Source organism: Mobula birostris, chromosome 8 (assembly GCF_030028105.1).
Source record: "Mobula birostris isolate sMobBir1 chromosome 8, sMobBir1.hap1, whole genome shotgun sequence".
Taxonomy (NCBI): domain Eukaryota; kingdom Metazoa; phylum Chordata; class Chondrichthyes; order Myliobatiformes; family Myliobatidae; genus Mobula; species Mobula birostris.
The window spans coordinates 155,603,489-156,180,204 of NC_092377.1; the positions used below are offsets into that span (position 1 = coordinate 155,603,489).

At 43.1% G+C, this 576,716-nt stretch overlaps 1 protein-coding gene and 1 non-coding gene across 3 annotated transcripts; both read left to right on the plus strand.

The window, feature by feature from the left end:
* Positions 1 to 21,729: 21,729 nt before the first annotated feature.
* Positions 21,730 to 382,914, plus strand: LOC140202337 (leucine-rich repeat transmembrane neuronal protein 4). Of its 2 annotated transcripts, none has more exons than XM_072267246.1 (3): positions 21,730 to 22,109; positions 22,551 to 24,073; positions 382,487 to 382,914. In XM_072267246.1, the coding sequence occupies exons 1-3, from the start codon at positions 22,106 to 22,108 to the stop codon at positions 382,709 to 382,711; spliced, it is 1,752 nt and encodes a 583-aa protein (XP_072123347.1). In that variant the 5' UTR covers positions 21,730 to 22,105; the 3' UTR covers positions 382,712 to 382,914. The 2 variants fall into 2 exon arrangements, with proteins under 2 accessions (XP_072123347.1, XP_072123348.1); XM_072267247.1 differs by lacking the exon at positions 382,487 to 382,914 and adding an exon at positions 161,526 to 161,603.
* Positions 382,915 to 496,883: 113,969 nt separating this feature from the next.
* LOC140202386 (U1 spliceosomal RNA) lies at positions 496,884 to 497,047 on the plus strand. The gene has a single exon (XR_011887101.1). It is a non-coding gene; the product is annotated as a U1 spliceosomal RNA (small nuclear RNA).
* Positions 497,048 to 576,716: the final 79,669 nt, after the last annotated feature.

Below are 576,716 nucleotides of genomic sequence, written 5' to 3' on the forward strand. Positions count from 1 at the left end.
AATTAGGCCATTCAGTCCATCGAGTCTGCTCCACCATTCTCTCAACTTCTGTTTTAAACATACCCAATGACATGGCGTCCACAGCCATCAGTGGCAATACATTCTCCTGCCTTCTCCCCATAACCTTTGTCACCTTTACTAATCAAGGACCTAACAACATCCACTTTAAATATACCCAATGACCTCGTCTCCACAGCCACCTGTGGCAATATATTCCACAGATTCACCACCCCCTGGCTTAAGAAATTCCCTCTCATCATTCTAAATTGACTTCCTTGTAATCTCTCCCACTACAGGAAAGAGCCTCTGCACATGCACTTGATCGAGGCCTTTCAGTATTTGATAGGTTTCAATGCGATCCCCCCTCATTCTTCTAAACTCCAGTGAGTACCGGCCCAGAGCCATCAAATTTTCCTCACTTACCAGTTAACCCACCACCATGCCTTTGTGATATGTGGGAGGAAACTAGAGGAATCCCATACTGTCACAGGGAGTACGTGAAAACTCCACACGGAGAGCACCAGAAGGTTATGATCGAACCCATGTCCCTGAGACTGTGGGACAGTCCCTCTACTGTTTGCATCAACATTCCAGCTTTATTTCAGAGTTCAAGCAAGAGAAAATCTGCAGATGCTGGAAGTCTGAGCAACACACACACAGAATGCTGGAGGAACTCAGCAGGCCAGGCAGCTTCTATGGAAAAGAGTACAGTCAGCATTTACTCTTTTCGATAGATGCTACCTGGCCTGCTGAGTTCCTCCAGCTTTTTCTGTGTGCTGCTTTGATTTCAGAGTTCCTCACTAGATAAAGGGAATCAGTCAACACATCAGGACTCTACTGGCTCTCAGAGCAATGAGCAATCCCAACCATCCCACTTCCTTCCTTCTTTCTCTGTAAGTTACTCTCGTTTACGTATTCCTAATTTTCTCCTACGCTCCTGCCACCCACTTACACGACGGGTGATTTACAACGGCTCGTTCACCTAGCAGAATGTTTCTGGATGTGGGAGGAAACTTACATGATCATAATACTCACAACACGCTGGAGGAACTCAGCAGGTCGGGCAGCATCCGTGGAAACGATCAGTCGACATTTCGGGCCGGAACCCTTCGTCAGGACTGTAGGGGGAAGGGGCAGAGGCCCTATAAAGAAGGTGGGGGGAGGGTGGGAAGGAGAAGGCTGGTAGGTTCCAGGTGAAAAACCAGTAAGGGGAAAGATAAAGGGGTGGGGGAAGGGAGACAGGGAGGTGATAGGCAGGAAAGGTGAAGAAAGAATAGGGGAAAACACAATGGGTAGTAGAAGGAGGCGGAACCATGAGGGAGGTGGTAGGCAGCTGCGGGAGGGGGCAGAGTGAAATAAGGATAGGGGAAGGGAGGGGGAGGGAATTACCAGAAGTTGGAGAATTCTATGTTCATACCATGGGGCTGGAGACTACCTAGACAGTACATGAGGTGTTGCTCCTCCAACCTGAGTTTAGCCTCATCATGGCAGTAGAGGAGGCCATGTATGGACATATCTGAATGGGAGTGGGAAGCAGAGTTGAAGTGGGTGGCTACTGGGAGATCCTGTCTGTTTTGGCGGACGGAGCGGAGGTGCTCGACGAAGCGGTCCCCCAATCTGCGTCGGGTTTCACCGATGTAGAGGAGGCCACACTGGGAGCACTGGTGCAATAGATGACCCCAACAGACTCACAAGTGAAGTGTTGCCTCACCTGGAAGTACTGTTTGGGGCCCTGAATGGTGGCAAGAGAGGAGATGTAGGGACAGGTGTAGCACTTACGCTTACAGGGATAAGTGCCGGGTGAGAGATCCATGGGGAGGGATGTGTGGACCAGGGAGTCGCGGAGGGACTGATCCCTGCGGAAGGCGGAGAGGGGTGGAGAGGGAAAGATGTGCTTAGTGGTGGGGTCCTGTTGAAGGTGGCGGAAGTTGCGGAGGATAATGCGTTGGATCCGGAGGCTAGTGGGGTGGTAGGTGAGGACAAGGGGAACTCTGTCCCTGTTGTGGTGGCGGGAGGATGGGGTGAGAACCGAAGTGCGGGAAACGGAGGAGATGCGGGTGAGGGCATCATTGATGACAGCGGAAGGGAAACCACGATCCTTAAAGAAAGAGGACATTTGAGATGTCCTGGAATGGAAAACCTCATCCTCGGAGCAGATGCGGCAGAGACGGAGGAACTGGGAATAAGGAATAGGGAATGGCATTTTTACCACCTCCCTACTGCCAACCACCTCCCTCATGGTTCCACCTCCTTCTACTACCCATTGTGTTTTCCCCTATTCTTTCTTCACCTTTCCTGCCTATCACCTCCCTGCCTCCCTTCCCCCACCCCTTTATCTTTCCCCTTACTGGTTTTTCACCTGGAACCTACCAGCCTTCTCCTTCCCACCCTCCCCCCACCTTCTTTATAGGGCCTCTGCCCCTTCCCCCTATAGTCCTGACGAAGGGTTCCGGCCCAAAACGTCGACTGATCTTTTCCGCGGATACTGCCCGACCCGCTGAGTTCCTCCAGCGTGTTGTGAGTGTTGCTTTGACCCCAGCATCTGCAGATTATTTCATGTTTATGATCTTAATACACAGTATGGTAAAATAGATCAACAAACCATTTGGCCATGAATCTGTGTTGACTCCTATACTCCCTGCAGTGCAGGTGGAGACCTGTTTGATCCATTACTTCCATGCCACTCTCCAGGGCAACCCTATTCTCCCACTAATTTTACCTGCAGCCTTAACTGCCTTGGGCTTTCCCTGGACATGACCACCCAACATCCATTCAGAAACCTGATGACTGAGGAGAAGATGTTCCTGCCTCATTGAGCGTGTGCCTTCAGGCTTCTGTACCTCCTCCCTGATGCGTAACAATGAGAACAAGGCATGACCTGGGCGATGGGGGTCCTTGCTGATGGATGCCGCCTTTTTAAGGCACTGCTCCTTGGAGATGTCCTGGATGCTACGGAGGCTATGATTATGAGCACACGCAGTCCTCTTTTATTGCCATTTAGTGATGCATGCATTAAGAAATGATACAATGTTTTTTCCAGAATGATATCACGTCAACACATGACAAACCAACTTAAAAACTAACAAAAACCACATAGTTATAACATATAGTTACAACAGTGCAAAGCAATACCGTAATTTGATAAGAACAGACCATGGCACGGTAAAAGTCTCAAAGTTTCTCGAAAGTCTCATCATCTCACGCAGACGGTAAACCTCCAGAGCCGCCAACTTGCCGATGCAGCATCCTGGAAGTATCCGACCACAGTCTGACTCCGAGTCTGTCCGAAAACTCCGAGCCTCTGATAAGCTCTCCTACACCGAGCACCGAGCACCATCTCTGCCAAGCACTTCGACCCCGGCCCCGGCAACAGGCGATACGCAAAGCTGAGGATTTGGGGCCTTCGTCTCCGGAGATTCTTGATCGCACAGTAGCAGCGGCAGCAAAGCAGGCATTTCAGAGGTTACTCCAGGTGTTCCTCTGTGCTTCTCACGGCTGTCTCCATCAAATCAGGATTGTGCACGGCCCCCTAGTTACACATACGATATTCATTCGGAACGGCCGTGCGTGCTGCGTCGTGCTGCCATCTTCTCCTCCCTCCTTCATGGCTAGTGCCCATGATGGAGCTGACTAAGGTTACAACTCTCTGCAGCTTACTTGGATCCTGTGCAGTAGACAATCCCGCACCCCGCGCCCCCCCCACCATACCAGACAGTGATGCAACCAGTTAGAATGCTCTCCATGGTACATCTGTCGAAATTTGCAGGTGTCATTGATGATATATCAATTCTCCTCTAGCTCTTAATGACATATAGCCACTGTCAAGGAAACTGTCGTGCTATGGGGGAAACTCACAGGCAGAAGGTACAAAGTCCATACAGACAACACCATTGGTCTTTGGAGCAGTGAGGGTGCTGATCCACTGGCTGCACTCTGTCAAAGGATGGTCCAATGACACTCATTGGCTATGTCCCCATTTTGCAATAAGATTAACACAGACCATCCAGGGCTCTTGTATCACCTGCCATCTCTTGCTCCACCCCTTTCCGCCACCTTTTTATTCTGGCTGTCTCCCCTCTTTCTTTGCAGTGCAGATGAAGGGTCTTGATCCGAAGATTTGACCGCCCACTTCCCTGCATAGAAGCTGCTTGACCTCCTGATTTTTTTCAGCACTTTGAGAATTTTTCCAGATTCCAGTATCTGTAGTCCGTTGTGTCTGCATGTTCAAGATACATTTTCTATCAAAATGACACGCTTGAGATACGTCTCCTTACAGGCAGCCAGGAAACAAAGAAACCCAAAAGAACTCATTGGAAAAGAAGATCGTCAAACATGCAATGTGCAGAGATAGAAAAGGAACAAATCGTGCAAACAAATAAAAGTAGGCGAAAAAAATAGCATTGGAACTGAAGTTTTAATGAAGACACAAAGCCAGGCATCACTGCAGCCTCAGTTCAGCGCAGAGCTGGAGCAGCAAGCTGAATCAGCCCATGCCTCACCTCCAGTCCTGACACTCTGACCCTTTCCAATCTGACCCGGTGCTTAAATTGATCAGCCGTCAGGAATTTCCTCGCTCTCGGGGATGCCCCGACCCCGCCTTGACTCTGTTTTGACCCGCCTCCGCCTTCACCTCTGCAACCGCTTTCCTCGACCATTTCTCAGCTGCACCTCCTCCTCCGTCACCTCCACCACTCACCACTCCATTGTTAACAATGATCATTTTTAATAAAGTGTTAGTAATAAAGTATTTAGTAGTTTTCTTTAGCTTGTTTTTTTGCCATCGATAAGTAATTGCTAGGCATTACCAGTGCCATCTTAAACTGGAATGTTAACACTGAGTCTGTTTCCTCCTTGCAGCTCAAGGTCTATCTGCTCTGCACTTTCTCGGTAAAGTAACGCTATATACAAGATTCTGTTTTACTTGTTAATATCTCAATGTACTCACGTATGGATTGATACAACTGGAGTGCAGATAAAGAAAAGCTTTTCCTTTTATCTCGGTCCATGGGACAATAATAGATCAACTCACCCATTCATTTCAGTCCATGAAATCCATCCCAGAACCGAAACACTTTGTTCAAAGCAGAGCCCCAAATTTCACTGGAGGGTCAGCTTCACCACTTGCAGTCACCGTTCACCCAACCTTCATTCAGCCAGACTCAGAAGGTGACACTTCTTGGAGTTAAGTGCCCATTCATGCAGGAAAGAATATTTTTTTAATTGAGATACAGTGCAGAATGGGCCTTTCCAGCCCTACGAGCCTCACCACCCAGCAACCCACCTACTTAATCTTAGCCTAATCACTGGAAAATTTACAATGACCCAATTAGCTGAGCAACTGGCATGTCTTTGGGCTGTGAGAGGAAACTGGAGCACCTAGAGTAAATCTACGCATTACACTAGGAGGATAGACAAGCCACTTACACACAGCGGCGGGAACTTATTTCCCAGACCCTGTTTCAAACTCCTTCTGCTCGCCTTAATCTTGTTCTCTCCTTCTCGGTGTTGACACCCCACTTTCAGAAACAAAATTCTGACTATCTACCCCAACTATGCCTCTCATATTCTTATATACTTCTATCCGGTCCCCCCTCAGCCTCCTTGACTCGAAGAAAATGTGCCCACGTTATCCAGTTTCTCCCCTAAGGTATAGCCTTCCGTTCCAGGAAATGCATCTTACAGACTGTACCCTAAATGACCTGGAAGTTGAGTTCCAAACCTTTCCAATCCATGTACCTGTCCCATTGTCTTTTAAAGGTTATTATCTTAGCTGCCTCAACCACTTCTTCTGGCAGCTCATTCCACATAGATACCATCCTTTGTGTGAAAAGTTTCCCCTCAAGTCCCTATTAAATCTTTCCCTTCATCTTAAACCCCCTAGTTATTGATTCCTCAACCCTGGGAGAAATAGCTGAGTGCATTGGCCCTAGCTACACTCCTCATGATTTTATACAACTCTACAAAATCACTGTTCAGTCTGCTATGCTCTAAGGATTAAATTTTGAAGTCTGTCCAACCACTCCCCATAACTCAGTTGCTCAAGTCCTGGCAACATCCTCATAGATCTTTTATAGAATCATAGAGTCATAGAAAAGTACAGCATGGAAAGCGTCCTTCAGCCCATCCAGGACATGCCAACCCATTAAAACTGCCTTCTCCTATCAACCTACACTGGGACAATGGCCCTCCATACCCCTACCATCCATATACCTATCCAAACTGCACTTAAACGTTGAAATCGAGCTTGCATACACCACTAGAGTTGGCAGCTCATTTCACACTCACACGATCTTCAGCGTGAAGAAGATTCCCCTTAAACTTTTCACTCTTTTCTTCACTCTTTCCAGTTTAATGGCATCTTTCCTAAAGCAATATTTCTCCAAGTGAGGCTTCACCAGTGTCCTCTCTACTTTTATATTCAATGTCCTTAATTATGAAGGCCAGACTGTCACAAGTCTTCTTCACCATCCTCACTACCTGTGAGTCCAATTTCAGTGAACCATGTACTTGCACTACCTCTGTTCTACAGCACTCCCCAGGGCTCTGCCATTCACAGTGGAAGTCCTACCTGGATTTGGCTTTCCAAAATGCAAACTCTTTACACGAATCTGAATTAAACTCCATTTACCGTACCTCAGCCCACTTACTCAGCTGCCTCAGTTCCCCTGTCATTTTTGATAGCCTTCTTCACTGTCCATTATACTGTTTTGGTTTCTATTTTATTTATCTATTTATTGGCAAACAGTGTGAAACAGGCCCTTCCTGCCCTTCGGGGTGCACTGCCCAGCAATCTTCCAATTTAATCACAGCCTGATCAATAACCAATTGACCTACCAACAGTACGTCTTTAGTCTGTGGGAGAAAACCAGAGAACCTAAAGGAAACCAGTGTGGTCACGGGGAGAACGTATTAAGTCCTTACAGGCAGCGGCGGGAATTGAACTCCTGTCTCCTGTACTGTAAAGCGTTGTGCTAACCACTACGCTGCCATGCTGCCCATCTAATGTCATCTCCAAACTTACTAACCATGCCCTGACTGTTTGCATCTAAATCATTGACTGTTCTCCCTAGTGCCCCAGTCAATGCTCGCCCTTCAACTAACATTATTGACTTTTTTTGGTGAGAGTTTTCTGATTCTAAATTGGCTGTCGAGCTTCCTAATTTTCAATCTGTTTACACATCAGAAGTACTTCACGAACTGTAAAATGTGCTTGGAGTCTTCTGAGATCATTAAAAAATGCAAGCCTTTTTTTTTGCTTTTGTTCTGTATTTACAGCACTGTTACAATCTACATTTTTTTATTCATGCAGACGTTGATGGCAAGCTCAGAATCTTATTTATTTATTGAGATACGGTGCGAAATAGGCCCTTCCGGCCTTCTGAGCCACGCTGTCCCAGCAAACCTCCAATTTGATCCCAGCCTAATCAGGAACACAATTTACAATGACCAATTAACCTTTGAATCATGGGAGGGAACCAGAGCACCCGGAGAAAACCCACATGATCACGGGGAGAATGTACAAACTCCTTACAAGCAGCAATGGGAATTGAACCCGGGTCGCTGGTACTGTAAAGCATTGTGCTGTCCTAATGTACTTTCTCCTAGTTGAAGGCGTAGTTATGGGAACTGGGCCAGGCTCAGGCTATCGTGCTTGGATGCACAGAGCTGTCCTTGCTTCGCTCCTATTCAAACCACTCCCTTGACTCTCTCTACATTATATTCCTGACTATATTATATTAGTGGACTGAGCTCAAATATTATGCAGTATTTTCCACGAATTTCCACCTTGCTGTTACTTTCATATAATCTTTATATGACCTCTCCATTCCCATGGAATACATTAGCGATAAATCTCTGTCTTTCATGCCTCCATAGCCCACTGGCAGACAATAAGGGCCAGGTGAATTGAGGGGTCAACAATCCATTTTGTACAAGTCATTAGTGTAGGGTTTTTCGAAAAATGGATGTTGTTTGATGGTTGGCATGAATTGGGGTGAGCCAGTGGCCTGTTTTCATGATGTATGGCCCCATGACTAATATAAACTTAATTTCCTTAACAACGTGCAATAGAAGAATCCTCCCATCGTGAGAACTAGCTAAATGGACTTTTTCTGGAATACTTCCAAAGGTGGTTTATTTCTTTTTCCTTACAGTATATAAGGGGATGCATTATATCGTATCCATCGTTCCTTACATCTAAGAGCAGTTTAAGGATTAAAATGGAGAGAGTGGATGGAGGAAGGCAGGGACGAGGACAGAGTAATTGAAAGCACAGCTGAGCAATGGAGAGAGAAGCCTTACAAGAGTAGAGAAAGAGGTAGAAATCCACTCTTGTTCCAATGTGTGAAATTTGGAAATCTGCTTCAAAGAGAATTGATCTTCTATAATCCAAGCATTTTGTTATTGTTTTTATTCTCTGCTGGGCTATTACAAGAGTGTGGATGAAGATTTAAACGTAGTTGCACATTCTCCTCTGGAGTCTCTTTTTCTCTCAAGTTAATGAAGGAATCTGGATGTACTTAGTACATAAATATTTATGGCCATGCAAAGCTGATGCCTTTACTGTTTTGTATCCTACCAATATAAACTTCATTCCTATAGTTTTTTACCTGTAAATAAAACCAAAATTTGTTAGTTATACATCAAGTTCAAGTTTATTGTCATTCAACCATATATAATGTCTATATTAAACACAATGACAAATTAATCCAAATCACTTCTCCCTGTACCCATGACCCATATTCCTCCATTCCCTGTGTATGCCTCTTAAACAATATCACATCTACTTCCAATACCACTCCAGTTCCAGGACTGACCATTCTCTGGGTGGAAAAAAAATCACCCTCCGCTTCTTTAAACTTTCCCCTCTTACCTTTCTGGTGTTGGGTACAAGGATGTGATTACTGTTGTGATAGTGTTAGAAGTAAATCATTTGGAACCCTTAAAGTTGACTTAGGTATTCAGTATGCTGAAGGGCACAGCCTGTGTTAAGTTTGGTCCACGTTCATGGCTCCAGTTACCACACACATGGCGCAACCTTCAGTGCATCGACTTTCCCACGTTCAACATCTCCCATCCTCTACTGGTGCCTCTTTCTCTTGGTGTTGGCCACGATTCTCTGCGATGTGTTTGCTGCTTCATGCTGGCACTACTCAGCATAGTCAACAGATGGTACATCACAAGTGCCTCCAGGCAGACCGATCCGGGTGTCGCATTATTGCTGCTTGTAGGGACAAATTTAACAAACTGTTTTGTAAGTTAATGATAAAATATTGACTCTCAGATTAATGTAGTGGTTGCCACGAGTCCTATCCTTGAAGTCAGGTGATAAAGGGAGCAGGAGAGATGGATTGCAAAATCAGCAAACTGCTGGAGGAGGTCCGCGATTCCGACGGCATCTCTGGGAGGGAAAGGAGTTGCCGACGCTTCAGGTTGAGACCCAGTGTCAGGGTGAGAGAGGAGAGGACAGACTTTGTATTTATTTAGTTAGCAAAAATAGTTAACGGGAACAGGCTATTCGGCTGAATGACCCAATGCAGCCCAATTACACTCACGTGACCAATTAACCTACAAACCCATATGTCTTTGGACTGTGGGAGGAAACTAGAGCACCCAGAGGAAACCCACAGGATAATGGGGTGAATGCACAAACTCCTGACGAACAGTAACGGGAATTGAGCCTGGATCGCTGGTACTGTAATAGTGTTACTCTAACTACCGGGCTATTGTGCCACCCAAGCTAGTATAAGGAGGGGAGGGGGGATGGTCGGGTGAGACATAAACACCAGATTTTGCAGATGCTGGAAATCCAGAGTAACACACACAAAATGCTGGAGGAACTCAGCAGATCGGGCAGCTGGCCAGTCCTGATGAAATGTCTCAGCCCAAAATCTTGAATCCGTTAGTCTTGCGAGACCACGGATCTGTGCCTGGAAAGTCTTCACTCTCCAGGGTGCAGGCCTGAGCAGGGTTGTATGGAAGACCGGCAGTTGCCCCTGCTGCAAGTCTCCCCTCTCCACAGCACTGATGTTGTCCAAGGGAAAGGCACTAGGATCCATACAGCTTGGCACCAGTGTCATCGCAGAGGACTGTGTGATTAAGTGCCTTACTCAAGAGCACAACACGCTGCCTTGGCTGGGGCTCGAACTCACGACCTTCAGGTCACTAGTCGAATGCCTTAACCACTTGGCCACATGCCCACACATCTCGAATCTTGAATAACCAAGAGAAAATCTGCAGATGCTGGAAATCCGAATAACGTTCACAAAATGCTGGAGGAACTCAACAGGCCAGGCAGCATCTATGGTAAAAACTACAGTCGATGTTTTGGTCCAAGATCCTTCAGCGGGACTGGACAAAAAATGCTGAGGAGGAGATTTAAAAGCTGGGGGGAGGGGAGAGAGCTTACCATGTGGTATAAGCTGGTGGCAAAGATCTTGGCTAGTTATCCTCTGCTTGGATTCTGCCTGGTCTGCAGACTTCCTCCAGCATTTTGTGTGTGTGAGTCAGTGGGCTGTAGGTGATAGGTGGATTGAGGAGAGGTGAGTGATAGAGGGCAGCTGGAGCTGGAAAAGTATGAATAGAGTTGGGAAACGTAGGGGTGGTTGAGAGGTGGAAGCACACAGGAAAAGGAATAAGAAGATTAAGCCAAGTGGTAGGTGGGAGGTTGGAGGGGGAAGATGGAGACAGCTGCTGGAGGGAAACAAGCAGAGACACAAAGACTGCCAATGTTGACATATAGCAAGGAAGGAAGGCGATTATGGAAGCTATTTAGAAGGGAAAGGGAAGGCAGATGGAGGAGTGGATGCAATGTGTGGGTAGCTGGTGGATGGAACCAGGAGAGAGATTGGCATGAAAATGGATGATAGGGAGCTGGAGTGGAGAATGTTGAAATGGAACCAAACTCGGAAAGCTGGAGGTGGACTGGGAGGAGGTGACACAGCAGATAAGAGATGGGAGACAGGAGAGCAAAGGGGGCATAATGCCTAAGTGTGAAGTCAGGCTGAAACTTAATAAAACATCAGTTAAGCCTCAGCTGGTGTGTATTTCCTGTGAGGGCACTACAAGAAGGGTGCAGTACCACTTGAGAGTTTGGGGAAGAAACTTGTGGTATTGCCTGGGCTGGAGAATTGGGGTTTTGAGGTGAGACTGCTTAGAGCAGGGGTTCCCAACCTGGGCTCTGCAGGCCCCTAGGATAATGGTAAGGGTTTATACCATAAAAAAGGTTGGGAACCCCTGGTTTAGAACAAATATTTCCCTGGCAATAAAGGATACAGAGAGAAGGTTTAAGCAATCTGTATAAAGTGATAAGATGTCTAGACAGGTCGAATAGAGGGAACCAATCCTCATGACAGAATATTCAAAAACCAGGGCATATGACATACCAAACAAAACAACCATTTACACATCATAATAATTCAGTGATAATAAACCTGAGCAACACCCACAAATTTCCATTTTGTGAACATTTGAACCAACTCACTTAAAATTTCCACCATCTGCAGAATTGCTTGATTCTGATTCTGAACTGATCTCAACTCTTTAAAAAATCAAACTGAAGTCTCGTGGGACGATAATGTTAATTCCAAGGTTATGCTGTTATAGAGATATAGAGTCATACAGCATGGAAACAAACACTTCTTCCCAACTCATCCCTACTGACTGTGTCGGCCTCTGAGCTAATCACATCTGCCTGCCTTTGGCCCGCTGCCCTCTAAGCTTGTACTATCCCTGTACGTATTTAGATAGTTTTTGAATGTTACCAATGCGCCTGCCTCAAACACGAGAAGAAGATCTCCCCCACGTCGCAATAAAATTTCTTAAGCCCATATGCCCCCTTGTTTTAACAGTCCTTCTCTCGGGAAGAAAAAACTATAAAGCATTGTTCTATTGGCTTTTTATAAGCAGGTTGAATTCTCCATTATTTAGCCTCATATTCTGCATCATCTCAACAGACTCCCTTACTACCCACACCTTCTCCAGCTGCCCAACGCTTCTCCCCAAAGCCAAATATGAATGAGTATCGCAATATAGTGTGCAACCCGGAGGTAAGAAGAGCAGGAGCAGGGCTCCATTTTATAGCACCTTTCATGGACTGGGGACATCCCAACACGCAAAGTTTCTAACCTGATTGTAGGAGATAGAACAGAGCTAAATGACAAATTTCACAACATATATCAGTTATATAGACTCAATTCTAAAGGATTTCAGAGCAATACACACAAAATGTTGGAGGAACTCTGCAAGTCAAGAAGTTTCTCATCATCATTATCTTCATTATGTGCCAAGTCATATGATGTGGGCGATCGTCATCTTTCCATGACCTTGATTGTTCTTGGGAAGTTATCCTACAGGGAAGTGATTTGCCATTGCCTTCTTCTAGGCAGTGTCTTTACAAGGTGGGTGGCCCCAACCATTATCAATACTCTTCAGAGACTGTCTGCCTGGCGCCATAACCAGGTCTTGTGATGTGCACCAGCTTCCCATACGACCATCCACCACCTGCTCCCACGGTTTCACATGACCTTGATTGGTGGCGGGGTGGGGGGAGGGAATAAGCTGGTGTTACACCTTTCCCAAGGGTGAACTGCAGGTTAGTGAAAGAGGAGCGCCTTACACCTCCTTTGCTGGAGATGTACCTCTGCCCCGCTTCCCTAAGCAGCATCTGTGGAGAAGAATTTATAGACAGCATCTGTGGAGAAGAATTTTGGGCTGAATCCCTTATTTCCAGCATCTGTAGTATGTTTTATGCCCAAATAGTTCTATTTATAATTCTCACATTGCCTATTGCCCAAAGATCGATGGGATAATGACCAATCACCTGCATTAGTTTATTTGCCCATTATCGCATTGTTCTTCTGCAAATGCTGTGTGGAGTATTGGGTGCTGTAATAAACCAGGTTGTTTAAACTTATGAGATGAGTAGACGGGCTAAACATTTCTCATTGCAGTGAGGTCAATAACAAGATGAGTAGGTTTAAACTAATTGAATATGCCACTTGAAACCCTTTTGCAATGGGACATTATTCTGTTCTGTTCATCTGTGGTTATCAGTCTCTCTGTTGAGTATTTCCAGCCTTCTCTCATGCCTGTTTCAGGTGTCTAGCATAGCATAAAGTACTGAGAAGTAAAATCCAGGGCCCTGAAAAATCTGAAATTGAAGAATAATTGGTGGAAATATTCAACAGTCGGAAAGCATTTACGGAGAGGGAAGGCAGAGTTTATGGGTACTCTTCCTGTATATGTTGTCTGATCTATAAAACAATGAAACATTTTCTATTTCAGTCACCTATCCTTAGTACATAAAATATTCCCAGTGGTCATTTTATTAGGTCCTCCTGGATCTAAGAGGCCACTGAGTGTATGTTTGTGGTCTTCTGCTGCTGTAGCCCATCCATTTCAAGGTTCAATGTGTTGTGCATTCAGAGATATTCTTCTGCACACCACTGTGGTATAGTTATTTGAGTTGTTCTTGCCTGCTTGACAGCTTGAACCAGGTCAGACAGGTCATTCTCTTCTGACCTGTCTTGGTAACAAGGCATTTTCATCCACAGAACTGTAGCTCACTGGATGCTTTTCAGAATTCTTGCACCATTCTCTGAAATCGGTGGAGAATATTATGTATGAAAATCCCAGGAGATCAGCTGCAGTTTCTGAGATACTCAAATCTCCCTGTCTGGCACCAACAATCATTCCACAGTCAAAGTCACTTAGATGACATTTATTCCCTATTCTATGTTTGCTCTGAACAACAACTGAACCTTAGCACAATGTCTGCATGCTCTTATGCATTGAGTTGTTGCCACATAATTGGTTGATTAGACATTTGCATTAATGAACAGGTGTCCATGTGTACCTAATAAACCCATGAGTGTAAACCCATGGAATCTTTAGATAAACTATAGAGAGTAAGTGAAGCCTCATCTAGATGTTCCATCAGAAAAGTGGTGCCTTTGACAATGTAGCACTCCCTCGGGCCATTATTTTTATGGTGTTACCAAACAAAGCCTTCGTCCTTGTCTTCACCTCCTCTACTCTATCAACCTAGAAGGAAGACCAGAGGAACAAGCAATCCACCGGTGGGTATCAAATTTGCTGGTGAACGCAGCAGGCCAGGCAGCATCTCTAGAAAGAGGTACAGTTGACGTTTCAGGCCGAGACCCTTCTCCAGAACTAACTGAAGGAAGAACTAGTAAGAAATTTGAAAGTGGGAGGGAGAGGGGGAGATCCGAAATGATAGGAGAAGACAGGAGGGGGAGGAATGGAGCCAAGAGCTGGACAGGTGATTGGCAAAAGGGATATGAGAGGATCATGGGACAGGAGGCCCAGGGAGAAGGAAAAGGAGGATGGGGGGAAAAAAACCCAGAGGATGGGCAAGAGGTATAGTCAGAGGGACAGAGGGAGAAAAAGGAGAGAGAGAGAAAGAATATGTGTATATAGATAAATAACGGATGGGGTACGAGGGTGAGGTGGGGCATTAGCGGAAGTTAGAGAAGTCAATGTTCATGCCATCAGGTTGGAGGCTACCCAGACAGAATATAAGGTGTTGTTCCTCCAACCTGACTGTAGCTTCATCTTTACAGTACAGGAGGCTGTGGATAGATATATCAGAATGGGAAAGGGATGTGGAATTAAAATTTGTGGCCACTGGGAGATCCTGCTTTCTCTGGCGGACAGAGCGTAGGTGTTCAGCAAAGCGGTCTCCCAGTCTGTGTCGGATCTTGCCAATAGAAGGCCACATCGGGAGCACCGGACGCAGTATATCACCCCAGCCGACTCACAGGTGAAGTGTCGCCTCACCTAGAAGGACTGTCTGGGGCCTTGAATGGTGGTAAGGGAGGAAGTGTAAGGGCATGTGTAGCACTTGTTCCGCTTACAAGGATAAGTGCCAGGAGGGAGATCAGTGGGGAGGGATGGCGGGGACGAATGGACAAGGGAGTCGCGTAGGGAGCGATCCCTGCGAAAAGCAGAGGGGGCGGGAGGGAAAGATGTGCTTAGTGGTAGGATCCCGTTGGAGGTGGTGGAAGTTACGGAGAATAATATGTTGGACCCGGTGGGGTGGTAGGTGAGGACCAGGGGAACCCTATTCCTAGTGGGGTAACGGGAGTATTGACTGAGAGCAGATGTGTGTGAAATGGGGGAGATGCGTTTGAGAGCAGAGTTGATGGTGGAGGAAGGGAAGCCCCTTTCTTTATAAAAGGAAAACATCTCCCTCGTCCTGGAATGCAGAAACGAGTTCGGTGGGGCAGGAGCAAGCTGAGACAATAGATCTGCCAGGACAGGCAAGTTTGTGGATCTTGGGTAGGAGGTAGAAACGGGAAGTGCGAGGTGTGGGAACTATAAGGTTGGTAGCAGTGGATGGGAGATCCCCCGAGCAGATAAAGTCGGTGATGGTGTGGGAGACAATGGCCTGGTGCTCCTTAGTGGGGTCATGATCGAGGGGTAAATAAAAGGAGGCATCCGTGAGTTGTCGCTGTGCCTCGGCAAGGTAGAGGTCAGTACGCCAGACTACAACAGCACCCCCCTTATCGGCGCGTTTAATAGTGAGGTTAGGATTAGTGCGGAGGGAGTGGAGAGCAGAGCGTTCGGAAGGAGTAAGGCTGGAATGGGAACAAGGTGTGGTGAAGTCGAGACAGTTGATGTCCCGTCAGCAGTTAGCAATAAAGAGATCCAGAGCAGGCAGAATGGGAATGGGAATGCACTCACTCCATCCTCCCGTCACCCTACTAGGAATAGGGTTCCCCTGGTCCTCACCTACCACCCCACCAGCCTTCACGTCCAACATGTTATTCTCTGTAACTTCCGCCACCTCCAACAGGATCCCACCACTAAGCACATCTTTTCCTCCCCCACTCTCTGCTTTCCGCAGGGATCGCTCCTTACGCGACTCCCTTGTCCATTCGTCCCCCCCATCCGTCCCCACCGATCTCCCTCCTGGCACTTATCCTTGTAAGGGGAACAAGTGCTACACGTGCCCTTACACTTCCTCCCTTACCACCATTCAGGGCCCCAGACAGTCCTTCCAGGTGAGGCAACACTTCACCTGTGAGTCAGCTGGGGTGATATACTGCGTCCAGTGCTCCCGATGTGGCCTTCTATATATTGGCGAGACCCGACGCAGACTGGGAGATCGTTTTGCTGAACACCTACGCTCTGTCTGCCAGAGAAAGCAGGATTTCCCAGTGGCCACACATTTTAATTCCACATCCCATTCCCATTCTGATATGTTTATCCACGGCCTCCTCTACTGTAAAGATGAAGCCACACTCAGGTTGGAGGAACAACACCTTATATTCTGTCTGGGTAGCCTCCAACCTGATGGCATGAACATAGACTTCTCTAACTTCCGATAATGCCCCACCTCCCTCTCGTACCCCATCCATTATTTATTTATATACACACATTCTTTCTCTCTCTCCCTCCTTTTTCTCCCTCTGTCCCTCTGACTATACTCCTTGCCCATCCTCTGGGTTCTTTCCCCCCATCCCCCTTTTCCTTCTCCCTGGGCCTCCTGTCCCATGATCCTCTCATATCCCTTTTGCCAATCACCAGTCCAGCTCTTGGCTCCATCCCTCCCCCTCCTGTCTTCTCCTATCATTTTGGATCTCCCCCTCCCCCTCCCCCTCCCCCTCCCACTTTCAAATCTCTTACTAGCTCTTCTTTCAGTTAGTCCTGACGTAGGGTCTCGGCCTGAAATGTCGACTGTACCTCTTCCTGGAGATGCTGCCTGGCCTGTTACGTTCACCAGCAAATTTGATGTGTGTTGCTTGATTTTCCAGCATCTGCAGACTTCCTGGTGTCTACTGGTGGGTATCAGTAGGTTGAACAGCATGGAGGGGAAAGGAATGGCTGACATTTCAGGAGGAGAGCCTACATCAGGATATAGGTATCCAAACACTATTGACCAAAAACATCAATGGTTCATTTTTCCCCATAGATGTTGCTTGACCCACTGAGTCTCTGCAGCAGACTGTTCATCGCTCCAGATTCCAGCATCTGCTGTCTTGTGTGTCACCAGAAGGAACAGAGTCCTTAGCATTTACTGAAAATAATACAAAACAACTATTTATCTGTCACTCTTCAATACTTGGGGCTCAGGTGGTTCCAAGGTGAATCAGATGGGACGGTGATGGAGATGCCTCTTATGTACATAGTTCAACATTCAAAGTAACCTTATTATTAAAGTATGTATACGTTACCATATACTACCTTGAGATTCCTTTTCTTGCTCACGTTCACAGTAGGAGAAAGAAAAACAATAGAATCAATGAAGAACTCTACACGAAGACTGACAAACAACTAATATGTAAAAGAAGACAAATTGTTCGAATAAAATAAGTAATATTGAGAGCGTGAGTTTTAGAGTCCTTGAAGGTGAGTTTATAGATTGTGGATAAGTTCACTATTGAGTTAAGTAAAGTTATCTATGCTGGCTTGGGAGCCTGATGGTATTGGACCAAAGGCTCCTGTACCTCCTTTGTGAAGGCAGCAGCGAGAGGGCAGCATGGCCAGAATTCTGGGGGCTCTTGATGATGGATGCTGCTTTCTTGTGCCAGTGCTCCTTGTAGATGCGCTCAGTGGTGAGGAGGGCTTTGCCTGTGATGGACTGGGCTCTGTCCACCACTTTTTCTTCATGGGCATTAGTATTTCCACTCCAGGATGTGATGCAATTAGTCAGGATGCTGTCCAATGTGCATCTAGACTGTAGAGCAGGGATTCCCAACCCTTTTTTTTATACCAGTGAGCCTTACCATGAACTGGAGGGATGGGGGGTCCATGGACCCCAGGTTAGGACACCCTGCTGTAGATGTTAGTGAAAGTTTTAGGTGATATGCCAAATTTATGTAAACTTCTAAGACAGTAGAGGTGCGGATGTGCCTTCTTTGTGATGGCACTTAACGTGCTGGGGCGGGAGATGGTCAATGGGTGTGTTGCTTGTGAGGCTGTCTGCTCCTTCCCATCCCTTACAGTCAACTCACTCAGTGTTGGCATATGCCCAGTCTGAAGGTCCGTGGTGCTGGAGCCTCACTTTTTAACTGTGGTTTAGTATCTACTTCAATCAGAGGATACATTTAAAGCAGGGACTATTATGTCTCCTTTGCAGAAAAGATGCTGCTGCCAGGGTCAGCAGTTCTGCCCATCCTGAACGTCCTTGAGAATGTGATGGTAAGCCACTTTAAACTTACAGTGCTCCCACAGTGCCGTTGGGTATTGGGTGTCATTTTGTATTGTGACTCACCCGGTTCCTCGACACATTTTGCTGTGTGGGTGATCATACAGCTTCCAAACCAGTTCGCAAAGCAAGCGAGAGGGGTTTTAATGAATTAGATTGGGAAAAATAAACCATTTCTGCTGACAATTTGTAATTGAAATTCAGACTGTGGGTGAAATCAGGTTAAAATACTCCACTCTACTGGTGTCATGTCGTCAACCACAAATTTAATCATAAAGATACATAACTAATTATCAGTATGCAAACTGAATCGCAATGACAAATGTAATTAATAAGTTCCAAGATCATGAGCCAAAGACAATGAAAGAACTACAGTGTATTTCCGAGTCAGATGTCTGTGCCTTAATGGGAACCTACAGGGATGGTGTTCACGTGCACCTGCTACCCTTGTCCTTCTCTGACCTGGTATGCAAACACCAATGCCCAAGAATGGAAAAACCTACAAAAGGCAGTGGATGCTACCTGGCCCATCACAGGAACAGCCCTCCCCACCGTTGAGCATGTCTGCAAAGAGCACTGCCACAAGAAAGCAGCATCCATCATCAAGGCCCCACATCATCCAGGTCATGATTTCTTCTTACTGCCTCTGTTGGGAAGGAGATACAAGAGCCTTAGGTCACAGACCACCAAGTTCAGGAACAATTATTTCCTTTCTAACATCAATCTCCTGAACTAGTGTGGATAACTTCGCTTACCTCAACACAAAAGAGATTCCACAACTCATGGACTCAGTTTCAAGGACTCTATAACTCAGTATTATGTATTTAACAAAATAACACGCACAAAATGCTGGAGGAACTCAACAGGTCAGGCAGCATCGATGAAAATGAATAAACAGTCAACATTTTGGGCCAAGACCTTTCTTCAGGACTGAAAGCGAAAAGGGAAGATGCCAGAATAAAAATGTGGGGGAGGGGAGGAAGGCTAGCTAGAAGGTGATAGGTGAATTCAGTTGGATGGAAAGGTAAAAGGCTGGAGAGGACAAATCTGATTGGAGAGTAGAGTGGACCATAGGAGAAAGGGATGGAGGAGGGAACCCAGGGGAAGTGATCAGCAGGTGAAAAGAAATAAGAGGCCAGAAAGGGGAATAGAAGAAGAGGGGAGGGAGAGGGTAAAAGATGTTTTACTGGAAGGAGAAATCGATATCTATGCCATCAGGTTGGAGGCTACCCAAACGGAATATAAGGTGTTGCTCCTCCATGCTGAGGATGGCCTCATCTTGGCACAAGAGGAGGCCTTGCACCAACATGTGTCACTTTGGATTTCCAGCATCAGCAGTCTTTCTCATGTTTATTTATTTACTAGTTCATTTATTGTTGTTATTATTATACTTTTTTGTTTTGTATTCTCACAGTTCATCTTCTTTTGCTCATTGGTTGTTGGTTAGTCTTTGGTGTAGTTTTTCTTTGATGCTATTGTATTTCTTTTTATTACTGTTAATGTCTACAAAAAATGAATCTCAGGGTAATATATGGTGTCATATACGTACATTGATAATAAATTTACTTTGAACTTTAAACTTTCATCCCTGGGAATCCCTAGCCCAGGAACGCCCAAAGTGGAGAAGGACATTCTGGGAGGGGAGATGACAACCTTGCCTCCATCCACTGGGAGCAAACAGCAGCCTCATGTTGTTCTCAAACTACTCATGCCACCAGTTGTATCCAGGTCCATGTATTGAAGTTCCAGTTCAAGTTTATTATCTCGGGAATACTTACCAGTGTATAACTGCCATGAAACTTAGCTGTGTGCATCCGCAGCACAGTACATTACAAATATAAATTACACAAACTTAAATTTATATATAACTTACTCAACAAACAAAACTAAACATCACATTAGTGCAAGTTGGGGAAAATATGTTCCAAGGTAGAATAAGGGCCTTTCCTGTCATTTAAGGATTTGTTGGCAGCAGGGAAGAAGCAGTTGTTGAACCTTGAGATGTGGGCCTTCAGGCTCCTGTACGTCCTGCCTGAAAGTAACAATGAGAAGAGGGTGTCCAGATGGTGTGAACCTAGTGCTGGATGTTGTTTACCAACTGTCTCAGGAAAGAAAGCATGCATCTCCCATCCTGAGGATCTGCCTCAGATTGACTGAGATCGAAAAGGTGGTGAGATGGGTGCTTTGGAGGTCCTACCGAAGAACTCGCGATGACCTCACAAGTCCAACTGTGGGTGTCAAATGAAGCTTTGATAAGTGACGCCGCAGTCAAACTCAACCAGTCTTACTGATCTTGGAAACTCTATAGGAGCCTAACCAAAACTAAATATCATCTATCTGAATAGTGTTATTACAGTTTGTGACTCACCCACTTCTTGGGTACATCTAACTGGTTGTTAATGATATAGACAGTTCCAACATCAGCTTGCAAAGGGAAGGGAGGGTCTTTCTTCACTAAGAATGGGGGGGGGGGCAAATTAACTATCGCTATTTCCCATTGAAAAATGAAACAATTACTAACTGAAAACAGGCTAAAATATTCCATTCCATGGGAGATGCAGTTATCTACAATAAGAGTTCCAGATACATACGAACTGTGAAATAAATTGAGACAGCAAACGATTTTTTAACAGCACTGCCACTGAGGTTAACAAATTCCAAGTGATTTTGACAGACTACTTATAAATCGGGAGGGTAAAAGAAGAGAGTCGTATTTTAAGTTTCAGCAACTGAACGGTGATGCAGCTGCAAACATTGTGGTGTGCTCCCGGAGGGTGCGGCCGAGAGCTGGTGGTGGTCAGGCCGGGTGTACTTGTAGCTGTTCGCCTTACACAGTGACAAGTCTTCGAAGGCACAAAAGAGAGATAGACACCCGCGGAATAAACAGGGATGTTGGTTTCAGTCTTCGCAGACCTCGGGCTTCGGAGCACACAACAGCGTCTCAGTGCCGTCTCGGAACATCAAGCCCCTTTTTTCACTCACCCAGTCACATTCTCATCCGCCCCCATCTCCAAGTTGCCGTTGCACTTGGCAAGACCCAGGGCCATGGCCACCAGCCACAGCCTCATCTCTCCCCCCAACCCTCCAAACAGGGAGAGAGAGGGAGAGAGAGAGAGCTACAATTTAAACACGCACCATTCAGATTCTGGGAGAAATTGCATTAAGTAAAATTACGTTGATGCATGTTTTCAAGAAGTAAATCTGGCATGTCGTAATGCAGCAAGGGCGCATAACTCCAAAGGACCCTTGGCGTTCGAGGGGAGGGGGAGAGGAGAAGGGGGGCACTGAGTCAAGAATTGTTACTTCGCTTTGCAAAGGAGGGGGTTAAGAGGGAGGAAGGGGAGAGCTGTCAGTAGGGCTGATACAGAGAGCAGATCAGCTTGAAACTCAGAGGGAGGGGAGTTTTGGAAGGCGGAGGGGAGAGGAGGGTGGTGGTAGTGGTGGGGGGGGGGGTTCTTATTAGAACGCGTCAGAAGCAGCGGACCTACACAGTGGCGCGCTGGGATGGGAAAGGCGCGTGTGCGTTGGTGTTGAAGTTCCAGTCTTGTCTGTGAGAGGGGAAGGGTAGCGGGAGCGTTGCTGAGCCTGAGCTGCAGGTTCGGATGAAACGGCAGGAGCCCCCCCTCGGAACTGGGCAGCAGAGCAGGAGGGAGGCGGCGCGGCGCTGGGCCAGCCCAGGAATGGGCACCGAAGGCAGGGGCGTGGAGGGATCATCACCCGGGCAAACTTCGCCTCGCCCCCAGCCTTCCCGTGCCGTTCCATGGCTAGCCTGACGGGCTGCCCAGTGCACGGCGCTCCGCTTCCCTGGGGAACTCATTGCTATTCATGGATATCAGCGACCCCGACTCTCTGCCAGTTACAAGCTATCATGCAGCCGGTGGAATAGGAGAGAGAGCGGAATAAGCAGCAGGGATTGGGACCCGCGGCAACAGCATGGGTGAGTGAGGCACCTGTTTAACCCCTTTCCTAACCAGGAGTCGTATTTTCCATTATTATTATCTATGTAGCCGGATTTGACATCTGCATCGTTTAACAAAATAAACAGTGCATTGATTGGCGCGGTTCCCCCTCTGTCGTGGGCTGCTCAAAATAATAACCGGCGTTCATTAACTAATCTTGCGCTCTGGGACATCTGAATGCAACACATATTGCGCCGACGGCTTGTGTTTGCCCTCTCTAATCGGCGCTCTTCTCTCTCTCTCTCTCTCTCTCTCTCTCTCTCTCTCTCTCTCTCTCTCTCTCTCTCTCTCTCTCCTCTCGCGCTCTCTCTCTCCTCTCTCTCTCTCCTCTCTCTCTCTCTCTCTCTCTCTCTCTCTCTCTCTCTCTCTCTCTCTCTCCTCTCTCTCTCTCTCTCTCTCTCTCGCTCCCGTCCTTGCAGGTTTCATGAAATATATCATTGCCCCAAGATCTGTGCTGGTCCTGGTTCCCGCGGTGTTACTGACGGCGCTGTCCGGTGCTGAGAGAGTGTGCCCGAGGACATGTCGCTGCGATGGAAAGATAGTCTACTGCGAGTCCCAGGCGTTGCAAGAAATCCCGAGGAACATTTCCTCGGGGTCGCTCGGTCTCTCCCTCCGGTACAACAGCATCAAGTCCCTTAAACCCAACCAGTTCTCCGGGCTAAACCAACTCACCTGGCTCTATCTGGATCACAACTATGTCAACGCAGTGGACGAGAACGCGTTCCAAGGCATCCGCCGGCTGAAAGAGTTAATTCTCAGCTCTAACAAGATCACTCGGCTGCACAATGGCACCTTCCACCCGGTGCCCAATCTACGCAACTTGGATCTCTCCTACAATAAGATGCACGTCTTGCAGTCGCTGCAGTTCAAGGGTTTGAGGAAACTTCAGAGCCTGCACCTGAGATCGAACTCGTTGAAAGCTATACCGGTCCGGGCTTTTCAGGACTGCCGTAACTTGGAGTTCTTGGACCTTGGTTACAACCGGCTCCGCAGTCTGGCGCGGAATGCCTTCGCCGGCCTCATGAAGCTAACCGAGTTACATTTGGAGCATAACCAGTTCTCCAAGGTCAACCTCGCGCACTTCCCACGTTTGTCCAGCCTGCGGACTCTCTATCTCCAATGGAACAGGATCAGGGTTTTCAGCCAAGGGATGTCATGGACATGGAGCTCGCTGCAGAAGTTGGACTTGTCCGGGAACGAGATCCAAGCCATTGTGCCCGGCGTGTTCCAGTGTGTGCCCAACCTGCACAGTCTCCACCTCAACTCCAACAAGCTCACCACCATCAGCCAGGAGATCCTCAGCTCCTGGACCTCCCTGACAACCATCAGCCTCTCTTCCAACATCTGGGAGTGCAACAGGAATATCTGCTCGCTGGTCAACTGGCTGAAAAACTTCCAAGGCTACAGGGAGAGTGCCATGATTTGTGCAGGGCCCAAGTCTCTCCAGGGCTACAACGTCATGGAAGCCGTTGACCACTACAAAATCTGCGCTGGGGTCACCCCGGTTGTCACCCAGAGGCCACAAGGCTCGAAGACAACCCACAGGGCTCTCACCCCCAAACCGACTGCTGTGGTCAGTAAGCCTCAGCCCCCTGTCTCCATCCATCCTTCCAACGAATCTATCCCTGACCTGGAGCACGACTTTGAACATGTCTCCTTTCACAAGATAATTGCGGGGAGTGTGGCGCTCTTCCTGTCCGTAACCATGATCTTGTTGGTGATCTACGTCTCCTGGAAGAGGTACCCGGCCAGCATGAAGCAGCTGCAACAGCGGTCCCTGATGAAGAGGCGCCGGAAAAAGAAGAGAGAGTGCGAGAGGCAAATTAACTCCCCCTTGCAAGAGTACTATGTGGACTACAAGCCAACCAACTCCGAAACGGTGGACGTATTGGTCAACGGAACGGCGGCAGGCACCTACAGACCCGGCTCAAGGGAATGTGAGGTAGGAAGTATTTTCCTTGGGGAGGAGGGCCTCTGAGGCTTTGGTTGGGGGTAAGGTGTGAGCATCTTAGTCTGAACTTCCGCCATCCATGGTTGTGAACACCTGGTCTTGCATTGTTGCTGCTACTGAACGTACAATTCGGGTACAAGTGTGTGAATCAGTGCCGGCTTTCAGCCACTTCTGCCAACAGATGACAGGCCTATGCTCTGGTGTATCAACAGTGTGGCAGAGGTGGGATATCAAATGAGTAACACAGTCTGCACACTGCTGTTAGCCAGATTTTTTGTTACAAGGTGGTGGTTGAATGCAGTACACTACAAGTTTGTGGTTAATAAACAAAAAAATAGAATTCAAATGATTTGCACTCAGGTAAAGGTTCTCCATGCCTTCCACCTTGTTTGGAATTGGTCAGGCAGGTCTTTGCCAATTTGTTCCATGTGTGACACTGGTGCTTTTTGTCATCTTTGCATGCCTTCTGTGTAGCCAGTGGTATGATGGCATAATGACACTATAACAATTGAGGGACAAACATCCAAGGCATGAATTCAAATTATAATTGTTAATTAAATTATAATTGAAAAGGCAGTGATAGCCATGGAGCTACTGGATTGTCATCAAGAACCATCTGGCTCACTTCGGGGGCAGGAATGTGCCATTTTTACCGGGTCTGGCCTATATGTGACTCCAGTCCCAGCATGGTTGACTGCCAGAATAGGGCAGCAGGCCATTCATGGGCTTCAAATCAGTTTTCTTGTTTTGACACAGAAGGAGGTAATTTGGCCCTCTATTCCAATGCTTGAAATTGCCCAGGAGAGCCCGCTCCCTGTGAATGAATTGTAAAGGAAATCCCGTCCCTATAGGCAGCTTCTGCAGTTGAGGTGGGAGCAGAAGTGACGTGCGTGCATCCAGTTTCATGCCAGTGCCCTGAAAAAGATTCTGCCCTGTTAATGAAAATGTATTAATCCGTCTGCCAAGGTGCCTGTCAATCACTCGTGATGTGACAGTGCCCTGGGTGTTGATGTTCAACCATCTATTAAACAGTGCAGGAGTGGCGTCTGTACATCAAGCAAATGAAGCTTGTCATTTTATTATTTTCATGCATTCTGTTTATTTGCCAGAATCAGATCTTACTTTCCATTAACAAAGAAAGGGCAGTGACTTGACCAGATACACGTGAACAATTCCAATCAGATAAACATGAATCCATCTTTTTAGCATGTTGTGTAGGCCAGTTGCAATTGGAGTCATTCTTATAAATAGGCCATGCAACAGCTGCCTAATGGAGTTGGCGCTGAAGTAATGTAATGGTATGGGGACCTTCTGCGATGGAACACCTGCATATCAAAACAGAAAAAATCCCGCAGATGCTGGAAATCCAAAGCATCATTTACAAAATGCCGGAGGAACCCAGTAGTTCGGGCAGCAGCTGTGGAGTGGAATAAACAGTCGCCGTTTCGGGCCAAAACCCTTCTTCAGGACTGGAAAAGGAGGGGAGAGATGCCAGAATAAGAAGGCGGAGGAGGTGAAGCAGGATGGCTAGAAGGTGATTGGTGAAGCCAAGTGGGAGGAGAAGTGGGATAGAAAGGAAGAAATCTGATAGCAGGAGAGAGTGGATCATGAGAAAAAGAGGAAAAGGAGGGGTACCAGGCAGAAGTGATAGGCAGGTGAGGAGAGGTAGCAGGCCAGAGTGGGTAATAGAAGAGGGAAGGGGAAAGGACTTTCTTTTTACCGGAAGGAGAAATTGATGTTCATGCTATCAGATTGGAGGCTACCCAGATGGAATGTAAGGTGTTGGTCTTCCACCTTGAGATTAGCCTCATCATGGCACATGAAGAAGCCATGGACTGAGATGTCGGAAGAGGAATGGAAATAGGTATTAAAATGGCAGGCCACTGGGAAGTTCCACTTTTGGTAGATGGAGAGGAAGTGCTCAACCAAGTGGTTGCCTAATTTTCAATGGGTTTCACCAATGAAGAGGAAGCTGCAGCGAGGGACCTGGATATAATAGATACCTGTATATCACCTTGCTTTGGTTAACATCTTTATTGCAAATGGGACATTAGGAGGCCAGGCAGCCTCCGTGGAAAGAAAAACACAGAGCTGTTTCAGGTTGAAGACCTTTCGTCAGACTTGAAATGTTAACTCTGTTTCTCTCTTCGCAGATGCTTCCTGAACTTTAGCTGCTTCCAGCATGTTGTGCTTTTATTTCAGAATTCCATCAACTGCAGGCTGTTTATTTATAATTTCTTTTTTCCCTAAAAGTACAGTTCCCCAGGTATCTTTGTTCCAACACCTAGTCCAGTGCAACATAAATTGGTCCTGGTCTTGGCTACATTAATTCAAAAATAGCCTGGCATGAAAATGAAATGCTGCAGATGACACAAATCTGAAATAAAATCAAGAAATGCTGGATATGGTCAGTGGGCTAGACAGCATCAGCGGAGAGAGAGAGACACAGAATTTGCTGCTTGGGTTAACCTGAAACTAGGAAGGGAAGAAGTGGTGCATAGTTCTTGTTTTTGATCAGGGATGTTGTATGGAGAATGACACTGGAAAGATATGAACTCCGAAACACCCCGCCAGTATTTAGTGACTAGTTGTACATTGATTTGTATGCAAGCCCCCTCCAAATTCTGTAAAGGTGGGATATGAACAATTAATATACCTTCATTGCTGCTAATTTCCTGATGCCTTTGCTGGAGGGCATCCTCAATAGGACTACAGCCCTCTCATAGAATCTGAGCATGCCACTATAACGATGACCAATACTAAAGGTCTTGCCGGTGTCTTGCACAGCAGCAGAAGCACACTTCTTATATTTAGTTGAGGAAAAAGATGATATCGGAACCATCTGAAGGGCTGCCAAATCTTTGAATTATGCCAAAGGGATGGTTTTGTATACACCGTAAGCAATGATGTGGAACTTGGGTTAATGTCTTGACCAAAACCCAGCAGTTCCTGCAGTGCAATATTGAAAGAAAAAAAAGCTGGCATTTATGTAGTGCCTTGAATGTCTCCATCCAGATGTCCTGAACCACTTTGTCAGAGGATTTTTGACATGTAGTCACTATTGTACGAAATGCAAAAGCCAAATTAATGCTGCAGAGAGCAACATGATAATGAGCAGATAAACCCAAGAGATTCTGCAGATGCTGGAAATCTTGAGCATCACTCACAAAATACTAAAGGAACTCAGCAGGTCAGGCAGTATCTATGGAGGGGAATAAACAGTCGACATTTCAGATGTGTCTCGGTCCAAAACGTCGACTGTTTATTCCCCCTCCATAGATGCTGCTTGACTTGCTGAGTTCCTCCAGCATTTTAGGTACGTGGCATAATGAGCAGATAATCTGTTTGCCAATGACAGTTGAAGGTTGGAAGTTCCAGGCAACATGGGGAAATACTACCGTCGCCAGCTGCAGAAGCCAATCCCCCATCTGACAAGACATCACCTCCAGCAGGGAGGCAACCCCTCACAACCCCTCAGCACTGCCTTGGAGAGCTGGCTAAGACTTTTACACTAGAGTAGGAGTTAAGCCCACAATCGCATGAGTCAGAAGTGAGAGCTTCCTGCTGAGGCACAGCTGATACATGCAATAATGTCAATCTAAGTTTTATAGTTACCTGTTGGATTTGGATCACACACCATAACTTTTACATTGGAATATGTGGGCAAAGACATTCTGGAGTACAGAAAAGATGCACTATATCATTTAGTGTTATTCCAGTTAAAGTATTCATGGCAAAGGAGTAAAAACGTTCAAAATCTAAGCTTTTTTATGCTTCAATGTATTAGTATTGACGTGTTTATTCTGAAGAAGATCATAGGTTTTTATTTTTAGTTCTAATTACTTGTAGGAGTGATAAGTTGTTCAGCTGATCTAGAAGATAGTAGTTATAGTCATAGTCATACTTTATTGATCCCGGGGGAAATTGGTTTTCGTTACAGTTGCACCATAAATAATAAATAGTAATAAAACCATAAATAGTTAAATAGTAAGATGTAAATTATGCCAGTAAATTATGAAATAAGTTCAGGACCAGCCTATTGGCTCAGGGTGTCTGACCCTTCAAGGGAGGAGTTGTAAAGTTTGATGGCCTCAGGCAGGAATGACTTCCTATGATGCTCTGTGTTGCATCTCGGTGGAATGAGTCTCTGGCTGAATGTACTGCTGTGCCCACCCAGTACATTATGTAGTGGATGGGAGACATTGTCCAAGATGGCATGCAACTTAGACAGCATCCTCTTTTCAGACACCACCGTCAGAGAGTCTAGTTCCATCCCCACAACATCACTGGCCTTAAGAATGAGTTTGTTGATTCTGTTGGTGTCTGCTACCCTCAGCCTGCTGCCCCAGCACACAACAGCAAACATGATAGCACTGGCCACCACAGACTCGTAGAACATCCTCAGCATCGTCCAGCAGATGTTAAAGGACCTCAGTCTCCTCAGGAAATAGAGACGGAAAAGATGTCTGGTTAAATATTCTCAGAAGCCAGTTTATTAGGTACACCTATGTGAATATCTAATCAGGAAATCATGTGGCTACAACTAAACATGCAGACATGGTCAAGAGGTTCATCTGGTCACACCAAACATCAGAATGGGGATGAAATGTGATCTATGTGACTTTGACCATGGAATGATTGTTGGTGCCAGATGAGGTGATTTGAGCATCCTGGCAACTGCTGATCTCCAGGGAATTTCGGACACAACAGTCTCTAGAGCTTACAGAGAATGGTGCAGAAAAAAATAAACATAAGAACATCCAGTGAATGGCTGTTAAGTGGGAAAATATACCTTGCTAATGAGAGAAGTCAGTGAAGAAAGGCCAGCCTGGTTCAAGCTGACAGGAAGGCGATATTAACTCAAATAACCATGCATTGCATCAGTGGTGTGCAGAAGAGCATTTCTGAATACACAAGATATCAAACCTCAAAGTGGAGGGGCTAGAGCAGCAGAAGGACCATAAACATATACCTCCTGTACCTAATAAAGTGGCTTCTCATTGTATGTGTTGTAATTTGTTATTAGACAGGACAGACTAGGTCGTGTCCCAGATAATTTTCTTTGAAAGGACCACTATTGATATGAGACAAAAAGCAAGTAAATTAACTATGAATTCATGAGCCCAGCTGCTTTCTTATGTTGCTGATAGTCTCCTAACTACAGTTGTAAAAGAAGTTAATCGAAGATTAAGTTATAATCTAATTTTAATTCTACCCACTAGGCACGACTTCCTATCCTTTGCTTGCAGTGTAAGCAGTTCCATTTTGCCACCACTTTTGAGCTCCCCATTTTATTATATCCAAGTAAATACAGGCACACACAAGAGGGGATAAAAAAAACTTATCTGTGGTTGCCAGCACTAAGTACTAATTTGGTCACCTTTGTATTCTCTTCCTGCGCACTTATTTGCATTGCATCAGTTCACGCTGACAATTCTCTGTGCAACTATTGTCTAGGTGTTCTGAGTACAACTGCTTGTTCAGGAATTATTTACCAGTGCAGATCCTTGGGACACTCAGAGATTCGATAATAGCACATCTGATCTCTTGCTCCGTCCCTGGCCTCCTCATTGGGTGATCTAATAATTCACCAAGTTGCAAAGTACGCCACATAAAGGTGAAAAGTTTAGCAAAACATGAGGGGAAACTTCTTCACTCGAAAGGTCATGGGAGTGTGGAACAATCTGACTGCGCAAGTGATGCACGTAAGCTGAATTTCAACATTTAAAAGAAGTCTGGATAGGTACATGGATGGTAGGGGCTTATGGAGGGTTATGGTCCCAGTGCAGGATGATGGGAATAGGCAGTTTAAGTGGCTTGGCACAGACTAGATGGGCAGAAGGACCTGTTTCTGTGCTGTACTTTCCATTGACTCTATCACTGGCTCTCAGATTTACACCAGTCACAGCTTGTGACTGGGCTCAACCACACTCAGCTGAATGCAGCTTTCTGAGAGGTAAGTGAAGATGTTTTTCCCACACAGTTAATATTATTAATATTTTAATTAATCTGTATGCTAGACATCTCCTTAAATTAATTTATTATGATTTTTGATTTTTTTTATTAGCATTTAATTTTTAATGTTATTTAAAAGATTTCCAGTTGTATCTAAACATCTCTGATTTTCAGAGATGGTTAGGAACAGTGGAGAAGGTGCATGAGATTTCAGAAGGCCATCAGATGGCGAGTGTCTGGGGCTATGGCTTCCACCATATGAAACTTAGTCCTCCACTGGACAGATAAGGTAAAAGCATGGTAGGTTGTTGAGAAACAGAAACTATGACTGTGGGCTTCTCAGGAGAGGCAAGCGAGAAGGGGAGACACGTCCAGCATGGCCAATGTCCATTGGAATCCATGCACAAAGTTCACTTCCAAGACAGTGAACAAAAGTAGTCCAATCCCCCTAATGTGCCAGCACAGTAAACCCTCTGGGAAAAAAAACACTACATTATTGTTTTTCTCCATTGCGAATATCATCTTAGTAATCTCTTAGGAGCCCCAACTTTCTCGACAACCTGTTCTGGAAAAATTAGACTCAAATGCTCATGAATGCCATCGTTCTTAGCTTGTTATGGCAGAAGTGTTAGCTTGAACAAGATCCCAGAAAGGAATGATTTCTTTCAAGATTGCAGGTGCCAGCTCATTCTTCATCCTGTCCATTTTTTGTCTCAAGACTCATCTGCCTGGCTCATGTTGGAATGGGGCCATAAAATTAAGTTGATTTGCAAAAATTCCTATGGTTTCAGCTAACAGTTAAATGGGGGTCAGCTGAGTTAAATGCTTGAAAAGAGTAACATTAAGGCATTTCATATTGGCTCCAGTATGAACCTACACACTGTATATCAACAAAAAGCAGCTAAAAACTCTGTTCATTCATTTATTCAGTTACAGAATATGAGCATCATGGGCATTTATTGCCAATCCTTATTTTGTTCCTAAATATACACTCAGAGGCTAATTATTAGGTATCTTCTATACCCAATGAAGTGGCCGCTGTATCAATGTTCATGCTTTTCTGTGCTGTAGCCCAACCACTTTCTAGGTTTGATGTGTTGTGCATTCAGAAATGCTCTTCTGAATACCACTGTTGCAACACATGGTTATTTGATTAACTGTTGCCTTCCTGTCATCTTGAACCAGTCTGGCTATTCTCCTCTGACCTCTTTCATTTACAAGGCATCTTTGCCCACAGAACTGCCGCTCACTGGATGAATTCTGTTTTTTTTTTTGCACCACTCTCTGTAAACTCTAGAGACTGTTGTGTATGAAAATCCCAGAAGATGAGCAGTTTCAGAAATACTCAGACTACCCCATCTGGCACCAACAATCATTCCACAGTCAGAGTCACTTAGATCACATATCTTCACCATTTTGATGTTTGGTCAGAGCAGCGACTGAATCTCTTATTAATGTCTGCATGCTTTTATAGATGGAGTTGCTGCCATAGGATTGGCTGATTAGATATTTGCATTCACGAGCAGGTGTACCTAATAAAGTGTCCACTGAGTGCATCTTTATGATGTATATTTAGTTGGTAGAGTCATACGGAATAGAAACAGATCTGGTGCACCAAGTCTGCAACAACCATGGAATGCTCATTTACATTCATCATATACTGATCCTAATTTTGTTCTCTCCACATTCCCATCAACACACATTCTCCCACCCACCTACACACTAGGTCAACTTGCAGCTGCCAATTATCTGGCCTACATGCTCATCCTTGTGTTGCGAGAGTAAACTGGAGCACCTTAAAGGAAATCACTCAGTCACAGGGAGGACGTTCGACCTCGAACCAGACAGCAGCTGACATCTGGATTGAACCTGGCTCATTGGAGCAGTGAAACAGCAGCCCTACAAGCTCTGATAGCCTCTACTGTTCATAATACACACATAAGTACAATTGAGTACAATTGTACATAAGTACAATTGTCTTTGTCTGCATTCATTGTAGCAGCAATTCAATACACTGCATCACTGAAGCGGTCATACAGGGTCTAACCACTCAGGTGTCGATCTCTGACTAACATTGAGTTGGGTTGCTTAGTGTGCAGTGCTGCAGGATAGTTTAAGAGAGTGCAAGAGATTCTGTACATGCTGGAAATCCAGAATAGCACATCCAAAATGCTGGAGGAACTCAGCAGGTCAGGCAGCCTCTATGGAAGGGAATAGAGTCGGTGTTTTTCAGGCCGAGACCCTTCGTCATTTAAAAGAGAGCTGTGTGGATGTGAATCTGGAGTCACATATTGGCTAAACTAGGTAAGAGCAGCCAACTTCTTTTCCTGAATGGCTTCGGCAACAGGGTGGGCTTTTACAATCAACGCCTGTTTCATGACCATCGTCACAGATCCTAGCTTTTAATTCAATTCTGAGGATTTTAAATAAAGTAAATATAATTTTCTCATTCTCTGTGGTGAGTAATAGTACAGTTTACTTGAAGCAGAGTCAGAAACCTGTCATCACACTTGCATGTAGCTCGTCTCAAGTCTTCACCTTTTAAATTTATAATATGTGAATATTTATATAATATATATTTGCAATCAAAGAATTACTGTCCATATGCAGTAATACTTTGGACAATAATTGTTTGATTACAAATTTTCATTGCAATTCCAGTGATTGTTTGGGTGTACATATCTGCGATTTATAAAGCCGTTTTTCACTCCAATGAACATGCTGTACTGAAATGCCCATATTGTAGTTCCTCCTGTCATTTTTCTTCACTTTAATAAGACAATTTCCAGGGACATAAACCTTTTTCAAATTGTGGGGAATTATTTTGTGTGTGTGTGTGTGTGTGTGTGTGTGTGTGTGTGTGTAATGCATGTTTATGCATGTGAGTGTGTGTATGCCTGCTCACATCCATGCTGTATGTTTACTTATGCATGTGTGTGTGTTTGAATGTCTGTGGGCATGCTCACATGTATGTGACTGTGTGCCATGCACACGTATGTTCACATACACCTGTGTGTGCATGCTTATGATTTTGTGTGCAGGTACACATGTATGAATATATGTTTGAATATGTGTGCATACACATGCCTGTGAGCATGTATGCTTGTATGCCAATGTGAATTTATCTGTTCAAATACGCATGCGAGTGAGAGTGTGTGAGTGTGTGTGTGTGTGTGTGTGTGTGTGTGTGTGTGTGTGTGTGTGTGTCAGTGCGTGGGTGCATGTGTGTGTGTGTGTGTGTGTGTGTGTGTGTGTCAGTGCGTGGGTGCATGTGTGTGTGTGTGTGTGTGTGTGTGTGTGTGTGTCAGTGTGTGGTGTGTGTGTGTGTGTGTGTGTCAGTGTGTGGGTGTGTGTGTGTGTGTGTGTGTGTGTGTGTGTGTCAGTGCGTGGGTGCATGTGTGTGTGTGTGTGTGTGAGACTGTGGACTTCTGAGCATGGATGCATCTGTACAGTATGTCTCTGTCCCTGTATGTGCACACAGATGTGTGTATGGGTGCAAACATATGTGTGGCTCTCTAAATATCTATTTCCATATCACATATATTGCCCTGAAAAAGAATTAGTCAACATTACTTAATTAACTTGTTTACAGTCTCATTAAGAAGGTGAATCCTGAAGATTATGTGCAAAACTAGAATATTTCAGCATTATGTCTAAAACAGTGAAGTCGTGCTAAAGATGAAGGAAGATAATCATTTTCCTGTTTTATAACCTGGTTTCTCTCTGAGGACAGGTAGCTGGGATTTACAAGCAGCTGTCAATCAGCAGTTATTCACGTTTTGTCCTTCATACGTTCCCACTTAAATTACTCTTCCTCAACAGGGCCCTGAACGATTACGTTAAAGGGAAAGGCCATGTGAAGTGCAGCTTCACTGCAGCAGCTGAGATTAACAATCCTTTGCATTTAGTGAGGAAGTGCGATGTAGGATTGCACAGTTGATGGAATCCCATGGATCCTTAAGTCACATGGCATCAGGAAGTTTGAATAGTTAATAAATAGATTTTCTAAGCAATCATCCATCGCCTTGGATACTTACTGTGAAAGGACTGAATAATTGAACCTGAATTCATGCCTCCGATGTAGTTTACATTTCTCCGAAAATAGAGATGTATTCTATTTAATACATAGAATTCAATGTATTCTAAGTATAGATACATCATCCAAGGCAAAAACACACAAAATACTGGGGGAACTCAGCAGGTCAGGCAGCATCACTGGAATCGAATAAACAGTCGACGTTTCAGGCCAAGACCTGTCATCAGGACTGAAAAGGATTGGAGAAGGATGCCACAATAAAAAAAAGTGGGGTGGGGGGGTGGGGGAAGGGGAAAGAGGCTTAGCTGGAAGGTGATAAGTGAAGCCAGGTGGGTGGGAAATGTCAAGGGCTGGAGAGGAAGGAATCTGATAGGAGAGGGAGTGGACCATAGGAGAAAGGGGAGGAGGAGGGGACCCAGGAGAAGTGATAGGCAGGTGAAAAGATGTAAAAGGCCAGAGTGGGGAACAGAGGAACAGGGGAGGAGGAGGAGGGAAAGAAATTACCGGAAGGAGAAATTGATATTCATGCCATCAGGTTGGAGACAACCCAAATGGAATATAAGTTGCCGCTCCTCCACCCTGAAGTTGGCCTCCTCTTGCCACAAGAATCCAACTATTAAGTTCAAGACCAGATTCCGATACTTTCATTTAACTACGGAAAATCCTATTCTTCGAGGACAGAGTGTCTCCCCTTTCTCATCGCTGTTACTCTCCCACTGTCCCTGACAGTTGTATAAATAACACCTCAAAAGAATAAAATCCTGCCTCAAGTTAAGGATCTGCCAGCTTAAATAAGGTGCTGGAACAGGCATTGAAGTTATTTACTGGAGATACAAGGGAATATTCTGTTGAATTTTTGCCACTGTTTGCAGTGCTGAGTTTATAAAATTTACACATTTATATAAACCCAAAATTCTCACAAATTGGATCATTTTAGCCACTGCTGTGGCACAAAAGTCTAATTTGTTTCAACGCCTCTAGCATACCAGGAGAACACTAGACACGTTGCCTGTTGGTGTTGGTAAATAAGCATGTACAAGCACAAATCAGCTGTGCAGAGCAGCCTACTAACACCAATTCTCGGCAAGAGTACACTTGGGTGAAATTATAGAGTCGAGGGAACAGCACAATAAGAAAGCTGAAGAAGTGTGAAATATAATGCAGGCGGAAGATCAAAACTCATTCGAAGTTTAAAAGGTAGCAGCAAGGCATTGCATCCAAAACCAGGTTTGTTGAGAAACAAAAACAGAAAATGCTGGAAATGCTCAACAGGTCAGGCAGCGTCTGCAAATCAAGGAAACAGAACTAATAACTGATGTTAATATCCCTGTTGCGGAACTGGAAAAGAGAGAAAAACACTCAGTTGCAGATTGAATGAAGGGCAGGATGGATAACATGAGGGGATTGTTTCTGATGGCGTGAGGCCATTATTGCCAGGAGCAGAATTAGGTCATTTGGCCCATTGAGTCTGCTCTGCTATTCCATAATGGTTGATATATTATCCTTCTCAACCCCATTCTCCTGCCTTCTCCACATACTAGTCAAGAATCAATCAACTTCTGCTTTAAATATACCCTATGACTTGCCCTCCACAACCGCCTGTGGCAATGAATCCCACAGATTCATCACCCTCTGCTAAAGCGATTCCTCATCTCTCTTCTAAAGGGATGTGCAGGACTGTGCAAAGGATGTTGGGAATGCTGAGGGCGAAGCGCCGTGGGAGGAGTGAGGGACAGGCGGCAGAGGGGGACACCAGATAAGGGTCTCTTAATTCCAAACAGTTGGCTTATCGATTATTACAGAACACATCAAACCTTGAAGTGGATGGACTACAGCAGCAGAAGACAACAAATACGCACTCGATGGGTACTTTATTAGGTACAGGAGGTAACTAATGAAGTGACCAGTGAGTGTATGCATAACTGTGGATGACAGCAGTACTCTGAATAATATGCCATTGAAATATTGGTCTCCTTGGATAAATTGAATCATCTTGCTGCCACAATATGCTGTTCCATGATAAGCTGTGCTAAAACCTCCTGAAGCTTTGCATTTTTAACCATTATTTGTACATACTACTCTGTGTTTGAACAATAATCTTCTCCTGACTGAACAAAATCCATGCACCTGCATAAAATGGTCTTTAACAAGCTAAGCACTATACTGAGCTGAATATTTTGTCAGTGCAAATGGGCTGGCTGTTGTTAGTATGCTGAAGTTCCACTTTCCCAAGCTGCACATAAGATTGCTTCCCGATTATTCAATCAGGAGAAAGCAACATGCAAATAGAGCGAAGTACTCCTCAGAAATGACCTACAGGATATTTGTCAGGGAGCAGTGAAGAACTTATAAAGTGGAAAATAAGATCAGTTCAGTGTCTGTCAGTTGAAGAATGATGGTGGCAGATTCAGATTTACACTCAGTGGCCACTTTATTAGGTACCTCCTGTACGATTGAGTGTTTGATTGGCTGATTAGATGTTTGCATGAATGTGTAAGTGTAACTGATAAAGGAGCTTCCAAGTGTATAAAGAAGTGAAAAAAAGATGAGTATATACTGTGTTAGCCAAAGATTTACTGTTTCTTTTAAAATCTTCTTATTATTATTATATTATTCAAAAATAACACGAGTACATCGATGTAAACACAATGTCTCAAGGAAAAAAAAACATTATTTTAAGGATTGAAAAATTTTGGTGGTAATAAAAGAAACCTACTAAGCAGAAAAAGTGGGGAAAAAACCCCATTAGGTGTACAACCCGGAGCCATGCGTCATACAAAAAGCTTCTAAAGATAAACATCAAACCGCCAGCAAGCAAAAAAAATACCAAAAATTTACGATTAGATCATGGAGGAAATCTATCAATTAACTCAAATGATAATAACGAGCAAATGAACCCCATCTTTTCTCAAGATCAAATAAAGGTTCAAAGGCTCAGCTTCTAATTTTCTCCAAACTAAGACATAGCATCACTTGAGAGAACCATTGTGACAAAGTGGGAGCTGATGTATCCTTCCACTTCAACAAAATGGCCCTCCTAGCTATCAATCTAACAAATGCAATAACATGTTGGTCAGACACAGAGATACCACAGATATTTTGAGGAATTATTCCAAAAAGCACAGTTAATTTGTTAGGTTGTAAATTAATTTTAAGTGCTTTAGAAATTGTCGAAAAAACTGACTTCCAGAACTGTTCCAGTATAGAACAAAGCCAAGGATTTACTCATCACACGTACACCAAAATATACAGTGAAATATGTTATTTGTGTTAATGACCTGCACACCCAAGGATGTGCTGGGGGGAGGGGGAGTGGTTTCCTGCAAGCTCGTCACACATTCCGGCACAAACATGACAGGCCCACAGTGTTTCACAGAGCAACACAAGCAGCAGCAACATCAAGAAAACAAGATAACAACAGCAAAACAAGACCCCCTTCCCTTGCCGTTCATATATCCCGTCAGGTACTCCACCACAAGACAGGCCAGCTCTGCACCCTCCAGTCCTATCTCACATCACAGTCACAGTGCTGCCTTCGAACAGCTGACTCCTTTTTATTATATGCTGGGATGTGAAAGAATTCCTCGCAGGATTAAGAGTACAAGACATCACAATTTACTTGGATCAGCTTTTGTCAGTTCCGCTCAAATTTATGCCTTTGGGTCTCCAGCAAATGACTTCAATGCCTGTTCCCACCAGCACCCCTGATTTTCTTAAGCTGACAGATCTTTTATTTGAAGCAGAGTTTGCTTCTTCTGGGGGGGGGGTTACTTGTCCAACTCTCAGAGGCGATGGAAGGATAACAGATGAGAAAAGGAAAACATTAGGGGGAGCTTTCTCCTTGAAGAATGACGTGGTTTTCTGAGATTTAACAAAAGCATGGGATTCCAGTCCTGAACTGTACTTGGACTCTCTCTCCTTTGATGTGGCCTGTGGAGTATTTATTTAATTTATAGTAAAATGCAAAAGTCTCAGTCACACACACACACACACACACACACACACACACACACACAAATATATATATATATATATATATATATAGAGCTAGGGTGTTAAAACTTCTGCACAGTACTGTATTTTTTATGTATTGCACTGTACTGCTGTTGCTGCAAAAAAAAACAAATTTCATGACGTATATGCAGACTGAGTGGGAAAGGGGCAGGGAAAGGGGAATCATATTTGGGAACAGTAGAAGCGAAAGGACAGGGAGTGGGAAGCACCAGAGTCATTTTGTAATGATCAATAAACCAGTTGCTTGGAATCAAATGACCTTCCCTGGTGTCTCAGGGCTGGTTGTGTCTGCACCTGCACCACCCCCTCCCTGGCACCCCTTCTCTGCCACCTGTCCCACGGTGCTCGACCCTTGCCATTCCCAACATCCTGCCAGATTAACAAACTCGCTCTATGCTTCACGTTGTGAAATGCAATACTGTGCAAAAGTCTTAGGCACTCTAGCAATAAATGTCTAAGACTTTTTCACAGTACCATATTTAGAGACTTAGGGCAATAGCAAGCTCTTCCAGCCGAAGGAGCCTCCACCACCCAACTCTACCCATGTAATCAATTAAACTACAAACCTGTATGTCTTTTGCATGTAGGAGGAAACCAGAGCACCTGGAGGAAACTCACATGGTCATGGGATGTACAAATTCTTTACAGACCGTGGTGGGATTGTACCCAGTTTGCTGATGTGTAATAGCATTGTGCTAGCTGCTATTCCACTGCAATACCCCAACCTGGAGTGTTTACAGCATTTTCTGGTTTTGATTCAGATTTTTGGGGATTTTCACGAGATTAAGAAGGATGATTTGGAAACTGAATTCTGCAAGTTTGCAAATCAAAAGTTGCACTCTTGCCTTTTATTCCCTTGAGGGAGGTTGTGAAAAATTTTGGATTCCCGTCACTCCGAGTTCAAAGCTTCCTTTGACACGTTTGGAGTGCGGCTTGAAGGGGTCCAGCTGTTCTGTCAAAGTGGCTCATGATCAGCATCAGCAACGTTCCTTCTACCGCATCCACCGGCTTTCTTCATGGTCCTCTGGTTATCTTTCATTGACTCATAGGGTAAGAGCAGCACAAGGACAGGCCATTTGGCCCAACTGGTCCATTCTGACCAAGATGGCCATCTACACTATTCCCAGTTGTCGAACGTAGAACAGAGCAGCACTGGAACAGGCCATTCGGCTCAATTCGTCCCTGCTGACCAAAGTGCCCATTTCTACTAATCCCATTTATAGAGCTTAGAACAGTACAGTACAGAAGTAGACCCTTCAGCCCAACTCGTCCATTCTGACCAAAATGTCCATGGACACTAATCCCATTTATAGAACATAGAATGGTACAGCACAGGAAGAGACCATTCAGTTCAAATTGTCCATGCTGATAAAGATGCCCATCTACACTAATCCCATTTATACAGCAGAGAACAGTGCAGTACAGGAACTGACATATTGGCTGTGATGTCCATGCTGAGCATGATGCCAAATTAAACTAATTCCTTCTGCTGGCACATGATCGTATCCATTCATATTAATGTGCATTTCTAAAAGCCTCTTGAAAACCACCTTATCTACTTCCACTACTCCCCCAGCAGTGTGTTCCAGGAACCTACCACTCTCTGTGTGAAAACAAAACTTGCCCCATGCATCCCCTTTAAACTTTCCCCCTCTCATCTTAAATTCCTGCCCCCCGGCGTTCGATTTCTTTTCATGGGGAATAAAAAGATTCTGGCTATATCTAAACAAAGGAAGTTTGTTTGCATGGATTGTCGTTTCGTATGACAGGTGTTTCTCTCTTCATGCTTATAATTGATTTTGTCAAACCACTTCCGCTCATGGCCGCATCGACGGACCGCGACAAAGCCACCTCTGACCTTGGTGAAGGGCATGTTTGGACCAGGTGGAGGATGTCCTGGGTTGGGACACCACAGGGACAAGCTGAGCGTTGTCGGGCATCCTTTCAGTGTGATGTTTACGGTGATTTGGAATACAGTAGCATCTTCTGAGTCTATTTGCAACTGTCCAGTTGTTTTTGCTAGCTGTAGTAAAGCCCAGGAGGAGCGAGGTGGGTCATTGATCAGATCTCTGCCGGGTGTGGTGGTGGGGAGCTGGGTGGTTGGTGTGCCAGTATTGGTGCTGTTCAGTATGTTCATCATAGAAGTCGAGATTTTTCAAGTTATAGAAAGATTTTCGGGATTTGAGTTGGGCAGTTGGAGGAGCATTTTGATGAGTTTACAGCTGGAATTTTGTTGGGCATATTTTAGATACGCTTGTAGAATTCTGCTGAAGCTGCTGTTCTGTGGATCTCCAGCAGTGCTCTTCCGCTCACTGTTGGGAGCTATTGGACAGGTGTGGATTTTAGGGCTCCTGAGATTCTTCTCATAGATGTATGGATGGTACTTCTCTGCCAGGTAGGTGTGCAATATTTAGCAACTGAGAGACACAGTGCTAGGCTAGATGCTATCTTCCTGATCATGTACGTTCTGGATTTTAGTTTCATAGCACCTTTTGAAGGTGGATCTTGTATGAGAGTTCGATCTAGTGTGATTTCGGTATGGATCATTGGGTAGCCGTTTGTCTTTTCGTTTGATATTAAGTTTAAGTTTGCTTAGTCGTTTGTCCAGATGAAATATGGAAGTTACTCTTTGCATTGATAATCTATGATTTAGCATCAAGTATTGCAGAATAATGCTTAAAAGTAATTTGCACAGGTACAAATTAGGAAGGACTTAGAGCAGGGATTCCCAACCTGGGGTCCATAGACCCCTTGGTTAATCATAGGGGTCCATGGCATAAAAAAAGTTCAGAACCCCTCCCTAGCTCAGAGGGATATGGGTCAAACAGGTACATGGGAATAACTTGGATGTGTATCATGGTTGCATGATTGAGTTGTGTCGATGGCCTGTTTTTATGTGTATTTATCCATAAGAGTAAAGTGCCACATTTGTAAAGGTCTTTGCTTAAGTGAGCTTCAGGTTAAGAGACAGTTAGATTGTCCTCTTTTATTGTCATTTAGTAATGCATGCATTAAGAAATGATACAATATTTCTTCCGGTGTGATATCACAAAACAGAGGACAGACCCAGACTGAAAAAACTAACAAAACCACATAATTATAACATATAGTTACAACAGTGCAACAATACCATAACTTGATGAAGAACAGTCCATGGTACAGTAAAAAGTTTAAGATCTCTCAAATGTCCCACATCTCATGCAGACAGGAGAAGGAAGAAAACTCTCCCTGCCATGCCCGACCACAGTCCGACTCTGAGTCGTCCGAAAACGTCGAGCCTCCGATCAGCCCTCCGACAGCGAGTACCGAGCACCATCTCCATCCGAACGATTCGACCTCAATCTCGGTCGCCAGCAGCAGGCAAAGCCGGGGATTTTGGGGCCTTCCCTTGGAAGATTCTCGATCGTCCAGTAACAGCGGCAGCGAAGCTGCATTTCAGAAATTTCTTCAGATGTTCCTCTGTGCTTTCATGTCTGTCTCCATCAAATCAGAACTGTCCACGGCCCCTATTTAATGGGTACGAGATCATTTTTACTGGAGGGCTGCGCACGCGCGGCACGCTGCTATCTCCTCCTCCAGTTAATGGGATGATGTTGAAAACCTGTTTTCCCCAAGCGTTTGTAACTAGGAGATATAATCTCACAGTACAGTACTCAGAGGGGTGGCACATTTGCACATCATTATTACAGCACCAATGATCTGGGTTAAGTTCTACTGTTGTGTGTCAGAAATAGGTACGTTCTCCCCGTGACCGCGAGGGTTTCCTCCAGGTGCTCCCGTCATTACCTCCCACATTCCAAATAGAATACGGATTAGTAGCTTAATTGTTCATTGTAAATTGCCCTGCGATTAGGCTAGTGTTAAATAAGATGTATCACAAACATGAGAAAATCTGCAAATGCTGGAAATCCAAAGCAACACACAAACAGTCCTTCCAGCTGAGGTGACACTTCACCTGCGAATGGGGTCATCCACTGTGTACGGTGCTCCCGGTGTGGCCTTTTGTATATTGGTGAGACCTGAGGGTAGATTGGGAGACTGCTCCATCGAGCACCTTCGCTCTGTCCATCACAAAAAGTGGGATCTTCCGGTGGCCACCCATTTCAATTCTACTTCCCATTCTCATTCCACGATAAGGCCACACTCAGGTTGGAGGAGCAACACCTTAGTTTCCAAACCGATGGCATGAACATCAATTTCTCGAACTTCCTGTAATTGCCCCCCACCCACCATCACCATTCCCCATTCCTGTTTCCTTCTCTCATCTTATCTTCTTCTCTGCTCATTACACCCCTCTGGTCCTTCCCTTTCTTCCATCGTCTTAGACAATAGACAATAGGTGCAGGAGTAGGCCATTCGGCCCTTCGAGCTAGCACCGCCATTCACTGTGATCATGGCTGATCATCCGCAATCAGTATCCAGATCCTGCCTTATCCCCATAACCTTTGATTCCACTATCTTTAAGAGCTCTATCCATCTCTTTTTTGAAAGCATCCAGAGACTTGGTCTCCACAGCCTTCTGGGGCAGAGCATTCCATATATCCACCACTCTCTGGGTGAAAAAGTTTTTCCTCAACTTCATTCTAAATGGCCTACCCCTAATTCTCAAACTGTGGCCTCTGGTTCTGGACTCACCCATCACCGGGAACATGCTTCCAGCGTGTCCAATCCCTTAATAATTTTATATGTTTCAATAATATCCCCTCTCAGCCTTCTAAATTCCAGAGTATACAAGCCCAGTCGCTCCAATCTTTCGACATATGACAGTCCTGCCATCCCGGGAATTAACCTTGTGAACCTACGCTGCACTCCCTCAATAGCAAGAACGTCCTTTCTCAAATTTGGAGACCAAAAGTGCACACAGTACTCCAGGTGGTCTCACCAGGGCCCTGTACAGCTGCAGAAGGACCTCTTTGCTCCTATACTTAATTCCCCTTGTTATGAGTAATTTTCTGTCCTCTCCTATCAGATTCCCCCTTCTCCAGTCTCTTTCACCAATCAACTTCCCAGCTCTTTATTTCATCCCTCCCCCTTTCCCGATTTTATCACCTGCCACCTTGTACTTCTTCCTCCCCTCCCACCACCTTCTTACTTGGACTTCTCCCCTTCCTTTTCAATCCTGAGGAACAACCTCACCTGAGCCGTTGATTCTTTACTCTTTTCCATAGGTGCTGCCTGGCCTGCTGAGTTCTGCCAACATTTTGTTTGCATTGCTGTTAAATAGGTGGGTCACTGGGTGGTGTGGCACGTTGGGCAAGAAGGGCCTCTTCTAAGCTGAATCCCTAAATAAAATTAAGTAAAATACCAACCATTTAGTTCTGAGTGGAGAGGAAAATGAGGGTGGTATTGTGGCAAGGCTAGCAGAGCTGCTGCTTCACAACACCTGGGTTTCCTGGTTCACTCCCAACCTTTAATGCTGTGTCTGTGGAGTTCACATGTTCTCTGGGTAACCAAATGTGTTTTCCTCTGGGTCCTTTGGTTTCCTCGCACATCCCAAAGGTGCGTATGTTAGTAGATTAATTGATCATTGCAAATTGCCCCTAGTGTATAGAACTGAATGTGCAAAATCTGCGGAGAGTTGAATATAAGGGGAATAACACACACAAAATGCTGGCGGAACTCAGCAATATGTTGCTCAAGATTTCCTGCATCTCCAGAATCTCATGTGTTTGTGTGTGGGAAGCTTAAAACGGGATTAATATAAATAAAGGTTTGACGTAGACCCTGAGCCAAAGGGCCTCTTTCCATGCATTATGATTCTCTCTGACACAAATTTTAGTCATCCAGATGCTCCTGAATTGTTACCTGGAGAATGCTGAGTTATTAAGAATATTCTAGAGTGGGGACTGAGTTTCTGGCTCCAAGGGAATCAGGAAATCCAGAAATGCAGTGAGACGCCAGAAGTGGTATTGAACAATCAAGCAGACAGTTCCTGCTTTCATTTCTTAATTTCTTGGATCCTTGAGGCACAAAATAAATCACTAATTGTTTAGGGAGCAGGAAGCTGGGTCTTCAAAGGTGGTGGAATAGAGGAATCAGAGATGTTAATGAATCTGGGCAAGCTATGCCATAAAATTTAACACTCGAGCAAGTTCTGTTCTTGTGCCAGTCAGAGTTCTTACAAGTGGCAGTGGACATTCTAATGTGATTTGGATTGAACCTTAGTCCTGGAGGTGGAAAGATAGTCGACCATCCAATCCATTTTGGACATATGCTCAAGAGCTTCATTACGGATTACACTCACTGAAGGGTTTGCTGACCAATCAGGAAAGGGGAGCAATCAATAAGAAGCTGTTATCAATAAAGCTGATTAGAAAATGCATTGGGCCTTGAGCCTATTTAACTTCAAATGGAAAAGATTGTGTTGGTGGTCATGGTGCCTTAGGTGAGGCTTGGAGCATGGCTTTATTACTTATGCATGGCTTTAAGCATAAAGGGTATGCTCCTGTTTTAACGTTGAGGTGGGGAAAAGTCTGATAGATGGGTTGTCAGTATATTCAGCAGAATTTATGGCTGTTATCATTAGCTTGCAATGGGTCAAAGAGCTTAAGCCAAATAAAGTCGAGATCGGTACTGCAGAGTTTGGAATCAAAGCATTCAAGGAGACCTGACCTGGTAATGGGCATGTTCTACAACTTATATGTTCTAGGGAGAGCAGGCATAGTAGTACCATTTTCTTGGGAACCAGCACATATGGATGTATCAGGTAATGAAAGGGCAGATGTTATAGCAAAGCAGGCACTTACTAAGTCTTGAGGTACATATCACAGTCAATATAGGAAATTATGAAACCAAATCTTGCATTAGTTTGGCTCGGATTAGAAAATGGCAGAATTTCTGGGTTAGGAATTGGACAAGAAGGTAGTATTATAATTTGGTTCTATTATTTCAGGGTAGGTGCCTATTGGATTAGGAGGAAAGATGTGTGGTTGGCGAGATTGTGGTTTGGACATGGGTTTGCACTGTACTTTTAACTTGTTGGTAAACATGGGAAAGGGTAGTACGACCTGAAAAGAACCAGAGACAGTGGAACTTGTGATCATGATATGCCACAGATATTCGTTAGAACACAGAAAGCTGTTTAGGCAATTATTGGGTAGATCTGGGGTGATGAGTTTGCAGTTTAGTCTGGCACCTGAGGTAGGAATGGTTAAGTCGTGTAGGGCCCTGGTGAACTTCTTAATTCAAACAGGTTTGGGAGGTAGGATGGGTTCCCATCACAGCTCCCTTCATACTCCATTACAGTAGGTGGCGGTAGTGCACCTTCCTGATAGGTGTGAGCCGCCATTAGCACAAAAGAAGAAGCATAAAAGGTATGTTGGAGAGTGTTTGGAGTTATTTCTGACTTTCCCTTCATATGTAAGGCTGCAAGAAGGTACAAGAAGTTGCAAGGCTGGATGGCAACATGACTCAGGCTGGTAAACTTTAAATTAGAATTGAGTAATTGTGCTGCAACTTGATGACTGAATTTGGAGTTGATGTGTAAACCAGAAGGGTAATTGGAAATGCAATATTAATTCAGTACAGCCTTCATCCTTCCTTTCCTGCCTGAGGAAGGGTCTTGGCCTAAAATGTTGACTGTCTATTTCCATCTACCTGACCTGCTGAGTTTCTCTAGCATTTTGAGCATGTTCCTCAGCATACAGTAGCTTTGAATTCTTCTCTAATATCAAAAGGGAAAATATTTGGAAAATCTCATTGGGTCGAGTCACATCTGTGGAAGAAGGGATGGACAGTCTCAATGGAGCAGGACATATCTGTGAAAGAAGGAAGGATGGACGATCTCAGTAGGTCAGGTTACATCTGTGGAAGAGGAAGCTATGGACTGTCTCAGTGGGTCAGGTTACATCTGTGGAAGAGGAAGGGATGGACGACCTCATTGGGTCAAATTGCATCTGTGGAAGAGGAAGCTATGGACTATCTCAATGGAGCAGGTCGCATCTGTCGAAGAAGGAAGGATGGACGATCTCAGTAGGTCAGGTCACATCTATGGAAGGGGAAGAGATGGACAGACTGTGGTTCTGGTCACATCTGTGGGGAAAAAGAAGGGATGGACAATCTCAGTAGGTCAGATTACATGTGTGGAAGAGGAAGGTGGACAATCTCAGTTGTCCAGGTCACACATCTGGAAGGAGAAGGCAGATAGTGTGTCAGGTCAATAATCCTTTGTTATAGGTGGGAAGGAGATGAAAGAAGTACGTTAAGCTACATGAGGAATGAGGCAGTGGGTCGAGGGAGGGAATGTGGCGATGGATGCCTAAGAAAATATAAAACTTGGGTGGAAATGAGGATTAGCTGTTATCAAGGTTGTCTCATCTGACAGTGAATGAGAGCAGTTAGAAATTGAGAACATGGCCAAAAGAATGTAGGATTTGCCAAATGCAGAATGGGACGATATGCCTGGCAGGTTTAACTAAGCATGTTCTCTACATTGAAAGGGAAAACAGGAAAAACGAACAAGCTGAAACAGCATCATAAATAGTTGGCTGATGGAGGCAGATCAAGCTGCACACACAGAATGCTGGAGGAGTTCAACAAATCAGGCAATCTCAATGGAAATGAAAAGTGGACGTTTCGAGCTGAGACACTTCCTCAGAACTAGAAAGTGTGTGGGAAGATGCCAGAATAAGATGGTGGGGTGAGGAGAAGAAATAGAAGCTAGAAGGTGATAGCTGAAGCCAGGTGAGTCAGAAAGGTAAAGAGCTGGAGAGGAAGGAATCTGATAGGAGAGGAGAGTGGACCACAGGAGAAAGGGAAAGAGAAGGGGTACCAGGGTAAAGTGATAGATGAGAAGACGTAAAAGGCCAGAGTGGGGAATAGAAAAAGAGGGGAGGGGAGAGGAAATATCTTTTTGCTGGAAGGAGAAATTGATATTTATGCTATCAGATTAGAGGCTACCCAGATGGAATATAAGGTGGTGTTCCTCCACCCTAAGGATGGCCTTGTTGTGGCACAAGAAGAGGTCATGAACCAACATGTTGGAACCAAAATGGGAATTGGAATTAAAATGTTTGGCCACTGGGAATTGTAGAATTCAGGACTGAGCCCAAAAGCCTGCACTGTGAAATGTTGTTCCTCAAACTTGCATTGGGTGTCATTGTAACAGAAAAGGAAGCCATAGACTGAGAAACAGAGTGTGGTTGAGAATTGAAGCTGCAGGTAACAAATGGCTCAGTGTCACTTCTGTGAATTTTACCTTGGATGTCTGCAGAATTTTTATTTTTGGTTCTCAAATATTTGATGGGCATTATTGTCCCTTCTTACAGATGCCACAAATACTCAGTGAGGAAGGTCTTTATTGTGGAAGATCTTTATTCCAAGTTTGTATTGAGTTGGTAAGCTTTGGATTGGTGATAGGTTGAATTTTCTGCACTGAATGCAATGTATTGGAGTCTTTCTCTCTGCATTTTGGACTGCTCATGGGTAGCCACTAGCAAAGTTCTCCCTGCGTGGATACCGTCAGCCATTGCTCAGCCTTGGGATGTTGAAGTGACTGAAACCCATAGAATTCTGCCTCAGTTCCAGGCTGGTGGTGCGTGGGGAAACAAAAAAAGCTGTTTGTTCATCTTTACAATTCAACTTGTCTTTACTGATGTATCACAGCCTCAGTATTTTATAGCCAATGAAACACAGTCACTGATTGGTCATCATGTAAACTTAACTCCATCATGGGCCTTAGCCTCCGCAGCATCCAGGACATCTTCAAGGAGTAAGGCCTCAAAAAAACAGCTTCTGTCATGAAGAACCCCCATTACCCAGGTCTGCCTTGTTCTCATTGCTACCATCAGGGAGGAGGTACAGGAGCCAGAAGCCACACACTCAATGATTCAGGAACAGCCTCTGCCATCAGCTTTCTGAGTGGACATTGAACCTATGAATACTACCTCACTACTTTTTAATTTCCACTTTTGCACTACTGACTTAATTTATTTCACATATATATTTTTAAAATTTGTATTTTTTCTATTATGATGCATTGCATTGAACTGCTGCTGCACTACAAATTTCACAACATATGCCGATGATATTAAATCTGATTCTCACCTGAGTCTGCAGCATAGCTGCCAATTTGCGCACAGCCAGGTCCCACAAAAATAATATTAAGGGCCTGATAATGTTCCCTCAGGTTTACTGTGTATCAGATATTGGGAGTGACCCATTGCAAGACAGGTGTCAAAAAGTAAGAAGTAAGGTTGAGTTTCCCCCTTCCAATGTAATCCAACACCTGTTAAGAGAGGAGGGGAGGGAAGGGAAGCTGAATAATGTAGAAATGGGGGAAGATAGTGCTACATTTACTCAGCAATTTCAACTTAGCTATGAGAACTAAGATTGAACAGGTCTTATTTAGTATGCGCGTGGGGCAGACACTTTTCACTTCCCATTAGTATTCCCCTATAAATATAATCAACTAAATCTATTTTAGTCAGGCAATCCATCTCCCCTCATTTAATGGAAGTAAAAAGACATGTTACATTCCAAAGGTTCCATGGACAATCTTGTATAAATGTATCCTGACAAATAACTTAATTTTATATGTCACTTATCCAATACTATTTTTTTTCCATTTTGTACATTAAATGAGTGGTTAGAATATACAATTTGTTGCTAGGTGTCTTTACCCATTATAGACAATGGGTCTTTCTTTGCCGCACATGATGGATAGCTTCTTCCATTTTCTATCTATATTCTGTTCAGTATCCAAATGGGCTTGCATTTCCCTACTTATAATGACACTGTTCCTTTCCATATTAAACACAGAAAGGCAGCTGTCATTATTGTATGAAGTGGCACAATTTCCTGTTATATAAACAAAGGTTTCTGATGAGGTGATTCGTTAAATACATAAGAACTCGTATTCAAGAAACACTTTCTGGGTTGCTATATGCTATAGAGCGCCAGTTCCCTACAAGGTACATAGGGAAAGTTTATTTATGAAAAATACCCATAGGACCTGCAGTTCCTTTTAACTTGCACAGTGGCTGTGTTCTCTGTAACATGCACAGTTATTCTTCAAAACATATAAAATTTGTAATTGCCTCAAAAGCCATCATTCTCTGTTATACACGTTGACTGCTATTCTATAATAGTCACAGGGGCTTTTATTTTTCAGTATTCACGGAGAGTGCTATTGTCCACACACTGCACAAGGACTTATTCACTGAGCCTGCTATTCTCTGGAATATACAGAGACTGTTATCCTCAGTGATTTACTTATAGCCTCTGTTATTCTCCATAAAGGTTCTATTTTCCATAATGTACGTGGGCTTTCATTCTATAATGTTCACAGGAGCTGTTATACTCTATAATGTACACAGGGGCTGCTGTTCCTTTATAATCGATGCAGGAATGAGCTGTGAAATGGGGCAGCTTATCTCTGGTATTGAATCTCTGTAGAGCGGCAACAGTTGAGCTCCATGTGATCGGATCGAGAGCTGGCCACGCATTGCTGCCTACGCTAACATCTGGTACCTTTCAAAAGGGGAAATGACAAACCAGGGCTACTTGCGCATAACAACATCCAGTCTTTTCAATGCTGCTGAATATTAAGGGCTCAGTGTTAATTTAAAGAAGGAGGAAGGGGGAGCATTTAGTAGATAGTGTTGTCAGCAGGCAGATCATGCGCCGAATATGGCATCCCAGTGCAGGGTTTCAACCTGAAATGTCGACAGTGTACCTGTGCAAGTGTATTTTAAATGCTGTTAATACACCTACCTCAAATATTTCCTCTAGCAGCTTATTTCATACAAAGGTAAAGATTAGCTTCGTCACATGTACATTGAAACAGTATAATGTGTCATTTTCATCAATGACCAACAGGGTCTGAGGCTGTTCTGGGGCAGCCCACAAGTGTTGCCGTGCTTCTGGCGCCAACATAGCATGCCCACAGGTCATCAACGCTAACCAGTACGTCTTTGGAATGTGGGAGGAAACCGGAGCACCCGGAGGAAACCCACATGGTCACGGGGAGATGTACAATCTCCTTACAGAGAGTAGCAGGACTTGAGTCCCAATCACTGTTACCGTAAAGTGCTATGCTAACTGCAACACTACTGTAGTCGCACATATACTGTCTACTTTCTGGGTGAAAAAGCTGCTTCCCCAAGGTTCCTATTAAATTTCTCATCTTTTAAAATAACTTCTGCATTTTATTGGTATATCCCATCTTTTAGACATGCTTCAGTGTCTGTAAAGGGTGCTGGTGCAGGGTTCTGACCCAAAACATCGACACTTCATCCCACAGATTCTGTTTGACCTGCTGAGTTCCTCCAGCAGATTGTTTATTGCTCTTAACTCTTGTTGTCAATGAGCCTGTTAGAGTGTTGGTCCTTAGTTGCAGACTATAGATAATGAGGAAATTTGAAGGCTGTTGCCTGGAAAGCTACCATTTCCTAGACAGTTATTTTGTTAGATTCACCAGCTCTGTTATGTTTCAGAATGTAAACAGTGTGTCATTATCAACGCAATACATAAGGGCTTCTTTTCATCTAGCAGATACAGAGACTCACACAAAATGCTGAAGGAAATCAGCAGGCCAGGCAGCATTTATGGAAAAGAGTAAACAGTCAACGTTTTGGACCAAGACCCTTCTTTGGATTTCTGGCATCCGCAGACCTTCTCATGCTTGAGATACAGACACTGCTGTTTTTGAGCATTTACAAATATTGGGAAACAGTTCTACTTTTTCATGAATGCAAATGATTCTGCAGATGTTGGAAATCCAGAGTAACAAACACAAAATGGTGGAGGAACTCAGCAGGGCTGCTGGTATCTATGGAAAGGAATAAAGTGGATTTTTGGGTCGAGACACCTCATCAGCAAAATTCTAGTTTTTGCTTTTTACCGATCTTTGGCTTTAGCAGGGAGTGCTTTAGATGGAGACAAAATCACACACAGATATGGAAGGATTCTTCATTCCTGTTTTCCGTAACAGGAATGATTTACCAGTCAGGGTTGTTATCTCTGAGCTGAATCCCTGAACCTGGAGACCAGTGGACCAGTCTGGCATCTATCCTTTGATCTGAACATGGGTGACTCTTCCAAGAGTCAAAGTCCAAGGCTCTGACTCCAGCCAGCATAGCTTTCCAGGTAATTGAGGCATGCAAGCCTCCAAACTACGACAAGGTTGTGGCCCTCTTAGAGGGATCAAAAATATGTTTGTGTGTTAATGGGAGTAAAATCCTGTAATCTGCTGATGCATCACCACAGGTCCTAAAGGTACCAGACTATTGGAGTGAAGAAAGATGCGCTGGGTAGTAGGGTGGAGTGGCAAGGAGAGAAGGGGTGGGATATTGCTTGTGTGGGTTGGCAATGTAATTATGGATTGGAGGAGATGAATCTTAATGGCCAGTTTCTGCACTCGTCTTTCTGTATTATTTGATTATCCTCTTGTGGGGAGAGGCCTGAGAGATTGAAGAGATTGTTGCTGTAGTTGGTTATCTGAATGATGTCTCCCTTGGATTGTCAACTGATCTCGTCTAAGACTCAAAGACATCAACATAAAGACACTCCACGTTTAGTATAGCAACATTATAACCACTTTCGTACTACCGTTGACTTTCCTTTGTTCAAAATTATGTATAATTCTGTATATAAGCTTGTCTAATTTGCTTTTGTTGTGAATGTTTATCTGTTGATATGTCCTTGTGCTGCTGCTGCAAGTAAACATTTCATCGAACAATAAACCAGACTTTGACTTTGCTTCATGTTCTACCTAACACACATGGCATCAGATCTTCATACCTGCTTCAACTTTAACCCCCAGACCCCTGCTACAGCAACTCTGTATTTCATACTGAAAGAAGGAAATCTGATCCAGTTCGGGGTGGGCTTAATCCTCATCATCATGTGCCATGTCACATAACATGGGCGATCATGGTCTTCTGTCTATCCCTGAACTGTGAGGGATTGTCACCTGTGGGGAAGACCCTCTCCTGCTGCTGTTCCCACTCCTTTCTCTATCCTTGACCAGGATTATTCCTGGCAAATTGTCAATGCCTTCTTCTTTGAGTGGGGTAGAGGGAAAGTATTTAGATATTTTCCCTCCAACCCTGTAAAGAAATTAAGGAACCTCTCTCATTAACAATCCACAGAACTGCTGCTCGCTGGATGTTTTTTTTCTTTATTGCACCATTCTCTGTAAATGCTAAATCCTGTTGTGCATGGAAATTGCAGGAGATAAGCTCTTTCTGAAATACTCAAACCACCCCGTCTGGCACCAATAATTACTCCGCAGTCAAAATTATTTGGATCATATTTCTTCCCCTATCTAATGTTTGGTCTGAACAACAACTGAATCTCTTGACTATGTATACATTATTTTCTACTTTGAGTTGCTGTCACGTGTTTGGCTGATTATATGTTTGCATTAATGAGCAGGTGTACCTAATAAATTGTCATAAACATGAGGAAAATATGCAGGTACTGGAAATCCAAGGCAACACACACAAAATGCTGGAGGATCTCTGCAGGCCAGGCAGCATCTATGAAAAAGAGTAAACAGTCGATGTTTTGGCAGTCCTGATGAAGGGTCTTGGCCCGAAATGTCGAGTGTTTACTCTTTTCTGTAGGCACTGCCTGGCCTGCAGATATCCTCCAGCGTTTTGTGTGTGTGTGTGTGTACCTAATAAAGTGGCCACTGAGTTTGTCACGTAAGAGGTGACAATGGTCTGAAAAGGAATTGTTCCTGACAGTTAGGAGATACACAAGCATGAAGGCACACACTTAGCCATTCAGGAACAGCTTCTTCCCCCTGCCATCGGATTCCTAAATGGACATTGAACCTGCGAACACTACCTCAGTTTTTTCATAGATATTATTTCTGTTTTTACACTATTTTTGATCTATTCAATATATGTATACTGTAATTTATTTATTATTATTTTGTGTTTTCTTGTTCTATATTATATATTGCATTGAACTGCTGCTGCCAAGTTAACAAATTTCACAACGGTGATAATAAACCTGATTCTGATTTTGATTCAATCTAAAGTACTTCTAAAGGGCTTTATACCTGTGATCTCTTGCCCTCACAGCCCAATCCACTTGGGTCACCTGAAGAAAACTATCTTATTCAAAAATTTCACCTACGTCAGGTCTGACTTGCGGACCCCTTGTTTAATGGTAAGGCTTCGTGGCATTAAAGAAAAAGAAGAACCCCTGACCCACATGTCGCTAAATGTCTTCATTGTAACCTTGCTCCCCGGAGTTAACACCACAATGGAAGTTTCGGAACCTTAATATCTTTAGCATTTTGGATACTAAGGGATGTGGGGTTATTGCAGGAAAGGAATGTGAAAAATAAGTATGATCTTGTCAAGTGTCAGGAAAAGGCATAGGGCTGAATAGCTGCCTTCTGTTTCTATTCTATATTATTTTGTCAAGAGTTGATGCATCCTTTTCTTGTATAGTCATGTCCAGTATCCTTGATAATCCCGGTAAAGCAGAGTGAAGTTTTATTTTCCTGCTATTCAGCCCTTATTGTTTGTGCTCTGTTGATCAAAAGCAATCCCCAAGTGTCTTTTGCAACCCTTTAAAGTGTATCTCAGCACTGAAAGGAGTATGCTTGGAAGCTCTCCACTATAAATGCATGACAATGCGCTTTCTGCATATTAAATGGCACTTCATATCCACAGGCCCATTCAGCCAACCAGATCTAAATCGGCCTGCAACCTGTCAATTTGTTCCAAATGGCTGACCCTCACAGATACTTCTTGCATCTCCTGTGTATTTCAAAGTGCATCCAGGGCCTTTCTTTAGATCATTAATGAAAATGATGAACAGTTACAGATCGCATTCAAAATGTAAACAGAGTGTACTTAAAAACATAAACAGCAGCAGCTTCTGTGAAGTTCATCTCAGATGACCAATTTAAGTCAGCCTGGCAGGTATCAGCAGAGAGTAAAACGATCATTAAATGTAGTAGTGAATAGCTAGAAAGGCTTAAAAGTGGGACAACTGGAGGCCAAGTAGGAACTGAAGCCAGGGTAGATCAGCCTTATTTGAATGGTAGGATAGGTTTGAGGGGCTGACTGGCCTACTCCTGCTCCTGTCATGTGTTACTGTGCATTATAAGCTGTGGTCAGGTTAATGAGAAGGAAGCTTGTTTAGAAAGCCATCCACTGTAATAAAACCAGAAAATTCTAGAAATACTCAGCAGGTCAGGCAGCGTCTATAGGAAGAGAAATGATTAATATTCTGGATCTCTCTTACAAAGGCCGCCTGACTAGCTGAGTGTTTCTAGCAATTCCATGCTGTCAGCACTTCTGAGGTTTAATTCGATTTTTCAGAGAAACAGGGATATAGGGAATTGGATTTGATCTCAAAGCTATCATTGGGTTCAAGTTAAAATCACTACAGTAGGATTCTCACAATCCTTGCAGTTTACTCATAGTTAAAGGAAAGAAGTTATAGGCATCCCAGAGAATGGTAGCATAGTGCAGGTGTCCCCAACCTTTTTTGCACCGGGGACCGGTTTATGATTGACAATATTCTTGCGGACCAGCCGACCGGGGGTGGGGGGGGGGGGTAGGGTTGCCAACGGACAAGAGTAGCCTTGCGTGGGCACCTGTGTGCGCATGCGTGTACGTGCCAATTTTTTTTCTACAAATCGTTTTTGGCGATTCTGTTCACTGAAACTACACTCTACATACATTATTTCTACATTATATAGGCTGTGTATTTATCATATCATTTCTGCTTTTACTATATGTTAGTGTTATTTTAGGTTTTATGTAACACAGCGCATGAATAGTGATGAGTCAATTATAGGTCACTTATGAGTCAATAGCATCATAACATTTTAAGTAACGTTTGGATATTAAGCACACAGCACATATTTTCCCTGTATGAACATATAAAATCATTGCAACACACCAATATCGCTGAATCAGTGGGAGCCCCGGGCTTGTTTCCCTGCAACGAGATGGTTCCATCGAGGGGTGATGGGAGACAGCGATACTCGAAGGGGGTTCCTTATGTCCAGTCTATTCCGCACTTTAGTTTTCGTTGCATTCATTGTAGATAACTCCGCTTGACAGCGATATGATGTTGGAAATGGAAGCAACGTTTTCAGTGCTTTCATGGCTATCTCAGGATATTCAGCCTTCACTTTGATCCGGAATGCCGGCAGAGATATTATGTCAAACATACTCTTCAGCCCGTCGTCATTTGCAAACTCAAGGAGTTGATCTCCTTCCTGCGCTGACATGGATGACGCGCGGGTAATGACCTCACATGCATCAACAGTGGGCGTGACAGAGAATGAGGAAAGGTGCAGCTGACTCATATCGCCAAATCATAACGTTTCCTCGCGGCCTGGTAGCACATGCTTTGCGGCCCAGTACCACAACGGTTTTACAATACCAGCGAGTGGGGTTCAATTCCTGCTGCTGCCTGTAAGGAGCTTTTATTTTCTCTCCATGACTATGTGGATTTCCTCCAGGTGCTCTAGTTTCCTCCTACAGTCCAAAGATGTAGCAGTTAGTAGGTTAATTGGTCATTGTTAATTATCCTGTGATTAGGCGAGGATTAAATTAGGGTATTGCTGGGTGGCATGGTAGGCCTGCTCCACGATGTGTCTTAATAAGTAAATAAATGAAATAAATATAGCAAAAGATCACTGATCAGACATCACAATCATTGAGAAGAGGCAGATGCTAAAAATATGAATAAAACACTATAATGTTGGAGCTTCTCAGCAGGACAGGCAGCATCTGTGGAAAGAGAAGACAGATTAATATTGCACCTGGATAATTTCAAGTCCCATTCTGGGAAAACTGATGATTTTCATTCAAACTGGGGCATGGAGGAGGGCATATAAACTGCAGATGCTGGAAAATCTCATCAGGTTGGGCAGCTTCTGTGGCAGTAGATCTGAAATGTTAATTCAATTTCCTTCAACAGGTGCCGCCTGACCTTCTGAGTGTTTCCAGTATTTTCAGTTTTTTCTTCCCGGAGGATGAGTTTCTAAATAAGCTGCTTTCTCTCAACCTGATCTTAGTTTATGATCTTGCTATTTTTAAAGTCCTAAAGTTGATAACATGTATTTGCAAGCTATAATGACTGTAAATCATTCTGATACCATCTTCGGTAGGTTGGCGGGTAGAGATACGTCTCTGCCAAAGGAGGTGTAAGGTGCTCCTTCCCTCCACTACCCTGCAGGTCACCCTTGGGAAAGGTGTAGCACCTGCATAGCAGCCCCCCCCCCCCCCGCCGCCGATGCATATCACAAGACTTGGTTATGCGACCACTGACACCAGACAGACAATCTAAAGAGTCTTGAGTTGATGAAGGCACCTGATGAGTTGTTTAGCCTGGTGATCAGGTTGTTAGTGACTCGTGATGATGCCTACCATATAAATGTTTAACTTTAGGGTTTCAAAGAGGTGGATTCCTCACTTCCATCCCACATCCTTCACATTATCTCCATTACATAGACCTCTGTTGGTAACATTTATCTTGGTTACAATCTTCACTTGCTTGATTTTAAGCAGAATCATTTTGATGTAAGATTTGGGGTGACACAGTAGCATAGCAGCTTGTGTACTGCTACTACAGTGCCAGCCAGTGACCTGAGTTCCATTCCACTCCTGTCTGTATATTCTCACTGTGACCGCATAGGTTTCCTCTGGTGCTCTGGTTTCCTCCCACATTCCAAAGCCGTACATCTGGGTTAGAGTTAGTAAATAGTGGGCGCGCTATGTTGGCACTAGAAGCGTGACGACATGTCTGGGCTGTCCCCAGCACAATCCTTGGACTGTGTTGGTCATTGACGCAAACCGTACATTTTACTGTATGTTTCAAGGTACGTGAAATAAATAAGGCTAATCCATAACCCCAGGATGTATTTTTCCCAGTGGTCAATAAATATTGGTTTATAAGTAGTTACAATCTACAGTATTGTGCTAAAGTCTTGGGCACATATAGCTAGGGTGCCTGAGACGTTTGCACAATACAGTGTCTACTAAATGTTCACCAATAGCCTATAGCCGGGGGGGGTGGGGGGGTGATGACCCCCTCCTGTTAGACTGTTATTAACCTCTGTTTACCAGAGCTCTGTTTATCACACTCTGCTATCGCGGATGCTCTGTTGCGATACTACCATCACTTCTTATCTGGATGGTGTGAATGTGCACCCATTACTGTGTAATATTACGGTAATTCTTGCACTACCATCTTATCAGTGTGAACTTGTAAATCTTGCAATCTTTGGTCTGTAAATCTTGTACATCTTACTTTTAAGGTAACTTATTTTTTTTATACTTCTCACTCCTCTTCTACTATTTGTATATCTGTGAACTTGTAAAGCTATTGTGACATTGTAATTTCCTTTGGGATCAATAAGGTATCTATCTATTTGTCAATGTTAACAAAAACTTAACACTCAGTTATTACTGTATCAAGGGCAAATAAAGAGAGGGTGGAGGTGGATGTCTTTCCACTGTGTGCTTTATATTAAATCAAAATTTACCCACCCAGGAAATGATGTTAAAAAAAAACAGCTTGCAGTACTGTGCAAAAGTGTTGGACATCCTAGCTATATGCTATTTATGTGCCTATGACAGTAAAACTTGGTGCAGGGTTAGGGATGTAAGTTGCTTCTGTACAAATATCACTCTCCTCCCCTCAATTTAGCTCATAGAACTGATCTATACTAAAGTTATTCTGGTGTCCCATCCCACTTCTCAGCTGCTCCCCAAATACCACAGGTGTATCATTCTAGATTTCATCCAGACTTTGATTAAAGGATCAATGAATTCAATCTATGGAAGCAAGAACACATGAATGGCTGATTACTACCAATCTGTTTAGTCTCCCTGACAATGTCCTCCTTCAGTTCATCCCTTGTCTTTAAAACCACTCACCCTTACTTTGAAGTCGATTTTGCTATGTACTAATATTGTGATCAAGGAAAATAAATCAACTCCTTAGCTCAGTCTTTCATGTTTTGATATAATCTGCATCAACAAAGTTCTTTTTGAAGTTTTATGCAGCCCTCAACTTTCCTTTCCTTGCGACGTTGCTTACCATATATTCTTGGGTGGCTCAGTAGTGCAGTGATCAGCTCTGGCAACCCTGGTTCAATCCCGTCCTTGGGTGCTGTCTGCATGGAGTTTGCAAATTCTTCTTCTGACCCTGTGGGTCCCATATCCCTAAGAAGTTACTTTACTGTGTTCTGCACTTTGTCTGGAGGAACGCTTTCTCGTTTGGCAGTAAATATGTATAAGGTTGAATGACAATAAACTTGAACTTGAGCTGCTGGGAATGTGAGGGAGAATGATAAAAATGTAGGATTAAAGTGTCAGCACAGATAGAGTGGTCCAAAGGGTCTGATTTCTGCTATGAGATTGTGAATTCCATCATAATGCCTGCTTCAATTATGTTCCATTGCTATTTATCCCTGCTCCACTTCCTTGACAATCATCTTAATGGCACAGATACTTTGTCTGGATCCCTGCATCTTTATAAAGGCATTAGGGCTTCGTTTAGTCTCATCTAGTCTTGGAGATAGAATTGTCATTGTTCATAAGCTGTGATTTAATCATTTAATTTTGGAACTGCGGCGCACCCTTGTCAAAAATGTGTACTCCCCTAGTCAAATGAGATTCTGCAGTTGCTGGAAATCTTGAACAACACATACAGATTGCTGGAGGAACTCAGCAGATCAGGTAGCATCTATGCAGGGGAGTGAACAGTCAATGTTTCATGCCAAGACCATCCACCTGTGGTGACGAAGGGTTTAGCCTGAAACATCAACTGTTTGTTCCCCTTCATAATTGCTTTCTGACCTGCTAATTTCCTCCTGCATTTTGTGTGTTGCTGAAGGTTTTCAGCATCTGCAGAAGCTCTTGTGTGTAGGTGAGACCAGGTGAGGGGGAAGGTAGGTGAGTGGAAAGAAGAGATGATCTAAGAAGCTGGGAGGTGATAGATGGAAGAGTTAAAGGGCTGGAGAAGAAGGAATTTATAGAAGAGGACAGTGGACTGGGAATAAAGAGGAGGAGGAAGGGGACCAGTGGAGAGTGATGGATATCATGAGGGCAAGGGAGAAGTAGTGAGAGGCTGACCAAGAATGAGGAATGGGAAAAATGTAGGGGGAGGAGGGAGAATTTACCCCAAGTTAGAGAAATTGATATTCATGCCATCGGATTGGAGATGGAATATGAGGCCAACCTGAACTTGACCTTATTGTGGCAGTAAAAGAGATCATGGACAGACATGTCAGTATGGAAATGAGAAGTCCAGTTGAAATGGGAGATCCTGCCTTCTACAGCAGATGGACCAAAGTTGCTCAATGAAGTGGTTCCACAATATGTGTCGGCTCTCACCTCAGAAATGGGTTCTAATGTTATACCATCAGTAGTTTTCAAATGCCATGTGGGCTGAATTCTGACACCAAAATGCAAGGTAGTGAACCCTACTGCAAATGTTAAAGCCATGTTAATGGGTGTGTTAACAGTCTCTGAAATGGCCCGGCATATCACAATTTGGGGAACAGTTAGGAATAGCTAGTGCTGTCCTTACAAAACCATACGCATACTGCAAAGAAATAAAGGTATATTGTTTGGGACATGATGAGGGTTTAAAAGTTACTTTTGGCTTTATGGTAAATCTTGCATCCTTTCTGAATGTATTCTTGTAAAGAAGATTAGCTTAAGTACTGAATGTAATAAACTGATTACCTCGGCAATTCTCTTAAGTAAAAGTACAGATGTTAACAATACCAATAATAGCTTAGCCTTGCCTCTAATTCTTGGCTGGCCATGTTGAGTAGGCATTGTAATGTAAGAGCATGGAAAACACCATAGCATCACACAAGGCTGGAGAAACTTGCAGAGTCAATGAAGGGAAATGGACAGTTGATGTTTCAGGTGAAGACCATGCTCTGGACTGACCAACACTGTTGTTTCCTTGAGTATATTGGTTAAGTTACTGTACTTGAATCCAGAGAAAAAGTTATTAATTTAGAAACATTTAAGCACCTAATATCTCAATCAGCCGTTTTAAATTTGAACATCTAAATGGATCTGATTTGGTTAAAGAAGGTAATATCTATAATGGTGACCATTAAACTACTGGATTACTGTAAAGACCATATGACCTACTGAGGTACTTCAGGGAAGAAAATCTGCCCTGTTTACCCAGCGTGACCTTTGTGTGACTCATAATGGTTCTCTGAAATGGCCAAGAGTGCTGTACAGTCCAGATCAGAATTAGAGATGGAAGCTAAGTTCTGACTTTCATTGGTGACACCCATATCCCAGCAATGAGTAAATCTCCACTTGTTCATATACAGGTCCTTATGAGACCATAAGACCGTAAGATATAGGAGCAGAAGTAGGCTATTTGGCCCATTGAGTCTGCTCCATCATTCAATCATGGCTGATCTAATTCTTCCAGTCATCCCAACTCCCTTGCCTTCTCCCCATACCCTTTGATGCCCTGGCTAATCAAGAACCTATCTATCTCTGCCTTAAATGCGCCCAATGACTTGGCCTCCACAGCCGGTCGTGGCAACAAATTCCACAGATTTACCATCCTCTGACTAAAGTATTTTCTCCACATCTCTGTTCTAAATGGACGTCCTTCAATCCTGAAGTTGTGCCCTCTTATCCTAGACTCCCCTACCATGGGAAATAACTTTGCCATATCTAATCTATTCAGTCCTTCTAACATTTGGAACGTTTCTATGAGATCCCCCCTCATTTTCCTGAACTCCAGGGAATACAACCTGCCAGACATTCCTCATATGGTAACCCTTTCATTCCTGGAATCATTCTCGTGAATCTTCTCTGAACCCTCTCCAATGTTAGTATATCCTTTCTAAAATAAGAAGCCCAAAACTGCATGCAATACTCCAAGTGTGGTCTCACGAGTGCCTTATAGAGCCTCAACATCACATCCCTGCTCTTACATTCTATACCTCTAGAAATAAATGCCAACATTGCACTCGCCTTCTTCACCACCGACTCAACCTAGAGGTTAACCTTCAGGGTATCCTGCACAAGGACTCCCAAATCCCTTTGCATCTCTGTGTTTTGAATCCTCTTTGCATCTAAATAATAGTCTACCCATTTATTTCTTCCACCAAAGTGCATAACCATGCACTTTCCAATATTGTATTTCATATCCCACTTCTTTGCCATTCCCCTAAACTATCTAAGTCTCTCTGCAGGCTCTCTGTTTCCCCAACACTACCTGTTCCTCCATCTGTCTTTGTGGCATCGGCAAATTTAGCCACAAATCCATTAATCTCATTGTCCAAATCATTGACATACATCATAAAAAGCAGCGTTCCCAACACCAACCACTGTGAAACTCCACTGGTAACTGGTAAAAAGTCAATTGTCCATTTGCTTGAGTCATTGCCAATAGGTCCGTCCGATTGGGATGCTCATCCTCTCCCCGCCCCTCTTGGGCATCTTTTCCTTCCTAATGTCTTTCTCATAGCTGTCCATTTCCTAAGATTATTTTGTGTTGCATGATAATGACCTAATGTTTTGGGGTCATTCTGTCAGAAACTCTGAAGCAGGTGGACCATGGTGGAACTGACAGTTCTTTGGGAAGACCGAATTGATCAGGGGTTTGACTGTAAGAAAGCTGTGTACCAGGACCTGGTGGAACGGTGTCAAAGACAGGTGGAAGGCACGGTGCAAGCCTATAGCGGTGGGCGTAGAGGTTTTGTTGGCTGCTCGCTGTGCAGAACCTACTCCCTCCTCGGCATTGATGGGGCTGCAAAGAAAAGAGTTATCAGGACCGACGCAAATGACTATGGATCAAGAGGTGTGACCTGTGGACCAATGCTGCTGGGACACAAGCTGGGGCTTGATCAGCCCTGGCTAGGTCACCTGGGCGAGAGTGCCTGATGTTGAAAGACCTAAAACATCCGATGACCCCAGGTTACATCGCTGATGATATGTCCCAGCACATCGACAGCACAACAGTTAAATTACTACAGTGGAATCCCATAACATGTACTGTTTATCTGAAATTATTAGTTTAGTTGTTACTAAGGTAATTGGAGAATAGAAATTTAATTGATCAAATGTCGTACAGCACAGAAGCTGAGTGTGCTGACTGCCAGGCACCCTTTTCCATTTATCTTACAATAATCTCATTTTATTCACCACAAATTCCCATCAAGTCCCAGATTCGACAACTTTCCTGCATGTACAATATGGTGCAAAAGTCTTAGGCTTTGGCACAGTACTGTATATGCTAAATAGTACAAAAAATTAAGACTCTCAGATATTCTGTTTCAAGAGCAAACAGAGGATGAAGATGGATGTCTTTCCATCATGTGCTTCAAATCAAATCAAAATTAACCCACACAGGAAATGATATGTAAAGAGAAATAGCTTACAGTAAGACCATAAAACCGTAAGTTGTAGGAGCAGAATTAGGCAATTTAGCCTTTTGACTCTGCTCCACATTTCATCATGGCTGATCCATTTCCCTCTCAGTCTCAATCTCCTGGAAGAACTTAGCAGGTCTGGCAGCATCTGTGGAAAGAGTTTGGGGCTGAGAACCTTCATCAGGATTGGAAAGGAAGGGGGAAGAAGCCAGAATGAGAAGGTGGGGGAAGGGGAAGGAGTACAAGCTGGAAAGTGATAGGTGAAGCCAGGTGAGGGGGAAGGTAGGTGGATGGGGGAGGGGTATGAAGTGAGAAGCTGGGAAGTGATAGGTGGAAAAGCTAAAAGGCTGAAGATTGGAGAAGAGAGTAGACCACGGGGAGAGGGAAGGGAAGGAGGTGGAGCACCAGGGGAGGTGATAGGAAGGTGAAGAGACGAGGTAAGAAGAGAGCCAGAATGGGGAGTGTGGAGTAAATACTGGACATTAGAGAAATCAATTGTTCATGCTGCCAGGTTGGGGACTACCCGGATGGAATATCAGGTGTTGCTCCTCGAGCCTGACAATGGCCTCATCGTAGCTGTAGACTAATATCAGATGTCAATGGTATGACCAATCCCCTAATATTATTGAAGCCCAAACCTAAATTCTCAGAGCATGCCAAGGCTGAGTTTTCCTGTAAAAATTCATTTCACTTCAAGTACTTTGAGTTTGAAAATGTGACAATGAATTTCATGCATTTTTATGGAGTTCACTCACCACATATGGAGTCCTGCATTGCTGTGTTTGAAATTCTGTAACCTCTGCGTGGAGCAGTAGGATCAAACATTTTTACTGAGTTACTGTATGCTAGTTATGGTACACACTAGGCAACTTGCAGTGCAAAAACTGTGCACTAGCTCACCTAGGCAAAAAAATGTGCACTCAAATGCTGGCTCCATAGAAGAGTGCCAAACTCATGTAAGAAGCCCTATCAATTCACTGTGAGATCAATCAGCCCCATGGGCCACTTACCACATTCTCGTAATCGATCCATTGGGGTTCAAGTTTGTCTGTTGTCTGACCTCAACTTTCCCCAGTCGAGGTGGGGCTATACATGATATGAAAGACAGCACCCTTGTCCCAATTAGTTTAAGTAACTCTCTTACGATATGGTATGGTATGAATTACATTTTCTACTCGTAACTCGTTAACATGGAAGATGATTTAATTGTAACTAAATTTACAGTTTAATCTTGGGCAGCTTTCTCTTGATCCAGAGATGTGAGTTTGAACGATGGCAATTGTAAACACAAGATTCAGCAGATGTTGGAACTCCAGAGAAACACACACAAAATGTCGGAGGAATATTAAGTAATGTAATTAAATATTACTATCACTAACAGTGACCATTAGGTTATCAGATTATTGTACAATGATTGCTTCAGTAAAGAAAATCTGCTTATCTTTGTTTCCTAGCCTTTCTTACTCCTGACCCACAGCACCGAGGTTGATGACGACCAATAGTCTCCTGAAATATCCTTTTCACACGGATTAAGAGATATTTAGGAATGTATAATAATTTATGGCCTTGCCAGTGACATCCCATCTCATCAGATATTCACATTTTATATGTAGAATTAACTGTGTGCTTCTGCAAAAAAAAAAGCTTTCTGCCCAGAAAAATCCTTGTTGATCTACAACCTGACCCTGGAAAACCGTGTCATTTCATCTTTTCCATAGTCTCCAAAAATTGTGATGAAAGACTCAGTTTTATTGACATCTTTCGTCAAACACATGTTTTTTTTTCCCTTTACAAAGGCTATAAATCCAGCAGCCGAATTCCTGTTTAATATCCTCATTTTCAAATTGGTTGAAAATCTTTAGGAATCCTGTCCTTTTAGCAGCCAATTCCTTTATATTTCCTGGACTAGAATACAAGTATATTTATTTGGGTTTATGGGAAGACACTTAAACAAATAAAATAATCTCTAATAAAGGATAAGAGAGCCATGCAACTTCATCGTGCAATTGATGTGAGTATCATGTACTTCCAGATCAGTCTGCGGTGCAGATGGACCACATTGTATGCTTGAGCAGATTTGGAAATAATCTTGAAATTTAAAACACCAATGATCCATGGATCATGACCCACAACACATAAGAGCAAACTACCCATAAACACAATTATTATCATCATTGTTATGTGCTGTGTCATATGGCTTGGGTGATCATGGTCTATGACGATGATTGTTCTTGCCAAACTTTTCTACAGTACTGGCTTGCCGTTGCCACCTTCCAGGCAGTGTCTTTACAAGATGGGTGACCCCAGCCATTATTAATACTCATCAGAGATTGTCTGCCTGGCGTCAGTGGTCAGAGAACCAGGACTTGTGATATGCACCAGCTACTCATTTGACCATCCAACCCCTGCTCCCATGACTTCAAGAGACTCTGATTGGTGGGCCAAGCAGGTGCTACTCTTTGCAAGCTAGCAAAGAGGAGTGCCTTACACCTCCTTTGGTGGAGACGTATCTCCACCCCACCACCCATAAATACAATATATTATTCATTTCCTGTTTCATCTGTCAGCTCTTCCTAACACCTTCCTCCGCCCTCCAGAAAAGCATAGCTCATGGCATCTGTAAACATTAAGTTGTAATTTACTAATTTGTCACCATCCTTGAGTTCAAGAGCCTCAAGGTAATATTGCAACTCTTTAAAACCCTGGTTAAACCACAACAGTCCCGTTCTGGTTGCCTCATTAGAGGAAGAATGTGGAATCTTTAGAGAAGGTGCAGAGGAGATTTATTAGGATATTGCCTGGGTTAGGGAGCATGTCTTCTGAGGAAAATTTGAGTGAGCTGGAGCTTTTCTCTTTGGAACGAAGAAAGATGAGAGGTGACTTGATAGAAAAGTACAACATTAGAAGTGTACATCAAGTGAACAGGCAGAGACTTTTTCCCAAGGTGGAGATGGCTAATGCAAAGGGGCATAATTTTAACCTTGTTTGGGTGTAAGTATAAAGTGACATCATGGGTAAGTTTTTTTTAAAAGAGTGGTGAGTGCCTGGAATACCCTGCCAGGAATGGTGGTAGAGGCAAATATGCTAGGGATAGGCACATGAATGATAGAAAAATGGAGGGCAACGTGGGAAGGAATGGTTGGATTGATCTTAGAGTAGGTTAAAAAGTCAGCACTATATTGTGGCTGAAGGACCTATACTATGCTGTAAGGCGCTGTAATGTTCAATAATCCACAGATCCTGATAAGGGACATGCAAACTATTAGTAAACATAACAAATAATGCATTTCTTGTTGCACCTGTCAGCTCTTCCCAACACTTACTGCACCCTCTAGAAAAGCATAGTTCATGGCATCAGTAAATGTTGCTCCTAGTTGCTAACTAATCAACATCCTTTCACTGTTTCCAGATCTAAACTCTATACCCCACAACACCATAAGCAGACTGCACCAATAGTAAATTAAGGTAGTAGCTGACCAATATTTTACCAAGGGCAATAAATTTCAACCTTGCCAACGCCATCCACATCCCAAAGAACAAATGGGAAAAACACAATGGAGGGAGGTATTATGGCCATCTCTTAATATATGTTGGAAAGAGGGGAGAAGGAAGCTGGTAGAAGGTATTCCTATAAATTGTTTATCATCACTAAAGAGCAGTCACGGGAGATCCGACTAGCAATAGTAAGGTCAATAAGTTAGTTTAGTTTTTTGAGAGGCTATGAGGGTTATGAGTCAGATTCCAATCTGGGCACTGGGGAGGCCTGTTTCTCCTTCATTCATTGGGGTTGGTTGGTGGCTTATTGCAAAAGGCCAGGATTGAGTAGATTGTTTTGACTGCAAAACTGCTCTTCAGACAGATTAGCCACCTTCCTGTAGGCTAAATACTCAACAGATTAATTATCTTCTGTAAATTACCACCGGTGTCGATGGGTTGTTGGAGAAAAAGGGGGGAAGTTAAAGGTGATAAGGTGGCTGAGATTAAGAGCTGGATTCGATCCAAAGGGATGAATGGCCCTCTACCACGGGATACTGAAATAAAACAAGAGGGTAGAAGGTCTGAGTGATTTATCGCTCACTTATCTTATTGATGTCAAAAAAGAATTCCAATGTCATGTGAGGAATTCAGCAGGTTAGGCAGCATCTATGGAAAAGAATAAAGAGATAGTGTTTTGGTCAGGCTGAGACCCTTCATTAGGATTGGAATGGAAGAGGAAGAAGCCAGCATAAGAAGGTGCGGGAGGACAAGAAGTTCAAGATTTTATTTAAACCATTCTGTCCTTTTGAGCTGCACTGCCCAGAATCCCTAGCATTTATAGGCATCCATTAGTCTCGTGAGACCATGGATTTGTGTCTTGGAAGGTTTTCCAGGGCGCAGGCCTATGGAAGACCAGCAGTTGCCCATGCTGCAAGTCTCCCCTCTCCACACCACCGATGTTGTCCAAGGGAAGGCACTAGAGCTGATACAGCTTGGCACCAGTGTTGTCACAGAGCAATATGTGGTTAAGTGCCTTGCTCAAGGACACAACACACTGCCTCAGCTAAGGCTCAAACTAGCGACCTTCAGATCACTAGACCGACACCTTAACCACTTGGCCACGCGCCAACACAATCCCTAGCCTAATCATGCAGCAATTTACAAATAACCTAGCTAGCAGAAAGTCTGCGGACTGTGGGAGGAAACTGGAGGAAATCCATGCAGTCACCGGAAGAACATACTAACTCCTTACAGGCAGTGGTGGGAAATGAACCCACGTCGCAGGTACTGTAAAGTGTCGTGCTAGCCAGTACGTTATCATGCTGCTCCAAGATAGGAGATGATAGATGAAGCCAGGTAAGAGGGAATGTTGGTTGGGCGGGGGGGGGGGGGGGGCGCGATAAAGTAACAAGCATGGAGGTGATAGGTGCAAAAGGTAAAGGGCTGAATAAGAAGGAATCTGATAGGAGAGGAGAGTGGGCCATGGGAGAAGGGGAAGGAGGAGGGACACCAGAATTAAAAGTACATTCTGTCTCTGGAGAAGGTTTGGCTGGTGGACTACTCATACAGAAAGCTGATGTGCCACAGTTGGATTTGAAAGCTGTCAGCTGGTGACACTTAACAAATCGTACTTGGCTTTCTTATAAAACACAACTGGGCCAACACACTGCACTCTTCCGCCATCGAGGGGGAGATAAGATTGCCCCCATTATTCTACCATGAGCATTGCAATTCATTCTAAGTAGTTCTTAAAAAGCTTTTATCATGCAGTCAAGCAGAAGAATCAATACATAAAATAAGACACCACACTTACTTTCCTCTTCAGTTGGGATGGTGGCCAGAACTTAAGTAATTGTAAAAAGGTTTTAATTGATTTGAACGCTGAACGTGTGGAGAATCAGCACAGGCTGTTGTGATTAAAATCTCAAGATGGGTCAATCACCTTTGCAACACTTCAAAAATCAGCCATCACTATAACATACTGGAAAAAGTAATTGGCTGAAGGTCATGGTGATGCATGAAATCATTGCTACTAAAGTATTGAATCATTATGTGTGTAGAAATGGGAGGGATGGCCTTATTGGAAGGCTCAGAGACAATGTTAAATAAGTCTATAAAATATAGGGGCAGAATTGGGCCATTTGGCTCATCATATTTGCTCCACCATTATATCATGGCTGATCCATTTTCCCTCTCAGCCCCAATCTCCTGCCTTCTCCCTGTAGCTCTTCATGCCCTGACTAATCAAGAGTCTATCAACCTCGGCTTTAAACATACATAATGAATTGGCCTCCTCAGCCACCAGTGGCATTGAATTCCACAGATTCATCACGCTCTGGCTAAAGAAATTCCTCCTCATCTCCATTCTAAAAGGATGTTCCTCCATTCTGAGGCTGTGTAAAGCAAGTACTATGGTAAACACAAGAGATGCTGCAGGTGATGGAAATCCAGAGCAAGCGCGCGCGCGTGCACACACACACGCACATTGCTGGAAGAACGTAGCAGTATTCAGTTCAGTATTGAAAGTAGAAAGGCCTGCATTTAAGTAATGCCTTTCATGACTCTGTCCTGAAGCACTTTACCACAGGACTTTTAAAGAATAGTCATTGTACAAAATGGAGAAGTCCAAATTAATGCTGCAGAGAGCAACATGATAATGAGCAGATAAACCCAAGAGATTCTGCAGAGGCTGGAAATCTCGAGTATGCATACAAAATGCTGAAGGATCTCAGCAGGTCAGACAGCATCTATGGAGATGATTAAATAGTCTATGTTTTGAGCCAAGACCCTTCATCGGGACATGATGGAGAATCTCTGCCTGAAACATCAAATATTTATTCCTCTCCATAGATGCTGCCTGTCCTGCTGAGTTCCACCAGCATTTTGTATGTATTAACAAGTACACCAGGGCAAATGGACCAGAGTCTATTTAAAAATCCACCAGACCAAACAGTCTGCAGAGTCTATTTAAGCAGTTGCAGAGTATATCTAAAAATGGCAGTGAAGTTTGAAACGTGTATTTGAACTACACTGCTACAGGGTCTGCACAGTTTATTTGAACAACAGTTTGCAGACACTGTTCAAAAGCTCAAAACTACAGCAGACACAATTCATTATCAAATCTCTAGCAATGTCTCCTAGATGATTTCTCTTTAATGCAATGAGTAAAAGCTCGTGTGCGTTGCTTAAGATTTCCAACTTTGGCAGAATCTCTTGTACGTCTCTTTAGCCTCTCGAGCCTGATCTGTCATTCAGTTAGATTCTTGCTGTTCAGCATCTTAATGGTCAACCTGCCTTGGTTCTGTATGCCTCACATAATGCAAATTACGTGTGTGTAATCTCTTTTTCTATAGGTGAAGCAGAATTGGAGTGACTTGCTGAAAGCCCTTAGCCCAACAAAATAATCTGGAGACTGCATATCAAACAGGTTCATTAATGAACCTCCCAGGGCCTATGCAGCAGAGTAACTAGCTTGTGACTAAGGGTGATGCAAGGTAGATTCAGACATTGAAATATTTCCAGGCACAGATACAGAGAAGACTTCCAGCACTCCTTTGTAGGTGATAGCATTGACCAAGAGGATTAACAATGTTGCTGGTATTTTAGAGTTAGAGGTCAGGCCTCTGCTCTACGCCTGAAGTCCAGAAATGTAAAAGGGTGACAAAGAACATCTGGAGTCCAGACCTCCACTCCACGTTCGAAGGCCAGTGACATGGACGAGTGACAATGGACATGTATGGATGTCCTGCAGTCCCAGGATCAGTTGGCTGTCTGTGCAGGAGGCATGAAGGCCTTTCAGTCAGTGTGCCCAGAGATAAAAATACCATCAATGGGGTTTAACGAAGATCAAAGCCCGAAGATTGATTGGGAGTCTGAAAGTTGAAGCCAGACAACTGGAGACAGGAGGGCCAGAGGAGTTGGCGAGGGTATGTGTATGTGTGAGAGAGGGGCTAATTTGGCTGTTGATGTTCTTGTTGCCTGTAGGGTACTCTGTTGTTCTGCCAAACATTGTGGGCATACTATGTTGCCAGCAGAATGTGTGGCAACACTTGCGGGCTGCCTCCAGCACATCTTCAGGCTGTATTGATTGTTAACACAACTGACACATTTCTCTCTATGTTTCAATGTACATGTGATAAATAAATCTGAAATGACATAAATTGGAATGGCTTTAGGTTGCCAGAGTTAAGACTTAAAAAGTAGGAAGAGTGGCCTTTGGCCCAACTTGCCCATGCTGGTAAAGTTGGCTACCTAAGCTCATCCCATAGACCCTTATCCCTCAAAACCTTGCTTTCCTTGTACCTGTTTTCATGAGCTTCACTGACAGCAAGTTCTTCAGCTGTGGCATGATGGCAGAGTTGTCAATGTTCTGGCAGGAATAATAAGTTATGTGGGTTCCCTTCAGATAGTCCAGCTCTATGTCCAGTTATCAGGTGGTCACCATGGAAACAGGAGCCCCACTTTTGGTGTTCATTATTTTATTTTTAGAGATACTTGTACAATGTGGAATTGGCCCTTCAGCCCCTTCAAGCTGCAATGTCAGCAACCCCCAATTTTAACCATAGCCTGAGACCGGGACAATTTATAATAACCAATTACTTACAAACCAGTATACCTTTGCACTGTGAGAGGAAACCAGAGCACCCGAATGAAAATCACACATTGTACAGGGAGTACATACAGAACTCCCGACAGAGGGTGCCGAACTCTGATGCCCCAAACTGTAATATCATTGTGCTATGTGCTATGCTACCATGTTGGGATCTCTATAGGCAAGAAAGAGAAAAAAAAAAATAAGCCAGTCCTGGCTATTCCTGGCTATAAATGAAGGTCAGCCATGACATGAGTTGGGGTACAGGGAGAGATTTACTCCAGCAAGCAGCAAGGGAGGAATTGAAATCAGAACCTTCTGTCCTCACCAGACTTCGTCTGCTCTGCCTTCTGAAGGAATAGACAATATTGACGTGCCTATCCTTTGACACCCCAAAGTCTTTCCACTCCCCACAAGGCACATCAAGGATGGCGATGGGCATTCTCCTCTTGCTTGAAACACTCCGCTTGAATGAAAAAGCAGACAGCTAAATAGATAAAACTATCATCCCCCACCACAGAATCTGCCATCGATAAATGGACAACAGTTATTCACCAAAGTGACTTCAATAATGGACAACATCTGAATTCAGTACATTCAGACTGAACTTTTTTGCTTATTATCACATGTACCGAGGTGCAGTGGAAAAACTTACCTTGCATACCATTCATGCAGATCAATTCGTCAATAAGGAGGAGGGGAGGATGGCGGCGCAACGGCAGCGCGCGCAGCCACTCCGGTGATGATGTCTGTTATTTGTCAAGTAGGGGACCGTGCACAATCCTGATTTGATGGAGACAGACGTGAGAGCACGGAGGAACATCTGGAAAACTTCTGAAATGCCCGTTTCGCTGCCGCTGCTACTGTGTGGTAACCGGAATCTCCAGAGCAGAAGGCCCCGAAATCCTCGGCTTTGCGTGTTTCAGCGGCCGGGGCGAGGTTGAAGGTGCTCGGCAGAGGATGGCGCTTGGGAGGCTGTATCGGAGAGGCTGGTTGGAGGCTCGAAGTTTTCGGACGGATGGGCTCAGTGTCGGCTGTGGTCGGCTGCTTCCAAGGCATCGGCAAGTTGACGGTGCCTGGAGGTTTATGGCAGGGAGTTTCTCCCTTTTGCCGCCTGCTATCGAGGACTCAGGAGTCGATCGACTCGGGACTTTGAGACTTTTTTTTTAACTGTGCCCATGGTCCGTTCTTCATCGAATTATGGTATTGTTTTGCACTGCTGTAACTATATGTTATAATTATGTGGTTCTGTCACTGTTAGAAACATTGTATCATTTCTTATTGCATGAATGCATTTCTAAATAACAATAAAAAGAGGACTGAGTGTTCTCATAATCTAAATTACACAGTGCATTGAGGTAGCACAAAGAAAAACAACGCAGAATGAAGTGTTGCAGTATAGAGAAAGACCAGTGCAGAGGGACAACAGGGTAGAAGGTCATAACAAAGTAGAGTATGAGGTCAAGGGTCCATCTTATCATACAATGGAACCATTTAGTAGTCCTATAACAGTGAGGTAGAAGCTGTCCTTGAGTGTCTTGGTATATGCTTTCAGGATTTTTTATCTTCTGCTTGATGGGAGGGAGGAAGAAGGGAGAATGTCCAGGGAGGGTGTTTATAGATATATGAGGCAGAGTTTGTGGAGATGAGTCTGGTTTTGGTGATGTGCTGAGCTGTGCCCACAACTCTGCAATTTTTTTTTGCAGTTTTGGGCAGAACAGTTGCCATACCAAGCTGTGGTATCCAGACAGGATGCTTTTTAAGGAGGATTAATAAAAAACAGCGAGGATCAAAGGGGGTATGCCAAATTCTTTAGCCTCCTGAGGAAGTGGAGGTGCTGGTGAGCTTTCTTGACCGTGGTAATTGGTGACGTTAACTCCTACAAACTTAAAGCTTTCAACCCTTCCAATCTCAGCAATATTGATATAAACAGGAAAATTTACAACACCCTCCTCCCCACTGTCCTGAAGCCAACGACCAGCTCTTCTGTTTGACTGACATTGAGTAGGTCATTTGTCTGCAACCTGCTCCACTGCTTAATACATTCACGTTGATTTGATTTTAACCTCAAGGCTACATCCTGTCTCTACGTGGTAACCCCTCACCTTCCTTTCCCCAATTGACTTTATATCACCACAGAAAAATACAACATGAAGGCTCCCCTCCAAGTCAAAGATCCAATGGTTCCTTTTAATATCTTTTATGTGCAATGAGAGAGTGATTTTTTACTGTATAGACTGCAATCATCCCTTTTCCATCTGTGCCAAGCAGACATTCTTTTCAGCTCTGACTCAATCACTTCATCCATCTTCATGAGCTGAAGAATGGGAAGAAAACTAGCACTTAAACTATGAAAATATCATTCATCTTTCAGTAAAGCCACAGTGGGGTACAAAGTAAATTTACTATCAAAGTGTATATATGTCACCATATACTACCCTGAGATTCAATTTCTTGCAGGCATTAACAGTAGAACAAAGAAATACAATAGACACACGAAATGTTGGAGGAGCTCAACTGGCCAGGCAGCATCTATGGAAAAGAGTACGGTCAATGTTTTGGGCCGAGAAAATGTTGCTTGGATCTCCAGCATCTGTAGATTTTCTCTTGTTTTTGATCAAAATACAATAGAATCAGTGAAAAAACTTCACATAAAGACTGACAAGCAACCAACGGGGAAAAGAAGACAAGTTATACACATATAGATAATGCTGAGAACATGAGTTGTAGAGTCTTAGAAATTGAGTCCAGAAGTTGTGGAATCAGTTCAGAGTTGAGTGAGGCTGTCCGCACTGGTTCAGGAGCCTGATGGTTGAAGGATAATAACTGTTCTTGAACCTGGTGGTATAGGACCCAAGGCTCATGTACCTCCTTCCTGATGGCAGCAGAGAGAAGAGAGCATGGCCTGGGCGGAAGGTTCCTTGTCGCTGGTTGACACACCCCCCCCACTGGTTGAGAACAGATTGGAGAAGGCAGGAATTTTAATAAACCATAAGTTAGCCACCAATGTTATGGTTCTCCCCGGTGCTAGAAGTTAAGTACTTTTTATCCACTGATTTTTGTATTCAGTTATTGAGGGGGAGGATGAGTGGTGGAGGGAAATCAGTGTACTGTGAGGGCTGAGGAGATTACAAATCTGCTGTGAGCTTTTTATGCAGATTAGATGGTGTTACCGTTACATAACAGAGCTCTGAGTCATTTTTGGACTCTGCAGCGTTGCTGTTACATTTGTTTATTTTTAAATGTTAGTCTTTTTAAAGGTTGCTATTTTCCTCCTCTTTCTTTCTCTAACGTTTGCTGGAGTACAGCTCCAGGATCTCTTGCTGCAGCCAGATTTCTGGGAGATCGCCGTCACTGGCAGGACCAACTTTAACAGCCCATTCAGAGTCGTGTACACACAGGTGCCATGAAATGCAGCTTCACAAGCACATAACATTACAGATGCAACATCCACAAAAAAAAAACATAAAAGAGCAATATTAACCACTCTGAAAAAACACAATTTGAATAAAAGACCCATTTAGTGTAAAATGGTTCATGGTGTTGCTATACTGAGTTAGTGATTAAGGTTGCCAGTTGGTTCAAGAATGATGCAGGGAAGTGGTTGCTCTTGAACCTGTTGATATGGGACATGAGGCTTCTGTGGCTCCTGCCTGATAGTAGCCGTGAAAGGATAGTATGGCCTGGTTGGTAAAGATCTTTGATACATGTTGCCTTCTTGAGGAGGCACCTTGTGTTGACACCATGTAGATAAACTGGGGAGGGATAGGCCTGTGATGTATTGGGCTGATTCCACTATGCTACAGCTTCTTATGTTTATGTGCAGTTGAACTACCATACCAGATCATGGTTCGTCCATTCTTAATCCATATCATAATGAGCTAACTTCTTGAATACCCGGAGTTTGTGTGGTGAAGGTGCTCCCACAGTGCTGTTGGGGTTTGGGACATCCAGAGCCAGTGACAGCTTTTTCCAAGGCAGAACAATTGTTAACTAAGACAGCAAATTAAAGCTAATAATGTTGCTTCAGCATGTATGACTGCTCAGTGAGCTGGTCAGGCAGCACCTGTGGGGGGAAATGGACAATTGGTGTTTTGATTCCCGACCCTTCATCTGGACTGAAAGATAGAGGGGACATAGCAGTAGGAAGAGGTGAAGGGAAGGGATAGAGCAAGAGTTGGCAAGTGATGGGTGGATCCAATTGAAGGGAATAGACATATGGAGGAGGTGAGAATGGAAATTGTGCCTGAGCCTGGAAGGTGATTGGTGGAAGTGACAAAATTTCTGCCTATCACAAAGTCTCCTTTCGCTGAGAACCTACACTCATAAGACAATAAAACGTGGGAGCAGATTTAGTCCATTTGGCCTATTGAGTCTGCTCCACCATTCGATCATGGCTGATTTATTACCTCTCTCATCCCCGTTCTCCTGATTTCTCCCTGGAACCTCCGACATCCTTACTTAGTCTGCCATATCTCTCTGGATCTCCTGATTGTTAGCCATTTTAATTCCCATCTCCAAACCCACGCTGGCATATCTGTCCTCAGCCTTCTCTACTACTATGTTGAGGCCAAACACAAACTAGAGGAGAAGCACCTCATAATTACACCTGGGTAATCTACAACTCAAAGGTTTCAAAGGTACATTTAATGTCAGAAAGATGTACACAATATACATCCTGAAATGCTTTTTCTTTGCAACCATCCACGAAAACAGAGTAGTGCCCCCAAAGAATGAAAGACAGTTAAATGTTAGAACCCCAAAGCCCCCCCCCAGCTCCCCTGCCTCCCGTGCGTAAGCGGCAGCAAGCAATGACTCCCCCTCCCCCCACCAGCAAAAAAAGCATTGGCATCCGCCACCAAGCACTCAGTGTGAGCAAAGCAACAACAAAGACACAGACTTGCAGTACTGCAAAGACTACTTGTTCACCCAGTATTTGACATACCACAGGCTCTCTCTCTTCCTAATAAGGGAGAAAGAGATGTCTCCATTTCACAGTGAGAGGGGAGACATGACAAACAACTCGCTAGTTTACAATGTTAAAAGTCTGTGGCGTTGCTTTTTCTGAGCTCTTTGCCCAAAGATCTTGGGTCTCTGGGCACACAGCCTTAGATCTTCCATCTCCCACGACACACCAATCTCCTGCCCGGACGCTGACCTTCGATCCACTCGTCTCCAAAGCCACGAGATCTCAGCCCTCCGAAGGCAAGCTGAGCTCTTAGGCTGAGCCCTTGGCAGGCTGAATAACGGCCAGTCGTGAAACCCCAAGAGCCGGTCCTGTTCCCGCAAAGAACCATAGTCAGCGTGTAACTCCGGGTCAGGGTCTTCAAAAGAACCCGGAAAGGAGAAAATAGAGATAGTAAAGATGGAAATCTAGCTGTTTCCGAAGTTGCAAGCAAAGAAGTCGCCATTAGGTGCCATTAATCCTCCTAAGCTCCTAAGCAATGAACTAAGTTTGAGCAATGAATTCTCCAACTATGCTGAGCTGCTCTCCCTTCACTCTTTTATTCTCTCCTCCTGATCTACCTAGATCTTCCTACATCCACCCCATGCCCCCACTGCAGTTCCTATCCTTTTCTCCACCCACTCTACCTGCCCATCACCAACACACTCCTCCCACATTTCTCCTGACCCCCACTGTCCTTATCTACCCTCCCTATCTCCACTTTCTGTCAGATTGCATTATCCTCAGCTCTTTGTCACTTCCACCAATCAGCCTCTGTTGTTATTTCCACACCACGTCCCTATCTGCCTCTTTTACTCTACCTCTTCCTTGTACCTCTTTCCTCCAGCTATCTCCCCTCTATCTTTCTGTCCAGATAAAGAGTCTCAAACTAAGATGTTAACTGCCACCTTTTTCCATAGCTGCTACCTGACCAGTTGAGTTCCTCCACATTTTTGTGGTTTGCTCAAGATTCCAGCATCCACATTTTCTTTGGTCTGACTTAAACCTGCAGTTTTTGTCTTTCTAAGTGGGAGAGGCAGTAAGTTTGAAGATCTGATCGCAGAGCCTCAGCATGTGTCCACAGATTTTGGGACAAATTTATTTTCCGTAGCCCCACCATGAACCTGACTGATCTGTTGCTTAAAAACCCACCTGTACTGTAGCAAAGAAAGCCCGTGAGTTCTCTGGAGGCCTACAGGCTGCAAGCGTTGAGGTTGAAAGTGTGTGCGCGTATGTGTGCGTGTGTGTGAGAGAGAGAGAGAGAGAAGGTGGGAAGGAGGAGGAAAGGGGCTTGTTTTTTTGCTGTTATTGTCGCCGCTTGTGTTGTTCTGATGAACATTACGGGCTTGCTCTTGTGGCACCACTTGCAGGCTGCCCTCAGCAGATCCCTAGGTTGTGCTGGTTGTTAACGCAAACAATATATTTCACTGTATGATTCATTGTGCATGTGATAGGTAAATGTATCTGAATCTCAAATCCATGTTTTTACAAAAATGCATTTATTATAAATTCAAATCACTCCAGAAACAATTGTACAATCACAATATAAACAAAAAAAAAACCAAGCAAATCATGACTAACATGGACTAAACCGTAAGACCATATGCATAGGAATAGAATTAGGCCATTCAGCCCATTGAATCTGCTCCACCATTCCATCATGGCTGATTTACTTTCCCTCTCAACCCCATTCTCCTGCCTTCTCTCTGTAACATTTGACGCCCTGACTAATCAAGAACCTATCAACCTCTGCTTTAAGTATACCCAATGACTTAGCCTCTGCAGCTGTCTGTGGCAATGAATTACACAGATTCACCACCCTGCAGGTAAAGAAATTCCAACCTTACCTCCATTCTAAAGGGGCATCCCTCTAATCTGAGGCTGTACCCTCTCCCTCCTGCTATAGGAACTAACACGTTGCATCATCCTCACAGATGGCATGTACTCTTGCTCATTCTGGCCTTCGTAGGAATTATGACCAAAAAGTGAGGCTGATTAACCACCTCCTTTGTTCAGGGACAGTTGCAAGACAATAACATATATGAACATATTTAAAAAAGAGCAGTTTTTCGTGTAGGATGTGAACAGAGTGTTCTGTGAATACAGCAAGCTGAAGTGACAAGTACCCAGAGACTGTGGTGTGGCTGACATAGTTGCCAATTAGCTCAGCTAAGGCATAGTTGCCAACTGAGCTATGCATATTGTAAAGGGATGGGGTTCCCCTCTCTATCTTTGGGGTGTCTGTAGAAACAGGTCCCCAGCTAAAGCCTTGGGTAAGGTCAGCATGGATTTCAGTCTGAACTCGAGCTCAGGTTTGGACTGAAGGTTGGTATGGAAGCAGCAAGGACAGACGCAGCCTGTCCATCACAGGCAAAGCCCTCCCCACCACTGAGCGCATCTACAGAGGAGCTGCGCCACAAGAAAGCGGCACCCATCAGCAACGGCCCCCCGCCATTCAGGCCACGCTCTCTTTTTGCTGCTGCCATCGGCAAGGAGGTACAAAATCTTTCGGTCCTACACCACCAGGTTTAGAAGCAGTTAGGCTGCTTCAACTTTCAGCCATCAGGCTCCTGAAACAGTGTGGATAACCTCACTCACCTCAGCTATGAATTGATACCACAACCTATAGGGGTCTGCAGCTCATGTTCTCAGTATTGTCTCACTGTGTGTAGTTTTCATTGATTCTGTTACATTTCTCTATTCTTCTCTGACTGCTTGCAAGAAAATGTATCTCAGGGTAGTATATGGTGACACATATGTATTTTGATAATAAATTTACTTTGAACTTCGGAGGTTCACCATTCACTGCCAGCAGACACATCTCGCCCTGGCATTTCCAGTAACTCAACAGCCCAGTGATTTCTTTGAGAAGCTCCCTGCCTCACCACAATCACTTGAATCCGTGCAATCAGCTAGCCTGCACGGCCGGCTGTGGCCCAGACCTTTGGTATGAGATCAGTCATCACACTCCCTTGCTGTTTGATGGCTGAGTCATCTGGTTTTGAACCAGACACTCAAAGTCAAAAGCATCCATCTGCAGCGTCAAAGAAAAATAACAGATTTGAAACGATTCAAGGATTCAGCAACACAAGCAAGGATACATCAAAGGGACACGAGGCAGCCTTCAGAGATAAATAACTTCTCTTTTAAATTGCAAGCTTAACTCATTGTGTTGACTACGCTTCTTCCATCCTGTGACTTTCTATAGGCAGAGACGTCTTCAAAAATATTGGAGAAAATCAGTGGCAGAGTGCCCTGTACAGATCAATTTACCACACTTATCAATAGTAATGGCACAGGAAAGGTGCAGAGGAGACTCACCATGATATTGTCTGGGATGAAACACTTCAGTTATGAGAAGCGACTGGATAGTCTGGACGATACTGACAAGAAACCTGATTCAAAACTGAGAACCATAGGGTGGAGAGTGAGGAATATTTCCCCATAATGGCGATCTCTAAAATCAAATGTCACAAGTCTAATCTAAGGAGTAAGTGGATTGAAGGGAACCTGAGGAAAAATTGTTCGGAGCCTGAAACACATTGCCCAAGAAAATAGTATTTAATAAGATCCCTGTGTGGGCAAGAAACAAAGGAATAGGAATCAAGTATTGGTAAGCAAGATAGGTACTTGCTGATCAGAATCAGAATCAAGTTTAATATTACTGGCATATGTCATGAAATTTGTTGACTTTACAGCAGTAGAACAATGCAATACGTGATAATAGAGAAATAATCTGAATTATGGTAATATAAAATTGTTAAATTAGTAGTGCAAAAATAGAAATAAAAAGAGCAGTGAGGTAGTGTTCATGGGTTTATTGTCCATTCAGAAATTGGATGGCAGAGGGGAAGAAGCTGTTCCTGAATCGTTGAGTGTGTGCCTTTAGGCTTCTGTATCTCCTCCCTGATGATAGCAATGAGAACAGGGCGTGTCCTGGGTGATGGGAGTCCTTAATGATGGACGCTGCCTATTTGAGGCATTGCTCCTCGAAGATGTCCTGGATATGACAGAGGCTAGTGTCGATGATGGAGCTGACTATGTTTACAACTCCCTACAGCTTATTTCGATCCTGTGCAGTGGCCATCCCATACCAGATGGAGATGCAGCCAGTTAGAATGCCCTCCATGGAACATCTGTACATTTGTAGACATTTTCAGCAAGGACACAGTTGGCCGATGGGCTTGTTTCTATAGTATGACTCAAGCTGAAGCTAAACCTTATGAAAAAGTGTGGTAAAGTTATGTCAGGGCAACGAGTATTGTCAAGCAGTCATGAGTGAAAGGTTGATTTAAGGCCAGTTCCTTTGGTATCACAGTAGTTATGTTATCCAGATGGCTTACTTTAATGATCTGGAGACATGAGTTCAGACCCAACCAAGCCACCTGGGGGAATTTAAAATGCAGTTGATTAATTAAAGCCAGATTAACAATTCAATTCACTAATTAGTGGTGACTTAATTAATATGGAAATAGAATTTAAATGTTTTGAAAGTGCTCCTGCCTCTTATTATGGTTTTAAAGTATTTCAATAAATCATTGACTAACTTGGTCCAGGGACACAAGTTTAAATTGCAACAACATCAGTGGCTGGGGGGTACAATGTACGATGGAGAGGCTGGTGATCCTGCTACCTCGCAGGACCAGAGACCTCGGGTTCGCTCATGATCTTGGATGCTGTCTATATGGAGTTTGCATGTTCTCCCTGTCACTAGTGTGTTTCCTCCAAAGTTCAAAGTACTTTTGTTATCAATGTATGTATAACATATCACCCTTGAGATTCAGCTTCTTGCAGGCAGCCACAAAAAAAAAATCAAATAGAAAACACTAAAAAAATTTCCACACAACAAAGACAGTTAGGCACCCAATGTGCAAAAAAAAAGAAATTATGCAAACAATAGAAAGTAAACAAATAACACATAGATCATTGACCGTAGAGTCCCTGAAAATGAGTCCACAGCCGTGGAGCGTAGTTCTATGCTCAGCTGGTCCAGGAGACCATTGGCAACAGGTCACAGCCATGAAGCCTGGTTCCGTGTTGCAGCCAGTCCAGGAGCTCGATGGCTGCAGCTCACAGCTGCGGAGCCTGGTTTGGTGTTGCAGGTGGTCAAGGAGCCCAGTGGCTGCACAGCCAGTTCAGCACTGAGGCGAGTAGATCCTCTCAGAGTGGTGAGCTGAACACCAGTTTTTCCTTTGCCCTCGGCCTTGATGCCTTGATCTTTTTAATCTGTCTCCGCACTTAGATTGGCTAATCATCAGTTTATTTTCCACACTCTGGCCCAGGCCCCACTGCTATAATCCAGTCCAAAGTTTTGATCTGTTCCAGCAATGACCAGCATGGCTTTATTCATATTCTCGAGTCCAGTTTTTCAGAATACTGCAAAATGCCAGATAGTACAGACAGTTCAAAAGCACAATGCCATCCCGTTTGAATTGGTTCTAAAGTAAATTTCTGGCAAGATGGATAATGTTACTGAATTCTATCTGCTTCTTGTCTGTCCTTTCCTCCATCCAATGATCTTTTGATCACCGCCTACCTCTTTGACTGTTTACCCCTCTTTTAGGGACTGGGTCGAATAGAAACAGGAAAATATACTGTGCATGCCCATGTTTAAGATGATAACATCAATTCAGAGAAGTAGTGGTTTCCGTACCGGGGCCCTACAGAATATAGAATTAGAATCAGAATCAGGTTTATTATCACCAGCAAGTGACATGAAATTTGTTAACTTAGCAGCAGCAGTTCAATGCAATACACAATACAGAAGGAAAGAAAAATAAATAAGTAAATCAATTCCAGTATACGTACACTGAGTAGATCAAAAATCATGCAAAAAGTAATCATTTGTTACAACTATCAAGACAATTTTCCTTTCCTGCTGTTCCTGGCATTTGTATCCATGGGTTTCAGTTCACCTAACCAGATTTTTATGTGGAGAAATTTGAAGTAATTAGTAGAAAGATTAGAGGAAAGGTGAATAACTTTTTTGTTTGGACCCGGTGAGTGGTCGGGGCGTGGAATTCACTGCTGGAATGGGTGCTCAAAGCAGACGCACTCACGACATTTAAACGGGATGGATGTGCTGTTGAGGAGCCATGACCAACAGGGTCACAGACTGGTGTGGAAAAAGTTGGATTGGATTGATAGTTTATGGACTGACACAGATATTTTATTAATAAAAGGAGAGCTCATACAGCGAGGGGCATCCTTCCTCTAGTTCACTTCTACAGAAGCAATGTAGTTTTATTCAGTTCAGCACTGAAATAGCTGTGGCTGTATGACAGGCAACATAGACGTAGAAAGAATAGAGCACAGACGCTGGCTCGTCAGCCCATCCCTCTCCTCAGCCATCAGGCACCATTTAAGACCTTAAGACATAGAAGCAGAATTAGGCCATTTGGGCCATTAAATCTGTTCCACAGCTCGATCATGGCTGGACTATATTCCCTCTCAACCACATTCTTCTGCCTATTTTTTCCCTTTTTTTCCAAAGGGGATTTATTCAAAGATAATAGCATCACATAACTTAAATTTTTCATTCTTCATGCAATTTGCAGTGAACAGCTTCAAATTACCACACAGTCAGCCTTATCCAGAATACACTGAGGTGCCTGTGATGCCCAACTGTCTAGTACAGGGGTTCCCAATCTTTTTATGCCATGGACCCCTACCATTAACTGTGGATCCCAGGTTGCGGACCCCCGGTCTAGGAAGACCTCCAAGGTACCTTCTTCAGGGACACTTGGGTACAGACATAATTCTGGAAGAGAACTGACAATTAGCTTGTCCACTGCCTAGGCCCATGGATGGCCACTTTGGCCAAGTCCAGGAACATTCGCTAACTGACCCAATCTGTCCCCCTCCCCTGCTGCACACCATGTGACTAGAGTTCAGGAGCATCGAGCTGAGGTAGAGTGCCATTTTTTTTTGAGTAATCCTCCAAAGCTCTGTCGCTTTTCTGCTCACATGGAGCAGTTTAGTGTGGCCAATTAACCTAACCACCTGTGTGCCTTTGAGATGTGGGAGAAAACCAGAGCAGCCAGAAAGAAACCCACACACTGAGAGAAAGGATGTGGAAACTCCACACAGGCAGAGCCCCTGGCAGGAATGAACCTGGGTCTCTAAAGCCTTCAGACAGTAGCTCCGTTGTCTGCTTCACGGTACCCATCCATCATTTTAAAGTGGTACATTCTCAGCGATATGTAGAAGCTCCAGGTTTTGTGCTGTGCTAACCTCAGCATATAAAATTTTTTGCCCTGCTTCCTCCTTTACCTCCCGTTGGATGATTCTCCTCAATATCATTCAATAGGTTTTCAGATTCAGCAGCCTCCATCACTTTTTTTTAAAACTCATTGACTTCAGGAAGAGTAAGACAAAGGAATACAGACCAATCCTCATAGAGGGATCAGAAGTGGAGAGAGTGAGCAGCTTCAAGTTCCTGGGTGTCAAGGTCTCTGAGGATCTAACCTGGTCCCAACATATCGATGTATTCATAAAAAAGGCAAGATAGTGGCTATACTGTATTAGGAGTTTGAAGAGATTTGGCATATCAACAAATACGCTCAAAAACTTCTATAGTTGCACCGTGGAGAGCATTCTGACAGGCTGCATCACTGTCTGGTATGGAGGGGCTACTGCACAGGACCAAAAGAAGCTGTAGAAGGTTGTAAATCTAGTCAGCTCCATCTTGGATACTAGCCTACAAAGTATCTGGGACATCTTTAGGAAGTGGTGTCTCAGAAAGGCAGCGTCCATTATTAAAGACCTCCAGCACCCAGGGCATGCCCTTTTCTCACTGTCACTATTGGGTAGGAGGAACAGCTTCTTCCCCTCTGCCATCGGATTCCTAAATGGACTTTGAAGCTTTAGACACTATCTCCCTTTTTTTAATATCCAGTATTTCTGTTTTTGCACATTTTTTAATAATCTCTTCAATATACGTAATTGGTTTACTTGTTTATTTATTATGCCTTATTTTATTTTTTTCTCTGTCTCTGCTAGATTGTGTGTTGCATTGAACTGCTGCTGCTAAGTTAACAAATTTCACGTCACATGCCGGTGATAAACCTGATTCTGATTCTGATTCAAGGACCAGAATCAGGTTTAATATCACTGGCATGTGTTGTGAAATTTGTTGTCTTTGCTGCAGCAGTACAATGCAGTATATAATAATAAAGGGAAAAGCCTGTGAATTACAGTAAGTATATATATTAAATATTTAAATTAAGCAGTGCAAAAATAGTAATAAAAAATAGTGAGGTAGTGTTCATGGGTTCAGTGTCCATTCAGAAATCAGATGGCAGAGGGGGAGAAGCTGTTCCTGAATCATTGAATGTGTGCCTTCAGGCTCCTGTACCTCCTCCCTAATGGTAACAGTGAGAACAAGACACGAACTGGGTGATGTGTATCCTTAATGATGGACGATGCCTCTTAGAGGCATCGCGCCTTGGTAGTATGGACCCTAGTGCCCATGATGAAGCTGACTAAGTTTAGAAGATTCTGCAGCATACTTCGATCCTGGGTAGTAGCCACCCCCCTAGCAGATGGTGATGTAGCCAGGTAGAATGCCAATTTATTTTCAGATAAATGCTTCCAGCTCACTTTTGCTAAATGACCTCCCAGTCCAAGTCAGTTTTTATACCAATTTAGAGCCTTCACTCCGATGTTACCTTTGACCTTTTCCAGAATGGGGCTAAATTTAGCAGATTCACCGTTGCTAAAAGTTCTCTATCCGTGATATTCTATCCACCTTTCCAACTTCAGTCCCTCAAACTAAATTCAGAATTGCTCTTCTTAGACTTAATAAAAAGCAGCTAAAAATTATTTCCTCGGTATAAATTTAGAATTCTGCACTCTCTACATATTACCAGCGTCTGAGCTAATATCAGAATATTAGAGAGTTCCAAGTATTATAATCTTTGTGCTTTGGTATTGTAAAAAATTTGCATACAAATTTGTTCTCTAATCTCCCTCAGACTATTTAGCCATCTATAGGACTCTCTGAAGAATGTTATTCATGCTCTCTCTCTCTATTTAGTTTGACCATTTAGCTTCATTTTATTCCTAATACATACAGTTTCTATTAAAGCTATGCTTTTCCTTCAAACAATATTCCACCCCCACCTCTCCTTACTTTTTATCTCCTCTGCTTACATTAGTTGAAAACCCTGTAATCGGGAGCATTAAGCTCTCGGTCCAGTCCCACTTTTAAACCACTTTCCATAATTGCCATAATATCAACCTTCCATGTGACAATCAGTGCCTCTAGCCTATCTGACTTATTCAGTACGCTCTTTGCAGTTAGATACATGCCATTAAGCACAACTAGGCTCCTTCTTTTGTGTATTTTCCAACTTTTCTCCAAGCTCCATCACTATTTCTTGGCATTCCATTCCCAGTTCTGGTTTTCTCCCTTCAGAGTGCTCTCTTATCTCTCTTCCATGGTGGTTTAAACCCTCCTCAACAGCAGAAGAAAACACATCCACAAGAGCATCGGTCCCAGTCCTGTTGTGGTGAAACCCACTGAGGTTTTACATCTTCCCCCGAAGTAGTCCCTGACCCGCTCAGCAAGTAGATCCACTGCCTCAAAACTTCAACAGCCCGGATTCAGTACTGAGGTCTGGTGTTGTCTGTGTGGAGTTTGCCTGTTCTTCCTATGATTGCATGAATCGTCCCTGTTGTTCTGGTTTCTGTCCAAAATCTCAAAAACATGTGGATTGGTAGATTAATTGGCAGTACTAAATTGCCTGTGTGTGCGCGTGTGTGCATGTGTGTGTGTGTGCATGTGTGTGTGTGAAATCTGGGGGGAGTTGATGAGACTGTGAGGAAAATTTTTAAAACTAGATTAATGTAGGATTAGTGTACAGTATTTGATCAGCATAGACTTGATGGGCAGAAGAGCCTGTTTCCACGATTTACTGTATATTTTTCTTCATTTTATTTATTTATTGATTGATTGAGATACAGCACAAAATAGGTTCTCCCAGCACTTCCAGCCACCCTACCCAGCAATCCCTGATTTAATCCTAGCCTAATCACGGGACAATTTACAATGACCAATTAATCTATGAACCGGTACGTCTTCGGGCTGTGGGAGGAAACCCTTGCATTCACACGGAGATTGTACAAACTCCTTACGGGCAGCAGTGGGAATTGAGCCCGGGTTGCCTGTACTGTAAAATGTTGTGCTAACCACTATGCTAATGTGCCGCCCCACAGCTATGACTCTATGAATCAAAAGCCTTGTCTCCTGTCCCATCTCTGACCGCACAACCATCTGCATTCTCTTCATTTTCTGATACTCTTTTACAATAGGAATTAGCCAAAGATCTTTTGAGATGTTACTTTATAATTCCCTTTTCAAACTGTCTGTAGGGCCTCACCCCTTCTTCTACTTTAGTTACTAGTTTACCTATGGACCATGAGGCCTCATCCTACTCCAGAAAGTATGGCAGCTACTTAATAATGTCCTTGACCTGAGTAACAAGGAGATAAGGCCTGTGAAACCGAAGAAATACCTGTCTCCTCAATAAGCTACTTTACATAAGGGAATACCAGGGGTAGGCCACTCAGCCCCTCAAGCTGATCTATCCTAGATCCTCACTCCTCCTCTGTGCCAGTTCCCCATAATAGTCCTCTATTCCTTGACAGACATACAGTAGAACATAGTTCAGCAGAGAAACAGGTCCGTCAGCCTACAATGTATGTTCTGAACAGAATGCTAAATTAAACGAACTCTCCTCTATCTGTACAGCACTGTGCATATAGATAGCTAGGGAGCCTAAGAAGTTTGCACAGTCAAGATCATCATGTAAAGTGTCGTATGAGGTGGGCAATCATGGTCTTCCGTCTGTCTTTAAACTGTGAGGGGTCTTTGCCTGTGGGGAAGACCCCTTCACACTGTTGTTCTCATTCTTTTCTCTATCCATCACCATGAAATTTCTTGGGAAATTTTTCTGCAGAACTGGTTTTCCATTGCCTTCTTCTGGACAGCGTCTTTACAAGGTGGCTGACCCCAGCCAGTATCAATACTCTTCAGAGATTGCCTGCCTGGTGTCAGTGGTCGCGTAACCAGGACTTGTGATACGCACCAGCTGCTCATAGGGCCATCCACCGCCTGCTTCCCATGGCTTCACATAACACTGATCTGGGCGGGGGGTGGGGGGTGTGATGGTGGTGAGGTGGGGCTAAGCAGGTGCTACACTTTGCCCGAGGTAGATCTGCAGGCTAGCGGAGGGAAGGAACGCTTCAAATCTCCTTTGGCAGAGATGTATCTCCACCTTGTCACCCCTTTTGTACTGTGGTAATTTTATACTTTGCACTGTACTGCTGGAAAAAAAAACAAATTTCATGACATGTGAGAGTGATGATCAATATGATCCAGATATGGGTCTCTATTGTGGACAGAGTGGGAAGGGAGAGGGGGAATCATTGGTGGGAAAAATAGAAGGGAGAGGGGAGGGAGTGGGAAGCACCAGAGAGACATTCTGTAATAAACCAATTGTTTGGGAACAAATGACCTTGACTGGTGTCTCAGGGCTGGGTGTGTCTGTAACTGTGCCACTGGCCACTTCTGGCATTCCTTCTCTGCCACCTGACCCGCACCTATCCTGCAGTGCTCCAGCCTCGCCATTCCCAACATCGGGCCGGAAACGTCGACTGTGCTTTTTTTCCATTGATGCTGCCTGGCCTGCTGAGTTCCTCCAGCATTTTGTGTGTGTTTTGCTCGGATTTCCAGCATTTGCAGATTTTCTCTTGTTTACCTTTTGCTCCCACCAGATTTACAAACTCGCTCTCCACTCCTCGTTGACAAATACAGTACTGTGCAAAATTCTTAGGCACCCTAGCTATATATCAGTCCCTGAGACCTATGCACAGGACTGTCCCTTCATTCCCTGTATTTTCGAGTGCATACCTAACAGCCACTTAAATGCCACTAAGGCATTTACTTCTGCCACTACCCCTAGAAGCCCATTCATGCACCCACCACTGTCTGTGTATGAGAAAATCTTGCCCTGCATGTTTCCTTTAAACTTTCTCCCACTCCCCTCAAATTCTTGGCAGTCCAACATAAGGAACGGATCTGACCTGTTACCCTACATATGTCTGTAACCATTTCGTTAACTTCTATTTTGTCTCCTCTCGACAAACCCAACCTCTCTTTGTAGCTCATATCCTCCAATCGAGGCAGCATCCTCTTCTACACCCTTTCCAAAGGCTCGACATCCTTCCTCATTAAGCACCTCCAGTATACTTGCCTTCACAATGCTTCAGAGTGGAGGTGTCCAGAGTTTCACCACCCCTCTCTGAGAAGTTCAGAGTCAGAATCAGGTTTATTAACACCGGCATGTGATGTAAAATTTGCTAACACCGCAGCAGACCTTCAATGCAATAAATAATACAGAAGAAAAATAAATAAATAAACTTATCAACTACTGTATACGTATTTTGAATGTATATACGTAGTTTGCACGTTAAATCATGTAAAAACAGAAACAATATATATTAAAAAGTGAGGTAGTGTTCATGGGTTCAATGTCCATTCAGGAATCGGATGGCAGAGGGGAAGAAGCTGTTCCTGAATCGCTGAGTGTGTGCCTCATAGCTGATGGTAACAGTGAGGAAAGGGAATGCCCTGGGTGCTGGGGTCCTTAATAATTAATGGACACTGCCTTTCTGAGACATCACTCCTTGAAGATTTTCTGGGTGCTTTGTAGGCTATTGCCCAAGATGGAGCTGATTAAATTTACAACCCTGTGCAGCTTCTTTCAGTCCTGCAGAGTTGCCCCCCAACCCCGCCCCCCCCCCATACCAGACAGTGATGCAGCCTGTCCACAGTACATCTATTTGCGTCTTGCCCTAATCTGGTTACTAGTTTTAGATTCCCCTACTAACAATTGCTCACTTGAGCTACCGTATACTGTATATGCAAGCCAGCCATTGTCTTAGATTTGACTGCAGTCTCCAGTGGAATCCTTTCTCCCTTTAGTATTCAGAACCAAATACTGTTTAGAGAGTAAGATGTTCTCAGGAGACCCATGGAAGTTCAGGGATTTCCAATAAATGTTGTGTTCTGCTTCAGAGTTCCAGCACATTATTTTGTTTCTAACTGTTGTTCTGCTCTCTCCCTCATCCCTACTATTTAATCATTAACTGAACAGTTCAATAGTCAACCACGAGGCTCCTGAACCAGAGTTGACAACTTCAGTCACCTCCACATGGAAGTGATTCCATAACCTGTTCTGCTCTTTGGACAGTTGCTTTGTCTTTCTATCTGATCAAGCATATTCACCTTTTAATATAATGAACAGTTTCACATCTGTATTTGGTCACTTCCAGTGCAGCCTGGAAATAGAAAGTAGAAAAGCACATTGGCTGGTAGTAGGCCAGAGGTTGATGTTAGGAGCAGAAGTTTCTATCCAAACCCATCCTGCTGTTTCCTAGCAGAAGCACCGGTTTTCCATTTCTTATTCACTACGTTATGCCATTGAGTTTGCAATAAAAACAAGGAGCTAGGAGGCTCTCATGTCATTTTGGAATTAAATTTGGCTGACTGTCTAGATGATGTTATAACACTTCAGTGAGGGCAGCACTCAACCGACGGACTTCCTTTCAAGAATTCTACAACTCATGTTCTCAATATTATTTATTATATTTTTACCTATTATTATTATCATTTGATTTTTATTTTGTATTTTCAAAGTTTGTCTTCTTTTGCCGTCTTTGTGTGTAGTTTTTCATTGACTCTATTGCGTTTCTTTGTGTGTGCTGTAAATACCCGTAAGAAAATGAAACTCGGTGTTGTATATAGTGACTTCTGAACTTTTGTTTGAACTTTAATTCCAGATTTCAGCATCTACGGTCTCTTGTGTCTTCATCAGTATTGAAAATCTTGAACTTTTGAAAAGCATTGTGTTACAAGTCTGATCTCTTTCCCCTCATGGGTTTCATCTTCATTCCCTCCCCTCTCTCCAACTTCAAATATTTGTTTTCGCAGTACTGATGAAGACACTTGAGATTGTAGATGCTGAACTCTGCAGCAATCTGCTCAAGGAAATAGAAAGACTAAAACAATATTATAGTGAAAATATAGACTCAGTGACCAGTTTGTTATCTACCTCCTGTTCCTAATAAAGTGGCCATTAAATATATGTTTGTGGTCTACTGCTGTAGCCCATCCAGTTCAAGGTTTGATGTGTTGTGCATTCAGGGATGCTCTTCTGCACTTGTGGTTATTTGAGTTACTGTCACCTTCCTGTCAGCTTAAACTAGTCTGGCCATTCTCCTCTGACCTCTCTCATTAACAAGGTGTTTACACCCTCAGAGCTGCAGCTCACTGGATTTTGTCTTGTTTTTCGCACCACTCTCTGTAAACTCTAGAGACTGTTGTGTGTGAAAATCCCAGAAGATCATCAGTTTCTGAGATACTCAAATCACGCATTCTGGCACGAACAATCATTCCATGGTCAAAGGCATTTTTACCCATAGAACTGCCACTTGCTGGATGTTTTTTTTGTTTCTCGCACCATTCTATGTAAACCCTAGGTGAAAATATCAGGAGATCAGAAGTTACTGAGAAACTCAAGCCACCCTGTCTGGCACCAACTATCATATTTATTTATTTATTGAGATACAGCACAAAATAGGCCCTTCCAGCCCTTCAAGCTGCACTACCCAGCAACTCCCGATTTATCCCTAGTCTAATCACGGGATAATTTACAATGCCAAATTAACCTACTAAATGGTATGTCTTTGGACTGTGGGAAAAAATAGGAGCTCCCGGAGGAAACCCACACATTCACCGGGAGAACATACAAACTCCTTACAGACCGTGGCGGGTCACTGGAACTCTAAAGCATTGTGCTGACCACTGTGCTACAGTGCATTCCATGGTCAAAGTCACTTAGATCACATTTCTTCCCCATTCTGATGTTTGGTCTGAACAACAACTTAACCTCTGGACCATGTCCGTATGCTTTTGTGCACAGAGTTGCTGCCACATGATTGGCTGATTAGATACTTGCATTAATGAGCAAGTTTACAGATGTACCTAATAAAGTGGCCACTGAATGCAGAGCTCCTATTTATAACTGAGCACTAATTCATGTCAAAAGCAGATCAGTGCCTTTCGCTACCTATGGTCCTTTTGTAGCAGCACGCATTCATCTTAAATAAGCCGATCTCCATTGCTCTTTGTACTAAGGTTGCAGGTTTATTTGGTTGGGGTGGGAGAGTGAGGAGGCTGCAAGATCTCTTGAATCCAAGTTTCCATGCACACTGTCAATTGTGCTCAGCTTGATAAATAACCCAGAAAAAAAACATACACATGTTAATATTCATCAGTCCATCATTTTTACAGCGTGTTGCAAGAGAAGTGTGGGTGGATAAATGCGAGAGAGCTTTCTCTTCTATTCTCGAGGTGATTATAGATGGCCTTTAGCAGCCTTCCTGGAGATAACCTGATAATTAACTCAGTGAAGAGGAGATGGGTCCAAGTAGAGGGAATAAAACCCTTTGCATTTACACAGTGCATTATTATCCTGCCTGTCAAAGATGACTGAAAAACACTTCACTTTCACTGAATCACTTTGAAATCCAATTACTGTTATATAAGTAAAATGCAACAACCAGGTGATACACAGGAAGACTCCACAAACCGCAAGGTGCTGAGTGGCCGGATAGTCTGTGATCTGCTCAGGGAATTTTGCAGAACAGCAGGCTTTCTTTCCTACACCTTCATCTATGTATCACCATTCTCTCTCTGAAGTGCTTTCAACCATTGAGCACATCTACATAAAAAACAGCATCCATATCAGAGATCTCCCCCACCCAGACTATGCTCTATTCTTAGATGGCCATCAGGTAGAAGGTACAGAAGCCTCAGAAGTCGCACCACCAGGATCAAGGACAATTACTACCCTGCAACGATCAGGCTCTTAAACACACTCATCTATTGAGGTGTTCCCACAACCAATGATCACACTTTCAGAATACTTCATGTTGTTAATTGATGTTCTCGCTATCTCTTGCTATTTATTTATGTTTGTATTTGCACAGCTTATTGTCTTCTGCACCCTAACTGATCTTTCATTGACCCTGTTCTAGTCACTATTCTATAGATTTGCTGAGTGCGCCTGCAGGAAAATAAATCTCGGGGTTGTATGTGGTGACATGTATGCACTTCAATAATAAGATTTAATTTGAATGTTGCATGGTTTTCTCTGGAAGGGCAGTCATTGCTGTAAAGAAGGAAATGTTGCACAGCAAGCTCCCACAAATAGCAACATGGTAATTAGCAGACAACTTGCCTTCAATGGTTTTGAATGCGGGAGAAATGTTAGTCAGGGTACTACAGAGGCTAAGCTGTTCTTCAAAATAGTTCTATTTAACCTTTTATAATTAAGACAGCAGGTGAAAACTTGCTCTAGTGCATCATGCTGCAAGTAGTAAAAATAGAGTGGCATAAAGTTATACAGTACTCACACAGGCCCTTCAGCCCATCTTATCCATGGCAAACCAAGATACTTGTCTGAGCTAGTCCCATTTATCCATGTTTGGTCCATATCTTCCTCAATCTTTTCTATCCATGTACCTGTCCAAGTATCTATCAAATTAAGGGCCGAAATGTGATGGAGGTGCCCAGTCCCAGAGCATAACAATGCAACAGGGCCTGGGTCCTAGAGTGAGGGACAACCCGATGTTTGGACGATATAAACGCCAGGCCAGATGGATTCAAAATGCAGGATGTTTATTTTCAGATCAGTGTTTATCCATGCAGCCCGATCTGCTGAACATCCTCAGTGACATTTGTTTTTGTGTTGGCGTTGAGTTTTGTGCTCGCTCAAGTCTCACAAGTGCACTTGAGGTTGGACCAGCAAGGCAGGAGTGGCTGCTGCATTCACAGCTGAAGCTTCATCCTGCTTCCTAGGTACTCCTGGATAGGTAGTTTACTATCTCTAATAATGTGGTACTCCCTCAGTACTGCATGATAACCTGTTGAAAATTTCCAGTATTTGCAATTGCCAGTATTTTGATAACTAGGGATATCAAAGAGTACAGAACCAAAATGAAATTAAATAACAGATTAGCTGTGATCTAGCTCAATGTCAAAGGTGTTCAAGGGGTTGAATTAATTACTCCTGTTCCTCAGTTTGTGATGTGACTACAGTCCTGTGCAAAAGTCATAGTCACATATGATTAGCTAGGGTGTCTCAGACTTTTGCACAGTACTGTGTTTGTCAACGGAGAGCGAGTTTGTAAATCTGGCAGGAGAAAAGGATATTGGGAATGGTGAGGGTGGAGTGCTGAGGGATGGATGTGGGGCAGATGGCAGAGAAGGAGTGCCAGAGGTGGGAGTGGTGCAGGTGCAGACACACCCAGCCCTGAGACACCAGGCAAATGCTTTTCGTTCCAAGTAACTGGTTTATTCATCATTACAGAATGTCTCCCTGGTGCTTTCTGCTCCCTCCCCTCTCCCTTCCCCTTTTCCCAACCATGATTCCTCTTTACCTGCCCCCTTCCCACTCTCAGTCCACAATAGAGACCCATATCAGAATCAGGTTTACCATCACTCACATATCTCATGAAATTTGTTTTTTTTTGCTGCAGTAGTACAGTGCAATATATAAAATTACTAAACTGCTGTGCAGAGGTCTTAGACACACTAGCTATATATATGTGCCTAAGACATTTGCACAGTACGGTACGTGTCATATCTTGTATTGGGCTTGAAACTATAACCTAATTTAGGAGCTGTGAGCTAATTGCGAAGACTCACACAACAAAGCTGACATTGTGCTTCTGAGACATTCTCAAAACCCCTCATGAAAGATTCTCAAATCAAACTTGATACCAGGGCATATAAAATATCCAGGCCAACAACCAAGAGCTTGGATCAAGGTAGCCCAAAAGGGCGAGTTGAGGATGTGGAAAAGGATGTTTCCTTTGGTGGGGGAGAAGAGGACCAAAGGGTTCAGCCTCAAAATAGAGGGAGGTCCATTTAAAGCAGAGATGAGGAGGAGTTTCTTTAGGCAGGAAATGGTGAGTCAGTGGAATTCGTTTCCTCAGATGGCTATGGAGGCCAGGTCGCTTGGTGCATTTAAGGCAGAGGTTTATAGATTCTTGATTAGTCAGGGTGTGAAAGGTTACGGGGAGAATGCAGGAGAAGGCTGATGACACAAAGGTTGAGGATGTTGAGGATAGTCTGGAGGGTTGTCAGAGGTTACAGCAGGACGTCGATAGGATGCCGAAGTCGGCTGAGAAGTGGCAGATGGAGTTCAACTGAGATAAGTGTGAAGTGGTTCATTTTGGTAGGTCAAATTTGAAGACAGAATATAGTATTAATGATAAGACTCTTGGCAGTGTGGAGGATCAAAGAGGTCTTTGGGTCCGTGTCTATAGGACAGTCAAAGCTGCTATGCAGGTTGACAGTGTTGTTAAGAGGCGTATGGTGTGTTGGCATTCATCAACCGTGGGATTGAGTTCAAGAGCCGTGAGGTAATATTACAGCTATATAAGACCTTGGTCAAACCGCACTTGGTACTGTGTTCAGTTCTGGTCACCTCTCCATAGGAAGGATGTGGATACTATAGAAAGAGTGCAGAGGAGATTTACAAGGCTGTTGTCTGGACTGGAGAGCGTGCCTTATGAGAATAAGTTGAGTGAACTTGTCCTTTTCTCCTTGGAGTGGCAGAGGATGAGAACTGACCTGATAGAAGTGTATAAGATGATGAGGGAAATTGATATTGTGGTTAGCCAGAGACTTTTTCCCAGGGCTGAAATGGCTAACATGAGGGGGCATAGTTTTAAGGTGCTTAAAAGTAGGTACAGATGGGATGTCAGTGGTAAACTTTTCACACAGAATGATGAGCGCGGATATGCACTGCCGACAACAATGGTGGAAGTGGATACAACAGGGTCTTTTAAAAGACTCTTAGATAGGTACATGGAGCTTTAAAAAAATAGAGGGCTATTCGATAGGGTAATCCTAGGTTACATGGTCAGCACAACATTGTGGGCCAAAGGGCCTTTAATATGCTGTAGATTTCCATGACCTATGTTCTAAAGTTCTAGTGCAGTTCAGGGAGCATTAGATGAACAAACAGAGTGAGTAAATCCAGATCTTGCTTTTCTTGCATTTGAAAGACTGTTAGAGAGGTATACAGGTGGGAAAATGTTGAGGAGTATGGAAATATGCATTGAACATTGTATTTTTTGTGTGCGACAAAATGGAATTGTAAAATCCCGGAGCGCTAAGCTAATACGCAATATATGTATGTGACCAAAATAGCAAGAAGAAACTACAAGAAATGTGCTTACTAAAGGAATACATGACTGAAAGCACCCAATGTATTGAACATTGTGCAAAAATGAGGAGTAGCAGAGATAAGTAAACCACAGATGGCAGATTACAACAAATGTATCAGGAAGACTGATCTTGCTGGAAATAGTAACCTCGTCTCATTCTGATGTATAAAAGGAACACTTTGTAAATGGTGTGTTGGAAGTCCCCAAACATCCCTGGTGGGATTCGAGGTGAACTTTCCTCTTGCAAGCTTGATAATGATCCACTCAGTGTAGGTACTGTAGCAGAGAGATACTCGGCAGGAGTATGTGGGCAAATTGCAAACAAATGAGTCTAGGTTGGATGGGCATTTGGCATGAATGAGTTGGGCATGTTTCTGTGCTGTATGGATCAAAGTACTGAGTACAGGAGATGGGATGCAATGTTGAAGTTGTATAAGACATTTCTCAGGCCTAATTTAGAGTATTATGTGCAGTTTTCGTCACCTACCTACGGGAAAGTTGTAAGTAAGGTTAAAAGAGTACAGAGAAGATGTACAAGGATGTTGCCGGGACTGGACGACCTGATTTACAAGCAAAGATTGAATAAATTGGGACTTTATTCCTTGGAATGTACAAGATTGAGGGTAGATTTGATAGAGTTATACAAAATTATAAGGGGTATAGACAGGGTAAATGAAAGCAGGCTTTTTCCACGTAGGTTGGGTGGGACTACAATTAGAGGTCATGGGGTCAGGGTGAAAGGTGAAGTTATTTCGGGGAACATGAGGTAAAACTTCTTCGCTCTGAGAGTCGTGAGATGGTGAAATTAGCTGCCAGCACAGGTGGTCTGTGCGGGCTCGATTTCAACATTTATGAGAAGTTTGGACAGGTGCATGGATGGTAGGGGTACGGAGGGCTATGGTCCCGGTGCAGGTTGATAGGAGTAGGCAGTTTAAATGGTTTGGCACAGACTAGATGGTACAAAGATCCTGTTTCTGTGCTGTATTTTTCTATGATTCTATGATTCTTTTCCTTTGATCTCTCTCTGAACAAGCTTGTCAATCACATCCTCAATTATTTCTCTGCAGCCGGTTCTCCTTCACATGTACCATAGCTGCCCTGCGACCCCTCTGCCACCCACCCGCTCTCCAAGGGTAATTTACAGTGGCCAATTAACTTTCCAACCCATACATCCTCGGGGAACAAACCAGAGTGCACGGGAGAAACCCGCACGGTCAGAGGGAAAAATCCGAGCAAACAGGGCCAGAGGCTTGGACCAAACATTCATCACTGGTGCTGTGTAATAACTGCCACCGACTGCATTGTGGTGGAGGGTCGGATAAGGGAGGCGGGTGGGTAAGTTGAAGTTAACAGACTGAGGTTTCTTTTATGGCAATCTGGGCTCGATTCTGACCTCAGGTCCTGTCTATGCATGTTTCCTCTGTGTGAATTGCAGTTGTGCCTTGGGTAATGGTGATTGATAAAAATAGCTAATAGTGTATTCCCCTATTCTGATCTTTCATATTGTATTCCTTTTTATCCTCTGACAGTAAAAAAATCTAAAGAGAATAGCTGAACACTAGTTTATGAAATATGCTACTTTATCTGCATGTGTCCTATTAAATGTAGCTTCCCGAATGGAACTAGAACCTGCCTTGAAATTGGACTCATTTACGCTCAGGCCATATTAGTGCCTGTTAGGGCACTTTGTGTAACATGGAAGGTTAACTTGTTAGCTGATCGACAATTCTTCCAAAAGCTGCTTCCGCCGCGCTAGTTAATAATGGGCCTGCTCAAGGTACGTAGCCGACTTCCCATTGGTTAGCTCTCCCCGTGCACTGCGGCACTGGTTTCTGGTCCCAGGCCACGTGTTGCAGTACCTGTGACTGGCTTCCGGTCCTCAGGTGTATGAAGGTGAACGCACGTGAGCAGGGCTCTCGCTTTTTACCCTGAGCTCACTCCAGGCTGTGAGCTGCGGGCAGCCTGGGGGAAATCATTTGGAAGGTGTATTGCAGTTAATAGGGGGAGGGTCTTGTGTCTCGGCTGCTCACCTAGTTAAATAGCTAGTTATAAGGCCATGAGATAAAGGAGCAGGATTAGGCCATTTGGCCCATCAGGTCTGCTCCACCATTTCATCAGAGCTGATCGATTTTCCCTCTCAGCCCCAATCCCCTGCCTTCTCCCCATATCTCTTCATGTCCTGCCGAATCAAGAATCTAGCTACCAACCTCTGCCTTAAATATACCCAATGACTTGGCCTCCACAGCTACCTGTGGCAAGGAATTCCACGGATTCACCACTCTCTGGCAAAAGAAATTCCTACTCATCTCCGGTCTAAAAGGACACCCCTCTTTTCTGAGGCCGTGTCCTCTGGTTTTTTGATCTTGTTGTGTAACTTAGCCAGATTTAACAACTGTATTCAATGCTCAGTGTTGTAGTTTTTATAGCTTGGGTGACTTGGATGAGTGTTAGTTCGACTTACATGTGAGTAAAATGTTTTGTTGCTTGCTTGTGAATAAAGATTTGGTGAACATAGGGTTCACTCAGCAGACCCCTGATTCTCCTTCCATACAACACACCAGCAATAGTATTTTTGTTAATTGGTCATGATCTGGTCTCCTTCAGATTGGTTGACACTTTCCCTGCATCAGACAAACATGCATTAGGATTCAAATTGGGTTATTATTATCACATATACCAAGATACAGTGAAAAGCTTGTCTTGCATATTGTCCATACAGATCAGATCATTACACAGTGCACTGAGCTGGAGGTAAAGCAATAAAAATGCAGAATAGAGTGTAAAGGCTACTGAAAAAGTGCAGTGCAGGGCAGTGCGGTGGTGTAGAGCTATTACGTGCCAGCTGTAAGATTGGGGTTGAATTCTTGTCACTGTCTGTTAGAAGTTTGCACATTCTCCCTGTGACCATGTGGGTTTCCTCTGGGTGCTCTGATTTCCACCCACATTCCAGAGACGTACAGTTAGGGTTAGTAAGTTCGCATGCTATGTTGACATTGGAATCACAGTGACTCTTGCATAGTACAGCACAATCTTTGTGGATTCAATTTGGTGCAAATAATGCCTTTTGCTCTGTTTCAATGTACATGTGATAAAGAAAGCTAATCCTTTATTTTAATCATATAGTGTATCTAAAGATATCTTGAAGGGGCTCAGCAGACAATTCCATTCATAAAGGCAGTAATTGGCTGGTGACGGTGTGAACTATGACCTGTGTTTTTAACTCACAGTGAAACATGGAGAAAATCTGCAGCATCAGCAGTGTAACCTAGAATCTTCACTCTCCCTCTAGTGTATTGTCGTTTACATATACCAACTTCTGTGCTTATTCACCAGTGTCATCCTGGCTGTGTTTCAACTATATAAAATGCTGGTTAGACCACATCTGCAGTATTGCATACGTTACCGGTTGCCCCACTATAAGAGGGACATTGAGACTTGGGAGAGAGTACAGAAGAGGTTACCAGGATGCTGCCTGGATTAGAGAGCATGTGCTATCATGCCGGGCTGCATAAACTTGGGTTGTTTTCTCTGGAGTGCTAGAGGCTGAGGGGTGATCTGATAGAGGTTTATGGTATTCAACGCCATCCGCCCTGTTCTGCTGGAGGAGAAGCTGACAGCAATGCATGTGGATGCTTCCCTGGTGTCATGGATTTTTGATTACCTGACTGGCAGACCACAGTATGTGTGCTTGCAACACTGTGTGTCTGACAGAGTGATCAACAGCACCGTGGCTCCACAGGGGACTGTCTTGTCTCCCTTTCTCTTCACCATTTACACCTCAGACTTCAACTACTGCATAGAGTCTTGTCATCTTCAGAAGTTTTCTGATGACTCTGCCATAGCTGGATGCATCAGCAAGGGAGATGAGGCTGAGCACAGGGCTACAGTAGGAAACTTTGTCACATGGTGTGAGCAGAATTATCTGCAGGTTAATGTGAAAAAGACTAAGGAGCTGGTGGTAGACCTGAGGAGAGCTAAGGTACCAGTGACCCCTGTTTTCATCCAGGGGGTCAGGGTGGACATGGTGGAGGATTACAAATACCTGGGGATACGAATTGACAATAAACTGGACTGGTCAAAGAACACTGAGGCTGTCTACAAGAAGGGTCAGAGCCGTCTCTATTTCCTGAGCAGACTAAGGTCCTTTAACATCTGCCGGACGATGCTGAGGATGTTCTACGAGTCTGTGGTGGCCAGTGCTATCATGTTTGCTGTTGTGTGCTGGGGCAGCAGGCTGAGGGTAGCAGATACCAACAGAATCAACAAACTCATTCGTAAGGCCAGTGATGTTGTGGGGATGGAACTGGACTCTTTGATGGTGGTGCCTGAAAAGAGGATGCTGTCCAAGTTGCATGCCATCTTGGACAATGTCTCCCATCCACTACATAATGGACTGGTAGGGCACAGGAGTACATTCAGCCAGAGGCTCATTTCACCGAGATGCAACACAGAGCGTCATAGGAAGTCTTACCTGCCTGTGGCCATCAAACTTTACAACCCCTCCCTTGGATGGTCAGACACCCTGAGCCAATAGGCTGGTCCTGGACTTATTTCCTGGCATAATTTACATATTACTATTTAACTATTTATGGGTTTATTACTATTTATTATTTATGGTGCAACTCTAACGAAAACCACTTTCTCCCGGGATCAATAAAGTATGACTATGACTATAAGATTATAGGATGCATAAGTAGAGTGGACCTGCTTTCCAGGTTTGAAATGTCTAATACTGAAGGCCTTGCTTTGAAGTTGAGAGGGGTCGGTTCAAGGGGGTTGTGAGGGGTAAGTTTTTAACTCAGTCATGGTATAAGATGATAAAATATAGGAGCAGAATTAGGCCATTTGGCCCATTGAGTCTGCCTCCACCATTTCATCAAGGCTGAATCAATTTTTCTCTCAGCCCCAATCTCTTGCCTTCTCCCTGTATCCTTTCATCCCTGACCAATCAAGAACCTATCAATGTCTGCTTTAAACGTACGTAAGGACTTGGCCTCCACAGCTGATGTGGCAAAGAATCCACAGATTTAACACCCTCTAGCGAAAGAGGTTCCTCCTCACCTCTATTCTAAAAGGACTCCTCTCTATTCTGAGGCTGTGTCCTCTGATCTTAGACTCTCTCACCATAGGAAACATCCTCTCCTCTCCATCAAGGCCTTCCACTGTTCAAAAACTGGTGTATACAGGCCCAGAGTCATCAAACGCTCTTCAAATGACGAGCAATTCAATCCTGGAATCATTTTCATGAACCTCCTTTGAACCCGCTCCAGTTTCAGCACATCCTTTCCAAGATAAGGGACTCAAAACTCATAGGCATAGTCATAGTCATACTTTATTGATCCCGAGGGAAATTTGGTTTCGTTGCAGTTGCACCAACCAAGAACAGAGTATAAATATAGCAATATAAAACCATAAATAATTAAATAATAATATGTAAATTATGCCAGAAAATGTCCAGGGCCAGCCTATTGGCTCAGGGTGTCTGACCCTCCAGGGGAGGAGTTGTAAAGTTTGATAGACACAGGCAGGAATGACTTCCTATGACGCTCAGTGTTGCATCTCGGTGGAATGAGTCTCTGGCTGAATGTACTCCTGTGCCCAACCAGTACATTATGTAGTGGATGGGAGACATTGTCCAAGATGGCATGCAACTTGGACAGTATCCTCTTTTCAGTATTGCTCTCAATACTCTAAGCCAGGCCTCACCAGTGCTTTATAAAGTTTCAACATTGCATCCCTTTATATTCTTGTCCTCTTGAAATAAATGCTAACATTACATTTGCCTTCCTCTCCACAGACTCACACCATACACTTCCCTTCATTGTATTCCTTCTGACATTTGTCCACTCTCCTAATCTGTCTAAGTCCCTCTGTAACTCTACTTCCTCAAAACTACCTGCCCCTCCAGCTATCTTTATATCCTCTGCAGACTTTGCAACAAAGTAATCAATTCCATCATCCAGATCATTGGCATATAATGTAAAAAGAATCGGTCCCAATACAGACCCCTGTGGAAAACCACTAGTCATCGGCAGTCAGTCCAAAAAAAACTCCCTTTATTCCTACTCTTTGCCTTCTGCCAATTAGCCACTGCTTTTCCATGCTAGAATCTTTTCTGTAATACCATGGGCTTGAAGCTTGTTAAGCAGCCTCATTTGTGGCACCTTGTCAAAAGCCTTCTGAAAATCCAAGTACACAACATCAATTGATTGCCCTTTGTACATCCTGCTTGATATTTCTTCAAAGAATTCCAACAGATTTGCCAGGCAAGATTTTCCCTTGAGGAAATCATGCTGACTGTGACCTATTTTATCATGTGCCTCCAAGTACCCTGAGACCTCATCCTTAGTAATTGACTCTAACATCTTCCCACCCACTGAGGTCAGACTAACTGGCCTGTAGTTTTGTTTCTTCTGCCTCTCTCCCCTCTTGAACAGTGGAGCGACATTTGCAATTTTCCGGTCTTCCAGAACCATTCCAGAAACTAGTGATTCTTGAAAGATTGTTACTAATGCCTTCAACCATCTCTTTCTGAACTCTGGTGTGTACAGCATCTGGTCCAGGTGGTATCTTCCATTCTGGTATCTACCTTCCGACCTTTTAGTTTCCCAAGAACCTTTTCTCCAGTAATGGTAACATCAAACACTTCATGCCCCCATCACCTGGAACTTCCACCATACTGCCAGAGTCTTCAACAGTGAAGACTGATGCAAAATACCTTATTCAGTTTGTCCACTGCTTTGTTGTCTCCCATTGCTACCTCTCCAGCATTGTTTTCCAGTGGTCCAATATCCACTCTCGCCTCTCTTTCATACTTCATGTATCTGAAAAATTTTTTGGTATCCTCTTTAATATTACTGACTAGCTTCCTTTACCTGATGGAATACAAAAGTATGGCAGTTAAGGCGAATACATTGGAGGCTTTTAAGAGACTTTTAGATAGGCAGATGAATGTAAGGAAGATGGAAGGATGTGGACCCACTGAAGGTTGGAGGGATTAGTGTTTGGGTGTTTTTATTTGCTTTTTGGCTGGTCAGCACAATATTGTGAACCAAAGGACTTGTTCCTGTGCTGTGCTCTATGTTCTATGTCTCCCGTAATATACAACAGCTTTTCTATAGATTATGATCATTGCTAACCAAATGAACTCATGCCTTGCAATGCCTTGGAGACATTTGTGTATTAGTGATCATAGGGATGAATGCTTGGTGACCGTTTACACTACAAAATTCTCCTTCCCCACCCATCCCTTTGCAACACCCCAGTGATTTCCCTTGCCTTCCCAGCAGCCTCTTCTCCAGCCTGCAGTAGAAAGAGGAGCTTCAAGGTCTCACTTGCTCAATAGTGACATTGATGTAGTCGTTGTAACCTCTACAAGAAGTTGCTATTGGGAGACATGTCGGCAAAGATCACAGTCAGCCTACACTTCGCCAAGCACCTCCCTTCCAATTGCCAAAAGCGGAACTTCCCAGTGGCCAAACATTTAAATTCTGATTCCCATTCTGACATGTTGGTCCACGGCCTCCTCTTTTGCCAAGATGAAGTCACTCTTAGGGCGGAGGAGCAACACCTTATATTCTATCCAGATAGCCTCCAACCTGACGGCATTAATATCAATATCTCCTACCGGTAAAAATATTCCCTTCCCCCTCCCCTCTTCTATTCCGCACTCTGGCCTCTTTCCTCTTCTCACCTGCCAATCACCTCCCATTCTCCTCTGGTTCACTCTCCTCTCCTGTCAGATTCCTTCTTTCCTATCCACCTGGCTTCACCTCTCACCTTTTAGCTAATCCTCCTTCTATTCCCCCACCTTTTTATTCTGGTGTCTTCCATCTCAGTCCTGAAGAATGGTTTCGGCCTGAAATGTCAACTGTTTATTCATTTCCATAGATGCTGCCTGACCTACTGAGTTCTTCCAGCATTTTGTGTATGTTGCTTCAGATTTTAGCAACTGCAGACTTTGTTGTGTTTATGATTTTTCCTCTAGTTTGGCATGTCACTTAGTTGCTCACTTTCAAGGTCTCTACAACTCATATATTCAATATTATTTATTATTATTATTATTGTACTCTTTTTATATTTGCCTGGTTTGTCTTCTATTCTACATTGATATTTGTCTCTCTTTGTGTGTATACTTTTTCATTGTTTCAGTTGTATTTCTTTGTTCTACAGTGAATGCCTGCGAGGAAATGAATCTCAGGGCGGTATATGGTGACATATACATACTTGGGTAATGAAATTACTTTGAACTTTGAACTTTGAACACCAGCACAGTACGCCCCACAGCATATCAAGGAAAGGGCGAACTCCAATTTTCATACAAAACATGGTCATCTACCTTTTAACAGAGCACTAAATTTTTTATCAAAGTAACTCCAGAACTGCAAAGTTGAAGAAAAAACCTAAATTATAATGGATGCTTCTTGAAATATGACTTTAGGACAAATAGACTACAGGGAACTGCCAGGTCAGCAGGAAAAAAAGTCACTGACTGCAGTCTATCATCGTAGCATGAGAGGAAGCGGGCAGGAAAAATCATTGAAGGCACTGTCTAACCTGCAAACTGCCTTTTTCCAAAAGCTCCATTCTGGGAAGTGCTGTAGGGCTACTAAAACAAGAGCTTCATTTCATTTTAAAAGTTTCTTCCCCTGAGAGGTTAACCTGTTCAGTCGTTTTAGTTAACCTCCCTCTATCTTTAACCTCAGACATTTCACTGTACTGTAAACACTTTAAATCACATTTTATAATGCTGTTAACTTTGTAAATGCATGGTGGTTTTATGCATTTATGCACATTTTATTCCATATCTGTCATTTAATCTCAAAGTCCAAAGTAAATTTTATTATCAAAGTGTGTATATGTCACCATATACAACGCTAAGAATCATTCTCTGTAACAGAATCAGTGAAAGACTTCCCGACTAGGGCATTCAACTAGAGTACAGAAGGCAATAAACTACGCAAATGCAAAAAAGAAGAAACAATAATAATAAATAAATAAGCAATGAATATTGAGAACATGAGATGAAGAGTCCTTGAAGTGAGTCCATTGGCTGTGGGAACATTCGATGATGAGATGAGTGAAGTTGTCCCCATAGGTTCAAGAGCCTAATAGCCAAGGGGTAGTAACTGTTCCTGATCCTGGTGGCACAAGTCCTGGAGCTCTTGTACCTTCTTCCTGGTAGCAGCAGTGAGAAGACAGTATGTCCTGGGTGGTGGGGGTCCTTGATGATTGATTCTGCTTTCTTGCAACAGCATTTCATGTAGCTGTGATCAGTGGTGGGGATGGCTTTACCTATGATGGACTGGGCCTTATCCAAACTTCAAAGTTCAAAAACGTATTTAGTATCAAAGTATGTATAAATTATACAACCTTGAGATGCATCTGTTTACAAGCAGCCATAAAACCAGAAACCTGGAAGTACCCAATTTTTAAAAAAGAACAGCACCCAATGCACAGAGAGAAAAAAACACCAATTGTGCAAACAATAAAAATGAGCAACAGCACTCAGAGCAGAACTGAGTCCCTAGAGCACAGCTGGAGAACCCGTAGTCTCAGCTCAGTTCATCACACGGCAGGGCAAATAGTCGTGAAGCTTGCAGATAAGAAGCCTGGAGCAGCTGGAGCAGCCTCGCAGCTTCAGCACCACGGACAGCGGAGTAAACTTTTTGTAGGATTTTCCACTCAAGGGCATTGGTGTTTCCATACCAGGCTGTAATGCAGGCAGTCAATATACTCCCCACTACACACCTCTAACTTACTTTTATGTGATTCTTTGTTCTTTGCGTGTTGTCTTTGTTGCATGTTGAACTAACACACCACAGTGCATTTTTAATACGTGTATATACAAACGTGTATGGCAAATAAACCCGATCATTCATAATCCTTGAATAGATTGTTTGCTTGTAGCCTGAGCAAAGTCGGTCCAAAAAATATTTCTTCGTTAATACCTTAGAAACCCTTCAATAAAATAGGATCCATAAGGGGACTGTCTGGCACCTCAGTAACTCACTCAACTGTCATTTGCTAAATTACACCCTCAGGTTTGACCTACCAAATGGTAATTGAGCAGAAGAAGCTAAAATGAGTGTGTAAATATTTAGTTTGGCCTGTGTTCAGTCTTAAGTGGCCTTCAAGAATTTATAACTGCAAACACAATGCAAGATATGGGAAAGTATTCAACTGAGTTTAGGGAAATGATAGATGAGAGAGGGAGATAAAGAGGCAGATTGAGATTTGGATAGGGAGATTACAACTAGAAATGTGGGGAGAGAGACAAATTAAAAGAATGGGAGTGACGGAGAGAATGAGAGATCAGTAGGGGAAAGAATAGAAGAGTGAGAGATCAATAGAAGAATGATTAGAAGACTGAGGGACCAACAGGAGAAAGATTAGATGATTAAGAGATTGGTAGGAAAAGAGTAGAAGATTGAGAGACCAATAGGAGAAAGAATAGACTGAGAGCTAGAAAGAGAGGAAGAAATCAGAAGAGATGGAAGTTCAAAACAGAGAAAAGAGAACTATGATCCTTTTGTTTTGAATAATGTCTCTCGGTTTAATCCCCTTTGAACCCTTTACAGAACCAAATGCACCAACAATGATTATAGAACCTAATCTTAAAAGAAGAAATTGGAAATAAAGGAGTAGATTACACTGTGTGTTCAATTGCTTTTGTGTCATTAACCCAAAAAACATAGAAAAAGCATGTATACATTGAAGTTTTTCAGCTAATTGACCAGACAAATGGGTACTTCGGTCTTGCTATGACAAGCATTTTAAGTGAATTTAGTTTAATTACACAAGGAAATAATTTTGCAATTGACCACAGCAAAATGAGTTAGAAGCTTCACCGTAGATCCCAATCCTTCTCTTGTTATAGTGGATAATCCTGTATATACTGGATAATGCCGGATAATCCAGTATAACAGACAAGCCCATGATTGACTCCATTGCTTCACTCCATTTGAGGCATCGAGCAAGGTTGAAGTCGATGAAGGTGAGTGTAGAGGATGGGTGGGTGTCTGGCGCCGTCTGCCTGTGTTTGTTCTTTGTCTCCCTCTCACTAGCTGCCGCCTTTATATAAAGTGTAGGAGTTTTGAGATCAACATGCAAGGATTGATTGGTGAGGCTATTGACTTGTTTTGTGGGACTTTGAGGTTCATGTTGCATGTGTTTCTGAATCCTGGTGACTTTCTTACTCTTTTTGAGCGGTTTGATTGGGGTGATCGATAAGTACTGGGATGCTTTGGCGAAGAATGGCTCTGCGGTGCAGTGCTGAATTGAACTGAATACTACCAGACTCTTGGCTTGATGTTTGATATTCTATGTGTTGTTCGATTGCTTTTTGCCGTTTGTGCAATTTGTTCTTTTATTGCGTGTTGGGTGTTTGACGTTTTCTTGAAAGGGTTCCATGGTATTTCTTTGCTTCGTGGTTGCCAGCTGGAAGAAGAATCTCCAAGTTATATTCTGTATACATACTTTGATAATAAATGTTCTTTGAATCTCCGAATCTTAATCTGCGTTAGAATGCTACAGAAGCATTGCTGTCTTTACTGTACAGTGTCAGAATCGGGATCAGGTTTAATATCACTGGCATATGTCATGATATTTGTTGTTTTTCAGCAGCAGTTCACTGCAATACATTACAAGGATAAAAATTACAGTAAGAAAAATAGGTTTAAAATTAAATTAGTAGTGGCAAAACAGAGCAAGAAATAGTAAGGTAGTGTTTATGATTTGGTTCAATGTCTGTTTAAAAATCTGATAATGAAGAGGAAGAAACAGTTCCAAAAACGTTAAGTATGTGTCTTCAGGCTCCTGGACCTCCTTCGTAATGGTAGCAATGAGAAGACGGCATGCCCTGGCTGATAACAACTTAACCATTCAAATACAAATTGTAAAAGGTGCTGGAAATACTCCCAGCAACGTACTGCAGATCCTGAAAACCTGAAATAAACACGCAGCAGGTTAGGCAGCATCTGTGCAAGAGAAATAGTTTCAGGCTAATAACCTACACGAGAGAGAAGAGGGTGGAAGAAAAAGGGAGGGACAGGGAGAACAAAGGGGCAAATACAATACTATTTTATGCTCTCTTTTTGCATTACTTCTTTAATTATATTTTTAATATTTATATTACTTATTTTAATAGAACAGAGGGGTCAGTGGTTAGCACAATGCTTTGCAGTACCAGCGACCCGGGTTCAATTCCTGCCACTGTCTGTGAGGAATTTGTATGTTCTCCCTGTGACTGTGTGGGTTTCCTCCAAATGCTCTGGTTTCTTTTTTTCAATACTTTATTTTCAAAATTAAAAAATAAGCAATGAAATCAACAAGAGCATACCAGCTCAGACATGTATAAAAATGAAATAAGCAAAAAAAAAGAAAGAGACGTAACATTAGAATGATGCCTATTGTACAAAGTGCTCAAAAATACTAAACATTAAATCTCAAGTGAGGGCCGTGAGAAATCAGCTTGGAGGGAAATTGCTCATCCGCTCCCGGCCTCATCCAGATAGGCAAGAAATGGATCCCAGATAGCCGAAAATTTTTAAATTGAATTGGTTCTCAAGAACCTCAGTTCTTCCCACAATTGAAAAACGTACCAGCTGAGAGATTAATTGGTCTTTGAAAATTGTCCTATCTTTAGGCTAGGCTTAAATCGGGGTTGCTGGGTGGTGAGGCTCCAAGGGCCGGAAGGGCCTATTCCATGCTGTATCTCAATAAATAAAATGAACAAGAAACGTTACAGGAGACAAGAGTGAATGATGAAAGAGGGTGACCAGTACAACAAGTAATGGAAGGAGGAGTTGATTTGTGTTGTTTTCTGTATCATTCTGAAAGTATGAAATAAATATGTGGAAGTCAAAAAGCAGTGTATTTGCAGAAATGGTGATTACCTACTGTATTTCCAAACCGTTGAGTTCAGGAGGCTATAATTTGTGCTAGTGCTATTCAATTGCAAAATTAAGGTGTTTTGATATAGATTCTGTCCCTGTGTTTTGCTAGCTTTCCATTTCCACCTTACCTTTCAAAACAGAAATTAGGGAAAGTTTCCCATCCTCCTCCAAATGCCTCAGAAGAGCAGGGATTTAGGCTGTATGGAGATAAAAAAGTATTTTTAGACAACTCTCCCGGGTGAGAAGCACAGTGGGATGTATGTGTGGAAAATGGTTTCATTTGCAATTTCTGTAATAAAATGAAAGAGGATTTTAATTATTATTATTATTATTTATGTTCATTAAGGAAAGCCGAAGATAAAACAGTGGGAAGTGAAATTTTATAAAAACTTGTTGAGCATTCAAATACTAAAATTCAGATTATGTAATTATACTAATATTTGGAATGCATAAATATGCAAATTTCCAGACTGTAATTTTGTAACATTCAGGCTGTTTAATTATGTTAATATTCAGACTGTGTATCATGGCTAAAATTCATAATATATAATTAAATTATCATTTGGACTATTATTCCCTCCTCTTCTATATCTGGATTGACTACACCCCCTCCTTCAGGCTAAGTGCTTCCGTCACTGCCTCCATCATCCAGTCTGGAATTCTCATCCATGTCTTCTTGTTTCAAGGCTTGTCTATCCCAGTTCCCTAAGGTTTCCTTTCCTCCAAGAGCTTTTGCTCAACCGAGCTTCCCTTTCCCCTATCCTATTATTCTTCCCACTGACCTGCATTGTCTTTTGTGTTCACAAGGGCCTGGGTCTTAGTCCTACTGTGAGGAATGACCCAAAGTTTGAATGACTTACACACTGGGCCAGATGGATTGAAAAGGCAGGGTGTCAGGACAAGATGCTAGGGTTGGGCTGGTTCGGCCACATTTCGCTACTCCGTCATATTTACTCAACTCTGCACTGAACTGAGGTCGAGGCTGCGGCTGTGGCCTGCTCTGGCTGCTTCAGGCTCTGTGATGTCTACTCAGCTCTGCGCTGAACTGAGGCCAAGGCTGTGGCCTGCTCCTGCTGCTCTGGGCCTTGTGTCTGTGGGCTCACTTTTGCTCTGAATGCTATTCCTTACTTTTTTGTTTGCACTTTTTTTTCCTCTCTGCATGATGGATGCTTGACAGTCTTCTTTCTTTAACGGGTTCTTTTGGGTTTCTTTGCCTTCTGGCTGCCTGCACAATGTATACACACTTTGATGGTAAATGTACTTTGAACTTTGAACTTTGAACAAAATGACTCTTTCCTGATCCTACACCCTGTTCTGAGAACTCTGTGCCTTACCACGTCGTGGCCCTATCACTGAGATCTTGTTGTAAACATAGCTCTGCAATTGTCTCCATGGTCTGCAGTGCTGTGGCCCAGCAGTGAGTTCTACTGCATCTCAGCTCCAGTGACCCAAGTTCAATCCTTATGTCCAGTGCTGTTTTTGTGGAGTTTACATGATGTTTCTGTGATCATATGATTTTCCTACTGATACTTCAATTTCCATCCATATCCATATGGTTCAAAGATTCAAAGTACATTTTTTATCAAAGTATGTATGCAGTATATAACCCTGAGATTTGTCTTCCCACAGGCAGTCACGAAACAAAGAAAAACATCAAACCTCCTACATGCAAAAAAAAAACAAATCACGTAAATGGCAAAAAAAACCGAAAAACAGATAATATAAAATACCAACTCACAAAGTCATTAAGAGAGTCGAGGTATATTTAGTCTAGCTCAGTTCAGTTCAATCTAGTGCTGTGTCATTTGTTATCTACAGGCCATCCCGATCAAAAGCGCTTAAAATAGCAACAAAAAAAGGAGCAACCAAAAGCCAGAAACACATCATATCGTGTATTATAGAGTCCAATTCACAAACTGCATCATTTAAATCTTGTCCAAGACCCAGGACACCGGCACCATCCACTGACAACAACGAGTGAGAGCGAGAGTGAGACGGTCACACGCAGACACCTTCCTCCAACAGCATCAAGCGAAAGGGAGAGAAAGACCATTTGAACACTGGAACCGTTCCCCAGCAGCAGTGAGTGAGAGGCTGGTAGACAGCGCTGAACACCCGCTCGCCTTCCGCACCTGCCTCGATGATTTCAATCTTCCTCAGCTCTTCAATTGGCGAGATTGGCGTGAACTGGAGTCATAGAGTCATACAGCAAGTAAACAGGCGTATTGGCCCGACTTGTCCATACCAATTGTGATTCCTATCTGCACATCCCATTTTTCTGAACTTGGCCCATATCCCTCTGGGATTACATAGAACATAGAACATAGAATAGTACAGCACAGTACAGGCCCTTCGGCCCACAATGTTGTGCCGACCCTCAAACCCTGTCTCCCATATAAGCCCCCACCTTAGTTTCCTCCATATACCTGTCTAGTAGTCTCTTAAACTTCACTAGTGTATCTGCCTCCACCACTGACTCAGGCAGTGCATTCCACGCACCAACCACTCTCTGAGTAAAAAACCTTCTTCTAATATCCCCCTTGAACTTCCCACCTCTTACCTTAAACCCATGTCCTCTTGTATTGAGCAGTGGTGGCCTGGGGAAGAGGCGCTGGCTATCCACTCTATCTATTCCTCTTATTATCTTGTACACCTCTATCATGTCTCCTCTCATCCTCCTTCTCTCCAAAGAGTAAAGCCCTAGCTCTCTTAATATCTGATCATAATGCATACTTTCTAAACCAGGCAGCATCCTGGTAAATCTCCTCTGTACCCTTTCCAATGCTTCCACATCCTTCCTATAGTGAGGTGACCAGAACTGGACACAATACTCCAAGTGTGGCCTAACCAGAGTTTTATCGAGCTGCATCATTACATCGCAACTCTTAAACTCTATCCCTTGACTTATGAAAGCTAACACCCCATAAGCTTTCTTAAGTACCCTATCCACCTGTGAGGCAACTTTCAGGGATCTGTGGACATGTACCCCGAGACCCCTCTGCTCCTCCACACTACCAAGTATCCTGCCATTTACTTTGTACTCTGCCTTGGAGTTTGTCCTTCCAAAGTGTACCACCTCACACTTCTCCGGGTTGAACTCCATCTGCCACTTCTCAGCCCACTTCTGCATCCTATCAATGTCTCTCTGCAATCTTTGACAATCCTCTACACTATCTACAACACCACCAACCTTTGTGTCGTCTGCAGACTTGCCAACCCACCCTTCTACTCCCACATCCAGGTCCTTAATAAAAATCATGAAAAGTAGAGGTCCCAGAACAGATCCTTGTGGGACACCACTAGTCACAATCCTCCAATCTGAATGTACTCCCTCCACCACCACCCTCTGCCTTCTGCAGGCAAGCCAATTCTGAATCCACCTGGCCAAACTTCCCTGGATCCCATGCCTTCTAACTTTCTGAATAAGCCTACCGTGTGGAACCTTGTCAAATGCCTTACTAAAATCCATATAGATCACATCCACTACACTACCCTCATCTATATGCCTGGTCACCTCCTCAAAGAACTCTATCAGGCTTGTTAGACACGATCTGCCCTTCACAAAGGCATGCTGACTGTCCCTGATCAGACCATGATTCTCTAAATGCCTATAGATCCTATCTCTAAGAATCTTTTCCAACAGTTTTCCCACCACAGACATAAGGCTCACTGGTCTATAATTACCCGGACTATCCCTAATACCTTTTTTGAACAGGGAACAACATTCGCCTCCCTCCAATCATCCGGTACCATTCCCGTGGACAACGAGGACATAAAGATCCTAGCCAGAGGCTCAGCAATCTCTTCTCTCATCAGATTGTATCTGCCCCTTCCACCACCTCTGGATAAGAGCCCCCATGCAAACCCCAGCCTTCAGATGTGAAAATCCTGGCCCTCAAATCTCCTTTAGATACTTCCCACTCACCTTAAGGCTATGTTTTCTAGTTTTAGAATTTACTGCCCTTAGAAAAGATTGTGGCTATCTGTGCTGTCTAGGCCCCTCATAATTTAGTGCAATTTTGACTGGGATGGCCTGCAGTCAATGAATGACAGAGCGCTAGATTGAGCTGAACTGAACAAGACTGAACTCTCCTAGACTGCTTCGATGCCTCAATGGTTTCATGTTTTATATTCTTCATTTTTCACTCGTTTTTTTGCTGTTTGTATGATTTGTTCTTTTTTTTGTACATTGGGTGTTAAATGTTTTCTTTGAACAGATTCCATGATGTTTCTTTGTTTTATAGCTGTCTGTAGGAAGATGAATCTTAGGGCTGTTGAAAATCGTACTTTGAGTCTTTGAATCATAAGATTTTATAGTTCTGAACTCATTCCATCCAAGCTCTCTTGCAGTGAATCCTTTCTACATTCTTTCCAGCACTCTACCACATCCCTTCTTATTATGTGGTGACCAAAACTATGCCCAATGTTCCCTGGGTGGACTGACTGATGCTTCATAGAGCTTCAACACGAAGTTCCAGCTTTTATACACAGTACCCTATCTTTGAAGGCAAGCATTCTTCATGGACATGTCCACCTGTGTTGCCATTTTCAGGATGCTATGAACTTCCACCCCAAGGCCCTTTGGTAAGGTCCTTGCTGTGTACTGTATATGTCCAATTAGTATAAGATGATCCAAAATCCATCACTTCAAGTGCTTAGGGCAGCAACAAAGGTCCTCCATTTCTGGCGGTGTTCAGGGCTTCCGTCATCATGTCAGTAGCCTCCTCTCGGTTTTCACTACTGTCGGTCATGCAAGTCCCAGGTGGAGACTCAGGAATACCGTCACACTCAGATGTAGAAGGATCCTTCATTGCTGTTTCTGTAACAATTTTGTTTTACCAATCTGGGTTGTTAGCCCTGAGCTGAACCCCCGAACCTGGAGGACTGGTGGGCCTCATTTAGTCTGACCTCTACACTTTGACATATTTAGTGTGGGTGACCCTACCAAGAGCCAAGGCTGCATTGAGCATAGTTCTCCATGTAATTGAAGCATGCAAGCCTCCAGACCATGACAAGGTTGTGGTCCTCTTGGAGGAATTAAAATATTTTTAGATGACTTTATCACAATGGAATCAGGCCCTTCAGCCCACTAACTCCATGCTAACTCCCAACCCTACTCCATTTTACAGCATTTGTCTGTGGTATTTTATGGTATAATTCAAATGCTCAACTAGATACTTTTATTTGGATGGTGTTACTACTTCAGTCCATATTCCACAGACCCAATATTGGGATTCATTCTCATTTCTCCATCAAGCCCTGGAAACAAGTCCATTTCTAGTCCTGGTCAATGTTTGTATCTTAAAACCAATGCAGTTCATCCACATATTATCTCCTTGCTGGTGTGAAAACTTGCTCTGTACAAAATGGCCTTTGTATTTTCCATTACTGCACTTCAAATGGCCATCATTGGCTACAAAGCACTTTGGAGCAGGTCAAGAAAGGTGCTATAAGAATGCATGGTGGATATCAATCACTGGACATTCACCTGCAAATCTTCAGGGAGGTTTTCTCTCCACACTCAATGGCTATTTTATTACGTACACCTGTGCCCCTGCTCATTAATGCAAGTATGTAATCAGCCAATTGTGTGGCAGCAACTCAATGCATGAATGCATGCAGGCGCCGTCAAGAGAGTCAATTGTTGTTTAGACCAAACAACAGAATGGGGCAGAAATGTGATCCATGTGACTTTGATTGTGAAATGATAGCTGGTGCTAGAAGGGGTGGTTTGTGTATCTCAGAAACTGCTGATCCGCTGGGATTTTCAAACACAATGGTCTCGGGAGCAGGGGTTCCCAAACTTTCTTATGCCATCGGCCCTTACCATGAACCGAGGGGTCTGAGGTCCCAGGTTGCTCTAGAGTTTACAGAGAATGGTGCAAAAAACTAAAAGCATCCAGCAAGTGGCAGTTCTGTGGGTGAAAACACCTTGTTCATGAAAGAGGTTAGGGGAGAATGGTCAAACTATTTCAAACTGACAGAAAAGGGACAGTAACTCAAATAACCAACAGTGTTGTGGAGAAGAGCATCTCTGAACGCACAATGCATCAAATGTTGAAGTGGGTGGGCTACAGCAGCAGAAGACCACAGAGGTAGAAGGCACTGGGTGCATACAAGTTGCTGCTGTTTCTCCCGGCCCAAGCTCAGATTGTACAGATCAGCAAATGTTTCGAACTGTGTCATTTCAAGGGCGAAATATTTGTACTCCTTTAAGCGACAAGCACTTGAAGCCACTTGTGATTTGTTGGATGCAGTTTCCCTTCAATTTCTGGCAGCGGAAGGCTTCTAATTTCTTTCTCATTGAAGTTGGATGCAACAAAACTAACAGAACACCCGAGCCATCTGGCAAAATATAAATCATGCCAGCTTTTACAGTCTTCCTAGCAAAAAGCTAATTGATATTCTAAAATGCGCAGGTCTATGTGAACACAAGATTGAGAAGCCCACCGCGCAAGAAGGTCAGTGCCAATGTCATGGTTTCTTGGTCTGCGTTAGAGATGAGGGGTGGTTTATTTTGCCTGGTATGAGCCTTGCTGGAGTGATTTATGAGGCTAAAGCAGTCAGTCCATAACGGTGCTACAGTATTGCATGAAGTCCATTATCTTGTTGTTCTGTGCCCTGGCTATATTTTTAGATAGTTCATCCTCTGTCAGTATTGAATTTATGGCATGTAATTTAATTGTGTTATTAAAGTGTAGGTTTAAAGATTTCTTCAATTCTGATTTATCATCGTTCCTCTTTTTGCATCTCTCCCCAGTCTGCAGAAGTTGTTCCATACATTAGGTTCAGTGTTTAATTTTTCACTTCACTGTGGAGCTGTGTATGTTTACAGCATAGGTAACTGTTTTTTAGAGGATAAGTATGTAGTTTCTTTGGTGGATTCAATCCCATTGTTCCATTCTCTCCCACTGTCATGAGCCATACTTGACTTCAAGCATTCATTCAAAGCCAAAGGTGATACATTGGAAAACATTAGAATATTCCTTGAGTCCCAAAGAAGGATCTTGGCCTGAAATATCAACTGTTTATTCATTTCTATAGATGGTTCCTGACCTGCTGAGTTATTCCAGCACTTCGTGCGTGTTGCATTGGAAAATAAGTTTCCTAGTCTTGTCCTTGATGCTTAAGGATGATGTTATGTTGAAGTTGCATAAGACAGTGAAGTATTCTGTGCATTTCTGGTCACCTACCTATGCGAAAGATGTCAATAAGGTTGAAAGGGTGCAGAGAAAATTTACAAGGACTTTGCCAGGAATTGAGGACCTGAGTTCTGGGGAAGTGTTGAATTGGTTAGGATTTTATTCCCTAGAGCTTAAGAGACTGAGGGCAGATTTGATAAGAGGTATACAAAATTATGAGGGGTGTAGATAGGGTAAGTGCAAACAGGCTTCTTTTCCACTGAATTGGGTGAGATTAGAACTGGAAGTTATGGGTTAAGGGGGAAGGTGAAATGTTCAAGGTGAAAATGAGAAGGAACTTTTTTAGTCAGAGGGTAGCAAGAGTGTACAATGAACTGCAAGTGGAAGTAGTGGATGCGGGTTTAATTTCAACATTGAAGGAAAATTTGGATAGGTACATGGACGGGAAGGATATGGAGGGCTATGGTCTGGTTGCGAGTTCATGGGACTGGGTAGATTCAATGTTTGGCATGGATGGTGTAGGCCAAAAGGCCTGTTTCTGTGCTGTGCTGATCTATGACTCTATGTGAAGCGTAGCAACTTCAACAAGAACTCTTAATCCCCAACTAATTTTTTTTTTCTATTTCTCAAAACTGTATTGTTAATATTTGGTGGCCTATAGACAACTCACTGGTGGGAGTTCTCTGTAGAACACTAAATAGTGACATTACAATGCCACAGGCAATAAACGAAGAAATACCTGAGGTATGTAAGAATGGAACAGAAGTAATCATGGGGGAATTTAACTTGCAGATAGATTGGGTGAATCCAATTGGTCAATGTAGTCTTGAGGAGGACTTCATAGATGACTTTCTTGAACAGCATTTTATTCAACATAGAAGGGAGAATGCCATCTTGGATCTGGTCCTGTGCAATGAGACAGGTTAAGATAATGATCTTGTCATTAGGGATCCTCTTGGAGAGAGTGATCACAATATATATTAAATATATTTAAGATACAGTTAGATTTTTGCATAGTACAGGAACTAAAGGTTATGGGGAAAAGGCAGGTACGTGGAGCTGAGCCCATGGCCAGATCAGCAATGATCTTATTGAGTGGCAGAGCAGCCTCAACTATGGTTTACTTTTAAAACTTTTACAAGATGGCCTATTTTTGCTCATATTTCTTATGTTCTTGTGTTCCAAGTTGATTTTCCCAATAGCCCAGTGAAGAGTAACTGATTAAGATATCCTAAGGTGAAGAGTGGCTCAAACTTACCCAGACTCATTCAGGTTGTAAAGTGTGATTTTTGTCCTCAGTCACATATTGTTGTCTGTTTTCCATATTCAGCTCCATAGCAAGCAGAAGAACCTAACTCTGGAACAGCAAATGCTACCAACTAAGTATTCAGTGCAAGTAACCAAACTCAAGTTTTCCATAGTATTCATTTCAGACAAGCAATCCGATGCCTTTAATTTATCAAATGTCTCTCACCATTGCTCAGTCCTTCTCCAGTGATACTGTACATCTAACTGTTCTTTGAAGACTTCAGGAGCCTCACATTACAACTTAACCATCCAGTCTCCTCTTGCCCACCCTCAGCTCTATTGGGGAGTGACATCTTGTCTACGCAAGATTTGAAAATTGGTAATGGAGAGAACTTAGAATGTGTTTCAGCGTCCTTATTTTGAAGCTGATTTCAGAAGTACAAAATAAAAGCATTCATTTGCCTTTATCATCGACCTCTCTACCACTCAAAAACAGTTACTTCTCCCAAGATGTCTGGCTAATTAACACCTCCACCCACTAACCCACCCCACCACCCTACGACCACTACATACACATCATCTAGCATCACTTTATATACATACAACCAGTCTATGTATACAACAGTTACTTGAACACTGTGTTATAGGATTGCATTTATATTTATATTTGTGTTTTCTTATTGTGTTGTTTATGCTTATGTTTTTTTATGTTGCACTGGATCTGGAGTGACAATCATTTTGTAATTGGTGGACAAATTCGTCGAGCATCTCCGCTGCATCTGACCCAAGCATGACTTCCCGGTGACCAAACATTTTAATTCTGATTCCCATTCCTGTACTGACATGTCGGTCCATGACCTCCTCTTGTGCCAAGACAAGGCCACCCTCAGGGTGGAGGAGCAACACCTTAAATTCTGTCTGGGTAGCCTCCAACCTGACAGCATGAATATTGATTTCTCTTTCTGGTAAAAAAATTTATCCCCCCCCCCCCCATTCCCCACTCTGACTTTCTATCTCTTCACACCTGCCTATTACTTACCCTGGTCCCCTTTTCTTTCCCTTTCTTCTATGGTCCACTCTCCTCCCCTATCAGATTCCTTCTTCTCCAACCCTTGACATTTCTCACCGACCTGGCTTCACCTATCACCTTCTAGCCAGCCTCTTTCCTCTCTCTTCCCCCTCCCCACGCACCACCTTTTTATTCTGGCATCCTTCCCCGTTCCTTTTCAGTCCTGATGAAAGCTCTTGGCTTGAAACGTGATTGTTAATTCATTTCCATAGATGCTGCCTGACCTGCTGAGTTTCTCAAGCATTTGTGTGTGTTGATTTAGATTTCCAGCATCTGCTGAGTTTCTCCTGTTTAACAATCATTTTGTTCTCCTTTATACTTGTGCACTGAAGAATGACAATAAATAATCTTGAATCGCCAGTGCTGAAAGCAGATTAACTCAGATAATCCTGCAGTTAGGTGTGTTAGATTCTCATGATCCAGCACCTGGCTTCCCAGTTCGTCCAGAATGTGAGTGGAGTGTATAGATGGATTTGGAAGTCCAGAGCGTGGGTCAAGTCTGGGATCTGTACTGTGGGCTGGGTATGTGGCTAGAGCTGGGCTGGAGTCTAGACTACCAGGGTATGTCTGTGGTTTGAAATGACATTCAGCGAGCTTGAATGCTTCAAGTTAAATTATTGACATGTGCACGAGTGCAGGCATAATGAAAATCTTTCCAGCAGCAACATCACGGGCACATACAGCTCGGTGCAAATACCACACAGAATATAAATTATGTATAATTTATACATTACACTGAGAGCTGTGAGGTAATATTGCAGCTCTATATAACTCTGGGTAGGCCACACTGAGTGTATTGTCTTGTGTCCTGGTCACCTCTTTATTGGAAGAACGTAGAAATTCTAGCGAGGATGTAGAGGAGGTATACCAGGATGCTGCCTGGATTAGGAACCATGTTTAATGAAGAAATGTTGAGTAAATTAAGGCTTTTCTCTTCAGAGAGAAGGAGGATGAGAGGTGACTTAATTGAGGTGGAAAGGTACAAAGAGGGAGAAATAAAGTGAAGAGTCAGTAACAGGGGGTTGTAAATTCAGTCGGCTCCATCTTGGGTACTAGCCTACAAAATACCCAGGGAATCTTCAAGAAGCGGTGTCTCAGAAAGGCAGCGACCATTATTAAAGACCTCCAGCACCCAGACCATGCCCTTTTCTCACTGTTACCATCAGGTAGGAGTTATAGAAGCCTGAAGGCACACACTCAGCGATTCAGGAACAGCTTCTTCCCCTCTGCCATCCGATTCCAAAATAAACATTGAACCCATGAACACTACCTCACATTTTTTAATATATGATTATTTCCATTTTTTGCATGATTTTTATCTATTCAATATGTGTATACTGTAAATTGATTTACTTATTATTATTTTATTATTTTTTCTTCTGTATTATGTATTGCATTGAACTGCTGCTGCTAGGTTAACAAATTTCACAACACACGTCAATGATAATAAACCTGATTCTGACTTTTTCCCAGAGTGGAAATGACTAAAGCAAGAGGGTATAATTTTAAGGCGATTGGAGGAAAGTATAAGGGGATGTCACAGTAGGTTTTTTACACAGAGAGTGATGGGTGGGTTGAATGTGCTACTAGGGTGGTGACAGAGTCAGAGACATTAGGAACATTTAAGATAGGCACTTGGATGAAGAAAGCGGAAAGCTATGCTAAAGGGAAGCATGCAGGTTAAAAGTTTGGTACAATGTTGTGAGTTAAAGGAACTATACTGTACTATGTTCTATACAAGACAGCAAAGAGATGGAAAAAACACTGTGTAAGAACTAGACAGTAAAAAGAAGATAGGTTTGCAGTAGTGCAAGTGATGATCAATAGAGTTCCATTTCTGTAGTACGGCTAGGGATGTGTAGGTCACTTCTGCCCCATTTAAATTCAGTTTATTACACCTCTGTGTACAATGTAAAAAAGAAAGTGAAATAAAAGCGTGTTTGGTTATTAATGGGATAATGGTCTGGCACCACTAATGAACCAAGGGCACGAATCCGCTGGGGAAGTCAATGGCCCAGTGTCTGTGAATCCACAGGTCCTGGTGCTGGAGGAATGTGTCTGTGGGTGAGTTGGTGCAAGAGAAGAGCAGGGCTTGGTTTGCTGTCCCGGTTTTGGCTCTTGGTATGTTCTTTTTGTTGTGTTCGGTGTTGTTCAGCCAAGCATGTTACGTTGGTGCCAAAATGTGTGGTGACACATTCAGGCTGCCCCCAACACATCCTCACATGTGTTGGCTGAGGAGGTAAACAACACATTTCTCTGTACAGTACTGTGCACAAGTATTAGGGGCGTACCGTGTATACAGTTCGGGAGCCTAAGACCTTTGCACAGTACTGTATAGAAACATAGAAACATAGAAAATAGGTGCAGGAGTAGGCCATTCGGCCCTTCGAGCCTGCACCGCCATTTATTATGATCATGGCTGATCATCCAACTCAGAACACCGCCCCAGCCTTCCCTCCATACCCCCTGACCCCCGTAGCCACAAGGGCCATATCTAACTCCCTCTTAAATATAGCCAATGAACAGGCCTCAACTGTTTCCTGTGGCAGAGAATTCCACAGATTCACCACTCTCTGTGTGAAGAAGTTTTTGCTAATCTCGGTCCTAAAAGGCTCCCCCTCTATCCTCAAACTGTGACCCCTCGTTCTGGACTTCCCCAACATCGGGAACAATCTTCCTGCATCTAGCCTGTCCAATCCCTTTAGGATCTTATACGTTTCAATCAGATCCCCCCTCAATCTTCTAAATTCCAACGAGTACAAGCCCAGTTCATCCAGTCTTTCTTCATATGAAAGTCCTGCCATCCCAGGAATCAATCTGGTGAACCTTCTTTGTACTCCCTCTATGGCAAGGATGTCTTTCCTCAGATTAGGGGACCAAAACTGCACACAATACTCCAGGTGTGGTCTCACCAAGGCCTTGTACAACTGCAGTAATACCTCCCTGCTCCTGTACTCGAATCCTCTCGCTATAAATGCCAGCATACCATTCGCCTTTTTCACCGCCTGCTGTACCTGCATGCCCACTTTCAATGACTGGTGTATTATGACACCCAGGTCTCGTTGCACCTCCCCTTTTCCAGTATTGTACTGAACTGCTGCCGCAAAAAAAAAAACAAATTCGTGACATGTGAGTGATGGTGAACCTGATTCTGATATGGGTCTCTGTTGTGGACTGAGAGTGGGAAAGGGGCCAGGGAGAGGGGAATTGTTGAGAATTACAGTAGTGATCAGCACCCCAAATGTTTGGAATCAAATGACCCTGCCTGGTGTCTCAGGGCTGGGTGTGTCAACACCCATGCCACCCCCTGTCCCTGGCACTCCTCTGCCACCTGTCCCACACCCCTCCTGCGGCACTCTGCCCTTGCCATTCCCATCGTCCTTTGCTTCTGCCAGACTTACAAACTCACTGTCTGCTCCACATTGACAAATACAGTACTGTGCAAAAGTCTTGGGCACCCTAGCTATATATATGCGCCTAAGAATTTTGCACAGTACTGTATGTTTTGATGTATGTGCAATAAATAAATACGAATCTAATATTGGAGCTTTGCAGCATGTCGGCATTATCACAGCGTATGGTTAACACAACGCTTTACAGTACAGGTGACCCGGGTTCAATTCCCGCCGCTGCCTGTAAGGAATTTGTACGTTCTCCCCGTGACAATGTGGGTCTCCTCCCTCATTCCAAAGACATACCATTTGGTAGGTTAATTGGTCATTGTAAATTGTCCCTGAATTAGGCTAGGATTTAGTCCAGGGAATCACTGATTGGGTGGTTCGAAAGTCCAGAAGGGCCTATTCGGCATGTGTCTCAATAAATAAATGAATATCACATTGTCATGATGAAATTCTGCTGTGCGCGGATTGCCTGCTGCAGCGTCACATCAACAGGTTCTTTGACTGCACTTAGAGACATCCTGAAAGGCACATGTAAAGCACTAAGTATATGCAACCCTTTATTTCTCCACATAAAATTACTCTTACTGATTTACAAGTATTCAAGCTCATGCTCTTGATTTTTACTGCGTAAAAACATAATTGAAATGTTAGAATTCAATCATTTTATAAGCTGCTCAGGATGATTGTTACATATTCAGTCAAATCTCTCATAAGATCTTTCAGGGTATGGAGGCTTTAATATGCAACAATCTTAAGAGAGATAGTGTCAGCAGTTAACCGATCTCTGGTCAGGCATGACAGATGTTAAATGAAGAGTGTGGATGTTTTCTACAGTGCTTTATTAAGCACTCCCGGGTCAGCTTCAAGTGTTAGATGCTAAGTGTAGCTCTCTCTACCTGATGCCATCACGTGCTGTCAGAGCCAAGGACCAGAGTGGATGATTCCTTTCTGTCAGAAACATGCCCACTTCATGTTCAATCCTGTCATCTGAAATTGAGCACATCTTTGGGTGACACTTCAGTGAGGAACTAGAGTCACAGATTTATAAAGCACAAAAACAGGCCCTTCGGCCTACCACACCCATACTGGCACTCAAATTCCAATCAGTAGTGTAGTGGTTAGCTTAATGCTTTACAGTTACAGTACCAGCGACGTGGGTTCAATTCCCGCCACTGTCTGTGAGGAATTTGTGTGTTCTCCCCATGAGTGTGTGGGTTTCCTACGGGTGCTTCTCCCTCAGTCCAAAGACGTACCAGTTGGTAGATGAATTGGTCATTGTAGATTGTCCCGTAATTAGGCTAGGGTTGAATTGCGGGGTGGGGGGGGGGGGGTCTGCTGGGCGACACGGCTCAGTTGGCTGGAAAGGCCAGTTCTGTGCTTAAGCTCATGAAATAAATAAATAATCCCAGTATATTTTTTGCGGATCAGGATGGGAACTGAAGAAGTTCCGCACTGTCAAAACTACTGCCTTTTGAATTAGTTCAAATTCCCACTTTCCCCTTTCAGCTGGGAAAGAATATAAGGGTTTTATGCAAATTTCCCTCCTAGTTCATGCACAATATTTAGCCCTCATTGATTTGATTAAGGTACTATAGCCACTGTAAAACTAGATTAGACTGGACTACATCGACTCAGGCCTGGGGTGCCGGCGTTGGGCACGATGACGGACTCTCCACTTCTCCCTCTCCCTCATCAGTGTGTTCAGTTCATTTACATTAGCCGCGCCGCTGTCTTCTAGGCATTATGATGACAGCCATTATAAATGTACAGTAGAATATTATATTGGCTTGGCAGCCCGAACTACCTTCATCCAGAAATATGCTTGAATCCCACCATGGTATTTGGTATTTAAGTTAAAGTAATGAAGTAACTCTGGAATTTAAAGAGAAGTCATGGAATACTATTGGAATATCATAAAGTCCCATTTGGTTCTCCAATATCCTTCAGGGAAGGAAACCTGCCATCCTTACTTATTCTGGTTAAATGTGGCGTCCAACTCAAAAAATGCAATTGACTCTTAACTCCCCCTCAGTAACTGGTAATTGGTTTGTTGTTGTCACCCATACCAAGAGGCGGTGAAAATTGTTGTTTTTATTTTTATTCGGAGATGGAGCATGGTAACGATCCCTTTGAGTCCAGGCTGTTTTCTATGTTATCCATGCCATCAAGAACACCAAGATAGTACAATGGGAAAGGCAAAGGTTCAACGGTTTGTTTTATTGTCAAAGTACGCATGTACAATACAACTCTGATATTCATCTTCTCCAGATAGCCAGTAAATACAGAAAGACCATGGGTGTTGGTGATAGAAAAGATATCAACTCCCCCTCCCACAAGAGGCATGAAAAAGAAAAAAAGAAAGACTCTCAGACCTCAAAATCCCCCCTCACCTGCAGCAAGAAACAGCCACAGTAACATTCCCCGCTCCCCTCACTTGCAGAAAAGAACAGCAACTGTAGCACCAAACCCCCAACCCTACATCTTGCACACAAGAGTTAGCAGATCACCCACCTGCCAATCGTCCACAGGAAAGAAAACAGCAAAAAGCTGAAGGAAACCAATATGAAATACAGTCCAATACTCAGAATATGGGAAGCAGCTTCTCATCTGCTAGCTCAATGCTCAACCCAGCACGGATGGAAACTGTGCAAAGAGTCGGTCAGATTTGAACCCAGGACCACTCACCTCGAAGTGCAGTATGGATGCCACTGCGCCACCAGTCAGCTTATCCTCCGATTTAATCCTGGTCTAATCATAGGACAATTCTCAATGACCAATTAACCTACCAACCAGTCCGACTTTGGACTATGGGAGGAAACCAGAGCACCCAGAGGAAATCCATGCATTCATGGGGACAATGTAGAAACTCCTTACAGGCAGCAATAGGAATTGAACCCAGGTCACCTGTACTGTAAAGTGTTGTACTAACCAGTATGTTACCATGCTGCTCAATACTTTCTTACAAGAAACCATAGTATTTTGGCCTCTTGCATTAGCTATTGCTGCCTTAGGAGAAAGGAACTGGCTATCCATTCAGTCTTTACCTCTTATAATCTTCTCAGCATCTCTCAAGTCACCTCTCATCCTCCTTAGCTAGAATAGTTAAAGTTGTGGTTACAGAGAAGGTGCAGTACGGATTCTTGGGCAATTGGGGATGGACAATAAACCGTGAGTCTCTGTGCTGTGAGGTGATACACTGAGTGGAGTTACAGGCTCACAGCACCAGAGATCCAGAGTCAAACACCTGACACACAGAGGCAAAATTAAAACTGGGGCACTGACGATATAATAGACCATGCTACCCATTAATTGGTTGCTGTAAATTTCCCCAGTTTATAGGTGGGTGGCAGATTCATGGGAAGATGATGGAAATAATGGGAGAATGCAGTACAGGTGTGATGGGATCCTGAATTACCCCATGAACTGTTGTTTTGAAAAGAGAGAGAGAGAGACGAAGACTAACTGTGGGACTGTCACTTTAAGGAACGAGAAAGAACTGGTTAACTGCTGGATTTCTGCTGAAGTGGAGATAGCACCGAGCAGCTCGTAAGTTGTTATGGTGACCAAGGGTGTTATTTAATGTACACTCGATGTTATGATTTTCAGCAGGTTGTTGACACTTTCTTCAAGGATTTTTGCCTGCTTGCATTTCTTCACAGAGAGAGGAAGGAGGGATTATTTGAATGACAATTGATGCTCAGCATGGGAAGATAAAATAGGAGGTCAGATGATACAGACCTCAGACACATGTTTGGACACTGAATGAGCATTGTTGTGCCCGCAGAAAAAGTGGGTTTTGGAGGATCGATCAAGCGGATCGATCCATCGCTCTTGCAGTGGAAAGAGGAAAAGGGTTGACTGGTGGGGAGTTGTCCATGTGTCCACCCTCGCCTGCGGATAGCTCCACCACAGAAAACCAGTCCCCTTTGTTAGAGTCACAGTCAATGACTTTTAAAAGATTTCAAAGGACAACGAGAAGATCGACGGTGTCAGCTCACCTGAGGACTCAAATCTCTCCCTCTCTCTCTCTCCATCACTACTCAACTCAATGCCATGAACTGAACTTTACTCATCATTGTTTGACTGTATCTTTTTACCCCTAGACTTAAAGAAGATTGGTTTTTTCATACATATATTTCCACACTTACTGATATACTTACTTATATATATGATCATTGCTAACCTGTTGATTTATCTACATTTATATTACTGTATTGCATAGTTACTAATAAATATTATTAGTTTATAGCAATACTGGACTCCAAAGTGTTTTCCATCTCTGCTGGTACTTTATTCTCGTCACGGGTTACGTGACACAGGAAAGAAATAGTGAGTGAATGGGAGTGTTCTGTGGGCTAGCACAGATTCGAAGGGCCAACATGGCCACCTTTTATAATGACATAAAGAAATACATATGTAAGGTAATGGTTTAGCCAATAAAATCCATAACCAGTAAACAAATAAAATTTTAAAAACAATTTATGTTTATTTCACCATTGCTGTATGCAGCTCATTGGGCCGGAAGGGCATTTTCTATTTTGTATCTCTAAGTAAAATAAATTAACAAGCACTTGCAATTGCCTTAAGGTAATGAAAGGTACTTATAAAATACAGACTCTCTACCCCAGCAATAAATACTATAGCAAGCAGTTCCAAAATCTGCTCTCTAAAACCTGGTTTCAAAACCTGACATCGACCCAATTCAAAAATACTCAACAGTTACATGTTCACATATTTTTTTAACATCTGTACCATTAGAAAGCTCATTAGACGTTCAGGAAATGTCAGAGGAGTGTTTTTGCAGTCAGTGTTTCATTGGCTGTTCACTCTGCTAACAAAGCTTCATTCCCAGGAAGCCAAGTGAAGTGAAGTCTGTGCTTTAAAAAGACTGGGAGTTCATCGCTTCACAGGGACAGATAGTGCCCATTGTATTCCCAGTTTCAACAGCCCATCATTGGTGCTGCAGCTTCAATCCTTCCTGCATAGCCACTTGGTTAGAAACAACTGACTTAGAACAGCTGGATCAAAGGCTTTGTGTAAACTCTTTCTCAGAAGCAGCTGGGTCGAGACTTCTAGTCCCTCTTTGGATTACATCACTCTCAAAGAAAGCAGACGTTCCTAATACCTGTAGCGACCTCCAATTAGCTTCAGAGGCAGAGGGACAGGACTCACCACTGGATATTGGAACTTCTGACTCATGTTTTGTGGAGTTATAGAGCTGTACAGCATAGAAAAAGATCCTTGGGCCCATCACGTCCATACTTAACCTTTTGCCCATCTACATTAAACCCATTTGCCTAATTTAGGATTGTCTCCTTGCCATCCAAGCATCTGTCAAAATGCCTCATAAGCATATTAATTTGATCTGATTCCATCACCTCCTCTGGCCACATGTTCTAGATATCAAGCCACTCACTATGTCCTTCAAATTCCCATTCAACTCCTTCCTCTCCCAATAGTCCTATGCTGTCTTTATGTTTGATATTCCTATCATAAAGAAATAATCCTGCCTATCTGACCCAGAATCAGGGGCCACAGGTTCAGAACAAGGCCGTGTAGGAGAAGAGGAGGAATTTCTACGATGAAGGTCATGCATCATTGCAATCGTCTACCCCACAAAGCTGAGGATGCTCTAACATTCAGTATAGAGGAGGATAAGATGGACAGGTTCTTGGGGCATAGAAGAGGGAAAGATTTTAGAGAACTGACAGGTAAATGGAACTGTGCACAAACCCAGATCAGCCATGACCTTACTCAATCACAGAGCTGGCTCAAATGCCATAATGGCCTACTCCTGCATTTCCACATCTTGTAAAGAGGCAGAGCAAGTAGGCTCGAGGGCAATTGGCAGTACATGCTGACCTTTTCAACACTGGAGGGGTCCAGAGGAGGTTCATGAGAATGATCTCAGGAATGAAAGGGTGAACGTTTGAGAAGCATTTGATGGCTCTACGCCTGTACTCATTGTAGTTTAGAAGAATGAGAAAGAACTTGCTAAAAGGCCTAGATAGTGTGGACATGGAGAGGATGTTTTGTGTTGTGGGGTGAGTCCAGAACCAGAGGCACAGCCTCAGCATATAGGACACCCCTTTAGAACAGAGATGAGGAGGAATTTCTATAGCCAGAGGTAGTGTATAGATGGAATTTATTGACATGGATGGCTGAGGAGGTTAAGCCATTGGATATATTTAAAGCGGAGGCTGATAGGTTTTTGATTAGTAAGGGCGCCAATGGTCACAGGGGAAAAGGCAAGAGAATGAGCCATGATTGAATGTTGTCTTGATGGGCCAAATGGCCTAATTCTGCTCCCATGTCTTATGGCCTTAACAATGCATGACCATGGCAATTATGGCCTCATCCTATCAGAAACAGTCCCCTTGTCCTCTCCATCCAATTTGAAACTGACTCTTTATTTTCACTTTTCCAGTTCTATGACAGGGATATTAACATGAAACATTAATTCTGATTCTCTATTTGCAGATGCTGCCTGACATGGTCAGCATTTTTATCATTTCACATAAAAGTTGCTGATGAACGCAGCAGGCCAGGCAGCATCTCTAGGAAGAGGTACAGTCGACGTTTCGGGCCGAGACCCTTCGTGTTTGCGTATTTTCAGCATTTTCTGTTTTTGTTTATGATGGAACATGATTTGGTTGCAATGCCTTGTTGTTGACATTTCAAATTTGAATCAGTTTAAATGTTTGCTGTCCTACAAGTGAATACCTTCCCTTACTTCACCATCCATTTCCAGTTGCTGGATGAAGCTAGTTTTTGTTAAGCTTGTTAGCTACAACTACATGTAGAAACTTTTCACCATTCCACCTCTTGAGCTTCGCCTGTTAAATAATATCAGTTTACCTTTTGTTAGAAAGTGGAGAAATATAGAACATTACAGCATAGTAGAGGTCCTTTGGCCCACAATGTTGTACCAACCTTTTAACCCCATATAAGCTCAATCTAACCTTTCCCTCCTACATAACCTTCGATTATTCTATCAACTATGTGCCTATCTAAGAGTTTCTTAAATGTCCCTAATGTACCTTCTAACACCACCCCTGAGCAGGGCATTCCACACACACACATCACTCTCTGGATTTAAAAAAAGAAGCTAACTTTGACATCCTCCCTATATTTTCCTCCAGTTACCTCAACGTTCCCACATATCTCACAAAAATTTAGTCAGACAGAAGTCAGATCCTGAAACTTGGAGATCAAGTGCAGATCAAAGATCGTGACTCTAGCACATGGTCCATGCAAGGATATATGCATATTCCTGTCAGATCCAGATGGAATGAGGGACATCTCTGAGAAGGAGCCATGTGGATCTACAACCACAAGCTTCAACCTATAGTTGTGATGCATCACCTGTTGGTACACCAAAGGGGCCAGCAAATGTGAAAAATGAACATATTGTTCAGAGTTTTCTGAAAGACACAAATATTAACACAACAAACCAAGCAATACACCTGTGGAAACAAATAGCAGAGCAAATGGACCATTAAACCACCTCAGCGACTGATTGAAAGTTTATGAGTGGATAAGGGACTGTAGTTGAAGTTGAAATGTTGGTACAGTTGAAAATTTGAAAAAAGGAAAAAGAGACCAGCTACAGCATTTAGATATCTTTGTTGGGAAGGATTATTTTTCCATGCAATTTTATGAGGACATAGTATTATGTTGGTTTTTCTTTCAAAAGAAAGGATATGTTATTTTGTGTGCAAAATAAAGAACTTGCATTCTCAGGGGGCAATGCAATGGAATTACCTGGAACCAGAAACAACAATGGTGACATGTTTGCACACACACAGAGTTGAACGGCAGTTCAGTACTGAGACGTTCTAATGTAAACCCAAGCCAGGTTTATCTTTATTAAGAACAAACAAAACAGTGACCTTTCTTTCCATTTATTTGCTCCAGTGGTGTAGATATAGCAGACAAACGCTCATCCCCAAGTTGTCACTGAAATGAGGTTGTAGCTTGCAGTCAATGTTATTGGCGGGTCCAGACTCAGAGAGAAATCAGACTGAGGAAGAACTACAGTCCTCCTTCTCTGAAGGGCAACACTAAACCAGATGCACCTTAACATCACACGAGGAAGTTTCAGCTGGATATAACTGAGACTCGAATTTTGTAGGGCCTCAGCCTGAAATGTCAACTATTATTCCCCACCATAGAGGCTGCCTAACTTTCGGAGTTCCTTTAGCATTCTATTTGTGATGCTCAGGATTTCCAGCCTCTGCAGAATCTCTTGTGTATAAGAATTTGCTGACTTGAAATTCCCCAGCTGCATGGTAGGAGTTGAATTGTCCTTGGATCAGTGGTCTGGAACCCTAGTTCTTTGTTCAATGATGTAACCATAATATTACTGTACCAACTGTGATGTGTTCTAACTCTTCAAGTTAGAAGGTTGTGCATTCAAGACCTACTCTGGAGATTCATACTATATTCTGTGCCTGATTAGCGAAGCATTTATTTGTATTAATTCTACACTATTCAAGAGCAACACACATGAAATGCTGGAGGAACTCAGCAGACCAGGCAGCACCTATGGAGGTGAATAAACAGTCGACATTTCAGGTTAAGACACTTAATCTGGACTGGAAAGGAATGGGGAAGAAATCAGAATAAGAACGAGAGAGGAGAGGAAGGGGCACAAGCTGGTAGGTGGTAGGTGAAGCCAGGTGAGCAGGAAGGTGGGTGGTGGGTGGGAGAGGAGGCGTGCATAATGTGTGAAGCTGGGGGTGTTGTGGGGGGTGATAGGTGGAAAAGGTCAAGGGCTGAAGAAGAAGGGATCTGACAGAAGAGGAGAGTGGACCATAGGAGAAAGGGAAGGAGGAGGGGCACCAGAGGGAGGTGATGGGCAGGTGAAGAGAAGAGGTAAGAGGGGAGCCAGAATGGGGAATAGAAAAGTGAAGAAAGGGGTGCAGGGAGAAATTACCAGAAGTCAGAGAAATAGATATTTATTACATTGATCATTATACTAATCTAATTTTATTCTATCCAATATTCCCATCAACTCTCTCAGATTCTGCCACTCTAGGGGAAATTTGTAGTGCCAATGCACCTACTGAACTTAGGGTGTGGGTGGAAACCAGCATACCCACATATGCCTTAAGTCAACAGGAGAGCATGCAGAATCAGCTCTAGAAGTTAGAACTGACCTTGGGGTCACAGGCCGCTGTGAGGCAAAATCTACCTGCTGTACCTGAGCAAAGGTGAACAAACAAGCCCAGGTTGTCACTGCGGTAAGGGAGATGGGGTGAGGTGTTGACCTGTCTTCTCGTGACAATGTAAATTATCCTGCAGCAATGCTTCAAAGAAGAGCAGACGTGTTCTGGCCTCTTGTCATGTGACTGAACTCAGCTTTCAGTTCATTATCAGGTTGTTGCTTACGGGAGATTGCTGTGCCCGACTTGGCTGTGTGGTATGATACTTCACAAGCCTGGACACAGTCGATTAGCTGTAAAAGACTTTTGGATGATGTGAAAAGTGTAATTGAAACACTCCATCCTTGTCAACGTGCTCCTCAACACCTTCAAGTGCAACCTTGACCTTCCAATAACACAGCTCCCAGAAGTATTCTAAGTACTAAACCTGATTTTGATTTTAATAATCTGCGTGTGGATGAGGCCATCTCTTATAAAGTTCTGCATAACAACACTGCTCTCATATCTGAATGAAGTCAAGTATCCTCTGTAATACACAAAATGTTGGAGGAACTCAACAGGTCAGGCAGCACCTATGGAGAAGAATAAACAGTCAAGTTTTGGCATGAGTCCCTTTTAAGAATCAGAACCAGAATCAGGTTTAGTATATATAAATAGTTAAATTAAATAAATAGTCCAAAAATAGAAATAGCAAAGTAGTGAGGAAGTGCTCATGGGTTCATTACCCATTCAGAAATCAATGGCAGAGGGAAGAAGATATTCTTAAATCATTGAGTATATGTCCTTAGGCTTTAGTATCTCCTTTCAGATGATAGCAATGAGAATAAACATGACCTGGCTGATGGGGGTCCTTAAAGCCTTTGTGATGCATCGCTCCTTGAAGATGTCCAGGATACTATGGAAGGTGTGCTTGTAATGTAACTGACTCATTCTACAGTTCCCAGCAGCTTATTTCAATCCTGTGCAGTATCTCCGCCACCATCACCACCCATACCAGACAGTGATGCATCCAGTTTGAATGCTCTCCACGGTACATCTGTAGAAATGTGTGAGTGCTTTCGGTGACATACCAAATTTCCTCAAACTCCTAATGAATTATAGCCACTGTGATGCCTTCAGGGCAGCAGCATCTGCAGAGTCTCTTGTATTTAATTATCCTCTGTGCCTTCTTTCATCACTATCTACTCCTGCTGTTACCATCGTGGATCATTGAACTTGTACACCAAGATTTTTTTTCTTCCTCGACACTCGCTAGAAACTTACCAATCACAGCGTACGCCCTAGCTTTCCTAGTCCTCTCAAAATGCATCACCTTGTATTTATCGTTTGCTTTCTTTGTTTATTGTTCTCTCGGTGATATTCCACCAGTAAAGTCAAAGTCAAGTTTATTCTCATCTGTGTAAGTACACATACGCAGTAGCATTGTGGGCACATAGCATTGCTCAAGCAGCATAGCAGTATTCGTAAGGAAGCCAGAAATTAAACAAAAATTAAAACACAATCTTTACAAGAAAAAGCACAATTAGAACAAAAGAAACAGAAGTAGCAAGCACACACACACACACACACACACACAAACAATTCTGGAGGAACTGAGTAGGACAGGCAACATCTAGGGAGAGGAATAAACAGTTGATGTTTTGAGCCAAGACACTGCATCCAGATGGCGTTGACAAGGCACGGCGACATTTTGTGGGCAGCAAACAAAACTGCTAACTATTCTAGTAATTAAACTTTTTTCTGGACTAAAATCACTGCATTCTGCAGCCTGTAATTTCCCTTTGGGAGTTGTGTGTTTGAACTGTCTGTATAACCTGGCGTTTCTTGCGGTGTCCTGAAGGATTCAGGGAACTAGACTCTCAAGAATGCATATACAGATGCACGGCCATTGCTGGAATGGACTTGGAGCTGCATTGAAGCAGTGGGACTTGGGCTGGAGTGTAGTAAATGAACCAATATTTAGCTGATTTAAAAGCCAAGCCAAATGGAAAAGATGAAAGCATGGAGGCCAAGGTAAAGAACAAACCAGTGTTCAGCTCAGTACTCTGAGAGGCTTTACTCACCTCAGTGCTGAAAGGCCCTGCGGCTGAGGCCTGCAGCCATCAGGCGTCTGCACTAACCGCGACACAGAACCGGCCCTGTGGCTGTGACCTGCCGCCCTCTGGCTCCGAGACAGACTGCAGCACTGAACTGGCTCCATGGCTGTGGACTCACATTCAGGAATTCTGCCGTTCTGTGTGCTATTTGTTTACTGGTTAAATTATTTGCGGGATTTGTTCTTTTTTCACATTGGGTGCTTGTTGTCTGGGTTATTTTAGTGGATTCTATTGTGTTCCTTTGTTTTGTGGTTGCCTGCAGGAAGACAAATTGCAAGGTTGTAAATTGTTCCATGCTTTGATAATAAATATACTTGCTTTGATGATGAGCCTTGGCCCAAAGTGTCAATTGTTTATTCTTCTCCATAGATGCTTCCTGACCTGCTGAGTTCCTACAGCATTAGCATGATGCTATTACAGCTCTGGGCTTCTCAATATCCCCACTGTCCAAGATATGCCATTTTCTCACAGCAAACTTCGGGCAGGAGATACAAAAGCCCAAAGTCCCACATGACCAGGTTGAAAAACAGTTACTTCCATTCAACTAATTAGCTCTTGAACCAACCTGCACAACCCTACTCTATACTCAAGCAGACTATGATCACCTTGACCAGACTGCATTGTAATAATTTTGTTTCATTTAGTTTAAATTGTGTTGTCTGTTGTGTAACTTATGCTTTTTTGTGAATTTTGCATCTATGGGTCTATGTGCCTGTGATGAACATAGTCGCAAAAGGGACCATTATGAAGCCACTGGATGTAGATAAGGTCTACTTAGCCAAAGGCATCAGTAGTTGGAGAATTTGGGAGGACGGTGAAATTCAAGATCTTTTATGACCACTTTGATCACTTTGCACCAAAATGGACTTTTGTTTCTTTTAAATATGAGATTCTGTAGATGCTGGAAATCCAGAGTAACGCACACACGCAGCTCACTACCTGTTACAACACTGGTGCTTAGGGCACCATTATCTGTCCATACCGTCGCACGCAGATAAAGAAGGATTCTTCATTGTTATTTCTGTAGCAATTTTCTTTTGACCAGTCAGGGTTGTTAGCCCTAAGATGAACTCCCGAGTCTGGAGGACCAGTGGACCACTCTTAGTCTGGCCTCTACCCTTTGAACTTTTTGGCATGTGTGACCCCACCAAGAGCCAAAGCGCAATCCCCTGACTCCAGCCAACACAGCTCTCTAGGTCATTGAGGTGCACCAGCCTCCAACCCCTCGATGTTTGACACACACACAACATTTTTATTTATTTATTGTGATCCTCATAGAGGGAGTGAGCAGTTTCAAGTTCCTGGGTGTCAAGATCTCTGAAGATCTAACCTGGTCCCAACATACCGATGTAGTTATAAAGAAGGCAAGACAGCGGCCATCGAACGCTCTTCATTTGATAAGCCTTTCAATCCCGGAACAAATTTCATGAACCTCCATTGAACCCTTTTCAGTGTTAGCACAACCTTTCTAAGATAAGAGGCCCAATGCATTTAATGACTAACGCCACTTCATAAACATCTTCCAACTGATCAATCTGTATTGCCAATATTGGTGGCAAGTGAGTGTGAATACCACCACTGCAGATTGCCTCCAAGTCGTACACCATCCCAATTTAGAAATGTGTTGTCCTCTCATCATTATTACTGGGTCTAATTCAGAATCAGAATCAGAATTAATATCACTGATATTTGTTAACTTTGCAGCAGCAGTACATATATTTTTTTAAAAATTGAAATGCAGTAAGTAAGTATATAAATGTATATAAAATAGTTAAGATAAATAGTGCAAAAAAAACAGAAATTGAAAAGAAGTAGTGAGGTAGTGTTCATTGGTTCAATGTTCATTCAGAAATCGGATGACAGAGGAGAAGAAGCTGTTCCTGAATCACTGAGGGTGTGCCTTCAGGCTTCTGTACCTCCTTCCTGATGGCACCAATAGAAGAGGGCCTGTCCAAGGTGGTGGGGTTCCTTAATGATGGAAGCCACTTTTCTGAGGCACGACTCCTTGAAGATGTTTTGTGTACTACGAAGGCTGGTAGCCATGAGGTAGCTGCCTAATTTTACTAACACTCTGCAGCTTGCTATGATCCTGTGCAGTAGCAACACCACCCCATTACCAGCTTGTGTTGCAGCCAGTCAGGATGCTCAGAATGCTCTCCACGGTACATCTGTAGAGGATTTTGAGTGTTTTAGGTGACGTACCAAATCCCCTCAAACTTCTGATGAAATGTAGGCTTGGACCTTCTTCCCAACTCCATGACAAGGGTGGGGGGGCACCTTCAAGAAGATCTGCAGTGGTTCTGGAAGTGGATTCACCATTACAATCTTGAAGGTCATTACGGAAAATTTCACCCACACACCTTAAACTGAGTTGAAAGGATTAGCTAACTCACTCCTATTTCTTGTTGTGGCAATGATTGAACATCAATTTACCTTTAATTTCTAATCATTCATAGTTTTAGCAAAACCACCATTTGAATGCAACGTTTTCATTTGTGGTATGAATAGAATTGACCGGCTGTCTCACCTTTCTAAGATCGTGATTGCCTCTGGCCATAAAGACAATGTTCCTGCTCAGGAAGGTACAATTGACTGTGCTTAGCACTTGCCTGCTGCAGTGTTTTGAAAAAAAAATAATTGTATAGTGAAGGTATAACAACACCCTGTTCAGTTACGTGGAGATAATTAACAATTCAAGGTTGCTAAAAATAGACTTGCTTACTTGGTGGGCCCACAGAACCCTCCGGGCTGAAATGGCTCATACGTCAGGCAGTGTTTTACAAACATCCCACGCTATTAAAGACTCCTACTCAGTAATAGCCCTGTTGTTAGATTTGGGAACTCTGCAGATCTTCAGCTTAGTAAGGTCCGTGGGTTTCCTCCAGCACCTATAACCCAAAAATGTGCTTATGAGCTGCACAATGCCCTTAATGCAGAGATGGGTGGAAGAATATGGAGGGAATGTGAGAATGTGAGGAGAGCTAAAAATGGGATTAGCATCGGATCAATGTACTGTAAATGAGTGGTAGATCAAAGCGCCTGTTTCATACTCTGACTTGATAACTCTAATCATGTTATTGCTTATTGTGAGATCTCATGATGAACCAGTAGATCGAAGGGCCTGTTGCTTGCTTTGACTTGATGACTCTAATAGTGTTACTGTTCATTGTCAGATTCATTGAATTATCTTGCAGCCATTTATTTAGTTATTGACATATAGCGCCAGGTAGGCTGTTCTGGCCCTTCGAGCCGTGAAGCTCAGCAATCCCCCAAATTAACCCCAGCCAAATCACGGGACAATTTACTATGACCAATTAGCCAACCAACCAATACATCTTTGGACCATAGGAGGGAACTGAAGCGCCTTGAGGAAACCCATCTGGTCACAGTGAGAGCATGCAAACTCCTTACAAGCAGCGGTTGAACCCAGGTCATTGGTACAGTAAAGTGTTGTACTAACCGCTACACTACCGTTTCTGCCAGATTATCTAAAACTGGGTTTACTGGAGATGAGTTTGATCGAACTTCAGACTTGCTGCATTCAACAAGATAAGATACAAGGTGATAAGGGACAGATGTTCAGTGGATGCAAAGCTGGCTCCCCCAACCAAGAGGGTAACTATTCCGGATCTCCATGGTTACATAAGGGACTATACATTGAAAGTAAAGTTAGTAAGCCAACATATTTCTCATGAACAACCAACAAGATTTTGTCATTGTCCTCAGACACACTGTGTGATTAACATATACAAAATGCTGGAGGAACTCAGCAGGCCAGGCAGCATCTATGGAAAATATACAGTTGATATTTTGTGCTGAAACTATTAACTCCAGTCCTGCTAAAGGGTGTCGGCCTGAAACGGCGACTGTACTTTTTGCCATAGATGCTGCCTGGCCTGCTGAGTTCCTCCAGCATTTTGTGTGTGTTGCTCGGATTTCCAGCATCTGCAGATTTGCTCTTCTTTGAGACATTGTGTGATTCTTGTGATCCAACTTTGCTTTACTTCCTCTAAAACCTTACTTTTAACTTTCAGATAGAAAACCTTTATTGTACACGTACTGTATTTAACTGTTAATGGGTGTAAAAATGAAGTGAGATGTAATGAAAAGTGAGGGAGTAATATATTTTCCCTACACCCCCAGCATCTCCCCCAGTATTCTACCATTTACCCGTACATTAAAGATAGTGTTTCCAAAAGCTCCCTTCTGGAAAGCACTATAGCTTACTGCCGGTTATGCCACGACGTTTAGGGCAGCAATGAAGGTCCTCCATCTCTATCTATTCTTGGCCATCTTCTCTGTTGTGCCCCAGGTGTGGTTCAGGTCTTCATTTCTGTCTCTATGGTCCAGCGCCAAGTGTCTTTGGTCTCTTGCATCTCTTCCGCTCTTCAGAGGTCCAATGATGTGCTGTATTGATAAAGGAATTGGTCTCTCTTCTCATCACAAAAACATTCTAGGGCGATTAACACAAAAACTTCACAACATCTTAAAAGTTTCTTCCTCACAGGCAGTTAATCTGCTCAGTCATTCCAGTTAGTTTTTGCCTCCCTGGCCTCTTATCTTTTACCTCAGTCACTGCACCGCACTATAAACACTTTAAACAATGTTTTAGAATGCTGCTTGCATTGTAAATACATGTTGGTATTTATGTAGAGTATTTTTGCCAATTTTATTCCATATCTGTACTTTAACCGTTAACTTTATTTTTATAAGAATATAAGATGTAGGAGCAGAATTAGGCCATTTAGCCCATCACATTTGCTCTGCCATTTCATCATGGCTGATCCAAATTCCCTCTCAGCCCCAATTTCCTGCCTGCTCCCTGTATCCCCTCATGCCCTGACCAATCAAGAATCCATCAACCTCTGCCTCAAATATATATAAAGACTTGGCTTCCACAGCTGCCTGTGGCAATGAATTCCACAGGTCCACCACTCTCTGGCTAAAGAAATTCCTCCTTATCTCCATTCAAAAAGGACATCCCTCTATTCTGAGGCTGTGTCCTCTGGTCTTAGACTCTCCCACCATAGGAAACATCCTCTCCACATCCACTCTATCAAGGCCTTACACCATTTGATAGGTTTCAATGAGGCCACCCCTCATTCTAGTGAATAGAGGCCCAGAGCAATGTGATGCTCTTCATATGACTAGCTATTCAATCCTGGAATCATTTTCGTGAACCTCCTTTGAACTCTTTCCAGATTCAACACATCCTTTCTAAGATAAGGGGACCAAACCTGCTCACAACACGCCAAGTGAGTATCTAACTCTTTAATAATTTATATAATTCTTTGTTCTTTGATATTTTTTGTTGCACGTTGTGCCAACACACCACTGTAAGTTCCGAATACATGTAACAGTATATGGTGAATAGAGTTGATCCTAAATCATTTGTAGTGGGCAGTTGACCTTCGGGATGTGGGAGGTAGTGGTTAGAGACGGTGAGAGAGGATTTGTTGCTGATTCTCAAGTTTGGGGAACTAAGCGACACTGCAGACTGTAACAGTGAAACAGCCAGCCGTTGATCTTCCCTCTCACTATGGAATGAGTGATACCTCTCTCTCCTTTGTTAATGAGAGAGAGAGAGAGCCTGTGGGATGTCAAACTTTTGGGATGAACAGTGCTTTTTGATGGACTGTAGAGGCCATTGGGGACTTTGTTATTGCTTGTATAGTGGGTGGTGGAGGGGTCTGATGTTTCCTACTGGAATAAGTAGGGGAGGGGGAGGTTTGATGCTTTGCTGCTGCTTGTGCTTGGGAGGAGGTACTTTAGGTTTCTAACATTTTTCTATCATCCATCCTTTGGGGTTCTTCTTCTGTATGTGGATGTCTGTGAAGAGTAAGAATTTCAGGCTGTATATTGCATACATTATCTGATATTAATTGGAACCATTGAACCCATTGATCGCAGAGAGAACATGCACGCTCCACATAGACAGTGCCCGAGGTCAGAATCGAACCTGGATCATTTGAGTTGTGAGTTAGCAGATTTGCACTGTGCTGCCCAGTCTTTCAAGCAAGAACAGGCTGGTTATTCCTGTGCTCTGGCCAAAATCATTTGAAAGAGATTATCCTCTCATGATCACACTGCAGTTCCGACATTACTACCTACACTTTCTTCAGAAGGAGGCCACTCAACCCATGAGTGCATGCCAGCTCCAATGGGAGCAACTCCATTTACACCATTCCCCCTTCCCTTATTTCCTTGTAGCCCAGAAGCCTACCCTGTTTCACACTTTTCCCACAAAGTCCACTTTGATTCTTTATGCCATTCATCTGCATAATATGGGATAATTTACAGAGGACCGTTAACCTAACAGTGAGTCTCTGCACTTCATGTGCCATTTTAATGACTATGAAGCACTTTGGGATATCCAGAGATTTTGGAAGGATCTATGTCAATGGAAGCCTTTTTTTTTACGGACAGAAAATGATAGAGCCTCTCAATTCGGGTAGTATCTGTGGACATAGAAACAGAGTTAATGTTTCAAATTGAGGACCATCCTCTTGTTTCATATTGCTAGCATCTGCTATTTTTTGGTATTCATTCAAAACCTCGATCTGTTATAAAATTTGGGGCCCTTTCATTGCAAACTTCTTGGCAAGCATCTCCTTTGGTTGGTGAAATTCAGTCACATGTTGACTGATTGACTCACTGGCCTAATTAGTGTATCTGATCTGTACTATGACTATCAATAAATACAATGATTCACCTTTCACATTATATAAGAGCTGGGGCTCATTCAACACAGAAGGCCAACTGCTGCAATTGCAGATACTGTGTGAATCAATGTTGGGAATTCACTTGTTTTGTGGCCCAAGTTCTTTAGTCAAACCCTCCTATAAGGGTTCCACAATATTCCGTACAGTCTGCTGCCTCTGGTGTTTGTGATGCTAAATATTTTGGAATATCTTGGAGGACAGCCTAAGAGATGAAACCCAATGTTTTTTCCTCAAGCCATAAACTATGGTTGGTTGCCTAGAGGCCCAATGGTTTCATGGGGAAGTTGATTTTGTTGAATCCACTACTCTCTTTGCAGTTGGATCCTCAATGGGGGTAATTCAACACTGCAGTTAATTCTTCACTGGGTTAATACTTCAGTGTGTCTAGTTTTTCAACAGAGGTGTTTCTCTAAACTGGGAATAATTTCTCACTCTGAGTAGTTCCTCTTTGGGGACAATCCCTTTGAAGTAATTCCTTGCTGTAGATAATTCCTCAAAGTGCAAATTTTCACTGCTGTGTACTCTTCACTGGGGGAGGCTCATCTCTTGGAATAGGTTTTCATTGGGCATAATTCCTTGCTGGAGGTAATTCTTCACTGAGTGATTAATTATTGGGCCTGATCCGTCTTTGCAGTAAGTTCTCTCTGGGGCAATTCCTCTGGAAGTAATTCCTCACTTGGTTCATTTACTCACTGGGGTTAGGTTAGGTTTTCACTAAGGATAATTCACCTGAGATAATTCCCATTGTGGTTAATTCCTCATCATAGCCTACACTTGTCACTGGCAGTGATTTCTCATGAGGGTAATTCTCCAGTGAAAAATTCCACACTGGGAGTAATTTCTCATGGGGATTCCACGTGTGGTTTCCATTGGAGATAATTTCACACAGCGGTGCAATTCTTATAGGGAATTTTGTCACTAGGGCAACTTCTCACTGGGGATAATTAATTATTCTCTGAGGGATAATTAATTGGGAATAATTCCACACTGGAGAAATCCTTCTGGTGTTACTTGTCACTGGGGGAAATGTTTTTCAATACCACTAGTTGCTCCCATCCATTTCACCATGAGATGACTGGCTGAATCTGGTGGTGGGGAAAGGAAGAACCAAAAGGCTGCTTCTCAAAGAGGAGTGACCAACATCCAGTGAGCTGCCAGTGACCACCTGACTCTCAGACATGCAAGACTTTATTGTCAGCTACCTTTCTCCTAATATTAGAGGGCACTCCTACAGGTGGTGCATTTGAACAGGGGACCTATGGTGGTTTTTAGGTGGGTTGACCACCTAAGGTTCCACTTATGGGGACCTCAGGAAGATTATTGCGATGTGAGTGTCCTCAACAGACGCTTTCATCCAGAGGAACCAAGTGCCGAGGTAGGAGGGCACGGATCAATATATGAACAGCTCATCCGGAATTTGCCGTGCAGCGATTTGTATGTTACCCTTGGTTTTTGAAGATAGCATGGAGCTTTTTGAAACTGAGTGCACAGTCTAGTTTTACCCCCTTCCCATGGCAGGTGGTCTTCCATCCCCATCAGACAACGGCTTGGCTCTGGCTGGTCTGGAACTCCAATCTGGTGTGTTTGTCTCTGCTGCCTTAGTGGCACATCGGTTACTAGTCATGCTGGCCCCTGCTTGCTCTGTATCGTCTACTTAGCTGCCTGGGCTTACACATCCTTTGCTACCCTCCTGAAGAGCCAGTCTCCAGGAGTGTGAACCCTGCCATCGATGTCCATTGCCGTATCATTGCCGTCCTTGTGGTGGAGATGTTGAAGTCAAGCCATGACTGGTTCAGTATGCAGAATCACAAACACAAAAAAACTCTGCAGGTGCTGGAAACCTCGAAAGCTTGAACCCCAAACATCCTTCCAGGTGAGGCAACACTTTACCCATGAGTCTGTCAGGGTCATCTGCTGTACCTGGTGCTCCTGGTGCAGCCTGCTCTACATTGGCGAGCCCTGACATAGGTTGAGAAACTGCCTTGTCTAGCACCTTCACTCCACTCGCCACAAAATGCAGGATTTCCTGGCGGACACCCATTTCAATTCAATTTCCCATTCTTATTCTGACATGTTGGTCCATGGCTTCCTCTACTGCCACGACAAATCAGGTTGGAGGAGCAACACCTCATACTCTGTGTGGGTAGCCTCCAACCAGATGGCGTGAACATTGATTTTTCTAACTTCCAGTATTTTCAACCCTTCCCCTTCTCTTTTTTTTCCATTCCTTATTCTGATTTCCCTCTCACCCTATCTTGTCTTCTCACCTGCCCATCACTTTCCTCTGGTGCCCCTCCTTTCTTTTCTTCTATGCTCCGCTGTTCTCTCATATCATCCTTCATCATCCCTTACCCCTAAAAGCTATCACTTCCCAGCTTCTTACTTCATATCCCCTCCCACACCCACCTCCTTCCCCCTCACCTGGTTTCACCAATCAACCTACAAGCTTGTACTCCTTCCCCACCTCCTTAATCTGGTTTCTGTCCCCTTCCTTTCTAGTCCTGATACAGGGACTCAACCTGAAATGTAAACTGCTTATTCCCCTCCATAGATGCTACCTGACTTGTTGAGTTCCTCTGGCATTTTGCACATGGTGTTCATCATTCAGAATGCCCTAGGGAATACAGCTACCATTTATCCAATAAAGGTGGCCATTTCACCCCTGTAATGAGTGCAGGATGATGGCCTTGGGTCTTTACGTTGGGATTTGGTCTGGCACAAGAACTACTGATTACACCTGGGGTAGAAACAGTGGAAAGCATTAAGCCTTTTCTCGTGCCTTACATATCTTACCCAGACTTTACGACTTGGAGAGGAACATGGACAGGAGAGGTTAAGAGTGATATAGGCCAAACATGGGCAATGGGACTACCTTGATGGGCACCATGGTTGGCATGGATGAGTTGGGCTGAAGAGCTTGTTTCCATGTTCTATAAGGACTCACAGATAATTAGATATGAAATGTGTTGTTCTGCATTAACTTATAATGCTCCTGACAGGAATATAAGAAAAATAGGCAGGAATAGCTTCCAGGCCCTTCAAGCCTCCTCCCATTTAATATGATCATAGTTGATTTGTGCTGGCCTCACCTTTTCTTCTGCACCAGTTTTCCATTGCCCTCAATTTCTTGTCTTTCAAATACTTATCCATACCCTTGGTGATATATCTGATTTCCACAACTTCTGCAGCAGAGATTTCCGGAGATTTATGAAAATGTGAGGGAAGAAATATTCATATGCACACCTGCTTTAAATGTCAGCAACATTTCTTGTAACCAGGTCCTCTTGTTTGTGACTTCTCATGAGTGAAACACACATTTTCTTGCTCAGCTTGGAAAACCAGATGTAAAACTTTGATATGAGTATTGTCAGCATCAGGTTTGACCATAAGACCAGAAAACATGTGAGCAGACCGTTCGAGCTGACCAGAAGTGCACTGAGAGCGGTAAGCGTAAAAGAGTTGGGGGCTTACTGTTCTGGTTAACAACGGATGGTGCAATCCAGGTCGTATTACAATCGAGGAACCTGTTTGTAGACCGGATATTGAAGGTGTTCCTGCCTGTGGCCATCGAACTTTGTAGCTCCTCCCGTGGAGGGTCAGACACCCTGAGCCAATAGGCTGGTCCTGGACTTATTTCCATCTGGCATAGTTTGCACTTTGTTGTTTGATTGTTTGTGGTTTTTGTATTGCTATATGTATGCTCTATTCTTGGTTGGGCGGCTGTAACGAAACCCAATTTCCCTCGGGATCAATAAGGTGTATCTATCTATCTATTAGACCATTCAACCTATCTGGTCTGCTCCTCCATTCTATCTTGGCTGATTTAATTTACCCTCATGACCCCATTCTCCTGCCTTCTCACCATAACCTTTGATCCCTTTACTCATCGAGAATCTGTCAAACTCCACTTTAAATCCACCCAATAACTTCATCTTGATGACCATCTATGGCAATGAATTCCACAGATTCAACACATTCTGGTGAAACAAATTCCTTCCCATCTCTGTTCGAAGGGGATGTCCTTTTGCTCTGAGTTTGTGCCCTATGGTCCTATACTCCTCCACTATAGGAAATATCCTTTCCCCATCCACCCTATCTAGGCCTTTCAATATTTGGTAGGTTTCAATGAGATTCCCCCTTCATTCTTCTAAATTCCAGCAAGTACAGGCCCAGAGCCATCAAACTCTCCTCATACATTACGCCTACATTCCCAGGATAACTCTCATAAACCTCTGGACCCTCTCTAATGCTTGCACATCCTTTTTTTAGATATGGTAGTTTGGGTATTAATCTGACATCTCGTTCAGGATATTATCTAAGCCTTTTCTATTCTTCTGCTGTCTAGTCTGAACTTCTGAGGTCTGTGATTAAGACTGATGTAAACTGAGTATAATGGTCATGTCACACCAAGCCTGGACGCAACAAGGGATGATTGAGCAATGTCATGAATGTCTACACTTTTGAAATCTATAGGGAGAATGAGCCAGAGTAAGAAATGGCACAGTCACGTGGAATTTGTGGCTACAATGATGATAAAGCTATCAGTTACCTTCTCCGTACACTGTGTTGGATTAGGGTCCAGATTATTGCTTTTATTGTGTTTGTCCTTGTAGCTTTCACTTTCTTTATGCTTGCTCATATATTTGTGTAATCACTATTTGCCTGTAACCCGTTAGTAACTTGTAGTACATTTGGTTCTGTACTTCTATAGTTGATTTGACTGCAAAGCTGAAATGTGATTCAGTCAGTACCTGTTCATAGGTTTCTTATCTAAATTGGCTCAGAATAAAGGGAAAGTATGTGCTCAAGTTCCTTTATTACTTCTTTCCTGCCTTCCTTGCTGGTACAGACTGATCCTGTTAGCTTGTACTATGACAAACATCTCATAAAGCAGCTGTAACTATATGATTTGCTCTATATTCAAAGATGAAAGTAAATTTATTCTCTAAGTACATGTATATAACCATATTCAACACTGAGCTTCGCGTTCTTGTGGGGATATTCAATAAATCAATGCTCACAACACGCTGGAGGAACTCAGCAGGTCGGGCAGCATCCGTGGAAATGATCAGTCAACGTTTCGGGTAGGAACTCTTTGTCAGGACTGAAGAGGGAAGGGGCAGAAGCCCTATAAAGAAGGTAGGGGGAGGGTGGGAAGGAGAAGGCTGGTAGGTTCCAGGTGAAAAACCAGGAAGGGGAAAGATAAAGGGTTGGGGGAGGGGAGGCAGGGAGGTGATAGGCAGGAAAGGTGAAGAAGGAATAGGGGAAAACACAATTAAGTTCCTCCAGCGTGTTGTGAGCGTTACTTTGATCCCAGCATTTGCAGAGTATTTTGTGTTTTCAATAAATCCACAGTAGAATAATAACCATAACAGAATCAATAAAAGATCACGCCAACTTGGGCATTCAACTGGTGCGTAAAAGACTGCAAACTGCAAATACAAAAAGGAAGAAATAATCATAGTAAATAAATAAGCAATAAATATCAAGAACATGAGATGAAGAGTCCTTAAAAGTGAGTCCATAGGTTGTGAGAACATTTTAATGATGGAGCAAGTGAAGCTGAGCGATGTTATCCCCACTGGCTCAATAGCCTGATAGTTGACGGAGGATAACTGTTCCTGAAGCTCCTGTACCATCTTCCTGATGGGCGCAGTATGAAGAAAGCATGTCTTGGGTGGTAGGTGTCTCTGATAATGCTGCTTTCCTGCGACTCATTCCATGTACATGTGTTCAATGGTGAGGAGGGCTTTACCCGTAATGGACTAGACCTTTAATCACTACTTTCTGTAGGATTTTCCATTCAAAGGCATTGGTGTTTCCATACCAGACAGTCAATATTCTCTGTACCAAACATCTAGGGAAGCTTGTCAGATTTTTAGATGTCAAGCTGAATCTGCAAAAACTCTTAAGGAAGTAGAGGCACTGCCTTGGTCTCTTTGTAATTGTACTTATGTGCTGGACCCAGGACAATTCCTCTGAGATAATAACAACAAGGAATTTAAAGTTTCTGACCCTCTGCACTTCTGATCCTTCAATGAGAACTGTCTCATGGACCTCTGATTTCCTCCTCCTGAAGTCAATAATCAGCTCCTTGGTCTTGCTGACATTCTGTATTCCTGATCTTTGAAGAATCTTCTGGACAACATCATTGCCACATCCGACAACTGTGAGGACAATGATATCACACTGGTATAGCTTGAAGATCTCAGCTATCGTCTGTGTTGCATGTGTACGTTCTACCTGTTACATCGTGGGTTTCCACCAGGTGCTCTGGTTTCCTCCTGTATCACAGGGATGCAAGGTTGGTATGTTAGCTGGTCATGGTAAATTGCCCCAGTGTGCAAGTGAGTGGTGGAATTGGGGAGGGGTAGTAGTGGAGCGTTCATGGCAAATTTAGGAGATTAAATGGGATTAATGTCAATGGATATTTGAAAGAAAAATCTGCCTCAAGGCCTGCTTTCATCTTGGATTGTTCTCTACGTGAATTACAATTGAACATGAAAACTTAAATGTTACTTTCCAATCAGAATCAAGGTTTAATATCACCGGCATATGTCGAGAAATGGAAATAAAAGAGTCATGAAGTAGTGTTCAAACACAAGCAGGAGAAAATCTGCAGATGCTGGAAATCCAAACAACACACACAAAATGCAGAAGGAACGCAGCAGGCCAGGCAGCATCTATGGAAAAGAGTACCGTTGATGTTTTGGGCCCAGAACCTTCAGCAGGACTGGAGAAATAAAGATGAGGAGTCAGTCGGGTGGTATTCATGGGTTCAATGTCTATTCAAAAGTCAGATGGCAGAGGGGAAGAAGCTGTTCCTGAATCATTGAGTGTGTGCCTTCAGGCTTCTGTACCTCCTTCCTGATGGTAGCAATGAGAACAAGGCGTGACCTGGGTGACGGGGTTCCTTAACGATGGATGCTGACTTTTTGAGGTATCAATCCTTGAAGGTGACCTGGATACTACAGAGGCTGATACCCACAATGGAGCTAGGCTTACAACTCTCTGCAGCTTATTTCAATCCTGTGCAGTAGCCACAGCCCTGCTTCCCCCATACTAGACGGTGATGCAGCCAGTTAGAATGCTCTCCATGGTACATCCGTAGAAATTTGCGAGTGTTTTTTTGGAGATGCACCAAATCTTCTCACACTCCTAATGATGTATAGCCGCTGTCGTGCCTTCTTTGTAGCTGCATCAATATGTTGAGCCCAGGTCAAGTCCTCAGAGGTATTGACACTCAGAAGCTCAAAACTGCTTGAAATTGAAGACTTTCCAACAATTTAACTTTTTGTGCTACATTCTTGTTGTAGAAACACTGAAAATGTTGCATCCTGTTGACTGAGATACTACTGAGTTTTCAACAGTGTTCCAAGCTTTGATGATTGCTCACCACCTCTCAGTTTCATTATCATTATGTGCTGTATCATATAATGTGAGTGATCACGGTCTATGAGAAATTTTTCTACAGAAGTGCTTTGTCCTTGCCTTCTTCTGGACAGTGCCCCTCCCCAGCCTTATCAATACTCTTTAGAGATTGTCTGCCTGGAATCAGTGGTCGCATAACCAGGACTTGTGATATGTACCAGCTGCTCATACGACCACCTACCACCTCCTCCCATAGCTTCAGGTGACTCTGACTGGGGGGCTAAGCAGTGCTACACCTCGCCCAAGGGTGACCTGCAGGCTCGCAGATGGAAAGAGCACATTCACCTCCTTTGCTAGAGGTGTATCTCCACCCTGCCACCTCTCTGGCCTGAAAATCCATTTTTATATGTGTGCGTCTGAATTCCCTCAGGATAAAAAATAAAAAACATAAAGTAATTTGACAGGCTAGTTTTAGTGTATTAATGCCAATTAAGCTTCTGTCTCAGTCTTAAAATATGTTTTATAAAAATAGTGCATTTATCTTCCCAATTTGCTGTCTGCGAGAATTCTTCATTGGGATTGGCTATATCTTCTGGAATTCAGAAGAGCAATAGGAGTTCATCTAGGTAAAGTGTACAGCATTCTCAAGGGCATGAAAAGGGTGGATATAAAATGTTTTATTTACATACATCTGGGCCAATTTAATGACATCACAGCCATTGGTCGCAAAGATCAAGTTGAATTGATGCCTGCTTAATTAGATTTATTAAAGACAATTGCAATAGTAACTCTGAAGTTTGGATTCTTGCACAAGTCACAGAGTCATACAGCACACAAAATAGGCCCTTCAGCCCAACTGGTCTGAGTTGACCATGATTCACAGCCACACTGGTCCCATTTACCTGGTCCATATCCCTCTAAACTTTTCCTACCAATGTACCTGTCCAGGTATCTTTTAAACATTGTTAATCTACCTGCCCGAATCATTTCCTCTGACAACTTTCTCTCCACATTTGCCCAGCATATGATATCACTGAGGCCTCTGTTGGTCAGAGTCACCATGGATGTTGCATGCCAACTGTCTACATGATATACAAACCATTACACAAACAAGCTACGGCAGTACAAGGCAGCAGAGGTTTGAGATCAGAGTTTTCCTTTCCCTGGATAAGCTGCCACTTAGGGCTGATGAGCTCTATCTGCCCGAAGTGACTGGGTTTAAGGCACCAGTCACCTACCTTTGTCCCTTCCCCTGTCAGTAGAAACAGTTCTGCAAGGCTTAGTAACTAAGCCATGTGTGAAGTCCAGAAGATGGACTTGGTTGTCAGAGGCTGTTCAAGGAGCACACCATTGGGAGGATTTAGTAGGTAAAGGGGAGCTTGTCCTCATTACCACCACCGGCTATAACAAACTTAAGGAACCAGTACAGGATATATTGGGGTATAAAATTAATCCATCCTGATTAGAACCGCCTCTAGCTAAATATGACAGCTAGTTTCTAACAGAGCAGGTGCACCGTACCATATGAAGAAGAAAGGCCTTAACTCCGAGTGGAGTCATCGGGCGCCGTCATGATGGTATTTTTTTTAGCAGGCTTTCTTATTTTAACGAGGCTGAATTGCTAGCTTGATGCTCAACCCAGCACGGATGGAAAGCATGCAAGGGAGCCGGCTGGATTCGAACTCAGGAGCCTTCGCTCCGAAGTCCGGCTCTGATGCCACTACGCCACCAGCCGGCTGACTGTACCATATACTCCAAGCTTATTCCTGCAGTGAGAGGGCTGCCAAATGAAGTCAGACTGAGGACTATATCCTCTGGAATTCAGAAGAGTAAGAGGAGATAACCTATGTAAAATGTACAGCATTCTTAAGGGTGGATATAAAAAGTTTTATTCACATGCAACTGAGCGTTTAATCTAGGGTTCACAGTGGTCATTCTTTCCATGGAGTATTGTGAGCCTTTGGAAATTTTCTCCCCTGATTGTGCTCACTTGGTGAATATATCCAAAATGAAATTAATAATGCATATAATTTTTGGACACCAGTGGATAGACAGATAGGGCAGGAGATATTAAGGGTGAAAGTGGAGGTGTGCGTAGGAGGCATGAAAATCAGAGGAGATTAAATCAAGCACCTTTCTGAAATTATTAAATTTAATTCCAGGTCGCAAATAAATTAATTCATCCAAGTCAAGGAGAAATAATTAAGGCCAATGAAAAGCATTCGTTCCTAAACTATAAACTTGCAGAGAAAGAGTGCAATTTAGGACATTACAGTCTCAGTCTCTGTTTCATGTTGGGTTGGCTGATAGGTTGTACCCACTGACACAACAGATGGAGTGGTGCTATAGAGCTTGTCCCCTTATTGGATTGAATCATGGCAACATCCAGTCTGCTGCCCACGAGGTATATGCTTGGCCGCATTTCATTTCTGAGCCTCTATATGTTGGATTTTTACCTGAAGGCTCTCAGTCACTGCTGTCCTGTGAGGTGGAGAAAACCATCAGTGGCAGATGAGCCTGAGGAGGAAAACCATGAGGCCCCCATCTCCAGACTGCCTCTGGGTCTTCCGGCAGCTTGATGCTGTTAAAGACTTTTGGGTTGGTTTTAATAGCTATTTTGATTGAAAGTAATTAAAAACATTTCATGTCGATTAAAGTATTTATAAAAGATGTTGAAAATAATAAGTTGTTGGAAATAGGGTAGGTAAGGTTGTAAAGAGAATTTTTGGCAGGCTGGCCTTCATAAATCATGGCATTGAGTACAGAAGTTGTGTAAGAAGTAGAATCTGTATACAGTTCTGGTCACCTACCTACAGGAAATATATCAATAAATTTGAAGTTCAGAGAAAATTACAAAGTTATTGTCAGGACTTGAGAACTTGAGTTATAGGGAAAGGTTGAGTAAGTTATGATTTTATTCCCTTAAGTGCAGGAGAATGAGAAGAGGTCATATAGAGATATATAAAAGAGGTGCAAAGTTCAATTTTCTTTTACAGAGAGAGTAGTAGGTGTCTGGAATACACGGCCAGTGGTGATGGTGGAGACAGATATGATAGTGATGTTTAAAGGGGTCTTAGACTAGACACATGAATATGCAGAGAATGGAGGGATACCGTCATGTTGTGGGCAGAAGGGACTAGTTCAGTTAGGTGTTTAATTTCTTCAGTGCAACGTTATGGACCAATGTTCCTGTGCTGTACTCTCCCAAGGGGCAGTAAGGGTAGTAATGCCATTTCCCATGAATGGTTCAATTGGTCTCAGTATCTTCGCGGGCCAGTGTGGAAATTCTGAATGCTGGGTGAAGCTCTCTTCTGACAGCCCCTGTATTGTGATAGCTCGACAGCACGAGAACCCTACGATGAGGACTGTGAAAAATCAGAGAGACGTCCAGTGCCCGTGGTTCTTGACCCAAAGCAGTTGTTCGTGCCTCCAGGAGGGAAAGGCAAAAAATGAGCAGCAACGTGGATGTACAGGGGGAAATGAACAAACAGATCCAAGCTTGCATTTAGATTTCCCATCCATGATAAAAAGTCAATTTATTTATTTTATGTGGATTGATCTGACTTTCTAATTATGCTGGAAAACCGGCATTTCATTTACTTCTCGAGAGAGAGAAGCCTCTCAGTGGCAGTCCTTATTGTAATAGAAGGCACAACCTCAAAACTAGTGAAGCAAAAATGTTAAATTAGATTTTGAGGTTCTGAGAATAGTTTCACACAATTTCCAATGTTTGTTCTTTTAGTTTATGATAACAGTCAAGCCAATCAATTAAATTCTTGCCTGCAACTCACACCAAAGCATATGCTGTTCGATATTAAAGCCATTGGTAATTCTCAATTTGATTCAAGCCTATAACTCACTCTGAGGTGTCCATTAATCTGTATATAAGTAATCCAACTCCATTGATTAGATTCCAGCCTATAACTCATACCTAGGTATTTATCATTCTATACTTATACACAGTGGCCACTTTATGAGGTACTTCTAGTACCTCATAAAGTGGCCATTGAGTGCATGTTCATGGTCTTCTGCTGCTGTAGCCCATCCACTTCGAGGTTCAATGTGTTGGGCATTCAGAGATGCTCTTCTGCACACCACAGTTGTAACATGCGGTTATTTGAGTTATTGTCACCTTCCTGTCAGCTTGAACCAGTCCGGCCATTCTCCTTTGACCTCTCTCGTTAACAAGACTTTTTTTCCCAACGGAATTACTGCTCACTGTTTTTTTTTGTCTTTTGTACCATCCTCTGTAAACTCCAGAGATGGTGGCACATGACAATTCATGAATATCAGCAGTTTCTGAGATACTCAAGGTTCAAATACATTTATTATCAAAGAAAATATGAATTACACAACCTTGAGATTTGCTTGCTCACAGGTAGCCACAAAGCAAGAAACCAGAAAGAACCCAATTAAAGGAAAAAAGAAAAAAAAACAGTTCATCATATTCACAGGCATGGAGCACAGCAGCCAAGACAGTCTTCATGGCCTCAGCACCATGGAGATGACCATCATGGAGAGTGAGTGAAATTGGCTCTTGTCCCGACTGACGCCCTGGCCTTTCTGTCAATCTGGGGCTGGTGTTTAGATTGACCGAACAGAACAGCGAAGGATCCGTGCGCTGGAGAGAGGAGAGAACACCATGGAAAGCAAGTGAAACCGGCTTTCGCTTCCAATCTGGGCCAGCATTTAAACTGAGTAAACAGTGCATTGTAGCTTGCACTAGGACCCAAGCACCGCTGCTGTGAAAGGCTCCGGGCCTAGACCACGCCACCCAGTGACTCACTCTGGACCCAGATCTCACCACCCAGCCCGAAACCACTCTCAGGCTCTTCAGACCAGCTCAGCACCTGGAGCAATGCAAGCTTACACCCGAGTCAGTCGAATGAGCTTGGGAGCTTCTCTGCTCAGGCCCCAACTTCTCCTGTTGGCACCCAGAGCAAACCAACCTCACTCCCGGGTCAGTTGAATGAAAATTGCAACTCCTCTGCCCAGGCCCCGAATTCTCCTTTTGGCGCCCCAAATGATCCAACCTCACTCCCGGGCCAGTTGAACAAGTATTGCAGCTTCTCTGCCCAGGCCTCAGCTTCTCCTTTCGGCACCCAGAGTAATCCAACCTCGCTCTCAGACCAGTTTTACAGGCATTTCAACAATTCTGCAACACACCATCTCAGCTTATCCTCCAAACTCACCTCGCCATCACTCGCCCCTTCACTGTTTGCGCCAATAATATAACATAGTTTACCTCAGGAAAGGTACTTTTAGTGATGTTTTCAGTCAGGTTTCTTCGCTTTTTGTCTATCAGAAGCTGTCGCACGTGGTTGGTAGTGCCATCTTAACTGGAAGTAAACTGCAAGCCACTCCATCTGGCAACAACAATCATTCCATGGTCAAAGTCACTTATATCACCATTCTGATATTTGGTCTGAACAGTAACTGAAACTCTTGACCATGTCTGTATGCTTTCATGGATTGAGTTACTGTAGATACTTCAGACATTAACAATCAGGTGTACAGGTATACCTAATAAAGTGGTCACTGAGTGGATGTCATCTGGGCATCACAATTAGATCCACACACCTGTGCAAGTCTTAGGCTCAAGTAAAAACTTCTGTAAGCCAAAAATGCTTAAAAAATAATTTAATATTTCTAAATATCAAAAAATTACAGGTACACTGTTGTGTATTTTTGTAAGAAAATCAGCTGGTAGGTCATTCCGAACATCTTGGAGAATGTGCCGCAGTTCTTCTGTAGACTTTGCTTGTCTCACTTCTGTCTCTCCAGGAATCCCAGACAGCCTCGATGATGTTGAGATCAGGGCTCTGTGGAGGTCAGCATTTAAATCCATATAAAAAAATCTAAGGCGCTTAAGACTTTTGCACAGTACTGAATATGTGTCTGTACATCCATATGTGTATATATGTATACATGGCCATACAGTATATATATTAATATAAAATCGTATCCCTTTATTCGATCCAATTCTGCAAGTCATTCTCTCTGTAAGCTATTTCAGATTCTATCAGTGTAGAATTCACTCCCAGGTATCGTCCTATATATAAACATTCCAAATCCCTTTGATTAAACCACAGCATGCAATTTACTCCCAGGTATCCATCATCCCCCGTGTAATCCATCTGCAAGTCACAACGTGCTTGAGTATACATTATCATAGGGATAACTCATGCATACCCCAAGTCTGAATTCTAATCTGCACCTCACTCGTATCCATCATGAACAGCACAGACACGGAGCATGGTTCTAATAAGACTCCAGCCTGTAAATTAGACTCAGGTAGTCATCTTCTGTATATAAACCATGGAAACCCTCAATTAGATTACACCTTCGACTAACCCTCAGGAACCAGTATTCTAAATTTAAACCCCTGTGAACTTAGCTGTTTGGTACCAGGCTATCCAATCAAGGGATTCAGATGGTTCAGTAAGGCCACAGAAATAATTGAGCAGAGGAAGAGAACATCTTCTTTCAGTGCAAAGTGCACGTCGAGCACATATTTGCACACTTCACTCTGGGTAAAGATTAGCTTTATTTGTCACACGTACATCTAAGCATACAGAGAAATTGTATCGACTGTGTCAATGACCAACGCTGTCCAAGGGTGTGCTAGGGGAAGCTCGCCAATGTCACCATGCTTCCAGCGTCAAGGTAGCATGCCCACAACTCACTAACCCCAACTTGTGCGTCTTGAATATGGGAGGAGACCAGAGCACACTGAGGAGACCCACTCGGTCACAGTGAGAACATACAAACTCCTTGCAGATCGTGGCGAGGATTGAACCTTGCTCTTGCATTCGCTGGTGCTGTAAGGTGTCTTGTAACCGCTAAGCTACCGTGCTGTCCTACTTGAATAATCTCAAATCACACTTGATTATACCATTAAAGTCCAGGCAGACAGTGCGGCATTGAGAAACCTGGTGCTCCTGGCTACCCAGGAAGATCTCACAATTTGACATGCGCTCTGTTGTGGTAATATTGGTTGTGAGTGAAGTGTTTACCAGGGACTTCGATCACAAAAGCCACCAACAGGGCTCCCACTATTTGTCTTCCTCTGTGTTAAGGGACAGTCAAGCCTAAACTGTGCCTTAAACTCAGAAGAAATAGGAGCAGGCCTTTTGAGACTGCTACTATCATTCAATAAAATTGATCTTGGCTGCACCTTCCCTCGCATTGCTCATCCTCATGACCCAACAGTGCAAATTTCTGCACCCAGTCTTCAGTCTTGGGAGCAGCAAAGATTAAAGTGTAATGCTTCATTCTGCATTATGCTATTATTTTACCTCAATTTGATCTCTGTGAACAGTGTGCAAGAAAATCTTTTCATAGTACTGGTAAATGTGACAATATCAAAGCAATTCCAATTCCTCCTGAGAGAAGGAATTCTGCCTCAAATCTGCCTTGAATGGGTGAGCCCTGGAGAAGAAACAAGATCACTTTGTCTCGATCCCAGCATGTGAGGAGGCATCCTCTCAACATCCATGAGTGATGGCGAGGCGAGTTTGGAGGATAAGCTGAAACGGTGTGTTGAATCTTCTACTCAATAAGGTTACCTCTCATTCCTTGGTGGACACACCATATTCTCCAGGTGCTGGAATCTGGAGCAAAAAAAAGTTCAGAAGTTCAAAGTACATTTATTATCAACCTTGATGTAACCTTCAGATTCATCCGCTTATAGGCAGCAACAAAACAAGAAATCTGAAAGAGCCCAATTTTAAAAAAAGACCAACATCCAATGTACAGAGAGGAAAAAAGCACAGATCATGCAAACAATAAAAGCAAGCAACAGCATTCAGAACAGAGTCGAGTCCATAGACACGAAGCCCGGAGCAATTGGACCAGCTCACGGCCTCAGTCTCAGTTCACCCCACACCAATCATCGCAAAGCTCACAGACACAAAGCCTGGAGCAGCCAGAGCAGTCTCACAGCTTCAGCGTGGTGGAAAAGCCAACAGAATTGGCCAGACCCTCAGCTCTGGTCCATCTGGGCTGGCATTTAAATTGTCCAAACCTCAGGTCATCCCAGTGATTCTGCAGGAATTCAGTGGGTCAGATGAAGGGACTAGACCTGAAACATTGACTGTCCATTTCTTTCCATGGATGCTGCTTCATCTGCTGAGATCCTCCAACATCTTATTTATTGCTTTTCTTGGGGTGGTGGGGTGGAGATACATCTCTACCAAAGAAGGTGTAAGATGCTCCTTCCCTCCACTAGCCTGCAAGTCACGCTTGGGCAAGGTGTAACACTTGCTTAGCCCCCCGATCGGGATCACGTGAAGCCATGGGGACAGGTGATAGGTGGTCGTATGAGCAGCTGGTGCATATCACAATTCCTGGTTATGCAACCACTGACACCCGTCAGACAACTTCTGAAGAGTATTAATAATGGCTTGGGTCACCCACCTTGTAAGAACATTGCCCAGAAGAACACAATGGCAAACCAATTCTGTAGAAAAACATGCCAGAACAATCATGGTCACGGATCGAGCATGTTTGCCTATGTCATGACAAGGCACATAACAAACAAATGAACCCAGACCTAATGAAGGGTCTTGGCCTGTCAACTGTACGCTTTTCCATGGATGCTGCTTGGCCTGCTGAAGGCACACAGCCATCCAATTCCTGAATGGACATTGGACCCGTGAACACTACCTCACTACTTTTTTTGTGCACTGCTTATTTAATATATATGCCTTTATACTTTATTGTCGCCAAACGATTGGTACTAGAACGTACAATCACCACAGCGATATTTGATTCGGCGCTCCATACTCCCTGGATTACAAATATTAAATATTATAAATACTAAAAATAGTTAAAATTAGTAAATATTAAAAATTTAAATTGTAAATCATAAATAGAAAATAGAAAAATGGGAAGTAAGGTAGTGCAAAAAAACCGAGAGGCCCAGGTCTGGATATTTGGAAGGTACGGCCCAGATCTGGGTCAGGATCCGTTCAGCAGTCTTATCACAGTTGGAAAGAAGCTGTTCCCAAATCTGGCCGTACAAGTCTTCAAGCTCCTGAGCCTTCTCCCAGAGGGAAAAGGGACAAAAAGTCTGTTGGCTGGGTTTTATTTTACATTTTTTTTCTCTATTACTATGCATTACATTGTACTGCTGCCTCAAAGACAAGAAATTTCACGACATATAACAGTACTATTAAATCTGATTCTGATTCTGAAGGGTCTTGGCCTGAAACATTCTTCTCCTTAGATGCAACCTGACCTGCTGAGTTTCTCCACCATTTTGTGCGTGTAACCCATTGAGCCTTCCCTACACTGCTACCCATTGCAAGTATTTCTTTAAGAAAATATTTGCAGTACTCCTGGTACTATCAGAATACTTTGCAGTACTCCTGGTACTATCAGAATACTTTGCAGTACTCCTGCTGTGGCCTCTCCAAGGCCTAACACAGTTGTAATAAGACTCGCCTACTGTTTCAATCCCAAACGGAACGTAAATGTAAAGGTTTCGCCCCCTTGAATAGTATGGATTAGACAGCATGATGGAAGATCTGCTGAATATAATTACATATGCCTCATAAATCACATAAAAGAAATTTTGCTCATTAATGGTCCTCCCCCACTCAACAACATACTCCTCCACACGCTCCCACCCACCATAAAACATGCCCACCCCCACCCCCCATGCCTCTGGCCTTAACATTTTATGACCTTGCACAGTGATATCTGAAAATAGATTCCAGACTGGAGAGAAGAAACACTGGGATAATTTGTGGCTTATTTGCAAGTCACAGATGGCTTTGCAACATCACAAATCCTTTGAAAACAGTCCTGTTAGCATCTAATTAAGCATTGGATTTGGTAAATTAAGGTAATATACATTGGAACTTTGTGATTACTTGATCCCTCTTAAACTGTTAGATTTCAGGAGGTCATTTAACAAGACACCTTTGTCTCCTTCTCCTCAAGTATATCTCTTTTCATTATCGTAATGATACTAATTAACGTTAATTTGAGCTGTTTACTGATGTATGTTCCTCACTACCTTCGTACAGGTCCCAAGAACGCTCTCTACGCTTTAAACGTGTGAGAACACTTGCACTAGACATCTCTCAGACCACCACTTTCACCAGACTAACAACGGCAATGACCTTAACATCTCGAGGGCTCAGTGGTCCCTGAGCTATGTATTGTGATCGTCTTTCATCACAATAGATCAGATAGCTATTGATTGGAATAGAGAATGTTAGCTCTCAGGAGAGATTGGACGAACCTGGTGTGTTTTCTATGGCGTGACAGAGGCTGAGCGTCAACCCGATAGAAATATATAATATGTTTTTATTTATTTATTATGATACAGCGTTGAATAGCCACACTGCCCAGCAGTACACTGAATTAATCCTAGCCTTATGAGGGGACAATTTATAATGACCAATTAACCTACCAACCGGTACATCTTTGGACTGTGGGAGGAAACCAGAGCACCCAGGTGGTCACGGTGAGAAGGTCCAAACTCCTTACGGGCAGGGGCGGGATTGAACCTGGGCCACTGATACTGTAAGGCATTGTACTGACCCTTACCCTTCCATGTTTGTGTTATGAAAGGCATAGACAGGACAGACAGAGTCTGTTGCCTTGGATGGAAACATCAAATAAAAGAGGCGTATGTTTAAGATGTGATGGGGGAAATGTTGAAAGGAGATTTGTTGGGCAAGTATTTTTTACACAGAGAGAAGCAGATGCTTGGAAAGTGTGCCAGAAAAAGCAGATAGAATAGCAATGCTTAAGAGGTCTTTAGACATGCACATGAATCGGAGGAATGAAAGGATGTGCAGGCAGATGGGATTAATGTTCCCTCCAATTTGTAATGACCAGCGTGCTGAAAAATCTTGTGCTGTGCAATTTTTTTGCCCAGCGACAACAACATGTGCGCTCTGAAAATTCCATCATTGTCTACCCAGGCGGGATGGCTGGTCCATGTTGGTGAGGACGTCCAGGTGGATGATAGTTATGGTTGACCCTGTTCCCACCAACACTCGGCATCTGACGCCCTCTACCGCGCAGTCCACGTATAAGCCTTGTTCTTCTCCCAAATGGCCCACGCAGAGAGGAAACGGTGGAGGGATTCTGCTGGAGGTCTCGGGCGGTGCTGCCCACTTGGAATTTCCCGATGGCTATGCTGGGCTGTGGGGTGGTGCCGGTGCGAGGCAGTTCTGGGCAAAATGGCCTGCCTTACCACACCGGTAGCAAGGATCGTTCCGTGGCACCTGGCAGGGCCAACGGGCGCCGGTCAGACCAGTCTCACGGGCTGCTCCTCACCGGTTTCCTCGTCCACCTTGGTGACACAAGCCCAGGCTTGTGGTGTGTGGGGCAATGCTGAAACGCCTTGGGGGCGGGGGGCTAATATTGCTTCAGTCCTCTGTGCCTTTCTCATCGCGTCGGCCGGTGATGATGGTGAAGTCAGGCGAGCGTGCTGCCGTGGCACTCCAGCGTCAGCTCCTTTACAAAGGCATGGAGGGCATGCTCTCCCTGGGCCACGGGAGGGAACTGGGGGGTAGCTGTGCTGACCACGGTTGTAGATCTGCAGTGGACGTGGCCAGGCTTTCTCCCACATGGCACCATTCCAGCGCCACCACGAGGGCCCTGTAGTCACACTGCTCAACTGATGTTAGGTCAAGGACACTGCTCAACTGATGTTAGGTCAAGGAGGGCCCGCAGGGCATCCCCCTCCAGTACCAGGGCAAGAGTCACCCACCGTCTCGATGGGGATCCACCCTTTGTGCCATGCAGCAAGTTTTACTTGCACCAGGTAAGGCTCCAGGCAGCTGGTACCATTGTATGTGGGGAGCTTCAGGGTGGAGCTTGTGTGCGAATTGCTGAGTCCTGTTTGTCTTCCTCTTGCTCCGGTGGAGTGGGTGGACTGCGATGCTGCTCATTCTCCTATATCTGCTGTATCTTGGGCTCCCCGGTGCAGGCCGCGAGGGAGGCAGGTGATGCGCTCTGCTGCGTCCCTCGGGTTGGGGAGCCTGGGTATTCTCTCCCCGTCTGTGTTCCCTGGGAAGGCACAATGCTCGGTTCTCAGGTTGTCCCTCTGGCTGGGTGTCCCCTCCTCGCAAGACCAGCCCGGCTGTGCGGGGGAGGCATATTGCTCGGTCCCTTGACTTATTCCCTACACTTTAAGGCACTCCATCTGACGTCGTAGCTCTTCAATCTCGCCGCCGATTTCTAATCCCACTCTTGACCCCGACGTGGCAAGCACTTGGTCCAGACGAGGAAGCTCGTTTAACTCAACAACCATTTTGTGACAAACACAAGAACAGACCGGACACTGTGACCCAGGGAGAGAACCCACTCAGTCACATACAGATGAGGGAGGTGATTATTACACACTCCGGTTCCAATCAGGGTGACCCACAAACACACAAGTGAACAACTGTATAACTTAAGCTAAAATGTAACAATAAATGAACTTGAACATCCCATGAACATATTTTAAAACAAGAACAGTAAATAGCGCTGGCCACTAGGAATGCTGGAGTGAGCCGTCAACCATGTCCACCCCTGCTGGACTGCCACAATATATACACTTGCTGTAATTCACAGTTTTCTTTCTCTCTATTATTATGCATTGCATTGTAGTGCTGCTGCAAAGGTAACAAATTTCACATCATGTGCCGATGATCAGAGATTAAGGGAGCTAGGGCTTTACTCTTTGGAGAGAAGGAGGATGAGAGGAGACATGATAGAGGTGTACAAGATAATAAGAGGAATAGATAGAGTGGATAGCCAGCGCCTCTTCCCCAGGGCACCACTGCTCAATACAAGAGGACATGGCTTTAAGGTAAGGGGTGGGAAGTTCAAGGGGGATAATAAAGGAAGGTTTTTTACTCAGAGAGTGGTTGGTGCGTGGAATGCACTGCCTGAGTCAGTGGTGGAGGCAGATACACTTGTGAAATTTAAGAGACTACTAGACAGGTATATGGAGGAATTTAAGGTGGGGGCTTATATGGGAGGCAGGGTTTGAGGGTTGGCACAACATTGTGGGCCGAAGGGCCTGTACTGTGGTGTACTATTCTATGTTCTATGTTCTATAATAAGCTGATTCTGATTCTGATTTCCCTAATTGCATGTGTTTAACATAGAAAAGAAGACTGTTGTGCTCTGCTGTGGAAGCTCAGCTCAGCTGACTTCAAAGGCTTTGTACATGAAGTCACTTTAATCAGGCAAATGATTGAGGATAAGCTTCTGACCCTTCCATATGAACCTTCTCCCTTCCTGCGTTCAATTATGGTGAATCCCACTGGGGAGCAGGAAGCTCGATGGCCTGGAGACGGTTGGGACATAGGTCTTGTCTCTCGTCGCAACCTTGTGTGAGAGTATTGACTACCAAGGACAGCACGGTGGCGTGCTAATCAGCACAATGCTTCACAGTATCAGCGATCCAGGTTCAATTCCCATTGCAGCCTGTAAGGAGTTTGTACATTGTCCCCATATCCATGTGCGTTTCCTCCCACAGTCCAAAGCAATACTGGTTGGTAGGTTAATTGGTCATTGTAAATTGTCCTGTAATTTGGCTAGAGTTGTTGGGTGGTGCAGCTCAATGGGTGGGAAGGGCCTGTTCCACATTTTAGCTCAATAAATAAGGCTCTTACATATCTAAACATTTTTCGGTTTGATTGAAGTCAATGCTTTTTATATTGTAAGTATTTTTCAGCGTTCTTCAAAATATAAACCTTAACTATCATATTGTGTGACAATATAATTATTATATTTGCATAATTATAACTGTTTGTTGGTATAATTGGGACAGAAGGACAAGCATGAACTGTTCAACAAAAAATATCACAAATACCTCTGCTTTAAATATACCCATTGACTTGGCCCATAGCTGTCTGTGGGAATGAATTCCACAGCTTCACCATCCTCTGGCTAAAGAAATTTGTCCTCATCCCTGTTCTAAAGGGACGTGCTTCTAATCTGAGGCTGTGACCTCTGGTCCTAAACCCCCACCCCCACTATCAGAAACATGCTCCCCACATCTACTCTATCCAGTCCCTTCAATTGGCTCAGTTTTTGCTACCTGTGTCCATGAAGAGTAGTTGATGCTTCTATAATACATCTGAGATTGTTAGATTTACTGTAATGCTTGGGTCAGATGAGGGGAATACTAAGAGTCATCTGGCTAGTGTTGGCCCTGGACAGGTTGTATTTTGATATCATGGTCAAGTGGACCTCCATTTTGTCTGCAAAGCAAGAAGCACGTTATGCAGATGGTGCCTAAGTTGGTAGTCCATTCGGACCCCAGATAATTTTTTTAAGTTGCTGTAAAGTGTCAAATCTGGGCCTCTGAGTTTACAGGAGATGATGCCGGACAAGTAGTAGCAGATGAGAGAATTTGATTAGATGAATGTAATGGCACGTGTTGCATTGACGTAGCATTTCTTCAGGTAATAATTCACATAGGACATTCAAAGCTGCTACACAGGTTGACTTTGTGGTTAGGAAGGCATATGGTGCATCGGCCTTCGTCAACCGTGGGATTGAGTTTAAGAGCCGAGAGGTAATGTTGCAGCTATATAGGACCTTGGTCAGACCCCACTTGGAGTACTGTGCTCAGTTCTGGTCGGCTCACTACAGGAAGGACGTGGAAACCATAGAAAGGGTGCAGAGGAGATTTACAAGGATGTTGCCTGGATTGGGGGGCATGCCTTATGACAATAGGTTGAGTGAACTCGTCCTTTTTTCCTTGGAGAGACAGAGGATGAGAAGTGACCTGACAGAGGTGTATAAGATGATGAGAGGCATTGATCTTGTGGATAGTCAGAGGCTTTTTCCTAGGGCTGAAATGGCTAGCACGAGAGGGCATATTTTTAAGGTGCTTGGAAGTAGGTACAGAGGAGATGTCAGGGGGTAAGCTTTTTCTGCAGAGAGTGGTGAGTGCGTGGAATGGGCTGCCGGTGGCAGTGGTGAAGGCGGAAATGATAAAGTCTTTTAAGAGGCTCCTGGATAGGTACATGGAGCTTAGAAAAATAGAGGGCTATGGGTAAGCCTAGGTAGTTCTAAGGTAAGAACACGTTCGACACAGCTTTGTGGGCTGAAGGGCCTGTATTGTGCTGTAGGTCTTCTGTGTTTCTATTACGAAAATCAACAATGCTGCCCCATCAGCCCTGCAAATGAAGATCCCAATTATTATCATCTTTTACAAATCCATTGGGATGATTTAAAACGCTACTAACATGCAGTGAAGCAATTTCTTGACCAAGACATCAGATTAACATCGCACCTTCTAAAATAGGGGCTCTCAGCCTGGGGTTCACAGACCTCTTGCTTAATGGTTTTGATCCATGACACCTTTCTCTCCCAAAAACAACAGGTCCCAGTGCCTGGAGAAAGGACTTTGAAATGTGATCTTGCATGTCTTTGGGGAACCCAGCTGTTGGAGTTGACAAGATGATTCTTCATGCATTTTGTTAGGAAGCAGATGCTTTTGGAGTTAGCTTTCCCTATTCCTTCCTTGCTAATGACACTCTTCCTAGGGCTGATACTTGAGCAAGACCCTCAAAATACTGAAGGAATTCAACAGGTCAGGCAGCATTTATGGAGGAAAAAGTTCAAAGTAAATTTATTATCAAACTACATATATTCAACCGCTCTGAATTGATATCATATTTGTTAAGTAGGTACCGTGCACAATCCTGATTTGATGGAGACAGACATGAGAAGCACGGAGAAACATCTGGAGAAACTTCTGAAATGCCTGCTTCGCTGCCATTGCTACTGTGCGATCGAGAATCTCCGGAGGGGAAGGCCCCAGATCCTCGGCTTTGCCTATTACCAGTTGCCGGGGCCGGGGTCGAAGCGCTCGGCAGAGATGGTGCTCGGTGCTCGGTGCTCGGTGTCAGAGGCCTGGTCGGAGGCTCAAAGTTTTCAGACGGACTCAAGAGTCGGCTGTGGTCAGGTGCTTCCAGGGTGCTGCATCGGCAAGTTTGCGGCGCTGGAGGTTCATGGCAGGAAGAGAGTTTCTCTTCCTTCTACCATCTGCGTGAGATGATGGGGCTTTCGAGAGACTTTGAGACTTTTTTTTACTGTGCCCATGGTCTGTTCTTTATCAAATTACGATATTGCTTTGCACTGTTGTAACTATATGTTATAATTATGTGTTCTTTTTTCAGTTTTTTTAGTCTTGGTTTGTCTTGTGTTTCTATGATATCATTCTGGAGGAACATTGTATCACTTCTTAATGCAGGCATTACTAAATGACAATAAAAGAGGACTGCGTGTGCTCATAATCTAATCTAATGTTATCTAATATGTCACCATACACAGTTCTGAGATTCATTTTCTTGAGGGCATACTCAATAAATCCATAAAACCATAATAGAATCAATGAAACACCACACCAGCTTGGAGGTTCAACCAGTGTGCAATAAACTGTGCAACCACAAAATGAAAGAATTAATAATAATAAATAAGCAATAAATATAGAGACTATGAGGTGAAGAGTCCTTGAAAGTGAGTCCATAGGTTGAGGGAACATTTCAATGACGGGGCAAGTGAAGCTGAGTGAAGTTATTCTCTTTGGTTCAAGTCCGATGGTTGAGGGGTAATAAATGTTCCTGAACCTGGTGGTGAACCCTGATGCTCTTGTACCTTCTTCCTGATGGCAGCTATGAGAAGAGAGCATGCCCTGTGGGGTGAGAGCTCCTGATGATGGAGGCTGCTTTCCTGCAACAATGCTTTATGTGGATGTGCTCAATGGTGGGGAGGGCTTTACCATGATGGACTAGGCTGTATCCATTCTTTTGAAGGATTTTCCATTCCAGGGCATTGGTGTTTCTATGCCAGGCTGTGATGCAGCCAGACAATATACTCTCAACTACTCATCTCTAGAAGCTTGTCAAAGCTTTAGATGTCATGCAGAATCTTCTCAAATTCCTAAGAAAGTAGGAGCACTGCTGTGCTTTCTTTGTAATTGTTCTGGGCCCCAGACTATAGACATCTGTTAGTCCCATGGGACCATGGATTTGCACCTTGGAAGGTTTCCAGGCCGTCGGCTTGGGCAAGGTTGTATGGAAGACCGGCAGTTGCCCATGCTGCAAGTCGCCCCTCTCCATGCCACCGATGTTGTCCAAGGAAAGGGCACTAGGGCCGATACAGCTTGGTACCGGTGTCAAGGGCCCAGGACAGATCCTCTGAAGTAATAACATCATAGAATTTAAAGTTGATGACCCTCGCTCTCCCTTTGATCCTCTGATGAGGACTGGCCGATGGAACTCTGCTGTCTTCCTCCTGAAGTTAATAATCAGCTCTTTGGTCTTGCTGACATTGAGTAAGAGGTTGTTGTTATAGCACTACTCAGCCAGAACAACAGTCGATGTTTTGAGCCTTCTTGATTCTTCCTTGCTTCTTTCTTGCCCATAAGTATTTGTTGTCACACCCTTGAAATATGATCTAGAGTTTTTCCAAACCTTAATGTAGATGCTTAATATTCAGGATTTCACTATGAACAGCAGCACCTCAGAATGGTTCACTACGGAGGTATCAACCAGAAGATCACAATGGGAGATTATCAACTGAAAGCACTAATGGGGATGTATGCCTACCTGATGCGGGACCAGAAGATCAGTCTTTGCCAACCAATGCCAATCCCTGAGATGAAGTTAGTAGCTCTCGTCTTTGTCATATATTTGTCAGAAGCACTGTTATTGTTTTAATGCAGGACTTATCGATACAAATCATCCCTGACAAGTGCTACAGCTGGTTTGAACCGGTAAATTATATCAACGTGAAAAGCCATCAAAGTTAAGATATCATCACAAAAGACTCCGTGATGGAATATCATTTCGGGAGTCTGACAGAGCTTCTGACTAATATCACACAAAGGTGTCAATAGGTGAAAATTAACATTACAGTGCAGAGAATGCATTCAATTTTCTCTGTACCTCACTCCTCCCAGATATTAATTCACTCTCTCCCTGTTTTTCGCATTTGGTTGCCTTCCCATTCTCGCATTGACCATTCTTTCACACATGGATCAGCCTGAGCAGACTAGTCCCATGTAAATGAATCTAATGCCATCATTAAGTCATAGGTCCATACAGAAAATCCTTCTGTCCGCTGAGTTATACCAACAATCAAGCATCCAATTTTTACAAATCTTACTTTTAATTTCTTTTTGGTCTCTCCACCCTCCCATCAGCTTCAACTTCTACCGCCATTTACGTACCAGCCAGTAGGTATAACGTACCAACCAATACAATTTTGGGACAACACACGGAGGAAACTCACACGGTCACAGCAAGGGCTTGCAAATACCATGCAGCCAGTGCCGGAGATCAGGGTCGAACCTGGATCAGTACTCTATCTGTACCATTACTCTATCTTTCCTCAAGGTAAAAGTAGATTCAGTACATACTCTCAGTGGCCACTTTATTAGGTACATCTGTACATCTTTTCATTAATGCAAATATATAATCAACAATCATGAGGCAGAAACTTAATGGATTAAATCATGCAGCCATGGTCAGGAGATTTAGTTGTTGTTTAGACCAAACATCAGAATGGGGAAGAAATATGATCTATGTGACTTTGACCATGGAGTAATCATTGGTGCCAGATGGGTGATTTATCTCAAAAACTGTTGATCTCCTGGGACTTTCACACATAGCAGTCTCTAGAGTTTACAGAAAGCGGTACAGAAGAGCATCCCTGAACGCACAACATGTTGAGCCTTGAAATGGATGGCTACAGCACCAAAAGACCACACCGTGTTTCATTCCGGTACCTAATAAAGCGGCTACTGACTTATTTATTTGTAAGGTAGGGATGGTGCTGGCGAGGTCATTATTTATCGCAACTGAGTGTCTTGCTGGCCTGCTTCTTGGGTGCAGCTGAGAATTGATCATTTCGTCATTGGTCTGGAGTCACACCTAGACCAAATAGCTTTCCCTTTGCTGAAGGACTCCAATGAAGCTAATGTAGTTTTTTACAACAATTCAGTAATTTTATGGTCACCATTACTGAGACCAGTCTTTTAAAAAGAAAGCCTGGTTATTTAATTAGCTCAATTTAAGCTCCCCAGCTGTCGTCGTAGGATCTGAACTCAAGTTAAAGGATCATTAGACCAGTAATCTAATCACTGTGCCACCATTCCCAGTATTGAGGTAATGATGCAGAGTAATGTAAGTTCAAATCCCATCATGCTAGTTTGGGAATTTTAATTCAGTTAAAAATATCTTGAAATAGAAAGGCTGTTAAAGCAAAAGTAGCTGTTATACTGAGAGGCAAAGGAAAAAAAAATTACAGATGCTGGAAATCTGAAGTGAAAGCTGAAAATGCCGGAAACAGGTCGTCTGCAGAGAGAGAAGAACAGAGATAACGTTTCTGGTGGATGACCTTTCTTGTCGTTTAATGGTGAGGCTCCAAATGTAGGTGTTGCAGACTCAGGCATCTTTCCGTGCTTCTCACTTGTACTCTGCTATCTCCCCTGCACTCTGACAGGCTCTAATGACTATTGGACCAGCCACCACCTAATCACCACTGTTATCTCCATCAGCCAGCCCCATCATTGTTGGTTCCATGCTTTTATATTGCAGAGGCAATGATTCATATGGTTTGGAAATAGCTCCTTCAGCCAGTGCTTGAACAGCCACCGATTTGAACTGATCCGATGTTACTTCCATTTTTGCTCTCCCCACAATATTCTCCAAGTTCTGCCTGTCACCGCACACCAGGGTTAATTGATAGTGGGTTATTACCCTGCCGTTCCACATATCTTTGGAACGTGCGAGGAAACCAAAGCACCCGCGAGGAATGTGAAAACTCCACGCAGACAATACCTGAGGTCAGGATTGAATATGGGTTGCTGGAGGTGTGAGGTAGTTGGGCCACTGTTCCTTTTCTCTCCCCTTCTGCGCTTCTCAGCTTACCCTACACCCAGTCCACCTCACCCCTCACCATCACACACTCCCATCTTTCACTCACTCCATCTCTGCCCATTATCTCAGCCCTCCTGTGTCATCTCTCCCGAATTTTATCACCTGCCTACCCCACTAACTTTATTTGGTTCCATCCTCCATCTTCCTTTCCTACTGATTCCATCTTCTGCAGCCTCCACGTGTCAATCCCAGTGTCTGGTGATATCTCCGTTTTTCCCTCCTCCATCTGCCAGTTGTCCCTCCTCAACAAGATCCATAGGATGTAGGATATAACAGAAACAGGCCCTTCGGCCCACAATATTGTGCTAAACTAATGAAATGATCCACCTATTGCTTGCTAGCTCTTGCTCCACCCCTTTCCTTCACCTCTTTATGTTCGTTACTTTCACCTTTTCTTTCAATCCATATGCAGGGTTTCTACCTGAAAGGTAACTGTCCATTTACCTCTACAAGCGCTGCCTAACCTCTGAATTCCTCTAGTGATTTGGTTTCTGCTGTATATTCTAGCATCTTCAATCATTTGTGTTTCTGAATGGAACCTTTTATGAAAGTTAAAGGCAATCTCTGAAGAGTATTGATAATGGCTGGGGTCATCTGTCTTGTGAAGACACTGCCCAGAAGATAGCAATGGCATACCACTTATGTCGAAAAATTTGCCAAGAAAAAATCATGATCATGGATAGAGAGAACAAATAAGAACGACAGTGTAAAGAGGTCTTCCTCACAGGCAATAACCCCTCGCACTTTAAAGACAGGTGTGCCGTGTCACATGACCATGATCGCCCATGTCATATGACATGGCACATAATGATGTTGCTGGTGATGAAATCATATTTGACAAATTAAATAGAGTTCTTTGAGGATGTAACAAACAGGGTGCATAAAGAGGAGCCAGTACAGGTAGCGTATTTGAAATTTCTTCCCTTAAAGAGTAGTGAATGGAACTCTCTGACCCCAGGGATAGTGAAGGTCAGAGCACCGGACTTATTTGTGGCGGAGGTAGATAAATATTTGCAAGGTCAAGGAATTGAACGTTATGGGAACTGTCATAGAAGAGGAGTTGAGGCCAGCATAGATCAGCAATGGTCATGTTAAAGGTCAGGGCAGTTCTAAGGGGCCGAGTGGCCTGCTCATGCTCTTTTCTTGGGTTTTTGTGACTGTATGTGGAAGACAGCTTTGGATTTCATATTTGAGAAGGTATGTTCTGGCATGTGCATAAAATTACTACAGGCTCCCTTGCAATACATATGTGTCTAAGACTTTTGTAAAACACTGTGTAGGATTCTGAGGGAAGTTGATTCTGAGAGGATGTTTCCCTAACTGCTGGAGGGTGGAGTAAGGTGATATTTAGAACCAGGGACATTGTTCTTGAATAAGGGGTCAGCCATTTAAAAGGTGAGGAAGAAATTTCTTCTCTCAGGTCATCGTGAGTCTCCAGAATTCACTATCCAGACAACCGTGAAGGCTGACTCATTGACGATATCGTAGCTGAAGGGTGACAGATATTTAAATCTCATGAAGTCCGTGGGTGTAGGGGAATTTCGAGAAAGTACTGAGTCCAAGAATTGACTTAATTTTTTTTAAAAGCTTGCTTTTATTTGTCACATGTACATGGAAATAACAAAACATACAGTGAAATGTTTCGCTTGCGTCAACAACTAACGCAGTCTGAGGATATGTCTGTGCAAGTGTCACCATGCATCTGGCACCAATGGAATGCAGCCACAATTTACTAACATCAATCTGTCCATCTTGGAACAATCAATGTCCATCTTGGAACATTGGATGACTCCACAGAACCTAGAGGAAGCTCACTAAATCATGAGGAGAACGTACAAACTCCTCAGAGACAGCGGCTGGAATTGAACCTCATTCTCTGGCAATGTAAAAGTGTTACGCTAACCACTGCTCCATCATGCCCCCCCCCCCCGCCCGCCCCCACTGAACTTAATGAATAGCAATCCCTGACTTACTGAATGGCAGAACAGGTCATGGGTACAGTTAGCTTACTCATGCTCCTCCTATGTTCTTAAGATCTGGAGGTACTGATCAGATAGGATGATCACAAGTACTTTTCCTTACAACAATTTCAACACACCTTCTTTCAAATAGAGGAAGAATATTACAGCTGCCAGGCCCAGTGTGAAAAATTCTCCAGGCAAGTCTCATAATAACTAAGGACAAAATTTGTTTTCAGTGGAAAGAAGGCAGCAACAGAAATTCAAGATAAGACTAAGAAGAGTGATGATATTAAATGCTTTTAATGAAGAGCCCCATCTCCCATGTGCACTGAAATATGAGGTTGATTATCTTGTGCTTTGTTCAGCAATTAAATCCAGCCTGCATTCTTCCTCTTCTCTGGTTTTTGTTGCATTCAAGTGCTCATCAGGGATATGACTGGGCTGGATGGTGCTGGCATGCCATGGCTTCATTCTGGACCGAGTGCCTTCTTCCTTCAGCTTGGAGCTATGGTCCACCATTTCCACATGACTTGTCTTCGCAGAATATTAGGCGTCAGATGGCAAGATAAAGTGCCAGACACTGAATTTCTCTCTGGAGCAAGTCTGCCATCAGTCCACACACTGCTGATGAGAGCACAGACCCGGTGGGCAGGTCATGTCATCCGCATGCCAGACGAGCACATACCCAAGCAGCTCCCTTTTGGGGAACTCTCTGCTGGAAGATGCTCACATGGAGGGCAGAAGAAACATTGCAAAGACACATTAAAGGCCTCCCTGTAGTCATTTGACATAGACACAACCTCCTGGGGAATGCTGGCACAAAACCACTCTAGCTGGCGCGGCCTCATCCACAAGGGCTGTCAAGCTTACGAAGCAAGGCGCATTGCTGAAGCACAAAATAAGCGCGAGCTGCGCAAGTCCAGAGCCACCAGCGCAACAACTGCAGTGCCTACACGTGTCTGCCCAACATGTGCCAGGACATTCTGTGCCCGAATTGGCCTGAGCAGTCATCTTCGGACACACCTCATCCAGTCTCAAAGTGACTAGTGTTGTCGAGGTCTTCATCGACGATGATGGACGAACCTTACAGATGGTCCACTGCTCTGGGTTCATCTGATTCCCTGGCCCACCTTTCTCCCAGCATTGAGTCCAGGGACTTTCAGTAATTACTTGATCTAAAGAGTGGGGTAGCCTTCATTTTGGTTCCTTGACGTTGCATAGAAAAGTAGTTCTCTAGATAGGCCATTCAGCCCACAATATTGTGCCAGTTTATAAGAAACGTACATGTATCATCCATGTCCCTCCATTCCCTTCATATGTATGTGTTAGCTCCACCAAACTGGCTGCTTCCTCTGCAACACACTCAAGATGCTGGAGGGACTCAGCAGGTCAGGCAGCACCTATGGAAAAGAGCAAACAGTCAACGTTTTGGGCGAAGACCCTTCTTCAGAACTGCGAGGGAAGCGGGGGGATGCCTGAGCTAAATGGTAGTGGCAGGAGAAAGAGGTTGGCTGAAAGGTGATAGGTGAAGCCAGGTGGTCAAGGCCAAGGACTGGAGAAGAAAGAATTTGATAGGAGAGGAGAGTGCACATTAGGAGAAAGGGAAGGAGGAGGGGACCCAGGGGTAAGTGATAGGTACGTCAAAAGAAGTAAAAGGTCAGATTGGAGAATAGAGAACGTGGGGGGGTGGGGGGGAGGGACTTCTGTTCAGCTGAAGGAGAAATCGATATTCATACCATCAGGTTGGAGGGTACACAGACAGAACATAAGCTGTTGCTCCTCCACCCTGAGGGAGGCCTTATTTTGGCACAAGAGGAGGCCATGGACAGGCACATCATGGCTGCTTCCACTATTACCCTGATAAGCTGTTCTAAACACCTACCGCTCTCTGTGTAAATTATTTGCCCCTTATGTCGCCTTTAAACCTCCCTCTTCTAGCTTTAAAGCCATGTCCCTTTGTGTTTGATATTTCCATCCTGGAGAAAAGATTCTGACTGTCTTTTCTATCTGTGCCTCTCTTAATTTCAAAAAAATGTCTCTCAGGTGTCCTTTGACACTCTAGGGAGAGCTACATTAGTGTGGGTGGTGCATCTAGCCTCAAGCTTTTAAATGTGCTCAGCAATCTTCATTAAAAAAAGTGAAGATGTTTTTTCTTCATTTAAGTGATATTAATATTATTAATTAATGTTCTAATTAAAATATTTCAAGTGATTTTATAATTTGTTAAAAAAATTATTATTTTTTAAATATTCGGAAGATTCTAAGAAACTGTGCAAAGGCCTTTGAGAGCTGTCAGCAGACTAATGGTTTGTCTGTGGGAAGAGCCTCAGATTCTGCCACCTGAGCTCTAGTTGTTACCCCTTTCCCTTGCACCTCTTGGAATGACTGAGATCATGAAAGCAGATGTGTGTTGGGGACCACAGGTCTACGGAAGGACAGCGCAGCCTCAGGAGCTGGTATGAAGGAGACCATGAGGTGCAGGCTGGTTCCAACATGATACGGCCACTTTTTGACAAACCGGAGGAAGTTGCGGTTGTGATTGGTACAGAAACTGCACTGCAGCAGATAGGAGGACTTTCCAAAAGGTAATTAAAACTGCCCAGTGCATCACCAGCACTGGTCTACCTGCTATCAAGGATATGTATATACAGAAAGGTCATGAAGGACCCTATACACCCCTGCTTATGGACTCACATCAGGAAAAGGTTGCAAAGCATCCATACCAGGACCACCAGAATCAAAAACAATTACTTCCCCCAAGCCATCAGGCTGAGCAACACCCCCACCCATTAATCCACCCCACCACTCCGACATACACATCACCTAGTTTCCTTTTGTGTACAGCACATACAATCAGTATAGCTATACTGTATAACAGTAACTTCTACATTATGTGCTATAGAATTGTATTTATATTTATATTTTTTGTTTTTTTCTCGTGTCTTTTTGGCCTATTGTGCTTTTTGGAGTATTTGGAGGCACATGATAAAGTAGATTGTAGTCAGCAAGGTTTTCTCAAGGGAAAATTTTTCCTGAGAAATATGCTGGAATTTTTTGAAGAAGTAACAAGCAGGGTGGACAAAGGAAAATTGGTTGATGTTGTGTACTTTGATTTTCAGAAAACCCTTGACAAGGTGCCACACATGAGGCTTCTTAACAAGTTAAGAATCTAAGGTACTACCTGAAAGATACTAGCATGGCTGATTGGCTGATTGGGAGGATGCTAAGAGTGGGAATAAAGGGACCCTTTTCTGATTGGCTGCCAGTGACTAGTAGTGTTCCACAGGGGTTTGTCTTGGGACTCCTTTTTACATTATATGCCAATGGCTTGGATGATGGAATTGATGGTTTTGTCGCAAAGTTTGCAGGCGATACGAAGATAGGTGGTTAGGCAGATAGTTTTGAGGAAGTAGGGAGGCAACAGAAGGACTTAAGCAGATTAGGAGAATGGGCAAAGAGATGGCAGATAGAATACAGTGTTGGGATGTGTAAGGTCATGCATTTTGCTAGAAGAAATAAAAGGGTAGACTACTTTCTAAATGGAGAGAAAATTCAAAAATCTGAGGAGCAAAGCGACTTGGAAATCCTTGCGCTAAAATTTCTAAAGGTTAATTTGCAGGTTGAGTCTGTGGTGAGGAAGGGAAATGCAATGTTAGCATTCATTTCAAGAGGACTAGGATATAAAAGGAAGGGTGTAATGTTCAGGCTTTATAAAGTACTGGTGAGGCCTTACTTGGAGTATTGTGAGCAGTTTACGGCCCCTTATCGTTGAACAAATGTGCTGACACTGGAGAGGGTTCAAAGGAGGTTCATGAAAATGATTGAAGGGCTGAATGGCTTGTCATATGGAGAGCGATTAATGGCTCTAGGCCCGTATTCACTAGAATTCAGAAGAATGAGAGGTGACTTAATTGAAACCTACCAAATGTTGAAAGGCCTTGATGGAGTGGATGTGGAGAGGATGTTTCCTATGGTGGAAGAGTCTAGGACCAGAGGACACAGCCTCAGAATGGAGAGGCATCCTTTTAGAATGGAGATAAGGAGGAATTTCTTTAGTCAGAGAATGGTGAATTGGTGGAATTCATTGCCACAGGCAGCTGTAGAGGCCAAGTCTTTGCATATATTTAAGGCAGAGATTGATATATTCTTGATTGGTCAGGGCATGACAGGATGTGGGGAGAAGGCAGGAGATTGGGGCTGAGAGGAAAAATGGATCAGCCATGATTAAATTGCAAAGCAGGCTCGATGGGCCAAATAGCCTAATTCCTATATCTTATGGTCTTATGGTCTTATCCTGCATCGGATCTGAAGTAACAATCATTTCATTCTCCTTTAGAATTGTGTACTGAAGAATGGAATTTTGAATTTTGATTAAAACACTTTTTTTTACAATAGTGGTTCTTAACCTTGGGTACACAGACCACTTGCTAAATGCTGCCAGAATAAGGAAGTGGGAGAGGGGAAGGAGTACAAGTTGGAAGGTGATAGGTGAAGCAAGGTTGGTGAGGGTGGGAATAAAGTAAGACGCTGCGAGGTGATGGGTGAAAACAGTAAAGGAATGGCGAAGAAGTTTTCTGATAAGAAGAGATTGGACCATGGGACAAAGGGAAGAAGAGGGTGGTAATAGGAAGGGGAGGAGCAGAGATGAGTTAAAAGGGAAGCCAGTGTGGGAATTGAAAAAGAAGGAAGTGGGAGCAGGAAAAAATGCCAGAAGTTAGGGAGATCAATATTCATGCCATCAGGTTGCAGTCTACCTAAATGGAATATAAGGTTTTGCTCCTCTAACAAGAGGATGCCATGGAGTGACACATTGGAATGGGTTTGGAGATTGGAATTAAAGTGGTTTGCCACCAGGAAATCCTGCATGCGATAAGATCATGACCTCTTCTATTCTCAAACAGCCCTATTATCATATCCTCTGGGTTTTCTTTTGTGCTCTAAATCCAATGATCTTAGTTTTGAAGTCAGTCAGTTACTGAGTGTCTGTGATCATCTATAGTTCCAAACACCTACAACCTGCTTGGACTGGAGTTCCTTCACATCTCAGCTCCAAGCGGTTGACCCTTTTGTCCGAAAAGCACACTATACAGTTCCAGATTTTCCACCCTTGGGAACCAGACTCTGGGTCTCCTCTGTCACTCTCCCCACCAAGTCTTCTGTGTCATACTTAGAGCACGTTTTAATCATATGAGCTCCAGTTAGTACAGATAATATACTCATGGTTTTGCGGACAGCTGATGGAGACTGGAGTAATCAAGCTAAGTTTAGTGTTAGGGAATAATAAGATGTTACTGGCTTCTGATTTTCCTCTGTTATGTGATAAAGTCTCTAGGAAGACAATTTGATCCAAATGTCCCTTCCACAAGCCTCCTTATGGCTTTCTTCAACTGAACATTAACATGGTATTAAAGCATTCAGTATAGAAGTTAGGGTATTAACTTGCAGTTGTACAAGAGTTTGGTGAGGCCACATTTGGAATATTGTGTTCAGGTTTAGACACCCTGCTTAAGATATCATTATGCTGGAAAGAGTACAGAAAACATTCACGAGGATTGTGCTAGGACTTGTTGGACTGAGTTGTAGAGGCTAGGATTTTATTCACTGGAACATAGGAAAATGAGGGATGATCAAGTCATGAGAAGCATACGCAGTCTTTTTCCTAAGAAAAGGAAATCGAGAACCAGAGGGTATAGGTTTAGGGTGAGAGAGGAGAGATTTAATAGGAACCTGAAGAACAAATTCTTCACCCAGAGAGTGGTGCATATATGGAGTGAGCTCCAGAGGAAATGGTTGAGGCAGTTACATTAACAACACCCAAAAGGTACATGGATAGAAAAAGCTTAGAGAGATATGGACCAAACTTGTGCAAGTGAAATTAACTTAATTGGGAATCTTGGTCACCATGAACCAGTTGGGTTGAAGGATCAGATTCCATACTGTATGACTCTATTGCGAAGTTTATGGCTTTATAAAATATTCCATCCTTTACACCTCAGGTGCTTCCCGGCTTCTGTTTGCTTGCTCTCTGGAGTTTGGAAGAATGATCTAAAGCAAACCCAAGACTGTGAGTGGGGTTGTCAGGGTTAATGTTGAGAAACAGTTTCCTTGGGATGAAACATCAGCGATAGGGGATTGTCATTCCTGAGTATGGAGTCTACCAGTTGGGACTGAGTTGAGGAGACATTTCTTCATTTAGAGTTCAGAAATGTCTCTCACAAAGAGTGCTGAAAGCGCAGTCATTCAAGGCTGAGATCTGCAAACTTTTGGACATTCAGATGAGATGGGATTGGAGAGAATGAGACAGAGAACCAGATTTGTGAGTGGCAGAACAAATCTGAGGGGCTGTACTCCCAGCATTTCACATGCTCTTATATGAATATTCTATGTGTAACAAGGTTTGAAATTTCACTAATCTTTGGGTAAAGAGGTTTCACCAGAGTTTTTTTTTGCATTTGCTTATGGATGTTCTCTTACCTAACTCCAAGGAACTTTCTCAGTTCAAACAGATTTATATCTCGGCACATGGAGAGCTAGATTTGCCTCTTCCAACTCCTGTATGCAGCAAGGGTCTCAACCTGAAATGTCAACTCAATTCCCTCAATAGATGCAGTTTGACTTGCTGAGTTCCTCCGCAATTTGTATGCGTTGGTCAAGATTTCCAGCACCTGCAAAAGCTCTTGTGTTTATATCTTGCGTGGGAGACAAGTTTTATACTTTAGTTGAAGTGGTACAAGAAGGATTAACTACAATTCTGCCTTCAAGTCTAGTTTTAATCCTCCAGCAGCTGGCTGAACAATTCCAGCACACAGTGACATCCAAGTTAGACTTGGCTTCTGGTTGCTGACCTTGTCTTAGCAGAGTCATTAACAGGCTGTAAGCTCCAGGAGGCTTTACATCCCGAGGCTGATTTAACTCAGTACAAAAGCTGCAAAAAACATTGTAAATGTTGCCCTAGCAACTCATTTATATAGATACCATTTGTTTCAATTTAATTCAGCTAACTAAAAGTGCAGCAAGAGTCATCCTAGCTGACAAAGGATAAGATCACTTCAAGCATGTGATAGTTGTGGCTTCCTAAAGGAAAGCCTATATTTTACCATGTGCCCGAAACAAACTGATGGGAATAGTGGTTAGTGTAATCCTATTACAGTGCCAGCAATCGGGGGTCAATTCCTGCCGCTACCCATAAGGAGCTTGTACGTTCTTCCCATGGCTGCGTAAATTTCCTCCGGATGCTCCAGTTTACTCCCAAGTTCCCACGGTTAAGTTCAACCGCAAGTAAATTTGATTGTCAAAGTACATATACAAACCTGAGATTCATTTTCTTGTGGGCATACTCAACAAACGTATAGAATAATAACTAAAACAGAATCTAGGGCATTCGCCCAGAGTGCATAAAACAACAAACTGTACAAATACAAAAAGAAAAAAACAACAGTAGTAAATGAACAAGCTGTATATCTACATGGAGAACATGAGATGAAGAGCCCTTGAAAGTGAGTCCATAGGTTGTGGGAACAGATCAATGATGAGGCAAGTGAAGTTGAGTGAAGTTGTCCCTTCTGGCTCAGGTGCCTGATGGTTGAGGGGTAAAAACTGTTCCTGAGTCCTGAGGCTCTTGTACCTTCTACCTGATGGCAGCAGTGACAATTAGTCACATGGATGTAATTAGGTGGCATGGGCTCATTGGGCTAGAAGGGCCTCTAAATAAAATAAATAAACCAAATACTAAAATAACTAATTTTGGTTGTAATATTTAAGCAAAGCATCCATGTGACATGTAGATCTTTCTTGTTACAGTTCCATGAGAATATCGCAGTATATTTCCCATAGCTTGTGGGATATTCATTGTTATAAGAACAAGTGCAGCAGTTGTTTTACATAGAACAATGGCCTGACATAACCCAGAGAGATCTCCTTCAGGTTCCCTACAGAGATCAGGACCAGTAAGCTTTGGGCATGCTATGTTAGTGCTGGAAGCAAGACAACACTTGCGGGCTGACCCCAGCACATAGTCAGGCTGTGTTGGCCGTTGATGCAAATGAGCCATTTCATTGTATGTTTCGATGCAAATGTGACAGATAAAAATAATCTTAGATCTCAGTCTTGACATGTCCAAAATGCACATGTAGACCCGAATTCTTTATTTCTGCGCATGCTGAACAACCTTGCCAATTGCATTACGTTGTTTCGCTGTGTGACGGGGTACTGCATCAGGAGAACCTGAACCTGTTGTCCTCGTTCCAGAGACACCTCAAACAGGAACATAACACACTAGGTTCTAGTGCATTACCAGACATCAGCTGCCAGAGCCCTTGTTATCCCCACAGTTCCCAGCGCCCTGGAGGAGTAAATGAAAACATCTGCTGTTCCAAACGTGGCTCTAGAGGGTGCACCTGGAGGTCAGATGCTGAAAGCATCAGAACTAATGTGCAAGCACGAAAAAGTCCACAGAAGCTGGAAACTGAAAGCAACGCATAGAAAATGCGGGTGGAACTCAGCAGGTCAGGCAGCGTCTATGGAATTGAGTAAACAGCCTATGTTTTGGGCTGAATCCCTTCTTCAGGACCCTCAGAGGAAGTGTGTAAATAGATCTAAAACTCTGGAAGCAAAGCCTGATGAGAACTGATGGGTGATTGAAACAGTAACTTTTCTCTCATGTGCTGATAATTCTGGTTAAATTATCAGAGGATCTTATTTAGTTTTTTAAAAATTTTTATTTAGATATGTAGCACAGTAATTGGCCCTTCAAGCTCAACGAACCCACGCCACGCAGTTACAACCTTATTTAACCCTTATGTCTTTGAAATGTGGAAGAAAACAGGAGTGCCTGGAGGCTACCACACACTGTTATGTGGAGAGTGTACAATCTTCGTGCAGACAGTGGTGGAATTGAACCCAGGTCGCTGGTGCCATAATAGTGTTATGCTAACCATTATGCTGCGGTGCTGTCTATTAGTGATCTAATGGGATGTATCCCATTAGTTCACTAATGGAGACCATCTGATTATTTCCTTATTAGCTTCTGTTATGAGTACAGCCAAATGAGACAGCGTTACCCTGGGGTCAAGGTGGAAAACACAATACCAACAGTCACACTCCGCACAAAGCACACACAGCACCTATAGGATGGAAAGGTACAGCCACTTAATAAAAGAGTTCAAACTCAGGCCATCCAACGCCACCAAATTCTGCAAATGACCACAACAACTTGTCTTCTGCTGAGCAAACACTGGAAGGGCAGCACTGACTCCAGACTGGACTCTGCGCGACGCTGCCCCCGGTGGAGAGAACTGGCTCTGATGCCTCTCTCCCGGTGGCTGTAAACAGTCAACACCATGGCTTGAGGCCTAATCCTCGTTACAACTGAGGCCATACAACTTCTCCGCCATCAGACCCTGCCCTCTGCCATGGATTCCCTCCAGGTGCTCCAGTTTCCTCTCACAACCCAAAAAGTATGGTGGTAGATAAATTAACCAATGTAAATTGCCCCAAGTGATCGCATCTGGGGTGGAATTGATGGGAATCTGTGGGGGAATAGGCTTGTTTTGTGGACTAGCACAGACTTGCAGGACCAAGTCTGTGTAGTGAATATGGAAAAATTGGGTTTTGTCCAGTGAATCAGTTTATCTCAACATTCTATTTTTGTCTTGGGCTTAAGCTTAATTCCCAGCTCATCCTGTGAAAGCCTACATGGTAATTAGTAGAATAAATTTGGAATTAAAATGTTTGTATCAGCAACAGTAGATACCTAATCACAGGATTATCAAAGAAACTCTTCATTCCATGTCTTTAGGAAAGGAAATTGACGTGCTAGGCTCCGCTTGACTCCATCATACCTAATATGATTGAATCAGAATCATGTGTGTTATCACTGACATATGTCATAAGTGCAATGTGTAAAATATACTGTAAATTACAATTAGTTATATATACAAACAGTTAAGCCATGAACACTTCCTCACTATATTTGTTCTCTTTTTGCACTACTTAGCTAATATAAATTAAAATTATTAGTGCAAACTAGTGAGGCAGCGTTCATGGGTTCAATGTCCATTCAGAAATTTGATGGCAGAGGGAAAGAAGCTGTTCCTAAAACGTTGAATGTATGTTTTGACTTCTGTACCTCCTCCCTGATGGTGGCAGTGAGAAGAGAGCATGACCTGGGCATTGAGGAGTCCTTAATGATGGACGGCACCTGTTTTGAGGCATTGCCTTTTGAAGATGTCCTTGATGTTGGGGAATCTAGTTCCCATGATGGAGCTGTCCGAGTTAACAACATTCTGCAGCTTTTTTCACACTTGTTCAGTGGCGTTTCCACGCCAGATGGTGGTGCAAGCAGTTAGAGTGCTCTCTGCAGACCCTGAAATTGTCTCAATTCCCACTGAAATCTAATACTTCTATAGCAAGGAAGTATACCATTCAGCACATGGAGAGCATGTCAGCTCCCAATAAAAAAAGCAATTCCTTTCACCCTATTTCCCACTCCTTATCTTCCTGTACCCCCTGTGAATGACTATCTATCAACTCAATTTCCATTCGTTTTTATTGAGAGATACGTTAGAACATAAGAAATAGGAGCAGGAGTTGGCCATCTGGCCTGTCGAGCCTGCTCCGCCATTCAATAATATCATGCCTGATCTGGCCATCTCCACCTACCTGCCTTTTCCCCATAATCATTAATTCCCCTACTATGCAAGCATTTATCCAACCTTATCTTAAATATATTTACTGAGGTAGCCTCCACTGCTTCATTGGGCAGAGAATTCCACAGATTCACCACTCTCTGGGAAAAGCACTTCCTCCTCACCTCTGTCCTAAATCTCCTCCCCTAAATCTTGAGGTTCTGTCCCCAAGTTCTAGTCTCACCTACCAGTGAAAACAACATTCCTGCCTTTATCTTATCTATCCCTTTCATAATTTTATATGTTTCAATAAAATCTCCTTTTACGGTGTCCTTTTAACCTAATAGCAGGTCCTTGGAATGCGGAAAGAAACTACAGTGGCCAGAGTGTTGGTGCTTGAACCAAGCTATGTACAGGTAACCTTTATCACTACTTCAGTAGGCAATGTCATGACCACTTTGCAATCCAGTGGATCTTTTTGGTTCTAATTATGTTCTTTCTTATATACTGTAAAGCATGGCATGGTATTGTAGTGGGTAGCACAACGCTTTACAGTACTAGAGACATGGGTTCAATTCCCACTGCTGCCTATAAGGAGTTTGCAGGTTCTCCCTGTGACTGCGTGGGTTTCCTCCGGGTGCTTCGGTTTTCTCCCACAGTCCAAAGACGTACCAGTTGGTGGATTAAGTGGTCATTGTAAATTGTCCTGTGATTAGGCTCAATTAAATCAGGGGTTACTGGGCAGTGGGGCTCGACGGTCCAGAAGGGCCCACTCTGCACCATTTCTCAATAAATGATAAATAAAATAATTTATGTTGTTATTGAACAATATTGAATATATTTCTATATGCCTGCAATGCTGCTATAAATAAGTTTTCCATTGCACCTGTACATTCGTGTACTTGTATACTAATAAACTCAATTTTAACTGATTTTGAAACCCATGGCAAGAAGAACATACAAATTCCACAGAGACAGATCAGGGTTGATGTGAGGATTGACCAGAATTGATCAGGAGAGGCAGTAGCACTAATTGTTTTGTCACCATACCGTGCCATTTCTGGATAACTCAACATCATCATCATTATGTATCATGTCAAATGACATAGGTGAAAAGGTCTTTCAAAGTCCATGATTGTTCTTGGCAATTATTTTTTTCTCCAGAAGTGCCATTACCTTCTTCTGGGTGACCCCCAGCCATTATCAATACTCTTCAGAGATTGTCTGCCTGGCGTCAGTGGTCACATAACCAGGACTTGTGATATGCACCGGCTGTTCATACGACCATCCACCACCTGCTCCCATGACTTCATGTAACCCTGATCGAGGGCTAAGCAGGTGCTACACCTTGCCCAAGGGTGACCTGCAGGCTAGCAGATGGAAGGAGCACCTTACATTTCCTTTGGTAGCGACATAACTCCACACCACAACCCAGTGGACAATTAGGAATGAATGTCTAAAGAAAGCTCCTGCAGCTGAGTTCGAAGGTACAATGATTACAATGGGATTGTGATCTACACTGCAATTAAAAAAGTCAGTGTAGGGTGATCCTCCAGTTTAATTCTGCTGATCTTCATGTCATTGTTCAGTGTAGAATCAAAAAGGAAATCCTCAGGATAAGATAGTAACCACAGGACTAATTTGAGGAGAGTGATATCCTCTTAGTAGGATGAGGTTTCTCAAATTCTGCTAATACCTTGACCACTGATACCTTGGAAGGCCCTGACACAGAGTATATTCAGTCAAACACTGTAAGACCCTGAGACCTAGGAGCAGAATCAGGCCATTTGGCCCATTAAGTCTGCTGTACATTCGATCATGGCTGATTTATTTTCCCTCTCAAAACTATTCTTCTGCCTTCTCCCCACAATCTTTGACGTCCTTACCTTACAAGAGCCTATCAACCTCCGCTTCAAATATACCCAATGACTTGGCCTCCACTGCCATCTGTGGCAAGAAATTCCACAGATTCACCAACCTCTGCCAAAAGAAACTCCTCCTCATCTCTATTCTAAAGGGATGTGCTTCTATTCTGAGGTTGTAGTAGACCTGAGGAGAGCTAAGGTACCGGTGACCCCTGTTTCCATCCAGGGGTCAGTGTGGACATGGTGGAGGATTACAAATACCTGGGGATACGAATTGACAATAAACTGGACTGGTCTAAGAACACTGAGGCTGTTTACAAGAAGGGTCAGAGCCGTCTCTATTTCCTGAGGAGACCTTTAACATCCTTTAACATCTGCCAGACGATGCTAAGGATGTTCTACGAGTCTGTGGTGGCCAGTGCTATCATGTTTGCTGTTGTGTGCTGGGGCAGCAGGCTGAGGGTAGCAGACACCAACAGAATCAACAAAATCATTCGTAAGGCCAGTGATGTTGTGGGGATGGAACTGGACTCTCTCACGGTGGTGTCTGAAAAGAGGATGCTGTCTAAGTTGCATGCCATCTTGGTAAATGTCTCCCATCCACTACATAATGTACTGGGTGGACACAGGAGTACATTCAGCCAGAGACTCATTCCACCGAGATGCAGCACAGAGCGTCATAGGAAGTCATCCCTGCCTGTGACCATCAAACTTTACAACTCCTCCCCTGGAGGGTCAGACACCCTGAGTCAATAGGCTGGTCCTGGACTGATTTCATAATTTACTGGCATAATTTACATATTACTATTTAACTATTTATTTCTATTACTATTCTATTACTATTTATTATTTCCATGACTATTACTGTTTACTATTTACTAATAGTAGTATTACTATTAGTATTTCTATTACTATTATTATTTATGGTGCAACTGTAACGAAAACCAATTTCCCCCGGGATCAATAAAGTATGACTATGACTAAGACTACTACCCTCTAGTCTAGACTCTCTCTCAACAGGAAACATCTCTCCATGTCCACTCTACCTTTGCTTTACAATATTCAATAGGGTTCAATGCAATTCCCCCTCATTCTTCTAGCCTCCAGCGAGTACAACCGTAGAACCATCAAACACTCCTCATATATTAATCTCATTCCCGGGATTATTCTCATAATCCTTCTCTGAACCCTCTCCAATGCCAACACATCTTTTCTTAGATAAGGGGCCTGTAGCTGCTCACAATACTCCTTATGTGTTCTGACAAATGCCTTATAAAGCCTCAACATTACATCTTTGCTTTTATATTCTAGTCCTCTCAAAATGAATGTTAACATCACATTTGCCTTCCTTACCACCAACTCAAACTGCAAATTACCCTTTAGGGAATCCAGCACTAGGATTCCCAAGTCCTTTTGCACCTCCAATTTCTGAGTTTGCTCCCTGTTTAGAGAATAATGTCTGCCTGTATTCCTTTTCCCATTCTGTGCATGACCCTATATTTCTTTGCATTGTTTCCCACCTATTGTTTCTTCACCCATTCTCCGAACATGTGTAAGTCATTCTGCTGACTCCCTGATTCCTCAACACTAGATTAAGTTAGATTATATTTATTTATTTATTAATCATGTATACATCGAAATATACAGTGAAATGCATCATTCGTGTTAACAACTAACACAATCTGAGGATGTGCAGGGGACAGCCTGCATGTGTGGTGGCACATTCTGGCACCTTCGAACTGGCTGCATCACCATTTGGTATGTGATGGCCACCGCACAGGATCAAAATAAGCTGCAGAAAGTTTTGAACTCAGTCAGTTCCACCATGGGCACTACCCTCCCCAAGATATCTTCAAGGAGCGATGGTTCAAAAAAGTGGCATCTATCAGTAAGGACCCCCATCACGCAGGACATGTCCTCTTCTCACTGTTACCATCAGGAAGGGGGTACAGGAGCCTGAAGGCACACACTCAGTGATTCAGGAATGGCTTCTTCCGCTCTGCATGTTCTGGGTGATGGAGTCATGGTAAGTGCTCATGATGGAACTAATGAAGTTCACAACTTCCTGCAACTTTTTTTCAATCCTGTGCAGCGCCCTCCATTACCCACACCAGATGGTGACGCAGAATACTGTGCTGCAGTTTCAGAGAATGTGCTGCACAGGTGGATAAATAAAGTGAATGGCCATGATGTGGTACAACATCAGTTACTAACCCTCAACCATCAGGCTTCTCACTGCTGCCATCAGGAAGAAGGTACAAGAGCCTCAGGACTCACACCATCAGGTTCAGGAACAGTTATTATCTCTCAAACATCAGGCTCTCGAACAAATGGTGATAACTTCACTCTACTTCACTTGCCCCATCATTGAAATATTCTCACAACCAAAGGACTCATTTTCAAGGATTCTTCGTCTCATGTTCTCATTATTTACAGATATTTATTTATATTTACATTTGTGTGGATTGTCGTCTTCTGCACTCTAGTTGGGCATTGGTCCTCCTAAAGTTACTATTCTATAGATTTGTTGAGTAATCCCTGCAAGAAAAGAGAAAATAAATCTTAGGGTTGTATATGGTGACATATATGTACTTTGATAATGAAACTTACTTTGAACTTTGAATTTTTGGTAGATTGGCAGATCAAAAGGTCATCTTTTAGAGGTGTAAGAGAGGTCTGTTCAGCAGCTTGAGCCTGGTGGTACCTACTCTCCAACTTATGTGTCTTCTCCCTGATTGAAAAGGGAGAAGAGAGGATGACCAGGAAGAGTCGTAGCCTGAAACGTCGACTATTTATTCCCTTACATAGATGCTGGCTGACCTGCTGAGCTCCTTCACCATTTTGTATGTGTGTTGGCCTGGATTTCCAGCATCTGTAGAAATTCCTGTATTTTGGATTCCTGATTATGTTGGCTGCTTACATGAGGCTGTGAGAAGTATAATGGAGGGGAGGTAGGATTGAGGCAGATTACTAGAGTTGTACTGTACTTTTGTCGGCTGGGGGCGTAGTGACATCAGCACTGGACTTCCGGGCGAGAGGTCCTGAGTTCGAATCCGGCTGGCTCCCTTGCACGCTCTCCATCCATGCCTGGGTTCAGTGTCGAGCTAATAACTTTAACTTATATAAAAAAAGACCTGGAGAGGGTTGGGGTCCACCAGGTTTCAGATGCCCAAGACACGCCGTACGATGAGCATACCAAAGCTTGTCATGATGGCGCCCTGACGACTCCACCAGGAGTTAAGGGCGCACACACAGACAGTACTTTTAGTGGAGCAGTGATGAAGACTCTCCTTTCTTCAGGTGGATTGTAGCCCACTCCACTTCTGGGACCTGTCACTCCTTATTGAAAGTGTAGCAAACTTTCAACTTCTTTGTAGCTCACGCTCGTTGCAAGGCAAGCAAACAATCTGAATCCCTTGATTAGACTGCCAAGTACTGTGCATTTCTGCTGCCAGTTACTCTGTGTAAAAACATCCAAACATTTCAGTTAAGTTCCACCTTGTAACCCATTGTCTGTTATTATGCAAGCTCTCTGAACCTCTTAATTACATTCCAGCCTGTACCTCTCTCCTGATGATCTGTTATTTTGCATATAAACTATGTAGACCCCCTGATTACATCTCCGCCTATACCAGGGATCTGTCATTCTACATATAATTTATATTGGACAGTCCAAGTTATCGGGAGGGTGGTTATTTCTGATGTGCTACAATTTATACTTATGCATTTTCATTAGCAAACAGAGAACAAAATAATTGCCTACATTACCAACAGTGACTGCACTTCTAAAAACATGATTGGTTGTTAAGAACTTTGGTTTATCCTAAGGTCATGAAAAGAACTGTTTTAACTGTCTGTATTGTGTGATAGATTTTGCAACCAAAATTTCCTGCAGAATGGACCAGCCATTTAAAGCTTCTCTGCGGAGAAGTACTGCTGATATCTGAGAGCGTGATAAGATTTTTGGAACAGTTGGATTTGTTTGAATGGCTGACTGGGGAGCCTCTCTCTTGGGCAGAGCCCCATTGTAAAGCAGAGAAACGAAAGGCTTACTTTTCTCTGGAACCTGTCACGTAATCTCGGGTCGGGGGGGACCTGTAGCAATGAAAATTTACTAACATCAAATTATAGGTCACAATGAAATTAAGAAAAAGGGCTCTAAACTGATTCTGCAACCTACAGACTCAATTTCAAGAAGTCTACAATCAATGTTTTCAGTATTAGCTACTTTTTATTTGTGCATCGGTTTGTTTATGTATAGTTTCTCATAAATTCTATTGTATTTCTTCATTTTCTTGTGATTACCTGCAAGAAAATGAATCTCGAAGTGGTATATAATGACACATTCACTCAGTGGCTACTTTATTATGTATAGGAGGTGGCCACTGAGTGTATTTCTGAACGTTGGGGCAGCACGGTAGTGAGGTGGTTAGAGCAACGCTTGACAGTACCAGCGACACGGATTCAACTCCTGCCGCTGTCTTAAAGAAGTTTGTACGTTCTTTCCCGTGACCTTGGGGGTTTTCTCTGGGCGCTCCGGTTTCCTCCCTCAGTCCAAAGGCATACTGGGTAGGCTAATTCATCATTGTAAATTGTCCCATGATTAGGTTAGGGTTAATCGAGTTTGTCAGAGGTTGGCCCGAAAGACTGGAAGGGCCTACTCTGTGTTGTATTGCTCTGGTTAGGCCACACTTGGAGTATTGTGTCCAGTTCTGGTCACCTCACTATAGGAAGGATGTGGAAGCATTGGAAAGGGTACAGAGGAGATTTACCAGGATGCTGCCTGGTTTAGAAAGTATGAATTATGATCAGAGATTAAGGGAGCTAGGGCTTTACTCTTTGGAGAGAAGGAGGATGAGAGGAGACATGATAGAGGTGTTCAAGATAATAAGAGGAATAGGTAGAGTGGATAGCCAGCGCCTCTTCCCCAGGGCACCACTGCTCAATACAAGAGGACATGGCTTTAAGGTAAGGGGTGGGAAGTTCAAGGGGGATATTAGAGGAAGGTTTTTTACTCAGAGAGTGGTTGGTGCGTGGAATGCACTGCCTGAGTCAATGGTGGAGGCAGATACACTAGTGAAGTTTAAGAGACTACTAGACAGGTATATGGAGGAATCTAAGGTGGGGGCTTATATGGGAGGCAGGGTTTGAGGGTCGGCACAACATTGTGGGCCGAAGGGCCTGTACTGTGCTGTACTATTCTATGTTCTATAAATATAAATAAATAAATAAACGTTCTTGGTCTTCTGCTGCTGTAACCCAACCACTCCAAGGCTCAGCGTGTTATGCGTTCAATCGTTCCACGGTCAGGATCACTGAGATCACATTTCTTCCCCATTCTGATGTTTGGTCCCAACAAAATCTCTTGACCTGCATGCTTTTATGGCATTGAGATGTTGGCACTGAGATGTTGGCACACGATTGGCTGGTGAGATGTTTGCATTAACGAGCTGGTGTACAGGAGGTACCTAATAATGAGGCCACTGAGTGTACGTACTTTGATAGTGGACTTACTTTGACTTTGACTTGACGTTCCACTTCCCCAAAGTACATTGCAGGCAATGGAAACCTTTTGAACTGCCATCACCTGAAGTTAGAATTCTTAATTTATTAAGTTATGATTAGATTCACTGAGATACAGTGAACCAATCATTAAAAAAAACAAGTACTTTACAATTGGCATATGTCACTGGACCAACCTAGTATAGATTAGTCCTTCTGAGCTATGTGTAATTCTTACATTGAACATATGCCTCTGTTAGCTGCCACCAATGTTTTGTGCTCTGCTGGTTGTGCAGCATGGTTATATTAACAGTTAGCATAATGCCATTATTCTGCCAGTGACCTGGACTCAATTCCATCACTGTCTATAAGGAGTTCATATATTCTCCCTGTGATTGCGCAGGTTTCCTCCAGGTGCTCCAGTCTCCTCCCACATTCCAAAGGTGTAGTTAGTAGGTTAATTGTCCACATGGGCTAGTTGGGCAGTATGGGCCAAGAGGGCCCATTACTGTGCTGTATCTCTAAATAGTAATAAAAAAATAATTCATCTTGGGAAAAACTGCAGCCAAAGTGTGCAGCAAGATCCCACATTCAATTCAGTGAGAACAAGTACAATGGTAATATACCGTACGTTCCAATTAGTCAGAAATCCTGACATTTGACTCACCAAGTGATGTTTCCATAATTAGATGAGAAAGCAGCAGATTCTGTGGACGTGAACTAGACACGTGGATGTTATGTTGCCTCCCTGGTGCCTAGATGAGGGATGTCATAGACTGGGTTCACAACATTCTAAAGAGAGAGGCTGAGCAGCTGGAAGTTGTGGTACATATTGGTACCAATGACATATGTAGGAAAATGGGAGAGGTCCTGAAATAAGAATATAAGGAGTTAGGTAGAAAGCTGAAAAGAAGGACTTCCAGGGTAATAATCTCTGGATTGCTGCCTGTGCCATTCATCAGTAAGTGTAAGAATAGGAAGATTTGGCAGATGAATGTCAAATTTCATCATGGAGAGAGATCAAATGATCATTGCAAATGTCATCTGATGGACCTTGCTTGATGGAAATTTGCTGCTATTTAATTTATAGTTAAATTGGGAAAGTAAAAACCGTTGCTGGCATTCAGAGAATTTGCAAGTTCCAAAAAATATTTATAGGGCTATGTTATTTATTGCTGTGTGCCAGCGGCAAAATATTTGCTGTGATTAGCTCTCTTTAAGCCCCTTGGCTGTCTTTGAGTCCGATCATCCATTGGAACACAAAGAAATCAAACCTGCACTCACTGCAATCCAAAAGAATTTCAAGTTCAAAGTACCTTTATGTAGGCAGTATAGACCTCTGAGATTTGTCTTCTCCAGAGAGCCATGAAACAAAGAAAATCATGGAAGCTATACAAAGAAAAACATCAACCCCCCCCATGCACAAAAAAACAAATCACCCAAACAGCAACAAGAACATCAAACCCACCCCCAATGCACAAATGGCAATAAGAACGTCAAACCTCTCACATACAAAAAAAAAATGTGCAAATGGCAACAAGAACATCAAACCCTCCCAAACGCAAAAAAAAATCTAATTATACAAACAGCAACAAGAACATTAAAAACGCTCCCCACACATGAAAAACAAAGAAATCGCCCAGACGGCAACAAGACAGAACAAGCAAAAACAGAATATAAAAGCGAAAGAGTCCAATTGAACTGCAGTCCAATCGATAAACCTCAGATCCGAAACGTTGGCACCATCCTTTGTCCACCTTGCTATTTTGGATGTCTAGAGGTTGTGTTTATAAGAAGAGGCCACTTTTTCTTTTAGTTCAAAATTTGGCATCAATAAATATTACCCACAAAGCCTGAAATCTGAAGCTGTGAAATATTTGCATGCCTGACTAACCTTCACCCATTTTATACCTTGGTGAGTCAGTAACAAGGAGAATGGTGGACAACATTTAGGCCTTGGCTGTCCAGGGGTGATGTGTGGGAGTATTAATAGTTGAAACAACCCAATGATTCTAATTGGCCCAGTAATGTGGAAGCTGAGTGGAGGTTTTGAACTATGTGGGTTTCCTGCCACATCTGAAAGTTGTTCAGGTCAGTAGGTTAATTGGTCACTGCAAATTACTCTTAGTGTGGGTGTTATAGAATTATAGTATTGTACAGCACTGAAACAGGATCTTCAGCCCATCACATTCATGCCAATCTTTTAACTCATTCACACTAACCCAACTTTGCTGCACAAGATCAAGTCAGCATAGTAATGCGTCTTTTAAAATTCCACTTAAATGTATTTATTGTATCTAAATTGTACCACCTCCCCTGGAAGCAGATTGCAGATATCAGCCACTCTCTGTATATAAAGCTTAACCCTGCAGGATTTTATATGGAACATAGGACAGTACAGCATAGGAACAAGCCCTTTGGCCCACAATGTTGTGCCAAACCATCTAAAAAGTAAATTTTTAAAAACCCAAAAACAAATCCCTCCCATCTGCACCATGTCTGCATCCCTCCATCTTCCTTACATCTATGTGCCTATCCAAAAGTCTCTTAAAAGCCTCCAATCCTCTACCACCATACCAAGCAGCGCATTCCAGGTGTCCACCACTCTCTGAGTGAAAAACTTACCCCTCACATCCCCCTCGAACCTACCCCCTCTCCACTTCAATGTATGTCCTCTGGTATTAGACATTTCTTCCCTGGGAAAAACAGATAGTCCCTGTCTACTCTATCTCTGAATCTCATAGTGTCATAAACCTCTGTCAGATCTCCCCTCAGCTTCTACCACTCCCTAGAAAACGACCCAAGTCTGTCCAGCCTCTCATGATAGCAAAAGCCCTGTAAACCAGGTAACATTCTGTGCTTATAACATACAAGAGTTGTTTTATGTGCTTAAAAGCAGCAGTCTTTACTTCCGTTACAAACAAACCAAATGCAGTCAGCGTACACTGACGTTGTTACATCAGACACCATCTCTTACAGTGAACTCAACAATTCAATGATGGTGTTTGTGAATTATGTAGAACATTTCTATTATGAACAGTATGTATCATCTGCCACCATTCACCTTTCCTTACACCCCCTTAGATCCCCTTTCAAGCTCCTTCCTCTCGCCCTAAACCTTTGCCCACTTGATTTGATGCCTCTTCCATGGGAAAAAGATTTTTTCCTCACTACCCTCTCTACTTTTCTTATTATCTTATAGACCAGTTATCCCTCAGCCTCTTTTGCTCCAGTGAAAGCAAGCCTAGTCTGTCCAATCACTCCTCAAAACTGAACTAAAGGCGACATCCTGGTTAACATACCGGGCGGGGCGGCTGGAGGATCAAACAGCTAGAGCAGATGGACATGAGAGAGAGAGTGGGTTACAGGGGAATGGTGAGGGAACGGGGTTGATGGGATTGCACTGGGAGCCGGTATAGACATGATGGACCGTGCTGCAGGAAATGTAAAAAAAAATAAAATTGTGTGTAATGCTTAACTGCCTTCCCACTTCAGGATGGAGCATAGATATCATCCGGGGAAGTAATGTTCATATTCAATGAATAGTTAAGGTAAAATAATCGGCAAATTGATTGTAAAACCTTTCACGACCTGCTGAGGTCATGAAAGTGTCCATAGAAATGCGAGCCTTCTTTTCCAGTGTAATAGGGCTGGCCATGGCCAGGTTATAACACACTTCTGAATTTAAATGTGGATGGTGTTCGCAGTCCTGTGGTCAGAGTTCTGGTTCAGCAGATGGCAGCGGGGAGGGAGACCACCAAGCTGTGTCCCTATGGATCCGAGCAATAGCTTGTTAAGTGTGGTACCAGGTTAGCTGGGGACAGCTAATAGTTGCAAGTGGCAATTTGAGAAGATGAGCATGATTTTAAGATGATTAGATGATAGTACAGGGGAATGTCAGAGGTAATTTTTTCACACAGAATGGAATGCCCAGGGAATAGTGGTAGAAACAGATACATTGAGGTATTGAAAAAATTCTTAGATAGGCACATGGATGATAAAAGAGTGGAGGGCTGTGTAGGAGGAAAGGGTTAGATTGATCTTAGAGTAGGTTAAAATCTTAGTTAATATCATGGGCGAAGGTCCTTGTTCTATGTCTATGGGCAGTAGGTTAAAATTTTGGCATGTGTGGTATATCAGAAGCAGAACCAGATATAATATCACGGCATATGTCATGAAATGTGTTAAGTTAGCAGTAGCATTAACTAAAATTAGTCCTAAAACAGAAATAATATAAAAGCAAAAAAAAAATGAGGTAGTATTCATGGGTTCAATATCCATTTAGGCATCTGATAGCAGAGGGGAAAAGGCTCTACCTGAATTGCTGAGTGTGTGTCCTCAGGCTTCTGTACCTCCTTCCTGACAGTAACAATGAGAAGAATGCAATGTTGGCATTCATTTCCAGAGGAATAGAGTATAGGAGCAGGGATGTGATGTTGAGGCTCTATAAGGCGCTGGTGAGACCTCACTTGGAGTACTGTGGGCAGTTTTGGTCTCCTTATTTAAGAAAGGATGTGCTGACGTTGGAGAGGGTACAGAGAAGATTCACTGGAATGATTCCGGGAATGAGAGGGTTAACATATGAGGAACGTTTGTCCGCTCTTGGACTGTATTCCTTGGAGTTTAGAAGAATGAGGGGAGACCTCATAGAAACATTTCGAATGTTAAAAGACATGGACAGAGTGGATGTGACAAAGTTGTTTCCCATGATGGGGGAGTCTAGTACGAGAGGGCATGACTTAAGGATTGAAGGGCACCCATTCAGAACAGAGATGCGAAGAAATTTTTTTAGTCAGAGGGTGGTGAACCTATGGAATTTGTTGCCACGGGCAGCAGTGGAGGCTAAGTCATTGGGTGTATTTAAGGCAGAGATTGATAGGTATCTGAGTAGCCAGGGCATCAAAGGTTATGGTGAGAAGGCAGGGGAGTGGAACTAAATAGGAGAAAATGGATCAGCTCATGATAAAATGGCGGAGCAGACTCGATGGGCCGAATGGCCTACTTCTGCTCCTTTGTCTTATGGTCTTATGGTGTAAGAGGGCATGTCCTGGGTGATGGGGGTCCTTAATAATAGACACCACCTTTCTGAGGCACCACTCCTTGAAGATGTCTTGGAATCTACGGAGGCTAGTGCCCAAGACGGAGCTGACTAATTTTACAACTTTCTGTAGCTTCTTTCGATTCTTCTTTCGATATATCACTGTGGTAAATTGGATTTGGAAACAAATGAGGGTTTCGGCCAAGTTTCAGATTTGATAACTGCAGATCTTAAACAGGTGCAAACCAGTGACATTCAAACGCTGGTGGTAGCCCAAAAGCCTGACTCCCGTTTCCTCAACATTTGGCTGGAGGGAGTTTCAGTTCACAGGAGTCTTCACTTGGAGCCAACAGCTGTAGACTTAAGAACGCTTCTGCAACAGGCTTCCCTGAAGAGCAATCATCTTGCCACAGGCAACTCATCTCATTCTACTTTACTTGTCCAATTCCCACACTTAGAGGCAGAAGTAGAGAAGAATATTACTTCTACCAAAAAAAACTAGAAGTGACTCACACATTACTCCAAAAGATGACTGCAATTATATCATACATGTTGGCTTTACATAAAGCCGGGCTTCTTGCAATGATCTGCTTTTAGTTGTCCGCGTTGTATCACACTAATATAAGTGTAACATCTTCCTGCTGTCATGTACATAAGGGGTGACAGCCATTTGACTGGCTAATAATATAGTTACTCTGTTCTCAACAATGAATTTAATGGGTACTTGCATTGTCTGAGATATAGAAATCTAATTTTTGTATTCCAGAAAACTATATTATGTTTCTTTTCAAAGTCGTCAAGAGTTAAGAGCAGAAATTATTTTAAGTTATATTTTCTGTTCATATGCCTAGATGTTAACCACCCATCTGAGCTTCTAAGTGAAGTGGATGAGTAAGTGGCTCATTTTTTCTTGTGCTTCAGAAAAAAAAACTCTTCCATTTAACATACATAAAAGATTGCCTTGAATCTTCCAGCATTTCAAAATATGGATGGGTGTGAAATGGAAGAACAGATTGGAACTGTATGTGCAAGCGTCTGTAGGAGAGGGCATTGTAACATTTTAACACGTTGAGTTAACTTCGTGGTACAAGTTTTACAGCAGGTCCATGGGTTACATACAGGGCAGCATGGTAGCTTAGCAATTAGCGTAATGCTTTTATATCACCAGCGTTCACCGATCAGACTTCAATTCCCACCACTGCCTCTAAGGACTTTGTATATTCTCCCAGTGAATGCATGAGTTTCCTTCGGGTCCTCTGTTTTTCTCCCACATTCCAAAGATGTACGATTAGGATTAGTAATTTTGGGCGTAAAATGTTGGCACCGGAAGCATGGCGCCACTTGCCCAACATGATCCTCGCTGATTTGATTTGATGTAAACAGTACATTTCATTGTATGTTTTGATGTCCATGCGACAAATAAAGCTAATCTTTCTTTCTTCCTTTCTTTTCAAATCTTTTTATTGTTCTATTGTACAGGAAAAATAACATGAGTACATTGAAGTAACAGCACTTACAATGTCTCAAAAAAGACAGTATCTTAAAGATTGAAAAAAAAATTTGTGATAACAAAAAAAACCTACTAAGCAGAAAACTGAGAAAAAAAAAGAACCCATTAGGTGTACAACCCTGGAGTCATGTGTCATACAAATAGCTTCTAAAAATAAACATCAAACCACCAGCAAGAAAAGAAAATATACTAAAAAATTTACAATTATATCATGGAAAAATGATATCAATTAACTCAAATGATAATAACGAGCAAATAAGCCCCATCTTTTCTCAAAATCAAATAAAGGTTCAAAGGTTCGACTTCTAATTTTCTCCAACCTAAGACATAGCATCACTTGCGAGAACCATTGTGACAAAGTGGGAGCTGATGTATCCTTCCACTTCAACAAAATGGCCCTCCTAACTATCAATGTAACAAATGCAATAACATGTTGGTCAGACATAGAAATACCATGAATATTTTGAGGAATTATTCCCAAAAAACACAGTTAATTTATTAGGTTGTAATTTAATTTTAAGTGCTTTAGAAATTGCTGAAAAAACTGACTTCCAGAACTGTTCCAATATAGAACAAGACCAAAACATATGTGTCAGTGTAGCTACCTCAGTTTTACATCTATCACAATAACTATCAACATTAGAAAAGATTTTAGAAAGTCTCTCCTTTGTCAAATGATAACGATGTACAATTTTAAATTGAATCAATGAATGGCTAGCACAAATTGAAGAAGAGTTAACCAACTTCAAAATCCGCATCCAATCCTCAAATTAAGTTCCTTTTCCCAATCCTGTTTAATCTTAGATAAAGGACGCTTATCCCATTGTAATAATAAATTATAAATTCTTCCAATAGAACCCTTAATCAAAGCATTCATACTCATAATAGTATCTAACAGGTCAGCCTCCAATATGTAAGGAAAATTACTTGAATATTTTTGTAAAATATGTCTAACTTGAAGGTATTGCAGAAAGTGTGAGTATGAAAGAGAATATTTATCAATTAATTGTTCAAAAGACATCAATCTATCTTCTTTAATAAATCCAGAAAAGAACTAATACCTTTATTTTTCCAAAGTAAAAAAATTGGATCACTCAAAGAAGGCTTAAAAAGTAATCTCGGTAAATGAAACTACAAAGTTTAAATTTTTTAAGATTAAAAAAATTGCGGAACTGGAGCCAAATTTGTGAAGAATACTTAATCACAGGATATAGGTTTAAATTAACAACTTTAATTAATTGCATAGGTAAAGGAGCTCCCAATAACGAGGTTAAATAAAACTGTTTACAACTTTCAGTTCCAGGTCTACCCAAATTGGCCGATCACTCTTATCAACCCAGTATAACCGCTAGTCGTAATATCTTCCTGAGAATTTTCTGTGAATGGAATTTTCCATCAATTGGAAACAAGCAATTTCTCCAAAACTTTAAGCCTTAAAAACATTCGGAAACAGATTTGCAAAGAGTAGACTGGGGAATATGAGTAAATTATAGGAGATGTTACCAACATGTGGCTTGTGACAAATGTTTGTCTGAATAAAATACAGGTAGAACAATGGGACTGCTGATCTGTTAATCAGTGAGAAAGCAATCAGTTTTTTTTTAACAGAAGAGGCAGATCAGGTCTGTAACTATTACGTATGTGTGGAGCCAGAATGGCAATGGAGTAATATGATTAAGAGTTTTTTTACTGGGTCATTTTAGTATTGCTATATCTGGGGTAACTTACAGTGTGGGAGCAACAAACCTGGCCCACAGGGACAAAACATGTACGCTCAAATGCCCGCAACAAAAGAGAACAAAAACCTCCCCCCTTGCAAAAGAGGATCAATTGATTCACCATGCTATCAGATGGCTGCATGCACCCAACCCACATTCTTGCAATCGATCTGATACAGAAACAGAATTTGAAGATGGCAAAAGCTTTTACTATGGGTGATTTCTGCAACATTTCCTAGTGAAGAGATTTGGGATAGTTAAGTCGGATTTTCATCGGTCAGGTCTTCCATTACCCGTGACATTCTGTACTTTATCTGTAAAGTAGGCATGATTAAATGTAGATGAAATTTTTTTTTTTAATCTTACAGATGCTAGAAAGCTGAAATAAAAACAAAAGTAACTGGAAATACTCAACAGGTCAGGCAGCATCTGTGAGAGAGAAATAGTGTCAACGCTTCATGTCAAAAATTTCTTTGTCAGATTCTCCTTCAGGTATTTGCTTTCTGTGTTGGTAACAGAAATGAGAATTTCCGCTGTAAGTCATCCATCTGTGATCCTGGATTGGTACCCCTCTCTCATTCAGTGTGTTGCCCATTTGGGCATGTCTTATAGCCCAGTATTTTGGAGATTTTCAAATTCCTTTGATAGTCTTCTGACCCTCTAAATGCCCTTACAACATAACATTTGTTCCATTTTTCCCTCTTTAAGACCATAAGACCATAAGACAAAGGAGCAGAAGTAGGCCATTCGGCCCATCGAGTCTGCTCCGCCATTTTATCATGAGCTGATCCATTTTCTCCTATTTAGTCCCACTCCCCTGCCTTCTCACCATAACCTTTGATGCCCTGGCTACTCAGATACCTATCAATCTCTGCCTTAAATACACCCAATGACTTGGCCTCCACTGCTGCCCGTGGCAATAAATTCCATAAGTTCACCACCCTCTGACTAAAAAAATTTCTTCGCATTTCTGTTCTGAAAGGATGCCCTTCAATCCTTAAGTCATGCCCTCTCGTACTAGACTCCCCCATCATGGGAAACAACTTTGCCACATCCACTCTGTCCATGCCTTTTAACATTCGAAATGTTTCTATGAGGTCTCCCCTCATTCTTCTAAACTCCAAGGAATACAGTCCAAGAGTGGACAAACGTTCCTCATATGTTAACCCTCTCATTCCCGGAATCATTCTAGTGAACCTTCTCTGTACCCTCTCCAACGTCAGCACATTCTTTCTTAAATAAGGAGACCAAAACTGCCCACAGTACTCCAAGTGAGGTCTCACCAGCGCCTTATAGAACCTCAACATCACATCCCTGCTCCTATACTCTATTCATCTAACATTGCATTTGCCTTCTTCACTACTGACTCAACCTGGAGGTTAACTTTAAGGGTATCCTGTATGAGGACTTCCAAGTCCCGTTGCATCTCAGAACTTTGAATTCTTTCCCCAGTTAAATAATAGTCTGCCCGTTTATTTTTTCTGCCAAAGTGCATAGCCATACACTTTCCAACATTGTACTTCATTTGCCACTTCTCTGCCCATTCTTCCAATCTATCCAAGTCTCTCTGCAGACTCTCCATTTCGTCAGCACTACCGGCCCCTCCACCTATCTTCGTATCATCAGCAAACTTAACCACAAAGCCATCTATTCCATAATCTAAATCGTTGATGTACAATGTAAAAAGAAGCAGCCCCAACACTGATCCCTGCGGAACACCACTGGTAACCGGCAGCCAACCAGAATAGGATCCCTTTATTCCCACTCTCTGTTTCCTGCCAATCAGCCAACGCTCTATCCACGTATGTAACTTTCCTGTAATTCCATGGGCTCTTATCTTGTTAAGTAGCCTCATGTGTGGCACCTTGTCAAAGGCCTTCTGAAAATCCAAATATACAACATCCACTGCATCTCCCTTGTCTAACCTACTGGTAATTTCCTCAAAAAATTGTAATAGGTTTGTCACGCAGGATTTTCCTTTAAGGAATCCATGCTGAGTTCTGCCTATCTTGTCATATGCCTCCAGGTACTCTGTAACCTCATCCTTGACAATCGACTCCAACAACTTCCCAACCACGGATGTCAAGCTAACAGGTCTATAATTTCCTTTTTGCTTCCTTGCCCCCTTCTTAAATAGCAGAGTGACATTTGCAATCTTCCAGTCCTCTGGAACCATGCCAGAATCTATCGACTTTTAAAAGATCATCGCTAATGCCTCCGCAATCTCCACAGCTACTTCCTTCAGAACATGAGGGTGCATTCCATCTGGTCCAGGAGATTTATCTACCTTTAGCCTATTCAGCTTCCTGAGTACTTTCTCTGTCGTAATTATGACTGTGCACACTTCTCTTCCCTGCCACCCTTGAGTGTCCGGTATACTGCTGTCTTCCTCAGTGAAGACTGATGCAAAATACTTGTTCAGTTCCTCTGCCATCTCCTCATCTCCCGTTACAATTTCTCCAGCATCATTTTCTATCGGTCCTATACCTACTCTCACCTGTCTTTTACTCTTTATACGCTCGAAAAAGCTTTTAGTATCCTCTTCGATATTATTATAATAGTTAACTGCCCCTATTTACCCATTGACTGGATGACATCCATAACATATCCCCACAGCAACCCTGACCTCACCCTATCAGTGATATTCCCTCTGTCCTATCCTTCCCACCTCTAACTTCCCTTCATTTTGATTTTTTTTTTCTTTCCCCTTTCTGACAGAGTTTCTGACCTGAAGCAATAACTGTATTCCTCTCTCCACGGATGCTGCCTGACCTGCTGAGTGCTTCCTGCAGTTTCTATTTTTAGTTGTGTTTATCCATAAGATATCTACCACTAAACCAACCACACCATGTTTGCCACCAGTTGACAGTTATATATGGAGTGACAATTATACGTACTCAATTGAGAGACCGTATGTATTGTTAGCCAGTCATAATAAAATAAAATAAAACAAGATCCAAAAGTTATTAGTAAATATTTCTTCTTGAGATTGAGGACAGCTTGCTTATAGTTTTGGGATTCTAAGATGGCAGATGTGGAATTGCAGTTCCTTCTGAGGCAGGACATTATTGGATTAGATTAGATTAGATTCATCTTTATTATCATTGTGCTGAGTACAGATAAAAAGCCAATGAAATGCATTTAGCATCTGACCAGAAATGCAAAGAATAGTGTTATTTACAATATAACTGCAAATAAATACAGTGCTACAGCACACAAATATGAGAGTACCGAGACAGTACAATATGGATGCAATACTGCTTAGCGCTGTGATGTGAGGTTCAGCAGAGTCACAGCCTCAGGGAAGAAGCTCTTCCTGTGCCTGCTGGTGCAGGAGCGGAGGCTCCTGTAGCGCCTACCGGGTGGGAGGAGAGTAAAAAGTCCATGGTTAGGGTGAGATGCATCCCTGATAATGCTTTTCGCCCTGCTCAGGCAGTGTTTATGGTAGATGTTCTCAATGGTGGGCAATTAGGTGCCGATAATCTGTTGGGCAGTTTTGTGGTCCAATACGGGACAACTGCCATACCACACTGAGATGCAGTTGGTGAGTATGCTCTCAATTGTACAGCGGTAAAAGTCCGTCAGTATTCTGGGACAGAGGTGAGCTCTCTTCATGCTCCACAGGAAATAAAGGCGCTGTTGCGCTGTTTTGATCAGGATGGAGGAGTTCAGGAACCAGGTGAGATCCTCAGAAATGTGGACACCAAGGTTATTGATGGTTTGGGTGGGTTTGACATTTGTGATACAGTGTGCACTCCTTCACCCATTTCCACAGAGCTCTGGTGTGACCCCGTTGCATCGACGGCAAGTTTCCCAATGCCGTCCCCATGTTCTATGGAGTCGACGCTAAAGTCAGTACCAGTGCTAGCTTTCTTCATGGAGGTTTTAATCACAGCCTTGAAACTCTTCCTTCAGTTGCCTGCCTTTCGAATCTCTTCCCAAGTCCGGTCTTTGGATAACACGCCTGCTTTGAAAGACCAGCGTTGTGAATAACATGCAGCAACACATAAAAATCCGGAGGAGCTCAGTTGGTCAGGCGGCAGCCGTGGAGGGAAATGGACAGTCGGCATTTTGGATTGAGAACCTTCAATTGGATTCAGTCCAGATGCAGGGTCTTGACTTGAACTATCAACAGCCCATTTCCCTTCTTAGAAGCTGCCTGACCTATTATGTTCCTCCAGGTTTCTGTGTGTAGCTTCAGATTCTAGCATCTGCATCTCCATATAAATAGTATGAACTTGACCAACCTGACACGTGTGTACTTGTGCAGCCTTTAGATGATCCACCAAACTTAGAGTGAGCAGTTTTTAAATAGCATCAGTTGCGTGTGTTTGTATTCAAAAAGCAGAGATTTTTGCAATTGATGGTTGGCAAGAAATAAGCACTAAGACAATTCAGAACTGTTTTTTGTTCACTGCACTATCAAGCTTTCAGGCTTGGAAGTGCCAGAAACAGCCAGGAGTGAAAATTATATGTTTTCACAACTTCAACAAGTTACAAACTACACTGAATTTGAAGGTTTCAACAATCTTCATTTTCAATGAAAATGAAGAATTGGGGGATGCAATCATTGAAAGCATTGTGTGAAGGCAGTCCACTATCTGTACTGGATGCCTGCGCTGATTTTGTTCATTTACAGTCAATCAAAAGAACACAGCAGTGTACACTGGATGAGTTCCTCCGTCAATAACTATCGGGAACTAATACAATTTTATAGCGCTACAGTATTATTGGTTGTGTAATTTGTTCTATATTTCATTTGAATACATAAATTATTCCTCAGTTAAATGATAATTTGTCCTTTTTATACTATTTTGACTATTTCAGCTAATTGGGGCAAAATGTACTGGTGTAAAATGTGTCCCAATTAACCACAATCTACTATGCTTATATACAGTCAGACATGACCTGATTTTGCAGCAAACAGCACTCAGCCTGTGTTTCCCTAGAGTTCTGTGTCGGATTTTCATTTTGCAGCACATTGAGATGAGCAGAAAGCCTGTGACAGGGCGTCAGAGACCAGGAACTATGTGTCCCCTTCAGCAATCTGATTGAAAAGCTGTCAGCGCAGTGCCCAAAGCGAAATAGTGAATTCAGCATCAAATCAGGTGCAGAAAACAAAATGATAGAGAAGGACAAATGGAATTGAGAAGGAAAAATAAAAGTGACAGGAAGAAATATATATAGCTTGATGTAATTTTAAATCGACAACAGCAACTAAAAGCAGAAGGATTTAAACCCATTGCGTGTGTAAAAAAAAATCATTTTCAATGCAAGAGAGAGCATTAAGCAGATGTTAAGACTTTCCACACCATTAAAATTATTTCAAAGCTGGAATGGACCATTCTAAAACCTTATGATGCATTTATTCCTCATTCACATCAGCACAGGAACCATATGCTGTGCTTTTGTGCGAGGGATAGGAGAGTGAGGTGTCTAGTTGCAGGACAGTGAAGGAGAAACAAGGCTGCTTTAGTGAGGGATGTAGAGGGAGAATGGAATATGAACTTCTTCTCACTGGCTACTTTTATACACCTGCTTCTTAATGCAAATATCTAATCAGCCAATCATGTGGCAACAGGTCAATGCATAAACACATGCAGACATGGCCAAGAGGCTTAGTTGTTGCTCAGACCATCAGTATGGGGAAGAGATGTGATCTAGATGACTTTGACCGTAGAATGATTGTTGGTGCCAGACGGGGCAGTTTGAGTATCTCAGAAACTGCCGATCAGCTGGGACTTTAATGCATGACAGTTAAGTTTACAGAGAATGACACAAAAAAAAAACATCTAGTGAGTGGCAGTTCTATGGCCAGACTGTTTCAAGCTAAACAGGAAGGCAACAGTAACTCTAGTAACCAGGCGTTACAACAGTGGTGTGCATTCGAGCATTTCTGAACATGCAACATGTCAAACCTTGATGTGGATGGGCTCAGCAGCAGAAGACCATGAACGTATACTCAGTGACCAGTTTATTAGGTACAGGCGGTATCTAATAAAATGGTCACTGAGTGTAGGTAGAGCTGTATCTCAGGTATCATGCATCATTCTCCTCCTCACACATTTATTCAGGGTGTAGGGAATCAACAGCAGATGTTCCAAAGGGATTAAAGAAAATATTTATTCTCTCTAATTTAACATAATCATGAACTCTGTGATGTGCTATAAAGTTGTGAATATCAATGTAGATACTTGTTTACCAAAAACAACTCTTAAACTTAATGATTAGAATTAAAGGTATTGCTAAAATTGGAACTGAGCCTTTACAATCAACTCTCAGGAAGAATTAAGAGGCCTTTCATACTTTAACCCATATATAGCAGACAAATCCATGGAAAACAGAGAGTAGAGGGGTTATTTGATTAATGGGTTTCAGATTTTGAATGGTAGATGAGAACAAATCATGGCTGAGAAACTCTATAGTACATGAAATATCTATGTTTACTGTGCCACAAAATTTCTATGAATAAATGATCAGAGAAAGAAATTAGGGAAATTCCTTTAAGAGTCAGAGATTTTTCATTCAAATTCCGCCATGTTTATTCATTTTATCCTGTATTATAGAATGGAGTAGGCCCTCCTGGGGCCTTCAAACCTCGCCGCCCCAGTGATCCCCAACAAATCTGATTAACCTTAACCTAATTGTGGGACAATTTAAAATGACCAATTTACCTAGCCAGTATGTCTTTGGATTGTGGGAGAAAACTGTAGCACCTGGAGAAAACCCACGCATTCCATGGGGGAGGACCTACAGAGACTCCTTAGGGAAGGGTGCCAGAATTGAACTCTGAACTCTAGAACACTCCCAGTTGTGATAGTATTGTTCTAACCGCTATACTATCATGGCACTCAATGTGTCTGATGGACAGAGGTAGTTGAATACACAGCATGCGCATGCAATGGTGTGCTATACAATGCCAATCCTATAATAATGTTCCAAGCCTACACAGGCCATGGACATTGGGATTACTCATGCAGACCGCAGACCTGTTAAGTGAGACCTGCTTAAATACAGCCCAAACCATTAGCCGTTGGTGCTGGGAACCATCCTGTGGTTGTATCTTGGAGTGGTTCCTCCTCAGGTCAACGTCCCCACCAACTTCAGTGTTCTGAGATTCTGAGCTCAAACATGTCCTTCGCAGTTCAAAGTTCAAAGAGAATTTATTATCAAACTAATATATGTCACTGTATACTACCTTGAGATTCATTTTCTTGTGGGCATTCACAGTAGATACAAAGAAGCACAATAGAATCAATGAAAAACTATAAAAAGGGCAAACAACCAATGCGCAAAAACAAAAAGCAAAACAAAATAGTAATAATAATACTCATGATATTCCATTGTGATGCTGACTCTGAGCCTAAATGCAGTCAATTGTAACGTAACCTTTTCTCTCTTCTCTGTCTACTCCTTACGCACAGATCTGGTCCCCGAGGCCCTGAACTCTGGCTAGCTCGAACCAAATTCTCACCGCAAGCCTCCTCAAAACCCTATCCTGAAAGTCACTCACATCTTGACCCTTGATTCATCGTGCCATCCTCCCAGGCTTCTCCTCTCCATGATCATCCCTCCATCCCAGCCAAAGAGGATGCATTCCTTATTGGATCATTGGAGAAAAGTTCCAACAATCCATATTAAAAATCTTGACCTAAAGCATTTTTTTCCATAGGTGCAATGGGAAAAATCTTTCCTAAGCTCACTTTTCCAATGAGCTCCTTCAGCACTTTTTGTATTGTTCCTTGAGAACAATGGGCCATGTTAGAACATCCTTGGTTTGCGCTTTGTGAGATTTTGCATGGGGTCCCTCAACATAAACATTTATCAACTGCAACCCATCATCTATTTGCTCCCTTTCTAAGTTGCAATGAATTTCAAGGCATTGTCTGTGCAGCCAGGCCAGCCCAGGACACGAGTTTGATAGAGCCAAGCCTCTCATGAGAAAATGCAGCTAATACTAGTTTCTGAGCAATTCTGTTCACCCCAAAACATGGTGGCTTTGGAAAGTGTGCAGAAGAAGTTTAGTAGGATGCTGTCTGTATTAAAGGTATTGAGTTGTAAGGATAGGATAATCAAACTTTGCTTGTTTTTATTTATTGAGATACAGCGTGGAATAAGCCTTTTGAGCCCTTTGAGCCCCCGATTTAACCCCAGCCTAACCTCGGGAAAATTTACAATGACAGATTAATCTACCAACAGTTAGTTGCTTTTGGACTGTGGGAGGAAATCAGAAGTTGCAGAAGAAATCCACGCGGTCACAGGGAGAACATACAGACTCCGTATAAGGACTGGCGGGAATTGAACCCGAGTCACCCGTATTGTAAAACGTTGTGCTAACCACCATGCCACTCTGCCACCCCTATCTGGAGTGTCAGAGGCAGAGGGGAGATCTGATTAATTATTATGAGACACAACAGGGTGGGCAACCAGAATCTTTTCTTCTCGCCAGGGCGGAATGTAAAAACATTAGAGGATATGCATTTATGGTGAAAGAGGCAAAGTGTAAACGAGAGGCGTAGGGTAGATTTTTACACAGAGAGTGGAAGGTGCCTTGAATGGACTGCAGGGGTAGTGGCAGAAGCAGGTACAATACTGGTGTTTCAAAGGCTGGTTGAGAGACACAAGAATATGCATGAAATAGAGGGATTTTGATGATGTCCAGTCAAAGTCATAGTTCATTGTCACATGCGCAAGTCCATATATGCACAGGGGCAAAGAGAAACTTAACTTGCAGCAGCATTGCAGGCACATAGGTTCGTATAAGTAGCATTCACAAGAGAAACATAAACTCAGTGGCCACTTTATGAGGTACTTCCTGTTCTGAATAAAGTTGCCACTGAGTGTATGCTCTTTGCTGCCACTTGATTGGCTGATTAGATATTTGCATTAATGAGCAGGTGTAGATTTCTAATAAAGTGGCCACTGAGTGTCATTTAAACATCCTTTTACAAGAAAGAACACAGTTAGAATTTTTAAAAAGTCAGTTTTAGTGCAATGTGGTCATAGTGTTGCTGAAATAGATTAGATGATTAAAGTGATTGGAATAGCAGAAGAGATTTAGTTCAATTTGGCATTGTGTTCAGTGACAGAGCTGAGGGGCCTATTCTTGCACTGTACTATTTAATATTTTATGTACTCCTTCATGCTGGGGTGGTGGGGTGGAGATATGTCTCCACTAAAGACACTCTTCTGTCTGATAGCCTGCAGGTCACCCTCGGGCAAGGTGTAGCACCTGGTTAGCTCCCTGATCAGGGTCACGTGAAGCCATAGAATCGGGTGGTGGATGATGGTATGAGAAACTGGTGCATATCACAATTCCCATTGTGTGACCACTGACACCAGGCAGGCAGTCTCTGAAGAGTATTGATAAAGGCTGGGTCACCTGTCTTGTAAAGAAACTGTCAAGAAGGCAATGACAAACAACTTCTGTAGAAAAATTTGGCAAGAAAGTTCATGGTGATGAAGACCACGACCTCTGCGTCATATGACACAGCACATTATGATAGTGCTGATAACCCCTTCATGCAGAATGTGGTTCAAAGCACACAAAAATGCTGGAGGAACTGAGCAGGTCAGGCAGCATCTATGATAGAAAACGGGAAGTCAATGTTTCAGGCCTACACCCTTTATCAGGACCAATTTATGTATTTGTTTGTTTAGAGAAGAGGAACAAAAACAGGACAATCTGGCTCAATGAGCCCGCACCACTCAATTATACTCTTGTGACTAATTAACCTACTAACCCATATGTCTTTCGAATGTGGGAGGAAACAGGAGCGCCCAGAGGAAAACAATGCAGTCACAGCGAGTATGTACAGTCAGAGGTGGGAACTGAACGCAGGCATTGGAACTGTCACGGCGTTATGTTAACCACCATGATACCATGCCGAGCCGAAGGGTCTCGGCCAAAAACTTCGACTGTTTATTTTCCACTGAGTTCTGCTTCGATTTTGTATGTCTTAATCCAGATTTCCAGCATCTCCTGTCCCTCATGTCTACGCAGAATGTGATAACGGAGCAGAAAATGTAAGCTCAGTGTAAAAATTCTTGTTAAGAACTTAGCTGTGAAAATTGCAGCAGTGAAGGTTAGATTGAACAGACTGCGAATGTTTTCTGTGTACCAAAGGTGGCTGATTTGATTGATGTAAGCTGGAAAATAAGTTGAAAGAGGATATAAGTAGCCTCCAGAGGGATATAGATAGGCTGAGTGAGTGGGCAATGGTCTGGCAAATGGAGTAGGTTGAAAGGAAAGCGGGAAATGGGTCATTTGGAAGAAAAAAAAAGCACTATTTAAACAGCAAAAGATTGCAAAGCTCAGTGGAAAGGGGATCCGTGTGCCCTGGTGCATGATTCACAAAAGACTCATATACAGCCATGTTAAGTAATTAGAAAAGTTAACAGAATATTATTGCTTATTGCCAAAGGATTTGAATACAAACGTAGGGAGGTTATGCTTCCGTTAAAGAGGCCAGGATTATTGTTTCAGGAAGGATGTTGTGTCAAAAGCAGTTCAGAAATGATAGGGACTGATACTTGGAGAAGCTCCGATAGGCTAGGCCGCTGGAGTCTAGACTGAGACGGGACATGAATCTATGGAATTCATTGCTACTGATGGCTACAGAGGTTAATCTAGTGGATATATATACTTAATGGATGTTTTATATATATATAATGGAGGCTGATAGATTCTGGATTTCTGGATTAGAAAGGAAAGAGGACATGAGAATGGGGTTGCAAGAGAAAATAAATCAACCATGATCGAGTGGCGGAGCAGGCTCAATGGGCTGAATGGCCTAATTCTGCTTCTATCTCTTATGGTCTCACAGTCTTAAATGTAGAGAGGATATTTCCAATTACAAGGAGGTCTTGAAATAGGAGTCCCTGATCAAAGAATAAATGTTTATCCATTTAAGACAGAGTTGAAGCACAATTTTATTTTGCACCAGAAGGCTTGAGTCTTTGAAGACTCAAGACTCTTTGTGTCGCCCACATACCTTCTCCTTCACCATCTGCCCACCCCACCATTCAGAAGCCGGGGGAGGAATGCACTAAAATAAAACTCTGGTTAGCCACATTCAAGGATGGTGAAAGCAGAATCTTTAAGTCTTTTTTAAGGAAGGGCAGATGTTTTCTTGAGAAGCAACAGGGTACAGAGTTACCTGGGGTAGACCTGAATGCGGAACTGAGCTCAGTCATTTGTCATCAATGTTATGAGATAGTGGGGCCGTGTGGAAAGTCTGTGTGGCCTGCTCCGGCTTCTTATCCATACCCTTGCCCTTGTATGCTGAGTATACAGTGTGCTCGTGGCGTTCTGTTGCTATAGCCCTTCCGCTTCAAGTATGGATGTGTTGTGTGTTCAGAGATGCTAATGTTGTGATAAATTGTATTCGGATGTACAACAGTCTCTAGAGTTTACAGAGAATGGTGTGTTATTCCTTTTCGCACCTTGTAGCACATCGGGTGGTAATTTTACTGTTTCTGTAGCATTTGGCTGCTTTTTATGAAGCTGAGTTGCTAGCTTGACACTCAACCCAAGCACGGATGGAAAGTATGCAAGCGGCTGGCCAGATTCGAACCCAGGACCACTTGCCTTGAAGTTCAGTGCTGGTGCCACTACGCCACCGGCCAGCACAGAGAATGGTACAATAAACAAAAAAAAGCATCCGGTGGCAGTTCTGTGTGCTAAAATAACTTATTAATGAGAGAGGCCAGAGGAGAATAGTCAGACTGCTTCCAGCTGACAGTAACTCAAATCAGCACACATTTCAACAGTAGTGTGCAGACAGGCATCTCTGAATGCAAAACACATCAAACCATGAAGGGGATGGATTACAACAGCAGAAAACCACAAACATACACACAGTGGCCACTTTATTAAGGTACAAGCGGCACTTAATAAAGTGGCCGCTGAGTGTAGAGATGAGGGCCAAATGGCTGCATTCTCTACCCATACCTCAGCAAGGCCTCCTTCTGCAAGTTACTCCATACAGTACCCTAATGTATCCTTAACAGCTAGAACTGGCCGTAGAACATAGAAATCTAGTTTTCTGAAATGAAGGTACAATTTATGATCCATAAAGAGCTGTTTTTCTGAAATTATTTTATCTGGATCGTGTAAGAGCTCCAAAGAGCCCTCTTACAGTTGGATAAGTGCGACAGGGAATAATAAAATATTATGAACGCAGAGAATCAACACAGCATGTGGCAATAAAGCTCAAGTGTTCTAATGCTATTGAATAAAATATTTATTCTCTCCATTTTTATCACACACGCAAGCACCTCAATGGCATGTTATTAAGCCACATGCATTAATCAAGAAACTTGTTGACAAAAAAATCATTTTCATCAGTCAATTTTTAGTATTAAAAGTATTTCCACAATTGGAACCTAAACTTTATAATTGAATCCCAAGCAAATAAAGCAGATATTAATATTGATTTAAATTAAGTCTCCGACTGAACTTAGGTACAAAGGCACATTTGCATACTTCTGTGCCTACTGCCGCAGTGATTTCAGTTGCCTGCTATACTGCATCACCTGCAATTATGACCAATGTTATCTGCACTATTATTCCATAAATGACTGAGAAGTACAATGCCGAGACTGCACTTGTAAACAGTGGCAAGAGACTAAAAGTGCTGGGATTTGGAACAAAGAATAAACCTGATGCAGAGGTCTCAGTCCACCACAAGACAGTTCCTTTTCTCCTCCAGCGGATTATTTGTCACACTAATGACCATCTTACAACTAGTTTGATCCACAAGAAAAGGGGGTATGGTGCAGATTGTAAAGCTACCCTAGCAACCTGGGTTCAATCCTGAATCAGAAACAGAATCAGGTTTCATATCAGGGATCGGGAATCAGGGCAGCACGGTAGCGTAGTGGTCAGCACAACACCTTACAGTACTGTTGACACGGGTTCAATTCCCCCCGCTGCCTGTAAGAGTTTGTACATTCTCCCCATGACCGCTTGGTTTTCCTCTGGGTGCACCGGTCTCTTCCCACAGTCCAAAGACAAACTGGTTGGTAGGTTAATTGGTCATTATAAATTGTCCTGTGATTAGGCTAGGGTTAAATTAGGGATTCTTGGGCAGCGTGGCTCAAAGAGCCACAAAGGCCTACTCTGTGTTGTATCTCAGTAAATAAAAATAAATAAATAAGTAAATTTCACTAAGATATTTTGTGAGATTTGTTGTTTTGTGGCAACATTACAGTGCAATACATAAATAATACTATAAATTACAAATATATGTATAATATATTTTATATATATATATAAAATATATTATACATATATTTGTAATTTATAGTATTATTTATGATCTGATTTATTGTCTATTCAGAAATCCTGGCTTTGGGTGCTGTTGGTGCAGAGTTTGGCCATCTTCCTTGTGATCATGTTTGCTTCCTCACGAAACACATCTTTCTGCCTCTACCTTCTACCTATATTTCACCGTCAATTTTGAACCCAATCAACCAAGGAATCTTCTGAACCAGCTCTCCCCACTACCCCATGCAGAATTTCATCAAGTGCCTTACTAAAGGTCTATAAAGATGTCTACCATTCAACCTTCATCAATCTTCTTAGTTTCCTCCTCAAAAAATTCACAGTAACGAGGCAACATTTCCCCCACACAAAGCCATGTGTCTACCTCTCTCGTTGTAAAATGCACATTATAGCTGGTGGTAAGTGTCTTCTTAAACAGCTGTGGTCTTGGTAAAAGTGCTTCTGCAGTGTCATTCAGGCAAAGGTTTTGAAGAGCTTAATAGAACTTCTCAGATTAAAGACGGATGGAAGCCCATGATCGCCCACATCATGCGACATGGCACAGGGTGGTGATGATGGTGACAGTGTCATTGAGAAGGGAGTTCTGTATTTAAAGAACTCAACTGCAAGTCAGAATGCTGAGTAACTCCGAAGGAAACTTGCAGGTGGAGCTGTTGGTATTTCTATCCACTGACTGTGCTTGGAGGTGGAAGTGTTGGTATTTCTATGCACCTGTTGCACTTGTCCTTCCGGATGGTATTGGTGGAAGGTTTGGAAGGTGCTGTAGTGTGAAAAACAACTGGAACTGTGAAGACCAGAAGACCTATTTCATTAACACTAGAGTTTCTGCAGATGCCTGAAATCCAGAGCATCATTATCATCATCATTACCTGCCGTTTCCTATGATCTGGGCAATCATGGTGCATGACCTTGATTATTCTTGGCAAATTTTTCGACAGAAGTGCTTTACCATTGCCATCTTCTGGGCAGTGTCTTTACAAGACGGGTGACCCCAGTCATTATCAACACCCTTCAAAGATTGCCTGGCGTCAGTGGTCGCTTAACCAGGACTTGTGATATGGAGAAGATGCTCATATGATCATCCACCACCCTGATCCCATGGCTTCACGTAACCCTGATTGGGGGGGCTAAACAGGTGCTACACCTTGCCCAAAGGGTGACCTGAAAGCTACTGGAGGGAAGGAGCGCCTTACACCTCCTTTGGTAGAGATGTATCTTCACTCCGTCACCCTAGAGCAACATGCACAAAATTCTGGAGGAACTCAACAGGTCAGGCAATACCTATGGAGTGGAATAAATAGTCCATGTTTCAGGCCAAGACTCTTCATCAGGACTGGCAGCTACTCGTAAAGAGACCTATTTCACTGCTGTGAGGACCATGTAATTCCCTGTAAATACTGTGCCCTCTGGATTCTATATCCAACTCAGTGGCAGGGCAATTTGTCTCTGACACTGAATATTATCTTCTGCTTGCTTATCTGCATTGATACCTGATGAAAAGTGGCCCCAAACCATTCTCTCAGTTCATTTCCCTCCATCACTACTGCCTGACCCCCTGAGTTCCACGAGTAATTTACATGTATTGGTTCTGTTACCTGTGTCTTTTTGTAAAGACATCATCCGGCAATGTTGAATCATTTTGATGAGTGTGGTGGTGGTGTCGAGGTTAAATTATCTTACCAGCAAACCAGAGACATAAGTTCAAATCCCATTATGGTACCTATGGAATTTAAGTTCTGTTATTAACTTGAAGAACCAACAGCTAGCTTTAGTAATAGGAGCCAGAGGATCATTTTAAAACCCATCTGGTCCACTAATGTGCTTTTGGGGAGTGAAGCTGCTATTTTTTTCCTTGCCCAATCTATTTAGAACTTAAAATTGATGTGATTGACTCTTTAAATAAGAGCAAAGGCATATGAGCAGAATTAGGGCATTTGACTAATCAGTCTGCTCCACAATTCCATCATTACTGATTTACTTTCCCTCATAACCCCATTCTCCTGCCTCTTCCCCATGACCTTTCACACCGTTACTTATCAAGAACCTATCAATGTGTGCACTAAATATACCCAAAGACTTGGCCTCCACAGGCATTTGTGGAAATAAATTCCATAGATTTATCACCATCTGGCTAAAGAAACTCCACCTCATCTCTGTTCTAAGGGGACGTCCTGGTATTCTGAGGATGAGGCCAGAGGGAAGTTCCTCTCCATGTCCATTATGTCTAGGACTTTAATATTCATAAACATGAGGAATTCTGCAGATGCTGGAAGTTCAAGCAACACACATCAAAGTTGCTGGTGAACGCAGCAGGCCAGGCAGCATTTCTAGGAAGAGGTACAGTCAACGTTTTGGGCCGAGACCCTTCGTCAGGACCAACTGAAGGAGGAGCTAGTAAGAGATTTGAAAGATTTGAAATTCAAATCTCTTACTAGCTCTTCCTTCAGTTAGTCCTGACGAAGGGTCTCGGCCCGAAACGTCGACTGTACTTCTAATATTCAATAGGTTTCAATGAGATCCCCCCCCTCATTCTTCTAAACTGCAGGGAGTACAAGCCCAGAGCCATCAAACACTTCTCATACATTAACCTTTTCATTCCTGGGATCATGCTCCTGATCCTCCTCCGGACCCTCTCCAAAGCCAGAACATCATTTCTTAGATATATAGCCCAAACTGCACACAATACTCCAAGTGCGGTCTGCTCAATGTCTTCTAAAGTGTCAGAATTACATCTTTGCTTTTAAATTAAATGAGAGAGCAAACCACTTGGTTGTTACCACCCCCTTCTCAGTGGGAAACTGTGGCTGGCTCGGCCATGCTAATTCCAGCCAGGTTCACAAAATGAAAAAAAAAACTTTCTAACTTTTCTTCTGTTTTTCCATTGTAAGTTCAGAGGAGATAGAGCTGTGCAGAGTCAGGAGAAACTGTGATATTGAGAACACTGTCACAGTGATCACCAGGCAGTCAATAGGATCATTTGGACTAATTGTCCATCTCATGTGCTGTGCATCCTATTTAATGCTCAGCTGAGTTATCAATGTGCACAGCAGTATAGACTACTGATTAGCTGACTACCATTGAACGCCTCAATCTAGTGGTTACAGCCTTTAAATTGGAACATCAATAAGGTTGGATAGCACAGTAGTGCAATCAGTAGACACATGGCCTCACAGCACCCGAGATCCAGGTTCAATCCTGGCACTGGGTACTATTTCTTCCCATTCCTCCTGCTCTCTTTTTTTCTTTTTCCTATCCTGGCTCTTAGGGAGGCGGGATGGAAATATGGCTCTACCAAAGGAGGTGTAAGGTGCTCTTTTCCTCCACTGGCCTGTAGTTCACCCTCGGGCCAAGTGTAGCACCTGCTTAATCTCACCCCCCCCCCCACCCCCGATCAGGGTCAGGTGAAGCTATGGGAGCAGGTGATGGATGGTCGTATAAGCAGCTGGTGCATATCATAAGTCCAGGTTATGCGACCACTGACAATTTCTGAAGAGTATTGATAATGGCTGGGGGGTCACCTGTTCTGTAAAGACGCTGCCCAGAAGAAGGCGATGGCAAACCACTTCTGTAGAAACATATGCCAGAACAACCATGGACATGGAAAGACCACAAGTGCCTACGTTCTACAACAAATGAATGAATCTGGCTCTTCTCTTATCCATTCTCTTCTCCCCACCTGCTTATCACCTCCCTCTCCTGCCCTTCCTGCCATCCTTTCTCTCATGGTCCATTCTTTTCTCCTATCGAATTCCTTTTTTTTAGATTATGAAGACACGCAGTCCTCTTTTATTGTCATTTAGTAATGCATGCATTAAGAAATGATACAATATTTCTTCATTTTTCAGCCCATTACTTCTTCCACTTCCAACTTCACAGCTTCTCACTTCATCACCCCTCCCCTACCCACCCACCTTCCCACTCACTGCCTTTACTTATCGCCTGCCTGTTTGTATGGCTTCCTTCTTATTTGGGCTTCTTCCCCGTTCCTTTCCAGTCTTGATGAATGGTCTTAACCCGAAATGTTGATTTTTTTGAATTTCTCTGCAAAGATACTGCAGGACCTGCTGAGTTCCTCCAGCATTTTGTGTGCGTTGCTCTGGATTTCCAGCATTTGCAGAATCTATTACATCGTTGTCTATAAGGAGTTTGCACCTTCTCCCTGTGACTGTGCGAATTTCCATGTTTTAGTTTATGTTTGCAAATCCTAGTATGACTATCATGATGAAACCAACGTCTGTTGACCATTGAGAAGGCGATGGTGAAAACAGAGCAGTTTGCTCTGTAGTTTAAAGAGACAGTCATATATATTTTGGCCAGGGGTAAAAAATGGCAGAAACACAATGATGTACAGGTTGGTAGGTTCACCATTATAAATGCTCCTAGTTGGTAGGTAAGTAGAAGACTCTGGTGGGAGTTGATGAAAAGGTGAGAGAATAAAAATGGGATTAACGTAAGATTAGTGTAAATAGATGGTTGATGGTCAGTATGGAATAAGTGGGCTGAAGGGCCTGTTTCCATTCTGTATCTCCCTATGACCCTAAGGTTCAAATTCCTGGAAGCAAGGACAAGCCGCTAAGCTAAATGGAGAAATAAAAAGGATCAGTGCTAGCAACACACATCAAAGTTGCTGGTGAACGCAGCAGGCCAGGCAGCATCTCTAGGAAGAGGTACAGTTGACGTTTCAGGCCGAGACCCTTCGTCAGGACATCCTGACGAAGGGTCTCGGCCTGAAACGTCGACTGTACCTCTTCCTAGAGATGCTGCCTGGCCTGCTGCGTTCACCAGCAACTTTGATGTGTGTTGCTTGAATTTCCAGCATCTGCAGAATTCCTGTTGTTTGAAGGATTAGTGCTAACTTTATTTGGGCTAAGAGTGCACAATGAGACCTCCACTACTTATGAATATGGCTAAGTCTATCCTTTGTATATCTTACAAAGCTGATCCTAATCACTCAATGTCTATTAAGCACAAATAATGTCAACAAGGAAAAGCTCCATCCCTGGATCGATATTTACATTGAGTTGTATAATGAATCATTCACCACATAATTCATAATTTTATTGTTCAGTAACAAATCATTGAACTCAGAGTGATAATCATTCCAAATTATCATGGAGGCACACAATAGACAAGCAGCTCCTTTGGCCCACCATGTCCCTACTGGCCCAAGGTTATTCCATTTGATCTGAGCAGAAGAAAGACAATTGCTCGAAATGTTTAACAAGTCCACTACCGCCTCCTCTTGGGATGTGATTTGCAAAGAGCTGGTAGAGCTCCTGTCTCCCAGCTCCAGAGTCCCGTGTTCAGTCCTGACCTCCAGTGTTGCCTGTGTGGAGTTTTTTTTAATATTTCCTGACTATTTTAGTGACAGATAACACAAGAGACTCTGCCTACTGCCCGTAACGCCACTGGCATTTAGGTCACAATGAAGGTCCTCCATCTCTGGCAGTGTTCAGGGCTTCCTTCATCGTGTCAGTAGCTCAGTTTGCACTACTGCCAGTCATGCAAGTTCGGGAATACTCAGGAATACCATCGCACTCAGATGTAGAAGGATTCTTCATTGCTGTTTCCGTAGCAGTTTTGTTTGACCAGTCAAGGTTGTCAGCCCTGAGTTAAACATCTGAACATGGAGGACTAATGGATCTCTACACTTTGACCTGTTTGGCATGAGGTGATCCTACCAGGAGCCAAAGCATAAAGCCCTGACTGCAGCTAGCATAGCTTTCCGGGTCTCTGAGGCATACACGCTTCCAAACCCTATGACAAGGTTGTGGTCCTCTCAGAGGAAGAGATTCTGCAGATGCTGGAAATTGTGAGAAACACACAAAAAATGCTGGAGGAACTCAGCAAGTCAGGTAGTTTCTGTGGAGGGGAATAAACAGTTGATGTTTCAGGACGAGACCCTTCATCAGGATGGGAAAGGAAGATTTTTCCAGTCTTGGTGAAGGGTTTTGGCCCACAATGTCAACTGTTTATTTCCCTACGTAGATGCAGCCTGACCTCCTGAGTTCCTTCAGTACTTTGTGTGCGTTGATCTGCTATAGTGATCTTGGATGAGGGAAAATTCTTGACCAAGGATCTGGAATTGTTGACTCAGCAACAGTGTCATAGCATTCTTCACGTTCACCCAAGGTTTGAGTTCTCATTTAGCGGGGTGGCATGGCAGCATAGTAATGAGTGTAAAGTGCCAGTGATCCAGGTACTTTTCCTACCACAGTCTGTAAGGAATTTGTATGTTCTCCCCATATTCACATGGGTTTCCTCCGGGCTCTCCGGTTTCTTCCCGCCTTCCAAAGACATATCGATTAGTAGGTTAATTGGTCATATTGGTGTAATTGGGTGCAGTGAATCATTGTGCTGGAATGAAATGTCAGCATGTTGCATCTCTCAAAAAATATGATATACTAATAAAAGGTTCCATTATAATGCAAGGTGGTTATAGTGTTGCTAAGCTGCTGTGATTTGGGTTGTACCAGTTGGTTCAGGAAGTGAGTGGTTGAAGGGAAGTAGATGTTCTTAAACCTGGTGGTGTTGGATTTCAGGTTTCTGTGCTTCTTTCATGGCAGTAGCTTCAAGAAGATGGTATGGCCCAGATGGTGGGGTTCTTTGATGATAGATGTTGCCCTGGGATCTTTGATGATGGATGTTGCCCTGGGATCATTGATGAAGGGTATTGCCTGGGGATCTTTCTCGATGGATGTTGGTGTAGGATCTTTGATATGGATGTTGCCTGGGAACATTTGATGGTGGATGCTGCTCTGGGATCTTTGATGATGGATGTTGCCTGGGAACATTTGATGATGGATGCTGCCTGGGGATTTTTGATGATGGATGTTGCCTGGGGATCTTTGATTTGATGATAGATGTTGTCTGGGGATTTTTGATGATGGATGTTGCCTGGGGATTTTTGTTGATGGATGTTGCTTGGGGAACTTTGTTGATAGATGTTACCTGGAGATCTTTGATGATGGATGTTACCTGGGGATTTTTGAGATGGATGTTGCCTGGAGTTCTTTCATGATGGATGACACCTCACACAAAGCAACGCTCCCTCGGTAGACTGATTCATGTTGGAAATGATGGCAGTAATCTTGTGTGATAAAGTGAGAATGTGTTTCTCTAACACCACAAAGGGTTAAATGCAGAAAAGAAACACCCAAGCACTTCACAGAAAATAAATTACATTCATGTTGAACAGATAGTTCTCAATAAGAGGTCCCCAGGTGACTTCCAGCAGAAGGTATTAGAGATAATAACATAAGCTTATTAAATTACAAAACAGCAATTCAATTGGGGGGCTTTGCAGGATAAGCGGAAACTGTCCTAACTTTTTACGTCAGACTTGATCGTTTCTGTTTCACTCAATTGGATCTGTAAGTAACTAACTAGCTCCGAGAAGTTCGTGAAGAATTGGTCCAAGTACTTAGTGAATTATTTGTATTAAATGAGAGGAAGAGGATAGGTGAAAAGTTAATCATGGCTTAGTACAGGTTGAGAAGAGATCTCCAGTTGAATATTTATCTTAATTCTCTTCAAGATTGTTTAATGTCCAGTATGAAGCTTAAAGGACAATGAAATAATTGTTACTTCCAATCTGATGCAACACAAAGAACTCAGTAAGATAAAGCACAATAATAAAAAATAACACGATAAGTATACTTGTAACCCTCAGGCCCGCCCAGCTCGCATTCGTCTATGGGAATCAGCTTTCGGCCCCGCCAAACTGGGTGATCACATTTGTGTGGATGCTGTGATATGTACCCCCAGTTACAAACCCACATCGCAAAATATCAGACAGTACACCATATGCAATTAAATGATAGAGCTTTATGAATTTTAATCTGAATATAGTTCTAGTAATAAAAATAAACAAAAAAAGGGCCCAAAGTCAAGTCAAAGTCACGTTGGAGCTTACGTAGTCATTCGTCCACCATCGGTCTCCTCCGAATGTCGCCGACCTTCGGACCCTCAGGTCCCGGTCCACTCCGTCCGGTGGTCTACCAGCTCTCTCCACACGCGTCCTCCCTCTTCATCTCTCCTCGACAAAAGACCGCGATAAAAACATCTTTCCAGACTCACAAGATACAGCAACCATCTCTTATTGGCTAACATGCATCCTGTTATCTCCAGCCATAACTGAAACATTGCTGCCTCAGAGAAACCATTACCTCAGCAGGGAACATTAAAAAGAAGGCATTACATTAGCAGTGAAACCTTACAGCGCATTACATACTAAATGCATAAGAAAGCTTATACAAATAGATTGTATGTACATAAATCTGGTGGTTCTGACATGAATGCTTCGTAGCCTCCTCCCTGATGGAAGTGGGACAAACAGTCCATGAGCAGGGTGGGTATCATACTTAAGTGGTTTTTGGAGAAGTATTCTTCCAATACTTACCAGCTCTGGCCTTGGAGATCAATGCAGCACTCACTGACTTGTGATTGTGGTTAGATCCATTTTGCCTTTGAATTCATATAATTATCTGTACAAACCCTGCTCTAGAATTCTTGTTTCTTATTTGCTCATGGGATTGTCAATTAAGCTGTTTTATTATATTCCCCTCTGTATAAGAATCAGGTTTAATATCACCAGGATATGTTATGAATTTGTTGTCTTTGTGGCAGCGGTATAATGCAAAACATATATAATACTAGAAAAAATGTGAATTACAGTATATATATAAAATTGTTAACTTAAATAAGTAGTGCAAAAATAAAAATTAAAAAGTAGTGAGGTAGTGTTTATGGGCTCAATATCCATTCAGAAATCAGATGGCAGAGGGGAAGAAGCTGTTCCTGAATTGTTGAATGTGTGCCTTCAGGCTTCTGTACCTCCTTCCTCATGTAACCTGGGTGATGGCAGTCTTCAATGATGGATGCCACCTTTTTGAGGCATCACTCCTTCAAGGTGTCCCGGATACTGTGGAGGCCAGTGCCCATGATGGAGCTGACTAAGTTTACAACTCTCTAAACTTTCTGCATCCCAGATCCGACCATTCAACTACACACTAGGCTCAATTTGCAGTGGCCCGTGAAGCTACCAAACCACATGTCTTAGAGTTGTGCGAGGAAAATGAGTAGTGGAAAGAAATCCATGCAGTCACAGGGAGAATGTGCAAATTCAGCAGAGGTTATACCTGTTTGCCCATTTCAGGAAGTGTGCAGGGGCAGAAACGCATATAGACCCAGGAATCCTTCTGTAATGGACCTCAGCATATGAGATGTTTCTTGCATCAGCACTGGACTTCGAGGTGAATGGTCACGGGTTCGAATCCAGTCGGCCTCGTCAGCATTCTTTCCATCTGTGCTGGGTTGACGTCGAGCTAGCAACTTGGCCTCGCAAAAATAAAATAGACAAATGCTAAGAAACCATCAAAAAAATGCTGCCCAATGCGCCACAAGGCTTGAAAAGGAGCAATGGATGGATAATGCTGCCTGACCTGCTAGGTTCCTCCAGCATTTTGTGTGCATTGCTTTGCATTTCCAACATCTGCCAACTTTTTCGTGTTTATGTTGTCTGTACGGAGTTTGTATGTTCTCCCCGTGATCTGGTGGGTTTCTTCTGGATGCTCCGGTTTCCTCCCATATTCCAATGATGTACAGTTATGGCTAGGGAGTTGTGGGCATTCTATGTTGGTGCCAGGAGCATAGCGACCCTTGTGAGCAACTCCCAGCGCATCGCAAACAATGCCAAAAAATGACACATTCCACTATTTCAACGTACACGTGACAAATAAAGCTATCCCTTTTTTCTTTTTTACCAAGGTTAGTGTAAGTGCATGTTTTATGGTTAACACAGTCTTGATAGGTTAAAGGGCCTGTTCCATGATCTTTCTGAGATTCAATGAAAGATGAAAAGAAGTATAAAAATCATGTAATATAGAGAAGGGGAGATTCAATAACAATTCTACATTGGTATCTTTGAATAGGAACAATAAATTTTGTTTTCATTGTGAACTTCAGCCTTATCCCTAAAACACTAGGTCACCACCGCATTGTAATTCTTGTTGTGTTATCCAAACGCTTAGACGAATAAAGATTATTGTGGATTTAGAAACCATTGCCTGTCACATTGATATTCAGTCATTACGCTGATGTTTGTGATTGGATGTAGTGCTTTTACAAGACAGAATAGTGTTCTCTTGCTCTATTATCCCCTGCAGTGATAAATAAGACTTTGTTTTGTAGGTGTCACAAGTAATATATTCTGCTCATCATTGATACCTTCCATTGCTGTTCAACTCAGAGGCTGCTTTTGGCTGTACTTGGCATGTAATGGCATGAATTTTAACGGAATTTCTTTTACTTTGACAAACACTGCCAATACCTTGCAGGCAGTGCTGTGTGCAATTAAGCATTCAAATATTGGTTTCTGCAGTAACGGCAAGAGATTTTGCAGAAGCTGGAAATCCAGAGTATCACGCACAAAATGCTGGCGGAACAGAGGAGGTCAAGCAGCTTCTGTGGAGGGGAATAAACAGTTGAAGTTTCAGGACGAGACCCTTGGAAGAGGAGCATGTAGGCCACACTGGAGAGTATCCCGACTGGTGCATCACAGCCTGGTATGGAAACACCAATGCCCAAGAAATGACAAAGCCGACTAAAAGTGGTGGATATAGCCCAGTCCATCAAAGGAAAAGACCTCCTCACCATTGAGCACGTCTACATGGAGCACTGCCACAAGAGAGCAATGTCCATCATTAAGGACCCCTACCATATGCTCTCTTCTCATTGCTGCCATTGAGAAGGAGGTCCTACACCACCAGGCTCAGGAACAGTCATTACCCTTCAACCCATCAGACTCCTGAACAGGTGTGGTTAACTCCAGTCACCTCAACACTGAACACAACCTAAGTTCATGAATGTACAACTCATGTTCTCAATACTTATTTGTTTATTTTTGTGTTTGCACAGTTTGTCTTCTGTTGTACGCTAGTTGTTTCTCAGTCTTTCTTTGTGTAGTTTTTTTCATTGATTCTAGCATTTCTTTGTTCTACTCTGAATGCCTGCAAGAAAATGAATCTCAGGGTAGTAAATGGTAACATACATATACTTTGATAATGAATTTATTTTGAACTTTGAACAAAAAGAAGATTCACCTATATTATCGCCCGCTCTTCTCCCAAACATCTTATCCAGATATTCTGTTATTTTTTCACAAATGCTTCAAATACCATAAGATCAAAAGACCATATGATATAAGAACAGAAATAGGCCATTTGGCCCATCAAGTCTGCTCCACCATTTCATCGTGGCTGATTTATTTTCCCTCTCAGACTTGATCTCCTGCTTTCTCCCCCTATCCCTTCATGCCCCGACTAACCAAGAATCTATGAACTTCTGCCTTAAATATAACCAACGACTTGGTCTCTACAGTCATCTATAGCTGATTCACAACGCTCTAGCTAAAGAAATTCCTCCTCATCTCCATGCAAAAAAGATGCCCCTCTATTCAGAGGGTGTGTCCTCTAGTCTTAGACTCCCCCACCACAGGATACATCCTCTGCAACTTTACTTAGTTACTGTTTTCAAATGTTTGCACTTACGTGGTTAAATCGTTCCAAGCCTGCAATCCATTGCCCTGCTTGTTCCCGTGCTGTTCATGTTGAACAGGTATCACAGGTCGAATTGGATTTGGTTTATTAATGTCATGTCTTCCGAGATACAGTGAAAGGCTTGTCTTGCATACCGTTCACACAGATCAGTTCATTGCACAGTGTGTTGAGGTTAAATAGGATTGACCAGTTATACCGTAGAACCTCCACAAGCTGTAACCTGAGTGTTTCTGGTCAGTGCTGATGGTCTGACCTTGCATCCTAGGTTGCATGATGCACATTCAGACCAGTTTTACTGAAGTAAAGCTTTTGCATCCTGCCAACTATTGGCAAAAGGGAAAACTGTAGGGAAGTGAAGGTTGAGGAAGGTATGAGGGATTGAAGCGTTGGACTAAAAGAGGATTGCGGTGATTAAGGGTGGGAATCTGAGGGAGGAAAGACTGAAAGTGGACTGAGTGACGGGTACAAGAAAGGAAGGATTCATTGTACCATAGACCCCCTTACAATGTCAGACTCAAAGTCAAGTTTATTGTCACAAGCACGTGCCTCCTTTTCATGTCCACCGTCAGGCAAGAAGTACAAAGCGTGAAGTCCTGCACCACCAGGTTCAACAACAGCTACGTCCCTTCTATCAAATGGCTGCTGAATCAACATGCAAAACCATGGTCACCACCTCAATACAGCAACACGATGACCACTTCCATCACTTTGCACCGAGATGGATTCTTTTCCTCTGTTCTAATTGTGTTTTTCTTGTCAAGACTATGCACAAGCTGTGATTATTGTATCTTATTCTTGTGAACAGTGCTACGTGCCTGTGATGCTGCTACAAGTAAGTTTTTCATCGTTCCTGTGCATACATGTACTTGTGCACATGACAATAAACTCAACTTTGACTTATTGTACATGGATGCAAAGAAAATCTTACTTGCAGCAACATCGCAGCCACACAGCATGAGAGACACATTCGCAGGAAAAGCATAAATTAAATTATACAATTTTTTTGCAATTTAAAGCACAATTAGAACAAAATAAAGGATATTGTAGTGCAAAATGGTCACAGCGTTGCCATGCTTAAGATAGTGATTAGGTTTGTGCTGGTTTTACTTCCCATTTTTCTATTTTCTATTTATGATTTATAATTTAAAATTTTAATATTTACTAATTTTTACTATCCTTAATATTTTTAATATTTAATCCAGGGAGTGGGAAGCGCAGAATCAAATATCACTGTGATGATTGTACGTTCTAGTACCAATTGTTTGGTGACAATAAAGTATAAAGTATAAAGTATAATGTTCTAGCCAAAGGATGGTGAATTTTAGCAAAAGGGTGGTGAAGACGTGGAATTTGTTGCCACATGCAGCTATGGAGGCCAGGTCGTTGGGTATATTTGAGGCAGGGATTGATAGATTCTTGGTTGGACATGGCATCAAAGGTTATGGAGAGAAGGCTGGGAGCTGGGGATGAGGAGGAGACAGAAAAAAGGATAAGATTGAATGGTGGAGCAGACTCGTTGGGCCAGATGGCCTAATTCTGCTCCAATGTCTTATAGACTTATGGTCTTATGGTTGGTTCAAGAAGTGAGTGGTTGAAGGGAGGTAGCTGTTCTGGAACCTGCTAGTATGGGACTTCAGGTTTCTGTTCCTGCTGTACAAGGGTAGGTGTGAGAGATGGCATGGCTATTATGGTGGGGATCTTTGATGATAGTCGTTGCTTTCCTGTATATCCTTCTGATGGTGGGGAGGGATATCACATGGTGCATTTTACTCTCAGTTACTCTCTGCAGCTTCTTATGTTGCGCTGCAGTCAAGTTGTTATAGCAGGCCATGATGCAACCAGTCAGGATACTTCCACTGACGTAACTATCGAAGCTTGTGAGTGTTAAGCAACATCCCAAACTTCCTTAAAGTTCTAAGAAAATAGAGATGTTTCTTCACTTTCCTACTTTAACCTCACAATGCTTCCTTCTTAAAACATTTTATTTAGTTAGAAACGATAAAAAAACTACAGCACAGAAACAGGTCTTTTGGCCCTTCTTGGCTGTGCCGAACCATTTTCTGCCTAATCCCACTGACCTGCACAAGGACCATATCCCTCCATACACCTCCCATCCATGTATCTGTCCAATTTATTCTTAAATATTAAAAAAGAACCCGCATTTACCACCTCGTCTGGCAGCTCATTCCACACTCCCACCACTCTCTGTGTGAAGAAGCGCCCCCCCATGTTCCCTTTAAACTTTTCCCCCTTCACCCTTAACCCATGTCCTCTGGTTTTTTTCTCCCCGTGCCTCAGTGGAAAAAGCCTGCTTGCATTCACCCTATCTATACCCATCATAATTTTATATACCTCTATCAAATCTCCCCTCATTCTTCTACGCTCCAGGGAATAAAGTCCTAACCTATTCAACCTTTCTCTGTAACTGAGTTTCTCAAGTCCCGGCAACATCCTTGTAAACCTTCTCTGCACTCTTTCAACCTTATTTATATCCTTCCTGTAATTTGGTGACCAAAACTGAACACAATACTCTAGATTCGGCCTCACCAATGCCTTATACAACCTCATCATAACATTCCAGCTAGTTATGTATATTTTTTTAATTTAGAGATACAAGTTGGTAACAGGCCCAATGAGCCCACACTGCCTAATTACATGCATTAGACCAATTAACCTATTCTTTAGAAATTGGCAGGAAACAAGAGCACTCAGAGGAAACCCACACAGTCACAGGGAGAACACACAATCTCCTTACAGACGCTGGTGGGAATCGAACCGGGGTCGCTGGTGTTATAATAGTGTTACACTAACTGCTATGTTGCAGCCTCTCAATTTCTAAGGGGTCTCTTGTTTGTACCTAAAATCTTTTATGCTTTTAACCACATGGGCTCCTGGTTTCTCTCACACCTCTTTCTCTCCCTCTGTTTTCCATTCAGATTGTCATTAACCTTTTTGACCAAGCTTTTACTCACCTGCCCCAACATTTCCTCAGATGCCTCATTAGTCAAATTTACTCCGTTCAGATGGGCTCCTGTGCAGGCTAACATATTGTGATGCGTTCATAGTGTTACATTAATGCAAATTGCCATTGTTGGAAACACATAAGTGTTTTTGTATTGAAAGCTCATTCAAGAAAGGTATTTACCCAGAGTATCCAAGCAGATAATTCTTAACAATTGCAGCTGACAATACTTAGCCACCGCTATTTAAATCGTGAACCAACCAGGGCTGTGAGATAACAGCATTTTAAGCTGCAGAATTTCTGTATGTGGGCAGATATCATTACTTGTAAACCATTGAATGCTCTCTTAATTGGTAGCTCACAATGAAATTATTGAGGTGGAAATCGAGTAGTGCAGAACAAAGCCTAGTTGAGCCTGTGAGAATAATGTTAATTTGGGGACTGGCCCCACTCTCTGTTGTGGCTCATTTGGTAGCACCCCCTGCTCTCAGTAGGAAGGCTGTTGTTATGGCCAATGCCAGGACTAAGAAATCATCTCTTTCAGGAAAAACATTAAACTGAGACCTTATCTAAACATGTTGCAATTTTATAAACCTCTGGTTAGACTGCATCTAGAGTATTGTGGAATGCAGCAGGCCAGGCAGCATCCATAGGAAGAAGCACAGTCGACGTTTCGAGCCGAGACCCTTTGTCAGGACTAGTCATAGTCATAGTCATACTTTACTGATCCCGGGGGAAGTTGGTTTTCGCTACAGTTGCTCCATAAATAATAAATAATAAATGGGACTAGTGTGTGTTGCTTGAATTTCCAGCGTCTACAGATTTCCTCGTGTTTGCAATCTGGAGTATTGTATTCAGTTCTGATTGCCGCACTAAGGGAAAGATGTTGAAGATTCGGAGAGGGTGCAGAAGAGGTTTATCAGGATGCTACCTGTTTTAGAGGGCATGTGCTATCATAAGAGGCTGGATAAACTTGGGTTGTTTTCTCTCGAGCTGCTGAGGCTGAGGGGACATCTGACAGAAGTTTACAAGATCATGACAGGCATAGATAGAGTGGAAAGAGAGTATCTGTTTCCCAGGGTTGAAATGTCTAATACCAGAATGGCATGCATTGAAAGTGAGAGGTGGCACGTTCAAGGGGAAAGTGAGAGGTAATTTTTTACTCAGAGTCGTGGATGCCTGGAATGCACTGCCTGGTATGGTGATAGTGGCAAACACGTTAGAGGCTTTTAAGAAACACACATCAAATTTGCTGGTGAACGCAGCAGGCCAGGCAGCATCTCTAGGAAGAGGTACAGTCGACATTTCAGGCCAAGACCCTTCGCCAGGGCTAACTGAAAGAAGAGCTAATAAGAAATTTGAAAGTGGGAGGGGGAGGGATGGAGCCAAGAGCTGGACAGTTGATTGGCAAAAGGGATATGAGAGGATCATTGGACAGGAGGCCTAGGGAGAAAGAAAAGGGGGGGGGGGAAACAGAGGATGAGCAAGGGGTATAGTGAGAGGGACAGAGGGAGAAAAAGGAGAGAGAGAGAAAGGATGTGTGTATATAAATAAATAACGGATGGGGTACGAGGGGGAGGTGGGGCATTAGCGGAAGTTTGTGAAGTCAAAGTTCATGCCATCAGGTTGGAGGCTACCCAGACAGAATATAAGGTGTTGTTCCTCCAACCTGAGTGTGGCTTCATCTTTACAGTAGAGGAGGCCGTGGATAGACATATCAGAATGGGAATGGGACATGGAATTAAAATGTATGGCCACTGGGAGATCCTGCTTTCTCTGGTGGACAGAGCGTAAGTGTTCAGCGAAATGATCTCCCAGTCTGCACGAATCTCGCCAATATATAGAAGGCCACATCGGGACCACCGGACGCAGTATATCACCCCAGGCGACTCACAGGTGAAGGGTCGCCTCACCTGGAAGGACTATCTGGGGCCCTGAATGTTGGTAAGGGAGAAAGTGTAAGGGCATGTGTAGCACTTGTTCTGCTTACACGGATAAGTGCCAAGAGGGAGATCGGTGGAGAGGGATGTGGGGGATGAGTGGACAAGGGAGTCGCGTAGGGAGCGATCCCTGCGGAAAGCGGGGGAGGGAAAGATATGCTTAGTGGTGGGATCCCGTTGGAGGTGGCGGAAGTTACGGAGAATAATAATGTTGGACCCGGAGGCTGGTGGGGTGGTAGGTGAGGAGCAGGGGAACTCTATTCCTAGTGGGGTGGCGGGGGGATGGAGTGAGAGCAGATGTGTGTGAAATGGGGGAGATGTGTTTGAGAGCAGAGTTGATGGTGGAGGAAGGGAAGCCGCTTTCTTTAAAAAAGGAGGACATCTCCCTCGTCCTGGAATGAAAAGCCTCATCCTGAGAGCAGATGTGGTGGAGACAGAGGAATTGTGAGAAGGGGATGGCATTTTTGCAAGAGACAGGGTGAGAAGAGGAATAGTCCAGATAGCTGTGAGAGTCAGTAGGCTTATAGTAGACATGTCTCCAGAGATAGAGACGGAAAGATCTAGAAAGGGGAGGGAGGTGTTGGAAATGGACCGGGTAAACTTGAGGGCAGGGTGAAAATTGGAGGCAAAGTTAATGAACTCAACGAGCTCAGCATGCGTGCAGGAAGCAGTGCCAATGCAGTCGTCGATGTGGTGAAGGAAAAGTGGGGGACAGATACCAGAATAGGTTTGGAACATGGAGAATTTTCACCTTGCCCTCAGGTTTACCTGGTCCATTTCCGACACCTCCCTCCCCTTTCTAGATCTTTCTGTCTCTGTCTCTGGAGACAGCTTATCTACTGATGTCTACTATAAGCATACTGACTCTCACAGCTATCTGGACTATTCCTCTTCTCACTCTGTCTCTAGCAAAAATTCCATCCCCTTCTCGCAATTTCTCCGTCTCCACCACATCTGCTCTCAGGATGAGGCTTTTCATTCCAGGACGAGGGAGATGTCCTCCTTTTTTAAAGAAAGGGTCTTCCCTTCCTCCACCATCAATTCTGCCCTCAAACGCATCTCCCCCATTTCACGCACATCTGTTCTCACTCCATCCTCCCACCACCCCACTAGGAATAGGGTTCCCCTGGTCCTCACTTACCACCCCACCAGCTTCTGGGTCCAACATATTATTCTCCGTAACTTCCGCCACCTCCAACAGGATCCCACCACTAAGCACATCTTTCCCTCACCCCCTCTCCCTGCTTTCCGCAGGGATCGCTCCCTATGCAACTCCCTTGTCCACTCGTTCTCCCCATCCCTCCCCACTGATCTCCCTCCTGGCACTTATCCTTGTAAGCGGAACAAGTGCTACACATGCCCTTACACTTCCTCCCTTACCACCATTCAGGGTCCCAGATAGTCCTTCCAGGTGAGGCAACATTTCACCTGTGAGTCGGCTGGGATGATATACTGCGTCTGATGCTCCTGATGTGGCCTTCTATATATTGGCGAGATCCGACACAGACTGGGAGATCGTTTGCTGAACACCTCCGCTCTGTCTGCCAAAGAAAGCAGGATCTCCCAGTGGCCACACATTTTAATTCCACATCCCATTCCCATTCTGACATGTCTATCCACGGCCCCCTCTACTGTAAAGATGAAGCCACACTCAGGTTGGAGGAACAACACCTTATATTCCGTCTGAGTAGCCTCCAACCTGACGGCATGAACATTGACTTCTCAAACTTCCGCTAATGCCCCACCTCCCCCTCGTACCCCATCCGTTCTTTATTTATATATGCACATTCTTTTTCTGTCTCTCCTTTTTCTCCCTCTGTCCCTCTCACTATACCCCTTGCCCATCCTCTGGGTTTTCCCCGCTCCCCCTTTTCTTTCTCCCTGGGCCTCCTGTCCCATGATCCTCTCATATCCCTTTTGTCAATCACCTGTCCAGCTCTTGGCTCCATCCCTCCCCCTCCTGTCTTCTCCTATCATTTTGGATCTCCCCCTCCGCCTCCCACTTTCAAATCTCTTACTAGCTCTTCTTTCAGTTAGTCCTGACGAAGGGTCTCAGTCCGAAACGCCGACTGTACCTCTTCCTAGAGATGCTGCCTGGCCTGCTGCGTTCACCAGCAACTTTGATGTGTGTTGCTTGAAATTCCAGCATCTGCAGATGTCCTCGTGTAGAGGCTTTTAAGATACACTTGGATAGGAAGATGGAGAGATAGGGACATGGTGTAGGTAGGAGGGATTAGTGTTTGGGTGTTTTTGATTTGCTTTTTAACTGGTTTGGCACAATATTGTGGGCTAAGTGGTCTGTTCCTATGCTGTACTCATCTATGTTCTATATTTGATGTACTCTCAAAGTATTGTTAAAGAAAGAGTGAGGGAGTTTGACCTGCAGGTTTCCGTTTATCCCTTGATCAACAATTGATATCAAAGTAACTGGCTAATATCTCAGTGCATTTCAGTGAAACCTACTGAAAATTGAAAGTCCTAGATAGAATAGGTGTGGAGAGGAAGTTTGAAATAGTGGGAGAGTCAGAGGACGCAGCCTCAGGATACAATGACATCCCTTTAGAAGAAGGATGAAGAGGACTTTCATTAGCCAGAGGAATTCATTGTCACAGATGGTTATTGAGGCCAAGTCACTGGGTATATTTAAAGTGGAAATTGATAGATTATTGATAAATAATGGCATCAAAGGCTAGGTTCCTTATGGTTGTTAGCCAGGACAGTTAGTGAGGATAAGCATCCACTACTTATTAAATGCTCCCAATGTTGTACATCTCAAATAGCCCCTGACAACCAATTGCAGCTCCTGGCCTTCATGTGTGGCTTAGCCACTAAACGTAGTGGAAATGTTCCTACTAAGAGGAGAATGGGCAAAGGTGGGTTACTGGCTCCTTTAAGCCAGTCACTTCAGGCAGGTGGAGATATCAACCATAGTTGACAGCTCATCTAGGAGAAGGAAAACCCCGACCTCAAAACTCCACTGCCTTGCTGCTATACCCACTCATGAGAAGGGCTTCAGGAGTAAGCTCTGAGGAAACGTCTGGAGCTCAAGTCCCTAAGGCAATTCTACGTTGAGTTCAACACTGACTGGCAACTCCTGTGATGCCACTGGTCTCAAACTGTATTGGTCTCTGCTGTTCCTTTGGATTCATCAACTGTGTGGGGAGGGAGAGCCCACTGTATAGACAACAGCTTGCTCTCCATATTGCACTGTCCTGGTCTGTGCATCACATAGACAGCTAGGATACAACATTCATGTCAACCCCAACCAACAGAGGCTGTCATCAAAGATTAGGGAAAAGGCAGGAGAATAGCATTGAGAAGAAAAATAAATCAGCCATGATTGAATAGCAGAGAGAAATTGTTGGGCCCAATAGCATCATTCTACTTCTGTAGCTTATGGTCTATCTTACTGTGCTGAAATAGTCCACCGTATTTCTAACACTGCAATATGTTGTTGACTGAATGAACATTAGGTCAACCAGGATAATCAAAATTTAAGTGGGAATGTTTATCTGTTCACTTTTATCACCCAGGTATTATCCATATTTTATTGGGATTTCGTTGGGTAGTTTTGGCTCGTTTGAAACATTGAGCACAGATCAATTCAGTTTAGGAAAAAGTCCTTCCAGCCTGCTATATCTGTGCCAACTATGATGCCTGTCTAAATGAGTCATGTCCGCCTGCACATGATCCACGTCCTTCAATTCCCTATGCATTTCTGTCTAAATACATCCGTTTAAACTGTTCCACTAAATACTGTTTAAACATTTCCAACATATCTGCTACCACTTCCCATGGCAGCATGTTCCAAGTACGTAGAGCTATCTTCTCTTGCAAACCTCCTTTAAACCTTCCCCCTCTCACCTCAAAGCTATGGTCTCCAGTGTTTGATATTTTGGTAAGTTTGTTTATTATTGTCTCAGGTACCGAGAAACAGTGGAAAACTTGCCTTGCGTTATCATTCATACAGATTGATTCATTCCAACCTCATTCATTTCATTGAGGTAGTGCAAGATGAAACTATAACAGGTGCAGGTAAGGTGTTACATTTACAGGTAAAATGCTGTGCAAGTAGACAATAAGATATAAGGCCATAACAAGGTAGACTCAGAGGTCAAGTGTCCACTTTATCGCATTAGGGAATGTTCAATAGCCTTATATCAGTGGGATTAAAGCTATCGTTGAGTTTACTAGTACATGCCTCCAGACTTTTGTATCTTCTGCAACACACACAAAATGACAGAGGAGCTCAGCAGCTCAGCCAACATCTATGGAAATGAATGAACAATCAACGTTTTGTTCTTCAGGACTGGAAAGGAAGGAGGATGACGCCAAATAAAAAAGGTGGGGGGAGGGGAAGGAGGATAACTGAAAGGTGATACAGGAAGCCAGGTGGGTAGGAAAGATAAAGGGCTGGAGAGGAAGGAATCTGATAGGAGAGAAAAGTAGAAAGGGAAGGAAGAGAGGACCCAGGGGGAGGTAGAGGCAGATGAGAAGAGGTGTATCTTCTTCCCAGTGAAAAGGATGAGAAGAGAGAATATCCTGCGTAGGTAGGGTTTCTGAATATGTTGGCTGCCTTATCAACGCATCAAGGTGTCTGTGGAGGGGAGGCTGATTTCCGTGATGTGCTGAGCTGTGTCCACAACTCTCTGCAGTTTCTTGCAGTCAAGAACATAGCAGACGCCATACTAAGCTGTGATACCTCAGTTATGACGCTTTCTGTGGTGCATTGATTAAAACTGGTGAGGATCAAAGGTGACGTGCCAAATTTCTTTAGCCACCTGAAGAACTAGAGGCGTCGCTGAGCTGTCTTGGCTGAGGCAGTAACGTGGCTCTGTTGACATTTCTGCACTGAGAAACAGATTTTGACAGTCTACCTCTCATAATTTTATAAACTTCTGTCAGGTCCCCTTCAGTTTCCGACACTCAGAGAAAACAAACTAAGTTTGTCCTTCTTCACCTTATAACTAATTCTCTCCAACTGAAGTCATTTCCAGATGATGACCCTGTTCTACATCCTCTGCAAAGTCTTTTAGATCCCATTTTATATACTTTTTATACTCCTTTTCACATTAAGTAGTATATACTTTAAAAGTATATATACTATATATATATTATATACACACACGTGTGTGTGTGTGTGTGTGTGTGTGTGTGTGTGTGTGTGTGTGTGTGCATTTCTCTTATCTACACATCAGTTCCCTGCTGATTTACCTACTGCTTGCCCACACCAGGGGAAATTAATTAACCAACCAATTTGCACATTTTTTGGCAATGAAACAATCAGGCAAAAGTGACTACTGGGAGAAATTTGAAGCTCCACAAAGTCAGGATTGAAAATTGGAGCCTTGAGGAATCAGTTGTAATAGATCCACCAGTGTGACAACTTTCCCAACCCTAGAAGAACAACACCAATACTCCAGTACAACCTTGAGCTAAAATTCCCTCATCAATGTGTGGAAAACCCTCTCATCAACATAAAGGCAGACTGAAGACATGATGTCCTATGAAATGCTGGAGGAACTCAGTAGATCAGGCAGCACCTGTGGAAGGAAATGAACAATGTTTCAGGCCAAGACCCTTCATCAGGCAGCAAAGGATTTCCTAATATTCCCTATTGATCTTCAACAAGTGAAGATTACACTAGAATACGCATGGATTTTGGGCTGCTGATCATGAAAATCACCATGAAATGTCCCCATCACGCACCATTTTTTTTGAAATCACTTATATTTATTATTTCAATTCATAATTCAAGTCAGAATAATTAATGTCAAGATTCAGGAAGGCATTTTTGTTGGTCCATAAATCAAACAGGTGAATGAATGAATGAAATTTATTTCGGTCAGTACAAACATAACAAAAAGCATCATTTTCAATGATGATTTCATAACAATGATTTCATAGGACAAAATTACAACAAAAATCATAAATATTCTTTAAAACAGACTGAAAGGGTGTAGGCTGAAGCTACAGCTTATTACACCTACCCCTCTTATTTATACAACAACATAATTTGGCGTCAATCATCACATGAAAGCAAAAAATTTCATAATCTTTTAACACAAAATCCAATTCCAAGTATCATTTATTTACATTACTCCCATTCATTTTAAATCATGTGTTTTATATTTATTCAGTAAGTTATTTTTAAAAAGTAATTTTTTAAACTTGTTATGCGTGGTGCATGTTTTTAAATTCTCACTACAACTGTTCCATAGATTCACCCCTCTGACAGAAATACAATGATTTTTACATTTGTTCTTAGCCTTTGTTTTTGAAATATACATGTCCCTCCCAAATCATGTTGACTTTCTTTCATTTTAAACAACCTTTGGATACTTTGTGGTAGCTGTCCATTTCTTACTTTATACATAATTTGTATTATTTTAAAATCTACCATATCTCTCAATTTTAAAGTATTTAGTTGAATAAGTAGTGGATTGGATTGCTCATAATAACTTGTCTTATTTACAATTCATATGACTTTCTTTTGGAGTAGAAAAATTGAGCTTGTATTTGTTTTCTATGTATTTCTCCCATACCTCTACACAGTAAGTCATCTGTGGAACTAGAAGTGAACAGTATAATGTATACAAAGATTCCTGATTTAAGAAATCTTACGCTTTGTACAGTATTGTAATACAGACAGGCAATTCGAAGAACTTCTTGTGGAACTGGAGAAAACTGCATGGAAGGCATTTAAGAATGATGTTGAAAATTTGGGGTCGAAACGCTTGGCAGAGGATGGTGCTCGGAGAGGCTGGGTCGGAGGGTTTGGTCAGAGGCTTGAAGTTTTTGGACGGACTCAGAGTCCGCTGCGGTTGGGTGCTTCCAATGGTGATGCATGGCGGCGCTTGGAGGTTCATGGCAGGGAGAGTTTCTCCCTTCTGCCGCCTGCGTGAGATGATGAGTCTACCAGGACTTTGAGACTTTTTTTTACCGTGCCCATGGTCTGCTCTTTATCAAATTATGGTATTGCTTTGCACTGTTGTAACTATATGTTATAATTATGTGGTTTTGTCAGTTTTAGTCTTGGTTTGTCCTGTGTTTTTTTGTGACATCATTCTGGAGGAACGTTGTATCATTTTTTAATGCATGCATTTCTAGATGACAATAAACGAGGACTGAGTGCCCTCATAATCTAATCTAATCTAAATTTTCTTGGCAACTAGAGAGCACCAAACTATGTGCTGTTGGTTGACAACATGCAAAACTATGAAGTGCAGCATGTCACCAAAGATTCAATTTCTGCATTCCCATTTAGACTTCTTTCCTGTAAATCTTGGCGCTGTCAATATCGAGCATGGTGAAAATTCCACCAGGACATTTTGGTCATAGAGAAACAATATCAGGGCAACTGGAATCCATCAATGCTGGCTGATTATTGTTGGACTATTAAAGCGAGAAGCCGCAAACATTGAGTACAAATGAAAATCATCAACAAAACATTTTTAACAGTTGAACTTCTGTAAAGTGTCAGCACCATTCTGCAATTAAATGCATTATATTCAATAAAAGTTAATTTCTTGTTTCTCCAAATTCCTACATGATACAAATATTATTACTAATTAACACCCCTGGCACTTAGGGCAGCAATGAAAGTCATCCATAACAATTTTTTTTGATCAGTCAGGGTTGTTAGCTCTGAGCTGAATCCTTGAACCTGAAGGACCAGTGGACCACCTGTTTGTCATGGGTAACCCTACCAAGAGCCAAAGCATAAAGCCGTCACTCCAGCCAACATACAGTAGCTCTCCATATTGTTGAGGCACGCAAGCCTCCAAACCAGACAACAAGGTTGTGGTCTGTTTGGAGGTCCTGATGCAAGTCCTCTGAAATTATATTTGTGTTCATCTTCAAGTAGTCTATCATACACAAAAAAAATTCTGAGGAGGCAACACTTTTGAAAAAAAAGGTTGTCCAGTGTAATTCAGGAATCATTAATCTGGAAGTCTTGCTCTTTCTTCATTTGGTGATGGACGTTTTGGTAAATTTGGCTTGTTACTGACCATCGCTGTGAGCCCTTGAATTGAGGTACACAAGGTCCATTGTTGCCCAGGTTGAAAGCCATGTTGGGTAAGAATTTTGCTGTCTGAGCCAGTTGGATTTTGCTGCAAGAGTACATCAGCTCCTTCATTCCCACAGCTGAATTTTTCATTCCAAATTAATTGAATTTAATTTCCCCAGTCGTGTCATTCCAAGGCATTTCACTGGACATTGAACCTCAGTTCACGTTCAGCTTACTCCAACCACCCGCTGAGTTACAGCCATTCTAGTGACAGCAGTGCATCGTAACAGAATTCACAAACTATACCAAATATTTTGAGATACAGAATAAAGTATCACCTTTTAGAGTTTATATGAGAAGAAAAAACTAAAGGAACACAAAATGCAGAACACACACAATGCCGGAGGAACTCAGCAGGTCAGGAAAAGAGTTGACATTCTGGGCCGAGAACTTTCTTCAGGACTGATAAGGAAGGCGGAAGATGCCGGAATGAAACAGTGGGAGGAGGGGAAAGAGGCTAGCTGATAGGTGACAGGTGAACCCAGGTGGGTGTGAAAGGTCAAGGGCTGGAGAAAAAAAGAACCTGACAGGAGAGGAGAGTGGAACATAGGATAAAGAGAAGAAGGAGGAACCTCGAAGAAAATGCAGAAGTAGCAATGGATTTTGTCATTTGCTGGCAAAGGGCTCACCCTATGGAAAATGGCAATGTAGACGGTTTTCTAGGAATTTGGAGGTGTACTGTATTTCTAATCAAGTAATTTAACCACTGGGTTACCTTAACAATAGAAATGCAGGTTCCAATCTGACCACTAGTGCTGTCATTGTGGAGTTTGTCTATTCTCCATTTGACCATGGAGGCATACGAGATTGCAGATGCAGTAATCTGGTTCTAGGGGAAATCAGCAAGTCAAGCAGCATCTGGGAAGGGACAGGAGTTATCGAAGTTTCAAGTTTAGGCCCTGCATCAGGTGAAGGTTGGAGAGGGAAGGTGGGCAGTATAGGGAGGATGAGGATGGGGATGGGGGTGGGGGGGGGGGAAAAGGCAAGACAGGGGCCAGAAGGTGATTGGTGGAGCAAGGAGGGTTGAAGAATGATGAGCAGATGGAGTGAGATGGAGGAGCAGGAGCAGTTACGCAGGATGGGGTTCTGTCTCCCTATTCTCTCCAGCTGTCCATTGTCTTTAGATACTTCTTGGTATCACCTATCAGCCCCAGTCTCACCTCTCCCCCTCCGCTCTTTATACCTGCCATCCTCCATCTCACTGTCAGTCCTTTTGCAAGCTCATGACCCAAAACATCAACACTTCCTCTCTCCCGCCACCCCCCCACCACAAAAACACTGCTCAATCCTCTGAGTTCCTCCAGTGGCTTCTTCTTCACTCTCCGTGACCACATTGGTTACTTCTGGGTACTCCATTTCCTCTCATCTCCCAAACATTTGTAGGTTAATTGACCTCTAATGTGTAGACAAATGATAAAACCTGGAAAAGAGAATACATGATGGTCAGCAGAGGTTCAATGGGCTGAATGGCCTGTTTCCATGCCCAATGACCATGACTTACATACAGGTGACTGCTGTGCCAGAGAGCTGACCTGAGAAGATTCTTTATATTCATAGTTGCCCCAGGTTGACTGTCAGAGGCAAGGGAAGAATGGGAATGTCGATGCATTCCCGGATTTTGGAACAGTTTGGCAGTATTCCTCTCTTTCTCTCTCCCAATCACAACCCCCAGTGACTTAAAAGCCCCAGCGCTCCCATTTATTTTGATGCTTGGTATTTACAGAAGTGGATTCTGAAAGCAACGCTTTATCTTTCTAAGATAAATTGCTTGCAGAGATATAATTCTGATGTGCGCAAGGCAAGGTGTCATTAATCATATTTTGACACTTCCCACCTGAAAGCATTCCTTTCCAAAAACGCATTCCTTCCTGAAAGAACATTAGAACGTGGGCAAGAGAAAGAAAGCCTTAGCATTTTATAGATAGTTAATGAACAAATTCTTACAGATTCCAAATCTGATAGTCTGTGAGATCAGTGCTCAGAGGAATCAGAGCTGAGAATTGGAACTGGTTGTTCTAGTGACCTGTCATATGAAAGGAAGTATTTGTCAGGCAACAGGAAATTGTGTAGTCATTTGAATGAAAAGAGACTTTTCCATTGATAGAAAGAACTCCTTAATTGGACTGGAGTAGTACGTAGAGACAATGTCCGTAACAGCAAGGCTATGCTCACCTATGCTCTTACCAGAGTTTTACAAGAACAGAAGGGATGTAACAGCTCTGTTCTGTTTTCCCGTGAGAACTACTTGTTCCCAGGATTGGTTGTGCAGGCTTTACCATCAGGCTGTAGTTGTGGCTGACTTCTATCAAGCACCACTGAAGGTTCTTACATTTTCTGTTGCCAGGGGCAGCAAAAGCGATAACTGTACTTGAACAGTGTAAATGTTGAGGCTTTGTAAGGCATTGGTGAGGCCTCACTTGGAGTATTGTGAGCAGTTTTGGTTCCCCTTATGTTAGAAAGGATGTACTGACACTTGAGAGAGTTCAAAGGAGGTTCACAAAAATGATTCCAGTATTGAACAGCTTATCATATGAAGACGCAAGCAACAGAAATTCTGCAGATGCTGGAAATTCAAGCAACACACGTCAAAGTTGCTGGTGAATGCAGCAGGCCAGGCAGCATCTCTAGGAAGAGGTGCAGTCGACGTTTCAGGCCGAGACCCTTCGTCAGGACTCTTCCTTCAGTTAGTCCTGACGAAGGGTCTCGGCCTGAAACGTCGACTGCACCTCTTCCTAGAGACGCTGCCTGGCCTGCTGCGTTCACCAGCAACTTTTATGTGTGTCGCTGTTATCGTATGAAGAGTGTTTGGTGGTTCTGGGTCAGTATTCACTAGAATTCAGAAAAATGAGAGGTGACCTTATTGAAACCTATTGAATGGTGAAAGGTCTTGATAGAGTGGATGTCAAGAAGATGTTTCCTGTGGTGGGAGAGTCCAAGATCAGACGATACAGCCTCAGACTCAAGGGGCATCCTTTTAGAATGGAGGTGAGGAGGAATTTCTTTAGCCAGAGGGTGGTGAATCTGTGGAATTCATCAACACAGGCGGTTGTGGAGGCCAAGTCTTTACGTATGTTTAAGGCGGTGATTGATAGATTGTTAATTGGTCAGGGCATGAAGGGATACGGGGAGAAGGCAGGAGATTGGGGCAGAGAGGAAAATGGATCAGCCGTGATGAAATGGCAGAGCAGACCCGATGGCCAAATCACCTAATTCTGCTCCTGTATTTCTTATCTTTATGTTTTTGTAGTAAAACAATACTATTGACCATATCGATATTGATTGGTTTGGAATCATATTGTAATAAACCTGTACTTTGCAACATCTGACTGATACAGAAGCATTAGTTCAAATTCAAATTTACTGTCATCCTGCTGTACATTTTGGTGCCATAGTAGCATAGAGATTAGTGTGATGCTATTCCAGCTTGGGCAGTTCAGTTCTGATGCTGTCAGTAAGAAATCTCTGTATGTCCTCCCTGTGGAATGCATGGGTTTTCATTCATTGCTCCAATTTCCTCCCACAGTCCAAAGACATAATGGGTAGGTTAATTAGTCATTGTACATTGCCCCATGATTCAGTTAGGGTTAATAAGGGTTGTCAGGGAGTTACTGGGGTGGTGTGGCTCGAAGGGCTGGTGGGGTCTACTCCATGTTGTATGACTCAATAAATAAATATATACAACAAAATGAAACAATGTTCCTGTGGACAACAGTGCACCCACACACAGCACATAAAACAAAATATTATCAGAAATAAGTTAATAAAATATAATTCAAAATGCATGCAAAGAGCACAGTTCACAAGTCACATTAGTAGAACAAGTCACCTTAAACCCTTCCAGTAGTTGCAATTCATTGACACCCATTTTAGTTTCAAATCATAGATTCGTACACATATTTTTAACCACAGATACTGTCCTTGAAAGGCCTTCTAGCTTGATATAAGTGTTTGGCACCTTCAATCCTTGGACTGTTTCATAGAAAGCCAAGAGATCGTGGAGAGAATAAGCACAGAGGCAGGAAGAGGGCCAATAGAGAGGGTAACATTTCCAAAGTGGCCTGATGAGGTTGATAAGCTGAGGCTGATTGTACTTTATAGTTTCAATACTAACTTGCCTTCGTAGGTATGAATACTTCCGGTCTTCAGGACTTGGTATTATTATAAATACAAGAAAGCCTGCAGATGCTGGAAATCCTAGGCAACACACACAAAATGCTCAAGGAACTCAGCAGGTCAGGCAACATCTATGGGAATGAATAAATGGTCGACATATCGGGCCGAGATGTTGTTACGTATACATATGAAGTTATTACAAGCTAATATTAATTGGGAAGGTTCCATGCACTGATAACTAGAGCTCCTGAGCTCAAAGTTCAAAGTACAAAATAAATTTCTTATCAAAGTACTTATATGTCACCAAATGCTACCTTGTGATTTGTTTTCTTGTCGACATTTACAGTAGGACAAAGAAATACAATAGACTCAGTGAGGTAAGTCGACAGAAACGAAGACTGATAACCAATGTGCAAAAGAAGACTAACTATGCAAATACAAATGAAAGCAATAATATATATAAACAAACAAGCAAAGGAATGGAAAGACAAATAATACTGAGAACATGAAAGTGAACCTACAGGTTGTGTACGGTAATCAATTCAGTGGTGTGGTAAGTGAAACTGTCCACCCTGGTTCAGGAGCCTGATGTTTAAAGGGTGATAACTGTTTTTGTACCTGGTGGTAGTATGGGACCTAAGGCTCCTGAACCTCCTTCCCTGGGAAAGAAGACATTTTTGGAGGGGCAACTCACACACCAATAAAGGGAACAAAGGCCGTGAAAATCAGCCTGAAATAATACTTCCAGGTACATCCTGACTAGAATCTACAGTGTGTAATTATTAGAGAAATGGTCATCGTCTGCAGTGGTAAGTTGTTCAAAGTGCCAGAAGGAAGAATTGCTTCATGGATGGCTGATGGAGATGTATTGGCATTCCAACAGCATGTGATTAAGTTAGCCCAAGGGCTTTCTTCAGCCCTGCTTTTCTAAATTGGACTGTACAAAAAGCAAAGATAATATTCACTATACAATGAACAATACTTCTATTCTTTAAATCTGGCTTATGAATGCTCTACACTCCTATTAGCTAGTAAATAAGCATCACACACACTCAGTAGCCACCTTACGAGGTGCTCATTAATGCAAATACTGTATCCAATCAGCCAATCATGTTCAGCAACTCTATGTATAAGAGCATGCAGATATGGTCAGGAGGTTCAGGTATTGATCAGACCAAGCATTAGAGTGGGGAAGAAATGTGATCTAAATGACTTTGATCATGGATTGATTGTCGGTGGCGAACATGGTAGCTTGGGTCATGATTTTCATGCACGACTGTCAGGAGAGTTCGCAGAGAATGGTGCAAAAAACAAAAAAAAAATAAAATCCAGTGAGTGGCAGTTCCACGGGCAAAAACACCCTGTTAATAGGAGAGGTCAGAGGAGAATGGCCAGACCCAAACAACCACATATTACAGCAGTGATGTGCAGAAGGGCACATCGGAAGGCACATCATATCGAACCTTGAAGTGGATGGGCTACAGCAGCAGAAAACCACAGACATACAGGTAGAAGAGGTACCTAATAAAGCAGCTTCTGAGTGTATTTTTCAGATTTCTGTGGATAATTTGTTAAGTATTGCACAAAGCTATGTTGGCAGGAATCACTATTTTTATCGTATGGGAGGAGATGATTAACTGAGAGAATGTGGAAACAAATTATTTCACATGTCAAGTAATATGTTCAGTAGCTTTTCCTGACATTAATTGATTAGATGGTATTACATTTCCTTTAATTTGGTTTATTCCCACTGTCAAGTATGGGGCTTTACAGTATAGTGGTTACATTCGCAGAGCGGTGGAGCAGAAAAGTGATTCAAAGCCCATTGTGGTAGCAGAGGAATTTATGTTCAAATTATTAAATAAAAACTGAAATTAAGAATTATTCTTGAGGGCAGCACAGTTGTGTAATGGTTAGCGTAATGCTAGTACAGCCCCAGCGACCTGGAATCAGTTCCCTCTACATTCTCTTGTGGGTTGCCTCTGGACGGTCCTGTTTCCTCCCACGTTTCAAATATGTAGATTCATTGGTCACAGGGTTGTATTTGGGTGGCTGGAAGTGCCTGCTACCACGCTGTATCTCTAAATAAAAAATAAATAAGCGTGGTAACCTATTATAAGTGGAGTTTCCACTCCTTGAATAAGCAAATGGTAATTAGACTGTTGTAACCTACACCATTCAGGGAAGTAGATCTACTGTCTTCCCATCTATGTGATGCCAACCTAACACAGTTGTCCCTTAGAGTCAGAAATGGGCCCTTTAGTCCACCTAGTCTGTGCCGAGCCACTTAGATCCCCTACTCTCAGGAACTGCACCCGGAACATAGCCCTCCATACCCCTGCCATCCATGTACCTATCTGTACTTTTCTTAAATGTAGAAATCAATCTTGCAGTCACAACTTGTGCTGGCATCTCATTCCACACTCTCACGACCCTCTGAGTAAAGAAGTTTCCCCCTCATGTTCCCTTTAAACTTTTCAACTTTCACCCTTAACCCATGACCTCTAGTTGTAGTTTCACCCAACCTCGAAGGGGAAAACCTGCTGATATTTACCCTATCTATACCCCTCATAATTGTGTTAAATCTTCTCTCAGTCTATATTCCAAGGAATAAAGTCCTAGCCTATTCGATCTTTCCATAGGCACAGGTCCTGCAGACTTGGCAACATCCTTGTAAGTTTTCTCTGTATTCTTTCAACTTTATTTACATCTTTACTGTAGGTAGGTGACCAATACGGCACACAATATTCCAAATTAGACCTCAACAATGTCTTATACAACTTCAACATAACATCCCATCTCCTGTACTCAATACTTTCATTTATGAAGGCAAATGTGCCAAAAGCTTTCTTTATGACCCTATCTACTTGTGTCGCCACTTTCAATAAATTATGTACCTGTATTCCCAGATAGCTTTGTTTAACTGCACTCATCAGTGCCCTACCATTCACTATGTAAGGCCTACCGAAGTGCAAACCTTGCATGTGCCTGTATTAAATTCCTTAGCTTCTTCAGAACTATGAAGAGAGCTATGAATGAACAATAATTGCTGGAGTTCCCTGCACTGTCTGGGCAATTACATAAACAACATAAGTTTCCTTGCTTCATTAGTCAGATGTGGCAACATGGTCAGAGTTGAGGGAGGAGGTGTGATTTCAGTTCCAAGGCAAAATCGAGGCCAGTGCACTAGCAAAGGCCATCCATCACCAGAGGTTTTGATCTTCTAATGAGGCTTTTAATTGGGATTTTTTTTCAGATTGCTATTGACTCTTTGACCTGCTTCCTGTCGTCTCAAGCATGACTCACCCACTCCTTGCCTCTTGTTGGACTTCACTAGATGCAATTGCTTATTCAGTGCCAATTATTGCGGTCCAAATGCTGCAGGGAAACGATGCCATTTCTCAGAGAAATACTTCCTCAAGCATTCATGAGATGTGTAATTGTAATTGGCTTATTATTAGCAAGATACAGTGACAAGATTTGCTGTATGCCATCCAGACAGATCATTCCATGAAGAGGTACGACAGGGAAGTAAAAAAGGAAAACAGGATGCAAAATATAGGGAGGCGCATTGTGGGTAGACAAATCAAGTGATTGAGGTAGAATAAAAGAAGAAGAGTTAATCTCTGGCAGCACACACAAAATGCTGGAGGAACTCAGCAGGTCAGGCAGCATCCATAGAACTGAATAAACAGCTGACGTTTTGAGCCGAGACCTTTGTTCAGGACTGGAAGGAAGGGAGAAGATGCCAGAATATAAAGATGAGGGGAGGGGAAGGAGGCTAGCTATAAGGTGATAGGTGAAGCCAGATGGGTTTGAAAGGGTCGAGGGATGGAAAAGAAAGAATCTGATAGGAGAGGAGCGTGGACCATAGGAGAAAGGGTAGGGGGAGGGGGTCCTAGGGGGAGGTGATAGGCCGGTGAGGAGAGGTAAAAGGGCAGAGTGGGGAATAGAAGAGGGGAGGGGGAGGGGAAATTGATAGAGTTAATCTATATCATATTAGAGATCTCTTCAATCAGCAGGATAGAAGCTATTCTTGAGCCAGGTGGTATATGGTCTCAAGCTTTTGCATCTTTTGCCTGATAGAAAAGGGGAGAAGAAAGAATTTCCAGTGTAGGAAAGGTCTTTGGTTATGTTGATAACGTTCCTGAGGCAGCAGGAAGTGTAGACAGAGTCAATAGTGCAGAGGCTGTTTTTTGTGATAGATAAATGAAGGCACTACTGGAAATGCAGGATTTATTGCCACTTAAACCAGGGTGGCTTTCTAAACATCTCAGAGTGAGTCCACCACTTCATTCTAGGCCTGAGATAACATGGGGGAGATCAGTGAAGGATAGAAGGTTTCTTCAGCATCAGTGCGACCAATTTATTTCCACTCTGGGTCTGGAATTTAATTTCACAACACCAATTTCTTTAATTCAGAGAATATTTACTGAATTGATAATAACGTGCCTTAGTGCCAGCGTAGGATTTGAACTTCTGCCTCAGAATCAGGAGTCAAGGTCTCTTGATAGTTAATACGGTGACTTGGCCACCACAGAGTCACAAGAGAAGGCGGATGTTGGAATCTGCAGCATCATCAAGAAGCTGGAAGAACTCAGTGGGTGGAGAAAATGAATGGTCGATGTTTTGTGTCAAAAGCCTTTCTCCGGACTGGTGATGAAGGGTCTTTACCCAAATCATTGGTTGTCCATTTTCCTCTATTGATGCTGCCCAAACTATCGAGTTCCTCCAGCATCTTATCTGTTGACTTGGACTCTATGCTGCCCTTCCATAAAGTGCTGTGAATAATTCTGATTTATTGGTACTGGTAATGGTTTATTATTATCACATGTACTTTTATACTTATACTTATACTTTATACTTTATTGTCGCCGAACAATTGATACTAGAATGTACAATCAGCACAGCGATATTTGATTCTGCACTTCCCGCTCCCTGGATTACAAATCGATAGTAAATATTTTTTTAAAAATTTAAATTATAAATCATAAATAGAAAATAGAAAAATGGGAAGTAAAGTAGTGCAAAAAAACTGCGAGGCAGGTCCTGATATTTGGAGGGTACGGCCCTGATCTGGGTCAGGATCCGTTCAGCAGTCTTATCACAGTTGGAAAGAAGCTGTTCCCAAATCTGGCCGTATGAGTCTTCAAGCTCCTGAGCCTTCTGGAGGGAAGATGGACGAAAAGTGTGTTGGTTGGGTGGGTCGTGTCCTTGATTATCCTCTCAGCATGTACTGACATGCATTGAAAAGTTTGTCTTGCATACGGTTCATACAGATCAAATCATGACACAGTGCAATGAGCTGGAATAAGGTAAGGCAGTAGCAATGCAGAATAATGGGGCGCAGTGGTTAGCACAACGCTTTACGGTACAGGTGACCCGTGCTCAATTCCTGACGCTGCCTGTAAGGAGTTTATACTTTCTTCCAACAGGGTGCTCTGGTTTCCTCCCACAAAGACATACCGGTTGCTAGGTAAATTGGTCATTGTCACTTGCCCCGTGATTAGGCTAACGTTAAATTGGATGGTTGCTGGGCAGCGTGGCTCAAAGGGCCAGAAGGATTTACTCCATGCTATAAACAAAAAATAAATAAATAAAAGTAAAAGCTACCGACAAGTGTAGTGTAGATGAACAATAAAGCTCAGCACATCACAGGAGCCAGCCTCCCTTCCATGGACTCTATCTGTACTCTTTGCTGCCTCAGTAAATCATCCAGCATAATCAAAGATTCCACTCACCCCATAAATTCTCCTTTCTCCCTTCTCCTATTGGGCAGAAGACATAAAAGCTTGAAAGCATGTGCCACCTGTCTCAAGGACAGCTTCTATCCCACTGCTTTAAGACCCACAAATATATATTTTGTATAAGATGGACTCTTGGCCTCACAATCTGCGTTGGTGACATTGCTTGGCTGTGGGTGGACCAGGACAGACTCTTGGTGATGTTCAGACCTATGCTGTTCTCTTCTGAATTAGGGAATTCTGGTAGATGCTTATGAACTCGACTTCACTTCTATTTGAAATGGTAGCTGCAAGCATTTTGAGTGGGTGGAACAGGGGTGCAGTTGGTAAAGCCGCGGCCCCACAGCTTCATGTACCAGCATCAATCCTAATTCCAGTCCTGTCTATATGGAGCCCCATAGTTCTCTCTGGGTGGATATCCTCCAGGTGCTCTGTTTCCATCTCTATTGAGGGCTCAAAACAGTCCATCCAGGTGAGGCAACACTTCACCTGCAGGTCTGCTATGGTCGTCTTTTGTGTCTGGTGCTCCCGATGTGGTTCCACTACATAAATTGGGGGGCCTCTTGGTCGAGCACCTCTGCACCATCCTCCACAAGTGAGACTTCCTGATGGCTAAACATTTTAATTCTGATTCCATTCCCATTCCAAAGTGTCAGTCCATGGCCTCCTCTTGTGCTGAGGTGAGGCCGCCCTCAGGGCGAACGAGTAACACCTTATATTCAGTCTGGGTACCCTCCAACTCCATGACATGAATATCAATTTCGCCTTCCGATGAACAAAATCCCCTCCACCCACTTCCTCTGTTCCCCACTTTGATATTTTACTTCTTCTCACCTGTTACTTCCCCCATGGTCCCCTCCTTCTTCCCTTTCTCCTATTTTCCACTCTCCTATCAGATTCTTTCTTCTCCAGTCCTTGACCTTTCTCACCCACCTGGCTTCACCTGTCACCTTCCAGCTAACCTCTTTCCCCTCCTCCACCTTAAGATTCAGGCATCTCCTCCCTTCCCTCTCAATCCTGAAGAGGGGCCTCAGTCTGAAACGTCGGCGGTTTACTCTTTTCCGTAAATGCTGCCTGACCTGCCGAGTTCCTCCAGCATCTTGTGTGTGTTGCTCTGATTTATAGTTGGTAGGTTACTTGCACTGTCAATTGCTCCTGTTGTGCAGATGAAACTGGGAAACTGGATGGGAATGTGGCAAGAGTAAGTCACAGGGAAATTTAGTTGGGGAGTACTCTGAGGGCCCACATACACCTGATGGGCTGAATGGCCTGTCACGGGGAATATGGATTTTTTTTTTATGCGAGTGTATTTTATCTGTTGAGCACGTCCCCTGGCATACCTATTGAAAAGGCAAGGATCTCCCCCAGCTGTGGGGGGTGAGAAGTTTCAAGTCTCGCTGTAACTGACTCAACAAATACAGTCTATTTTGTCACACTGTGCTTAATTACAGCATCCACATTATGAACTGAATAAAAGAGCCCAATTCAGTGCAATTCCACCAATTAAAAGAGCCAGTATGTTTCCCCACACAGACTAGACCGCATTGTTAGTATTGTTAATGTAAGGGAAAGGCTGAAATGGAATGAGAAATGATCCAATTTAGAAATATTGTGGGTCGAATGGAAAATTAACCCATGTTTCAGCCTTGAGTGAACTGAACTATTGCTTAATTAACAACATGTGGACAAATCATCAAGCTACCTGAGACACATTTCTTTATCTCCATGTAAAAAATATTCTAAGCACATTGCAGAATGTTACACGCTTATTGGTCTCATTTTAACTCTTTGATGTGGATCTGCTAGAGACAGTAAAGACAGAATCTGAATTTCTTACTCCTCCAGCACTCAGAATGACCCAGTGAACTTTAGTAGTAAACCTGGTCCTCATATGTTTTAACATGGGTAACGTGTTAAAAAAAGGTCGAATCGAAAGTCTGGAAGTAAAGGCCCGTTGGCCAACCATCTGGGTCTGCACATCTGTTGGGGTTCTTAAAGGCCCAATATCTGCATGTCTGTGTCTTGTTTCACAGGATGTACTAACGCTGGAGAGAATCTGAAGAGATTCACTAGGTTAATTCTTGGAATGAGAACCTTGTCTTTTCCTGAACAGTTGTAATTCCCCAAGTCTTACAAAAAGTGGTAGATTTGGCCAGGCCATCATGGGTTAAGCCCTGCCAATGATTGGTCACATCTACATGAAATACTGACATGGGAAAGCCGCATCCAACGTCAGGGAACCCGACAACCCAGGACATTCCCTCTTCTCACTGCTGCCATCAGGAAGAAGGTGAAGCCATCAGGTTCAGGAATAGTTATTACCCCTCAACCATCAGGCTCTTGAACAAAAGGGAATTACGTCACTCAACTTCAATTGCCCCATCATTGAAATATTCCCACAACCATTGGACTCACTTTCATGGACTCTTCATCTCATGTCCTCAGTATATATTGCTCATTTATTAATATTTCTATTTGCACAGTTTGTGGTCTTCTGCATTCTGGTTGAATGCCCTAATTGGGTGATCTTTCATTGATTATGTAATAGTTACTATTCTATAGATTTGTTGAGTATGCCCCCAAGAATATAAATCTCAGGGTAGTAGAGGTTGACATATATGCGCTTTGATAATAAATTTTCTTTGAACTTTAGAATTTGGCCCTGTAGTTCTTTTTATTTTGGAGTTTAGAGAAATGAGAGGTGATCTCATCGATCCTATAGGAACATAACAGGATAGCTATTCAGATGCCTCCTCTGGTGGCAGTCTCAAATGAGCAGACATGGTTAAAGGGTCTGCATTTGAATCCATTCTAATGGAGGACAAAGAATATGGACTCTTTGGGGTTTGGTGACTATGTATCTGTTTGGGTAGGAGGGAGGAACTGAGGATTATTTTGCTGTTCAACAATTCAATTGCCAATCAACTGTTCAGCTCTTGGCTCCATCCCTCCCCCTCCTGTCTCCCCCTATCATTTTGGATCTCCCCCTCCCCCTCCCCCACCCACTTTCAAATCTCTTACTAGCTCTTCTTTCAGTTAGTCCTGACGAAGGGTCTCAGCCCGAAACGTCGACTGCACCTCTTCCTAGAAATGCTGCCTGGCCTGCTGCGTTCACCAGCAACCTTTATGTGTGTTGCTTGAAATTCCAGCAACTGCAGATTTCCTCGTGTTTGCGATTATTTTACTGTTGTTGTTTTGTTGTTTGTTGTGTTCTGTGTTGTTCTGGCAGCCATTTTGAGAATGCTAGTCCAATCACAAACAAGAAAATATCTGCAGATGCTGGAAATCCAAGCAACACACACAAAATGCTGGAGGAACTCTGCAGGTCAGGCGGCATCTATGGAAAAGAGTTTAGCTGATGTTTTGGGCTGAGACCTTTTATCGGGACTGGAGAGAAAAACGAGAAGTAGAGTTAGGTGGGGACACAGGAGGAAGAAACATGGGTGAAACTGGGAGGGGGAGGGAGTAAAGAGCTGGAAAGTGATTGGTGAAGGAGATACAGGGATGGAGAAGCCAGAATCTGATAAGAGAGGACAGAAGGCCATGGAAGAAAGAAAAGGGGGAGGAGCACCAGAGGGAGTTGATGGGCAGGTAAGATGAGGTCGGAGAAGGAAATGGTGAAGGGGTGGGGGCACATTACCGGGGGTTTGAGAGGTCAGTGTTCATGCTATCAGGTTGGAGACTACCTAGACAGAATATCAGGTGTTCCTCTTCCAACCTGAGTGTGGCCTCATGACAATAGGGGAAGCCAAGGACTGACATGTTGGAATGGAATGGGAAGGGAAATTAAAATGGGTGGTTATTGGGAGATCCTGCCTATTCTGGAGGATGGAAAATAGGTGGTCATCAAAGCAGCCTCCCATTCTACGCCTGGTCTCACCGATACACAGGAGGCCACACCAGGAGCGCCGGATGCAGTAAATGACCCCACCAGACTCACAGGTGAAGTGTCACCTCACCTGGAAGAACTGTTTGGGGCCCTGAATGGTAATGAGGAAGGAGATGTAGGAGTAGTTCCACTTGCAAGGATAAGTGCCAGGAGGGGCAAGGGAGTTGCTTAAGGAGCGATCCCCGTGGAAAGCAGAAAGTGGGAAGAGGGAAAGATGTGCCTGGTGGTGGGATCCCATTGGAGATGGTGGATTAATGGAGAATAATGTGCTAGATGCGGAGGCTGGTGAGGTGGTAGGAGAACAAGAGGAATCATACACCTGGTGGGAGGGTGGGGTGGGAGCAGATGTGAGCAAAATGGAAGAGGTGCATTTGAGGGCAGCATTGATGGTGAAGGAAGAGAAACCCCTTCCTTTGAAGGAGGACATCTCCTTCGTTCTGGAATGAAAAGCCTGATCATGAGAGCAGATGCTGTGGAGACGAAGGAATCGAGAGAAGGGGTTGGCGTTTTTACAAGTAACAGGGTAGGAAAAGCTATAGTCCGGGTTGCTGTGAGAGTCGGTGGGTTTATAATAGACATCAGTAAATAAGCTGTCTCCAGAGATTGAGAAGGGGAAGGGAAGTGTTGGAAATGGACCAGGTAAATTTGAGGGCAGGGTGGAAGTTGGAGGCAAAGTTAAAGAAGTCCACGAGCTCCGCAGGGGTGCAGGAAGTAGCACCAATGTAGTCATCAATGTCGCGCAGGAAAAGATGGGGAGTGACACCAGTGTAGGCTTGGAAAATAAATAGCTGACAAAAAGGCAGGTATAGCTGTGACCCATGTGATTGCCCTTGGCTACACCTATGGGTTGAAGGAAGTGGGGGGAGTCAAAGGAGAAATTATTGAGAGTGAGGACAAGTTCTGCCAGATGGAGGAGACTGGTGTTGAAGGGGAACTGGTTGGATTTGGTGTCCTGAAAGAAGTGGAGAGCTTTGAGGTCTTCTTGGTAGAGTTGGAGGTGTACTGGGGCTGGACGTCCATAGTGAGGATACAATGCTTGGAGCCGGGGAGCGTGAAATCATTGAAAAATCAAGAGTGTGTGAAGTGTCACAGATGTAGGTAGGAAGGGACTGACGGGGATAAAACTGAGTTGAAATATGCAGATATGAGTTCAGTGGGGCAGGAACAAGCAGAAACAATGGGTGTACCTGGACAGTCAGGTTTGTGGATCTTGGGTAGGAGGTAGAAACAGACATATTATGTTGACACCAGGATGGGTCTGCCTGTCCAGGTAAATCCATTGTTTCTGCTTATTCCTTGGCTGTGTTGGTTGTTAACACAACTGATGCATTTCACTGTTTTTTTTGATGTGATAAATAAACTTGAATTGTGAATCTTGGCTTGGTCATATAAAACTGAGAAGTGTAGGAATTTCTTCTCACAGAAGGTGGTGAGTTTCTGTAACTTTCCACTGCACTGGCTGTGGAGGCTGGATCACAGTGAGTATTTGAAGAGAAGCTTGAGAAATGTGGAACATCAAGGAACTGAGGGCTTTGGGGAACTGACACAAAACGAGAGTTGAGGCCTGGGGCAGATCTGCCATGATCCTATTGAATGGCAGGGCAGGCTTGATGGGCCCAATGACCCATTCTTATTTCCTAATGTTTTTGTATCAACATTGAGATTTTTTTACATGCCACCAGGAAGACCAACAGGTAAAATCATATTAAAACGTTACTCGCCTTCCGACCGGTCAAAGGGCACCATGCACTTGGCTGCTCTGAATATCCTGCGTGCAGTGCATTGTGGGATTTAAATGGGAAAGTCTACAGAGCATAGTATCAGCCAAAGCCATATTTATAGATGTGGCCTGCTCTGGCGATTGTTTGACTTGCTTTTAATGGTATAATTTTTCTACCGCTACTCATTATTTATACAGGATGACATTTGGAATTGTGGATTGAATATTTTGTGTGAAATTTCGTGAATAGCCTGTCCTTGGGTCATCCTGGTTTGTTGGGTTTGCCCTTTGCTTCACATCTAAAGGCGTTTGATAATTCCAGCCCTACATGATAAGAGGTGAAGGCCAAGTGGAATGCCAGAAACCTTTTCCAGGGCAGGAATGGCTAATAGCAGGGTGCATAAAGTATAGGGGCGAGGGGGGGGGGGCGCGGTGGATGGGAATGTCAGAGGCAAATTCTTCAGACAGAGAGTGTTGAGTGTGTGGAATGTTCTGTCAGGGTGCCACCTTAGCATAGCGGTTGAGCATAACGGTTAGCTATTACAGCTTGGGGCATCTCAAACTTCAGAGTTCAATTCTGGTGCCGCCCTGTAAGAGATCTCTGTATATCCTCCCTGTGAAGTGCATGTGCTTTGGTAAAGCTAAAACCGGAGACGTACGAGGTAGGTTAATAGTCATAGTCATAGTCATACTTTATTGATCCCTGGGGAAATTGGTTTTCGTTACAGTTGCACCATAAATAATAAATAGTAATAAAACCATAAATAGTTAAATAGTAATATGTAAATTATGCCAGGAAATAAGTCCAGGACCAGCCTGTTGGCTCAGGGTGTCTGACCCTCCAAGGGAGGAGTTGTAAAGTTTGATGGCCACAGGCAGGAATGACTTCCTATGACGCTCTGTGCTCCATCTCGGTGGAATGAGTCTCTGGCTGAATATACTCCTGTGCCCACCCAGTACCTTATGTAGTGGATGGGAGACATTGTCCAAGATGGCATGCAACTTGGACAGCATCCTCTTTTCAGACACCTCTGTCAGAGAGTCCGGTTCCATCCCTACAACATCACTGGCCTTACAAATGAGTTTGTTGGTCATTATGACAATTGGTCATTATGAATTGTGCTGTGATTAGGTTCAGGTTAATCAGGTTTATTGGAGGTTGTTAGGGTGCCGTGGCTCAAAGGACTGGAAGGGCCTACCCATGCCGTATTGTTAAGTAAATAAGTACCTTCAGGAAACCCTTAGATAAGCACATTGATATTAGGAAAATGGAGGGCAATGTGGGAGGCAGGGGTTTGCTTGATGTTAGTACGTTAAAAGGTCAGCACAATATTGTGGGCTGAAGGGTCTGTACTGTGCTGTAGTATTCTGTGTTCTAGGTTCTAATGCTGCATTTATTATGTTTATTTTGATCCCACTTTCCAGACATTGCTCGGTGCTTCCTCTGAGGTTGTTACTGGGAGAAAATCCTCTTACACCCTCTCAATATACCCAAAGATTAGGTTCCCAGATCCCAAGGAAAAGGGTTCAGTGAGACACCCCGATCACTGACGGAAATTTTGAATGTTCAGTGGGTGTTGAAGCGTTCTGAGGAGCTTTTCCTTTTGCAGTGTGGACATAGAACAGCTCCTTCGGCCCATAATGTGTCGACGTTTTAATCTACTCTAAGATCAATCTAACCTTTCCCTCCCACATGACCTTATTTTTTCTTTCGGCATTTGCAGTACTTGCTTGTGTAGCAACAATCCATTTTTAGAAGGGAGGGGGAGCGCATGTTCTGCATTTTTATAGGATCCTGCAACAGAGAAACAGGCCCTTTGGCCCACCTTGACCATGTTGATCATCAAGGATATTTTTCTTCAGGGATCAAGGTCCCTCTATTTCACAGTATTTCCTAGGTCCATAACCTCCATTGTGTAAACCTTGGCCTTTCTGATCCTTCCACAGTACATCACCTCAAACGTTTCAGGATTAAATTCCATTTGCCATTGCTGTGCTCATTATTTAGATTATGAGGACACGCAGTCCTCTTTTATTGTCATTTAGTAATGCATGCATTAAAAAATGATACAATATTCCTCCAGTGTGATATCACAGAAACTCAAGACAGCCCAAGACTGAAAAACTGACAAAAACCACATAATTATAACATATAGTTACAACGGTGCAAGCAATACCGAAACTTGATGAAGAACAGGCGATGGGCACGGTAAGAAAAGTTCAAAGTCTCTCGAAAGTCTCATATCTCACGCAGACGGGAGAAGGAAGAAAACTCTCCCTGCCATGCCTGACCACAGTCCGACTCTGAGTTGTCCGAAAACTTAGAGCCTCCGACCAGCCCTCCGACACCGAGCACCGAGCGCTTCGACCCCGGCCCCGGCCGCCAGCAGCAGGCAAAGTGAGGATTTGGGGCCTTCCCTCTGGAGATTCTTGACCGCACAGTAGTAGCGGCAGCGAACTGAGCATTTCAGAAGTTTCTCCAGATATTCCTCCATGCTTCTCACGGCTGTCTCCATCAAATCAGAATTGTGCACTGCCCCTATTTATCAAATATGATATCATTTCACCGGAGAGCCTGCACGCGCTGCGTCACATCGCCATCTTCTCCTCCCGCCTTCAAACAAACCTCCATAATCAGTCTTCCTATTACCAAACCAATTCAAAATATAAACGTAGAATAGTACAGCACAGAAACAGGCCCTTAAGCTAATTAAACTAATGACACCAAATCACTTCTACCTGCACATGGTCCACGTTCTTCCAATCTCTGCATATTCATGTGCCCACCTGAGTGCCTTTTAAAAATCACTTTTGTATCTGCTTGCTCTATCATTCCTGGCAGAGCATTCCAGGCATCCACCATTCTGTGTGTAAAAAATATTCCCCTGTATATCTCCTTAGAATTCCCCCCCCCACCGCATCTTAATTACATGCCCTATACTATTAGAGAACTCATTCATGGAAAAAGATGAATGAATTAATCTATCTACTCTACCTTTACCTTACATAATTAATTCCGTTAGGTCTCCCCTCAGCCTCCGTCTGTCCTGAGAAAACATCCCTAGTTTGTATAACCTGCCCTTATCACGCATGCCATCTAATCCAGTGAGTAAATGTTGTTTCCAGTTTGTCAGATTGCTCTGGATCCCAAGCGTTTGGACCAATTTCCCAAGCGGGACCTTCTCCAAAGTCTTACAGAAGTTCAAGTAGACTACATCATTCTCATCAGCACACTTTATTACTTTTCTGTATGATTTCAATCCGATTAGTCAGAGAGGATCTCTCTTTCATAAGTCATGCTGAATATATTTGTTTTTAATCCCTGCTGCTCGAATGCAGATTAATCATGTCCATCGGAAACTTTTCCAATGATTTCCCTACCACAGATATTATATTCACCAGCCTGTAACCACTTGGCTTATCCCTGCACTACATTCACGGTCCTCTAACCACCAGGTGGGTGACTTACCTCAACGACGGCAGATTTGAAAATTCAGAGCTTCTTCAACAACACACACAAAATACTGGAGAAGCTCAGCAGGTCAGACAGCACCTCTGAAGGGAAATAAAAACTCGATGTTTCAGACTGAGACCCTTCATCAGGGCAAACAATCCTTCAGCAGGATGATCATTGACTTTTCATTTTCCTCCATAGGTGCTGCCTGACCTGAGTTCCTCCAACATTTTGTATGTGTTGCTCAAGGTTTCCGTACCTGCTAAATCTCTTGTGTTCCCAGAACTCATTCTTACCTCTTTTAGTAGCCTAGGTATCATGTCATCAGGCCCTAGGAATGTCTTTAGACCCATTGATTCATCTGATAGCTCCTCCTTTTTTTAGTTACAGTGGTTACTCACTTCAACACTGAACTGATTCCACAACCAATGGACTCACTTTGAGAGACTCTACAACTCATATTCTCAGTATTATGTATGTGTGTATGTATATATGTGTGTATGTATGTATCCGTGCATGTATGTGTGTATGTATGTACATACGTATATGTGTATGTGTGGTATGTGTGTATGTACGTATATGTGTGTATGTATGTATTTGCATATGTATTTGTGTATGTATCTATGTGTTTATGTAGATATCTGTATATGTATGTGTGTATGTATTATTTATATATTGCATTTGCACGATTTGTCTTCTATTGTACATTGGTTGTTTGTCCACCTTTGCGTGTAGTTTTTCATTAGTTCTATTGTACTTTGTATCTGCTGAGAATGCCCACAAAAAGCGAATCTCAGGGTAGTATATGGTAATTTGCTTTGACTTTGAAATTGAACCCATGACTTTCTTGACACAACAAGGGTGACCTTCTTCAGCGCGTATTCCACTACTGTCTGTAAAGAGTTCATATGTTGTTCCCGTGAATGTGTGGGTTTCCTTTCACAGTCTAAAGACGTACCGGTTGGTAGGTTAATTGGTAAATATTCCTGTGACTAGACTGGGATTAAATCGGAGGTTGCTGGACAGTGCGGCTTGAAGGGGAGGAAGTACTTATTCCACGCTGTATCTCGATAGATAGATTAGATAGATATTCACTGCTTTGCACCCATGGTAAGACCCACCAAACATCTGGGTTCCACCACAGCCAGCAACCACATTTGCTGGTACCCCAGCAGGGCACCAGCTCAGAATCCTGGCCCAGACTTCGATGCCAATAATACTATTGGCAGAGACAAGTTCCTTACATTAACAAAAGCATGCTGCTCCCTATTACTTGCGCCAGGCTTTCACATCCCAGATACAACTGATGCCTGTGCTGCAGTACAACTGTAATTCAATTCCGGCATTCAGCAAATGAACCAGGAACATTAACAGCTCCTATTTATTGACTCTTCAGTGGAATTAACGTTTCATCCATCAATGAGAGCCAATGAGACTACCCACTGTTCAAGTTCCCTCTGTCAACGCACTTCTTCCAATTAATTGAAACTCACATGACAAATTAACCTGAGATATTTAAGAACAACACTACAAAGACAAGAAGCGCTACTCTCACTGCTTGAAGCAACTCTTAATAGCACCTCGGGTGGCAGATTCTACAGAAGAATTTACTTGGTAAAGCCATGCAGGAAGTTTCAGACTGCACCAGGGTAAATTGGAATGAAATTAGTTTTCCAGCCCAAGTCTACTCCAACTTTACTGTCTTTCTGCTCCTGAACTGAACTTAGTGTCAGCTTAAGGTGTTACAAGATGCCCCCAAACGTGTCAGCTTCCAGGGTTTAGACACTCTAACTCTCCAGAGTACGGATAGCTGGCAGAGCCCCTTTAAGTGTTCAGGATGAAACCACTGGTTGGCAATCATGGTTTGCAAGCCAAAAGTTGAGTATTTAAAGAGCACCTGAACTTAAGATCAGTGCTCAATGGTAAGCCTACCAGTGATGTTGTTTTGTGCTCGGTTCTTGATCCAGTTTGATACCGTGTCTCGTTCCTTGCTTCAGATAGTCCAGCATTTGGGTCCAAATCATCCTCCTCAAGGACTCACGTCCCAGTACAATTGAGCCAGCGTGAATCCTGCAGGGTATCGGAGTCTCTCGGACACTGTGGCCAGCCACAGTGAGAGGATTTCCAGACAGAACCTGGAGATAATGATCTCCAGGCCGCTGTATAAGAGCTAAAGCAAGGAGGATGCCAGAGCCGTTCGGGCGAAGCTGTCAGTCACTCTGTGGAGCCAGTACATCTTCCAATCCAGGAGAGATCCAACGGTGACCCGGGTTTTTGTCGCGGCTTCCTCATTCAATGTTCAGTGATATTTGAACTCCAGCCATCCCAGTTCCCTTCAGAGCGCAAAAAAAGTGGCCTTCATGATCTCTCTGCTGACCCGGAGGACCCTCGCCTTGGCCACCGTGCATTGGGAATGAAGGTTGGAGATTTGTGTGGATTTGGAGGAGTTCATGATCACCACGAGAAAGGTTTTATTATCATCCTGCCGGCGCAAACAGAGCCTCGGACGTTTGATGAAGCTGCATCAGGGGCCAACTACGCTACAGGGTTCCAAACTTTGACGCAAGAGTCGTTGGAACCAGGATCTTTGGTCACAGACTCCAGAACAAACTAAAGGATGCCCTAGCCTCGGCTGACAGTGCTAACCAAGAAATCCACAGCCCCTTTTGTCTGGACCACTGAAGCAGAGTCTGCTTTTTGCAGAGCTTAAACAGCGGTTCACATCGGCTCCCATCTTGGTTTCACCTAACCCGGTCCTTCCCTTCATCGTGCAGGTAGATGCCTCAGACGCTGGGGCAGGTGCAGCGTTATCTCAACGATGACCTTCGGACAGTAAATTGCACCCACGTGCATTCCTCTTCAGCCGGCTATCCCCAGCTTAGAGAAACTGTGACACCGGGAATCAGGAGCTTCTTGTAATTAAGTTCACTTTGAAGGAATGGTGTCGCTGGCTAGAGGGGGGGTCAAGAACCCTTTTATAGTTTGGACAGACCACAAGAATCTGGCTTATATTCAAGAGGCTGAATTTCAGGCAGGCCAGGTGGCCTTTGTTCTTTAACCGCTTTAATTTCATCCTGACGTGTCAACCGGGGTCAAAGAACCAGAAAGACCTGATGAGTGTTGCGACCATTGGTGTAGGCCGAGGTCACCCACAACACTTAACAGATTTCAGCGCACAGGATGTCACCGTTTTGAGTGCCAGTTTGATTATCTTCCGCCTCTCTTTGCGGAACAGGAGGCCGAGGTTGTGGTCGCTGTAGCCAAAGATCTCATCCAACTCTGCAAGCAAAAATGGAGTAGGGCGAGAGGTATTTTGCTGGCCTTTGCCCAGTAGGTGGAAACCGAGGCGAACCACAGGAGAAGACAGGGACTTGCTTTGCAGCCTGGGCAACAGGTCTGGCTGCCCACTCATGATTTGCCTCTCTAGGCAGAGACTAGAAAGTTAGCACCCAAGTTCATTGGACCCTTCAAAGTCCTGAACAAAGTAAACCCAGTAGCTTACATCCTGCAGCTACCCAAGACTCCAAAGATTGATCCCACCTTCCTCATCTCTAAATTAAAACCAGTCTGCAGCAGCCCCTTAGCCCACCACCATCAGCTCTGCCATCACCCACGTTTATCGATGGGGAACAGGTCTTCACGGTGAGAAGACTCTGGGACTTGCATACTGTTTGGGGTGTTCAGACATACCTCATGGACTGGGAAGGATTTGGACCCAAGGAAGGGTGCTGGGTGCCTGAAAGAGACATCTTGGATCTGGCTCTCATTCACAACTCCCATCACAGACTCTCCGAACAGCCAGGGCTGTCAGGAGTCAGCCATAGGGGAGGGGGTCCTGTTACGAGATGTCCCCAACCACACCAGCTTACGGAGTTTAGACACTCTAACTCCCTGGGGTATGGATAGCTAGCTCGGCCCCTTTAAAGACTCAGGGCCATCCCGTAATTGGCAATTATGCTTCGGGCGCGAAGAATTGAGTATTTAAAAAGCACTGGAACTGAAGTTTGGTCCTTAATCGTAAGCCTACTGGTGATGTTGTCTAGCATTCGTTTTGTGCTCAGTTCTCGATACAGTTTGATACCATGTCTCAATCCTTGCTTCAGATACTCCAGCATTTAGGCCCAAACCATAATCATCAAGGACTCTTGTCATATAAGGTACCGCACATTATCTTACAGCTAGACCTATTAATCCTTCATAGGGTCATAGAAAAGTACAGCACAGAAACAGGCCCTTCGGCCCATCTAGTCCATGCCAAATCATTTAAACTGCCTATTCCCATCGACCTGCACCAGGATCATAGCCCTCGATATCCCTACCATCCATGTACCTATCCAAACTAATCCTAAGCATTGAAATTGAGCTCGCATGCACAACCTGTGCTGTCAGTTCGCTCCATGCTCTCATGACTCTGTGAGTCAAGAAGCTTCCCCTCAAGTTCCCCTAAACTTTTCACCTTTCACCCTTGACCCATGACTACTAGTAGTCCCACTCAGCCTCAAGGTAAATGCAAGCAGGCTTTTTCCACTATCTATACTCCTCATAATTTTGTAAACCTCCATCAAAATACTATGTTCCAAGGAAAAGTGTCCTAACCTATTTAATCTTTGCTTATAACTCAGGTCCTCCAGACCAGGCAACATCCTTGTAAATGTTCTCTATACTCTTTCAATCTTATTTACATCTTTCAAACTAACACAAGACAGCCTTTGACACATTGGCCTTAATAAAACAGGGCATTGGGTACAGAAGCTGGTATGTTATGCTAAAGTTGTACAAGATTTTGGTGAGACTGAATTTAGAGTATTTTGTGCATTTCTGGTCACCTGCCTACAGGAAAGATGTCAATAAACTTGAAAGAGTGCAGGTTGTTGTGGAACTTGAGGGCTTGAGATATAGGGAAAGATTGAATAGGTGAGGAATTTATTCCCTGGTGTGCAGCAGAGTGAGGGGAGATCTTGTGCAAGTATACAGAATTATGAGGGGAGTAGATAGGATGAATGCATGCAGCCCCTTATTCCTCATTGTGGTTGAGAATAGAACTAGGGGTCCATAGGTTTACGGTGAAAGCGGGAATATTTAAGAGGAATCTGAGGGGGAACAACTTCACTCAGATGACAGTGCGGGTGTAGAACGAGTTGCCAGTGGAAGTGGTTGCTGTGGGTTTAATCGTAACATTTACAAGAAGTTTGAATAGTTTTTGGGTGGGAGAGATTTGCAAGGATATGGTCTGGGTGAAAGTAGATGGGTCTTGGCAGAAGAGGAGGTCAGCATGGATTAGACGGGCCAAAGGGCCTGCTTCTGTATTGTAGAGCACTATGACAATGACTCTAAATCAGTATGGGATATCTCATATTTCCAGCGTTCAATCTTGTTTTCTCTTCTGTTAGTAATTGTGCAATTCTGCCTTCTCTTGTGAGGGAGTGTCTGCTGCTTTGCACTGCCAGTGTCCCAGGTTTAGTCCTGACATCGGATACTGCCTGGAATCTACTACAGTGTGGAGTTAGCATGTTCTCCCAGTGACCACGAAGGTTTCCTCTTGGTGTCCAAATACCCTCCCACATCAGCACTGTGGGAGTGGCATGGTGGCATAGTGGTTAGCATCACCCCTTACAGTACAGGTGACCCAGGTTCAATTCCCACTGCTGTCTGCAAGGAGGTTGTACTTTCTCCTTATGACTGAGTGGATTTCCACCTGGTGCTCTGGTTTCTTCCCACAGTCCAAAGACGTACTGGTTGGCAGGTTAATTGGTCATTGTAAATTGTCCCGTGATTAGGCTTGGATTAAATCAGGGGATTGCTAGGCAGCCCAGCTGGAAGGGCCTATTCTGCACTATATCTCAATAAAAAATACATAAATCCCATAGATGAGAGTGTTTTTAAGATTAAAGATTCACTTATATTTGTCACAAGCACTTCGAATCATACAGTGAAATATGTTTGTGTTTACGGCCAACACAATGAGGCTAGCAAAGTAAATGTAAATGCTGTTCCCTCATCAATTCTGTGTAACCCGCTCCTTCCCCACCTCATAATCTGCCACTGTAAATTACCCCTTTTATGTAAGGGAGTGGTGGGGGAGAGTAGGCCACAGAGACAACTGGTGAGGAGATCAAATTGTTCTATGAGCCAGTGTAGAACTGATGGACTGGAAATGGAGATCCATTTGAACTTCCTAATCCAATAACCATTCAACTATCCTACGCTATCTCACATGCAAAAGTTCCTGAGAGAAATAATTTTCTATCAAGTGCTTTAAAATATTTCTGAGTGATATCACGCAACATTATATTACTGATGATTTTTTGCCCACCTTTGCAATGTTACCTAATCTTTAGTGATGTTTTGGTTTGGATAGCAATTCAATATTGTTCCCTCCCCTCATTCCCCCCTCTCCCACGCACCTACTTTCTTCCTCAGCTATCATATTCTACCTTGTAGTTCTTCCCCCTCCCCACCCCCACCTTTTTCCCCTTTCCTTTCCAGTCCTGATGAGGGGTCTTGGCCTGAAACGTCGGCTCTTTATTCCTCTCAAAAGGTGCTGCCTGACATGTTGAATTCCTCCAATATTTTGTGTGTTACCCTGGATCTGCAGCCTCCGCTGGATCTCTTGTGTTAAGCACTTTCTCCTTTTTGGTTTCACGTGGGTGCTCCCTTTCCTTTCCACATCCCAAAGGTGTGCAGGGTGGTACATTAATTATCCACGATAACTTGCTCTGTACAGTACTGTGCAAAAGTCTTAGGCTCATATATACTACTTACCACATGAGGAGAATTTGAAGGCTCTGGGCCTGTACTCACTGGAATCCAGAAGAACGAAGAGGGATTTCAATGAAACATGTGAAACATTGAAAGGCCTCGATAGAGTAGATTTGGAGAGGATATTTCATATGGTGGGGACTTGAAGACACAGCCTCAGAATAGAGCGATGACCATTTAGAACAGAGATGAGGAGGAATTTCTTTAGCTGGAGAGTGAATCTGCGGTATTCATTGCAACATGCAGCTGTGGAGACCAAGTCACTGGGTATATCTAAGGCAGAGGTTGATAGATTCTTGATTAGTCAGGGCATGAAGGGATATGGGGAGAAGACAGGAGATTGGGGCCAAGAGTGTATTGGATCAGACATGATGAATTGGCAGAGCAGGCTCAATTGGGCAAATAGCCTAGTTCTACTCCTATATCTTATGGTCTAATCTTGAACTGAATGGCTTACTCTGCTACTTCGGTTTGAAGTCTACCATAGGGTGCCATGGTAGCATGACGCTATGGCAGCCAGAGTCCGAACTTCAATCCCAACGCTGTCTGTAAGATGTTCGCACATCCTTCCTGCAAGTGCATGGGTTTCCTCCGGATGCTCTGGTCTCCTCCCACATTCCAAAGACACGTGGCGTAGTGGGTTAATTGCTGGTTGTAAATTGTCCTGTGATTAGGCTAGTGTTAAATGGGTGGGCCAGAAATGCCTGTTCTGTGCTGGATTTCTAAACAAATAATTTATTGAATACTATCATTTATTATTACTGAGTAGCATCTTAACAACAACTTCTCATTCAATGTCAGCAAGACCAAGGAACTAATTGTAGACTTCTGGAGAAGAAAACAAGAGGTTCATGAGCAAATCCTCATTGGAGGTGGAGAGAGTCAGTAACTTTAAATCACGGGTACTTCTGTCTCAGAGGACCTGTCCTAAACCTATCAAATAAATGTAATTGAAAGAAAACACAATAGCCTCTACTTCCTTAGAAGGCTGCGGAGATTCGACATGACATCAAAACCCTTGACAAACTTTAATAGGCGTGTAGTGGAAAGTGCGCTGATTGGCTGCATTATGGCCTGGTAAGGGAACACCAATGCCTTTGAATAGAAAATGCTACAAAAGGTCATGGATTCAGTTTGGTACATCACAGGTAAAGCCCTCACAACCATGGACACCTACATGAAACGCTGATGTAAGAAAGCAGCATCTATCATCAAAGATCCTCACCACCCAGGCAACGCTCTTTCCTCACTGCTGTCATCAAGAAGCCTCAGGACTCGCACCACCAGGTTCAAGAGCAAATACCACCCCTCAACCATCAGGCTCTTGAACAAAAGAGGATAAACGCACTCATCTGTTGAGATATTCCCACAACCAATGATCTCACTTTAAGGACTCTTATTCTTGTTATTTCATGCTCTTGTTATTTATTACTATTTATTTATAGTTGCATTTCAACAGTGTGTTGTCGTCTATGCTCTTGTTCGTTCATTGATCGTGTTATAGGTATTATTCTATAGATTTGCTGAGCATGCCCGTGGGAAGAGCAATCTCTGGTTTGTATGTGGTAACATATATGTACTCTGATAATAAATTTTACTTTGAACTTTGAACTCTGTTATAAATAATGCTCTGGCAGATCCATCAAGGATAGCTTTCCTTCCCTAGAGAATATTATGGAGTTTTACAACATTTCAAGGTCACCATCATGAATAGCAGATTTCCTCCAAATTACAGATTTATTCAATTAACTAAATTTACATTCTCCCACCACCATGTTGGGATTTGAGCAAGTCTGTGGATCATTAGTCAAGTCTTTTGGGCTTCCTAATCCAATAACCATTCCACTCTCCCATGCTATCTCATGCGTAAAAGCCACAAAGAGAATTAATCTTATATTAGACGTTTCAAAATATCATGTAGCATTATATTACTGAACTTTCTTTTTCCCTGTGTTTGCAATGTTACCTAATCGTTATTAACGGTTTAGACTTAATGGCAATTCAATGTAATTCTTAAAACAAAAATTGGTTAGGGCTATCTCTTGGAAAGAGTTACATTCTGTAATGCTTGTCATAGACTCCTTTAACCCAGTGATGTACACAATAAAGCCAATTCTCTATATAGTTAATGAGTACTTTGGCATCAAATATCTTTTAGTATGATTAATTTCATGATTTGTGGGAAATTTAAAACAGTATGAATAAAGGAAAATGCAAAAAGATAGAGGTCCCCGAGGTGGTTGGGGACATGTCAGCATCCGTGATCTACAGCTGCACTCAAACTACATTCTTCACGGATGGTGGGTTCTTGCTCTTCAGAACTCACTGGGCAGCCTGCGCTTTGGGATCTCCAGGAGTGGCTTGGAAGATGTGTGGCTTCAGGGCATGGCTTTATACGGCCCTGTGGATGACCCAATTCCTCACCGATGTCACTGACTGAAGCGTTGCAAGGAATCGGAACATCGAGACAGCAATTGTGGCTGATGGAGGCCTCTGCACTCAAATGATCCATCCCTCTTACCCCTCCCATTAGCTACTGATTCTAGAGTCGGGTGAACTTGAAATAAGTGACGCTGCAGACTGTAACATCGAAACAGCGGGCTGTTGGTCTCGCTTCTGGCTGTGGCGGGAGCGATAGCTCTTTCTCCCTCGTGAGGGAGAGCCTGTGGAATGTCAAAGTGTTAGGATGAACGGTAGTTTTTGATGGACTGAAGGTCATGGTTGCTGGGGGCTTGCTATTGCTTGGTGGGTGTTGGGGGTCTGATACTTTCTGCTGGAACAAGTGGGGGGAAGTTGATACTTTGCTGCTGTTTGTGCGTGGTAGGACACAACATTGTCCTTGATGTCTGAGATAATGGGGGCAGCAGAGCACTAGCAACAGCTAATCTGGTGAGAAGAGTTCGATGGGGTGGATATTCCTAAACTTGCTTACTGCCTGTTACGCCACTGGTACTTAGGGCAGCCATGAAGGTCCTTCATCTCTGACAGTTTTCCAGACTTCCTTCATCATGTTCAATAGCTTCCTCTTGGTTCTCACTACTGTCAATCATGCAAGTCCCAGGTGTAGAATCAGGAATAGTGTCACACTCAGATGTAGACGGATTCTTCATTGCTGTTTCTTGCTTGTTTTACAGTCAGGACTGTTAGCCCTAAGCTGAATCCCTGAGCCTGGAGGACCGGTGGACCACTCTTATTGTGGTCTTTACCCTTTGACCTGTTTGGCATTGGTGACCCTACCAAGAGCCAAAGCACAAGGCCCTGACTCCAGCCCGCATAGCTCTCCGGGTCATTGCAGCATGCAAGCCTCCAAACCTAATGACAAGGTTGTGATCCTTCAGGAGGACATTCCTAAAAGCATTAGGATACTTACTGTTGGGAATGCTCAGTTACTCAGAGGCTGGATCAAGGGGGGTGACCCATGGACCAATGCTGTTGGGACATAAGCCAGGGCCCGACCAACACAGGCTGGGTCACCTGGGCGATGGTGTCTGATGTTGACAGACCCAAAACAACCGGATGACCCCAGGTTACACACCACTGATGATGAGTCCCAGCTCATCCTAGGATGTATCTCAGCATCAAGTTCATCTGCGTTTTTGAATAAGCCAGCAGCCATTTGCTGGCCTAAATGGTATAAAGTTTTATAGTTCAAGTGAAGTAAGGCCAATGGGTTTACTGTCATGTGCAGAAGTACCATCAGGTACTGGTTCAAAAGGTTCAATTTAATATCAGAGAATGTATACAATATACAACCTGAAATTCTTGCTCTTCACAGTCATCCACAAAACAAGTAGCCCCAAAGGGTGAATGATATAACCATCAGAACACCAAAGCCCTCTTCCCCCCATCTCACACACAAGCAGCAGCAGAAAATTGACCTTCCCCCTCCCCTCCCTCTTCCCCCACTTGCACCAGCAGAAGTGCCACAACCCTACCGTTCACCATGCAAGCAATAGCAAAGCCCCCCCCCCCACAAAAAAAAATCATCAAAACCTACGGTCCATAACCCAAAATTTTGGCATTTTAGACAGGTTGTCTCTCACCAACGAGTGAGGGAGAGGTTGCTCCTGCAACAACGAGAGCAGGAGATCAACAATTCGCTGTTCCGATGTTACAATCTTACACGTCGCTTCTCTGAGACCCCTGACTCAAGGGCCGACAGGCTCTCATTCACCATCAATAGAGAGAGACGGAGAGGGAATGCTTGGGTACAGGGCCCATCTTCCAACAGTAGCACGCACAGCTAGCAGCCTCAATGTTTCAGTTTCCCACAACTCTTCAGTCAGCAACACGCATAAAAATTGCTGGTGAACGCAGCAGGCCAGGCAGCATCTATAGAAAGAGGTACAGTTGACATTTCGGGTCGAGACTCTTCGTCAGGACTAACTGAAAGAAGAGATAGTAAGAGATTTGAAAGTGGGAGGGGGAGATCCGAAATGATAGGAGAAGACAGGAGGGGGAGGGATGGAGCCAAGAGCTGGACAGTTGATTGGCAAAAGGGATACGAGAGGATCATGGGACAGGAGGCTGAGGGAGAAAGAAAGGGGAGGGTGGAATCCCAGAGGATGGGCAAGGAGTATAGTGAGAAGGACAGAGGGAGAAAAAGAGAGAAAAAAAAATATATATATAATAGTAATAAATAAATAACGGATGGGGTACAAAGGGGAGGTGGGGCATTAACGGAAGTTCCAGCTCTTAGCTTCATCCCTCCCCTTAATGTCTTCTCCTATCATTTCGGATCTCCCCCTCCCCCTCCCACTTTCAAATCTCTTACTATCTCTTCTTTCAGTTAGTCCTGACGAAGGGTCTCGGCCTGAAACGTTGACTGTACCTCTTCCTTTTGATACTGCCTGGCCTGCTGCGTTCACCAGCAATTTTTATGTGTGTTGCTTGAAATTCCAGCATCTGCAGATTTCCCTGTGTTTGTGTCTTCAGTCAGCAAAATTGGTGAGGAGTCTATGGACTCCCTGAAGCTGCACATCTTCCAGGCTGCTCCTGGAGATATCGAGGCACCAGGCCACACGTTGCAGTCAACCGTAGATTGATCTGTAGATCATGGGCTCCAACAGAGCCCCAACCACCGTGAAAAGAAGAGAAAGACATAAGAGAAGAAGAATGAAACATTTGCTTGCTACAGCATCAACGGCGTGTAAGTGAGCACAACATACAGAATATAGATTATAAATAAATTTTACATAAAATTATATCATACTGTGAAAAAGGACTGTGCTAAAGCAAAATTCAGTACAAAATAACGTCATGATCAGACAATCCCATGGTAGTGCAAGAGGCGGTTTATAGGGCTGAATTGCTGAGGTGGGGTTTAGGACTGTGTCAGTCAGTTCAGGAACCTGATGGTTGTAGGGAGATAGCTGTTCCTGAACCGGGAGGTGTGAGATTTCAGGCTCCTCTACCTCCTGCCTGAAGGTAGTATTGAGAAGAGGGCATGACCCAGATGGTAGGAACCTCGATGATGGATGCTGCTTTTTTGAGGCAGCACCACCCATAGATGGTGTCAATGGTGGGGAAGGCTGTGTCCAATACCCTCTGTAGCCTCTTGTGTTCCTGTGTGTTGGAATTGCCAAACCAGATTATGATGCAGTCAGTCAGGATACTTATAACTGTGTACATAATAAGTTGGAGTAATTGGTGTCATGCAAAATCTCCTTATGCTTCCAAGAAAGTGAAGGTACTGCCATTGTGATTACATCAATGTACTGGCCCAGGACAGGCCATCCATGATATTAATGCCCTAGAATTTTAATCTGTCTACTTTCATCACCTCTGACCTACCAATCTGTAGTTTCTAGTTATAGTTTGTAATTTATGCTTTTCTTTGTAGGAAATTAAGGAAGAACTTCCGAGTTTTAACTGGAATCTGTCACCTTTTTTCTTCTTTTTTGTCTTTTCTAGGAGTTAGTGCCAAAGTGTGCAGCCTGATTGGGCAGGCTGGGTGTGCAGCACTAATACTGTCCCCTCCTCCAATTCTCATTTGTAATGTTCCTTTTATTCCCACAAATGAAACAACTGCATCTGATTGATAGAACACCTTTCCTGGTTTTTAAACATTATTTGACAGCAAACCATGTAATAAGGTTCAGTGAAGGGCAAAATATTGGTTAAAGGAATGTCTTAAAGCAAGGGAGTGGGGCTGAATGGTTTAGAGAGTGAATTCCAGAGCTCAAGGCCTTGACAAGTAATGGCTTTGCCTCCAATAATGGAGTCATTAAATTGCCTTCAAAAGGATTCTGGGTTTAGGTTTCTAACACTATATTGTCCTTGAGTCACGAAGGTGAGTGAAAAATTACACTGTAACAATAAAACATTTTACACTCCACCAGCCATTCATCACACTTTAGTGCCCCATAAAATCAGGCCCATGAAAGACTCATACAGCTGAAAATGCTTTTATCATTGGAGATTCGAGGGAGGATCCCCAAGTCTTCTGTACTAAAGGGTAACGATGCAAGAAAGCTGGTACACAGATTACACAAATAGATATTTTGCTTATCATAAACATGAGAAATTTTGCAGTTGCTGGAAGAGCTCAGTAGGCCAGGTAACATCTATGGAAATGAACAAACAGCTGATGTTTTGGGCCGAAATGCCAACTGTTTTTTAATTTCTATAGATGCTGCCTGACCTGCTGAGTTCCTCCAGTGTTTTGTTTATGTTGCTTTAGATATTGTGCCTGTTACCCTTCTTGTTTTTTTTTTACTGTTTTTAATGGAGGTCGGGATTGAGGACGTGATTTTAAGTTTTTTTAACTCTGCTTGGTTCCAAGTTAGCCCATTGCTTTGCTTTGCATTTAGTTAGTTGCACGGTGGTTTTTTTGGGTTTTTTTTTTCCTTTTCTCTATTGATATATAAAAATTAGTATACTATTATGTTACCTTAGTATGTTATGTTTAAATTACATTGTTTGATTCATTTTTTTTGTATTAATATCTCCTGTAATTTTATTATATTCTAACAGTGTATTAGTGCCTATATGGCTTACCTTTTTGTATACTTATTCAATAAAAAGATTTAAAAAGAAAGATATTGTGCCTGAGAGGTTAGTTGAACTAGACTGAGTCCTTGACAATTTTGGCTTCTGTAACAGGTGAGCAAAACTGATTAGCCAGCATCTCCTTAAAACAGACTTCTTTGGATGAAGACTTTCTCCCAATTACTCCTTGAAGTCAGAGCTGGCACAGTGCAGACTTTGTTGACAATTTCACCATTCTAACCAACGATTAGCCATCTGAGTATTGATAGCTAACTTAACTGAATACCAGTTAATGTGCCCAAGGAATAAAATGAAAAAGAGACTCATTATAAGTGACAGTTTTCGCATTCTTCAAGTATTCAGTATCCTAAATGATGATTAGCATGAGTTACTTGCTGGTTGCCTCCCAGTTTTTCCACACTCAACACCTGTGGACTGGGGTGTACATGTCTCCAGTTAAATGAGGTTTTTGCTATAATATTGTGTGAGTTAGGGCATGCTTGGGTCTTATGCTTCCCACTGCCTCCAGCGGGGATTTCATCCTGTTTCGTCTCATAACATCTCAGTTTGAACATTCTCATCCTCTTTTCTTTATCCCTCCAAGGTCACTCCTCTTCCGACCTCTGTACCCTCCAACCCTATGTCCAACCAGGAGATATGGGCTCCTCCTGTGTGCTGTTTTTGCAACAGTTTATGTTAAGCTCACCAGTGGGAGGTGGTGCTTTAGCACTGCTGGCCCACCACCTCGAGGGAGTCTTGATCATAAGCGGGCTGAAACTCTTGAAGACAGGTGGCAGATCAACTGATGATCCCACTGGTGATAGCACAGGACAGTTAACATCTTAATCCACGTGTATTTTGTAACCCTACTGTGATGTTCCGTGGTTCCAGAGAAGTGAGTTTCCAAGATTTTTTGTTTCCTTATTTTTCCTGAAATTAGACACTTTTTACCCCATTTGTGGCTTCTTGGAATTGACATTTGGTAGCTGATTCTTTCCCATACTCTGTAATAGTCTGGAATATTCCTTAATCATCTCTAATATCTCTCTCTCTGTCTCGCTATCCTGTCTCTGTCTGTCTGTCTGTCTGTCTGTCTCTCTCTCTCTCTCTCTCTTATTAAACTACCTCTCTGCTAACTTCAGGCCACCTATCCTATTATCTCCTATCCTGACACTGTGTTTATATAACTTCCATCTGCAGTGTTACAAGGCAGTCCTATGAATTGTGTCGGACCGTGTTGAGGCATTGTAACATTAGCTGTGCTAACGATGCATCAAGCAATTACCACAGCAGTAAACGATCTTGGTGAACTGTGTTCCTCTTACACACTGGGCAGCACTTCCAAAGCAAGCTCCCTAAAGCAGGGTTTGATTGACACTACTCAGGATTGGGAACTCTGGTTGTATTCCAATTCCTCCTCCCATGACTTCCAGTGACACCTAGTAATTCAGCAGAACATTGAATTTGTAAACTCCCCCTGGCCCGAATAGAACATAGAACATGGGAACAGTACTGCACGTGTCCGCCCATAGACTTGTGCCAAACAAGCTAAAAAGTAAATTTAAAAAACCCCAAAAGCTAGTCATCATACCTACACAATATCCATATCCCTCTATCTTCCTCATATTCATGTGTCTACCTAAATGTCTCTTAAAAGCCTCTCTTGTATTTGCCTCTACCACCATGCCAGGCATCCACCGCTCTCTGAGTAAAAAAATTTACCCCTCACACCCTCCTTGAACCTACCCCCTTCTCGCCTTCAACGCATGCCCTCTGGTATTAGGCCAGGCAGCAACTTTTATGTGTGTTGCTTGAATTTCCAGCATCTGCAGAATTCCTGTTGTTTGCCCTCTGGTATTAGATATTTCTATCCTGGGAAAAAGATGCTCTCTAACTACTCTATCTATGCCTCTCATAATCTTATAAACTTGTATCTGATCTCCCCTCAGCCACCGTCACTCCAAAGAAAAACAACCCATGTTTGGAACAATCTCTCATGATACCATGTGCTCTCTAAACCAGTCAGCATCCTGGTGACTTTCCTCTGCGCCCTCTCCAACACCTCAACCATCTTCCTATAATGAAGCATTTAATTCCTTTGATTCGATGAATCATCAAACGAGCTTCAAAAATTATATTTAAGGGAAAAACACTAAGATGGAAGGCTGATGTTTGAGCCAGGAGTGTTTGCCATGCTACCAGTTGCTTTCAGAATATGGTGTACAGGTTTTTCCCTCTGCCTAAAGATGTATGTAATGACAATGCTTTGTTGTCTTGTGGTCAAATCCCATAACAGCCAGTTATGACGGGTTTTAAAAAAGGCTTTTATTTCCCTCAGTCTTTCAAAATACAAGTTCTCTTCTCTGGTAAGTAAAAAAAAAATCAGTCTACTATAAAGGATAGCAACTAGTCAACTACCTGCTAAATAATAAAAATACCTCTTTGTTTGCCCTCATGATGAAAGGTCTCAGCCTGGAACATTCACTGTTTAATACCCTCCCATCAATGCCGCCTGACCTGTTGAATTCCTTCAGAGGTTTGTATGTGTTGTGGAAGGATGAGCTCTGAATTTTTAAGTTTTGATTCATTGAGGTGAGTCACCTCGTGACTAGAGGACAATGAATGTAGCAGAAGGGATAAACCAATTTATTACAGGCTGGTGATTGGTAGGGAAATCCTTGGAAAAACTTCTGAGGGATAGGTTGATTCTTGACATGACAGGCATAAAAAATGAATCTTAGGTTTGGATATGTACTCTGATAATCAAATTTATTGTAAATTTTTGAATTTTGTTTCATGAGGACAGACTAGGCAGTCTGCACCTATACTCCATTATGTTTAGAAATGTGAGATGTAATCTCTCAGATTTCCTTGAGAGGAGACCATTTAACCCATCGAGGGCTTCCATTCCCAATTTATTTTTCCTACAACCTTTTCTCTCACATTAACGCCACTCTGCTACCTCCCATCTCTCTGATGGCCCCAATTACCCAATAATACCGGTGGCAACGTACAATGGCCCTCGGCGATGTAGGAGGAACCCAGAGCTCTCAAGGGAAGAACATGCAAATTCCAAATAGACAGCACCAGAGATCAGGTTCAAAGCTGGGTCATGGGAGCTGAGAGGCAAATGTCCTGTTTGTAGTATCACTTGCAAAATACTTATGGGACTTGACAGATAAATGTAGAATTGATGTTTCATCTGGCCAGGGTGTCTTGAACCAAGGGTCCCAATCTCAAAATAAGAGGTCAGCTATTCAGTACAGAAATGGTAGGAAACTTCTTCACTCAGACAGTGGTGAATCTTTAGATTTTGGTATCCAAGAGGGCTTTGACCTTGAACATGCTCAAGACACAAAAGTTAAAGGCTAAAGGAGAGAGGGGAAAGATTTACAGGGGTCCGGAGAGGCAACCTTTCACACAAGGGTGGTGCATATCGGGGTGGCACAAGAGCGTAGTGGTTAGCAGAACGCATTACAGTACCAGCGACTCAGGTTCAATTCCCGCCATTGCCTGTAAGGAGTTTGTACGTTCTCCCCGTGACCACGTGGGTTTCCACAGTCCAAAGGCATACCATTTGGTCGGTTTATTTGGGCATTATAACTTGTCCAATTTACAAATTGTAAAATTAAAATTGTAAATTGTCCCCTGATTAGGCTTGCATTAAATTCAGGGGATTGCTGGGCAGCATGGTTTGAAAGGCCTATTCCATGCTGTATCTCAATAAATAAATAAATAAACAGAAAATCTCCCAGAGGAAGTCGTAAAGGCAGGTATAATCACAACATTTAAAATACATTTGACCGGTTATATGGGTAGGAAACATTTTGAGGGACTTGGGCCAAATGTAGAAAAATGAGAATAGGTCAGTTGGGCAACCTGTATGTCATACAGTATAATTCTATGACAGAAATCAATCTTTTTTTTAGATATTGAGGGAGTCAAAGGAGAAGGAAAGATAAAAGTCTAGGCATAGTGGTCCAACAGACATGAGGGGTGAAATAGCTTTCCCCTGTTTCTATTTCCTGTGTTATGTCCTTTATGTTCCCTTGCCTGTCAGGAGAGAGCAGGTAGATGAGGCACTCTCCAGCATGAAACCAGCTCTTTGGGATTTTAATACTTTCTTTTTCCCAAATAAGAAAAGCCAAGGAATGAGGAGTGGTTCACGGGGTTCAAAGACGTTTGTCAGGCTAGGTTTGTCTGCTGACAAATAGCTTTCATTTCAGCAGGGAGCCTTGGCGTAGAGCACATAATTTTGATGAACGAGCTTCATACTGAAAGGAATGGAGGAGTTACTGACTATTATAAGCAAACAATTGCAACAATCTGCTGGGATTTTTTTTTTTATTTTAACCGTGGACATGAAAGCCTACATGTTGAATAAACCAAAGACAACTTCTATTCATTCCAAAGTGGGAAGGCGCACAATGGCATCCGTTCTTTCAGAGCACAGTACGGCAGCGGGAAGGTTACGCGCATTGAAGTTCAGAACATCAGCCAGGGATGCTAATGCTGATTAATTCCAATTTTAAATGGTTTGTACGATGAAGCCAAGGGAACATTACTTGATTAACAATAAATGCTAAATAAACCGAGGAATGTTAACTCGACGTTTAATTACACTGCATTCATTTTCCATCCTCTAAAGGGTGATGAAATAAGTCATACTTTACAGCTTCTGTGTGTAGTAAACTTGGCGGCACCAAACACATTCAAAGTGAATGGCTGTGGCAGAAACCACAAGAGGGGACCGCGTACAGCCTTAACCACTTACGCAACTGCTTTGAAATCTAAAGTGTGCTGTGTAAACAGCACCAGAGGTCAGGTTCCACTGGGGTTGTCAGAACAGTGAGACAGCTGCCTTATTGTGAACACCACTGTGCCACTGAAACCGACAAGATTTTCCTAGGGCTTGACAGGGCAGATGCAGGATAGGTTGGTAAAGTGGCTTATTATTGTCATATGACCGCGGCACAGTGAAAAAGCCGTCTCGCATATCATCCAGACAGATCAATTCATTACCAGCAGTGCACTTAGGTAGTACAAGGTAAAACCAATAACAGTGCAGAATGCTGTTGCAGAGAAAGTACGGTGCAAGTAGACGGTCAGGGGCAATGTCACCACGAAATTGAGTGTGAGTTCAAGTGTCCATTTTATTGTACCAGGGAAACGTTTACTGTTCTTACAACAGCAGGAAAGAAGCTGTCCCTGAGCCTGGTGGGCCTGGGTTTCAGTGAAATTCGCATTCCACCCCCCCTCCCACCCACCAGCCCATTCTTCTAAACTCCACTGAGTACAGACAGAGCCATCAAATGTGCCTCATGCATTAACCCTTTCATTCCCCGTATCATTTTCTAGAACCTCATCTAAAGCCTCTCCAATGCCAGCATATCCTTTCTTAGATAATGGACCCAAATCTACTCACAAGTGATTTCTGACCAATACCTTATGAAGCCTCAGCATCACATCCTTACCTTTATAAGACCATAAGACAAAGGAGCAGAAGTAGGCCATTTGGCCCATTGAGTCTGCTCCGCCATTTTATCATGAGCTGATCCATTTTCTCCTATTTAGTCCCACTCCCCCGCCTTCTCACCATAACCTTTGATGCCCTGGCTACTCAGATACCTATCAATCTCTGCCTTAAATACACCCAATGACTTGGCCTCCACTGCTGCCCGTGGCAACAAATTCCATAGATTCACCACCCTCTGACTAAAAAAATGTCTTCGCATTTCTGTTCTGAATGGCCGCCCTTCAATCCTTAAGTCATGCCCTCTCGTACTAGACTCCCCCATCATGGGAAACAACTTTGCCACATCCACTCTGTCCATGCCTTTTAACATTCGAAATGTTTCTATGAGGTCTCCCCTCGTTCTTCTAAACTCCAAGGAATACAGTCCAAGAGCGGACAAACGTTCCTCATATGTTAACCTTGAATTTATATTCTAGTCCTTTTGAAATGAATGCTAACCTTGCACTTGACTTCCTTACCACTGACTCAACCTGCAAGTTGGCACTTAAGGAACCCTGCATGAGGTTTCCCAAGTCCCTTTGCACTTCTGATTTCTGAATTTTCTCCCTGTGTTTCAGTCAAGGTTGAAATTATTGTCATATGCAGAAATACACGTATGCACAGGTTTAAGGAATTTTTGCTTGCATCGCAGCACATAGTATCAGAAACATCACATTCATTTTTTTTGGCGTGTGCCTGCGTACATGCGTGTGCGTCTGCGTGTGCATGCGTGCGTGTCTGTGCGTGTGTGTGCATGTGTCCGTGATGATGTCTTTTTCATGGCTTTTACAAGGCACAGAGTGAGAGAGAGACTGTGTAGTGCGCCACTCCCCACACAGACATTTTCGCAGTATTTTTTCCCGTTTTATTTTACGAGGTCGAGTTGCGATCTCGACACTCAACCCAGTGGAGTGGATGGAGCGTGTACTCAGGAGCGGACCCGACTGGTTTTGAACCCGGGAACCTCCGCTCCCGGGTCCAGCGCCGATGTCATTGCGCCACCAGCCAGCCCAGAAAGAAACATCACATTCAAAGTTCCAAAATTCAAGTAACTTTATTATCAAAGTACATAGATACAACCCTGAGATTCATTTTCTTGCAGGCATTCACAGTAAATCCAAGGAACACGATAGAATCAATGAAAGAATGCACCCAAGATTACAGACAAACAACCAGCGTGCGAAAGACATCAAGCTGTGCAAATACAAAAGAGAAAATAATAATAATACATAAATAAGTAAATAAGCAATAACTATTGAGAATATAAGATGAAGAGTCCTTGAAAGTGAGTCCATAGGTTGTGGAACAATTCAGTGATGGGGCAAGTGAAGTTGGCTCATCTTCATCATCAGGTGCCGTGCCCAGTTTGAGCTTTGACTGCCATGGCCCACACACTCCTGTTTCGGGTCAAGTGGATCAATTCATTGGTATTCATTTCCAGTTCTCTGGTTTCTGACTCTATCATCATTTGTCTTTGTCTTCGTCTTGCTTTCTTCCCTTCAATCATTCCCATAATTGCCGTGCTTTCTAACTCCTCTTTTCTAATCACGTCCAATTAAGTTGTGTTGCCTTTTCATGATCTCATACATTATTTCTCTTTTTGTGTTTGCTCTGTTCATGACATCTCTTTGATGATAGCTGTTGTTTTCTTGTGGTAGTGCCTCTTGCATTTTCTCCCGGCACTGAAGTTTCCTCCCGCCTTCCAAAAGAGATGGATTGATAAAATCAAAATGAGGTTTCCTATCACTGGCATGTAAAGACCTGTTCATCACCAGAGTGAAGAAGAGAGCAGAAAAAATTATTGTTGACACCACCCACCCTAGCAGTCTTCTATTCACCAAATTGCCATCAGGGAGACACTACAAGGCCATCACCACCAAGACGACCTGAACTTCTTTCCTGTAGCTATCCAGCTTCTCAACAAAACTCACTTAAGCTAATACCATAACTGTCCCTGCCTAACATTCAGTAAATGGTCTTTCCTGCTCTCCTTGTTCTGTTGATAATTATTGAGTTTGTTCATTTGTTCATATTTATTTAAGTTTGATTATTAACAATTGCTCATGTCACCATTCTACTAATTGTTGATTGTTCATGGCTGTTTGTACTATTGTCTCGTAAATTGTTGGTTGCTATTGTGTTGCCTGTTGTGGTATTGTCCTGTGTTTTATGCTTGGCACTAAACCATAATCAGTTCTGGGATGTTTCTCACACTGGCAATCAAGTGGTTCTGATTCTGACATGCTGTGAAATTTGTTGTTATGCGGCAGTAGTATATTGCAATACATAATAATAAGAAAGTAATTTACAATAAGAAATATATTTAAAATATTAAATTAAATAAGTAATGCAAAAAGAGCAAAAAAAAGGAAAATATTGAGGTAGCATTCATGGATTCATTGAGGTCCATTCAGAAATCTGATGGTGGAGAAGCTGTTCCTAAAATGTTGAGTGTGTATTCTCAGGCTGTCGTACCTCCTCTTTGATGGTAGCAATGAGAAGATGGCATGCGCTGGGTGTTGGGGGTCCTTAATGATGAATGTTGCCTTTTTGAGGCATTGCTTTTGAAGATGTCCTCGGTGCTGGGGAGCCTATTACCCATAATGGAGCCGGCTGAGTTTGCAACTTTCTGCAGCTTTTTCCAATGCTGTGTTGTCACCCCGTCCATACCGAACTGTGATGCAACCAGTTAGAATGCTCTCCATGGTACATCTGTAAAAATCTGTGAGAGTTTTTGGTGTCATACCAAGTCTCCTCAAACACCTAATGAAATGTAGCCGCTGTTGTGCCTTAATTGCCCACTATAAACTTCTCCTGGTGTATTGTTGAGTGGTGAAATCTGGGGGACTCAATGCGAAAGTGAGCAGAATATACTCTGGCGTTTCATTGGCTCTTAGGGATTCATAGATGACTTATATTTCTACATGTTCCAAGCTTGCTAATCTCGGTACATGAAGACCAAGAAGTAAAACTTCCCTAACTGGACAACCACGGGGCTTCTGGCGCAGGCAAACACGAAGCAGACGCGAGAATTTTAAGAATCGTGGTTCTCTTCTGATAAATCCGTAAAAAAATATTGAAATAGAGGTCATCTACGAACCCCTAAGAGCTAAAGAAACATGAGCCAATAGAATTCAAAGGTCAACTGAAGGGGTAGCCAATCAGGACTGAGATAAGCAAATAGGAGCCTATATAAACATGAGTACTTCCAGAGAGAAACACCAACAACTGTGCACTGAGGATATCACCTTGACAGGTGATGAAATGTCTGTAAGGTAACTGCCAAGCTCGGTGAACACTGCAACATAAAGTGCCTCAACCAGAGCTACCAATACTTTACCATCACCCTAAACAAAAAGGATGTCACCTTCCTGAGGATAGCCTTGATGATGGGGTAGGGTTGTGCCCATAATGGAGATGGCTGAGTCTATAACCCTCTTCAGCATCTGTCTTGTATGATATGAAATTTGTTGTTTTGTAGCAGCAGTTCCAAATAATAGTATAAAGTTACCACAAATTACAAAATAAATCAATAGCTCTGATCTCTCCATGGTATTTCCCTGCTCCATTTTGATAACTTTCTCCCACTTCACAAGTTTCAATGCTTACTCTAGAAACTAGTAGAAAGATTTTGTTCACCTTCCCATTGGCAGCAGAGCTTCCTGGTCCTAAGGCCCCAACGACAGGAATTGACTTCCTTAAGCTTCAACTTCTCTATTTCTCTCTGGTGTATTAGATTCTTCCTTAAATCTTCCCTCAAAGCAGGTACTGTTCATGAACCATTCAGAAATCTGATGGTAGAGGGGAAGAAGCTGATTCTAAATCATTCAGTGTGGGTCTTCAAGCGCCTATACCTCCTCTCTGATGGTAGCAGTGATGACATGCCCATGATGGAACTGGCAGCGTCTACACCTCTCTACAGACAACTTGCAATTCTACACATCGGAGCCTCTGTACCAAGCTATGATGCAACCAGTTGGAATGCTCTCCCCCATGCATCTGTAGAAATTTGTAACAATCTTTGGTGATGTACCATATCCCTTCAGACTCCTAACGAAGTAGAGCTGGTTGTGTGCCTTTTTCATGATTGCATCAATGTGTTGAGCCCAGGATAGTTTGCCTGAAATTTGAAACCTAGGATCTCGAAGCTGCTCACCCTCTCCACCGCTGACCCTGCAAAGAGAGTTGGTGTGTGTTCTCATGGCTTCCCCTTCCTGAAGTCCACAATTAATTCCTTGGTCTTACTGACATTGAGTGCAAGGTTGCTATTGCGACATCTCTCCCATCAGCTGAATATCTCACTCATGTACATCTTCTCATCATCTTTTGAAATTTCACTAACAACAGTGGCATTATTTGTCAATTTATAGATGGTGTTTGAGCTCACAGTCATGAGTATAGAGAAAGCAGAGTAATGGGCTAAGCATATATCGTTGAGTTGCCTCTTTGATGATTGTCTATGAGGAAGAGATATCATCACCAATCCATAGTAATCACCTCCCAATGGGGAAATAGACATTTAGTCTGAACATCGATTTTTAGATTAGATTAAATTATGAGGACACACAGTCCTCTTTTATTGTCATTTAGTAATGCATGCATTAAGAAATGATACAATGTTTCTCCAGAATGATATTACAGAGACACAAGACAAACTAACTGGAAAACTGACATAAACCACATGATTATAACATATAGTTACAACAGTGCAAAACAATACCGTAATCTGATGAAGAACAGACCATGGCACGGTAAAAAAATCTCAAAGTCTCTCAAAAGTCCTATCATCTCATGCAGACGGTAGAACGAAGAGAAAAAACTCTTCCTGCCATGAGCTTCCAGCGCTGCAAACTTGCCGATGCAGCATCCTGGAAGCACTCGACCACAGCCGACTCTTGAGTCTGTCCGAAAACTCCGAGCCTCCGACCAGCCCTCCGACACCGAGCACCGAGCACCATCTCTGCTGAGCACTTCAACCCCAGCCCCGGCAACAGGCAATAGGCAAAACCGAGGATTTAGGGCCTTCCCCTCTGGAGATTCTCGATCGCACAGTAGCAGCGGCAGCGAAGCGGGCATTTCAGAAGTTTCTCCAGGTGTTCCTCTGTGCTTCTCACGGCTGTCTCCATCAAATCAGAATTGTGCACGGCATCCTAGTTAACACATACGATATCATTCGGACCAGCCGTACGCGCTGCGTCGCGCCACCATCTTCTCCTCCCATCTTCATGAACTTACAGAAATGCCCCCCACCCCACTATCATTCCCTATTCCTGTTTCCCTCTCTCACCTTCCATTTAGCTCTTTCACCAATCAACTTCCTAGCTCCTTCCTTAACCCCACCCCCTTCCTGGTTTCACCTATCACCCACCTCCTACCACCTTGTACTTCCTCCTCCCCTCCCCCACATTCTGACTCTTCCTTTGCAGTCCTGAAGAAAGGTCTCGGCCTGAAACGTCAACTGTTTACTGTCTTCCACAGATGCTGCCCAGCCTGCCGTCTTCCTCCAGCATTAAGTGTGTGTTGCTGTGGATTTCCAGCATCTGCAGATTTTCTCACGTTTGCAACTGAACCTCTTGACCATGTCTGCTTTTATGCATTGAGTTGCTGCCACATGATTGGCTGATTAGATATTTGCATTAACAGGCAGGTGTACAGATGTACCTAATAAAGTGGCCACTGAGTGTCTGATGAGTTAACTTCCTCTCTGGACCCCAGGTACACTGGAGAGCTTCATTCTGTTTGAGTTAATTACACAGAGTGAGGCTCTCTAGGGCTCTAAATTAAGTCCCACGATGAAGCTTTAATTAAGTTCCACTATACTTAAAATGGAAATTATCCTCCCAGAAAATGGAAGTGAATTTCTATAGTTCATACTTACACAAATCAGGATTGACTCTAACAGGAGTACAGTATAATAGACATGACTTATTCATCTTCTCCAGTAACCATTAGAAGTTTTCCTTGATATATTCACAACACATTAAGACACAGTAATCTTTAATACCTTCTGTAAAAGCAGTTTACCACATTGTTTCTTTTCTTGCGTTGGAATTTGTTAGATCAACTCATATGCGAGCAATAAATGGGTTACAAATTGTCTCCTCTCAAGACAAAATAGTTTGATTGCGAGGTGTCACCCAACACTCAAACTGGCGCAAGGTCTAACAAACGACCGTGAAGATTAAGCCCAACTGGGCGATAGAAATAATTAATATTGATTATCGCTCTATCAGCTACCTACTATCCGGTTTTAGCAGACAAGCCATTATCTCTAATGGTCAGCCCAACAGTCGAGCGAGACTCTCAGCCACTGTGAGTGAAAGCAATGGTAATTAAATCAGAAAACCAGGCTTTAAACTCTTACTTTGATTGACAGATGTGATTAATTGTGAAGCTTCCTTTTTGTTTTATCTTCCTTAGTTAATCAAAGACAGAGAGGGAAAGATAAAGTGGGGATTACAATCCATCTCTAACGTTCACTTCTTAATACTTCTTTATGGGCTGGAATAAAATGGTGTAAATTCTTAGATGGCCTTACTTACAGGGGACACCGCCGTGGCATAGCAGTTAACAGAATGCTATTACAGCTCAGGGTATCGTAGCTCAAAAGTCCAGTTCTGTAAGGAGTTCTACATTCCCCCTGTGACTGCATGGGTTTCCCCCAGGTGCTCCAGTTTTCACCCACTTTCCAAAGACATAGAGGTTAGCAGGTTAATTGGTCCTGTAATCGTGAGTGAGTGAGGCCTCCATCAGTTTGGGTCAACCATGGATATTGCACCCTAGCTGTCTAGATAGGCAAGCCTGGGCAGTACAATATAGAGAGCAAGTTGTTGCCCATGTAGTAGGCTCCGCCTCTCCACACAACTGATGAGCCCAAAGGAACAGCAAAAACCGACAAAGCTTGGCACTATCTGCATTTCAGGTGTCGCCAGCCAGCATTGAATTCAATGTAGGACAGCCTTAGGGACTCCAGGTCCAGATTTTCCCCCGTCAGGATTTACTCCCGAAGTCTTCCTCATGAGTGGGTATATCCCCAAGGCAGCAGAGGTTTGAGATCAGAGTTTTGCTTCACTTAGATGAGCTGGTTGACAATCCCCATTTGCCCAGTGACAGGTTTTAAGGCATCAGTAACCCGTCTTTGCCCCTTCTCCTGTCCGTGGAAATGGTTCCACTGGGCTTAGTAGCTAAGCCACATGTGAAGGCCAGGAGTTGGACATGGTTGTCAGAGGCTATTTGAAGCACACGCCATTGGAACCATTTACTAGGTAGTGGGAGCTTGTCCCTCTTATCACCCCTGGCCAAAGCAACTTTAAGGAAGCTTGTCCTGTGATGAAGATAGGGTTAAATAGGTGGATTGCTGGTTGCCATGACTTGTTAGGCCGGAAGGGCCTGTTCCTTGCTGAATCTCAAAATAAATACATAAAAGAAACGTTTCTTCACGGATGAACACATTGTTTCATGGACCACATTGACCTGATGAAGCCACCAGGCTCAGGGACTGCCTCTATAAGACTCTTCTACGGTTCTCTGATATGATAAAAGTTAAAGCTTGATCTCCCAGTTTACCCCCTAGTGGCTCTTGCACCTTATACTTGTTTGCCTCCAGTGGGCCTACTATGTAAATGTAGCACTATATTCCGCATTCTGTGTTTTTTGTCCTTACGTACTATCCCAATGCGCTTACGTACGGAATGATCTATGTCACGATGCGCACTCGCAGGACTGGACTCAAATGCAGAGGAGCAGCAGGCTCCCTCTGTCACGTTGGTCGCTGGCACCAACTCAGCGCAGGTGCAGAGCGCGGCAGACTTTGCCGGGGTAAGCTCCGGCGATGACTCGGCCCGGGAGTGGAGGAATGGCAGAATCCCCATGAAGAGACAGAACCAAGAGGTTAGGCATGGGAATACCAGCGAAGCATTGGAAGCACGACCGAGCGACACTGCGAGGCAAATCATACTCTCAAACACACAGTAGGACTCCGGTAATAGAGCAGAACGAGAGTCTCCTTTGAATAATCATAGCATGCAGGCAATATGTGCGAGTCATGATTAATTTGAGGAGATCAAACAGAAAGCACCTGGGCTTAACAGCTCACACAATTAGTAAATACAGGCACTCAAGAAACCGAGAAGCCCAACATTCTACGACATCAGCAGACGCCCGCAGGGCTCATGAAAGATCTATATGAACAGCATCCAAAGAAAGGTTTTCACTGTATCTAGTACTTGTGGCAATTATAAATCAATACCCAAGTTGCATATGTTGCAGGATCATAGAAATTTAGAGCAAAGAGAACACTCTGCCCATTATCTCTGGGCTGGGGTCCCAGCCCGTGATAATTAAGTGCTCATTAGCTTCAACAAAAGTCCAATCATCTCATAGTCATAGTCATAGTCATACTTTATTGATCCCGGGGGAAATTGGTTTTCGTTACAGTTGCACCATAAATAACTAAATAGTAATATGTAAATTACGCCAGGAAATAAGACCAGGACCAGCCTATTGGCTCAGGGTGTCTGACCCTCCAAGGGAGGAGTTGAAAAGTTTGGTGGCCACAGGCAGGAGTGACTTCCTATGATGCTCTGTGTTGCATCTCGGTGGAATGAGTCTCTGGCTGAATGTACTCCTGTGCCCAACCAGTACATTATGTAGTGGATGGGAGCCATTGTCCAAGATGGCATGCAACTTGTACAGTATCCTCTTTTCAGACACCACCGTCAGAGAGTCCAGTTCCATCCCCACAACATCACTGGCCTTACGAATGAGTTTGTTGATTCTGTTGGTGTCTGCTACCCTTAGCCTTCTGCCCCAGCACACAACATGATCTCACTGGCCACCACAGACTCGTAGAACATCCTCAGCATCGTCCGGCAGATATTAAAGGACCTCAGTCTCCTCAGGAAATAGAGACGGCTCTGAACCTTCTTGTAGACAGCCTAAGTGTTCTTTGACCAGTCCAGTTTATTGTCAATTCGTATCCCCAAGTATTTGTAATCCTCCACCATGTCCACACTAACCACCTGGATGGAAACAGGGGTCACTGGTACCTTAGCTCTCCTCAGGTCTACCACCAGCTCTTGTATCTGTTTGGAAATTCTGGTAGCTCAGTCACAGGCTTCACTCATTAGTATCCCATGAGCAGGCCAGCGACTGATGATCTGAATTTTTTATCACAGTTTTCACTCAGAGTGGCTGAGAATCTTGCTTGAAGGTTGGGCTGCCCACTGGAGGTCATGGCTTTATGGCTACCCATGATCTACATTCATGGGAGGTTGGAGTATGGACTGTGGTGTGGTCAGAGCTGGGGTTGGGGCTGAGCAATATTGGGGGTTGAGGTGTAGGCCAGACATGTGGGTAGGTGTGCAGTCAAAGGCAGAGTTCTCAGCTGTGTGCCTGGAATGTGCAAGCTGAAATTTACAAGCTGAAACTTGCCAGTTTTTGTCTCCCACTCACCTCTCTGAGTTCACCGGAAAATTTATTACACCACTGAGTAACTTATAAAATGAAATCAAGAAATAAAAATGTTTTGGGGATGAACCAGTAACATCCAATAGGTGACAAAATCTACTCATGCAACAACTCCAAGGTCTCGACTGTGCTGAAATATTGGAGGTTCATTGTATATTTTAAATATGCCGAGAGTTTCATGTAAAATTTCAGACATCTACTACTCCTGAAGTGAAACATTTGTCATTTAAAATGTACACTTTTCCAGACAATTTGATGTTACTCATTTACCTCTGAGTTTTTCAATAATAGCCCTTTCCTGATTATCCTGTATGGACCACTTAGTGAAATTTCCATCCAGGCACCCATATTCATTGAGATAACAACTTCCTCCCGGACATTCTTCTCCTGAATAAGCTCTTGAAATAAATTTCTGCTGCACCCTCTCTGATCCTGTCACATTCCCCCGTACTCAGTTGTCCAGATCTGAACATGGCTGTGGCAAAGATTATTTTGAAGTTTTCTTCACATTATACCTCAAGTTCATAGCTATATTAATTGACGAAATAAACAGAACCATATCAAAACAGGTTTGCAGAATGCCTTTGCTCTTTGCAAGTTAGTTTTGATGTCCCTTGTTAATTTAATGAGCACAATTTATTGTTGCAGCATTTGTTATTATCAGTATTGATCCAATTAACTCAGGAGCAACCTCATTATGTAGCAAATGATCTGAATGTGGAACTCACTATGGCAAAGGAGCTGAGTAGCAGCGATAGAACATAGGATATAGAACAGTACAGTGCAGTACAGCACAGGAACAGACCCTTCAGCCCACAATGTTGTGCTGAAACAACTGAAAAATGAAAATTTTAAAAACCCCAAAACTAATCCCTACTGCCTACACAGGTCCATATGCCTACGTCCTCCTCGCATCCATGTGCCTATCTAAACGCTTCTTAAAAGCCTCTAACGTATTTGCCTCTACCACCATATAAGGCAGCACGTTCCAAGCATCCACCACTCTCTGAGTAAAAATCCTACCCCCCTCAGCTTCAGTGCATTCTGTCTGGTATTAGACATTTCTACCTTGGGAAACAGATACTCCCTGACTGCACTATCTATGCCCCTCATAATCTTATAAATCTTTATCAGATCTCTCCTCAGCCTCCGCCGATCCAGAGGGAGAAAGAAAAACAGGTTTGTTCAGCCTCTCATGATAGCACCTGCCCTCTAAACCAGGCAGCATCCTGGTAAATCTCTTCTGCACCCTCTCCAAATCCGCAACATCCTTCCTATAGTGGGGCAAGAAGAACTATATGCAATACTCCGTATTTGGCTTAACCAGAGCTCTATAAAGTTGCAACATAATTTTTTGGCTTTTGAACTCAATGCCTTGACTAATAAAAGCAAGTTTTATTGAATGGAGATGAAGAGGAATTTCTTTAGCAAGAGAGTGGTGAATCTGTGGATTTCATATGCCACAGCCAGCTGTGGAGGTCAAAGCTTTATGTACGTATATTTAAGACAGAGGTTGACAGATTTTTGATTGGTTAGGGCATGAACTGATACGGGAAGAAGACAGGAAACTGGGGCTGGGAGGAAAATTGGATCAGCTATGATAAAATGGCAGAGCAGACTCAATGGGCCAAATGGCCTAATTCTGCTCCTGTATCTTATGGTCTTAATCACCTTATCAATCTGTGTAGCCACTTTCAAGGAGCTATGAACTAAGAATTAAAGAGAAGCTCAATAATCATAAAACAGAGAAAAGACTCAAAGATGTGGTGTTGAGATGAGATAAAGAGGGTTATGTGGAGGCTTCAGTGCCAGAATGGGCTGAACAGATGGAATTCTGAGAGGATAAAATGTTGCAGAAAGTTGTAAACCTGAAATAAAATCCAAAACTGCTGAAGGTCTCAGCAGGTCAGGCAGCATCTGTGGAGAAAGAAGCAGTTGATATTCTGAGCCAAGAAACATTATCTAAAACCTGTTTTTATCCTGCTATTTTTAAAGAGGAATTATAGAAATTATAGGCAATTGATTACCTGTCCTAAAGGCATTATATACCGGTAGGAAGTAGATAATATTTCTTTGGGCTGAAGAGCTCAAGTGATACTGTGGGAAGGCTGGAATACAATACTAAAGTATTCAATTGATTGTGTTGATTGGTGGAGCTGCTCCAACGGTCCATTCCTATTTCCTATGTTTCTATGTAAGTGTAGGTTACATGTAATTGTTCTAGTTAATGTTACAGGAGGCAAAAAACAGGGAATAATAGGCCAGCTAGCCTGACTTCAGTGGCTGGTAAGATGTTGGAGTCCATTAGAGGTTGGAGGCACTTGACAAAATAGGCCATAGTCAGCATGGTTTCTTTAGGAGCAAATCTTGCCTGACATATCTGTTGGAATTCTTAGAAGAAATAATAGGAGGGTAAACAAAGAGGAGTCAGTAGATGTTTTTTTATTTGGATTTTCAGAAGGCCTTTGGCAAGGTGCTGAACATGAGGCTGCTAAATAAGTTATGAGCCTATGGTACTAGAGTAACGATCTTGGATAGAAGATTGGCTGACTGGCAGGAAGCAAAGAGTCAGAATAAAGGGGGCATGTTCTGGTTGACAACTGAGCAAATTTCGATCCAGAGCAACACACACAAAATGCTGGAGGAACTCAACAGATTAGGCAGCATCTATGGAGAAGAATAAAGAATCAATGAGTCGGGCCGAGACTCTTCACCAAATATAGATCCAACAGGTTTGGATCATTAAAACTGCATTGGTCTTTATCAGAATCAGAATCACTTTATTGTCAGAATGTGAAACTGACCAGAATTGATTGTGGCTCGGTGCCAAGCATAAAACACAGGACAATACCATAACAGACAACACAATAGCAACCAACAATTATGAAAAAAGCCATGAGCAATCAATAATTAATAGAACAGTCACATGTGCAAATTTCAATAATCAACCTTGTATAAATGTGAACATATGAAATGACTCAATAATTGTCAATAAAACAAGGAGAGCAGGAAAGACCATTTAACGGATGTTGTGCAAGGGCAGTGAGGATATTACACCTGAGTGAGTTTTGTTTGGAAGCTGGATAGCTACAGGAAAGAACCTTCAGAGAAATGTGTAGTCTTGGTGGACTTTTATCATCTCCCTGATGGCAATTTGGTGAATAGATGACTGCTAGAGTGGATAGAGTCAGCAGTAATTTTTGCAGTTCTTTTCTTCGCTTTGGCGATGAGCAGGTCTTTAAATGCTGGCAGCTGACATTCTCTGCTGAGTGGACTGCTTGCTGCAGCCTGGGTGTGGAGAGGGAGGAGGTGGTGGGAAGTCAAACAGTGATAGAGGTGGTCACAGCCATCACCATCGTTATGTGCCGTATTGTATGATGTAGTCAATCATGGTCCCATGACCATGCTTGTTCTTGTCAAATTTTCCTACAGAAGCGGTTTGCCATTGCCCTCTTCTGGGCAGTGTCTTTACAAGATGGGTGACCCCAGCCAATATCAGTACTCATCAGAGATTGTCTGCCTGGAGTCAGTGGCCGCACAACCTGAACTTGTGATATGCGCCAACTGTTCATACGACCATCCACCACTCCCTTCCATGGCTTCACGTGACCCTGATTGGGTGAGGTGGGGGGGTGTTAACAAGTGCTACACCTTGCCCAAGGGTGACCTGCAGGGTAGCAGAGGAAAGGACTCCCTTTCACCTTCTTTAGTAGAGACTTATCTCCATCTTTCCACTCGAACTCTCAGTGATGGCTGAGTGATAATTCGTCAACATACAGCTGAGATGTTAAGTTTCCGAAGCTGGCATATGAAGAACAATCCCTTTTGGGCTTTCCTGGTGATGAGCATAATGTGCTTGTGATAATGTGGCAAGTTATGCAACAATCTTGATATGAGCAGTTCCAGTATCTTCACCTATTGATTTTGTACTTACTTACCAGGAAAATATTGCGCCCACAATAATCATAAAATACTTCAGCAGTTCATTCCCAAATGCAGGAAATAATCTCCAGTCCTGAGGAAGGGTCTTGGTCCAAAACATCAATAGTTCATTTCTCTCCATCCACAGATGCTGCCTGAGCAGTGGAGTGGCAGCAGCATTGTGTGCTTGTTGTATGTTAATAATTTCTATGTCTGTCCAGATCCCTGGTGGTGAATCTCTGGCATTCTCAACTTGTGGGGGTTGTGGAAACTTGATTGTTAGGTGTAGTTAACGAGGAAGTAGATAAGTTTTTGGAAGATTGGAGAATTGAAGACTGTGGGGAGCTGACACTGGAGAGGAGGTGAAGCCTGGGGCAGATCGCCGAACGGTGGAGCACATTTGTGGGGCCAACTTCTTTACTCCTGCTTTGGTTAGAGTTGGAGAAGTTTCTGTATGTCAACAGAGACCCCTACAAATCACTATAGATGCACGGAGGAGAGAATTCTGACCAGTTGCATCAATGGTTGGTGTGGAGACTTCAAATGCACAGGATTGTAGATTCAGTCAGCTCCATCATGAACACAGCCCTCACCACAGACATCTTTAAGACTCTGTGCTTCAAAACGGCATCCCTCATTAAGAAACCACAGTATCTAAGACATGCTCACTTTTCATTTCTGACATCAGGGAGGATACACAGGAGCATGACAACCCAAACTGTGATTTAGGAACAGCTTCTTCGCCTGTGGCACCAGATTTCTGAACAATCCATGAAACCATGAATACCATTACTCCCTTGTCTTGCACTCTTCATCTTGTAATTTACATATTTCAGAATCACACTTAGCTTTATTATCACTGACATATATCATATAATTTGTTGTTTTGCAGCAGCAGCTCAATGCAAAGACATAAAAATTACTTAAATCCATTATTTGGGGTTGACACAAATGTTGCGTCTCAGCTGTCTAGAACATAGAACATAGAATAGTACAGCACATTACAGGCCCTTCGGCCCACAATGTTGTGCTGACCCTCAAACCCTGCCTCCCATATAACCCCCCACCTTAAATTCCTCCATATACCTGTCTAGTAGTCTCTTAAACTTCACTAGCGTATCTGCCTCCACCACTGACTCAGGCAGTGCATTCCACGCACCAACCACTCTCTGAGTAAAAAACCTTCCTCTAATATCCCCCTTGAACTTCCCACCCCTTACCTTAAAGCCATGTCCTCTTGTATTGAGCAGTGGTGCCCTGGGGAAGAGGCGCTGGCTGTCCATTCTATCTACTCCTCTTAATATCTTGTATACCTCTATCAAGTCTCCTCTCATCCTCCTTCTCCCCAAACAGTAAAGCCCTAGCTCCCTTAATCTCTGATCATAATGCATACTCTCTAAACCAAGCAGCATCCTGGTAAATCTCCTCTGTACCCTTTCCAATGCTTCCACATCGTTCCTATAGTGAGGCGACCAGAATGTGGCACGCAAGCCAGGGCAGTATGATATGGAGAGCAAGCTGTTGCCCATTCAGCAGGATCCCCTTCTCCATGCAGCTGAAGAATCCTAAGGGATGGCAGAGACCAATATAGATTGGCACCCCTGGCGTCACAGGAGTTGTCAGCCAGCGTTGAACTCAATGTAGGACTGCCTTAGGGAATCCATCTGGCGATTTCTCCTCAGGGTTTACTCCCAAGGCCTTCTCCATGAGCAGCCATGGCCACAAGGCAGCGGAGGTCTGAGATCAGAGTTTTCCTTCTCCTTGATGAGCTGCCATCGGGAAGGAAGTACAGGAGCCATAGGTCCCACATCACCATCTGTCTGAAGATTAAAGTTACTAATACTATTAAATTACTATAAGTTACAACAAATAAATAAATAATGCAAAAGAGGAATAGTGAGGTAGTGCTCATGGATACATGGACTGTTCAGAAATCTGATGGCAAGGGGAAGAAGCTCTGTTTTGCATTCTACCGCACTTCATGTCATATGCCAGTGATAATAAATCTGATTCAAATTCAAAGCGGCATCTCCTGATTCTATATTCTTATGTCCTTAGTTTTTTTTCATAAAGTGTGGCACATTAGTTAATTCAACTGTTTCGGGTTAAGGACAGAAAAATCATCCAGTGCTTCCTTTCCCAGTAATGGTTTATGGAAAATCTATAAGACTATATAGAATTTGACATAAACGTGATAACTCTCATTGTCAAAGTCCATAAAACCGTTTTCGATTGGAGCAGGATTGGGCAATTTAGCCCAATGAAGCTGCTTCTCATTTCGGCCATGACTGATCTTGTTTTCTTTTCTCAACTCCATTCAAAGTTCAAAGTTCAAATCAATTCTGTTATCAAAGATTCTGTATGTCACCATATACTACCAAGATTCATTTTCTTGCAAGCATTCACAGTAGAACAATGGAATACAATAGAATCAATGATAAAAACTACACACAAGGACAACCAACCAATGTGCAAAAAAAGATAAATTGTGAAAATTCAAAAAAAGCACAAATAATAATAAATAAATAAGATTAAGAACATGGGCTTGTAGAATCCTTGAAAGTGAGGCCAGTTCAGTGTTGAAGTGAGTGAAGTTATCCATGCTGATTCAGGAGCCTGAAGGATTGGAAGGTAATAATTGTTCATGAACCTGGTGGTGTGGGGCCTATTGCTCCTGTACCTCCTTCCTAATGGCAGTAGCAAGAAGAGAGCATGGCCTGGATCATGTGAGTCCTTGATGATGGATGCTGCTTTCCTGTGGCAGTGCTCTTTGCAGATGTGCTCAATGGTGGGGAAGGCTTTCCCTGTCTTGAACTATGCTGTATCTACTACTTTTTGTAGGCTTTTCTGTTCTTGAGCACAGGTCATTATCCTGCATTCCCTCCGTAATCCATAACCCCACTTATCATTCAAGAACATGGCAATCTCTGCCCTGAATGAACCTAATGACTTGACTCCTACAGCGGTTGGTGAAAACAAATTCCACAAAGTTACCACCCGTCTGACTGATTAAATTTCTCCTCATCTCAGTTTTAAAGAGACATCCTTGTGTTCTGAATTTGTGCCCTTGGATCCTAGGTTGTCCTATTAATGGAAATATACTCTCTACTTCCATTCTAAACACTCATTGATACACATTGTCTGCATTCAGAGGTGAAAAGTGGTTGCTTAGATCAGGGATCACAACAGGCAGTCAATACCCGCACCTTGGATGTGTGCGTGCCTTAGAAATGAAGGGAAGGTTTATGGGGTAATCAATGGGAGTGAGGGGAATGAAGAAGTGTAAAATTTCAAAATGTGTATGACCAGGGTTGAGGATATCAAGATGGTCTTCCTCAGAAATAAAAAGACAGTAAATCTTGGAAACACTCACCAAGTTAGGAAGGATCTGTGTAAAGAGAAACACAATTAATATTCCTTCCACAAACTCTTCCTGTCCTGCCGAATACTCCCAGCATTTTTTGATTTTATTTCGGGTTTGCAGCTTCTGCAGTTTTATTTGATTTTCCTTCTGTTTATCGATCATCTTATAGATTACCCAGCAGATGTTTCTGGGAATGAAAACACTGGACAATATTTTCATCATTAACCTGAAACAATTGAACCAACATCCAGAGGGGAGAAAAAAGTCCATAAGAATATAGAAGCAGGAATAGGCCACTTAGAATTTGTCAAAGTTTTAGTAGTAAATGGAGCACATCAACGCATACCTATAGTGGCAGATCTAACTGCCCTCCTGACAATACAAAGTGAGCACAGAATACAGGTAATAATAAGCTCATGCATTTAACTCAAAGCCCCTCAGGCATCTGTAATGTTTCAGACTCTCTCTGCAACAGAGCAAGATGCATCTGGGCAGTTTAAGTATCAGAGCTCCTGCGAGAAGCTCCCTGCAGGTCTTAGGCTATGTGTGTGGAATGACAGACCTGCACAGTTCTAAAGCAAGCATCTCCCCAGATTATTGCTGCTATCATCCTTAATGACTCAGATTATTTATCAACCCCCACCAGATTAATAATTGTTCTCATTTAAACACCGAATAGAGCATTTGTTATGTGCAGAGTATCAAGCCGGCATATATTTTTATGTGGCTTTTTACTTGGGAAGAAAGTCAAAGAAAGGCAAAATGCAATGATTGGAAGCCTGTGGTGAAAGCTGAAGACGCTGCTATCGCCTCACGCTGATCTCTTTGGAATGGCAAGTGCACCTACTCAACAGCCATCCCTCTTTTTTTTTAACAAAATATATTAATTATAAATTTTAACCATGACAGCATTATTATACAATTACAATACATGGGCAGCATGGTAGTGTAGCAGTTAGCACAACAGTTTACAGTACTAGCGACCCGGGTTCAATTCCCGCTCATCTGTTTGGAATTTTTACAATCTCCCTGTGACTGCATGGGTTTCCTCCCACAGTCAAAAGACGTACTGGTCTGTTAATTGGTCATTGTAAATTATCCCATGATTAAATTGGGTTAAATTGGGGGATTGCTGGGCAGTGGGGTTCAAAGTGTCGGAAGAGCTGCTCTGTATCTCAGTCAATCAATCAATCAATAAAATACATTGATTGATTAATTTAAAAAATTTACACCTGTCATGATGGATTTGAACTCCAGTTCCTGGATTGCTAGTCCTGGCCCTTGTCCTGTAAATTAACCATAGCACCATCACTCTTCGGAATAGTGATCGCACTGGGCTGCCAGGGAACTGTCTGCACTTGATTTCATCATGATGGTTGAGCACTCTGCAAAGCAATGGAGGGTATGAAGTTCGATTCATAGCATGTGCAAATGGAAAGGAAAAGTACGTCGCATCTGGAGTTTCTCCGGTTAGCAGACGATTTCCCTCCACGCCTCTCTGACATAGTAGGGAACCGCATAAGAGGTGAGTTATAGCAGTGGTTTGCCATTGCTTTCTGCCGGGTGAGTTTCCCAAGAGATCATCAGCTCGAAGCCCAGCACACATGGGAAGCGTGCAGGGGAGCCCGCTGGATCCGAACTCGGGACCTTTTGTCCCGAAGTCTGGCACTGATGCCACTACGCCACCAGCCAGATCACGTGCAAATGAAACATCACAAAATCATCAATGTGCATGCTGCATTAGAAGCTAATGTATTTTTAATACTGTCAAGACAGGAAACATGGAAACATTCTTTTATCCCATCAATTCTATGCTGATTATCCCACCCACAAGTCCGTTGACTCTCCCCAAATTTCACCCCTCACCTATACTTTTGGCAATTTACAGTGGACAGTTAATCTAGCAGCCTGCACATCTTCGGTAGGCAGGAGTAAACCAGAGCACCCTGGGGAAATCTGCACAGCAACAGAGTCATTGAGGAATACAGCACAGAAACAGGCCCTTCAGCCCACTGAGTCTGGACTGTGCAACAAACACCCATCTACACTAATCCTACAGTAATCAGAATCACGTTTAATATCACTGCGTACGTTGTGAAATTTGTTGTTACACAGCAGCGGTACATTGCAATGTATGACAATAAAAACTGTATATCACAGTAAGAAATATATATATAGACAAGAAATATATATTGTAAGAACATTTGTGGCACAGCTTTGTGGGCCGAAGGGCCTGTATTGTGCTGTAGGCTTTCTATGTTCTATGTTCTATTATGGAAAAAAAAAGTAGTGAGGTTGTGTTCATGCGTTCAATAGCTATTCAGAAATCTGATAGCAGAGGTGGAGAAGCTGCTCTTAAATTCTTGAGTGTATGTCTTCAGCCTCCTGTACCTCCTCCCTGATGGTAGCGATGAGAAAAAGGTATGACCTGGATGTTGGGGGTCCTTAATGATGGATACCACCTTTTTAAGGCATCGCTCCTTGAAAACGTCTTGGATGCTGGGAAGGCCAGATCCCATGATGGAGCTGAAAGTTTACAACTTTCTGCAACTTATTTCGATCCTCTGCAGTGTCCTCCACCCCCGTCCCATACCAAACGGTGACGCAGCCAGTTAGAATGCTCTCTGCGGTGCATGCTGGAATCTGGACCTACAAACAATCTGCTGGGAGGAACTTAGCGAGCCGAGCGCCATCTGTGAAGGAGGAAGAAACCATTGCCACTTTGGGCCTCGCTGCAAGGTTTCAACCCTAATTCCTTTTGTCCCACAACTACTGTTGTCTCACTGAGTTCTTAAGCAAATTGTTTGTACAAGAGGTTAAGTCAAATGGAAGGTCGGCCTTTATTTTATGTTTATTTTAGTTGGAGATCTTTTGATTTCTTGTTTTATATTCTCTGGTTTCTGCTTGATATTTTTTGATGCCGTTTGTGTGATTTGTTTTGTGCATGGGGGTGGGGGGGGGGTTGATGTTTTTCTTTGAACAGGTTCCATTGTTCCGTGGCTGTCTGTGGGGAAGATGTATCTCAGGGTTGTATACTGCATACATGGACTTTGAATCTTCAAATCTTTGATACAGCACGAAACAGGCCTTTCCAGGCCAATGAGCTGCAAGACCCAGCAACCCACCTATTACTGTGAGGGAATCAGAGATTAAATTGAGAGACATTTTGTTACATTACACAGGGTGTTGGTGAAGCTACACCTGCTGTACTATGCACAGTTTTAATTCCCTTACCTAAAAATAGAAGGACATGGTAGCAATGGAGTCAATGGCATGACAGTAGTGATAAACAAGTGATATACTTTATACTTTATACTTTATTGTCACCAAACAATTGATACTAGAACATACAATCATCACAGCGATATTTGATTCTGCGCTTCCTGCTCCCTGGATAAAATAGATAGTAAATATTAAAAATTTAAATTATAAATCATAAATAGAAAATAGAAAAATGGAAAGTAAGGTAGTGCAAAAAAACCGAGAGGCAGGTCCGGATACTTGGAGGGTACGGCCCCAATCCGGGTCAGGATCCGTTCAGTAGTCTTATCACAGTTGGAAAGAAGCTGTTCCCAAATCTGGCCGTACGAGTCTTCCAGCTCCTGAGCCTTCTCCCGGAGGGAAGAGAGATGAAAAGTGTGTTGGCTGGGTGGGTCGTGTCCTTGATTACCCTGGCAGCACTGCTCCGACAGCGTGCGGTGTAAAGTGAGTCTAAGGACGGAAGATTGGTTTGTGTGATGTGCTGCGCCGTGTTCACGATCTTCTGCAGCTTCTTTCAGTCTTGGACAGGACAACTTCCATGCCAGGTTGTGGTGCACCCTAGAAGAATGCTTTCTTTTTCCAGAAGATTTAGTTCCTTTTCAGAATGGTGTACAACCTCCAGGGGAGGCTGCTATAGCTGCCGTGCTCCATCCATCTTTGTGGTACTTGGATGTAGAACTCAAGGGTTTGGGACATAATGGTTTAGTGTCCTGTATTTTATATACGATGATCTCTGCAGGCATGATGCTCTAGTGGAAGAGGGAATAAAGGCTGAGAGTGGTGGACAGGATGATATTCAACTCAATTCACTTTAATCCCAGTTTAATTGCCATTCAACCATATATGAATATCACCGGATGAGACAGTGTTACTCTGGGGCCAAGATGCAAAACACAATACCAACAGTCACACACAGTACGAAGCACACATAGCACATACAAGATAGCAAGCATATGTAAGTAAAATACAGCCATGTAAAAAAAATATAGTCCAGGTGCTGAGTTTGTGAATGCCATGGAAATCTGCAGTCCACCACAATGCAGCTTGTCTTCTGCTGAGTGAACACTGGGAGCAGCACTGACTGCAGCCTGGATGTCGTACCACACTGGCCCCGGTGGAGCACACCGGCTTCAGCGATAATCAAGCAGGCTGGAGAGTATTTAGCTTCTTGTGTCCTGCTGGAGTTGCACTTATCCAGGCAAATGGACAGTGTTCCATCACATCCCTGACTTGTGCCTTGCAGATGGTGGAATGGGTTTGGAACATCAGGGAGTGACAGCTGAACAAGGATAATAGATCCCAACTAGCTGCCTAGCTTCTCTTGATGAGGCAAACTCTCATCCCAGGAATTAGCCCGGTGGAAATATATCACTGGTCCTTCATCATCGCTGGTTTAAATTAGATTAGATTAGATTATGAGGACACTCAGTCCTCATTTATTGTCATTTAGAAATACATGCATTAAAAAGGGATACAATGTTCCTCCAGTATGATATCACAGAAACACAAAACAGACCAAGACTAAAACTGACAAAAACCACATAATTATAACATATAGTTACAACAGTGCAAAGCAATACCGTAATTTGATAAGAGCAGACTATGGGCACGGTTAAAAAAAAGTCTCAAAGTCCTAATAGCCCCAACATCTCACGCAGACGGTAGAAGGGAGAAACTCTCCCTGCCACGAGCTTCCAGCGCCGCAAACTTGCCGATGCAGCATCCTGGAAGCACCCGACCATAATCCGACTCTGAGTCCGTCCGAAAACTTCGAGCCTCCAACCAGCCCTCTGACACCGAGTGCTTCGACCCCACCCCAGCCGCCAAGCAAGAGGCAAAGCCAAGGACTCGGGGCCTTCCCCTCCGGAGATTTCAGATCACACAGTAGCGGCGGCTATGAAACAGGCATTTCAGAAGTTTCACCAGATGTTCCTCCGTGCTCTCACGTCTGCCTCCATCAAGTCAGAATTGTGCACGGCATCCTACTTGACAGATAACAGATATCATCACCGGAGAGGACACGCGCGCTGCGTCGCGCCACCATCTTCTCCTCCTCCTCCTGGTAGTCCCTCCGCAGCAACACTGTGAGAGCACCTTCACCAGAAGGTCTACAGCAGTTCAGGAAGATCTCCACACAGAGAATCCCAGATGATACAGGCTTCTACCATGCTGTGAAGGTGAAGAGTTTGGTATCTAGGTGGTGTCCTGAAAAGTGTGATAGTGAGGAGTACTCAACCTATATATAGCTGGATGATAAACTGGAACACGAATGATCATCAAAAGCCTTCCCGGTTAATTCTTTCTCAGGTGGACAACAATCTGAGCAACTCTATCCGCTCTACCCATCACCTTCCCCATTAATATCTTGCAATCATCAAAGGAGCCAAAATAATTGAATGCAACAGAATAACAAGCAGAAAGTAATGTTTTCTGCTTGATTAGGTGACTGACTTAGACAGAAGCTGTAGGCTTTTTATATTCATGTTACCTTTACAAAGCAGCGGCTGTCACTGAGAGATGCCCAGGAGTTGACAGCAGTGACAACGCAACAAAGACAGGTGTATGCAAACCTTTACAATGACTCCAGCACAAGGATACATTGTTCAGTCCAAAACGGTTCTTCAAAATGCTTTTTTTGTTATTTCTTGTTGCCGAGATCTGCTGGCTGACCCAATGGCCTGAGTCACAGGAGAGGTTGGCCAGATGAAGACTCTATTCCTTGGAGCGTAGGGGACTGAGGGGTGACCTCTCAAGTTGCATGCAGTCATGAGGCACAGCCTTTGTCATAGGGAAAGGGAATCAAATCCCAGAGCGTACAGGTTTAAGGTGTGAAGGGGAGTATTTAAAAGGGACCTGAGGGGCAACTTGTTCACACAGATGGTGGTGCATATATCGAACAAGTTGCCACAGGAAATGGTTGAGGTAAGTATGGTAACAACTTTTGAAATATATTTAGACAGCTGCACGGACGGGGAAATGGTCGGAGCAGGGATTCGCAACCTGGGGCCCATGGCACAAAAAAGATTGGGAATCCGTGATTTGGAGGGATGTGGGTTAAATGCAGGCAAGTGGAACTAGCTTGGATGGACATCTTGGTTGCTGTGCATGAGTTGGACTGAAGGACGGGTTTCCATGCTGTATGCCTCTATGACTGTTTCACCATTGAAAGGGATAACAACCCCAGATTGGAAGCAGAAGTAGAATCAGAATCAGGTTAAATATCGCCGCCGTATGTCATGAAAGTTGTTGACTTTGCTGCGGCAGCCCAATGCAATACATGATAATAAAGAGAAAAAAATGTAAATTACAGTGAGTAATTATGGTTAGATTAAATAAGTAGTACAAGAAAAATGAGAAATAAAAGAAGTACTGAGGTAGTGTTCATGGGTTCAATATCAATTCAGAGTTCGGATGGCAGAGGGGAAGAAGCTGTTCCCGAATCACTGAGAGTGTGTCTTCAGACTTCTGTACTTCTTTCCTGATGGTAGCAGTGAGAAAAGGGCACTTCCTGGGTGATGGATATCCTTAATGATGGACGCTGCCTTCCTGAGGCATTGCTCCTTGAAGATTACCTGGATACTATGGGCACTAGTGCCCATGATGGAGCTGGCTAACTTTACAACTGTCTGCAGAAAAAAATTAGCCAGCTTTCCCACTGCAAAGTGCCTCCAATTTTGCGGAAAAGCTGCCCCCCATTTCCACAAGGGCTGATTGATGAAAATATCCAATAGCTGCAGGGATTTCTCTTCTCTTACCTCACACTGGAATGCTTGCTCAGTGAGTTACTTGGAAACCAAAACCTGCGGATTCTGGAACTCTGAAATAAAAACAGAGAACCGAGAATGCTGGGAATAATCAGCAGGTCAGGCGTCATCTGTGGAAAGAGAAGCAGAGTTAACGATTCAGTTGAAAATCCATGGTCAAGCTAGGTTTAAGTTGCATAGATTTTAGAGGAGGGATGGACTCTTCCCTTTGAGAGTCATTGTGTCATACAATACGGAAACAAGCCTTTCAGGCCATCAAGTTTGTGCTGACCATCAAGAATCCATTTGAACTATCACTACACTAATCCCCCCATTCTCCCCACATTTCCATGCGGACATGTTGTCACCACTTTGCATTCAAAGCTGCTTGCTTTTAAACACTTTTTATTAGTTCAAATGTTGTGTTTCTATCTCATTGGCTTGAGGTCATTTGACTGACCCATGTCAGTTCTTATTTGATGTAGCCCAAGGCTACAAGCAGTACTGCCGAAGGCCTTTGCCTTCAGCTTCATTCCTTAGATAACGACTTTTGTTCTCTTCAACTCTGTCTGGTTCAAACCAGATAAACCAGGCCACCCAGACACTGTTTCCAGATGATGGGATTACTTCTGCAAAACTGTCGTTTTATACAATAAACAACTTCTTACTTGAGAATGATCTCATGTTTAGCAGATCATGTACAGAAACTCCTTGCACTGATGTTCTATTGCTCTGATTAAATGATCCTGGAGCAAGAATCAGTTCAACGGTTCACAAAATGGCAGTGTTTATTCTTGTTCACTGACTGTCGCTTTTTTTCTGGCCAACAGAACGTAGCAAAATACAGTGCAGTACAGGCCCTTCAGTCCATGATGTTATGCCAACTTTATTAACTTAACTCAAGATTAATCTAATAATTCCCTCCCACATAGTTCACATTTTTTCTTTCATCTGTGTGCCTATCTAAGAGTCTCTTAAATGTTTACAACTTATCCCCCTTAACCACCAACCCCAGCAGTGCATTCCATTTTTTACACACTCTCTGTGTGAAAAAATAACCTCTGTCATCCAGCAAAGCAGGATGAGAGGTGAACAAGATGATAAGAAGCATAGATTGAGAGGATAAACCAGAGACTTTGACCAAGGTGGAAAGGGTTAATATGAGTGGACATAATTTAAGATTCTCTCCAAACTATCGTGGTGGTTGTATGTGATGTACTAAGCATCTCAACTGACCAGAGAAAACGTTGGAAATATTCATCAAGTTTCTCAGCAGCTATGGAAAGAGAATCATATTTAACTCTTCAGGGTCAATGGCCTCCTTCTCAAGTAAGAACAGAGATGGCAGAAGGTGGGAAGATCTAAGATAAAGTAGCAGGAAAGGAAAGGTCTAAGATGGGGTAATTGGCAAAGGTGAAGGTAATTACTAAGAAGCATTGAGATAGACAGCACTAAATATTCAGATCTTTAATGCTATAAATTCTGCTCCTTTCCAATCGAATCTTACACAGTGAGGACAAAAAGATGATTAGCCACAAAGTAGAGTATCAAGATTCAGTGATCCATCAAAAGGAGCTTCTGACAAACCAACCTCATGACTGCACTAACTGCTTCCATTAGGCAGATTGGACATCGATGCATGGATTTCACAGAACAGTGGATGAGAATTTTATTAAGCACCGCATTAGCATTTTCAGAATAATGCAGGATTGGTAGATCTTGCACTCATCGCTTGGTATTGCTGAGACTGACTGGAAGGTCGGACATGTGAAGCACTGGGAGGTACCAGGAAGGAATAATGAATTATTTCAGCAGTTGCAAAGAACATTCATTAAATCCAGGTGACTTCATTACAATGATAACTGCTGCAAGTGACTACCTGAATGCCCAATTTCAGAGGGCTCTGATTGATGGGTTCAACTGTGTTTATAAGGGCCTCTGGTAGAGTGCCTTAATTGGGTAGTTGGTTTCAGAAAGTGCTTTGCCTGACAGAATTCAGAAAAATGTCAATTGCACCACCCTTCACTGACTCCTGAACCTACTACACACGGTATGGTAGCGCAGTGCTTTACAGTACAGTTGTCCCTCGGTATCCGTGGGGGATTGGTTCCAGGACCCCCTGCAGACACCAAAATCCGTGGATGCTCAAGTCCCTTATATAAAATGGCGTAGTATTTGCATATAACCTATGCACATCCTCCCGTATACTTTAAATCATCTCTAGATTACTTATAATACCTAATACAATGTACGTTTGTAAATGCTATGTAAATAGTTGTTATACTGTATTGTTTCAGGAATAATACAGGAAAGATATTGAAATGGGTGGAGCATTGGCTGACAGGTGGAAAGCAAAGGGTGGGAATAAAGGGATCCTATTCTGATTGGTTGCTGGTTACTAGTGGTGTTCTGCAGGGGTCGGTGTTGGGGCTGCTTCTTTTTACGATGTATATCAATGATTTAGATTATGGATTAGATGGTTGTGTGGCTAAGTTTGCGGATGACACCAAGATAGGTGGAGGAGTAGGAAGTGTTGAAGAAACGGAAAGGTTGCAGAGAGACTTGGTCAGTTTAGGAGAGTGGGCAAAGAAATGGCAGATGAGATACAATGTTGAGAAATGTACGGTTGTACATTTTCGAAGAAGAAATAATTGGGCAGATTATTATTTAGATGGGAAGAAAATTCAAAAATCGGAAGTGCAAAGGGACTTGGGGGTCCTTGTGCAGGATACCCTAAAGGTTAACCACCAGGTTGGATCAGCAGTAAGGAAAGCGAATGCTATGTTGGCATTCATTTCAAGAAGAATAGTGTGTAAGAGTAAGGAGGTGTTGATGAGGCTCTATGGGGCACTGGTGAGACCTCATCTGGAATACTGTGTGCAGTTTTGGGCCCCCTATCTTAGAAGGGATGTACTGATGTTGGAGAGAGTTCAGAGAATATTTACAAGGATGATTCCTGGAATGCAGGGGCTAACATATGAGGAGCGTCTGTCGGCTCTTGGATTGTATTCATTAGAGTATAGAAGAATGAGAGGGGATCTCATAGAAACATTTCGAATGTTGAAAGGGTTGGACAGAGTAGATGTGGAAAGGCTGTTTCCCTTGGTGGGTGAGTCCAGGACAAGAGGGCACAGTCTTAGAATTAGAGGGTACCCATTTAAAACAGAGACGAGGAGAAATTTTTTTAGCCAGAGGGTCATGGATCTATGGAATTCGTTGCCACATACAGCTGTAGAGGCCCGATCATTGAGGGTGTTTAAGGAGGAGATTGATAAGTATGTAATTAGTCAGGGTATCGAGGGATATGGGGAGAAAGCCGGAAATTGGAACTAGATGGGAGAATAGTATAGCTCATGGTGGAGTGGCAGAGCAGACACGATGGGCCGAATGGCCTACTTCTGCTCCTTTGTCTTGTGATCTTGTGATAATGACAAGAAAAAAAAGTCTGTACATATTCAGTACAGACGCAACCATCGCGATCCAAGATCTGCGGTTGATATTTTCGATCTGCAGTTGGTTGAATCCGCGGATACGGAGGGCCGACTGTACTTGGAGGGGAACCTGCAGGTAGTGGTGACCTGAACTGGCTATGTTAGAGAGAATGGTTTAGAGAACATGTGTTATGAGGAAAGAGTGATCAAGCTAGGGATTTTCTCTTTGAAGTGAATAGGATGAGAGGTACTTGATTAAGGTGTATAAGATGATTGGGATGGTATGGTAGCATAGTGGTTGGCACATCGCTTTACTGTGCAGGTGATCTGTGTTCAATTCCCGCTACTGCCTGTAAGGAGTTTGTACGTTCTCCATGTGGCCATGTGAGTTTCTTCCAGGTGCTCTGGTTTCCTCCCACAGTCCAAAGACGTACTGGTTGGTAGGTTAATTGGTGATTGTAAATTGTCCTGTGATTAGGCTAGGGTTAAATCAGGGGATTGCTGGGCAGCTTCGCTCGAAGGGCTGGAAGGGCCTATTCTGTGCTGAATCTCAATAAGTAAAATAAATACTGTAAATTAATAAATAAACTACACTCACATGGCTTTCTGTCCTTCTTGCAATTCTGCTTCAGCAGCTGCCAGTGGCTATCGATGATCTTTGGGAGTGTGGACAGGGGCAGTTGGCACCCGGAACTCCCAATTGCCTGCTGTAAGGCCCAATGGTTCTCAGGCAGGAGGGGGATGCTCGTTGTGCTGTACAAGCAGCAGTGTGCAACTGACGGGGTTGTAAGCACGATCCCAGACGTACCTACTAAACAATACATCCAACAAAGAAAAAACCATCAGAATAATAAAGTTAACTTTACATGTCCCATATACATCAAAAATACAATTAGTGTAAATGCATATTGATTTAGTGTAAATCAGTGGGGCAAAAAGCCTGTTTCCACACTGTATACTTTTATGACTGCATAACACCAGCAAGATAAAGTAAATTTATTCGAAGTAAATTTATTATCAAAGTACTTATATGTCATATATACAACTTTGGGATTCATTGTTTTGTGGGCACACTCAATTACGTTATAGAATAATAACCATAACAGAATAAATGAAAGACCCACAATCCCGGGTGTTTAATCACTGTGCAAGGGACAACAAACTGCAAATACAAAAAATAGGAAAATTAATATTAAATAAATAAGCAATAAATATCAAAAACATAAGATTAAGAGTCCCTGAAAGTGAGTCCACAGGTTGTGGGAACATTTCGATGATGAGGCAAGTGAAGTTGAGTGAAGTTATTCCCTTTTGTTCAAGAGCTTGATGGTTGCGGGGTACTAACTTTTCCTGACCTGACTGTGTGAGCCCTGGGGCTCCTGTACCTTCTTCCTGATCGTAGCAGTGAGAAGAGAGCATGTCCTAGGTAGTGGCATCCCTGATGATGGATTCTGCTTTCCTGCAGCAGGATTTCTTGCAGATGTGCTCAGTGTTGGGGAGGACTTTACCTGTGATGGACTGGGTGTTTTCTAATGGCAGCAGTGAGAAGAGAGAATGATCTGGGTCATGTCCATAGACCATCAAGTTGTTTCAGGAGTACGTCCTTAAGTCCTGCTCCCTGAGTAACAAACAAGATGCTGGAGGAATTTAGCAGGCCAGACAGCATCTATGGAGGGAAATGAGCAGTTAATAATTCAGGCCTAAACCCTCCATCAGGACTGAAAAGGGAGTGCGACAGAAGCTAGAATAAGAAAGTAGAGGAAGGAGATAGGTGAAAGAGTTAAAGTGTTGATGAAGGTAGAATCATGAAGAGGACCTACTGTCTCTTTTCTTCCACCTCTACTCTTCATAGGCCCCTCGTATCTCAGATTCCCCTCTGCCCCTTGAACCCTTTTTCTTCAACCCTTAAATTCCTCCACCTATCTCCTCTCAGCTTCTTACATTATTCTCCCTCTCCGCCACTCGCCCACCTTGCCCCTCCTTCCATCTTACTCCATCTTCTTCCATCTTCTTTCCCAGTCCCAGTGATGTGCCTCAACCTGAAACATCAATTGTTCATTTCCCACCATAGATGCTACCTGGGCTGCAAATTTCCTCCAGCATGCTGCCTGTGTTGCTCAAGGCCTCCAGCATCTGCAGGATCTCTTGTGCCTATGACCTTTAGCCTGAAGCTCGGTCTCTAACCATGCTCCTGTTTGGCATCCACACCTCGACAGAGATGCAAAGACTGGCTGTAGCCACAGAACAAATACAGAGAACGAGCATGGCCTGCAGACTCTCAGATTTGCTCCTGGGTAGTGTCAAGGCCTGGAAAATTGCTATGAAGCTTAACTACCAATCTAATGAATATCCCACTAATCAATGCAAACTCTATAAATGGTAACAGTGGTAAAATGGTAATATTGGGACAAATGTAACTTCTTGGCAAATTTTGGACTCTACTTAACAACTAGTTAATAACATTTTTATTGTTTTATGCAGAGTGTTACACTGAAAGATACAACAAAGATGCCATTATATACATGTTGGATAACTAGTAGAGCTTGCGAAGTAGTCCACATTGACTGTTTGTTTTCCCCCATATTCTTATCAATCAGAAATGTGACACTGACTATGATGAACACAAAGGCAGAATCTCATTTATCCATTTGTCCAATCACATCTCGTTGAGGACGCCCCTTGGGTGAAGCACTGAGGTTAGCTGAACAGAAGGCAGGGATGCTGTCTTCAGGAAGGTATCAGCCAGAAAGAGAATGTTACCGGGAGGGTTTTAGAAGGAAGAGCCCTACAGAAGGACAGGTGGGAAAATCTGTGGATTTGGATTCTGCATTTATTAGGCTCAGTGAATATTACCATGGGAACATAAGGTAGAGGCTTCAGAAAGGGATTTAGGCCTTAAATAGCTGAACAAATAAAGTTATATCGAGATACCGCAAAGAAACAGGCCTTTCAGCCCCATTGAGTCTGTTCCAGCCATCAACCACCCACTTACCACTCATCATCATCATTTTATGGCATATCGTATGGCATGGGTAATCATGGTTTATCCATAACTATGATTATTCTTGGAAAACTTTTCTGCAGAAGAGTTTTGCCATTGCCTTCTTCTGTGCAGAGTTTTTCCAAGATGGGTGACCCCAGTCATTATCAATACTCTTCAGAGATTGTCCGCCTCGTATCAGAGGGCGCAAAACCAGGGCTTGTGATATGCACCAGCTGCTCATACGCCATCTACCTTCTGCTCTCATTGTTTCATGTGACCCTGATCAAGGGGAGAGGGGGCTAAGCAGGTGCTACTCCTTGCCTGAGGGTGACCTGCAGGCTAGTGGAGGGAAGGAGTGCCTTACACCTCCTCTGGTAGAGATGAATCTCCACCCCGTCACACCAATACTTACATGGATCCTACAATAATTTCATTTCTTATTCTCCCCAAGTTCTCACCAACTCTTGCCAGATTCCACCACTCACATAGATCCTCAGGGCAATTTGCAATGGTCATTTAACCTACCAACCCACACATCCTTGAAACCTGGTTGGATACTAAAGTGTCCAACCCCAAGGTTACCAGGAGAACCTGCAAACTCCACAGAGAGAGTGTCCGAGGTCAGGACTGAACCTGGGTCTCGAGTAGTGAGGTAGCAGCTCTATCAGCTGTATCATTGTTCCAACCATATAGTGAAAGGAAATCTGTGTCTAGAGATACGCTGACCTCCAGAAAGATGATTTAAATACACAGTGCACAACAGATCAAGAAATGTTCTTACGTGAGCCATTGCTGCAAACCTTTGTGCCCACAGAGCCCAAGAGTGGCAGTGCAACAGAGGAGGCCATCTGGAAATCCACAGGGCAAAGGCCAAAGGGGGTGGGAAGAAGTTTAGCGCTGGGGTCACTGGGAAAGTGTGGGTGGTGAGTCAGGCCTGGACAGTTATGGGATGGACTACTGGGGTTTAGGTCAGGGAAGGGAAGACCACAATGATCAATGATTGGACATGGTTTATTAATATCACACGTACAGAAGAACTGGGTGATGGGATGGAAATAGTTCTCTACCAAACGAAGTGTGAGGCATTCCTTCCTTCTGCCAGCCTGCAGATCACTCCTGGTAGCACCTGCTTAGCACCCTCCTGCCTCGATCAGGGTCACATGAAACCATGGGAGCAGAAGGTGGACGGTCATATGAGCAGCTGGTACATATCACAAGTCCTGGTTCTGCAACCACGGACGCCAAGCAGACAATTTCTGAAGGGTATTGATAATGGCTGGGGTCACCCGTCTGTAAAGACTGCCCAGAAGAAGGCAATAGCAAACCACTTCTGTAGAAAAAGTTGTCAGGAACAGTCATGGTTATGGGTAGACCATGATCACCTACATCATCCGATACGGCAATTAATGATGACGATGATGATAATGTCAGAAGAACAGTGAAAAACTTCATCTTACAAGCCATCTATACATTATAAGTACATTGAGGTAGTAAAGGGAGAACAATAACAGAATGCAGAATATATTGTAACAGTTTCAGAGAAAGTGCCGTGCAGGCAGGCAGATAAGGTGCAAGAACCATAAAAAGGTTGATTATGAGGCCAAGAGTTCACCTTTATCATATAAGAGGAATGTTTGAGAGTCTTATAATTCTTAGAGGGGTGGCATGATACCGTGGTGGTAATACTTTTACAGCGCCAGTGACCCAGACCCAATTCTGCCGCTGCTTGTAAGGAATTTGTATGTTCTCCTTGTGACCATGAGTTTCCTCCGGTTGCACCTGTTCAAGAATCTCCAACCACTCCAACGCTTCCAGGAACCTATACCAGATCAGGTTGTGTATCTGTCCCAACACAGAGATATACAATGCACCATAGCCTAATCGATTATGGCAAGTGACGAAAGAATAATTCTCTCACTTTGCCAGAGTGTTCAGGTAGTCTACCCTGACCTCTGTTGGATCCGATGTTGTTTTAAAAAGAGTGTTCTAATGTTAAAAATATTTCACAAAATGACACTGTTCTTAAAAAAAAAGGTGAAAAAAGGAGAAAGACAAAGAGAGTGAGAGACCATTAAACAAAGAGAAAGACAGTTCTAATGTTGGCAATTCTTTTTTATGTTATGTAAGGAGCATAAGTTAAGTGCTATGGGTAAAGTGAACCAAATCGCTCAATTTCACTGACTATAATTTAAATGCAGTTCAATAGACAAGAAATACACACATAGTTTTTCTTTTCTTCAAGAAGTGGATATGTTGTGGTAAATTATAGTGTTATTCCTATGTGACTCAGTTACCACTCTCACATGGGAGATCACATACTGTACAAGCAGTGTTACTGATAAAGTTCAGTTGAATATCCTGCAGGCTGGAATCTTGGTGTGCTCTGCACGCCCCCTCAATATAGAACACAACATGGGTATAATTGGGCAGCACCATCTCGATGGCCCGGGAGGGCCTGTTCTGGTGCTCTGTCTCTGAATAAAAATAAATATATATATATTTTTTTAAAACTCTGAGATAGAAGCTGTCCTCAAACCGTGTAGCCCCCCCACAGCCAGCCCTCCCCACTACTCCTGACTCAGTGGGAGAAGGGCCAAAGGTCTCTTCCTCAATCCCGGGGAAGTTAGCGAAAGGCAGCATGTACCACATGTGCAGCACATCATCCTTCGAACCCGTATCCTTCCTCATTCCCTCGGTCGGTAGCTGCTGTGTAAGTTTCTCTAAACTGAAACATTTAGCCGGGGCTACCACTTCAGCCTCCTGCAGTCGAGACGTCAGCTTCTTCGGGGACTCCTTCAACTCTCGCCACAGCCTCAGCAGTTCTGACTCAGGGTTCCTGGCCATCTCAATCTGGGACGCAGTTACCCCACCAGCTTCTTCCTCCCTGACCTGAAAAGCAGCAGTTAAAGGATGTTCAGCCTCCGGTTGTTTCTTCCTGAGAGCGTCTTCCAGGTCAACTTTCAGTTTTTCCCCTTCATTTAAACTCGCGATAGTCACCTTCAGGGTCCTTTCAAGCGTCCGCCTCCCTTTTCCGAGATCTGTCCTCCATTTCTTTACCTCCTCGGGAGTGTAGTCAAACTCCCCTCCCTGGGCTCTCGGTTTTCTGTTGACCTTAGTCAGAACACTTCCTTGATCTTCCCCAACTTGCAAGTCTTCCAATCTGTTCTGAATCGACGTCTTGAGTTTCTGCTGATCCTTTCGAAGGTGGGTCATTGTTTCTTCTCGCTGGATTAATTCAGTACATGACAGCAGTACGGTGCAAATCCCCTCTCTTCCCTGTGTCTCATTCAGATTGACGACTTGGGTTTCCATCCCCCGGTCCATCACTGTCTGTCCCAACACCAGGAAGTTCAACAGGTATGTCGGGTCATTTTCCTCACATTGCACCAAACTCCTCCGGCCAAAAACTCCTCCACATTTGACACTTCGCTTCGGTCGCCCGGGCTCAGCCACTCGCCTCGCCTCATAGTCCCCCCAGGCGAATCCAAGCTCTAGGTGGTCATCCACATACGTCAAAACTCCACACACCTTCACTTCCCCCATGGTCTTCCTCATGCCCCGCGGGAAGGATGCAGGGGCTCCGGATATGCCCTTGGGCATCTTTTCGGATCGGAAGAATCCTAGGGAACTAGTAACGGCCGTCTTTGGCTCAACAGCCGCACTCCTCAGGATCTGGCAACATCCACCCTTCAGATGCAGCACATTAAACCACATCGCATAATCCACACACACACGCTGCCTTCATCTTCCACGCCGCTAGGGACCTCTCTCTCACTGAGGTGTCTTCAGCGGTCAACTCCCCTCCCTCGTGGTGGTTCGGAGCGTCTACTAAGAGGGTCTCACCCTCAGCTATTTTCCCCAAGCCGTTCCACTGCTGGGTCTCGTTTAAATTCGGTACCGGCTCAAGGCTGCTACACACGTCCTCAGAAGCAACTCGACACGCTGGGTGCCCAGAAAATCCCTCCATGAACTCCAGGGTCATTAACCAATCATCGTCTTCTGGATAACTACTGCCACTAGTACCCAAAGTCTCCGGTGCCCTTGCGGTTGTCAAGGATAAATGATTCAGACACCGGTTGTAAAACGAACTGTACAACAACTTGATCTGTGCCCCGGGGTCGAGGATAGCTTTAGCATCGCTTCCCTCTATCCATAGTGACACCCTGGGGCGTGGCCCCTCTAAGCCTTCAGGAATAGGGTCTTTTCCTTTCGGAAGTTCATTGGTACATTGCTGGGAAAGTGCTTCCCCAGAGACCTCAAGCCGTTCCCCCACTGGGTCTCCACTAAGTTTCCCGACACCTCTCTGATCAGCTGAACAACTGATCCCCTGAAATGATCCCCCCGGCACTGCAAGCAATTTAGCCGCCCTCCTCGCCAGAGAAGACACACTGAAAACTTTCCCCCTTCTTTCAAATAACTGACAGCTGTCACTACGGTGTAAGTGAACCTGACAGCTCTAACACCGTCACCAGCCCGCCTCCTCAAACTTTCAACCAATCCCTGTCGCTCTCCCTCAACCAAGCACTGCCACTCATCTAACAACTGAGAGATCAGCTCCGCCCACGTCTCACACGCCTCCGCCCCTCCTGGGGTGGACACTATCCCAAGTGCCCGGCGGAACCTGCCAAAGCTAGAACATTTATTCGCAGACCTTACCTACAAATCAGACCACTCTTCCCTCGCTCTCCCAACCGCATGGGCAGCTCCGAGTGCCATCTCCAACTCGTCAATGCCAGCCCGAACTCGAACAAAGACCTCACCCACCACGCATACAGCAATCACCAGCAAATAACCCACAGAGGCACACATTACAGATTTAAACAGGGTACCCACACAGCATACCAGCAGACTCAATCCCGGACAAAGCCCCCACAATGTAGCCCTCCCCCCCACCCCCCCCGACCACCCTCAGGGTCGCTCGGCTCGCTGTCGTCTAGGGAAACAGCCTCGGCCCCGGCAAACTGGATAATTCGTTTGTGTGGCTGCTGTGTGAGGTACCCCACCCCGCCCAAGTAACAGACAATACACCAGATGCAATTAAATGATATACAGTTTATAGATATTACTGGAACTATATATTTAAAAGAGAATAAAATATAAAAGGAAAATAAAAGGCGCCACACTTATCAAAGTTCAATCTCTTCGTGCACAAAAACCGTTGGAGCTCAAGGACCTTCTTCTTCACCCTGCGACCCCCTCGGACCACCTCGACCGGCCGCCTGGGACCAACAACGGTGGTCGACCAGACGCTCCACACGAGTCCGTCTCCGTTTCCTCGCCGAATGTCCCGCTCGGGGTCCGACTCCGTTAGCGGACATCACAGCACCTCGTCCATCCTCTATCTCGCTCTCCCGCCTTCTGCCCCAAAACCCCGCGCATACAGTATCTTCAAATACACCAAAACCATAACAACTATCCCAATTGGTTAATAGCACTCTCTTATCACACACTAAAGCATAAACAAACTGTTAGCGCAAACTTTCTCAGCGTTTAACACAACAAAGCCGCATTCCCCAGATTAACATAACAAAGACGCCATTTTAATTAGCCTCCGCAGTGACATAAAAGTCGAAGCCCCCTTACACTGGTGATGCATATGTTCATACGTTTGAAAAAATGAAAGGGTGAGAAGAAATGTTCAGGGTGGGAATGGTCTTTGATTATGTTAGCTACATTCCCGGGGCAGTGGGAAATGTAGACAAAGTCCATGGAGGGGAGGCCGGTTACATTCTTGAGAGGTCCTAACTGAAGTACCTGGTTTCCATAGCGATAACTAGCACCAGCAACTGTTCTGTCAGTCTCACCACATCAGGCCCCCTATTTGCTGCGACCAGGTGCAGCTGTATGAATAGCATTGGCATAATTGGTGTTAAGGAGTGGACTGGTGAGCTTTGGGGAGCACACCTCAAGTCTGCCTCTTTTTACATCTGTCCTGATGGATGATTTTGACCTGAAACATCGACGATTCCCCTTCTCCCCACCATCCCTCAGATGCTGCTCAGCCCACTGAGATCCCCCAGAGGATCGCTTATTGCTCTTCCTCATATTGTTGCATCTGACACACAGAGGGACAGGGAGGGACACTGGAGATTTCCCAGTCTTCTCCAGAATGGTGGCATAGAGGCAGAGCAAGCAGAGCTGCAGCCTCAAAGCACCAGCGATCCAATTTCAAAGTTAAAAGTACATTTTATAATCAGAGTTCAGAAATGTCACCCCTGGGATTCATTTTCCTGTGGGCATACTTGGCAAATCAATAGAATAGTAACTATGACAGGATCAATGAAAGATTAATTAGATTGCAGAAGACAACAAACTGTGTAAATGCAAATATAAATAAATAGCAATAAATAACGAGAACATGAGATAAAGAGTCCTTAAGGTGAGATGATTGGTTGTGGGACATCTCAATGGACGGGCAAGTGAGTGAAGTGAACCCCTTTTGTTCAAGAGCCTGATGGTTGAGGGGTAGTCTTACATACCTCATGGATATCTTGTGACTGTCTTGTGAGTAGATGTGGAAAGGTTGTTTCCCTTGGTGGGTGAGTCCAGGACAAGAGGCCATAGTCTTAGAATTAGAGGGTACCCAGTTAAAACAGAGATGAGGAGAAATTTTTTTAGCCAGAGGGTCGTGGATTTGTGGAATTCATTGCCACATACAGCTGTGGAGGCCCGATCATTGAGGGTGTTTAAGGAGGAGATTGACAGGTACCTAATTAGTCAGGGTATCAAGAGATATGGGGAAAAAGCCAGAAATTGGAACTAGATGGGTGAATAGTTTAGCTCATGGGGGAGCTGCGGAACAGACTCGATGGGCCGAATGGCCTATTTCTGCTCCTTTGTCTTGTGATCTTGTGATGTAATGGTCTTTTGGAGGTCACCTGATGTAATTTTCCCGCTGATGTGAGGTCACATGATGACCTGTTCTCACCAGGTATATAAATATAGACCCCTGGTGACACAGTTAGTTTTCCAGTTAGAACGTCAGCCAGATACTCCGCTCCGCTGCGTATTTGCCTTATGACGCAATTTTGATTTAAAACTGAATTTTACGTTCTATTGTAAGGTACAGAAGTGCTGGGCTGGCAGTTTCACCAATAGCTGCCAGGTTTTTGATGTACCTTTTTGGTAATATTGGAGAGTGAAAACGGGAACCTGAAGGAGTCATTCGACAGTTTTGGAGAATCGACCATTATTGAATTCGTTCAGGTAAGATTGATCTGCATGAAATAGCCTCTCCTAAAAGTAGCAGTAAAGGCTGTGCAGTACCTAGTATCCAGAGGGAAAGGTCAGTGCCTTTAAGCCGTTTTATTTCCGTCGTCATGGATCCTGCGGACAAGGCAGGATCCGGCTGGGATTGGCAGTGACATCGTGACTTCAAGGAATTCTTTACTTCAGGAAAGCCTCTCCTAATTGACTGTATAAATCTCTCGGACTTTCAAATTACCATTCCAAGAACTGTGTTTGAATTTACCACTTTAAGAACTGTTTTCGCATTTATCGCGTTAAGAACTAGTACTGAGTGGCGGTTTGTTAAATGGCTGCATAGCAGTTTACTTCCAGTTAAGATTTTCTTTTTTTTTAATATATTGAGCAGAGTTTAATAAATGTTTGATTGTTTTTATAAAACCTGATTCAATTCTATATTCATTGTTGCCAGTCACGTGACAGTAGTAACTGTTCCTGAACCTGATGGTGCGAGTCTTGAGGCTCTTTCATCTTCTACCTGATGGCAGCAGCAAGAAAAGAGCATGGCCTGGGTGGTGAGGATCTCTGATGGATGCTGCTTTCCACCAACAACGTTTCATATAGATATGCTCAGGCTGGGAGGGCTTTACCTCTGATATACTGGGCCGAATCCACTACCTTTAGTAAGATTTCTGTTCAAAGGCATTGGTGTTTCCATATCAGGCCATAATGCAGCCAGTCAGCACACTTTCCACCACACATCTCCAGAGGTTTGAAGTGTCTGAATGGGGTTTGCACGTTCTCCCTGTGATCACATGCATGGGTTAATTGGCTGTTGTGAATTACCTCAATTGTACATGTGATTGATAGAACCTGGGGAGAGATGTTAAGAATGTGGGCAGAGTAAAACGGGATGAGTGTAGGCTTAGTGTGTACAGATATCTGATGGTCAGTGTGACCTCAATGAGCCAAGGGAACACATACCAGTCCTCATAGAGGGATCGGATGTAGAAAGAGTGAGCAATTTCGAGTTACTTGGTGTCAGTATCTCTGAGGATCTATCCTGAGTTCAACACATTGATGAAGCTACAAAAAAAGCATGACTGCGGCTATATTTCATGAGGAGATTGAGGAGATTTGGTATGTTAACAAAGATGCTCACAAATTTCTACAAATGTACCGTGGAGAGCATTCTAACTGGTGGCAACACTGTCTAGTATGGGGGGAGGGGCTACTGCAAAGGATCGAAGGAAGCTGCAGAAAATTGTGAACTTAGTCAGCTCCATCATGGGCACTAGCCTCCCTGGTATCCAGGACATCTCCATAAAGCGATACCTCAAAAAGGCAGTGTCCATCATTAAGGACCCCCATCACCCAGGACATGCCCTCTTCTCATTGCTACCACCAGGGAGGAGGTACAGGAGCCTGAAGGAAGCAACTCAATGTTTCAGGACCAGCTTCTTTCCCTCTGCCATCTAATTTCTGAATGGACATTGAACCCATGAACACTACCTCACTACTTTTTTATTTCAATTTTTGCACTACTTATTTAATTGAACTATTTCATATACATACACTTACTGTAATTCACATCTTTTTCTCCATTATTGTGAATTGCATTGTACTGCTGCCACAAAGACAACAAATTTCATGACATACGCCAGTGATATTAAACCTGACTCTGATTCTAATTCTGATCTCAAATGCGCTATATGACTCGATGAGCTGGTCTTGGTCAGTAATTGGTTTACAAGCAAGTTCTATCATATATGTCATGTCATGTTCCCAGATGTCTGCATCTAAATCACAGCTGAAGACTGAAACCTGTGGCTTAAATCATGTTTATTTTAAGACTGTAACCATGTGCTACCAAACAATTTGCGATTGCTAAATAGAATATAGTGAGTAGGTGCGTGCAGAGTTACAAAATACAAGATGTTAACTGTCCTGTGCTATCACCAGTGGGATCATCAGTTGATCTGCCACCTGTCTTCAGGAGTTTCGGCCCGCTTATGATCAAGACTCCCTCGAGGTGGTGGGCCAGCAGTGCTAAAGCACCACCTCCCACTGGTGAGCTTAAAAACTTGGCATCTGCCTCTATCAGTCACTTCCATCCAACAGATAGTCTGCTCTTCAGGTGTCTATTCAACTACTGAAGGGCTTGCAAGATATGTATACACTGTCTGACTATCTGCCCCTCTGGACATACCTGGTCCACACCCATGCTGATCCTTTCTCTGCTGCCCCAGCTACAGCCCTGCTGGTTGATTTGATCTCTCTCTAGTGAAGCCAAGGTCACACAGCCACTTCTGGAAAGTGAACGCAACAAACCCACGGCAGCCTACTTCGAATGGATAGCATGAGACCTTCCACCCCCTGTCTCTGCACTCTGATCTTAATTCTGCATACTTGGTTAACTTGTCTTCCCAGGGGACTGTGAGTTCACCAATAACCTGAAGTAGAATATTTGCATGCTATAATCATTATTGCAATAATATAATTCCTATCCTCATTAGAAAGATCATCTGATCATTACCTTAAAGCACTTACCCTGAATTATTTATATTAACACAACCTCCAACAATATTTGTCACTCATCTGTATCATTCCCCATTTTGCTAAGGCAGTTATATGATGCAACCTCAGACTGTGGGCTGTGGTATTGTGATGGTATTGGGTTCACTGGCCACAAAACCCTACACTCAAAGGAAGGCTTTAACTCCTACCCAATATAGGTACATGTGGGTCCCTTCCCTGTAGGGCAAGGGTTCCCAGTTTGGGGTCCATAGAACCCCTCTGTTAATGGATGAAAGAAAAATGGCTGACTATGTGGAAGGGAAGGGTTAGATTGATCTTGGAGTGTGATGGCTTTGGGTTCCTCGTCTGTAAGCCCTAAACTTAAGAGAAGATTTTAACCCTTTTCTGATATAGATATCTACAGATAAACTCACTAGTTCAAGTATATCCATCCACTCTTCAAGGACTAGGTTACTTCCCTGTCCAGCCACTGTGGCAAGGTTTCCCCTCCCTTTCAAGCAGGAGATACCTCCAGCTAACAAAGTAGCTTAAGCACAGTTTAAAAACGCAAACACGAGGAAATCTGCAGATGCTGGGATTTCAAGCAACACACATAAAAGTTGCTGGCGAACGCAGCAGGCCAGGCAGCATCTCTAGGAAGAGGAAGGTCCTGACGAAGGGTCTCGGCCCGAAGCGTCGACTGTACCTCTTCCTAGAGATGCTGCCTGGCCTGCTGCGTTCACCAGCAACTTTCAGGTGTGTTGCTTAAACAGAGTTTGTTTTATTTCTAATGATATATATTTGATTTTAGACAAAAAATTCTTATCACACATTTAAAACCCACAGAGGATTTCAATCTAAAACATATTTCCAGATTGCAAAAGATTTATAAACTGCAAAGGATTTCCAAATACAGGTAGAATTCTTTTTATTTGATTTTTATTTAAAGATACAGCTCAGTAATAGGCCCTTCCGGCCCAATGAATCCACAATTACACCCTTGTGTAATTAATCTATTAATTAACCCACACAGGACTGTGCAAAAGTCTGAGGCACATTGATGTAGCTAGGGTGCCACAATAAATAAAAAGTTCATGATGTGTGTGCATGGTGATAACTGCGCACACTATTCCAAGTGTGGCCTCACCAGTACCCTGTACAGTTGCAGCATAATCTTCGTGCTCTTAAATTCAATCTGCCTAGCAATGAAGACCAACATTCCATTTGCCTCTATTCCACAACTAACCCCACCGCCCCCCCCCCCCACTCCAAGTTCATCATTGTCTAAACTTTTACGTACTTTTCACATTGTTGATACACTCGGTCTCTCCAGGCTGGTATTGGTTGTATTTTAGTGTCAGGGTGAGCATTTATATCACTCACCTGGTATGGAACGTAAGTCACCAGACTGCAAGCACTGTGCTGGCTCTGGCGACTCACAGAGCGACTTTCCTTAGCTAGATGAAGTTTCATATCTGTGACTTAGATTGTGTTAATTTCCAAGTGCCAACCACCTGAAGAGTGTGATTCATTTCAAGAGGTCTAGAATATAAGACCAGGGATGTGATGCTGAGGCTTTATAAGGCACTGGTGAGGCCTCACCTTGAGTATTGTGAACAGTTTTGGGCTTGTCATTTAAGAACAGATGTGCTGGCATTGCAGAGTGTTCAGAGGAAGTTCACAGGGATGATTCCAGGCATGAAAGGGTTATCATACCATGAACTTTGATAACTCTGGGGCTGTACTTACTGCAGTTTTGAAGGTTGAGGGAGGATGTCATTGAAAGGCCTAGACATGGTAGATTGGAACGCATGTTTCCCACGGTGGGGGAGTCTAGGGCAACAGGGCACAGCACAGATAGAGGGGCATCCATTTAAAACAGAGGTGCGGAGAAATTTCTTTAGCCAGAAGCTGGTGAACATGTGGAATTTGTTACCACGGGCAGCTGTGGAGGCCAGGTCGTCGGGTGTATTTAAGGCAGAGCTTGATCGGTTCTTGATTGGACACGGCATCAAAGGCTACGGGAAGCAGGCCGGGGAGTGGGACTGAGGAGGGGGAAAAAGGGATCAGCCATGGTCGAATGCTGGAGCAGACTCACTGGGCCAAATGGCCTATTTCTGCGCCTGTCTTATGGTTTTATGGTAACTGCCACTTGAAGGTATCGTCAATGGTGATGAGGGTTGTGCCCAATATGGTGCTGGCTGAGTCTACAAGTCTACAACCTTCTGCAGCCTCTTATTATCCTACCAAGTGGAGATGGAACCAGTCAGAATGCTCTCCTCTGTATATCTGTAGAAATTTGCTAGACCCTTTGGTAAATTTGCTAGATCTCATATTGCGTATTAATATTATAGGTCCACAATCTCTTATCCGAAATCCTTGGGGCCAGTTGCATTTCGGAATTCAGAATTTTTTGGATTCCAGCACCCACCCCCCCACCCCCGCCGATACCAAAAAACATGTATGCTCAAGTACCTTATTTAACCTGTTCCAGTGCAGTGGATTTTAAGACCCAGCAGCACACCAAACCTACGCACATCCTCCCATATACTTTAAATCATCTCTAGATTACTTAAAATACCAAATACAATATAAATGCTATGTAAGTAGTTGTTATACTGTATTAGAAACATAGAAACATAGAAAATAGGTGCAGGAGTAGGCCATTCGGCCCTTCGAGCCTGCACCGCCATTTATTATGATCATGGCTGATCATCCAACTCAGAACACCGCCCCAGCCTTCCCTCCATACCCCCTGACCCCCGTAGCCACAAGGGCCATATCTAACTCCCTCTTAAATATAGCCAATGAACTGGCCTCAACTGTTTCCTGTGGCAGAGAATTCCACAGATTCACCACTCTCTGTGTGAAGAAGTTTTTCCTAATCTCAGTCCTAAAAGGCTTCCCCTCTATCCTCAAACTGTGACCCCTCGTTCTGGACTTCCCCAACATCGGGAACAATCTTCCTGCATCTAGCCTGTTCAATCCCTTTAGGATCTTATACGTTTCAATCAGATCCCCCCTCAATCTTCTAAATTCCAACGAGTACAAGCCCAGTTCATCCATTCTTTCTTCATATGAAAGTCCTGCCATCCCAGGAATCAATCTGGTGAACCTTCTCTGTACTCCCTCTATGGCAAGGATGTCTTTCCTCAGATTAGGGGACCAAAACTGCACACAATACTCCAGGTGCGGTCTCACCAAGGCCTTGTACAACTGCAGTAGTACCTCCCTGCTCCTGTACTCAAATCCTCTCGCTATAAATGCCAGCATACCATTCGCCATTATTGTTTAGGGAATAATGACAAGAAGAAATTTTATTTCCAACAAAAACATTCAATGAAACATAAAAATATACAGCCTCAAATGAACCGAATCAAACACGTGGCAAATGACTTATTGGAATAAATGTAGAACGTCACTGTCACTGTCACTATAAAACTTCAGTAACTTGTCTTTCTGTTATTTAAATCATATACAGTGGTAGTTCTGATTTTCTTCAGTAAGGCACCACACAGACACACTACAATCAAGCTTCTGGAATAACTCCCCTTTCTGCGTTATTGTTAATGATAGATGCTTCCTTCTCTTTTTCTCATTGTTATCCATAGGGTTATCTGCAGCTCCTTTTGACATTTTCACAGTGAAATTAAACACAAAGTCAACAGTGAACACAAAATATCAGCGAACAGCAAATGCACGTGTAACCAGTACGAGCGCTGAGCCACAACTGACGTCTGGTGGCCTCTGCTAGTGCAGCCACGTCACACCTGAGTGACGTCAGCTGTCGGCGGAAAAAACTTCGGTTTTTGGAGCTTTTTGGATTTCAGAATTTCAGATAAAGGAATGTGCACCTGTACTGAGTGATAAAATTTCTGGGTGAAGTCAGTTGATAAGCTGAGGAGTTAAGAACAATCCAAAAAGAGCTACAGTATTTTCCCCTTTCAATCTTACACGAGCATCACAAGGCAGGTGCATCAATAGAAGATCAGCCCATTCCTTAAGGGAAGCAGCTTGGTGACTGATAGAATAAGGTTCAGAGTGGGAGTGAGTTGGTGAAATAATGTAACAGGCATTTTAAAGAATGTTACACTGCCATGATGGCCCGTGGGTATATCTCACCTGAATTGCTTGTTCTCTCATAGAGTAGCTCGTAGCTCGTAATATAGCAATTAGCGTAACACTGTTACAGCACCAGCGACCCAAGTTCAATTCCCACCACTGTCTGTAAGGCACCTGTACCTTCTCCCTGTGACCGTGTGTGTTTCCTCCAAGTGCTCTGATTTCCTCCCACATTTTAAAGACGTACCCATTAGTAGGTTAATTAGTCACGTGGGTGCAACCAGGCAGAGGAAGCTCAGAAGGTCCCATTGCTGTGCTCTATCTCTAAATAAATAATAAATATTTTAAAAGGTGAAGGGAACAAGTTAACATCAGCAGAGTGATTTAAAATGCCAGCACAATCTCCTGTATGGTATCACAATTAACCTTTCTGCTCTCTGGAGATAGACCAATATCTAAAGGGCATCTCTCCCACTGACCAGAGCTGAATGAAAGCAGCACTACCATATAATTTAATATATTTCTTTCAGTTTATTTCAGGTCTCAGTTTATTTCCTATTTCCTCAGTTTTAGACCACCTCCCTCTGTGGCCCACCTCCTCCCCTTTCTCCCATGGTCCACTATCCTCTCCTATCAGGTGCCTCCTTCTTCAGCCCCTTACCCCTGCCACCTATCACCTCCAAGCTTCTTACGCCATCTCCACCTTCCCCACACACCCACCTTCGCCCTCATCTGGCGTCACCTACCACCTTCCAGCTTGCCCGCCTCCTCCCCCATCTCCTTATTTTGTCTTCTTCCCCCTTGCTTTCCAGTCCTGATGGAGAACCTCAGCCCAAAATGTTTATTCCACTCCACAGATGCTGCCTTTCCTCCTGATTTGGTCCAGCATGTGTTTCTCTGGATTTCCAGCATCTGCAGAATCTCTTTGTGTTTAAGAGAAAAAAATCCTGTTATTCTGCCGTCTTTGGTTAGGAAGTGCCTGACGGATACAATTGAAATAATGGTACTGATTCTTATGTATCTGAGAATGCATACTGTACAATCTGAAAGCTCCTCAATGACTTTACAAAAATATTAAAACTCACCAACTCATTTAGTTGCAATTACCAATATGGCTATATAATGAGCAGGAATGGGAAGTAGAGAAATTGGATTGTTAGTGACGAGACAGCCAATGCACTAGTAAAGAACTATATTCCCTCTCCCTTATCAGTCCTGATGCTGGCTCTCAACCAGAAGCGTCAACATAGATTTTTTTGCCTCCACAGATGCTGCTTGATGCACAGAGTTCTCAAAATATTTTTTTTTCCCAGTTTTATTTCTCATTGAATCTGGCAGAGTTTTTAATGCAATGAAGTACAACCTCTATGATTTAAAAGGGACCATGCTCCGATACCACCAGGTTCAGGAGCAGTTAGTAGACTTCAACCATCAGACCCCTGAACCAGTGTGGACATCTTCCCTCACCACAAGACTGAACCAATTACTGAATGCAACCTATGGACTCACTTTTAAGGACTCTTTGATCTCAGTATTATTTAGTTACTTCCAGTACCATGCAGAGGCCTTGGGCAAACATCTATAGCTTGAGTGCCTAAGACTTTTGCACAGTATTGTATTTGTCAACGTGGAAAGGCGAGCAAGTTTGTACATTTGGCGGGAGCAATGAATGTTGGGACTGGCGAGGGCAGTGCGCCACGGGAGGAGTGTGAAATAGGTCGCTTAAAAAGAGAGCCGAAGCGGAGTGAGGGGGTGGCGTGAGTGCAGACGCACCCATCCCTGCGACACCAGGCAAGCTGATATGATTCCTAACAACTGGTTTATTGACCATTACAGAATGTCTCTCCAGTGCTTCCAGCCTCCCGTTTCCCTTCCCCTCTTCCCAACCATGAATCCCCTCTCCCTGCCCCCTTCCCACTCTCAGTTCACAATAGAGACCCATATCAGAATCAGGTTTATCATCACTCACTGATGTCATGAAATTTTGTTTTCTTTTTGCAGCAGTACAGTGCAATATGTAAGATTACTACAGCGCTGTGCAAAAGTCTTAGGCTCCCTAACTGTATGTATATATATGCCTAAGAATTTTGCACAGTACTGTATTTATTTATCGTTATTATTACTGGTTTCTTTTTGTATTTGCACAGTTTGTCAGTATTTGTGTTTGTTTTACATTGCTTCTATTGCACTTCTTTATTCTACCGTGAATGCCCACAAGAAAATGAATCTCAGGGTAGTATATGGTGACATATATGTACTTTGATAATAAATTTACTTTGAAGCTCCCGGGTTTCCTGCCCAAGGTTGCCTAAAGTAATCACCAATTGTCCAGTCATTTAAAACACATCGCTAAACAAGAAAGTCGACCCTGGTGTAGGCCTCCCGGACTCAGAATCAAGCTTATTATCACTGACTTACGTTGTGAGATCTGTTGTTTCACTTCAACAGTATGGTGCTATGCATAAAAAAAGTATTCTAAGTTACATATATCAGCCCCTGTTACATATATGATATATCATAATGGTGTCAAGGTCATTCTAAGTTACATATATGACATATCATAATGGTGCTGAGGTCCTCATCGACGTTGACAAGGGACAATCAGCCCCTGAAGCCTTCTCTGCCATTCAATGAATGATCTTCCTCTCTAGTAGTTCCTCATAACCCTCAGTACCTCAATCTTCTAAAACTTGATCTACTTCCTCTATACTACCTTTAAATATCTAAACAGCGACACCTCTAAGATCTTAAGAACATAAGACATGGGAGTACGCCTTGTTTCCTTGGTCCTGCTTCACCATTTAGTCCTATACTTCATCTATATATTTTTTTAAACCATTCCTAAATTGTCCAACCCATCCTGCATCCGATACTCCAGCAGCTCAACTTGGATAAGAGGCTATGGGAACTGATCCAAAAAAGGGGCCTGGCAAATTAAGCTAAGGCCCTGATTAAACGAGATTCAGTGGCAGACATTTAAGGGAACCATCAACAATATACAAGGAAGAAGAATTCAAAGGGGGGAATCTTTGCGTTAAACATCTATGGTTAACTAAAAAAGATAAAAGTAACAATAGACTTGGGGGAGAAAAAAGCATAAACTTATTCAAAAGCATTTGGCAGCTTAGAAGATTGAAAATAATAATAAAAAAAGAACAACTAAGAGGAAAAATTAGAGAACTAGATAAAAGTAACTTGAAGTGTGAAAGCAGATGGTGGAAGTCTCCACTGATATGTAAAAAACCAAGAAACAAGGTGAGAGTTTGGCTGATTGAATGGAAGTCTTGGGAATTAATAATAGAAAATAAAGAGCTAACAGATGAATTTAACAGGTGTCATATGTTAGTTTTCTTTGTTGAGAATGTAAGCAATAATGTAGAAATAATTGTAATTTGGAAAATGGAAAATGGAAGAAATGACGTGATCAGGAAAATTATATTTACCAGGGAAATTATACTGAACAAATTGTTAGAGCTGTGGGCTGACAAGTTTCTGGGTTCTAAAGTATTTCGACATAGGATCTGAAAGGAAATAACTGGTGAGATATTTGATATGAAAATCAAACTGCTGGAGGAACTCAGTGGGTCAGGCAGCATCCATGGAGGGAAATGGGCAGTCATTGTCTCATGTCAAAACTCTTCATCTGAACTGATACTGTATGCCCACAGAGTTCCTGTAGAAGTTTGTTTTTTTTCTCCAAATTGAAACTTTTGCAGTCTGTGTGTTGCCATGATACATGAGGTCTTTGTTTTCAATTTTCCAAAATATCCTAGATTTTTGAGAGGTTCCGTTAGATTAGAAAATAGAGAATGCAACTCTTTTATTAAAAAAGGGAGAGGGATAGAACATTGGAAACAACAAGTCTTAACATCCATCACCAACAATGTGGCTACTTTATTAGATACACGTATAGACCTGCTTATTAATGCAAATATCTAATCAGCCAATCATGTGGCAGCAACTCAATACATTATGCATGCAGATGTAGTCAAGAGGTACAGTTGTTCAGACCAAGCATCAGAAGGGAGGAGGAAATGTGATCTAAGAGACTTTAACTGTGAGTATTCATGCTGGCAGGATAGTTTGAGTATCTCAGAAACTGCTGATCTTCTGGGGCTTTCATGCACAACAGACTCTAAAGTTTACAGAGAATGGTGCAAAAAATAAACACACAAAAACATGTGGTTGTAACAGTTCTGTGAGCAAAAAAGCCTTGTTAATGAGAGAAGTCAGAAGAGAATGGCCAGACTGGTTCAAGCTGACAGGAAGGTGACAGTAACAACTTGTTATAACAGTGGTGTGTAGGAGAGCATCTCTGAACACACAACACATTGCACCTTGAAGTTGATGGAGTACAGAAGCAGAGGACAACAAATATCACTCAGTGACCATTTTATTAGGTACAGGAGGTTCCTAATAAAGTGGCCACTAAGTATATAAGAAGCTATTATTAAAGACCTATGGTGGGGCACTTAGAAAAATTCAAGGTAACTATGGAACATTCACCTGGTTTAATGAAAAAGAAAATGTCTTTAACCAATTTATTGATGTTCTTTAAAGAAGCAAATGTAGTGCCGATAAAAGAAAGCAATTTGAGACATATGATATTTCAATTCCAATAGACATCTAATAAAGAACTATTATTGCAGAATATTAAATGCCATCAGTATGAGGTAACATATTGGCATGGATAGAAGATTGGATGACTAATATGACACAGAGGTTTGGCTTCAGTCAGTCTTCTAGCTGTCAAAATGTAACAAGTTATGTGTCATAGTAATTGGTGCTGGGACCTCAACTTTTTATTTGTTATGTAAGTTACTTGGATGAAGGAACTGAAGGTAATGTCGCTAAATAAGTGGAAGCTAGGTTGTGAAGAGACATAAGGAGGCTACGAAAGGGATGTGAATGGGCAAAGAACTGGTAAATGGAGCATCATGAGGAAAATGAATTTTAAGGAGGCTGGATTAGCTGGTTAATTCCAATGGAACTTAGAAAGCTGAGAGGGCAGTCTCGTTATAGCTGTTCAGATCCACTTTGGCAGAAAAAATTTTTTAAAAAGGAAGCTGATGAAACCTGCTTGAAACATTGTAAGTCATGAGATGTCTCGACAGTGGATGTGGAGGGTATGTTTCCTCCTGTGAGGAAATTGAGAACCAGGGACACTGTTCAGAAATAAGTTTCAAGCTTTAAAAAAAATCCTTTAAGACAAATGACACAGTATATATTTTTATTCTTTTTGAACTTCTAGAAACAGAGTGAATATTTTTAAGGCAAAGATAGCCATTACCAAAATAAGCTTCATTAGTTACCTCTCTTTACTCCCATGCACATTCCCCGCAGTTCCCTGCTCATAAAACATATTAATTAGCAAGATTACTCATACATATGATGGTTGTGCTTCAGGAAACTCTCCACTTCTAAAGATAAATAGAAACGGAGAGTTTCCTGAGGCACAACCATTGATACGGACAAGTTTCAGAGAAATGCCCAGTTCTGTGCGACATATGTAGAAGAATCCCTTATTATCACCAAGTATGTGGACACATACAGGAGAATTTGATGTGTCCACATACTTGGCGATAATAAAGGATTCTTATACATATGTCGCACAGAACTGGGCATTTCTCTGAAACTTGTCTGTATCAATGGTTGTGCTTCAAGAAACTCTCTGCTTCTATCTATCCCTAGAAAAACCCTTCATACGTATTCCTCGAAGTACGTATTACTGAAATGCCTATGAGCTCAGGTCCTCTGCCACTCTGGGAGAAGATTTTTATTTTTCTTTATTCCCTAGGACATAGAACATAGAACATAATAGCACAGTATAGGCCCTTTGGCCCAGGATGTTGTGCAAACCTTTTTAACCTAATCCAAGATCAATCTAACCCTTCCCTCATACATAGCCCTCCAGTTTTCTATCACCAAGCAGCCTGTTTGATTGCTTTGTGACTTAATTACATTGGTGACCTCATTGTAGCTCTGCCCCACATAACACACCCGCGAAGCACATTTCTTTTATTTAAAGGGTTACACAACTCCAGGTTAATATTGTTGGTCTTGGGAATGGGGAGTGGGAGGTCCATGAAGTATCTGACCTAGGGTATCCTATCAAAGTTTCTATCACCAATACCCATCAGACCCCAATTAAACCACCTCTCAGCATCCTGGTTTTTAGGAGGGTGAAGAGCTGGGATACTCATCTAGTCCAGACATGAATTTTATTGAGAATAAACCCAGCATATTCAACCTCTTCTTATAACTATGTCCTTCCATATCACACAGCATCCTGGTGATTCTCTTCTGTACTCTCTCTACTGCTGTCACACCCTTCTTGGAGCCTCTCTCTCCGCAGATGCTGCCTGACGCACTGAACTCTTCCAGCATTTTCTTATCTTTCCACTATCTTCTCTTCTTTATTGATTTTCAAAGAAATTCTTATCCTTCTTTTCAAACCCCTCCATCACCTCATCCTTTGTTTCCAATGCACTTCCAAATTTCTGACGTTCTGAGTTTAGCCATTCTATCATTAATAATCAAGCCTTCTGATGATAAGCACTGAAATTCTCTTCCTAGTTCTCCCAATCTGTCTATCTCTCTCCCCTCCTTACACTGTTGTTTAACACTTAATGAGGTGTGACACAGTTACAGGCCCTTCAGCCCTCTGAGTCTACATCAACCAGCCAGCATCCATTTGCACTAATCTTTCCCAAACCCAGTGTATTCTCCACACATTTCCTTCACCACCTAGATTCTACCACTCATCTATACACTGCTCATTTACAGTTACTAAATCACCTCCCAGCCTTCAAGTCTTTAAAATGTGTGAGGAAAATGGAACACCTCGAGGAAGTACACAAAGTAACAGAGGGAGCATGTAATTTCCACACAGACAGCACCCAAGGTCAGACCATAGGACGTAGAAATCTACAGCACATTACAGGCCCTTCGGCCCACAATGTTGTGCCGACCATGTAACCTACTCTAGAAACTGCCTAGAATTTCCCTAGCACATAGCCCTCTATTTTCCTAAGTTCCATGTACCTATCTAAGAGGCTCTTTAAAGACCCTATTGTATCCCACCATTCTCTGTGTGAAAAACTTACCTGACATCCCCTGTTTCCAAGCACCAAGATCAAACTCAGGCCTCTGGAGCAGTGATATACTGCCTCACTCCACTATACTGCCCATGAATAACAGATGTTGGCTGTTTTGGCTTAAGCAGCATTTGTTTTTTTTAAATAGCACTCCCATGAAGCACAGTTGTTTTATTAGAATTTCAAAGATTTAAAGTACATTTATTATCAAAGTATGTATGCAGTACACAACCCTGAGATTCATCTTCCCACAGACAGCCACGCAACAAAGAAACACCATGGAACCAGTTCAAGGAAAATTATCAAACACCCAACACACAAAAAAAGAGAACAAAGCAGACAAAACAGCAAAAAATGAATGAAACTGACATAATATAAACCAAACTACAGAGTCTTTGTAACAGTCTAGGGAAGTTCAAAGATGAGAAAATCTGCAGATGCTGGAAATCCAAGCAACACACACACAAAATGCTGAAGGAACTCAACAGGTCAGGCAGCATCTATGGAAAAGAGTAAACAGTCGACGTTCCAGCCCAGGACCCTTCAGCAGGAGTCATGAACGGACCTGATGAAGGGTCTCAGCCCGAAATGTCAACTATTTACTCTTTTCCATCGATGCTGCTTGGCCTCCTGTGTTCCTCTAGCGTTTTGAGTGTGTGTTGCTAGGAAAGTTCAGTTTAGTTCAGATGAATTTATTGATGTGTCGCTTGTGGACTACAGGGTGCAGGGCCAGTCTGCCCCAAACAAAACCATCCAAACTAACAATTTAAAAAAAAACTAGTAACCAGAAACATAGATAACATGAACTGCCAGAGTCTAATCCACAAGCCGTGTCAATTAAACCTTGGCCAACACCCAAGACTCTGGTACCATCCTCCAGCAGCAGAGAGCGAGGTGGAGAGAGAGACGAGTAAAATGCAAGTACCTGCCTTCGTGCAGTAGCGAGCAAAAGGGAAAGAGAGCCCAATCAAACGCAGACAGATGATGTTGAAAACCTGCTCTCCTTCCACTCTTCTTTCTCGTGGATTTCAATCTTGCTTGACGCTTTGATTGTCGAGATCGGTGAGAAATGGAGTCGATGATGGGTTCGCGCACTGTCTCCAGGCTTTTTGTCCTCCGGACCATGCGCTCCGCTCCACACCCGACCAAACTCCCTCAGAGACAGATAACACTGCTGCTCTGAGATACAGGGAGCAAGAGTCATGCAGCATCTGACCCACAGTATGACAGCACTTGCAGCGATTGTGTCATGGCTGGCAATGTGAAGTCTAGGTACAGAATCAAAGTTTTCCTCGCCCGACCCACATCATACTGGGCATGGAGCAGGAAACGTAAAGAAGCTTGCATTGTCAGTTCTGTCAGGTATACACCATGCATTTTGCAGTAATGGTTATGCAGTACATGTTTACCAATAAACAATGCATGGAGCCAAGGCCTATTCATTTTGTTCTGGCTAGAGCAGGGGCTCCCAACCTGGGATCCACGGTCCCCCTTGCTTAATGATATTGGTCCATGGCATATAAAAGTTTGGGAACCCTTGAAGTAGAGCAAAACTCCGATAATCTGCTATTCAATTGTTCAGAAATGCTCATGGTATGACAGCCAACTCACTAACTCCTGTTTCCCACGTTCCCTTGAATCTCACCATGTTGTCATTCCCATGTCCCTTTTGAAATCATCCAAATACATTTTCTGCGCTCCGTTTAAACTCACTGGGTCGCAAGTTCCAGTGCTCCCTTTAAATATACTAGAAATGTTGTTATCCTACTGTGTGACATTAAAAAATGAGGAGGAACATCTAATAGTCCAGAAAATCTGATAGACCAGCACTACCAAGGTCCCAGAGGTGCTGGATAATCAGAAGTTTATTCTACACGTTCAGGCTTTGAGTAGGTCAATAGAATAGGTTACGAACTTTCTGTGCATCAATGTAGGCATTGAACAAAATTGTACATAAAGCTCTCTGCATTATGTGCCCTTTGGCTTTCAAAATCTGAATAATGTAAATCCAGAATATTTATCTATCTATCTATCTATGAGACCATTACGATATAAGAACAAAAGTAGGCTATTTGGCCCATCAAGTCTGCTCGCCATTTCGTCATGACTAATCCATTTCCCTCTCAGCCCCAACCTCCTGCCTTCTCCCCGTATTGCTTCATACTCTGACTAATCAAGAATCTATCAGCCTCTGTGTTAATAATACCCAATGACTTAGCCTCCACAGCCACCTGTGGCAATCAATTCTGTAGATTCACCACCCTCTGACTATTTATTTTTATGTTAAGTTGTATGAGAGAACAATATGCAGTTCATGCACAGGATGATGCATTGCTGTTAATGTACACACAGTGGTACAATGTAATGATGTATTCTCAGTTATGCAATGCAGTGATGTATCTATATACAGTGTTGCAATGCAGAGGTATACACTCAGAATACTAAAATGCACACTGGTATAATGCAGCGAGGAACACACTATGGTACAGGGCTGTAACAAAACCCACCGAGCAACAGAGTAGTGATTTACAATGAGGGATGCAATCGATGGTGAAAATGCTGATATACTTGATAGAAAGCAGTGATTTACCAAGTGGCACAGTACAGTAAATCAATGTTCATATAAGTCATAACAAAATAACATTTATTCCAGTGGTTTTTACACTTGTGGTGTAATGTAGCAGGATGCTCACATAATTGTACAGTACAGGCCGAATTGAGGCAGTGAGGCCCTGGCCCCAAGGTGATTGAATCCGATGTTTGGGCATTGATTTAGGCAGGGGGTCAGATTGAGAAGGTCAGAGAGTCGGGCCCTGAGGCGAGGGACGGGGTGGTTCAGATGGCTGCTCCATGACTTGGCTCGGTGCTGCAATATGGGACTTTCTTGTGGACTTGAGTTCAGCGTGCAGTTGTCAGTGTTTCTTTTCTCCCTGCAGATTGGGTGTTCGGCGGTTCTCTTCTTTTATGGGTTCTTTTGGGTTTCTTTGATTCCTGGTTGCCTGCTAGGAGATGAATCTCAAGTTTGTATAATGTATACATACTTTGATAAGTGTACTTTGAACTTTGTTTACAGAGAGTTGCAGAGTAGTTCACTCCAGCAGTCCACCCAAGTGGCATTATGTGTACTGTTTGCTCTGATCAGCATTAATGCCTTTTGAGTATAACGTTTAAATTCTCCTAGCAGATTTACAAACTCGCTCCCCGCTCCATGTTGACAAACACTGCACTGTGCAAAAGTCTTAAGCAGTCTAGCTCTATACCAGATATGCACCTATGACTTTTTCACAGCACTGTAAATACCTTCACCACATGAATAGGTCAGACGCTGTGTAGATATTGTCAGTAAATCACCGCCATTCCAAAGCCATTTACAAGGCACAAGTCAGGTGGACAGCTGAATACTTTCCACTTCCCTGGATGTGTGCAGATTTAACAGGTTTCGGAGCTCAGCTCCATGAAGAGTGAAGCAGTCTCCTCGGTTGCCCCCTATGATCCCCCCAATCATGACATTAAACATTTATTCTGCCTACCTTTAGTGCACACTGGATGCAGCCTGCACCATCTACAAAATTCACTAGCTGCTCATCCAGGCGACTCTGACAGTAACTCATTGACCCACAACTTCTACTACCAAGAAGGAAAAGGGCATGGGTGCATGGCAACCCCAGCACCTACAGTTTCCCTCCAAAACGAGCACCATCCTGAATTTGAAATGTCTCTACAGTCCATTATCATTGCTCGTCTTAAATCCTTCAACTCCCTGTCCACTAGCACTGCGATGGAGTCTTCACAAGAACTACCTTATACCAGTGTGCGTTTTAGTGCTGTGAGTGAATACCACTGCATTGCAACAATGTGTATGCATCGATTGCAATCTGTCACCGTGTGTATGAGCTACGTATTGTTCTATCAGTTACACAGATCAATAGATAGATAAGAAAGTTGTAGAGCAATATGTAGATAGATAGAGAGAGAAATAGATAAGAAAGATAAAGATAGATAGAAAGGTAGATAGATAAGAAAGATAGATAAAAAGATAGATAGATAGATATAAAGACAGATAGATAGACAGCCAGACAGTCAGATGGAAAGATGAAAAGACAGACAGATCGATATATTCAGGAAGACAGATAACCACCTCCTCCTAATGGCAGCTAGGGATCAGCAATAAATGGTGGTCTTGCTGGTAATCCCAGTAGCCTGATCAATGGCGAAGCACTCTGATAGTTCCAAGGCGAACATGATCTGGAATGTACCGACTGAGTGTGGTGCTTCGAAAGGAAGGAAACAGAACTTGGCAAACTGATTGCTCTTACGAGGAGCTAATGCTGGCTTGTTGGGCTCAGGGCCCTCATTGAGTGCTGCAATTGCATGATCATGTGAATACACTATGGAAATTCAGACTGGGTGAAGATCGAATGACAGAACAGTAGTTCTAATAGCACAGTGACCTAGTGTGAGAACATCTTGCACAGTACAGCCCAACCATGTCCACTGTGGGATTGCCATCATGCATTACAGAATAGTCGTTAAGGGCATTGAAGGAGGCAACTGAGCCCATCAATTCTATTCTGGTTCTTTGTAGACCAATCCCAACAGGGCCATCCACCCCTGTCACTCTTTCCCCTGAGCCCTTTAAATTGTTCTATTTTTTGAAGAGATTGCCTATGTTTTCACCACTCTTAGAGGCAATGAGTTCTAGCTTGCGACTCCCCTCTGGCTACAGAAGGTTTACTCACACTCCCAAAGTATAATTAACCGAGAATTTTTAACCTGTGCCCTCTTGTCCTTGAACTGCCTGCTAAAGGAAACCACATTGAAGTAAACGATCTGAAGTAAATGCTCCAACAATCTGACCCTGTTGTCCTGTTTGAAATGATTATTTTTATTTGTGTTCACTTCTTGGTACAGGAGCCCACTGAGAATAAATTGGTAGCGTCACTCACACCAATCGATGATCTCAAATTCATTAAACTCTTTCAACGTGACAACTGAAAGCTGTCAGTCTCTGCCCATCTCAGAAAACAGATTTTGTACTTTCACAATGTCTATAGGTACTCGTCCCAAAAACAGCTCACGCTGGAGATGAAGCTGGATGGTACTTTGAAGTATTACCAGCAAAATACTCTGAGCAATTTCTTTCATTGGTTTCCTTTTCCTTAAAGAAAGAACTTCATATTGAGGGTCTCTGTGGCAAATTCATGACTCGTGGGAACTGGCACCTTTAACTCCAAAGTAAAGATCTAAAGATCTCCAGATATGGATATGATACTGAGGCTTTATAAGGCATTGGTCAGACCACACTTGGAGTATTGAAATCAGTTCTGGATCCCATACTGAATCATTGGGTAGAAGACTATACTGCCCAAACTTTCCTCAGAAGACAATCCACCCAGTTTCTAATAAATTCGTGGACATGTACTGGGCGTAATAGAACAGGAAGTCCTCCCCTAACTCATGTGAAAGACGCAAGGAAAAGACGGATGTACAACAAAGATCTATTAATCCCCCACACGGGGGACTTGAAAGTTGTTGGACTAGCAGAATTTCTGGCTTATTAGATGCTAATCCTATCAATATTCTAATGCATTTTAATAAGAATTACCCTGGACACACAGCACTTAGGAGCAGGAGGAAGCTATTCAGCTATCAAGCATACCCTGCCATTTACTAAGGTCATGGCTGGTCTGACTGCCCCCTCATCTCCGCACTCCTATCTATCTACAATAATCTTTCATCAACTTGCTCAGCAAGAATCTATTTAATTCTGCTTTAAAGATGTTAAAAGGACTCCGTTTCCATGGCATTTTGAGGATGAGAGTTGCAAAATTCACAATTGGAGAGAAAATTGAGAATTAAGAAAAAAAAACTCATTTTAAAAGTGAAGCACTTATTTTAATCAGTCTTTCTAGATTCTCCCACAAGAGGAAACATTCTCTCCACAACCTTCCTGTTAAGATTCTTCTGAATCTCATTTATATTTCAGTTAAGTTCTCATTTAGCCTATTAAATTCCACTGGGTAGAAGCTCATCCTGTAGAACTTTTTCCTCATGAAACAGCCTGCTCGTTTCCTCATAAAGTTATGACTGATAACGAAAGGAGGTGGTCAGGCTGCCTCCCTTGGTCACCATGCACAATGACCCGTGTGAAAGGTGAGGATAGGTGTACAGCAAAGCTCGATTAATCCAGCATGCTGGGGACTTTAGAGGTCTTGGACTTGCAGATTCCATGGACAACGGATGGTATTCCTATCAATACTCCAACACCCTTTTACTTCACGTATTTTTAGATGCTACACAGTAAAATAATAAATGTTGCACTAAACACAGTAAGTTTAAGGTGTGGGAAACAGCAAGGTGAGTTTCAAGGAATGTGAGAACTGGGGCCCTGATAGCTTTGTAATGCCCTGGTAAAGATTTTACTGCTAATGTTACAGGGCATTTCTGCAGAAGCAGTGTTTGGGTTACTGTTAGAGATTAGGGATGCTTAGGAAAGTGTGCCAACCAATCAGGAGAGTGGAACGGGGAGAAGGTTCTAGAGAAGGCTGGGGGAGCCGTTTTGTGCCTGACACCTGTGGTGGGCCTTCGTCTTTTTTCAGTGGGAGATGAAGAGAGAAGACACTGGAGAGAACCGGTCGTAGGTGGGGAAATGTGATTCGATGGAGCCCAGGCACACAGGTCTGCCGAGGATCGGTGAATATGGCTTTTGGAAGATCTGAGCTCCAACCTGTGCAGATTTGACTGTTTAATTAGAATGGGCCCTTTTTTTTCTTTCTTTTCTTTACTACCTCTTTGGTTAAGTTAATGTTCACAAATATATTTCTTTATAATTTTATGCAGTGTGCGATCTGTTATTTCATGCTGACTGGCGATTGCAGGGCAGTAAGTCACACAAACCGGGGTCTGGGTGGGTGAGACATCCCAACCCCATGGAAGAGGGTTCTTGCCATGGAACCCAATGGCTAACGAGCCGCATTTCCAGAGATGCCCAGTAAAAAGGGGTTTCAGCTTCATGGCGTTGCAAGAACCCTGTTAACTTAAAAGTCAAAATCAAAGTTCAATTTATTGTCATATCCACACTAGTATGTATACTAAAGATGTAATGAAAAACATAGCTGCAACAGTATCATATGCACACAGCACCAAATAAATAACATTCACAAGGAATACACATAAATTATGTAAAATTATCAAAATTATGTAAAATGTCCAAGAAAGAACACAAATGGAACCAAAAAAAAACTAAGTTCATTTAGTGCAAGGTCGTCATGGTTTTGCTAGACTGCAGTTAGGGTTGTGCAGGTTGGTTCAGGAACTGAATGGTTGAAGAGAAGTAACTGTTCTTGAAGCTGGTGGTGTGGGACTTAAAGATTCTGTACCTCCTGCCTAGTGGTAACTGTGAGAAGACAGCTTGACTCAGATGACAGGGATCTTTGATAATAAAGAGCAACACACACAAAGTGCTGGAAGAACTCTGCAGGTCAGGCAGCATCTATGGAGGGGAATAAACAGTCAAGGTTTCAGACCGAGACCCTTCTTCAGGGTGTTGCCTTCCAGTGGCCGGGCCTTGAAGAGATACCACTGATGGTGAGGATGATTGTGTCCATGTTGTATTGAGCTCGGTCTGCTGGTCTCTGTGGCTTCTAACATTCCTGCACGTTAAAGTTGCTTTATCAGGGCCTGGTGTGTGAATGGAGCTTGGCAGCCAGGACCCCGGTCTGTGAAAGAGATTACAGGAATCAGCATTAGTGAATCACATGTCAAGTGTAACTGGTTATTGATCTATTAGCAGGCAGCCGTCTATCCCGGGGAATCATGTGCTTGCGCCTCTGGTGGACAGTGTCCTGTCCAGGCCCTGGACAGGAAGATTTGAAAAACCGGCTGTTGCCCATGCAGTGGGTTCCCCCTCTCCACATCACTGATGTAGTCCAAGGGAAGGGCAAACACCGATACAGCTTGGCACCAGTGTCGTCGCAGAAGTTGCCAGAGTGAAGTTGTAAACAACATCAAACTGCCTTAGGGACCCTGGCTCTGGATTTCTTCCTTGGGGTTTACTCCTGAAGCCTTTTCCATCAGTGGGTATGGCCACGAGGCAGTGGAGGTTTAAAATCAGAGCTTTCCTTCTCCTAGGCAGCCTGCCGTCCAAGGCTGACTTGCCCCACCTGCCCAAGACCAATAGTATTGATCTATTATTGTCACGAGTACCAAGATACAGCAAAATACTTTGTTTTTCATGGCACCTTGATCATTTCAAGCTGCACAACCCTAATCACTACCTCAGGTTTGCAAAACCATGAGGACTTTGCACTAAATAAATTTTGGGGTTTTTTAGGTTCCATTTGCGTTCTTTCCTGTAATCATTTTACAAGTATCTTGCGGTACTTCTCCAAGGATCAACACCTTGTAGTGCTGGAGAGACTTTTGAGTTCCTGAGATGCCAAGGGCAATGCCAACTGGAGCTTAGATCTTGGTAGGGTCACCATGGCGATAAGGTCAAGGGGGAGGCGATAAGGTCAAGGGAGGCGATAAGGTCAAGGGGGAGGTTCCAGACAAAGAGCAATCCAACTAAGACCTCAGAGGTGGAGCTGGCAGAAGATGATGTCACACCACAATGGCAGTGAAAATGAAGAAAGTGTTCAGCATTGAAGGGTCCCCAGGCATCTTGGATGCCATGCCACTGGACCCTGACCCTGATCTGTCAAAGCTGTGGCTGCCCATGCATCAGCCTCCCCACATTAAACGAAGTCATGCACAAGCGATCTCCACTAAGGGATCGCACCTTGGGAGAATATTACACTTGACTCGAGTGATTACTTTGCTACTACTACATTAAGGTCATATAAAAGAAAATAATGAAGTTCCTTCCTGTGCTAATTTGGTGCATCAGGCAGCAACCTTCCCATTTCTTTAGCATTTGCCTGTTTTACAAGAGCTCAATGCTCAACCCAGCATGAGGCAAAACTCACGCAAGGAGCACAACTGGATTCAAACCCGGGACCTCTCACTCCAAAGTCTAATGTAAATGCCACTACGCTACCAGCACGGACATATAAGGGAAAAACAATAAGAGAATACAGAATATAGTGATACAGTTACAGCGATTTGCCCTGGCTTGCCCATCACGTAGACAACTGGGATGCAATCTCCATAGTCGACCTCTACCAATGAAGGGTCTCAGTTACAGAGAAAGTATGGTACAGGTAGGCAAAGGGTCACAGTAGGGTAGATCGTGAGATCAAGAGTTTAATCTTTGTTATACAAGAAGTCCATTCAAGAGTCTTAAAATAGCAGGATTGAAGCTGTCCTAGAGCCTGATACCATGTGCTTTCATACTTTTGTATCTTCTACCTGATGGAAGAAGTTCAAAGTTCAAAGTACATTTATTTTCACAATATGTACAAAACTTTATACATCTTTGAGATTCATCTCCTTACAGGCAGCCACGAAACAAAGAAACCCAATGGAATCCTTTTAAAAGAAAGAAGACTAACAAACACCCAATGTGCATGGAGAAAAGAAAACCAAATCGTGCAAACAATGAAAGTCAGCAAATAGCATAAACACCAGAAAGTCTGCAGATGCTGGAAATCCAAAGCAACACGCACAAAGTGCTGGAGGAACTCAGCTGGTCAAATAGCATGACCAGAGCGGGAAGTGTCTTTGACTATGTTGGCTGCTGTGCGTGAGAGGGGGACGGGGGGGGTTGCATTGGTGTCTGATGTTTCTATCATTTATTTTATGGGGTTTCTTGTTTTGTGGATGTCTGTGAAGGATAAGAATTTCAGATTGTATGCTGTATACATTCTCTGATATTAAGTTAAACTATTTGATTTGCTTTTCTGAGGCACTGAGTCAAATAGTTGGATAATGGATTGTTAGTATTTTACTGCACACTGTCATGTTTAGCAGGAGTTCTGGAGAGGATGCTAATATGTAAGTGACATAAAAAGGTGGAGTGGTATTGTTTCTGAGAGAATATTAATTATCGAGGGGTTACTCGCGCTTTGCCTTTCCTCTGTGGCTTTAGATATGAGCACATAATCATTATAAGCAAGAGGCACAAATTTAATATGCATCCATCCTTGTCAATCAGCAACAGCTTGGAAAATTACTCCATTTATTTGAGGGATGTCAATTAACTAAAGGAAAACACAAACACAGTGTAACAAGTAGTGTTAAGTAGCCTACACTGTATTTGTAGATTGCCTGGGAAGAGAAAGGAGGTTCCATCAAAGATAAATTGTTTGATGATTAAATCCAATAGTAGCAATACCAGGGTTTTTGGTTGCCTTGGGAACAAGCCACTGCTACATGCACTCAATCAAAGTAATTTAGTCAGTGGGTGTGCAAATGAATGCAAAGTGTAACCTTTTAAACTTGTAAGTGTGAAGGCCGACATCAGAAATGGCTCTCTTTTCTTCCCACTACTTAGTTCGCTTGTCAGGAGATTCCACGTTTCACAGAATATTCTAGAACTTTTCAACTATTGTTATAGAGTCATGCACCATGGAAACGGAACCCTTTGGCCTACTGTGTTCAGTTTCGTCATGGTACTTACTTGTGTTTTGTGTGAGTTGGTTGCAGCACAGTGTTAGGGTAAGGTGTTAGCTGTTGGGACAGTTTCTTTGCTCTGAAGGGCATGTTTTCAGATTTCAATGTGTAAAGAGGAGATGAGGGTGCTGAGGTGGAGATATGGCTCTACAAAGGAGGTGTAAGGCGCTCCTTTCCTCCACTAACCTGCAGGTCACCCTTGGGAAAAGTGTAGTATCTCCTTAACCCCACCACCCCTCCCAATCAGGGTCACATAAAGCCATGGGAGCAGGTGGTGGATGGTTGTATGAGCAACTGGTTCATATCACAGTCCTGGTTATGCGGTCATTGACCTCAGGCAGACAATCCCTGGACAGTATTGATAATGGCCGGGGTCACTCATCTTGTAAAGACACTGCCCAGAAGATGGCAATGGTAAACCACTTTTGTAGAAAAAAATTACTAAGAACAATCATGGTCAAGATGTCATAAGACATGGCACATAATGATGATGATGAATGGGGGATAAGTCAGTGAATGTATTCAAGACTGAGCTCCCTAGACCTTTGCAAACTTCAGGGACTGGGTAGGAAAGAGGAATTAGGGATAAGGTAAGATGCTAAGAAGGAAATATACTAGGTTCATACCTAGAATGCCCTGCCTGAGAAAGGTATCCTTACACCATTTAAAAAGCATGAAAACAGGCACAGGCATGACGGCTATAAACCAAATACAGATAAATGGGACAAGTACAGATAAGTACAGTGGTTGGCATGGATACGGTGGGTTGAAGAAACAGTTTCTGTGCTATATGATCCTATGACTTCATGAGGATGAGACGTAAGATCTGCCATAATCTTACTGCTGCTCAGTAAGATTATCTCTATTAAACACCAATGTGATGAGACAAGGAAAAGCAACAGGTGACCATGGACCCTCGGGCTTTAAGATCGAGGGGTCGACAGACCTCTTGTTTTTTCTTGTCTTATTACGTTTTTGATTAAGTGATCCTGCTGTGTGTAAATTAGCTGCTATGTGTCCTAATTTTAAAAACAGTACAGTTCAGAAGTACCTCATTGGCTGCTAAAAGCTCTGGGATGTCAATCATATGACCATAGGATCAGGAGCAGAATCAGGGCACTTGGCCCTTCGAGTCTGCTCCTCCACTTCATCATGGCAGATCCATTCCCCCTCTCAGCCCCAATCTCCTGCCTTCTCCCTATAATCCTTTCATGCCCTGGCTCATCAATAATCTGTCAGCCTCTGCCTTAAATATACCCAATGACTTGGCCTCCACAGCTGCCTGTATCAACGAATTCCACAGATTCACCACTCTCTGGCGATAGAAATTCCTCCTCATCTCTGTTCTAAAAGGATGCCCCTCTATTCTGAGGCTGTGTCCTCCGGTCTTGGACTACCCCACCATAGGAAGCATCCTCTCCACATCCACTCTATTGAGGCCTTTCAACATTCGATAGGTTTCAATGAGGTCCCTGCTCATTCTTCTGAATTCCAGTGAGTAGCGGCCCAGAGCCATCAAATACTATTCATATAGCAAACCTCACATTGGTCAATGTGAATGGTGGTGATTGGATGCTCATTCAGCTGTTGCTCGTTCATGCCAGTGTCTCACCTTACACCAGACCTCACAGGCTGAGAGCTAACAGGGAGACAGAAAATTTCAAGCATGGAATGTCAGAACGTTTAAACAAACACCAAGACAGACTATTGGCTGCTGGAGAGAAGCATCTTCACTTTCAGGTCCTTCAGGCAGAGGTAGAATTTCTGCTTCCCAATACACTGCCAGCAAGACAGCCTAGGAGAGAGATGAGACATTCTGCCACCTCCTACTGGAATTGGAGTTCACCAGAAAGATGAGCAAAGGACGCATTGGCCCTTTACCTGTTGAGGTTCATCCTGAGCGGCCACCTATGATGGGACTCTGTGCTCACTGGGCTAATTCAAGGAGTTTGGAAGTACCCAACCATTTCCACCTGCACCCCATTAATATAAACAGAGACCTGTACTCCACCTTGCTTCCTGAGGTCAATGGCCAGGTCATTTGTTCTCATTGACATTGAGAAATAGGTAACTGCCTTGATACCATGTCTCTGGAATCTTCCTCCCTCACTACCATTCAGGGCCCCAGACCGTCCTTCCAGGTGAGGCGACACTTCACCTGTGAGTCGGCTGGGGTGATATACTGCCTCCAGTGCTCCCGATGTGGCCTTCTATATATTGGCGAGACCCGACACAGACTGGGAGATCATTTCGCTGAACACCTACGCTCTGTCCGCCAGAGAAAGCAGGATCTCTCAGTGGCCACACATTTTACTTCCACATCCCATTCCCCTTCTGATATGTCTATCCACGGCCTCCTCTACTGTAAAGATGAAGCCAGACTCAGGTTGGAGGAACAACACCTTATATTCCTTCTGGGTAGCCTCCAACCTGATGGCATGAACATTGACTTCTCAAACTTCCACTAATGCCCCACCTCCCCCTCGTACCCCACCCGTTATTTATTTATTTATATACACACATTCTTTCCCTCTCTCTCTCCATTTTCTCCCTCTGTCCCCCTCACTATACCCCTTGCCCATCCTCTGGGCTTTCCCCCCCTCCCCCTTTTCTTTCTCCCTGGGCCTCCTGTCCCATGATCCTCTCATATCCCTTTTGCCAATCAACTGTCCAGCTCTTGGCTCCATCCCTCCCTCTCCTGTCTTCTCCTATCATTTCGGATCTCCCCCTCCCCCTCCCACTTTCAAACCTCTTACCAGCTCTTTTTTCAGTTAGTCCTGACGAAGGGTCTCGGCCTGAAACGTCGACTGTACCTCTTCCCAGAGCTGCTGCCTGGCCTGCTGCGTTCACCAGCAACTTTGATGTGTGTTGCTTGAAATTCCAGCATCTGCAGATTTCCTCGTGTCTGGAATCTCTATTTCTTTCCTATACTCCGACCCATTGTTTGAGACTCCAGACAAAGGGGTGTGTTAGGCATCCTGCAAGCATCGTCAGACTTACAGCACCAACTTAGAAAGCCCGCAACTCACTAACTGCAAACCCATAAGTCTCTGGAATGTGGAAGGAAACCCATGCGGTCACAGGGAGGATGTACAAGCTCCTTACATACAGCAGCGGGAATTGAATCCTGATCTGTGAACACTATGATGCCGTGATGCTCACCATGGTTGTGTCAACAGCAGATTTGTGGATGAAATGTACAGGAATACATGCTAAAAGATGCACTGAGTACAGCTACCACAGAGACGAAGAAAAAGCTAGATTTTAATGTCTTCCTCTCATTGTGTTAAAAAAAAGCACTCAAACTATTTGCTCAAGGAATGCATACAGAAGAACTGATGCTGATATTATGTGAATCTATTGAAAGCACTCTCTTTAAATGGCAACACTCAGTGGTGTACATTTGCAAGTTGAAAGTATATTTTTGGGGAAAAATAAAAAGCATCGTGCATCAACTCATCAATCAGCCCAAGAGCTTTGTGAAAGAAAGAAATAGTTCCTCGCACTTGGTGTTGGAGTTCATGAAACCTGACATTAATTAACATTTTAGTTCTTTGTGTCTGTATTGCCTTTGGGACTGTGCAGCTCAATAATTGGTTCTTTCAGGCATGAACATATCCCCTTGCTGCTTGTGATTGGTTCAGAGTTTACTTTATCAAGCAATGCCACTTGCTACAGGTTTATCTCCACACTCTGCCACTCTGATCCACTAATCCCACAGCAATTTGTCCAGGGTTGCAGAATGACAAAGAGTGTCTGCTAATATTCCCTCTCTCAGCTTGAGTGAACTGAAGCAACGTTGCATTCATTCCAATTTACCAGTTCTGCAGAGCATCATAGTGGTTAACTTATCCATAGACATTCATTTACAAGAGCATTACACTATAAAATATAGGGGCAGAGGTAGGCCATTCAGCCCATCATGTCTGCAATGTTATATGATCATAAAAACCCCATCCTCCTACCTTCTCCCTATAACTTTTGATGCCCTTAGAAATCAAGAACCTATCAACCTCTGCGATGCTCTGGCTTTGGAGAGGAGGTTTTGCAAGACTGATCCTGGGAATGAAAGTATTAACATATGAGTACCCTTTGATGGCTCTGGTTCTGTACTCACTGGGGTCCAGAGGAAAGGAGGGGGATCTCATTGCAACTTACCGAATGTTGAAAGGCCTAGATACAATGGACAGGGAGAGGATGTTTCCAATAACATGAGAGTCTAGGACAAGAGGGCACAGCCTCAGAATAGACGCACATCTCTTTAGAACAGAAGTGAAGAGGATATTTTTTTTAGCTAGAGGATGGTGATGCATCTGTGGAATTCATTGTCACAGTTGGCTGTGTAGCCCAAGTCATTGAATCTGGAAAGACGGAGTTGAATCCCATTGCATCTGGGGAAATTAAATTCCTGAATAAAAAGCTGGTTATAGGAATGATTACAAGAAACAGCTGTAAACAAACTAGTATCCCTTTGAGATGGAATTTTGTGTCCTTGCCTGGACCCCAAACCACCTTCTTCTTGAAGTTGACTCTTTGCATGCTCTATGGTTCAGGTGTTATTGGGTACTGGCAATCAATATGACATTACCAGTGATGCCCAATCCTGGCAGTAACTAAAAAAATATAGATGCCATCTTTCTGAGGCTCCGACCTGAAGGTCAACAAACCTGTGCCCCTCCCAGGGACTGACTCTGTAACCATCACACAGTTTTGATACCCTGTCCCACTGTGTCTCTCTGCCCAGATTCAGTCCTCCCTCTGACCTGTCACCTCTTCAGTCTCAGTCCTCGCCTGGCTCACCACCCCTTCAATTCATTCCTTCCTCTGGTCCTCCTCTGAATAATCTCAGTCTTTTTTCTGTCACTGGTAATGCCATATTGATTGCCAGTACCCAACAACACCTGAACCATAGAGTCAACTTCAAGAAGAAGGTGGTTCAGGGTCCAGGCGAGGACACCAAATTCGTCCAGTCTCCATACCCCCAGGAATGCCACTTACTATCAGTGTTAGCCCTCCCTCTGACCCTCCAAACCCCTAAAGTTTCATCACTCAATGACATTGTTCTCAAATTTCTATCCTCCTCCTAATCTGATGAACTATGTGCGCTGCTCCCATTCTAAATCCACAATGTAAGTGGTTACAGCCAGCCGGCACACATGCACACTCTGTCGAAATGCCCTGCCCATTCCCCCACCCACAGATATGCTGTCATCCCTCAACGGTCACTTTTCATCTTTCAGTGCTGCCATTTCACATATTTATATGACTGCTTGTTTTTATTCTAATAGTGACAGTAACATTATATTGTCTTACACCTCACACTTTATGTCAACCTGTCGATCTTCAGGTCTTGCCACTTATAGAACACAGAACGAAGAAAATCTACAGCACATTGCAGACCCTTTGGTCCACAGTGTTGTGCCGACCATGAAACTGCCTAGAATTTCCTTACCACGTAGCCCGCCACTCAGGGACTTGTGCAAATATTATTTTGTGACTGCATGTGCTGGATCATAACTATGTGTGTGACTACGTGCTGTGTTTCACACCTTGGCCCAAGAAGAATGATGTTTTGTTTAGCTGTATTCATGTGTATGATTGAATGACAATTAGGTTGAACTTGAACTTCAAAAAGTGATAAAAAGTGGTTTAAAGTATTTACAGTGCCGAGCAGTGATTGGAGTATTAGATAGAGGGGAGTGGGGTGTTTAGCTAGAACGTTTGAACAGATTAATTGCCTGGGGGAAGAAACTTTTAAATTGGTGTGAAATTTTTGTTTTCATAGCCCTAAAGTACTCTCCAGAAGGGAGATTTTGGAGTCCTGCTGAAGGGTTTCGGCCTGAAACGCCGACTGTACTCTTTTCCTGGATCTGCCTGGCCTGTTGAGTTCCTCCAGCATTTTGTATGTGTTGCTAGGATTACCAGCATCTGTAGATTTTCCCTTGCTTGAAATTTTGTTATAGGCAGTTTGCGGGTGGGTAGGGTGAATGATGATTTTTCCTGTCCATTTCTTTGTCCTGGACACATTCAAGTCCAGCATACAATAAAATGGTGAACTCACTGAGATCCGGTGAGAAAGCATTGAAGCAGGAAGATTCCTGTTGACATTCTCGAGTTTTGTGTGTAAGGCCTGAATGTTTAAATTGTTAACATGCAAGCAATAATCAGGTCAATGCAATCATGTCATGCCTGGGAGTCAATTACTTGCTTGGCTTGATAAACACATTTGGTGTCAGGAGACATTTCACGGTTGGTGATTTGGTTGTGCCACTGTAGTTTCATTTTATTCTCTGCGTGCTACGGTTCATTCTGTGGCTGCGTGATTTCTGCTCTCTGAAACATTGGAGCCCAATCAGTGCTGCTAGATTTGTGCCATTTAGCTGGCTTTGTTGGATACAGACAGCTATCAGCAGTCACTTAACCTTTCCAGATACGGACAGGTCCGAGTCAAAGATGAAGTTCCTCGAGTATTGTAGCAACTTATTCAGAGATTAATGTGTTGCACTCACAATTGATGCAAAATGCAGGGACCGCAATCAAGCCCAGGAGAAGAAAATTAGACCCTACCAGGTTTGTTATACGGTGAATTCGAATCAGATCTACTCTCATGGGCTCACAGAACATGAAATTAGTCATTTTGCGGCAGCGATACAAAGCAAAGACATAAAATTACTATAAATTACAAAAAAAAATCAATAGTGCAGAAACTAAGGAATAATGAGGTAGTGTCGTGGGTTCACAAACACAAGAGAATCTGCAGATGCTGGAAATCCAAAGCAACACACACACAAAATGCTGGAGGAACCCAGCAGGCCAGGCAGCATCTAGGAAAAGAGTACACTTGGCAGTCCAGGCAGCATCTCTGGAAAAGAGTAACCATTTGATGTCTCGAGCCAAGACCCTTCTTCAGGACTGGGAAGGAAGGGGAAAAGAGTCAGACTCAGAAGTTGGGGGGGGCAGGGGATGATGTACAAGGGGGCAGGTGATAGGTGCAACTGGGAGAGAAGGAGGGTGGTTGAGACAATTCCCTTTTCTCTCTTTTGCCCTTTAGGAGAAGACAAAGGAGGTTGAAAGCCTGATATTGCAGGAGAACATATTTTATCTCTTTCACCAATCAACTTCCCAGCTCTTTACTTCAAACCCTCCCCCTCTCAGTTTCACCTATCACCTGCCAACTTGTACTTCTTCCTCCCCTCCTCCCTACCTTCTTAGTCTGACTGCTTTCCAGTCCTGAAGAAGGGTCTCAGCCCAAAACATCGACTCTTTACTCTTTCCCATAGAAGCTGCCTGACCTGCTTAATAATGCAACACACACACTTTGTCTATGTTGCGTTATTGTCGTGGAATCCGGGGTTGTTCAGAAATCTAATGGTGGAGGGGAAGAAGCTGTTTCAGAATGATTGAGCGTCCTGTATCTCCTCATTTATGGTAGTAACAAGAAGATGGTGCAGGTCCTTAATGATGGATGCCATCTTCTTCAGATACCAATCTTGAAGATGTCCTTGACGGCTCAGTGGTGGGGAGGCTTGTGCCCGTTATTGGGCTGGCTGAACTCTGCAGCCTCTTGTGCTCCTCTTCCCTGGAGTCTCTACACCAGGCGATGACGCACTTGGTCAGAATGCTCTTCACTGTCCATCTATAGAAATCTGTAGCAGTCTTTCTTGGAATAGTATTTCGTTGCACTTGCTGCAAATAGATTATAATGCATCGGAAAATACTCTGAAGTAAGTTTGAGAGATGAAGATGTTTCTCAACCAATTATTTTAATGCAATCTCGAATGATTCTTAACTCTAGAGAATGCAGACCCCGTCTACTGAATATTCACATGTGGCAAACCCGCTGTTCTTTCAAGTCTCAAACCAAGGGTGCTTGCTAACCTGGCCGTCCTATCAGAATGATTGGATCTGGGCCAAGTGCAGAGAGAAAGAGACAGTGAAGCGGGTCGACAGTTCGCTGACTTTAATGAGAACTGCTGCAGAATTTAAAGGAAAATAAAAACAATGAATGCTAGGCCGACAGGGCCATTAACTAAAGCTCTCAAATTAAAAGTTAAATGCCAACATTGCGGCTGAAAGCAATAACTAAATACTAAATGAATATCACTCCTTTATTGCACCAGTCAAAATGCTAGCCTCTTTCCCAGACAAGGACGAGGGTAGGCAGGGGACTGAAATGTTGCAATGCTTTTGGTCAAGTCTCGACAAGATCCCTTTTCTCTCTTTTGCCTTTTGGGAGAAGATGCAGGAGGTTTGAAAGCCTGATATTGCAGGAGCACAAAAGCTATGTTGAAATTGAAAGGGTGCAGAGATAAAAATCAGGATCTCCCAGTAGCCACCCATTTTAATTCCACTTCCCATTCCCATTCCTGTATGACTACCCATGGCCTCCACTACGCTCACGATGAGGCCACACCCAGGTTGGAGGAACAACACCTTATATTCCATCTGGGTAGCCTCTAACCTGATGGAATGAACATCAATTTCTCGAACTTCTGCCCTCCTTCACCATTTCCCATCCCCTTTTCTCTCTCTCACCTTTATCACCTTGCCTGTCCATCACCTCCCTCTGGTGCTCCTACCCCCTTTTCTTTCTTCCATGGCCTTCTGTCCTCTCCTATTAAATTCCCCCTTCTCCAGTCCTGTATCTCTTCACCAATCAACTTCGCAGCTCTTTACTTCACCCCTCCCCTTCCCCGTTTCACCCATCACCTTCTGTTTCTCCCTCCCCTCCCCCAACCTTTTAACTCTACTCATCTTTTTTTCTCCAGTCCTGCTGTAGGGTCTTGGCCCGAAATGTCGACTGTACCCTTTTCCATAGATGCTGCCTGGCCTGCTGAGTTCCTCCAGCATTTTGTGCGTGTTGCTTGAAATAGAAGGTCAGCCATTCAAAACAAGCTGCTTAAGTTTCATGCTCACCATCACAGTGACAGCTTTCTACCCCAAATTTAATTTGTTAGTTCAGACTTGGATACAGGTTAGTTCATTGTCATATATACCAGGGGGCAATAAAATTTATTGCTTTGTATGAAGACCACAGAGTAAGCAGAGTACACTCAGTGGCCACTTTATTGGGTACACCTGTACGCCTGCTTGTAAATGCAAATATCTAATCCGCCAATCATGTGGCAGCAACCCAATGCATAAAAGCATGCAGACATGGTCAAGAGGTTCATTTGTTGCGCAGACCAAACATCAGAATGGGAAAGAAATGTGACCTACATGACTTTGACCATGGAAAGATTGTTGGTGCTAAACGGGCTGGTTTGAGTATCTCAGAAACTGCTGATCTCCTGGGATTTTCACACATAACAGTCTCTAGAGTTTCTGGAGAATGGATGTGCAAAAAGATCCAGTGAGTGGTGGTTCTGTTGGTGAAAACACCTTGTAAATGAGAGAGGTCAGGGGGAAATGGTACAACTAGTTCAAGCTGACAGGAAGGTGACAGAGTAACTGAAAGGGTAAGAACAAAGTGTTGGAACCCACTGGGAAGGAGATGTGAAGGAGGTGATTTGTTCAGAAGGCTAATAGCTGTGCGGAAGAGGTGTTTTTGGATTTGTTCATCCAGGCTTTCAAACCCTTGTACCTTCTCCCAGAACCTCTCCCATAAAGCAGAAGAGGAAAAAGAAAATAGGCAGAACGGCAAGCATCCTTGACTTGATACGTGGAAGGACAGTGGGTTTGCCTCACATGAAAACTGACATCTACATTCTCCAGAGGTGTGATCTGAGGCAATCACATAAAAGCTTATAAAGCTCTTACAGGGCTTCCACAGGCTGGATGTAGGTGTGTCTGCACATTGGCAGAGAAAGGGTTTTGGAACCAGAGGATGGAGAATAATGAGTTAGTCACTTAAGACTGTGGTGAGGAAAAGTTCCTTCATGCAGAGCATGGGGAAATTTTGGAATTCTCTACCTTAAAGGGTTATGGAGGCTTAGTCATTGGATTAATTCAAAGCAGCTCACGTAGTAAATTCCTAAATATTACAGGATCAGGGAAAGTTGTGTTCATGTAGAAGACCAGGCAGGGCAGAGCAAGCTTGGAGGACAAATCACCCACTCCAATGCTTGTTTTTTTCATATTCTAAGTTCCCCAAGCATCATGGTGAGACTCAAGCCAAGCGCTTCCAGATAAGTGACCCAAACCTCTGGATGTCAAGTGTCCTAACCATTTTGATCTGAGGTTAGGTCTGTAAATTGTTCCAGTATCCCAGTGCAAACTTAGTGGCCGCTGCATACAAACCCGGACAGTAAAAGGCAGCTGTGACCCATTCTGTTATCTGACATACATTAACATGCTTCGTTCTATCCACCACAACAAGTGGGATTTCCTGGTGGCCATTTATTTTAATTCCACCTTCCCTTCCCATTCTGACTTGTCAGTCCATGGTCTCTACTGCCATGATGAGGCCATTCTGTCTAGGTGGTCTTCAACCTGACAGCATGAACATTGAAATCTCTAATCTTGAAATTTATTCCCCTTTCTTTTTGCCATTCCCCATTCTGGATCCCCTCCTCATTTCATTTCTCCTATCGTCCTCTGTCCTCTCCTATCAGATTCTTTCTTCAGTCTATCACCTTTTCCATCTATTACTTCCCAGCTTCTCATTTCAATCCCCATCTCCCCGACCCATCCATCTTCCCACTCACCTAGCTTCACCTATAAGCTGCCAGCTTGTACTCCTTTCCCTCCCCACCACCACCAACCCCCTCTCTTCTTATTCTGGCTTCTTCCCACTTCCTTTCCAGTCCTGATGAAGGGTCTCGGCCTGAAACATCAGTCGTTTATTTGGCTCCATAGATGCTGCCTGATTGGCTGAGTTGCTCCAACATTTTGTGTGAGTTTCTCAGAAGTTCTAGCCTCTGCAGAATCTATTAACATGGGCTTTCCAAATGAGTCACAGTTGATGGTATGACATATCAGACAGAAGTAGGGGCAGGTCATTCAACCCATCAATGTGATGTGACTGGTTTACCTGTCCTCGCTTATGCCCTTTGTTTCTGCTTTGTATGCATTTGGGTCTGAACCACCAAAATACCCCCTCCCCACTGGAATAGAGAATTTCAAGGGTGAGGGAGCAAATACATGCAAGAAGAAAAGTCTATTGTCATACACATACATACGTCTAATAAAAGCAAATGCCCTGAAAATTCCCAAACACGAGGAAATCAGCAGGTACTGGAAATTCAAGCAACACGCATTAAAAATGCTGGTCGAATGCAGCAGGCCAGGCGGCATCTATCGGAAGAGGTACAGTCGACATTTCGGGCCGAGACCCTTCGTCAGGACTAACTGAAAGAAGAGATAGTAAGAGATTTGAAAGTGGGAGGGGGAGGGAGAGATCCGAAATGATAGGAGAAGATAGGAGGGGGAGAGGAGCCCAGAGGATGGGCAAGGAGTTATAGTGAGAGGGACAGAGGGAGAAAAAGAGAGAGAAAAAAATGGTAATAGTAAAAAATGAATGAATGAATGAATGAATAAATAAATAAATAAATAAATAAATAAGGGATGGGGTACGAAGCCATGAAAATTAGCTCTTTTCAGTAGTAACATAGTATCTTACAAATATACAATAGAATTAGTACAGAAAGGTGCTTGACGGTCAGTGTGGATGTAAAGGGTTAAGGGGGCTATTTCCGTGCTCTGTGACTATCACTCATTTTAATTCCAAGTAGTCCAGCCCAATTTCTCAACTCTTTCACCTGAGGAAACATTCTTCCCTTAGCACTCTGTTAAACTCTATTTTTCAGTGTGGTCACCTCTTATTCCTCTCAACCTTACAAAACAGAAGCTATTTCTACATGTCACTTCACTCAGCAAATCTGCCATCCCACAAATGTCTAACCAGTCTTAGCTGTACTCCCTCTCGAGTAAGGAGAGTTATTTCAGGTAGGGACACAATTACTATAATAGTACCTCATACATAGTCTCTCCAAGGCACCATATAACTGCAATAAAACACCTTTCCTCCTGTATTTATACAGTCCAGCATTATAAAAGGCAAAATACCATTTGCCTTCCTAATTGTCTGCTACAATTACATGTTAGTTAGAATCAGTTGTATATAAAAATATTGATCTCTCTCCACTTAAATTGTCCTCTTCTCACTACCATCAAAGATGAAGGAACAAAAGAAATGGTCACTAAATTTGTACAGATTTAAAGATACATTGGAAAATGTGAAGTGAGCAGAAAGCTAAAAGGAGACATTGGTGGGCAATGATCTCTCAAATAGAGTAGAACATGAGTATATGTGAAATCACCCAGGTTTTCTCATACACACCCTTCTCTCCACCACCATCCCTGCTGGGAGCCCCCATCAAAGTTCAAAGTAACTAATTATCAAATTACATATATGTCACCATATACCACCCCGAAATTCGTATTCTTGCAGGCATACACAATAGAACAAAGAAATACAATAGAATCAGTGAAAAGCTACAGACAATGACTGACAATCAATATGTGAGACAAACTGCAAATACAAATACATACATAAAAAATTAAAAACTGAGAACATGAGTTGTAGAGTCCTCGACAGTGAGTCCATAGGTTGCGAAATCAGTTCAGTATTGGGATGAATGCAATTACCCATTCTGGTTCAGGAGGCTGACAGTTGAAGGGTAATAACTGTTCCTGAACCTGGTGATGTGGGACCCAAGGCTCCCATAGCTCCTCCTTGACATGGCCTGGATATTGGGGCTCCTTGATGATAGATGTTGCTTTTTCGTGGCAATGCTCCTTGTAGATGTGCTCATATCACTCAGTTTCTTTCCCTGCCTCTACCTACTCCATCTGTCCATTACTCACTGTGTCCCATTCCCCAAATGCTCCCTTCCGCCCACCCCGCCTTCCTTACTTGATACCCATTCATCTTCCTTTCTTATCGGATTCCACATCTGAAGCCCTTTGCCCTCTATCACCTCACAGCCTCTGTCGCTATCTTCACCCCTCACTCCCTGACCTGCTCCAGATATCAATCATCACCTCCTCACCTGAAAGCACTTGTCTCTTGTCAGCTCTTGTGCTACCCCTCGTCCTTACTTCTTTATACTGGCCGTCTCCCCTCACCTCCAGATGAAAGGTCTCAAATCAAAACATCCATTGTCTATTTCACTCCACTGAATTCCTCCAGCAACTCGCTCTTTGCTTATTGACTTCATTTCGATGTAATTGGCTTTGGAGTGGCTTCATGTTGCGTCATAGAAATGTCTGTTTATCACAGCCTGGTATGGAAGCACCAATGCCCAAGAACAGAAAAGTCTACCAAGAGTGGTGCATGCAGCTTAGTCCATTGCTGCAAAGCTTCCCCCACCATTAGACGCACTTCCAAAGTACACTGTCACAAGGAATCAGTATCCATCATCAAGGACCCCCACCATCGCCATGTTCTCTTCTTGCTCCTGATATCTATCTATCTATTAATTATTTACTTTTTATCTGCACAGTTTGTCTTCTTTTGCACATTGGTTGTTAGTCTGTCTTTCTTAGTAGTTTTTTATTGATTCTATTTATTGTATTTCTTTGTTTTCTGATGAATGTCTGCAAGAAAATGAATCTCAAGGTAGTATGATGATAATACGTACTTTGATGATAGATTTACTTTGAACTTTGAACTTCTGTTTTCTTTTTTGGGAAGGTGGAATTTTACCAACTGCCACAAGAAATACATTCTCTACTGAGCCTTTTTGCTAATGAGGGAAATATGGGTCTCTCACTTAAAGTCCTCTGAAATAATGATGCCCAGAAACCTGAATGCTGAAACGGTGCTAACTGTGGAGTTGTCAGTGATGAGTGGGTGGTGAGGTTACATCACAGAAACGTCTGTTTATTGATCAACCCCCTCTCCTGCCTGATCTCTGTTTCAGTCCCACCTGTAATGACTACATCGTCAGTATCGGGACTGTTAGGGCATATTCTTGAGTTAGGATATGGAGCAAATATTAGTTTCACCAGAAACATGGATTGCAGATTGAATTTAAGATGCAGCCCTGAACAATAGCTTTCCTGGAGCTGTGGACTGGAGTTGACTGCAAACCAGATAATGCTGATTAACATTCATTTTGGGTGTCTGAAGTGAGGGTATGAATATGGTGTGAGAACTACACTTAATTCAAAGGAAGCATTGTAGATGCATTGTAACTATAGAACTGTCCTGCTGTTACCCTTGATCTTTTGCATATGAAGATTCCAAGTAATATTGGGTATTACATTGGATAGTAAAATATTATCTCTTCTCCTGGAACGTCTCAATATGATGTCTGCTGCTCATTGTTGTTGAATAAAACACTTCTATATCCAAACAACAGGAATTCTGCAGCTGCTGGAAATTCAAGCAACACACATCAAAGTTGCTGGTGAATGCAGCAGGGCAAGCAGCATCTCTAGGAAGAGGTACAGTCGACGTTTCAGGCCGAGACCCTTCTATATCCATTAGCTTCAGTGTTTCTCCAGTGACTTTTTCACAATACAACAGGACCATAAGAGGTGAGGCCAGTCCCTTTCTCTAAGACCCTCTACAGGCCCAACTCACTTACACAGCTGATCCCACCCTACTGTTTTAAGGCCGTACAGTGCTTCCTCAGTGAGATGGTTGTTGTTGTTCCTTTTCGTGGTGCGTCGGGCAGCATTTATGCCATTTCCATAGTATTTGATGGATTTTTTAAAATTGAGGCCAAGTTGCTACGGATGGAAAGCATGCAAGGAGCTGGCCGGATTCGAACTTGGGACAATGCAAAGTCCGGTGCAGATGCACCTGCACCATCGGGCAACTAGTGAGATAGTTAAGCACTTTATGTCAGAGAGAGCCATTGGCTAATCTACTGGAGATATCTTTCACTTTGCTCAACCTTAAGTTCCATCCTGTGTTTACCTGCAGAGAGCCAGAAGGATGACATAATAACAGGACAAACAGCAGACAGAGACTTGAAAGCACTAACTCATTCTCACCCTAAACATCTAGCAGAAGAGCTGCATTGAGTAAATTCCTTGTGAGGTGTGCCAGCCAGCTGTTTGCTATTGATGAGTTTCAGGGATCAACTAAATCAGGTGACAATCCAGCCGCTCTTTCGCAAGTGAACTAAGGAGGTGTTCAGGCCATTTTTATGAGAGAAGTAAACAGCTGTTATCTTCATTGTGTGCCCTGATGGCATTTACTGTCATCTTATCCCGATCTGGAACACTGATGGCAACTTGTGCTTAATGGACCTACAACCTGAGACCAGGATCTTTGAATATTAATGAGAGAACACATGTAAAATACCAATCCAATGTGGAGACTGCCCCAAACACTATGTAGCACTGATGGGGAGAGAACTATCCATGAGCCTATATGAACGCCATCTAAGAAGACATAATCGTTTTTCACTCATCTCAGTACACGAAGACCAAGAAGGGTACATGTTCACAAACAAGAGAAAATCTGCAGATGCTGGAAATCCGAGCAACACACACAAAGTGCTGGAGGAACTCAGCAGGCCAGGCAGCATCTATGGAAAAAGAATACAGTTGACGTTTCGGACTGAGACCCTTCGGCAGGATACACGTTCATCTGGGAAATACAAAAGTCCTGGCAGAAGCACAAAACAAGAAATCAAGAGAATTCTTAGAAGATTGGTTCTCAATAGAAGACTCTATTAACAAGCATATCGAACTGGATGCAACTTACGAACCTATGTGTTGGCAGGATCGGGGCTGAGGGGTGAGCCATTGACATCCGAGGAACCAAGACTCACAACGACCAATAACTAGCGATACGGGCTGATGGAGATAACATATCTATCTGGTTGGCCAAAACCCAGTGGAGACTTGCAGCCACTGCACCAACCAACCAATCAGAACAACAAATCAGACCAATGTAAACACGAGCACTCGGCAGAGAGAAAAAAATCACTCATAGTCACCTCGACTAATGACGAAACATTTGTGACCTAACTTCCAGGCTCGGTGAATACAAACATGGAATTTCAAACTTATACACTCAGTGGCCACGTCACTAGTTACAGGAGGTACTTAATAGGGAGGCCACTAAGTGTGCGTGCATTGTACAGACCTGTGAAAAAGTCTTAGGTGTATGTGTGTGTGTACATATATATATAAAATGTGGAGCAGAGAGAGAGTTTGTAAATCTGGTAGGAGCAAAGATTATTGGGAATGGCGAGCTGGAGGTTAGGTGTGGGAGGGGTGCAGGACTGGTGGCAAAGGAGTGCCGGGGTGAAAGGGGTGGCACGGGTGCAGACACACCCAGACCAGAGACACCAGTCAAGGTCATTTGATTCCAAACAATTGGTTTATTGATCATTACAGAATGTCTCTCTGGTGCTTCCCACTCCCTTCCCCTCCGTTCCCCTTTTCCAACCATGATTTCATCTCCCTGCCCTGCTTGCGCTCTCAGATCATAACAGGGAACCATATCAGAATCAGATTTATCATCACTTACATATGCCATAATTTCCTTTTGTGGCAGCAGTACAATAAAATTACTACAGAACTGGGCTAAAGTCTCTCTCTCTCTATATATATTTATATAGATGTGTGTGTATGTGTGTGTGGACTAGAAGATGGTGTTGAGTGCAAGATCAGATGGGTTGTGATGTTAATGATTCAGGGGACAATGTTAATTCTTCTTCTGCATTTTATGGCAAACCCTCAAAGTAATTTTGTCCTGGTTGACCTAAGTCTCCTATTGTTAGCATTAACATCTCTCACCTGCATGCATGCAAAGCAAATGGAAGAGAAAGTCAATTGAAACAGACAATGTGGAAATCATTTCTACCTAAGACATTGTTCTGATTCCTAAGGGAAGGTGGTGATGAGGAATTATTGTGAAACTTACTGAGATATGTTTATCAGAAGGTTTCACTTTTATTCCATATGAAACCAAATCTCCAAATTGTTAAGTTTAATTGATGCTCTGAAGCTTTGTAAGAAACCAAATTCCAAGTTGTAAAGTTTAATTGATGTTGTACGGGATTATAAGAAACCAAAGCTCCAATTAGAAGTAGTTGATGCTGTTTACCACCACTGGAAAAGGGGTATTAGAGCCCAAGACACCTTGTTCTTTGGTTGGTACTGGGAAGGGCTGTCACTGGGTAGGTCTGAGGGATTGCTGGGGCTTGGTAGTGAAACTCAAAAGAAGGAAAAAAAACAGATGCTAGACATTGGTAACATAGAGGTTAGCGCAACGCTTTAAAGTACCAGTGACAAGGTTCAAATCCTGCAGCTGTCTGTAAGGAGTTTGTACGTTCTCCCTGTGACCATCTGAATTTCCTCTGGGTGCTCCTGTTTCCTCCCACAGCCCAAAGATGATCTTGAAACTCGATCTAGAAGACAGAACTTACGTATAATTGGTCTCCCTGAAGATGTTGAAGAAGCGGATCCCTTAAAATTCTTCTCTCAACTTTTAAGGATGTGTTTAGCTCTGTATTCCTGGATGATCCTGCACTGCTTGATCGTGTTCATCGCTCATTGCTCTCAAAACTAGGCCCCGGATTTAAACCGAGGCCAGTAATCCTCCATTTCCATTATGTTCACGATAAAGAGCATCTTATCCGAATTTAAAAACGCAAACACGAGGAAATCTTCAGATGCTGGAATTTCAAGCAACACACATAAAAGTTGCTGGTGAACGCAGCAGGCCAGGCAGCACCTCTAGGAAGAGGTACAGTCGACATTTCGGGCTGAGACCCTTCGTCAGGACTAACTGAAAGAAGAGCTAGTAAGAGATTTGAAAGTGGGAGGGGGAGGGGGAGATCCGAAATGATAGGAGAAGACAGGAGGGGGAGGGATGGAGCCAAGAGCTGGACAGTTGATTGGCAAAAGGGATATGAGAGGATCATGGGACAGGAGGCCTAGGGAGAAAGAAAGGGGGAGGGGGAAGCCCAGAGGATGGGCAAGGGGTATTTTGAGAGGGACAGAGGGAGGAAAAGGAGAGAGAGAAAAAGAATGTGTGTATATAATTAAGTAAATAATGGATAGGGTACGACGGGGAGGTGGGGCATTAGCAGAAGTTTGAGAAGTCAATGTTCATGCCATCAGGTTGGAGGCTACCCAGAAGGAATATAAGGTGTTGTTCCTCCAACCTGAGTGTGGCTTCATCTTTACAGTAGAGGAGGCCGTGGATAGGCATATCAGAATGGGAATGGGACGTGGAATTAAAATGTGTGGCCACTGGGAGATCCTGCTTTCTCGGGCGGACAGAGCGTAGTCGTTCAGTGAAACGATCTCCCAGTCTGCGTCGGGGCTCGCCAATATATAGAAGGCCACATCGGGAGCACCGGACGCAGTATATCACCCCAGCCGACTCACAGGTGAAGTGTTGCCTCACCTGGAAGGACTGTCTGGGGCCCTGAATGGTGGTAAGGGAGGAAGTGTAAGGGCATGTGTAGCACTTGTTCCACTTACAAGGATGAGTGCCAGGAGGGAGATCAGTGGGGAGGGATGGGGGGGACGAATGGACAAGGGAGTCGCGTAGGGAGCGATCCCTGTGGAAAGCAGAGCGGGGGAGGGAAAGATGTGCTTAGTAGTAGGATCCCATTGGAGGTGGCGTAAGTTACAGAGAATTATATGTTGGACCCCAAGGCTGGTGGGGTGGTAAGTGAGGACAAGAGGAACCCTATTCTTAGTGGGGTGGCAGAAGGATGGAGTGAGAGCAGATGTGCGTGCAATGGGGGAGATACGTTTGAGACAGAGTTGATGGTGGAGGGAGGGAAGCCCCTTTCTTTAAAAAAGGAGGACATCTCCTTCGTCCTGGAATGAAAAGCCTCATCCTGAGAGCAGATGCGGCAGAGATGGAGGAATTGCAAGAAGGGGATGGCATTTTTGCGAGAGACAGTGTGAGAAGAGGAATAGTTCCTATAGCTGTGAGAGTCAGTAGGCTTATAGTAGACATCAGTAGATAAGCTGTCTCCAGAGACAGAGACAGAAAGGCCTAGAAAGGGGAGGGAAGTGTCAGAAATGGACTAGGTAAACTTGACGGCAGGGTAAAAGTTGGAGACAAAGTTAATCAGAATTGCCCGTCGGCAAGGTATGATTAAACTTCAACAATATCAGTTCCGTTTCATGGAAGACTACAGTCCAGAAGTGATGAAGGAGTGGCGGGCTTTCATACCTTTGATGACGGAATGTTACCATAAAGGTCTCCGACCAGCATTATAGTATCCCGCGCGTTAAAGAATTTCTCCCTCAGACAGTTCACCTCGTATCTTCTATTCCATAAGTGTGGTTCAGAGTTTTTTGGATGAGCATTATCCAACTGTTGCGGACATTTTGCTCTAATTAATATCTGGTTCTCGCAGTATCAGCTCTCTTCTTATGTTCGGCATGGACTAGAAGGACCGAGATGGCCTGTTTCCATGCTGTAATTGTTATATGGTATATATCTACCAGCTGTTAGGTTAATTGCTCATTGTAAATTGTCCCTTGATTAGGCTAGTGGTAAATCTGGGGTTGCAGTGCAGTGTGGATCGTAGGGCCAGAAGGGCTTCTTCCACGATAAATCTCAATAAATAAAAATAAATGAAATATCAGATAAAACAGAATATGCTGGAAATGCTCAGCAGGTCAGGCAGCATCTGTGGAAAGGGCTTTGAGACTTTTCTTTTACCGTGCCCATGGTTTGTTCTTCATCAAATTATGGTATTGCTTTGCACTGCTGTAACTATATGTTATAATTATGTGGTTCTGTCAGTGTTAGTCTTTGGTTTGTCCTGTTTTCTGTGATATCACTCTGTAGAAACATTGTATCATTTCTTAATGCATGTAGGCATTTCTAAATGACAATAAAAGAGGACTGAGTCTTCTCATAATCTGAGAGTAGTAATATCTGAAACACATCATCAGAATTGGGATAGAAGGGTAAACAAATTAGTTTTCAGGAGTGGTGAAGATGGGGAAGGGGTGAACAGAATTTCTCTGATAGGGTGTGATCAAATGGATCATTGAGGGGAAGTTAGTCTGGATCCTCTCATTGCCCATTTCATCTTACCCTATCAGAGGTATCCTCTTCCCAGCCTTTCGCCTTCTTTCCTAGTGAAAACTAACTTGCTTATCTGTCCTTTCCAATTCTGATCAAGAGTACAGGACCAAAAACATTGACTGTTTCCCTTTCCGCAGCTGCTGCCTGACCTGCTGATTTTTCTCCCCAGCATTTTCTGTTGTTATTTGGTACTAGGTTCACCGGCTAATGGAAACGTCCTCTCCATGTCCACTGTATCCAGGCCTTTCACTGTCCAGTAAGAGTCAATGACGTTCACCCTATCCTTCTGAACTCTACTGAGTACAGACTGAGAAACATCAAATATATTTCATACATTAAGCCTGGAATCATTCTTGTGAACCTCCTCTGGAGACCAGAGCCATTCCTCAGATACAAAATTGATCACAATATTCCAAATTCAGTCCAAATGCGGAGTATAAATGTTTTTATACTCTAGTCCTCTTAAAATGAATGCTAACATTGCACTTGCCTTCCTTATTATTGAGTCACCCTGTAAGTTATCCTTGAAGGAATCCTGAACTGGGACTTACAAGTCCCTTTGCACATCCAATTTCTGAATTCACCACCCCATTTAGAAAATAATCTACACCTTTATTCTTCCTACCAAAATGCATATCCCACCCTTCCTTATGCTGTATTCTGTCTCCCACTTCTTTGTCCATTTTCCCATCTGTCCAAGTCCCTTTGCAGATTCTCTGCCTCCATGACACTACCTGTTCCTTCACTTACCAAAGTATCATCTGCAAATCTGGCCACAGTGTCACCTGTTCCATTATCCAGATCAGTAATGTATAAATTGAAAAGCTGTGGTCTCAGCAAGTCTGTTCCACCATTCCATCATGGCTGATTTATTATCCCTCTCAACCCCTTTCTCCTGCCTTTTCCCCATAACCTTTGATCCTCCTGCTAATCAAGAACCTATTAACCTTTGCTTCATACATACACAATGACGGCCTCCACGGCCATCTGCGGCAAAGAATTCCACAGATTCACCACCCTCTGGCTAAAGAAATTCCTTCTCATTTCTGTTCCAAAGGGACATCCTTGTAACCGAGGCTGTGCCCTCTGGTCCCAGACTCTCCCGCTATTGGAAACACCCTCACCGCATCCACTCTGCCTCGGCCTTTCAATACTCAATAGGTTGCAATGAGCTCCCCCCTCATTCTTCAAAGCTTCAGCAAGTACAGGACCAGAACCATCTAAAACTCCTCACACATTAAACCTCTCATGTCACAGAATCATTCGCGTAAACCTCCTCAGCATTCTCTCCAATGCCAGAACACCCTTTCTTAGATAAGGGGCCTATAAGTGCTCAAAACCTGTTCTCTCAACAAACCCCCCCACCCCCAGCCTCCATCAATTCCACCCTCCCCACTTTCCCATTCGTCTACTTATTGGGTCCACCTTACATTGCAATCCAACCAATCCTTTGGGTATGGAAAGTGGGAAACACTTGCCATCATAGAGAGTAAGTACAAACTCTGCTAGATGTGTAGTTTTGAACATGCACATTTGCAGAGGTATTTTCCGTAGAGATTTCGCTTAATTGGAATAGAAACATAGAAACATAGAAAATAGGTGCAGGAGTAGGCCATTCGGCCCTTCGAGCCTGCACCGCCATTTATTATGATCATGGCTGATCATCCAACTCAGAACACCGCCCCAGCCTTCCCTCCATACCCCCTGACCCCCGTAGCCACAAGGGCCATATCTAACTCCCTCTTACATATAGCCAATGTACTGGCCTCAACTGCTTCCTGTGGCAGAGAATTCCACAGATTCACCACTCTATGAGTGAAGAAGTTTTTCCTAATCTCGGTGCTAAAAGGCTTCTCCTTTATCCTCAAACTGTGACCCCTTGTTCTGGACTTCCCCAACATCGGGAACAATCTTCCTGCATCTAGCCTGTCCAATCCCTTTAGGATTTTATACGTTTCAATCAGATCCCCCCTCAATCTTCTAAATTCCAATGAGTACAAGCCCAGTTCATCCAGTCTTTCTTCATATGAAAGTCCTGCCATCCCAGGAATCAATCTGGTGAACCTTCTTTGTACTCCCTCTATGGAAAGGATGTCTTTCCTCAGATTAGGGGACCAAAACTGCACACAATACTCCAGGTGTGGTCTCACCAAGGCCTTGTACAACTGCAGTAGTACCTCCCTGCTCCTGTACTCAAATCCTTTCACTATAAATGCCAGCATACCATTCGCCTTTTTCACCGCCTGCTGTACCTGCATGCCCACTTTCAATGACTGGTGTATAATGATACCCAGGTCTCATTGCACCTCCCCTTTTCCTAATCGGCCACCATTCAGATAATAATCTGTTTTCCTATTTTTGCTACCAAAGTGGATAACTTCACATTTATCCACATTAAATTGCATCTGCCATGAATTTGCCCACTCACCCAACCTATCCAAGTCACTCTGCATCCTCTTAGCGTCCTCCTCACAGCTAACACTGCCACCCAGCTTCGTGTCATCCGCAAACTTGGAGATGCTGCATTTAATTCCCTCATCCAAGTCATTAATATATTCATTAATGACTTGGATGCATTCATTAAATTCCCGCGTGGGCTTCCTCTTTATAATCCTTCAGCCAATTATTAAAATACACTTATGAAGAACTTGACCAGTTGTGCACTGCTATGATACTCAGTTTACTTACATTTAATTGAAACATCTCCAAACATCTCCATTACGTTCATTTGTCCCCTGAGGCCACAGGGGATTTGTTCCTTCCTTGCAACAATGACCATGAACTTATTGAAGCTGCTGCAGTGAAGTTAAATAGATGAGAGTAGGAATTCCTTTGCTCTTTCTGCATATTCACCTTTCCTTACCTTTGTATGAAAGGTGTCTTCTCTCCAGCATCACCTGCATGCCAGCTGTGGCTCACCTGACTGGCTATGGCATTTCCTAGAGTCAATCAGTTTATACAGCAGTGTAAAAGATCCTTCAACCTAACCTATCCATGCTGACCAATCTGCCTTTTCCAAACTAGTCCCATTTGTCCACATCGAGAGTCGTAGAGTTGCGGAAAAGTAGAGCACAGAAATAGGCCACCCAGCCAATCGTGCTGGCTTGGTCTTCTGCCTGATGCCAGCTACCCTCACCCGGACCATAGCCCTCATACCACTCTTGACTGCACAATGCCCATATCTCTTCAATTCCTGAATGTGGGGAAATCTTACTGATTTCTATTCTGATATGAACAGAGCAAGTGAGCCTCCACCACCCTCCGGAGTAGAAAATTCCAAAGTTTCACAAGCCTCCGGCTCAGAAGCACTTTGGGGTGAGCTGCAAGTTGCTGCAGGAATGTACCACTGGCAGCGGCAAAGTTTGGGAATTCAGGCGTTACAGAAAGAGACATGAGTGAACAGAAGAGCCGTGCTAGAGAATACCAAAGTCAAAGTCGAGTTTATTCCCATATGCACAAGCACACGTGAACACAGGTGCAAAGAAATTCCAGCTTGCAGCAGCATCACAGACACATAGAATCAGATGGCAGCATTCACAACAAAAGTATAACAATCACAAACTGTACACAATAGACATTGTGTTGGCTGTTAGACTGCTTTCAAATGTGCTTGTTTATAATACAGGACATCAGATTTCCAATTACAGAAGAAAGTAAAAGCAGAAAGAATTAGCACTAGATAAGACCATAAGAATAGGAGCGGAATCAAGCCATTCAGACTGTTGCATAGCTCAACCATTCCATCATCACTGATTTTTTTTCCCTCTCAACCCCATTCTCCTGCCTTCTCCCCAAAATTTTTGATGTCCTTATTAATCAAGAACCTATCAGCATCCACTTTAAATATACCCCATGACCTGGACTCTACAGCCATCTGTAGTAATGAGTTCACTCATGGATCACCCTCTGGCTAAAAAAATTGTTCCTCAATTCTCTTCTAAAGGGATGACCTTCTATTCGCAGGTTGCCCTCTGGTCCTAGACTCTCTCTCTCCATGTCCACTCTACTGTATCCAGCCATTTCAACATTCAATAGGTTTCAGTAAGAGTCTCACCATTCTTTTAAACTCCAACAAGTACAGGCCCAAAGCTATCAAATGCTCCTCATACATTAATCCTTTCATTCCCAGGATAATTTTCATAGCCCTCCTCCGGACCTTCCCAATATCAGCACATCTCTTCCCAAAGCTGCCCACAGTATTCCAAATGCAGTCTGACCAATGCTTTATAATGCCTCAGGATTGCAGTCCTGTTAAGGAGCTTTGCTCTTCTCAATTGATAAGTCCCTGCTGCACCTTGAGTATGTTACTCAGCTTACAACCTTGGTTTTATATTTACGTCCTCTTGAAATGAATGTTAACATTGCATTTCCCTTCCTTACTACCAAATCAACCTTCCAAGTTAACCTTTAGGGAATCCTGCATTAGGACTTCCAAGTCCATTTTAACCTGCAGTTTTTAGAAAATAGTCTACACCATTATTCCTTCTACCAAAGTAGCTGAATATACACTTCCCTTCACTATATCCCATCTGTCCCTTCTTTGCACATTCTGCTAACCTGTTCAAGTCCTTCTGCAGACTCCCTGCATCCCCAACACTACCTGCCCTTCACCTGTTTTTGTACCATCTGCAAATTTGGCCACAAAGTCATCAATGGTATTATCCATGTTATTGACATATAGAATTTCTTATGAGCTGCATAGATAGGGTAAATGCGTTGGCTTTTTTCCCACTGAGGTTGGGTAAGATTAGAGCTAGAGGTCTTGGGTTGAGGGTGAAAAATGAAATGTTTAAGGGGAACTTCTTCATTGAGAGGGTGGTGAGAGATTTGAATGAGATGAGAGCAGAAATGGTGGACATGGGTTTGATTTCAATATTTAAGAGAAATTTGGATAGATGGATGGGAGATGTTTAGAGGGTTGATGGGACTAGGCAGAATAATATTTTGGCATGACTAGATGGGCTGAAGGGTCTGTTTCTATGCTGTAGTGTGCTATTACCCTGTGACTCTACAGCAACAAGAAAAGGTGGGGAGGGGGGTTGAAATAGGAGTGGTTTTTGGAATTTAGAGAAAACAATGTTTATGCATCAGTTTGAAGACTAACAATGCGGGAGGTTGGAGGAGCAACACCTCCGATTCCAGCTTGTAGTCTCCAGCCTGATGGCACAAACATTGATTTCTTTGGTTTTTGGTAACCATTCTTTCATTGATCACTTCCCAGCTTCTCACGTCATATCCCACCCCAGCCCCCCAACTACCCACCTTCCATCTCACCCGGTCTCACCTATCACCTACACACAACAGATTCTGGAAATCCAGAGCAACACACAAACTGGAAGAACTCCGCAGGTCAGGCAGCATGTAGACTGTTTATTCCCCCCCCCCCATAGATGCTGTTTACCTGATGAGTTCCTCCAGCATTTTGTGTGCATTGCATTGGTGTTGGAGCTGCTTCCTCAAGGCACTGATTTAATTCTGATCCCCAGTGCTGTCTGCATTATCTGTGTGAGCTTTCCCCCAGATGCCCTGGTTCCCTCCCACTTTCCACAAGTGGGCTGGTAGATAAACTGGCCACCATCAATAACTGAGGTGCAATTCTGGCACTGCTGTCATGGAGGTCATCCTCACATCAGCCAATTCCGTCTGATTTGGTGTAGCATCCCCTCACGATACACCAGAACTACAGCAATCGGTCAGGTCACAGAAAAAGTCATTGACTACAGTCTCTCATCATTGCAGGACATGTACGTGTCCAGGACAAAGAAGCAGGCAGAAAAAATCATTGCAGGCACTACCCATCCAGCAAACTGCCTTTTCCAAAAGCTCCCTTCTGAAAAGCGCTGCAGGGCTATTAAAACAAAAACTTCACGCCATCTTAAAAGTTTCTTCCTCCAGGCAATTAATCTAATCAACCGTTCAAGATCATCCTCCCCGCCCCTCTCTATCCATTACCTCAGTCACTACATGCACTTTAATCACTTTAAAACACTTTTTATAATGGAAATGCATGCTGGTATTTATGTATTTATGCGCATTCTATTCAAAATTCGTCCTTTAATCTCTAAATTTCTACAAAAAGTAGTGGATACAGCCCAGTCCCTCACAGGTAAAGGTCTCCCAACCACTGAGCACACCTACATGAAACACTGTCACAGGAAAGCAGCATCCATCATCAGGGACCGCCCCTCCCCCCCCCCACCACCACCACCTAGGACATGCTCTCTTCTCGCTGCTGCCATCAGGAAGAAGGTACAAGAGCCTTAGGACTTGCACCACTAGGTTTAGAAACAGTTACTACCCCGCAACCATCAAGCTCCTGAACGAAGGGCTAACTTCACACAACTTCACTTTCCTCATCAATGAACTATTCCCACAACCAACGGATTCACATTCAAGGACTCTTCACCTCATGTTCTCGATATTTATTGCTTATTTATTGATACTATTTTTTCTTCTTTTTGCATTTGCATAGTTTGTTGTCTTCTGCACTCTGGTTGAAAGCCCTAGTTTGGTTGTCGCTCGTTGATTCTATGCGATAGGTTTGTTGAGTATGCCCACAGGAAAATTAATCTCTGGGTTGTATTTGATGGGGCCAGCTTGGTAGCGTAGTGGTTAGCACAATGCTTTACAGTACCAGTGACTCAGATTCAGTTCCCACTGCAATCTGTAAGGAGATAGCATGTTCTCCCAACAACACACATCAAAGTTGCTGGTACTGACAAAGGGTCTCGGCCTGAAACGTCAACTGTACCTCTTCCTAGAGATGCTGCCTGGCCTGCTGTGTTCACCAGCAACTTTGATGTGTGTTGCTTGAATTTCCAGCACCTGCAGAATTCCTGTTGTTAGCATGTTCTCCCTATGATGTGTAGGTTTCCTTCAGATGCTCGGGCTTCCTTCCACAGTTAATTGATCATTGTAAAATCTCCTGTGATTAGGCTTGGGTTGCTGGGTGACGCAGCTCAAAGGGCCAGAAGGGCCTATTCTGTGCCGTAACTCAATAAATAGATATTCACTTTGATAATAAAATTTACTTTGAACTTGGATATTTATTTTTATTTAATTCTCTAATCTTTATAATTGTTTAATGTTTTTCGTTGCATGCCCCACCAATACATCAAAGTGAATTCCTAATACATGCACTGTAAATATACATAACAAATTAAGTTGACTGTAAATACTACATCTTTATGTAGGTATGTGGTAGTACCTGGAGACTGATGGACATATGGTAAGAATATAAAGATCCTCCGTTCTGAAGAAGAGTCTTGGCCCAAAATGTCATCTGTTTACTCTTATAGATGCTGCCTGACTAAAGGCTGATTTATACTTGTGTGTCAAATATATGCTGTAGGTACGGCGTAGCCGCGTACCCTACGCTGTACTCTACGCCGAACCCTATGCCGTAGCCTAACGCGCAACTCTCCCAAAATGTAACTGCGCATCACGGCGACACAGACTGCAACAACTGTGATTGGTCCGCTTGGTAGCATCGAATTTCCTCCTACGCTGCAATAGCTTCCCACTGGGCGACTGAAGGGCAGGGAAGGAACTCTGGCTGCAATGCTTTCCATAAAGCTCTACAGACCTCCGAAATTATGGAGGACCCTGTGCTTGATGCCAGTTTGTAGCTAGCTGCTACAGCCTGTTGACTTCCACCTGAAGCTAAAACTCGAATGGTGATTGCCAATCTCTGAGTATACTGTGCGTACACTGATGCGAAATAAATGGTTGGAGACGATGAACCAAATCGTCAAATCTACCTGCCGACATCCGAAAATATTTGAAATGCATTTCCTCGTCCATGTCTCTCAGCAGCCGGACAAGCACAGAAAATTCACCCTCCTTCAGTTTCAGTCGCCATTGTTTGAAGTTTGAGTTTCAACACGAAGAAACTCAACACAGTGGCATAGAAACCCCACCGCCAACTAGCGTTTTGGTGGTGAATTGCAGAGCGACGCAGACAAACCAACGCACAAGTATAAGTACTCACAACAGCATAGCCCACTTGCATAAGCTAGTACGCACAAGTATAAATCAGCCCTTACTGAGTTCCTGCAGCGTTTTGTGTGTGTTGCTTAGAATAAAAAGGTTATAAGAAGGATTAATGCAAATAGATGCTTGACAGTTGGCATGGACTCAATATGCCTAAGGTCCAGTTTCCATGTGTATGAGCCAAATACAGGGATTTTCACCATGTGCAAACAGAAGGGATTAGTTTAATTAGGCATCATTGGCTTAATTAGTTAAGAGTCTGTTCTTGTACTGTACTTTTCTGTGTTCTATGACTCTTACTCAAGTGTTAGTGTGGCAAAGTTGGCTCAGGATCCGGTATAGTTATTCCTGTTGAAGGGTTTTTCAACTCAAGTGTTCTGAAGAACGAATCTCAGAAATTTATTCGATGGTCCCAGTTGGAGGTGAGGAGTTTGAAGGAGGACTGAAGGGCCAACATTGCCACATTGACAACATCCAGACAAGAAGTCAAAAGTGGTAAAGTGCCAATTAAGTCAGTTAGCAGCTACTTATCAGGCTGAACACAAAAGATAGGTGTGGATTGGATGAGATCCACTAAACCTGAAAATGCAATGTAACATTCACAATTTGCTGGTGAAATCAGAGGTGGAAATAGCCTGCTCTACAGCAACAAACTCTCAGAGAAGTGAGTTGTCAAGCCTGTGGACATGAATTAGTGTTTTGGTAGCATCCTAGCTCCATTGTTGGGCGAATAATCTGTAGATCTGAGGTATTTAAAACACAAAGATTCTGCTAACGCTGGAAATACAAAGAAATACACACAAAATGCTGGAGGAACTCAGCTGGTCTGGCAGCATCGTTTCAGCAAAAACAGTCCTGATGAAGGGTCTCGGCCTGAAATGCTGACTCTCTATTCCTTTCCATAAAGCAGCCTGTCCTGCCAAGTTCCTCCAGCATTTTGTATACGTTACTGAGATACTTAATTCAGTTTATGAAGTAAATCCAGAATCAAAAGGTGAGTCTCTGATATAATCACAATGAAAATACCTCAGCTTCATTTACTAAAACCCTTTAGGGAAATTAATCTGCTACCTTCCCTGGTTTAGCCAAGGGGGATTCAGAATCAACATCTGAATCAGATCTGTTATCTTTCACCAATCCCTCCCCCCTCCACTTCACTCTTTTGTCATTCCCCATTCTGTTTCCAATCTCTCCAAGTCTCTTCTCCTCTCCTCCCCATCACCTCCCTTTAGTTCCCTTCTTTCTATCTTTTATTCCATTCTGTTCTCTCCCATTAGATTCCTCTTCTTCATCCCTTTCTTGACCTCTTCAACCTATCACCTCCTCGAATTTTATTTCATCCCTCCTCCCTCACCCACTACCGCTTACCCCCTCACCTGATTTCACCTATCACATTTCATCAGCATCTTGGCTCAAAACGTTAACTGTTTACTCCTTTCCATATAATGATCTTGGCACATGGCCAAGTGGTTAAGGTGTCGGTCTAGTAATCTGAAGGTTGCTAGTTTGAGCCTCAGCTGAGGCAGTGTGTTGTGTCCTTGAACAAGGCACTTAACCACACTTTGCTCTGCGATGACACTGGTGCCAAGCTGTATCGGCCCTAGTGCCCTTCCCTTGGACAACATCGGTGGCGTGGAGAGGGGAGACTTGCATCATGGGCAACTGCCGGTCTTCGATACAACCTTGCCCAGGCCTGCACTCTGGAAACCTTCCAAGGAGCAAATCCATGGTCTCACAAGATTAACGGATGCCTAACCTGCTGCATTCCTCCAGAATTATTATGTATATTACTCTGGATTTCCAGCATCTGCAGAGTCCCTTGTGTATATCACCTTTCACCTATCACCTGCCAGGTTGAACTCCTCCCCTTCTCCCCACCTTCCTATTCTGGCTTCTGCCCCCTTTCCTTCCAGAACTGATGAAAGATCTCAGGCCAAAATTCAATTCAGGTTTAATTCAATCATACATGAATACTCATAACTACAGCCAAATGAGTCAGCGTTACCCTAAGACCATAAGAGCAGAATTAGGCCATTTGGCGCATCGAGTCTGCTCTGCTGATCCAATTTTCCTCTCAGCCCCAATCTCCTACCTTCTCCCCAAATCCCTTCATGCCCTGACCAATCAAGAATCTATCAACCTCTGCCTTAAATATACATAAAGAATTGGCTTCCACAGCTGCCTGTAGCAAAGAATTCCATTCACCATTCTCTGGCTAAAGACATTTCTCTTCATCTCCATTCTAAAAGGATGCCCCTCTATTCTGAGGCTGTGTCCTCTGCTCAATGCTCAGAGTCATTGCTACTCTGCTGTCATCCCTGCCAGTGTTCTTTTCCTATCAATTCTGGCCAACTCCTCTCTCGTGCCTCTGTAACTTCCTTTACTCCACTGTAATGCTGATACATTTGACTTTAGCTTCTCCTTCTCAAAGATTACTCAGGGGTCAAGGTGCTAAATACAGTAGCAATAGTCACAGAAAGCACATATGGCACCTATAAGATATCGAGTACATTTAAGATACCAGTAAAACACAGCCAAGCAACAAAAAAAATAGCCCAGATGCTGAGTCCATGAATGTCACAGAAATCTGCAATCAACCACAATACAGCTTGTCTTCTGCCCAACAGGTACTGGGGGAGGCAGCACCAACTCCAGCCTGGACGCCGTGCCACACCATCCCTGGTGACACACACCAGCTCCTCTCATGGTGGCTCTAAACAGGTGACACCATGGCTTGAGGCTACAACCAAGTACACACAGCTCCCCTGCCATCCGCTCCTGCAGGCCACCAATAAATCAGTGAGTTGGGCTTGCAGCATTCCACATTAACAATGTCCTAAAGGGTCCTGCAATCACAAGAGAAGTGACCAAGATGGTCGCTCGCCTTTAGTCCGCATGCCGCCTTCATGCATTGATTCCTTCGAAGCCTCTCTGACGCAGCCAGCAGTGTGATCCACATCAAGTCCAGCTTCTTCTGTTTCTTCACCAACGAGCAACTCGCTGATGGGGTAGACCTACTGTCCTTAAAGTCTAGTATGATCTTGCGATCATAGAAAGTGTTTAAAAAGGACAGGAGCACCCTTTATTCACCCCTTAGCAGCCATTGCGATTGAGCGCACCACCACCTGACCAGAAAATTGACTGATTATTAACCCCCGCCCCCCATGAATTATGCCTGACTAGCTGAGTTCCTCTCACATTCTGGATGTGCTGCTCAAGATTTCCGGCATCTAAAGAATCTCCTGACCTTGACTGCCTCATTTTCAGCATAAATGTCCAGTCCCGAAAGTTCTGTCCTCCAGCAAGAAGGCGTTAAAGTTCTCCACTTCTTTCCCTTCAACATACCCGACCAGTTCCCCTTCCCTACCAACCTCCTCTGTCTGGCAGAACTGGTCCACAGACTGAAAAATTTCTCTTTTGACTCTTTCCACTTTCTCCAAACTCAAGGTGTAGCCATTGGCACCCATATGGGCCCCGCCTATGCCTGGCTTTTAGTTGGCTATGTTGAACAAGTCATATTCCAAGCCTTCATTGGTAATGCACCATTGCTACTGCATTCACCTGTGTCTCCTCCATTTCCCAGACATCAGCCCTTAACCTATCTTCTCACTGCCCTAACAGGGATAGAGTTCCTCTTGTCATCACCTACCACGCCACAAGCCTCTATATCAAGGACATTCTCTACAGCTGCTGCCATCTTCAATGGGATTCTCCCACCAGATACATCTTTATCTCCACCCCTCACCCAACTCTCTGTTTTCCTGTGATTCTCTTGTCCATTCCTTTCTCCCTACTAATTTCCCTCCTGCCACTTATCCCTGCAGGGAGCCAAAGTACTAAACCTGCCCATTTATCTTTTCCCTAAACTCCATTCAGGACCCCAAATAGTCTGTCAAGATGAGGCACTTCACCTGTGAGTCTGTTGGGGGTTGTCTACCGTATCCAGTGATCCCGATTCTATCTCTTCTACACTGGTGAGACCCTGCGTAGATTGGGGGAATGCTTTGTCGAGCATCTTCTCTCCATCTGCCAAAAGTAGGATTTCCCAGTTGGCTAATCATTTTAATTCCAGTCACCATTCCTATGCCGACATTGTTCCATGGCCTCCTCTACTGCCTTGATGAAGCCTCTCTCTGGTTGGAGGAGCAACACCTCATATTTCATCGGGGTAGCCTCAGATGATGTGAACATTAATTCCTCTAATGTCCAGTATTTTCCCCTCCTTCCACTCGCCTCTTAACTCTTCTCTTCTCCTCATCTGCCGATCATTGCTCCCCTCCCCCGGTATTCCTCCCTCCTTCCCTTTCTCCCATGGTCTACTCTCCTATCAGATTTTTTCTATGTCAGTCCTTTACCATCTTCATCTATCCCTTCTCAGTTTCTCACTTCATTACACCTCCCCCAACCACTTGGCTTTATTTATCACTTTCGAGCTTGTACTCCTACCCCTCCCCCCCCCACTTTCTTATTCTGACATCTTCCTGCTTCCTTTCCAATCCTGATGAAGGGTCTCAGCCCAGAACGACGACTGTTTATTCCTTTCCATATATGCCGCCTGACCTGCTGAGTTCTTCTAGCATTTTATGTGTGTTCCTTGCATAATCTCTTGCTTTTTTCCTGCTTTATTATCACTGACTTACTGTATATGGCATGAAGTATGTTGCTTACCAGTAGTACATGAAATTACTTATCATTACTAAGTTAAATAAATAGTGCAAATAAGGGAATAACGAGATAGTGCTCATGGGTTCATGAACTATTAAGAAGTCTGATGGCAGAGGGGAAGAAGCTATTCCTCAATTAGTGACTGTGAGCCTTCAGGCCTCTGCACCTCCTCGTTGATGGTATTAATGATGATGACCATGTTTCCCGATCATGAGGATCCAGACCAAGGTAATTAACTGCCCTCTGAAATTACCCAGTAAGGCACTCAGATCAAGGGCACTCGAAAGTTATCAAGAAGGTGGCATCCATCATTAAAAGGGCCCTCACCATCTGGGATATGCCCTCATTGGTATTATTGGAGCAGAGGTACAGGAGCCCACAGACCCGCACTCAATAACTTTTACTAATCCACCATCAGATTTCGAAACCATCCATGAACCCATGAACATTACTTCATCTTTCCTTTTCTTTGCACTACTTACTTATTTTGTAATTTATGGGATTTTATATCTTTGCACAGTACTGCTGCTGTAAAACATTAGACAACATGTCATCTAAATCAGTGATAATAGATCTTTTTTTTCAGATTCTGATGGCAGGCTTGCGAGTAATGCTATATCCTGTAAGGAATAAACAAATAAAAGGTCAACGGTATTTGGTTGACAGGAAGGTTGTGCAAGATTGTAACTAAAAGGATCTTACAAGCCCTTCTATCTGTAACAACTATATAAAATATATTTATCAAATTACATTTAAAGGGTGTCAAGGCAAGAAAAACAAATCAGAATTAATTATTGTTTATCGTTTCCCACCGTTTTCATACCCTGGTGATGTGGTAAGAGACTTGTCCCTACCAGTACTGTACCCCCAGTGTTTTACAGTGACAGATCTGTCCCCACCAGTACTGGACCCCAGTGACCTACAGTGACAGACCGAACTCCACTGGTACTGTACCCCAGTGTTGTACAGTGACAGACCTCTCCCCACCAGTACTGGACCCCAGTGACCTACAGTGACAGACCGAACTCCACTGGTACTGTACCCCAGTGTTGTACAGTGACAGACCTCTCCCCACCAGTACTGGACCCCAGTGATCTACAGTGACAGGCCGAATTCCACTGGTACTGTACCCCAGTGTTGTACAGTGACAGACCTCTCCCCACCAGTACTGTACCCCAGTGATCTACAGTGACAGACTGAACTCCACTGGTACTGTACCCCAGTGTTGTACAGTGACAGACCTCTCCCCACCAGTACTGTACCCCAGTGATCTACAGTGACAGACTGAACTCCACTGGTACTGTACCCCAGTGATGTACAGTGACAGACCTGCCACCATCAGTATTGTACCCCAGGTATATACAGTGATAGATCTGTCCACCCCAGTATTGTACCCCAGTGATATACAGTGACAGACCTTTCCTCATTAGTGTCCAGCCCCTGAGGTATACAGTGAAAGAAGTGACCCCACCAGTGCTGTACCACAGTGTTGTACAGTGACAGGCCTGTCCTCACAAGTGCTGTATGACTTACATACCATGACACCTGTGCCCCAGTGATATACAACAAGATTTCCTCACTAGTGTTGTAACCCAGTGACAGACAGCGGCATAACTGTCCCCACAAGTTTTGTACGCCAATGATATACAGTGACAGATCTGTTTCTATCAGTGTTGTATCCCAGCGTTATACAGTGATAGACGTGTCCCCACCAATTCTGTATCCCAGAGATATATACAGTGGCAAACACGTACCCATCAGGATAGTAGCCAAGTGGTATGCAGTGACAGAATCTACCAATCAGGGCAATCCATCAGATTCATACACTGAAAAACCCAGCCCGCTAGGACAATACTCCAGATCTGTATGTGCACCAATACAGTGCTGGAGAGACTCAGCAATTGAAGCAGGGTCTATGGAAAGGAAACAGTTAACATTTATTCCCCTCCATAGATGCTACCTGACTTTCAGAATTCCTCCAGTCTCCTGTGTGTGTTGCGCAGGATTCCTGCATCTGCAGAATCTCTTGAGTGTCTGTGCACACAGGTGCTGTACCCCAGTGTTATAGAGTGAGATATCCATCCCCACCAGTGCTGTACTCCAGTACTTTACAAAGAGAGATCTATATCAACCTGAACTGTATACACAGTGGTATAGAATGTTATTAAAGATTAAAGATTAGCTTTATTTCTCATATACACATCGAAACATTGAAACAGACAATGAAGCGCATCATTCTTATCAACAGCCTAAACAGTCCGAGGTTGGGCTCGGAGAAGCCTGCACGTATTGCTGTGGCACCATCACCAGCATAACATGCCCACAATTTACTAACTCTAACCTGAACGATTTTGGAATGAGGAGGGAAACTGGAGCACCCAGAGGAAACCCATGTGGTCACGTGGAGAATGTACAAACTCCTGACAGACATAAGTGGGTATAGATAGATAGATAGATAGATAGATATACTTTATTAATCCCAAGGGAAATTCGTTTGGCATTCTGATCGCTAACACCCACAGTGTACTTCTCGAACCTCTGCAGCCCTCCCAGTGAAGATGCTTTCTCACTGTTGGGGAGTGGAGTTTCAGGATTTGAACCTGGTGATGATGAAGGTGGGGTGGCAGGGTGGAGATGCGTCTCTGCTAAAGGAAGTGTAAGGCACTCCTTCCCTCTGCTAGCCTGGAGGTCACCTTTGGGCAAGGTGTAGCACCTGCTTAGCCCCCAGCTCACCCTCCCCACTTCCCAATGAGGGTCACATGAAGCCATGGGAGCAGAAGGTGGATGGTCATATGAGTACCTGGTGCATATCACAAATCCTGGTTATATGGCCACTGATGCCAGGCGGACAATCTCTGAAGGGTATTGATAATAGCTGAGGTCGCCTGTCTTGTAATGTACTACCCAGAAGAAAGCAATGGCAAAACCATTTCTGTAGAAAATTTTGCCAAGAACAGTCATAGTCATGGACCATGATCGCCCATGTCATATGATACGGCACGTAATGATGATGACCAGAGATAAACTAGATCAGCATGGTGTGTGACTGGAAAGGAATCTGAAGGCAGTTGTGAGCATTGACATTCCCAAGAACTTCCAGCCCTTGTCCCTCTTGATGTAACGTTAGTAAACTTGGGAGGTTTCATCAGTGTAGCTTGGGTGGGTAACATCAAATTTCTAGCCTGATCAATCTGTTTTGCTTCCCTGTAGACCAATTGCATGAAGCCGTTGATTATAAACTACCTCACCACTCAACTCTGTCTCTATCCCAGCTGCTCCAGACTTCATGTTTGTGGGCTCACTTTCATCTGAATGCTATTTGCTTACTTTATTGATTGCATGATTTTTCTTTTTTTCCCTCTTTGCACATGCAGCCCCCCTGGCCACCCTCAGGGTCACTCGGCTCGCTGTCGTCTAGGGAAACAGCCTCGGCCCCGCCAAACTGGGTAATTCGTTTGTGTGGATGCTGTGTGAGGTACCCCACCCGGCCCAAATAACAGACATTACACCAGATGCAATTAAATGATTTACAGTTTATAGATATTACTGGAACTATATAATTAAAAGAGAATAAAATATAAAAGGAAAATAAAAGGCGCCACACTTATCAAAGTTCAATCTCTTCGTGCACAAAAACCGTTGGAGCTCAAGGACCTTCTTCTTCACCCTGCGACCCCCTCGGACCACCTCGACCGGCCGCCTGGGACCAACAACGGTGGTCGACCAGACGCTCCACACGAGTCCGTCTCCGTCTCCTCGCCGAACGTCCCGCTCGGGGTCCGACCCCGTTAGCGGACTCGCAGCACCTGGTCCATCCTCTGTCTCGCTCTCCCGCCTTCTGCCCCAAAACCCCGCGCATACAGTATCTTCAAATATACCAAAACCATAACAACTATCCCAATTGGGTAATAGCACCCTCTTATCACCCTCTAAACCACAATAAGCTGCTAGCGCAAACTTTCTCAGCGTTAAAGCACAACAAAGCCGCATTCCCCAGATTAACATAACAAAAACACCATTTTAATTAGCCTCCGCAGTAACATAAAAATCGAAACCCCCTTACACACAGTTGGTCTTTTTTATGGTTTTCCTGGGGGTTTTCTTGTTTTGTGACTGTCTGTGAGGAGATGCAACTCAAGGTCGTAACATTTATACTTATTTACTGCCTGTTACACCATTGGCATTTAGGACAGCATCTTTGTTTGTCCATACAGTAGCACATAGATATAGAAGGATTCTTCATTGCTGTTTCCATAACAATTTTTTTGACCAGTCAGGGTTGTTAGCCCTGAACTGAACCCATGAAACTGGAAGTCCAGTGGACCACTCTTTGTCTGTTGTGTGGCCTTTACCCTTTGAGCTGTTTGGCATGGGTGACCCTACCAAGAGCCAGAGCACAAGGCCTTGAGTCCAGCCAATATAGCTCTCCTGGTCAGAGGCATGCAAGCCTCCAAACCAGGACAAGCTTGTGGTCCTCTTGGAGGTATAATGTATACATATTCTGAAAATAAATATACTTTGAACTTTGGATGGTGCTCCTAACTTTGTGACTGCATCAAATAAATTGACTGCTACAATATCTCCTTTTTCCAAAATGTTATTTAATCTCAAATTTTGTTACATTACCGACCCTTAATTTCGGTAAAAATAATTGCGAAAGATCAGCTGGATGCAAATCATCTTTGGAAAAGTCAGGGGAGTTGTAGAAGATACCCAGCCGAGATACAAAATCACAGATCAGAGAACATGGTTATAATGAGATATCGAAAATCTGCAACAATGAACGTTCAAGATAATGAAAGCTTGAGGGAATAAATTGTGTCAGATTATTCCCACGGCTAGGTTAATCAGTGAAATTGAGACAATTTGGTATAAGTTAACACAAAAAGAACAAAGATAAGTATTCCACACTATGGGTTACTGAAGGAACATTTGAAGAGCTGGATTCACATGGTGGGTTTCTTGGATGCAACTTGAGAATTAGAATCAGGTTTAATATCACTGGCATACATTGTGAAATTTGTTGTCTTTACAACAGCAGTACAATGCAATACATAATAATAGAGAAAAAAAAAGAATTAAAGTAAGTATATATGTATTAAATAGTTAAATTAAATAAGTCGAGCAAAAATTAAAAAAAAGTAGTGAGGTAATGTTCATGGATTCAATGTCCATACAGAAGTCAGATAGTAGAGGGGAAGAAGCTGTTTCTGAATCACTGAATGTGTGCCTTCAGGCTTCTATACCTTCTTCCTGATGGTAGCCATGAGAGGAGGGCATACCCTGCTCGATGGGAGTCCTTAATGATGGATGTCACTTTTCTGAAGCATTGCTCCTTGAAGATTTCCTCGATACTACAGAGGCCAGTGCCCCATGATGGATCTAAGTTTACAACTCTCTGCTGCTTCTTTCAGTCCTGCATAGTAGCCTCCACCCCTCCTCAATACCAGATGGTAATACGGCCAATTATAATGCTCTGTGTGGTACAAAAGCCTCTCAAATTCCTAATGAAATATAGCCACTGTTGTGCGTTCTTTGTAGCTGCCCCAATGAGTTGCATCTAGGATAGATCCTCAGTGATATTGACACTTGAAATTGCTCACTCATTCCACTTCTGATCTCTCTGTGAGGACTGGTGTTTGGTCTCTCTGCTTACCTTTTCTGAAGTCTACAATCAGTCCTTTGGTGAAAAGCTGCTGCTGCCACACCACTCAACTAGCTGATGTACCTTGCTCCTGTGCACCCTAAGTGCTGTATTAATTTCTGTTCTTTTCATTACATGATTACACTGGAGAGCATGCAGAGGGGGTTTGCAGGAAGTTGCTATGAGTGGAAGACTTTTCATATGAGGAAAAACTTAATTAAACTAAGGTTTTGTTTAAAGAGGAAGCTGAAGACTGACTTAATTGAAGGGTGTAAATTTGTGAGGTGTCCCAGTAGATAGAAAGAATAATTTGTGAAAGGAAAATCATGTCTGACGAATCTCATAGAATTTTTTGAGGATGTAACTAGTAGAGTGGATAGGGGAGAACCAGTGGATGTGGTATATTTGGATTTTCAAAAGGCTTTTGACAAGGTCCCACACAGGAGATTAGTATGCAAACTTAAAGCACACGGTATTGGGGATAAGGTATTGATGTGGATAGAGAATTGGTTAGCGGACAGGAAGCAAAGAGTGGGAATAAATGGGACCTTTTCAGAATGGCAGGCAGTGACTAGTGGGGTACTGCAAGGCTCAGTGCTGGGACCCCAGTTGTTTACAATATATATTAATGACTTGGATGAGGGAATTAAATGCAGCATCTCCAAGTTTGCGGATGACACAAAGCTGGGCGGCAGTGTTAGCTGTGAGGAGGATGCTAAGAGGATGCAGGGTGACTTGGATAGGTTGGGTGAGTGGGCAAATTCATGGCAGATGCAATTTAATGTGGATAAATGTGAAGTTATCCACTTTGGTGGCAAAAATAGGAAAACAGATTATTATCTGAACGGTGGCCAATTAGGAAAAGGGGAGGTGCAACGAGACCTGGGTGTCATTATACACCAGTCATTGAAAGTGGGCATGCAGGTACAGCAGGCGGTGAAAAAGGCGAATGGTATGCTGGCATTTATAGCGAGAGGATTCGAGTACAGGAGCAGGGAGGTACTACTGCAGTTGTACAAGGCCTTGGTGAGACCACACCTGGAGTATTGTGTGCAGTTTTGGTCCCCTAATCTGAGGAAAGACATCCTTGCCATAGAGGGAGTACAAAGAAGGTTCACCAGATTGATTCCTGGGATGGCAGGACTTTCATATGAAGAAAGACTGTATGAACTAGGCTTGTACTTGTTGGAATTTAGAAGATTGAAGGGGGATCTGATTGAAACGTATAAAATCCTAAAGGAATTGGACAGGCTAGATGCAGGAAGATTGTTCCTGATGTTGGGGAAGTCCAGAACGAGGGGTCACAGTTTGAGGATAAAGGGGAAGCCTTTTAGGACTGGGATTAGGAAAAACTTCTTCACACAGAGAGTGGTGAATCTGTGGAATTCTCTGCCACAGGAAACAGTTGAGGCCAGTTCATTGGCTATATTTAAGAGGGAGTTAGATATGGCCCCTGTGACTATGGGGATCAGGGGGTATGGAGGGAAGGCTGGTGCAGGGTTCTGAGTTGGATGATCAGCCATGATCATAATAAATGGTGGTGCAGTCTCGAAGGGCCGAATGGCCTACTCCTGCACCTATTTTCTATGTTTCTATAAATACCTCAAAACCCAGGGGTTGTAGACTAATTGGTAGAAGGAATATAGGGCATGAGAGATGGCTTGATGTAAAGCCTCTTAATCCAGAGGATGGTGACTGTCTGAAACTCTCTGACTGAAAGGATGGCAGAGGCAAAAGCCTTTACCATGTTCAGAAAGTGCTTGATTATGTGACCTGTGAACTACCAGGCTACAGGCCCAGTGCTGGAAACTGGGATTAGGCTGACAAACTCTTTATTGACCAGAATGCATGAAGTGGATGGAATGGCCTCTTTCTGTCTTGGACATTCTTATGATAGTACTGTAATTACTACTGCAGTCCAATCAATCTGGAAGCATAAGAATGAGTTGTGCAGCTGTGAAACAAAGTACTAAAAGACACAGAGAGGACAGCGATTGTCCTTGTTACTATAGGATAGAGCCAGCTAGTGGCGTAGTGGCATCAGTACTGGACTTTGAGGCCAGCAGTCCCACGTTCAAATCCGGCCAGCTCCTTGCATGCTTTCCATTCGTGTTGGGTTGAGCGTCGAGCTAGAAACTCAGCATTTGTTTGTTTTTTACAAGGCTAAAGAAATGGCAAAAAATGCTGCCTAGTACATCACAAGGTGTGGAAACAACAACAACTATAGGATGGAGTGCTTTTGGGATTAAGTGAGGATCATTTTCCCTGCACAAATAGCCCGCGCTGTGAATATTAAGGAGGTGTAATAGATTACTCCTATGCCTTAGCCAGGAAAAACACAGGAAATATTTGGGAATCCAGAGACTGTGGAGTGGAGGGACATTATACTGGTTACTTGTTATACTTCACTGTTGGTGGAATGGAATACATTCCTGCTAAAAGAGGTGTAAGGTTCTCCTTCCCTCTGCTAGCCCGCAGGTCACCTTTAGACACCTGCTTATCCCCCCGATCAGGGTCACGTGAAACCATGGGAGCAGCTGGTGGATGGTCTTATGAGCAGCCAGTCCATATCACAAGCACAGGTTATGCGACCAGTGAGGCCAGGCAGACAATCTCTGAAGAGTATTGATAATGGCTGGGGTCACCCGTCTTGTAAAGACACTGACCAGAAGAAGGCAATGGCAAACCGCTTCTGCAGAAAAATTTGCCAAGAACAATCATGGTCTTGAGACCATGATCGCCCATGTTGTATGGCACAGCACATAATGATTATGCAGCTGATGATGATTATGCTGATGATGTTATACTTCTAATATGCTATTTGACTTTGATGACGGCAAGGATTACAAGTAATGAAATAAAAATATTCCTTACTTGCAGCAGAAATCTACCCAATCCCTTCCATTCACAAGGATGAAACACTCAAGGATGCTTCAATAGGAGTTGATGCCAATTAGTCTGTGGTATTGAATCAGATTAGGAGATATTTAGGACAGTAGATCAAAAGTATGGGCAATAAAATAGGGTAGAAATATATGGGAAGAAGGACAGAGGTATAAAGCTTTATGGAGGGAATTCCAGAGATTCTGGCCAAGGTCACTGAAAACATGCTTGTGTAGGGAGGAGCCATTACACAGAGATTAGATTAGATTAGATTATGAGGCCACTCAGTCCTCATTTATTGTCATTTAGAAATGCATGCATTAAAAAATGATACAATGTTCCTCCAGAAAGATATCACAGAAACACAGGACAAACCAAGACTAAAACTGACAAAACCACATAATTATAGCATATAGTTACAACAGTGCAAAGCAATACCATAATTTGATAAAAAGCAGACCATGGGCACGGTAAAGAATGTCTCAAGTCCCGATAGCCCCATCATCTCACGCAGATGGTAGAAGGGAGAAACTCTCCCTGCCATGAACCTCCAAGCGCCGCAAACTTGCCTATGCATTGGAAGCACCCGACCGCAGCCAACTCTGATTCCGTCCGAAAACTTCGAGCCTCCGACCAGCCCTCCAACACCGAGCACCGAGCACCATCTCTGCTGAGCGCTTCGACCCCAGCCCCGGCTGCCGAGCAACAAGCAAAGCCGAGGACTCGGGGCCTTCCCCTCCGGAGATTCTGGATCACACAGTAGCAGCGGCAGCAAAGCAGACATTTCAGAAGTTTCACCAGATGTTCCTCTGTGCTTCTCACGTCTGTCTCCATCAAATCAGGATTGTGCACGGCACCCTACTTGACAAATAACAGATATCATTCATCGGAGTGGATGCTGCAAGCTGTGTCGCGCCGCCATCTTCTCCTCCTCCTGATGAGGTTATAGTTGCAGAAACACATAGAAAAAGTTGGAGGATTATGAACCAACCTTGATTCAGGGAAGCTTTGAGTCTGCAATAATTTCTGCTCATACACCTCCTCCCTCACCTCCATTCAGGGTCCCAAACAGTCCTTGAAGGTGAGGCAACACTTGACCTGTGAATCTGCTGGGGTGGACAATTGTGTCCATTGCTCCCCATGCAGCCTGCTCTGTACTGGTGAGACCCATCATAAATTGGGAGACTGCTTCGTTCAGCACCTCCCCACCATCCAGCCACAAACGGGACAGTCCTGGTGGCCAAGCATTTTAATTCCGATTCCCATTCCTGTTCTGACATGTCGATCCATGGCCTCTTCTTGTGCCAAGATGAGGTTGCCCACAGGATGGAGGACCAACACCTCATATTCCGTCTGGGTACCCTCTAACTTGATGGCACAAATATCAATTTCTCCTTCTGGTAAGCAAATTCCTCCATCCCACCCTTCCTGTATACCCCACAGTGAACTTTTACTACTTCTCATCCGCCTATTGCTTCCTCCTGGGTCCCTTCCTCCTTCCCTTTCTCCTGTGGTCCACTCTCCTCTCCTATCAGATTCTTTCTTCTCCAGCCTTGACCTTTCCTACCCACCTGAGTTCACCTATTACCTTCCAGCTAGCCTCCTTCCCCTACCCCCATCTTTTTATTCTGGCACATTTCCCCTTCCTTCTCAGTGCTGAAGAAGGGTCTCGGTCTTAAATGCTGTTCGCTCATTCCTTTCTACAGATGCTGCCTGACCTGCTGAGTTCCTCCAGCATCTTGTGTGTGTTGCTTTGCAATAATACCTGTCCTCTGGATTTGTAAGGTTAAGTATCCATAAATGTATCATCAATGAGACATCTGACAATTTGCTATACTGAAAATGGAGCCTGTAATGGCAAGAATTCAAACACTATGCAATGGTGTATAACCTGTCCTTTAACACTGGAAGGTTAATTAGTTAATTAATTAGAGATAGAAGGGCTGTCCCATAATGCTTAGCACAGTTTTGTGCTCGTCGTAATCTTACCCAGAGAAAGCATCAGTGTCTAAGGAATATGGAACAGTGATATATCAGCAGTTCATTATGAATGTTATTAAATTTCTTAATCACAATACATAGGGGAAGTAAAACACAGTTTTATTATTCAACAAGTTTGGCTAAAGAAATTTAATAGAGAAAAATATTGGGAATACACAGCAGATTGGAGAGAAACAGAGTTAATGTTTTAGGACAAATGACATTTCATGTTTGATGCTGTCTAATCCACATCATTTTCTGTGTTTAACTCTGACTACCAACATTTACAGTTTCTTGGAGACATAAGAAATTGACTGCTGATGCTGGAATCTGCAGCAATGAGCAATCTGTTGGAGGACCGCCGCAAGTCGAGCAGCATCTGTCGGAGGAAAGCAGTGATCAACGTTTCGGGTCAAAATCCTGAGAGGTGGTTAAATAGGCAAATACTTTTCCTCCCACGCAAGCTGCCTGGCTCGCAGAGTTCTTCCTGCAGATTGCATGTGCAGTTTTCCCCATTTTTAAGTTAAAGACAAAGTATGAGTATAAAAACTCGGTTTACTTCTAAGAGTGTGAAATTTCAATGTAGTGAGCCTGTGCATCGCTTACATACAGGAAGGGTATCAATGTGGTTGAAAGAGTACAGAGAAAGTTTACAAGAATGTTGCTGGGACAAGAACTGAATTGACTTTATTTCTGACATTCTGCACATACATGAGGAGTAAAAATCTTTACATTACATCTCCATCTGAATGTGCATGTGCAATCATAGTATTTATAATAAACAGAACAGTCAATGTAATATAGAGTACACTCAAATCAGCGTGAGTTCATCAGTCTGATGGCCTGGTGGAAGCAGCTGTCCTGGAGCCTGTTGGTCCTGGCTTTTATGCTGTGGTACCGCCTCCCGGATGGTAGCAGCTGGAATAGATTGTGGTTGGGGTGACTTGGATCCCCAATGATCCCACAAGCCCTTTTTACACACCTGTCCTTGTAAATGTCCTGAATCATGGGAAGTTCACAACTACAGATGTGCTGGGGTGTCCACACCACTCTCTGTAGAGTCCTGTGATTAAGGGAAGTACAGTTCCCATACCAGGCAGTGATGCAGCCAGCCAGGATGCTCTCAATTGGGCCCCTGTAGAAAGTTCATAGGATTTGGGGACCCATACCAAACTTCTTCAGCCATCTGAGGTGAAAGAGGCGCTGTTGTGCCTTTTTCACCACACAGCAGGTGTGTACAGACCATGTGAGGTCCTCGGTGATGTGGATGCCGAGGAACTTGAAGCTGTTTACCCCCTCAACCCCAGATCCATTGATGTCAATAGGGGTTAGCCCATCTCCATTCCTCCTGTAATCCACAACTAGCTCCTTTGTTTTTGCGACATTAAGGGAGAGGCTGTTTTCTTGACACCACTGTGTCAGAGGGATGACTTCTTCCCTGTAGGCCACCTCGTTATTGTTTGAGATAAGGCCAATCAATGTAGTGTCACCGGCAAATTTGATTAGCAGATTGGAGCTGTGGGTGGCGACACAGTCATGGGTATACAGGGAGTAAAGGAGAGGACTTAGTACACAACTCTGAAGGGCTCCTGTATTGAGAGTCAGAGGGGTGGAGGTGAAGGAGCCCATTCTTACCACCTGCTGGCAATCTGACAGGAAATCCAGGATCCAGCTACACAAGGCAGGGTCAAGGCTGAGGTCTCTGAGCTACTTGTCGAGCCTGGATGGAACTATGGTGTTGAATGCTTAACTGTAGTCCAAGAACAGGATTTTCACATAAGCATCCTTCTTCTCCCGATGTGTAAGGACAGTATGTAAATTCTGAGGACCTGAGGTATAGGGAAAGGTTAAGAGTTATTCTGTGGAGCGTAGGAGAATGAGAGGAGATTTGATAGAGGTATATAAAAGTTATGACGGATATAGATAGGATAAATGCAAGCAGGCTCTGTCCCCTGAGCTTGGGTGAGACTATATTAGAGGTCATAGTTTAAGGGAGAAATGGGGAATATTTCAGGGGAACCTGAGGTGGAATCTTTCCACTCAGAGGATGGTGCAAGTGTGGAATGAGCTGCCTGCAGAAGTGGTTGATACGGGTTTGATTGCAACATTTAAGAGATGTTTGGATAGATACATAGAAGAGAGAGGTCTGGTGGGCTTCGGTCCAGGTGCAAATCAATGTGATGAAGAAAAATAACACTTTGGCAAAGAAAGAGACTATAAATGAGGAACAATGGCCATCTAATCAAGAGCGAATCTCGCCATCCCCTACTAGTAACATCACAGAGGTCACAACTGACTGAAATCAACCAGAGAAACATGGTGGTTATAATTGCTTACTCATTGATATCAAATAGCTACCTTCTCAGTCTGGAGATGCAAAGCTAATCTGAGAATCAAGGACAATTCCCATTCACAGAACTAATTTCAAGTTAATTAAATAACTATGAAGAAATGAATCTACTAGATGCCAGTTATAACCCATCTGGTTCACTGCTCCTTCAGGGAAGAAAATCCTTACCTGGTGTGGATGACTCAAAAAAACAAAGTTCTGTGTTATTGTTAATACTAATGTTGAGGCTTTATAAAGCACTGGTGAGGTCTCACTTGGAGTATTGTGAGCAGTTTTGGCCCCTCATCTTAGAAAGGATGTGCTGAAACTGGAAATGATTCCAGGATTGAATGGCTTGTCGTATGAAGAGAATGTGATGGCTCTGGGCCTGTATTCACTAGAATTCAGAAGAATGAGGGGTGACCTCACTGAAACCTATCGAACGGTGAAACGCCTTGATAGAGTGGATGTGGAGAGGATGTTTTCTATGGTGGGAGAGTCTAAGACCAGAGGGCACAGTCACAGAATAGAGGGGTATCCTTTTAGAACAGAGATGAAGAGGAATTTCTTTAAACAGGGAGGGGTGAATCTCTGGAATTCTTTGCCACAGGCAGCTGTGGAAACCAAGGCTTTATGCATATTTAAGACAGAGGTTGGCAGATTCTTGATTGGTTAGGGCATGAAGAGATATGGAGAGAAGGCAGGAGATTGGGGCTGAGAGGAAAGATGGATCAGTCATGATGAAATGGTGGAGCAGACTCGATGGACCAAATGGCCGAATTCCAGTCCTGTATCTTATGGTCTTATAGTCATTTGACCTCTTTCCTATTAAATCACTCAGTTACAGGATATTTAGAGATATGGGCATTATCTGTAAGGCTTATGTCCAGAGAGTAAATGATCATTCTCCTGGTTCTCCAGATCCTTTCTACCGAAAAGTACAAGTCAGGAGGTGAATGGAATGCTCTCCAACAATGCTTAAGAACTCAATACAATCCAGGCCACAGCTATACAATTAGCACTCCATCCACCATTTTTAAAAACTCACTGCCCTACAGTGGCTGCTCAATCTGCCGTCCACAACAAACAATGTATTTACATCTTCAGACTCTTCTAACAGAACCTCCTAACCTTTTGACATCAAGCTTCTACAAGAATTAGTTAGGGCTGCAGGCATATAGTAGCCCTGCCAGCTAAGAAACAAGTAGTGTCTTTGCCATCAAGGCTTCAAAGACGTAGCACGGTAGTGTAGTGGTTAGCACAATGCTTTGAAGTACCAGCAACCCTGGTTCAATTCCTGTCACCGCCTGTGAGGAGTTTGTACCTTCTCCCCATGAACACATGGGTTTCCTCCCACAGTCCGTGGGTGGTAGGTTAATTGGTCATTGTAAATTCTCCTGTAATGAGGCTAGGGTTAAATCTAGGGATTACTGGGCAGTGCAGCTCGAAGGACTGGAAGGGCTTTATCCTCACAGTATCTGAATAAATAAATGAATAATAAATAAATCTCTAAAGGAAGTCATAGATTTATACCAAAACTGATAAAACACTAGTAACGCACAGCTGGTCAGGCAGTATCTATCTATCTATATATATATAGAGAGAGAGAGAGAGAGAAGTTTCAAATCGATGTCCTTTCATCAGAAGTGATGATCAGAATCTTTCAGAGGAAAGGCCATCGACCTGAAACATTTACACTGTTTCTCTCTCCGCAGATACTGCCCGACCTGTTGCTGTGTGGACCGTCGAGAAAATGCGCGGTCTTTACGCACCCAGCCTACTCCGACAGTATCTGCCAAATCCACTGCCTCTACCGCCAAGAGGAACAAGGACAGCAACGGCCACTTCCCCTCCAAGCCAAACGTCATCCCAGAATGGGAATATGTCAACCGCCCTTCATCGTCGCCAGGCCTAAACCTTGGAAGTTCTACCCAACAGTGCTGTGGGACCACCTTCACCAGTAGGACTGCAGTGGATCAAAGATTCGGCTTGTCATCACCTTCTCAAGATCAATTGTGAACGAGACATAATGCTGACCTTGCCAGTGATGCCCACATCCAATAAATGAACACATAAATTATTTACACCATTTTTGTTTTGTTTTTGTTTCAGATTCCAAGACTTCACCAGGCTATGCTTTTAAGATAAATTTAGCTAGTTGATATCCTGTAGCGTCCTGCCTCCTGTGTAACAATTCCTCTTCTTTCCCCCCCTTGTGTTAAAGTGATAAAGAAACTCACATTGCAATTAAAACTCAAACGTCAATTAGGGTTTAATTGAAAAATCAGTTGGCATATCTAATTAAAGATGACAGACACTGGATGATCTGCATGAATACTTAGATTAGCAATGAAAAGTTAATAGCTCATAAAACATCATTAATTGCCAGATTACGCTGAAGAAGTATATTGTTATTGAAGTGTAATTCACTGATTCTGAGAGAGAGATTTAAAAATGCAATATTCTTTTTGAATTTAAGCCTAAAGCAGTTTGCAGTGGAGGATTGTGGGTAACATAATGGCCGAGTTTAATCTGCTGTTTGTCTGTACTGCATCTTTCCTATTGGATCTGCAGCTATGTCATAATAAATTTCACTTTCCTGTGCAGTTGCTTCTCGTTACCATCTGCTACAATATGGATTAGGTGGGAGTGGGCTGCAAATATTAATAATAATAAAAATGAAAATAGATATAACCTGAGGTCATGGGTGTCTTATATTATTTATGGCACAGAATGAGTCCATTCAGCCCTTAGGGTGATTCCTGACTTCCTGGAGAGCATCATATTCCCCTTCTGTTTATTTCTCCATACTCCCGTACTTTATTTGCTCTCATATGTTGATAACATCTCCCCTCTGAATCCTTTTGCCATAAACCTATAGAATTACAGTGATTTTCAGTGGCCAATTAATCTACCAGTGGTTTTTTTGGGGTGCAGGAGAAATCCCAATCATAGGGAGGATGTGCAGAATTGGTTTACAAAGCAACAGAAGGTCGGGATTGAACCCAGGTCGCTGGAGCAGGAAGGCAGCAGTACTAACTGCTGCATCACTTTGGCAGATGTGTGCATTGTAGATGGAATAGCCTGTACTTCTATGGGCAAGTGTATCTCCAAGTCACAAAGGTCTCTATGCCATCCAGGATTGTAGCTTCCTACTCCACAACTATCACTAAGGGCATCAGCCACAGTGGAATCCCACCAGCTGCAGATTCTCCCCCAACACCAACTGCGGATTCTCCCCCAGTGGAATACTTCAGCTGCAAGTTCTCTGCCAATGAAATCCCACCAACTGCAGGTTCTCCCCCAGTGGAATCCCACCAGCTGCAGATTGTTTCCCAATGCAATACCACCAACTCCAGGTTTTCCCCAAATGGAATCCCACCAGCTGCAGGTTCTCCCCCAATGGAATCCCACCAGCTGCAGGTTCTCCCCAATGGAATCCCACCAGCTACAGGTTCTCCCCCAGTGGAATCCCACCGGCTGCAGGTTCTCCCCCAGTGGAATCCCACCGGCTGCAGGTTCACCCCCAATTGAATCCCACCAGCTGCAGGTTCTCCCCCAATGGAATCCCACCAGCTGCAGGTTCTTCCCCACTGGAATCCCACCAGCTGCAGGTTCACCCCCAATTGAATCCACCAGCTGCAGGTTCTCCCCCAATTGAATCCCACCAGCTGCAGGTTCTCCCCCAGTGGAATCCCATCAACTGCAGGTTCTCCCCCAATGGAATCCCACTGGCTGCAGGTTCTCCCCCAGTGGAATCCCACCTGCTGCAGGTTCTCCCCCAGTGCAATCCCACCAGCTGCAGGTTCTCCCCTAATTGAATCTCACCAGCTGCAAGTTCTCCCCAATGGAATCCCACCAGCTGCAGGTTCTCCCCCACTGGAATCCCACCAGCTGCAGGTTCTCCTCCAATTGAATCCCACCAGCTGCAGGTTCTCCCCCAATTGAATCCCACCAGCTGCAGGTTCTCCCCCACTGGAATCTCATCAACTGCAGGTTCTCCCCCAATGGAATCCCACCAGCTGCAGGTTCTCCCCCAGTGGAATCCCACCAGCTGCAGGTTCTCCCCCAGTGGAATCCCACCGGCTGCAGGTTCTCTCCCAGTGGAATCCCACCAGCTGCAGGTTCTCCCCCAGTAGAATACCGCAAGCTGAATACCTTCGCCTCTTCCTGTCCTATTTTGGAATTCAAATTATATTAAACCTTACTACAGATTATGGAGCAACTATTAGGATGCCATCTTTGAGTATGTTTTGGAATAAATACTCCTCAGGGAATGCATTTAATTGGGAAATATTTGAATGTTCTTTCCCGTGCTTAAAAAAAAACAACTCTGAACAATCCTAATATCTAAACTTCTGAAATTTGTTGTCCTGCTGATCTTCTGAGCTTGGCATTTGATGACATGGATATAGGACTCATTTTACTTGTTCTTAAGAAAATAAAGTTTAGATTAGCTTTATTTGTCATCTATGCATTGAACTATCAAAATATACAGTGAAATGCATCATTTGTGTCAAGGATGTGCTAGGGGTGGCCCGCAAGTGTTGCCATGCTTCTTGTGCCAACATATCATGGCCACAATTTGCCAACCCTTACTAATATGTATGTCTTTGGAAACTGGACCATCCAGAGGAAACTCAGATGGTTACAAGGAGTACTTACAAGCTCCTTACAGACAGAAGCTGGAACCGAACTCCAGTCGTTGGCTCTGTAAAATGTTATGCTCACCACTAAGATACTGTGCTGCCTGTAGATTAGAAACTGTAAAGAATGGGCCATCTCCTTCCGATTTCAATATTGGGTTCAATCCAGCGTTGTCCGGAATTTACATGTTCTTCCAGAGCTTTTTTTTCCCCTGTGACTACCTAGATCTCCTCCAGATCCCAAGGATGTGCTGCTTGGTTGGTTAATTGATCACTTTAGGTAGCTTTTGCCCGACACCGGCCTCCTAGGCCTGAGTCAACGTAGTTGTAGTTAGGTAGTAGATGGCGGCATGGTAGCACCGTGGTTACAGTACCAGCGACCCAGGTTCAATTCCCACCACTGCCTGTAAGGAGACTGTACGTTCTTCCGTGACTGTGTGGGTTTCCTCCGGGTGCTTTGGTTCCCTCCCACATTCCAAAGATGTACTGGTTGTTAGGTTAATTGGTCATTTGTAAATTGTCCCATGATTAGGTTAGGGTTAAACTGGGGGATTGCTGGATGGCACGTCTCAAAGGACTGGAAGGGTCTATACGACTGTATGTCAATAAATCCCCAAGCATTTAATTAATCTAACAAATAGCCAGCATAAGGATTATGGGCCGAATGGCTGCTTTCTACACTGTATAATTTCTTAAGTTTGATTACAGATATGTACTGCAACACTGATTTTTGCAAGGCATAACATGCACGATAGTAACCTTGATGTTCTCTTGACTCTCATCCGCAGACACCGCTTCCCATGAACATCACAGCCTTTTACAACTACGATCAGCCACTGGTTGGGTACTGCAAAGCACATCAGACTCTTCACATACACAAGCGGTATGAGACCCCCGTACAGGAAGAGGCAGAGCCCAGCAACGTCGAACCGGGCGTGAATCGGAACATCATCAGCACAGTCGCCCGCTCCGCGATTCCCAACATACATCTCGAACCCCCTCATTCACCATAGGTGGACATCTCACAAATGGCAGACTTGTGTGTGACAAGGTCTAGATGGGAACGAGTAAAAAAGAACAGGATAAAAAACAAACATTTGAATGTTCTTTCCTGTGTTTAAAAAAAATTAAAACTCTGAACAATCTGTGGCCGTTGAAAACTCAATAGCTAAACTTCCAAAATTTGCCGTCCTTCTGATTTTCTGTGCTTTGGTATTTGACGATGTAAATATAAGACTGCTTATCATGTTCTTAAGAAAATAAACTAAAAACTGTAAAGGATGGTTCAACTCTTTTGGAAGTCGTATTTTCCCCACATTCAGTTGTCCAACCAGGAGAAAGCGAGTTTAACAAGGAGACACAAGAGGCGGCAGATACCAGAACGTGGAGCAGCAAACAAGATTCTGGAGGAACTCAACAGGCCAGGTGGCATCTGTGGAGTGAAATGGACAGTCAATATACTTAAGGTTGAGACCTTAAGCTTCTGTGAAAAGTCTCAACCAGAAATGTCAGTCATCCACCTTCCTCTGTAGATGCTGCCTGACCCATTGAGTTCCTCGAGTAGTTTGTTAAATAAAAAAAATCCACTGTAGTTTACACCAGTGCTGTGTTTTTTCTTGGGTGTAGAAACGTCAGCAAGGTTTGGAGTGAGTTCTGTCTCAGTTGAAAAGCTTGGTGAGTTTATTAACTGAAATCCTGACAATTATCTACCTGAGACAGATGCTGGGAACTTACAGGTGAATGACTTAGGTGCGCAGGCAGAGGCAGAAGCGGAGGTCTTCTCTGATTTTTGGTAGTTTTATTATTTGAAAGGGATTCCCCACAGATGTTTTCAGGTGGAAGACACACAACCTAAGCACAGAGGTAGTGCTGGGGTTCCTCAGGCCTGATCCATCATTCAGTTCTATATCCCAGCACGATTCCCATATTACTTTCATTTCCAAAATGAAATGAAAACTGGCCCCTTGGCCCAACTAGGCCATACTGCTCCACTGTATTTATGCCCCACTCTCACCTCTTCCTGCTTTTCCGTTCTTCCTTTTCCACCTCATCCGCTTGATAGACTTCTCCTTAAGATCATCCTCACTGTTGGCCTAAAACAGTCGTCATAAGGGAATATTCTGCTCCGTGGCTAAAAAAGTTTCTTCTGAATTTCTGAAAGGACTTCTTGTTCAGTCCCTCTAGTAGTCTTTCCTACAGGTAGAAACATTGCTTATGGATGTTAGCCCTCCTGTATTTTGTAAAGAAAAACGACCCAGTCTGTTCACCCTATCCTGACGTGGTACCATTCTAGTAATTCAACTCTGCACCTTTGACTCTGTTTCAACATCCCTTCTATCATATGGCAGGTCACAACTGTGGCATGATAGTGCAGTGGTTAGCACAACGTTCCAGAGTATCAGTGACCAAATGCAATTTACACCGCTGCCTGTAAGGAGTTTGTACATTCTCCCCATGACCGCATGGATTTCCTCCCATAGTCTGAAAGCATACCAGTTACTAGGTTAGTTGATCATTGTAAATTGTCCTGTGATTAGGCTAGGATTAAATTGGGGGTTGCTGGGTGATGTGACTCAAAGGGCCAGAAGAGTCTATTCTGTACTATTTCTCAATCAATCAATCAATAAATAAATAAATTTTCCCTACTTTCCAATCCTAGTATCTGGTTTGCCATCTTATGGTTTTGCCAAACCATGGTCCAATATTTAGAACCTGATTCTGTTGGTATTCCAAAATCAGTCCATCCTTCACATGACTTAGTAATAAGTGACCTTCCCCATTTCCTGACCAAATTACCTCACATTTATCAGCGTTGAACTTCCCTTGCCATTTCCTTGTCTAATCCACAGTTTTATTAGTAGCCTCCTGAAATGTGTTGCAGATCTCCTTAGCGCTGATGGTTCTCCCACGTGCATCACCACTCCTCTCGCCCACTATCCACTACCCAGCAACTGCGCATCCCCTACCAACCTACACTTGGAAGCCTCACTATTCGGAACGGATAACTAATCAAGTGGCCTCTGAGCGTATAACTGGTATTTTTTGGTTCCAGAATCCAAGTTGTGAATTGTGAACTGCAGTCTCTTCCATTGTCCAGTGTTTCATGCTCTCTGTGAATCCAGCCAGCATTCACACTGGTACATGTGCCTGACATCACCTCATCCCACTTTATCCTTTAGCTTTTTCTCGGTTACCTCACTAAAGGATACATTCCATCCACATAACCCATTATCCTTATAATTCTCCCTTCTAGCTGCTCCATCTATATTTTTCCTACCAGGATTAAGCTGATTGGTTATAATTCTTTGCCACATTCTGGCCCAGTTTGTAAATAGATGGATATATCAGAGTCAGATTTAATATCACCGGCATAGGTCGGGACACAACAGGCAGCATCTATGGAAAAGGTTAAACAGTTGACATTTCGGGCTGAGACCCTTCATCAGCATTTTGGGTGTGTGGCATTTGTCATGAAATTTGTTAACTTTATGGCAACAGTACAATGAAATACATGATAAATAAATAGAGAAAATCACTGAATTACAGTGAGTATATATATGACTGGTAAATAGTGAAATAAGTTAAAATAAGTAGTTCAAAACAAAAAGTAGTGAGGTAGTGTTTATGGGTTCAATGTCCATTTAGAAATCAGATGGCAGAGGGGAAGAAGCTGTTCCTGAATCATTGAGTGTGTGCCTTCAGGCTTCTGTACCTCCTTCCTGATGGCAACAATGAGAAGAGGACATGTCTTGGATGGTGGGGTGCTTAATGATGGACGCCACCTTCCTAAGGTACCGCTCCTTGAAAGTGCCCTATGCCTGTTCCTAACAAGCTGTTAAATATGTTGTCAAAATTATTTAGCGTGATGCAGACAGATGGGATTAGTTAGATTGGCATGGTTGGCACAGCAATGGTGAGTCGAAGAGCCGGAGGCTGTTATGTTCTATCTTTGTATCCTCTGCTTAGCAGTATCTCGGCTATCTCTAGGCCCTTTTAAAATGCTTGAATGCAATCCATCTGGATCAGGGACTTTGTTCTATGCCTAATTAGCTTAATATATTTACATTCTCTGTTACAACTACTTTCATTTTTAACCCATTTTATCTTCAAATATCAAGTCCACCTGCTCTGTCCATTTGGTAAACGCTGAAGCAAATACGGCTTTGGTATCTCTGCCTTCTCTCAAGACCCAGGCACTTCGCCTATCCATTCCTAATCCTACAACGACTTTATATTTTTATTGATCCATCCATAAAATATCTTATAATTTTATTTTATATTTTGTTGATAATTGCAGTCCATGGTCCTTTTTGGCTTCTTAATTGTTATTTTTACATTTTTGCATCTCTTCATATAACGAGGAGCTCTTGATGGCTCTAGGCCTGTACTCTTTGGAGTTCAGAAGAACGTGGTGGTATCTCACTTGAAACCTATTGGATTGCGAAAGGCCTAAATAGAGTGAATGTGGAGAGGATTTTTCCTGTAGAGGGGGAGTCTAGGTCCAGAGGACACAGTCTTAGAATATAAGGACGTCCATTTAGAACAGAGATGATGAGGAATTTCTTCAACCAGAGGGTGGTGAGTCTGTGGAATTCATTCCACAGCCAGCTGTGGAGGGCAAGTCATTGGGTCTATTTGAAGTGGAATTTTATATTCTTGATTAGTTAGGGCACCAAAGGTTATGGGGAGAAGGCAGAGAACGGTGTTGAGAGTGACAACAAGTCAACCATGATGAAATGGTGGAGCGGACTCAATGGGCAGAATTGCCCAATTCTGCTCCTCCTATGTCTTATGGTCTTCCATTATCCCTCATCATACAGTGTTATGTACTTAATATAATCCTTCTCTCATTCACGTATGTGTTTATTCATTCTTGGATTCTGTTTAGTTGGTTCTCTTTAACAGAATGTATTTTCCCTACACGTGCTGAAAATAGCTTTAAGTGTCTCCATTGCTGTTCTAAATTGCTTGCCAATCTTGTTGATTGCTTTACCCACCAGCTTCTGTTCTCAGCCTCTCAAAATCAGCACACCTCCAATCTATTTACTTGTCTGTTGTCTTTCTGACATCTTTCTGTCTTTTCACCTTAAAAGTTGAAATGCTTCTTCGAGCATTCACCGGAGAGACAAGAGACTGCAGATGCTGGAATCTGGAGCAAAACTTTGGAACTCAGGATAGGGAGTATTACTTAATTGATAAATATAACGTCCTCTTGGGTCTTGACAACATCCTGAAGCAGTCTCCCAGTTAAATGTTCATCTTTTTTCCTTCATTGATGCTGCTTGACCCACAGAGTTCCTCAAGCAGCTTGTTTTTTCGTTTTTCTCTCCACACTGCTATTCCTCTACTTCTTATGTGTTTTGGTTCATTCGTGATTATCTGTTCCAATGATGAATTATCCTTCTATGGGCTAGAATGGAGCCCTATCCCCATTGTAGGGTCTCCATTCCCTTTATCCCAATAATACTGGAGTAGCTAAAACCCTTCACAATTGTTATTTTATCTGCATTACGTAAACCCTTAAATTGTCGTCATATTTCTTCTCCCAACTCTCTTTCACTATTCCAGTCTACAAACAGCACTGACCTGTTTCACCGATCTTGAATTAACGTTTATTTTCGCCCAAATGGACTTGGTTTCTGTTTTCATTATAGGTTATTTTCCTTTACCCAACTTTATCCCTTTTAACTCCCCATTTAGACTCATAGGAATTGGACCACTCTAGACATCATCCATCCACTTACACTAATCCTGCATTAATACCACATTTTAAATCTCTCTACATTCTCAGGTTCATTTATTCATCAGATGTACATTGAAACATACAGTGAAACGTGTTGTTTGTGTTAACAACCAACATAACCCAAGGATGTATTGGAGGCAGCCCAGCGACACGCTATACATTCCAGCATAGCATGCCCACGTTGCTCGGCAAAGCGACACAGAACATAGAAAGTAAAAAAAACAGCAAAGCAAAGCCCTTTTTCTCCCTCCTATCCACCCAACTAAACACTCCTCCAATCCCAGAACAGGCCTCATCAAGCCTGAGTAGAGTCTATACTCATTTATTTATTGAGATACAGTGTGGAATAAGCCCTTAGAGCCCTCTAAGCCATGTCGCCTAGCAAACCCCTGATTTAATCCGAGCCTAACCATGGGACAATTCACAATGCTCAATTAACCTACCAACCAGTAGGTCTTTGGACCGAGGGAGGAAACCGGAGCACCTGGAGGAAACATGCACTCGAGGGGAGAATGTACAAACTCCTTACCGGCAGTGGCGGGAATTGAACCCGGGTCCAGGGTTGCCTGTGGAACCGGAGAAAGTGCAAGCCATCATTGAGTAGCCCTGAGTGCACTCCCTCAGGCAGCTACAGCACCTCTTGGGTTTCTCCAACTTCTACCACCATTTCAATATGAACTAACGCCAAATCGTTGGTCCTGTCAGCTACCTCACCAAGTCACCTACCTCAGGGATAATCTGGTCTGCTGTCACACTTTCGAGGAGCTCAAGAGATGCTTCACCACCGGCCACATTCTCTGCCACCCGAACCTCCCCAGTCCTTTTGTGTTAGAGGTGTTAGAGGTGGAACCATCTGACATGGTAGCGGAGACCATCCTCTTTCACCGAGGACTGGATAGGAAGACACAGCCTTGTGCATTCTTCTCGCACAAGTTCACCCCTACACAGTGCCTATTATGGAGTACGAGACAGGGTGATGCTCCCTATTAAATGGGCTTTGGAGGAATGGAGACCATAAGACCATGAGGCAATAAGATATAGGAGCAGAATTAGGCCATTTGTTCTATCTGCTCCACCATTTCATCATGGCTAATCCATTTTCCCTCTCAGTCCCAATCTCCAGCCTTCTCCCTATTTCCCTTCATACCCTGACTAATCAAGAATCTATCAAAGTCTGCCCTAAATGTACTGTACAGCTGCCTGTGGCAAAGAATTCCACAGATTCACCACTCTCAGGCTAAGGAAATTCCTCCTCATCTCCATTCTAAAAATATGACCCTCTATTCTGAGGCTGTGTCCTCTGGTCTAGGATTCTCCCACCATAAGAAATATCCTCTCTATATCCATTCTATCAAAGCCTTTCACCACTCGATGGGTTTCAATTAGGCCATCAAACACTCTTCATATGACAAGCCATTCAATCCTCAAATAATTTTCATGAACCTCCTTTGAACCCTTCCCAGTTTCAGTACATCCTTTCTAAGATTAGGTGCCCAAAGCTGCTCACAATACTGCAAGTGAGGCCCCATCAGTTCTTTATAAAATCTCAACATTACATCCTCACTTTTATATTCTAGTCCTCTTGAAATAAGTGCTAACATTGCGTTTGCGTTCCTCACCAGAGACTCAACCTATAAATTAACCTTTAGGGAATCCTGCATAAGAACTACCAAGTCCCTTTGCACTTCATTTCTTTGTACTTTCTCTCAATTTAGAAAGTCATCAATGCTTTAATTTTTTCTACCAAAATGCATGACCGTACACTTCCCGACTCTGTACTTTTTCTGCCATTTCTTTGTCCACTCTCCTAATCTGTCTAAGTCCTTCTGTAACCTCTCTACTTCCTCAAAACTACCTGCCCCTCCACCTACCTTCATATCTATGGAACAAGAGCACAGTCAAGGTTTTGTGAAGGGTTATCATGAAAGGTGTTGGCCTGAAATGTCGACTGCACTCTTTTCCATAGATGCTGCCTGGCCTGCTGAGTTCCTCCAGCATTTTGTGCGTGTTGCTCCTTTGACCATCATGCCTTTTATTTCTTCAAAGAATTCCAACAAATTTGTCAGGCCAGATTTTCTCTTGAGGAAAACCTGATGACTATGGCCTATTTTATCATGTGCCTTCAAGTACCTCGGGACCTCATCCTTAATAATCGAATCCAACATCATCCCAACCACTGAGGTCAGACTAACTGGCCTACAGTTTCCTTTCTTCTGTCCCTCTCCCTTTTTGAAGAGTGGAGTGACATTTGCAATTTTCCAGTCTTCCGGAACCATTCCAGAATCTAGTGATTCTTGAAAGTTCATAACTAATGCCTCCACGATCTCTTCAACCACCTCTTTCAGAATTCTGGGGTGTGGTCCATCTAGTCCAAGTGACTTATCTACCTTCAGGCCTTCAGTTTCCCAAGAACCTTCTCTCTACTTAACACACTTCATGCCTCCTGACACCTGAAACTCCACACACTTCATGCCCCCTGACGCCTGGAACTTCCACCATACTGCTAGTGTCCGCCACAGTGAAGACTGATACAAAATCCTTATTCAGTCATCCGCTATTTTGTTGTCCTATAGTACTACCCCTCCAGCAGTCCAATATCCACTCTCGCCTCTGTTTTACACTTTATTTATCTAAAGAGGTCAGGGCAAAAGAGACCTGTCAAGAGAAAGGTGATGAAGGCAATCTTGGCTTGATCCATAGAATACAGAGCTTGAAGTGCAAGACACACTGCGACAGGAAGTTGCAGCATCGGGTTAGTAGTCCATCAAAAGATTTGAGCTCCAGAACCCAGGGATCCGAGGGAGGAGGTTGACTGGCATGAGGTTGCTGAAACACGATGGAGGGTTGGTTGAGAGTGGCGAGCAGATGGTCAATGGTTACCTGCTGCTTCTGGATCGTGGACTTATTAAGGCAGATGACTTCCTTTAGGCATGGGTCCATTGCTGGTTCACCCATCCTGTCAGGAAATGTAGAGGAGGCTTGACCCAAAAGCAGAGCAGCAGAGACAATTTAGCAATACCTTCAATAATAAACTGCAAAGCAACAAAGCCATGAGGGGCCACAAAACAAGAGAGAACAGATAAATAAATCAACTAGGCATCAAGGTAATTGAAGGCTAGGAGCAACTGGTTGAGTCTGGCTGGTTCGATGGGTGAACAAGGACGGTGGACAAGAGCTGGGTTTAGATAGGTTGCAGGTGAAATTGGTGGCAGGTGACTTGTGTTAGCTGGGTGGAGACTGGGAGTTGATTGCCTGTGCCGGCCTGGGAGAAGGCTCTTTACCCTGGAATGTTAACCCTGTTTCTTTTCCCACAAATGTGGCCTGACATGTTGAACATTTCCTCTATTTTCCACTTTTACTTCAGATTTTATTTTGATTGTCTTCTGCTAAATCTGTCCCCTGCCAAGTTTTGATTGTACCCTACTTCTTTCTCATTACAGATACTGAGTGCATTCCTGCAGAGCAGCATTAACACATCTTTCCCGTACGGCAATATCAACACATCTTTAATATGGTTTCTCTTCACTCTTATTAGTCATGCTCCATAATTCTACTTATCCCTTGCAGTCAATACCCCTTTTTACTTTTGACAATGCCCCTTGTCTCTGTTTATGTTAAGGCTGTATCATGTCCAAACCCCTATCTTACTTACTCGTTTAACACGTATGCCCATTCCCTTTTTATTTTTTCAATCCTGGATCAGGACTTCTGTCCCTGAATTGATGTATGGATCCCATGAAAAAGAAACCTTTATTCCCAATTCATCCCTTTACGCCAGGGGTTCTCAACCTTTTTTATGCCGTGGACCAATACCATTTAGCAAGGCGACTGTGGACCCTAGCTTGGGTAGCCCTGTTTTAAGCCATCCCTGTTGTGCCTTCTTCTATGTTAATATACACGTAGTTCAGATACCAACTCAGAGAATATCAGCCTGAATATTTTCATTCTGTGTTTTCATTTAAAGATTTTGTCCTGAAACTGTGTAAGTGAGAATTTCCTCCAATTTGTTCGAACTTTGGCCAAGACAACTAAATTTATTTCATCCCTTTCCAAGTTTGTTTCTGCCTACCATACCCTGGGACACTTGCAGATTCATATTCTTGACTATGGTAGGGGTTCCCAACCTTTTTTAAGCCATGCACCAATACCGTTAAGCAAAGGGTCTGTGGACCCCCGTTTGGGAGCCCCTGCTCTAGAAGGATGCTATCTATCCCCAAATTATAGAATTCCCGATCACTATCTGTTCTACAGTCCCTCTTCTTCTGAGCCACAAAACTTTGTCCTGTGTATTAGTTGTAATGCTCCAGGCCTGTCCTCAGTAGTTTCAAGGACCTTCTGGGATGGACAACCATCAGCAGGACTCTCTCTCAATCTCTTATGAAACCTGACACCTGGCTTCTGAATAGTCATGCCTATATAGGCCCATGCTTTCCTCTGGGAAAATGACTGTCCGGGAATTCCTCATCCTACCTATTATATCAGTATATCTCCAACTCCAAGTTGGAGAGCCTCTTGTTGGAGTCATCTTCTGTAAACCATGACCTTGAGCCAGTTTTCTTACTAACAAACTCACACGTACTGCAGTCAGGGCCATCAACCAGCTATAGCATATAGTTTACTGATTGATTGATTGATTAATTTGTTTATGTGTTTGCTTGCTTATTTCATTAGGTCAACTCTCTTTTCAATCACCATTTGTAACTTTATATACAGGCTAATTTCTTAAGCACTAAATCTAGCTTAGTATGTTATTATTCTTTGATCCTATTTCAAAAGAAAAGACCATATACAAGTCAACTAATTCTCTATATCCAGTGATATCACTCTTGAAGTATCTCTTTCCAAGGCTTTTGTTGAACTCATAGCACCCCTTCTGCTTGAACTTGCTGTCTAATTAGTCTTGTGGGAAAGATCACTCCAGCTAGAAGACTAGCCAATAAATTGAGAATTTTTTTTATATTACAATCCGGTAGCATCATAATCAGTGTTACTGATACCAATTATGTATTTAATTAACTGATGAAAATAAAATTCCATACATGACAAGGTCGTGTTTGAACCTAGATCTCCAGGCATTTAATCCACATCTCTCAATTACAACTCCATTTATTTAACTGTTTTGGATAATAATGTGGTGAACTGGATCAGCAAATTTGCAGATGACACTAAGACTGTGGGTGTAGAGGACAGAAGATTATCAAAGCTTGCAGTGGGATCTGTACCAGCTGGAAAAATGGGCTGAAAAATTGAAGATAGAATTTAATGCCGACAAGTGTGAGGTGTTGCACTTTGGGAGGACCAACACAGTGACTGATAGGGCAGTGAGAGGTACAGTAGAACAAAGGAACCAAGGGGAATACAGGTATGTAATTCATTGAAAATGGCACCAGAGGTAGATATGGCTGTAAAGAAAGATTTTGGGTACATTGGCCTTCATAAATCAAAGTATTGAGTACAGGAGTTGAGATGTAATGTTGAACTTGTATAAGATGTTGGGGTTAGAGTATTGTGTGCAGTTTTGGTCACCTACCTGCAGGAAAGATGTAAATATGATTGAAAGAGTATAGAGAAAATTTGCAAGGATATTTCTAGGACTGGGGGACCTGAGTTATAATGAAAGATTGTACAGATTAGAACTTTATTCCCTCAAACATAGAAGATTGAAGGAAGATTTGATTCAAATTTATGAGGGATAAATTATAGATAGGGTAAAGCAGGCTTTTTCCACTGAGGTTGGGTGAGACTACAACCAGAGGTCAAAGTTAAGGGTGAAAGGTGAAATGTTTAAGGGGAACATGAGGGGGAACTTCTTCACTCAGAGGGTGGTGAGAGTGTGGAATGAGCAAGTAGTGGATGCAAATTCAATTTCAATGCTTGAGGGAAGTTTGGATAGATACAGCAATGACAGGGGTATGGAGGACACTAATCCAGGTGTAGGTCGATTACAGTAGTAGTTGAGTTTAAATGGTCTGGCATGGAGTAGATGGGCTGAAGGCTCTGTTTCTGTGCTGCAGCTTTCTAGACTCTATGACTATTTATTTCTGCTAAATCTACCCATGCACCTACATGTAAAGCACTGCAGCATTTCAAGAAGGCAATTCTCCATCCCTTTCTCAATGTCAATTAAATTCAGGCTTAGCCTGAGGTGACCACATTCCTTGAAAGAATTTTTAAAATATTTAAACCCATTTGCAGTGGCTCTCTGACAGCGAAAAGGGCATTTTTTTCCTCTTCAGCCACCTCTCATGCATGTGGAATAGTCATGTTATTTTTTGCAGATGATGGTCTCGGCCAGACCCTTGGTATATGCATAGCTACAACATGCTATTCTTTGGGCTCTCCAGAATTTGCCATTTTGTTCAATCATGGTAAAAATAAGGAGTAGTTTTTTTGAGAATAAATCATGTGCTATTCTGGGGTTGGATTGAGGGAGTTCTGATACTGCCAGATCATTTTTGCTTCATAGTCCACACATTATGTTCACTCCAACATAACTAGAGACCAGATGGTGAATATCTACAGTAACTGCAGGTAACAAATACCAAAGTGACAGCTGTGATACTTGACCCAGTCAATCCTCTTCTTGATGTGTAGGTATTTCAAACATGGCTTCAATGCTTACTTACCAACAACACTTACAATTTTTTTTCAATGCTTATAAGTGAAACACCTCTTAGATTTCCCATCTTGATACAGATGATCCAAAGTGTAAACTCAAGAGAAAATTGCGTCCCCATTGCTCGGCCAGTATATAATGCATAACCCCAAAGCTAAATTTTTTATACACTATGTGACCACTTTATTAGGTACAGCTGTACACCTGCTCGTTAATGCAAATATTTATTCAGCCAATAATGTGGCAGCAACTCAATGCATAAAAGCATGCAGACATGGCCAAAAGGTTCAGTTGTTCAGACCAAACATCAGAATGGCGAAGAAATTTGATCTAAGTGACTTTGACCGTGATTATTAGAGTGAGATGGGGTGGATTGAGTATCTTAGAAACTGGGATTTACACACACTAGTCTCCAGTGTTTACAGAGATTGGTACAAGAAACGGAAGCAAATTCCAGGTGACCGGTGATTCTGTGGGTGAAAATGCCTTGTTAATGAGAGGTCAGAGGAGAATGGCCAAACTGGTTCAAACTGACAGGAAGGCAACAGTATCTCAAATAACCACGCGAAACAACAGTGGGACTTCCTCACCTAACCTGGTCCCTCCAAGCACCAGAAGAACCTTAGCTTGTGATCCTTCCCCACTGAGCCCTTACTGCCTCAAGTTTCAATGCTATCCCTCAGAACATATTCCTGCAGCCTGAAATGTGCCAGTTGGTAGCATTATCTCTACGGACATCTCCATGTGCTGGCACACCAAAGGGCGACTTTCACCTAGCTGATGATCTTCCAACAGCACTTGATGTGCGTGTTCCTAGGGACAGTCCGTAGATCAGAGAGCCCTCTGTCACGCAGCTGCTACGGATGAACCGTGAAAAGTCACCAGAAGAACTCGGCCTGTGCGTCTTTCTCCATACCCTCTTTGCAAACCCACAGTCCACAAAAGAGTGAGCAACTGTCTTGTTCACATTACTGTCATCCAGTTAGCTGTATGTGCTGCTAATCAAGTTGCATTCAAAGGGACTGCCTGTTCCTGCATTATAACAGCGCCTACACTTCAAGGTCTGTGTGGGTGGGATACGTTCTGTTACCGTTGTGACCAACTTGGTAGAAAAGGATGCGTTGGTATTGCAACATCTTCTTATTTTGTCTCAGAGAGAGAGACAGGTCTGAAAACTATCACCATCCACTTTCTGACTCACTATATAAAAGCTTTAAACTTGAAAAGTTCTTTTTTTTATTGTTCGAGTCTTTCATTTTGAAACATGCAGGTACTCCCTGGGTTAGAATGTCAGCCAATACAGGCAGCCCGTACAGTGCTTGAGAGTCCAATGAAATGGATGGAATGGATCTGCTGGATGTTGTGCGACTGCAGGCATCTTCCCTCAACTGTCCAATATTTCTTCTTTTTGCACTATATCTTTATTTTTGTAATTTATAGTGATTTTTATGTTTTTGCACTGCTCTGCTTCTGCAAAACAACACATTTCACGACATCTAAATCAATGATGACATGTCAGATTTTGATTCTGATTCAGAATTTGGTAGTTCCACTCCTGCAGAGTAAGCTTTTCACCTCTATATTTCTCAAGGACTTGCTTACCTCTCTCTGAAAAATATTCAATGATTTACCTCTCCCTGTCCTATTAAGATGAGAGATCTAGAAATGTATGAACCTCCAACAGAGAAACTTTCAATACATTTCTCGCTCTACCCCTTTATTTTTAAGTGTGACGCATTGCACGAAAGTTTACCACAAATGGAAAAGTCCTCTCCACTCCCACCTTGTCAACACTGCAGAAGAACTAATTTTTCATTCAAGCCTCCCCTGCCCTAAAATCAAATGGATACAAACATACTCTGCCCAATCTTTCCTCATAAAGCAAAACACCCATCCTAAGTATTTGGTCTGTGAGCCTTATCTGAACTGGCATCTATCTTTAAGGGCCCTCACCATCCAGGACATACCCTGTTCTCACTACTACCACCAGGGAGGAGGTAGATGAGTTGGAAGACACAAACTCAATGTTTCTTTTTCTCTGTTCTTAGATTTCTAATTCCTCAGGGCAAACAGCATCTATGGAAAAGAGTAAGCTATCAACATTTCGGGCTGAGACCCTTCTTCAGGACTGAGTAAGAAGGGGGAAGATGCCTGAATAAAAAGGTGGGAGGAGGGGAAAGAGGCTAGCTGGAAGGTGATAGGTAAAACCAGGTGGATGGGAAAGGTCAAGGGTTGGAGAGGAAGGAATCTGATAGGAGAGGAGAGTGGACAATAGGAGAAAGCGAAGGAGGAGGGGACCTGGGGGAAGTAATACCCAGGTTAGAAGAGGTAATAGGTCAGAGTGAGAATAACGGAAGGGGGGTAGAATTTTGTTCATCGGAAGGATAAATCAATATTCATACCATCAGATTGGTGGGTACCCAGACGGAATATAAGCTATTCTCCTCCACCATGAAGGTAGACTCATCTTGGCGCAAGAGGAGGCCTTGGACTGGCATATCAGAACGGGAAGGGGAATTGGAATTAAAATGTTGGCCACCAGGAATCTTATTTGTGACGGATACTGTGGTGGTGTTAGATGAATCGAACCCAATGATTACAATGGGTCCCACCAAATGCAGAGGAGGCCACATCGGGAGCACCGGACACCATAGACAACCCCAGCGGATTCGTAGGTGAAGTGTTGCCTCACCTGGAAGGACTGTTTGGGGCTCTGAATGGAAGTGAGGGAGGAGGTGCATGGGGCAGGTGTAGCACTAAGCCACTTGCATCCCTGGAGAGAGATTAGTGGAGAAGGACGAGTGATCAAGGGAACCACGGAGGGAGCAATCCTTGCAGAAAGTGGAGTGACAGGACGTAAATATGTCTAATATTTTGTTATGCCTTCATTGTGTTGCTGCCACAAAACAACAAATTTTACGACTAATGCCAGTGTCAATAAATCTTACATCAATTGTAATTTCGCTTCCCAAGAAATGATAATGGAAAGGAATTTAACCTTGGCATTAACATAAATTCAATCCTGAAGAAGGGTCTCAGCCTGAGATGTCAAATATTTATTCCTGCTGTTTAACCTGCTGGGTTCCATTAGCATTTTGTGTTTGCAGCTCTGAATTGTCAGCATTTAAAGACCGTCTTGTGTTAAGGAAATTAAAGTCACTGATGCTCACCACCTCAAATTCCCTAACATAGAAACATAGAAAATAGGTGCAGGAGTAGGCCATTCAGCCCTTCGAGCCTGCACCGCCATTTATTATGATCATGGCTGATCATCCAACTCAGAACCCTGCACCAGCCTTCCCTCCATACCCCTTGATCCCCGTAGCCACAAGGGCCATATCTAACTCCCTTTTAAATATAGCCAATGAACTGGCCTCAACTGTTTCCTGTGGCAGAGAATTCCACAGATTCACCACTCTCTGTGTGAAGAAGTTTTTCCTCATCTCTGTCCTAAAAGGCTTCCCCCTTATCCTCAAACTGTGACCCCTCGTTCTGGACTTCCCCAACATCGGGAACAATCTTCCTGCATCTAGCCTGTCCAATCCCTTTAGGATTTTATACTTTTCAATCAGATCCCCCCTCAATCTTCTAAATTCCAACGAGTACAAGCCTAGTTCATCCAGTCTTTCTTCATATGGAAGTCCTGCCATCCCAGGAATCAATCTGGTGAACCTTCTTTGTACTCCCTCTATGGCAAGGATGTCTTTCCTCAGATTAGGGGACCAAAACTGCACACAATACTCCAGTTGTGGTCTCACCAAGGCCTTGTACAACTGCAGTAGTACCTCCCTGCTCCTGTACTCGAATCCTTTCGCTATAAATGCTGGCATATCATTCGCCTTTTTCACCGCCTGCTGTACCTGCATGCCCACTTTCAATGACTGGTGTATAATGACACCCAGGTCTCGTTGCACCTCCCTTTTTCCTAATCGGTCACTGTTCGGATAATAATCTGTTTTCCTATTTTTGCCACCAAAGTGGATAACTTCATATTTATCCACATTAAATTGCATCTGCCATGAATTTGCCCACTCACCCAACCTATCCAAGTCACCCTGCATCCTCTTAGCATCCTCCTCACAGCTAACACTGCCGCCCAGCTTCGTGTCATCCGCAAACTTGGAGATGCTGCATTTAATTCCCTCATCCAAGTCATTAATATGTATTGTAAACAACTGGGGTCCCAGCACTGAGCCTTGCAGTACCCCACTAGTCACTGCCTGCCATTCTGAAAAGGTCCCGTTTATTCCCACTCTTTGCTTCCTGTCTGCTAACCAATTCTCTATCCACATCAATACCTTACCCCCAATACCGTGTGCTTTAGGTTTGCACACTAATCTCCTGTGTGGGACCTTGTCAAAAGCCTTTTGAAAATCCAAATATACCACATCCACTGGTTCTCCCCTATCCACTCTACTAGTTACATCCTCAAAAAATTCTGTGAGATTTGTCAGACATGATTTTCCTTTCACAAATCCATGCTGACTTTGTCCGATGATTTCACCGCTTTCCAAATGTGCTGTTATCACATCTTTGATAACTGACTCCAGCAGTTTCCCCACCACCGATGTTAGGCTAACCGGTCTATAATTCCTCGGTTTCTCTCTCCCTCCTTTGTTAAAAAGTGGGGTTACATTAGCCACCCTCCAATCCTCAGGAACTAGTCCAGAATCTAACGAGTTTTGAAAAATTATCACTAATGCATCCACTATTTCTTGGGCTACTTCCTTAAGCACTCTGGGATGCAGACCATCTGGCCCTGGGGATTTATCTGCCTTTAATCCCTTCAATTTTCCTAACACCACTTCCCTACTAACATGTATTTCGCTCAGTTCCTCCATCTCACTAGACCCTCTGTCCCCTACTATTTCTGGAAGATTATTTATGTCCTCCTTAGTGAAGACAGAACCAAAGTAATTATTCAATTGGTCTGCCATGTCCTTGCTCCCCATAATCAATTCACCTGTTTCTGTCTGTAGGGGACCTACATTTGTCTTTACCAGTCTTTTCCTTTTTACATATCTATAAAAGCTTTTACAGTCAGTTTTAACGAGGACTGGTTCATGGACTTCTGGCTTCTTCCTCTTGTAGCTGACAATCAGCTCTTTGGTTTTGTTGACACTGAGTGAGTGGTTATTGTTATGGTACCACTCAATCAGGTTTTCAGTCTGCCTTCTAATCTCACTCTGATTCATCAGTCTCAAGCTAATATACGGTAACTTAGACATGCTTTGATGAAAAATTTACTTTGGACCTTGAAGCAATACTCACTTCACCATCCGTCTCAAATCAACCTGCTGTCTTCTGAAAATAATCAATCGAATGTATACTTGTATAAATCAGCACAAATTGTTCACATCAGACAGCCCAACTGATTACTCATTGAAATGTTACTTCCATAATATGATTATAACCTCCCCCCTCCCAATTCCAACCCCTGCCCTTTTAAATGTGAAGTAGCTGACTAGGGGTTAGGTCCTCACCATCCATTTTCCATGGCCGTTTCGCATGGTGTTCGTATTCCAGTTTTTGTATCCAACTATCTTTCTGGAGGAAATTCATCCAGATTCTACTTGGCAACAACAATGTGGAGCACCTGTTAATTTTAGTGATAGGAACAGTTACATCATTGCTGTTAATTACAATGATCTGAACGCTGCCTACACTTTTGAACCACAGCCATTAATCAAATTGATCCGAAAGTTGCCTGGGCTGTTGTACCAATACTGTTAGTTACAGAATAAAATAGCAATGGTACTTTCTCGACAGCAGGCGATCGGTGATCGACATTGTGGCTGCACTTTCGCTCTGTTGCTGTTAATTAGTGATTAAAATGGCGTGTGCCCTGCTGCACTATTGCTACTAATTAGTGACTGAATTAGAGACCGCAGAGTTGCACCTTTGTTATTAATAATCATCACAACAGTTGCACCGTTGCAACTAAATTAGTGCATTGAGGGAGACAATGGTGTTGCTCAGTTGCTATTCTTTGGTGATTAATGACGACATTGGCACACTATTGCATAACTTAGCAATCGGAACTGTGACTGCTCCTCCGAACTATAGCTGTGAAATAGTCCCCATAATCAGAGCTGCATTGATGCACCATTACTTTGAAATCAGAGACCTCATGTTGCAGCTATCCTTTTCATTAAAAATCAAGACAGTGATAACAATGTTGCACCGCACACAAGATGCTGGAGGTCAGGCAGCACCCATGAAGAGGAATAAAAGGTCTGTGGAAAGGTAGATGATGGCATTTTGTATGAACAGTTGGTTGGAAATTGGAGTTCTTCCTTGTTACGCTACGGGCTGCACTGAGCTGGTGTTCAAAATCCAAAGTAAATTTATTATCGAAGTACATATACGTCACCACATCCAACCCTGGGTCTTATTTTCTTGCGGTCATTATAGTAAATACAGAGAAACACAATGGAACCAATGAAAAACTACACACATAAACAAAGGTGCATAAGGATCTATGGAAATTTATAGGGTGGATAAGAAAGCATTTGGTGTGCTGGCCTTCATTAGTCAAGGGATTGAGTTCAAGAGTCATTCGGTATTGTTGCAGCTCGATAAAACCCACACTTGGAATATTGTGCTCAGTTTTGGTCACCTCATTATAGGAGGCATTATTGTGTGGGCACGTGGCCAAGTGGCTAAGGCATTGGACTAGCGACCTGAAGGTCATGAATTCGAGCCCCAGCCGAGGCAACGTGTTGTGTCCTTGAGCAAGGCACTTAATCACACATTGCTCTGTGACGACACTGGTGCCAAGCTGTATGGGTCCTCAGGTTTTCCATACAATCTTGCCCAGGCCTGCGCCCTGGAGAGTGAAGGCTTTCCAGGCGCAGGTCCATGGTCTCGCAAGACTAACGGATGCCTTTATTATAGGAAGGATATGGGAGCTTTAGAAGAGAGTGCAGAGGAGATTTACCAGGATTCTGCCCACACTAGAGGTCATGTTGTATGAGGACAGGGTGATCAAGCTAGGGCTTATCTCTTTGAAGCAAAGGATGAGGGGTGATTTGATAGAGATGTACAAGATGATGGAATAGTAGAGTAGACCCAGTGGGCCAAATGGCCAAATTCTGCTCCTATATATTATAGTCCTATACCTACTTACTTCTTGTCCATTATGTCACTGGCATTTAGGGCAGCAATGAAGGTTCTCCATCTCTGGTGGTGTCCAGGGCTTCCTTCATCATGTCAATAGCTCCCTCTACAGTCACTGTCAGTCATGCAAGTCCCAGGTGAGGACTCAGAAATACCATCACACTCAGCTGTAGAGGGATTCTTCATTGCTGTTTCCATAACAATTTTGTCTTACCAGTCAGGGTTGTTAGCCCTGAGCTGAACCCACGAACTTGGAGGTCCGGTGGACTTCTCTTAGTCTGGCTTCTACCCTTTGACCTGATTGGCATGGGTGACCCTACCAAGAGCCAAAGCATAAAGCCCTGACTCCAGCCAACATAGCTCTCCAGGTCATTGAGGCACGCAAGCTTCCAACGAGGAGGTCATGGTCCTCTTGGAGGTTATAGTCCAATGGTCTTATGATAAGAGGCACAGAAAGAGTGGATAGCTAGAAGAACACATGTCAGAAGTAACTAGCACAAAGGGTATAATTGTAAGGTAATTGAAGGGATGTCAGAGGTAAGTTCTTTACACAGAGAGTGGTGTGTGCATGGAAGGCCCTGCCAGGGATGGTGGTTGAGGCAGATACATTACGGGCATCTAAAAAACTCATAGAGAGGCACATACGTGATAGAAAAATGGAGCGTTATGTAGAAGGGAATAGTTAAATTGATCTTAGAATAGGTTTAATGGTCTGCACAATATTGTGGGCCTAAGGGCCTGTACTGTGCTGTAATTTTCTCTGTTCTACGATCTATGTCTTATGTTTTAGGCCATGACCTTCACTTCAGCCTGAAACATCAACTGTTCATTTCCCTCCATGTATGCTGCCTGATCTGCTGAGTTCCTCGAGCATCAAGATTTCCAGCATCTGCAGAATCTGTTGTACCATTTCTATGAAGTAATGAACAATGTAGCAACTGTACCGTAGGTGATCAAAATAGTCGCTGTACTGTTGCGGCATTCCTGCTAATCAATGATTAAACGATTGAAGCTTCTGCTGGAGTTCAGAAATATATACTTCCCTGAGAGTGGTAACACAGGTATGCAGGGTAGGGAAAAATGATGCCCATTTTCATCAGTCGAGACACTAAGTATAAGAGTTGTACAAAATGGTGGTTAGTCTGCACTTGGAACCTTGTTTTCAGTGCTGGTCACCACAGGAAAGGCATGATTAAGCTAGAGAAGGTGTAAAAATGATTGGCTGGATTGGAGAGCCTGAGTTATAGGGAGAGATCAGATAGGCTGATTCAACTTTCCCTGGACTGAAGGAGACTGAGAGATAACGTGTAGGAGATATATAAAATTATGAGAAGCAAGAGAGGGCAGATGGGCAGAATCGGTTTCTCTTGGTGTGATGTCAGAAACTAGAGGGCATAGGTTTATGGTGAGGGAGAGAAGAATTAAGGGGGATCTCAGGGATAGGTTTTTCACAAGAAATGTAAGGGGTACCTGGAATGAGCTGGCAGACAAGACAGTGGAGGTAGGAATGGGAATAACATTTCAGAGTTACCTGAACAGATACTTCAATGAGCAAGGCACAGAGAGATATAGAAACAAAGCAAGCAAGTGTGATTAGTATAGACGTGTATAATGGTTGGTATGGATGTAGTGGGTCAAAGGGGATGTTTCTATGCCAGGAGATCCCAACATCGGGTCCACGGACCCCTTGCTTAATAATATTGTCCATGGCATAAAAAAGATTGGAAACACCTCAGTGCTATTCAACTTCTTGACTATGACTCTATAATTCAGAATGGGAAAGGATTTGATTGAATCATAAGATTCTGAGGGGTGGAAGTGGAGAGAATATTTCTCTGTTGGCTGAATATAGAATTGTGGTCCCTGTATATGAGATCACCTATTTAAGACAGAAATGAAGTGAAATAGGTTACAAAATTTTATAAATTATAAAGGAATTGATTGTGCACTTTAGGAAGGGGAAGTTAAGGGAACACACAGCAGTCCTCATCAAGGAAACATAGTGGAAAAGGTGAACATTTTCAAGTTCCTGGGTGTCAACATCTCTGAGGATCTATCCTGTGCCCGATATATTGATGCAATTGCAAAGAAGGCATGACAGTGGATATATTAGGATTTTGAGGGGAATTGGTATGTCACCAAAGACACTCACAAATTTCTACAGATGTACTGTGGAGAGCATTCTAACTGGCTGCATCACCTAGGGAGGGGTGACTACACAGGATCGGAAAAAGCTGCAGAAGGGTTGTAAAGTCTCTCCATCATGGGCACTAACCTATCCAGTATACAGGAACCTTCAAAAGGCGGTGCCTCAAAAAGGCAGCATCTATCGTTAAGGACCCCATCACCTAGGATATGCCTTCTTCTTGTTGCTACCATCAAGGAGGAGGCAAGGAACTTGAAGACATACACTCAACATTTCAGGAATCAGCTTCTTCCCCTCTGCTATCAGAATTCTGAACAGACAATGAACCCAGGAGCATGACCTAATGTGTTTTTTTTCCTCTCTTTCTGGACTACTTGTTTAAATATTTTTATATATATACTTCTTATTGTACCTTATAGTTTTATTATTATGTATTGCAATGTACTGCTGCCGCTTATCAAAAAATTTCACTACATATGCCTGTGATATTAAACCTGAATCTGATTCAGATTCTAATGATTCTGATTTGAAACCCTCTCACTCAAAAGGCAGTGGGAAGTAAAGTCTTATAACTCATATAGTTGTATGTTGGTAAGATAGAGCAAAACTAACTAACAGGGGCTTCAGTGAAAAAGAAAACTCCAACTGTACCTGCTCACTGCTTTTCAAGCTCGCATTGTTGGAGGTGGCTGATTACTATTTCAGTAGAACTTGATGTTGACTGTCATTAAGCCACCTCTCAGAGGTTTCCACCTTTGGTGTTGTAAGGCCTCCCCATCTACTTTAATGCTCCCTGTTTAGTCCTTACCCGACTGCATGATCCAGGATATGTCCTAGAAAAGGCTCACCATGTTCAATGCAACAGATTGTCATGGACGCTAACAAAGGAACGCACGAGTAACAGTAAAAGACGTGCTGAATTTAAAGAGAAAATAATGTGCCAATGGCCTCAATTGGGAAAGTTGACGAACTTGATAGGGCTAATGAAGGCGGGGAGTCATATGTCAAGAGGGTTGAACTGTATTGTAACACAACCAACATGGAGGAGCAAAAGGAAGTGCCTACACTTCTTAGCTGAATGGGCCCAAGAATGTACAGCTTTTTCGCAACTTGGTAACCCCTGCAAAGCCAGCAAGCAAGATGTTTGATGAAATTGTTACAATTTTACAAAATCACTTGAGCCCTAAACCACTGGTAATAGCTGAGAGATTTAGATTTTACAAAAGGAACCAGTTAAAAGATGAATGCCTTTCTGAATTACAGTGCAGAACTGCGCAAACTTTCCCAGAATTGTGACGTTAGAGATGGACTTTCTGATGCAGTAACGGTTAGGCTTGTATGTGGCATGCACAGTCAAAGCACTCAAATGAGGCTACGGGCAGAAAGATATCTAACCTTACAATGGGCAATATCATTAAAGACTGAAGCAAAGGATTCAGCAGAACTACAAAAAATGCTAGAATGTGAGGTGCACGAAATGCCCCTGAATGGTGCAAAAAGCCAGAAACGTTATTGATGTGGCAACACCTCCCATGATGAAAATGACTGTTGGTTCAAAGAAAAAGTCCGTAGAAAGTGTTACAGGCAAGGTCATATAGAGAGAGTGTGCAAGGCAGACAAAAAAAGCCCAACCGCGTGAAAAGACTCAAACACAAAACTAAGCAAATGGATAGAGTCACCAAATGTAAAACAGAATCAGACAACATAGAGTCTGACAAAGGTGAACTGTCATGCCCAGAACTACATAGTACAACTGAAGCAGATCACAATATGATATGGGTCACAATCGATGTCTCTGGTGTAAAACTGAAAATGGAGCTGGATACAGTGTCAGCTTTGTCTATAGATCCGGAGGCTGACTACAACAGACTGTTTTCCAAGCTACCATTAGAGAAGACTTCAGTGATGCTAAAGACTTACACAGGTAAAAAATTATCTCCTAAAGGCAAACTGAAAGTAAATGTGACATATGGAAGCCAAACACAACAATTAAAGCTTTATGTATTGTAAAGTGAAGGGCCGGCACTTTTTGGACATGAATGGTTGAGAAAATCCAACTGGACTGACACTCAATCAAACCAACAGGCAATGGCAGCCCAAATGGTAGCACTAACCCGACTGGCACAGCTGCTTAGTGCTAATGAGAAGGGGATTGATAAACTCAAAGACAGGAAGGCCAAAATTGAACTGGATGAAACAGCAACACCAAGATTTCATAAAGTGCGTCCACGCACTACATCCTAAATTGGGTGCGGAACTTCAGAGCTTGGAGGCATCTGGAATTCTTTCCAAGGAGTGATTGGGCCACACCCATTGTTTCCGTGATCAAGAAAGGGAACGCTGGAGCCGTTCGCAAACGTGGGGATTTCAAGGTGAGCTTCAAGCCGGTGCTGCGTACGATGCAATATCCCCTGCCATCAATAGAAAACATTTTTGCATCTTTGGCCGGTGAGGAGAGGTCTTCAGAGACTGACTTGCACAAGCCTATCTGCAAGTGAAAATTGAAGAGTCAAGCAGGAAGTTCCTCACAATCAACAGTCGCAAGGGACTGTTCCTATATAATCATCTCGTCTTTAGCATCGCATCAGCTCCAGCAATTTGGCAAAGAGCAATGGCCCAAGTGCTCCAAGATATCCCAGGAACATAATGTTACCTTGGTGACCTCATCGTGACAGGCAAAAATGATGAAGAGCACCTCCAGAACCTTGGTAAAGTGCTTACCAGGCTGAGTGAATATGGTCTGTGTGCAAAGAGAGAGAAATGTTAGCTTTAAGAGTAAAATCTCATATTGTGGAGATGTCATTGAGAAGCATAGTTTACATAAGTCACAAGAGAAGACTGAAGCAGTGCTACAGGCACCCAAACTGGAAAATGTGTCACAACTTGTGTCATACATGGGCCTTTTAAACTACTACAGTCTTACAGTAATGCATCCATTGGAAGCACTGTGGCAGACAGGAGCAAAGTGGGAATGGTCAGAAAGATGTGAAAAAGCATTCAAGGAAACAAAGAGACTAATAACATCCGATGAACTGTTCATCCATTCTGACCATCCCTGCCCATCGGACTGGCGTCCAATGCATCCCTTATGGCATTGGAGCTGTTTAGTCACACGTTATGAAAGATGGATCTGAACGCCTGATTGCATTTTCTTCAAGATCACTGATAAAGCGCAGAATGCAACTATGCACAGATTGACTGAGAGGCCCTTAGTCTAGAATGGGGAATAAAGAAGTTCCACTACCACCTCAATGGACAGAAATTTACGCTAGTGACGGATCGCCAGCCTCTTGCGTCCATTTTCAATCCCAGGAAGGGAATTCCAGTGATTTCTGCTACCCGGTTACAATGCTGGCCACTATTTCTAGGAGCCCACTCTTATTTCATAGAGTTCAAGGGTACCAAACAACACAGCAATGCTGGTAGCTTGTCATGTCTTCCTCTATTGGCAACTGAAGAAGAAATGTCTTCATACAGCAGAGGTGTTACCAGTCGCCAGCAACAAATTCAGAAATACAAAGGGAAATAAGGAATGAACTGACATTGTCAAAAGGCTAAGAAACCACCATGCAAGAATGACCAGCTCATGGTAACCCTATGTTTCCAGAGTTCTCCGCAAGATGAGACCAAATGTCAGTATGTCAAAGTATGCTGACGTGTGGACTTTGTGTTATGGTTCCCTCTAAACTGCATACCCGAGTGTTAGAAAATCTGAACAAAGGACACCTGGGGACAGTCATGATGAAGAGTCTCACCTGGAGCTATGTGTGGTGGCCAAGAATAGATAAGCAGATTGAAAGCTAGGCCAAAAGCTGTTCAGGATGCCAAAAAGTTCAAAATGCACCTCCACAGGCACCGTTACACCCATGGGAGTGGCCGTCATCACCATGGCAAAGATTATTTATTGACTTTGCTGGGCCATTCATGAACTCCATGTTTCTGATTTCTGTGGATGCTTATCTGAAGTGGCCAGAGGTTATACTAATGAAGTCAACCACCTCAGCAAAGACTTTCTCTCCTCTGAGAGCTATCTTCACCAGAAACAACTTACCAGAACAAATTGTGAGTTAAAACGGACCACAATACACATCAGAAGCATTCCAACTGTTCATGAAGAGAAGTGGTATCAGATACTTCAAGTGAGTTCCTCACCATCCAGCAACAAATGGGTTAGCCGAAAGGTTTGTCCAAACCTTCAAGAAGTTCATTAAAGCGATGGACAAGGAACACATTTCTCTACAGCACAAGGTGGACAGCTTCCTACATATGTTTTGAACTCTTTTCATGTGACAACAAATCAACTACCTGTAAATCTGTTAATGAGCAGGAATCTGAGATCTTGCATAGAGCTCCTGAAACCAGACCTCCAAAGGGAAGTACGGAATAAATAGTTCAGCCCATTGCTAAGAAAAGCAGAAAGGAACTTTGAGATTGGACAGGAAATCCTAGTGCATGAGTACAAGAAGACAAGTAGACACCCAGTAGGATAGCTTCAAGAACTGGACCACTGATATACACAGTGAATGTTGGAGATCAGAAATGGAGATGTCAATGTGGACCAGATACTGGATGCTCAACTGAAGAACACATCTGAGTTGATTGCATCCTTCAAGACAGAAACATTACAGATGACGTCACTGACAACGACGTCACACCAGAAACCGAGAACGTTGTCTCAGACAAGACCGCCACCAAAACCAATGCCTCTCCACAAGTTCAGATGCGCGTCAAGAATGTTACCATTGACAAGACACCAGGCAAACCTGACGCCACTCCTCAGGTCCAGAGGTGCTATCCTGAAAGAAGCAGAGTGCTGATCAAAAGATTGAATCTTTAGAACTGTGAAACTAGTTATGGACTGTGTGACAAGAATACACATAGATTAAGATGTAGCTGTCCTGTGCTGGCACCAGTGGAATCAGCAGTTGGTCTGCCACCTGACTTCAGGAGAGAGAGATAAGGAAAACAATGGAGCAGCATTTGGAGATGTGTAATGAAGGGACGGGAGAGAGAGTAACAGAAAGAGAGAGCTGTCAAGAGCGGCTCCTCCTTTGAACCCTGAACTGTTTGAAGTGATGGACAGGCGATACCCCAGCAGGGGGATAAAAAGGGACAGGTTCGCTAATGCAAGACACACACGACACCCGAGGTAACGAGACCCTGGAAGCGGTGCGCCTCTCACAAGTCGGTGGGAAGCTTTTGGACGGCTGATCGCGGGATCAATCCTTAGACGCACAGGGTGGAAAGGTACGATCGGCGGGAACCTGGTGTGTTTCCACCCTTGCCTAGGTGCCAGGTTCAATGCAGGGAAACGATCGTATCTGGAAACGGAGGGGTCATGGTTGGTGACCTCAGATGACATCACAAAGGACTCGCCCAAAAGCTGACTGCGAAGGTCTGTGTGTGGAAGCCGTTTTGAATATTCATTTGTTTTTGCTCTCTCTCTCCTTCCCCCCACTGTCCATCACCACGGCAACGAATACTGCGAACTGAACTGAACTAAATTGAACTGAACTTTGCGTCACTTTGAAACTGGTCATTTACCCCTAGACAATGATAGAGCTTGATTGATCCTGTTATCTTTATTCTGTGCACATGTGTGTTTATCATTGCTGAACTGTTGCATTTATTATCCTTTCGATTAGAGTACTGTGTTGCTTGTTTCTTTAATAAAACTTTCTTAGTTCTAGCAATCCAGACTCCAACTGAGTGAACCATTTCTGCTGGTTTGGCAACCCAGTTACAGGGTACGTAACAACTGTTATTGTGAAAGTATGTTTATTTGGAACATGGGTTTATGAAAGGGCACTATGTATTGATCTGTTGTCTGCGCATGCACATTTTTCTTCTCTCTCTCTCTCTCACTGCAATGTGAATACACCAGTTCAAACCATCTCGCACATGTGTACTTTTATTTAATTGATATGTAGTTGTGCACAGTATGTATACATACTGAGGTTTTTCTTTCCACAGACAGCTATAAAACACAGAAACATCATGAAACCCATTCAAAGAAAACATCAAACACGCAACGTGCAAAACAAAAAGAACAAATCACACAAATTGCTGGTCCTGGACTTATTTCCTGGCATAATTTACATATTATTATTTAATCATTTATAGTTTTATATTGCTATATCTATACTCTATTCTTGGTTGGTGCAACTGTAACGAAACCCAATTTCCTTCGGGATCAATAAAGTATGACTATGACTATAACTATAAAACATCAAACCACAGAATCATTGAAACATTCCGTGAATATTCAGTTTATTTCAGTTCATTTCAATTTACTGCTGTGTTTTTCCATGACTGTAGGTCACAGAGCCAGTCCGCCGCAATCAAAAGCACACAAAATAGCAATAAAAAAGGACATACTAAAGCATGTTATGGCTAATGGAATGAAGTGATGAAAACGTAGCAGCCAATGGTCACACATTATCATGGGGTGCCACAGTAGCATAGCGTTAGCTCATTGCTTACTGTAGGATTGGGGTTCGATTCCACTATTGTCTGTGAAGAGACTGTACCTTCTCCCTGTGACCCTGTGAGTTTCCTCTGGGTGCTCCAATTTATGAGGGGTGATTGATAAGTTTGTGGCCTAATGTAGAAGGAGATGAGATATTAACTTCAAACTTTCTGCATTATCACTCAAAGAGTTGAACTGCATGTGCATGTAACGAGAGCGTCTTGGTCCTCCAAGTGGTCCATCGCAGGGGCGATTGATAGATTTGTGGCCTAAGGTAGAAGAAGATGAGTTATACCATTTTCGCTACATGCACATGCAGTTCAACTCTTTGAGTGAAAATGCAGGAAGTTTGGAGTTAATAACTCATCTCCTTCTACTTTAGTCTACAAACTTATCAATCACCCCTGCTGTGGACCACTTCCGGAGGTCCAAGACCCCGACTTCTACAAAGAAGGGATCCGTATGCTCCATGACCGCTGGACTAAGTGTGCAAATGTAGGAAAAATAAATGTGCTAGGTTTTCTAAAATTGACTCCATCTACCTTAGGCCACGAACTTATCAATCACCCCTCCCTCGTATTCCCGCCTTCCAAAGATCTACTGGTAAGGTTGTTGAGTTGTGGGCATGCTGTATTGGCATGAGAAGTGTGGTTCAGCTCAATCCTTGCTGATTTGATCGGTCGAAAATGATGTGCATATCAATGTATGTTTTGATATGGAAGTGACAAAGGAAGCTAATCTTAAAATCTCTTTAAATTCAAGACCAAGAAAAAATTTGCCCAGGTCATTAGAGACAATGTTTCCATGAAAGTGGATTACCAGAATTTCTATATGCACTTGGCTTTCGTTAAAGACAACACCTTTGACAGCCCAGCACACCATTACTACAACACCAGTAGAGCAATCTAAAATTTCAAACCGATATTCCTGAAGGGAGACTTGAACCCACAAATTATTGGCAAGTGTGTGAGGTGAGACGAGTCAACACACAGAAAACACATCAGAAGTACAATTTTAACCTCAATTAAATGGATATCAGAGGAGAAAGATACAATGTATAGAAAAAAAACTATTTCCCTGACACTTTTCATCACTTCACAATGTCCCAAAGGTTTTCAACGCCTGCAATATGGATTTGAAGTGCATTCTGGGTTGTTATTTATTCTGAGCAAGAATCGTGGTTGCCTTTGAGTCAGAAGTAATCATGTCTAAACCTCTTTTGTCGTTAGAACGAGGGCTGAAGAAGATCAAGGGCACTCATACCTGTATGAAACAGCCTTTTCAATGGATCTCTGAACTTTAAAATCAGTTATTAGTTTTCTTATGAATTCTCCCTTCTCTGAAATAATCTATCAACTCCAGTAAAATGCCTCATCCAAGCCAGCAATATTAGAGTCACACTGTTCAATGGTACTTCCCTTGAAGTAGAGCAAGGCATGGCCTCGTTTGGCACTGGAACTAGCAAATTCAAAGTCAACTTTACTGTCAAATGCTCAAGTAAACATATGCACAGGCGCAATGAAAAATATTACTTGCAACAATTTATAGGCACATGTATCTCATAAGCAACATTCACAAGAAAAACATAAGCAATAAAAGTTATAAAACAATTGTACATTGTACAAGAAAGAATTAACACAGTATAGAAGCATAACGTTTAGCAAATGCTTTTATAGGGCCGGTGACCTGGACTCACCTCGGCTGCTGTCTAAAAGGAATCTGTATGTTCTCCCTATGACAATGTGAGTTTCCTCCAGCTGCTCCAGTTTCTTTCCACTTTCCAGGATAGTAAGTTAATCGGTCACATGGGTGTAATTGGACAGCACAGGCTTGTTAGGCTGTAAAAGCCTGCTAGTGCGCTGTATCTCTAAAATAAGAGTACAATTAAAACAGAAAGAAGAGTCCATTATAGTGCAAAGTGATCATAGTGTGGTGATTTGGGTTGTACCGATTGGTTCAAGAAGTGAATAGTTGAAGGGAAGTAACTGTTCTTGAACCTGGTCGTGTGGAACCTCAGGGTTCTGTGTCTTCTGCCTCACAGTAACTGCAACAAGTTTGGATGTCCCAGGTGGTGGGAATCCTTGATGATAGATGATGCATTCCTGAGCAGCGTTCCAATTTCCTACTAAACTCATTCTCCCAAGTCTCCTAAGAAAATCCGAAAGCAAGCCTTTAACTATCAATCTGCTTACCCAATCTCCTTTTCCCACAAGGCATTTCCAAACTTCCAGTGTTTCCCATCAGAAATGAATGAGGTAGGAAGATAAGGGAACAGGAGCAGGAGTAGGCCAATCAGTCCTTCAAAACTGCATTCCCATTAGGGATGTTCATGCTTGATCAAACTCAGGCCTCACCTCTCTTCTGTGTTCGTTCCCCACGGCTCTTAACTCAAAGTTCAAAAGCTCTAAGTTCAAAGTACATTTATTATTAAAGTTTGTATACATTACATAAGTTTGAAATTTGTCTCCTTACAGGCAGCCACAAAACAAGAAACCCCAAAAAAAAACATTAAAAAAAAGACTGACAAACACCCAATGTGCAGAGAGAGAAAAAAACACATCGTGCAAACAATACAAGTAAGTGAATAGCATTTAGAGCAAAAGACACAAAGTCTGGAGCAGCTGGAGCAGGCCCTCGGGATCCCTGATCTGAATCCTGGATCTGAATTCCCTGACCTTTCCAAAATCTGTCTGCTTCTCCTTTAAATATCCCCAGCGATCCAGCCTTTACAGCCCTCTGGGGTGGAGAATTCCAGAAATTCACTACCCTCTACAAGAAGGGGTGGCATCGTTTTAGAGTACTGGCTGCACTGAGTGGGGTTCAATTCCCGCCACTGCCTGTAAGGAGTTTGTACATTCTCCCTGTGACCACATAGGTCGCCCCCTGGTGCTTTGGTTTCCTCCCTCAATCCAAAGCCATACGGATTAGGGTTAGTGAGTTGCGGGCACACTATGTTGATGCCGAGAGTGTGGTGACACTTGCAGGCTGCCCAGTACAATCCTCGTTGATCTGACTTGACGCAGGTGACACACATTTCACTGCATGTTTCAATGCTTTGATATACATGTAACAAATAAAGCTAATCCTTAAGAGGTTCTTGCACACCTCAAAGTTAAGTGTTCCAATCTTCCAACTATGTCACTTCATTTGATTTATTCCTGTCAGTGGGCACTGCTTGAGATGAAGGGCTGGATCTCACTCTGGACACTTGGAAAAGGAATTGAGAGTAGGTTGCTTAAAGCTTGATGTAGAGCAAAACCATTGACACCAACCATTCCTCCGAAACTCGCTCTTTGAAAGATTTTTTTCCAGTTAGCTCCACTCTTTCCCCAGAGCCCTTCTTAAGTAAAGCTCCAATTTAGCACTACCTAAGTGACATGATTTGAATTACTAACCAGTAGTAATACTTCACAGAATGTAGAACATAGAACATAGAACCGGACAGCTTAGGAACAGGCCATTTGGCCCACGAATAGTCATAGTCATAGTCATACTTTATTGATCCCGAGGGAAATTAGTTTTCGTTACAGTTGCACCATAAATAATTAAATAGTAATAAAACCATAAATAATTAAATAGTAATATGTAAATTATGCCAGGAAATTGTGCTGAATGACTTAAATTAGTAATCAAATGACTAACTAAACTAATCTCTTCTGCTTATAAAATATCTATATTCTTCAATTTTCTTCGTATCCATATACCTATACAGACATCTCTTACAAGTCTCTAATACTTCTGCCTCTACCTCCACCCCAGCAGAACATTCCAGACACCCACCACTCTCTGTGTAAAATAGTTGCCCCTGATATCTCCATTGAAGTTACTCTCTCTCACCTTAAGTGCATGCCCTCTGATAGGTAAGAGGCAGTAATATCAAAGGAGATAGATTATTTATGCCTCTCATAATCTTATTCTCTCCATCAAATCTCACCTCAACCTTTGCTGCACCATCACTCCAAGTTTGTCCAAATTCTCATGATAGCACATGCCCTCTCATCCAGGCCTCTTATGCACCCTCTCTAAAGCCTCAACATCCTTCCTGTAATGTAGTGACCAGAAGTATGTGCAATACTCCAGATGTGGCTTAACTATAGTTTAATAAAGTTGCAACATAACTTCCTGACTTTTGAACTCAATGCTTTAACCAATAAAGGCAAACATGCCTTCTTAACCACACTATCAACCTGAGTAGGCACTTTCAGGAAGCTATGAACTTGAACCTTAAGATCCCTCTGCTCATCAACTCTATTAAGGATCTTGCCCCTTTTTGCATTTTGAATTTTACATTTGACCTACCAAGGTGCAACATTTCTCTTTTGACCAGGTTAAAGCTCCATCTGGCATTCCTCCACTGATATCTGCAGATGATCTACCGTATATCCCATTGTATTCTTTGCGAGTCTTCTGTGTTAACCACAACATCACCAATCTTTATATCACCTACAAACCCATCCATCTACATTTTCATCCAGGTTATTTATATACATCACAAACAGCAGAAGTCCCAGTATAGATCCCTGCAGAAAACCAGTATTGACAGACCTCTGGCTAGAATAAGTCCCTTCGACCACTATCGTTCAACTTCTATGGGCCAGCCAGTTCTGTATCCAAATGGCCAATTCACCATGGGCCCCAATCATCTTAATCTTCAAGATTCAAGATTCATGTACATTTATCAAAAAATGTATATTAAAACAATCATGAGATTTGCTTCCTCACAGGTAGCCACAAAGCAAGACATCCGAAAGAACTCAATTTAAAGAAAAAAAAAGAATAAAAATAAAAATGAGGGTGCAACCCATCCCCCCTTGTATAGATCACCCTTGCCCCAGGTAAGGCTCCAATCATCCAAGTATCTGCAACCCTACTGCAGTTCATTAGCCACTCATTCATCTGTATTATCATTGTATTCCTACTTCTGACTAGCACATAGCACTGGGAGTAATTCAGAGATTACCAACTTGGAGATCCTACTCTTCAGCCTCTTCCCTAACACCCTATACTCAGCAGGATCTCTTTCCCCTTCTACCTATGTCATTGGTGCCAATGTGCATCAGGACCTCTGGCTGCTTACCCTCACCCTGAGAATATTCTGCAGCCACTCTGAGTGTCATGGTCCCGTCCGGCAATGCCCCATCTTGCTATCATCTCCTGGATTAGGTCTTAATCCCCTCGTCTGATTTCCAATTGTTCCCAGTTTTCATTAATTACAGCGGACCTGCTTTCCATCAGCAAACTGAGGATAAGAACCCTGGCGTCACCGTCACGCTTCATCAGTTCGCTGGTCTCTTCTGGTGTGTGTAAACCTCGTTTCCCCATTTCTTAGGACTGTCAGTTCTAAGCTCCGCACCATTCCCTGGATAATCCATGTAAACCTTGTCTCTATGTAAAGGTTCTGCTGAATACCTGTTCCACGTTCGTGGCTGCGCTAACGCCTCACGACCCTGTCTCCATGCTTGTGTCCTGCTCTAGGGTCCCCAGCCATGTCCTTGCATACAGGACCATAAAACTGGAAGGCAACATACCATCCCGGTGTCTCTTTCTCAGATATAAGATCTCCTGTCAGTCCCCCTAGCTATTGAGTCTCCTATCACTATCGTTCTTCCTGACTTTTCCTTTCCCTGCTGAACCTCAGAGTGGGCCATAGTGCCACTGGCCTGGCTGCTGCTGCTGTGTCCTGATAGGTTATTGCCCCCTCCCACCCCAGCAGTACTCAAAAGGTTATCTATGTTGCTGAGGTGCATGACCACAAGGAAACACTGTACTAACTGCTTACTTCTCCCGGTGGTCACCCATCCATTGCGTTGTCTACAGACATCCATCTAAGAGCTTATACTGGGGAAAAGAGAACTCCTATGAGAATGACATTCATAACAGTGAAATGCAACAACCAACAAGCCACATTGTGTGTGTTAAAAACAGGAGGGTTAGCAATGTGGGGCCACGATCAGCTGAGACAACTATAACTTGATTAGAGATCGATGCACCATTTGCATACCATATCCCCAGCAACAGGGTCAACTGAAAGTGAATTAAGATAGGTATTAGATGATGCCACAGCAATATTGAAGGATGGCATTGGAAAACTCAAATATATCAAGGGTAAAATAGTATTAAATGAAAATGTCACACCAAAGTTTTACAAAGCCCATCTGGCTCCTTATAAATTTGTGATAAAGTAGCCAGTGAGCTAAATTGCTTGGAGGATGAAGAAATTGTTTCCAAGGTTGAATGGGTCTGAAGAGCAATGCCAGTTGTCCCAATAGCCAAGAGGGATGAGTCAGTCAGGATCTGTGATGATTTTAAGGTTACCATCAACCCAGTACTGAAAGTAGATCAATACCCTTTACCCAGCATAGATGATACCTTTGCAAATCTTATCGGAGGGAAACACTTTGGCAAAGTGGAGAGCTGAGGCCTTCCTACGGATGAAGATGGAAGAAAAGCCTGCAGTGTTTCTACCATAAGCACTCCTAAAGGCTTTACCACTATAATAGGCTTATTTTTGAAGTAGAACCTGCACCTGCACTCCGGCAGAAAGCCATGGACCAGAGCTTAGAAAATAGAGGGCTATGGGTAAAGCCTAGGTAGTTCTAAGGTAAGGACATATTTAGCACAGCTTTGTGGGCCGAAGGGCCTGTATTGTGCTGTACGCTTTCTATGTTTCTATGTTTCTAACTACTAGTGCCCATTTTCAATCCAGAGAAGGATATTCCACTAACAGCAGCAGCATGAATGCAGAAATTGGCTCTGTTTCTTGGAGGACATAATTACAAGATCGAATTCAAGAGGACAACCAATCATGGAAATTGTGAAATTCCCATTTACCTTTGGAAAAAGAAATACCTGCAATATTTACAAAAGAGAACACTCCAGTTGACATATTCTCCCTAATGCAAATTAAAAGTCTTTGTTTTATGGCAGAGGTGATTCAAACGGAAATCAGGAAAGACCCCACACTCTCAGGTCTGTAGGGCAACACAGAATGACTGGAATGTGCTGCAGAAATCCTAGTTCCCCCATTTTTAACAGTACCAGGATGAACTTGCCCTTGACGCAGATTGCCTTATGTGAGATTAAGAGTTGTTGTACCATCCAAGCTGAGAGTGTTGAAGGAGCTACATGGTGTGGTCATAGTGAAAGTGTTGGCTCAAAGCTTTGTCTGGTGGCCTGGGAGAGACCAGCAAATTGAGCAACTTTCTGTGCCCAGTTTGGGATGCCAACACATCCAGAAGAAAGGGCTGTCAGAACCACTTCATGCAGTCCTAGAGTCAACTTCCATAGCCACCACAGAGGAGGCCCCAGAACCTGAGATTGTTTCATAGCCACACACATAAAAGTTGCTGGTGAACGCAGCAGGCCAGGCAGCATCTCTAGGAAGAGGTACAGTCGACGTTTCAGGCCAAGATCCTTTGTCCGGACTAACTGAAAGAAAAGCTAGTAAGAGATTTGAAAGTGGGAGGGGGAGGGGGAGATCCGAAATGATAGGAGAAGACAGGAGGGGGAGGGATGGAGCCAAGAGCTGGACAGGTGATTGACAAAAAGGATATGAGAGGATCATGGGACAGGAGGCCTAGGGAGAAAGAAAAGGGGGAGGGGGAAAAAGGAGCGAGAGTACGCCATCCATTTATTTATTTATATACACACATTCTTTTTCTCTCTCTCCTTTTTCTCCCTCTATCCCTCTCACTATACCCCTTGCCCATCCTCTGGGTTTCCCCCCCCCCCACCCCCTTTCTTTCTCCCTGGGCCTCCTGTCCCATGATCCTCTCGTATCCCTTTTGCCAATCACCTGTCCAGCTCTTGGCTCGATCCCTCCCCCTCCTGTCTTCTCCTATCATTTCGGATCTCCCCCTCTCCCTCCCACTTTCAAACCTCTTACTAGCTCTTCTTTCAGTTAGTCCTGACGAAGGGTCTTGGCCCGAAATGTCGACTGTACCTCTTCCTAGAGGTGCTGCCTGGCCTGCTGCGTTCACCAGCAACTTTTATGTGTGTTGCTTGAAATTCCAGCATCTGCAGATTTCCTTGTGTTATTGTTTCATAGCCAGAAGTCTCACCTGCCAAGTGGAGTGACCTCTCTTCCCACCTTGTCAGGAAAGAAGTTATCCCACAAAAGTAAGAAATCCTACACAGCAATTAAATATTTAGGCCTCAATGGGACAAGTTAAAATTTAGTGAGCACCTCACTAAAGTAAAAAAGCAAAATATACATGTACACAAGTTATCCCTGGGCTTCCATGTTTTTTCTTTTGATTAGTTTTATGTTTTGGAGTTACTAAACATTACATCATATACTATCTGGAGCCAACACTCTAGGTGTGACAACATCTATAAGGTTTTCAGTCTCCCGAATGGTCCTGAGTACATTCAGCCCCACCTCGAGTTCCTTGATCGTGTCAGCCAGGAGCTGAAGTTGCATGCACTTCCTGTAAATGTAACCATCAGGCATCCCGCAATCCAACATCTTACAGGAGGCACATTCCACTGCCTTAACTACCACCCTGCTTACATAATATTATACCTTTGGCTCTAATTTCTTAAGCTTAAGTTCTACAATGAGCTAAATAATTCCAAACTCGGCACCTTTAGACCTTTCCTATTCTCACAGAAGCCTGTTGAGTCGAAGCCTCCTACTCTGACGCTGGTCCTCTCCAACACTGGAGGCTTCCATAATGGAAGCTCCAGTTGAACCTCGCTTCCCTTCATTAGCCCTAGCTAAGATACTAACGACACAAGCAATAACCCACTCTGCTGACAGGCGCAACTTGTTTTTTCAAACTGGTGCCAGAAGTAGACAATGAACAGTGTCCAACTCACTCCACAATCTCCCACTCTACAGACCAGCACCCTTTTCCCTCAATTAGGCTTTCAGGCATCCTTTCCAGATCACAATCACTGTCACAATTGTTCAACTCAGTGGTAGAAACTGCATAGGTTTATGAAATTTTGCACTAGGAATGGAATTTTTAGAAGAATTCTGCTTTTACAAATGACGTTGTACAAATGCATTTTTATTTTTTAGAAGTACTAGCAAATGATTAGAGGGTGGAAAATGTTATTTTTTTCTCCAAGAAAGGGAACAGGGCTATCATGAGGAATTATAGACCAGTGAATCTTGTGTCAGTGGTATGCTATTTATTTGAGAGGATTCCTGGACGCAGGAGTTATGAGCATTTGGAGAAGCATAGTCTGATTAATGATAGTCAGCATGGCTTTGTGAAGGGCAGGTCATGCCTTATGAGCCTAATTGTATTCATTGAGGGTGTGGCAAAGCACATTGATGAAGATAGAGCGATTGATGTGGTGTATATGGGTTTTAGTAAGGTATTTAGTAAGGTTCCCCATTGTAGGGTCATTCAGAAAGACAGAAGGCAAGGAATCCTAGGAAACTTGACTGTGTGGTTCAGAATTGACCTGCTCGCAGAAGGCAGAGGATGGTAGTAGATGGAATGTATTCTGCCTGGAGGTTGGTGACCAACGATGTTCCACAGGGATCTATTCTGCAACCATTGCTCTTTGTGATTTTTATGAATGACACATGAGGAAGGGGAAAGATGAGTTAGTAAGTTTGCAGATGACAGGGAGATTGCTGATGTTGTGGACAGTGTAGGCATTAGTGATAAGTTGCAAAGGGATGTTGCTAGGGTGCAGTCCTGGGCTGAGAAGTGGCAGATGGAGTTCAGTCTGAAAAAAACGTGAAGTGATACACCTTGGAAGGTTGAACATGAAAGCAGAGTACAGGGTAAATGGCAGGATTCTTAGCAGTGTGGAATAACAGGATGTGCTTGGAGTCCACATCCATAGATCCTCAAAATTTCCACGAAAGTTGGTAGGGTGGTTAAGAAGGGTTCATACGGTGTGTTGGCCTTCATTAATCAGGTGACTGAGTTCACAAGTCATGAGGTAATGTTGCAGCTCTACAAATCTCTGATCAGACCACACTAGAAATTCTGTGTTCAGTTCAGGTCACCTAAGAGGGATGTGGAAGCTTTATGGAGGGTGTAGAGGAGATTTACCAGAATGCTGCCTGGATGGGAGAATACGAGGAGACATTGAGTGACCTAGGGCTTTCCTCTTTGGCGCAAAGGAGAATGAGAGGTGACTTGATAGTTGTGTAGAAAATGGTAAGAGGTATAGAATGAATGGACAGCCAGAGGATTTTATCCAGGACAGAAATTGCAAATACGAGGGGACATAATTTTAAAGATATCTGGAGGTATGTTAGAGGTAAGTTCTTTTACACAAAATGTGGTAGAGTCATGGAATGCACTGCTGGGAGTAGAGGCGGAGGCAGATGTATTAGGGTCCTTTAAGAGACTCTTAGGTAAAAACATGGATGAAAGAAGAATGGGGTGCTTTGCAGGAGGGAAGAAGTTCATTGGTCTTAAAGTAGTTTAAAAGATTTGCATGACATTGTGCGATGAAGGGCCTGTCCTATGTATTGTTCTATGTTCTATGTTCTCATGCAAAGTGAAGGTGGAGAATTCATGTCTACAATCAGAAGATTCCATGGTGAGTCTTCCCAAAGGTCAGGAGTATTCCCAGGTGTGACAGAGAACTCCTGAAATGGTCAGCATGTGAGTCAGCAGCTGTAGAGAGAGAAATATTTTGGGTGAGTAACATTTTATCAGAACTGGTAGGAGTTAGAAATAAAGAGATAAACCAAGTTCTGGGATACCAAGGGTGAGGAAAGGTGAGAACATAAACAACATTTTATCCTTGAGACCAAAAAAGAGAAGAAACTAAGTCTGCTGCTTACATTAGTAATTGGTTTATCATTGTCACATGTAGCCCATATACCGAAAAGCATTTTTGTGTATTCCAGAGAGATCATTCCATATATAATTCCATCAAAGTTACAAAAAGAAAGCAGGATGCAGAGAGAGTGCACAGTAAAGCACAAGGCCACCATGAGGTAGGATGGGAGATCAATAAGTTCGATAGTTCATCTTTTGGCGTATGAGAGCTCCATTCAAGAGTCTGGCAGCAGCAGGATGGAAGCTGGTAGTCTTTGAACCTGGTGGTCTGCGCTGTCAGGCTTTTGAGTCTTCTGCCCATTGGGGGACAGGAAAAGAGCCTGACCAAAGGAGGTGAAGAATGAAGTGAACCAGGACAGTCTGAAAGAAGGGTTAGTCACTTTTCAGAGGGAGGACCATTGACTTAAATTTTAACTCGATTTTTCCCTGACAATAAATGTTCTGACCTGTTCACTATCCGACCAGCATTTAGCTTAATTTCAGACTTCCAACAACTGGGGCGTTTTGCTATCTCAAACAACAATTCTTCCAGAATAAAGATCAATGCAAAACATTTAATTCCAAGTCTTTCTTTATTCAACCACTATGGGACATTGCTGATCCTGAATAAATGTTGTATTGTAACACATGCAAAATGATGGAGCAACTCAACAGTCAAGGCAGCATCTATGCAGAGAAATAAACTGTGAATGTTTTGGGCTGAGACCCTCCATCAGGATTGATTTTTCTCCCTCCCCCTCTCCTCTTCTTCTATTCCCCACTCTGGCCTTATACCTCTTCTCACTTGCCTATCACCTCCCCGGGGTCCTTTTCTCCTTCCCTTTCTCCTATAACCCACTCTCCTCTCCTATCAGATTCCATCCTCTCCAGCTTTTTACCTTTCCTATCCACCTGGCTTCATCTATCACCTTTTAATTCCTCTATTCCACCCCACCTCACTTTTTTATTTGGTGTCTTCCCCCTTCCTTTCCAGTCCCGAAGAAGGGTCTCGACCTGAAATATTGACTGTTTAATCATTCCACAGATGCTGCCTGATTTGCTGAGTTCCTCCAGCATTTGTCTTGTAGAAGAACTTCAGGACAGTTTGATCTGGAAAAGGGTGACACGAGGATGTTCTAAAATAACAAATGAACAAAAGTTGAAAAGGTTTAGCCTAAATGTTCCCACACCCAGCAATGATAAGATGCTTCTTAAAGCTTCCTTCTCTGAAAAGAAAAATCACAAGAATCCACAAACTTGGACTCCAATCCCTACCCTACCACCCTCACTCCAACTTCACCCACAAGAGAGAAGCATTTGGTGTTGCTACTTTAGATATGATTCCAATCTGTCAGATCATCTGACAACAGATGGTTTGGCTCCAACAAATCTTCCTATAATGAGATGTCTTTAACATACCTAATGTCCCTAGCCACTTTTCAAGAAAAAATGTTATCAAGCAGAAAATTGACACCAAGCCATAAGATCATAGACCATAGACCATAAGACATAGGAGTAGAATTAGGCCTTTTGGCCCATCAAGTCTGCTCAACCATTCAATCATGGCTGATCCTTTTTCCCCTTCTCAGCCCCACTCCCTGGCCTTCTCCCTGTAACCTTTGATGCCGTGGCCAATAAAGAACCTATCAATCTCTGCCTTAAATATACCCAATGACCTGGGCTCCACAGCTACCTGTGGTAACAAATTCCACAAATTCACCACCAACTGGTGAAAGAATTTTTTCTGTATCTCTCTTTTAAATGTATGCCTCTCTATCCCGCGGCTGTGTCCTCTTGTCCTAGACACCTCACCATGAGAAACATCCTTTCCACATCTACTCTGTCCAGGCCTTTCAACATTCAAAAGTAAATTTTCAATGAGATCCACCACCCCCCCCCCCCCCAAAACCTTCTAAATTCCAGTGAGTACAGGCCTAGGGCAATCAAATGTTCCTCCTATGATAACCCTTTCATTCCCAGAATCACCCCTATGAACCTCCTCTGAACCCTCTCCTATGCCAGCACAATGCTCCTTTTCTTAGATAAGGAGCCTAAAACTGATCACAATACTTAAGGCAAGGCCTCACCATTGCCTTATAAAGCCTCAGCATCACAATCCTTCTCCTATATTCTCGACCTCTTGAAATGAATATTAACATTGCATTTGCCTTCCTCACCACAGACTCAACCTGCAAGTTAATCTTTAGGGTGTTCTGCACAAGGAGCCCAAATCCCTTTGCATCTCATATTTTTGGATTTGCTCCCCATTCAGAAAATAGTCTGCACTTTTATTTCTGCTACCAAAGCGCATGACCATGCATTTTCCAGCATTGTATTTCATTTGCCACTTTCTTGTCCATTCTTCTAATCTGTTTAAGTCCTTCTGCATCCTTCATGTTTCCTCAACATTAGCTGCCCCTCCACCAATCTTTATATCATCTGCAAGCTTGGCAACAAAGCCAATTATTTCATCATCAAAATCATTGATATACAGCATAAAAAGAAGCGGTCCCAACACCCACCCCTGCGGAATACCACTAGTCACTGGCAGCCAACCAGAAAAGGACCCTTCTATTTCCACTCAATGCCTCCTCCCAGTCAGACAATGCTCTAGCCATGCTAGTAACTTTCCTGTAATACCATGGTGAGCAGCCACTGAAGAAGATTTTAGATTGGATGTTTAAAGGTTTGATCAATGAAAGGGTTTTAAGGTGAAGAAGCAGAGAGCTGTCAGGGATGCTGGAGGGAAGGAATTTCGGAGCTTAAATCGTTACAGCAAGGCTAACATTTGGGTGGCGGGGTGGAGAAACCTCTCTATCAAAGGAGGTGTAGGGTGCTCCTCCGCTACCCTGTAGGTCACCCTGGGGCAAGGTTTATCAACTGCTTAGCCCCCCAATCAGAGTCACATGAACCCATGGGAGCAGGTGGTGGATGGTCATACGAACAGCTGGTGCAAATCACAAGTCCTGGTTATGCGACCACTGACACCAGGCAGACAATCTCTGAAGAGTATTGACTATGGCTGGGGTCACCCATCTTGTAAAGACACTGGCCAGAGGAAGGCAGTGGCAAACCTCTTTTGTAGAAAAATTTGCCAAGAACAATCATGTTCATGAAAAGACCGTGGATCGCCCATGTCGTACAACATGGCACGTAACAAAACAAATGAACCATTTGGGAGGTTAAGGTGGGACTGCATGGGATCCAGAGTGGAGAACAAGAAAGCAGAATTGTATGAGTGAAGATATAAGGCTGGAGGAAGTTAAAGAGGTAGGGAAAATGAGGACAATAGAAGATTCTTAATTATGGTAAAGAATTCCAAACAGATTCATATGAAAAAACTGTGCTGCTGAAATCTAGAAAAATAGAATGAAAATCAAGTAGAAATTACACATGATGGAAACTGGAAATAAAAACAGAAAGAACTGAAATTACAGGCAGAACAGATGGCATCTGCGAAAAAAGACACAGTGAACATTCCAGATCCGTAACTCTTCATTAGGACTGATTTAATGAGACATTATTTCCCTTTCCACAGTTGCTGCCTGACTTCCTAAATGTTTCCAGTATTATTTTATGTTTCTATATCCTAGGAAGATTAAAACAGGTTTCACTAGCTTAGTTATATAATCTGTGGTCACTTTATTAGGTACAGCAGTACCTAACAATGTGGCCACTGAGTGTACATCTGTATGTCAATGGACTTCTGTTGCTGTAGCCCATCCACTTTAAGTTTCAAAATGTTGCTCATTCAGTGATGCTCTTCTGCACACCACTGTTGTAACACATGGTTATTTGAGATACTGTTGCCTTCCTGTCAGCTTGAATCAATCTGTCTATTCACATCCAACAAAGCACTTTTTCCCACAGAACTGCTGCCCTCTGGATGTTTTTTTTTTAATTTTTTGCATCATTCTCTGTAAACACTAGAGACCATAGTGCCTGAAAATCCCAGGAAATCAGCAGTTTGTGAGATACTCAAACCACCCCATTTGGCACCCAAAATCATTCCATGGTCTAAGTCACTTTGATCATATTTCTTCTCCATTCTGATGTTTGGTCTGAACAACAACTGAACCTCTTGACCATGTCTGAATGCTTTTATGCATTGAGTTGCTGCCACGTGATTGGCTGATTAGATACTCGCATTAACATGCAGGAGTACAGGTGTACCTAATAAAGTGGCCACTGAGTGTAAATCCAGCATGCTTGATCTGATGGAAATCATTGCATTTACCTTCAGTTAATACTTAGTGAAATATAATTGAATAACAGAACCATATATGTTTATAATACAGAATAAAAACCATTGCATCACATAGGACTCTAGGGAAAGTTTAAAGTTCAAAGTAAATATATTATCAAAATAAAACCATATACAGTATTACCTTGAGATTCATTTTTTTGCAGGAAAAGAAATGTAATCGAATTTTACAAAAATCTGTAGATAAACAAAGACTGACAACCAATGTTCAAAAAGGGGCAAAGTGTTCAAAAAATAGTATTGAGAACAAGATTTGTAAAGCGCCCTTGAAAGGGAGTCTGCAATTTATAGAATTAGCTCAGAGTAACGGTGAATGAAGTTATCCATGCCTGTTCAGGAGCCGGATGGTTGTCAGGTATTAACTGCTCCTGAACCTGGTGGTGTGCAACCTAAGACTTCTGCACTTCCTGCCCAATGGTAGTAGTGAGAAGGCAGCATGGCGTTGATGGTGGGGCTCTTTGATAATCGATGCTGTTTTCTTGTGGCAGCACTCCACGTAAATGTGCTCAATGGTCCAAGACATTGTCGGAAGTCAACAAATGTTGGAATTCACCGTGCAATTTGTCTACACTTCTCACTGCCTCAGTAAAGCAACCAGCCTAATCAATGACCCCAACCCACCCCAGACATTCTATCTTCTCCCTGCTCCCATTGGGAAGAAATATAAAAGCCTAAAAGCACCTACCACCGGGATCAAGGACGGATTCTACCCCTTCTGTTACAGACTCTTGAACAGACCTTGTGTGCAATAATGTGGACACTTGACACTTGGCCAATCTACCTCATTGCGATCTTGCACTTAATCATCTACCTGCACAGCATTCTTTTGGTAGCTTTTACACTTTATCCTGCTTTGTTATTATTTTACCTTATTCCATCTTCAATGCACCGTGTAATGATTTGATCTGTATGAACAGTAGGCAGGACAAGTTTTTCACTGTATCTTGATACCTGTGACAATAATAAACCAATATCAATACTAACGTATGCATATCATTCACATTAACCTTGCCGGGAAGTTAAGAGAAGTGAAAACTTTCAACCAGCGGGTGACCACTTCATTTTACTTTTTGACAGCTCATATATGAGGGGTGATTGATAAGTTTGTGGCCTAAAGTAGAAGGAGTCAGTTTTAGAAAACGGCACATTTATTGCATCACCTAAAGTCCTCACTGTGGAATAGATGAAGCAAATATACAGGTTAGTTTATTGTCTTACACACACTCCGTGGGTGCAATGTAATTCCTTGGTAATTCCAATGTAATTGCTAGATCTACATAGAGAGTTGGTAAATTGGATTAGACATTGGCTCAATGGAAGAAGTCAAAGAGTTGTGGTAGAGAATTGCTTCTCTGAGTGGAGGCCTGTGACTAGTGGTGTGCCACAGGGATCAGTGTTGGGTCCATTGTTATTTGTCATCTATATCAATGATCTGGATGATAATGTGGTAAATTGGATCAGCAAATTTGCTGATGATACAAAGATTGGAGGTGTAGTAGACAGAGAGGAAGGTTTTCAGAGCCTCCAGAGGGACTTGGACCAGCTGGAAAAATGGGCTGAAAAATTGCAGATAGAGTTTAATACTGACAAGTGTGAGGTATTGCATGTTGGAAGGACAAACCAAGGTAGAACATACAGGGTTAATGGTAAGGCACTGAGGAGTGCAGTGGAACAGAGGGATCTAGGAATACAGATATAAAATTCCCTAAAAGTGGCGTCACAGGTAGATAGGGTCGTAAAGACAGCTTTTGGTACATTGGCCTTTATTAATAAAAGTATTGAGTATAAGAGCTGGAATGTTATGATGAGGTTGTATAAGGCATTGGTGAGGCTGAATCTGGAGTATTGTGTTCATTTTTAGTCACCAAATTACAGGAAGGATATAAATAAGGTTGAAAGAGTGCAGAGAAGGTTTACAAGGATGTTGCCGGGACTTGAGAAACTCAGTTACAGAGAAAGGTTGAATAGGTTAGGACTTTATTCCCTGGAGCGTAGAAGAATGAGGGGAGATTTGATAGAGGTATATAAAATTATGATGGGTATAGATTGAGTGAATGCAAGCAGGCTTTTTCCACTGAGGCAAGGGGAGAAAAAAAACAGAGGACATGGGTTAAGGTTGAGAGGGGAAAAGTTTAAAGGGAACATTAGGGGCGGCTTCTTCACACAGAGAGTGGTGGGAGTATGGAATGAGCTGCCAGACGAGGTGGTAAATGGGAGTTCTTTTTTAACATTTAAGAATAAATTGGACAGATACATGGATGGGAGGTGTATGGAGGGATATGGTCCGTGTGCAGGTCAGTGGGACCTGGCAGAAAATAGTTCGGCACAGCCAAGAAGGGCCAAAAGAAGTTTCTATGCTTCTATGGTTCTATGGAACGTGGAGGGAAATTATTGAAGAACAGTGATAAAATTGGAGGATAAACTCTTAGACCATAAGAAATAAGAATTAGGCTATTGAGTCCATTGAGTCTTCTTTGCCATTCCACCATGGCTAATTTATGATTACATTCTTTTACCCACAAGTATCAAATCTAAAGCAAATCCTTCAAGATTCTCACCTTTAGAATTAATTTTCTTTAAACTTACCTAGTTAAACTTAATGGATGGGACATTTTGCTTGGCCCATAAAACTACCCAAGCTGATTTGAAATTTACAGCTGAGACAATCATTCTTACCCATACATGTACATCCATACCAAGGGGAGAAATAAAGATGGTCTCTCAGCATACCGGGGACAAGGAAATGAAGATAAATTTTGAGGAACGCTGAGTTTCTCCGGCATTTTGTGTGTGTTGTTCTAAATTTCCAGCGTCTCTTATGTTTTTAAGGAATGACCTGGCAACTGTGAGGATGGAAGGAAAATTGCAGAGGAGATTTGTCAGGACGCTACCTGGAATAGAGATCATGTCCTATGAGAAAGAGCTGATTGAGCTAGGGTTTTTCTCTTTGGAGCAAAGGAGGGTGAGAGGTGACTTGATGTTGGTGTATAAGATGATAAGAGGTGTTGATAGAGTGGACAGACAGCTCCTTTTCTCCAGGGTGGCAATGGCTAGAACTAGGGTATCGGTCCGAAACATCAACTCTTTATTCTGTGGAAAAGAGTAAACAGTCGACATTTCAGGCCAAGACCCCTCATCAGGATCAAGAGGGAAGGGGGGAGATGTCTGAATAAAAAGATGGGGGAAGGGAAAAGAAGCTGGCTGGAGGGTGATAAGGAAAACTAGGTGGGTGGGAAAGGTCAAGGGCTGGAGAAGAAGGAATTTGATAGGACAGGAGAGGGGAACACAGGAGGAAGGGAAGGAGGAGGGGACCCGCAGGAAGTAATAGGCAGGTGAGAAAAGGTAAAATGTCAGAGAGGGAAATAGAAGGAAGGGGAAATTGTTTACCGGAAGGAGAAATCGATATCATGCCACATGTTGGAGGCTACCTAGACAGAATATAAGATGTTGCTCCTCCACACAGAGGGTGGCCTTATCTTCGCTCAAGAAGAAGCCATGGACTGGTATGTTGAAAGGGGAAAGGGAATGAAAATTAAAATGTTTGGCCACCGGGATTGTATTCTTTTCAAAGTTCAAAGTTCAAAATATATTAACTATTCAAGTATGGATACAACCGTGATTACAGGCATCCACAAAACAAACAAATCCCATAGAATTTAATGTGCAAAAAAAGAACAAATTATGCAAACAATAAGAAGTAAGCAAATAGCATTCAGAATTAAAGTTCATGAAAGTGAGTTCAGAGCTACAAAGTCAGACATCTTTTGTCATATTTACCTACAAATGACAAATGAAAAATGTTCTCACTTTTAGGATTAATTTTCTTTAATTTACCAATTTAAATTTAGCAGTTTAGGAGTTAAGTCAGTGTTTGTATTGAGGGATTGACTGTGAAGAGTGATTATCTTTGTCTCTTATCTTTGTTCTTAGTCAACTGTAGACGAGATCGTGCCTTAGCATCTTGCAGAACCGTCCCCAAGTGTTTCACCCGCCATAAATTATTCCAGGAGTGACTTGACCTTTGTGTGCAAAACAACAGGATAAAGCATCACGGGTTGCAACTCTGCAAGCAATCAGATAAGCTTTCTGCTTCAATGGCATTGATTTACAGAAAGATGTCGGAGGCTTCATCAATTGGTTCAACATCAATCAGGCAGATAGCTCAAGCTTTGGTTTAGTTTTTCCTTCTGTGTCAAGCCACTTCCAACACAAGGCTCCCTCATCACGAGCTTACTCCATGTAATAAAGCACAGACTTATAACTGTTTAACTCAATGGAGTGGATGCTGCAAGATAAATCCCACTGGCTGTCTTACAAGAAAACAAACAGCTGGAGGAACTCAAGGGTCAGGCAACATCTGTAGAAGGAAATGGACAACAAATATTTCAGGTTCAGCCATTTAGCAGTCTCGATAAAAGTTCAGATCTGAAGCGTTGACTTCCATTTCCTTCTACAGATGTCCCCTGACCTGCGGTGTTCCTCCAGTTGTTCATTTTTTTTTGCTCCAGATTCCAGCATCTGCAGTCTGTTTGTCTTCAAGGCAGGAAAAATAGACGAGACCAGGGAAGTTGAATTTTTTAAAGAGTGCATGCTAAATTGGTGATAATCTTCTAAAAATTTCTTTTGCGTGCCTTGGTAACTTTTGAGCTGAGATTATCATTGATTACTGAATCAGTAAAAATAGTTATTGATGATTTTAAAGAGAAAGGTTGAGTCCTGTTGCTTATTTACATTTATTCATTATTGTGCAATAAGTGGAGCAATGGAGCATTTGTCGATTAAATTAGCTCATTTTTAACTTGTGTTTGTTAACCCGTTTGGAGGAGCATCTACTCTATGATAAAAAGTATAACAGAGAAAGACTGATATAAAGTGTTTTAGAAAACTTGTTTGAAATTATAAAATTTTCAAAATGGCAAATATAAATTTAAGAAGACAAAAACTGCACCATTTCCAAATAGTATTGTTATTGTAGCTGTTTACTATCTAAATACTTACGCGTACACCAGGTCTGTGTGAACTTATCATCCAATGTCAAGTGTTATCACAGCCACCTAGCTGCAAAAAGCGAGCTTGAGACATTTCTTCTGTAACACAACCATCGACTCTGCTGTAGGACCAACGCGCCTGCACAGGTGGGCTGCGGAACCAGTTTAGCAATCGCACTCATGATTATGCACGATCCTGCTGATTACTGTTTCTTTATGGTGGTATTTAACTCCCTTCTTTTTATTCTAGTCTTGATGAGACTTCACCAAAAGCACAGCAACGTTTATGCTCGCTGCTTACCCTCGTCGCTGCCTGGGAAAGAGGACTACCATTCTGACAGACTCTGTAAAGGATCGGTATTCACTTAGTTATTGCTTCCTTTCGTGTTGTTGGCATTTAACTTTCAGTTTGAGAGTTCAGTTAACGGCTCTGTTGGCCTAGCATTTATTGTTTTCCTTTTCCTTTCAATTCTGCAACAGCTCTCATTAAAGTAAGTGAACTGTCGACCTGCTTCAGGATCTCTCTCTCGCTTCACACTTGGGGCATATCCAAACGTATTGACACTCTGAAAACATGTCAGTGCTCTCAGATTGTAAGAAATCTTTTGCTGCTTCATTTGGAGGTAAAGATAATCATTATCAATCTCTTTATTGTGGGTTAGGTTTGAAGAGTTGAGGGGCAGAGCCACTTGCCAGATGCCAACAAAATTTTTACACGTGCTATTTTGGGCAGTCATGGCACAGTTTTGTCACGCCTGGTCTAGATCTTATTGTTTGGTATAAGCTGGACCATATGATTATTACAAAAAGATGATGCAGCGGATCTCAGTTGTCAAGGACATGTTAGACCATAAGTCTGTAAGACTTAGGAGCAGGATAAGGCCATTCAGCCCTTCAAGTTAGCTCCATCATTCCATCATGACTAATTTACTATCTTTCTGAATCCCATTACCCTGCCTTCTCCCTATAACCTGCACAGCCTCACTAATCAAGAACCGCTTTTGCCCAATGACTTGGTATTCACAGCTGTCTGTGGCAATGAATTCCACAGATTCACCACCTTCTAGCTAAAGAAATTCCTCTTCATCTTTGTTCTAAAAGGATGCCCTCACCCCTCTATTCTGAGGCTTTGTCTTCTGGTCATAGGCTCCCCCCACCATAGGAAACATCCTCTTCATATTCACTCTGTCTATACATTTCAATATTCAATAGGGTTCAATGAGATCCCCCCTCAATCTTCTAAACTCCCCTGAGTCCAGACTCAGAGCCATCAAATGCTCTTTAGGATAGACAACAGAGATTTGGTGGATGCTGTGTACTTGGATTTTCAGAAGGCCTTTGACAAGGTGCTGCACATGAGGCTGCTTAACGGGCTAAGAGCCCATGGAATTACAGGAAAGATTCTGGCATGGATAAAGCATGGGCAGGAGACAAAGAGTGGGAATAAAAGGGGCCTTTTTTGGCTGGCTGCCAGTAAATAATGGTGTTCCACATGGATCTCTGTTGGGACTGCTTCTTTTTATGTCATATATCAATGATTTGGATGATGAAATTGATGGCTTTGTGACTAAGTTTGCAGATGATACGAAGATAGATGGAGGGGCAGGATAGTTTTGAGGAAGTAAAAAGGCTACAGAAGGACTTAGATAGATTAGGAGAATTAGTAACGAAGTGGAAGATGGAATACAGTGTCGGGAAGTGTGTGGTCATGCACCTTGGTAGAAGAAATGAAAATATAGACTATTTTCTAAATGGACAGAAAATTCAAAACTCTAAAATGCAAAGGAATGTGGGAGTCCTCTTGCAGGATTCCCTCAAGGGTAATTTGCAGGTTGTGTCTGTGGTGAGGAAGGCAAAGGTAATACTAGCATTCACATTTCAAGGGGACTAGAATATAAAAAGAAAGGATATAATATTGAGGCTTTATGAAGCACGGTAGAGGGCTCACTTGGAATATTGTGAGCAGTTTTGGGCCCCTTATCTGAGAAAAAATGTATCACCATTGGAGAGGATTCAAAGGAGGTTCACAAAGATTATTTCAGGATTGAAAAACTTGTCATATGAAGAGCTTTTGATGGCTCTGAGCCTGTACTCACTGGAATTCAGAAGTATGAGGGGTTATCTCGAATATTGAAAGGCCTCGATAGAGTAGATGTGGAGAGGTTATAACCATATAACCATATAACAATTACAGCACAGAAACAGGACATCTCGGCCCTTCTCGTCCATGCCGAACTCTTACCCTGTTCTATTCCCACTGACCTGCACTCAGCCCATAACCCTCCATTCCTTTCCTGTCCATATATCTATCCAATTTAACTTTAAATGACAACATAGAACCTGCCTCAACCACTTCTGCTGGAAGCTTGTTCCACACAACTACCACCCTCTGAGTGAAGAAGTTCCCCCTCATGTTATCTCTAAACTTTTGTCCTCTAATTCTCAACTCATGTCCTCTTGTTTGAATCTTCCCCACTCTCAATGGAAAAAATCTAACCACGTCAACTCTATCAATCCCCCTCATAATTTTAAACACCTCTATCAAGTCTCCCCTCAACCTTCAACGCTCCAAAGAATAAAGACCTAACTTGTTCAACCTTTCTCTGTAACTTAGGAGGTGAAACCCAGGCAACATTTTAGTAAACCTCCTCTGTACTCTCTCAATTTTATTGACATCCTTCCTATAATTCAGTGACCTGAACTGTACACAATACTCCAGATTTGGCCTTACCAATGCCTTATACAAATTCAACATTACATCCCAACTCCTATACTCAATGCTCTGATTAATAAAGGCCAGCAAACCAAAAGCTTTCTTCACCACCCTATCCACATGAGATTCCATCTTCAGGAAACTATGCACCATTATTCCTAGATCCCTCTGTTCTAAAGCATTCTTCAATTCCCTACTATTTACCATGTATGTCCTATTTTGATTAGTTCTACCAAAATGTAGCACCTCACATTTTTCAGCATTAAACTCCATCTGCCATCTTTCAGCCCACTCTTCTAACTGGCCTAAATCTGATACTCCATATTAGGCCTCACCAATGTCTTATATAACTTCAACATAATACCCCATTCTCCTGTACTCAGTACTTTGATTATTGAAGAACTAATGTGCCAAAAGCTTTCTTTGCAATCCCATCTACCAGGTTGTTTCCTATGATGGGGGAGTCTAAGACCAGAGGACACAACCTCAGAATAGAGGGCTGTCTTTTTAGAATGGAGATGAGGAGGAATTTCTTTAACCAGAGAATGGTGAATCTATGGAATTCATTTCTACAGGTGGCTGTGGAGGCCAAGTCTTTAGTATTTTTAAGGCAGAGATTGATAGATTCTTGATTAGTCAGGGCATGGAGGGAAATGGGGAGAAGGCAGGAGATGGGGACTGAGAGAGAAAATGGATCAGCCACGATGAAAAGGCAGAACAAATTTGATGGGCCAAATGACCTAATTCTGCTCCAAAATTTTATGTTCTTATACATTAACCCTTTCATTCCTGGGATTATTCTCGTGGATCTCCTCTAGACACTCTTCAATGCCAGCATATCCTTTCTTAGGTAAGGAACCAAAACTGCTCACAAAACAGCAAGTGCAGCATGATCAGTGACTTCTAAAGCCTATTCTGTTGCTCCACTCAGTGTTTACCCTCAGTATCATTGTGATTAAAGTTCTAGATTTGCAGCTTGTATTCTGCACCATCAATCCAAACGCATGAGATCCACTCTGTATCACTAAGGGAATTTAGATCCAGTAATTACTTAAAAATCCGATTTAAACAAAAAGCTATCTCAGTAGGGTATGAAACATATAATGTCATCTAATTCTTAAACTGCCCAGAGGGGTGAAAATCTGTTGTCTTTAGTCAACCTGGCCCCTATGTGATTCCTGATCTACTGATGCAGTTGACTCTTCACATTCTCCTCAATTCAAGAACAATTAGAGACGGACAATAGATGCTGTTGATGCCCGTGAGCTCCATGTCCCCTGAATGTAAAATAAATAAAATGTTAGCATTAACATTTCAGAGGACCTATCCTGTAACTTTTAACACCCTTGCTAATCAAGAACCTGTCACTTTTTTTACTTAATGCTTGTTAGCCACTGCCGTTTTAGACAGCAATAAAGGCACTTCACCTCTGATGGTGTTCAAAGCTTCCTTCACCACGTCAGTCACTTCCACTCAGTTTTCACCACTGTCAGACATGCAAGTCCCAGGTGGAGACTCAGGAATACCATCACACTCAGATGTAGAAGGATTCTTCATTTCTGTTTCCATAATAATTTTGTTTTACCATTCAGAGTTGTTAGTCCTGAGCTGAACCCCCCAGACCTGAAGGATCAGTGGGCCACTCTTAGTGTGGCTTCTGCTCTTTGGACTGTTTGGCTTGGGTGACCTTAGAAGATCAGATTATTACTTAAATGGTTAAAAAAAAACGCAGCATGCTGCTATGCAGAGGGACTTGGGAGTGCTTGTGCATGAATCACAAAAGATTGGTTTGCAGGTGCAGCAGGCTATCAAGAAGGCAAATTTGCTTCATTGCTAGAAGGTTTTGAATTTAAGAGCACAAAGGTTATGGTGCAGCTGTACAGGGTAATGGTGAGGCCGCACCTGTAATGCTGCGTGCAGTTCCGGTCTCCTTACTTGAGGAAGGATATACTGGCTTTGGAGGCGGTGCAGAGGAGGTTCACCAGGTTGATTCCAGAAATGAAGGGGTTAAACTATGAGGAGAGATTGAGTCACCTGGGACAGTACTCTCTGGAATTCAGAAGAATGAGAGGGGATCTTATAGAAACATATAAAATTATGAAAGGGATAAATAAGATAGAGGCAGGAAAATTGATTCCACCGGTAGGTGAGACTAGAACCAGGGGACATAGCCTCAAGTTTCAGGGGAGTAGATTTAGGAGGAGGAATTCCTATTCCAGAGAGTGGTGAATCTGTGGAATTCTCTGCCCAATGAAGCAGTGGAGGCTACCTCAGTAAATATATTTAAGACCAGGTTGGATAGTTTTTTGCCTAGTAGGGGAATTAAGGGTTATGGGTAGCAAGGCAGGTAGGTGGAGATGAGTCCATGGCCAGATCAGCCAAGGTCTTATTGAATGGTGGAGCAGGCTCAACGGGCTAGATGGCTGACTCCTGCTCCTATTTCTTATGTTATTACCAACAGCCAAAGCATAAAGCCCTGACTCCAACCAACATGGCTTTCCAGGTCATTGAGGCACGCAAGCCTCCAAATTATGACAAAGTGGTGGTGCTCTTGGAGGGAGAACTTTTTTTAACCTCCATTTTAAACATACCCAATGACTTGCCCTTCATGGCCGTCCATGGCAATGAATTCCACAGACTCATCACCTTCTGGCTAAAGAATTTACAAGGAGACTTACAAGGATGTTTCCTGGATTAGAGGGCGTACCTTACGGGAATAGGTTGAGTGTACTTGGCCTTTTCTCCTCGGAGCGACGGAGGATGAGAGGACACCTGATCAAGGTGTATGAGATGATGAGGGGCACTGATCGTGTGGATAGCCCGAAGCTTTTTCCCAGGGCTGAAATAGCTAACATGAGGGGGCATAGTTTCAAAGTGCTTAGAAGTAGGTACTGAGGGGTTGTCAGAGGTAAGTTTTTCACACAGAGAGTGGTGGGTACATGGAATGCGCTGCGATGATGGTGGTGGAAGCGGATACAATAGGGTCTTTTAAGAGCCTCTTAGATAGGTACATGGAGCTTAGAAAAATAGAGGGCTATGTGCTAGGGAAATTCTAGGCAGTCCCTAGAGTAGGTTACATGGTCGGCATAACATTGTGGATGAAAGGCCTGTTATATGCTGTAAATTTCTATATTCTATGTTCTATGTAAAGAAATTCCTCCTCATCTCCATTCTAAAGAGTCATCCTTGTATCCTGATGCTGTGCCCTCTGGTCCTAGACTCCCCCACTATAGGAAACATCCTCTCCACATCAACTCTATCCAGACCTTTTAATATTTGATAGATTTCAATGAGATTCCCCTCCCCCTCATTCTTCTAAACAAGTACCAGTCCAGTTTGAATACAGCTGGATGCTAGCTGATGCACAGTTGAGCATACAATTTGAAACAAAAAGCTCTCATTAGATCACTGAATGACCTGATAAATCATGTTTAGAGGATTAAAAAAATCCTCTTCAGGGGCAAATAAGTGTCACAAATTCCCTTTAAGCTTGGAGAAGTTTGCAAAAGAAGCCATTCCGTAGGAAGGGAAGCACCAAATGAAGTAATGGGAATGATTATTGTTTAGCTCCCATTACACAATATGCATTTTAACGGTCAATTACTTTACATTGTCATGCATACTGTTCAAGTAATTTAAAGTTATATCATTTTAATTATACAGTATGTGGACATTCCTCCTAATCTTCAGTCTGCATCAATAAGCAAATTGTTTGGTCATACAATTTCAAAACTGTCCACGATTCAGCACTCATGTATCTGACATGACAATAGTGACTACATTTTGAAAGCACTTCATTGTGTATAAAGTGCTCTGGAATGGCCCTGAAGTCATGAGAGGCACTGTAGAAATACAAACTCTTTATTTCTTTCCCTAAGTGCCAATTATCTTGCATTGTCAGAGATATCTATCCAAAAAGGTTTTCTTTTCCCCTGAATAGTATCACAAAAAAGTATTATTAATTTGAATTTAGCCAACGTCTTGGTTGAAGATGTTCACTGAATAAGAATAATGACAATGCTTCCAACAGATCTATCAAGAACTTCTACATAATCATTGTGGAGAAAGTTGTTTGTTAAGTATTTTTACTACTGGTAGAATCGGCTGAATTTCCATCTTAGAGTCATAGAACACGACAGCATAGAAAGAGGGACCTTCAGCCCAGCTTGTCCATGCTGATACATTATTCTGCCTACTCCTATCAATCTTCACCCAGGCCATAGTCCTCCACACCCCTCCCATTCATATACCCAACCAAATTTCTCTTAAATCTTGATATCAGACCTGTAGGAAGTTTTAACTTTCAGCGGAGAAGTGTAAAATATTTTGCAGGATTACAAATTACAAAAAAAAATTTATTACCAAGCTACATATATGTCACCATACACTACCCTGAGTTACATTTTCTTGCTGGCATTCACAGTAGGTGCAAATAAATATAATAGAATCGATGATATATCGTGCTCAAAGACTCACAAACAGCCAATACGGAAAAGAAGACAAACTGTGAAAATGCGAAAAATATTTGGTTTTGAAGATAGCTGAAATTACCCGCGCTGGTTCAGGAGCAGCAGAACGAAGGAGTGCCCTAAATTCCAAGACATACAGTAGAAACATGGAAACACAGAAAACCTACAGCACAATACAGGCCCTCTAGTTTTCTAAGCTCCATGTACTTATCTGGGTGTCTCTTAAAAGACCCTATCGTATCTGCCCCCACCACCATCGCCAGCAGCCCATTCCACACACTCACCACTCTCTGCGTAAAAAACTTACCGTTGACATCTCTGTATCTACTTCCAAGCACCTTAAAACTGTGCCCTCTCATGTTAGCTGTTTCAGCCCTGGGAAAAGGCCTCTGATTATCTACATGATCAATGCCTCTCTTCATCTTATACGCCTCTATCAGGCCACCTCTCATCCTCTGCCACTCCAAGAAGAAAAGGCCGAGTTCACTCAACATATTCTCATAAGGCATGCTCCCCAATTCAGGCAACATCCTTGTAAATCTCCTCTGCACCCTTTCTATAGTTTCCACTTCCTTACTGTAGTGAGGTGACCAGAACTGAGCAGAATACTCCAAGTGGGGTCTGACCAGGGTCCTATATAGCCGCAACATTACCTCAGCTCTTAAACTCAATCCCATGGTTGATGAAGGTCAGTGCACCCATATGCCTTCTTACCACATAATCAAGCTGCACAGCAGCTTTGAGTGTCCTATGGACTCTGATCCGCCACACTGCCAAGAGTCTTACCATTAATACTATATTCTGCCGTCATATTTAACCTACCAAAATGAACCACCTCACACTTATCTGGGTTGAACTCCATCTCCCACTTCTCAGCCCAGTTTGCATCCTATTGATGTCCCGCTGTAACCTCTGACAGCTCTCCACACTCTCCACACCACTCCAACCTTTGTGTCATCAGCAAATTTACTAACCCATCCCTTCACTTCTTCATTCAGGTCATTTATAAAAATCACGAAGAGAAGGGTCCCAGAACAGTCCCCTGAGGCAGACCATTGGTCACTGACCTCCATGCAGAATATGAGCCGTCTACAACCACTCTTTGCCTTCTGTGAGCAAGCCAGTTCTGGATCCAAATGCAAGGTCCCCATGGATCCCATGCCTCCTTACTTTCTCAATATGCCTTGCATGGGGTACCTTATCAAATATCTTACTGAAATCCATATACACTACATTTACAGCTCTGCCTTCATCAATGTGTTTAGTCACATCCTCAAAAAATTCAATCAAGCTCATAAGACCTGCTTTATGCCTCTCCAAATATTCATGAATTCTGCCTCTCAAGATCTTTTCCATCAACTTACCCACCATTGAAGTAAAACTCACTAGTCTATAATTTCCTGGGCTATCCCTACTCCCTTTCTTGAATAAGAGAACAACATCTGCAACCCTCCAATCCTCTGGAACCTCTCTCATCCCCAATGATGATGCAAAGATCAATGCCAGAGGCTCGGCAATCTCCTCCCTCGCCTCTCACAGTAGCCTGGGGTACATCCCATCCATTCCCAATGTGATTATTGTTGTGGACTGTAGTTTATATTGGTCTCCTTCGGTTTTTCTGCATTTTCTTTCTTGCTGTCGATTGGTAGGTGGGCAATGGGTTACATTTTTCGGGCGAGGGAGGGTTTGGGGATTTGGGAGTCTGATGTTCTTGATGTTTTGCTGTGTGAACGATCTGTTGGATTTTTATGTGCGAGAGAGGGGTTGGGATTTGATGTTATTGTCGGTGTTTTTTTTTGCGTAGGAGGGGCTTGGGGTGAAGGGTTAGATGTTTTAGTAGCCGTGTCCAGCTAGGCAATCGGTCAGTTATTGTGCAAGAGGGGGGTTGGAGTGTTTCTTTTTCTTTATCTTTTTGGTTTGTTTGATGTCTTTTCTTTCAACGACTCCATGATTTTTCTGTATTTCATGGCTATCTGGAACAGACGAATCTCAGAGTTGTATTCTGTGTGCATAATTTGCTTATAAAATTAACCTTTGAACCTTTGCTACATTGTACTTATGGATGCTGTCTTGTGGGTGGACTGTTTAAGCAATTGGTTGTTCGGCTACTCAAGTAGAATTAAAAGTTGCAGGCAACAAACAAAAAGCTCAGTTTGCTGCATCTGTAGCGCAAAATGATGGTCACCATTTGAGGTTAAGTCCCTGCCTGACCTGCTGAGTTCCTCCAGCTTAGTGTCCAGATTCCCACATCTCCAGCCTCTTGTGTCTCCCGTAAAAGTTGCATGCTGCTATGACAAGAAGCAAAGTGTCAGAAGTATCTTGAATACAATGTATATTTTCTAGAATTACAAATTTACAATTTTAAACTTTTTTTTCAGGTTTAATATGCTGGAAATCTGAAATAAAAATCAAAAACCTTGGAAACACTCAGTAGGTCAGGCAGCATGGGTGGAGAGAGAACCGGAATAAGTTTTCAGGATCAAGACCCTTTAATGAAATGAGGAAAGAAAGAGATACTTAGAGGGAAGGTGGGAGAGAAATGAGGGGTGGGGTGAGAGAGCAAAGGGAATATCTCTGAAAGGGTAAGACAAATAACGTGGTAGGTAGACGAAATGGCTTAATGTTAATCTATTTGATCTCAGATCTGAAACTTTAATTCTTTCTACAGATGCTGCCTGTTGGCATTCTAAGCTAAAATTAGGAATTTTTGTTGTAATGCTCACAAAATTGTACTAAACTAATTAATGATTTTTAAGGAATCTTCCCCACACTTACTTTGACCATATATGCCACCCTTCTTGGCATCTCCAGGCACCTAGCAAGAGTCTGTGTTTTGGGGCATTGAATGTTGCTTTCTTCATAATATACAAATTTCTTGTTTTGTGCAAGGTATAAAGTTACTACAAGTTACAATAAATATATAGTGCAAAATAGGATTAGTGAGGTAATGTTCTTGGGTTCATGGCTCTTCAGAAATCTGATGGCAAAGGAGAAGAAGGTGTTCCTAAATCATTGGTCTTTGAGATTCTCTACCTCCGCCATGTTGGTAATAATGAGAAGAAGGGCAATGGGGATCTGGCACAGAGGAAGAGCTGAGGGTTAGGGTAGATCAGCCACCACTATATTAAGTGGTGTGGCAGGTTGGAAGAGGTGAATAGCTCCCATTGCTTTGGAGTCATAGACAACTACAGCACAGAAACAGGCCCTTCAGCCCATCTAGTCCATGCCAATCTATTCTGCCTCGTTCCACAGACCTGTACCTGAACCACAGCCCTCCACACCACTCCCATCCACGTACCTATCCAAGTTTATCTTAAATGTTGAAATCAACCACTTCCAAAGGGTTTCCATACCACTGAATGAAGAAGTTTCCCTCATCTTCGCCTTAAGCATTTCACCTTTCACCCTTAACCCATGACCTATAGTTCTAGTCTCACCCAACCTCAATAGAAGTAGCCTCTTTGCATATAACTTCTCACCTCTCACAATTTGCTATGTTGCTATCAAATATCCCTTTATTCTCCCACTCCAGAGAATATTCAAAATTTCCCTATAACTCAGGTTCTCACATCCCAGCAACATCTTGTAAATTTTCATTGAGTCTTACTGATATCCTTTCTGGAGGTAGGTGTTGAGTACCAGGAAGACTGATGTGTCATAGTCTTCTGGGCTGTAAAGCTAATGTATCAGAGTGTGTTTCTGAGTAACTCATTATGTCGATACGGCTACCTATTACTGGATTCTTCCAGCACATCGTTACCCTGCTAACAATGTGGCAGACGAAGACCTGAAATGTTGATTGCCTCATCTCTCTTTAAAAAAAGCAACAAAGGCAGATGGATAAGCTCAGTGCTGCTAGACCATAACACCACCTTCAACACTCTTCATCAGCTTCACAACCTGTTAATAGGTAATTAAAATGCATGTTGGATCCTAGCCATCAATGGTGAGAGCATTCCTGACGGACACCAATTGAGCTTGCTGCCTCTGTGTTTCTCCGAAGGCACCACTGGCATTCAGCCTCACTAGACGAAGCCTGAAAGCCAGGCCAGTTGGTCTACTGATTTGTAAAGAGATTTTAGTCATCTCTGTACAGAGAATGATACTGCTCCCATCTAAAGTAGCAATCAACATCTCTCCACCATCTTTTTGTCATCCTACCCCAAGACTAGAAGGCAATGCCAAACCACTTCTGGAAAAAAAATTGCCAAGAACAGTCATCGTGTTACAGATAGATGGAAGATCATGATTACCCATGTCATGTGACACGGCACGTAATAGCAGGTTAAATAGACTAAGGCTTTTCTCTTTGGAGTGAAGGAGGATGAGAGGTGACTTGATGGAAATGTATGAGACAATAGCGGATTGAGCAGATAGCCAGAAACTTTTTCCGACGGCAAAAGTGGCTAATGCAAGAGGCATAATTTTAAGATGGATTTGGATTTTCAGTTTAGTAAGCGGGAGGAGAAGATGGTGGCACGATGCAGCGTGTGCAGCTCTCCAGTGAAATGATATCGTATTTGTTAAATAGGGTCCATGGACAATTCTGATTTGATGGAGACAGCCGTAAGAAGGCACAGAGGAACATCTGGAGAAATTTCTGAAATGCCCAGTTTGCTGCCGCTGCTACTGTGCGATCGAGAATCTCCGGAGGGAAGGCCCCAAAATCCAGTCTTTGCCTGCTGCTGGTGACTGAGGCTGAGGTCGAAGCGTTCAACAGAGATGGTGCTCAGTATTCGGTGTCGGAGGGCTGATCGGAGCTCGAAGTTTTCAGACGACTCAGAGTCGGACTGTGGTTGGGCATGACAGGGAGAGTTTTCTTCCTTCTCCCAACTGCATGAGATGTGGGACATTTGAGAGACTTTGAACCTTTTTTACCGTGCCATGGCCTGTTCTTCATCAAGTTATGGTATTGTTGCACTGTTGTAACTATATGTTATTATGTGGTTTTTGTTAGTTTTTCAGTCCTGGTCTGTCCTGTGTTTCTGTGATATCACACCAGAGGAATATTGTATCATTTCTTAATGCATGCATTACTAAATGACAATAAAAGAGGACTGCGTGTCCTCATAATCTAATCTAATCTAATCTACTTCCAGCATTTTCAGACTTCTTCGTGTTTATAATTTTAAAATAATTGGTACAGAGGTGATGTCAGAGGTAAGTTTTTTTTTACACAGTGAGTGTTGGATGTATGAAACGCACTGTCAAGGGTGATGGTAGAAGCAGATACATTAGGGGCACTTAAGAAACTCTTAGATAGATACATGGATGATAGAAAGATGGAGGGCCATGGGGGAGGCAAGAGTTAGATGGATCTTAGAGTAGGTTTAAAGGTCGGTACAACATCGTTGGCAGAAGAGTTGGTATTATGTTATGTTCTTTGTTCCAATACTTCCCAGATACAACTATCCATCTCAAACCCAATCCAGTTGAGTTTATTGTCAATCACTCGTGTATGCAAAGGTGAAATAACAAACATACCTGCAGTAATATCACAGGCATATAATGTTAAAGACTCAAGATTCAGAAGAAAAACATAAATCAAATAAATGTATACATAAATTATACAACAATTGTACAAAAAGAACACAAAGTTCGAAGTAAATTTATTATCAAAATATATATATGTCACTTTGTACGATCCTGAGAATCATTTTATTTTGGGCATACTCTATCAATTCATAATAGAATAATAACTACGATAGAATCAATGAAAGACCGCAGCAATTTGTGCAAAAAACAACCAACTCTGCAAATATAAAAAGAAAGAAATAACAATAATAAATAAATTAGCAACAAATGAGAATCAAGTTTAATGTCAGCAGGATATGTCATGAAATTCATTGTCTTTGCAGCAGCAGTACAATGCAATACATAATAATAGAAAAAGTGTGAATTACAGTAAATATATATAATAGTTAAATTAAATAAGTAGGGCAAAAATAGAAATTTAAAAAGTAGTGAAGTGGTGTTCATGTGTTCAGCGTCCATTCAGAAATCTGATGGCAGAGGGAAATAATCTATTCCTGAATCATTGAGTGTGTGCCTTCAGGTTCCTGCACCTCCTTCCTGATGGTAGTAATGAGAACAAGGCATGACCTGGGTGATAGGAGTCCTTGATAAAGGATGCCCCTTTTTTTGAGGCATTGCTCCTTGAAGATGTCCTTTACACTATGGAGAACACAAGATGAAGAATCCTTGAAAGTGAGCCCATAGGTTGTGGGTGCATTTCAATGATAGGGCAAGTGAAGTTGAGTGAAGCTACCCCCTTTGATTCAAATGCCTGATGGCTGAGGGGTAATCATTGTTCCTGAACCTGGTGGTGTGAGTCCTAAGGCTCCTGTCCTGTAACTTCTTCCTGATGGCAGCAGTGAAAAGAGGGCATGAACTGGGTGATGGGGGTCCCTGATGATGGATACTGCTTTCCTGTGACAATAAAAAATAAACAAACTGCAAAGTGTTCGAAGTAGTCACAGTGTTGTTATGTTGAATAAGTGATTGGGATTGTACGGTATGTTTCCAGAACTCGATGTGTCAAAGGAAGTAGCAGTTCTTTAACCTTGACTTCAGGCTTCTGTACTTCCTGCTTGATGGTAGCTTTGAAAAGAAGCCACGACCTGAATGATAGGGGTCTTTGATGATGAGTTTTTTTTGAGACAACACCTCTTGTAGATCAATTTAGTGGCAGGGACCTACACATTAGGGGCAAGTTACAGTGACCAAGTAACTCACCAACCTGCCCACATTTGGGATGTGGGAGGAAACTAGAGTGTGGTAAACCATATATAGAGCACCTGTGGAAATACGTGAGGTTACGAGAAGAGTGTGCAAACTCCACATAGACAGCATTAAAGTTCAGGATTGAATGCAGGTCTCTGGTGTTGTGAGGCAGTGGTACTTCTAGCTGCATCAATGCGTGCATTGAATTGTTTGGTTACACGCACTATTGCCCTCCTTCGATCCCAAGCCAAAATTCTGTACAGCACCTTTCTCATTCAATAAAAGTAAGAACATTTTATTTTGTTTAAAAACTCTTGTTTCCAACTGTCCAAGTGGATTTTGTGGAACCATTAAACCACTAGTTTTGTGGGTTGCTCATGGGAATTCAAGGGCTGAGTTCCTATGATTTTTGGGATTTTTGGGACAGAAGTGAGTCATTCCATAATGATTTCTCTTTATCATGAGCTAGACACATCCCCCGAGAGAATCTAATAAATGAGGTGTCATTCTTCAAGCCTGCCCTGAGCATGTTACAACTTGCATGTCTCAATACTGAATTCTTCAACTTTAGACAACATGCTCTTTCTTTCTGCCCATACTTGAAATGGCCATTTCTGCCAGCCATGCTCCCATCTATGATATTGGCTCAGTTTTTACTCTCTCCAGCAGTATAGTCTAACCTATTGTTCATGTTCCACAACATTGCTATCAACAACACATAACACAGGCAAAGAAACATAATCTGTCTCTAAATTTCTTACTGATTCAGAATCAGAATCATGTGCATTATCATTGACATTTCATGAAATCCATTGTTTTGTGGTAGCAATGCAGAGTAAGACTTACCCATTTGGTTTCACCATATCAGAGATATTCCCTTTTTCTCAGATAAATGCGTGATATGGTTTTTCCTTGTGGGGAAAGAGTCTCGAGAACAAAAAGCAAACATTTAAGACAGAAATGGGATGTAATTTCTTCATCTGGATGATGATCAATCTTTATAATTCACTACCTACGGTGCTTCAAGTCAAAGTCAGGTAATTTTTTTTTAGATTATGAGGACACACAGTCCTCTATTATTGTCATTTAGTAATGCATGCATTAAGAAATGATACAATTTGTTCCTCCAGGATGATATCACAGAAACACAAGACAAACCAAGAGTAAAACAAGCTGACAAAAACCACATAATTATAACATATAGTTACAACAGTGCAAAGCAATACCGTAACTTGATGAAGAACAGACCATGAGCACGGTAAAAAAAAGTCTCAAAGTCTTTCGAAAGTCCCATCATCTCACGCAGACGGTTGAAGGAAGAAAACTCTCCCTGCCATGAGCTTCCAGCACCGCAAACTTGCCGATACAGCATCCTGGAAGCACCCGACCACAGTCCGTCCGAAAACTTCGAGCCTCCGACCAGCCCTTCGACACTGAGCACCGAGCAGCATCTCTGCCAAGTGCTTCGACCCTGGCCCCGGCAACAGGCAATAGGCAAAGCCGAGGATCTGGGGCTTTCCCCTCCGGAGATTCTCAATCGCACAGTAGCAGCGGCAGCGAAGCGGGCATTTCAGAAGTTTCTCCAGATGTTCCTCCAGGCTTCTCACGTCCGTCTCCATCAATCTTTTGGGGATTTTAGAGGAAACAAGAGATACGGGGTCAGTGCAGGAAGGAGAACTGATAAAAATATAGCCCTGATCTTATTGAATAACAACATTTGCACAAGAGACAAATGACTTCCTACTTCTGGAGACACTACCTTTTTGTATTTGCACAGTTTGTTGTCTTCTGCACTCTAGTTGAATGCCCAGGTTGGGTGGTCTTTCATTGATTTTGTTATGGTTATTATTCTATAGATTTATTGAGTATACACACGAGAAAATGTATCTCAGGGTTGTGTATGGTGACATATATGTACTTTGATAAGAAATTTACGTTGAACTTTGAAGAGGCTGCAGATACTGAAATAGGCAGCAACAGTCAGCTGAGCGGATCGAGCAGCATTTATTAAGGGAACAATAATTTCAAACTTTCTGGTTAAGATCCTGCATCAGGAAAGAAACATCAACATGTTCTTTCCCTTCATAGATGCTGCTTGACCCGCTGAGTTTGTTCAGTGGATTGTGCGTGGCTTCCTACTTCTATATCTTATGTCCTTCTGCTTTTATCTTAGATACTTTCCCTCTGCCATTGCTGCAGATCCTTGAAGAGATGTTTAGTTAAATGGCAACAGAGGTGGTCAAAATACTTCAGAATATCTGCTGCTTAGGCAAAGCATTAAGTAGCCTTTCAAGTGCTTTCAAGACAGAAATGGGATGTAGCATTGGATTTCCCCATAAGCTCTTGCTGTATTGGTGGACCACTGGTCTGGTTTTCCAACTGGCAACCCCCACAGTGTGAGCATGCCTTTGGAGCTGATTATTAATGCCAACAGATTGGATATCCTGAACTGAATATCAGCCACCACAACAATGATTCCAAGAAGAGTATCGTGAGCAGTTTTGGGCCCCTTATCAAGAAAATATGTCCTGGCATTGGAGATGGTCCGGAGGAGGTTCACGAGAATGAGTCTGGGAATGAAAGGGTTAACGTATGAGGAATGCTTGATGTCTCTGGGCCTGTATTTGCCGGAATTTAGTACAATGAGGGGGAGATCTTATTAAAAGCTAGCAAATGTGGATGTGAAGAGGATGTTTCCTATTGTAGGGGAGTCTAGGACCAGGGAGCATATCCTCAAAAAATGGATTTAACCAAATGGTGGTGAATCTGGGGAATTGATTGCCACAGATGGCTATGGAAGCCAAGTCATTGGGTGTACTTAAAGCAGAGGTTGAAAGGTTCTTGATTAGTACAGGTTTCCAAGGCTACAAGAAGGTAGTAGAATGGGGTTGAGAGAAATAATATATTGAATTGACTCTATTACTTACATCCTTCACATACATGAGGAGTAAAAATCTTTACGTTACGACTCCATATAAATGTGCAATGTGCAATTTATAGTAATTTGTAATAAATTGTATGTACAACAGGACAGTCAATATAACACAGAAATACAATTGTATCAGCATAAATTAAACAGTCTGATGGCCTAGTGGAAGAAGCTGTCCCAGAGCCTCTTGGTCCTGACTTTTATGCTGTGGTACCGTTTCTCGGATGGTAGCAGCTGGAACAGTTTGTGGTTGGGGTGACTCCGGTCCCCACTGATCCTTCAGGGCCTTTTTACACACCTGTCTTTGTAAATGCCCTGAATAGTGGGAAGTTCACATCTACAGATGCACTGGGCACCATCAGCCATGATGGAATGGTGGAGTAGACTCGAGGAGCCAAATGGCCTAATACTGTTTATGTCTAATGGAATTATGGTCTTATGACTTATGCACTGAGACCATAACCCTCCATATCCCAATCATTCATGTTCCTATCCAAATTTCTGTTAAACATTGAAATCCAGCTTGCGTGCATCACTTGTGCTGGAAGCTTGTTTCACACTCTCACTACCCTCTGTGTGAAGAGGTTTCCCCTCATGTTCCCCTTAAACTTTTCACCTTTCACCCTTAACCTAGTTGTAGTCCCACCCAATCTCAGTGGAAAATGCCTGCTTGCATGTACCCAATTTATACCCCTCATAATTTTGCATACCTCTATCAAATCTTCTACATCCCAAGGAATAAAGTCCTAACCTGTTCAGTCTTTCAATATAACTCAGGTCCTCCAGACCTGGTAACATCCTTGCAAATTTTCTCTGAACTCTTTCAAACTTATTTACATCTTTCCTGTAGGTAGGTGACCAAAACTGCACACAATATTTCAAATTAGGCCTCATCACCGTCTTTTTCAACTTCAACATAACATCCCATCTCCTGTATTCAATACTTTGATTTATGAAGGCCTATGTTCCAAAATTATTAGTGATCCTGGTAAGAAAAATTAGTCACAGTGGCCATTGATGCTCACAAGTTTTTGAATTATGTACCAGGATATTATAAGAAATCGATAAGCTTTATTAATTTACAGCCTTGAGGAAGGCACGTGGCCAAGTGGTTAAAGCGTTCATCTAGTTACCTCAAGGTTGCTAGTTCGAGCCTCAGCTGTGGCAGCGTGTTTGTGCCCTTGAGCAAGGCACTTAATCGCACATTGCTCTAGGCCGTGCGAGGAATGGCGCCCCACACAGACTTCCAATCTGCGCCTTGTAAGGCATGAAAATGCCCGACGCTGGCCTCTCATGGTCTGAGTCAACGTTCCCCCCCACTTCCTTGAGGAAGAAGGAATGCAACTGCACAAGACTGTTGGGCATCTGCCTACCTTCAAGCTTATACAAGAATGAGGGCCCTGTGAAGACATTCTGCAAGTTGAAATACAGGGCAAGCAACCAATTTACACACCACAAAAAGACACATAAAACCTAAAGTGCTGGAATCTGGAATCAGAGCGGCAGGTTACATAGTTGTTAGCACACCGCTTTACAGTACAGGTGACCCGGGTTCAATGCCCATCGCTGCCTGTAAGGAGATTGTACATTCTTCCCATGATCGCGTGGGTTTCCTCCCACAGTTCAATAACGTACCGGTTAGCAGGTTAACTGGTCATTGTAAGCTGCCCTGTTATTCAGATAGGAATAAATCGGGGGATTGCTGGCAGTGTGACTCGAAGGACCAGAAGGGCCTATTCCGTGCTATGTCAAATAATAAATAATGAATATACTACTGCAGGAACTCCATGGGTCAAGGCAACATCTGCTGAGGGAATGACCTTATGGGTTGAGACCCTTCACCTGGACTGAAAGAAAAGAGGAGATCTAGACAGTATAAAGAAGTGAGGGGAAGGGGTGGAGCTAGAGCTGGCAAGTGAGGGATGGGGTTGATTGGTAGATGGACTCAGGCAGGAGGAGGGAAGGGTAAAACCATCAGTAGAGGCTTGCGGGGGGTGGTGTGAGGTAATGGAATCAGAAAAGAAAGGAAGGTGGCCTTTCTTTATTTGGTTCCATGCTCCATCTTTTGCTTTCCTAAGAGCTTCCATTATTCATAACACTTTGCTGCTTCCATCTGTCACCACCTATCCTCTGTGGCTATTTCTACCCTTTCAACACCACACGCCAAACGTCTTCACTCAGACTGTGGGATGAGCTGCCAGCAGAAGTGCTGGATGGGTTCATGGCTGGGAGGGGTATAGAGGCCTATAGTCCAGGTGCAGGCGGATGGGATTATGCAGAGTAATTGTTCGGCATGGGGTGGAATAGTAGCGTAGTGGTTAGCCGACACTTTACTGTACCAACAGCCTGGGTTCAATTCCCACCACTGTCCGTAAGGAGTTTGTACATTCTTCCCATGACCGCATGGGTTTCATCCAAGTGCTCCAGTTTCCTCCAAATTCCAAAGACCTACCGGTTGGGAGGCTAATTGGTCATTGTAAATTGTCCCATGATTAGGCTAGGGTTAAATGGGGGGTTGCTGGGCAACGTCGCTCGAAGGGCTGAAATGACCTATTCCGCACAGTATCTCAATAAATAAATAGATAGTTAGATCGAAGGGCCTGCTTCCGTGCTGTGGTTCTATATGACTATGACTCTAGTTTCAATGAGACAGACTCAGGAGCTCCCACACCCAGTAACCGGCTTCACTAACCATCAAGTTTCAGCTGGAGATTAAATTGTGAACAGGTTTTCTTTCATGAACACAGGTTCTCATTTTAATTAATCTATCATTATGCTACCCATAATTTCATACCTCCAGAATATTCCCTAACAGTCTACTATAAACCTATGGATTACACACAGAACACAGAATTCTACAGCACTTTACACTCTCACAGCTACCGGGACTATTCCTCTTCCTACCCTGTCTCTTGCAAAATGTCATCCCCTTCTCGCAATTCCTCCATCTCCACTGCACCTGCTCTCAGGATGAGGCTTTTCATTCCAGGATGAAGGAGATGTCCTCCTTTTTTAAAGAAAGGGGCTTCCCTTCCTCCACCAGTGGTGGGAATTGAACCCAGGCTGTTGGTACAGTAAAGTGTCGGCTAACCACTACGCTACTATTCCACCCCATTCCGAACAATTACTCTGCTCTCAAATGTATCTCTCCCATTTCACGCACATCTGCTCTCACCCCATCCTCCCGCCACCCCGCCTGGAATAAAGTTCCCCTTGTCGTCACCTACCACCCACCAGCCTCCGGGTCCAACATATAATTCTCCGTAACTTCCATCACCTCCAACGGGATCCCACCACCAAGAACATCTTTCCCTCCCCCCCGCCTTTCTGCTTTCCACAGAGATCGTTCCCTACATGACTCCCTTGTCCATTTGTTCCCCCATCCCTTCCCACCAATCTCCCTCTTGGCACTTATCCTTGTTAGCGGAACAAGTGCTATACATGCCCTTATATACATACCTCCTCCCTCACCACCATTCAGGGCCCCAGACAGTCCTTCCAGGTGAGGCAACACTTCACCTGTGAGTCGGCTGGGGTGATATACCGCGTCTGGTGCTCCCGATGCAGTCTTTTATATATTGGTGAGACCCGACGCAGGCTGGGAGACCGTTTCGCTGAACACCTATGCTCTGTCCGCCAGAGAAAGCAGGACCTCCCAGTGGCCACACATTTTAATTCCACGTCCCATTCCCATTCTGATATGTCTATCCACGGCCTCCTCTACTGTCAAGATGAAGCCACACTCATGTTGGAGGAACAACACCTTATATTCTGTCTGGGTAGCCTCCAACCTGATGGCATGAACATTGACTTCTCTAACTTCCGCTAATGCCCCACCTCTCCCTCATACCCCATCCTTTCTTTCTTTCTTTCTTTCTTTCTTTATTTATTTTCTATCTTTTTTTTTTCTCCCTCTGTCCCTCTCACTATAACTCCTTGCCCATCCTCTGGGCTCCCCTCCCCTTTCTTTCTCCCTAGGCCTCCTGTCTCATGATCCTCTCCCCTCTTCAGCCTTGTATCCCTTTTGCCAATCACCTTTCCAGCTGTTGGCTCCATCCCTCCCCCTCCTGTCTTCTCCTATCATTTTGGATCTCCCCCTCTCCCTCCCACTTTCAAACCTCTTACTATTTCTTCTTTCAGTTAGTCCTGACGAAGGGTCTCGGCCCGAAACGTCAACTGAACCTCTTCCTGTAGATGCTGCCTGGCCTGCTGCATTTTTTATGTGTGTTGCTTGAATTTCCAGCATCTGCAGATTTCCTTGTGTTTGTGTAGCTAATTAGATATTTGTATTAACGAGCAGGTGTAGCTAATAAAGTGGCTGTTGAGTGTATCGGCCAAGGCCCTAGTTTGACGTGTTATTTAAAAACCAGCAGCCCAGCACTGACAGTGCAGCACCCACTTAGCACTACTCTGGATATGTTGGAAAGCCACTGAATTGGGATATGAACCCACAGCTTTTTGACAGCATCAGCAACTGAGCCACAGCTGACACTTTCAAAGGCTTGACAAAGGAGGGAGAGGAAGGACTGGAAAGGCCGGTCGATGCCATTTCCATTCAATCAGTGCTATTACTGCCGGGAAAAAATATGACTGTGATCAAGTCCGGAAAGAAGTAGCTGGGAAATTCTTTGTCAAAGGCAATCATATAATCCCTTGAACCAGTGCAAATTCTTCCTCACTCAGGAATTTGCCTCGTTTCAATCACTGCCATTTTTTGTCAATTAACCTCGCTGTCCACTGGTGAGGAAATGACATGACCACAGAAACAAGTCATAAGGAAATCTATTCATAAGACCAAAAGACCTTATGACATAGGAGCAGAACTAGATCATTTGGCCCATCAAGTCTGCTCCGCCATTTCATCATGGCTGATCCGTTTCCCTCTCTGCCCCAAACTCCTGCCTTCTTTCTCATATCCCTTCATGCCCTGACTAATCAACAGTCTATCACTCTCTGCCTTAAATATACCCAATGACTTTGCCTCTACAGCCACCTGTGGCAACAAATTCCACCGATTCACCACTATTTAGCCAAAGAAATTCCTCTTCATCTTCATTCTAAATGGACGACCTTCTATTCTGAGGCTGTGTCCTCTGGTCTTGGACTTCCCCACCATAACAAACATCCTCTCCACATCCACTCTATTGAGGCCTTTCATCATTCGGTAGGTTTTAATGAGATTCCTCCTTATTCTTCTGGATTCCAGTGAGTAGAGGCCCAGAGCTATCAAAAGCTTATATATGATAAGCCTTTCAATTCTGGGATCATTTTTGTGACCTTATTTAAATCCTCAAATCCAGTGATTTTTCTTAATTTGCTTATGAGGGGCTGGGTGTACTGGCAATAACAGAATTTAGTATCCTTGCCTTAATATTTACACGGGTACAGTGATTTTTTTTTTGCATGCCAACCAGACACAGGAAAGACACAGAAACCAGACCAGACATATGATACATCAACACAGAAAAGGAGATTGCAGGATGTAGTGTTCCAGTTACTGAGAAAGTTCAGTGCAGAGGGTCAAATGAAGGGCTACAGCAAGGTAGATTGGGAGATCAAAAGTTCATCTTTAAAGTCTGTGAAGTCTATTCAAGAGTTTGTTAACAGTGGGATAGAAGCTATCCCTGAGACTGCTGATAAATGCACCTTTTGCATCTTCTGCCTGATGGATGGGGAGCAAAGAGAGAATAACTAGGGAAGGAAGTCTTTGATTATGTTGGCTGCTTTCCCAGAATGGTGGCAAGTGTAGAAAGGCTCAGTGGAGGGGAGGTTCATACATGCGATGGGCAGAGCAGATGGTGAGTTAGCTTGTAGAGATGCTACATCTTTATGGTGATGGTGTTCCACAGGGGTGTTGGGCAAGTAAGTTCTAGGGTTTCGACCCAGAGATAATGAAGTATCTGTGGCACAATTATGAGTCAGAATGATGTGTGACTAGGAGAGAAATGCACACATGAGGGGGTGGATCCCTGTTTCTTGGAGTCCTTCTCATAGAGTCATGGAGTCATACAACTTGAAACAGGCCCCTTCACTCAACTTGTCCATGCTGACTGTATTACCTAGCAGGCTAGTCTCATCTGCCAACATCGGCCCATATCTCCTTAAACTTCTCTCCATGTACTTGTCTAGATGGCTTTTAAAGAGTGCCAATATGTCAGTCAGTCAGTGGGTGCCATCCCAAATCCGGGGTTGTCGGCTATGCACCTCCATCTTCTTCGATCTTGTGACAGCACCAAGTACAGCCTCTCCTCCAGTTTGTTCTCGCTGGCCGCCTTGGCACCACCCGTCGCCACCCCCGCCGAACTCGAGCCTGAGGCCGTGTCGGCCTCCAGCCACGGCCGCTTCTTCGAGCTCGGCCCTTCCTTAGGCAGAGGCCTTGGGCAGGTCCAGGCACACGGTGCAGCGCCCAAGTTCATCATGTCTCTTCTAACTAGGTGCATCACATACGATTCGTAGATACGTGGTGAGACTTTAATCTCTTCCACGGAAGATGGCCGTTGGCTCACAAGGAGCTCATCCGCCCTTTGTCAGGTCTTGTTTTTTTTTAGTCCTGCTGGGTGTCCTCACACCCTCCTCACCAGACTAAGTCCGGTGGGGGAGCCGGCCAAGTCGCTGACCACTAGACCACGGCCCCTGGCTGAGCACTGGAGCCCACCCCCCACCGAATCTCTCCGAGCATCCAGCACCCAACTGAAAACCATGGTCAATATGACACCTCAACTAATATCTCTGGGAACTCACTCCAAATACACATCTCCTTTTGTGTGAAGAAGTTGCCCACGATAGCCCTTAAGAGCCTCTTTCCACTGGTCTTAAATCTTGTTTTCCGCACCCCTCCTGTTTTCACCCATCCATGCCCTTCATGACCTTGTACACCTCTATCAGGTCACCCCTCAAACTCCCAGATAAAAAAAGTCCAAGTCTAGGCAAACTTTCTTCCTCTATGTCCAGGCAGCATCCTGATAAATCTTTCTACAATGCTACCAGTTCAATAACTTCTAGCTTTAAGTTCTAGCTTAATAACATCTTTCCTAGGTAGGCTGACCAAAGCTATTTACAATATTCCAAATGCTCCCTTAGCAACATCTTATTTAAGTGCAACGTAACTTCCTGGCTCTTATACTTACATCAGTTCCTCTTTACATTCTCACTGATTCTGTAAGGCAGCCAACATTATCAAAATTCCCACCCACCCCCAACATTCTTTCTTCTTTCTCCTCCCAAAAGCCTGAAAGCAGGTGTCACCAGTCTTAAGGACAGTTTCTAACCAACTGTTATAAGATACTGTTATAGGAATGGCCCCCTGGTATGAATCCTTATTTCTGGAATGTTTTACCCACTATAGTGAAGTTTGATGCAAAATGTGGAAATACATCAATAATCTTTGTAATTTGTAATATGACAAAATGGAACCTGCGTAATCCCAGGGTGCTTTGCTAATTTGCTGATATGGCTGGATAAGAAGCTCGCAAGAGTATGTGACCTAGAGCAGGGAGTGCTTGGACATTGCATGATTAAAAGCAGAAAAACAAGACACAGCTGTTGGGGGAAGGGTGGAGAGGCTTCAAGGACAAAGACAAATGGATTCAAGCAAGGCAAATCGGAGATAAAACAGGATGTAGTTAAGAGACCGAACAACCTCAAGGTATGATTACTGGACTCTGTAAATGTATAAAAATAATCTGTTTTGAGCTGTAAGATTGAAGCTAACTACCAACGGCTTAACGTAAAAGGTAGTCTTCCCTTGCAAGTAATAAATGCATGTGTAATTTGATCCACTCCAAATTTGTTGTTGTCTGTTACTGTTTATTTAAAAGACTTAGCTGAACGGTACACGACAATGGTACTTGTTTAATTTATCTCCCACCCCATTGCTTTCCATAATAGATTTCTAAATCTCATTTACTATAGAATGAATACTCCTTCTGCTCTTTTTTTAAAAAATATCTGCAGAAACTCTTACTCTCTATTGTTATAATTCTCGCTAACTTTGCCTTATTCTCTATTTTTTATTCCTTGTTCATCTTTTAGTATTTATTTGACAGTTCTTAAAATATTCTGTCAATTGAAAATTGGAAAACGGAGCTCTAGATGGATGGGATGACAATGGAATAAAAAATAAATGTAGAATATGTCATCATCTTAATAGCAGGATAATGTGTCTGAAGAATGCTAGGGCTAGATTTATTGAGTAACAGTAGCTCTCTGATTTTAAGAGAAGAATTGATAATTAATTACTCATCTATACAAATAACCACAGTCATTATCATTTACCAGATTGAAACCATTGATCAAAATTTGAGGTGGGAAGGCATAGATTTATTACTGAAATTCACTAATGTTTACAATGAGCAAGTGTACCAGTTAGAAAATGGGAACCGGACATGAGTGGTTTTAAAGCACAATTAATTGGTCTGCAGAATTCACAGTTAGACAGATAGATAAGCAGAGGGAAATGGAAAGGCAAGTGTCTGTAGATGTTGAGATCTGGTGTAATATTCAGAAAGTTGGAGGAACTCAACAGGTCAGTCAGCATCTATGGAGGGTTATGGACAATTGATAGTTTGGGTTGAACCTCTTCAACTGAACTGAAGGGTCTAGTCCAGGAGTTCCCAATCTTTTTCATACTATGGACCCCTACAATTAAACAAGTGGTCCATGGACCCCAGATTGGGAACCCCTAGTCTACATAAACCATCTCAACCCAAACCATCAACTGGTGAATTCCCTCCACAGATGCTGCCTGATCTGCTGGATAGATAGTTCAGTAGGTAGGGACACAGAAAGATAGATAGATAGATAGATATGGATTGACAAACAGGAAGAAAGAAAGAAAGAAAAGGAAGAAATTAAGGAAGGGAAAAAAAGACAAAAAGAAGGAAGGAAGAAAAGAAGAAAGAAAGAAAGAAAAGAAACATTGATTTACTAACAACAGAATATCATTCACATTCCTTCTGAAGTGGCTTGAGATGCTTCACTAGGGTAAAAGGCAGCAGTTAACTCCTGTTGTTATAATTGCTGTTACCCACAAGACTGAGCATTGCATCTGTGTGAAGGTGTTAGGGGACAGTGATGGAACCAGAAGCGGCAAGTAATTTGTTCTTTTCAACTCCATGCTGACCACTCAGCTTCTGCAATATGCAACAGTTAGCACCTAGAAATGAAGATAAAAATGTCTTTGGCATCTGAGGGACCAGTGATTTAAAAGCAACCTTGGGAAGCATAGGAAGACATCAGGAATAGAAGCTATCAGATCTAGCAAGCCCACTTTTGATAGACCAGTCCTAACTATTCATCTTCTTGTCATGCCCTTTTTTGTTTTCTACCTGAAAACTCATACAACGGTGTCACAAATCCATTTACACCCATCTGCTTCAATGGATTCTTTTTGTTGTTAATTCCACAATGCCGCTGCTAACAAGGACACAGAGTCCCACAGAGTACAGAGAAAATTTCAGACTGAGTATTGGGAGATTACTTTTCACTGCAGAATCAAATCTTGGTTATCTTGAACTGGAGAGTAATGCTGGTCTTTGCAGTCATAAAAGAGGTACAATAGAGAACGGATAGGCGAGAACTAATTCTGTGAAGGCAGCATCCTGATACCCGGGTTATATCTGTTATGGAATGATGTGGGGATTTGTTCTCACTTCTCTTGAAAAGGTAATGTGGACCGGGGACCTCATTTACTAATTGTACAAGGTTTTAATAGCATATTATGAAAGAGAAGGTGAAAAGTTATTGTCAGTATCAGTGAACACCTTACACAATAATGTCATTGCTGTTATCTACTGTCTGTGAAGTTCATTCTGTTGACTTCAAAGGAATGAATTTAAGAGGCAGAGTACAATGCCCGATGTAGTGAAGTTGTCAGTGTATTGAATAACTCCCACAGAAGTGAATCGCATTCATGTCTTATCTCCATCCATAGTCCTTCACTTCAGTAGTCGCAAAACAGCATGCATTGAGCTAAGCAATCTGACATTCAACAGGTCAGATCAACGCACACAAAATGCTGGAGGAACTCGGCAGGTCACACGGCATCTACTGAAAGGAACGAGCCGTTGGAGTTTTGGGCCGGGACCCTTCACTGAGACTGGAAAGGATGAGGATAGGAGCCCGAATAAAAAGTTAGGGAAGGAGGGAGGAGCACGACCTAACAGGTGATAGATGAGACCAGGAGAAGGAAAGGTGGGTGGTTGGTGGATCGGGATGAAGTAAAAAATCTTGGATGTGATTGGGACAAAAAGCAAAGGACTGGAGAAGAAGGAATTTGACAGGAGAAGACAATAGACCAGGCGTGACCAAAGGTGATGGTCACATGATGTGTGGTGGGGGGGGAGGGCCAGCATTTTATGTGACATTCCTCATAGGTGCTGCCTGACCTGCCGAGTTTTGCCACTTTGTGTGTGTTGCTCAATATTTCCAACATCTGCAGAACAGATCAAAGCTCTGCAGTCATTTCTGTGTTTATAATTCTGCTCTGTCATATTTAGTCAGGAATGGTTACAGACAAGTAAGCAGCTAAGGAAAAGAAGTCGATATAAGTAGTGAATTCGGCCTAGTCCATCACGGATAAAGCCCTCCTGACCATGAAGCATTGTCACAGGAAAGCAGCATCCATCTTTAGGGACCCCCACCACCCAGGACATGCTCTCTTTTCATTGCTACCATCAGGAAAACGGCACAGGTGCCTTAGGACCTATACCACCAGGTTTAGGAACCATTTTAAAGGCATCCGTAAGTCTTGCGAGACCATGGATCTGCGCCTGGAAAGTCTTCACTCTCTAGGGCACAGGCCTGGGCAAGGTTGTATGGAAGACCAGCAGTTGCCCATGCTGCAAGTCTCCCCTCTCCACGACACCAATGTTGTCCAAGGGAAGGGCATTAGGACCCATACAACTTGGCACCAGTGTCGTTGCAGAGCAATGTGTGGTTAAGTGCCTTGCTCAAGGACACAACACGTTCCCTCGGCCAGGGCTCGAACTCACGACCTTCAGGTCACTAGTCCAATGCCTTATCTACTTGGCCACGTGCCCACAAGGAACCATTATTGCCCCTCAGTCATCTGGGTCTTGAAACAGAGGGGACAACTTCACTTGCCCCATCATTGAAATGTTCTCACAACATATGGACTTACTTTCAAAGACTTTTCATCACATGTTCTCAAAATTTATTATTTAGTTGAATGCCCAAGTTTGTGCGGTCTTCATTGATGATATGATTTCATCGAATATGCCTGCAAGAAAATGAATCTCTGGTTTGTATATGGTAACATATAGGTACTTTGATAATAAAGTTATGTTTAACTTTGAACTTTGAAGTATATCTCTATCCTATATCCCTCATCTCCCCAGTCCTCACCATGAAATTTCCCTATCACACACCTTTTTATTGAAATCACCTATGTTTGCTATTTCAATTCAAAATCCAAGTAAATTAAAATGTTGAACTTGGCCTTTTCTCCTTGGAGAGGCGGAGGATGAGAGGTGACCATACAGAGGTATATAAGGTGATGAAAGGCATTGATCGTGTAGAATGTCAGAGGCTTTTTCCCAGGGCTGAAGTGGCTAACACGAGAGGGCACAGTTTTAAGGTGCTTGGAAGTAGGTACAGAGGAGATGTCAGGGATAAGGTTTTTACGCAGAGAGTGGTGAGTGCATGGAATGGGTTGCCGGCGACAGTGGTGGAATCAGGTACAATGGGGTCTTTTAAGAGACTCCTGGATAAGTACATGGAGCTTAGAAAAATCGAGGACTATGGGTAATCCTAGGTAATTTCTCAGTTAAGGATATGTTTGGCACAGCTTTGTGGGCCGAAGGGTCTGTATTGTGCTGCAGGTTTTCTATGTTTCTAATGTAAGCTGAAACATTTTCTCTCTTTTCCAGCCACACCAGGGCATACTTAGGCAGGGCAGATGCTGCATGGCAGGACAGGTTTTAGGAAGGCTAAAAAAAGCATCACATATACACTGTTCTATACATTGCATTCACATGTATATCAGTTTGCAATCATGTTAATGTGCATACATATTGTGTGTACTCATTATAATAAAGTAATCGTACTTTCAGGAGTCCTTGTGATAGCAAAATGCCTCACCAATGTTGCAACAGCCATGATACTTCCTTTTATATATAAAGAGAGTATACACTTGAATCTCAACAGCCTTATTAAGAAAGCCTATGAGCTCTGCTTTTGGTGTCAAATTGGCAACCAAGACCAAGACTGGGCTCCTTACATTTGTTGTGCAACAAGTGCTGTCGATCTTAGAGCTTGGCTCAGAGGTACTCGGGAGTCAATGCTGATCGCTGTCCTAATGATATAGCAAGAACAGAAGGATCATGTGACAGACAGCTACTTCTATCTGACCAGAGAGTCTGGTTTCTCTGCTAAAAACAAGAAATCGATTGAATACTCCAATCTCCCTTCAGCAATGAGACCTGTGCTTCACGACGATAATCTTCCAGTACTGAAGCCACCAGAGACATGGGGTCTAGACGAGGCAGACAAAGGTGCCGTGGTACATGAGCCAGGAACGGAAAACAAAACTAATACTGATACAGATTTTGAACCCTTTATGTCGAGTGAGCTTCATCTAATATCTCAGTCTGAGTTAAATATCTGGTCGGAGACTTAGATTTGTCAAAGACAAAAGCAGAATTACTGGGTTCAAGACTGCATGGTTGGAAACTGCTGTCTCCAGGCACAAAAGTTTTTGTGAAGGATTTTGATATTTGAGACAGGTATTTCCCAGAATAACTGATGCCAAGATTAAAGAAGGCATTTTTTGTTGGTCCACAAATCAAACAGGTCATTAATGACAGGCAATTCGAAGAACTTCTAGTGGGACTGGAGAAAATCACATGGAAGACATTCAAAAATGTTGTTGAAATTTTTCTTGGCACCAAATTATGTGCAGCGTGTTGACAACATACTTCAATCATACAAAACCAGGAAATGCAACATGTCACTAAAGATTCATTTTCTGCATTCCCATTTAGACTTCTTCCCTGCAAATCTTGGCGCCTTCAGTGATGAGCATGGTGAAAGGTTTCACAAGGACCTTGTGGTCATGGAGAAGCAGTAAAGATCAATGCTGGCTGATTATCGTTGGACACTTCAGCAAGAAGTGTCAGACACAGTGTACAAACAAAAATTATCAACAAAAAGTTTTTAGCTTAATTGAATGATTACAAAGCATCAGCACCGTTATTCAATTAAACACATTACATTCAATAAAAGTAATTTTTTGTTTCTCCAAGTTCCTATGTGATACAAGTAGTCTGAAAATATATTTATGTTCAGCTTCAAGTGGTCTATCATAAATAAAGAAGAATACTGAGGAAGCAACAGTTTTGGAAAAAATTACTGTCCAGTGTTATTTGTGTTTCCCTTGTGAATGTTATGTCTTTAAATGTGATGCTACTGCAAGTCAGTTTTTTATTTCACCTATGCATACATGACCTTATGCATATAATATTTAACTCCACGTAGACTGTGACTTTATCCTTGACCTGAAAGTCAATGCTGAAATATTACAATACTGTTGAGCCAGAAATGCATAGCCATGATATTTATGCGTCATATCCAGTTTGATGCAACTTAAGTGCATAAGAATGTGAGATGTGACCGAGAGTGGTGAACATAGTCGAATATATCATGGTCACATCCCTCAGTGTAGCTGGTCATATCTACAGAAGATGCTCAAAAGATTCAAAAAATTCAGAAGTTCAAAGGTTCATTAATTATCAATCAAAGTATACAACTCTGAAATTCCTCTTCTCCAGATAGCCACAAAACCAAGAAAGAAGAGAATGGCATCAACCACTAAATCCCTCCTCCCCACACAAACAAACAAACAAACAAACAAACAAAAATGGAACAGGCACATCAATCCCTAAATTTCCCTCCCCCCACACAAATAAAATGGGAAAGATCAGGCGAAAATCACAGAATATGAAAAACTGTAAGACTGAAAACAGTCTATAGTCCAAGTCCATATCCAAAATGCAGAAAAACTAGGTAACATTCTCCAGGCACAGCGGCGGGTCTTTCCCTTTCCGTCACAGAACGATCAAAAGCAGTCTCCCCTCTCCAGTAGCAGAGTAATCCACCAACGATAAAAAGGCAATCTCTCCTCTCCGTAGTAGAGCGATTTCACCAGCGATCAAAAGGCGGTCTCCCTTATCCGGCAGCAGAGCAATTTCACCAGCAATAAAAAGCTGCTTCAAGAAGGCAACATCCACCATGAAAGATACCCCCCATCTGATCCTTGCCACCTCTGGTTGTTACCAGCAGGCGTGAGTTACAAAAGCCAGAGGTCCCTCACCACCATGTTCAAGAACGGCTAGTTGCTTTCAACCATTTGGTTCCTGAGCCAAATGGCACAACCCTAATCACTACCACAATATATTAATATAATGACCACCTTGAACACGTTGCATTAAAATGGACTTTTTATTCCAATGAAGTTTTTTATACATATTGGGTACAATTGATGTTTTGTTTATATTTTTCTTGTGAAAGGCGCTTATAGGGTTGGCACCATAGCATAGTAGGGTTGGCACAGTGGTTAGTGCATTGCTTTACAATGGCAGCTCTTACAGATTCGGGTTCAATTCCTGCTGCTTCCTGTAAAGAGTTTGCCTGTTTTACGCATGACCGCATGGGTTCGTTTATCCAGGAGCTCCGGTTTCCTCCTGTACGGTTAGAGTTAGTGAGTTTGCTGGCACTGAAAGCATGGTGACATTTCCAGGAAACTCAGCACAATCCATACTCACTTGATTTGACACAAATTATGCATTTTACTGCACTACAGCACCCAAACAAACCCTTCAACCCATGTCGTCCAACTCAAACTATTATTTTGCCTAGACTCGTTGACTATATTTCAATGTTTCTATATATATATGGCAAATAAAGCTAATCTTTATCTGATGTACCTGTGACACTGCTGTAAGTAAGCATTTCATTGCACCTGTGCATACAGCAAATATGACAACAAACTCAATAAACTCAATCTTGTACTTTGACACTGACATTAAATTACCCACCTCTAATGTTTATGGCTGGGTTTTGCTTGGGTTTCTTACAGACCTTTTGTGAACACAGGAGATGCTGCAGAAGCTGGAAGTCCAGAGCAACAGAGGAACTCAGCAGGTCAGGCAACATCTGTGGAAATGAGTAAACAGTCAATGCTTCGGGCCAAGATCCTTCAACAAGGGAACGTCGACTCAGACCATGAGAGACCTGCGTCTCATGCAGTTTCATGCCTTACAAGGCGCAGATTGGAAGTCTGTGTGGGGCACCACTCCTTGCACAGACATTAGAGCAATGTGTGATTAAGTGCCTTGCTCAAGGACACAAACACTCTGCCACAGCTGAGGCTCGAACCAGCGACCCTGAGATCACTAGAACAACGCCTTAACCACTTGGCCATATGCCCAACACAACAGGACTAGAAAGGAAGGGGAATAAAGGAATACTGGAAAGGAAGGGGGAAAGGGGTTCTTCCTCCTTCTTTTCCAGTCCTGATGAAGGGTCTCAGCCCAAGACGTCGACTGGTTTTTCATTTCCATAGGCGCTGCCTGATCTGCTGAGTTCCTCCCACATTTTGTACGTGCTGCTCACAGTCCCTTTTTTGCATCACTTTGCTTTTCCTTTCCACTCTGTGATGTACCTATGAAATTCTACAAGCGTCGAAAATCATGTTCAACACACTTCCATGCTTTGTTTCCTTGTGATGTTGTTGTGACACCTCACAGCACTGTTTCACCGCTCTTTCCAATCTGCATTACCCTGAAGCGAAAGCAATGTTAAAAATCATGTTTCAAGATTATTAGTGGCCCACCCACTGTGCTGTCAAAGGAATAACATTGAGTGACATATCACGTGCCTTTTACCCTGCTCAATTAATAACAAGGTGTTCAATAACAGTTCAGACATTATTTGTGACAAGACTTATCATGCTGTAAAACAAAATTGTCATCTCGCTGATTTTAAATTTATTGTGTTTCTGTTCTTGTGGAATAAAATACAGGAGCAGAAATTGGTACTTTACAGGGTAAATTTTGTTCAGAATTATTTGCAGTATGCTGTCTACTTAATAATATTCCTTTGTTTCATGGGATGTTTTTGACTGCTGCCTTTTTAACCCCTTGATATGGTCCATCTCTTGGACTGTTTTGGGGACTCTGCAGTTTGATGCATGTTATTTGCTTGTTTTTTGCTGTTTGAGTGAGTTGTTCCTTTTTTTTCTACAGGTTGGGTGTCTGGTGCTTTCTTTAAATGCGTTCCATGTTTTTTCTTTGTTTCATGGCTGTCTGTGGGAGGATGAACTCAGGATTGTACACTATATACATGCCTTGATAATAAATGTACTTTGAATTTAATAAATATACATCAACACCCCCATTAAAAAATCACACAAATGGCAACATAATCCCCTCCCCATGCAGAAAAACAAATTGTGCAAATGGTGAGAACATTAAACCGCGCCCCATACTGCACAAAAAAATGAAGAAATTGCTCGGGGGATGGGGTGGGCTTGAGTGGTTTCTCTCTCTCTCCCTCAATGCTGTTGAAGGATGATACTGAAGTTCTGCAATTCATAGATTGGACTTGACTCTTTCAGTTTTATGCCTTTTATATTCTGATTTTGGATGTTCATTCTTGTTGCCATTTGCTCAATTTTTTTTAGTGCGGGGGATAGGGTAATGTTTCTCTTTGAAAGACTTCCAGGTTTTTCTTTGTTTCATGGCTATCTGGAGAAGATGAATCTCAGAGTTGTATATTGCATACATACTTTGATAATGAACGAACCTTTGAACTTTGAATCCAGCCTCCCTTCCAAAGACTTCTCTGTAAAGACACTTCTTCAAAGACTCTGTTGTTCCAAAGTGTTGTTCCTACAGCCTCCACCCTATTGCAGGGTGGTGCTGTGGTGTAGTGGGTAGTGCTGTTATCTCACAGCTCCATTGAATCCAAGTTCAATCCCAACCTTAGGAGCTGTCTATGTGGAGTTTGCCACTTCTCCCTGTAATCACGTTTCTCCACCTGTCAGAAAGTTTTGATAATACCCAATTGTGGAGAGAGAGACACACAGAAGTGGGTCAACAGCTCACTGATTTTAGTAAGAACTTTTGCAGAATTTAAGGGAAAAGCAAAAAACAATAAACGCTAGGCCAACAGGACTGTTAACTAAAGCTCTCAAACTGAAAGTTAATGCTAACACTACAACTGGAAGCAATAACTAAATATTAAACAAATACCGCTTCTTTACAGCGTCAGTTGAATTGGTGGTCCTCCTTCCTGGACAAGGACAAAGGTAAGCAGGGAGTGTAAAAGTTGCTGTGCTTTTGGTCAAGTCTCGACAAACCAGAACAAAAAGAAGGGAGTTAAATACCACCGTAATGAGACAGTAATTAGCTGGAATATGCATACTCAAAAGCACAATTGCTGAAGCTGTTGCACAGCCTGCCTACGAGGGCATGTAGATCCCAAAGCGGAGCCCATGGTTGTGACGCCCCCGGTTTCCTCGCACACCTTAAAGACATGCTTCTTAATAGGTCACAGCAAATTGTCCCTGGTGGGAATGAAGATAATAGAAAATGGGTGGGGGGGTGTTGGGGGGGTTATGATGGGAATGTTGGAAGAATAAACTAGTCTACTGTAAGACTGGTATAAATGCTGATTGATAGTTGGCACAGATCCAATAGGCTGATGGACCTCTTTCCATACTGTATATCTTCAAGACTCAGTAGTGTGTAGTTGAGTAGTTGAGTGGTAGGACTTGAGGGACAATGATGGAAAAGTGAGGGGAATAAACTGGAAATGCTGTTGAATTAGTGTGGAAATGGATGTTTGATAGTGCAAAAATTTATTATTTATGTCCCCAATCTGTGGTGTAAAAATCCGGTCGAGAGAATAAAACTATACAGTACACTATTGGCCCTTTGGTCCACTTATTGTGTTGACATTTTAACCTAGTCCAAGATTAATCTAACGTTTCCCTCCTACATAGACCCTATTTTTCTTACATCCATGTGCCTATCTAAATGTCTCTTAAATCTCCCTAATGTACATTCAGTGCCACTTTATTAGGTACCTCCTATATAATGGGGGACACGGAAAAGATGGACGAACTGAATAAGTATTTTGCACCAGTCTTCACTGCGGAAGACACTAGCAGTATGGTGGAAGTTACAGAGCGTCGGGGATCAGAAAGTGTGTGAAGTTGCCATTACGAGGAAGAAGGTTTGTGGGAAACTAAATGGTCTAAAGGTAGTCAGATTACAAACAAGAGAAAATTTGCAAATGCTGGAAATCTGAGCAACACACACAAATTGGTTTATTGATCATTACACGGCTCTTTGGTGCTTCCTGCTCCCTTCTCCCAACCATGATTCCCCTCTCCCTGTTCCTTTCCCAGTCTCAGTGCACAATAGAATCAGGTTTATTTTCACTCACACGTCATGAAATTTGTTTTTTCTTGTGACAGCAGTATAGTGCAATACATATAATTACTGAAGTACTATGTGGAAGTCTTAGGCACTTTAACTATATATATATGTGCCTAAGACTTTTACACAGTACAGTACCTTGGCTCAGGTGGTAGGGATGATCAGTGATGGATATTGCCTTCTTGAGGCGACACGACATGTAGAAGCCACCGATGATGGGGAGGGATGCATCGTGCAACACACACAAGATGCTGGAGGAACTCAGCAAGCCAGGCAGCATCTATGGAAGAGAGTACAGTCGATGTTTGGGGCCGAAACCCTCTGACAGGACTGGAGAAAAAAAGTTGAGGAGTAGATTTAAAAGGTGGTGGGGGGGGGCAAAAGAGAAGCACAAGGTGACAGGTGAAACCTGGAGGGGGAGGGATGAAGTAAAGAGCTGGGAAGTTGATTGGTGAAAGAGACAGAAGGCCATGGAAGAAAGAAAAGATGGAAGGAGCACCAGAGGGAGGCGATGTGCGGGCAAAGAGATAAGGCAAGAGAGGGCAAAGGGGATGGGAAATGGTGAAGGGGGTGGAGTGGGGGCATTACCTGAAGTTTGAGAAATTAATGTTCTTGCCATCAGGTTGGAGACTACCCAAATGGAATATAAGGTATTGTTCCTCCAACCTAAGTGTGCCCTCATCACGACAGAGGAAGAGGCCATGGATGGACATATAGGAATGGGAATGGGAAGTGGAATTAAAATGGGTGGCCACTAGGAAATACTGCTTTTTCTAGGTGATCGGCAAAGTGGTCTCAGTCTGAGGAGACTGAGGTCCTTTAACATCTGCCGGACGATTCTGAAGATGTTCTACGAGTCTGTGGTGGCCAGTGCTATCATGTTAGCTATTGTGTGCTGGGGCAGCAGGCTGAGGGTAGCAGATACCAACAGAATCAACAAACTTATTCGTAAGGCCAGTGATGTTGTGGGGATGGAACTGCACTCTCTCACAGTGGTGTCTGAAAAGAGGATGCTGTCTAAGTTGCACGCCATCTTGGTCAATGTCTCCCATCCTCTACGTAATGTACTGGTTGGGCACAGGAGTACATTCAGCCAGAGACTCATTCCACCAAGATGCAGCACAGAGCGTCATAGGAAGTCATCCCTGCCTGTGGCCATCAAACTTTACAACTCCTCCCTTGGAGGGTCAGACATCCTGTGCCGATAGGCTGGTCCTGGACTTATTTCATAATTTACTGGCATAACTTACATATTACTATTTAACTATTTATGGTTCTATTACTATTTCTATCACTATTTATTATTTATGGTGCAACTGTAACAAAAACCAATTTCCCCCTGGGATCAATAAAGTATGCCTATGACTATGACTATGACAATCTACACCAGGTCTCACTTATATACATGAGGCCACACCGGGAGCACCGGACACAGTATATGACCCCAACAGACTCATTGGTGAAGTGTTGTCTCACCTGAAAGGACTGTTTAGGACCCTGAATGGTAGTGAGGGAGGTGGTGTAGGGGCAGGTGTAGCACTTGTTCTGCTTGCAAGGATAAGTGCCAGGAGGGAGATCAGTGGGGAGGGAAGAATGGACAAGGGAGTTGCAAAAGGAGCGATCCCTGCAGAAGTAGAAAGTGGGGGTGGGGGAAGGGAAAGATGTACTTGGTGGTGGGTCCTGTTGGAGGTGGTGGAAGTATCGGTGAATTATGTGCTGGACACAAAGGCTGGTGGGGTGGAAGGTGAGGACAAGAGGAACTCTATCCCTGGTAGGGTGGCAGGAGGATGTGGTTTGAAAAAGGAGGGTATCTCCTTCATTATTTAAGGGTAGATAAATCACCTGGAACAGATGGTATACACCCCTGGGTTCTGAAAGAGTTGGTGAAAGATTGTGCAGGCATTAATAATGATCTTTCAAGTATCATGAGATTCTGGAATGCTTCTAGAAGGATGGAAAATTGCAAATGTCAATCCTCTCTTCAAGAAGGGAGAGGCAGAAGAAAGGAAGTTATGGGCCAATTAATCTGACCTCTGTGGTTGGGAAGGTGTTGAAGTCGATTGTTAAGGATGCGGTTTTGGGTACTCGGAAGCACTTGATAAAATAGTCAGTGTGGTTTCCTCAAGGGAATATCTGGCCTGACAAATCTGTTGAAATTCTTTGAAGAAATAACAAGCTCAAAAGACAAAGGAGAATTGGATGATGCTGTCTATATGGATTTTCAAAAGTTCTTTGACAAGGTGCCACACATGAGGCTGCTTAACAAGTTAGAGCCCATGGTATTACAGAAAAGACACTAGCATGGATAAAACAGTGGTTGATTGGCAGGAGGCAATGAGTGGGAATAGAAGGAACCTTTTCTGATTGACTACCGAGGAATAGTGGTGTTCCACAGGGTCAATGTTGGGACTGCTTCTTTTTACGTTATATGTCAGTGGCTTGGATAATGGAATTGATGGCTTTGTTGCAAAGTTTGTGGACAAAGTGAAGAAAGGTGAAGGAGCAGGTAGTTTTGAGGAAATAGTGAGGCTACAGAAGAACTTAGGCAGATTAAGAGAATGGGCAAAGATGTAGCAGATGGAATATAGTGTCGGGAAGTGTATGTCATGCATTTTGGTAGAAGAAATAAAAGTGTAGATTATTTTCTAAATGGAGAGAAAATTCAAAGCTATAAGGCACAAAGGGACTTGGGAATCTTTGTGCATGATTCCCTGAAGGTTAACTTACAGGTTGTGTCTGTGCTGTGGAAGGAAAATGTGTCGTTACTTTTCATTTCAAAAGGACTAGAATAGAAAAGCAAGGATGTAATGTTGAGGCTTTATAAGGCATTGATGAGGCCTCACTTGGAGTGCTGTGAGCAGATTTGGGCCCCTGATCTTAGAAACGATGTGCTGAAACTGGAGGTGGTTCAAAAGAGGTTCATGAAAATAATTTCAGCATTGAACGGCCTGTCATATGTAAAGTGGAGGAGGAGAAGATGGCGGCGCAATGCAACGCGAAGAGGCCGCTCCAAAATGTTATCGTATGTGTTAATTAGGGGCCGTGCACAATTCTGATTTGATGGAGTCGGACATGAGAAGCACGGAGGAACACCTGTAGAAACTTCTGAAATGCCCGCTTCACTGCCACTGCTACTGTGCGATTGAGAATCTCTGGAAGGGAAGGCCCCAAACCCTCAGCTTTGCCTACTACCTGTTGCTGGGGCCGGGGTCAAAGCACTCGGCAGAGATGGTGCTTAGTGCTCGGTGTTGGAGGACTGGCGTAAGCTCGAAGTTTTCGGATGGACTCAAGAGTTGGCTGTGTTCAGGTGCTTCCAGGATGCTGCATCGGCAAGTTTGCGGCGCTGGAAGCTCATGGCAGGAAGAGGTTTTTTCCTTCTTCCTTCTACCGTCTGCATGAGATGATGGGACATTTGAGAGACTTTGAGACTTCTTTTTTACCGTGCCCATGGTCTGTTCTTCATCAAATTATGGCATTGCTTTGCACTGTTGTTAACTGTATGTATAATTATGTGGTTTTTGTCAGTATTTCAGTGGGTTTATCTTGTGTTTCTGTGATATCATTCTGGCGACCGAGAAAGAGGTCAAATCGCTCGGACAGAGATGGTGCTCAGTACTCGGTGTCGGTGAGCTGATCAGAGCTCGAAGTTTTCGGATGACCCAGAGCTGGATTGTGGTCGGCATGGCAGGGAGAGTTTTTTCTTCCCTCTCCTGACTGCATGAGATGTGGGACATTTGAGAAACTTTGAAATTTACTGTGCTCACGGACTTTCTTCATCAAGTTATGGTATTGTGCACTGTTGTAACTATATGTATAATTATGTGGTTTTGTCAGTTTTTTCAGTATTGGTTTGTCCTGTGTTTTGTGATATCACACCGGAGGAAATAATGTATCATTTCTTAATGCATGCATTACTAAATGACAATAAAAGGGGACTATGTGTCTTCATAATCTAATCTAAGTGTTTGATGGCTCTGGGCCTGTACTCACGAGAATTCAGAGAACAAGAGGTGGCCTAATTGAAACATATCAAATGGTGAAAGGCCTTGATAGAATGGATGTGGAGAGGATGTTTCCTATGGTGGGAGAGTCTAGGGCCAGAGGACACAGCCTTAGAATAGAAAGGGATCCTTTTAGAACAGAGATGAGGAGGAATTTCTTTAGCCAGGGAGTGATAAATCAGTGAAATTTATTGCCACAGGTGCCTGTGGAGGCCAAGTCATGGATATATTTAAGGTAGTGGTTAATAGATTCTTGACTGGTCAGGGAGTGAAGTGATACAATGAGGAGGCAGGAGATTAGGGCCGAGTGGAAAAAATAGATCAGCCATGGTGATATAGCAGAGCAGGCTCGATGGGCCAAATGGCATAATTCTGCTCCTATATCTTATGGTCTTGTGGTCTTATGGTCTTTTGCTGCTGTAGCCCAATCCATTTAAAGTTTTGACATGTTGTGCATTCAAAGATGCTCTTCTGCACACCACTGTTGTAACGTGTAGTTAATTGAGTTACTGTCACTTTCCTGTCAGCTTGAACCTGTCAGGCCATTCTCATCTGACCTCTCTCATTAACAAGACGCTTTCACCAAAGAACTGCCACTCACTGGATTTTTTTTTTTGTTTGTCTTTCATACCATTCTCTGAAAGCTCTTAAGACTGTTGTGCATGAAAATCCCAGGAGATGTCCAGTTTCTGGGAAGCTCAAACCACCCCATCTGGCACCAACAATTATCCCATGGTCAAAGTCACTTAGATCACATTTCTTCCCCATTCTGATGTTTGGTCTGACCTACAACTGAGCTTCTTGGCCATGTCTGCATGCCTTTAATCATTGAGTTGCTACCACATGATTGGCTAATTTTATATTTGTGTTAATGAGTAAGCGTACAGGTGTACCTCATAAAGTGGCCACTTAGTATATCTGCTTCTACCATCACCCCAGGCAGTGCATTCTATACCCTTACCCACTCTCTGTGCCCTGAATTGTCAGCACCTTATCTTGGCAATACACTGAACTGTCAGCATCCTGAATTATCAGCAACATGGATTGACAGCATCCCGAATTGTCAGTACCCTAAACTGAAAACTACCTGAACTGGGTGCAGCTTGACTTGTTAACAGCCTGAATTGTCAGACCCCTGACAATTCAGCATCCTCAGTTGGCAACACCCTCAGAAGTCATCGCTCCGAACTGTAAACACTCTGAATTGGCAATGACCTGAACTGTAAACACCCTAAATTGTCGGCAGCTTGATTTGTTAATACCCTGTATTGTCAATGCGCAAATTCTCCACAATTTGATTACCAGCACAATGAATTATCAGTTCGTTCAATTCTACTGAGTGTCTGATCATTTTGATAAGACTCAAAGTATATTTATTATCGTAATACATATGCAGTATGCGCTCTGAGATACGTCTTTCCCACAAAACAAAGAAAACCATGGAACCCTTTCAAACAAAAACATCAAACCCCCAGTGTGCAAAAAATAACAAATTGTGTAGGTGGTGAAAAAAAAGCGAAAAACACAGAATATAAAACGCCAACCTGCAAAGTCAATGAAAGAGTCCACAGATATTCATTTCAGTTCAACCTAGTGCTGGGTGGGTCAGTACCTGCAGGCTGCCCTGATCAAAATCGCACAAAATAGCAACAAAAGAAAGAGCGACCAGAAACCAGAAACACACAATAACGTGAACTACAGAGTCCAATCCACTAACATCGTTGATTAAACCTGCCCAAGACCCAGGACTTCAGCATCTCCAGCAGCATTGAGTGAGAGGGAGAGAGAGAGAGAGACCATTTCACACAGACACCTTCTTCTATGAGCAGTGAGCGAGAGGGAGAGAGAGAGACCAGACGCACACATGTAGACTGTGCTGAAGATCCGCCCACCTTTTGCTCTCATCCTCGTTGATTTCAATCTCCCTTGATGCTTTAATCGGCGAGATTGGCGAGAAATGGAGACAACCGTAGGCTTCAGGCTTCTCGGCATCGAGGCCACACACTTGGCTCGAAACCTCACCAAAACCCAACAGAGGCAGCAAAGCGCCAGATCGCTCAATCAGCCCAAAAACACAACATCAAAATGTAGGTCACAGGCTCTAACAGTAGCAGAACTACATTTGAAAGAAAAGGAAGCCGTAAAAGAAGTGAAAGTAGTAGTTTTGTGAACCATCAGAAGGATGTTGCCCTTGGTCGCATTGTCCGTTGGTGTCATCCTCTTCTGGAATCTAAGAAGAAGAATAAAATACACCAACAATTGTTTTTACATAATTGATATTGAACACTGGCAATTTTCTGAATTAGTCTTCTTTTGCCGTTGGCCCAACTGTGTCCTAATTATTGATTCTTCTTTTCAAAAAAATGCAGAATCAACTTAATATTTTCAGCTTTTTGTCTTGATTTATTTCTATCAGAACTCAGGAAATTAGATAAAACCCAAGGACTCTGACCAATTTTAAGCAGATATCCGGTATTAACACTATGCCCTCTGATCTTTGTTGGAGGATGATATTGCTGACTTCAGTCTTATATCGATGAACCAGCAGCTTGCCCCTGTCTAAGTGCAGAACAAGTTACACTTGAATCAAATTCAGCTTCATTAAAGCACGTCAATACATTACGATATTGCTGCGAAATGTTTGGCACCTGCCACATCTCCGCCATATCCACTCCCGTTACTCACAGGTACTATTGCTTCCTGTCCACAAACTCCTCAAACTTAAAAGTCACATCCACCAAGAGGCCAGGTCCTTCGGCCCATTGATGTCATACTGACCATCAAACGCTCACTTCATTCCCCCAACGTTCCCATCAACTTTTCCTCATTGACACACTAGCACAGGGTTCCCTATCCTGGGGTCCAAGGACCCCTCAGTTAATGGTAGGTTTGACCAGCGGCCAATCTGGACATCGGAAGTTTTGAGAGGAGGGGACTTCAATCAGGTCCACTGCTTGAGGATAAAAAGCAGCAGTGGGACAGTACAGCGAAAAAGAGCTTTGACCAGCGACCAATCGGCGTTTGGGGTTGATTAGCAAGAGGAAATTAAAGGATGGCAGAGGCAAGCACAGCAGCCATCATCACAGTGGCCGTTGCCTGAGTGGTGATCTTGAGGCTTTAGCTCCTCGAGGCTTCAACGAAGAGAGGCTTCAGTCAGGGAAAGCAAAGGAAAGAAAAGCTCAAGTTTTTATGTTCTGTTCTTTATATATTCTCAGCTGGGACAGTAGGGATGCCAGGCAGGATAGTGGAATGGCGGGATGTGGGAAACCAGGGAGATCTCCAGGGTCCCTGACGACTACAACTGCGAGAAGTGCATCCAGCTGCAGCTTCTAACAAACTGCGTTAAGGAGTTGGAGCTGGGACTGGATGAACTCTGGATCAGTCGGGAGGCTGAAGGGGTGATAGATTGGACATATAGAGAGATAGTTACACCCAAGGTGCAGAATACAGGAAACTGGGTGACAGTCAGGAAGGGGAAAGGAGCTAAAGGGGCCATCCCCATCAACAACAGGTATATCTTTGGATGCACCACTGTCTGTAGGGAGTCTGTATGTTCTCCTCGTGACTGCGTGGGTTTCCTCCAGATGCTGTGGTTTCCTCCCACCCACATTCCAAAAACTTACGGTTAGAGTTAGTGAGTTGTGGGCATGCTATGTTGGCACTGGAGGCATGGTACACTTTATGGCTGCCCCCAAGCACAATCCTCACTGATTTGATTGACAGAAACAACACATTTTCACTGTATATTTCAATATACATGTGACAAATAAAGGTAATCTTTTATCTTTTTCAGATCACCTGCCAGGCACGTGTCTTCAGAACGTGTGAGGAAAATGGAGCAGTCACAGGAAGAACATGCAAACTCCACGCAGACAGCACCTGAGGTCAGAATTCAACCTGCATTATTGGAGGTTGAATTCTGACCTCAGGTGCTGTCTGGTTTGAGCTTGCAAGTTCTCCCAGTCACTGTATTAGAGGAAGAACTTGCATACTCCACATGGACAGCAACTCCATTAGGTGCCTTCCTCCAAATGGACCACAATCTCCTCGTACCTCAATGATCCAGAGAGCTATGTTGGCTGGTGTCAGGGCTTTATGATTTGTCTCTTGGCTCCCTTTAGCTACTTTCCCCTTCCTGACTATCACCGAGTTTCCTGTATCCTGCACCTTGGGTGTAACTACCTTTCTATATAGTTATACTATACTATTGAGGAGGAGAAGATGGCAGCATGATGGCAACGCGCGCGGCCTCTCTGGTGAATGATATCTGTAATCTGTCAAGAAGGAGACCGTGCACAATTCTGATTTGATGGAGATGGATGTGAGAGTACGGAGGAACATCTGGGAAACTTCAGAAATTCCCGCTTCGCTGCCGCTGCTACTGTGTGGTAACTGGAATCTTCGGAGCAGAAGGCCCCGAATCCTTGGCTTTGCTTGTTTCAGTGGCCGGGGCGAGGTCGAAGGCGCTTGGCAGAGGATGGCGCTCGGGAGGCTGTATCAGAGGGGCTGGTCGGAGGCTCAAATTTTTCGGATAGACAGACTCAGTGTCAGCTGTGGTCGGCTGCTTCCAAGGCATTGGCAGTTGACGGTGCCTGGAGGTTCATGGCAGGGAGTTTCTCCTTTTTGCCACCTGCTATCGGGGACTTGGGAGTCGATCGACTCGGGACTTTGAGACTTTTTTTTACCGTGCCCATGGTTTGTTCGTCATCAAATTATGGTACTGCTTTGCACTGCTGTAACTATATGTTATAATTATATGGTTCTGTCAGTGTTAGTCTTTGATTTGTCCTGTTTTCTGTGATATCACTCTGGAGAAATATTGTATCATTTCTTAATGCATGTATGCATTTCTAAATGACAATAAAAGAGGACTGAGTGTTCTCATAATCTATATGCCCAATCTATCACCCCCTCAGCCTCCCAGATGATCCAGAGTTCATCCAGTTCCAGTCACCCATGCCAAACAGGTCAAAGGGTAGAGGCCAGACCAAGAGTGGTCCACTGGTCCTCCAGATTCGAGGATTCAGTTCAGGGCTAACAACCCTGACTGGTCAAAAAAAGATTGTTACAGAAACAGCAATGAAGACTCCTTCCATACCTGTGTATGACGGTATATGGCCAAGAACAGACAGAGTTGGAGGGCCTTCATTGCTGGTCTAAATGAAGGCAGCATAATGGGCAATAACCTAACCTAACCTGTGTTCCTTGTGTTCAAATCCCTTCGAGATCTCACCCATCCTTATCTACAGCCCTAAAACTCAAACAACCTGAGATCTCTAAATTCCTTTGTTTCCATCCTTTCTACTTTCCCAATCTTAACCACCCCAGTACTGATCTTGTGTTCCCAGAAGTCCACGTTCTCTTCTCTGAGGTTCCACCTCTAAACATCTCCACCTGTCCATCTCACTCTTCCTTTCTTTTTTGTGAAGCAACAGTTACTGCAGTTGTCTCATTGTTCCAGTGACTTAGGTTCAATCCTGACCTTGGGTTCTGTCTGTGTGGAGTTTACGTTCTTCTTGTAGACACTTTTGCTTCCATTGGCTGGTCTAGTTGCCTCCCACATTCTGAAGACATTGTAGCAGGTGAATTGGCCACTGTAAGATGAATAGCAAATGAATTACAGAGTTGTGTGCATGTGCAAGAGAGAATAAGTTCAGGGTACAGAGTCATGGTGAGAGCTGACAATGACTCACCCCAAGTTCGGAAAACAGCAGACTCTGTCAGTGTGAGCAAAGACAACAGCTCAACCAGGTGCGGAGGAACTGCAGAATCCCCATGTAGAGACCGAAACAAGAGGTTGGACACGGGAGTGTCAACAGCTCTTTAGAGGCACAATCGAGCAACGCTGTGAGACAAATCATACTCCAGAAAAGTTCTCTGAGTCCCGCGCTAAACGAGAGTCCACCTTAAGTAATTATAGCATGTGGAAAACCCGATCCAGTCACAATTATGATATGATTATAATTATGAGGACACGCAGTCCCTTTTTATTGTCATTTATAATGCATGCATTAAGAAATGTTTTTCCAGAATGATATCACGAAAAGGCATGACAAACCGACTTAAAAACTAACAAAAACCACATAATTATAACATATAGTTACAACAGTGCAAAGCAATACCGTAATTTGATAAGAACAGACCATGGGACAGTAAAAGTCACAGAGTCTCTCGAACGACCCATCATCTCACGCAGACGGTAAACCTCCAGTGCCACCAACTTGCCGATGCAGCATACTGGAAGCATCTGACCACAGTCCAACTCTGAGTCCGTCCGAAAAACTCCGAGCCTCCGACCACCTATACAACACCAAGCACGGAGCGCCATCTCTGCCGAGCGTTTCGACCCCGCCCCTGGCAACAGGCGATACGCAAAGCCGAGGATTTGGGGCCTTCGTCTCCGGAGATTCTCGATCACACAGTAGCAGCGGCAGCAAAGCGGGCATTTCAGAAGTTACTCCAGATGTTCCTCTGAGTTTTCACGACTGTCCCCATCAAATCCGGATTGTGCACGGCACCCCTTGTTATACATATCGATATTCATTCAGAATGGCTGCACGCGCTGCGTCGCACCGCCATCTTCTCCTCCCTCCTTTGTCAATTAACTTGACAAAGTTAAGCAGAAAGCACAAGGACTTAACAACTCCAGTTAAGACATCTATTAGTAAATACAGATACTCAAGAAACCTAGAAGCCCAACACTGTAAGGCAAGCGCAGAGGCCACAGGGCTTATGACGTACTGGGAAATAAGGAGGGGGAAATTCTACTGATAGGTCTGCTTTGCTGGGTATGGGCCAGATGCCCTCATTCCATGTTTTAACAAGTTCACAGTTCAAAGTTCAAAGTACATTTATTATCAAAGTATGTTGAAATTATACAACCTTGAGATTTGCTTCCTTACAGGTAGCCACAAAACACGAAACACAAAAGAACCCAGTTTAAAGAAAGACCAACACCTAATGCACGGAGAGAGGAAAAAAAATACAAATCATGCAAACAATAAAAGCAAGCAAAAGCATTCTGAATGAAATTGAATCTATGGTTACGAAGCCCAGAGCAGACCCATTGTCTCAGTCTCAGTTCATCATGCAGCGGGGCAAGTCATCACAAAGGTCACAGACACGAAGCCCAAAGCAGCTGGAACAGGCTCAGACTCCGCACAACGGAGAGAGGAGTAAACATTGTGGAAGAGTGAGCAGAATCAGCCCAACTCTTACCTCCTGTCCTGACACCCTGCCTCTTCAGTCTATCTTTTGAACCACATTTTTGCTTGTCTGCCTAGTGTTACTTCATGTAGTTCAATGTCAATTTTTCTCCTGTTACATACCTCAAGGAGATCTTGTGACTTTCTTGTGAGAATGATGTTAGGGTCTTTTGGAGGTCACCTGATGTAATTTTCCGGCCAATGTGAGGTCACGTGATGACATGTTCACCACGGGTATAAAAGTGAAGACCTCTGGTGACGCAGTTAGTTTTCCAGCTAAAATGTTAGTCACAGTCTCTGTTCCGTTGCGAATTTGCTTTGTGACACGTTTTCATTTTTAAAACGGAGTTTGACGTTCTATTGTAAGGTACAATAGTGCTGGACTGACAGTTTACTCAATTTCTGCTAGATTTGTTGATGTACCTTTTAAGTAGTATTGGAGAGTGAAGACTTTATCGAAGTACAGGATCTGAAGGATTAAGAGAAGTTGGTATCGTTCGGCAGTTTAATAAAGGATTGACCTTATTAAGTCTTCATTGAAGAAGTAGCGACCTGCATCAAAGATAACTCTTGCCAAAAGAGCAGCGTAGTTCATGCAGGATTTGCTCTCTAGAAATTAAGGTCAGTTGTTTTAAGCCGTTTATTTCTTTCCTCGTGAATCCTTTGGACAGAACCAGCAGGGAAGTCGCCTCTATGAAGAAATCCTTCTCCAGAGAAGTCTCTCCCAAATGAATGTATAAATCTGTTGGACTTTCAAATGTACCATTTTAAGAACTGTATTTGACTTTACGCTTTATGAACTGTTTTCAAATTTATCGTTTTAAGAATCAGTACCAAGTGACGATTTGTTGAACGGCTGCACAGTGGTTAACTTCCGGTTAAGGTTTTCATTTGTTTTTATTGTTCATCTGTGTTTAATAAATGTTTGGTTGTTTTTATATAACCTGACTCGATTGATATTCATTGTTGCCGGTTACGTAACAGTCCGAAATGGTTTATTGCAGTAAAGGCATGATTCAATATCTATCACTCCGCCTTCACTTTATCATAGAGTCCAGTAGTTACACTGGATAGTAAGGGGCCCATTGGCCACCATATTTCTCTTGACCTTTTTGAACATTGTTCTACACTAATCCCATTAGCCTGCATTAGGACTATCACCTTCTATGCCTTGCCTATTTAAATGTCTCTGAAACACAGTGATTGCATCCATTACCTCCTCTGGCAGTGCGTTCCAGAAATCAATCACATTTTTGTGTAAATACGTACCCTTCAGATCTCAAATGGATCTGGGAATACAGGCCCATAATTCATTGAAAGTGGTCACAGGTAGATAGGCTCATAAATAATGCGTTTGGCTCCTTGGTCTTCATAAATCAGATGAGATGTAATTTTGAAGTTGTGTAAGACATTAGTAAGGCCTAATTTGGAGTATTGTATGCAGTTTTGGTCACCTACCTACAGGAAAGATACAAATAAGGTTGACAGAGTAGAGACAAAATTTACAAGAATGTTGGCAGGACTGGAGGACCTGAGTTATAAGGAAAGATTTAATAGGTAAGGACTTTATTCTTTGGAATTAGAAGACTGAGGGGAGACTGATAGAGGTATACAAAATTATGAAGGGTATAGATAGGATAAATGCAAGCAGGCTTTTTTCACTGAGGTTAGATGGGACTACAACCAGAAATCATAGGTTAAGGGTGAAAGGTGAATAGTTTAAGGAGAGCATCAGCGAAAATGTCTTCACTCAGAGGGTTGTGAGAGTGTGGAATGAGCTGCCAGCACAACTGGTGCATGCAAGCTCAATTTCAACGTTTAAGAGAAATTTGGATAGGTACATAGAAACATAGAAAATAGGTGCAGGAGTAGGCCATTCGGCCCTTCGAGCCTGCACCGCCATTCAGTATGATCGTGGCTGATCATCCAACTCAGAACCCTGTACCAGCCTTCCCTCCATACCCACTGATCCCTTTAGCCACAAGGACCAAATCTAACTCCCTCTTAAATATAGCCAATGAACTGGCCTCAACTGTTTCCTGTGGCAGAGAATTCCACAGATTCAGCACTCTCTGTGTGAAGAAGTTTTTCCTCATCTCGGTCCTAAAAGGCTTCCCCTTTATCCTCAAACTGTGACCCCTCGTACATGGAAGGTAGCAGGATGCTGGGCTACGGTCCCGGTGCAGGTCAATGGGAGAAGGCAGTTTGAAATAGTTTGGCATGGACTAGATGGGCAGAAGGGCCTTTCTGTGTTGTACTTTTTTAATGATTCTATGACTCTATCCTCTTTAAAGCTCCTCCCTTTCAGCTTAAGCCTTTGCTCTCTTGTACGCTATTATGGTCTTACTTTGAAAATCAACTCAAAGGTTTTTAATAACTGGATAATGGAATATTGGAATACTGGATAATAACCACTAATCTGGTAAACCAATCACCTCCTTAATAACCTTCACTCTAGATTTTACCTCATAATACAAACTCCACAGTGTAATTTTAAAGATCTATCATTTTTATTTACTTTCACAGAAAGGAATAAACATATAAATATACCCTGGAAGATATTAAAACATTCGAAGGCTGAATTACATGACAACTGTCAGAACCTTGTGGATTTATTTTCAATAAGTCACTTTCAAAGCAAGTGATAGCTCAGATATAGCGGGAACATCTAATGATATGACATTGAGTTGCATCATAGTTGGTGGTCGCCAAGGGAACCATCTCAAGAAGACTCGAACATACAAAGTGTGGAAGTCCATGATGTTTTGAATACAAGATACTCATACCTGACAGACAGGGCTTAGAAATGGAGCAATACCTTTCAAAAATAAACATTATTCATAATAAAAAATACACAAAGTGCAAAGCCTTTTACATTCATAGCAAATACATTTAGTAGTATTATCCTTTTTTTAACTATCGCCACTCATGTCGACCCCCAATTTGGAAACTCAGATCCCCAGTTGATTATTAGGAAATATGAAGATTTTATGAAATCTAAAGATGGATGGATGGTGGGTCTGAATGTCCAGTTTGCTGAGATTGTGATTGAAACTATAACTGACCAATCTGAGCAGTTAGACCGTCCCAATGCTATCTGTTATGTAGATGACATCATTAGAAACAATGGTAACAGGGAGATTATCCAAGTGAATAGGAATAATCCCCTGCTGTGACACCAGTTCAACATTTCAGGAAGGAGGTACAGAAGCCTGAAGGCACACACTCAATGATTCAGGAACAGCTCCTTCAGCTCTGCTATCTGATTTCTGAATGGACATTGAACCCGTGAACACTACCTCACCACATTTTTATTTCTATTTTTGCACTACTTTTTTAATTTATATATACCTACTGTAATTCATGCATTATTTCTATTATTATGTATTGCATTGTACTGTTGCCACAAAGACAAGTTTCATGACATATGCCAATGATATTAAACCTGTTCTGATTCTAATTCTCCACCCAACCCAGGCTGTCTCTAGACAGTAGTGGAAGAAAACTAAACTGTGGTCCTTTTCCACTAAGCCATTGCATTGGTTGCACCAAGCTTCGGTGCCTCCTTCATCATTTATTCCTGCAGTTTGGACTACACCAGGTAGCAGTATTCCTTTCTCAACAAGTTTCAGGAAGATAAAAGGACGGCTTTCACTGATTTGATGATCCTCAGCAGCACATGATGCCTGTCCCACTGCAAGCAATTGAAAAGTATTTTTAATGTATTTAAAAAGTTGACATCATTCAGAATGAAAAAATATCTAAACAAAGGAATTGTTCGTTCATTATGTGCCATGTCGTAAGATGTGGGCGATCTTGGTCTTTCCATGACCATGATTGTCCTTGGCAAATTTTTTTACAGAAGTGGTTTGCCATTGCCTTCTTCTGGGAAGTATCTTTACAAGGATGGATGGCATCCGTTAGTCTTGCAAGACCATGGAACTGCGCCTGGAAAGTCTTCACTCTCCAGGACGCAGGTCTGGGCAAGGTTGTATGGAAGACCAGCAGTTGCCCTTGCTGCAAGTCTCTCCTCTCCACGACACCAATGTTGTCCAAGGAAAGGGCATTAGGACCCATTAGGTCCCATTAGGCTGGGGCTCGAACTCACGACCTTCAGGTTGCTAGTCCAATGCCTTAACCACTTGGCCACGTGCCCACACAAGATGGATGACCCCAGCCATTATCAATACTCTTCAGAGACTGTCTGCCAGGCGTCAGTGGTCGCATAACCAGTGCAAAAATCCTGTGTATTTATGGTCATTATATTCAATAGTGTAGAGTCCTTAACAAAAAACACAAACACACATAACACCATTGGCACATAGTGGCTCTTTGAGATGATACCCATTCCTTGTTCTTCCTGACCCAACTCTGCACTTCCATATGCGGTAGCAGAAGGAACCTAGAACGTGGTCCTTCCTCACAGAGCCTTTGCATTGGCTTCATCAAGCTTCAGTGCATCGCTCAGCATGTACTCCCGCAGTCTGGACTGTGTCCGTCTGCAACATTGCCTCACAGGTATTTCGCAGTGCTGGAAGGCCAACTTTCAAGCAGATGAAAGGGCTTCATTCATTGATCTGATGACCTTCCAGCAGCACTTGATGTCTGTTTTGGTGTGCGTGTCAGCCAGTTGATCAGAGAGCCCGCTGTGATGTTGTGATGTAGCTGCTAGGGATGAACCAGGTCACGGACTCTTGCAGCTATCCCCACTCTCTCTCTGCAAAACCACAGTCTACAAAGAACAATGAGAGTCATGTTGCACTGGGACCCAGCACTCAAGTTTAGGTCAGGATAGACGAGAATATGACTCACTGATAGTTGGATCCTGAACTCCAGGCCTCGAACTCTGGACTCACTGATCCCTTGTGCCTCCTGCCCACACAGACGTCAGATCATGTTAATCCTACAGAGAGGCTCCCTGAGCTGGGGACCTGGGGGATCTAGGCATGAAAATTCCATGAGATAGCAGGACCAGTAGATGTTGGTTAAGCAGGGATACGAGACCTTCAATGCTAGTTGAGAGATGGAATATTAAAGAAAAAGAAGATGATGCTGGAACTTTATAAAAGCATGTTGGAGCAGCGTGCAGTGTTGTGGTGAACAAACCACAGGCTGAAAAGGGTGCAAATGAGGTTTATGGAGATTTTGCTGAATTTTGGTTCGGAAGAGAGCCCACAAAATGTGAGGGTGTTTCTCTTAGGTCTACCTCAGCAACCAGAACACTGCAGGCCGACTCTCACGCTACCATGTACCTGTTGGAGGAACTCAGCAAGTCAGGCAGCATTGATGGAGGGGAGTATAAACAGCCACTGTAAATTACCTGAGGCACACACATGCATGCACAGACACACACACACACACACACACACACACACACACACACACACACGCACGCACACACGCACATACACACACATTTCCTTGTCATTCTGCTGCTGTTGCGTTTAGTGTACGCACTTCACTGTCTTCTCCGGTATATTCACTTAACGAGTACTAAACTGAGCTGATGCACTCAGGCTGGCTTTGTTGTGTAGGCTTTCACAAATAAAATGGTGGAGGCATTTTTGTTTAGAAAAAGACAGTTGCAACTCATTTATTGAACAGCCAAAAAACTGATTACAAAGTGTGGTAAAAGTACTTTACGAAGTTACCTCATGACATCAGATCAGCTTCATAAAGTAAACCCCAACTCAGTGTCAATGGACTACTGTCCATCACAACTCTCTCTCTCTGCCCCGCTCTCTCTAGCATGTCCTGCAGATCCCATTATCCTGATTGGCTGACACAACATTCCTAAGTTGAACAGAGGAGCTTCTTATCTCTAGCAAAAACCAAATCATTCTACCAGCAGGACACATTGCTTTCTCAGAAACTGCTAAAATGAAATATCTACAGCTTAGCAGTAGAAATCTTATCCAGGGCATTACGCTATGATAAGATTCTTTTCTCTCTGTTCCAATACACGGAGTAGCCCATTGTAAGGGGTCCTAAGGGGATGTTGGTGTGCATCATGGCGGACAAAAACAAATGAGGTGGAATGTAGGTCCACAGGAACCCACGACTACTTATGCAATGATGGGGGGTAGGAATATGTGCCAAAGAGGGGAGGGGAAGAGGTCCAACAAGGTCCACATTGACATGATCAAACCATCACTCAGGGACCTGAAAAAGTGCCAATGGCGCCTGGACACGACAGTTAATGTTTGCCCGCTGACACTCCACACAGGCTGCAGTCCAATCACGCACGGCTGTGCCACAACAACCTCAGTGCAGCCAGTTTCTGTGAACCCTTCTGGCTCAGATATGAGAGGCCAGGTATGGAGTAAAAAGCAATCTGCCTCCAGCTTGTGGACACTATGAAACGAGGGCATCCAGTTGAGACATCTCACAGGAGAAAAACCCCAGTTTCCCCAAAATTAATGTCAGCCAACTGCAGACCCATGACTGCTGTTTGGTAAGCCTGGCTCTTTTAGTCAGTAGCTTGGTCGGCTGCAATGCCAGTATAGTCAACCCCTAAGTGTATGGCCTCAATGGTTGGCCATGAGAGGTATACTTCTCCTTGAGATGTTGTATGTCATTTGTGAACTCCAATACGTAAGCCAGGTGACACAGCTGCCATTCAGACCAAAGGTCTGATATTTTGGCCATTGTGTGCACAAGTGACTTGTGGTCAACAAGCGCTGTGAAATGGTGTCCCTCTGGAAGAAAATGAAAATGACTGACAGCCAGATAGAAACCAAGAAGCTCACAGACAAACATACTGTACTTCCTTCTGGGGGGACAGAGCTGCTAGCTGAAGAAGGTAAGCAGCTGCCACACATCTCCGACTAACTGTTCGTGCACAGCACCCACAGCGTAGTCTACAGCATCAGTAGTAATGGCTATGGGTGCGTTGGGAAGCGAGTGGGCCAGTAGGGTGGCATTAGAAAGAGCTTGTTTAGTGTTAGCAAATGCTCTGGTCAGTCAAGCATGTGATTAGGGGTATTGTCTTTAAGCACTCTACACAGGGGAAGTGTAAGTTCAGCAGCTTGTGGAATGAAGTGGTGATAGAAATTCACCATAACTAAAAGCTCCTGTAGTTTTTTAGCAGTGTGGGGCCGTAAGAAATCCATAATAACGACTATTTGTGATGGAAGGAGTTTCACATCTTCTGTGGCGATGTGGTAGCTCAGAAAATCAATGATTGACAACCCAAGTTGGCATTTACCTGGGTTAATATTCAACCTGCGTTGGCTTAAGCACTTGAAAAGTGTGCGGAGATGAGATATGTGTTCGGATTATGGATGGAAGCTCCCTGTAGTCCATCACAGGTGCATTCGCGAGGGCAATGCGAACTTGATCGGGTATTTGCTGCATAAAGAGTTCTTTAAAAATAAAACGAGGGTGGTGATTTTCCAGGAGAGACAGCCTGTTGTCCTTAGCATCGCCAAGGCCTGGCTAGGAGAGCAACTGTTTGGTGCGTTCGGACTCCGATCGTTCAAAAGTCTGTAACATGTGAGTTTTCAGGAATTGGTATTTATTGTGTTCAGGTGGATGTTCCAGCAGTCTCACCACTCTTGCAGCTATGGAATTACTGAGTGACACAGCCTCATTGAAATAATTGGTGTTATCAGCGTTGATTTCTCACAGCACGAATTAAGCCTCAGCTTGTACAAACCAAGGGATGGCATTTTGCCCCCAAAGCTCTAGAAATTTCAAAGCGTTTGCATTGGCTGACATGTTCAATAAATCTGAAATCATCCTAGGGCATTGGAGTCGCCAATGTACAGTAGGGTTTCACAAATCAAATGGTGGAGGCATTTTGCGTTCAGAAAAAAAAAGTAGTAACTCATTAATTGAACAGCTGAAAAACTGAACACAAGGCACAGTAAAAGTTCTTGAATGTAATTACTTCATCACGTCAGACCAGCCTCTTAAAGTGGACCCCAACTCATTGTCAGTGGTTGTGAATGATGTGCGTTTTCACCAATTACATTACCCCACAATGGTACCTTTCCCACCATATTGATGGAATATTACATTTCTTTAGTAATGGAGATGTGTAAATGTGTATATGTTTGTATTCTGTACTTAAGGCAGATAATTCTGTTTATTTTGTAATATGATTGTAACTACATTCTAGGGTGCATCATATTCTATTTCTGATGACATTTTAATTTAACATTGTGGGTAATTAAAGATGATACTGTATGCTGTGGTGCCTAACTAATGGGGCTCTTCACTCTCAGGAAGACAGAGAGATCGGGGCTGCTAGGAGTTCACACTGGACAAAAATAGTATGGAGCTATTATTGCATTTTCTGATAGATATTTTTTGTAAATAATGGCAGTTTTCTTTTCACTATTTTCTTTAATTTTATTAAGCTTGATTTTTGACACACCTAATAAATACCCTTGAACTGAAGTGTTGATCAACTCCAGCCATTCTTCCTTTGGTCATAACCCACATATCTAACAATGTCCATGATTCCAGAATCAATTCACCCACTACAGACTGTGAACTAAACATGGCAAACTCATAACATTGCATTAGGTCCTTCTCCCCACAAACTAATCTTTACTTTGAAAATCAAATAAAGTAGCCATTCAACTGCAAGTCCTTCAGCTAATTATATTACTGGTCTTGCAAGAAAGAGGCCTAGACTAATAACTGAGAAATATGTTCAATTCCCTTCAGCTGCATAATTTAATACAATTAATTAAGTATACATAAATCCAAAGTAAATAGCTAATACATTTAAAAAAACATCTGGCTTACAAACTTTTCATTGGGAAGGGATCTGCTCCTCTCTCTGGCCTATATTTATTTATACATTTATTTATTGATTGGTTGATTTATTGTACCAGCTGGTGATGTAGTGGCTTTCACACCAGACTTTGAAATAAGTGGTCCTGGGTTCAAATGCAGCCGCCTCCTCACATATTTTCCATCCATGCTGGGTTGAGCATCGAACTAGCAACTCGGCCTCATAAAAAAAATTCAAATGCTAGAGAAACAACAAGGTTGTTGCCTGATGTATCACAAGGTGCAGAGAGGATCAAAAAATTATATATTGCGATACAGCACGGAATAGGCCCTTCCAGCCCTTCAAGCCATGCTGCCCAGCAATCCCCCTGATTTATTCCCAGCCTGACCATGGGACAACTTACAATGACCAATTAACCTGCCAACCGGTAGGTCATTGGACTGTGGGAGGAAACCAGAGAACCCAGAGGAAACCCACACGGTCATGGAAAGAACGTACAAACTCCTTACAGTCATTGGCAGGAATTGAAGCTGGGTTACTGGTACTGCAAAGTGTTGCGCTAACCATAACACTACTGGACCGAAACTGAAAACTGGAGACCCACAGTGGTGTAAACTACATTGTACCAGCACACTATTAGTGGACAACAAAACTGCTGGTGTTGCCACTCCTAACCACATCCTGGTAAGGAATAAGTGCTTTCAAAGACCTAGATGTGGTGGTCACTTTTGAAGTGCATAAACTTGTGGGAGGTCAAGAAAGAAATTACAAGAGTAAAAGGGATTTGAGGGTAATAAATGTGCTCCAATGAGTGATGGGAGTTTGAATTTTACTGCTAAAGGACAGGAATCCTCAACTGCTTTAAAGCTATCAACTTGAACACACTGAAATTGCTGTCAACTGAGATTGCAAAAATTGCACTGGTAGGTTAATTAGCTGCAGGCTAGTACAGATCTTAATTCAGTTCAGAGCTTAGTTAGATCATAGTTAGAAATAGTTCATCAGTAGACATTTTACTATGTATTCAAAACCTGCCTGACCCCAAAATGCTGGTTCAGAGTTCAAATCTAGAGTTCCTTATCTATACTCAAGGAAAGCTTCTATCCCACTGTTTTAAATGGTTCCCCAGTACGGCAAAATGTACTAGACCTTAAAATCTCCCTCGTTCTTATCTTGTTCTTTATTACTTACCTGCTCTGCACTTTTTCTATAACTGTCACACATTATTATGCATTATTATTGTTTTACTTTGTACTACCTCAATGCACAGTGTAATGATCTGATCTGTAGGAACAGTATGCAAACAGGCTTTTCACTGTATCTCGGTACATGTGACAATAGTAAACCAGTATAAAAAATCTGCAGTTAATTTCTGACCATCAGGGGCTGAATGGCTTGTTTGTACTGAAAATAAACTTCTATAATTTGCTTTCATATATACTTCAAACTTAATGGTTCCTCACTACATAGGTCACCTATGAGTCTAAGCCGGCTCTCAGAGTGATTGCATCAATACCATTCCTTCTATACCCCAATCTCTCTCATGCCCACTAACTTTCCCCTGACTTTCCATCCACCCACCTGCACAAAGTGTAACTCACAATGGACAGTTCACTCACCAGCCAACACATCTTTGGAATTTTGGTGGAAACCAGGGAACCCAGCGAAAACGCATGTGGTCACAGGGATTACGATGTTAGGGCATATTCTGGAGTTACTGTACACAACAAGTACTAATTTTAACAGTAGCCAGCCGTCAGACCTGAACGTGGATTGTAGATTGGATTTAAAATGCAACTCTGAGCAATGGTATTCCAGGAGCTGCATTTTGGGAGTTGAGTGCAAACGAAGAAACACTCCATTTGATTGCAGTTGCCTGCATATGCATGAATGCCCAGAGTCAATGGGAATTAACATTCATTTTGGGTGTCTGCAGTGTGGGTATGAAAATTGTGTGTAACTCAGAGGAAGCATTGTAGATACATTCTAACTATAGAATTGTTCTGCTCTTACCTTTAACCTTTAGCATATAAAAATGTCATGTAATATTAGGTCAGGCAGGGCCTCTTTGTCCAAGAATGTCTCTATTACCTGAATATAGGTTTCTAAATCCACTAGATTCAGTGTCTCCCTGGTGACTTTGCTCACAGCTACAACAGTCAGCACCCAAAATTAGGAGTGAAGATCTAAAGATTCAAAAAATCTAAAGATTTCCTTTATTTGTCGCATGTATATTAAAACAACGAAGCAGAGAGAGGATTGCAAAGTTTGCGTCAATGACCAACCCATGTGCTGGGGGCAGTCGGTAGGTGGCACCATGCTTCTAGCACCAACATAGAATGCCCACAATGTAGTAAGCCTAACCTGTTCCTCTTTGGAATGTGGGAGGAAACCGGAGTACCCAGAGGAAATCTACATGGTCACAGGGTGAACGTACAAAGCAGAGCTTGATGGCTGTGCCACTTTGCTGTCCACATTACGTAAAGTAAACCGCTCCAATCATTGGAATTACTGTTGAAGGTGGTTATGGTGATATTTGAACTTATTTACTCTGGGCTTCTAAACACTGAAGAGTCACTGCCTGTTTAGCCATGCACCTTTAATTTATTAAAGGTTTAAATATGACTCTAAATGACATTAATGTCATTTCAGACACCACCGTCTCTCTGACGGTGTCCAAGTTGCATGCCATCTTGGACAATGTCTCCCATCCACTACATAATGTACTGGGTGGGCACAGGAGTACATTCAGCCACAGACTCATTCCACCGAGATACAACACAGAGCGTCATAGGAAGTCATTCCTGCCTGTGGCCATCAAACTTTACAACTCCTCCCTTGTGGGGTCAGACACTCTGAGCCAATAGGCTGATCCTGGACTTATTTCCATCTGGCATAATTTACATATTATTATTTAATTATTCTGGTTTTATATTGCTATATTTATACTCTATTCTTGGTTGGTGCAACTGTAACAAAACCCAATTCCCCTCGGGATCAATAAAGTATGTCTATCTATCTATCTAATGAAGGTTAACACACACGAAACATAAGAGAACAAACAGCAGCTAAGACAGGAAATGAACAGGATGGGGCAATTTTTTTTGTCTTACTGTATCTTACTGTTATCTTATATGTGCTATGTGTCTTTTGCTGTGTATGACTATTGGTATGTGTCTTGCACCTTGGCCTGTAGTAACATATGGTTGAAAGACAATTAAACTTGAACTTGAAGGGAAAGGGACAGAAGGGAGAATAGAATAGTAAGGGGAAGGGTAGGAGCAGAAGTTTGGTAAGTGATAGGTGAGTTCAAATGAGCGGAGAAGGCAAGAGGGAGAGGTAGGAGGGGAATAATGTGATAGGTGGGGCAAAGATAAAGGGCTAACGAAGAAAGAATCTAATAGGAGAGGACAGTAGACCATAGAATAAAAGGAAGGAGGTGGAGAACTAGAGGAATGAAGGTGAAGGTGGTGAGAGGTTGTGAGAGTGGAAGAGGGGAACTACCAACTTTGTAGAAGGGATAAGGGAAAACCGAGGAAGATGTGGGGAAAACAGAGGGAAACAGGTACCAGACCTTAGAGATATCCATGTTCACACCAGTCGGTTGGAGACTATCTGACCAAATATGAGGTGTTGCTCCTCCAATCTACACCTGGCTTCAATATACCAGTGGAGGAGGCCATGGACAGATCTGTCAGAGTGGGAATAGGAAGTGGAAATTAAAATCGTTGGCCAGGGTGGTTGCCAGGAAGGAAGGTTTACGAACATCAGCAGTGAAACATATTAGTCCCTGGGTGGTGGGGTGGACATACGTCTCTACCAAAGGAGGTATAAGGCACTCCTTCCCTCCACTAGCCTGCAAGTCGCCCTTGGCAAAAGTGTAGTACCTGCTTAGAAACCCCCCCATCCCCCACCAAATCAGGGTCACGTGAAACCATGGGAGCTGGTGGTGGATGGTCGTATGAGCAGCTGGTGCATATCACAAGTCCTGGTTATGCGACCACTGACGCCAGGCAGATGATCTCTGCAGAGTATTGATTTTGGCTGGGGTCACCCATCTTGTAAAGACACCACCCAGAAGAAGGCAATGGCAAATAACTTCTGTAGAAAAACTTGCTAACAGCAATCATGGTAACGAGACCATTGTATACACAGCGCATAATTATGACAATGAGTCCTTCTTCAGTGCTACAAAGCAACAGTGACTAAGCTTCAGAAAAAGTATTACGATGTCTGTAAAAAATGTTCGGCTTCCTAAGGTCAGAAAAGGGGCCATGGAAATGAAAGTTATTTCTATCTCCTTTTTGTTCAACTCCAATTTGTTTTGTCCTTCAGGCATCAAATTCTGCCTTTGATATTTCATCACATATGATCAACAAACTCATTGATCCGTTTCTTGTAGCAAGAGATTATAATTTCCAGTGAATTGAAAACACTATCATCAGTATAGGGATCAGATTGTGGGACTTCTAACTGCTCATCACAAATCTAGCCATTTATGTTGACCTTTCAAGGAAAATATCTGTAAAAAGCCAGCTGCTTAATCAACTGGCAATTTTTTTTTTAATTTTAACATTTTGTTCCCCAGTTCCAATGTGATTAAAAGGTGATGTTTCTTAATAAAGAGATGTTGCTGACTATTATAAAGAGTTCATTTCCCTTCAGAAGTAATAACACTCAGTCAGAATCCTGAAAATATTAGAAGGTTTGAGCTGTTGAGCAGCTTAACCTCGCCAACGTGAATTTTTTTTCATAATCACTCAGGAATCTTAGATATCACTAGTAAGGACAGCATTTCTTGCACATCTCTAGTTGTCCTTGGGAAGGTGGTGGAGAGGAATTTGGCTCGAAGCATTGCCTGCCCATGTTCCTCCCTAGATGCTACCTTCTGTACTGAGTTGCTCTGCCATTTAGTGAGCATTACTCTAGATAAACCTGTTTACATCCCACCCTAGTTTGCTATTTCATTTCCAATCAGTCTATGTGTCTGACACTTTTAAACTTCTTCATTCATTTGTAGGACTTAACCATCTTTGACTATGCTAATGTAACTTTTTTGGGTGGCAGATTATAGATACATCTCTACCAAAGGAGTTGTAAGGTGTTCCTTCCCTCCACTAGCCTGCAGCTCACCCTTGGGCAATGTGTAGTACCTGCTTAGCCCCCCGATCAGGGTCATGATTGTATGAGCAGCTGGTGCATATCCCAAGTCCTGGATATGTGACCTCTGACACCAGGCAGAGAATCTCTGAGGAGTATTGTTAATAGCTGGGGTCACCTGTCTTGTAAAGGCACTACCCAGAAGAAGACAATGGCAAACTACTTCTTTGGAAAAATTTGTCAAGGACAATCATGGTCATAGATAAGACCATGATCGCCCACATCATACGAGACGGTACATAATGATGATGATGATGAATGTTAAATTGCATGTCCCTTCCTGCTCTTGACCTGTGTATCTTGCTGGGACACCAGAGGGTAGTTAAGAGTTATCCACATTGTTATGGATATGGAGTCACAAAGGTTCTATAGATAGGTCTATATACAGGCAGCATGGTAATGTATCAGTTAGCACAATCACACTAAAATGCCAGCAGTCACCAATTGATAAGAAGTTTATATGTTCAGCCTGTGATCACGTGGGTTTCCTCCAGGTGCTCAGGTTTCCCTCCCACATTCCAAAGACATACGGTTTAGGATTGGTAAACTGCAGCCATGCTATGTTGATATCGAAGTGTGGCCGCACTTTGTGGGTAGTCCAGCAAAATCCTCACTGATTTGATTTGACGTAAATGATGCATTTCATTGCATGCTTTGATGTTTCAATGTAGATGCAAAAATAAAGCTAATCATTATGTTTAGCTATATGATCTTTGCAAGGATGACAGATTTCCTAACGCTAGTGAGTCAGGTGAGCTTGCCCATAGTTTGCAAGTTCCTATTTTTTATTTTATGTTATATTATCTTGAGGCCTCACCTGGAGGATAGTGAGCAGTTTTGGGCACCTTACCTAAGAAAGCGCGTGCAGACATTGGAGAGGGTTCAAAGGAATATTACAAAAACGACCCTGGGATTGAAAGTCTTATCATATGAAGAATGTTTGATGGCTCTGAGCCTGTACTCACTGGAATTCTGAAGAATGAGGGGTGACCTCATTGAAACTGATCGAATGTTGAAAGGCCTCGATAGAGTGGATGCAGGGAGGATGTTTCCTACAGTGGGGGAGTCTAAGACCAGAGGACACAGCCTCAGAAGAAAGGAACATCAAAGATTCAAAGATTCAAAATGTATTTATTATCGAAAATTGTATAAATTATGCAACCTTGAGATTTGTTTACTTACAGGAAGTCACAAAGCAAGGAACCCAAAGGAACCCAACTCTAAAAACAAACACCAACCCCTGGTCACCACAGAGAAAGAGAGAAAAAAACAAAACAAATCATGCAAACAATAGAAGCAAGCAACAACAACAGATTCCAAACCAAACTGAGCGCTTAGATCCAACCCCAGGGCAGCCCAGGGGTAAGCCCTTTCAGTTCATCATATTAGCAGGGCAAGTTGCTGCAAAGTTCATAAACATGTAGCCAGGGTCTGTCTCACAACCTTAGCATTGTTGAGGTAGAGCCCTCAGTCCATCTGGGCAGGTGTTTAAATTGTCAGAACCTCGCACTAGGACTCATACCCCACCATAACAAATCATTCTGAGCCTAGAATGTGCCGCCCAGCTATTCACTTCAGACCTGGATTTCAAAGAAGCTAAAGAAACTGTTCTCGAGCTCTCCAAATTGGCTCAGCACATAGAGCAATCCAACCTCACCAACTCTCAACACACACCTTTCCAGTCTATCTGGGTCCAAACGGACAACCGTTAGATTGTCCAAACGGTGTATTGTACCTTGCATTAGGCCCCAGGCTTCACCATGGCGAATCACTCCAGGCCTAGAGCACACCGCTCAGCAATTCACTTCAGGCCTGGATTTCACTACCAAAGACGCCGTTCTCGAACTCTCCAAATCGGATCGGTGCTTAGAGCGATTCACCCTAGTACACAAGTTAGTTGGATGGGCATCGGAACTCCTCAATCCCGTCATCTCCCCTCCAAATTTTCCACTCCAGCCAGCGCGGCTCCAACTCCAAGTGTGTCGATTTTGCAGTGCACCATCGGGACACGTCTCTCAAGTTCGCTCCACCCTCACTCGCCTCCTTGTTGTTTGTGGTGATAGTTTACTACAATTTACTTCAAAAAGAAGCGTTAATAATGATGCTTTTCATCGAATCTCTTTGCTTTCGAACCACCAGTAAGCTGTCACACTTCTTCGGTAGCGCCATCTTACAGCAGATTTAGAACATTTAGAACAGAGATGAAGAGGAATTTCTTTAGCCAGGGAGTGGTGAATATGTGGAATTTGTTGCCACAGGAGGCTGTGGAGGCCATGTCATTGGGTATATTTAAGACAGAGACTGATTGATTTTAGATTGGTCAGGGCATGCAGGGATATGGGGAGAAGGCAGGAGACTGGGGTTGAGAGGGAAAATAGATCAGCCATGATGAAATACTCAATGGGTCAAAACTGCCCTAATTCTGCTCCTATATCTTATGGTTTTATGGTTTAAATGGACAGTTAACATTTCAGGTTTCCCTTCTTCTGGACTGAAAGGTAAAGGGGAGATGGCCAGTATAAAATGGTTATGGATGTGATGGAGCAAGAACTGGCAGGTGATAGGTGGACTCAAGTGAGGAGGAGAATAGACATATGGAGGAGGAGAGAGTGAAAATAGTGACAGAGGCTGGGAGAAGCTAGATGGAGTCATCAAAGAGCTATAGATCTAATCCTTTGAAATCTGACAGAGTGGAAAGTGGAGAATGGTGCTGAGTTCCTCCAGAATCATGTTTGTTTCTTCAGATTCCAGCATCTATAGCCTCTTTTGTTTCCATATAACTCCCAGAATTGAAATTTTCAGACCGCTAGATACTAGTTCCCTTCAAGAGGACCACAGCTTTGTTGTGGTTTGGAGGCTTGCGTACCTCAATGACCTGGAGCGCTACGCTGGCTGCAGTCAGGTCTGTATGTGTTGGCTCCTGGTAGGGTCACCCACGCCAAACAGGTGCAAGGGTGGAGGCCGGACTAAGAGGGGTCCACCGATCCTCCAGGCTTGGGGGATCAGCTCAGGGCTGACAGCCCTGGCTGGTCAGACAAAATCGCTACGGAAAAAGCAATGAAGAATCCCTCTACATGTGAGTGTGATGGTACCCCTGAGTCTCCATCCAGGACTTGCATGACTGACAGTAGTGAAAACCAAGAGAAAGCTACTGACATGATGAAGAAGCCCTGAACACTACCAGTGGTGGAGATCCTTCATTGCTGTCCTAAACCCCAGCGACGTAACAGGCAGTAAGTAAGATACCAGTTCACCATTCAAAGCACTGATATCCTGTTTGCAATTGGAATGTGTTTACCTTCAGCGGACTTCCATTCCCTATCAGAACCATGTGATACATTATGCAAATCAACACTAGGACAATGTAAATAGAGATTTATGTTGCATCAAATCCTTAAATATATGTAGAGAGTGTGTCAGGCTCAAAGAGCTCTGTAGCATTAGTAACACTCTTCTTGATCAGAAGTGTCACCCCAAATGAGCTTAAAAAGAAAATAAATGCCACACTACATTGACGATGAATTGTTTACATGTTTAAACCAGTAGTTCAAGTAATTTCTACTCATGTTTAAAGGCTATTCCAGCTTATTTAGTCATCAGAATCTTCCAGCGATTAGCATCTTGAAACTGCCTCTAGCTAGCAGCTACCTTTATGAAGTCTATCCTTGAACAACAATCCATAATAATGTCACTGACCCCAGTGATTTATGCCAGAAACCATTAACTAAAGCAAAGACTCAAGGCAACAAATGTGTGCAGTGCACAAGACAAAGGGAACCCTTGTTTCAACACAAAAACCAAATAAAAAGATGAAATGCTGCATTTGTTGGCTCTCTTTGTATTCAGCTTTCTCTTCAGAGCTCCCAATTATCACTTGGTGAAAGAAACAGATTCTTTTCTTTTTCTTTCTGCGCTGTGGAAGGAGCATAGTTAAAAGAGAAAAACAATTGAAACACGAGGAAGCACTTTGTCTCTGTCAGACTGTTCCACTGTATATCTACACTCAAGTGACCAGTTTATTGGACACTTTCTTAGCTACTGAGTGCACGTTCATTGTCTTCTGCGCCTGTAGCTCATCCACTTCAAGGTCTGATGTGTTGTGTGCACAGAGATGCTCTTTTACACTCCGCTGTTGCAATGTGTGGCTATTTGAGTTACTATTGCCTTCCTGTCAACTTCAACCAGTCTGAACTCTTTCATTGCAAGGCATTTTCCCCCACAGAGCTGCTGCTCACTGGAAGGGTGTCCTGACGAAAGGTCTCGGCCTGAATCGTCGACTGTGCCTCTTCCTAGAGATGCTGCCTGGCCTGCTGCGTTCACCAGCAACTTTGATGTGTTGCTCACTGGATATCTTTTTTTTCTGTTTTTTGTACTATTCTCTGTAAAATTTAGAGAATAGTTATGTTTGAAGATCCCAGGACATCAGCAATTTTTAAGATGCACAATCACCCCATCTGGCACCAACAGTCATTCCACAGTCAAAGTCATTTAGACCAAATTTCTTCCTCATTCTGATGTTTGGTCTAAACAACAACTGAATCTCTTGACCATGTCTGCATGCTTATATGCATTAAGTTGCTGGCACATGAGTGGCTGATTAGAAACTTGCATTTATGACCAGGGGTACAGTGTACATAACAAAGTAACTGCTGAGTACAGATTAATTCTTAGCTTCTTGTTGAGCACCATTTTGTGGAACTCTCCCCATATTTCTTAGCCTCCATAACACCCAGAATCTTTTGTGCTATGTTTGGAATGAACGCAATGACTGAACCTTCACAGCCCTCTGATTTCACTGAGTGATGAATTTCCCTCATCCCAGTCCTAAATAACCTACCCCTTGTTCAGAGATGTACAACAAGGGAGGTAATTTTCCACTTTTCCACATTATATTCAACATGCTATGTACTTAAAATTCAAAGTAAATTTATTATCAGAGTCAGTATGATATGCTACCTTGAGATTCATTTTCATGCATGCATTCACAGGGAAATAGAAATACAATAGAACCAAAGATAGAACAACAGTAGTGTGCAAAAGTCTTAGACACATATATATAGTCAATGTTGTGTGGAGAGCGAGCTTGTAAATCTGGCGGGAGCAAAGGATGTTGGGGATGGTGAGGGTGGACCGCTGCAGGAGGAGTGTGGGACAGGTGGCATGGAAGGAATGCCAGGGACAGGGAAGGCGTGGTTGCAGACATACCCAGCCCCGAGACACTAGGCAAGGTCATTTAAATCCAAACAATTGGTTTATTGCAAACACAAGAAAATCTGCAGATGCTGGAAATCCAAAGCAATACACACAAAATGCTGGAGAAACTCAGCAGGCCAGGCAGCATCCGGGGAAAGGAATAAACAGACGAGGTTTCAAGCCAAAACCCTTCATGATGGGCTTACTGTACATTATAGACTGACTTCCTGGTGCTTCCCGCTCTGTCCCTTTCTCCCGTCCCCTTTCCCCAACCATGATTCCCCTGTCCCTGCCCCCTTCCTATTCTCAGTCCACAACAGAGACCATAGCTGTATATGTGTGCATAGGACTTCTGCACAGTACTGTATAAGTTACCGTATACTACCGTGAGATTCATTTTCTTACCGGTATTTACAGGGGAAAAAAAACAACAGAATTTTATAATAAACTATTCATAAAAAAAAGACAGACAAACAACCAATATACAAAAAAAAGGCAACAGACATCAAAGTTGCTGGTGAACGCAGCAGGCCAGGCAGCATCTCTAGGAAGAGGTACAGTCGACGTTTCGGGCCGAGACCCTTCGTCAGGACTAACTGAAGGAAGAGCTAGTAAGAGATTTGAAAGTGGGAGGGGGAGGGGGAGATCCGAAATGATAGGAGAAGACAGGAGGAGGAGGGATGGAGCCAAGAGCTGGACAGGTGATTGGCAAAAGGGACATGAGAGGATCATGGGACAGGAGGCCCAGGGAGAAAGAAAAAGGGGAGGGGGGGAAAACCCAGAGGATGGGCAAGGGGTATAGTCAGAGGGACAGAGGGAGATAAAGGAGAGAGAGAGAAAGAATGTGTGTATATAAATAAATAACGGATGGGGTACGAGGGGGAGGTGGGACATTAGCGGAAGTTAGAGAAGTCAACGTTCATGCCATCAGGTTGGAGGCTACCCAGACGGAATATAAGGTGTTGTTCCTCCAACCTGAGTGTGGCTTCATCTTTACAGTAGAGGAGGCCGTGGATAGACATATCAGAATGGGAATGGGATGCTCTGTCCGCCAGAGAAAGCAGGATCTCCCAGTGGCCACACATTTTAATTCCACATCCCCTTTCTCTCTCTCTCTTTTTTCTCCCTCTGTACCTCTGACTATACCCCTTGCCCATCCTCTGGGTTTTTCCTCCCTCCCCCTTTTCCTTCTCCCTGGGTCTCCTGTCCCATGATCCTCTCATATCCCTTTTGCCAATCACCTGCCCAGCTCTTGGCTCCATCCCTCCCCCTCCTGTCTTCTCCTATCATTTTGTATCTCCCCCTCCCCCTCTCACTTTCAAATCTCTTACTAGCTCTTCCTTCAGTTAGTCTTAATGAAGGGTCTTGGCCGGAAACGTCAACTGTACCTCTTCCTAGAGATGTTGCCTGGCCTGCTGCGTTCACCAGCAACTTTGATGTGTGTTGCTTGAATTTCCAGCACCTGCAGAACTCCTCGAATATACAAAAAAAGATGAAGCGTATACTTACCTGGCAGGGGAGAGACCGTGATCAGAAAGGTGGTTCTCTCAGGACGAGGCTATCCCATTGCACTTCGGGTGTGCTGACGCCTGCGATGTCCCCAAATGCGGGATACTCGACTGCAAAATTTGTGGTAGTGGGGGACTGCGTTCGCGCTCTCCCCTGACTTTCAATCTAACAATAGAACTTAGAGTATTCGTAGTTGTTATGCTCATGTTACGTGCACAGGACGAAGAGGGTTGTTTATTCTCTCTCGTCTTTGTGTGTTTACTACCAAAGTGCTTCAACATAGTCTTTTTTATGGGCAGTGTCTTTCCAAGCCAGCAGTCCCCAGCCATTACCAATGCTCTTCTGATAGTCAGCTCTCTCTCTCGGTCTGTCAGCTCGCATGATGAGAGTGGGGGTTGCTCACTCTCCCTCGTCAGGTTCCTCTGGGGACCCAAAATAAATAAAATTTTTATATATAAAAAAGACAAAGTGTGCAAATGAAAATAACCAGGCTGTAGATCCCTAGACCAAGCAGATCATCCTCCCTGTATCCAGAATGTTGAGTCCTACGATACATGCATATTTCCACTAGCTCTCACCTGATTCAACCACCATCGACAAACAAGGGAAATTTGCAGCAGCCAGTTACCCTACCAACCAGTACACCTGTAGGTTATGGGTAGAAACAGGAATACTCAGGGGAATCCCATACAGACACACGGAGAACATGTAAAGTCCCAACAGATCGCGAGGTCAGGACTCACCCTTGCTCATGGGAGCTGTGAGGCAGCAGTTCTACTCGCTGATCTATTGCTTCACCAGGACAATGATATCTATGACCAGAAATTCATCACTTTTGCTTTGAATGCAGCAATGATTGAGCCTCTGCAGGAGTCTGAGGTAGAGAAATTCCGAAGATTCGCCTCACTCAGAGTGAAAGAATTTCTCCTCATCTGGTCTTAAATGACCTAACTTTCTTCTTAAACTGTGCTTAGTCTGTGGCATGTCAGCCTGAGGAATCATCTTCTGTCAGGTGCTCTACAAATATTGTAAGTTTTGATCAGATATCATCTCTTTACTCTGAGCACTAAAGAATACTGGTCCGATACACCCCACCCCTCCCCATATGGTAGATCTGCCATTCCTCAAAAAAGCCACAGAGTCATAGAGCACTACAGCAGAGAAACAGGCCCTTCAGCCCATCTAGAGAGTGCTGAACTGTTTGCTGCCTAATAGCATCTGAAATAGAGTCATAGGGCACAAAAACACAGAAACAGGCCCTTCCACCCACCTAGTCTATGCTGCAAAGTCTAGTGAATCTTTTCTACACTCTTTTTCCAGCAAGTACATCCTCATTTACAGTGTAACAGCCAAAAGGGTAGCCATTTCCGCAGCTGCAGTCTCACCAAGTCCCCGCACAATTGAAATAAAACTTTAAAACCATCTTGTAATGAGAGCTATTTAATATTTGCCCTCTTAATTACTTGCTGCACCTGCGTATTGGTCTTCAGCAACTTGTGTTCAAACATACTCAGGTTCCTTTGAACATGAACATTTCCCAATCTCGCACCATTTGACATCATTTTCCTCTTAAATACACTATATAAAAGGAGATAACTTTACACTTTTCCACATTATATACAACCTGCTATGTTTTCAAAGTTCAAAGTAAATTTATTTTCAAAGTGTATACAGTATTGGGAAAAAGTCTTAGGCGCATACAGTATATATGGCAAGTGTGCTTACGAATTTTTGTAGTAATTTTATGTATTGCACTGTACTGCTGCAAAAAAAAAACAAATTTCGTAACATATGTGAGTGGCAATAAATCTGATTTTGATGTGGGTCTCTGTTGTGGACTGAGAGTGGGAAGGGGGCAGGAAGAAGGTAATCATAGTTGAGAAAAGAGAGGGAAAGGAGCAGAAAGCACTAGAGAGACACTCTGTAATGATCAATAAACCTATTGATTAGAATCAAATGATCTTGCCTGGTGTCTCTAGGCTGAGTGTGCCTACACCTGTGCCACTCCCTCACCCCTGGCACTCATTCTCTGCCACCGGTCCCACACACCTCCCATAGCACTCCACCCTCACCATTCCCAACATCCTTTGCTCCCACCAGATGTACAAACTCGCTCTCCGCTTAACGCTGATGAATATAGTACTGGGCAAATGTTTTAAGCTTCATATGTACATGTGTGTGTGTGGGCACATGGCCAAGTGGTTAAGGCATTGGACTAGCGACTTGAAGTTCGTGAGTTTGAGCCCCAGCCAAGGCAACGTGTTGTGTCCTCGGCAAGGCACTTAATCACACATTGCTCTGAGATGACACTGGTGTCAAGCTGTATGGGTCCTAATGCCCTTCCCTTGGACAACATTGGTGTCGTGGAGTGGGGAGCCTTGCAGCATGGGCAACTGCTGGTCTTCCATACAACCTTGCCCAGACCTGTGCCCTGGAGGGTGAAGACTTTCCAGGCGCAGATCCCTGGTCTCGCAAGACTAACGGATGCTTTTACTTATATATACATATACATATACATATACATACATAAAAAACACCTAAGACTTTTGCACAGTATTGTACATATTACCACATGCTACTTTAGCATTAATTTTCTTGCAGGCATTCACAGGAAAAATATGCAATTGAATTTTATGAAAACAAACTGTACATATACTAACAAAGACTGAGAACCAACAAAGGAAGTCAATCAAACAAATGAAAATAATTCCAAGAGCACGACTTGCAAAGAGTCCTTGCAAGTTATCTGTACGTCATAGAAGCAATTCAGAGTTGAGGTGAATGAAGTTATCCACACAGATTGTTTCCGGGTACTAACTGTTCATGAAGCTGGTGTTGTGGGAACTGAAGTGCCTGTGCCTCCTGCCTGATGGTACTAGCTATAAGAGGGGATGGGTGTCTTCGATGATGGATGCTGCTTTCTTTCCGAAATGCTCCATGTAAAGTTACTGGATGGAGAGGGAGCTCACTCTCTCAGCTTAATCACATCCTCTTGAAACCTCCACATCCGCATCTCTACTCAAAATCTCACTTAATTTAGCATCATCAGCATAACTGAAAACATTATATTTGATCCTCTAGTTCAAATTGCTGATTTAGATTACAAAAAGCTGGGGCTTCTGAACCAATCACTCAAGCTCTGCGCTATTCACAGCCTGTCAATCTGCGAACAGCCTATTAATTCCCATCCTTTGATTTCCATCCAAAAGTCAATTCTCGATCCATGTCAGTATATTATATCAATCCCATTGACTTTAAGGTTATTGATCAACTTCCTGTGTGGAACTTTATTGAATGCCTTTCAACGATCCTAAGCTTATTCATTAGTTACCTCTTATCGATTCTATTTGTCACAGCAGATGAATAAAATGTGATTTTCCTTTCATAAATCTACATTGGCTCTGCTCAGTACCACTACTCTTTCTCAGGAGATCTGTTAATAAATCCTTTGTTATAGCTTCCAGTACTTCAGGAGTTCCCTGTACTTTCTCTCTCTCTTTTCTTGGAGGGACAACTCCAGAATTTGTAGAATATGGAAAACAGAGAATCCAATTTCTTTAAAGCTCCTCTTTTGAACTTCTAAGTCCTTGGGATATAACAGCGTTCAAGCTTACCAACTTCTCTCATAAACAAGAGAAAATCTGCAGATGCTGGAAATATAAAGCAACACACACAAAATGCTGGAGGAACTCAGCAGGTCAGGCAACATCGATGGAAAAGAGTAAACAGTCGACGTTTTGGGGCAAGACCAGACCTGAAGGAGGGTCTCGGTCCAAAACGCTGACTACTTATTCCTTTCTAGAGGTGCTGCCTGGCCTGTTGAGTTCCACCAGCATTCTGTGTGTGTTGTGAGATCTCTCATGGTTTTTTTTTTGACTAATATCAAATTTCTTCCATTCCACACTCTCACTGCGTCCTTTTAATAAATCTTGAAGGCTTTACGTGTCTTCTGTGAAGATAGACACGGAATACTAGCTTAATTTATCTGCCATTTCCTCATTCCCTACAGTAAATTCTTCTGTCTCTAACCATAAGAGAACACAGCCTCAGAATAGAGAGACATCCATTTAGAACGGAGATGTGGAGGAATTTCTTCCTGTTACCACAAGCGGCTGTGGAAGCCAGGTCACTGGGTGTAGCTAAGGCAGAGCTTGATGTATTCTTGATTAGTCAGGGCATGGTTACAGGGAGAAGGCTAAGAGGGAATGGACTAGCTATAATGAAATTGCACAGCTGACTCTACGGGCCATATACCCTAATTCTGCTTCGATGATGTTACAGTCTTACGGCCTTATAAGGATATCATGATTGTATTTCTCTCTGTAAGAGTTCTTGCAGTCCATATTTATGTTTCCAGCCAGTTCCCTCTCATTTTCTCATTAGCCTTCTGAACTGTTAATGATTAAGTCAGCTACCCTGTGTTTGACCATCTGACAAGATGCTGCTATCAATAGGTTCATGCACAATTGCTCAGCTTTTCTCAATGAACTGCTTTGTTTCTTGGTTGTCTTGGGAGTGCATAATCCTTACCCTTCAAGAAAGCTATTTACTTTCCCATAGCATCACTCATATCCCTTTTGGAATCTTCAAAATTCGTCAGGCGGCGCGGTAGTGGAGCAGTCAGTGCAACATTTTACAGCGCCAGCAATAGGTTTTCAATTCCTGCCGCTGTCTGTAAGAAGTTTGTACGTTCTTCCCGTGACCACATGGGTTTCCTCCAAGTGATCTGGTTTCCTCCCACAATTTGAAGGCGCACCGGTCAGTAGGTTACTTGGGTATTGTAAATTGTCCCGTGATCAGACTATAGCAATAAATAGGGGGATTGCTGGGTGGCGTGGCTCAGGGGGCTGGAGGGGCCTATTCCATGCTGAAAGTAAGTAAGTAAAGGGAATAAGTGAGTGAGTGAGTGAGTAAATGAATGCCAATTGCTCTGCTTTTTCAAAAAGTACTATGGATTTATATTATGTCTTCTTGAAGGAAAAGGTGGAGCTTTTAACATCCCTGAGCCACAGTGCCCCTAACAATGCAACACTTATTCTGTATCACACCAGAACATCCACCTGGAATTTTTTGGTTTATTGACATGAGCCCTTCTGGGTTCAAATCCCACTCCAGAGACATGGGAACAAAAACCTTGGTGGGTGTTCCTTGGATAGAACTGACTGATGTTGGTTATTTACTATGCTTGCACTTAGACATACGCTTAAATAGGCAGGAATAGAAGGATGCACTCCTAATGTGGACAAGTCCACGTGCAGGTAGATGGGACAAGGCAGAATAAAGGTTCAGCATAGACTGGATGGGCCGAAGAGCCTGTTTCTAATCTGTAGTGATCTGTGACTCTATGATTCTAAGTGGGATTAGTGTAGAAGAGCAAAAAAGTTAACAGAGATATGGTGGGCCTATTTCTATGCTGTACAATTCCACTTCTCCATGACAAGCCTCTTTAATGTGGAAGATTAACTTATTTGTTGATCAAACATTGTTCCGAAAGTCACTTCCACCATGCTGGTTAATGATGGGACTGGTTGAAGTGTGTAGCTGCCTTCCCATTGGGTTAAGTCCTGCGCTCTGGTCTCAGGTCACGTGCTGCGATACCTGTGACTGGCTTCCAGTCTTCAGGTGTATAAAGATGAATGCAGATGTACTCTCTTTCTCCTGACACTGAGTCACTCCAGGCTGTGAGCGGCAAGCAGTGCTGGAGAAACCATCTGGAAGGAGTGTTGCATTTGACAGGGGGAGGGGATCATGATTCGGGTGAACACCTAGTTCAGTCATTGTTTATCACTTGTATAATCTTGTTGAGTAACTTGGCCAGATTTAACAAGTGTATTGAATGCTTTGTATTGCCGTTTCTTTATTTTCGGTGACTTGGATGAGTGTTAGTTCAAACTACAAGCGAGTAAAATATTTCATTGCTTGCTTGTGGAAAAAAAACAAGTTGCTATACTTACCCGCAATCAGCCTCCACCGTTTCACTTACCGAACCTGCGAATCTGCTTCCGTACAGCAATATCTTAATCATTTAAAAATAAATCATCTATCCGTTTTTCACCTTGCATCTTGTGTGAATTGGCTGTCAGATTTCCTACTCTACAACACTGACAACTATTAAAATTTAGATCACTGACAACAGAACAGTATGCGATAGCTCCAACTTCTTGTCTTTTACATAGAATCTGCAATTTCAAGCCTTGGAGAAGAGTCCTACCACTGTAACTGAATGTTTAAAAAGCACTGATGGACCATCTGAAATGAATACAGGCCAAGGGAACATCATTAAGGACTTTTAATTGGTTTCAGTAAATCTAGGATAGGAGGAAGTAACAGCAATACTTGGATCTTCTGTTATGATCTCACATGTCCACTGGATACACTGGAGGCTGTGGTAGAACAACGGGCCCTGCAGAAAATCCTGGCAATTCTGGACAATGTTTCTCACCCTCTATATGCCACCCTGGCTGGACAGAGGAGCACTGTGTTTCTCCAAAGAGCGCTATATGAGGTCGTTCTTATTCTCAGCTCTATAATGAGTTAATCTATAGCAATGGAAGCGATGACCCCCTCCTTTCAAACTCTTTCAGGTAACTTATTTTTTATTCTTTCTTACTTCACTTCTAATATTTATATATCTGTGCACTTGTAATGCTACTGTGACACTGTAATTTCCTTTGGGATCCATAAAATATGTATCTATCTATTCACACTCTTTCCTTTCCTAGGAGGTTTGGTATGTCACTGAATATGCTAACAGACATATACAAATACACCGTTGAAAGTATCATGACTGAGTACATCCTAGTCTGGTACAGCAATTCAAATGTAAGAAGATTCCAAATGTAGTGGACTCAGCCCAATACATCAGGGATGCAACCTTCTGGTGTGGCCTCTTGTATATTGGTGAGACCTAACGTAGATTGGGAGATCGCTTTGCTGAGCAGCTATGCTCTGTCCACCAGAAAAAGCAGGATCTCCCACTAGCCACCCATTTTAGTTCCACTTCCCATTCCCATTCCCATTCCGTATGTCTATCCATGGCCTGCTCCACTGTCGTGATGAGGTCACTTTTAGGTTGGAGGAACAACATCTTATATTCCGTTTGGGTAGCCTCCAACCTGGTGGCATGAACATCGATTTCTCGAGCTTCTGGTAATGCACCCCAGCCCCTCTCTCCTTCACCATTTCCTATCCCCTTTTCCCTCTCTCACCTTGTCTCCTTGCCCACCCATCACCTCCTTCTGGTGTTCCTCTCCCCCTTACTTTCTTCAGTGGTCTTCTGTTTCTTTCACCAATCAACTTTCCAGCTCTTTACTTCATCCCTCCCCCTCCAGGTTTCACCTATCACCTGGTGTTTCTCTCCCCCCTACCCCCACCTTTTAAATCTACTCCTCAGCTTTATTCCTCTAGTCCTGCTGAAGGGTTTCGGCTGGAAATGTCGACTGTGCTCTTTTCCACAGATGCTGCCTGGCCTGCTGAGTTCCTCCAGCATCTTGTGTGTGTTGCACGATGCATCCCTCCCCATCATCAGTGCTTCTACATGTAGTGTTGCCTCAGGAAGGCAATATCCATCACTGATCATCCCTACCACCTGAGCCAAGGTACTGTACTGTGCAAAAGTCTTAGACACATATTTATATAGCTAGGAAGCCTAATACTTTTGCACAGCACTGTAATAATTTTATGTATTCACTGTTCTGCTGCCAGAAAAAAAAGTTCATGACTTGTGTGAGTGATCATAAACCTGATTCTATTGTGCAAAGAGAGTGGGAAGAGGACAGGGAGAGACACATCATGGTTGAGAGAAGGAAGAGAGCAGCAAGCACATTCTGTGATGACCAATAAACCAATTGTTTGGAATCGAATGCTCTTGCCTGGTGTCTCAGGGCTGGGTGTGTCTGCACATGTGACACCCCTTTCCCCTGTCACTCATTCCTTGTCACCTCTCCCACACCGCTCCCGCGGTACTCCACCCTCGCATTCCCAACATCCTTTGCTCCTGGTAGATTTATAAACTTACTCATCACTCTACATTGACAGATGCAGTATTCTACAAAAGTTATAAGCACCCTCGCTAAGGACACGTGCCTAAGACTTTTGCACAGTGCTACACAGAATCCTGAGGTCCCACACCATTAGGTTCAAGAACAGTTACTCCTGTTTAATCATTCTGTGCTCAAACCAACTGGTACAACTTCAATCACCTCCTTAATACGTAGCAAAACTACAACGACTTTGTTCACTTTTGCACTAAACTGGATGTTGTGTTTTATTCTGATTCTATTCTTTCTTGAAAAAATATGCATAATTTATGATTTTGTTGTGAATGTGTGATGATATTAGCTAAATTCTAAACTCAAATGAAGAGTTTAATCTCTTTTGGATATAAATAGTCATGAGTATTCTCACTAAAGGGAGATTTCATGTAACTACCCAAACTGCAAAGATTAGTTCACTTCCCTGCTTATTCCCCACAGTGAGCTTAGCTGCTAATACCCAGTATTTGAGCAGCGGGTTCTCTGTCTCTACCAAGGAGAAGGTACTTCCAGCTAACAAAGTAACTTGAAACAATTTATTTACATAGAGTGATACACATTTAAATCCACACATTATTTAAAAAAAACATTTAAAACTCACAGAGTTCCATCTTAAACATTTCCCAATTAAGAACCCTTCTGAAACATAAGGTTCGTCCATCGTCATTGATGAAGACCTCGACACCATTAGTACTTTTTAGGAGGTTAAGTTGCTAGCTCAACGCTCAACCCAGCATGGATGGAGAGCGTGCACGGGATCAGGCCGAATTCGAACTCAGGACCTCTCACTCCAAAGTCCAGTGCTGATGCCACTACACCACCAGCCGGCATTGATGGTGTCAAGACTAGCACTTGCTTTGGATTTAAGTGAGGGAGAGTTGTGCAGCATTAGCCTCACTCTCTTTTCCCAATTCCCACAAGAGTCAAGACGGCTGGAGATGGGAATAGGTGCAGTGGATGACAAGGACGTCTTCTATGTCTTGTCGTGCTCTACACATTCCACGACGCTTGCAGAGACCGCCTTCTTGACCGTTGAACCTTCCACTGGTCTCATCCACTCCATCTGCCGGAGTCTGTCTTCACATGCTGAAACATAAACCACTTCCAAAGTACAAAGCATTTCTCAAACATAAAAGATTAAGGATTTCAAAAAAAGGTAGAATTCCTATAAACTAAAAAGACATACTGAAGATACAGACAAACAAGTTATCCGTCATAGAAACTGAAGCTGGAGGAATGGACTCTAGTTCTTCCATGTCTCTTAATGTTCCTTACCCTATTTCTAATAGAAACCATAGAAACCATAGAAACTACAGCACAGAAACAGGCCTTTTGGCCCTTCTTGGCTGTGCCGAACCATTTTCTGCCTAGTCCCACTGACCTGCACACGGACCATATCCCTCCATACACCTCCCATCCATGCATCTGTCCAATTTATTCTTAAATGTTACAAAAGAACCCGCATTTACCACCTCGTCTGGCAGCTCATTCCATACTCCCACCACTCTCTGTGTGAAGAAGCCCCCCCCCAATGTTCCCTTTAAACTTTTCCCCCCTCACCCTTAACCCATGTCCTCTGGTTTTTTTCTCCCCTTGCCTCAGTGGAAAAAGCCTGCTTGCATTCACTCTATCTATACCCATCATAATTTTATATACCTCTATCAAATCTCCCCTCATTCTTCTACGCTCCAGGGAATAAAGTCCTAACCTATTCAACCTTTCTCTGTAACTGAGTTTCTCAAGTCCTGGCAACATCCTTGTAAACCTTCTCTGTACTCTTTCAACCTTTTTTATATCCTTTCCGTAATTTGGTGACCAAAACTGAACACAATACTCCAGATTCGGCCTCACCAATGCCTTATACAACCTCATCATAACATTCCAGCTCTTATACTTAATACTTCGATTAATAAAGGCCAATGTACCAAAAGCTCTCTTTACGACCCTATCTACCTGTGACGACACTTTTAGGGAACTTTGTACCTGTATTCCCAGATCCCTCTGTTCCACTGCACTCCTCAGTTCCTTACCATTAACCCTGTATGTTCTACGTTGGTTTGTCCTTCCAACGTGCAATACCTCACACTTGTCAGTATTAAACTCCATCTGCCATTTTTCAGCCCATTTTTCCAGCTGGTCCAACTCCCTCTGCAGGCTCTGAAAACCTTCCTCACTGTCTACTACACCTCCAATCTGTGTATCATCAGCAAACTTGCTGATCCAATTTACCACATTATCATCCAGATCATTGATATAGATGACAAATAACAATGGACCCAGCACTGATCCCTGTGGCACACCACTAGTCACAGGCCTCCACTCAGAGAAGCAATTCTCTACCACCACTCTCTGGCTTCTTCCATCGAGCCAATGTCTAATCCAATTTACCACCTTTCCATGTATACCTAGCGACTGAATTTTCCTAACTAACCTCCCATGCAGGACCTTGTCAAAGGCCTTACTGAAGTCCGTGTAGACAATATCCACTGCCTTCCCTTCATCCACTTTCCTGGTAACCTCCTCGAAAAACTCCAACAGATTGGTCAAACATGACCTACCACGCACAAAGCCATGTTGACTCTCCCTAATAAGCCCCTGTCTATCGAAATGCTTGTAGATTCTGTCTCTTAGTACTCCCTCCAATAACTTACTTACTACCGACGTTAAACTCACCGGCCTATAATTTCCCGGATTACTTTTCGATCCTTTTTTAAACAACGGGACAACATGAGCCACTCTCCAATCCTCCGGCACTTCACCCGTAGACAGCGACATTTTAAATATTTCTGCCAGGGCCCCCGCAATTTCAACACTAGTCTCCTTCAAGGTCCGAGGGAACACTCTGTCAGGTCCCGGGGATTTATCCACTTTAATTTTCCTCAAGACAGCAAGCACCTCCTCCTTTTTAATCTGTACAGTTTCCATGGTCTCGCTACTTGATTCCCTCAATTCCATAGATTTCATGCCAGCTTCCTTAGTAAATACAGATGCAAAAAACCTATTTAAGATCTCTCCCATTTCCTTTGGTTCCGCACAAAGCCGACCACTCTGATCTTCAAGAGGACCAGTTTTATCCCTTACAATCCTTTTGTTCTTAATATACTTGTAAAAGCTCTTTGGATCATCCTTCAGTTTGACTGCCAACGCAACCTCATGTCTTCTTTTAGCCCTCCTGATTTCTTTCTTAAGTATTTTCTTGCACTTCTTATACTCCTCAAGCACCTGATTTACCCCCTGTTTCCTATACATTTCATACAACTCCCTCTTCTTCTTTATCAGAGTTGCAATATCCCTTGAGAACCAAGGTTCCTTATTCCTATTCAATTTGCCTTTAATCCTGACAGGAACATACAAATTCTGCACTCTCAAAATTTTCCCTTTGAAGGCTTCCCACCTACCAATCACATCTTTGCCAGAGAACAACCTGTCCCAATCCACGCTTTTTAGATCCTTTCTCATTTCTTCAAATTTGGCCTTCTTCCAGTTCAGAACCGCAACCCTAGGACCAGATCTATCCTTGTCCATGATCAAATTGAAACTAATGGTGTTATGATCACTGGAACCAAAGTGCTCCCCTACACAGACTTCCGTCACTTGCCCTAATTCGTTACCTGTCAGGAGATCCAATATTGCATCCCCTCTAGTTGGTCCCTCTATATGTTGATTTAGAAAACTTTCCTGAACACATTTTACAAACTCTAAACCATCTAGACCCCTAACAGTATGGGAGTCCCAATCAATGTATGGAAAATTAAAATTCCCTACCACCACAACTTTACGTTTCCTGCAGTTGCCTGCTATCTCTCTGCAGATTTGCTCTTCCAAGTCTCGTTGACTATTGGGTGGTCTGTAATACAATCCCACTAATGTGCCCATACCTTTCCTGTTTCTCTGCTCCACCCATAAGGACTCAGTAGACAAGCCCTCTAATCTGTCCTGCCTGAGCACTGCTGTAATATTTTCCCTAACAAGCAATGCTACTCCCCCACCTTTCATTCCTCTGCCTCGATCACATCTGAAACATCGGAACCCTGGAATATTAAGCTGCCAGTCCTGCCCCTCCTGTAGCCAAGTTTCACTAATTGCTGCAACATCATAATTCCACGTGTCAATCCACGCCCTCAACTCACCTGCCTTCCCCGCAATGCTCCTAGCATTGAAATATATACACCTCAGAAGATTTTTACCACCACTCACAACCTTTCTATCAGCAGATTTGCTTAAACCTTCAACATCATTTATTTTCACCCCAGCCGCACTGTCAGCTCTGGCACTCTGGTTCCCATCCCCCTGCAAATCTAGTTTAAAGCCTCCCCAATAGCACTAACAAACCTCCCTGAAAGTATATTGGTCCCCCTGTGGTTCAAGTGTAACCCGTCTGTCTTGTACAGGTCCCACCTGCCCCAGAAGAGGTCCCAATGATCCTGAAATCTGAAACCCTGTCCCCTACACCAGTTCCTCAGCCACTTGTTCCTCCTCCAGAGCATCCTATTCCTACCCTCACTGACACCTAGCACAGGTAGCAATCCTGAGATTACCACCCTTGAGGTCCTGCTTTTCAACTTCCTACCAAGCTCTCTATACTCACTGTCCAGGACCTCTTCACTCTTCCTTGCTATGTCATTGGTACCGATGTGCCCCACGACATCTGGCTGGTCACCCTCCCACTTCAGAATGTCATGCAATTGATCAGAGACATCCTTGACCCTGGCACCTGGGAGGCAACAAACCATCCTGGATTCTCTGTCACGACCACAGAACCTTCTATCTGCACCTCTAACTATTGTGTCCCCTATCACTACCGCTCTCCTCTTTCTCCCCCCTCCCTTCTGCACTGCAGAGCCAGACTCAGTGCCAGAGATCCGGCTACTGCAGCTAGTCCCAGGTAAGTCATCCCTCCCAACAGTATCCAATGCAGTATACTTGTTGTTGAAATATGCCTGAACTGTTCTCTATATCTATACCCTTTTCTCCCACTTGAGTGATTTCAAAAGTATGCAGTTTTTCCTCAGATACCTTTTAACATAAACAATTTATAAACACTTTTTGGAGACTTAGATCATAGCTTCCTTCCATCAATGCTGTAAAGCTAACTTCTGAATACATGAAACTCTTTCAACTTTAAACATTTTAGTTATTGATATGCTAAATGATATTGTCCATCTGTTCTGCAAGCTTCCTTGAACTAAGCAGTTTAAGAGTCAGCTTGGCTGTTTGAAACAACTCAAGTTAAGCTCCCCATTGCCTTGTATTCTACCTTCGAGCAATAATAAAGCAGGTGTAATGACTCTTTACAGACAGTTCAAAATACAGAACCTATTCACAAAGTTGTTTTTTTAACCTCAAGCTGCTTTCCATTTACATTTTAAGAACCGAAGACTGACTTGCATTTCAACCAAAAATTAAACAAAGCAATACAGTTGAAAGTTTACTTACAACTGTTTGTGACCTTTCAAGTGGCAGCTGCTATTTGCAGAGCAAGCTTAGCAAACATAAGATAGAAGCAAATATCTATCACAAAAGCTGCCTTAATGATACCATGTCCCTGTGATGTTTCTACACGTAGGTTTTTCATTGCAAGGGCACATATACTTGTGCACATGACAAGAACCTTGACTTTGATTGCTTAATTAATGGTTTTGCCTGCACTGTTTCATGCACTTCATGCAGTCCTGGATAGGTCTGTAGTCTAGTGTAGTTTTTGTATTGTTTCATGTAGCACCATAGTCCTGGAAAACGTTGTCTCATTTTTACTATGTTCTGTACCAGTAGTTATGGTTGAAATGACAATAAAAGTGACTTCACTTGACTTGGTGGCTGTTTAAGCATTGGAAAGCCATTTGCAATTGTGCTTCAGCTAGAGAATTCAGGGGAGTGGGAGAACGGGAGCATTATACTTTTGCATTTAATGCTGCTGTTTGCTGGCTCTAATGACCCAGGCTCGGTTCTGATCCCCAGGGTGAAGTTGGCCTGCTCTCCCTGTGACTGTATTAGTTTCCTCCAGGTGTTGTGATTTCCGCCAATATCTCAGAGAGAGAGAGATGCTGGTAAATTAATCATCCCATTATGTAAGGAAGCTGATAAAGAACTAAGCAGGAAAAAAACACATGAAGGAGCAGGGGTACATAGAATATAGAATAGTACAGCACAGTATGGGCCTTCCAGCCCATGATGTTGTGTGACCTTCTCATCTACTCTATAACCAATCTAACCCCTCCCTCCCACATAGCCCATAGCCCTCTACTCTCTTTCATCCATGTGCCTATCTAAGAAATTCTTAAGGGGCCCTAACATAGCCACCACCTCAACCCCTGGGCAATGCATTACAGGTATTTAACTCTCCCTGTATAAGACAAAATGACCTCTGACAACTCCTCTAATCCTCCTCACTCACCTTGAAAAGATGTCCTTTGTTATTATACATTGCCAACCTGGGGGAAAAGTGCTGGCTGTCCACTCTCTATACTCCTTTCAACCTAATACATCTTTATCAAGTCACCTCTCATCTTCCTTCGCTCCAAGGAGAAAAGCCCTAAATTGTTCAATCTTCCCTCATAAGACATGCTCAGTGATCTAGGCAGCATCCTGATAAATCTCCTCTGCACCTGCTCTGAAAGCTTCCATATTTTTTCTATAATGAGGCCGCAAGAAAATTACCACGTGACTCGAACTCAATTCCCCAGCACCTTAATCAGCCTATCAACTTGTGTGGCAACGTTGAGTGATCTGTGGGCTTGGACTCGACTTACCATTCCATTGCATAGAACGCTGTTGGCCAATACAGTACTGGAAAATGGAATGAATACAGGTCAATACAAAATGGGCAGCACAGGAAAAGTGGGATGAAGGGCTTTTTCCTCTGGTATGTTACTCCATGACTTTATGAAGGGGAATTGATGGGAATATGAGAGTGAAGACTTACATATCTATAAGAAAATAAGGAGCAGGAATAGGAGTGATGGGATTTCTCTGTTGGAAGTGGTTTGGAATATTCAAGAGCATGTTAACATTCTCAATTCCTTCCTTCCCTCCTTTCCACTTCCCTCCCTCCATCAGCCTTCCCTTCCTCCCAATTCTCTCTCTCTCCCTCCTCCTTCCCTCTTATCCACTTTAAACATTAAATGGATAAATTCAGAGCACCTAGTGGGATCTATCCCAGGATAGTGAAGAAAGCGAGACAGGACAAAGATCACCATTAGCCACCGTGAGGTCACAAAAGATTGGAGAATGGCTAATATTCTTCCATTGTTTAGGAAGGACAGGCAGGTGAGATTAGTTGAATTTGGCATCATGGTTGGTGCAGTCATAGACAGCCAAAGGCACTGTTCCATTGGTGCACTATCTATGTTTTGAATGGCTTCTTTCTGTGTTGTACTAAGTAGGAATGCAGAGGTAGAGAAATGAGAGAAGGGTGACCTAGTTCACACTAATTGTGGTCATAGCAATATATCCACATTGCTTTCCAAATATAGAGGAAATAAAGCAATGCTTTCAAATTCCAGAAATATTCTTCATGGATCTTTACATCATGGGGGTTGTTGGGTTAAGGTCAACTTAGTGCAGAGCGCCAAATCTAAGTGCAAAGTTGAAAACAACAGGGCTACTCTTTTTAAATCCAAAAACAATTTCTTTCTCTTCTATTGTTTCAACTTTCAATCATCTCTGACTTCAACTTCTTACATTTACCATGACCTTCAGACAATACCCCCACCATGTATTTAATTTAGTCTCTGCACGCCTCTCCTCCATTGCACACCTCATTTTTAGCTTCTACCAGTTCAAATGAAAGGAGAAGTAAGGTAACGCTGCACCTCTATCAAACTCTGGTTAGAATTCCAAATGTGCAGTATCATGTTCTGTTTTGGTCAGAAGAATGTGGAAGCTTTAGAGAGGATGCAAAGGAGATTTATCAGGATGCTGCCAGGATTAGACAGCATGTCTTGTAAGAATAGGTTGGACGAGCTGGAGCCTTTCTGTTTGGAGCAAAGGGGGATGAGAGGTGACTTTTGATAGAGATGTACGGGATGATAAGTGGCACAGATTGACTGTATAGCTAAATACTTTTTCCCAAGTCAGAAATGGTTAATACAGGAGCATAACTTTAAAGTACAGGGGTATTTCAGAGGTACAAAGTTTTTACACAGAGAGTGGTGGGTGTGTGGAATGCATTTGCAGGGGTGGTGGTGGAGACAATACATTAGGGGAATGTAAGAAACACTTAGATAGGAACATAGATGAAATAAAAAATGGAGGGCTTTGAGGGGGAGAAGGATGAGATTGAAGGGTTAAAATGTCAGCACAACATCATGGGCTGAAGGGTCTGTACTGCGTTGTTAGGGTTCTATGTCCTATGAAAAGTTACTGATCCAGAATCTTAACTTTATAATTGCTGCCTGACAAACTGACAATATCAAGCTTCATATTGTACACCAGCAGAATTGTTTAATTTCAAATAGAAGATTAACTAAGGTCATAGCAGCTGGTACAAATAAAGATTAAAATTCCCAGGGTGTTATTCAAAGTATATTTTTTCTCTACTCCCTTATATCAATAAACATTAAGCTTGTATGTTCTACCTGTGAATGCAGAGTTTGCTTTATCCCCCTCTAACCCCTCCACATCTCAAAATTTCCCCAATGTTTCATGAACAATAAAATGTAGGGAAATTGAGAGTAATGTGCAAAGAATAAAGTTAGGAATAGGGTCAATGGGTACTTGCTGGTCAGTGTAATGGCTGGGGTCACCCATCTTGTAAAGACACTGCCCAGGAGAGGATATTAGCAAACCACTTCGGTAGAAAAATTTACCAAGAACAATCATGGTCAAAGACCATGATGGCTTATGTCATACAACATGGTACATAATGATGATGCTGATAATAGTCAGTATGTTCTCAATGGGATGAATGGCCTGTTCCTCCGTTTTATAAGATCATGAGCAGCATAAATAAGATAAATGGTCATAGTCTTTTTCCCAGGTGAGGAATTCCAAAACTAGATAGCATAGATTTAAAATGAGAGGTGATAGATTTAGAGGATCTGATTTTTAGAGGGCATCGAGAGGGGTGAGTATATGGACTAAGCAATCAGAAGAAGTGGCCATGATGGGTACAATTACAATGTTTAAACAACACTTGGACAGGTACATGAATAGGAAAGGTTTGGACCGAGCATGGCCAAATGGGACTATGTCAAGTAGACAACTTCAAAGTTCAAATTTCGAAGTAGATTTATTATCAAGGTACATATATGTCACCATTATTTTCTTGCAGGCATTTACATACACAATTTCTGCCTTCTATACTGTAAAACACTACATGACTGCATGATGTTATTAATTTTTGCTGGTTTAAGCTGCAAATAGATTGTTATATTTACTTCCATAATGAGAATCAGTGGAAAAAGTGAATAAAATCTTGTAAGACACAAAAGGAAATATTAGTTACTTGAGTGTCAGTAGAACAGATCTCAATAACATTTCCAGAATAAGCATTTTTAATGTGCATCTTGAAAAATGAACATTTCAAAAATGGAACAGATTACAATTTTTTGTGTCCAATTAGATCACCATAAATTAATGTAAAAATCAATCCAAGCTCACCAATTTCTCAAAGGAGTCACAATTATATTGCATTCAATATGTATCTGCATAGCATCATATTATAATAGAATGATTTACTGTCACGTTGAGAGGACTGGATGCAGACGTGTTTAAGGTCAGCAATGGCCGTGTGACAGGTAATGTCTTTGTTCTTTGTTGTTCAGGAACTATAGAGGCTCAGAAGCTGGGAGCTCAGCTTGTTTATTCCATTAGTAGCTTCAGAGTCGTTCTGCAACAATCTGCAGTCAAAGGATTCAATCTTAGTGTTGCAGTCAACTGGAACTGGAACATTATACTGGTAAATTGGTAAATTGGTTTATCATTGTCAGAAGTACTGAGGTACAGTCAAAAGCTTTGTTTTGCATGCCATCCATACAGATCATTTCACCAGATCAGTGCAGTGAGTAGAATAAAGAAAAAGATGAACAGAATGCAGAATAGAGTGCTGCAGTTACACAGGAAGCACAGTGCAGGCAGAAAATAAGCTGCAGGGCCATAACGAGGTAGATTATATGGCCAAGGATCCATTATACCACACTAAGAGATCGTGCAAGTCTTCAAAGGTTCAAAATTCAATTCTATCATTAAAGTATGCATGTATAATACAACTCTGATACTCGTCTTCTCCAGATAGCCATGGGAGTTGTTGAAAAAAAAAGCCATCACTCCACCCCCTCCCACCAGACACACAAAGAAAAAGAAATAAAACTCACAAACCTCAAAACCCCCCAAAACCCCTCGCACAAAGAAACTAACAGTTCTTCTACACCCCCAAAATTCTCAAACCCCCAACCCCCTCCCTGACAAAAATAGTGGTGATAACATCATGTTTTAACACTGGGTTAGAAAATGCCCTCCAGCCTGGTCAGGTGGTACACCATTCTTGCCTATACATAAAATGCTGGGGAACCTAGCATTCCAGGCAGCACCTATGGATAAGAGTATAGTCGACATTTTGCACCAAGACCCTTCAACAGGATTGGAGGAAGAAAGATGAGGAGTCAGAGTTAGAAGCTGAGGGGAGAGGAAGAAGAAACAGAATGTGATAGGTGAAACCAGAGAGGGGGAGAGGTGAAGTAAAAAGCTGGGAAATTGATGGGTGAAAGAGATACGGGGTTGGAGAAGGGGACTCTGATAATAGAGGACAGAAGACCATGGAAGAAAGAAAAGAGGGAGGAGTACCAGAGGGAGGTGATGGGCAGGTAAGGAGATAAGCTAAGAGAGGGAAAAGGAAATGGGGAATGGTGAGCGGTGGGGCGTTACCAGGAATTTGAGTAATCGATGTTCATGCCATCAGGTTCGAGTCTACACAGACAGAATACAAAGTGTTCCTCCTCCAGCCTGATTGTGGCCTCAACCAGATAGTAGAAGAGGCCAAGGACTGCCATGATGGAATGGGAACGAGAAGTGGAATTAAAATGAGTGGTCACTGGCAGATCCTGCTTTTTCTGGCTTGGTGAAGCACTCACCCAATCTATGTTGGGTTTCATTGATATACTGGAGGCCACACCTGAAGCACTGGATACTGTATCCTTTGCCAGATTGGGGAGTAGGGTTGCAGAAGAGAATATCGGGAGTGTCTGGGGACTTTGAATATATTGTTGATTTACCAAAGTAGCAGGAAGTGTGGACAGAGATCCTGATGAGGAAACCTGTTTCTATGATGCTCTGAGCTACTTGCACAACATTTGGCAGATTCTTGAGGGCCCAGGCAGAGCATTTGCCATACCAGGCCATGATGTATATGGATAGGATGTTTTCTATGGTGCATCAGGGCCAAAGGAGACCTGTTGAATTTCTTTAGCCTACTGAGGAAGGGAATTCTAAATACTGCTATTGCTTTCCCTTGTATTACCTCAATGCCCTGATCTGGTGAAATAATCTGTAACAATGGCATCCAAAACAAAGTTTTCTCTGTATCTTGAGAAACTCATACAAAATGCTGGAGGAACAGAGCAAGTCAGGCAGCATCTGTGGAAGGGAATGAAGAGTCAATATGTCGGGCTGCCACGCTTTACCAGGACTGGAAAGGAAGGGGGCAGAAGAAGGCAAAGTAAGAAGGGGAAGGGGAGAAGTACAAGCTGTCAGGTGATAGGTGAGGCCAGGTGAGGGGATAAGTGATGGATGGGGGAGGGGGATGAAAAAGACGCTGGGAGTGAACAGGTGGAAGTGGTAAAGGGCTGAAGAAGGTCGCCAATAACAAAGAAAAGGAAGAATGAAGGGAAGAGAAGGGGTTAAAGAAGTACCAGAATGGGGAATTTTGCTGCTCCTTGCTGCATGTACAATAATGAACCAATTACTACTATCAAAGATTAGCTTATTACCAATACCAATACCAAATATATGACCTGCACATCTGTTTTTGGAGATAATCATGGGAAAAGATGTGGCCAAGACCTGAGGACAAGATCTTTCAGATACTGTTTGGGAAGCAATCAAAACCACTTCAGCCATTTCACGGCGGAGATCAGTTGAACACACTAACTGCGATGGGAGAAGTAAGAAACTAATCGCTGGTGTGGAGTGAAGTCATGGAGTCATAGAGTCATAGAACACTACAGCACAGAAACAGGTCCTTCAGCCCATCTAGTATGTGCTGGACCATTCATCTGTCTAGTCCCATCAACCTGCACCAGGACCATAGTCCTCCATAGCCCTCTCATCCACGTACCTATCCAAACTTCTCTTAAATGTTAAAATCGACCCTGCATCCACCATTTGCACTGGCAGCTCATTCCACACTCTCACCACATTCTGAGTGAAGAAGTTTCCCCTCATGTTCCCTTTAAACATTTCACCTTTCACCTTTAACCCATGACCTCTACTTGTAGTCTCCCCCAACCTCTGTGGAAAAAGCCTGCTTGCGTTTATCCTGTCTCCACCCCTCATGATGTCGTAGTGTGAAGGAAAACTGGGAAAACTGCACATTTCCAGATTTTAACCTGAGACCCAGGTTTTAGGCTGACATCATAAGTCAGTGCTAATAAATTCTATCAGCTCATCAAAGATCTCATTTAAAAAACCTCCACCCACTACAGCAGAACTCCCAAATGAACTGACCTGGGTGCTCAGATGAACGTCTCCTTAGATGGAATGTTTCTGCTTTGAGGAGACGTTGGCAGGACTGGATTTCAGGACTGGACGTTGGAAGGGCCTAATTGAGGTATACACAATAATGAGAGGCATAGATAGGGTAGAGAGTACAGAAACCACAGCAAAGATGTCTATAAACAGTGGGATTAGGTTTAAGGAGAAGGGTAGGTGGTTTAGAGGGAACTTGAGAAATTTTTTTTAACCAAATGGTGATTGGAATCTGGAAAGTGTAACTCCTTACCTGAGTAGTGGTAAATGCCCAAACGACATTAAAGGACTGTTAAGATGAGCACCTAAAATTGCAAAGCGTAGGAGGCTACATAACATGTACTGGAGGATGGGGTAGGAGGAGAGCATTCTGACTAGGTGCATCGCAGCCAGGTGTGGAGCCTGCAATGCACAGGAACGCAAGAGGCTGCGGAGGGCTGTAGACGCGGACAGCTCTGTCATGGGCACAGCCCTCTCCACTAACAAGGACATCTGCAATAGGTTGTGCCTGAAGAAGGCAGCATCCATCACTAAGCATCATCCAGAATACTGCCTCTCCTCATTACTACCATTGGAGAGGAGGGATCAGAGCCCGAAGACATATCCGATGATTCCGAAATATCTTCATCTACTCCGTCAAGAGTTTTCTGAATGAACTATGAGCTCATGAAGACAACTCATCATTCCTGATTTTTTGCTGTGTTCGATAATTTTGTAATTTATAGTAATTCTATATCATTGCACAGTAGTACTGCCACAAAACAATAAATTTCACGGTCACGTGTCAGTGATAATCAATCTGATTTGGATTCTAAATGCAATACCAAGCGTAATTATAGTAAGATGGTGAGCCTTTCCCCATGTTGTATGACTCTGGCATGTCATATCACGTACTGCCGAGGCCAAGTATGACCCTGCTGAGGCCTCTCGCAGTATTGTGAGCAGTTTTGGGCCTCTTATCTAAGAAAGGCTGTGCTGACACTGGAGAGATTTAAAAGGAGGGTCACAAAAATGATCCTAGGAATGAAAGGTTATCATATGAGGAGCATTTGATGGCTCTGGGCCTGTACTCAATAGAGTACAGAGAATGAGGGGTGATCTCATTGAAACCTATTCAATGTTGAAAGCCTCGATAGAGTGGATGCAAAAAGAATACTTCTTATAGTGGGGGAGTCCAGGTCCAAAGGGCTCAGCCTCAGAATAGAGGGATATCCATTTAGAACAGAGACGAAGAGGAATTTCTTTAGCCAGAGGGTAGTGAATCTGTGGAATTCGTTGCCATAGGTGGCAGCGGAGGCAAAGTCATTAGGTATGTTTAAGGCGGAGGTCGACAGATTCTTGATAAGTCAGGACATGAAAGGTTACTGGGAGAAGGCAGGAGAATGCGGCTGAGAAAGAAATGGATCAGCCACTATCAAGTGGCGGATCAGACTCAATGGGCCGACTGGCCCAAATCTGCTTTTATATCTATCGTCTAGTCTTATGGTCAAATGAAATGAGGAAGCATACAGTTACTGGCAGACCCCTGAATAGTACTTAACTACAGGAGATCTTGGGGTTCAAGTCCATAACTCACTGAAAGTGGCTGCACAAGTGGATAAGATGGTACAGAAGGTAAGGCATACTTCCCTTCGTTGGTATGGGTGTTGAGTGTTACAGTAAAAAAGCCACGATGCAGTGTTATAAAACTTTAGTCAGTCCACACTTGAGTGTAGTTTTGGTTTCCGCCATTATAGGATGGATGTGGAGACTGTGGAAAGGGTGTAGAAGAGGTTTACTAGGATGCTGCCTGGATTAGACAGTATAGGTTATAATGAACAGTTGGACAAACTTGGGTTGTTCTCCCTAGAGTATCAGAGGCTGAGGGGAGACCTGATTGAGTTGTTTTAAGTTATGATTAATATTGATAGGATAGACAGTCAAATCTTTTCTCCAGGATAGAACTGTCATAAACCAGAGGACGTTCTTTTAAGGTTGGAGCAGGGAAGTTTAAAGGCAATGTGAGGAGCAATTTTTTATACAGAGAGTGGTCAGTACCTGGAATGGGATTCTAGGGGCTGCACTGGAAGCAGGCAGACTGGTAGAGTTTAAGAAATTTGTTTTTGTATGGGGAGGGCTGAGTTTTAGATAGCTCGGCTTCTGTTCTGCTGCAGCCATATGTAGTGCACATTCTGGCTGTGTAACATTAAGCTGTGTGCTGAGTGCAGACTTGAGCCTTTTTTTGCATCCCATTGCATTCCCTAGCTGGTTTAAACTTGATATATGCTGGGATCTGCTCCAGGGCGGGATCAGTTCAGAGAAAAATTATGCTTGAGTGGGGTGGTTACTAGAAACAGATTATGGTGGTCCCAAATGTATATACTACAAAACTTCACGGAAGTTTCTTTTGGTACATCAACCTGTATGCACTGTGGCTCTTACAAAGAAGGTCTATGATAAGTGGTGGACAGTTGGCAGTGGAGTCCAAGTCATCGGGTGTATTTAAAGCAGAAGTTGATAGGTTGTTGTTTAGTAAGGGCATCAAAAGATTAGGGGAGAAGGCAAGAAAATAGATTGGGGCGGCGGGGGGTGGTTTCAACTATGTTCAAATGGCGGAGCATACTTTATGTGCCAATTGGTTTACTTCTGCTCCCATGTCTGGATGTTACACAGCCAGAATGTGCACTACATATGGCTGCAGCAGAACAGAAGCCGAGCTATCTAAAACTCAGCCCTTCCCATACAAAAACAAATTTCTTAAACTCTACCAGTCTGCCTGCTTCCAGTGCAGCCCCTAGAATCCCATTCCAGGTACTGACTACTCTCTGTATAAAAAATTGCTCCTCACATTGCCTTTAAACTTCCCTGCTCCAACCTTAAAAGAACGTCCTCTGGTTTATGACAGTTCTATCCTGGAGAAAAGATTTGACTGTCTATCCTATCAATATTAATCATAACTTAAAACAACTCAATCAGGTCTCCCCTCAGCCTCTGATACTCTAGGGAGAACAACCCAAGTTTGTCCAACTGTTCATTATAACCTATACTGTCTAATCCAGGCAGCATCCTAGTAAACCTCTTCTACACCCTTTCCACAGTCTCCACATCCATCCTATAATGGCGGAAACCAAAACTACACTCAAGTGTGGACTGACTAAAGTTTTATAACACTGCATCGTGGCTTTTTTACTGTAACACTCATTTTTAGATAGACACATGAGTATAAAGGAAATGGAGAAATACGGATGATACACAGGAGGAGGACATTTAGTATAAATTGGCATCAAGATCTAAGTTCAAAGTAATATTATTATCAAAGTACATATACGTAACCATATACAACCCTGAGATTCATTTTCTTGCAGACATACAGTACTCAATAAATCCATAGCAGAATAATAACCACAACAGAATTAATGAAAGGTCCCACCAACCCGGGTGTTCAATCAGTGGCCAAAAGACAATAAATTGTGCAAATACAAAAAGAAAGAAATAATGAGAAGAAATAAGTAAGCAACAAATATTGAGAACATATGATGAAGCATCCTTAAAAGTGAGATCATTGATTGTGGGAACATTTCAATGAATGATGGAGCAAGTGAATGAAGTTATCGCCTTTGGTTCAAGAGCCTGATGGCTGAGGGGTAATAACCATTCCTGAACCTGGTGGTATGAGTCCTGGGGCTCCTGTACCTTCTTCCTGACGGCAGCGGTAAGAAGAGAGCATGGCTTGTGTGGTGGGTGTCCTTTATAATGGGTGCTGCTTTCCTGTGACAATGCTATGTGCAGATGGACAACAATTTGGGTCAAATTGCCTACTTAGTCCTGTACTGTTCTCTATTCTGTTTTCTAGGACTATGATTTGAAATATCAGTTAACTCTTTACCTGAAATGCTAACTCTGCTTCTTTCTCTACAGGTGCAGGTTGACCTGCTGGGTATCTCCAGCATTTGTTTCACATTTCCATTTTGGGTTTTGCTTTTCAATTTCTCTGTCTGTGCATTCTGACTTGGAAGTCAAGTACAACTCAACAGGAAGAAATTATTCTTAGTGCCAGTTGAAACCCAGAAGAATTTCATTGCTATTTTTAAGATATTGTCCTGTTTGCTAAGAATTGTACCTTATGCATGGTATTAAAAATTTTGCCTGTAGGAATGTTTTTCAGCACATCCATAACAGTTTTTCAAATATTGATGTACTGAAAAGTATTTCTACAGGCAAAATCTTTAACACCAAGTGTAAGGCACAGTTCTCAGCAAACAGATCAATATCTTAAAATAGCAATGGAATTCTTACAGGATTTCACAGACTAGACACTGAAAATATGCCAGTTGAAGAGTCCAGAACAAGGGGATATGATCTCAGGATAAGGGACCAGGCATTTCAAAGTTCAAAGTAAAATTAATTATCAATCCTGAGAGTCTTTTTCCTGTGGCATACTCAGCAAATCTATAGAATAGTAACTGTAAACAAGATCAATGAAAGAACAAGTAGAGCATAGAAGACAACAATGTGCTAATGCAAATGTAAATAGGTAGCAATAAATAACGAGAGCATGAGATAATGAGGTAAAGTCCTTAGGGTGGGATTATTGGTTTTGGGAACATCTCAATGAAAGAGTGTAATTATCCTCTTTTGTTCAAGATCGTGATGGTTGAGGGGTAGTAACTGTTCTTGAACCTGGTGGTGTGAGTCCTGAGGCTCTTATAACTTCTACTTGATGGCAGCAGTGAGAAAAAAGCGTGGCCTGGGTGATGAGGATTTTTGATGATGGATGCAGTTTTCCAACAACAGTGTTTCATGCAGATGTACTCAATGGTTGGGAGGGCTTTACCCATGATATACTGGGATGAATTCACTACCTTTTGTGGGATTTTCCGCTCAAAGGCATTGGTGTATCCTATACCAGGCCATGATGCAGCCAGACTTTTGATATGAAGAACCCATAACTTATTTGATACATTTTGGAATACCGGAGAACTTTATGGATGATAACAGGGTGAATGCAGCAAGGAAGTAGATCACGATATCAATGTTTATTTTTTGATCGTATTCAAGCTGGCACCTGGTCATCCCTGTTTATTTTTGGTGACAGCCTCCTTTGTATTTCAGGACACAAGGCATTTTGTATAAATCAGAAGTGCAATTCTTCAGACATTTTTTTCACAAAGAACATTCCAGGTCTGAGCATCATCACTAATAATTTACCTGCATGTTTCAGACACGTGTAGACTTAAGGAAATGGAATGAATATTTATGTGCTGAATGCTGTTTGTCTCAGGAGTCAAATTACAAAGTTTAATTTCAGGGGCATATTTTGTATTGAGCTATAATTATAGGCAATGATTGTTGACTCAGTATGAACCAGGCTGGCATCGTGGTGCAGCAGCTAGTGATATCTCACAGCTCTAGAGACCAGGGTTCGAACCCAACTTCAGTGTTGCTTGCCTGGAGTTCTCACATTCTCAATGCCACTGTGTGGGTTTCTGCCAAGTACCCTGGTTGCAACTGATAGGAGCTGGCAGGTTAATTGGCTATTGCAGATAACCACTGGATGTGGGTAAGTGACAAAAGAATCATTGCTAGAAAGGTGAGAGAGAGAATAAGTTGCAGAGCTACAGGGGAATGGGAGAGATGAGATTGTATTTATCTTGTTTATCTATTTATTTCTTCCAGTGATACAGCACAGAACAAGCCTTTCCAGCCCAGCGATCTGTCTATGCAACACCAGCCCGATCACAGGGCAATTTACAATGACTAATCAACCTACTGACTGGTACATCTTTGGACTGTGGGAGGAAAGCAGAGCACCCAGAAGAAAAGCATGCAGTTTACAAGGAGAACGTACAAACTCCTTACGGAGGGTGTTGGAATTAAACTGCAAACTCCAGAACACCCTGAGCTGAAATAGCATCATACTAATCGTTGCACTACCAGCAATGGACCCATGGACCCAACAGGCTGACCATGTAATGAGCACTTTGGCCTGTGTGGGGTGCCAGAGAGCATTAGGCACCGAGATTTTTAGAGCACGTGAACTGGTTAATTGTTGTTTCACAAAAGTCGTTAATCATTTAAAGTTCCATCTGTTTTCCTCAAGCTCTTTTTAATGTGGTCTCTGGGTGCTCTCTAAGCTTGTTAAGTTTATTTTGATAGTCTTGTGGATTCTGCAATACTTGTATTATTTAAGCAGATGTCTGATTAGCACTAATTGCGGGGTCCTAGTTTTGAGATTATTACTCCTCATGGTGTCACTCAGCAGAACCACCGACATTCTTTTGGAATTATTGTGAATAGGGTCTGGTAACCGTCTCTACATTGGCCAGAGGTCTGTCTTTCCTCTACACTTGGGTTCCAATATTGCCAGCGCATACCGTGACAGGATGGTCCCCTTCTGTTCTGTAACAAGTGAGGCTTGCCTTGTAATGAGTGAGCATAAACTTCTTTCTGTCCAAGCCAGAATCAGGCTTATTATTACTATTTTATATCACAGTTCAAAGTAAATTGATTATCAATGTATACCATATACAAGCTTGAGATTCATCTTCTTGCAGGCAGCCACAAAACAAGGGAGCACAATAGAGTCCATGAAAAACCCCACTCAGCAGAGACCAACAAGCTTCCAATGTGCAAAAAAAAAAAAGAAAAAAATGTTCAAGCAAACAAATAATAAAGAGAACATAAACCGCAGAGTCCCCGAAAGTGAGTCCACAGTCACGGAGTCAGTTCACGGAGTTCACAGTTCATTGTCACAGACCCAGTTCAGCTCTGAGGTGAGTGAAGCTGGTCCAGGAGCCCGATGGCTGCCGGCCACAGCTATGGAGTCTATTCAGTACTGAGGTGAGAGAAGCTAATGCAAGATACTATGAAATTTGTTATTTTGCGTGGCAGTACAGCGCTAAGACAGTGCCTTGTAAATGTATTTAGCCCTTAAAGTCTTATTCACATTATAACCAGGGAATTTGATCAATTTAACTGAGAATTCTTGTTTGCGTCTCCTTTTTTCACAGTAGAGCCCAAACACAAAGGAAAATTGCAAAGCATGAAAAACTACAAATTCAAAAGCTTAAATATCAGCATTTCAAAAGTATTCATCCCTTTTTGCTCTGTACATATTTGAACCACCGCCTGCAGCAATTACAGCCGGTAATCTTTTTGGATGAGTCTCTATTCGCATTGCACAATGTGATGGAGCAAGACTTGCCCATTCTTACTTGCAAAATTGCTCAGGCTGCGCCAGGTTAGTTTGGGAGTGGCAGTGCACAGCAATCTTGAGGTTGTGCCAGAAATGTAAAATCGGGTTAAGATCAGGACTCTGACTGGGCCACTCAAGAACATCAATTTTCTTCATCTGAAGCCGCTCCATGGTTACTCTGGCAGTGAGATTTGGGTCGTTGTCCTGTCCTGCTGAAGGATAAACTTCCTCTCCAGTTTAAATTTTCTGGCAGAGGCTAGCTGGTTTTTAACCAGGATCAATGTGTATTCAGCAGCATTCATCATCCCATCAATCCTGACCAGATTTCCAGCCCCTGTTGCTGTAAAGCATCCCTATAAAATGATGTTCTCAGCACCATTCTTTACTGTAGGGATGGTGTTACCTGACTGATTTACACCATATGTACTACAATAATAAAGCCTATCCTTGACCATAAAAACTTTGCAAAGATCAAGTAGAAGATTCTGTAAAGATGTGGAAGAAGGTTTTGAGGTCAGATGAGACTAAAGTGGAATATATTGGTCTCAACACTAAGTGGTATGTGTGGCGAAGCATAATTATGCTCAATTAATCTAATACTGTAAATTTAATACTTCTGATTAAATCTCTCCCCTCTCAACTTAAACCTATGCCCTCTAGTTCTTGATTTCCCAACCCTGGGAAAAAGACATGTTGTGAACAAAGTGCTGGCAGATTTTATCCTGGTTTGTAACTTCCTTTCTCTGTGTGTCCAGTGCTCCAAGTTATGGCCTATGAACAGGAACCGTATTCACCTCAACTCATCAAACTCCTGGTTTACTTAAAACCCCCACATTATCAATCGGGCTTTGCAATCAACCAATGGAATTATAAGGACTTTTTAATGTTGTAAAATATTAAGTTCTGAAGTAGAGGTCCATATTCTCAAGAGATCCTCTGTTTAGAACTGAAATGAGGAAAGTTTTCTTCTTTCCTGACTCTTCATCTGCACCTGAGAGAGTGGTGGCTGCTATTGCTTTACCTTGCTTACCACAATGGGTTGTACAATGACTTGAACTGTAGGAACAACATCCAAGGCAAAGCTTCTCAATTTGTTTTGGCGCATGTGAATATAATACAAAATCTTTGAAAAAGTAGTGGATACAGCCCAGTCCATCATGGGTAAAGCCCTCCCCACCATCGAGCACATTTGCACAGAGAGCTGTCCCAGAAAAGCACATTCCACCATCAAGGACCTCCACCACCCAGGCCATCCTCTGTTCTCACTGCTGCCATCAGGCAGAAAGTACAGGAGCTTCAGGGCACACACCACCGGGCTCAGGAGACATTATAACACCTCGACCATCAGTCTCTTGAACCAGAGAGGATAACTTGACTCACCCCATCACTGAACTATTCCCACAACTCTTGAACTCAGCTTCAAGGACACTTCATCTCATTTTCTTGAAATGTATTGCTTATTTTTTTCCTTTATATCTGCACATTTTATTGCTTTTTGTATATGATTGTTTACTTGTCCTATTGGGTGCAGTTCTTCATTGATTCTATTGTGTTTCTTGGATTTACAGTGTATGCCCACAGGAAAATGAATATGATGAGGTATATGTACATTGATAATAAAGTTACTTTGAACTTTAACATACCAATACCAATGACTAAAAACGATGTGTGTTCATTAATGGAGTCATTAAATTATACAATGTGGAAACAGGGCCTTTCCCCATTCGGTATGTGTCAACTATCATCACCCCCTTATTCCAGACCTACACAAATCTGTTTTATTCTCCCCTCATTCTTACTTACTCCCTCCCCACCACTCACCTGCACATTAGGGATCATACACAGCAGCCGGTTAGCCTACCAACCGGCATATTTGGATTGTGGAGGGCAACCCAGGGGCAACTGACAGGGAGGACATGAAGACTCCACCCAGACAGCATTGGAAGTCAGATTGAAACCAGGACAGTAGAGCTGTCCGTGAGGCAGCATCTCCACCACTGTGCTACTGTGCCAGAGGAAGGAAATCTTCCATTCTTACCCAGTCTGCCTCAGTGAGTTTCACCTAACTTGATGCCTCTCAGTACAGGACAGTAAGTAGTGGCCTGGTTGGTGATCGCCAGATGTGCTGGTATTGGAGAGGACCCAGAGGAAGTTACCAAGAATGATCGCAAGAATGAAAGGATTAATATGTATGGAGAGCTTGATGGTTCTGGGCCTGCACTCACTGGAGTTTAAAAGAATGAGAGACATCTCACTGAAACCTATTGAATATTGAAAAGCTGAGTTCAAGTGGATGTGAAGAGTATGTTACAATAGTGGGGGAGTCTAGGGTTTGTTACGTACCCCGTAACTGGGTTGCCAAACCAGCAGAAATGGGTCACTCAGTTGGAGACTGGATTACTAGAACTAAGAAAGTTTTATTAAAGAAACAAGCAACACAGTAATCGAAAGGATAATAAATGCAACAGTTCAGCAATGATAAACACACATGTGCACAGAATTAAGATAACAGGATCAATCAAGCTCTATCGTTGTCTAGGGGTAAATGACCAATTTCAAAGTGACACAAAGTCCAGTTCAATTTAGTTCAGTTCGCAGTAATCATTGCCATGGCGATGGAAAATGTTGGGGGAAGGAGAGAGAGAACAAGAACGAATGATCATTCAAAACGGCTTCCACACACAGACCTGCGATATTGCTCACAAGCAGCTTTCGGGCGAGTCCTTTGTGATGTCACCTGAGGTCACCGACTGTGACCCCTCCTCCAGATGCGGTTGATCCTCTGCAGTGAACCTGGCACCCAAGCAAGGGTGGACACACACCGGGTTCCCGCCGATCGTACCTTTCCACCGTGCGTCTAAGGCTTGGTTCCGCAACCAGCCTTCCAAACGACTCCCGCCGACTTGCGGGGGGTCACTGCTTCCAGGGTCTCGTTACCTCGTGTTGTTGTGTGTGTCTTGCCTTAGCGAACCTGTCCCTTTTTATCCCCCTGCTGGGGTATCGCCTGTCCATCACTTCAGACAGTTCAGGGTTCAAAGGGGGAGCCGCTCTAGACAGCTCTCTCTCCCGTCCCTTCATTACACATCTCCAAATCGCCTGTCCGTCACTTCAAACAGTTCAGGGTTCAAAGGGGGAGCCGATCTTGACAATACCCAGACTGATGGCTCCTTCATTAACATCTCCAAATGCTGCTTCATGTGTTCCTTATCTCTCCTTCCCCTGAGGACAGGTGGCAGACCAACTGCTGATGCCACTGGTGCTAGCCCAGGCCAGCAAACATCTTAATTTATATGTATTCTCGTCACAGGTTAGCGAGCACAACCTCTGAGTAGAAAGACGTCCATTTAGAATAGAGATGAGGAGGGATTCCTTTAGCCAGAGGGTGGTGAATCGGTGGAATTCATTGCCACAGACAGCTGTGGAAGGCAATCCATTGGGTATATTTAAAGTGGAGGTTGATAGGTTCTTGATCAGTAAAGGTGTCAAAAGTTGCAAAGAGAGGGCAGAGTTTAGAGGGATAAAGACCTGGAATACTCTACCAACTGAGATACACTAGGCAAAACACATCAAAACACTTCTAAAAACCTACTTTTTAATTTAGTCTACTTATAAGATTGCTTAAAGCCTGTTAATGTTAATTGCATTTTTATAATTGTGTATACTTGATTAAATTTTATTCTATATAATGTTTGCCTTTACTTATGAATTTTAATTTTGTCTCATTTTTATAACTATATTGATTACAATCTATGTAAAACACATTGAGCCTGCATCTTAATGTATAATTAAAGCTGTTTTTATTATTATTATTAAATTAGACCTGAATGAATGGCAGAGCAAACTCAATGGGTGAATGGATTAATCCTGCTCCTAATGGACTAATTATAGTCTTCTGGTGACAAGCAGGTGGGGGAGTGAGCACCCAATCCCAAGGGTTGCTATTGATATAATAATATCATAACTGATCTGATTGTAACCTCAATTTCATGTTCACGACTACCTACTTTAAAATTTCCAAATTCGATTTATTTATCACGTGTACATTGACATATACAGTGAAATGCATTGTTTGCGTTAACAACCAACACATCCAAGGGTGTGCTGTGGGTAGCCCCCAGATGTGACCCACAATGTTCGGCTGAATAAACAGAACACAGCCAAACAACAACAGCAAAGTAAGTCCCATTCTTCCTTCCCACCCACAGACATACACAATCATCTATCCCCAAGACAGGCCAGCTTCTTTAGCCTCCAGCCTCCAAAGAACTCGAGTTCATTTCCTTCTTTATTAAGTTTCTATCCACCTCTGCTTTAAAACATTTGAACTCTCTGCCTCCTTTCCTTTAGAATCAGTTTTTTTTTGATGCTCTTTATATTAGCTGAATTAATACAAGACTAAAATGCAGACATATTTTGGATTTTTAACAATTAGTTTCTTTAACAAATGGCTTTTTCACAACATGTGGTGGTTCATCTCCACTTACTGGCAGAAGGCAGTGTAGCAGTCACATGTACCTTCCTCATTTTTCATTGGCTAAGTATTAGCACATATCCCATGTTTGTGCAACTGTTGATTGGTTTATTCTTATCTAAGGAATTTCTGTTATCTAGATTATAAAGGTGATAGATTTTTCAAAGACACCATCTTTTTATTGAATCTATTGAACCTCTTTAATCTTTAATTTCTCATCTCTCATCTGCTTATTTTCTGTACCTTTGTTTAAACTTTAAAATAAACTATCATGAAGAATCAAAAGTTTCTCGCTCATTCCTGAAATTCCTAAAAGAACCTAGGGATCGAAACTTACCGAGATCAGACACTACTTAAGTTCAAGTTAAATTTATTATTGTCATGGGTGTATGTACACAAAATATAAATGTCATGAAAATTAGATTTTTGCAGCATCAGCACTTCACATTGCAAACATGACAAACAAACACTCAGTGGCCATTTTATTAGGTATAGGGGAGGAACTTGATGTGGTCTTCTGTCACTATATTCAGTTATGGCCCAAGTGCGGAGCAGGAGACACTGAAGCGGGTTGATAGTTCACAGTCTTTAATGCAAACAGAGTTAGAGGGAAAAGAAAACAATAAACATTATGTCAAATAGGGCCATTAACTAAAGCTCTCAAATGGAAAATGAAGCCAACACTGCGGCTGAAAGGAATAACTGAATATAAAACAAATACCACTAGTCTTCAGAGTCAGTTTTCTCAGGCAAGGCCAAATGCAAGCAGGCAGTGAAACATTGTTGTGCTTTGCTCAAATCTCGACAAGTACTACGACGAAAAGAATGGAGTTAAATACCATTGCAATGAAATAATAATTAGCTGACACGTGCATATTCACGAGCGCAGTTGTAGTATATGCTGAACTGCCAAATCCGTGGTTGCAACAGACTTCCACTGTTCTAGCCCATCTACCTGAACGTTCAATGTGCTGTGCATTCAGGGATGCTCTTCTGCACTCCACTGTTATTACGCATGGTTATCTGAGTTACTATCATCTTCCTATCAACTTGAACCAGTCTGGTCTGTCTCCTCCAACCTCTGTTATCAACAAGTCACTTTTCCCCCACAGATCTGCTGCTCACTGATTTCTTTGTTTATCACACCATTCTCTCTAAACTCTAGTGAGTGTTGTATGTGAAAATCCAGGACATCAGCAGTTTCTTAGACACACAATCCTCCTCATCTGGCACCAATAATTATTACACAGTCAAAGTTACATAGATCACATTTCTTCCCATTCTGATGTTTGGTCTGAACTACAGCTGAACCTCTTGACCATGTCTGCATGCTTTTATGCACTGAGATGCTGCCGCATGGCTGTTTGAATATTTGCATTACTGAGCAGGTGTACAGGTGTACCTAATAAAGTGGCTGCTGAGTGTAAGTTAACATAAATTGGTAGATTGTTTTATTATTGCGCGTGTATTGCAGTATACTGAAAAACTTTGTTTTTGCATGCCATCCTTGCAGATCATTTCATCACATCAGTGCCTTAAGGAAGTACAAGAGAAAACGATAACAGAATGTAGAATAAAAGTGTTACAGAAAAGTGCAGTGGAGGCAGACAATAAGGGGGAAAGGGGTAAAGTAATAACAAGTTAGGCTGTGAGGTCAAGGGCCCTTGAGCCTGGAGGTACACGCTTTCAGTCTTTTGTATCTTCTGCCCAATGGGAGCAGGGAGAAGAGGGAACGACCGAGATGACTGGGATTATTGATTATGTAAGCTGCCTTCCCGAGCAGCAAGAACTCACATTTGCGCAAAAAATGAACAACAAAATAAACATTATGGCATCAGTGGAAGATCGAGAGATGAAACAAAATATGCTCCGTGGTTGTGTTAGATTTTGTGCTTTAAGGAAATGACCAACAACAGACAGAGACAAAACAGTTGCCTCATCTGTGATGTAATGAGTGAACTCTCAATGAAAAACAGTGACCATTAGCTCCACACTCTCGCCATTATAGAGCCTCAACTGGACTCAGAGCTGAGACAAAGTAAGTGTATGAGCCAGTAGTATTGCCAGCTGACGTCCTCTGCTCTGCGTTCTGTACTTCCCTGGTCCAGAGTGTGCTGACATGCTCACTGCCGCGAGCAGGCACATCTGGCATAGTTTTCCATCTCACAGTATACTAATAGAACACAAAACTTTGCAGCACAGTACAGTCCCTTCAGCCCAGGACATTGCGCCAAACTTTTAACCTACTCAAAGTTCAAGCTAACCATTCTTTCCTACATGGCCCTACATTTTCTATCATCCATAAGAGATTCTTAAATACCCCTAATGTATCTACTTCTACCACTTCCCCTGGCAGAGCATTGGGCATACTCACAACTCTCAGTGTAAAGAAAAGACTTTCACCATCCCACTATACTTTCCTCCAATCACCTTAAAATTATGCTCCCTGGTATTTCACTCTGGGAAAGAGTCTCTGGCTATTCACTATGCCTCCTTGTGGAAGTGTTTGTGGAAATTAAAAATAAAAAAAGATGTGTATGTCGCAGCTCTGAATACTGTGAAAAGCATCAACTGCACTTGTTTTGGGTCGGACAGTTGACCCTTCAAAAGCTGCTTTGTGTGGTATGATTTGGGACCTGAATGCAGCCTATGCAGCTGTGCATCAGTCTGATACTAGAAGTTTATTCGGCCAACATCAACTACTCCATTGTACAACGTAGCTCAAATTCCCCGTGTCAAAATAAATCGCCTACACTTTTAATCAATCCAATAAGATCGGGAAATAGAAAAAGAGATTCGCAGAGATTATCAAATAAAGAGCTCCTGGACTCACAGTACATTCCCAAGCCACAGAGCATAGCAGTGCTGGTGCAATTACTTAATCAGTGGAAAGTAAATTGCTTCTGTTTTGGTTTAGGACTGTTTCCTTTGTAATAAAGTGTAGCAAATGCCAAAATGAAGAACTTTTATATTTGTTTGCATATCAGCTACCCATGTTAACACCTGGATTGTGTATGAAGAGCTGCAATTGCCAGAGGAAGGTGCCTGCATTTGACTGGTCTCTCTTTCCCTCTCTCTCGCTGCGGCCGGAGATAGGTGCCAGAGCCATGTGTCCTGGGCAAGGTTTAACCGGCACCGTTTGTGGATTGGTCTCATTTTAGAGGACTCTGCAGTTCATCTTATGATGTGTTTAGGGTTTCTGGTTGCTCCTTTTTTATTGCTATTTAGTACGATTTTGATTGGTCTGCAGATAACAGAAGACAAAACGCTAAATTGAACTGAACTGAACTGAACTAAATTGAATATTCCTGGACTGTTTCAAGGATTCTGCGGTTTGATGTTTAATAATCTGTGTGTTTTTCACTCAGTTTTTTGCTGTTTGCGTGATTTGTTTCTTTTTTTTTGCTCATTAGGTGTTTGATGTTTTCTTTGCACGGGTTCCATGGTGTTCATGGTGTTTCTTGGTTTCATGACTGTCTGTGGGAAGACGTATCTCAGGGTTGTATATTGCGTACATACTTTGATAATAAGTGTACTTTGAATCTTTGAAAAAAAATCATTTGTATTGGTTTATTATTATCACGTGCCAAGGTAGAGTAAAAACCTTATATTGCATACTGTCTATACAAAATCAAGTCATTACACTGTAAGTTGAGGTAGAACAAGGTTCTTGAGACATTGTAAGTTTTGTTACTTCGATGTACTCGTGTTTTTTTGGATAATATAATAATAAAAAGATTTGAAAAGAACAAGGTAAAACACTAACAAAGTGTAAAAGCTGCAGAAAAAGTTACAGTGAAGATTAAAAAATAAAGCGCAAAGTCCTAATGAGGTAGGCCGTAAGGCTAAGAGTTGATCTGCTCAAGAGTCAGAGTCAGAATCAGAATCAGAATCAGGTTTATTATCACTGACATACTATATCGTGACATCTGTTGTTTAGTGGCTTCAGTAGAATACAATACATAAAATATACTATAAATTATAATAAGAAATATATATTAAAAAGATAAGTAAGTAGTGCAAAAAAAAAAGTAAAAATAGCAAAGTACAGTTCATGGGTTCATTGTTTGTTCAGAAATCTGATGGCGGAGGGGATGAAGCTTTTTCTAAGACATTGAGTGCGTGTATTCAGTCTCCTGTAGTTCGTCCCTGGTGGTAATAATAAGACCACAGCATGTCCCGAGTGGTGACGTCCTTAATGACTGATGCCATGGTTTTGAGACTTTGTCATCTGAAGATGTCCTTGATGGTAATAACGGTGATATCTATGGGATAGAAGCTGTCCTTGAGCCTGGAGGTAAGTGCTTTCAGGCTTTTGTAACCTCTGCCTTTTGGGAGAGAGGAGAAGAGAGAGTGTCCAGATGAGATCTTGAACTGGAGACCTCCTGCTCTTTCAGATGGGCTAGAAAGTTCAGATCTGACATCAAGTAACTTAAAAAATAGCAATTTGTGAGTGAGCTGCTATTATGATAGGGATTTTTTTGGCTGTAGAATAAGAGACAGATATTGGCAATCACACCAGGAATAGTGGACACCGCTGTTGACACCTTCAGATTACATGTAATTTATATACAATATAATGTAATGTAATATATCATTTAGAATGTAATGCTACTATGTGATTTCAGTCTAGAATGAACTGATGTGCAGAAAAAAACAGAACAATGTGTAGTAAATATTTCTAAGTGCTGGGGTTATTCTAGACAATTAAGCAGAGATGTCACATTTATATTTACTAATTATTATCACAGAAATTAAATTTAAACTACACCTTTTTGCCTTGTTTGGAAATGCTTCATAACTTAAGGACTATTTTTGAAATGTTTTTTGCATTATAGCAGTCACACACATTAGGCTGCAGCAATGGATATTGTGATCATAACTGGAAGATGGTGATGAGGAGGCTGTCAGGAATGAGATAGATTGGATGGTTGAGTCGTGCCTCAATGTCAGTAAGAGCAAGGGATTGAGTGTGGACTTCCGGCGGGGGAAGAAGGGAGAACGTACTCCCGATCTCATTGAGGGCTCAGCAATGGAAAGGGTGAACGTCTTCAAGTTCCTGGATGTCAACATCTCAGAGGATCTACCCTGGGCCCACCATATTGATAAAATCACAAAAAAGGCACAACGGCATCTATACTTCATTAGGAGTTTAAGGACATTTGGCAGATCATCAAAGACTCTCGCAAATTTCTACAAATGTACCATGGAGAATATTCTGACTGGTTGAATCATTGTCTGGTATGGAGGATCTAATACAGAGGATATAAACAACAGATTTCACCATACATGGCAGTGGTAATAAACCTGAATCTGATTCAATTCTGGAAAATCAGTTAGGAGATTTGAGGAATAGATATTGACCAGGATACTTCTGTTCAAAATGATACCATGATTTTATATATACATAGTGCCAGCAAAAGTTGCATTAACATCTCAAACGAAAGGCAGCTCCACCAATCATGTTGATTCATTTAGTACTAGGGGGCAGAATGCTAAATCAAACCAGCAGTTAGTGCAATAGAACTACAAGGGGAGGAATTGAAGAGGGACTTATTTATCTGATTCACCACTTATCTTCCTCCCGAGATGTCATCTTTCTATTAACAGCTAAACCAAACAGAAATTAGTTGGGACTCATTAGTATTGCAAGCCCCATCCGGAAGTTAGTGTGCACACTTTTTAACTGAGCAGTTCTAAAGGAACCTTCAACATCACTAGCTTCCTTACTCTCACTCCTAATGCTGACAGGTTTATGGGATGTTCCTGGCACTTTCTGCTTTTATTTCTGAAGTCCACAGTAGTTCTGTTGAGTCCAGTGTGAAGATCTCTATTGCTCACCTCCGGTTTCCAGATCAGGTTGGTAAAATTTCCCCAGTGGAACCTTCCCCATAATGTCATTATGGCCCAGAGAATTTGGCCTCAACTTCTCACTGGCTATAAGAATTCCTCTCGCAGTATGTATTACACCATGAGAGGGAGAGTCTTGGAACCGATCAATGGTTAAAAAAAAAATGATTCTACAGATTTCCCGGCTTATATGACGGATAAACGCTTCTCGGGCGATCCTTCCAGAAATCCTTACACCTCGACAACAACAGCTACTGTCACGCCTTCCAACATAGAGCAGTTCTTTCTACTTTGATTAACCGTGCAAAAACAATTTCAGACCCGGAGAATCTCCCCGAGGGAAAAAGACGATTTTGCATGAAAGTCCTACAGAATGGCTACAAGGAGAAAGAAATCATTAGGGCCCTTAAAAGGCCAATGGAAAAATCAGGAAACCTAAAAACAAGGAGGAACACGTTGTTACCACCTATCTTCCTTATATTTCCACAGTTTCTGGAAGGATCACCAGGATCCTGAAGAAATACCAGATTAATACCAACCACAAGCCTGTAAGGAAGCTCAAATCACAGCTTATGTGGGTTAAAGATAACCTGGGACTCAGGATGGCTGGCATTTACAGGATTTCCTGTGAATGCAGAGTAGCGTATATCGACAGATGGGATGTATGGTGGAGACCCACATCAAAGAGCAGAGGAGGTGCATCTGTTTGGGTTACCTGGAGAAATCGGCAGTAGCAGAACATTGCATTCACAATGGTCATAGGATTGACTTCAGCACAAAACCACTGTGCTGCACCAATGGCTTTTGGAACCGCCTGGAAAAGGAAGCTTTTAAACTAGAAGACAAGTATTTTAACAAAGACAAAGGTCTCTCTCTTAGTAAGAACTGGAATTCGATTGAAAACAAGTTGGGAGAGCAGAAACCTGATTGGATGAAGACTATCCAATCAGGAGGGATGGACTAGATATGCCCAGAATCATCCCTGACGAAGATGGCAGGGTTTGTCATCGAAGCATTGGTTACAATCGATATCGGTACCTGGAAGAAAGCCCAAGAAGATCAATGATGGTTAAGATCCTCAGTTTACACTGTAGTATGGCAATAATAGTATTTTCTTGTACATGTGTTTGAAATCGTCTTCAAGCCACTTCCCCGAATTCTCTGTTTAATCAGCCTAACAATTGACAATTTCATATACACTTCGTAGCCACTTTATTAGTTACCTCCTGTACCTAATAAAATGGCTGCTTAGTGCACGTTCATGGTCTTCCGCTACTGTAACCCATCCACTTCAAGGCTCAACATGTTGTCTATTCTGGTATTCACTTCTTCACACTACTGTTGTAATGCATGGTTATTTAAGTTATTCTTGCCTTCCTGTCTGCTTAAGTCACTCTGGCTATTCTCCTCTGACCTTGTCAACAAGATATTTTTGCCCACAGTGCTGCTGCTCACTGGATGTTTCTTGGTTTTTCACAGAATTCTCTCTAAACTCTAGAGACTGTTGTGCATGAAAATCCCAGGAGATTAGCAGTTTCCGGAATATTCAAACCACTCCATCTGGAACCAACAATCATTCCATGGACAAAGTCACATACCTTCTCCATTCTGACGTTTGGTCTGAACAACAGCTGAACCACTTGACCATATCTGTATGCTTTTATGCATTGAGTAGCTGCCACATGACTGGCTGATTAGATATTTGCATTAACGAGCAGGTGTTCCTAATGCATTGGCCACTTGATGTATATCAAATAAATAAGTATTGCGAAACAAGGGTGCAAATATAATGAGGTGGTGTTCATGGGCAGAAGAAGCTATTCCTAAAATGCTGATTGTGTTTCTTCCGGCTCCAGTAGTTCCTCTCTGATGGTAGACTCATAGAGAAGTATAGCACAGAAGCAGAGCCTTTGGCCCATCTAGTCCATGCCAAACCACTTAAACTGCCTACTCATCAACCCGCACTGGGACCATAGCCCTCCATATCCATGTAACTATCTAAACTCCTCTTGAACATTGAAATCAAGCTTGCATCCACCACTTGTGCTGGCAGCTCATTCTCCACTTGGACAGCACTCTGAAATTTCCCCTCACGTTCCCCTTAGTCTTCTCACCTTTTACCCTTAACCTATGACCTCTGGTTGTAATCCCATCCAACCTCAGTGGAAAAAGCCTGCTTGCATTTTCCCTATGCTCCTCATAATTTTGTATACCTCTATCAAATCTCCTGTCAATCTTCTACATTCTAAAGAATAAAGTCCTAATCTATTCAATCTTTCCTTATAACTCAGATCCTCCAGACCCAGCAACATCCTTGTAAGTTTTCTCTGTACTCTTTCAACCTTGTTTACATCTTTCCTGTAGGTAAATATCCAAAACTGCACACAATACTTCAAATTAGGCCTCACCAAATTCTAATAAGACTTCAACATAACCTTCCATTTCCTGTACTTAATTTATGAAGGCCAATGTGTCAAAAGCTTTATGACCCTATCTACATGTGATGCCACTTTCAATGAATTATGGACCTGTATTCCCGGACCCCTTTGTTCTACCACACCCCCCAGTGCCCTACCATTCACTGTGTAAGACCTATCCTGGTCTGTCCTATCAACGTGCACAACCTCGCACTTGTCTGCATTAAATTCCATCTGCCATTTCTCAGCTCATTTTTCTAGCTGATGCAGATCCCTCTGTGAACCATGATAGCCTTCCTCACTGTCTACTACACCCTCAGTCTTGGTGTCATCTCAAATTTGCTGATCCAGTTAACCACATTATCATCCTGATCATTGATATACTGTATGTAGAAGACAAACAACAAGGGACCCAGCACCGATCCTTGTGGCACACCATTCGTCACAGGCCTCTACTACTACCACTCTTTCTTCTCCCATAAAGCCAATGTCTAATCCAATTTACTACCTCAGCCTAACTGAACTTTCTTGACTAATCTCCCATGCAGGATCTTGTCAAATGCCTTAATGAAGACTATGTAGACAACATCCACTGCCTTGTCTTCATCCACTTTCAGGATAACTTCCTCAAAAAGCTCTGTAAGATTGGTTAGACATGACCTACCATGCACAAAGCCATGCTACCTTTCATCGGCCCATGCCTCTTCAAATACTTATATATCCAGTCCCTTATAATACCATCCAGTAACTTCCCGCAACTGATTTCAGACCCACCCAGCCTATAATTTCCTGGTTTCTGTTTAGAGTCTTTTTTAAACAGTGGAACAACATTGGATATCCTTCAGTCCTCTTGGTACCTCCTCTGTCACTGAGGATGATTTAAATATCTCTGCTAGGGCCCACCTATAGGGTCCAAAGGAAGACCTTGTCAGGCCCTGGGGATTTATCCACCCTGATTTGCCTCAGGGTAGTAAACACCTCTTCTGTAATCTGTACATGGTCCATGAAGTTAATGCAACTTTGCCTCACTTCTACAGACTCCGTGCCTGTCTCCTAAGTAAATACAGATGCAAAGAATTTATTTAAGATATACCCCCTCTGTTTTGGCTCCACACGTGGATTACCATTCTGGTCATCCAGAGAACCAATTTTGTTCCTTGCAATGATTTTGTTCTTAACATATCCGTGGAATCCCTTAGGATTCTTCTTCATCTTGTTTGCTAGAGTTACTTCATGTCTTCCTTTAGCTTTCCTGAATTCTTTTTATTAAGTGTTCTCTTGCATTTCTTATACTCCTTAAGTACCTCATTTGTTCTTATTTGCCTATACCTGCTATGCACCTCCTGATTTCTCTTAAACAGGGGCCTCAGTATCTCTTGAAAACCAAGATTCCTGACACTTGTATTCTGACAGGCACATACAAACTTTGTACTCTGAAATTTTCGTTTTTGAAGGCTTCCTACTTTCCAAGTACACCTTTGCCAGAAATCAGCCTGTCCCAATCCACACATGCCGCTCATTTCTTATACCATCAAAACTGGCCTTTCTCCAATTTGAATGTCAACCCATGGACCAGACCTATCTTTCTGCATATTTTACTTTGAAGTTAATGGCATTATGGTCACTGGACACAAAAAGTTCCCCCACACAAACTTCTGTCACCTCCCCTGTCTCATTCCCCAGTCACAGATCTAGTATTGCATGCTCTGTCATTGAGGCTTCTACATCATGACGAAGGAAACTTTCCTGAACATATTTGACAAACTCTATCCCATCTAGTCCTTTTACAGTATGGGAATTTCCATTCAATATGTGGAAAGTTCAAATCACCTACTATTACAACCTTATGTTTCATGCAACAATCTGTGATATCTTTATAAAATTGTTCTTCTAAGTCCCTAGGACGGTTGAATGGTCTGTAACATAACCCCATTAATGTGGTCATACCTTTCTTACTTCTCAATTCCGTCCATAGCACCTCACAAGACGGGTTCTCCAATCTGTCATGACTGAGCATTGGCATGACATTTCTCTAACTAGTAACACCACCCCTTCTCCTTTAATCCCTCCCACTCTGTCACATCTAAAACAATGGAACCCCACAATTCTGAGCTGCCAGTCCTGCTCCTCCTGTAACCAAGTCTCACTAATGGCTACAACATCATAATTCCAAGTGTTGATCTATGCCCTGAGCTCGTCTGCCTTTCCTACGATACTTCTTGCACTGAAATGTACACAGCTTAGAACACTAGTGCACCATACCCAGCCTTTCAATTCCAGACTTTGCCTGAGGTCTTACCAACATCTGGCAAGCTATTTCCCATCCCCCTGCAACTCTAGTTTAAATCCAACAATGCAACAATAACAAACCACCTTCCTGCTAGGATATTAGTCCCCCACCAGTTCACGTGCAAACTATCCCTTCCCTGGAAGAGAGTCCAATGATCCAAAAATCTTATGCCCTCCCTCCTACGCCAACTCTTTAGCTACGTGTTAAATTGTATAATCTTCCTAGTTCTGGCCTCACTAGCACATGGCAGAGGTAGAAACTAACTCCCTGAACTTCCTATGCAGAAGCTTGTCACTTGTCCCACCCATGTCATTGGTACCTACATGGGCCATGATCTCTGGCTGTTCACCCTCCTACTTAAATATGTTGAAGCAGTAATGAGACGAGAGCATATCTGGGGTGGTGATGTCTTTAATGACAGATGACACCTTTTATGAGACATCACCTTTCAACGATATCCTCAATAATGATAACAGTGGTATCTGTGGAATTGAAGCTGTCCTTCAGTCTGGTGGTATGTGCTGTCAGACTTTTGTATCCTCCGCCCAATGGGAGAGAGAAGAAGAGAGAATGTCCTGATGAGATCTTGTACTGGGGACCTTCTGCTCTCTCAGATGGGCTTGAAAGTTCAGATCTGACACCAAGTACCTTTAAAATGGCAATTAGTGAGTGAGCTGCTATTGTGATGGAGCTTTTTTTGGCTGTTGGATGAGAGACAGATATTGGCAACAATACCAGTAATTGTGGACGTCACAATTGAAAGCTCTAAATTACATGTAGTCTGCGAGCAATATAATATAATGTACATATGTATATCATTTAGAATGTAATACCACTATGTGATTTCAGTCTAGAATGGAATGACATGCAGAAAAACAGAACAATGTGTGTAAACAAGTACTTGTAAGTGCCAGGTTTATTCAAGGTTATTCTAAACAATGAAGTGGTGATATCATTTATTTATTCTTACTAATTATTATTACAGAAACTAGGGTTAAACAACACCTTCTGCATTGTCTGGAAATGCTTCACAACAAATAAATTATTTTTAAATGTCTCTTGCAATGTAGTAGTTGCACACATTAAGCTCCAACAATGGGTGTTTTGATCACAACTGGAGGACGGTGACGAGGAGGCGGACAGGAGTGAGATAGATCAGCTGGTTGAGTGGTGTCACAGCGACAACCTCGCACACGATATCAGTCAGACCAAGGGATTGATTGTTGGCTTCGGGACGGGAAAGTCAAGGAAACACACACCAGTCCTGATCGAGCAGTACAAAAGGGCGAACAGTTTCAAATTCCAGGGCATCAGCATCTTGGAAGATTTATCTTGGGCCCAACGTATTGATGCAAACATAAAGAAGCATGCCAGCAGCTATAATTCAGTAGGAGTTTGAGGAGATTTAGTATGTCAGCAAAGACTCCAGCAAATTTCTACAGATGTATCACAGAGAGCATTTGACTGGCTGCATCACCCCCCAGTATGGAGGTTCCAATGCACAGGATTACAATAAGCAAATTTCACAATATATGCTAGTGATAATAAACCTGTTATGTTTTGTAACTTCAAAACATTAAACTAATTCAGAGGAAGATATGGGAGTCCGAAATGTGAGTCTAACCTCACGTTTAAGCAAGGTGTCAAGTAGCGTAATGACATATGCAATTCACATATTTATATATATATTTATAATCTGTAATGAATTATGTAAATTAACTCATTCATTTACATAATTCATTACAGGTTATATATTTGCTTAGTCAAACGATATATAGAGGGGTTGGTTAAAGTTTTCAGTTAAAAGGCAGCTCCACCATCTATGCATGATGCCTTTAGTACTATACTGGGCTACCAGCCTAGGCCTTTGTGCTCAAGGCTCTCAGGACCGCTTAATGTTCGGAGAACTTACAACTCCCTTTGAGGCAAGAGATCTACCCATTGTATTGAAGCTGATGTGCTCATGCTTCATGGTAATACAGTCATAGAGTCATAATGCACTGTAGCATTCAAACAGGCCCTTCAGCCTATCTAATCTATGCCAATCTGTTATTCTGCCCAGTCCAATTGACCCATTCCTGAACCATAGTCTTCCATTCCTGTCCCATCCATATTTTATCCAAACTTCTCTTAAATATTGCAATCGAACCCGTATCCAGCACTTATGCTGGAAGCTCGTTCCTCACTCAGACCACCTCTGAGTGAAGAAGTTTCCGTTAAATATTTCACTTTTCATCATGAACCTATGAACTCTAGGTCTAGTGTCACCCAGCCTCCTAGGGACAAGCCTGCTTGCATTTATCCTATCTATATACCCCTCATAAATTTGTATACCTCTGTCAAATCACCCCTCATAGGTGTGAGGTAGAACTTACAATTCCCTTTGATGTAATACATGTGGATCTTTCTTCTCTCTTTTGCTCTTCATCAGGATGGAGGATACTTTGCTTCCAGTTAAGGGCTCTTGGGTGACGACTAAGGTCAATAGGGTACCTGAGGCTGCCACAGATGGGGAGGGATAGTTCGATGGGTCATGCCGATGGGTAGTTGTGCTGTGATCCTGTCACTATTTTCATTAGGCTATCATGTCTTATCCCAAACATTCCTTGGCTATTTTGAACAGTCAGGGATTCTCTGGAGACAGCAGCGAGTTGCATTTTCCTAGAAGTCCTGGAGAACATCCTTGAATTGTTTCCTCTACCCTTGATGTAATCACTTGCCAGAGTATGATAAAGGTACTACAACACCCTGTCCACAAAACTATCCAAGTCCACCAGGAGGTAAAATGAACCAACTTCAACATCCTTGACATTCAGGATTGATAAGGGTTTTTGCAGGCCAGCAGTGGACCCTTGAAACCTTAAATTACACAATGTACCCATGCACTTCTAACATATAAGCAAGATACTTCTGAATGGCACAAGTTAGTCTTAAAATGTCTCACTAAGAAATAGAAACAATATGAGGTGAACATTTTTTTTTCACACTGAGAATGTTTGAAGGGAAGTATTCTGCTTGAAAGGGTGGTGGAAGTGGAATTAAGGCAATTTTCAAAGGCAAGTGGGTAAGCACCCAAACAAGGTTCATTTGCAATTAAACATTCAGGAGTCAAATGGATTCCTCTTATAAATTTATGCCAGGTGTAGATAGACTAGTCAGCCAGTATCATTTTTCCCAGTATCAAAATATTAAATGCTAAAGGGTGAGAGAGGGGAAGTTAAAAGAAAATTTGTGAGGTAGGTTTTTTTCAACAGCAAGCATTGAGTGACTGGAATGAGCTGCCAAGGGTGTTGGTGGAGGCGAATACAATAGAGGTATTAAAAACAATCTTAGATAGACCCATGAATATGCAGAGAAATATGGACCATTGCGACAGAAGGTGTCATTAGCTGAACAAAGTGCTGGAGGAACTCAGTAGGTCAGGCAGCACCTATGGCCAAGAATAAAGAATCAATGTTTCAGGCCAAGACCCTTCATCAGGACTCAATCCAGAATGTCAACTTTTTATTCCTCTCCATAGATGCTGCCTGGTCTGCTGAGTTCCTCCAGCATTTTGCATGTGTGACTCTGGATTTCCAGCATCTGCAGAATTGCTTTTGCTTGTGTTGTTAGTTTAATTAGAATTTTCACTGGCTGTAAGAATTCCTCTCACAGTATGTATCGCACCATGAGAAGTAGAGTCCGGGAACAGAGCAATGGTAGTTAAAATCCCCAACCCTTCAGCTTACACTGTAATATGACATTAATAGCATTTCCTTGGACAAGTGTTTGAAATTGTCTTCAAACCACTTCCCCGAAGATGGTAATCAAAATTCTCTGCTTAGCCAGCTGCACACTTGAGAATTTTATATACACTCAGTGTTCCCTCCTACACCTAATTAAGTGGTCACTGAGTGTATGTTCATGGTCTTCTGCTGCTGTAGCCCATCCACTTCAAGGTTTGACGTGCAGTGCATTCAGAGGTGCTCTTCTGCATACCGCTGTTGTAACGCATAATTATTTGTGTTACTGCGTGCTTCCTGTCAGCTTGAACCAGTCTGACCATTCTCCTCTGACCTCTCTCATTAACGAGTCATTTTTGCCCACAGGACTGCTGCTCACTGATTTTTTTCTTTTGTTTGTGTGCTTTCTGTACCACTCTCTAAATTCTACTAACTGCTGTACAGAAAAATCCCAGGAGATCTGCGAGTTCAGAGATACTCAAACCAACACCATCAATCATTCCAAGGTGAAGGTCACTTAGATCACATTTCTTCCGCAATCTGAACAAGAACAGAACCTCTTGAAGATGTCTATATGCTTTTATGCATTGAGCTGCTGCCACGTGATTGGCTAATTCAATAGTTGTACTATCAAACAGGTGTACAGGTGTACCTAATAAAGTGGTCACTGAGTATAATTAGTCCAAGGGCAGATTACATGCCAAAGTCACTCATCAAATAGTCCTCAAGCCATTGCTTGGATGAGTCAATAGGTGCACCAGTGTTTCAAGATGGAATGTGGTTCTTGCTACTTTATTCTATGTGGTCCTTCTCTTCCTCATCAGAGAACATTCTATCCTCTTGGAATATTCTGTCCTTTCCTGCATTACTCCATTCTGCAGCCTCTCAAAGTGATCACTGGGTATCGGGCATCAGCTGTGGGGTACTTCTAAGTCTTCACTGTCTTCACTTTGCACACACAAAGCTTCACAGGTCCCAAACAAGTACGGAAGTTGAAGACTGCTCTTTGTATCACATTTTGCGGTAGATCCTTAAACTTAATAAAATGTTACAACCTCCCCCCACTCCGCCCCACATAAAAGGTGAATGAACTGCTTGCCATTAGAATAACTTAGGATCAAAGAGTCATCTGGCATGGAAACAGGCCCTTCAGCCCATCAAGTCAACACTGATCCCACTTTATTCTCCCCATTTTCCCATTGACTTCCTCAGAATCCACTGCTTGCCAACACATGGGGGGAAAGTTACATTGGCCAGTTAACCTACCCACCCATGCATCTGTGAGTGCAGGTTGTGCAAGTACCACAGAGGCCTGAGGAAACCGTGTGATTACTTTGTAGGTAAATTTCTAAATACAAAAGACAATGACAGACTCAGAGTTAAATAGTGTGGGGAAAAGGCTCTTCGGCCCAACTTGTTCCTAGTGAGCTAGTCCCGTCTGCCTGCACAGAGTCCAGAGCCCTCCAAAGCTCTCTCATCCATGCTGTTATCTGAATGGCTTTTAAGTACTGATAATATGCCCATCCGAACCACTATTTCTGGCAACTCATTACAAATATCACCAACTCTTTGCTTGAAGAAGCTGCGTCGGATATCTCTTTTAATGAGACACGAGAGAGAGTGAGACCAAAAAAGAAGGTCAGTCATGATTATAGAGCAGGTTCAAGAGGATGAATTGCCTTCTCAATAATTTCCTCCTCCCCTTTGAAACGGTAACATTGATATCTGTCATACTCACCTCAGAGAGCAGCGGGACTTCAATTTAACTTTCCACATCCAAGCGATGAGAGACTGATAAACTGCCTTAAATGTATGTATGTGCTTTACTCACTTGATCAGGACTTGGACCACAGCTTTCAAATCAGCAGGAGATGTACAACCCACTGAACCAATAACTAGCACAATAATGGCCAGTCTGTGTATTCTCAGTTCTAACTAAGTGGCAGATGGATTTCAACCCAGAAAAATGTGAAGTGGTTCACTTTGGAAGGTCGAATTCGAAGGCAGAATACCGGGTTAATGGCAGGATTCTCGGTAGTGTAGAGGTCCAGAGGGATCGTGGGGTCCTAGTCCAAAGATCCCTCAGAGTTGCCATGCAGGTTGATAGGATTCCTAAAAGGGTAAGTGGTGTGTTTCCCTTCATTAGTCGGGGGATTGAGTTCAAGAGCCGTGAGATAATATTGTAGCTCTGTAAAACCCTGGTTAGACCACACTTGGACTATTGTGTTCAGTTCTGGTCACCTCATTATAGGAAGAATTCAAAACCCGGACTCCAACAACGACCGTGGACACCTTCAAAGCGATTGCGCAACCACCAACTGCGACTCCAGCCTTGAACTCCAGGCCGGGTCTTCATGTGCTGCTATTGTGACTCCCGTCTCCCTTTCCCCCACCAATACTCTGCAATCACGTCTCCTTCAGATCCCATCGTCAGCTCCTGGGTATTCAGAGGCTCCATCTTCCTCTCACCCCAACCCTCCCCTCTCCACTGACACCCCCAGCCTCCCCCCTCCCCCCTCTGATCGCAGCTCTCATCCGTGCCGGGTCTTTACCATCCTCTCCGACCTTCAACTGTCTGAGGCAGAACGCTCTGTCTTCAGTAAGGGCCTCACCTTTGTCCCCCTTCGCCCACACCTCAGTGAGTTCCGTGTTCGTCATGATGCGGAACTCTTCTTCCGCCGTCTCCGTCTCTGAGCCTTCTTCTTCGGCAAGGACTCTTCCACCCCCACCGATGACCCCTTCTCCCGTCTTCAACCCTCCTCCTCTTCATGGACACCCTGCTCTGGTCCTCTGCCTGCTCTGGATCTCTTTATTGCCCCCACTTTCAAATCTCTTATTAACTCTTCCTTCAGTTAGTCCTGACGAAGGGTCTCGGCCTGAAACATCGACTGTACCTCTTCCTAGAGATGCTGCCTGGCCTGTTGTGTTCACCAGCAACTTTGATGTGTGTTGCTTGAATTTCCAGCATCTGCAGAATTCCTCTTGTTATAGGAAGAATGTGAAAGCTTTAGAGTGGGTGCAGAGGGGATTCTCCAGGATGCTGCCTGGACCAGAGGATACGTCTTATGAGGATAGGTTGAACAAGTTAGGGCTTTTATCTTTCGATCGAAGGATGATGAGAGGTGACTTGATAGATATGTATAAAATAATAAGGGGCGTAGGTCAAGTGGAACGCCAGGGCTTTTCTCAGGGCAGAAACAGCAAATATAAGAGGACATAATTTTAAGCTGATTGGATGAATATATGGGGGGGAGTATTGGAGGTACATTCTTTACATGGAGTGGTGGATGCATGGAATACTATACTAGGGCAGATTCATTAAGGGCGTTTAAGAAACTCTTAAATTAGTACATGGATGATGGAAAAATGGAGGGCTATGTAGGGTTAAAGACCTAAATCTCAGAGTAGATTGAAAGGTCGGCACAACACTGAGGACTAAAGGCCTGTATACTGTGTTGTAATGTTCTATGTTCTAACTAAACTTTCCAGGAGTTGTTGCCACTGACGACATTCATTTTTCTATTGAGTTATGGCATCAGACATTTTTTCTGCTATTGCATAAGCGACTATATTTGTCAGATATATTGGAACATAGTATTCCACATTCCCTCAGTTCAATGCCTGCACTATCTTAACGTCTGTCCACATATAGTCTGGAAAAGGTGGAACCATAGTGCAAGCAAGATCAGGAACTTTGACCAATGTCCCCTTTCTGAGGTCAGAATTATTGAGAACAATTGCATTGCAAATACATGTCAAAGGGTTTAGTGCCAACATGGAAATTAAGATCCGTACCTCTGTTCTGTAAGATGTAATAATGTGATGGAACTGTCAAAGAACCAGCATTTATTTTAAAAGAATGAGTTTGCTGAACTGTATCTAACACCCTTCTGGTCAGAATACATCTTCTTTAGGCAATCTGAACTCAAAGTCTTTGTAACTCTCTGTTGTAAGCTTGATGAATCAGTTGTCAGGGTTGCTCGAATTCCTGACTGACCTTCCGTGACTGAAGCATAACTCCCAATCCTCACACTTGCTTTTTTCAATGAGAACAAAGCTCCACAAGTCATGGGAGAACCTTTGCAGTGATTTAGATTATAATCATTCTCATCCACACCACCGCATAGCAAAGCTTAACATGGGTTCGACATAAACTCCAAGTTTACATTATAGTAGATCTCTTTCATCGCCTGCAAACCTCAGCTGCTGCTATTCGAATAAAGATTTAGTGTACTCCCCAAAACTATAGCAGAAATAGAACATCTACCCTCAAGAACATTCCCTAAAATAAAGGTGGGAGGTAAATGTCTGATTACTAGGCGTCATCACAAAATTACAAGGCCCTGATTTGACTTACTCTCCTTCACACTTAATCATGGCAATTTCCCCTCGAATTTATTCTGATTTAACTTGAGTGGGATATGAAGGCCAAGTAATGAATGATTCTGATTTTCAGAAACTGCTGTTGTCACACAAACAAAGTCACCAGAGAAATGTAGCTAGTAGATATGAGGCAGTCTCTATTCAACAAAATGAGACGCTGCAGGCATTATGTTGAGACCCTTGTGGAGAAGAGGCCTGCTCGACCCAATATTACATGATGTTTTACATCCTAAAGATCAAAGGGCAATTCTATATTTACAATGTGTCTACAATGCTTCCCTTTGAATTTTTGATAACATTTGTACTTCCTTCTTTGCATCCACACTACAGACACCCAAATGAATTTCAAATCAGCATTATCTGATCTTTCAATTAATTGTGATTCTTGGCTCTTAAGAACCCATTGTCCAGAGCTGCATTTTAAATTTAATCTACGGTCCATATTCAGATCTGAAGATTGGTGGCTGAAGTAAGTTCCTGAAGTTAATGTTTTGCTCTACACCCTAAATCCAGAATCTTCTCTGACACTACAATAGTGGCAGAAGGCCTGAAATGTTTGCCTGGTTGGCTGCTGGGCAAGAAAATCCTACAATATGTGTGAATTTACTTCAACAATGGGATTATTTGCCAAATTTTCACTGTAATCACGAAAGATTCAAATATTTGTGGGGACATTACAAACTGAGAGGTTTAGTGTAGCGGTTACTGCACCAGTGATCACCGATCAAGGTTTGACTCCCACTGTTGTCTGTAAGGAGTTGTACATTCTTCCCATAACCACTTCGGTTCTCATTCCTCCTCATCCACTCAGGTGCTCTGGTTTCTTTCTATGTCCCAAAGACATACAGTTAAGGTTAGTGAATTGTGGGCACGCTACGTTGTACCAGAAACGTGTGACGTTTACGGGCTACGGCCAGCACAGTCTTCGGGCTGTGTTGGCTGTTGACACAAAAAAAATGACGCAGCTCACTGTATGTTTCAATGTTTTGATGTACATGTGACGAATAAAGTTCATCCTTTTTTCTTAAAGAGGTAGCAACAGGGAGGACAGTCAGAACTTCAGTCCTCAACAGTACACAAGAAATAGAATCAAGCTGATACCACTTAGCCCCTCAAGAGTTTCCAGCATCTTCTTTTTCTTGGTCGTTAGCTCCCAGTGGAGCATAGGCCATTGATGACCTCCCATCTCCATCGTTCAAAGTCAATGATATTGTTGGAATTCATCAATGCTTCTGTAATCACTGGACAGGGGATTGGCCTATACGGTTTCACCAGAGCCCTGTTGGCTAGCCTTACCCATTTCCATCCCTCACGAGGGGGATGTAGGGTTGGAGTTTTAGCATAGAGCTGTTCCTAAAGCATTGAGAACATGCCTTCAGGCTCCTGTGCCACCTCACTAATGCAAACTGTGCACTCTGTAGCCCCAGAGCCCCTGGCTTTGGAGGGAATAAGTGTTCAGATTGGTACTGATAGGGAAGGCAGCTCTGTTGCCAAGGGAGATGAATAGTGCACAATGGTATCGACTTCATGGGCAAAGATGGAAAATTTCTTATGAGAGCAATACCAAAATGTTAATATTAGACTGATCAGAATAGTTTCAATAGTCTGGGACATTTTTCTTTATACTCTAAAATTAATCTTTAAGATTTTGAAAGGTTTTGTTAAGATAGACCAAGAGAAAATGCTTCTACTTGTAGGTGAACCAAGAACTTGGGGCCATTGACATAAAACATCTCAGAGTGTGGACAAATTCCTTCTACATGGCTGAGGCGACATAGTCCCTGGGTTCTGTTCCTAAGAACCAACTGTAAATCAATTTTTCCATAAGTCAGTAATGTCCATTTTCTGCAGTTACCTAAATTATATTGCTCTGTATGTGCTTCTTATAAATTCTTTCGTTTAATAAAGTATATGCTTCTTATAATTTCTTTCATTTAATAAAGTATGTTCACCCTAATGCTACCCATAATTAAACTATTTGGAGCATTGAATGATTCCAGTTGTTAATGAATACCATGAAATATTTTACTTGTAAGAGTATTTGCATAAACTCAGGTTTCCAAATTTCGAAGTACTTTTATTACCAAAGTATGCACGTATAAATTATACAACGTTGGGATTTGTCTCCTTACAGACAGCCACAAAACAAAATAGAACCCATTAAAAAAAACTAAAAAAAAAACACCCAATGAGCAGAGAAGGAAAAAAAAAATCACAAATTGCACCAAGAATAAAAGCAAGCTATAGCATTCAGAATGAAAGTAACGCGGAGCAGCCAGAGCAGGCCCACAGCCTCAAACTCAGTTCAACACACAGCAGGGCAAATCATCACGAAGCTCACAGACTTGAAGCCCGGAGCAGGCCCACAGCCTCAGCTTCAGTGCCGCGGAGGGCGGAGTAAATGTCATGGAGCCGTAAGCAGAGCTTTTTGTAAGTCGGCTCTTCTGTGACATGAAGAACTCCTTGTAAGGTGACGATGCTGAAAAGAAAATGAACAAGCAAGGAACAGGGACCTCCATGCAAGGTGGTTGAAGAAAGAAAGGAGGCTTGTTTGAGGTATAAACATTGACACTTATCCTTTGAGTTCAAAAGACAATTTCTGCCCTGTGTTGCCCACCAAATTCTTCAGTTCCATATCTCTGTACATACAGTGTCTCTGTATCATTAGGGTGAAGATAGAACAGGGGTTCCAAGCCTTTTTTGTACCATGGACCAATACCATTAAGCAAGGGGTCCATGGACCCCAGGTTGGGGACCCCTGGCATAGAAGGTACTTGATGGAGTGAAAAAAAATGATTTACAGGTGGTTCTCAGCAGAAGAATCCTATGTAACCCAGGGACTCTCTGTATCATATGTCACTTCAGCTGGTAGAAGGAATTTCACCACTCTCTGAGATGTTTTATGTCTATGGCCCCAAGATTTGAACTCACATGCAAGTAGAAACATTTTCTCTAGGTCTATTTTAACAAAACCTTTCACAATCTTATGGATTAACCTTAGAGTCAAAAGAAAAGTATACTAAGACAATTGAAATTATTCTGGCAGGTCTAATATTTAAGTTTTCATATCATTTTAGATAGTATATTTCCACTTTTGCCAGTATGATTGGGCAATAAGCACGTCTCCCTTGAGGAAAAAGCAGCCCTCCAAAGCAGGTATCTGTGGCTACAGTGTGCACGGTGTGCCATGTGCTTCACGGAGGGGGTACAGAAGCCTGAAGACGCACACACAATGTTTTAACAACAGCTTCTTTCCCTCTGTCATTGAATTTCTGAACGGAGTATAAGCCCTTAACACCAGCTCATTTTTTTGGTCTTTTTTTTGCATTACTTTACTGTTTCTTTCGTATTTTTCATTGTAACTCAGAGTAATTTTTTTTATTTATTGCACTCTACTGCTGCCACAAAACAACACGTTTCAAAACATATTCTATTAGATTAGATTAGATCCAACTTTATTGTCATTGTGCCGAGTACAGATACAAAGTCAATTAGCATCTGACCAGAAGAGCAATAATATTATTTACAAAATAACTGCGAGTAAAAAGTAAGTGCCACAACATACAAATATAAAAGTACTGAGACAGTCCAATATGGGTGCAATACTGCTTAGTGCTGTGAACTGAGGTTCAGCAGGGTCACAGCCTCAGGGAAGAAGCTCCTCCTGAGTCTGCTGGTGTGGGAGCGGAGGCTCCTGTGTTGCCTATCGGATGGGAGGAGAGTGAAAAGTCCATGGTTAGGGTGAGATACATCCTTGATAATGCTTTTTTGCCCTGTCCAGGCAGCGTTTATGGTAGATATTCTCAATGGTGGGCATTTGGGTGCCGATAATCCGCTGGGCAGTTTTCGCCACCCGCTGGAGACAGTGATAATAAACTTGATTCTGATTCTGATCTGCAGAATGCACTGCAGTTACTTGCCAAGGTCACCCCTTGACCTCCTTGAAAGATATCTCGCTCTGCAGGTTCTCCTTTCAAGCTATACACCATCCTGCCTCAGAATCATATTGGTCTTCCCATCGTTACCACTGGATGTGAATCCTGCAACTTCTGGCACTTCAGCACCGAGCAAACGTGCTCAGTGAGCACCGGGTTCAGTTCCTGCCGCTGTCTGTAAGGAGGTTCTACATTCTTCCCGTATCCACGTGAGTTTCCTCTGGGCGCTTCAGTTTCCTCCCACAGTCCAAAGACGTAGAGGTTAGAAGGTTAATTGGTCATTGGAAATTGTCAAAAGAAGTTGTTAGCCCTAGCTGGATCCCCAAACCTGGAGGATCGCTGGACCAGTCTTAGTCTGGCCTTTACCCTTTGACCTGTTTGGAATGGGTGACCCAACCAAGAGCCAATGCGTAAAGCTCTGACTCCAGCCAACATAGCTCTCCGGGAAGTAGCACCCATCACTGGGGACAGACCACCATCCAGGCTACTTGCTGCTGCCATCAGGAAGGAAACACAGGAGCTTTCTCTCCCTCAACCATCGGACTCCTGAACCAGTATGGATAACTTCACCCTCCTCAACTCTGGACTGTTTCCGCAACCTACAGGCTCACTTTCAAGGACTCTACAACTTATAGTATGTTCTCAGTATTATTTATTTACTTATTTATTTGTTGTTTTTTTTGGATTTGCACAGTTTGTCTTTTTTTGCACATTGGTTGTTTGTCAGTCTTTGTTAATGCCTGCAAGACTGATTCTATTATGTTTTTTTAGGACTTACCGTGAATGCCAGCAAGAAAATGAATCTCAAGGTTGTATATGGTGACAAATAGATACTTTGATAGTACATTTTCTTTGTACTTTTGTACTTTTTTCTAACATATCTGCAGAAGTCAACATTACTTTTACCACTAAGTTACAACATGACTTCCAGCAGTTACAGTTACTGATGAGGTGAGATCTGTTGACAAATCTTTGGAAGAAATTTCGCAGCAGAGCTAAAACTGGCCTGACGGCCATTATGCAGGAATGTAGTTGCTGAGCATACATAACCTTTACAGCCCGTATCTCATATTTAGCAATGGTTTTTCGAAATGTCACTAGAGATTCATGAAAGTCAAGGAAAACGATTTTCAGTGACAGTTTTCTCCTATTTTATTCATTCTGTTCAAGGGTATAAGCATGAAACAGTCACTTCCGCTGTCACCTGAAATCAGCTACGCACAGAATATAGTCCTGTAAAAAGCTCAGGATGTAATCTTTTTGTGTGCGTTGCTCTGTAATCTTTCTGCATTTCTCTTGCATTTAGTGGCATCTTTGGCTCAGTGGGTTGTACCGCTGTCTTCAAATCAGCAGGCAGTTTCTTCGGGTCCGTCGGCAGAAACCTTAGCAGAGAAGTCCAGTTGCCCCATCATCACAACACTGGCGGAGTGCAGCATAGTTTACCTTTTGCGTATTTCCTTCCAGCACAGGAGGAGGCCGTGTGGCCCACTGAATCTATGTCAGCTTTCAGTGTAATCTCATCGATCCCATTTCCCAAGCGGTAGAGTCCTTGAAAGTGACTCGGTAGGCTGTGGAAACAGTGTTGAGGTGAGTGAAGTTATACACGCTGGTTCAGGGGTAATAACTGATTGTGCGGGACCAAAGACTCCTGTACCTCCTTTCAGATGGCAGCAGCAAGAAGAGAGAATGATCTGGATGATGGGGGTGCGTGGTTCCCAGTGATGAGTGCTGCTTCCTTGTAGATGTGCTTGAATTTGTGCCTGATTCTTTGAAGTGGGACTTACTGTAGAGATCCCCTTCAGTTACTGCAAATTTAAAGGGTCAGACGTAGGTTTTTTTTCATTTTTGATGCCACATCTGATCTATAGGTAGCTCGAGACTTTTAGATTCAGAGACTTAGGCAATATATTCCTGTTCAATCCTGAGGGAAGCCTAATTTCCAAAGGAATTGCCTTGGTGGGCTTGGGGGTCATTGGTGATTGTTTTCAAATTACCAGGGAAAACACAATTGTGTTGCTTTTACCTATGCTTACCCCTGACAGTAGAGCTACTAGGACTTGATGTTTCAATCCCTATGGTAAGTCGGCACTCTCGATGTTGGCAGTGGGTTTGGAGTGGTGACGAGGAGGGAGGGTAGGTACGTCATCGGGGTCATCAGGTGGGCACCCTCCTTCTTTGACGTTTCGTTGATAAGCCCACAACGTCTCCAGAGGGCTCAACGGTGCTACCTGGTGTCCCAGATACACCCCCCTCAGTTCTATACCCTCCTGTCTTCATCTTGCAGCCCAGTTGTTGTCTTTCCTTTTAATCCAAATCCAATTGCTGCTTTCTTCTGCTGCGTTTGACAAGGACTTGATTGCTTGTTGGAGGGAGTGACCCCTCATCTCCATCTTCTTCAGACAGAAATATATTACATAGTCACTGAACCACCTTCTCGAAATCAATATCGGGTTTTATCTTCACTGACATTTGTCATGAAATTTATTGTCTTATGGCAGTGGTGTTGTGCAAGACATAAAAGAATTAGTGTAACTTACAATAAAAAATGCGATAAATAGGCAGCCCATAAGAGCAGCAACACACAAAATGCTGGAGGAACGCAGCAGGCGAGGCAGCATCTATGGAAATAATTAAGCAGTTGACGTTTAGGGCCGAGACCCTTCTTTAGAACTCATAAGAGGAATAGCAAGGTGGCTTTTATGGACCATTCAGAAATCTGATGGCAGAAAGGAAGAACCTGTTCCTAAAATGTTGATTGCTGGTGTTCAGGCTCCTGTACCTCCTCCCTGATGGCAATAATGAGGAGAGGGCATGTCATGGACGGCGAGGGTCTTCAATGGTCTCTCACATGTCCCTGATTCTCCTGTCACTCACTTATACATGGGATAGCTTTCAGCAAGTAACTTACCAACTTAAGTTTGGGCTGTGCGAGGGAAGTGAAGCATCCAGGGGAAAACCTTGCAGGTACAGGGAGAACATTCAAACTCCAAACAGGGAGTATGATAGGTTGGCATTGAACTTGAGTCACCAGTACTACATTCTATGCCACTGTCCCACCTTTGCATTGTCTTAGATACTATCTATCAATAAATTACTAAACTCAAGGCCCATTTTCCACTTTCAGGTAAACCTTTCCAACATCCTGTTTGTGATACTGCAACTACTACTGCAAAGTCTCTTTGATGGATGCCAACCCTGAAGAAGTTTAAGTCTTCCCATCAACAGAAGTTCAGAGAAACTCTCTCTCTCACTGCTCCCTCTCTGTGATCGCTGCAGCTAACTTCTGTCCTCTCCTATCAGATTCCCCCTTCTCCAGTCCTCTATCTCTTTCACCAATCAACCTCCCAGTTCTTTACTTCACTTCCTCCCCCTCTCCCGGTTTCACCTATCACCAATCACCTTGTACTTCTTCCTCCCCTTCCCCCACCTTTTTTCTCTGATTTCTCCCCTTCATTTCCAGTCCTATAATGAGCTCTTGGGGCCTATGTTGGGCACCAGAGGGCATTGGACTCCACCATTCTTAGAGCACCTGAACTGGTTAATTGTTGTTTAATAAGAGTGAGTAATCGTTTTGATTTCCTTGTGTTTTCCTCAAGTGACTTGCTCTTAGTAATGTGGTCTCCTGGTGCTTTCTGTTTAAGCTTGCTAAGTTTATTTTAATAGGATTAAGGATTCTGTGTTACTTGTATTATTTAAGGGGGCGCCTGATTAGTACACATTGCGAGGTCCTAGTTTTGTGAATGTTACTTCTCATTGTGTTGCTTGGCCGAGCACCGATGTTCTTTTGGAATTTTATGAATAAACTCTCATCGTCATCTTTATACCACAGTCTGTCTTTTTTCCTTACTTAGGTTCTGATATTGCCAGAGCACATCATGACAAACACTTCACAGTGCCAACTGTAAAGATCGGGATTCAGTTCCCGCTATTGTCTGTAAGGTGTTCCTAAGTTCTCCCCATGACCGTGAAGGTATCTTCCAGGCATTCTGGTTTCCTTCCACATTCCAAGGATGTACACATTACGGTTAGAAAGTTGTGGACATAGTATGTTGGCACCGGAAACATGGTGACATTTGCAGGCAGCCCCCCAAACACATCCTCAGACTGCGTTTGTCATTGACTCAACCGGCACATTTCGCTGTAAGATTCCACGTTTTGATGTACATGTGGAAATAAAGCTAAAAATCTCTTTTGTGACAAATTTCATGACATTTGAGATACGAGTTAGTTAATTGTCATACACACCAAGTTGCAATGGAATTCATTGCTCATGTGAAGATCACAGAGCAAACAATGCACATGGTAAAAATAAATAAAACTGGTAATTTTTCCCACTGCCCCCTTCCCCTTTCTTCCATCCTCCACTCCGGCTTCCCTTTTACCTTTTCTCTTCTACTCACCTGCCTATCACCTCCCCCAGGTGTCCCTCCTCATTCCCTTTCTCCCATGGTCCGCTCCCCTCTCCCATCAGATTCCATCTCTTCAGCCCTTTACCTTCTCCACCTATCAACTCTCAGCTTCTTACTTCCTCCCCCACCTACTTGGCTTTGCCTATCATCTTCCAGCTTGTACTCCTTCCTCTCCTGCCCCACCACCTCCTTATTCTGGATTCTTACCCTTTTTTTCCAGTCCTGACAAAGTGTATCAGCCCAAACTGGCCACTGTTTGTTCATTTCCATAGACGTTGCCTGATCTGCTGAGTTCCTCCAGCATTTTGTGTGTATTGCAATAACTATAAATGAGTGCAAGGCAGCAGAATGGTGCAAAGTACATACTGCAGTCTGAGGTTCTGCAACGGAAATGTTCAGGCAACAGTAATGGAAGAGGAAGACTTAAGGGTTTGAGGAATGCGGCTGCACCAATGGGAAGGGGATGTGAAAAAAGTGGTTGGTACGGAAGCCTGATAACAATGGGGATTGAGTCTGGCAGCTTGCCTTTCAAGCTCCTGTATCTTCTTTTTCTTCCTCGATAGCTCTGAGCTTAGAAGAATGAAGGGGGAGTCTCATTGAAACCTATTGAATATTGAAAGGAACACATACAAAATGCTGGAGGAGCTCAGCAGGTCAGTCAGCATCTACGGAAATGAATAAACAGTTAACGTTTCGGGCCAAGACCCTTCTTCTGGACTGGAAAGGAAGGGGGAAAGACACAAGAATAAAAAAGGTGGGCAGAGGGGAAGGAGGGTAGTTAGAAGGTGATAGATGAAGCCAGGTGGGTGGAGAGGAAGGAATCTGATAGGAGAGGAGAAAGGGAAGGACGAAGGGCATCAGGGGCAGGTGATAGGCAAGTGAGAAGAGGTAAGAGGCCAGAGTGGGAAATAGAACAAGAGGGGAGGGGCAGGGATTTATTTTTACCGGAAGGAGAAATCGATACTCATGCCATCAGACTGAATATAAGGTCTTCCCCACCCTGAGGCTGGCCTCATCTTTGCACAAGAGGAGGCCATGGACAGACACGTTGGAAGGAGAATAGGAATATTAAAAGGCCTGGAAAGAGTGGACATGGAGAAAACATTTCGGTGATGCAGGAATCTAGAACCAGAAGGCACGGCCTCAGAATAAAAGGATGAGCCATTAAAACAGAGATGAGGTATTTCTTTAGACTAAGGGTGAATTCATTTCCATAGATGGTTGTGGGTGTATTTAAAGTGGAGGTTGATTGATAAGTATATCAAATATTACAGGGAGAAGGCAGGAAATTGTATTGAGAGGGAATAATAAATCAGCCATAATCAAAAGCAGATCAGACTTGATGGGTTAAATGCCAAATTCTACTTCTAGTTCCTTTGATTTTATGGTCTAACTTCCTTCTGTATTCATCACAAATCAGCAGGCATTCACCTGAGATGGGTCATTAAACAACTCAAAGCTTCTCAGGATTCAGGCAGAGTTTTAGCAGATTCAACACACAACAGGATCTGTCTCTACCACCCAGTGGTTGGACCTGACAACGCACCGCCTAAAAAGGTTTTATCTCACAAATTCTTTGGTCCCTTTCCTAGTCATATTATATGGTTTCTCAAATCAAGTGGTTTACTCCAAGAGTGAATGTAGCAAGGTATTTCCAGAAGGATGGGAAAGCCCTTCAAAGCCACCTTACGAAAAAATGTTGCATCCTCTCCAACATTGTGAGAATCACTGAATTTTGATTGGATGGAACTTTTGGTTGGGCCCTTCAGCAGAAAAGCCTACGAAAAGTAATGGATACAGCTCTGTCCAACACAGGCAAAGCCCTCCCCACCATTAAGCACATCCATGAGATACCACAAGAAAGCAGAAGCCATTATGAAATACCCCACCATTCAAGCCATGCTTTCTCCTCACTGCGGCCATCAGGCAGGAGGTACAGGAGCCTCCGGTCCCACACCACCAGGTTCAGGAACAGTTATTACCTTCAACCGTCAGACACCTGAAGCACTGTGGATAACCTCACTCACCTCAACTCTGACCTGATTCCACAACTTATGAATTCACTTTTAAGGAATCTACAACCCTTGCTCCCAATATTATATATTTACTATTTATTTATTATTATTATTACCTTTTATATTTGCACAGATTGTCACATATTGGTTGTTTGTCAGTCTTTGTGTGTCGCTTTTCATTGATTCTGTTGTATTTCTTTGTTCAGCTGTGAATGCTTGCAAGAAAATGAATCTCAAGGTAGCGTACGTTCTTTGAAGTTTGAGTTCTGAAGCAAGCAAGAAGGCACCAACTTCCCCAAAGTTTCAGTGATGGGCGCATGCATCACTCAGTGATGGGTTCAGTAGTTGCAGATAAACTGCTAAAGAACATTAATTTACATACAAATTACTTACAACAGTTCCTGTCCTGCACAATAAAGGGAAATCCATCAATTTTTAGATATTAATGAATGAAGGGATATGGGTTTTGTATAGGCTCTGGCTCGAAGATTTTATTGAATGGATAGCAGACTCAAGATGCCACATGGCCTATTACGCTCCTGTTTGTTCCCGAATTCAATGTAACTTGACGTAGGGCTTTAGAGAGAAGACGTATCTTTTTAATCAGGTTGTTGACCTGAGTAATTTGTTCTCTCTCATACATGTAGCAAGTTAAACCTCAGATAATGCGGATACAATTCATGTAGTTGATTGAGTTGATTACCTTGGATTATAGAGAGAAAAATATGTCAGTATGAAATAACAATTCACATTAAAACATTTTCTCTGTAATGCTTCAACATTACCCTGTATTTCCCACCTAAACCAAGAATCTTACATGTTCACTATTCCAAGTTAATTATTAAAATCTCAATTACAGAGGATTTTTTTTTTGCAGAGAAAATATAATCACAATGTCATGGCTTGATCTGCCACCCCTGTCTGGGTAATTTTCCATCTATTAATGGAGTAAGATCCCCTCAGAATAATTTATCATATCATAACATGTCTTGCTAATAAAAAATCCGGCTAACTGAGCATTCAAGATGAGAACGGATTAACCTCCTTAGGGCTGTATAAACATTTCCTCCCATTGAGGACGATATTTTACTTCCGTTTGGTCAGGTTGTGTGAGAAGAGTCTCTGCCCGAGAAATACAAGGGTTCTTCTGTATCACGAGAAAATCTGCGGATGCTGGAAATCCAAAGCAACGCACATACACACACACACGAAATGCTGGAGGAACTCAGCACCTGTGGAAAAGAGTAAACAGTCGACGTTTTGGCCCAAGACCCTTCTTCAGGATTGAGAGGGAAGGAGCAAGATGCCTGAAGGGAAAGAGGCTAGCTGGCAGGTGAAGCCCAGTGGGTGGGAAAGGTCAAGGACTGCAGAAGAAATAATCTGATAGGAGAGGAGAGTGGACAATGAAAGAAAGGGAAGTGGTGTGGAGGGAACAGGAGGAAGTAATAAGCAGGCAAGAAGAAGTAAGAGTGGGGAATGGGGAGGGAGAATGCCTCGGTGGAAGGTTCACTGGTTTTACCAACTGTGCCCCTTGTATAACAGTAAGAAGGTGATTTGATCATGTCTGTGGAGGTAATGAATACTTCCTCTTCAAAGGAATGAGCTGGTCATATCTCCAACCAACATAAATTTCCTTCAGCCCTTGCAAGTAACCCCCAAACTTCAACTGCAAAAGTGCATTAATGCCACAAACAACAGAGCTGGCATTGGTGCTGGCTTCCCACAGCATTCAGGGCGATGGGACACGCACAGGAATTTTCGATCCAGCGGGCCACAGGCCACATTAGCAGGAGTTATTCGCAAGTCACGCACAGGCACAATCCAATGACGAGGAGAGATGGAACAGGCCAAGCTTGTTTCTTCACGGAGCAGAGGAGACCGAGGTGAGACCTGCTGGATCTTACTTCAGCTAGAGGAAGTGGCAGGAAGGCGTAACAGTTAGTGAAAACACAAACAGCGCCAGCAATCACCAAGCAGGGTTCAAATCCCACAGCGGTCTGTAAAGAGTTTGCAAGTTCTCCCTGTGACTGCATGAGTTTCCTCGAACTACTCCAGTTTCCTCCCACATTCCAAAGACATCTATGTTAGGGCTAGTAAGTTGTGGGCATGCTATATTGGCACTGGAAGTATGACAAAACTTGTGCGCTGCTCTCAGCACAATTCTTGCTGATTTGATTTGATGCAAGCAGTGCATTTCACTATATGTTTCAATGTCCATGTGGCAGATACAGCTAATCTTTTTAGATATGTACACAATTATGAGAAGCAATTAGGAATTGTTTCCCCATTGCAGAGGTGGTAAAGTTAGAGGTCATAGGCTTACAGAAAGGGCCTAAAGGTTTAGAAGGGACCTGAGGAGGAATTTTTTTTCCATCCCGAGTGTGATTTTCCTCCGAGATGACCGCAGCCTTGTCTGGGTTTGGAGGCTTGCATGCCTCAATGACCTGGAGAGCTATGTTGGCTGGAGTCTGGGCTTTATGCTTTGGCTCTTGGTAGGGTCACCCATGGAAAACAGGTCAAAGAGTAGAGGCCAGACTAAGAGTGGTCCACCAGTCCTCCAGGTTTGGGGGTTCAAATCAGGGATAACAACCCTGACTGTTAAAACAAAATTGGTACGAAAACAGCAGTTAAGTAACCTTCTACTCTGAGTGCGACTGTATTCCTGAATCTTGTGACTAGCATAACTGACAGTAGAGAAAACCGAGAAGAGGCTACTGACATGATGATGGAAGCCCTGAACTCCATAGAAATGGAGGACCTTCATTGCTACCCTAAACGCCAGCAGCATAATGGGCAGTAATAAGAAGGTGACTGCAATCTGGAACACACTGCCTGAGGGAACAGTGAAGGCAGGTGTTCTCACAACCTTTAAGTATTTAAGTGGTCATTTGAATCATCAAAGCAGAAAACAGCTACTGAACCAGTACTGGTGAATGGGAATGGTACTGATGGGTACTTGATATTTGGCATGGACAGTGAGCCAAATGTACTCCAATGAAACCATAGAAACTACAGCACAGAAACAGGCCTTTTGGCCCTTCTTGGCTGTGCCGAACCATTTTCTGCCTAGTCCCACTGACCTGCACATGGACCATATCCCTCCATACACCTCCCATCCATGTATCTGTCCAATTTATTCTTAAATGTTAAAAAAGAACCCACATTTACCACCTCCTCTGGCAGCTCATTCCATACTCCCACCACTCTCTGTGTGAAGAAGCCCCCCCTAATGTTCCCTTTAAACTTTTCCCCCCTCACCCTTATCCCATGTCCTCTGGTTGTTTTCTCCCCTTGCCTCAGTGGAAAAAGCCTGCTTGCATTCATTCTATCTATACCCATCATAATTTTATATACTTCTATCAAATCTCCCCTCATTCTTCTACGCTCCAGGGAATAAAGTCCTAACCTATTCAACCTTTCTCCGTAACTGAGTTTCTCAAGTCCCGGCAACATCCTCGTAAACCTTCTCCGCACTCTTTCAACCTTATTTACATCCTTCCTGTAATTTGGTGACCAAAACTGAACACAATACTCCAGATTCGGCCTCACCAATGCCTTATACAACCTCATCATAACATTCCAGCTCTTATACTCAATACTTTGATTAATAAAGGCCAATGTACCAAAAGCTCTCTTTACGACCCTATCTACCTGTGACGGCACTTTGAGGGAATTTTGTATCTGTATTCCCAGATCCCTCTGTTCTACTGCACTCCTCAGTGCCTTACCATTAAACCCTGTATGTTCTACATTGGTTTGTCCTTCCAACGTGCAATACCTCACACTTGTCAGTATTAAACTCCATCTGCCATTTTTCAGCCCATTTTTCCAGCTGGTCCAAGTCCCCCTGCAGGCTCTGAAAACCTTCCTCACTGTCTACTACACCTCCAATCTGTGTATCATCAGTAAACTTGCTGATCCAATTTACCACATTATCATCCAGATCATTGATATAGATGACAAATAACAATGGACCCAGCACTGATCCCTGTGGCACACCACTAGTCACAGGCCTCCACTCAGAGAAGCAATTCTCTACCACCACTCTCTGGCTTCTTCCATCGAGCCAATGTCTAATCCAATTTACCACCTCTCCATGTATACCTAGCGACTGAATTTTCCTAACTAACCTCCCATGCGGGACCTTGTCAAAGGCCTTACTGAAGTCCATGTAGACAATATCCACTGCCTTCCCTTCATCCACTTTCCTGGTAACCTCCTCGAAAAACTCCAATAGATTGGTCAAACATGCCCTACCACGCACAAAGCCATGTTGACTCTCCCTAATAAGTCCCTGTCTATCCAAATGCTTGTAGGTTCTGTCTCTTAGTACTCCCTCCAATAACTTACCTACTACCGACGTTAAACTTACTGGCCTATAATTTCCCGGATTACTTTTCGATCCTTTTTTAAACAACGGAACAACATGAGCCACTCTCCAATCCTCCGGCACCTCACCTGTAGACAGCGACATTTTAAATATTTCAGCCAGGACCCTGCAATTTCAACACTAGTCTCCTTCAAGGTCCGAGGGAACACCCTGTCAGGTCCCGGGGATTTATCCACTTTAATTTTCCTCAAGACAGCAAGGACCTCCTCCTTTTTGATCTGTACAGTTTCCATGATCTCACTACTTGTTTCCCTTAATTCCATAGTCTTCATGCCAGTTTCCTTCAGATGCAAAAAACCTATTTAGGATCTCCCCTATTTCCTTTGGTTCCGCTTCAGCTTTGTAATGACTATTACAATCCATCTTGGAGTCAGGCATAGTACAGCATAGAAACAGGACCTTCGGCCCATCTAGTCTGTGCTGAATCATTTAACCTGCCTACTCCCATGGACCTGGACCAGGACCATAGCCTTCCATACCCCTACCATCCATGTACCTATCCAAACTTCTCTTAAATGTTGAAATCTAGTCCGTATGCACCACTTGCACTGGCAGCTCATTCCACACTGTCACAACCCTCTAAATGAAGAAGTTTCCCCTCATGTTCTTCTTAAACTTTTCACCTTTCACCCTTAACATATGACATGTAGTTGTAGTCCCAGTCAATCTCAGTGGAAAAAGCCTGCTTGCATTTACTCTACCTATACGTCTCATAATTCTGCATACCTCTATCAAAACTCCACTCAATATTCTGTGTCCCAAGGCATTTTCTCTCCCAATACTCCAAAACTAGCATATTCCATTCACTAACACTCATATTTTTCATTCATATTATTGTGGAAATAAAATAGAAATTTGTATTCAAATTCCCCTTTAGGGCTGAATAATTGAATGAAGAATATCATGGAAATAGGATACAAATGCATCATCAAAACTTGGCTTGACAGGACACTTACGTTCATCCCATTTAGCTTAACCTTCATTGTCACACGTTAAATGTTGCCTTGCCATCTTTCTCTGCCAAAGCAGCAGGAATCCAAGCCAATTACTTTATGTAACACTCGAGACCTGTTCAAATTAACACATCATTCCTGTTATCTTTTGTGAGTTGCGGAAGGAAGGGTGCAAATTCCAACAAGTGTAAAGCTAAAAATTTGATTGGTACCCAGTAAGCGAATGCTTCCAATGCCAGACCCCAACGTCTCTCCATTCAAACTTTCTATTCCAGCCAACTGCAATGGGTACGTTGCATTCTGAACTGTAACACGTTGTCCCCAACGCTCCAGTGGCACCAGCCCATATGTCCCCACCTCCCCAAGCTCTCACTGTGCTTGAGAAGCAAGATGTATGAAAAGCAGCAACAGGAGTAGGAGTAGGCCTTTTGACTCTTTGAGCCTTCTCCACCTCTCATCGAGATCAGGGCTCAATGCTATTTTCCTGCTCTATCCCTATCTCTTAATATACATAAATTTATTGGTTTGTGTTTAGAATGAACTCGATGACTGAGCATCCGCAAGTGCTCTAGGTTAGAGAATTCCAAAGATCCAGTTCAACCTACTTTGAGAAGAAATTTCTCCTCATCCTCGAGTAACAGACAGCAAAGTATCCCAACGAAAGATCCTTAACTGCTTCTTGGTAACTAGTACCATTCTGGAGGCTACACATCACCCTAGGTAATATAGCAGTTTGCACAATGCTATTACTGTGCCAGTGACCTGGGTTCAATTCCTGCCACTGTCTATAAGGTATTTGTATATTCTACCTGTGACTGTGTGATTTTCCTCCAGGTGCTCCGGTTTCCTCCCACAGTCTGAAGGTGCACCAGTTGGTAGGTTAATTGGTCATTGTAAATTGTCCCGTGATTAAGCTAGCTTTAGATAGGTGGGTTGCTACGCGATGTGGCTCGAAAGGCCGGAAGGGCCAATTCCACGCTATCTCAATTAATAAATAAATTACATAATAGACACAGATAGAGTGGTCAGCCAAAAACTTTTCCCCAGGGCAGAATGTCTAATATGAGAGTTTATAAGGAGTTTATACATTCCACCTGTGATGTGATGTTGAGGCTCTATAGGGCACTCGTGAGACAACACTTGGAGTATTGTGTGCAGTTTTGGGCTCATTATTTTAGAAAGGATATACTGACATTGGAGACGGTTCAAACGAGATTCACAAGAATGATTCCAGGAATGAAAGGGTTACTGTCTTAGGAACATCTGGCAGCTCTTGGGCTGTATTCCCTGGAGTTCAGAAGAATGAGAGGGGATCTCATAGAAACATTCCGAATGTTAAAAGGCCAGAACAGATTAAATATGGCAAAGTTAATTCCCATGGTAGGGGATTCTAGGACACGAGGGCACGACTTGAGGACTGAAGGACGTTCATTTAGAACTGACGTGGAGAAATTACTTTAGTTAGAGGGTGGTAAATCTGTAGAATTTGTTGCCACAAGTGGCTGTGGAGCCCAGTCATTGGGTAGAGATAGATAGGTTCTTGATTATCCAGGGCATCAAAGGGTATGGGGTCAAGGCAGGGGAGTGGGGATGACTGGAAGAATTGGATCAGCCCATGATTGAATGGCAGAGCAGACTCAGTGGGCCGAATGGCCTATTCTGCTCCTCTATCTTGTGGTCTTATGGTCTTATGGATTGCATGGGTTTCCACCCATATTCTAAAGATATGCAGGTTGTTAGGTGAACTGGTTACACAGGTGTAATTGGGCAATGTGGGCTCAATGGGCAGAAAAGATCTGTTACTGTACTGTATCTCTAAAATAAAAAATAAAATAAAATAACAGATGAAACGGAAAGACTTCAGCTCATCAAAGCAAGCACAAGGAAACCCATTTATTCACAATTTGCCCCAAAAAGATCAAAAACAAACATGGAAAAATATCCAAATTATTGGCAGAGTTCAAAAGAGTGCACAGAGCTTGGAAGAACGGCCATTAAATTACACAATTATAACATCATAATATTAATATTTTCTGACAGAATAATTCCATTTCCAACTTTTTCACACAGTCTTGCAAGTTATTTACCTTTGTATGACTCTCTACATTGACCAATTCAGTACGTAAGCAGTGAGTTCCAATTATAACTTTCCTCTGCATATAAAAAAAATCCCCAAATTTGCCTTGCATCGTTTGCCCAAAAGTATGAATAGGCACTCCTTAGTCCTTGAACCTACCACTGATGGGAAATAGAGCTCACCACGTGTTCCCGTCCAGACCAGTCATCGTCAAGTGCAGCTCTTTCAAATGCCAATCCAACCTTCCTTCTCACTCTAGAGAGAGCAAAGTTTGGGGATAGAGACCCCTTCAAACCAACACAAAGTTCCAGTATTTAAATTAATTTAATAGATTTTTTTGAGAAAAATGGCACTTAGAAGAGTTTGATCCAACATTTATTAAACCATCCCACCTCCTCTTCTTTGGCAGTCATTCAATGACTTGCTTCCTCTCCGGATCTGTGAGTTTTGAGATCCAAGTCTAGGACAGGCCTCCTGTCTCCATTCTCCAGTCTCCAGGCTTCAGTCATCGGGCTTCGACATCCCTACTTTCAATTGACCTTCGGGCTTCAATCTTGAGTATTGACCCTAGGACTAGTCAATGACAGAACTCCAAACTCGAGTGTGGAACCTGCAACATCTTCCACAATGAGTCAGAAGGTGGTGGATTGCAGGTCTGGATGTTGGGAGTTGGTGAACTTATTCTGCCATTTACACAGGGCTTCTTGCCCACACCTAATGCATGGACTTGGGGTTCCCATTTACCATCCTGAATATTCCACTTTTACTTTGAACAGCCATGGGCCAGGGATTTTCAGGAATCAGTGGTGATATTTATTTTTCAAAGAGACTTTGAAGACATTCATGGACCTTCTTCTCCTCCATCCTCCTGGTAACCCTTGTCCCATGACAGAGATCATAGCGAAAGTTTGCTTGGAGTATTGGGCATCCATATGACTTCAACCTGCTCACTGGAGCCTTTACTTTGGCAACCAATTGCTCACTATTGCTACCATACCTGTCTAACAACCGGTAGCAAATCAAGGCAACTGGACTTGCTGTGTTGTCTAGAAGACAGCTCGCCACTCACCCGAGAGGCTTCTTCAGTTCTTATCCATGGTGGGTAGTTTTCCAGCTTATAAGCTCTGTGAGTTGTTTAAAGGTATAACAATCACATGAGGGTCATTAAGAGTCACAGAGTCACCATGGATCAGAACCGAAGAAGCCTCTTGTATGAGCGGCAAAACGTCTCCTAGACAACACAGCATGTACAGTTGCCTTGATTTACTACTGCTTGATATACAATGACCTGGATAACTGAGCACTTCATAGACATACTATACCTGCCCCTTCTGCTATGGTATCTGTGACTTAAAATTTCAAAGGCTAGCTCTTTATTTGTATAGCTCTGATAAAATCAATTGCATGATGTCCAGCTACCAACCATTCTTTTCCCAAAACTATGGAGTTTGTCATCTCAATCAGAATCCACTAATTCAAGTTTTAACATTCATTCATCACACAGACCTTTCACCTGAGCAGGTTAATGCTGATGTTACTACTTCACACTCTTTATATTTAATAGTATTTTTTTATATATTAAAAACAGCACCATTGTAATTCATGTGGCCCCTCTGAGTTGATAACCCATTTCAGAATTTGAGGGGCTTCCCCAGCTGATTGACTGCTCCATGTGCATTAGTGGATGGAGCCTTGACTGTGTTCCTTCCACAAAGTGCCTTCATATTGGTTATACTGTACTTCGGATGGGAGTGGAGGTTCTACACAATAAATTTTGCAGAAGGGTCTGCTGTTCATACTGAGTGTCATTCTGCAGGTCAACTTCTTGAATCTCACTTGGCTCATCTTGGAATACGGAGACCAAAATCATCTCTGATCTCAACGACATTTCATCTGAATTTCATGTAACTCATCTGCTCTCTGGAAAGGAATGATAGTTCCTGGCTTGATTCCTGGGAAAGGTTCCTGTGATCTCAGGCACCGAATGAAGCACAGTAAGACCAGCCGCCAAATCAAGCAACAGGCAACGTCAGCCTCTAACACTACCGTTGGCAGTGAAGGTGAGTGATGATGAAATTCGAACACTCCAATGACTGATATCTGAAGACATGTGAAGATCTGAGTATGAGAGTGGTGCCAAAGAGATTAATAATACACTCAATGCTGGTGTGTTGAACTCATGTGTTCCTGGGAGGGAAAAAGAACGTGATTGTAACCCCTGAGCAAGAAGTGGGGAGCTCAACTGCTTAAGTAACTTGCATCAGATCCCTCAAATTCTTGGAACGCACTGAATGAAGCCCATGTTTCATGCAGGAAAATGCAGGAATTGGTGTTGTGCATTTAATATTTCAGTAATATTTGAGTAATATTGTAAATATATTGTTTGATTAAGCATTTTTTTGTTCTTTACATAATTCATTATGGGTTATATGTAAAAGTACATGAATGGCATACATCAATACAACACCACATCATAAGTACAACCCTTGCTGAAAATAAAAATGAAACTAGAGTACCCACGTTACACCTGGCTCCATGTTTTACAGTTAGTTTTTGGAGTTATAAAACTGAACAATCAGGAACACAGTTACTTTATATCAAAGTTCAAAGTAAATTTTATTATCAAAGTACATATATGTCACCATATACGGTACAAACCTGAGATTCATTTTCTTGTGGGCATACTCAACAAATCTATAGAATAATTACTAGATCAAAATTAATGGAAGTCTGCTCAACCAGGACATTCAACCAGAGTGCTGAAGACAAAAAATTGTGAAAATGCAAAAAATAAAATCAATGATATAAATAAATGAGTAATAAATATCAAGAACATGAGATGAAGAGTCCTTGAAAGTATGTTCTTTGGTGGTGGGTACATTTCAATAATGGGGTGAAGTTGTGTGGAGTTATCCCCTTTGGTTCAAGATGCTGATGGTTGAGGGGCAGTAGCTGTTCATGACCCTGGTGGTGTGAGATTCCTGTACCTTCTACTTGATGGCAGCAACGAGAAGAGAGCATGACCTGGCTGGTGAAGGTCCCCAGTGATGGATGCTGCTTTTCTGCAACAGCGTTTCATGTACATGTGTTCAGTGGATGGGAGGGCTTTACCCATGATGGACCAGGCCATATCCATTACCTAGTGCAGGATCTTCTGTCTATGGGCATCGGTGTTTCCACACCAGGCTGTGATGCAGCCTGCTAGTATATTCTCCACCACACAGCTATTGAGGTTTGTCAAATTTAAATGTTGTGCTGAATCTCTGCAAACTCCTAAGGAAGAAAAGGCTCATAATTGGACTTATGTGTTGGGCCCATTTATATCAACACATAGAAACGGAGAATCATACAGCACACAAACAGGCCCTGCCTGACCCATGCCAACCATGAATCCCTTGAACACTAATCCTATTCGCCTACATTAGGTCTGTATCTGCATATGCCTTTCCTCTGTAAGGACTTGCCCAAATGTCTTTTAAGCATTGTTATTGTGTTGTTGAAGAAAGTACAAAAATGGGTCTATCTATCAATTTCAAAAAGACAGAATGTATGGTGATATCCAAAAAGAAGGAGAATCCTATCTGCAGGCTGAGAATAAACGGAGAAGACATAAAACAAGTACAGAACTTTTGCTACTTAGGAAGCTGGGTGACATCAGATGGCAGGTGCAACTTGGACATCAAAAAAAGAATAGGGATGGCAAGAGACACCTTTACGAGAATGAAGAGTATACGTACCAATACTAAACTAGGCATGACAACCCGCCTCCGAGTACTGAAATGTTACGTTTATCCAGTTATGGTATATGGCTCAGAACGGTGGACAATATCTAGTAACACAAGGAAACGAATTGTAGCAGCAGAGATGTGGTTTTTGAGAAGGATGCAAAGAATATCATGGACGAAACGAATATCAAACGAGGATGTCATGAGCAGAGCAAACACAGAAAGAGAAATAATGTATGAGATCATGAAAAGGCAACATAACCTCATTGGACATGTGATTAGGAAAGAGGAGTTAGAATGCTCGGTAATTATGGGAAAGATTGAAGGGAAGAAAGCAAGAGGAAGACAAAGACAAATGATGATGGAGACAGCAGTCAGAGAACTGGAAATGAATATCAATGAACTGATCCACTTGACCCAAAACAGGAGTGTGTGGGCCATGACAGTCAAAGCTCAAACTGGGCATGGCACCTGATGATGATGATGATTGTGTCTGTCCCCACCAATTCCTCTGGCAGCTTCTTCCAGATGAGGAAAATTACCCCTCTGATCTGCTTTAAAGTTCTCCCCTCAAATGTTGAACCTGGGCCCTCTAGCTCAGGACTTTCCTGCTCTGAGATTCCCTAGCATATCTGGGCTCCTTGTTGTGTTATAAGCCTTTATAAAGTCATCCCTCAGCCTCCTAAGTTCCAGTGAGGATAAACACAGTCTATCCAGACGAAGGGTATCGATTTGAACTATTGACTGTCCATTTCTCTCCACAGTTGTTGTCTGACCCGTTGAGTTCCACCAAGGATTGTTTTGGGCAACATCTTAGTGTATCTGTTCGGTGCTCAGCTGTCCACTAGTGTGGCAATCAGAACAGTACACGAATGTCCAAGTGCAGTATAGCCAATGCTGAGGAAGTAAACATTGCTCATACAGTAGCCCTCAATGTGACTACAGCACCTACGGACCTACTTTGCTTCTGATTGGATGCTACAGTTCAGACAGAACTCCCATACAGGCCAAGGGCACCATAGTGGTGGGCTTAATAGAGCAGGCGTCTCACCGCTCCTGTGACCAAGGTTCATTCCTAGCCACTGGTGATGTCTCTGTGGAGTTTGCACGCTCTTTCTGTATTCATGTGTGTTTGCCCCAAGCACTTCGATTCCATTCCACATCCCAGGGACATGCAGGTCTGTCGGTTATTTGCCTCTTGTGTATGACTGAGTGATAGATTCTGGGGAACAATGGGAATATGGAGAGAATCATTTACTGGAAAATTAGTGCAGAATGGGTCTAGTGAGCCAGCATAGACTTGATGGGCTGAACAGCCTCCTTCTCTTTTAGAAGGAAATTAGGATAAATAAAAATATGGAAATATTGGAAGCAATCATGGTTGCCTCAAAAAAATTTGGCCCAGATCAGTTTTTACAATTTTACTTCCTGTAACAAACTGACCAATTAAAACTTTATATCCCCGAGTACCATGTGAGGGTTTGATTTCATTCCCCTGATTTTAGTCCAGACCTGTTTGCCATTTATAGAATATAGAACATAGAAGAATACAGCACAGGAACAGGCCATTCAGCCCACAATGTTGTGCTGAGCCAGCTAAAAGCAAATCAAAAACACCCAAAAACTAATCCCTCCTACCCACCCAATATCCATATTCCTCCATCTTCCTCACATCTACGTGCCTATCCAAACATCTCCTAAAAGCCTCTAATGCATTTGCCTCTACCACTATATCATACAGTGCATTCTAGGCATCCACCATTCTCTGAGTAAAAACCTTACCTCTCACATCCCCCTTGAACCTACCCCCTCTCACCTTCAATGCATATTCCCTGATCTGGGTCCGTGTTGGGGCCGCTTCTCTTTACATTGTACATCAACGATTTGGATTATGAAATAGATGGCTTTGTGGCTAAGTTTGCTGATGATACAAAGACAGGCAGAGGGGCCGGTAGTGCTGAGGAAACAGAGAGTCTGCAGAGAGACTTGGATAGATTGGAAGAATGGGCAAAGAAGTGGCAAATGAAATACAATGTTGGAAAGTGTATGGTTATGCACTTTGGCAGAAGAAATAAACGGGCAGACTATTATTTAAATGGGGAAGGAATTCAAAGTTCTGAGTTGCAACGGGACTTGGGAGTCCTCGTACAGGATACCCTTAAGGTTAACCTCCAGGTTGAGTCGGTGGTGAAAAAGGCGAATGCAATGTTGGCATTCATTTCTAGAGGAATAGAGTATAGGAGTAGGGATGTGATGTTGAGGCTCTATAAGGCACTGGTGAGACCTCACTTGGAGTACTGTGGGCAGTTTTGGTCTCCTTATTTAAGAAAGGATGTGCTGCTGTTGCAGAGGGTACAGAGAAGATTCACTAGAATGATTCTGGGGATGAGAGGGTTAACATATGAGGAACGTTTGTCCGCTCTTGGACTGTATTCCTTGGCGTTTAGAAGAATGAGGGGCGACCTCATAGAAACATTTTGAATGTTGAAAGGTATGGATAGAGTGGATGTGGCAAAGTTGTTTCCCATGATGGGGGAGTCTAGTACGAGAGGGCATGACTTAGGGATTGAAGGATGCCCATTCAGAACAGAAGTGTGAAGGTATTTTTTTAGCCAGAGGGTGGTGAATCTATGGAATTTGTTGCCACGGGCGGCAGTGGAGGCCAAGTCATTGGGTGTATTTAAAGCAGAGATTGATAGGTATCTGAGTAGCCAGGGCATCAAAGGTTAAGGAGAGAAGGCGGGGGAATGGGACTAAATGGGAGAATGGATCAGCTCATGATAAAATGGCGGAGCAGACTCGATGGGCTGAATGGCCGACTTCTGCTCCTTTGTCTTAATGTCTATGGTCTTATTAGACATTCCAACCCTGGGAAACAGATATTCCCTGTCTACTCTATCTATGTCTCTCATAATCTTGTAAATCACTATCAGATCTCCCCTCAGCATCCTTTGTTGAGGAACCTAACCACCAAACTACCCATTAACGTGGTTATATTCTATGAATACCTCGTCTGCAGGGACCCTCAGAGAGTATTGGAAACTCTACCAACAGCCAGTGAATATGACCTCCTCATGGTTATGGTCAGAAGCGTTCAGCTGTAGCTGGCTACACCCCTAAATTTAGGCTTTGGTGCCAGAAGGAGAACTTTGGGAAGGGGTACACAAAGGGCAAAGGTGAGAATTTCTTTGGCATGTTACGGAGTCAAAGAAGTTCACAATAGAATCAGAATCAGGCTGATTATCATTGACATTGTATGTGTGTGTATTTGTTTGTTTGTTTGTTTACTTACTTATTTCAAAGATTCAGTATTTCTTTATATCAGTTGCAGTACACAAGTGGAAAGAATGAAATAATTGTTACCCTGGATCCCTTGCAAGCACAAGATAAGATAGCTTGAATACATAGATTGTTTGTACGTCCATAAAGTGACGCCAGGGCACAGGGGTGTTTGAATATGAGGTGACTCCGACAGGAAATGGGAAAATACTGGTGGTGGAGGGGTGGGTTAGTGGGTAGAGGTGTTGAACAGACTTACTGCTTGAGGAAAGTAACTGTGATCCTGGCATGGATGCTATGTAGCATACTCCCTGATGGCAGCGGGAGAATTAGTTCATGAGCAGGGTGAGTGAGATCCTCTTTGATCTTGCTGGCCCTTTTCCAGCACCTTTCTGTAAATCTGTCCTTGATGACAGATAAGCTGGTGCCCATGATACGTTGGGCAGTTTTGACTACCCATTGCAGAGCCTTCCTATCCAGCGCAGTGTAGTTTCCGCACCATGCAGTAGTTTTCTGATTGTGTATGATTATTTATTTATATAAGAGTGATTGCTGATTTATTTATTTATTTTGTTAAGAGGCTCTGCATGATACAGGCCCATTCAGCTCAATGAGCCTCCACTGCCCAATTGCAAACACAAGAGATTTTGTAGGTGCTGAAAATCCAGAGCCACAAACACAAAATGCTGAAAGAACTCAGCAGGTCAGGCAGCATCTATGGAAGTGAATAAACAGTCAACATTTCAGGCCGAGACCCTTCATTAGGACTGGAAAGGAAGGGGGAAGATGCCAGAATAAAAAAAGGTGGGGAAAGGAGGAGAACAATTTCGAAGGTGTTAGGTGAAGCCAAGTCAGTGGGAAAGGTTAAGGGCTGGAGAGGAAGGAATTTGATAAGAGAGGAGAGGGGACCATGGAAGAAAGGGAAGAAGGAGGGGGCACCAAGGGAAGGTGATAGGTAGGTGAGGAGAAAAGGTAAGAGGTCACAGTGAGGGAATAGCAGAAGAGTGAAGGGGAGGGGGAAAAAAAGAAAAAAATTACAAGAAAAAGTAAATCGATGTTCATGCCGTTATGTCGTAAGGTTTAAGGCTACCAAGTCGGAATATGAAGTTTTATTCCTCGAGCCTGAGGGTGGTCTCATTGTATCAGAAGAGAAGGCCGTGGAGTGACATGTCAGAATGGGAATGGGGTTAGGAATTAAAATGGTTGGCCACCAGGAAATCCCATTTTTGGTGCATGGTGCTCGATATAGTGGACCCCAATTTATGTCGAGTTGTACCAGTATAGAGGAGGCCACATCAGGAGCACTGGACGTAATTGACGATTAACAGGTGAAGTATTGCCTCACTTGGAAGGACTGTTTAGGGCCTTGAATGGAGGTGGGGGAGGAAGTGAATGAGCAAGTTTAGCATTTCTGTCACTTGCAGGTATATGTAACAGGTGAGAGATTAATGGAAAGAGACGAATGGACAAGGGGGTCACGGCGGGAGCATCCATGTGTCATGGTCCGGATCGGGGTCCCTTTAAATTTACCTTGTTTATGTTATGATCCGGACCGTTGATTCCCTGTTTTCCCGTGTCCCTTGACTTTGGTGATTAGAGGCAATTAACGCTTGGCTGAACCGATAGTTTATAGTCTCCGGCTTTCAGCCATTCGGCGCGGGAGCGTCTGCAAAGTCATCAAAGGTACGGTATGCCGATGTCATCTGGCCGGAGCAAGCTTAGTCTCTGCTGAAGCGAGTGCTGGTAATTCGGCCTTCCTCACCGGAGCAACCCTGTCCAGTTACCTCACCGAAGCGAGCCTGCAAAGTTTCCTCACTGAGGTGGGTCCATCAGTTAACCCGCCGGAGGGAATCAAGAACTGCTGTCTACTGTTCCCGGGCCGAGTCGAGAGCTTGCCACTACCTGGAAGTTCCAAGTCAAGTCCTGGCTCCGGGGGCATTCAAGTTCCAAGTCAAATCCTGGCTCCGGCGGCATTCAAGCTCCAAGTCAAGTCCTGGCCCTGGTGGCATTCAAACACCGAGTCAAGTCCTGGCCCTGGCGGCATTCAAGCTCCAAGTCAAGTCCTGGCCCTGGCGGCATTCAAGCTCCAAGTCAAGTTCTGGTCCTGGCGGCATTCAAGCACCAAGTCAAGTCCTGGCCCTGGCGGCTTCCCAGTTCTGAGTCAAGTCCTGACCCTGGCAGTCTGTGCTTCCTGTCCTACCCCCATGTCTGAATTCCTTCTCTGCCCCTCTTGCCTCTAGCCCTCATCTGCAGCCCCGCCTGCACTTCGGTCTAGTTCCATCGCCAGAGCTAGATAGGTACTGTCTGGTGTTCATTTGTGTTGGTCTTGTCTTGTCTTGTCCTCGCCTCCTTGGAGTAAGTCAGGCTGTCTTGCCGTGGCTCCGCGGGGGGTCATGTCTTGTCTTGTCTGGTCCTCACCCCCGTGGGAGTAAGTCTGGCTGTCTTGCCGTTGCCCTGCGGGGAGTCATGTCTTGTCTTGTCTTGTCCTCGCCTGCGTGGAGTAGGTCAGGCCATCTTGCCGTTGCCCCGCGGGGGGTCATGTTCTGTCTTGTCTTGTCCTCGCCTCCGTGGGGTAAGTCAGGCCGTCTTGCTGTTGCCCCGCGGAGTGTCATGAGTCCTGGCCCTATGCCCTGTACCCAAGGAGGGGTCCCGGCTCTCTGTTCTGTGTGTGAGTCCCGGCCCTATGTCCTGTACCCAAGGAGGGGTCCCAGTTCTTTGTTCTGTGTGTGAGTCCCAGCCCTATGTCCTGTACCCAAGGAGGGGTCTCGACTCTGTGTTCTGTGTATGTGTCCATGGTTCCATGTACCTGCTCTTCCAAGACCGAAGCTCTGTTTTCCATGTTCCTCCTCTACCTATCCCATGTCATGTCCATGCCTGGTTCTGGGGTCCGAGCCCGAAGCAAGACCCAGGTACTGGGTCCTTGCCTAGTCTCGGGCTCGGAGTCCGTACCCTAGCCTCTTCATGTCTCCTCTAGTTCTGGGAGCCGATTCCAGACCCTTGGTCCCAGCCTAGTCATAGTCCTGAGTCCTTGTCCAGTTCACTATTCCTGCTTCTACTTTGCTCTCCTGGTATCGAACAATAAACTAAATCTAATTACCCTCACAAGATGTGTCTTGCATTTGGGTCCACCCTTGTTCCCAATGCCCCCGCCATTGTGACACCATGCGGCTAATAAACCTTCTAACCTGTAGGTCTTTGGAACGTAAGAGAAAACCAGAGTACACAAAGTCCATTTGTCCCAACATATCTGTGCTGTACGATGGCGTCGTTGGGTTGACTCAATTACCCAGCTCTCATTCAGTGTCCCTGTAGGGTCATCTTATTCACATAAGGTGATTTAACTGAGGTGACACTTCAGTCTCTACCTTTCATTCAGGCTGTGAGTCCAGGGCTCCTATACTATCACAACAATTGAAATTGTAACCATTGTGAAAATGTACTATTTGTGCTATGTACTATATGCTATATGCAGTGTGCTGTTGGCAAAGTGTTTTGCACCTTGGTCCTGGAGAAACACTATGATGTCTGAAATTCGAAAATGGCTACTGGGTATTGCCCACTGGCTCTACTCTTAATTCTGCAAGTATGAAGTCAGGCATCCATTAGTTTCGGGAGGCCATGGATTTGCATCTTGGAAGGTTTCCAAGGGAAGGGCACTAGGGCCGATACAGCTTGGCACCAGTGTCGTCACAGAGCAATGTGTGGTTAAGTGCCTTGCTCAAGGACACAACGCGCTGCCTCAGCTGAGGCTTGAACTGGCAACCTTCAGATCACTAGACCAATGTCTTAACCACTTGGCCACACGCCAACACAAGTATGAAGTAAAAAACAGAAAAAAAAGGTCAGACAGCTTCTGTGAAAAAAGACACAGATTTAATGTTTTGGGATGAAGATTAGAACCGATTCAACTCATTTTTGTTGAAATCATTTGACCATTCATATGGAATCCTTTGCAAAGATATCCATTTACACAGCGCATTTAATGTGGTGAAATGTGCCAGGATATTTCACAGGAGTTTTA

Bases quoted from the DNA above. Each gene is read 5' to 3' on its own strand.
- LOC140202337 (XM_072267246.1), top strand. The intron at 24,074-382,486 runs GTAGGAAGTATT...TCTCATCCGCAG, and splicing joins CCGGCTCAAGGGAATGTGAG to ACACCGCTTCCCATGAACAT.